Consider the following 512,424-nt stretch of genomic DNA (forward strand, 5'->3'; position numbering starts at 1 on the left):
CGAGGTTATTGTTAACTCCGATGCCCATCTTGATGAAATGCCCATGAATCCAGTTAGAAATCAGAGAAAAAAGACGTTCATTGTAACTCCAGAACTTGCCTAAGAATCATCACAGTTTTTAAGTTTTCTTCAGGATCAAAGTAAAACAATGATAGTTGTCTGTACATCCATGGATAGACTGGAAAAAGGAACTGCTAATAGCTCATTCAACATACTTTTAATGTGACTCACCATACTTCCTCTTTACATCTCTCAAAGCAGCACCCAGCATTATGTTTTTTTATTCTTGACTTTTACTTGATATTTTGAAAGTAACAAAACGATTTAGATGAAGTTTGATGGGCAGATTGGTGAAGTGCCAAAAATCTTTTTTTTTTAAATTGATAATCTGGTTATGAAAACTTTAGACAAGTGTATTTATTTTTGTTTAAAGATAAAGATGTTTTTGCCTGTTAATTCTAGATGCAGCCTGTTTGCCCCTTCACCCCCTTTTTTATTGGGTATTTTACGAAGTGATGGTTTCATACTGTCTTCATCTGATCCTCATTTGGAAAAGAGAACGCTAAGAAGTAAGCATTATAAAAATCCTTAAAGCATCTGGTTTAAATTTGTTTCCATTAAGGATTTAGAGTTTAACGTTGTTTTCTTTCCAGACAAATGTTCCTAATTTACCCTTTCTGTGGTTGCCGTTAATATTCATTTGTGAAATGATCTGCTGTTTGGTTTGTCTCTTGGCTCATGACAGTTAATGTTTGAACCCAACCTCGAATGAACCAATGAAATTTTATAGTGAAGACAAAACATCTGACCCTTTTCACTGATACTCCTTCAGCTCCTCCAGCGGACTGCGTGTATGAACAGCGACCCTACAGACACAATGAGCGTTTCTACCACCCGACTGACAACTGTCGATCATGTGCCTGCACCGATGGGAACGTTCACTGTCAGCGCAAGCCCTGCCCCTTTGCTTCATGTTCTCACCCCATCACGCAGGAGTGCTGCCGGACCTGCGAAGGTATCATCATCAACTTTGATATAGTCACATAAGAATCTGCACTTTTCTAGTCTAATCATGTTTTTTGTCTTATTTCCCTTGCAGGCTGCCTTTATGAGGGTCGAGAGCGAGCTAACGGGGAGACATGGGATGACGCTTCAGACCCGTGCGCGGCGTGTGTTTGTCGCGAGGGCTCTGTCCGGTGTGAGAGGAAGCGCTGCCCACCCTCCAACTGTAAGCACCCGGTCCAGAGGCAGTGCTGCATGTCCTGTGATGGTGAGTGATTAAAAAACCCTAACAGCACCTTCCAGAAAAATGTACTACTGGAGATGATCCACTGACCTTCAGATTGCCAATTTTCTACCTGCAGGCTGCATGTTTCATGGTAAAGAATATGCCGATGGCACTGAGTTCGGCGATGACAAAGACCCCTGTAGCGTATGTTACTGCTACGGAGGGGAGGTCGTCTGCACCAAGATACCCTGTTATGGAGAGTGCAGCCACCCTTACAAACCGCCCGGACAATGCTGTGGAGAATGTGAACGTATGTAAAGTCAAACTCTGCCCACATTCCCAATTAAGGTTCATTGATTTTAAACCTTGTTTTGTTTTTCGTGATTACAAAATGGCAGATAAACATGTCTTTATTTGATAGGCTGTTTCTACAACAGTGCAGTCCTCACAAATGGACAGTCAATCCCTGACCCCGGAGACCTCTGCTCTGAGTGTACCTGCCAGGTAGCATCAACACACACACACACACATTCAAATATACACTCAGCGGGTTAATCTCTTTAGACAACGTGTCGTGCTTCTTCTCTTACAGAGCGGCTCAGTGCGATGCAGGAAGAAGTCGTGTCCAGCGGCCTCCTGTCCTCACCCGGTCACCAACGCATGTGGCTGCCCTGTCTGTGACGGTAACCAGCTTGCATAACATCACAGCTCAAGTTATGTAACTTAAGTGAATAATCAATGTGTCACTCTGTGTGCAGGTTGTCATTTCCGAGGTGTGACTCATGTTGACGGACATATCTTCCCTGGAGGAGAGGGAGGGTGCCAGGACTGCACATGCTCAGTGAGTGCATTCACGTAGGGGCCGCTGACTCGCAGCACCCCTCACAGCTACTGTGCATCTTATCTTTGTTTTTGTTTTCCATAGAGAGGTGAAGTGGTGTGTGCACGGCGGAGATGCCCTGCTGTGTCATGCCCACACCCAGCTCTGGACGGCTGTGCATGCGGAGTGTGTGATGGATGCAACTTTAATGGACGGGGCTGTTTCAACGGAGAACGTTTTCCCCACCCTGCAGACCGCTGTCAGCTCTGCTCCTGTCTGGTACCATCACACATGCTCTCATCTTTGATAGATTTAGTCCTGAAACACCAGCATCTATTGATTTTCAGTTGCACTAGGACTGTAACTGACTATGTAAAGGACTTACTGTCACCCTCAGTTTGTGCGTTTCTGTGCCTAGAACGGTGGTGTGGTGTGTACGCATGTGTCTTGTCCAAGTGTTGCCTGTGTGCGTCCGCTGACCCCTCCTGGAGAGTGCTGCCCCATCTGCACAGGGATTTGTCTCCATCAGGGGAAAGAGCACCAGTCCGGCTCCACCTTCACTTCACCCTCTGATCGCTGCTCGTCATGCTCCTGTCTGGTCAGTCTGACAGCTCTTCCTGAAAGAAAAGGAAATAAATGATCCAAATCTGAATTGTATGATTCCACCTTGTCCCGTCCTCTCCTCCTCTGATCAGAATGAGGTGGTGAACTGTCAGAAGAGACCTTGTCCAGTCCAGTGCTCCCATCCGGTCCCCTCAGACTCCTGCTGCCCCATCTGTGACTCCTGTCTGTATGAGGGTGTCGTCCACTCTCACGGTCACACCTTCACGCCCTCCTCCAACCCCTGCCAGCGCTGTACTTGTGTCAGAGGCACCGTTACCTGCGTGCCCATGGTCTGCCCGCCAACACCCTGCCCCCGAACAGTTACCAAGCCAGGGCAGTGCTGTCCTGAGTGCAAAGGTACATGATATGTGAAGGATTACATGTTTCTACTGACTCCTGTTATATGTTTACAAAAAGCATGCATGCACAAACTTCTGCACACATAAAAAACATGAAAAAAACAAAGACCTAACTGAGAAATCTCCTCTTTTTTTGTGTCCGTCTTTGTCTCTTGTCTGTCCCTGACATCAGTATGTACGCTCGATGGACAGGAGTTCAACGATGGGCAGAGTTGGACCCTGAGTTCAAACCACTGCTCCACCTGCACTTGCCAGGTCTGACTCCTCCATCTGTCTTTTCCCTCCATATGTGCTACTTTCCTTGTGTTTGAGCGCTAATCTCTCTGAGTCTCGCAGGTAGGTGAGGTTCAGTGTACGCCTCCCGAATGCCCCAAGCTGCCTTGTATGCATCAGGTGACTGATCCCGGAGCCTGCTGTCCTCGCTGCAGAGGTAAACACATCACTGGAAACTATAGTCACAGGGTGAAACTGTTTTACCAGTGACTGAATTTTCCCTCTCAGGTTGTATGTATGGAGGAGAGGAGCATATCGAGGGCAGCAGCTGGTTCGCAGACTCCACCCCCTGCATGACCTGCATGTGTGTAGACGGGGTGACCACCTGCTCTGAAGTACGCTGTCTATCTCCCTGCGTCAACTTCATCAGCGTGCCCGGGGAGTGCTGCCCTGTGTGTGCTGGTGAGAATTCAAAACATCAGCTGCATTTTTCCCAATTTTTCCAAGTTGTTGCTTGATAATCTTATATGATTGTTTTTGAGCAGACTGTGTGTTTGAGGGCAAAGTGTACGGTCCAGGTGACAGTTTCCATCCAGCTGATGACCCCTGTCAGGTCTGCACTTGTGAGGTATGACACATACAGATAACAGCTGGAAACCTGATTGTGTCATTTTCATGTTTAACTTGTTGATTTCTTTAGATGATTAATTAATCTTTTAGTTTATAAAAAAACATAAGAGAGATATCACCGCTTTTATACCACATGATCTTCTTCCTTTTAAAAACCTGGTGCCTACATTACCCACAATGCAACTTAGACACTGAGTGACATCACTGGAGGCCCTTTTCAGATTACACGCAGCTTCCTCCTTATACTACTTTTCACATATGCAGTAGTACTCCTCAAGACCTGTAAACACACTTTAAAGTTTAAGCTTTAGTAGGTACAAGCAGTAGTACTTGAAATAAATGTGTAAGATGTAGAAGTTATAGTAGCAGCAGTTGAAACAGAAGTAGTAGTCGTTGTAGTAACTAACCTGTGTGTATCCCAGGTGATGCCGGACGGAGAGCAACACCTGAGGTGTTACCGAAAGCAGTGTCCCAGTCTGGTCGACTGTCCCAAGAGCAACATCTTGTTCTCTGGACCTGAATCCTGCTGTCCTGTCTGTGCACGTCAGTACCAAACTAAAGCATTTTTATGCTACACTCTGTATTACCTTTCAGCTGTTACTGATCTCTGTAACATGTGTGTGTATGTTCAGAGCCTCTCAGTAACTGCACCTCTGCACTGATCGGCAACGAGGTCTTGGCGACAGATGACCCTTGTTTTACCTGCCACTGCAAGGTACCGTAGTGAAGACACTTTTCTTGAGTTCTGTTGTGATCTTTGACATTTTCTGAACTTAATCTGCAGCTGCTGACATTGACTTAGCATATAATAGCCTCTAATGGAAAGTATAACCCTAGAACAAATATGTAAGCTAATTAGAAAATAAACCGTCATACAGTTTTAGTTTTTTGTCATTTAAAGCAGAACAGTGATACAGTGTCTTTAATTCAGGACCTGACATGGACCTGCTTACACCAGATGTGCCTCCCGCTCACTTGCCCTCATAATGAACAGGTTACCCCTCCGGACTCATGCTGCCCTGTGTGTAAAGGTGAGTTAACACTGTCTTGATAGATTAGCTGAGTTTTATTGGTGTTAAAACATCCAAATTTGTGATGTTTCACACAGATTGTGTGATTGAGGGCCAGAACAGACGTGTTGCCAACGGCAGCAGCTGGACTGACAGCGATGACGACTGCGTCACATGTACCTGCAATGTAAGTGTCACAGAAATACTCACACTGCTTATGTAATGCTTCAACTAATAATAATGATAATAACATTTATACACCACAAAAGAATGATCATATTCAAGATAATATGAGAAAATATTAAAGATATAATATTTAACATTTCTGCGTTAAAACTTTAACACATTACCTCGTCCATGATAGTTTCTGCCTGAGTGATGGAGATAGATCTTCATCAACAATGCTGGCTGTTTAACGATGAAGACAGCATCTCCCATGATCCAATGCTACATGTGTCTTTTGTTTTGTTTGTTTTGATCGAGAGACCCCTGGTGGCAGAAATCACACACTGGGCATTTAATGTACATAAAAAAAAAGACAATTTAAAAGGAAAACACAAAAAACAAGTTAAAGGTCTTTGAAAAAGAGTTGCAAATAGGAAGGACTTGATTCCGGCGATGTTCATATACTGAGGAATAATGATTGCACAATGTTTATTACATAAGTGGACAGGTCAAAATCACAAGCACAAGGAGCAATAACAGTCTATATATGTATATGTGTATGTATATATGCAAGCAGTACTAAATGGTATGGCTATTTTATGTACACATTCACATTTTACGTATCTGTAGATTCTTAATATGAAAAGTCACCACTAACTGTCAGATGAATGAATCTGGGTGAAGTAGAAGTATAAAGCAAGTAAAGAACAGTTAGTTACTTTCTACCACTGGACCAAAAATTGTTAATAGGTCTTGTATCTAGTCAGACAATCTGTTTCTAAAGTAATCTCTTCTCTTGTTTTGTACGTAGTTGGGCTACATTGAGTGCAGCATTGAAGAGTGTTTGCCTGCAGTTTGTCTGGACGGTCAGAAACAAGTGAAGATTCCTGGAAAATGCTGCTATGAATGCCAAGGTATGACAGCCAGCCAGTACACTGAGCGTCCATGATAGTGTTTGTTCAAAGTACTGCTTAACATCGTTCGTGTGTGTGTGTGTGTGTGTGTGTGTGTGTGTGTGTGTGTGTGTGTGTGTGTGTGTGTGTGTGTGTGTGTGTGTTTTAGACTCACAGGCGTCGTGTTTGTACCAGGGAACAGTATATCACTGTAACGAACACTGGGAGGTGGATGAGTGCACCAGCTGTACGTGCGTGTCTGGAGATGTTCACTGTCACACTGAGCGCTGCCCTCCCCTCACCTGCGCAACTGTCAGTATAACAAACAAACAAACACACACACACACACACACATTCTTTCTCATCATAGTCTTAAAATGTTCCCATGATGCCTCGCTGTTCTCAACCTTCAGTCAGTAGAGAGACATTAAATATCTGGTGGTTAAGAGCTGTTCGCTGCAGACATTTGTTTGGCTCGCTCAGAGTCTCCTGAGTTCATAGTTGTGGGTGTGTGTGTGTGTTTGCTTCCAGGATGAGATGCCAGCCATTGTCCCAGGTTTGTGTTGTCCTCATTGCCTTCCCCGTCCAGCCACATGTATTGCCTTCGGAGACCCTCATTATCGCTCCTTTGATGGCCGCATGCTGCACTTCCAGGGAGCGTGCACGTATATCCTGGTACAGGACTGTGAGGGCGGAGACTTCAGGTGAGTGGGCCCCAAGTGGTCACCGTACGGCCGTAGACATTTTTTGTCTACATGCTCTAATTATTGGGTTGTTAGTTTGAAACACGGGATACACAACATCTTGCTGCCCCCTGCAAATCATTCAAATGAAACAGCCTGATTGGTGTTAAAGGCCCTGGAAGCAACAACTTCTCAATTCAAGCCCCCCCTGATGTTAAGAAAATGGCAGGAAAAGAAAAAAACTTGCCATCTCATCTGAGCATTCAACAAAGAAGTTGTATTACTACGCTCTTTATTTCCTGCTCAATGACTCCTCTTTGTCGGTGCAGTATTCACGCGACTAACGACGATCGTGGCCGTAAAGGAGTGTCCTGGACTAAAGAGGTGACCGTGTTTATAGGAGACGTCACTGTGCAGCTGCTGCAGGACTGGGTTGTGAAGGTTTGTGTGTGCAAATACTGCAGATGTTTTTTGCGCGGCCGTATTTGTGTCACGCATCCACTCAGCTATTTTTGTACTCCTCAGGTGAACGATGAGGTTGTGACTTTGCCGTTCCTCAAAGAACCAGAAATCTATGTCGAGCGACAAACCAACACCATCTTACTCAACACTAACATCGGGCTGAAGGTGCAGTCTTTTGTCTCTTCTGTCTCTTGTCTTTGTCAATAACATCTGATTGGATACGCACTTATACACCCACTGATCCCCCTTTAGGTGCTGTGGAGTGGCCGTTCGCACTTAGAAGTGAGTGTGCCAGGCTCCTATAAGGGCCACACCTGTGGTCTTTGTGGAAACTTCAACAACTACTACCAGGATGACCTCCGAATGCCCAACGGACGAATCAGCCTATCAGAGTCTGACTTTGGCAACAGCTGGAGGGTAAAATAAACACAGAGACAGAATAAAAGACATAAAGTTGAATTGTCATGAATCAAACAACTTGTTCTCCTTTTAGGTCAAAAATGGCAGCCACTCCCTCTCATCGTGTCGTCCCGGTGAGGATGTCGACCCCTGTAAAGATGCAGGCTACCAGGCCAAGAAGGGGGCTAACGCTCGCTGCAAGGTGCTGAAGTCCGCTGCCTTTAAGCCCTGCCATCGCGTGGTGCCTCCTGAACCGTGGTACGGAGCCTGTGTGTATGACCTGTGCGCCTGCGGGGCCAATACTGACGAGTGTCTGTGTGACACACTGGAGGCCTACGCCAGTCAGTGCAGAGAAGCTGGAGTCGTCCTGCAGTGGAGGAGCCCATCACTGTGTGGTGAGTACAGCACACACTGAAAGGCCCTGACAACATGTTTTCTTTAACAGCTCCTTAGTATGAGCACGTGGGAAATAATCAGCCAATGTCACATACTGCAGAGCGCTGATTAGAATAAAGCATCATTTAATAAAATATTTTGACAGTTCGTACTCCAATCATGCTTTTGCAATGTCATAGCTTTGCGTCTCGAGGGCGAAAGACTGGAGGAATATGCACATGGGCGAAGTTATCCTTTTAAACACGTTTAATGTTGTGAAAGGGTCTTTTTTAGACCCAAACCAAGTATTTTTGTACCCTTAAGCTAACAAAACAATGAATACAATGTAAGAATAATACGTGGGATATGGGGTTGGCAGAAGTCGTGCGCATGCCAAGGACACTGCATTTCATTTATCCCATTGTGGGAATTTTTGAGGACACGTTGAGCAATTTCACATTCAAGAGCTGACTCAATGAGTGTTAAATACTAAGTTAACGATTATTTTTTTGTCAAAACTAGCCTGTGATGGTTGCTTATTTACCTACGAATGTATAATGTTATCATGAAAAACACAGGATTTGAAACCAGGTTTTTAAAGGGCTCTAAACATGAACTTTCTGATTTTGAATTGACAAGAAAAACAAGGGGTGATATGTGAAAATTCCACTTTTACCACTCCAAATTTTACTTATATATTTTAAAAAACTAAAAAACTAATTTATGACTAATGCTCTGACCACCATGCACTAAAATGTACTCTCAAATGAAAAGCCAAAGCAATAAGTGGTCTTATTGTTGTCAGACACCGGCCGGTTATTACTGGTCACCATCACAGGTTAACAGAAGGTCACATCCTTGAAGCCACCGTGGACACAATGTTCTCCGTCTCTCTCATTGTTTCGTCTCTGTTGCTGTCTTCCACAGCTGTGGGCTGTCCGGTGGAGAGGGGCTTTGTGTTTGATGAGTGCGGACCCCCATGTCCCGTTACCTGCTTTAACGTTGACGTACCACTGGGGGTGATAGAGAGCCACTGCTTCAAGCCCTGTGTACCAGGCTGCCAGTGTCCTGCTGGTCTGGTTCTTCACAACAACTACTGCATACAGCCGGAAAAGTGCCCCAGGATCATCCACGGCGACCCCCTCCCTAATGCTTGAAACCCGCACTTTCAAGTGGACTAGTCTGCACACACATGCACTGCCACCACTAATAATCTCCACTTAAGGACTGCACAAGACTTCTGTTACTGTTTGAAATGGAAAAAACATCCCAACAGATGAACCTCCATCACCTGTGGATTTAACATAGTGACTGTGTGAAATACTGCATTTTTTTGTATTAACATTGTAATATTATTATTATATGTAGCACTGAATATTTATACTACACAGGGTTTGTTGTTTTTTATTCCACATGTTCATTGGTATCCATTGGCAATGTCGCTACCTGTTTGTTTTTACACATTTATGGTATATTGTCCACAGCCTTTAGGTTATTTTAACAGTATTATTTATCTAAAGAGCGTTTGTTTACTGTACAGGTTTATTGTCGGACTGTATGAACAGTAAGCCTCATAATCTCAGGTACCCGTCTTTCATTCTCCAATGTACAAATAAACAAAGGCTTTACTAATATTTGTGGTGTTTCATTTTTTATTTGAAGGTTCATTTTATTACCCAGTGAGACATGAGTATGATCTTGGTAACACTCTCTTACTTTCATTTCCTTGGATGTTTCCTGGAAAGAAATTAGTTATTTGGTACAGTGTTCAGTTGGTAAGTTTAATTTTAAATTAAATTTAAAAAGTATTTTTAGTAAGGTCAGCAGGTCAGCTGAATATTCAAAGATGAAATTCATGATATACAGAGAATAAAGTTCCCAATAACGAATTCATGGATATTTACTTGAGATTAAATTAATTATTCTCTGTTAAAACTTCTTATAAACTCAACTAACTAGTTTAAAGCAACATTATGTAGTAATTTGTATTTTGTGCTGTTTCCGAGTGCAACACAACAATTATAAATACAAAGCCCAAGTTTCTGTAACACTTTGTCAGATGTGAAGTAATGTTACGTGCTAACTATAAACAAAACATGATAATAACAATATCTTGAAGTAAACATGCACGCACCCAACTCGGAACAGTAACAGCACGCTAAGCTAACGTTACCTGTCTGTAGCACAGCCTTTTATTTCCAGTAGTTGTCACCAACAACAAAAAGGCCAGTCTAAGATTTACTCTTGTCTCTTGCCTCTCACTTCTCGGTCAACATGTCCATAGAGGCTGTTGAGCCCGGTTCCACTGTTCCGCTTCACCTGACCCTGATTCTGTTTCTCATTCCAGCCCTGGACCTGAAAACCTCCTCCTCCCTGAGGTCCAAAGCTGCTTATTTAATGCTTACTTAATCTACAGTACACAGCAGTTACAGGTCACTTTCAGGAGCCACTCTCAGGGGAAACCAAAAAACATTTTCTCCATGAAATATGATCCAGTTTCACCAAAATCAGTGATAGTTGGTGGTGTGTGTGATGTACTGCTGTACAGTGTTATGTGTTGTGATACTACTCGCTCACAGAAGTTACATATATCGCAGAAACCAATGATAGACGGGTGCAGTGGCTGAGACGGAGACACCATTCACCCTATTACAAGTCACTGTACCATCAAATGATTTTGAGCCTGTTATTTTAAGGTATGGGCCACGGTTTCTCTTCAGAATTAGTCCTAGTTGCATTCATCTAATATTATGAAGAAACTACAAACCCTTACCAGTGTGAGCTTTATAAGATTTTATTATGTCTTATACTGTAAGAGACAGGCAGCACAATATATAATATATAATTTACAAGCTGGTATTCAACAACTTTCACTGTTACAGAACACTTTTCACACATCGCACGCATCACATTTCACTCCTCTCTGTCTCCCTCTGACAGATACAGTCACTTTTCTTGCTCGGTAACCTGATCCAGCTGTTGTCCAGAGGACTGCTGTAACCATAGTAACAGCCTGTATAATTCATCAGCCCACAGTGGTGAAAACATGGAGCGGGTAAGAAGTTTTGATGTTGGTTGGGAACTGTTTTCCATGTGTAAACTAACACTAACGTCCTCGTATCTTCCTCCAGGAGTGTATCGCTGGCCTGTACCGGTCCCTGGGTAAGTCTGCCGGAGCAGAGTTCTCCTCTGAAGATGTGAGTCTCCTCTACCGCAAAGTGTTTCACGTTCCCTTCGACACCGATGAGGCGCATGCAGCCATGAGGAAGGTAACTCAGACATATATTGAACAATTAGCGTCACGATCAAGGCTGCTATCATTTGATCAAAACCACATCATGTTTCAGGCTGCAGGAGATGATAAACGCTGGTCCTGTGTCGGTGAAAGTGTGTTGGATGTTCTCCTAGAAATGGAAAGAGAGAGGGAAAAGAAAGAAAAGGTAGTCTACCAATAATTTATCCAAGAAACCCACTGACCAAACTATTATTTTGTCATCGTCTCTACTGAGAGTCAATATTCTTGTCTCCAGCTCTACTGGGACCTCCAGCTGCTAAATGGAAATCTCAGCCCTCTCTATTCGATGGACAAGCCAGTCGCCATCGATGCTCACGTGCCGAACCTGCACCGAAGCACAGAACCGAATGCTTTCAAAACAGCTCACGACCAATCCGATTCAGGAGGACCTGTACAGTCATGCACCTCTGACACATGCAGTCAACAGGTACAGGTTGTGCTTGTGGTGTCATAGATTTTTCCTTGCATGGAAACGGTTGCTCTGTTCGTCTTTGACATTTGCTTTCGACTCACAGAGAGAGAGACCGACGGAGAATAAAGAGCTGTATGGGAGCGTGAGGGCTGTGAAGAGGCTCAAGAAGGCAGCCAGGCAGCGCTGGGCCAGGTGAGCCTATCCCTTACACACTGAAGTGCTGCTTTATTATAATCATGATGTTGATATTTTTGTTTATGTTTATCTTAGGTTGGCGTCAGAGGGCGTGCAGAGTATATTATTGCCCTCTCCGTGGCAGGGCCAAAGCCCAGGGGTTAGAGGTCAGGCCTGGGGCTGTGTCACCCTGTCGGACGTCCTCCTCTTGGTGGAGGTGAAGTACGATGTGGTGACCCACCTGCTCTACACAGAAATGCTCCAGGAGCACTACAGTAAGGAAACGGTTGTCAAAACATGAATATAAAGTGTCATCATAGAGCCAGATGCTTCACTTTCCTATTTTTTCTTTTTTTGGGTGAAACCACAGCTCCCAGTATCTGGGAGACCATGCTGCCATGGCAACAACAGGAGGAAGAACAGGAACTAGAGGATCTAGCTAAGGAAGCTCTGGAGTCGGGTGACATGATCCGTCTGGCTGAGCTGCCTGGAGCATTCAGGATGTACAGGTAACACATATGTAACAAATTCATGACTGAAACTACGATTCAAGACTATTTCTGGGTTCCAAAAGTAACTTAACTGAAGTAAGAATACAGTTCAGTTATGTATAAAAACACAGATAAACATGACAAACCACCTGCCGTCAAGCATTATAACAAAGATAACTGTCCTGCAGGGCCTGCCTGGGAGCGTCTCCTCGAAGTCGTCCTGAGTCCAGGGAACAGTCCTGGTCTGCTGTTACGCTCCTGTGCGAGTTGCACACATTTCGTCAGGAAGAAAGGGACACACTGACAGTCCTGGGCGAGAGGTTAATGCTTCTGAAGCATGAGCTTGACTATAGTCTTTTATAATAACACTGTTGGATTACTGTAGGATCTTGCTGAACTTGCACCCAAATCAGATTTGACACACGTGGATTTATAGGTGGCTCGAACTACGTCTGGAATGAGTTGATTCATTAATCTTCTGCCCTCCAGGCTCGACAGGGAGAGCCTGACACTGCTGTGTCTACACATCAGGTTGGCAACTCTCAGAGCCCAGAGAGAAAAAATGTCCTACAGCGCTCTTCTGGCAGCTCGGCAGTCCTGGGAGACATGGTGAGCAAACAAACAGTAATAATGAAAATAATAGTGTGAATGAAAATTGCTTCCTGGTCTTGCTTTAAGGCCTCTGTATGCTCAGTTTCAGCTGTATCCCGTGTGTCCCTCGTGTGTCTGTTTAGGCCAAATGTGAAGAGTCCATGCAGAGCAGACCAGGCAGCCCTGTGGCTACAGGGTGGAGAGAAGGAGCACGAGACAGACTTTATCTCAGTTTCACCACAGCAGGTATTGTAAATCTGCTTATGGGCCTACGATTCAGAGGCAGTAAAAGGAAAACACTACAGTGGTTTTTATCAGCAGCAGAGCAAAAACTTTGGCTCTGTCACAACAGGCAGTGCTGCAGTTGTTGGTGCTGACTCAGGAGCAGGAGAGGAAGCACCTGATTAAGCTGGTGTATGGGGTCTCCCTGGAGGACTTGCAAGAACCAGGCTGCAGAGTGCCTCCAAAAGAGGGTAAATCAATATTGTTTTCATTGCCTGCGGGTTTTGTCTGAATTGTCTTCTTTTGTTTTCCTCCAATCTTTCCTGTTTCCTGTTTCCTGTGCAGATAGTCACAAGCAAGCCGCCTTAAAAAACGGTTGTATAAAAAGGCTGAGGCAAATTCATGCCGACCTGCTTAAGCAAACACACCCTCAGCCTCAACACCAGGCCAACATGTGGTCCCAACAACAGCTGGAGGATTGTTCCCTGCGCCTCTTGACCCATCTGATGGAGCTCCAGGAGGTCCAAGCCTCTGCGGTACTGCCAGCACTGGTGGACAAGGTGAGTCAAGACGACCACAGCGTCCGATCCAGAGATTACAAGATAACAACTGGTCTTTTTTGTTTGTCTGTTAGAGTGCACAGCGTGTCCGAGCTCTACGAGATGAGTATGAATCTCAACTTCAAGCACAGCGCTTCACCAACTCACTCCAGCTCCTGATCTCTGATGCCTATCCTTCTCCAAACTTCACCGAAAATAGCAGCAATGAAACTCAGTCCTGCGGCAGCGGAGCAGTCGATGCCCAAAACGGCAGCGACAGGCCAGCTGGAGCTCCGACAGTCCATACAATCGGAGGTGACAGTCGAGAACTGAATGGAGTTCAGGACGTCTGTACAGGTACTGCAAATACAGGCAATCACTGATTACCACCCTGTACAATCACACCTGCAGTTACAATACTTTGCATTTCCCCAGGTTGTGGAGCGGCCATGGAGGACCTGCCCTACTTGGAGATCGTGTGTGTATCAGATGCAACAAGTAAAACTCATCAGAGTCCCTCTGCAGAGGGAGAAGCACGGGTAGAAGAGGAGGGCGGCGCAACAAAGATCCCCCAGAGCTTTGAGAAGCAGGACTCACTGATCACCCTCGCTTGGAGCAAACCGCCAGAGGATGACACCGACAGTGAAGAACAGAGCCAGGACGTCGAGGGCTGTATGCAGACCCAAGTCCAGCCAACTGATATAAGCAGCATGGCTGAACACAGGCAGTGTGTGGAGACTTTTGGAGAAGATCTGAGACCTCTGATGTGGTCCGACCCACAGGCTGCAGACCAGCAGTGCAGCACAGTAAGACTCTACAAGCAGACCTCAAAATACAGTATTCATTACGTATCTGATTTTTTCCTTTTCTGTTCTCGTTAGTTGACACTGGAGGGGAGAGCAGTAGCTGAAGAAACAGAGAAAGGAGAAGCTGTGTCTGAGTGTGACCTTCAACCACAGAGAGAAGGGGCTGAGGTGGAAATGTGTCCCTCTGCAATAGAGTCAGAGCCGTGGGACCTGAGAGGGCCCGACCCTACTCCTGCTGAGGACCAGAAATATAAGTCACAAACCACAGTAAGTCTGGTGTTATTTGTGCAACCAGTGCTCATTTTTTACCTTTTCAAGCGCTACCGATCTGCCATTTCCTGTCGTAAAGGTCGACAGTTGCCCTGCTGGAGAACCGGTCTCGGCGATGGAGAGAGAAAGGACGATGCGCAACCTGGTGGACATGCAAAGAAAGGTGGAACAGAGGCAGCAGAGAGATCGAGAGAGACAGCTGCTGAGGGTGAGAGAAAGGTGTAGAAGAAGAGTTGGGATTTCTGGCACAACTTTACAGACCACAGAAAGGCTGATAGAGGAGCACTGAAAGATTTCCAGTACTCCCCCTGAGATACGGTTTGTCTTTCAGGTTCAGGAACGTCTGTCGATCATCCAGAACAAAAAGGCAGAGGAAGACCTTCTCGGCCTAAAACACACCGACAGGCTGAGGCACCTCACACAAGATCTACCTCAGGTAAAATCATAAATGACGAGGAAAAGCAGCAGATTTAAGAAGCTGGGAGCAGCAAATCTTAGCTTGTAAAATGATTAATATGATTTATCGATCATCGCAATAGCTGTCGATTAATTTGTGAGCTTTCAATGCACTAATCAGTTAATGATTACAGCTCTAGGACCATTACTATTGTGTTGTAGGAGGATAAGAGCCAGCAGAAGACGGTCGTCAGAGAGCGACTCGAGCAGCTGAGGAGAGAGCGCTCCTACGTCATGCAGTCCAAACGAGACAGGTGAGAAACACTGACCACCACCGCCTCTCTTCCCTTTGTGCTTGATCTCATTTTATCATAATGATCAGATAAAGTAAAATTGACTTTATTCAGGTTTTAACTGCTGATTGTTTTTGAATGTTCTGTGCCTCTGGGTATGAAATGTGCTTCATAAACACAGACTGCCTTTCCTTCCTTTACTCCTTTAGGAATACTGCAGGATTTAAGGAGCTCCTGGGTCCAGTAGCTCTCAACAGCAGAGAAACAGATGAAGGAGCCGACAGTGCTTAAATTCATGTCTTGTTAAAAAAAGGAATTTTTAGTCCCACACGGTTCATAAAGGTTGTCAACGCTGTCCAACAGGCAAGTTTTACAGATATTTTGTGTGTAAGTGAAACGTTGCAGGTTTTGTATCAGTGATGCTCTTCTTGTTTTTTGTTTGTCGTCATAATACCACAAAAATCTTCTGAATGCAGGTTGCGTATATGAAATAAAACATCTCAAACCTGTGGTGACTGTGTATTATACAGTTTAATTATCATCTCGACAAACATAAGCATAAACAGTAACGTCATTTATCAATGACCCCCCTTCAGTTGTGTACACATTATCCCCCCTGTGCCCTAAATTACATACACAATGAGTCGCAGAGGTGCATGTTAAGTCTACAGAGGTTTCATCAACTCCCCCTTCATGTTAACGCAACAATTATATTGGCACTGCTGGCCATTACTCGCTTGTGTAAAGAAATAATATGATGAGACGAAGGACACTGCTGTAGACAGAATGCACCTATGGACTGGGGCTGTATTTATTTACAGGTCTATGGGAATGGATTTTATTTTTAACATGTCAAAGGATTTGGCTAACAACTCTACGATGGGTAGATATGTATAATACAGAGGGTTGGGTGCGGGGCCCGGTGGTTTTCCTGCAAAGAGAGAGGATGATCTCTCTCTCTCTCCCCTGGTGAGGAGAAAAAAAAAAAAGGAAAATGTCTACGTGGGAGAGATTCTCAACAAATAAACATTCTGTTTTCTCCTCCGTCATCAACCCTATTAGTATCGTGTCCACTCACACTGCAGTCCAACACAAAAGCAGGAATAAACTATCACCCTAATAAGCCAGAACATTCCACAGCAGCTCAAAACACACCGAGCCACTGCATTACACACATACATAAAAAGTACACAAGTGTGTCCTCATACCGAATAATGAGCGCACGAATTATGTTCCGAGTTCTGACGTCTCAAACGCACTAAACATTCAAACCGACGAAGACAAAACGAGCTTTAAATCCCAAACTAAGAAAACATGGTGCCTGGCTGACCGGTGCTATAATCAGGGCTTTAATGTGACAGCTGGGGGGGGAGGACTAAACAGAACCGGTCCCATTTTTCCAAAATATGACAGTTCACCTTAAGAGGATGCAGTGGGGTTAAACATGTGCGGTTCTCAGCAGGCTGTGCAGAGGACACGCTTTTTTTTTTTTTCAGGGCTTCAGTCAGGTCGGCTCTTATGATAGCAGGGCACTTTGAAACCGGTGTGGAGTTCAGATTTCTCTGTAGTGTCCAGACCCTGGATCTACATGTGCGAGATCTTCGGCAAGAAAGCAGCATGCGCTTGTGTGTGTGTGTGTGTGTGTGATAGACTAAACTACACCTTATACAAGATAGTCAACAATATTTGCATTTTATACACTAGACTGGTGTTTCCCACAGTGAAAGGTAAAAGCCTAGGATGAAAACAAGGGGGGGAGGTCCGAGTCAAGTTCAGTCAATGAACCTCTGAGACTGGGAACGCCTTCCTGCTGGAGGCTTATTGATGAGCACTACTGTCCATAAACACAAAATGGTCATCACACATCCAGCATATCTCTGACTTATGGGCACCATGGAACTGAGGAGGGTGGATACATGTGTCATATGTGTTTGTGTTTATCTCTTTTTTCATGGGACTTCATGAAAGGAGAGAAAACTGCATGTATGTGCGTCAAGTCTTGAATGGTGTTAGCGATGGGACTCGAGGGATGTTTATGTATGTGTGTGTGTGGGTGTGCGTGTCTTCCATATGAGTCTTTCTATTGGTGTGCACACTGCACTCCCGGGCCGTGATGGCCGCCTTCTTCATCAGAACTATCGTTGTAGGCCTCTCTCCTCGCTCCGCCTCCTGAGCCTTGACTCTTGTCAAAATCTGTCAGGTCGACTTCCTCCGCGTCTGCTGAAATGACAGGATTCTCAGCACGAGCAGGCAGCAAGCACTCCAGTTCCTGCAAGAACATTAATTTAGCAGAAGATACATCGTTACGACAACGATCAATCGAGCTTAATGGAGTTTAGAAATGTGCAAATGTTTCATCATCGTGACTCACGTTCAGTTTTTCAGCACTAATCCAGTTGTTCTCAGGAAACTGGACGTCAAACTTGACGTAAAGGTCTCCCTTCTCGAAGGGATTTCTGTACTGAGGCATCCCTTCTCCCTTCACCATTCGGATGCAGCCTGAAACACAAACACACATCAGTTAAAGGGAGTAAAGGCACGCAGACACAATAACAATCCTGTGATACAGTATGAGGCTTTGGCTTTTGTATGCCTTTGCTGCCACACTGGAGATCGCCAGCAAGATGTTTACTTCTCACTGTGCTTCGTTCTGTGAGCAACGTTTCCATTATTCCATGTTTAAGTGGATCAGCCTGCACTTCATTAGTGTCAGTGTGGATTGCTTTCCAAAATCAGTTATTTTTAATCTGTTGTCCCAAAAATAGTGTCGCCACACCACCACCCGCTTAATAGCTGCAGTAAACAGTAAATGTAAGAGCAATTATCTTTTGTTGAGTAGAGAAGACGTCCACCGGATAGAAAAAACAAGGAACGCGATGAAAGAGATCAAATCGACAGATGTGTTATGAAGACATGTTCACCTGGCTCGATGATCTTGCCAGGTGGGTATTTGACAAGCAACTGCCGTCCGTCGAGGTGAGTGACGGTCATCTGGAATCCACACAGAGCCTCGACCAGGCCGATACGTTGGACCATGTGAAGGTCGCTGCCTTCACGGCGGAAATCCTGATTTTGACATAAATCAGAAAATGCGTTGCTTAGTTTTACATGTTTGTCGATAAAGTAACAACTACTACACAATCTATATCAGAATCCAAACTGTTTTTTTTTTTTTTTACCTCATGTTCTTTCTCTTGCAGAACCAGGACTATATCTCCTGGTTCAACGCCCGGCGCTTGGTCAGCCTCCCCAGAGAACGTGATCTTCTGTCCATGTTTCATGCCTTTGTCCACATGCACCTCCAGAAGCTTGGTCTCCTTACACACCTTGTGACCCTCGCACTTTCTGCAGCGGTCCTTCTCATTTATCACCTCACCTGCACACACGAAGAGATCGGACGATTGTATCATGCTGCCGTGCTTGTAATTGTACAATATCTTTTAAAAGAATAGTCAGTGTGTGGGTGTCGGTGGACATATTACCCTCTCCATTGCAGTCTGTGCAGACTGACTGCATCTGTTGGACCATCCCAGGGGCCAGCTGTCTAATCATAATTCTCATACCTCGTCCTCTGCATGCCACACACTTCTGCACAGCTCCTGCCTTTCCCCCCTGACTAAAAGGGAAAATAGTAAAGCATCAGCACTGTTTAGTCGACAGGTATTTCTATCGAGCAAAATCACTGATATTACATACTACGTGCCGTCAGGGCAACCGCAGACCAATATGTCTTTGTTTTATGACATTCAAAGCAAACTCACCCATTACAGGCACCACAGAGCACATTCTTACTGAGCTGCAGTTTGGTGGTTTTGCCATTGTAGAGGTCTTCAAGAGAAACTCTGTGCGACAAAAAAAAGAGTTTTGAGATGTGTGCAACAACACTTTATATCGATAACAACCCAAACTGCCTTTACGCAACTTACTTGAGAGGGTGCACCATGTCATCTCCTCTCCTCTTGCCTCCATTTCGTCCTCTACCTTGTCCCCCCATGAACCCAAACAGTCCTCCGCCAAAAATGTGAGAGAAGATATCGTCCATGCCGGGCCCTCCGCCTCCTCCCTCCCGTAGCCCCTGTTCTCCATAGCGATCATAAAGCTCCTTCTTCTCTGGGTTTGTCAGCACCTCATAGGCAAAACTGATCTCTTTAAACTGGAAAAGGAAAAAAAAGAACAATCAGACAGCCTGACGCGGAGCATACAAACAATACTGAACATCACAGCAAAAAAAAAAAAAAAGGGGGCAGCTGGTTTTGTTTTTGATGAGCCCGTCTGACAAAGTGAAAAGAAATGATAAAAGACAGTCTCGTCTCTTGTGACGCATCCTTCCAGAATCTGAGAAAATAAGTCACAGAGCAGCGCAAATCAAAAACTAATGCGCTACTCTCTCGGGACAAGAAGGTGTTTCATGTTCTGCGCTCTGATCTGCACCTCGTGTTGATCCTCAAAGAGTCGGACTGTGTGATCACAACAAACCAAGCTAACACTTGGTCCCAACTGTTGAGCGGCTGAGCTGTTGCTAACTATGCTGTTGCTGCTTTTACCATGACGTGCTTCGGTGCATCATACCTTGTCTCCAGCGTCGGGGTTCTTGTCAGGATGGTACTCTTTGGCCAGTTTGCGGTAGGCCTGTAAAAGAAATGAAATAATCATATATCAAGGTGAACAGAGCCGTGTGAGAGCCTTTGAGGTCAGGTGCCAAGTGTGTTAAGAAGCTCTGCTAGCAAATCATTAAGTGTATCACCTGTCTTTACCAGCCGTACTAGCCAAGGGCTTGACTTGTGGGCCTGCTGTCAAAAACATCAGGGCACCCAGAGAGCATCGCTGCCTTTATCTATATATATATGTCTCAAGACCACTTAACAATCTAGTGTCAACAAAGCTAAATTAAAAAAAAAATCGGCCTCTTCACAGTTTCCTGTCTTACCAGCAGAGGAGTCCAGATGTTTAATAGCAGTCACGCTCTTTTGGCAAATCCAGACTGCGTTAATTTAACACTGAAAGCACTTAATTGTGTCTCAGATGGCTGCTAGCTGTTTCAACCCCGCATGTTACAGTTTGTTAGGGGGAAAACCAGGATGACGCGCGATTATGTTGCAATAACCGAAGATCAGATAAAACACAATCAGGTTAATCGATCGGTTAAGGTTACACAACATGAGACGGGTTTAGACAATAGGCCACACACTGACCGTAGCTGCCTCGATGTTAGGAAGGAGTTTACAGTGACGTGCATGTTGGCTAACAACCCCACAAATACAGTACCGTTAATTAGCTAGCTACACGACGGGGGGAAATTAACGTTAGCTAGCAACCACCACTCACGTTTACCGATGAACGATAACAAGGCTGTTATTCACAACAGTTTGACTCAACAAATGTGGCACAAACGCCGTAAATACACAAGTATATTGATTTTCTTGGTATTTTTAAGCTGTGCGAGCTGTTTAGCTAACCCTTGTGTCGTTACAGCTCGACTTGGCGTAGGCTATTTGCTGGAATGTAGCTAGTTATCATCTAGTAGCCGGTATTATCACACTCGTGGTCACCAGGGTATTTCTTGTTTATCGGGCAGGCTAACTCCGTCCTTCTACTTTCTACAGACGCGGTGAAAATGACAATCGCTGTCGGGTTTTTCACCCAGACCTTTGAGCAGCTTTATTTATCATCAAACGCGAAGCACTGAGCAGTTATCTGTGTTAGCTAGCTTAGTATACTAGCTAGGCTAACTACTGGTGAGCATCTTTAGCTAGCGGTTAGCAAACTAGATCACGTTGATTAAGTTAGCTCGTTTCTAGGCCACATTTCACCGGTGACCTCTCTTCCCCCTTTTTTTTTTTTAATCCAGTCCTTTACTCCGACAAATTTCCGATTCGTTTTTAGACCGGCTCTTACCTTTTTGAGCTCATTTTCAGAGGCAGAGGGTGAAACTCCGAGGATGTCGTATAGCTTCGTATCCACAACGTTCGCCATGATGCTAACCGGCTACACTGAAAGACCTTCTGCGGAGGTTCAGCTGAGAGAGGAACCGACGCAAGATCCACCGGCTGGGACTGTCCGGGGTTGCCAGATACTACGACAGACACACAAAAAAACACCCACTCGGAAACAGATGCCAGGAAAAGCAGCAACCATACTATGTCTGAACACAACTACATGGGGCTTTATGTTGTGTGTTTTCACCTCGATTGTGTTGTTATTGAACAAAATGGTGCGTTTTTTTTTTTGCCACATTGTTTTATAATCACAGATACTGACGCTACAATGTTGCGTTTAAATACAATCACGCGTCAGAGTTTTTATATGAGGCTGCAGATTTACTGTATTGTTTCCCAATGAATGCAAAAACAAGATTAATTCAGATTTATTCATGGTATTGGCTGATATAATATGTGAGGGGGTTAGGGACCGTGTTGAAGTTGAGAGTTCCTCTTTAAATGAATGTGGCTTTAAGCGTAATATCACCAAATCTGGCAGTTTCTACCTGAAGAGGACCATAACTGAGCTGCAGCTCTGCAGGGACATTTGCAGCATCACTGTGGACAATTGTGGCCTAGTTTTGCCTGTGTGGTGTCAGACTGTTGAGGTGCATCACAACCACAAGGCCTCATTAGTTCAGCTTGTCACTATTTACATTTTTTTACCAATTAAAGTGATGTATCGTAACCTGCTCCTGAGGTCAGTAGTGTCAATTATCAACTTTTTCTTGCAGAAATTGAAGGGCAGAGTTAGAAAGTAACTAAGTACATTACTTTAGTAACTGTTGTTATGTGCAATTTTGAAGTTACTACTATTTTTATGCAACTTTATACGTCTACTCCACATTTCCGAGACAAATAATGCAGTTTTTACTCCAGAACACACATTTGAACCAACAACACTACTGTTTACATGTTAATGCATCAATTATAATGATCCAATGATATAATAAAATAACTCACAGGGGCCAATACTTTATATTTTACTTAAATAACTCTGTCAATGCAGCATCGGCTTACAGACAGAGCGCCTGAATATGCTTTAGTTTTTGCCTGGCAGGGATTATGAGAAGGCGACAGCTAATGCTGAATTTTTCAACGATTGTTGTTTGCCAGGTGATGCAGCTCCACAGTGTTGCCGCTGCAGATGCACATATGGTAAAAAATAATGAATGTGCAGATCTGTAACCTGACACACTCGAGTCGAGCTGTGCACCACAACATTTTTTTGTAGTTATCCTTTGCTGGGGTTCATTTAAAGCTTATTTTAGTTGCATATTCGTCTTATCGTGCCTACTTTTGTACATGTCACAAATAAATGCACCATTTTTTTGTAAACAACAGTATGGCCTAATTACATCAATACTGACATAGTGAGTACAAACCACAAATTCACTACCTTGTACCTTCCCTCTCTTTCCAGCATTTACATTTACATTTAGGGCATTTAGCAGACGCTTTTTACAGTATACTCATTCATACACTGATGCAAGGTGCCGACCAGCACATCAGGAGCAATCTGGGGTTCAGTGTCTTGCCCGAGGACACTTCGACATGCAGACCAGGGGAATCGAACCAGCGACCTTTCCGATAACAAGACGCTGGCTCTACCCCTTCCCGCATTCACCCGTCCAATATTGTAGCATTAGAGTACACACAGGCAGGCCTAATTTGTATTCACACTACTCAGAATGAGTCAGGGATATTGGGATACGGGTGCATATATGCATGGATGTGCAATAAAAGTCAAATATATATTATATATATGTTGCATTATTTTGTGGGCACAAATATATTCACAAAACACAGAATAAAAATCCAGATATGTCACAGAAAAATAAGAAATAATCAACTGAAACACAAATAATAAATAAAAAAATGTAATTTTAGTAGTGTATATCTAACAGGTGATAATGGACAAGGAAGAGCTGTGGAAAAAAAACAAAAAACACCACAATTTTTTGTTTGTTTGTTTGTTTATTATCAACAACAACAACATTAAAGCGGTCCCCGGGCGTCGGAAGGACCGACAGTGAGCGACGGTCCCTAAACACGTGTCGCACTATGTGGCGTCCACAAGCAGTTTCTCGTGATGAAATTGTCTTTTATCGCATCTTATGTCACAATTAAAACATTTTGTTGACTTGTTGGTGGTCCAGCTTCCTCACAGAGAAGCAGATAATGTGATTAAATCACGTTTTTTACCGCAGCGACGTGACGTTTTTATACGATGAACCAGGATGACAGCCGTTAAACAAACAGTGAGTTGGTCGCACGCGCTTGATGGACAGCCGAACTTTTGATTACGTTCTAGGTGTCCGCCATTTTGATTTCCAAATCTGACAGCTTCTTTCCTCTTCTTCTCCTTCTTCTTCTTCTTCTTGTCCGCCTGCTCTCAAGTGAAATTCGGACAGTGTCAACGCAGCCGCTCGGGCAGAGCTAACCTCCGTGTTATCCGGCCGTGTAAATGACATTGCAAGCCGGGGGAGGGGTGTTGAGGGGGGGGGGAAGAGAAAGAAAGGGTTGATATCTTCCGAGCTAACAAACGCAGTCATTAACAGCCAGCTATGGGCCTCTGGGTGACCTGACAGCCCAAAGTCGTTGCCGGTTCACGTTGCGGATGATAAAATGGACACACGGTAAGAGTGGCTTGTTTAAAAGGGGGTGGGGGGGAGGTTGAAAAAAAAAAAGGGAAGATGTAACCTAAGGTAAACCCTCCTCGCTGTCAAGTGGTCGGAAGACGATTACGCTATCAGGAGGGACATCGTCCTCACCTAGCCACGCAGCCGCGATAAACAACACACCGATGCTAGCTTGCTCATCTTGACACAAACATCGCCTGCGACCCGGTACCGTATTCAAATAGTTGCTGCTAACGTTAGCAAAAGGTGATTTGAGACGCTTGCTAGCGGGCAGGTTTACGATGTTCGTGCAGGGTGAGTGAAAGGCACCGCAGTTGATAGACAGGGTTGATAAGAGGAGATAAGCTAACTCAACGTGAAGGTATGATGACTGTCTTGATAAGCTAATCGACCTGAATACTGAGTGTTAGCATGTTGTGACTGATATCCGTGAATGGCTAATTGTAACCGCTACCAGCTGATCTCAGGATGCAAGACAGGCCTGGCTTACAGCTGAGCATCGTTAGACATTTAAAATCCATAACTAACAAAAGGGGAAGGATGAATCGCTGGAGTTCATAGTTTGAGCTTTAAAGCACCTGTTTAGCTTCAACATGTTTATAAAGGGTCTGGGTAAACAAGGGCAGCACGCTCAGGAGATCGTTAATGTTATGCAATCGATTGTAATGGTGCTTAGAAATCAGCAAGTTGTGCTAAATGTCTCGTTTTACAGTGTAAAACTGTGTGTTCCCCACGTGTTTTGTTGTGTGACTGCTGACTTTGCGGTATCTAGGATCATGTCCATTTAAATGCAGGGCCTTAACCACAATTCAGCAGCATGTTTACCATGGGAAGTGTTTACTGTGAGGGCTGAATCATAGAGCTGTACTGTTCTTTGCTGCATCTGTGGTTTGATTTGGTTCAGGGGGGATGTAAGCTGGAGATCCCTACCTGAAAGTCAATGACAAGTGACAGCTCCTGCCTGCCTCATACAGTGTTAAACTGTCATCCTCAACACACCTAGTCTTAAGTTGGCATTTTGTAGTAACACCGACGCCAACTCACTGTCTTATCAAACACTAAAGCTAGGGATTTGTTTTGTTCTGCATTATTCTTACTCTAGTCTTTATTTGATGATGTGTGTTTCTATTCTCAAAGCAAGCTAAGTAATGTCAATTACGCAGATGTGCAGCATTAACTCAATCGCAGATGCATTGCTTCCTGTTCTTTCCAGAGTGCAAGCCTAGTCCCTGCGCTACTTACGCCGACTTTAACTCTTCTTCTGGCTTCTAAAGAAGACGGAGTAAGTCTTCCTGGAAGTGACTCGTTAACCTTTATTATTTCTCATTTGTCTCGTTTCTCATTACCAGGTCGAAGCCAATCTCTCCTGGGTTTGTGTGTGTGGTGTTAGTATGAGTCAACTGGGTGTGTTTGTGTCTCCATTTTCTCAATTTGCTGATGCCGATTGATGCGCAGGCCATGCAAAGTTAATAAGGCAAATGGCTGTTTAGCAAGACTGAAGAGGATACTAGTCCTTGTCCAAATGTAAGCGCATACAGTATGTTTGTATCACAAAATTGTTCAGTGCACATTTGAAAACGGTGCCACTAACTTCTACATGTATGCCTGTCACATCCTCTTTTCGTCAGCAGCTAAGTGTATGTGCCTATAGCGTCAGCCATGTTTTGGAAGTTTGATTTGCACACGTCTTCTCACCTGGAGGCTTTGCTGGACAAAGAAGATGTCACTCTCATCGAGCTCATGGATGAGGAAGATGTCCTGCAGGAGTGCAAGGCACAGAACAGGAGGTGTGTTTAGTGTTAGCTTTAGTGTATCAGCAGCACATTATTATTATTATATTTCAGTCTCCAGTAATTTCTGCTGTTGCTAACTGGTGCTTCCCCTCTCATTATTATGGATTTGTAGGCTTCTCCTGTTCCTGTGCCAGGACCCATGCATGCAGGAGCTGGTCCGTATGATCACTACAGAGCCCCCTGCTGGTGTAGAGGAGATCAAACGCTTCAAGTAGGTGCTGGTGTTGAATGTGCTGTCCTGTATCCAGGAAAAATGGGTTTTGCTGGTGCTGCACTACATCATATCTCTGCTACCTGCAATTTTATAGTAAAGATGAGAGCTTGAGTTGGCTCAAACCTGTAAAAAAAAAAAAAAAAAATGTTTGTCATTTGAGCCATTTGTAAGGCATTCAAAATGGAAAAACTGTTGGATAATCAACCTGTAAAAGACAGAAATCCTGTTCCAGAAAATTTAATTTTTTCCAGTTTACTTTAGAAAGTAAAGTAGAAAATAAGAATTGATTTTGCTTCTGCTTTGTTTTACTGCCAGGTGTGTTCTCTCTTATTTATTACAGGTATCCAAATATAGCATGTGAGCTGTTGACATGTGATGTGGGAGTGATCAATGATAAGCTGGGTAACGAGGAGCCCCTGTTGGAAACTCTGTATGGTTTCCTGGAGCAGCCATCCCCACTTAACCCCCTCCTGGCGTCTTTCTTTAGCAAGACAATTGGGAACCTCATCACACGGAAGACTGAGCAGGTAACACACACACACACACATACGCACACAGCTAAATCACAGGGCATTACTCGGAGAACTTGACAGCTATGTTGTTGTGTTGTTGTGATTTAATTCACAAAGTCTGAGGGGTGCTTTCAGCAGGATAATACCTGCTCGCACTGGGAATTACTCTCAACCTAGATGGCTGTGATGCCAACCAGTAGATGCTCCGACACACAAGCAGTGCACATAGTTCAACTGTGTTTTACTGTGTTAGTGGTGGGTCCTGAGGATGTCAAGGTCAGTAGGCTTGTCCATCTACCAATCGCCTTGTCTGTCCAGAACGACATATCTTGCAAACTTTTCTGAAAGCTTTGACATTTTAATGTTTACGTTCCAGAGGGGAGGATTTGAAATTATTCTGGTGACCTCGTGACCTTGACCATTACTTTGGTAACGCTTTATTTTGGATGTACTTGTTTGTATAGATTTTTGTATTTGAATACGAACGCTTGTATGTGGTCAGGAGTTGTATAGCGCTCTAATGTTTGCATATTCACTAGTTTGCATTGTGGTTTTGATTTAGGCCTCACTCTGGTCGGAAAGTCTTTTTCACTTAGGAACGCTCCTAAATGAGCTGGAAGTATCCAAGTGGCCACTGTGATAAGAGGTGGTTGAAAAGGAAAGGAAAGGTGCCTCCATGCTTCCTTTCTTATCTCCTTTTCAATAGGGTACACTGTGCTGTCCTCAAAGTGCAGTTGGATTCTCTTAGCACTGTGGTTGTCATTTCCTCAGTCCTCATGAATTCTCCTTCACATCCTTCCTCTAGCTCATGAGATTTTATATCAAGGTTAAAACAAGGGTTCAGGAAAAGACATAAGACATACTGTCTCGACTGTTCCACTGCAGGGTTTATGTTGCCAAGTGTCCCAGCAGGATACATCTGCTGGTATTGAACTGATTGACACTTATTGTTGGTGACAGGGTTAAAACTCTCAACCCTGAAGCTAAATAATTGATTGCACTCTAAAAACGGCGTAGCACAAGCATCTGTGCCGTGCATAGAAACTGAAGCCGAATCAAAAGAGCATTCCGTTACGTGTTTGCAAATGTTTTGAAATATATCTTGGAGGTGAAAGGAAATTCATCTTTGCTGCTCTAATCAATAAAAAAATACATTTAGAGATGTTATATTTCGAGAAACAATATCTTGATAATCTTATTTCTATCTAATAAGTAATCCCAGTGACAACTTTTGACTGGTTTCTGGTGTTTCCTCTGTGTTCTGTTTTGTTCAGGTGCTTAGTTTCCTGCGACGGAAGGAGGGATTCCTCTCCCTGGTCCTGAAGCATATCGATACATCAGCCATGATGGATGTGCTCCTGAGACTCATCAGCTGTGTGGAGCCACCCCCACTTCGGCTTGAAACACTTACTGTATGAGATAAATTGACCCACATTCATATTTTTACACATAAAACTGATATTGTTTGCAGTTCTAATATAATATGTTCTCAACAGTGGCTGAATGAAGAGAAGCTTGCACAGAGGCTCGTAGAGCTCATTCACCCTGAGAGAGATGAAGAGGTAAGAGGGCATCTCAAGTATTTTTATACAAATGGGTAACATTTTTAAAAAATACTGTTGCTGGCCCTCACAGATAGACGATTTACAGGCCTGTGTGTTTCTCTCACAGAGGCAGTCCAATGCATCTCAGACTTTGTGTGACATAATTCGTCTGAGCAGAGACCAGGCCAATCAGCTCCAAGAGATGTCACAGCCTGACCCTCTGCTGACTGTGCTGGAGTCGTAAGTCAGACAGATACACACACACACACATACACATGCTCGCACTCCCTTTGCAGGATTTGGAGACATACTCCATTGTGTTCCTGCAGGCAGGAGTGTGTGGAGCAGTTGTTGCAGAATATGTTCTCAGGAGAGACTACTGAGAGCTGTATCATCAATGGGATTCAAGTTCTTCTCACATTACTGGAAATCAGGAGGCCTGTGTGAGTGTGAGACTTTCAATCAATTTCAAAATGTGTACACGTAATACTATCTAGTTCTACTTTATATGGATCGCTAAATGATTTATCAGGATCCTCTTCATGTGCTTGATATGTGTTTTGGTCTGTGTTTATGACAGCGTGGATGGTGTAATGGACGCTCAGGGATTTGAGAGAAGTTACACTGTTAACAGCACCATTTTGTTGGCCATCCAACCACACCTGCTACACTTCCACCAGCTACTTCTAGAGCCACCCAAGGTATATGAACAAAGATATAATCATCTATGTGGCCTTAATATTAGCTAGTGTAGCATGATAAATACAGAAAATTGGTCAACAGTAATGTATAGAAAAATCAGAGATTCCCTGCAGAGCATTATAATTCTTCCAGGTGCTACTCACAGGCAATATAAAGAGCATCAAAAATAAACCAAACACACACAAGGGCCGTCTCTTTCACTTGCAGAGAGCGAGAACATGCTAATTATATCAAGCACGGTGTTATTTTTGCAGTGCAGCAACCCCATTCTTCAGTAGTTATCTTTGTTGCTCTGCTATTTAGATAACCAGTTTTATACATTAGTTGCAAATGTGTAACAACTCTGCTAAACCTTGAGACTGTTGTTTCCAAACTCCTCCCTGCCATCTATCTGTGTATTTTTAGCGAAATCCCATGCTGACTACCCTGGGTGTGCTGGAGGAGCCATTAGGGAACACGCGTCTGCACGTAGCCAGACTGGTGGCCTCTCTGCTGTATACCAGCTCCGCTAGCCACGCAGTAGTAGCACAGGAACTCTGCCGACTCAATACGATGGACCTACTTCTGGTGAGATGAGCAGAGGTGTTGTATTTTCAGAGTACAATGTTGAGAAAGTGGGAAATGTTAAATGTCTCATTGGAAAATGTGTGCCTTTTTTTTTTTAAAGGACTTGTTCTTCAAGTATACGTGGAACAACTTCCTGCACCTCCAAGTGGAGCTTTGTGTTGCAGCCATCCTCCGGCCCTGTGCCCATGAAATGAGGCTTCAGCCTGGCTTGGGAGCCCAGGAAAAATTCAAGCCTCCTCAGGATGCTTCTCAAGAGCAGGCTGCGACTGAAACCCCTTCTGAACCTCCGGCCACCACTGAAAACTCTGCACATAATCTGATGGTGACTCATGTGGGTGTCTGTTTGTGTTTGAAGCAAGAGGCTTAAGTGACATTTGATCTAATGGCTCATTTTGATTAAAAACAATCGATTGACTGAATCTTTGTCCCTCACAAGTTGTTTCAGCACTGCCACCTTGTCCAGAGGATTCTCGAGGCGTGGGAAGAGAATGATAAAATACAGTAAGGAGCTGTGAAATGATGTTGTTTTTGCTAACAGGCAGTAAAATATGGGGTTCCCTAAGTGTAGTACTTCTGTGTTCAGGTCTGAAGGTGGTATGAGAAGAGGATACATGGGACATTTGACCAGGATTGCCAACACAGTGGTCCACAACCTGGAGAAGGGCCCAGTTCACACACAGATTAGTAGCCTCATCACAGGTGTGTGTTTGTGGAAATAAAGTGATTGTAATACTCTGCCTGAATATATTTTTCTAAATGCTGTTGTTCTTGCATGTAGAGCTGCCAGAGGACTACAGAGGGCGCTGGGAAACCTTTGTGGACCAGACCCTGTCAGAAGCCAATAGGAGGAACACCATAGACTTGGTAAACATGCACACATGCTTATCCACCATGTCTAATAGCTGTTTGTAATGAAACACACACTCATTGTGACATTTGTGGTGGTTTTTCACTGTTCAGATTGGCACTGGGAACCCACGGCCATCCTCCGAGGATGATATGGAGAGCCCCTTCCCGAAAGAACTGACACTACAGCAGGTACACAGACATAAGCACACACAAAAAAACACTGAGGGCTCTTGTTATCTGAGACAGTAATCTAATTCTAGCTGTGATGTGTGTTTTAGGCCTTTTCTGACTACCAGATCCAGCAGATGACCGCTAACTTTGTAGACCAGTTTGGCTTCAATGATGAGGAGTTTACTGATCATGATGACAGCATTGGGTAAATTAAAGTACACTCCTATCTGTATGATAGTGAACTATTGTTATTGTGTGTCAATTGAGTGATTTCTGCTGTCATTGCAGGGCAACGTTTGACCGAATTGCAGAGATCAATATCAACATCGATGCAGGCCAGGACAGTGTGAGTGTATTTACATGTTTGTTCTATGTAGGGCTGTCCCGAATACCATTTTTTGGGCTTTGATGTTCAGAGCCCGTGAATCACATGCACGTGCCTTGTTTTTATGCGTGCAGGTCATGAGACTAATGAAAGGCTATAGCCCAAAACAAAACAAAAAAAGAGAAACCCAAAGCAGGATTTGGAAGCCCATTACCATGACATGGGTACAAGCTTCACAGCATTCGGGTCAGCCTTAATTCTCTGACGTTGTATTTCTGTGAGACTTCAGGGTTCTAGATGTCTTCTTAAGTCTTAAAGATGCACGAATGTATGTCATAGCCACTAAAGGCCAAAAAAATCTAAAACTATCTGATATACACACAACTACAATGGGCCACCACCTTACAACTTCCTACTTGCCCATCCCATCGACAGGTCTGCCCTCATTACTTTACAGTCATCTGAGTCGATGCTAAAATCAAAAATATTGATGAGTTAGTCCTCCCCTTAGCATTTGTTCTGCAACATTATGAATATTGATGTACATTGTTTAAACTTAACACATTTCATCTGTCCCCCTGCCCTTGTAGGCTAATACAGCTGTGTTTGAGGCCTGTTCCAAAGAGAGGATTCAGCCCTTCGATGATGATGAAGAGGACATTTGGGAGGAGAAAGAGATAAACTTTGCAACACAAGCCAAGTCCCGTAACAGGTCAGACACAACAGTAAATACAGATGCTCTCAATATCAGTTTTTGGAATTATTTATTTCAGCATAATGCATATGAATAAATTGTCCGTGCTCAATCAGACACACTAAAAATGTTTTGTTGGATTTAAGGTTTGGTGGATCACAGTCATCCCAGAGCCAAGCAGCCAGTAAACCAGGTGATAGGACAGCAGCTTCTGGCAGTGAGACCTCTGACAGAACAGCAGACTCTGACTCTGAGGAAGGAGAAGATCCTAAAGATGACCTGGATCCTTTCTCAAGCCTGGGCCAGACCGAGACAACAAAGAGTGAGAAATGTCACATTGTATAGTAATGCATAATTTTGTCTTTGACCTATATGTTAGGACTAAAGCAGGTTTTGAGCGAGTGTCTCATGTAGATTGTGTTGGGTGCTCTTAATACTCAGGCACTGGCTGGGTTGCAGACTTTGGGGAGGTGAACTCAAAGGCTCCTGCAGCAGGAGTGGGCTTCTCAGCCTGGGACACTCCAGACTCCCAACCAGCTGCCACTGAGGCAGAGGAGAAAGGATGGGCCAAGTTCACCGACTTCCAGCCTTTCTGTTGGTGAGTCTGTGTGTGGTTAAAATATGAGGAGCTTTTCTGAGAAATTGCCTGAAAACATATTAAGGCATTGCATTGATATAACAAATTTGATAATATATACTAATAATATTTTTGCATGACTCTTTCAGTAATTGTAAAACTGCACATAATAAAACAATTGTCATCAGTCAGCTTAACTAAAAAAGTAGTTTAAATACATTAAATCAAGTTTGTCCCTGTATCACACAGCCTGTCCACAGCAAAAACCAACAAATACAAATATATTATTTTCTTCTTATTCACTTACAACATTTATTGTGGTGACACAGGCATCACACACGTTAAACAATACAACTTTCAAACCTGGATTGTACCCATTGTCTCCAAAAGTATTTAGATTTTTTTTTTTAGCACAAGCAAAGACAGACATAGTGTGTATTTGTCTTTACTTGTGTGTCTGTCTTTGCTTATGCTAAAAAAAAAATTCTTTTGAATAATTTAATATTGTGGGGACAGATTCATCCTTAAATTTCATTAGCTGTGTCTGTAGTTTATTATCTACACTGTATTTTCTGCGGGGTTTCTTATCTGTGTGATTTATGTCCCTAGCTCTGAAACAGGCCCCAGATGCAGCTCTCCTGTGGACTCAGAGCTCAGCGGATCAGACAGCACCAAACCAAACCAGAACCGTAAGTTGCTGCGGCATGGCCTTTTGAGTTATAGTAATTTAGGAACAAATTAAATTACTAATCAGGATTAGAAGCCAGGATTTTATAGCTGGCAAATGTGCAGATATAAAGCCAAAGTGATGTGATGGTAAGGCTCATGGAGTCATATGACTCAAACCGTTTGCGATTGGCATCTTTTAACAACTGCCTCTCTATCTCTTACCGCTAATATGAGTTGACTTCTTCAAAAATTAACTTACATCCACGTTAAAGTCAGATTGTTTCTTATCCGTCACTCTATGCAGCATGTGTGTGGAGTGTGTGTGTGGCGAGAAAGGCTCCACTGGTGGCATCAGACAGCTCCTCCTCCAGCAGCTCAGACAGCGATGACGAGGAAAGCAAGACAGAGTCTTCGACCACCACAGAGACCATCACCACGGGGGCTGGCAAGGAGACCATTCGGCTCACCGTGGATGCCAAAAATGAGAGGGCAGTCTTCAGCAGGTACAAACACTCACACTTGAATAATATGCAGCTTCTCTGTCTTGATTGGTACAGTCTGCCCCCCCCGTATCTATCGCCCTTCTTTCCCTTTCCCCTCCAAACTTTTCCCATACAATTTTACCTCCACCTTCTCTGTTTTTCTTCTGATATTGCCCTCCTCCTGTCTGTTCCCTCCTTTCTTGACTCCAGAGTATTCAGACCAGCAGTCAGACGGTATGTTGTGCTCGAGGTCCTCTGCTCTGGAGTGTGGAATGTTTTCCTGAAGTTGTTTGAGGGATTTTAAAAGGCCATCACAAGAACAGATGTGCCACATGTTTTCAGTTTGCTTGTTGCATTTAACAGGATGCGATGTAACATTTAATTGTGCCATTATTCAGGACAAGTCTAATTTTCCACAAAAATACACTAACCCACAGCAGGGGACTTGTAGAGAACCTACAGGACCTTCCTCCCGATCCTAGGGCTCATACCACATTCTCAACATGACCCCAGCGACGACCCCCTGGCATGAAACAATCGGCTAAGCATCTTATAAATCAAATGGTGCTCCGTTATCTTACTTATGCAGTTATACCAAAAGATGAGTGTATGACTCACTGTAGTTATATGATACAGATAACTCTTTCAGTCATAACATTGATCCAAGGTGACATGATTTGTTTTCTTTCAGAGCACCAACACTACTAACAGTTTGTCAGATAGCATGCAATGAGCAGAAGTTGCCACTGATTCAACATTCTAACAAGTCAACACATTAGTTACTAACAAACGTTCACCTACGAGCATGCTAAAATTAAAGCGATCCTAATTTACCTTAGCTCTTAGCAACCTTTTGCCGAACTTAAAGTACACATTGGCAGTAACAGAGGAGTGGATGCACGGGGTTGCTGTACGTGCTGGGCATGGTAATGTAGCCAGTGTGGACAGCTGAGAGCAGATAGCTGGTGAAATATAGCTAAAGGCAGAAAGTAGCATCTGCAGTTCTTTCTTTACGGTCAGGTGACGATCCCTTGCTATCCATCTAGTTTGTTACAGCTACATTTGTTTTTGCAGCGAAGCAGATAAGGTGCCAGTAGAGGGACTCTCCATCAAAGACAAGGGGAAAGGCAAAGAGAAAGAAAGCGAAAAGGGAAAGAAACATGGAGATGGTCCCAGCCCCGCTACCGCCAGTCCAGTTCCCCAGTCAGCTTCTGTAACACAGTAAGTGTGTGTGTTTGTTTGTATAAAACCCCAATCTTGAGGGAGTTTAATAAGCCGTTTTCGTTGAGAACTTTCTATTGAAGCTTAGAAAAAGTTGCCAGTGATCTGTGGATTATCCTCAGCAACATGCCTTTTATTTTCTCTTTTCATAAGAGGTGTTACTGATTTCTTCAACTGTAGCTTTCTGGCAGTGTCAGAAGCCTCAGTGGCAGCTAACATATGCAGATAAAACCATGTTTGTTTGACTTTTCTTTTACTGTCTTTTTTATCATTTTCTTTTAACTTGCAGAGAGACGCAGCCCTCTGCTAATGGACCGGCCTAATGATGCAGCACAGGCACACACACATATACACACTTCTTACTTGTCCATTCAACACACAGCCATGCCATCTTTGCTTCCTGTTAGCAGCCCTCCAACGCCCTTTGTTTCCTGTCCGAAGAATGAGAGATCCTCCGTGTTGAGGTCAAACAGCCCTGAACAGTATGTATGTTGGATAACACAAATCTACATATGGGTACTACTGATCTCTCCTGCACCTTCATGACATATTTAAAACTGCTTCCAAGAGGAATGTGTGTTTTAAAGAACGTTTTCATCTTACCAGACCCCCCCAAAGCAAAATTGTGTTACATATGAACTATTTCAAAATGTGATTTTCTCACAAAACTTGGGAAACACTCTTACCTGTGTTGATAAGCAGAGGCTACACTGAGTGTGTCAGCTGTGGCACTTGAATGCATAAGTGTGAAATTTGACCCTTTTATTTAATTCAGCATCAGAGTTTCAGGTTGTTTGAGCATGTGTGGTCACGAATCACAGCCCAGAGAATTTTCTATCAGAGCATTTGACTGTTTACACTTTACTAAAGAAAACCATCTTCAATTAATCAGCCAAGATTACAAAAGCCAAGATGCTTGCAAAGCTAGCAGCCATTCTCTCTTTAGCAATGTACAAAGCCAGGCAGACATTTTATCAGTGCTAATGTGTGAGTGATCATAATTTGGCTCTTTTTTTCATACACGCTATCAAAATAATTTCTCAGTCCAAGTAAGATTTCTTTGCTTTGATCATGTGGAACATAAATTTGTTAATTTGGAGCATCAGATTTGGGAACATCATGTGTCACTTCCTCCTCAAACCTCTGACTGATTCACGTAGTGTAGAGGTGTGTGTGTGCTGTTGTATCCATGTGTGTAGACGTGTGTGCGTGTGTGTGTGTGTTTGAGCTCTGTCTCAGGTACAGAGTGCATTCTCAGGTCAAAGGAGAGGTATGCAGATTTAAAGAAAGCACACCTGTGTAACACACACGCACACACACACACACACAGGGCCGTACACACATGTATATGCAACCAAATCTATACACACATGCAAAAAAATACAAAAAAAAACACGAGACACAGTGATGTGCACCAATTCATATCACCCTCAGAGCTGTTTAAATGTAATATTGTGAAATTTGAACCTGTATTAGGTTGTGGCTATTCTTGGTAACATGTAAGCGTAATATAAATGTAAACAGTATATATAAACATTATATCTATTTTTGGAATAAATCCAATGTATGGAAAGGCAGTTATTTTGCAGGTTGCAAAGTGTGTATTGTATGTGTGTGTCGTACTGTTGAAATGAGGCAATAATGATGTCTGTGTTTCGGTTAATACCCCAGCATCAGTTCCTGTTCCTCTGCTACATGCTTCCTACGTGGAGGTTTGGGAGTGCGAATGTGCATAAATGTGAGTCGGTAGTCTGTAGTATGTCCTCTGTATTCTTCAACTAAAAGGGTAATTCTGGTTTATTAGAACCTGACTTTTTTTTTCATTCATTAGTTTAACACAAAATATCAGGTTAACCAATCTGGTGTGGGGGAGAAAAAGGAAGGTGATTATTAAAGGTGCAATATGGAAGAGTTTTTAGTTTAAAACATACAAAACACAAAGTGATGAAATTACAGTTTCATCTATGTATTGTGTTGTAGGGATATCAGTTGAAGTTAGCATGCTAACCAGCTAGCGCCTTGCTACTTTGTACCTCAAGAAGTTTAGTGTGATAGTAAACGACACCAATTCTCCCCCAGTGCTCCAAGATCTCAGTCCGGCCAGAGTCAGCTGACACGGCTGTACGCTTAACTTAGCTTATTAGTCAACGGCAGCGACAGTTAGCAGCAGTTAGACTGTTACTCTGGTGATATGCTGCCTCCTGTATGTTCGGAGTATGAATTCGACAGGTGGGCAATATTTACATATTGCACCTTTTTTGATGCAATGCTTCAACTTTTACCTTTTATCATATCATTTGTACGCACATTTGTTACATGCCATGAGGGATTATTAACTTTAGCAAACTATTTTGATAGTCAATTGTTCGCAAAAGACATGACTTTTTGACTCATCATTTAATTTCGGCTTCTCGGTACTAAGTGTTTGTTTGATGTTCTTATAAACTGAATATCTGTCCTATTTCTTGGGGGCAAGTTATTAACAGTTAACTTTTTGAGCACAATTTAATCATCAGAAATCATCATAATCAACAGAAAAACAAGACAGCAGTTGTAATAAACCAGAACTATCTTTTAGGATTGCGTGTGCCAGTCATGCTTTACTTTATCTTTCTCCTCGTCTCTCTCTTTCTCAGGGCAGGAGTTGACTTTAATTGCATATATGCCTACGGAGCAATTTACATAGATTGTTGTATTTATTTTGAAAGCACTTTTTCAAGAAGCACTTTTGGTTTGTATTTGGTGGTGCCACCAAGTGTCACCACATTATTCCCCACTCAAAGAGGTGGGAAGGTTTGACTTGAATGAGTGAATCATGTAGATACTTTAGGATACTTTTCTTCTTCAATGCTTTCTGCCAAAGTGTGTCTTCCCACCAGTTGCACAACTGGGTCTCATAATCTGTGAAGTAGCCTCCTTTTCTTGCAATGCTCTTACAGGTCTAGATTCATCTAAAGCGGTCTTCGTTTGATCCCTCGTGTGTTTCTTTCTTTACGTCATGTGATGGAGTTATCAGCGGTCGGGGAGGATGCCGCATGTCAAAGAAAGACTTTGAAGATTCATCTTAGATCACAGCCATTTTGCTTTTATCCGTTCAGCGCTTTGAGCTGTTTGAAGTGGAACTGCACAGAGAGGGAGCATTGGTCTAAGTCAGGGTTAGAGGAGAAAAACAGGGCTGTTTTTTGTCAGGGTGTGTGTGTACAGGGTCAGAATTTGTCATCTCGTCTTTCGCCAAAACCTAAGCACTGCGTCTGACCCTTACCTTTGTGTTTTTGGTGTGTGTGTGTGGGTGTGTGTCCTTCACCTTGAGAGTGCGGTGCGCGTGCAGTGTAGCTACGGGTACGGTGTGATGTTATGCATAATGGCATGAGGTACAATGCAGTCATCTTTTAAGTGCCATTAAGTTTGCACATTATCTCATTCACCTCATTGGGTATGTGCTGTACTCTGCAGTGGATGCCCAGCACTTTTAATTGAGAGACAATGGGTGATAAATTGTTGCTTCATCCCCATTGGGTGTTATTTAACACTGAGGCCATTTCAAAGTTTAAATCTTACTTGCATTATAGCTCATTACATGTGTGTGTGTGTTCGTGTGTGTGTGTGTGTGTGTGTGTGTGTGTGTGTGTGAACGAAGTGGTATGAAAGACAGCTGTGTTGTAAAATGCCTTTTTTTTGTAAAGTGGACTGATGCTGGTGTTTTTGTTTTATTTTTTTTTCCATTTAGAGAGTAATGTGTCTGTTATCTGTTGTCAATTTAGCTTGTACATTCAGATATGAACCTAATAAATATGTCAGACCAAGAAGAATCATGAGTCTCTGTTTTATCTCTCACACACACACACACACACACACACACACACACACACACACACACACACGTACAGTCCAGAAGTTTGAGACCACTTTCAAATGTAATACTGTTTTTTCATTATAATAAATCATATGCGCCAAACAATTCAAGTTAAAAGTAGAATCTTGAAATGTCCATGAATGAAAGAAAACCAAACTTTTTGATTAGTATTTGCAATTTCCTCCGAGCTTTGAACCAGGACTGGCGCGGCTAGCTGGTTAGCATGCTAACTTCAACAGACATCTGAATAATATGTAAGTTCTTGCATATTATGTTGAACTTCTGTGTTGTGGTGGACGCTGGTCGTTGGTTTATGTTAGCAAACTAAAGTTTCTAAACTCAAGTTAGCTACTGTTTCTCTTATAGCAGAGCTGAGTGAGGCACTGAGACCAGGAACTTGAGAACATGCCAAACATCCTTTTTGACTGTTGTGGAAAATCTGAGTCCTTTACAAAGAAATCCATATTCCAGCAACATTAAGTAACCTTGCCTAGCCTTGTTTCCTCTCCTGAGAAGTTATTATTTGTCCTCTGATATAGTGGCTGATCGAAGTCTTATGTGCTTTATTTAGCAAACTTTATTAAGTGCTTTGGATGCAACTGGCTCAGTTTCTATAAACCGTTTTAGAGTACGCTCACTGAGAGAAAGAAACCTTGATTCCAGCCATGAACAGAAGCTGTGAAAAGCCCCTCTCTGCTTTAGAATAACAATTTGACTTATGACATCATTTATCTTCTGAATCCTTAAAAGACACCTAGCATGCTTTTCCATGTCTTTCCTTTCCTTCAGTGTTGTTGTGCATGTAAAAGGTCATGAAACTTAAAAGGCCAAAAATCCACGCGAACGGGAGCTCCGCTCTCCCACAGAAAACGCAGCTCCTGAGGTGCCTGAAACGCCTCGTCAGTAGTCCCGCCTTTAATTCTGTGACTTCTTGACATCACACTATGTCACTATGTCACACATTTGCATAATTCATGCCTATATTCACAGTAGAAGTGAAGCGAACTGGAAGCTGAAAGCAAGTCAGAGTCATCCGGAGAGGGTGAGCTGTGCTGGCTCAGGCGTGTGTGAGCTGACCAATCAGAGCAGACTGGGTATTCAGGAGGGGGGCCTTAAAGAGACAGGAGCTAAAACAGATCGACAGAGGGGGAATACAGTGCAGCAACACTGGACAGTATGAGAAACCTGATGTGTTTCTTTGAGCATTAAAGCATCTGATTACTTCCAGATATTTCAATGTGGTCTCAGACTTTTGCAGCCTTCTGCGTGTACCGTACAACAACATAGCGAGAGTCTTCGGGAACATGTTTACCTTAGGGGCAGGTGAGCCGGCGGATTATGTTGCATCCTGGTCCATACTGTGTGTCCCGCGAACAATTAACACTACACCCTCACGCCATCACCATCTTCCCTCAGTGCAAACATAAACCTAGCTGTCACATAAATCAATAAAGGTGAGGTGAGTTCATGTAGCTGTGGGGAGGAAGAGGAAGAGGAGGAGGAGGAGCAGGACACCATTTATACACCTCACATCTCAACACTTGGAGTCTATGTTTCATTGACTTTGGCTGTGAGTGTGTTTTCATTCCTCGGCTCGGATACATCATGTTCAGTATGTCATCACATTCCTCTAGTTTATGAGTGGAGCCACATACTGAGCACACCTGCTGCTCCCCCCTCCTTGAAGGAAGCCACCTTTACTTTGTCACCCACACCTGCCTGCTCTCTCTCTCTCTCTCTCTCTCTCTCTGTCTCTCTCTCACTGTGGAGAGGAGTGCGTGTGTGCATGCATGCGGTGGGTGTAAAAGAGGAAGAAGGCGGAGTTGTGTTTTTGTGCTTTTAATGGGGCTGTGTGTGTGTGTGGAGAAACCTGCCTGTCCGCTCCAGAGCTGGGAGAGGAGGAGCCTGTTGGGTGTGGGACTCCAGACAAAGGAGACACAAACACACTGACACTGGATCACCGGGGCGAAAGGAGAGGCGAGACAGCTGGAGGAGACGCGCCACAACTCCTGGAATAGTTTTTTTTCCTTCTTCTTAAATCTGGAAAACTTTTGCCATGTGTTTGTCAGCTGTATGGATGCATCTGTGAGCTGAGGCATGTCTGTGTCGGAGCAGCAGCAGTGGCGAACATATGCTGTGTGGATGAAGTGTGTGCGTTAGTATGTTTGGGATGGAAAAGTGGGGCTGGCACGACCAACAGCTGTGCGCTTAGCTCTGCGCCATGGGGGGGTGCCACAGCTACCCCTCGGCTACGAAGACAGACAGCAAGACTCCCTCTGACATCAGCAGTCAAAAACTGTGAGTTGTGTTTCTCTTCATCAACTTTAATCGCACTTTTAAAACTCTTACACTCTTGAAGATCATAACAGAAAAGGCTGATTGAAGCAGTGGATGACTAAAAAGGGAGGCTGCACATGGTTGACAGGAATGTTCTCCAGATAAGAGTGTGTGCGTGCGTGTGTGTTTTGCATATTTCCCCGATGGCATCAGTAAAATGTGGATTCCTCTAACAGCGGGAACACATGTTGAGAAGAAGTAGTTTGAAGCCTGAGCAGGATAAAGGATAGATGTTGTTTACTTGTTCATGTTTCTATTCAAATATTTGCTCCATGATGGGTGTTTGTGCGCAGCCAGCTGGCTCTGCAGCTGATCACCACTGTTTATTTCACCCACACGGGCCGAGGTAAAGGTAAACAGATGGCCCAGAGTAGGAGGAGGAGAGCAGGGTCGGTCACAGAGGAGCAGTGTTTACACACAAACACGACATCACAAGTAGCTCCGGGTTCATTGTGTGTGTGTGTGTGTGTGTGTGTGTGTGTGTGTGTGTGTGTGTGTGTGTGTGTGTGTGTGTGTGTGTGTGTGTGCGTGCTGACAACTGGTAGCCAAGAGGCGGTAATTGAGTTAATGCCACGGAGGTGGATCAGAGCAGGATGTTAACAAAAGAAGTTCCTGTGGACGTTAGAGAAGTTGGTCATGGTCAGGATTAGAGGTCGACCCATATGTTTATCATCAGGGCCGATACTGATACCGATTATTTGTAGTCCACGAGACCGATAACCAATATTTGGAAGTGATACGCAGTAAGAATAAAAAGATAGAATAACCAGTAGTGTACAATCTGGAGGACTTTATTTCAGTATTTACTACTATCAGCCTGATCAATTATCGGCCCGATATTGGGAAATTTATATAAATCGGTTATCGTCCGATAGCGGAATTACATCGAGATGATAATCTGAGGCCAAACTGCTTTCATTGATTTAACAAGCCCAGCATCTACACACAGGGACGCAGGAAGTCGGTCACGGTTGGGGTTGCTCATGTATGAAATCTTCATTCACAAATAATTGGCAACAATTTGAGAATGTTTTGCACTACAGCAGACAGCAAAGTTGAACATCAACATACTATATGTTAAAGCAGTCACATTAACTACAGTCAACAGCAGCGAAGAGATGACGAGGGACAGAAATTCCCCAGGCTCCCTTATAAAATCACTCAATTTTGAGAATCGTTGAGTTAGAAGACACTTTATAAACTTTGCGAAGCGCTTTTTCTGACAAATTCTTAATTATTTCCGCTTTCTTGTACATTCAGCATATGTTAGTATCATTTTAGCCACCCGAGCACCCCCTAGTTCCTGCATCCATGTCCACACACTCTGATACAGGCGGTGCGTTTATGCGCCTTTGAAATTGGTTTGCAGTTACAAAGAAAAGACTAGAAGAAAAAAAGAAAAAGAAGACTACGGAGCCAAAAACGGCGAGGAAGGCTTTTACAGTTTCAAAGGAAGACAACGCAATTTCAATTTGCAATTTGCAATACATGCTCCACAGGGCTTCAGAGAGGAGTTTGAAAAACAAAAAATCTTACTAGAGCTGTGGAATATCCTCGGGTTCGCATAAACTAAAGGAGAGGAACTTCTCTGTAAATGTAAATTTACGGGTCATCTTATTAGTATCAGCCATGAAAAGCAAGTAATTATCAGTTATCAGCATCAGATGAAAAATATCCATGTCTCGCATCCAAAGTGGTAACCAAGGAAGTAGGACCCTAACACACAATAATAAGCACCATAGATTGATTTAATCAGATGGACGAGGAGGAAGTGGTCATAAAAACTGTTAAACCATAAAAACATAAAATCCTAAAGATAATACATAAAACTAAGTGCAACAGTGCTTCCTACCCTGTGAACTATGTAGAAGTCATTCAAAGTTTGATGGTTCAGTGTCAGTGGGCAGACACTGAGTGAGAGCCTATAATCAGTCTGTGCCCAGTTAGGATTGTCACGTTCTGCACCTTTTATATGCAGCTAATGTTTACATTCTTCTCTGTCGCTGTTCCTCTTTCTCTTCCTGACCTTTACTTTGGACAAAGACCTGCTGTTCAGACCATTAAACTCACACACATTTACACCAGGGCGAGTGAAACTCCATAGAGAGGGCACTGTGTTTCACTTATCGCAGTAGGCAAGGTCACACTGAGTAAACTCTCAGCTGCTGTCTACAAAGCGAGTGTAGCAGCTGCTCGATGCCTTTACACCTTGGAATATTCACTTTAATCAAGGCGCTGTATGCAAAAAAAACACGGTAGCTTTCAAAGAGACGAGTAGATTACCGACAGAACGGGCTAAAAGTGCGTCAACGTGGCCTCCCTGTTTGCATAAAGTCAAATCTTGCTGCCAAGTTTAGCTTTCCAGTACACTCTGACATTCACAAACAACATCATTCACTTCTCGCAGCCAGTCCTGTGTTCCTGATTATAACGCAACACTACCTGTAGTTTATCAGCAGGGGAGGACAGGTCACACTTGTTACTTTCATTTGAATCCCTTTCAATATGTAATGGAAGCCTAAAGTATCAGGTAGGGTGACCTTTCTCTCCTTAAAAGTACTACAAGGACTTTTTAACTGGTTATAAAACAGCCTCAGTTTAATACGTATGCCTCTGTATGACCTACATAAGCAAACAAGACTATCAGTGAGAAGACTGGCTATTTAGTTGTTCTAGTTATTCTTAATGCCTTTCATCCGGTCGGATAAGTCAAGCAAATAAAACACAGGGGGTCTCACAGCCAGAGGAAAGAAACGGCTCTGTAGTCTGGTGGAACGGCACAACACGGAAGTAGACAAAGAACCCGCTAACATATGGCTTTATTCTTTGATGCCAGTGGGTACGGTCGGCATTCACTTCCATGCAAATCACCCTGCAGTAGTCACAGGTGTTTATCAGCTCCAGTTCAGATTGTGGTGGAAACACAGCATCCGGGTGGACGCGCTAATTTCCGGCCGTTGACCAGAGCAATGTTGTGACGCGTGCTGAAGTTAAGGCCACTTTTTCCACCGCGTTTGTGATGAAGAACGTGACACGCAAGAAAAATAGAATAGAAAGGAAAATGTGTCTCCTAGCAGTGGGAAAGGAATCGAAGGCCTACCTTTAGCGGGCTTACCCACGTTTAAAAAGCCTGCGTGTACTGTACATGTTAATCTTTGATGTAAAAGTGGCATTTGTTTCACTTTTGTCCACAAAATTATCTTTAAAAGTTTTACTTCATTGAAATGCACCAGCCTAACTCATCTTCTCTCATCAAGAGAACATAAAACAAACTTTCATCTTTTATATAACAACATAAACAACAATATTCAGCTCGTCACACGTGACAACCGAGCCTGAAAAGAACGCGACAAGCATCAACAACTGGGATTTTTTGCCTTCGACTAAGCTAACAACCACATGTTGTTGTATCTAAACTACAGCTCTCCCTTCATACTTTATAATGATACTAATTGTTTTATTGTAAACCCATCATGTAAAAGCTTGGAGGAGAAACACAGAAGAGGCCAATATTTGCACTTTGACATTAAAAACACCAAAAGCCCTCTCAACACAAGAGTGCCTAACTCCTGAAACGACCCTGTGGGTGACCTCTGACCCCAATGCTGAAATTGGAGCAGACAACCAACCCCGTTCTCCCCTTGGTATATGAACCTGATGTAGTCGAAGAGGTTTGGTAGAGCCAGCAGGCCTCGAGTCAGCACTCACCTCCGCACATCATCTCGCACACTGTTAGTCCTTTCATTATTTGCTTTGTAGCACCGGCCACTGCAGCAGTGAGCTTCATTAACAGTAATTACTGTGGCTCTGAATTGACTGCCTTCATTACATTAACTGCCGGTTTACTGAATGTTCACGTCTGCAGTTCCAGCATGTGTTTGCATGTGTGTGTGTGCAAGCCACAGAGGGCAAGACAGATAAAAGCGGATCAGAGAGTGTAAAAACGTGTTATCTGCAGTCTGCAGCAGGAGTAATTAATCCGCTGACCTATCGATTGTTTTACACAGCAATATTTTCTGTCTCTCTGTCCTTCTCTTTCTGTCTCTGCTTCATTAACTCTGTACTATCTTCCCAAGGGGAATTAATAACAATAATCTGGAGGAGCGTCCGTATCTGCAGCAGCAGTATGTGTGCCAGAGGATCCCACACACAGACGTGTGCGCCCTCACAGCACTGCCGCCTGGCGTCGACCAGGCGGAGTGGCTTGCCAGCAACAGTGAGTAGACCCCATTGAACACAACAGCAGATTTGGGACTGTGCGTAGCCTTTATCCTCCCCCACACGCTGCAAAAAAAAAAAAACAGACATAGGACGATGTACGAGGTGTAATTTTCTTCTCATTGATGTCTTTCAGCGGTGGCGTTTTTCAAGCATATAAACCTGTTCTCCAGTGCACTGTCTGAGTTCTGCACACCCAGCACCTGCCCAACTGCCTGTGGACCGGGCAACACGTAAGTTACTGAGAATTATGGGCCGAAGTACGGACTTCAAGGGTCAGTTCACCCAAATCACAAGCAGTTTCAAATTTGGCAGGTATTTTAGATTTAGTCTTTGTCATTGTAGTCATGTTAGCCTTCGTAGCATTAATCCAGTTTTAGTCGAAGAAAAGTCACTACATTTCAGTCAACTAATTCAATTAGGATAATAAACCTCTGCATAATCAGCATACCACCATTAAAATTACTCAAGTGCTGAAACAGTTAGTCGATTAATATGCCTTTTTGGCCTTAGAGCTAAGAAATCATACACAAATATCTTCTTAATAAGATCTATTTTAAGCCAATATCTCGTGTTAGTCATTAGAAAATTTAACATTTTTCAGTATAGTTTTGGTTGATGAAATGAACACTGATCACAAGCAATAAAAACTACATTTTTTTTACTTTGTTGTAGTCGTTTCCTGTCATGCAGACACTCAGAGTTTTGAAGAGGTTCTGAGAGATCCACCACTTTCTACAAAAATAGTCTTAAAAGCTTTTGACAGGGCAGTTTGTTGACTGTCATAAGTAACTGCGGGTTGTTTCTGCAAAGAGAAATTGCTGCTGAATTTCTCGAAATGTAAGTTTTCGATTTACTTTGGGCTGCACAAATGAGATATAACAGTATTTACCTCCATTTATTAAAAGCGGGACTCCCTTTTAATCTGACATATCAACATATCTTGGGGATTCCTGCTGCATATGCGGAAAAAAAGAGGAGATGGTGGCAGAAGATTCAATACGGTTGGGATGTCAAAGCCTGAACTCATCATCATTCATTGTCAACATAAGTAAATATTTTCTACCCCTGCAATGTTTGCTCAAATAATAGCTTAATCTTAGTCACGATAGCGGAAATTGATTTTTAAGGTAAAACAAAGTCTCACACAAAATCCACTTCCCAGCTTTAAACTGCATCTGACAGTCCTTATCAGCAGATGGAGTTTGCTCAGCTGCCATTAGGTAACCCGACAGTGACATCATAATATTTATCCTTTGAAAAACATTAAACATAGTTTCCGTTGCTGCATGTTGTTTTTGAACAACCATGTGTGTCCTCGTGTCAGGGTTTATGTTTGGACTGACGACCACGGCAGGAAGCTGAAGTGCTCCGCCCCGCTTTACTTCGACTACGCCATGTCGTACATTCAGGAGCTGCTGACTGATGAAGATGTGTTCCCCACAAAAGCAGGTAAAGGCATTTTATTTATGCTGCACTGTCCTTCGTCACAATCAAGTTTTCGATACTAAGCCATCCTCTCTTCCCTATTTTTCCAGGTTCAGGGTTTCCCACCGGCTTCATCTTTCTCGTCCAGAAGGTGTTTTTGCTGTTTTTCAGGACTCTGGCCCACATTTACTGGGCTCACTACAGAGAGACGCTCGCATTGGGCCTGCACCCACACCTCAACACACTCTTCACACACCTCATAATCTTCTGCCGGCAGCACGGCCTGCTAGAGCTTGAGGACACTGAGCCGCTGCAGGACCTCATCACAGCTCTGGGACAGCAAGGCTGAGCCTAAAGAGCAGACACAAACACATTTTCATCATACTTATTAACTTGTATCTGGTTATAATGCTTTATTATGCATCGCACCACTTTGGGCCAAACTTAAACGAATTTCACTGCATGTATTTTATTTTAAAGGTCTGAAAATACTGTGTATGAACAGTATGCGGGAGACTTAATGCGTCTGTTGTGCTTTAAAAAGCAGTTAATTAGACCAGCTCCTGTTGTATACAGCTAGTTGCCATCACTTATTGTGCTACTGTGTGAAACTGTATTATTGCATGTCTATTTTAACATTATAGTGCATTATTATATTTTGATAAGGTCAAGATCTTCAAGGTAATTTATGTCTTCCTCGTAAATCGAATTGTCCTCTGGTGTCTTTTGCTGTAAGACATCAGCTGACCCAGACAGTTCAGTTATTACAAACAAAGCGTGCCATCGAGGGTGGCGTGTTAATGCAAATGTGACTACAACTGCGTGGAACAGCACAGCTTATCTCTACATCTGTAAGTATGATACTGTATTCTGTAATAAACAAAATGAAGGACAGTTTCAGGTTTTCTCTAAAGACAACCGAATAAGAACATTGAAGGTGCCATTTTTATTAAAACACATTTCTTCAGTCTCACTTCTCCACATCTGGGTATTCTGTTACAATCTACTGCAACGATCCTATGTGTTTTTGTCTTGATCATGAAGTAGCTGCAGATGCTGCCAACAGGTGTTTGAGAGAGCAGCACCACCTGCTGCCCGCACAGGAGCCCAGCATGCATCTTGTTTAACCTTCACTGTCGGCTCTGGTTCACTGCAGTCGGTAAATGTTTGTTTTGTTGGCTGCAGCGTATTGGATTTCAAATAAAAGTACAATATGAGTCGAGGGCCGAGTTTCAGCTTCTCCCAAAATACAGAACTATTACGGGTTACAGGTCACACTATTCATCTATCACAATTATGAACACACTCCAGGACTCTTACAGCTGGAAAGTCAGCATTTACTGTGAAACCTTTGTCTTCATTTCATCAATTTTAGTGTCGTGGAATGAAGCCAAAGAAAGTAAATGTAATAAGGGGGTGCACTTCACAGTTGGCTGCACCATGGAGGCAAGAGAAGCCTACTTTGCCTCACTATGCATCAGAAATCACACTCGTTATCGATTCATCGCTCAGTAAAATATGAATACACAGCCATAAGACTAATATTTTTAGATTCAGTGCGAGCTACCCTTTCACAAGTTACCATTATCTCCAGCTTCCATTGTATATTGTCCATAAATGTGCATAGAAATAATAGAACAAAGATCCTCCTTGTGTCTTCAGAACTTGCCTGAGAATCATCACATTTTTACATTTTCTTCAGTATCAAAATAATCAAGTGATAGTTGTCTGGACAGCCATGGTGGGATTGCAAACAGGAACTGCTAATAACTAATTCGGCATACCTTATTGGTGCTGATTGCAAATTGTAAGTCAATATGGGCTAAAAATGTGGGCTCACTGACTTAATTTATATCCTCCAAAGCCCCCAAATTATCCAAACTGTAGCTCCACAGCTGAGACCATATAATCCGCAATTACAAGTAAGACAAAAATAATAACAGGAGTGACAAAGGCTGTTGTCAACCCCTGATCTAAAATCACCGAAGTTTTCAAGACACAATAAGATAGAATTCACTGCTGTTTCAGTAATGACAGACCCCAGACACCTCGGCCTTTGTGGATATACTGTGTGCATTTCCAAAGTGGGGAAATTTGAGAGCGAGGATGTTTAACTGATGAAATCAAGAGACAGATTCTGGAGCTGCAGGGCTACCGGAGACACCTTTGTATGCTCAGACAGCACCGTGGGCAATTTGACAAGAGATACGAGCTGCTTTTGTCTGCTTCTTGCGGTCAGTCACGAAAACAAAAAGTATCCGGAACTGAAAGCTGAAAGTAAACTGATACTGAAACCATGACGTCACTGTTGACCCTCAGTTTCGCTGCCAGTGGAGCAGCAGACTGTATGTACATAGTGGCCCATGTATAGTAGATGCAGAGAGTGTATTCAGAACAATGCAGCCCACTAATACAACAAACACTCCTTCACCCAGCTAAGGAAAACTAGATGCATTTCCAGCTTCTCTCATTTACTTAAATCCAAACAGCTTAAGCTAAAGAGTTAGTGTGTAATTCACTGCAATGAAAAAGATTGGTGAGGATTGTAAATGTAAATCTGTTATCCAGCTGGAGAAGTAAAGAAATGTCTAACACATCCTTTGTTTCAACAATTAAATGGAGGTTTGACACCAACTACAAACCATCAGAGGTGATATTTTGGGCAGGGGAAATCATATTTTTCTCAGGATGGAGGGGTCGGGTCCCCCCTGTGCACCCCTGGGATTTACGCCACAACAAAAGTGAATTCAATCTTGAGATATTTTTGTTTAAATAATATGCCAGGACAGGTTTTAGTCTCCCCACTGGTTTACCCTGAATAGGATCAACTGGGAATATATAATAGAATTAATTTTTACAGCACTGTGCTGTGGTTTTTCTTTCGTCATGAGCATGTAGTCCCATATTTCACCACAAAGAGGCACCAAAGTATCATCAAAAATGGACAGACATCTGACAATACTGATGTATAAAACCTTTGCATGAAGATAATTTTTTCCCAATGATATTACAATATGTTAATGAGAATCCACTGTCCATACACAGGAGACTAATTTAAATTAAGTAAAGCAAAAGAGCCTATCTTATATACTGCCTTTTTCAATATCAAGATTTTCTTTTAGGAGCTAAAACTCCTCACAGAAACTCATATTGCGTTTTTGTACTTGGCTGATTTAGTGCTGAAATGATCGATCCTCTGAAAATACAAAAACCAGCTTGTCTGGCAAAGTATTTTCTCAGTGTAAATCCAAATGCCCTGAAAAGTATGCTCCACTGAAAGCATATCTCACTGACACCTGCCTCAACTCGTCTGCTGCACTCACTGAACCTGACGGAGAAGAAATCTCAAGTCCACATCCAAAAACTGGACTCCCCAGATTGAACACCAATCAGATTTCCATCTTCTTCGTGTTATTCCTAGATTTACCGTTGCCAAGTGAAGCTGACGGTTGCTCAGATTATACTCACAGATTGTGAATGTGACCAGACGTCTGATTTCCTTTCAGCCCGAGGTGTCCGACAGGCTCATCAAAGTTAAGACTAAGTTTGAAACTCAGCCTTTTCGTTGAGAGCCAAAGCATCTTTGCCTGCTTAGAGATCACACACACACACACACACACACACACACACACACACACACACACACACACACACACACACACACACACACACACACACACACACACACACACACACACACACACACACACACACACACACAGGCTTGTTCTTAAGACAGATGGGAGATGTGTTAATGCACATGTTGGACTGAGTTGAGGCTCACGGTGTTGGAAACTGAGCTTAGAGGGTAATACTGCAAACTGCTGAGTCACAGACACACACACTCAGCCCTTTAATTAAGACCTGAAGTCACCTCCACATACAGAGCATTCCTTTAATCGGGTTCAGACTCTGAGCTTCTCATCTGTGTCGTCCCTCACAAAAACCAATACCTGTTGTTACACAAGGAGAATGAGGAGAACAGGGATCACTGCGACCAACGCAGAACCAGACTACCTCTCTTTGTCTTTACTTCTTTGGACGTTTGTAAATCGAGGGACACCAAGAGGATAGGAGCCGGGCTGGCTTTCCCTGCACAAGAACACGTTTGATATGTCTGATATGAGATCTTGCTCCATATCAAGAGGTAAAACAAGGTATTAGTGCCTGTCTAATAATGATATTATTGTCCAATGTATCTAACCTGCTCAAAAAGTATGACGATGAATGCATTTGTATTGTTATTGTTGATATTCAGTGGAATAAAGTCATCGAACAAAAAACAAATGATTAAACCTCACTTTTAAACAGTGAATACTGACAGCCAGATTACAAAAAAAGATAAAAAACTAAACTGAACAATTATTTTCTGTCAAGTCAAGTTGCAAGTCTTCAAAATAATGACTTGAGTCGACATCTCTGGTTGTCAACTATTAAATGACTGCCAACAGTTGTGATAATTAATCAGTGTGAGTCATTTTTCAATTTAAAAACAGTATAAATTCTCTGATTGCAGCTTCTTACATGTGAATATTCTCTGGTTTCTTTACTTCTCGACGACACTAAACTGAATATCTTTGGGTTGTGGACAAAACAAGACATTTGAGGACGTCATCTTAGGCTTTGGGAAACATTGATCGACGTTTTGCACCATTTTCTGACATTTTATAGACCGAACAACTAATGGTTAATGGAGAAAATTGATTTGTTTTTCTTTACTCGTTTATCATGTCACAACTCTACATTATTCTAGTGACTCTATGTGTGAATTCGACCTTCAGGTTGGAAACCAGTGACATCATTGTAATTCACATCTGCAGAAACAGCTGTGAGGAGGGCAGATTTGTTCACACAACGGTACCACATCAGGTCATATATATCACCGCTGCATTAAGGTCACTCGAGTGGACCCTTATTTTTGTTTTCACTGAGATTGAATCTGAGTTGTAAAGATAAATGTCAGTTTTTGCAGTTAAATGAACAAATGTCACAGGAACAGAAGCATAACTTTTAAAAAGGGCAAGCAGACATGAATCTGGACTATATATATATCTATATAGATAGATAGATAGATAGATAGATAGATAGATAGATAGATAGATAGATAGATAGACCGTATGCAGTTCAGATACAACATGTGATTCTTCTGTTGGGCAATGAGAAAGAACCAGGAGCTGTACTGAAAGGCCCGTCTTTCATCTCTTATCAGCAAAGTTTTACTGTGAGCTAATTATTGATGGACAATTGTTTTAATCAGTTTTACAATCAACCGTCCAATAATCACACTCACGCTTCAAGGTCACACTGACACCTGCCGGCTTTGATTATAAACCTCCATAGATCCAGAGCACTACTGCTTCTCTGATAATCTCTTCGATAAGAGAACAGGTTGATGTTGGTTCATTTATGTCTTTGTTAAGCACTTTTTAAAGGGGCACTGTGTTGTTTTGGAGAAGAAATTCAAACTCAGAATTTTAATATCAACAATATTAATGAGGTAACAATACAATCTCAGAATTATCTTTTTCCATAACTGAATAAACAAGTTGTTCTCAGATCTCTTTAAAGTTAGAAAGGTGGCAGGGTCCACCAAATATAAACAAACAGTATGAAAATCTGTTGTCCTTTAAGGTCAGTTTGTTTATTCAGTCATGAAACTAAAGAGAGTTTGTTTAGGTATTAAAAAAATCAGTCAGTGAAGATCTTTTTCTTCTGATTATAATTTCTTCCCGAAAACTACATAATGCACCTTTAAACTGTCCTTACCCCACAGGCATGGTATCCTTATTTTCAAAACAAACAGCATTTTGACCGTTTAAAGAGGTCATATTATGCTTTGTGGGTTTTTGCCTTTCCTTTATTGTGTTATGAAGCATTTTTGTGCATATAAAAGAGTTACTCTCTCCCACAGAAAACACTTCTGCACTGCCTGAAACGCCTGGTTTGGAGTCAAGCCTGTATTTCTGTAACTTATGTGCATCACTACGTGACAGATGTGACAAAATATATACACTCCAGTCAGTCAGTATACATATAGTCGCTACTGCTGTAGCGGCGTTATTTTAGATCACACTACCTTGCTCGGCATGACCCGCCCTACTCTGCCTCTGATTGGCTACATCCTGCCTTATAAGTACTGCGCATGTGCAGCACCAAAAGATTGAACAGAGACGAGATGTCTCACTCCGTAGCTAAAACGGAGCGTTCAAGACACAGTGTGTAAAGGGATGATGCAGCGACGCACCATATGAGAAAAATAATGTGTTTTCTGAAAATTAAAGTATGTAAAGCTATTCTACTAGGACCCCCAAATAAAAGTATGAACCCGAAAATTTGCATAATATGACCTCTTTAAAAAGTATTGCTTCACTATTTTACTTTACTATTTTTTTTTATGGTTTTCTCAGGTTGTCTCCTCATGATGCAGCCTATAAATAAAGTTACATTACTGTAAATGAAACATGCGAGTGTATCCACTGGTGGACTTTAATATGGCCTCACTGTGTTAATGATGGGTGCAGAAGTTCCCTTCTAAGTGGGTCAAGCTCACTCTTGCCACAATCCAATAATACAGTGATTGTATTATTGGATTGTTTCAGTCTATAAGGAAATCTGTAAGGTCACCATGACCTCTCATTTAAAAAACAACCAGAATAACAAAGCAGATGTGGTTTACTTCTATAACTAAGATTACACATGTGAGGACTGGTTTAATTAGGTTGTGAGGTTCATTAGAGGAAAGGTTGTTGAGTAGGACAGACAATAAGCCGTCTTCCTCCTCCTCCTCCTCCTCCTCCTCCCTCCTCTTCCTCCTCCCTCAATCAGGCTTTATAAATAAGAGAGCTCAGGACTCCAGCAGCTTGCCTCAATGGGCTTCTGAGTTTCACATCTTTTCTTTTTTTTTTTTTTCGCTGACTTTCTTATTAAAAGCAGAAGGTCAGTGCGCAGAGAGGATGAGGTGATGCTGCCAAGGTCACTCATCTATGCTGGACAATTTAGTTTCTTAGAAGGAACTCTAAGAAAGTTATTTTTAACTGGATTTGTATGTGTTTAAAGTAATATTTCTCACATTTTTGGTCGTCTTGAGATCCGCCTCCCCCGCCGGGCAGTGCGTCTTCACTGCGCCGATATGTGCGCGCTGCTGCCGGCGTGGCTGTGCCTGCTGCTCGGCTTCCTGCCTCTGGAGATCCAGTCCCGGGCTCTGACCCTGCAGAGCCTCACTCACAGACACAGGTACACGGACCAAATCCACACTCACACCGGAGAGTGGATGCTGCTCTCATTAACGGGGACTGAACTTCACTTCAAATTGTCTTTAAAGTTGTTATGTTGCTGGCGTTTGTCAAAGTGATTCAGGGAGTCATTTCTATTTCAGGTTTAATTAGGGTATATATATATTTTTTAACAGTAAACAGAAAGTAAACTGAAATGCCTGTATGCCAATTAAATATGAACATATTGATATTTTAACCCATGATGGACTTCTGATGAATCACTGTCATCCAATAGTGAGTTACAGTAACGTTATTGTTTATTTTACCTTATTGTTTCTCAACAATATGCCCTATATGTTATTATTTATATCATATCATATAGTTTTTTATTTAGTAAACTGTGTTGTTACAGGTTTAATTTATAATATAAATCAGGGCCGGGGTAATATATCAATATCGTCATCATGATATGAGACTATATATCGTCTTAAATTAACTTACCAGATTTTTCTACTTACCATTACCCACTCTTTAACTCATTATATCCAAATCACTGATGGTTATTCAAAAATCTCATTGTGTTAATATTTGGGAAAGTATTATCTCAGTGTTTATATTGAGATATTTGGTCGAAAATATAATGATATTTTGTTGCACAGTCGTACTACTACAAATGCTTTTGAGGTGATTTCAAGATATCAAGATGAGGCCTGTCATCATATCAGAGTTTAACTATGCGATTATCGTGCCCAAGCAAATTCACGATAACGATATTTTTGCGATATCTACAGAATAAATAAAAAAAAAAAAATAAAAAAAAAAAAATCATCTTTAACTGTGTTTACTGTGTTGGAAGCTTGTGTAGGAAGTTAAAGAGAGAGTCTGTAACCATAACTGTAAAAAAAAGTGCTTACAATAAGAACAATTACATTGAATGATTAGTGAAAAGGCAACGAGACGAAGTGATAAACAAAAGATGCACAAAGCCTGACATCTCCGCTGGATTCATAACACGGTATTATCATATGTGTATTAATGAGACGATATCAATATTTCACAGTTATCGTGAATATTGTGATATCGTTACATCCCTAATCAAGAAATATATTGTGTGTCGTGTTGTAGCCTAAAAATATTCTAATATTATTTTAGGGCCATATCACCCAGCCACTTTATTTAATCTAAAATCATATTTGAAGTTTCCAATCTGAATTATAAACAAAGAAAAAAACCCAATTTTGATTATTGATTAACCTTACGTCTTTTATCAAGCAAAAACAAAACATTTCCTGGTTCCAGCTTCTACAATGTGATGATTTGCTGCTTTTCTCTTAACGTTACTTTAAATTGAGTATCTTCGATTTTTAGAGTTGTGGTGCAACAAAACATTCGAAGGTATCACCCTGGGCTGTGGGAATGTGTTTTGGACATTTTGGACTTGATCTTTAAATCAAATTATCAATCCATCAATCAAAGAAACTAATGAACCACTTCATCAATAATGAAATAATCATTAGTTGCAGCCATAACAGCTGGAGAACATTAAAGGTCTGTGTCCTGGCCTCTGGCAGTCATTAATGTGAGAAAAAGGGTCCAGCAGCAGAGTGAGGTAATTCCTCTCAGCAGCAGGAGGTGAGACAGAGGTGAGGCTGATTTAGTGGGATTTGGGACAAGGATACATACCGAGGGGCCCGGCAGCAAACAAGCTCAGAGGAAGGTGGACTACAGCGACACACTCCACAGACAGCAGGGTGAAGGTTGAGGATGTGAGGGCATCATCAGTATATTTACCAGCAGCTGCAGATGTCAGACTTTTTACTGTAATATTTTGTGTTTCCTGTGTTAAGAGAGGTCTTTGAGTCTTATATAAGAAGGATTTCTCTATAATTCAAATGTTTTTTTTTAGCACTTTAATCCCATATTACTGTGAATACTCTTTGCACAAACAACAAACAATAACTGGCTATTATAATTATTATTATCATTCATTTTTTAAAGCATTTTTGTGAGTGTTAGATGGACGTTTTAAGTTGTATTTATTTCCATTAATAAAAGAGATCTGTTAAGGTTTTAGTACGTTTGGGGCACAGTAGGTGTCCAAGAAAGAGGAGAGAGGATCTCAGTGTGATTCAACACTGATGGATGTAACATAATACTGCTGCTGGCACCTGACGAAATGCCTCGAAAGAAAAAAAAAAAGTAAGAGAGGAAGAAAAATTAAAGTATCCTGGTGTAATTTAGAAAAGACAGAGAGAAAAAGGAGGGGGAGGAAATAATGAATAGACCCAGTAACGAGAACTGGTAACAGTGGGGATCTGATGGGAACAAAAGTTTGCTTTTTGCGCAAAGTAGTTTTGAGGAGTTACGATAGGGAAGTGTGTGTGTGTGTGTGTGTGTGTGTGTGTGTGTGTGTGTGTGTGTGTGTGTGTGTGTGTGTGTGTGTTCAGGTCCTCTGTGAAGAACCCCATGCTGCGCTCTAACTTGGGAGGAATGTCGGAGAAGCTCCTTTTACTCTCAGACTCTCCACAGGTTCACAACCTGGACTGCCATACAATACACACACACACACACACACACACACACACACACACACACACACACACACACACACACACACACACACACACACACACACACACACACACACACACTCCTCAGCTCATACTTGTGTCGTGCAGCGTTCCTCAAAACCTAAACCTCGAACCTTGAAACAGTCTTCTCAGCCATGTTAGCAGCGTGGCTCTTTCCATGCTTACGTTGGCCTGTCAGTTGCTCGCTGCACCAACATCTCAACCACTAGGCCTGTTGGACAGATTGGCACAATTTTGTACTAACATTCACGGGTCCACCGAGGATGAAGCCGAAAGATTAAGGTGATCCTCTCGTGAAACAGCTTGGCATCTTCTTCTTTGATTAATGGTTCCCAGACAATGAATCCCGATTACTTCTCATCTGGTGCCAACACATGAGGTTCACATTTTTGCTCTGAAGGAGGATCTCATAACTTTGGCAATCCTGACTTTTTTTTTTTTTTTTTTTTTTTTTTTAAATCATCTCAGCACCGTAATTAGGTCGAAGCTGGTCCGATACTTTGTTTTATGGCCAGATACCTGCAAAGCTAACGACATTCAAACCAGCCTCAGCTGTAGTGCTTAGCGCTTATTAGCAAATGTTAGCATGCTGACAGCAGCATTTAGCACAAGCTGAGCTGCACCTGAGTAGGCCTATGTGGGCGTAAATCCAACCACCCCATAATGCATAAACTATGTATATATATCTTATCATACAAGGCAGTAAAACACATTTATAACCATCACCAGTCTTCAATTTCCGCTGCACTGAATTACAGGTTGCTCTTTTGTTATCCGGTGGTTAATCAGCAAATGTATGCAGCTGTTTGTGAGTTGATAAAATTAGCTGTCAACGCAATGTAGAGTAATGTAGTTGTCGGCTCTAAAGTCAATAGGTCTATCAGATTTTAACCCCTGCCTCATAGTTAATGCCATGCCTTCGACACAGACACACACTTGTATTTGCTGGTTGCTGGCATTGGTGCGAATATTTGCACCTGTGTTGGTTGTGTTGCACTGGCAACCTGTTCAGTGGCCTACATTTCCTTGTACTGGGAGGCACCTCTGCGCCAAGTGCCTTTTCCTCCAGAGACCTCACCACAGGTGGTCTTTTAACCGTGTATGTGCGTGTGCATGTCTGTTTTTGTGTGCAGGAGAGAGAGACAAAGATAGTGTTAAAAAGTGCATCTCAGCATGTCATTTTAGGTGAGTGTTTGTATATATGCTTGCATGTTTTTGCGTTAGTAAATCTTGTTTGTTGCCAGACAGTCACGTGTCACTTGCACATGTTTTTTCCCACTAATGCCCAACCAACATTTCGACAACGTGGTGTGTGTGTGTGTGTGTGTGTGTGTGCGCGTGCGTGCGTGCCTTAAAAACAATACAAAGCTAATAGAGCCGGGGTGAGTGAATGAATGAATGTGTGTGTGTGCGTGTTGGCAGCGAGAGCCCAAGGTGTCCGGCCAGAGGAGTGATCAGAATACCAGTCAGGATTACTTACAGGATAAAGATCATATGGTATTCTGGCCCACTTTTCACACCAAACAAACACAAACATTATCTGGCTCCATCTGTCTCCCATTATTCTTTGTTTCTCACATCACGAACAGCCGACAGTTGAGTGGCGAGTGAATGGGACACAAATATACACACATGCAAAGGGATTTTTCTATTTTGCACGACAGTCGTACATCATGAAAGTTTGGAGAAACGAGCAGGAACGATTTTTCTGTACTACTGTCAGTGTTCAACCTGCTATTCTGTGCATATTAATGCCACCTGAGAAACATTAAATGGATGAATGGATTTACTTCAAGATGATACATTTATATTATCTTGAGTAACTGGGTCACGATTGTTTCAAAGTTTTTTTGACAACCTGCACCAAAACAATCTTGATGCTGCGTGAAAGCTGTAGTGCACCAAGTCCTCCTTGTCTCTCCTGCTGCTTTACATCATCTATAGTAAGTGTTTCATAATCTCTGACTGGTCACATGGCCAAACAGACGGGCTCTCTGGTAGCTGAACTCTTGAACGTCTGAGAAAGTGTGGGGATGAATGAAAAAGAAAAAACAGTATTGTTACGACGTGAGAAAAAAGTACAGCTAGACGGCTGTGATGTGAGAAAGAGAAGTACTTCAAACCCACTCAGGAGGAGTGGTGGTGCAGGAGCCTCTTACTACCATCTACATTGTGCACTGTGGCTCTGCTCTCCTGTTGTAAGATTAGACAGCTCAGACACTGTTGTTGATTAACTGGAAATATTATTATTAAGCTGTGTTGGTGATGGAGCGGATGGCAGCGTCAGCTGGTTGTCGGTTTAAACCACCTTGATCCGGATAGGTGCAGGAAGCACAGCAACCTTCAGGGGTCGCTAGTTGGCCTTCTAGACTGTTGGTCTAAAAGACAGTCGTTAACTAAAAAACACAACTCGTCACTCTTGAACTGTGTTTTCAAGGTCCACGTGAAGATGAGTAAGCAGAACTTGTCAATACACTTGTTTGAGTCAAATGAGAGAATCAACATCATTGTTGAGATTGTTGAAACCCATGTCAAAAGATGAAGAGACAGCTACCAGATCCAAGAAACTGGTCCTCAATTGACCCTCTCCTCACTCCGGGATGTAATAAGTAGAAATAACGGCACAGAAGTCTATATATTCACTTGATTGGTCGAACTCAGACTGTTGAAATTCACCTCAGATTAACATCGGAATATGTTTTTTACACAAAATCGCAGATATTGTCGGATTTTGTTGTACGAGTAGGAGGAATGGTTACAACAGACAAACCTGTTTCAATAGGCAATACAATCATAAGTGAAATGCAAGCTGTCATACTGTACTGAGTAAAAGAAACACACACACACACACACACACACACACACACACACACAGTCAGATAAAGAGATGCAGCTGGATAAGCCTGCTACAGAGGTAGACTCCCACCTGTTCAGCACCCTGTCTATCTCTCCTATCTGTCCTTCTCACTTTCTCTTTCAATCCACTCTTTCTCTGTCCTGTTTCCTGAAAAAAACAGAAGAGACCACAGGTTAAGCACAGTGGACATTCCTGCAGTACAAGCCTGACTTCCTGTGAGGCATTTCATCTTGTCGTAGTGATTCAGTTTCACTCAGAAACCCGAGCAGGCGACATGCACGTGAGCAGGCTGTGTGTGTTTTGTACTGCTTTTTGATTGCGTCTAAACATTTTCTCTGTTTCTCTGTTTCCCTCAGGTTGGGTTTACCCAGACCAACTAAATACCCAAAGTCTTCTCGCATCACCATCATGCCTACTGCGTCTGATGTCCCTGTTGCCATTAACAACCACCTCACCCAGGGAGACAGACATGTCATCTGGAGGGCCCGGCTCCACAAAGAGCCCCTGTCGAGGTTGTCCGATCAGCTGCTTGACCAAAGCGACGGTGTGCTACAGGAACCGCCGGCCTGGCAGCGTGGGTCACGGGGTCGTCGTCATGCCAACAGCAGCGGCGGGAGATCCCACGGACATCTGATGAGGGTGGGGTGTGTCCTGGGCACCTGTCAGGTTCAAAACCTCAGCCATCGTCTCTACCAGCTGATTGGACAGAGCGGGAGGGAAAACTCCTCCCCCATTAACCCTCGCAGTCCTCACAGCTACGGATAAGACCACACCGCAAATCTATAGCGAGATGCCTTCATCAACAAATGTTGGAAAGTTATCCAGGTCCGTAGGGCCAAATAAGCCTTTGGTGTCCTTGCAACCATAAAAATTTAATTTATCTGGGCTGTCCCGCATACTGTACCTAAGGCTTCGAAGCTTCAGTGAGAATTTCCCACGATTATTTGAAGCTTCGACATGCACGCTATACTTATTTACTTGTCTTTAAGTGTAATTTTGAGTCTGATGAGGAAAAGACATTAGCCACTGTCTATCCCATCCCCGCTTTCAAAGTCCCTTAAGTCAACATGACAAGGGTGCGAGTTTTGTGCCGTTGGGAGGGTCAAACTGTGGACGGGACAGCATTCGGATGGTTCTCTGCTCATTCTGTGTGCACTTATAATGTGTGAATGCCTGTTTTGTATGTGCACAGGTCCTCAGACTAATGAAACACCATTGTTTTGCCTGTTTTTTGGTTTAGCCGATGCACCAACGTCTTCTTCCTCTTTCAGAAGAATACAGACTCGGAGATGGCAAATGATTGAAGCTTCGAAGTTTCAAAGCATTCGGGTCAGCCCTACTGTTTATATGGTACCAAATTGTTTTCCCAGTTGTGCTGTGATGAAAAACGTAATTGCTGGCTGGATCATGGCGAGAGGCAACATGTGGTCCTCACCCATTATCACCAATTCACTGCAGTGACACAAGAGTTCAAGGTGTTTTGGCATGTATACAATAACAACGACTTAGACACTATTTCTGTGAATGAGGACAACTAAACCAGCCTTTTACAAACTGTCCTACCTATCCATCTGCTATCGTCATCAATGGTGATCCTGAGCTCAGAGCTAATCCATCCTCCACCTTCATCTCCCTCTGGGAACAAGTAGCTTTACTTCAGAGCGCCCAGAAACCAAGAATAACCTCCGATCAAACCCAGTTAACCCTTCACCCAAAACCCCACTGTGCGCACAGTTAGCCAAAATAACCACTAACCCTAATCCATGAGCTGTCTGCCCGCCTCTTAACAAACAGTGTCTCTTGACGAGTGACGCAGAGAGGACGACTGTACTGTAGAGTGCTGAATCTACGATGTGTTATTTTGATTGCTGTAACTATCAAGTCTGTTTTTGAGCCTTAATTGGTTTAATCATTTTGTAAGGCCTTATAATGTTTTGCCTTTCACATGTACAAATCAAGCATTGTGGTAAACGTTGACTATTAAAGTGTTATTTGAAGCTTTATAGTCCTCTGCTTTTCTGTATGTGTCAGTCCAGCCTGTCTTCACTGTCTGTAGTCGTACTCACAGGTCAGATGTTAATAGGAATGCATGAAGCACTTTACTCAGTGTGACTTGAATTTTAAAAACGTATTATTTAACTTAATGAGAGTGTTTTGCTGTAAATATCCCACTTTACTAAATCTTCATGTTCATGTAAGAGTCTCTTCAAGTGTCCTTTTGTAAACCGTCTGTGTTGCTTCCAGCTGATGTGGTTTTTATAAGAGCAGCGCTGTGAAATAAAACGTCTGTGAACGCTGCACGTGTTTGTTATCTGTCGGTCTGAGGTGCGAGTGTGACCTTTTTTAAAGTTTATGATTGGAAAGTTTGTGTTGCACACACACACAGACATTAGATGGCCCACGAGAGCAAAGGATAAGGAAAGTGAAAAGTCCAAACCAATGTGCAAAATATGTCAAGTTCACCATGACATCACATATCTGTGTGTGTGTGTGTGTGTGTGTGTGTGTGTGTGTGTGTGTGATATCTTATTTGTTTCGAACTTTTAATGCCGAGCCCCACTGTTCAAAAGTACAAGACAATTTTTGCTTCTTAAACCAACAGTCAGCCTTTCCTGCAGGGTCGGTACAGCTAATTTTCCTTTGGCCCCTGGCAGATTCTGCTCTCTAACTGTTTGTAAGCAAAAATTCAACCTTGTCATGAGCAAAACCTGGATATTAAATCAACTGGACACCCTGGGGCTAACGCAAAAAGGACTCGTACTAACAGATTTGCTGTTAAGTGGCAAGTACGGCTGATTTGTCTACACCTGTTGTACAAATTAGGGGTAGACCGATAATCAGCCCTGGATGGTTATAGGGTTAATCAGCATTTTCCAGTTATCTGTATTGGTGATTTTTCAGATTGCCGATAAAATAAACCAATTTCAAAAATGTGCTACTTTGGCTCCGATGCAGCATCCTCGAACACAATGTCCTGCCTACAACACTATCTGATTGGTAAGACGTCACAACTAATAGCAACAATAACAAACAATAAAATAATCTGAATCTGCAAAGTAAGTAGTAACTGAATTTATCACATGATGTAGTGGAGAGGAAGTATAAAGTAGAATTATAATGGTTTTATCTGAATAAATTAGTTAAAATATGATAAGTTCTTTTTTGCAAATGTATTTTGCCCACAAATGGAGCTGAACGTGCAGCTTTATATCAAACACAATTCCTCAATGCCAGGTGGCATTCAACGGGCTGAAGCAAGTGACTTACTACAAGTATGTGAAGTCGAGAGAGAGAAAAGATGTCGGACAGATTTTTGAGCTATTCTTTTTCAAACTGTGGACATTGTTTTCATGGGCTTGGGAGTAGTCCTCCCCAAAATAAACTGAAATCAGTGGAGCAGAACCAGAGATACTGTACTTTTCATTCCACACATTCTTCTCGCTTGTGAAAACTGGGCAGCTTCATTACCCACAATGCAACTCAATCCCAGAGAGTTCGGGGGGTGAGATAGACTCTAGTGACGGCAGAGATGAAGAGTTGGGCTACAGCCGTCTGGTAAACTCACAAAGCCAACACTGACTCATGTTACATCACTCGAGGCACTTTATTAGACCATTTAATTTTTTTTACATGTGCAGCAGCACTCTTCAAGACCTGTAAACAGACTGTGATGTGTTAAATGGTGGCTCACTGGGGACCTGACTTATAATTTGGGATTTGAGGGCGGCTGCCAAGGTGGCCAATCAGAGTTCAGAGTTCGAACGAGCCTCCTAAACCACCAGACACACCCCCTCGAGTTAAACAAAAGAACAACTAGTAGAAAATCTGACTTATTGTTCTCAACGGTTTGGTGGATAGCTCGTGCGTCTAATTTTAATTTTTCACAAGATGAGACATAATGACACAAAACACTCGACCCATTTAAATGTTTGTTGCTGTGTGTGTGTCTGTGTGTGTGTATCCGGGCACTGACCTCTCTTAGGGCTGAAAGCCAAAAGTAAAATTCTCTAAAAATCCTACACCAACCTATCAAATATCACATCACAATCATTGCTCTTACTGTGCTTTAATATCATAGATGTGAAGACGTTATGAAGAATTTCCTCTCGGTCACAAATTCAGTCCAAAGTGTGTGAGAAGGAAACCTGATGACCTGAAGTGACTCGTGAAAAACAGGTCATCTGGTGCGTTTGACTGGCAGGAATCAATAAATTACGAACACTGGGCCATCGACTGAGGATTGTTAAATAACGTCTCGTCAACTTCACCTCTGGTCCAACAAACAGCACAGATTTTACCTGAATAATACACAATCAATCTGTGGACTGGAAATCACCAGTCAGTGTTACGTAACGTGGTCAATACTCATAAGTAAAACTGTATCTATTAAAGCTTATTTGTGTGCTTTTTTCGATACTAAACCTATTATATGGTTACAAATTAACAACTTAACCGTGGTAAAAAGAACTACTGAGTCATTCTACATCAGTCCAAACAGGTAACCTGCTGATTATTGAAAAACTCTTCCTGACATGGACACACACACGTACAAACACACTACATGTACACAAGGCCAAGGTTCATCACAGGGTACCCCATTAGCTGAGGTTTGGTTAAAGTGTGACTGGAAAGTAGGCCTACAGCGCAGGTCAAAGCATTAAAGTGTAAACCGGCAGGATATAAAGGAGCAGGGAAACGACCAACACACCACAACACAGACTTCATCCGTCAGCCATGAGGGTCGTCAGCATCGTACGTATGGCTTTAATACACACAAAGCTTTGTTTTTTTTAATGTTTTTTAACAAATCTATCTATTTTGACTTCTTGTATTTTTCTTTTTTGAAAGACTATGTGTTATTTATCTGAAAAGGTTTGCTGTACTGTACTTTCAAATTGCAGGGTCCGGACCCATCGCTGACTTATCGGCCAAATTTGGAGAAGACTGGAACTAAAGAGAAGGAAGAATACAGAAACTTTGAGGTGAGTATTCAAAGCTTTCCTTCAGCTAACACCACTTATTTAGTGCTGCGTTCCTTTATAGCAAGTTGACAAATTCAGAGGTGAGAAACACCGTTATTACAATTATACACTGTTAAATTTTAAAAGTTGACTTTACTTTAAATAAGTCAGGAAACTGATTCCATCAGAGTAACTAAGTAAAGCAGACTATTAAGTCACAATGTCAGATTTTACACTGTGGGAGTGTTATAATTACATAAAGACACCAATTCTAAGCTTTATTTTCTATTTGAAAGGACACAATCTTATTCATCTCCATTAAAAAAAATGCAGTTCTACCTGAGTTAACTGAAAGGCCAATTTTTATTTTTATTTAAGTAGTCTCTTTCGCTTCGATGTAAATGCAGAATGAAAAAAGCGAATTTTTGAAAAAAGTGAATTTTGGACTTCAAACCATTAGAGGTCGTTGTGGAGTCACTCGATAGCAAACTATAAACCTGAAATGATGTTAATCGCTTGTGATGCATGTGTGTGTTTCAGGGAGGAAGTCTGATTGACCGTGTGTTCAAAACATACAGTTTGATGCACACCAACCAGACGCTGGACTTTGTGAAACAGAAGGTGAGCGAATCAGGAGCATGTGAAATTCAGCAAAGTGTCATCAAGAGCCTCTCTACTTAAACACTGAGGCAGTGTTCGATACGTATGGATTCTGAAATATGTGAAATTGTCATTTTTCACGCTGTCATTACACAAGTACTTGCCATCCTTCTGCTAAACAGCAAGTTGACACACACATTATTTTTAAAAGACCTGACCTATTTAGTGTTTACTACAGTCATTCTGCTGTCAATTTTTGCCTGTGGTATCAAAAATGGTATCAAATATTGATATTTTTCAAGGTATTGTATCGAAGTTAGACATTCAACACATACTCTGAAACACATCCAGTATAACATTTAAAGCAGTGGTGCATCCAAATATTTTATCTACGTGTCAGTGTGTCAAATATCAGCAATTAATTGCAAAATAATCCAAATTGCAAGAACTGCAATTATTTTATAAAGATAAAATGTGTCACAAAACAGTGTTTTAATGAAATTTTGTAATAATAATCATGACTTATATCACAATATCTGTCAAAATAATCGCAATATCACTTTTTTACCTGTTGTGCAGCCCTATCAGTGACCCTGTTCATGTAACTTCTCTTGCACTAAATCTCACAGATTTTCTATTTTCTTTGTATTTTGTGGACGTCTGGACGTGGATGTTTTGCTGTGGTTGACTGAGTGACCCTGTCAGACTGAGCAAACAAATGTTATGCAGTCCTTTGAAGTGAAAGACAAAGAGCTGATGGACTATTTGTCTGGACTAAATGTGTAACTAACCTCACTTTCATTTCTTTGCAAGTTTGCAGAGGGAGACTGTTCTGTTTTTTGTATATGTGACCCAGTCACGGTCATCTGCTCTGACGCTGTTTATGGAACTTTGTACGATACTGGAGAGTGTCGTTAATATTTAAAGAGGTGCAGCCCTTTTAGTACAATGTGACGTGCTGGCTAATAGTGCTCTCTGCTCACTGGATGCATTTTCATGAACTGATTTTCAAATTATTTGCAGACACACCAGATCCCTTTATCCCTGCAGATTCAAGAGTAGGCATTATTAAAAAATAAAGAAAAAAAGAAAGAAATTTTGAGACAGAAAATCTCCCCACCAACACTGTGACTCTTACTTCCCTGCAGCACTCTGAATGGACCGGCTGCACACACACTCAGATGGGAATGATGGACGCCATCATGTCTCTAGACCAGCTGGTGGACGAGTCCGATCCTGACGTAGACTTTCCAAACTCCTTCCACGCCTTCCAGACTGCCGAGGGCATCCGCCAAGCACACCCAGACAAAGGTACCATAACAGGGACAAAGAGTACACACAGAGGCTGTGTACAAACACATAGACAAGTCTGTTAAACATCTGCACTCACTGTCTCTCCACAGACTGGTTCCAGTTGGTGGGTCTGATCCATGATGTTGGGAAGATCATGGCTCTTTGGGATGAACCACAGGTAACACTTGTCTTCTCAATACTCTTAATGCTATTTCTCTATCATCTCTCTTTGTGATTACCATTATTATAAATACCCCATTCATTCTTAATTACATATAATAGACCTAATGAATCCTAACAGCAGTCTTCTGTATGTTTGCACTCTGCAGTGGGCTGTAGTTGGTGACACCTTCCCAGTGGGCTGCAAGTATCAAAACTCCATCGTGTTCAGAGACAGCACCTTTCTGGAAAACCCAGATGAAAAAAATCCCAGCTGCAAGTTGGTATTTTCACGCTGCATTATCAAAATCTGTGAATGACAGTCTGGGTGTTTCGGTGACTTAAAATATGCAAAGAAATAAGGTGGTCACAATTTTAAAGTTCAACACTCGATGCCTCTTTCGATGACATGGCAAAAAGAAAGGGTCCTAGGCACACTAAATATTTTTTTCCCTCTCTCTCGTTTTTTTAAATTAACCTACACTGGTGCCGGTTCAGAAAACGTCACTGAACACATGCCAATACGTTTTGTAACAATGTTAATATTTGCACAGCCCTGGGTTGCAAATCTGATTGCAGATGTGATTCTTTTTATAGCTTTGGTACTGTCCCATGCAGATGGTCTTGAAAAAGTATCAATACTTGCACCCTGCACAGAAACACTTATGTGCCAGGTTTCTGTCTTTTACAATGTAAAAAGACTTAAGAATTGACTGCCTTTACTTTTACAAAAAATCAGTTAAATTATCCTCTTGACATCTGTAGTCCATAAACTTATATTTGTAATGAATGGAACAAAAGAAAAAAACAAACATTAAAAGTACTCTGCTCCACCATCCCTGTTTATTTTGCTACTAAAATGATCTACCACACCTATAGGCTTGTTTTTTTTTTTTTTTATGTACTAGGATTTTGTCCCACTTACATTTCTTTTACTCTCTTTAGTACTGAAAACGGGATCTATGAAGCAAAGTGTGGGCTGGACAGCGTCTTCATGTCCTGGGGCCATGATGGTAAGAGACATTCAGCCACACACAAACTGGGCTGTAACCAATCTCACGCACAAACATCCACTACAATTTTTAAAATAAGAAAATATCTGTTTGGGACCTAAAGTCCTGCTTTGTTGTTTTCAGAGTATCTCTACAAAGTTATGAAGTTCAACAACTGTTCCATCCCAGAGGAGGTGAGGTCTTGTAAATAATAAAGAAAATCAGAGCAGAGCAGAGATCAACTCCTTTACCGTCTCTCTCCAGGGGTTGTACATGATTCGCTTCCATTCATTCTACCCCTGGCACTCCCACGGAGACTACATGCATCTGTGCAATGACAAAGACGTGCGCATGCTGCCCTGGGTCCAAGAGTTTAAGTGAGTATCCATCTTACGGTCTCACATGCACATGACTTTACTTGTTGCTTTGACCTAAAGCTTCATCTTCCATCCTTTCCACAGCAAATTTGACTTGTACACAAAGACCACCGAACTGCCGGACATCGACAAGCTGAAGCCGTACTACCAGTCTCTGATCGACAAGTACTGTCCGGGAGTACTGAAGTGGTGAAAAACGACTCTTACTTACTTACTTACTTACTCTTACGCTCTTACTGTGACTGATTTGACGTGCTGTTGCTTTATAGTAACACTAACACGCTATATTTACACACATATAAGGAATCAATGAGTTTAAAACTACACACATGATAACCTGAGTAATTGTATCTCATGCAAGTTATTAAAAATGTCATGATTGTTACACATTTTCAGATAAAAAACAATCTGAAGCATTTATATTTTGTTGTATTTTAATGTTATAAAAACATTTTAAAAGTACTAAATCTATTTGTGTGATGTTTCATTTCTAACAAAGAATGAAAAGACACGTTTGTGAAAAGAAAAAGTGCAAAGAGTTTTAGTTCTGTACATACAGCAAGAAACCACAGCGACAAATATAAAAGGACACCAACACACACCACAGACAAGAGACCGAAAAAAAAAAAGAGTGACATGAACAACACACACTTACTCTCTAGACAGGCAACACAGAACCCGTTTTATATTTTAAATTCTATATTTCTCTATTTTTAACATGATTGGATTTCACTTTTAATGCAACATAAGGTTTTAAAATCTGGCAAGATCTGCTGAACTAAGTGATCGGTTTATGATGTATACAGCTGATATATGAACATTGTACTACAGTAAGGTGACTGTGAAAGAAGGCAAATGGTTTTCCATAATTGACCTGTTCAGAAATACAAATATACACAAAAGAATACTTTCTTTGGTCATTCTGGGAACATTTTGAAGGCCGGTGGTGAGATCAGTCTACTACGTCTATTACCTGCGTCTTTTCTCATCTTTTTCTTTCCTCCTCCTCTTCCTCCTCATCCTCATCCTGTTCATCATCACCAACAGTGTCTTTCTCCTCTGCTCCCCCCCCCTCCTCCACCTCATCTTCACCAAACTCCCCATCTTCTTTCTCTTCCTCCTCCTCCTCCTCTGCTGCCTGCTGTTTATCGGACTCCCCACAAAGGTCTGAAGAGCTGTCAGGTACATGATCACTCTGATCGCTGACAGTTTTGTGTTTGCTCCTGTTTTGTAATCCCTGAAGGAGACAGATGGTGGTGCTGCACGCAATGAGGGTCCAGATTAGTATGGGGGCAGGAACACCTCTGACCTGAGAGCGCACCCACCTGACCGCCTGAGCAACAGTTGTGTTGGACATGCGACGTAGAGGCGATTTGTCCTACACACAAAGATGAACATAATTCAATATTAATAGGTTGGAGGTACAGAAAAACATCTCTGAGAGTTTCGATCTCATTTTCTAAGATGAATTTACCTTGAGTCCATACTGGTTGAGCATGTTCTCCAGGAAGGCGTTGCCCAGGTGCACTGTGGGATAAAACTCCTCATCGTAGACCCTCCTCCACCAACGCTCTGGGTAAGAGCTGCCAACAAAGACCAACCCAGTCAACATTCATTTGAAATGAGCATCATCAGATTTCCTCAGTGAATGTTAACAGTGAGACAGAGAGAGAGAGAGAGAGAGAGAGAGATAACTGACCCGTCAGCCTTTGGTTCAGTGAACCAGTATCTGTAGCGGTGGGCTCGAAGATAAGCAGGAGGCTGCTGGTGGAACGGATACTGAGAGATATCTGTCTGGATCAACTCGATCACTGCAGAACAAAACAAAACATTCAGATCTTAAAATAGACAAAAATCACTGCCTTCTATTCAATGGTAATTTAACACTGAATCATTTAATGTAGAGAACATTTTCTGCCCTGTGCTCTGTGGCTTGACTTTTAAGTGCCTGTAGCCCTGGTAACAAGGTTGAGTCTCACACTAACACACTGTCAAAGATGGTAAAAACTTTAAAACAACAATTAATGGTTGTGCTTTTATAGTCTTCATCACTAAAATGTAAAGACAGTAGAGCAGTGTGTGCGTTTGTGTCTGCAGCATTCTCTTTCTTGATTATACCACTGGGGGGCACTAGAGACAAAGTACTTTCCAAATTCTACAGGTGGCTTTTACTGCAAACATGAACATGAACAAGGCAGTGAACAAGACTGCTCTTAGGTGTAAGATAAAAGTTGTAACTTATACCTACGTTGGAACTATTTTAGTTGGTGCAACCCTTAAAATTTTAGTAGAGCATAAACTCCGTCCTACGTTAGAAATTAAGTTCAAACTGGGCTCAGTTTGATCTTAGGCATAGTTGGTGCAACACAGTACAGGACTAGATTCACTCAGATATCACAACCCAATCACTGATGTCACAGGAGGAGGCCTCATCAATAAGTTGACGATGACTAAAGACCCACTCTGACATCACTGTGTGTAGCGAGGGGTGCAGCATCTTCGGAGGGTTTAACCCATAAAATGCAGTGCAGTTGTTGCTTTCTGCCTTATTTGAGTCTGCGTTGAATTGTCCTTTAGGGACAGGAGATACAACAACAAAAACATCACATACCATCTCTTTTGCCCTGCAGCAGTCTGTAAATGAGGCTGGTGAACCATGGAGCCTGTGTGTGAGTCCCGAGGGCAGCAAACCACATCTGCCAGTCCAACCTGGGCTGGTGAGGGGTCACCACAGAAGGAGGCGCACTTAGGTTGCCTGGTTTATACATAAACTCAATCTCCTACAAGACAAAAAAAAAAAAAGACACTGAAATGAAAAACTTGCTACAGCGAAAAACAGGACTTCCTCCATGGTATTATTGTATAGTTACAGACTGTGTAAACTATGGGCATCTTACACAGCAAGTCCTGTCGTCATTAACAGTCATTAACAGGCTTAAGGTCCCATTTAAACCATATGAACTTCTCTCTCTTACCGTCCATGACACTCCGTCGTTGCTTCCCTCGATGACGACCTCCGGCCGTCCACCCACCCCGGTCATCCTTCTGAATAGGCCGTACGAGTTGACCAGCTGGAAGCGATCCACCACCTCGTAGGCCCGACGCACTCCTGGCCACAACCTGCCGTGAGAGTCAAACTCTATGTAGGTGAATGGCACCTGGAAAAGACAAACACAGTCAAGAAGGTGAAAATATTTCGGTGAAATTGTGGCAACAAGGAATGAGAAATTATAGGACAAAGAAAGCCACATATGGTAATGCTGGTAAACGTAAAGAGTAAGGTGAGAAGAAATAATGTTGCATAGTAATGAGGCTCAACTGCATGACACATTAGCTTTACGATACGGAGTCCAATCATTACTGTGTGTCCAGGAGCACCCACCAGACTAATAGTGAACATAGCAGCGGTGGCAGCAGCAAACAAACTCCACTGGACAGTTCCACAAAACCTCCTCAGGAAGCCAGAGACACACGCACACCTAGAAAAACACAAAATTAGATATCTTATTTTTGTGCTTAATATTTTCTATAAAAAACGTACCCCATTAACATGCAAGAACAGAACTACATAATCAAGCACCTACAAACACACACACAAAGGGAGAATCGTACCTGAACATGGATGTGACCATCTCCCAGGTGAGGGAGAGGACACCAATCCAGATACAGGGGATAGTGACAGTCTTCAGAAACTGGTTAAACTGGTGGAATGTAAATGCTGCAAGGACAAAAAAATGTAAACAAAAACAACTGCAAAATTCAATCGTTTATAATCACATACATGTACACAGACGCACACACCTGTCCTGGAAGAGACGGCGTTCTTCTTTGGATCCAGCTGCAGGTCAAACAACACAATGGCTCCGAAGATCATGAGAGCCCAGACTGCCAGCTCCACCAGGTAACACAGCCACGACCACAGCTTGGAGTCTGACCAGAGCAGAAAGAAAGTGTGATGATAGTCTGGTAGGTAAACTACGGCAGGGTGGAGGACAACAGTTTTCAATATGTGTGTTGTATGTACACTGTTTATCATACCATTGTTGCTGATCTTGTCTGCCTTGCGTAGCCAGAAGCGTACGTGCTGGTCGTCCAGAAGCGACAGACAGAGGGCCAAAGTCAGCAGGTTGAAGAAATTGTAGTTGCCCGTCAAAATGATGAGCACTTGCAGCAGCACCTGCAAATAAAGGAACCCAAAATTAAGCAAGAATTTCTTCTGCTGCACAAAACCAGGCACAATGCTTTACATACAAATCATTGCTAATTGTAGATTGTTAAGGAGGAATTCCTAGGCAGGAAACATTAACCTATTAACACAAAACACAACTGAGCAAAGTAAAGGGAGAAAATGTGTTGAGAACAATTGTAAAATTAAAAAACACTTGTTTTTCTACCCACCTGCAAGTAAAAAGACCCGAGCCGGAGTCTGCGCAGTGGGCTGAAGAATAGCAGGGGTACAGCGATCTCTATGATGAAGGTCCCCATCACACTCATCTTCTGCCACCACACTGGAAACTGGTGGGCAAACCAGGCCAGCGGGGTGGGGATACACTGAGTCTCATAATGGTACGTCAGAGCTGTTAGTGAAAAAGAATATTCATCAAATGAAAAAATAACATAGACAAGATCCTGATGCTCACTAACAAAAGTAAATGCCAAACAGCTGAGAAAGTCTTGTAATATAAATATGCCGACAGAATAAAAAGGACTCATACACACCTGTTAGGCCCCACCACGTGGGACAGCGCGATGTGAGTTTCACCACACCGGAGGCAAACATGAGCCTGAAGAGCAGCCAGCGGATCAGCCAGAAGGTCACACGATCATGCTCTCTGACCCCTCGTGACCCTCTGATTAACGTCAGCGGAGCAACAAGGATACAGAGGAATCCTGTCTCCAGAAGCAAGTTGTCCCTGGACAAGTAATAAGTTGAGAAAACAACAGGAAACAAATAAATGGATGGACAGAGAGGCAACTAAGAGTAAAGCATGGTTGTCATTCTAATTAAATGATGTTTATAGAGTTGTTGCACAGCAGCAGGGACAAACATCACTATGATGTTACAAACAGCAGACTGAGGATGACACAAACATATCAGCAAACTGCCAAAACCATCTTGGGATTCTTAAAGCAGCTGCTATTTATAACGCTATTATGTTAAGCACAAAAAAAATTAATCATTACTCACCACTGGAAGTACAGAAATACTTGGCCCACCTGAAACAAGAAGCAAAAGGAAAGGGCAGTGAGAGAAGACACACCATGACAGCAACCCGTGAATGAAAACTAGCCACAGTCAATACTGTAAACTCACCTGGTACATGGACAGGTACAAGGCCCAGAGGCAGAAAAACACCACGCTGTCTCGGAAAGCTTCCACCAGCGTGGCGGCGAGGCTCAGCGCAGCCCCTATAAGACACAGCAGCTCCATAGCGGTGTGCGTATCCAAGCCGAGTCGCGGTCCCAGCCACAGCAGGGTGGGAGAGGACAGCAGCTGTTCCCTCAGAGGTTTACCGCTGTATCGCAGCTGCCAACGAGCAGGCAGCAGCCCCTCATTACCATAGAGACCTGGAAATGGACATAAGCATGGGAAGCAACAACATTTAATTTCCACTGTCCTAAGTTGGATGACGTGTGATATGTGCCTCTATGTTTTTCCCATATGTGTGTATGAGGACTCTACTGCAAACAAAATCTACCTCTGGGTACTAATAAAGTAGCTTGAACTTGATTAAATTAAATAAAGTGTCTTAGGATGGTGCCAGAATGATCTTAGGCATCATTTCTTCAAGAAACTACTGGGAGGATGGTCAGTGTATCATCCAATTAACCATAATTAAAACTATCCACACAACTGATGATAATTTATCAAAAATGTCATTGTGCTAATATTTTATGAAAATAAGTTATCAATATTGAGATTTTTGGTCAAAGATTTCAAGATGTTTGATATTTTTGCCCAGTCCTATCATATATGAAGTGTTTCTGACAAGATTTAAAAATATCAAGATATATATTATGTATCACAATATAACCTAAAATCATTGCATATACAGACCATCATCAGGATCAATGCATGTCTGCCACAGTCCAGATTGAAATGCCTCTTACAAGGAATAACTTGTATACTTATATTCAAATGCAACATATTTCAAAGGGAACACAGCATTATGTGATCTTCTGTGTTTGTGTTTTATTGACTGTACTCTGAAATGAATGAATCCATTCCTGGAGTGGCCTTAAATGAATGCAAAATGCACAGTGGAAAAACAAGGCACTGTAAAAAAATTAAGTTAGCACTGTGACTAAAGGCTTTTCCCAAATACATGGGCGTGGGCGAGGTCTTCAGGAATTCTGCTGGGCTACCTAAAAAAAAAAAAAAATCGTCCTGCTCTGGTAAAAACAGAGGTTTTGTGGGTAGTGTAGTACAACACATTGCTATCATGTGTGCGTATTTACAACAGGTTGAGTCTCCCAACAGCTGTTAGCTCGTAAAGTTAGCAAGGAGCAGGGAAACTTTCCGGAAACTTCCATGCTCTTCTTCCCCTCACACGGGAGCATGAAAAAGAGCACAGACCGCCAAGTCCACGGCTAACAAGCTAACACATTAGCAGTTAACACAAGCAGCACTACGTGAAGTTGGCTCGCTTCCACGCACGTAGCAAAGCTGCGAGTCTCACCTGGAATCTGCACGTAGAGGGACACAAAGGCGGTCAGATAGATGACCGCCATGCACCAGAGGAACAAGCGCCGCGGCAGGATGACTTCCCCCATATCTGAGCCGCTACTTCCACTGCTTTGGTGCCCCTGCCTGTTCCAGTGGCAGGACGGGAAACAGGGAACGCGGTTTAACACAGCCGCAGGCGGGAGGACACGTAGCGGCGAGCGGCTTATAAACAATTCACCCGAGCGGGCTCAAGATGGCGCCGCAGTTCTGTTGAACGTTGTGCTGCATTCACGAAAATCGGATTAAATATAAATATTAGATGTTAGTCGTTTCCGACTACCACGCTCAGCAGTCCTGTCTGTACTGTTTTCCTCGTGTACTTGAGTTGGGGTTTTACGTAATTGTATCAGTCATAACTACAATACAAGGCAAGCAATGTTGTCCCTCGATTTGTGGTTAAAAGTCAAATTGAGTCCATATTTTTGAAATTCTCTAATATTTCCAATATTTCCTTGACTTCGAAAATGCAACATATTCCCATTTCCGGTGGAGATCGGAAGATGGGATACAAAATAAGAGCTGAAGCCAAACATCCTTGGTCATAACAGCTCAATTTAATGCTAAAAGCTACAGCTAAAACTAATGACAGATTAATCAATGTGGAAACATTTACATCAATTAATTGAAAGTGCCCTAAGAATGTAATTGTATAGTTTCCAATATCCCATATAGTTACAAAATACAAGTATTTTGATCATCATTAAAATCATTTCATGTTTCAGCTTCTCAAATGTGAAGAGTTTCCTGCTTTTCCTTCTAATTATTTAAATTTAGTTTACGTTTTGAGGTACTTGGACAAAACATACATTGCGTCACTTTGGTCTTGAGGTGATTGTGGTGGCATTTCTCAGTATTTTCTGAATTCTTACAAACCAATCAATCAATTAATTAAGAAATAATCAGTAGTAACAGTTCTGTACAGAATAGTTAATTAGCTCTACCTCAGTCCACGACAACAGTAAAGCATCCTGCTTGATTACTACTACGGGAGTAATATTAATCTAATAATATAGCAGTGCAACAGTCACAATGAGTATTCATACTCTTAATAGTAGTTACGTTTGCCTGATTATACTTTTTTTTTTAAATAACATTTGTATTGCAGGACTTACATTGGGTCACAGTATCATGCGATTTTCTACTTTACTACTTATGTCTGATAAAAACTATGTTCACAACTTATATCAAAGAGGATGATCAAACAGATGCATCTTTGTTTGAGTTTATTGTGCAAGACTTTCCAGGCGAGCATACAGATTCATGGCAATAAAAAGTGGGTCTGCATGCTGCTAGTCAGAAAAGCAAAAGCATCTAAGTATGTACATTCAAGTTTTATACACAAATATAGGAAACTGATCACACAAACAGATTAGAGTACCACTAATTCTCTGACACAGCGAGTCAAAACATCAGGAATTGATTGCACAGGCAACATGAGCAGTAGGTTTAATAGATTTTATGTTACAAAAATACTAAAATCTGATTTTTATAGAACATTTACACAGTTTCTTTTCAGGCGGCACCTACACCAGAGGATGCATTTCCCATCATTGGACATTTACATCAGAGATTTACAGATCAGTAGCAGGATTATTATGAAGAACATGAGTGAAGAAGCTTGAGAGAAAGCATTTGAAATGTATGTTTCCATTTATAGCCAGATGACACTATACCCATTATCATTTACAGATGTAAATGAATTAAATGCTTACACCATTTGAAAAAGTTTTAAGAATAAGCAATAACAATCCTGATAGTAATAATGGCTGTTTTAAAAGGAAAATTATTGCCCTATAAAATATGTTTATATGCCTGTAATCCTGACCTGTTTTTCTCACTGATGTTTGAAAAAACAAGACTATTCTGTGACACTTATTTGACACTTTCTGAAGAAATCTGATTATCTTTAGGATACTGCCTTTGAGCAATACTTACAGTAATTAGGAAGGTTATCAATCAAAAAAATCAATACAAAAGTCTAGATTAAACAATTATTTAGTAGATTATTATAAAAAACAAATGGCATCACATGGTTATCTGGATTATTTGGATTTTAGATTCAAAATTTCCATTCTACTTTCAGGAAGTTGAAATTTAAATAGTTGCCTTGCCTGATAGCCATTATGTGACCACTGTGAAATGAACAGATGGGAAACAGACTAACACTGAGTGAGAATTTGACTGCATTGTTATAATCTAATTATTCCATGGTATACTACTGTGTCCCTTTTGGCATGACCATTTAATGACTCCTCCTGGGAGCTGTGGATGGACAAATTAGTCATAGCTGCCTCAAGCCTCACGGGATGGCCAACATACTGTTGCTTTGAGAGACCGCAATATGGACGGCTGTAATACATAGGCAAAAGTTAGATACAGTGGGGTCCTTTGGCTGTTGTTGTAAGTCTTTACACTCTCAGATGACCTAATTCCCGAAGAGCTGCATCAGTATCTCCTGCGCAAATTCTCTCTTTATACAAACAGAAACATCCTGCACTCCTGTGTTAACACAGACTGCATGTTTTTAAGTGTGTGAGTACTTGTTCTTTATTACCTGTGTCCAAACCTTTGGATCTTTAACAGAGTTTTAAGGCAGACATAAATGACTTAAATTTGGACGGCTAGACTCAGATTGTGTGCTCTGCAGACAAAGTGAGGTTTGTGTTTTACTGTCATGTAGCCCCGTCCGTTTCGCTAGTGCAGGTCTGTCCGATATTTGAGGGGACGGGCTCCTGGTCGGTGTCCCTGACACAGATGACAGCATCACCACTTACATTGATGAGACACTGAGCCTAAAGGAGCAACAAAGACAAGATTAAACCCTTAGAACGCTAATAAATGTGAGGTCTGAGGATGCTAATGGTAGTTCATTGTGATTTATTGTATAGATGGACTGAATCAGGTTAAGTGTGTGTATGAGTACCTGGTTCTTGTTTGGATTTTCCATAAACACACACTCTTTCATGCTGTAGGACACTACTGCATTTCCACCCAGGGCTGCTACATGAGCTCGAACCATCGCAAACACTTCTGCTATGAATGAATGGAGGAAGCCACTGACACCACCTTCCTGCAAAAGACAACCACACATGTCATGTGTACAGGGATGTCTACACTTGCACAAGATGATCCTGGGGCCTACGCATGCGAGGTACATCCTCGCAGCCTTACCTCCCGCAACGATGTCGTCTCTCTGATAAAAAACATGTTGATGATCCCAAGGTATTTAATGATGCGTGTCCCAGGCAGGAAGGAGAGCGGCGTCATCTTCACCACGGTGACCGAACTGCCTCCAAACCCGCGGTTGGAGCGCAGTGAGCGCGAGCGTCCCTCAGGCACCGGGCTGGAGCGCTCCAGTGATGAGACTGCAGGTTCAAAGAGAGCAGGCAGAGGTCCAAAGGAGGGAGACATGAAAAGGAAAGGAGGGGAGGGAGAAAAAAAAAGGCAAAAGGGAATGGAGATATTCTCAAAAATAGTTGAAAAATGAAAAGCAGATATGAACTTCAAAGCAGAAAGAAATGTGAATGTGAATGTGCATGTGCATGAAAAAATGCTGTTACACAGCGGGAGTAACACGTGTGAACAGTTATATGTAAGTAAGTCAGTTGTCTGTGTGTGTTAGGTAGATATGTGACTTGACATGCAGTGGTGTGTGGATGAGCGGTGCCAAGACAATCACTTGAAAAGCGTGCGCTGCCATGCATGTCATGCAGTTAAAGCGAACAGACAAGACAGTTACACAGTGTCTGCAGACAGACAGACAGACCTGGGCACAGCTGTGTATGCTTACATGTGTGAATACAGTATCTGCAGTACAGTGAAGTACATGACAGGATATTTACATCCGTTTGCTTTTGTGAAAGAGGTTTGAGAAATGGAGACGGACAGAGACAGCTGTGAGCTGAGCTGGGCACATGTACACGAGCCAGAGTGTGAAAGATGCTCCATCGTCTTACTGCAAATTTACCTGACGTGGCTTACATCCATCAAACCAGGAACCTTCAGAGCCACACATTAGATTGTAGTTCACTTACAGAGCACAGGACTGAAAATCATACCAGATCTTGCAGAAAAGCACTGCCCCCACGCCCCACTGTGATCTCGACCACATTCAGATTTGTGTATGTAGTGATATGTAGTAGAGTATCTCCTCAAATCATGTAGTGTTTTCTCAGCTTAAGTAGATTCACAAATGCAGAGAAAAATCAAAGGAATTCTTCCAGAAATTGTCATCGAATTGCAAAGTACAAGCTCGCTGAATGCAGAAAGAAAACAAAAGAAGCTTCAGATTAATTTGTCATCACGGTTGCCACGGCTAAAGGCATCTCAAAGCCAGGCTGCTGATTGTGGATCCCTCTGAGGGGCGGGGCTTCCACTTTCACACTCTAGCTAAAAAAGCTGGTGCTTGATTTACGATGCTCCGCCCCCCAGCGGCATGCATGGAGGGGTGTGTGAGTGTATCGAGCGTGTGTGTATGTGTGCGGGATTGCTTGTGAGACTGTGTTCTGTATTTGTGGGTTTGATCACCAGAGTGTGCTAGAGACTGTGTCCTCCTACTTGTCTTAACTGATCCTCGTCTTATGGTGTGAGCTTTCAGCCTAAGCAGCTCTAGCCAGGTGCTGCATCTGTCTGCAAAGGAACCGTAATCAACGGAGGCAGCTGGAGAGAACACACACACACACACACACACGCACACACACACACACACACACACACACACACACACACACACACACACACACACACACACACAGACAGCCCACACCCAAACATACACAAACGCAACAACAACAACGACAACAAGAGAAAAACGAACAAAACAAAAGAAAAAAACAAAAAACGAATCAAGACAAAAAAAAACGAACAGAAAAGAACAAAAGTGCATGAGGTTTGGGAGCGGTGCAGGATAACTCTGTCCGAGACAAAAGGATGAGAAGTCAAAACAGGGCAGTGTAGTTGTTTTGGTAGCGGGGAGGTGGGTCAGGGGGTGATGACTGAGGAGGGGGGCTTACCTCTAGATGAGACGTTGGTAGTCTCTGGGACACCTGTCATACACACACACAAACATCAAAGTCTACTTTTGTCCTTGACAAAAAGCGAAAAGAGTTTAGGGACAGTCCCTTACCCTTGCTGCGAGGCTAACACAGTAAGCTTCTACCCCCAAAATGTTTACCATACATGCAGTTATTTATGGGAGCCTGATACATTTAAAATAGATTAGTTGAGCGCTTCCTTGCTCCACTCTTACTCTCACAATAATGTGTTAGACAACAGACCCATCTTTGAGTAGCCTCTCCTCTCTGTGCACACTCTGAATCAAAACATGATCGGAGAAAACGGCTTGCCATATTCCTGAATAGAATCTATCTTCAGTTCGGGAATGGAAAGTGTAATGCAAAAATTTGAACAAAGCTTTCGAACTTGGAGACAGCAAGCATGTAAGAAGCCTAGCTAGTACAGATAACTGCGGTCAAGTGAGCTGCTATTTGTGAAAACCCAGTCAAGTCAGCCGCTGCGTGCATTTTGATGCGCACCTACAGAATTCAGGCTGTTACGGTACTCGTGCTTGGAGCAGCCAAAAAGGACAAAACACACACAGTTTGACAGGAGCTGCATATTATGGTTAAAAAAAATACTATTATCAGAATGTTTTTGACCAAATAGCTCAATATCGATATTGCGACTTTTGGGAGAATATTTTAACTTTCTGCTTTATTGCCTGGTATTTTTCACTCTATGTAGTTAACAACAACAAAAACTCAGTAAGAGTGCTAATATGACTAACAAGATTGTGGGTCCACAACAACATAGTATGTCATTGCTTTGTGAGACCCGAGTGGCAGGAAAAGGATGGGCAATCCTTAGTGGATAGGAAGAAAGAGGACAGAAAGGTTAAATAAAGGAAGGAAGGAAGAAAGAAAGGATAGTAAGTGAAACTAACTAAAACTATTTTAAAACTATTTTACTTTCACAAAATGACCACGTGGGCAAAGGCAAGTATTACAACAAGTACAACAGTCCGGTATAAATTACATCACTTTACTGTATTTGAAGCCTTTAAATTCAGGAAAGACACACTTACGTCATATCACCATTTAACAACCTAACCCTATCCAAAATCTGAGATGTTATGTAGTCTCATTTCATAATAACGATATATACATGTTGTCTAACTCTTTATCTAATGATTTGCCTAATTTAAGGGCATAGGTGTGACCCCCCACCCCCACCGCAGTCAGCTATTACCACAAACTTCTGCACATGCATCAAAACACTCCATCTACAGAGCATGAGGTTTCATCTAGACAAGATCGCACTCAAGTTCTACATGAACAGAACACACCGAGCTACGACACATCACTGTTTATTTACCTGCTGAACGAATCATAACCAGCTGATTTTGGCAGAGTTTTGCAGCTGGGGTGAGTAAAGAGACTGTACCTAAAGTGTTAGTTGAAGAGATGGGCAATGCCTGTTAGTGAGGCAGGGCAGAGGAGGAGGTCCGTAAGCAGACAAAAAAAATATGGTGTAAGGCTACCTGAGATTTTGGACGATGGCTGAGTGTTGGAGGATGACGAGTCTGCACACAACTCCAAGGGAAACTGCAGCTGCTCTTCAGTCTCGATGCACCCTGAAACGATACACACCTCGGTACTTTAGCCGGACTTCAAACACACAACATGACAGAAGTGATGTTTCTTGAATGGGTAACACTGCTTCGACTAGTGTGGTCCTAAAAGGATAGTTCTGTTTTCTAACTTCGCTAGAAACTCTTGAAAGCCTTTTTATGTTTCTGCATTCAGTTTCAAGGTCTGCTGAATATTTATATATTAGCCTATCTTAGCTCAGTTACTGCATGACTCTGGGATCTAGTAGCAGCTCCTCTATACAGCTTTGAAATGGTTTGTAGATACAGCAGATGGCTTGTCTCACGAAATCTAATCGACTAATTGTCTAGGAACAAAGAAAACACATTATATCCATTTACCAGTTTACTTCCTGTTCACAAGCACCAACAGTGAATTAATGACTATTCATATATCAGAAAATATTTAATTTCACGCTATGGTACAATGGAAATGTATTTAAATAAATTAACTCATCCTCCATCTTCCAATATAAGAACGTTTATTTTTGGACTTCTTTATTGAGACAACTGTTTTTATGAGCAGCATATAGCGAATACATGCTTCATTTAATTATACGTCCCTGTGCTAAAATGATCAAAATAAATGATTCTTGAAATCATTCTTAAATAAGCTGTTGACACTATACTGAATACAACATATTAAAACTTGATTGAAGCAATGGTGAACGGCATTTTTAAAAAGGTATTAGACTTTTGGACTTTGGATAGAAAGAAAACATTTAAAACTTCCCAAAAAACCATAAAGAATTTCCTTTAACCCGACAGACCTTTGGTCATGGGCTTTTCTGCTGGCTTCTCCTGAGTCTGGTCTTTATCATACGTCATGGCAACCGCTGTCACTGCGACCTGGGAGGCAGGCGGACAGAGGTAAAGAATTCAATTTTCTGAATTTTAATACTAGTTCTGCTCCGAATGCAATTTCACAAATGAAAGACCGCCTGAAACGTCTCACCTGTATGAGTTCTTCTTCTGGCACCGCTACGGTAAAGTTGAGATGACAAAGACAGCAGGGGATCATAGAGCGCAGCTTGAAGTAAAAACTCTGTAACAAACACAGTGAATTACTTTAAAACACTGCAAGTACCATCATAAACAGTGTGGGACAAAAGCTAAGCATGGCACCACATGTGGTGTAATTACTACTTGATCAATAAGGGTTTCTTACCTTAAGCAGATTCTCACATAGGTCGGTGAAGATCTTGTTCAAGCCTTGGTTAGTGAGATTGGCATTACTCAACCTAAAGACTCTCACTGATGTAAACATCTGGAATACAGTAACAAAAACACATAGCATAAACATAATAAGCCTAAATTTCATGCTTAAATTCACCATTTCAGTAACAGGCCACTCAATCAAATAGCTTAAGTGTTATTTGAGATATTCAATAGACAAGTGTTTAACCTACCATTGAATGTTCCATAAAAAGGTTCCTAAAATATTTGTGTATGCTGTTAATGATATATATGAGAAATTTGCAATTGGCCAAAATGTGAATTGACCAAAAACGTTGGAATCAGTGTATCTCTACTTATTGGCAGACTTGTTATAGCCATGTTATAAGGACATGCATGAAAACGATGGCCAAAACTCTTTCAAATTACAGTTTGGTAAAGATCACAGCAGGGGAATGTGTAAAGAAAGAAACATGAAGAGTATTATGAAGAGTGACCTGAACTGCTGATGTCCAGTTGTAAATTCCAGGCATGATCTCGGTGTTGCAGCTGTAGAACCCTGAAGATAGAAAAGTGGAAATGGAAAGAGGGACGATGAAGCAGACGAATAATAACATTTGTAAGAGCCTCGTCCTGATCAGAAGACTGAGCAAGTGCAGTACATGATGATGTACCGTCATTGCTATGGAGCATACCTGTGGGGGTCGTAGCGTCAGTGAGGAGGGAGTGGATGTCCTCCACAGCATCAGTGTCATCAATCTATGGGAATGACATCAAATGGTTACACTTGTCTGCAGAAAAAGTGGCATATAAATGTATATATTTTCATAGATGCACACCTCCAGGACGAAGGCATCCTTCTTTCCATGTGAGAGGTCCAGTTCTGACACTTCGTCTGAGCTTTCCGAGTGGGAGCGGAAAAGTCTGGAACGTTGTCTTGGCTCAGGAATCGGAGAGCCCACCACTTCCTCTGCCAGCTCCTGCAAGCCAAAAACAAAAAAAAAGACGCAAGGCCTGAGCAGACGGGATGTCAAAGTAAACATCTGAACACCACTGCAGCAGCAGCAGCCCACATCTGCATCTCACGCTAGTAGAAAGACTATGTTAATAACACACCACATGCTCACACTCATTCAAGTACCCAAACAGCTGCACCATTACACAAACACAGCTGGTGTTAATTTGAATATGGATCTGGAAGAGTAAGGAGTGGCCCAAACACACACATACATACATACACACACAGGTGAGAGTGTGAATGGGCAGTGTAGATGGACATAATACAAATATATTAACAGAGATACTATGACCCTACAGTGGGTTGCCCTTGAGAAGTGACTCTGTAGTGGGTTACATTTCGTCCAGCTCCCAAACGTCCCCAGTTAAGAGCTGTTATACAGTTATTGTCAAAGTGTTGTAGTATTGCGATTAATATAGTGAAATATTTGTCATGCTTTGTTGTGTCTCACAGCTAAAAGTTGCCGTGCTCAGTACCATGTTTGTGCCGCAGAACACCTCAGGGTCCAGGGCAAATAATTTCTTTAATGACCAGAGAGAGACAAGAGGGGTAAGTTTGTCATGATTCACAAACAATTTATGATTATGTACATGTTTATAACACACTAGAACAGAAAGAATTTTACCTAAAAATAATGAAAACAGTTGACTGAAAAATTGATCTGTTTATGTAAAAGAATCGTAACACTTATTGTGTAAAAAAGAAAACTAGGCTGCCTGACATAACTCTGAATGTGACATGAAGGCACAATTCTTTAAGGGCCACAAACCATGCCCTAAAAACATATTATGTGAAAATTTGGCCTAAAATACATGTAAATAAATAATTTTATAATATTCTTCAATACATCTCCATTTTAAACTTGTGGTCGAAACAGGCACCAAAACCTCTTTACTTACAGTATATGCTTTTTTGTTAGGTTTCACACTGACTAAGTCATGGGCTGGGGGCTAGAAACCTTCTCAGCAGTGACTGTTGTGTGTCTCACCGGAGGGTTTATTTGATAGATCTCTTTGTTCTTGGCTATGGTGTCATTGATCCGTTTCTGGATGGTCAGGATGTGGTGCTCATTGCTCAGGTCACCCGGAGTCTTTCCTGCTATCTGGATGCCCCCAGGTGCCGGTAGGGCTGTCAGGTAGACTCCTGTAGCAGACTGATCACACATACACATACATTTAAAAAGACTGTGTTGCATCAGACACACTTCTGGCTAATTAAGCTGTCTAAAATGTCAACCTACAGCCAGACCGAGGAGCATGTTCTCTCCGATACTGATCTGGATGCGTAAGCCAAACAGAGCGTTCATGCTCCGCAGCTTCAGTTTGTTCATCAGCTGAGTGTGGAGCTCATATTCCATGAAAGGCAGCAGGTTGGAGATGGCCGTTGCATTCACTTCACCCTGGGCCTTCTTTTTTAGACGGCACAACCTAGAAGACAATCAGTGTTGGCATTAACTTACTTTGATCAATGTTATATAAAAGTTAGTTATTTGAAACAGAGTTCGTGTAGCTTTATAAGACTTAGATTCAAGCACTTTCAAAGTACCTAAACCAATAATTTCCAGACTCTTGAAGCATCTAAAAATGCAATTGCCAAACATGTTATGTACTGAATATCTTTATATCCAAAGCAACCAATGTATATTTTGGTCTGTTTTAGTAGCTGTTCATCAAAACTATGTATGTTTTGCTCATGATTATTGACTTCTTGCTAATTTCAACACCAGGAGACAACAAACAAATATGATGACAGATCTTTTCATTTCAAATACTTTGAGATGTTTTGTTTACATGAGTGATTGTGTGATTGAAACACTAGATAATGTTGGAAATATTTATAAGGATTACAATCAAATTCAAGCATATTCCTAACCTTGAAAACTTTAGGGTTAAAATTAAGCATTTTCCAGACTTTGAAGCCCTGTTGAAATATTTCTGTTCTGCTACTTAACGTAATTTTTAGTGCAGAATTTCTTTGATTTTTTCTATCGTTTTGGTCGTTTTTTTTACCTGGCCTGGATAAGGCAGCCCTTCCCTGTGACAGCTGCCTCTGGTGGCAGGTCGATTGTTGTGAACAGCACATCAGGAACCTTGAAAAAAATTTAACAGTTATTATCATTATTCATACTTTTTCAATCAACCTGAATTTAAAATTGCATATAAACATGTAGGAGTCTTTGATTTGGGCAAAAAAAAAAAATATGTGAGACCTTTTGTCGTCTGCAGTGGTAACAGTAGGTGAGCTGGGTTGGAAAGGGCATGTTGAGTTCATCATACGGGATGTGACAGAAGCCACAACTCGGGGGTGACGGCTCCTCAAACCTGGTAAACAATACACACCATCTGCTATGACCCTCTATAACTTAACCAAGCTGTACTGATCAGAATCTGCACTGAACTGTACACATTAGAAGGTTTTACAATCAGTTTGCTCAGTCTCTTAATCAGAACAACCTGTGGTCGACGATCCCGATGTCTAGGCAGCCTTCACGCATATACCGAGGATTGAGGATGGCTGCTGTGCCTGATGCCGACAGGATACACACCTCCTCGCTGTGTTGGGGGGAGATGGACGGATCAAGAGAGAGAGAAAGGGAGGGGGAGGAGGAGAACAGGGCAGGAAACCTTTATCATAAACTGGTCCATAACACCCTGATGCAACAATAGGAAAGGAAGGAAAACTGTATAAAAGGGTAATATTTTCCCCCATGTGGAGTAGTTTATTACATACCAGATGCTAGTGCTCTCACTGTACCCCACAACAGCATGGCATCCAAGAGCTTTGGCATGAGATTTGATCTCCTGGCGAATCTCCTCCCACCATGCATCGCGAGTCTCTGGCTCATCTGAAAAACACAAACCTCTGAATCAAACAGCTTTCACAAATAAGTCAAAACAACACCCCTCTCTGAGCACTGAAGTCTAGCTAATGATGAGTTAGTACTCAACCTAACTGACAGTTTTTAACATAGTTAAATAAAAAAACTGCCATGACAAGTGCAAACAGGAAATCTAACAAGTCTGTATCTAATCTGATTATATCTACTCTGAGTGCTTTGACTTACCAGAAAATAAACAGACAGCAAACAGTACAGTTTGTTTTCTGATGATGACTCATGGGTTAAGTGGTGTATCAAAGCAAGCCAAAACCAACTATCAGTTAGTGAAACAAAGTGACAATGACAATGATTTCATGATTGAGGATGATGATGAAGGCAAAGTCAATGGTTAGGTTAGTCGTGTGTGTTCTAGCTGGCATTTCTTCAGTGTACGTCAACTTAAAACAAATCTTCTCACTCTTCTCTGTGGCTCCTTTCAGTCAGCTGCACTAACAGAAAGGACACAGGTGAGAAATACGGCCATTTGGTATGTTTTGGCCAGAGTTGGGATTGATCCAATCCAATATCAGTATCGGGTGAGGGTACGAACGTAGTGTAAATCATTTATTGGACCGACATCACCGATCCACGTACCGATCCAGATTCCGTCATCTGACTGTTTGACTGTCAGGTTCCCTTTGAACTCTGTAAAATTCTCCTATTACAGTCCAAATCATATAGAAATCCACTAATTATAGGCCTCGCCAATTATAGGGGCAGATATTCAGCATTTTTCTGATTAATGGTATCTGTGTTTTTTTGTCAGGTTGCAGATAAAGTTAATTCATTTTAAAGTGCTACTTTGGCTCCAATGCTGCATTTACTCTCTGTCTGTAGTCACCACTCTGTGGTCTCACTCAATATCCCGCCCACACCAATATCTGGTTATAAGTCTCAAGTAATAGCCTATCAACAATGAATAATCTGAAAGTAACTCGTAGCCAACTATAAACTAAAGTCATCAGATAGATGTAGTGGAGAGAGTCAAATCATATCAATCAATATTAATCATAATGATAATAATAATAATATTCAGGGGGAAAAAAGGTTCCAGCGTCAGTTAATATCTGCAGATGTCCGAATTCAGGTATCGAAATTATATCAGAACTGGAAAAAAAAAGTGTCTCTGTACATCTCTAGCTGTGGTGGTCTGACTACAGGAAAGAAAAATCTTGCTGGCTGGTAGAACGGTATTTACATAAAAGATATAAGAAGACTCTGTGCCTGATGTTTGAAAAGTGTTTTCTACGCCGGTCACAAAGGTTTTAAATTCAAAAAGATTGAGCCTTCATCATACTTAGGCTAAACCATGGGTGTGTGTCAATAGTCTCATGAGGCTTTGCCACCTGTTTTAATAACCCAGTTCAGAAGAGCCTAATCACTCAAAGTTGTGAGTATAATCTCACTTGTTAAATCTCACAGTTTAGCAAAGGACACATGAAGGAAGCGACATTAGAGTATTGAGCTGCACCCCATGACTTCCTGAGAGGGCCACATGCTGACGATGCCCCAGAAAGAGAGAAACTCAGCTGTTTGGAGAGACAGGGGAAGAGGATTAGGTGAGGGGGAAAGAATCAACTGAGGAGATGAAGAATAATGGCTGATGATCAGGCATCAGGCCCACGAGGTGGGTTCCTTTCAACCAGAAGCAGCATGTCACACAGGCACAGGCTCACCAACGTGCACGCTCATGACCATGTGCACGCTCATGGGCAGAGAAGGGCCATATTCATTCACCAGAGTCCATCGAATCTAGTTTTAAGTTAGAAAATACTGAGTGATATCATGCCTCCTCCTTTCCCCAAGCTCACATCTTTCCTTACGGCATCCATCCCAAATCAGTATTTAATTTTCCTCAGCTGCCACCCAACCAATCAACCTGCCTTCCATGCATCCATCCATCCCTCCTTCTCTCTCTCTCTCTCTCTCTCTCTCTCGCTCTCTCTCTCAGTATGAATACGGCCCAGTGAGTTAAGGATGCACATGCCTGGTCAGTGGCTCTTTGTCACAGAGTAAACCTCCTAAACCTCTTCTGGTCTAGACAGGTTTGACCACAATGCTGACTCAGGAAGCGTTAGAACAGCGCTGGGACAACGTTAAGGAAGAGCTGCAGCTCTTCTTTGCAGCAGGATGAGCTGGGTGTGGGGAGGAGGAAGCCAGGCCAGGCTGGATGGGGTGGGGGTGGGGGACACAGCGCATGCTCAACTCAGCTCAGCACACACTCACACAGATTAGAGAGAGGAGAATGGCAGCTCACTGAATTCACAAATTTAAGTGATACACTATCGAGCTAATGTTGAATTTGCTTTTGTTTATATTTAGGCTAACTGCTCTGCGTTGTCTAAATGTCAGTGCTGAGTGCATGCTAAGAGGTTTAACTTCACTGAGCTGCCATCACTCCTTTGGGTGAGAGCAGTAAAAGGGGGGAAATACCTGCAGTGACACTATTCCAGTCTAGCAGTTTGTATGAGCGCGTGTTACCCAAGGCTGGGCCAGAACACACCGTTAGTACAGAAAAGAGAGAAAAAGAAAAGAAGAGATAGTCTAACAAACAAGCACAGCACAACAGCAGCACTCCACTATGCAAAGACGGACAGCACTTCACAGTCACTATGCAAAGACAAACTATATTCAGGCCTACAAAAATCTTGAAAGAGGAAGACTGACGAGGAAGAGAGGAGAATAGAGATGAGTAAAAGCTGAAGACCTAGCCAAAATCTTAAAAAGACTTGAGGTGAAGAGAAGCTATACAATACAAAAAAGGTGCATGCAGTAGCAGTTTAACTCTAGTATACGTACTTTCTAAACTTACTGGTGCCCTGTGGAGTTTTGTTGTAAACAAACAAATGTTCTGTTTACATTCAGAGTTTCTCACTAAATTGCATCTTATGTATTTTAAATGACTTGTAAAGCCAACATTTTAATATTTCAAATGGTTGCACAATACTGCCAACAACTGTTAATCAGCGCACTAGCAGGAAACAATCAGCAGAGTATGCTTGCAAGTGCATGATACAAGACATGGAGATCCACTGGTAAGAACATTTCTCCATAGTGCTACTGGTCAAAACTTCACAGGGTACCTTTAATGTTGCTCTGTAGTTGATAATAGACAAGGCATAGCAACAGTGAACAGGGCTCTTTTCAGAATGGCTTCCAAGTTGAGCCTAAAATTTGGATCAGGAAAAACTAGGTGGAAGACAATGCTGCTAACACAATCCTAGCTTAGACAGGAATTCGGTAGATTGTAAAATAATTTCTGAAAAGCATATTTTGTTTCTCTTGTTCACCTCTGAAAAGAACCCTGCTTATCCTAACCCAGCCAACATTCATCAGCACTCCCCTCTCCCTAAGTTCTCGAACCTCCCTGATTCATAGTGGTATACGACCATTAAACCGAGCAAAGAGGCAAAATAACTAAGACTTCCAACACCTTCAACAGGCAGGCTGAATCTCAGTTAAAAAAAATCTGCATAATAAATGAAAACATGTGCACTTCACAGAGATAAGAAGCATATTTGATAACTGAAGGCAGCAGAGCATATATGTAAGACACCACAGTACGTCACCACAGCGCCACCTGCAGCCAACAACACCACACAACAGAAGCAGCAGGCAACAGATTGGAGCCATGCACCATTGTTGCACCTCACCTACAGGGGACAGCACACAACAACACGCGCACGCACGCACGCACGCACACACACACACACACACACACACACACACACACACACACACACACACACACACACACACACACACACACACACACACACACACACACACACACACACACACACACACACACACACACACACACACACACACACACACACACACACACACACTACGAGGTGAAAGTTGCCCCTATTCATAGACGTGATAATAGCCTATCCTAACTTTATTTCCGTCTAAATGCTACCAAGCTGCAGGCTTTAAGTGCTACCAGGAACAGCTTTCACCTTCTTTAGGACTCGTACAGAAGTCTTTCAACATAATTTCTCTGAACAATCAAACAGATTGGGACTGGGACCATACACAACTGTTCAACACAAAAGGCTAATGGGCAGCATTGACTAACAGCCAACAAGACTGGACATTCACACGATACTTTAGGTCAATGGTGGAGCTCACTCATATCGTTTCACAGGACAATGGACATCAGGACATCATGTATTCGTGTGGTTTGAACTCACCAGGGTTGTGTATACGGTCCAGTAGTTTGACAGAGCGAGCGCTGACCACTCCACCCACATGAACCAGAAAACCGGGTGGGAAAGACGTCAAGGTGAAGAAGGGGAACTCCTGCAGATAGAAAACCCTGTCAGTTACAGTAGGGGAGAACACACTCTAGACTTTTCACAATGTATTTTTGCTGATCACGTTTAGTGACTGCTCCATGATTGTGATTTTTTTATTAGATTTTATGGTATTTTTCATGACTTAAGGTCTATAATATCAGAGTCCAAATTATATTTTTGTTGACGGTTTCAAATGTGCTATTTGGTTTTGGCTACGTGGAGTAAAATCTGTAAAAATGTTTACTTTAAAATACACAAGACTTACAAATAAGCACTTAATGTTGTAATTAGAGCTTGAACAATATACTGGTCAGCCGATATCGTACAGAATATACAGCAGAAAACTATTTTAGTGCACTAAATGACTAAAGAATATCCTGTCTCCTTTACATAACACATGTTCAATAACAACATTAGAGGGTTTCCTGCAAAACATGTATTTTTTATATGTTTATGTTTATATGTCGCTAATGATAGTATGGCTGTCAGTGCTGAAAAAATGTTTCAAGTCAAATAGCCATTTTAAGAAGGAAGAAAAAGCTTATCAAGAATAAAAGCTTATTTGGAGTGATTTTTTTTTAAATCCTAATACCTGTATCGGCATTAGCTGCAAAAGCCCAATATTGGTTGGGCTATGTAATAAAAAAAAAAAATTATATTCTTAGAAATTCAGCGTACATATCAACAGAAACCCTATAAAAACTAGTATTTACATGTGAAAACAGAAATCTTTTAACAGTGGCTACATATTCAATAATAAATGTTTCAAAAAAATTTAAGAACTGGACATCAAATTTTAGATTTAGTTTTGTCTCTGTGTGCATTTGTGAAAAAATATTGCAAAAGTCAACATGCAGCAAGGATCGAGTGTGATGGGTTCCCTTCATGCAAGGTTTTTACCCCTATAAAAATTTCCCACTTGGTCCATTCCAGCCTACAAACGTAGAGACAACAAACTGAAGGGCATTTCAAATAGATTGGAAGTGATTGAGCCTAAATATTTTGTATCACTGATTAAGTGATTTCATTCAATCTTTTCAAATCTATATAAATGCATTCATTAGGTTTGGAGTTGAAAGTGAATAACAAACACACAAAAACACACACTCTCACAAGGTCCTGGCTGAGGATCAAGACTGTTTCACATGCTTCTCTCTGTCCACTAACGTGACAGCCAGTCCTCTGCCTCCAGTCAAATAATGTGATGCAGATCCATGCAGTCACTCACAAGAGGAGCTGGAAATACTTTAACTGCCTTTGAGCAACTTGGTATTCATTCTAGGTTGAAGTGATGACCACCTTTACAGAACACCTCAGGGTCACGTTGTGATTTCCAACCATGCATGTATATGTGATGGGACTACCATTAGTTTCTGTCTTGTCCAGTACTGCAGGAAGGAAGACAGCTACTAATTTGACTGACAGCTCCTCCCACTTGGAGCAAGAGGGCAAGAATGAGGTGATGATGTGAGCGTGCTCATTTCCGTTACTGACACAGGAAAACCAAATCAGACTCAGGGAAAAGAGGTCAGAAAGGAGGTGAGTATACAGAAGGCACACACACGCAGTCATACACCCCTTCAAACCTGAAGGGAACACAACTCCTAGCCTCCAGCCCTCCACCTAACATGTCTGTGAATCTTTCAGAGTGCGGCGGGTGCTGAGCAAACACATAAACAGGGTCACGCATGAACGCACTGCCATTTTGCTCAACCCAGCCTGCCCCTGTGAGATCTACAAACAGCTGAGGAGGGGCAGGTTAGGAGTTGATTTAGACTTGGTGGAGGCCATCAGCTGGTCAGGGTGTTAAGGGAAAGGTGAAGAGAGAGAGAGAGTGTCACACTGATGGGACATACCCTGGCGTTTAACAATAACCCAGAGGAGGACGCTCCCTGAGTAGCACAAGTGGTCAAGAGGACAGAGAAAGGGAACATTACTTGCTCTTACACAGACCCACTCCCCATGTAACACCTCAGCAGTGTAAATTAGTGAGCTTTCACAAAGAATGCAGCTGTGTGAAAAGTGTGCTCAGCCTTACTGCCTATGTGCAGACATCCAAGGTTGATATGCAACACAAACTTCATGTCAAAGGCTGAACTTACAAAAGCTACCACAAGCTTACTGCTTTGACTTCTCATGCTGCTTGTGGTTTAATAATAAAACTGCATTTTAATGCTGTTAGTCAGCCAAAGCCCAGCTTGAAACAAACTGGCATGTATAAGTATGTGAAATTAAGCGATGCTGAACACGTTGGATCTTTTTTAAACCAGACCCTTCCCACACCTACTCCGTCACAGTGTTTTCTGTTTGTAGTTACACTTACAGCTGAATAAAGCATCCTTTATTAAGTGTAGGACGGCGGCAAGAGCCAGGATTAACTCCCGTCTGCCAGAAACAGATTATGTAAAAGGTTATGAGACGGTACGACGGCTCCTTTCATATTTGATCTTAAATACAATGTAGACTTTAAGTTGTTTACATCTGTATGACAACATCAAATGTCGATCTCAGTTTGAGCATTTTATGTTTGTTCAGGTAGTTGCACGGAAATTAAGTTTGTATGGAGCTTCTTCCATGACGAACACAAAACAGTGTTACACCTGGTCATTACATGACTTTGGGATTGCAGTTGACATGACAAACCCTCTGCGTGGACTCGCAAACTGTCTTTCCTGAAAACGTTTCTTTTTGTGAAAGCTTTTGAAAATGTTTGATACATGTTCTTGCTCTTATTTATGCTGTTTTTTATGGCTTTGTATTTGATGTTATTCATTTATTTGGTTTTCTTCCTCCATGTTCACATCCTTTAACTGCTGTGTCTGGTCTTATTTTCTAAGTAATTTGCGACTTTGTTAAGAAAAATCATCATCATCATCACCATTATTATTATTATTACTCTGCATGGACACGCAAACGGAGTGGAAGTGGGTTGGGAGAGGGTGCAGAGGGTAGTTAGGAGAAAGCACCTTTGACATGCAATTTGCTGTGCATTTCATTCTCAAACGTCTGCACCCAGAGTTAGTCATTAAATACATGTATGATGAGCACGTGTGAATGCTGAGTGTCATTGTACCCTCTGCTCGAGAGCCGTCTGCGTCTGTTGTCTGAGCAGGGTCTTCAGAGGCCCAGCCTCCTTCCCGGCGCTGCCCCCGCTGCCCATTCCTGATCAGAGAAGAGAGTCTGGCTTCAGTTTCGTCACTTTCAACACAGAAGTCAATGGACAAGAAAGCCAGTCAAACTGTCAGCTAGGAATGCACGATAAAATCATGAAGCATTGTATGTACGTATGTATCTGCCAGTGGGCCATTACAATAAGAGTAGGCATGATAGTATGTAAATTGCACTACAGGAGAGACTTAATGTTCTCTGTATTTGGGTGAAAAAAGTGCTATCGGTTTCAGTCGAAATGAGCTGGAAAATATCGGCCAATCGGATATCTACAAAAATCCAACATCATGCATTCCTACTGTCAACAGAATATTACGTTGAAGTATTAATGATATCATGAAAGTCATGTGAAGTGCTGGAATGAAAACACTCAATAAACATCCTCATCATAAGACTAGCCTAGTCTTAACTTTTTCTCTTAAGACCTAAACACTGGACCTAAAGTAAGGTTTAGTTACACCTGACAAACAAATCAAACCACATGCTGAGGTAGGAGAATCCTGAGTAGGACATCAGTCAGTAGTGTTGTTTCACAATGAGCTCCGGGCAGTCACAGCATGCATGTTGAGTTAGCGTTTCTATAACACCAGTCAAGTTGATCTGGGTGTGAACAATCCTGCTGTTGACCCAATGCACAAGTCAGGCCCTAACACACAAGGTGCTATTACTTGATGACACACAGTGGTCCTACTATACCAGAGGCTGCCAGCAGCAGGTCCTCGGTGAAGGACACGCTCTTTCTCAGCAAGGCAGAGTCTGAGCGGATGGAGGAGGGAGGGGGTGGGGTGGTGGCTCTGGGGGCAGAGCCGTCCCCTGGTAGAGACAGAATGTTTGTGGAGAGGGTGGGGGAGCTAGGGCAGAGGAAGATCCCAGGCCTGAGTCTCACTGGCTGGGGCCCCTCTGATCCAGCATAGAAACAGATGGAGGGTGCAGAGAAAAAAAGATATATTGAGAATGGACAGGCAGAGCAATGAGGAGAGTGGTCAGAAGCACAGCAACAACAACTGAAGAGGGCACAGAGAGCAGAGGGATGGGATGAGGAGAAGGTGGACACACGTAGAGACAGAACAGCCTGATATGCCTACAGAATCTTGGATTGGTTAACTATTTCTCATGTTGGAGGAAACCACCATCGATTTAGAGCTGCAACCATTAATCAATTAGCTGTCAACCATATTTTGATAATCGATGAATCGGTTTGTGTACATTTTTAAGGGGGAAAAAAAAGTCTAATTTTCTAATTCCAGCTTATTCAATGTGAACATTTTCTGGTTTCTTTACTCAAATATGACAGTAACTGAATATGTTTGGGTTGTGGACAGAACATGACATTTTAGGACATCATCTTGGGCTTTGGGAAAGACTCATTGACATTTTTCACTATTTTTCAAAATTTTAAAGACCAAATAACAACTCAATTGAGAAAATAATTGACAGATTAATTGACAATAAAATTATCATTAGTTGTAGCCCTACATAACTGGGCCAAAAACAGATCCATTTCAATTACAGGACTGATATTAACTATATCAAAATGTTTTTATTTACAGTAAAACTGGTTGTTTTTATTGACCTATGTCCAGAACGCTGATCGGTTAACTCTGACATATACGTAACTATCTTGCCTTTGAGTTTTAGAGTTATACCTATTGGAGTTGTATGAATGGAAGCCAAGCTACAGAAAAGAGGTGTGCAAAGAATAAGGTTGAGCAAATAAGTTAAAGAAGGAAGGGGAGAATAAAGGGGCATACTATGAGAATATGAGAAAAAGAAGAGAGAGAGAAGAGGAAAAATGAACAAAAAAAATCAGAGGAGTAGGAACAAGGAGGAGGGATGTCGGCTTGTGGGGCTGCTGGTCCCTTCCTGAGGGGTCAAAGGGAACGGCTCTGGTAAGAAGGTTCATCAGGCTGTAAAAGCTGTTAGGAGCTGAACTGTGTTAAAATGTACTCAAGTTATCGTGGGAGCGGAATTTGACAACACTTACCTTTTCCTCAATGATTAACCATAATGGCTGCTAATGAAGAAGTGACCTTAGATCAACAACAGCCCCTCATGAGACACAGTGCTTCCATTAAAGACCACAACAACAGGGGGACAAAACTTATACAGAGATCTGATGTGTCTTCATATTATTAAAAACCATGTTTTAAGTCTTTTTCAATAGTGTGAAATAAAGAAGACACACCAGGCCACTGAGGACAAGGAGGAGGATGGGACCTGGCTAAACAAATATTTACAAGAAATTCCTGTTAAACTCAACATGACAAAATGCGTAAAAAAAAAAAATAAATAAAAAAAATAAATAAATTCAAAGACCACCACCCGAGTAGCACCACAAATGAGGTGAGGGATTCGGGAGGGGTGAGAATGGGAGAGGGGGATGGGGCGCCAAGTGTTCTTACCCGTCTTGGGCGTCAAACTGAGGTCTGTGTCTGATGATGAGGACTGGCGGCTGCATGGCTTGGAGGGAGAAAGGGGGGGAGGAGAGGAGGAGGAGGTGGGTAGTGCTCTGAAAGGGGTTGGTGGGCCAGAGGACGAGAGCAGGTCCTCACCAAATACCGGCCTGCCAGGAGAACATGACACATACACACACCCACGTCAGTCACCGCCTCACCCCTCTGAGCGTGTGTGTATGCACATGAGAGTGTTGCCATCAAGTGGGAAGGTGAGTATTTTTGTGTGATTTGTTTGCTTTGGGTGAGGTGTGTTTGAGGTGCTACGGATGGCTGGGGAACAAAAAAAGCAAGCGTGGAAAGCAAAAATTAGAAAACACAACAAAACACACACAGACATACACACATGTAGCTAAAAAAAAAAGCAACGTGGCAAAACACAAGAGGGGTCAGATTTAACAGAGGATGACGAGCTGAAGCATGTGTCCCAGTAGAGTGAAGCAAAGGTCAGGTGACTGCAGAGAGACAGTCACAGGCCCTTCCACAGGGCCAAAATCACAATGTAAACAGCCAATAAAAGTGCAGAATGATGCACCTGGGAACCTGGCTACCCACCCTCTATTGTTTGAAAGGAGGAATTTGAGACTACTATCAACGTCTGATAACAAGGTATCTGCCTTCCTTCTATGGCTCGATACCTCTCACTACACCATGGCTTTGCTGCTACTATGAAGCTGTCAAGCAAAGATATGTTTACTTTCCTCCTCCAGTATAAACATCACCATCTACTCCTTTCTGTATTTTAAACTTCTTCTCTTTCTCCTGTATCTATTTTCTTCCCTGCCTCTGCGTACCAGTGAAGATGAGAGTGGGAACAGAGACAGAGAAGTTCTGGGACAGTCTCTGGGCGCTGCAGGCTGAATGCACTGGGCTGTTGTGGGTGGAGCGGCATCCATGGGCAAGGGGAGACCTGGGCCAATCAGCACGCAGAGAGAGAGGAAGACGAGAGGGGGGCCGATTTGGACATGAGGAGTGACAAACGTCCCAATCCGAATGTAGCCAGAGAGGAAAAAAAGAGACGTACACAAGAACCAACACCACAACATTGCAATAGAGTGAAAAAGGAGACAAAAAGGAATAGAAGTTTTTACTCCCTGACTGTCTTTGCCTCAGCAGGAAACTCATGCATAGCTCTCAGCTAAAGATCTCAGTCTCACACAAACACACACAGCTGCAGGAATGTAAACACAACAGAAAAAGGTGGCAAAGGCCCAAACAGGCACATGGACAAGTTAACCTGTAGAGAAATATTTTAAAAGATCCCAAACAACAAAATGTGATGGTTTCAGCTTCTCAATTGTTAGAATCTGCTGATTTTCTTTGTATTTTAAATTATTGTCAAATGTTTAATATGTTGGGAGGCAAACCTGGCAATCTGAAAACCTCATTTTGGACTTGAAATTGTGATGGGCATGTGTCACTATTTTCTGAGATTTAATTATCGATTTATGCTTCTTCACAGAGGTCAGAGACCTCTTTTACAATGAAAACTTGGCCTGGACTGCAGCATAACAAAGGTGCTGACAAAACAATAAAATATAATTATTAGGAGCTACACTAATAATAATAAATTATTGTTGAATAATCGACTGTATTTCTTGTGTGTGACAGTGTAATTATGGAATAAGTAGTACGAGAAGAATACATCTATTGGATGGGAGGAGTGAGATTGTTCAAAGATAAAATTAAAATAATAATAAAATAAAAAAGTAGTAGTATATATTGTATTGTCAACAAATAAAAAAAACTAAAAGCAGATAAAAGCAAACTTTTTATTTATTTTTCTTTTTTTTTTAAGTAGTATAGTTTTAAATTATAGAGGAGATAAGCTCAGATAAATATGTAAATAATGTACACAAAAATAAATAAATACTCTATATTAGGTGCATCATTTCCTGAAAACTTTCATTGAGAGCAGCAAATATCCTTGTCATAACATGAACAAGAATCAAATCATCACCAAACAGTGTTTACATCCCTGATTTACATAATCTCACACACACTGACACACAGATACACTGTATAAATGCAAATAAGAGGCACACATGCACTCAACTGTAGTTCTGCTTACAGTAACTAAAGGAAATCACAAACTAACTACTGAAAAGCCAGGGTGAGGGCAACAAAAAGTGAAAGAGCACACTGTTAGAGGCTGAGGAGAACACAGGAGTGCTAGATACTCACTAAAAGACGCAGCACTAGAACATGCAGAGGCAGAGCTGAAAGCCATGCAAGAGCGGTCTAAAAGAGCAGACAAGGCAGGAGCGGGGTTGAGGATGGCTGTGTGTGTACTGTGCATGTGTGTGTCTCAGGATATGTTGTGTGCTGTTAGTTTCATGATGCAATACACGTGACACATCAGACAAAAAGACTACAAAAGGGGAATCAAAGATACTGAGACACACACAGGACTAACTGCTTAACTATAAACAGACATTACATTCTTTACATTTTGTCAAAACACTCTTCCTCTCATGCACACACCGATCATCTTTCCCCATTCTCACAAACTAGATTTGCAGTGAAACTTGCACATAAAAAGGGGCAGGGTCCATGCTTTTGTTGTTGCTTCATACTCACTCCTTTCCATCCTTTGAAGGGGAATTACAGGCATTGGAGGCAGGGGCTGTGTTAGGGTGTGTATGTGTGGCAGTGTTGGGGGCACTTCCAGAGCTGATTTTGTCCAGTGTGCAGGCGGTACCTATAGCCCGCACCACGAGGCCAGACTCTCCCTCCAGGTCAAAACACTGCAAGTAGCCCACCACTGCGTTCCCGCCCATCTCCAGTACCTTAAGCCCTATTTTCCTCTGCAGCTCTCCTAAAAAGGGGGTAGCACACACATGAATTAATTCACCATGAGAGGGGAACCAGAAAGTTCCTCTTCCTCCACATCAACATGAAAAGAGGATCACTGTGAATTTCCTTACCAGACATAAGAGAGATAAGCCTCTGACGGGCCTCATTGGAGGCCCGAGGAGTTCTAATACGGTCAATCCACTGGTACTCTGGATCTTCATTCACCACGAGTTCCTCCACAAACCCGTGCACCATCGCTGCCCGGTAGCACCTGGGTATGGATGTGGCTAGAGTACACAATTAGACACATAGAGTGAAAGGATTGTAGACGTAGACTCAATGGTAAAAGTTCATTTTAACTGTCTCTTCAGCTAATTTTCCAATTTTAGCACATTTTCTTAAGTGTCAAATCTTGTTTACAGATACACTGTTGGTACCGAAAAGGCTTGTAATTCTGTTGATCTTGGAAATGGCACCTTTCCCTACTGAATAAGAGCATCAACATTATGCCTAATACATAAAATTATAATGTCCTCAAACGAAACATCTTTTATGCAAATTGTGGGTAGCCAGTCTACGTAATGTTGATCTGCATTTCATGTAAACTGTGTCTTTTAAACTGTAAACAAACAATTGTGAAGCAAAAGTCGAGTCGAACGTACTGCAGAAGAATTTGACTCCGCAGGAGGACTGTCTGAATCGGTTCAAATCATTAAAAAGCTCCACTTTGACGAGGACATTGATCTCCCCTCGGATACCTAACAACAGAGTAATAGACAGAAATACATGTATTAAATGAGGAATTGTAAATAAGGAAAATAAATTACAATTATCATGGTCAGATAAGTTTATTCTTGTACCGTGGATGGTATCATAGATGGGAAACCAGCCAGAGATGACAGAAGCAGCCTCATTGCATAGCAGCGGGTCGATGTCAATGTAAACTTTCCCTATGGCATCATTAGCACTGTAAGTGTCATGGTCCAACACTGTGACCTGCAATGGCTCGTCCTGCAAGTCCTCATCATCGACCTGGACAACGAGAGAAGAAGATGCAAAAGGGAGCAGAGATGAGAGTTTAAGAGAGGGTAGGAATGCAGAAAATTAATGCAATGCATCCACATCAAGAGATGTATTAAAATAATGTAAGTACTACTAAGTTTTGAGAGAACTTCACAGGTACTAACCTCAAATTTGAACCACTCTGAGTTCCACTGTGGATTGAGAGACTTGGGACAGACATCAGTTTTGAAAGTTGTGTTTCCAAACTTAACCTGCGATATAAAAAGGCACAAGACACATGTTTTTAATGCCTCATTTTCTGTTTTAAGTAATGAAGATGACCCATACTGAGACCAAATATAAGTACATACAGTATGTTGTTGCTGATGTGAATTGTTTATTAGGGTTAAGGCTTAAAAAATAGGGTCACTCACCTCTACAAAAGCATCAGTAAGGTCACTGGCTCTGTCCATCACAGGCAAGTGGCGCCCTGCCACAATTTTGGCCTTCAGTTTCCCAGGCATGATTTAATTTTAAGTTTATCTGTCGAAAAAATAATATCAATAACATTGAAACAATTATCAGTAGCTTTTCAACTGCCCTAATTAACGCTGCTGTCTCTAAAACTGTGTAAACTGAAGAGTGGGCCTCTTAACTGCATGGGCATATGTTGTTGACAGTGAGAAGAGACCCCTTCCTCTATTTACATGCTCTCTAGCTAATAAGCTAACCTAGCTCCCCTCAGCTAAACACGACTTGAACACTTCTGGATTGACTCTAAATAGCTTATCGCCTCGGTTTAAAGTTAACTATTGACCTCACGTTTGTAATGACACCAGCAAAAGCCACTTAGCTAGATTGTGTTAGCAAAAGCAAAGCTAGCAAGAAAAGCCACTTAGGTCAACTGCATTGCAGTCACAATCTCCTTAGCTCTACCTGATCGGCCATGTTTTCACAGTCATACTGCGAAGCCACCACCACCCATGTAACAACAATACTTCTCTCACTACTGCCAGTGCTAACAGTATCATCCTTACCAGTGCTATAATATCAAAAGACGGCTGTCGAGGCGGCAGCAGGCTCGTTTAGCTCGGACATTACTGTTGACAGCCCACCGCTCGTCTGACCTCCGTAGCTCTCCCATAACACGAGTCGCTAGTTCCCAGTACACCGCGCAGGAAAGTGTCGTTCAAGTTGGAAATATTCATCAGCTGATAACACGGCTACATACACACGGCTGTACGGGTGTCTTTACGACCGACTTATTTAGTAAAAACACATGTCGCTGTTAGCGCGCAAAGCCAACGGTTAGCCTGATACGCACACAGCTCGTGATGAATGAGTTTTCGAGGGTTGGTGTGTGCTGCCTTCGCGTACACCCCGTAAACTCGTCGATCCATTTGAAACGCTACCTTTCTGTTTAGAAAAAAAATAACTACATGATATTCAGAACAACCAGTCTCACTGAAAACATTAAGCATTATATACGTATATCCATAATAGGCACTCAGAATAGATTTTGGTTTAATTTTAAGGTATGTTACGTAGCTACGTAGTTACATTACCAGATATTCCGAAGCTACTAAAAGGCAGCGCAGGGGTTTGTTTTGGACATGCGCACCTTTAACCACCAGGTGTAGTGCCGAGAAGAGACTGCTTGCCGACCTAACCTGATGTTTCCATAATGTAGGCTAGTTGTCGACAATTGATGAGGGTAGATGCTTTACCTTGCCACTTTTATTGTTGTTGTTGTTGTTGTTATCGTTGTTGCAATGTGATTTTACAGCGCTTTGATCTATGAAGAAAGTCATAATTCAATATCCCTGTTTCAGTGATTTTATAAGGAGGATTAGGAAATCAATGCAGAAAAGAATGCAGGAGTGTTTCCACGTCACATTAGATAGCAATCATATAACACATACTGAGAAATTAGTAAGTGCTATCAGAGGTGGGTAATAACGATTTACATTTACTTCATTACATTTACTTAAGTAACTTTTTGGATAACTTGTACTTTTAAGAACATATAATTATGAATACAATAATGCAGTATATATAGAACTGTAGGCTAACTGTAACGGATTGCCTTTACATTCTGCATAACATTCTCTGTGTTTGCCAGGTGCATGTACAGTGAATTTGGTCAATATCACTGTGTCACTGTGCAGTCACTTTTCGGCAGGCCCTGCCGAAAAGTGACTGCACCCTGTAACTCTGGATTGGGAAGGGTTACATTCTCTGTCCTTTCAGCATTAATAGTAGAGGAAACCAGGTGCATGTACAGTGAATTTGGTCAATATCACTCCTTGCAATAAGGACTTACAGGGTGCAGTCACTTTTCGGCAGGCCCTGCCGAAAAGTGACTGCACCCTGTAACTCTGGATTGGGAGGGGTTACATTCTCTGTCTTTTCAGCATTAATAGTAGAGGAAACCAGGTGCATGTACAGTGAATTTGGTCAATATCACTCCTTGCAATAAGGACTTACAGGGTGCAGTCACTTTTCGGCAGGGCCTGCCGAAAAGTGACTGCACCCTGTAACTCTTGATTGGGAGGGGTTACATTCTCTGTCTTTTCAGCATTAATAGTAGAGGAAACCAGGTGCATGTACAGTGAATTTGGTCAATATCACTCCTTGCAATAAGGACTTACAGGGTGCAGTCACTTTTCGGCAGGGCCTGCCGAAAAGTGACTGTACCCTTTAACTCTTGATTGGGAGGGGTTACATTCTCTGTCTTTTCAGCATTAATAGTAGAGGAAACCAGGTGCATGTACAGTGAATTTGGTCAATATCACTCCTTGCAATAAGGACTTACAGGGTGCAGTCACTTTTCGGCAGGGCCTGCCGAAAAGTGACTGCACCCTGTAACTCTGGATTGGGAGGGGTTACATTCTCTGTCTTTTCAGCATTAATAGTAGAGGAAACCTGGTGCATGTACAGTGAATTTGGTCAATATCACTCCTTGCAATAAGGACTTACAGGGTGCAGTCACTTTTCGGCAGGCCCTGCCGAAAAGTGACTGCACCTTATAACTCTGGATTGGGAGGGGTTACATTCTCTGTCTTTTCAGCATTAATAGTAGAGGAAACCAGGTGCATGTACAGTGAATTTGGTCAATATCACTCCTTGCAATCCAGAGGTACAGGGTGCAGTCACTTTTCGGCAGGGCTTGCCGAAAAGTGACTGCACCCTATAACTCTTGATTGGGAGGGGTTACATTCTCTGTCTTTTCAGCATTAATAGTAGAGGAAACCAGGTGCATGTACAGTGAATTTGGTCAATATCACTCCTTGCAATAAGGACTTACAGGGTGCAGTCACTTTTCGGCAGGCCCTGCCGAAAAGTGACTGCACCCTGTAACTCTGGATTGGGAGGGGTTACATTCTCTGTCTTTTCAGCATTAATAGTAGAGGAAACCAGGTGCATGTACAGTGAATTTGGTCAATATCACTCCTTGCAATAAGGACTTACAGGGTGCAGTCACTTTTCAGCAGGGCTTGCCGAAAAGTGACTGCACCCTATAATTCTGGATTGGGAGGGGTTACATTCTCTGTCTTTTCAGCATTAATAGTAGAGGAAACCAGGTGCATGTACAGTGAATTTGGTCAATATCACTCCTTGCAATAAGGACTTACAGGGTGCAGTCACTTTTCGGCAGGCCCTGCCGAAAAGTGACTGCACACTATAACTCTGGATTGGGAGGGGTTACATTCTCTGTCTTTTCAGCATTAATAGTAGAGGAAACCAGGTGCATGTACAGTGAATTTGGTCAATATCACTCCTTGCAATCCAGAGGTACAGGGTGCAGTCACTTTTCAGCAGGGCTTGCCGAAAAGTGACTGCACCCTGTAACTCTGGATTGGGAGGGGTTACATTCTCTGTCTTTTCAGCATTAATAGTAGAGGAAACCAGGTGCATGTACAGTGAATTTGGTCAATATCACTCCTTGCAATAAGGACTTACAGGGTGCAGTCACTTTTCGGCAGGCCCTGCCGAAAAGTGACTGCACCCTGTAACTCTGGATTGGGAGGGGTTACATTCTCTGTCTTTTCAGCATTAATAGTAGAGGAAACCAGGTGCATGTACAGTGAATTTGGTCAATATCACTCCTTGCAATAAGGACTTACAGGGTGCAGTCACTTTTCGGCAGGGCCTGCCGAAAAGTGACTGCACCCTGTAACTCTGGATTGGGAGGGGTTACATTCTCTGTCTTTTCAGCATTAATAGTAGAGGAAACCAGGTGCATGTACAGTGAATTTGGTCAATATCACTCCTTGCAATCCAGAGGTACAGGGTGCAGTCACTTTTCGGCAGGGCTTGCCGAAAAGTGACTACACAGTATAACTCTTGATTGGGAGGGGTTACATTCTCTGTCTTTTCAGCATTAATAGTAGAGGAAACCAGGTGCATGTACAGTGAATTTGGTCAATATCACTCCTTGCAATCCAGAGTTACAGGGTGCAGTCACTTTTCGGCAGGGCTTGCCGAAAAGTGACTGCACCCTGTAACTCTGGATTGGGAGGGGTTACATTCTCTGTCTTTTCAGCATTAATAGTAGAGGAAACCAGGTGCATGTACAGTGAATTTGGTCAATACCACTCCTTGCAATAAGGACTTACAGGGTTTTTTTTCATCAGATCACTGATAAAACAAATACATTTAATAGTGTGCAGATGTGGCTCTGACACAGCCTGCAATCTGCAAAGTAACCATTAACTAAAATGATCAAGTAAATGTAGTGGAGTAAGTACAATACATGCCTCTAAGATGTAGTGAAGTGGAAGTATACTGTAGCAGAGAATGGGACTACACAAGTGCCTCAAAATTGTACTTAAGTACACTAGTTGAGTAAATGTTGTTAGTTCAGTTCCATCACTGTAAATATAATTGATCATGTCTGTTGATAATTGATCTTTTCTCATGTCAGGTCATGTTATTATTAAACTTTTTTCATTTTATTTTTTGGTTTGATTTTTGCTTGTTTTATTTATTAATTCAAGTTAATATATTGATTTTTTTTGTCAAGAAATACCTCAATATTTCTTGCTAATGAGGGTGCTGGCTGAGTCCTTTTGTCAAGAAATTCTGAGCCTTGTGCCAGGTGGATTTGTCTGAATTAAATCACAGAGCCAACAGCTTGTCACCTCTGTCTACAGGGGGAAGTCAGACCATAGGCTGGTATTTTTGGTCTGTATGTATCTGTGAAGACAAATGTCTGTACCGTACAGTCATCATTCAAGATTAGGTCACGCATGTATATGTTTTGATAAGTGTCTCGTTTCACCTGGACCCAATTTTAGGCGTTACCTTTTTCTCTACATAGCAGTTTCATATTACTGGCTCCTTGTTCATCACAATATGTGACATAGCCCTAATGACAGAGAGACAGGAAGATGATGAGGGAGATGTTGATCCCAAGATAGATATAGTGCAAAAGTTGTCTCAAGGAGATTGAACCTGCCTCTATAAAAACACAACAGGCTTTAGTTCATGTAGGCCCACAAAACATATCATCATGTCACAGGAGGGTGACACCATCAAGGTCAACACTTTCCAACCATTAAAGGGTGGTAACAGCCATGTGCCATAAAGAAGAAAAAGATCAAATGAACACCCAGCAAGTGTTTACTTACTGCATCATACTATACACATTTTAATCATGTCACAAAACACACATATTATGGCTTTAAATGTGAGTCAGTCCAATGCAAATGTTTTCTGGTATCAATTTTAAAAGAGAAGGGTACAAACATATGCTTCTTCAGTCCCTCCATCTTGAACATGATGACAGAGCAGACAACCATGTTGTCTCACGTGTTTTCCTGGCATTCCCACATCAACCTGTAAACATCCTGTTGGAGACCAGAGAAATACTGGTTTTGTGTCACCTCACATCGAAGTATGTCCTTGATGTGAATCTCAGCTGTGTTGTTTTTGTGTGTTCCCATAAGTCAGGTGAACTGCCTGTCTTCCCCCAGTGACTGCTGGCACTCCAGCCTGTCTGTGACCCTGAAAAACAGCATACAGGTTTGAAATGCGGGTGAATGTTGCAGGTTGAACCTTTGATGTTGTTGTTCAAGTCATGCAGTGGTCATATTACACAGACGTGGTGGACGTGTAGCAGTAGTGATACATTTACAGGAAACTGAAGCAGGTCTCTTCACAAGAATCACCTGTTATCTCTTGCTATTCTTGGCCTGAATTTCTGCCAAAGTATTGGGCATCATTTGCATGTACATTCAGAAAAGGTAGCCTCACAGAGCTGCTAGCATGGCTTCATACCCACAGTCTTTTTTTTATTAGAATATCCAACACTTAAGTACAGTATCAGTTAAAATGGGTCTGTCATTATTACCTATTATTTCAATACATAATTATACACCTTAATAACTGAATTTGAGCTATTACTGTGCTAATGTGATGTGTATATTCCTAACGACAGTTGTCTTTAGTTTCTGCTGTGTGCTCTGTGCTCGATGGGAATGGTTTTGCACCCTTGGCCCCTAACAGGTTAATCCGACCTCGTCTTTAATAGTGACTGAGTGGGTGCACCACATTGTGTGGATGACAGACATAGCACCACAAAGGTTATTGAATATAGCAATGTGACATCTGCTGCAGAGCAACAGTAACAGAAAGAACAATAATGTCTGCTGTCCTTGTCTTTGGCTTCACAAAGGAGTCTGCGTGTTAAAATTCAAGGTTGTATGTTTGTGTAACACAAACGTGATCACCGTTCAGAAATCTGTTTCATACTGTGAGGAATATTGTATGATGTTTTCTGTTATTCCTCTCAGTTGATTGGAGTGACCACTTGGCAATTGCTTTATTTTATTGTCAGACCTGCGTCCAGTGTGATTGTTAACAAGACACCATCCTTTCCAACAGAGGTGATAATCTATCAGTCAGCGAAGAGTAGTTGAGTTAACAAGCGGAGCTTTCCTGTTAATCCCAGTGACCGACCAGTAATTTCTGACTGAGAGGTGGGAGGCGTCACAAGGCCAGATATTAGTTGGAGAAAGGGAAGACCACTCACTACACACTTATTTCAAAGTACCAAAGATGCCATCCTGACAGGACAAGCCTGATGACTAGAGTCTGCTCCTGGAATCAATATAAGACTCTGCTTGTTAATACATTTAAAATTTGTCTAGATCAAATATAATCCATTCAGAGCTACAAGATGCATTTTTGTGATGAACAGGAATTGATGATTATTTTATAGAAACCAGACTTTTCTGATATCAGAATGTGACTGTGCTGCTACTTTCACTGTCAGTGAGGTAGCTAATAAGTCTCTCTATACATCTCCACCTAATAACCTCTTGAACAGGGAAAAAAGACAGATAAAAAAAGGAAAATATGACATTTTATGATACAAGTAAATACAAAAATACATAAAGAATATGAAAATTATAGACTCATTGTAGGGATATATGAATACTGGATCCAGGAGGGCAAGGAAGTGTTTTTAGAAACCTGCTACACGAGGAGTTAGTGGAGTGCGTCATCTTCTCAATAGAGGATCTTCGGTGCACAAGTCTCACATATAAAGGCAAGCTGCTGTTAAATACCACTCTGATTTCTTACTCTTATACACTGATGCATTTTCTGTTCATCGCTGGACTATTCTTTTCTTTTTGAAATCTAACAGCATCCTGACTGTTTCTTTATCAAAGGTTCAACAATGTCTGATGAGTAAGTTCTGTCATCACATGCTTTAAAGGCTCATTTTACCAAAGTGTTTATTGGTCTATGAAGCATTTTTGTTTTTTGTTTTGAGTAATAACTGTCTCTTGTTTTTCTTGTTTGTCTCGGATTTCTCTGGTCCAACAAATTCCACGTGGCCATCACAGTTATGTGAGTAACAGCCCGCATGTCTTTCCGTGCTATCTAACCTAAATATTTGGGGAAAACAATACGAGTTGGATGTTTGATTTAGCTTGAATTCCTTGTCTTTTTTACTTCCTCCTCAGTACGCACCACCATCCATGGACCCCAAGGCTGCGGTTAAGGTAGTAATACTTATTCAAACTGACAATGTTCATGGATAATAGTGCCAATGTGCTAACTGGTCAAGTATTTATGTGTTGGCATGTTTGAATGACTGAATCTTTTCACTCAGCTTAACAGCTTCACTGGAAGAAAACAATGTTACAAAGCAAATGGGTAATATCATGTATACAAATCTTTACAACACAAGTTGAAGTGTATTTCATCATGTTAGCTTTTACTATATCATTTTTTTCTTAAGTTACATTTTCCCTCTTTACATAGATTGTACAACAAATACAGTACAAAGACAAAAATTACGCTAATCACTAAACTCTGACCTTGATCCTGACATTACCGATTTCAGCCTTAAAAGACTCAGGAGCACGCACTAACATCCCACTTGAGCATTTAATTTGAATATCAGAATCAGATGTTGATTTGCTGCTTTCATATTGCTCACACTCTGTTTTGAGGTACATAATATACTGTAAATGTGAAGTAAGTGTAGCGCTGTTTTGAGCCATATGTAGTCATGCATTTGCAAGGTTAGGAGACATTTATGAGAAAAGAAAAGACAAGATATCTCTTTTCATGACTAAATACTGGGCAATAAATGTAGTGCTGTTAAGTGGGACATGTAAACAGACAGGTAAAGAATTAGCATTTTATCTGACAAAAGTTGCATCACCATAGTTAAAATGTCAGGTGTCACATATTATGTTTTATATTTTTTCAGCCAAAATCCAAGATCTCAGCCTCCCGCAAACTCTCATTGAAGGTAAGCACTTGTACAATACATTAACTTATTACCTTACAAACACAGGAAAATTGTAAGTGCTGATTATGCACCAAAATTCCCCATACTTCTGTCATGTTAATTTTGATTCATCTAGATCCTCTTGCTGGCCCGTGCTACAGAAGAGCTGGAGGCAGAGAAGGCGGCAAGAGAGGAAATGAAGGTTCAATACCTGGGAGAGAAGCTTCCACCGCTGCAGTTCACTGGTTTAAGCGGGGATGACCTGCAGGTGAGAGTCACAAAAAATAAATCAGAGGATGTAAGGCATAACGTAGAAGAGTGTCTTGTTTTTGTACTTAAACATAATGTGGTTATTTGTGTTTTGTAGAAACTCTGTAAGGAGATCCATGAAAAGATTGAAATGGTGGATGAGGAACGGTACGACTGTGAGGCCAAAGTCTACAAGAACAACAGAGATGTATGTCAGGCACCATGACGCGATAGATTTAAATGAAAAACATGCAAATACACATCAAGAAAAAGAGTTCTTCATAAACAATAAGTCATCAGCTCAGCTTTTCACTATTTTCTAGATACATGAATTGAATCTAAAGGTGCAGGACCTCGGAGGGAAGTTCAAGAAGCCAGCACTGAGGAAGGTGAGAGTGTCAGCAGATGAGATGCTGAGGGCTCTCTTTGGATCCAGAACCAAGGGCTCCATGGACCTGAGGGCCAATCTCAAGTCTGTGAAGAAAGAGGACATCAAACAAGAGAAGGTACGGCTACTCAAGCAGACGAATAGGAATAAAAAAAAACAATAAAATCTAATTTTCTGGATGTGTGTTTTGCTACCTCAGGAGATGACCTTGGAGGTGGGTGACTGGCGTAAGAACGTGGAGGCCATGTCTGGTATGGAGGGCAGGAAGAAGATGTTTGATGCATGATGTCCAGGAGTAAATGGGAATAATGAAAAAATGAAGATATACCTAACAAAAAAATGCATGATTTAAAAAAAACAAACTAAAAACTTTTAACTAAACTATTATGTTCTTATTAAATAGCATTGTGAATACACAGTATATTACTGCCTGATAATGCTGTTATGTCAAAGAATCAAATAAATTTGTACATATTGCCTCTCCTTTCTGCAATACAGAACATTTCTGGTGTTGGTGGGATTTAAATGGACTTGAATATTTGCAAAGTGTCCATGCACAATATTGAACTTTATTTGTAATTCCAACAGACTTGACATCGTCTTTTTACACTTTTTATAAAAAAGGATATTGAAGCTGTTTTTCATGTACAGTGTCCCCTCTAAGCTATGCCATTGACTTCCAGTGACAAAGCACCAGAGGTATTTTCTGTCAGAGCCAGGATATACTTAGACTTTCCTCTTGACTGGAATGAATTCCTCTCCAATAATAAACAGTAAACACTGTCACACACACACACTCATAGCTGTCCTTGGACTGACATCAGAGAGTGTCGGTAAGATGACGGTTGAATGATGGAGGGTGAAGGATGAAGTCTGCAGCCTCTTAGGTATTTATGAGAGCTCGTGAGCATCTGTGCAAATACAGTATGTGCCTGTGTAAATGCCAGTGTACAGTCAGTGACTGTTATTCTTAGTGTGTACAGCATTTTGGCAACACTTTATAATAATGGTACACATCATATACATATATTATTTAGATTTTTAGGCTGCATCGCTATTTACAATATACATAACTAAATAAAACTCTCTCTAACTCTCATAAAATTGTGAGATAGGGCATTTTTCAACAATTTCATTTATTTTTCCAGGCGTATTTAGGTGGCTGGTATCTATGAGTGAGTACAATTTCATTCGGACGTAAATAAAAACTCAGCTATAGTGGAATTCAAGGGGACTGTTGGGCCTTGGTGGAGGTTTGCACTCTAATTCCCACATTAAATCACCACTCTAAAAGCTTAAAATGGTCCTCATGCACCACAGTTGTGTTTCTCTTAAATTGTCTTTTTGATATAGAGCGTTGCCTAAAAATCACCAGCAGTCTGGATTTACACACTTGGAAAAGATGCATCATCTAGTTGCAGGACTACCCAAACAGCAGTAATTTATAACTGAATATAATCTGAATAGTCCCCTTTATGTTTAAAAATATTTAGTGATGCATTATCTGTGCATTCACCACCCTTCAGGTGGGATGAATATTTCTTGAAGACCAACTAGCTCAGGCAAGGACATTAATTTTCCGATGATTGATGTAATGTGTGAGCTTTTGTGACGAGGCTGAAACGAGTGCTGTGTATGCTAAAGGTGTGTTAGGGATTAATGGGATTGGGAAGCCACTTATACGTAAAATGACTAATTATGCTGTATACCACACCTTTATTTAACATCTGCGACAACATCTGCCCGGATCTTTAGCTAATACCGGATGACAGACCGATGACCTTATGACTGCAGAGCTAACAGTGAAAGCTACAGCTAAAACAAAGAAAGAAAGAAAAGATGTAAAACAGTTATACTTGTTGGTCAAACTACAGGCTGTTGTTTGCACAGGACTGTGCTTTGTTCCTGTCTATCTTGAGAAATCCTGCAGTATGTTTCTACATGAGACTTCTGTCTCATCATTAATGCCACTATTAGCAACAACACAACTATTTTTTTAACTATCCAGTTAGCTTTAAAAATGTTTTATATTAACAGACATCCGTCAATTAAAGTCCAAACCAAAAGGTAATGATTAAACCAAACAATGCTGATGTGCAAATATGTCTAAAAGAGGCCATGGAGATTTCCAACAGCATGAATTATTTAAAATGCTTAATCCACAAATTGTGATAATTGCTTATCATTTATGTTGTTGTTATATAAGAGTCTTTAGACATACAATTAATTGCCAGAATACCTTAGTTTATGTAAAATCAGTTGGATGTTTGAGGTTTGCCTCAGTCTAACTATTAAGAAGTACACAAAATGCAGTAAAAATGAAGTAAAAGAGATTTATTCCTCACATTTGTCAAGGCAGTGAAACATTTTAAAAATACTGTCCCTGAGACAACAAAAAGGCAGAGGTGAACTCCCAGCACAACGAGAGGAATGAGGTATACCTAAAAACAACAAAGTAAGTGATGATGGAGTACAACAGGGGAAAACATCACTGCTTTAGTAAAAGAAAAAGTTAAAAAAACAAACAAAAAAAACATCACACAATTACTTGCAGTGTCAGAAACCAAAACCGAGAACAAAGCTTAGCACCAGAGCAGACATTTGTGTTGTGTTTTTAATCTCCCTATATGACAAGAAAGAAAGAAAATCGGAATGTGAACAATCAGAAAATGCTGCCATTTGTCTTAAATAACAATAAAATATGATAAATATACACGGTCATTTTTCATTACAACATTTCCCACCGCTAGAATAGGAAGCTTTCTGGACTGAAATAAAAACACAGCTTTTAAGATTGATGAAAACAGTTGTTCCTTTGAAAAAAGGAGCGGGTAGATCAATAAAAATAGCTTGGACATGGACACACATTTCAGTAAAACTAGTTGCTGACTAAAATTGCCCTTAATGCTACATGTGAACACGTTAAATAGCCTGCTTTTTAAACATTCCTGCACAGAAAAAAGTAGCGGTCCATCTATCCATTTTTCAACTATTGTCTTTGGTAAGTGGAAGAGAAGGGAGACTTTTCTGATTTGTATGAATGTGACAATAACTTAAATATTTAATAGTTATTCCAGTTTAAGGCTTTTCCTTTTTCATCTTTGAAAACAGTCCCATGTGGCTCCAGTACCTGAATAACAGTCACAACAAAAGGCACAATCAATATTAATGAGAACAGACAGGGGAGGGCACTCAACTGAGGTACAATTGACCATTTGTAGAAATAGCATTAAACTCAAATGAAAGAAATATTCATAAAATAAATATAAAAGTTTTTCAAAAGTTACAACTTGACAAATAAGGACCTTTTTTCTCCAGTTAAGACTCTTGTGCAAGGGTTAGGTAAAGGACACTTAATTTCATGTGTCTTTGGATCAGGTCCTTTCCTTGCAGCCAGTAGTGCAGATCATCCTGATGCACAGCATTATCTTCATATGTAATATCACACACTCAACTGACCAGTACCCTCTTAGTAGTCAACAGTACATCCAGTGACATAAACTCTTTGGAAGGAGTTTTATCAGTAGTATTTCCTTAAAAATGACCTTCACTGCTGCCTTCACTGCAGCTCAAGTGACTGAGGAGAGTATCTAATCCGATGTCACCCTCTCTGTCAGTCAGCAGTATGTAGCAGGAATCACGCTCCGGCCTTAAAGTGCTCTGGTTGCCGTGGTTGTAACCGTGACGACCGTGGTCATGGTGCAGCCACAGGTGACCTTGTCACGACACCTAAGTGACCCACATGCCACGTTTGGAGTGAAAGCTGTGGTAAAAGTTCCTCAGGTAGATCCTCTCCACTTCCAGTCCCCCCTCGAGGATCCTGGAGCAGAGAGCAGAGGAGAGTTTGTTAAGTCACATATTATTTTGTTAGCTTTAAAGGCAGCGTCTCCAACATTGAAATTACCCCTTTCACTTTGACAAATTGTTTAATTTTTCATCATCTAATCGACATCATGCATTGATTCAATTTTTCATTTCACTCTCTCTCTCTGCTTGAAGCAAGCTATTCAACAGCTGTTCTCAAAAACAAATGTGCCGCACAGAGTGCTGCATCACTACGCAGAGCTGTCGTCACTAGTCTGAGCTGTGGCATATTTAACAGCTTATTTGTGCCTATTTTGTTTTGATATGTTTGAGAGCGCAACGCTAGTATGCAGGTGATGTAAATGTTGCCTGATGCTTTTGATACATTGTGTTGCAATGTTGATTTAATGTACCATAAAATAAATCTTCGCCTGTCTCTAAAGAACCACTGCTTTAGGGTAATTTAAGAAAACAACTCTCTCTGACTTTATCATCAGTCTGCCATGCTGAATGCCTTCCAGCAGAGATTTTGCAATGTCTCTCCTGCTTACTGTCAGGTAATTATTTTAAACAACTCCATATAGGAACGTGCTTAAACTTGTAACACTCATAACATGCAAATACAGGGATTTTTATCACCGTCAGTGACAGCAACATGGTAAGTTTTTCCCCACATACAGAGGTGGGCGATCTGGCTAAAAAATAATATCACAATCTATTTAATCACAATCATGGTCCACAGTCTGAAGTTTGGTCTTTTTTATCTATTTTGAAATGACTTGTAGACTACAGCCTTAAAAATAGCCTTTGGATTTCCATATTTGCACCGTTAAAACACAGTATTGTATTAAAGATAGCTTAATATGTCATGATGCAAGCTCAGTCGACTCAACTAACCATGTAGTTGACTACATCACTCTGTTGGTCTGTTCACGTAGCATTGATTCGCTAGTCAGTGAAGTTAAGTGAAGTTTGGAAACGTTACATCGAAGACATTAAGTAACGAAATCTTAACAATTCACCTGAAAAGTAGATTTTGGACATCATCAAGATTAATCACGATCTAAAATTGTCATATTGCCCACCACTACCCACATACAGTGTCATATCTTCTAAAAATTACTTATTGTCAAGCCTCTCATTCAAACTGTATCTACTACTGTTGGTGCAGAAATGTGTTGGATCCTAAAACAGCTTTTTACACTTTCTTCTATACATTTACATGAAAAAGAAAAGAAAATATAGGAAATAGACAAAACAATTATGAGCAACAAATAAGTCTATCTATAAGAAGCACACCTGTCGATGAGCTCCCAGTCTTCTCCTCCCCAGGCGTCTTTGTATTCCTCGGTGTTCATTCCTCCCACTGCCTCCAGATCTGACTTATAGATCCCCAGCAGGCCAAAGCCCTGGACCTCCCAGAAACCTGACACACAAGATGTTCACATTTTCATTTCATTTTAAATCTAGTGCCACATGCATCCAAACCCCTCCTGCGAATGTAGTTTTTAATTTAAGCAGCTACATTTATCTTAATTATCTTTATGTTGCTTGTTTGTGCTTCACAAGCTGACTGGGACACACAACACACGTCTTACCATAAACACTGCTTTTGCTTTAGAGATCTCATAACAATGTCAGGATAAGTGACAGGACGCAGCACACCTAGATTTCACTAAAACTGGTGCAGCCGGTAGAGCTGATTTTTCGGAGCACGTGCGCCCGTAGGCAATACGCCCGCAATTCAACATGTCACTGCAAGACAAACAGCTGAAGACATGAGCTTGGAGGTTGCTGTGTAGAAAAACAGGTCCTGAATTGGCAAAGAAGCAGCGGAAGAGTAGGCTGGACACGTCATAATAAAACTAAAGATGGGTGAATTTACCTTTAGCATCAAATGGCGTAGCCCCGCAGTCCAATCTCATGACTATTGGAGCAAAGGCCATGTATCCCTCCACACTGTGCTTCCTGATGGCATCAATGATGTGGGAGGGGAAGTGGATGTGGAGGTCACAAAGAAACACAATGCTGTGGCTATCCTGACGGAGAATTAAGAGGGAAAAGATATTTATCATTAAGGTCTTTTCACTTCATCTTATGCATTATAGCTGAGTGATGTTGCGATACTCACATTTATGAGGTCGATACCTGCTTGCAGCCCACCAGTGCGCTCAAAGTTTCCGCTCAGCTTCAAGTACTGGTACCTGGTCAATTCCACGGGCACCGTTATAATACATCATATCGTACAATGAGTTTCACAGGTTTGGATTCAGTGTTAAAGAAAAACACCTTAGCACACACCTGTGGAGTGAGGATTTCTCAAGAGCCTTCTTCACGTCCATGTCGGAGCTGCTGAAGTCAGTGATGATGAGATTGAAGTTGGTGTCTTGAGTCTCTCTGAACAATCGTTCCATGTCAGTGATCAGCTGCTGCACCCACCGAGCCTGGTTTTTCACTGAGGGGGACATACAGACAAATGATCAGTTATTTAGGTAATGCGTACATAGATAAAAAGGTATAACGAGGTCTGTGTATTTAATATTGTGTATTATACATAACTGCAGTCACAAATTTTCTATGTTGTATTAGACTACTCTTTTGCAGTAAAAACGCATAATTACCACATTTAAATCCTTAAATTGGCACCTAAAAGTCCAAAATATATGAAAATGCATACATTTTTCATTTCACAAGTTTAACTGCTGTACATAAGATTTCTCCTTCTTTGTAATGTGACAAATCGTGCTCATTGGCCCGCCTCTTAAAATCAGATTTTCATAGAGCGCAGAGAATATTTACACTTCCAGCAAATTGACGAGAAAACAGCTTCTAGTGCCAAACTCTGCAGATACATCAGTCAAAGCAGTGAAGCTCAAACACTCAGCTGTCGGAACAAGATGTAAAACACATATTTGACTAGAGGGGGCTTTAACATTTCACTTTTAAGATCTCTTCCCAGGGAACTTGGCCTTTTGCCGTGTTCCAGACAACATCGGAGATCAGGATTTCCTCGTTGAAACTTCTGACTTCCGGTACAAGATGCTAAAAGTTCACAAAAAACTCGACTGACCATAACAAAATCATGACTCTTTGGCAATTTAACCCTCAGCAGTGCAGCCTCCTTGCATTGTAAACGAAATAGTGGAGGATAAACGACACATGAGGTGGCAGACACCGTTAAACATTTAATTTTACCACATTTTTATACTTGTAAATGTATCTAAAGATTTCATTTCACTTTGCACTCCGTTGCTTTGTGTTTTTTGTGAATAGCAAAAGTCAAAACAGAAGCCAATATACAAAATTAAGGAAGAAAAGGTTGGTGAATGTAATGGGTGTAATAAGCCAACTAAAGCTGGGCGTACCTGGTACTATGAAGTGGACTGTGGCAGCCGGATTCCAGCGGAAGCCCACCGGGTTACACAGCAAAGGCTGACGTTTCAGCTCCTGGAAAGTGAGGTCCCTCCTGCGACGCCTGCTGCTGCGATTCAGAGTGTAGATGTAGTGCGACAGGCGCAGCAGCTTGCCGCTCACATCTTTTAGCTCCAGCTCCAGGAGGTAGCGGCTGCCCCTCACCATGTCCACACGCTTCACCACATTAATCACACGCACCAATCTGAACTGCCTGCAAGAAGAAGAGAGAATCAAAAAACTGTTTGAAATGTGAAAACCAATACTGAAATCTCTGCACATGATTACACTGGAGGTGTGGTTTGTTAAGAGATGTGAAATTCTGATTCAAAAAAATACCGCAATACGTTAAAAACCTAGAATTACCACCTGGCAGGTGTATACCAGTCAAGTAGCAGTTTACATCCATGTCTGTCCAGACTCTAATATTATACGTATCGAAGACTTCGAAGACTTTAGTGGAAAGGTAAAGATAATAACGTGAAAGTCTAATAAGTGTAGTTCTTACAAAATGAAAAGTTGTCACCATAACAATGTCGTTATGGACAATGGTTAATTCCAGTGAGTTTTTTACTAAATTTCTTATAATGGAAAACAAAAAACACTCATTGAAATGAGGCTGATTCCTATAATACTCACCCGGGGTGCTTTGCCTCGAGTTGGACCATGAAAGCCTTGATCACGGGCAGAGTCTCAGCGGAGGAGAGCTGCAGGTTGCCCGCAAATTTGCACACAAAGTCAGACTTATCTGATCGCAGCGCCTGAAGGTCCTGGTAGCTGACCTGGAAGGTCTGGTTCCAATTTATCTCTGGCATGGCACTTTTTTTAACTTTACCTTCCTCCTCTGTTTTTTCCTCCTCTCCTTCTATATATGACTGCTTTTTCCTCATTCTGCCTCTCCGGATCGCCTTCGCTGCGGGGGTGCTAATTTCTAGATCAAGTTGTAGAGGCATGTTATTCTCTATCTCCTTTTTCCTGAGGTGTTTTCGGTTATTTTTCGGGCCTGGCCAGATTTCCTCTTCTTTTTTAACGTCTTCAGCGTCAAACTCTTCCTCGTCATCCAGCACTAATTTTCTTCTTCGGAAGCCAAAATCTTCCTTGTCATCAAACACCGATTTCCTCCTCTGGAAGCCAAAATCTTCCTTGTCATCAAACACCGATTTCCTCCTCTGGAAGCCAACATCTTCCTTGTCATCAAACACCGATTTCCTCCTCTGGAAGCCAAAATCTTCCTTGTCATCAAAAACCGATTTCCTCCTCTGGAAGCCGAAATCTTTTTTGTCATCTAACACAGATTTTCTCCTCCGGAAAACAAAATCTTCTCGGTCATCTAGCAGTGATTTAATTCCAATAAAATCATAATCTTCCTCATCATCTTGCAGTTTTTTCCCAAAATCTGACATTCACCAGAGGGAGAGACAGAAAAAGAGAGTGTTACAGACACTCTAGTAAAAATACTACTTTTTCTTTGTTTTGCAAAGAAAATGGGATTAAAAAATACCTGCGCTTCTTTTTCCCCCAGGAAGGTCTGGTATCATGTATCTAGAGAAACCGTACCTGCAGACAAGAGGAAAAAGGGAGGACAGTGAATTATGCAAAGATTCAGCTTGATGTTCCTTTATGATCACGGATTAGATGCGACTGTCAAATCAAAAAAACACTTTCTTCTTTTGCTGTTTAAAAGATTCTCAGTCTCTGTCCTACTGTGTGAATTTTTATTGATTATGGAAGCTCACATCTTCATGAAACCGGGTCTCTCCGGGTAGAAGCAGCTGTCCTCCGTCTCCATGTGTGTGAGTCGGGTGTAGTCATTGGGGTAGGTGTAGGACAAGTGGACCTGGGGAGATGACATGCAATGACATGCTGTTAAAGCAATGACAGTTTACTAATGCATCATGGGATACTGTATAATAAATGATCAAACCAAAGAAGGATAACTTTTAACATATATAACAATTTACAATAATTTTTGCATAGTGGTTGTAGCAGACGGTAAACTTGAAACAAACAGACAAACAATATATCAAAGCGGCCACATCAAATACAGTCAACAACAGCAAGGAAATGAGGAGGGAGAGAATCTCCCCAGACTCCCTTATAAAATCACTCAATTGTGGAAGTTGCTGATTGAGGAGAAACTTTATAAACTTTGTATAATGCTCACTATGACAAATTCTTAATTATTTGGCCCTTCTTGTAAATTCGGCATATAGTAGACATTACATTTTTTTTTCTTTGTGCAAATATAGTCATTTCCGTTTGTCCCAGTGATGTATGTGTTTATTTGTACATAGAGAGGGGAAGTGAGAGCCGATCACAAGTGGTCACTTGAGAGGATGCATGTGAATGCCAGGAATAAACAGTCTCACAGTTCATGATAATGCAGCGCAGTGAGGATACACATGTTTCATAGAGGAGACAAGCTTATATATAACACAGATCTGCTCAGTTTGTGACTTACAACAGAGCCTCCAGTCTTCAGTATGGTTAAAACTGATTGATAAACCACAGAACTTCAGGTTTCAGGGACACTTCTGTTCATACTCTGACGCTCCCCCTCCCATGCATCACTCTTATCATGGTTGATGATGGTTTTTATTATGCCTCATTTTAGGGGCTGCTGCAGCACCCTCAGCACCCCTCGTTCCCATGTCCATGCCCTGGATTTAAAGAATAATTTAATGTTTTGGGAAATTCTTTTATTTGGTTTCTTGCCTCAAGTTAGATGAGACGATACACATGAAGCTATACTAGGTGCTACTATATCGTAACCAACAAAAGTCCAGTTGCATACGATATAGCACTTAGTGTTACCATGACCTGGATGACTGAGAACCTTCATCAACATATATGAAGCTATACTTGCATATGCTGTTGGGTTATGTATGGGGTTGCTTGGCAACCAGCAGAGACTCCAGGAAGTCACCACAAAGTGACTAATAATGAGACTTTGGTATAATAGGCTGTAGGATCAGCTGAGATAAATCAGAAGGCTGTGAAAGCTTCTTGTATCACTTTAGGGGATCATAAACACTGTATTCAAGAGCTGTATTGTGTGAATGATGATCTCCAAAGAATAAAGTGATCTGCAGTGAAATAAACTATAGAAATACATACCAGTTGCACTCCTTGGTAGCGGGACAGCTCTAAGCCTTTGACCGTGTAGTTGGGTTTGTACGAGCAATCGGGCAGAACACCTTTCAGGAACTTGCTGTTGACCAAAGGCACTGCAAACAAATACAATCATTTGAGATGGATTACTGTGTGCATTCAGCAGGAGGAAACAAGTTGTGCAACAGTGAGTGATTTATCTGCTGTGCAGCAGAGAAACACAGCAACAGAGAGACGTCTCTTACCTTGGTAGAAAGTGTCACGAGGGTCTTCCCTCAGCATGTCTGCTGTTGCACCGGGCTGTTTTGAGGGGATGTGTTGGTGGCTTGCAGCCGTCTGTGGTATGGTGGTAACATCAGACGGTAACAAGCCAGATTCACCTGTGGCATAAGAATAACAGAAGTGCTCTTTGTTTATTGTGCAACAAAACCACTGACTTGATTTGCAGTTGCGGGCTGTGAGCTGGAGAGTAATGAAGATTGACTGAGTCTGCAGAAATGATGTGTGGTTTTTTTGTACTTACTAGCATAGAGGGAGATGTGACTGGAATCAATAACCATGAACCCAAATCCTTGGTCCAGGAGCTTCCACTGTGTGAAAACAAACACAATGAACTGCACAGCTCTTCCACATTATTACCCACATTGCACACGAAAATGAACACAGACCTGATCTGAGAGTTGGAACCAATGAAATGAGACAAAGAAAGAAGGAGTAGACATTTTCTGTGACCGTCCAGCTACTTACCGCCACCTCCACGTGGTCAGTCCCTTTGTCGTCTTGTTTGTGGATAACTTCAAAAAAGTACCTCCTCTGAGCAGACAGCCTGTCAGACAAAAAAAGAGTTCAATCATGTAGCTGTCTAGGTCTCGGTTAGCTTTGCTGTAGCAGCTCAGATAAAAAATCCAGTTAGTTGTTTTCTGAATGTATTCTTGCAAATTTCACCTCATCAAAGTGTTGAGGTGAAATTTGTGGCAACATATGTAAGTGTCAACATTATTTCCTTTTTTTTTATTATTTCTTTATAATCTTCTTCCTCCACACTTTTCAATATGCAAATCGTCACTACAAGCTGCAAACTAAATGTTGATCTTAGTTGCTGATGTTTAGATTTTCCATTGTTGGCTAACTCGGCCAACTGGTCTACACTGTGACACGTACTACATCACCTGCCGAGTTACAGTGAAAGACGCCCACACAGTGTGACAAAGTTTCCAGCATGTTAGCAGTAATGCTATGAAACTCTTTGAAAAGTGGTCTGACTTTTTCCAGGACCTATGCTGTCACAGCAGTGTAGAGCACTTCCTGCTCTAGCACTTCCTGCTCCACTGTCTCGAAGACAATGGGTTATGAGAGGCTTATTATATAAGACGCTTGATATAAAGTTTGTAGTTTACACAAGCGTAAGAGAGCGTTTTGTTCTTTGACTTAAATTCAATCAGTAAATACCACCCTTGTGAATTTTAATGTGCTTACGTGTATTGAAAAAGGCTGTTGCTGGCTAATTAGATAAGGCTGTCGGAGAGATTAAACAAAAGAAAAACATCATCCCTGCAGCTCTCAATCATCATGTTAATGGCAGGTGTTATGCCAGTCTTATGCACACCCCTTCAAATAAAGTGTTCACCATTTTTCCCCCCCTCCCTTCTCCCTCACCTGCTCTTTTCCCTGCGTGTGTCTGTGGGCGTGGCAGCGGTGTCTGCAGCAGCAGAGAGGCGCACCTGCATATCATCAACTTCTGCTATATAATCCTGGTCTCTTCTCCACTTCAGATTGTTCCGTCCCGTATGGTGATTATATCAGTGCCGCTTGCTATTGTATTCGCTATCTTCAAAGTGCTTTCTAGAGATTTTTATTGTGCCTATGCTCCACTGTTTTTTCCGTACTGAGCTTCCTCTTATGCTCGTGCATTTTTTCCCCTTGTGCGCAGAATCTCCAGCGCCTCTCTGTTGTGCTTCCTGCTCCACCGGCTCACCTGAGATCCCTCACGTGGCCACCAGACAACACAGCCTGCCTGCCTGCCTGCCTACCTGCCCTCCTCGTCCGACTGCCACAAAGAACTCTGTCCTGAAATAAATCCCTTTAAACCTGATTGCCAGCCTCTGGTCTCTGCATTTTGGGTCTAGACAAAACCCCACCATAACAGGAGGGGAAATATCTGTGCACCAACCAGAATTTCAGTAATAGTAGCCGAGCAAAGAGGCGGTCAGTGAGCTGGGTTAATCACTGCACAAACAGTACAGTACTGTATCTTCATCTAGTCACACTGCTGATGCTAGCTGTTCATCTAACAGTAAAAAGAAGCCTGGTGTCAACTCACATAATCGGTCGAGAGGTCTGACTGGCATACTTCTCAAACTCGCCCGGGACTGTCCACTCTTTGCCAGTCTAGAGACAGAAAACCCACATGCAAATTAACATTACAAAGGTGATATTGCTACATGTTGATGAATATTAGACGAAATATGGGGAAATGGCCCGGAGCCATTTGCATACCTTTCCAACCCATGCCAATAACTGCACGTTTAGGGGAGAGTCATTTGTGCTGAGCCAAAATTCAGAGTTGTCGTCAGAGCTCACAGCAAACACAAACTCTCCTGAGACAAAGAGATAGAGACACAGATTAAGTGAGCGATTGCGGTAAATGTATTGCACACATTTACTCAGTGTGGTAACAGAGAGAAACCAGATGAATACATGTTGTACCGTTAGTGTATGGATGTAGATAACCGAACATCCTGAGACCGTAGTTGTTCCAGTTAGGATTGATGGCCAGCTTCTTCACTGTAGTCCTGGACTGAAAGTGTGAGGGAAGGGAAACACAGAGAATCAGCCATGATGTTAACTCAAAGTGAGACAACATGAGATCTAGCACGTGGATGTAGAATGCACCTCTGAGTGAAAACCGAGTGTGTGTTTGCCTATGCTTGCGTCGGAGTGTGTGCAGGGATGTCTTTGCCACATAAAACACTCGGCTGCACAATTACGGCATTATCCTTTAAAAACTACTCATGAGAAGGGGATAAATGATAACTGTATGTGATAGACGATCTTGTTAATGCAGTCCTCTGGTGTAGCTGAGAAAAAATGGTGTGTTTTATGTAATGTTTAGAAATACATTTGGATAGTTGGAGTGACTTCCTGTGTATTTTGTGGATCTTTGTGGTCATCATGTGCACAGGAAGTTGAATTTTATTGTGAAGTGTTCAGTTGAGTGAATAAACGAGAGGACGGCGGAGCAATGCGATTGTTTTATCGTTGGTGGTTGGACACCGAGGAGACTCAACGCGTGAAGCAGTCTCATATCGTCCATTTGTGGTTATAACAACAAGAAAGTTAACATAAAGATTCAAATAACAAAGACTAAGTTTGGTAAGTAAAACGGCCTGCCCATGAGCAAGACGACTGCATCGCCGTGACCACGCCAGAGCTGAAAGGATAACACGAGTATAAGAACACAGTTCCAGATAAGTGCCCAGAGGTAATATTTGCAAAAGAAGTTAAAATGATATGCAGCAGAACTGAACCAGAAAAAATGCAAACGTCTGCTACTAAGCTTCATTAAAAAAAGATACCATGACCACACCAGAGCTGGAAGGATAACACGAGTAAAAGATTACAGTTAAAAGATAAGTGCCCAAAGTTGCATAAGAAAGTTAAAAAGATATGAAAACGAGAGAGTTTGAACACAGTTATGGACACTGATATGCAGCAGGACTGTGTTCAAAATAAGTAAACATCTGCTACTCAGCTTCTTTAAAAAAATTGTAAATCATTCTCATGTCGTTCATGTGTGGTTGTTATAAGCAGAAAGTTAAGATAAAGATGAAAATAACAAAAAATTAAAATTAATTTAAAAAAAAAACACCTACAGAACTACAGACACCACATCAATACAAACTGTGAACCGGATTAGGGGGTCCTAAAAAGCCTGCAAGCAGCAGCATGAAGCTGTAAATAGACACAGTAGCAGTGCTTGAGCTAAATGCTAATATCAGCATGCTAACACGCTCACAATCGTCGTGTCAGACTGTCAGCATATAATGGTAAACTATGTTGACATTTCGCATACGTATGATGTTTACTATCTTAGTTGAGTGTGTGACTCGAAAATAAGCACTAAATGTAGCGCGCTGAAGTTGTTATTTCATGTGTCTTGTTGATTTTACAGTATTAGTGCCCAGCTAAAGTCATTTGCGTTTTGTTTAAGTTAATTCACATCTATATTTTTACAGTGTTTCACTATTACTGTCCACATACTTATTGAACCCTTAAAGAAGCGAGTGCTATCCCTTTAAGAGTTTTTACAGGCAACTCTATATGTGTAGACAAAAGACAAAACCCCACAAAAAACAAATCAAAACTGTGCTTGTGTTGAACAACTGCGGGCCTTACATTCATAAAAGCTGCAAAAAAAGGAGGATAGACGTGTTTTTGGCGGTTCATTTTTGGGGGTGCAACATAAACACATCACACAACCCATCCGATATAATGGTCGCACGTGCGGATCACTGATGTCCAACTGACACTGCCATACTGAAGAGCGAGTGACTCACATGAGGATGCAGCGGGTAGTGCATGTTCTTGCGGAGGTCAGCTGTAGAACTGCCACACCAGTCTTCAAAGGCATGCAGATTGGCCTGTCCCTTAAACTGCAGGAAGAAAAGAGAGAGCGAGGATGATTCTGGGAACACCCTGGTGTTTGTTTTGCAGTCAGTCAGCAGAGGGACAATTAACCATCTGGCCTCAGTGCTAAAACTAACAAACACAGACTTCCTACGATACCGCTTGACATTACCATGACAGGACCACAGGTAGTCCTGCAGAGCCAGATCTATCATCACGCTTCGTTTTTAGTGCTGTCTGCAAAATGTCTAATGTCTAAATCCCTGCAAAAGAAAGCGCCACATAAAACAGTAAAGCAAACAACAGTGGTTTGACGACTGTTTGATAATCAAACATAACTTGATTATCGGTGCCCTAGAGGTGAAGACTGCCAATACTTTGGAGGATATTTTCAGCTTGTCTGTTGCTCGGCCGGGGGTGTTGTTTCATGTTGAGCCGGAAAATTTGAAAGGGGTAACGCGCAGATAGCAGAAAGGGAGAATTTTACTGAAATAGGAAGGTGAAGTCCCTCTGCCTCCAGGGGATGTTCTTTCAGAAAAAAATACCCACCGTCGTCGACGGCACGAGACATTGAGTCATGCTATGAATCACACATAGAAAGTTTGTCTATTCTAAAGGTCATTTTGCAGGTCGAGGAAGTCGCAGTTTGTCGTAAAAGAGAGTGAAGTGCCATTTAGATTTTTTTGTGAAACTGTTCAGTAAACTACATCCTCCACTGAATTAGCGTGGAGGCAAAAACCCTCAGTCACATATCTCAAAATCAGTAAATATGTCCTGTAAACACCTGTGTGACATCTGGCAAAGAGGCCGTCTTATCTGATCTGTCTTCGCTGATTGCGCCACAGGAGCCGAATGATGCAGGTAAGAGCCGGGTTCAGTAGTTCATCGGATTTAATGAGCGTTCATGCCACACACTCTGCTGTCATCAGCACACAGTTAAATGTTAACACGACCCATTCTCTGAGGTTCAAACAAAAAGGCTATAAAATAATCACTCAAGCATTTCACAGGGCTTATTTTGCTTGTAATCATTTAACAAACACATGATCCAAGTTCACTTGACTGGGAGTCAAGCTCAATCTTATTTTATTTAAACCGTGGTTCTGCTGCACTTCTTTCTCTTTGTTTCCCTCCCAGTCAGTAGAGTAATAAATCTGTGAATGTTGTGACATTTAATGCTTCTATAATGCAGACATGAGCTGAGACTTCAGCTTTCACTGTATAAATACACACATTTTGGTCTCAAGGGAACAAAAACTCTTAAATACCTTCTTAATTAATTAGACCTCATGAAACAGTCCGACTGACAGCAGCCTTTACTCTTTAACACATATTTAGTGAGAATGAGCAATATGTATAAAATCTTCTTTACATTGTAATATTGATACGAACCACGAAGAGCTGCAACGATTAGTCGATCGATAGAAAATCAACGGGCCACTTTTTTAATCTTGATAATCAGTGATTGTAAACTTTCAAAGCAAAAGAGTCAAACATCCTCTGATTACAGGTTCTCAATGATGAGGAATTTCTGATTTTCTTTACCTTACAGGATCGTAAATTTGGGTTGCTAGAATAACAAAAAGAGACTGAGAACTGTAAAGGGTGTTTTTCAGCAGTTTTTTACATTTTTACAATTTCAGGACAAAAAATATTCTTGTAATACTTGTTTTTGGCAAAGTTAGTGCATGAAATAGCTGAAAAGAATGACGCTACTATAATAGTTGGTGCAAATCAAGTACATCCAATACTGCAATAAAATAGCAATTTGGGAGATATTGCAGGGATACATGCACTGGCATGAACAGTTATTTCAAAAATCAATAATGGTCATAAAATTTTGGGTGTAGCACTTTGACAGTTTGTGAGACAACAGGTTAGACCATCTAATTCAGAGAGTAAGCAACATCCAGCCAATGACTAAGAGGGCACCGGAACAAACATGATCCCTGGGAATATTACAGTGCTTATGTAAAGCTTGGTTACACTGGTCTGTAGTGCCAGACACAGCAACAGCTTCCCCCGAACATGAAATATGAGGTGGAAGCAACTGGCCAGAGCACAGTGCTGCTTAATATAGTGGAAATACGATAACCCTAAAACGGGGCAATGGAGGCGGCTGAAGCAGACTGCAGGAAATATAGTGTACACATATACATATGTACTGTGGTGGGAAGAAATTGGGCAGGCCTGGGCAGGTTGTTCAGTGTTCAGAGAAGGTGAGACTAAGTGTTTACACAAAAGCACACACTGACATACCGACACACACACAGACCTCTGGTTTCCAGGTTGGTGGAGTGTAGTTGGATCTCCAAGCACCCGAATCCTCCACAGAGTCTGCTTGATAGTCCGCTCTGAACTGGAAAACACACACACAAAATCCTAACTTCAACATGCTTGCCTCCACCCCTCCCTGCACAAACACACATCCCCTTGCATCACCATATTTTCTATTACCACATCCTTTTCCATGAACCATCCTTACCATTTTGTCAACCATGGCTCTCCACCAGGCGTTGTCGTCAGCGTAAGGATTCAAACCTGAGGAAGAGAGCGTAAAAATCAGAGCCAAAAATATGCAGCAATTGTATGACGGACTCCCTCAAACAAAATGTGTTCTCAAAAAGCGCGTGGCTTGATCTGCTTTATCCGTTTGGTGTTTGGCGGCTTATTAAAATCAGTAAACTTCCAGTTTAAACCACGAGGGTGGGAGGCACGCATTCACTCACCCTCTTGTAATAGATAAGTCGAATTTGAATTAGTGCTACTGAAAGAATTGCGCAATGTTCTTCTGCAACCAGACAACCACACCTGCAAATTACTTAAAGTATACTTGTGTGTAAATCCTACATAGTACACTATGTAGGATTTGTCATTGTCATTGCTAGACACGTCATTCAATGTTGGCCACTCCTTTGTTTCAAAGCGGTTACATTCTAAATCACAAACAAACACGCCACACCTCCGCACAACTCTCGGGATTTTGTGTGAATGCAGCCGAAGCGGGCGCCTCATCCTGTCTGCTCTCTCTCTCTGCTCTGCCTGTGCGTGTGCAGCTCAGCCCTGTCCTCAGTCGAACAGACACACAGACTTCAAGCTCATGTCTTAGACAGAGCAAAGGAGGGGGCGGAGTCAGCGTTGTAACCTGGTCGCTATGTTTTTTTTTAGGAGTCCTGACCTCACACTGATATTTGCTGTAGGCTGCAGGCTACTGCCCAAATAATGATGCCCAGAAAAGTCCTGAACACAGCAAAATAAAATTAAAAAAACAATAATAAAAATATAAAGGCAGAGGAGAGGGAGATACAAACACCACCACACACTTCTCATGGGTCATTATGTTTTAGAGGAGTTACATTTGTGTCAATCTATACGTTGTTTCTTTTCAGGAAACTCCTGCACAGTATACCTTAAACTGCCTCGACAAAGATCGCATCCAATGTCATAAATCTAACTGCCCAGTCGGCCATATGCAAGCTGCTTTTTCATCTATTTCTTGTGAGCTTATGTTGCATGAACAATGAAGTCCAGTGTCTGAGTGGAGTCCAACCCCACACCCTGTTCCAATTCATTGCTGATGACCACTGAATGCAAGTCATCTCAGTCACAGCCCTCAATGAGCTGCTATGGCGGTGTTGGCAAAAAAACAAAAAAAAATCTCTGGCAGAGCAGAAGAGAATTATTATTCCTTCTAACCGCTTCTGTCATCTCTTAAATTATAGCCTAGAGTTTATTTTAAAAGGGGAGCTCACTGTTTGGTTTTTTTATGAGCTTGTGGTGTCAGCGAGTGAATTGGGGTTACAGTGCTTGTAAACTCAAGAGTCTGTTATTACCACCAGGGCGGAGATCTCCACACACACACCCTCGGGACTCGGGGGCCAATTTTGGTAACACACGTAATTCTAGAGTGGTGGTTGAGAAAAGAAAGAGAGGAATATTTTTATCTTCATCTGCGCTCAGCCAGTCTTCCGCCGTACCCTTCTGCTGTTGCCCTCTTGTCTCAGTATTCACGACAGCACTGCCCTGGTAATGCGTTTGTTTACTATCAATTCAAAATGACTTGCCAGTGGTTTCATACGGTGAAAGTCAACATTGAAATGTTTCAGTTGCTAGAAAGAAAATTGCTGCAGGGCTTGACAGACTTCCAGCCTTCATGCTGTGCACAAAACTGACTTTAAAACACCAAGGGGACTGGAAGTCTTTCATGCTGTTATTGTATTAAATTAATGTTTTCTGTAATTTGACACTATTCCCGGGTTGGCGCCGCTGCTCTCCTGACGCAGCCAAGAAAACTCATATCATCATCTTCATCTTATCTTCCCATCTCTACCGAAGGATTATTCAAAAAATGTGGGAGTGGAGCCCAGTAGGGCAATCACCACGTAACAATCAGCCACCCACACAGGCAGCCATTTCTCCATTGGGACATTTATTTACCACAACACTTTATATGTTATCTGTGTTCTTAAGTGCCCATGTGACCTACATGTGTGAAAAACAAGCCATCCCTTAAAGACCCACGTGTGCAGGCACGAGCATAAGAGCGCTCTATAGTAACCAGTGTCACCAGTATTAGTCACTCAGTTTCTTCTCAGCAGTTTACGGGCGGTGAACACGATCTGCTCTGCTGCACAAGAGGAAACCACAACAATAAGCATTTGCAGTGAGAATGCTGCTAGGTTGTTAGTTAGGACCCGGTGAGCCAAAGAGGTTTATAATAAATGCTCTCTTTTAGATGAATAATCATGTTTTTTTTTCTTTTTTTTTCTATTATGCTCCTTTTTAAGTTGTTCGTCTTTTATTTTTTAATTAAAGATTCACATAAACTGATGGTATGGATGGTGCACAAATCTGTTTGACAGTAATGCTTACTCAGCATCACTGGTAGTTTACAGGAAGCGTATTGTAGACTTATTGAAAGAGTTGGAGCTTAAAGAGGAGTCAATATTTAATCAAAGTCTGTGTTTAAAGATGCCATTGTACTTTATGACGTCTTGAGAAAGCTCTGCAGGCTGAATCACCAAATGTCACCCAGCCATTTTAAAAGGAATTTGACAAATAATTAACTGAGGAAGTGAGAAATTAGCAAGAAATTAATCAGTTATGTCCTTGATTAATCGATTAGTTGTTTGTTCTTTAACATACACCATCAGAAAATTGTGGAAAAAATGCTTATCAGGGTTTCCTAAATACTAAGTTTTTTTCTTTTTCTTAAAAAATTACTCAAACCGATTCATCGATTGTCAAAACAGTTCACGATTAATTTAATAGTTGACAACTAATCGATTAATTTTTGCAGCTCTACATTGGTAAATGCAAACGAAAAAATGTTCTCCCTATAATATTAAAATTTCCAGCAAGAAGAAAAGTCTGGACAAATGTGCTTTTACCGCCGCCGAGGAGGTTATGTTTTCACCTGTGACCGTTTTTTGGTTGGTTGGTTTGTCAGCAGGATTACACAAAAACTACTGAACGGATTTCCTCAAAACATGGATGGAGGATGGGTCTCGGCCCAGAATAGAGCCCACTAACTTTTGGTGCAGATACGATTAAAGGGACGGATCCAGGGATCTTTCTTTACCGCTGAGAAATAGGCCATTTTTCAACACTTTCATTAATTTCTCAAGGAATAATACATGGATGTTGATGAAAAAAAAATGCTGTATTTAGTTGGTTGGTATGTATGAGTGAGTACAAAAATGGGACTGTCGGGCCATAGCGGAGGTATGCGCTCTACTGAGTGCCATCCTAGTTTTAAATATCACTTTAATAATTAAATAAAAACACGTAAATGAATAAATAATTTTAACAGTTTAAAAAAAATCCAACTGCTAAACTCCTTTATCAGCCAACATGAGTATCATGTCATCATCTGTGATGTGAAAACTAGGGATGTTTCGAACGACTAATTTCCTTTTAAACTGAAATTTAAACTACTCTAAAAGTAAGAAAACACCCAAGGAAATAGTCAAAATTGAGCACAAATGAATCTATAAGGTTAAATACTGTCCAGAAAACATCGTGTTTATTACACCTGCGTTATCAACATTAGTAACAGTTTTTAGTGTGACTAGGAAAAAATTACATTTCAGTGCCTAGTTCAGTTATAAAATCCCAGCACATCTTGGTGTGTTTCTCCTGTATCAGTCACAGCGGTGAGCAGGTTGTACAACCGTCTGGTTGTTTAGTTCAGCTGACTTCACTAATATTCATCACTGGAGCAGAGAGAGTCAAAGCAGGTAACAGAATAGCCCTGCATCACGCTGAATGTGTCTTGCTGCCCTCTTTCTCTGTCAACCTTTTCCGCGTCCATCAGTCAGTTTTGTGATTTGGCATCATTTTCGAGACTCTGTTTGAAAAGTTTGCAGTCTGTCACGCTGTTGCTCCTGCGTTGCCCAGAGAACAAAAGTGTGGTGAACCGACTGACAAAACACGAGTCGACTCGGGGTCTTTCTCAAGTGACTATTCGAATCGTCGAGTTTTAAGGGGCAGTCTTAGAAGCTGCAACTTTTTTGACACCTTTTGTCTCCACAAACACCTGGAACAATCCTGACATTTTCTTATGTTCCCACCTGCCACTCTTCTGTGAGATGTTTACATCCTCACATTGCTCTTTCAGCTCTGTGCGAAGGCTATGTGGAGTCCTTTTCCTTTGAGAGAAGCCCCACTGTGAGGAGGGGGTGACAGCCCAGGAATGTGTAGATAGGCAGGCTCTTTAATGCAGGTCTCAGGCAAGTGTTTACACGTTCAAAAAGTGCCTGTGTCATGTTTTGATGTTACTCTCTTGTGGGCAGACACCAGCCTGACTATTTTCCGTGTTTTCATCTCCTGCCGTGCCCGTGTGGTGACACCCTGATGTTATAACTAAGTGTGAGAGCAGTGCAACAGATGGTAAACTGAGGTGTAAATACGGTAAAGGGCAGGAAGTGTGGTTACCCAGTGTGAGACGAGACTTCCTCCTGAGTAAACCTGCAGTCTGACCTCCCCATCCCCCTTGTGACTCTTTATTTCTCACACACACACACACACACACACACAGCTCCATCTCTTTAAGTCGACCTGTGTTTCACCTGCTGCGGGTTCAGGTTTCCTGTACAAATGCATCCAACATCATTCATGTGAATCAAAAACAAAAGTAGATGTAAAATATATTCCTGCTCTTGCTCACATGGAGATTTATGGAGAACATCTGTTTTATATTGCACTGACAGTCATCTAGCTACATGTGGGCCTAACGTTTGATGACAACGTGGTTTCTTGGGGTGTTGCACTGTCTTAAAAACTTAAAATTCATTCTGCAAGTTTATTTCTTTTTCTTCTTTTTTCTCTTTACATTGTCAGGCTTCTGTATCAGTCACAGGTTGTCTATTAGATCTAAACACTGTCTAAATGATGCATCAGTTTCACAGAAGTTAGGACATATATTGCTGAGTAGGAACACGCACTCACCCAACGCTTCTGTGGCGACCATCTCGTTGTAGACGACCACAACTCCGAACAGGAGAATCGTCCCAAACAGAAGATATTTGCTGTTGCGCCGCAGTTTCTTCAAGGGGAAAAACACCGCAATCATCTTAGCTCTCAGGTGCAAACTCCTACAGAGTTATTCGAGTTACCGGCTTTGTCATCGGGGGGTCGGGAGCGACCACACGGTGTGCCCGTCCGCCTGCCACCCAGCGGGTGCGCACTACCGGCGCCCTGGATGTCCCCAGTGCGCGCTGCCCCCGGCGGCTCTCATCCCGCGAAAAATCCCAGCATAACTTCGGGCAGCCGTACTCTAAACTGATCTCTCGGTCATCTATGTTTGTTTTTTTGTTGTTGTTGTTGTTTGTTTGTATGTTTGTTTTTTTTAAAGAGGGCTTTCTGTTGCTGCGTCCTGACCTCTGCACCGGCTGGTGTCGCACATTGAGCAGCGCAAACAACGGAGTGAGAGTTGATGTCACACCAGCTTTAAAGCACACAGCTTCGTGAAGACAGGGAGAGAGGCAGGGAAAGAGCGGAACAACGTTTTCCGCTTCACTTTCAAAGTAAAAGCACGTGTGGCTAAAAAAAAAAAAAAAGGCTCTCACAGACGTGATTGAATTTCTTCAATTTTACTGCATACTACCGATAAAATGTCTAATTTCACTTATAGATTTGGCACACAGGAGCACATTTGGCAACATTTTTGTCAGTGGGTAGTTTATTTTTAAATCTACTCCCGGAAACGCGTTTTGTTTGTGCCTATAGCTTGACCAGGTCCCTCTGAGATTGGAGGGAGGAGTGAACATGGGCAGCACCCATCTGTGTACCTTTACCTGAGCATACCTCCTCTTCTCTCTAGTGCCATTCAAACGCCCAATTGGCACTTACTTTAGGGATTTTACCTGCACTTTAAACACGTTAAACAGGTAAACACGGCGCCTGTGCATCCTTGGATTAGATGAATAGAGGTCCTGTCCTGTGGCATCATGAAGGTCATGGAGATACTAGTTCTAGCACACCTCAGACCCCTAGTGTGTCCATCACAGACCCCCCTACAGTTCACATATCAGCCCCATGTCGGGGTCGACGATGCAATCATCTACCTGCTGCAGGAAGCCATACTCCTCCCTGCATAGACTCAACTGTCTGCTGTCATGTTCTTCGACTTCTCCAGCGCCTTCAGCACCATCCAGCCCAGGATGCTGAAGGCGAAACTGGAGAACGTGGATGGATTCTCCCCTCGTCACATGGGTCGATGACTATCTGATGGGCATTTGTGAGATTACAGAACTGTGTGTCTGACTGTCTGATCATCTATCTATCTGTCTGTCAAGAATACCTTAAAGGTTATTGTTTATGGTTTCTACTGCAGGCTGAAAGAGGATCGAGCTTCTAGTAGAAAAGTGCCCACTCAGCTGGTGGTAATTGTAATTAGGCTGTATTCATTATTTATTTATGTACCCGGTATCACGGCTGTAATTTTTCTTTTTTCTGTAATCTGGCAGAGATAATAAGAGCACACCTATCCATCTGACTTGATAGGCCACATTTCTCTCTATAACTTAGCCTCCTTTGGTCAGACAGATGAGGATCACACAGAGCGACACCTGCTAGTCTTTTCCTGTGGGTTTGCTCGCCTTGGATCTTTCTATTGGCTGAGAACGGACTTTATTGTTGATGACTGGACTTGTTTCAGTTTCTTGAAGACGTTTCACCTCTCATCCAAGAGGCTTCTTCAGTTCTAACTACCTGGAGGGGAGTTGCAGGCGTTTAAACTCTGTGTGGGTGTGTTCTTACAGAGTCGTTAAGGACCCCTGTGAGCTCTGAGTTTCAGAGTTGTTAGGGCCACTTGTGGGTCGTTGGTCAAACCGGTCTTCAGGTGGGTTCCCAAGGCTAGGTGAGCCCAGGTGTGAATGGTTGTTAAGCTGTCTGGGGAGACAACTCAGTACTGCATTGTAGGTGGGTGATAAGTGATGTCTTATTCCACCTCCTCTGTTCAGTTTGACATAGATGGACTCCTTTACTCCTATGAGAGTGAGTTGTTTAAACCTGTACCTCAATAAAATTCATTCTGCAACTTTATTTCTTTTTTTTTTCTCTCTTTACATTGTCAGGCTTCTGTATCAGTCACAGGTTGTCTATTAGATCTAAACTCTGTCTAAATGATGCACCAGTTTCACAGAAGTTAGGACATATATTGCTGAGTAGGAACACACACTCACCCCATGCTTCTGCTGCGACCATCTCATGGTAGAGGACCACAACTCCGAGCAGGAGAATCGTCCCAAACAGAAGATATTTGCTGTTGCGCCGCAGTTTCTTCAAGGGGAAAAACATCATCTTAGCAATTTTTTTTCTTTCTTTTTTTTTTTTCTTGAGAGGACTTTCTGTTGCTGCGTCCTGACCTCTGCACCGGCTGGTGTCGCACACTGAGCAGCGCAAACAACGGAGTGAGGAGTAGATGTCACACCAGCTTTAAAGCACACAGCTTCGTGAAGACAGGGAGAGAGGCAGGGAAAGAGCGGAACAGCGTTTTCCGCTTCACTTTCAAAGTAAAAGCACGTGCGACAAAAGAAATAACAAAAAAGGCTCTCACAGACGTGATTGAATTTCTTCAATTTTACTGCATACTACCGATAAAATGTCTAATTTCACTTATAGATTTGGCACACAGGAGCACATATGGCAACATTTTTGTCAGTGAGTAGTTTATTTTGAAATCTACTCCCGGAAACGCGTTTTGTTTGTGCTTATTGCTTGACCAGGTCCCTCTGAGATTGGAGGGAGGAGTGAACATGGGCAGCACCCATCTGTGTACCTTTACCTGAGCATACCTCTTCTTCCCTCGAGTGACATTCAAACGCCCAATTGGCACTTACTTTAGGGTTTTTACCTGCACTTTACCTGCAACAGGTAAACACGGCGCCTGTGCATCCTCGGATTAGATGAATGGAGGTCTTGTCAAGAATACCTTAAAGGTTATTGTTTATGGTTTCTACTGCAGGCTGAAAGAGGATCGAGCCTCTAGTAGAAAAATGCCCACTTGGCTGGTGGTAATTGTAATTAGGCTGTATTCATTATTTATTTATGTACCCGGTATCAACAGCAACAGATTAAAAATACACATTTTGTGTTTAAAATCTGGCAGAGAGAATAAGGGCACACCTATCTATCTCACTTGATAGGCCACATTTCTCTCTGTAACTTAGCCTCCTTTGGTCAGAAAGATGAGGACTTTATTGTTCACAGAAAACACACTAAACTGCTTTCTTCTTCAAAAAACAGACACGAGGCGTTATGGTCACTCAGCTGCACCGAGCAGGGAATACAATGAATCGATTTTGCCTTAGACAATAAGATAGACTCCTAAGGAATAGAATTGGTAATTCAATGGGAGTGAATTGTTTAAACCTGTAGGGCACCTCAATAGAAATCCCTTATGTAGTTGCATATTGTCCATAATCTAAGTGGATCACAGAAAACTGCCATTGTTGGATATGGATTATATGTATGGTCCATTGTGACTCCACTCTCTTGTGGCTTACTTGTCTAATGTCAAGCAAGCAAACAAAGAACAAAGAGATCATGAATCCTGCTTCTCCTGAACAAAAACACAGACCCTCCCTATAAACCTGAGTTAATAGTGTCAGTGTACACAAAACAAAAGATTCATGTAAAGAAAGTCCTCCCAAAACTAAGCAAACATCTAAACTTCAATACATTAAATATTTAATGAATAGCTCTTTTTCTTTGTTTTATCATCCACCTGGAGAGAACAAGCAGTGCTATTCCTTAATCACAGCTGCGACGGATCACATCCGTAAACTGACACTGGTGTTCCTGTGAGAAAGTAGGAGGATCAGATCAGATATTGTTCTAACACAGGGAAACGAAGACTCTGACCTCGTTTGTGAATATAAAAATGATGAAATTCATCTGATATGCAAGAGTATCATCACCTGGATTATCATCATTGTTTTCTGCACACATTTTGGACTTCCCCCTTGTAACTCTTGTGTTGCAATGCTATGTACTGGGTGTAATGCCAGTCCAAAGGGCTCGAGATGTCTGTGTGAGGCCCTCATGTACCTCACAATATGACACAGCCCCTAGCGGATTTGCTGGGAACGTACCTCAAAATCTTTTGAGTGTGGAAAGTCAGAGTGACCTTTGACCACCAACATTCAATCAGTTCATCCTTTAGTCCAAGTGGACTTGCTGTCAAATGAATGTTGAATTTCCTTTAAGCCAGTCCCTGACGTACTGCGGTCACGAGAATGGGAAATACGTACGTGCAACAGGCAAACATGACGGCCGTCGGGAGGCATAAAACAAAAAGCACTGTATGGTGACTGGAAACTGTGAGGAATAGATGAAACAGTCAAGAACATCACACGCAATCAAGCTGAAGCTATTGTTTATTATATCCTTCTGTCAGGGCAGACCAAGCAGTGACCCTTCCAACAGACAAAATAAACTCCAACACACACGACCCCACAGCCCAGTTTTAAAATCAGCCCCCTATTTCAGTTTCTGCCCCACTCTACAGGTGCTGTTGACTAAAATGAACCAACAGGGCTCCCATCTTCTTCCGATGGCGTACCATCTCTAACAGCCTGAATCTGATGAGCCATATACGCACATGTTCATACTGTACATGTACTTCTTACAGTAAATTAAGACTAAGACTTAACTGTTTATTACTTGAGTGTGTCCAGGAGAAGCTGATTAATGTCCTTTCTAGCTTGTTTAAAATGCACATATTCCAGTTAAGTAATTGGTTGAATTCATCATTTTGAGAACAATACAGAAATCACAAGCACAACACTGGAAAAAAACAAACAAAAAAAAAAGTACAAAGTCAGTATCTCCAAAGAAAAAAGTCCTGTACCCTGGGGGCTATAGGGGAGCTCCATATTCAGATTGAGAGAGAAGCTTGAAGTCCGACAGCTTTTCCAGGTTAACGTCTTATTACTCCGCCTATCCACAGTGCTGCTACATACGTACTTTGGGACACAAGCACTCTAACATTCAGACACATTATATCTATGCACACAACCATCACAACTCCAGGAATTGATCAGTAGGCCCATGAGAGGAGGGTTGGATGGATGGCATAAAACGTGAGGAGGGGCATAGGACAGAGGGGGTAGTGCAAGGTAAATGGTCTAGCCCTTGACGGGTGAGGGTTTGAAATTCTGCGCTTAACACTTGGATGCACTTTTTTTTTTTCCTACCCAAAAACGCTGTGAAAACACATGCACAGTTCAAAGCTGTGGGTCGAAAGGGTTCGGGGGGGATGCGGGTTGTGGCACACAATTCATTTATTAAAACCACGTCCCACAGTGCCATCAGCTGGGGGAGGCCCCACCCGCTCCTCTAGCAGCCACAGCAAAAAAAGCCCAGACACAGAGAAAAAAGCCGGAGAAGACGCGCCCAAAATCAGTGCTCTCGTTGACACGCTCGTTCTTACATACACACACTTCATACACACACAGTCAAACCTTAAACACAAATGGCCAAAGTTACAAAAGTCTGAAGAACAGATGAACCATAGTCTCATCTTCATCTACACTTTCGCATCACTCGCAGCTTCTTTTTCTCCGTTCTCGACCTCCATCTCATCGTTGCCGTTGCTTCCACTCTTCACCTTCTCGGCTTCTTTCTGTTCATGAGAGAGTGAGGGGGAAAAAAAAAAACAGATCAGCTTTTGTTTCCTCTAGTACAGTCTCTTTGAAAAACATGCCTATCCCTCCCTCTGGTGGCTGTTCTTCAAATCTTTCACCTTTGAATCCCTCTCTGCAAACTTCTGGAACATGTTGGCGTAGATGCGCTTGTCTTTCTCGTGCTGCTCCTTGATGCGTTTCTGACAAAGAACCACCTGGCAGGATATAATGAGAAGTAGTTCAAGTGTTGGTTATCAGTACTGGCTGAAAAACAATCCATATCAAAGTGAGCAGCGTACACCAGTTTTGTTTTGGATGATAACACAATAAACATAGCCAGACCTCACAGCAAAATGAGGCTCGACTGTATAAAAAGGGACATATTTATTTATCTCTACAAAACTCAATCACCATGATGGCAAATTCTTGGAAAATAAGACCCACATACCTGGCTCTTGGCAGCTTTGTTGGCAGGATACAGTTGAACAACTTGCTGGAAGTCATCTCTTGCCTTGTCAAACTCCTTCATACCAAACAGTGCCTCTCCCCTTCTGAACAAAGCCTTCTCATTGGATGCATCCAACTCCAGAGCCTACATTATCAAACAAAGCATGACGAACTGTTTACAGTATCCTACCAAATAAATACAAAGCCATTATAATATAAAAGACACCTGTTTGAACTATACTCAGTGTGAGATTACTCTAAGACCAACAGTGTCCACCTTGAAGACAAACTTTACCTTATCACAGCTTTCTAGGGCTGCGTTTGGCTCCTGCAGTTTAAGGAAGCACATGGCCAAGTTCAGATGTGCAGCCAGCCGCAACGCTTTCGCTTTCTTCTCGTCCTCCTCCGACAAACCAGATTCATGTTCCAGCCATGACACGATCCTTTTGTACTGCACCGACGCCTGCTTGTATTTTCCCTCCTAAAGCATAAAGAAGCCACATGAGAGCACATAAAATATTAACCTGTCTTAAAAAGACTCTCTTCAAAGCTGTGTGTTTGGTAACTACGTCCCCTGCATACCTTAAAATACTGTGTTCCTTTCTCTTTGACAATGATGCTCTGCTCCAGCTTCTCCGCCGTGTTCATCTCCCATGATTCCTTAGCCTAAAGAAAACAAAAACAGACAATTAATCCACTTCTTAGAGCGGGAAATATACACAGCTCTGTACACAGCTGACATGTAATTGGCCAATTTAAGTCGAGACCTGTTTACCTTCTCAAAGTTGGCCAGCTTGATTTTGTATTGCAGTGTTGCTCCGCCAGGAATATTATACTTTTCGTTTCCTGCATTCCCAAAGCCGTACCTACAAATTACATATACTTATTAGTCATCTCAAAAGTGTTGTATAAATGTTATCAGCTGTTGCAGTTTAACTAAAAGCAGTATAGAGTAGAGCAGCAGGGTAGATTGGAGATTTTCTTTCTCATGACACAGCTTAGACGTCTGTAGATTGTGGTGGCCAAATTTCAGTCTTGTTATCACAAGTCCAAACACTCCACTTGCTTTATAGCCCAATGACTTTAATCCCTATAGGGTCATCAATACATATCTACATTTACCAGTAAAGGCTGGTCAAAGAGAGGCAATGATTGTAAATAGACATTCAGCCTTGGAGATTTAGATTGACACATGAATGATGCGATAGAACAAAAACAAACACTGACTGTAATAACACATCACTATAGCAAAACACTGATCATACTTAGGCTTCATAGTGAAGAGTGCCTCCTCTCCCTGCTCCATAGCCATGATAGCTTTCTCCACTCCGACTGGGAAACCAAGATTCTCTCCATCTCCGATCTCAAACTTCAGTTCTCTCTCGTCAAATACACGTCCCTCGCAGGAACCCTCCACCGTTGCTGAGAGGAGTTTAAAAAAATGTTGGGGTTAGCTTGTGACTCAGACTTGAGTTTGCCACAAACTTGTTAACATCCAGCGGATTGACAGCTGAGGGGAGGAGGCAGCTGAAGACAAGCGATAGAATTTCTGTGAATAACTGAATCATTTAAAATCGTTTGCTTTGTTCAGGAAGTCTGTAATCACAAAGTGAATCGAGAATGGGGTTAAACTGTAGATAAATTCCCACAGTTTGACATTGGCGGTATAAATTATTTGACAATTATTTGCTTCATGAGCATGGAGAGGTATAAGAGAGACTTGAGACTTTGCTTAAGAATAAAAAATGTGGAAACCATTTGTATAGTGGAAGGAGTCCACCATTTTGATGGTTATCATACAGCGTATAATCAAGTTTGTTCAACAGATACAAAAATCCTTCTGTTTTCATTTCTTCAAGGGTCATTAGAACTACTACTACTACTAATACTACTACTACTACTACTACTAACAACAACAACAACAACAACAATAATGTAATACCATATACTTCGATATACTGTGACAGCTTGTTGCTACAAGCACAGGCAAGATAAATGAAAAAGAGAAAATGAAACTAAAAACATGGTATAGCCACCTTTCAAATCTAAACTGGTTAAACGTTTTAATAGCATAAAATACGGATGTAAAATATATCATTTGAGCAACCAAGGGAGGCTTAAGTTATGCACCTTGCATTTCTTTATTGAATCAGGTTTTGCTCTGACTCAGCTTGCCACTTTCTAAAACCAATTCCTTTATTGTCTTTGAAATCCAGTTAATGATCTGATGAAACAAAAACCTATACGCAAATGAATCCACAGACATTGAAAGAGTACTAGTCTACCATTAACATGTTAATAGTGAAGTTACTCATTACCATGCTAATCTCTAAAATTAGTATCCATGACTGTTTTCTTCTTCTTTCTTTTTTTTTTAAGTTTTAGCAAATAAATAAGTATGTCTGGATGTGTTACCTTCGACAGAAGCTCCTTCATTCGGCTTGGAATATCCCTGCCCTTTGGTGATAATGCGACGGATGATTCCTTCATCCTCATCCTCAGTTATGTCCTCACCTCGAAAGTCAAACAACTCCACCTAGAAGTGTAAAGACATGTAAATTGATATCTTTTCACACCAATAAAAAGGACCAAGGTGCACAATGGATAATCAAAATACCCTGATATTACTAAAGCTTACCTCAAAAATAAGAGTGGCATTGGGGGGTATCTTGGGTGGGCTTCCTGCAGATCCATACGCATACTCTGTCTTACAGATGAGCTGGCTCAACTCGCCCACTTTCATTGTAGCTACACCGATGTCCCATGCCTTTATTACTTGCCCTAAAAGACAGAGAAGACTGATTACCAACACTTGCTATGCAACTACGGCAGGGGAGCGTTCATGTCTCTGCTAGATATGAAACCAACCTTTGCCCAACTCGAAGGAAAACTTATCTCCCCTGTCTCTGCTCGAGTCGAAATGAGTGCCATCCAGAAGCGTGCCCACATAATGTACAAACACTTTATCACCGGTCATGGGCAGCTCTGTGCCTGTGCCTTCCCTCTTCACCAGCTGGAAAACAGACAGCAAGAAGAGAATGTATCAAAAAAATTCAGTTATAGATTTATAAAAGATGAAATCATCTCTGCACCAGACAAGTGAAGCCAGCCAGACGTATCTGTGTATTGTACCCACCCTGCAGTCAGGTACTTTGCATCATAAGAGATCAGGCTGCCAAATCTTTAATTGTGAATGAACGTCAGCTGTAACATCTCATTCAAATCCCTTTGTGGATGTGTGTGTGTGTGTGTGCGTGTGAATATCAAATGACTCGATCACCATTAATAGCTTTTACATTTGCTCTTCCTCCTGGACTCCAGATCATTCTAGAAATGTGGATGGTTGAAACATCTAATCATCTATGTTGTTTGCATTCTGCTGATTAGTTAGCCATGACACAGATAACAGGAAACTGTATAAAATGCGTTAAGGTGTTGTCAGTGTTGTGGCTAGCTTGATTTAGCTGCTTTTTGTTGACAGTGCACGCGATAGGCTAGCTTACAACAGCTAACGTTAGCATAGCCGCGTGAGTAAACAAGCAGCCCGCTAACCGCTCACTCAGCTAGCTGGATTAATATACAGCCCCCAAAAATATAAAATGTACCTTTAAAACACCCCCATCTTTCTTTGGTGTGATGTCCTCTCCCTCCATTGGGATGCTGTGTTGTCCTTCACTCGTCTGCTCCTCTGCAGTCATTGTCATGAAGAAGCTTCCCCCCCTCCTACTCTGACCTGCACTTCAATTCAAACCTACACTGGCTAATAGTCGTGGCTAAAGCTAACTACTTCTCAAACCACGCCAAATGCAGCAAGCAACAGCCTGACTAAGGTCAACGCTAGCTAGCTAACTACCGCTGGTTAAAGCTCTCCGCTAGCCTAACTTAGGCTACTGGTGAATGCTAGTGTAAACAAAATACACGCCACAGCTTTAAGCTAGCTGCGCTGAGAATGTGCTATGCTATCGTTGTGCACCAGCCACACTTGTATCCAAGCAGGATATGAGCTTCCTATCAAGTTGCCTCAGGTCCACGTTGTCTTGAAGCCAAGCGTCTGACAAGCGCTTAAAGAAGGGTAGAGAATTTTCCAGACATTCAAGGAGGAACCATGGGGATAAGCCCGCGTTTTGGCGTTACTTACATAGCGTGCGCATTTTCCGGGGAGGCGGTGCACACGCGGAAAACAGGGCAAACCCATAATCTACAGGTATTTTGTGCGGTCACATAAATAAATAATAGAGTACTCAGTTAATATATTCTGTAATATCCGCCGAATCCCACGTTAAAGAATAAAAATAGCATATAGACGTACATAACTCCGTCCGCTCGGGCGTTACTGTACAGCAAAACAGGCGCTCGTTGTTTTATCTCGCGTCCTATTGGTCCGATTCTGTGTCCACTCCTCTCTGTTGGCGCGGTTGTTGAATTGCCGGGAGTCGAAAATATTCACACGTAAAGCAAAAACTACTTCATATTAAGGACATCTGAGGGTAAATATAGCGACGATCTCTGTCAGATTATGATCAGCAGTAACTCAGATATAAGGCTTCAGCTAATAATGGGACTTGGACTGTTTATATGTTAGCTAGCTAACATTTATAGCTATGGATCAAGACAGCTAAGTTAGCGTTGACGTTTCGTTTGAAAGCAGCTCATCTTTAAGTGACAGCCTTTAAAATGAAGTGATAGCCGCTTGTTACAACACGTAAAGCTCTATAGTTGAATGATGATTTGTGTCGATGTGGTTAGTTGACGCATCGTAGTAAAAAAATGAGGGAAACTTTAATCAGAAATACGTCAAAAACAGAATTTGGCGCATGCGTGGGTGAATCCTGTGAGACATAACATCGCTATCAGAAGTTGTGTCTTGTAGCCCTTACAGCCAGTCTAAACTGGAAATGTGTTATCTAGTTAACCCTGTTGTTGTCTTCCAGGGAGGTCCACGAGCATGGAGAGTGGACGAGCCCAATTTCCATTTCCCTACCAGCCCTATGACATCCAGGAGCAGTTCATGCACGCCCTGTACAGTGCACTTGACCAGGGCAAAGTTGGCATCTTTGAAAGTCCAACTGGAACGGTGTGTGTGTGTGTGTGTGTGTGTGTGTGTGTGTGTGTGTGAATGCATTAAAAGAGAGATGGCAGCAGAAGCCATTCGATTTTACATGACGTGTATTTCCTTTCATTCAGGGCAAGTCTCTGAGTCTGATATGTGGAGCGCTGAGCTGGCTCTCGGACCACGAGGAGAAGAGGAGGCAGGAGGCGGCTGCTCTGCTGCAGGAAGGAGAAGCAGCTCTTTCCACCTGTGCCTCAACCAGCAGCTCCTCCGCAGAGCCCGACTGGATCACTGATTTTGTTCAGAAAAAGGCCGAACGAGATTTGGTGTCAAAGTTGAAGGTACGGGTGTCATTGCATTTCAGATGTGACCTTGGCGTGGATTTCTAGGAATTTTGGCTTTAGTGTGTTTTTTTTTGTGTGTGTGTGTGTCAGGAGGAAGAGTTGAAAAGAAAGAAGAGGGAAGAACGATTGGAAATGATCAGAAACAACGTTCAACTGAAGTATGCGATGAAGAGAAAAGTAAGTGATCTAAAGAGCATCAGGAATTTACCCCCATAAACACAATCCCTCTGAGCCACAGCTTACATTTCTGTGTACGTGTTTGTAGAGCTCTGAAGATGATGAGGCATTCAAGTTGCTCCAGCTCAGTAAAGAGGAACAAACTGAGACGCAAGGAGACCAAGAGGACCAGGAGCTTATTGTCGCAGAATATGAGAGCGATGACGAGTCAAAGACCAGGAGCAGGTGAGGGCTGCGGTTAATTGTTCACCAATCACATCAAATGTTGCATCCCAGTGAGTTAATGAAAAGACTGGCAGTGACATCAGAGTGTGTTCGCTCTCATGCTCAGGTTTTGTGCTGCTGAGGAGGACACCGATGATGACCTGGTTGAAGAACATGTCGCTAAGGTGCGTACTTTGTAACTGTAAGAATGATTGTCCCACTGGTATAAAATATAATAAGTGTCACACATCACACTGAATTTCTACACAATGCATGTTCTCAGATTTACTACTGCAGTCGCACTCACTCCCAGCTGGCCCAGTTTGTCCATGAGGTTCAAAAGAGTCCGTTCAGTAAGGACATCAGTGTGGTCACTCTGGGCTCACGGCAGGTATGTCATTATTGTGACTTTTCATATAATTAACGTGTGTGAGAAATACTAGCAGTACATCTGATTGAACTGAGGAATGTTTCATCCTGATAACTAGAACAAGAACTATTACTTGTATTGAATCTATGAAACGTGACTGTTAATCACGACACATGACAGTGAACCTAAATCTGTGTATTTCCAGAATCTGTGCATCAACGAGGAGGTGCGTCGCCTGGGCAGCATCCAGCGCATTAACGACCGCTGCATTGAGATGCAGAAAAACAAACACGGTGAGAGCCCCTCCCTCACACACCAGCTCAAAACTGCTGTCTTTACTTCAAGCTTGTAATAAATCCGAAAACCTTTTTAAAACCAGGAAATCTCTTTTCCAAGAGTGTCCTGATCAAGATAAGCATAAATAACAACGAGTTGCAAACAACATTAGATAGATTGGACACCAAACATGCCACAAATCCAACATAACCAACATAAATGAATCAAACTCTGCCTGTTCATCCATTTTGTAGAGAATCAGCATAATGAAGAGGGTGTGAAACGTAAGCGCGGCCCAGCAAAGGCTGTGTGTCCCTACTATAAAGCTTCAGCACTGCAGCAGATGAGGGACGACCTTCTGGGGACAGTCCACGATATAGAGCAGCTGCTGAAACTGGGCCGCGAAACACATTCGTGTCCTTACTACGCCACACGCCTCGCTATTCCACCTGCACAGGTAACAATTTCCAAAGGTTAACCCGAGGAGCAATAGCCAATCAACTTAAAGTATTTTTATTTATTGATTTAACTTTTCTATGCAGGTTTCAGGTTCATCTGTACGGTGTGTGTTTATTGTGTCTTCGTAGTTGGTGGTGTTGCCCTATCAGATGTTGCTTCATGAAGCTACAAGAAGGGCAGCAGGAGTCCAGCTGAAGGGACAGGTAGCTGTTATTTTCGAGCATTTCTCATTCCATCACAGTTTTGTTTTTTTTTTGTCAATATTATCATGACAATTCAAAAAAAGTTTAACCTGTCACACAGGGGCGCACAGTGGTAATATTTCTGAACAAGGATGTAAAAGAAAGGAGTGCCTATCTGATCATTCTTCCATACATTCACCTGTTTCACATATTCTCTATTTCAGCTGCAGCTAACGGTAATTTTCATTGTCAATTAATCTGCCGATTATTTCCACGATTAATTGTTGAGTCTATAAAATGTCAAAAAATTGTGAAAAATGCTCAATACACCTGTCCAGAGCCCAACGTGACTGCTTCAAACTGCTTCTTTTTTCCAACCATGAGTCTTAAACCCAAAGATCTTTCATTTAATTTCATAAATGACAAAGAAAAGCAGCAAATCATCACATTTGAGAACCTGGAACCACCGAATGTTTCACATTTTTGCTTGAAAAATGACTGAAAACATGAATCATTTATCTAAATAGCTGGTGATTAATTTTCTTTCAGTTGACTAATCATCGCAGCTCATTCTGTATTTGATAGTTTCCTCATCAAATCGGTGAAGATGTTTTCTTTATTTGCTCCTGTTTTGTCTATTTCAATGTTTCCTGTTGCAGTGTGTTGAGCCCTCCGGGCCACCGTAGTTCCAACTATTTGAAATGGAATGGATCTGGCTTATTACTGACCAGAAATGTATATATATATAATTTTTTTTACAGGTGGTGATCATTGATGAAGCTCACAATCTTAGTGACACACTCTCCTGTATACACAGTGCAGAGCTCACTGGAGCGCAGGTAAACACATTCATACAGATCCTGTAATCATGTTAAATGATGCATGTTCCCTGTAGTATGCTTAAATGTGAATCTTCCGCAGCTTTGCCGTGCCCACTCTCAGCTCAGCCAGTATGCCGATCGCTATAAGTGAGTATACACACACTCAGACACACGCTGACACAGTCACACGATGCTCTCATTCACAAATGAGATATTGTATCCTGATGTTTTATACTTCTGCAACATCAGGAGCCGACTGAAGGCGAAGAACCTGATGTACATCAAACAGATTCTGTTTGTGACCGAGGGGCTTGTCCGCGTGCTGGGAGGTGAGTGTGTTTGGACTGAAATTAGTGTTTGATTATTGATTATTGCCTGTTTTGTAATGTATGTTATAAACCATATCCTTGCAGGTAAGGTGGGGCAGAATCCACAGAGCCAGACGACACAAACGGGTCAGTATATGATGCATAAACACACACTATTACACACCTAAGCAGACATTACTAATCAGTCATGTTTCTTTTATCTTTTAGGAACTGAAATGCTCACCATCAACAACTTCCTGTTCAAGGCTCAGATCGACAATATCAACTTGTTTAAGGTATTACAAAAATGTGTTGTAATGCTGTTAAACAAATCACGATCATGGCTCCAAACAGCAACTCTGATTCTTTCAATGTCACTTTAGTTACAGAGATACTTTGAGAAGAGCATGATCAGCAGAAAAGTAAGTTTAATACGCACGTATGTATTGATCTTACCCTCATATAAATGCTGTTCAGTTCTGACAGAGATCTGCCGTAAAAACAACTGAATACTACGCGTGTGTCCTCTCTCTGTAGCTGGTTGGCTTTGTGGAGAAGTACGCAGGATCAGGTGTGAGTCTCCACACTCAGAGCAGCTCCAACAAGGAGAACCGACGCACTGAGGGCTTAAACCGCTACCTTCAGACTTTACAGAGCAACCAGAGCGCTACTCCAGGTCAGAGGGCTGATGTTTCTGTCAGATTCATGTTTAAAAACACATTTGTTAGATCCTCATTGCAGACACGTGGCGTCATCTATTGAAAGGAACTGGATCCTACTCAGTCATGAGAAAACGTATTTATTTATTTAATGTTTATTTGTGTAGGGACAGGTTTGCAGCAAAGACGTATGCAAAACACCGCAGCGTTTATAGCCTCAGCTGATTTACAATGCCAGTCCCTAGATTGGCATTTTAAATACATAAAACATAAAACTCAGCAAAACGCAAGAGACGGTACAAACACAACTTCTGCAGTAAATGCGTACAAGAAAATACAGACAGGATAATATAAGACACGGACTGTAATACAATTCAGGAAAAACCTACTCGACTGTCATGAAACATTAATGCACATTAATCAGCCAATCATCGGTACTGGCCAATATTCGTCTTGTGTCACATCAATTTTGCGCTGGCACTTTCACAACGTGGCACTGAAAAATTCATCATTGAGCAGTAGGTAGTTGTATAGCAGGCCAAAAAGGCTTTTAAAGCAGATACTTTTCATGTGAAAGAAGGCTAGATTAAAGGTTGTTTCATACATTTTTATGATGATTTTTCTATTTTAAGTAGAGTGTAATGAGGGCTGAATGACTTTGAAGGAGCTCAGTTGTTTTCTATTATGAACGTATCTTTGTTATCCTGGCCGAAAAAGGGATAATTATTAACAATGAAAACAAAATGAACAACACAAAATAAACATTGTATCGGCATTGGCCAAATTGTTATTTTTAAGATTGTATCAGTCCAGAATTTCACAGTCAGTGCATCCCTTTCAGCTCCCACAGTTGTAGTTGTACTAAAGAAAACTCCCACATCAAGAGAACATGTATGTTGTTATTTAACTGATATAATGCATGTCAGATCATATCCATGCCCCTCACGTCCAGCCGTGTCTCACACTCTCATATGAAGCAATCAACAGAAACTGAACAATGTTGGTTCCACTGGTGGTCCGTTACGATTTATCTGCCCTGTCTGCTCCCATGTGTGCAGTGTCTCCAGCGGACCAGCAGGGGTCTGTAGAGGCAGAGAAAGTGCTGTCTGCGTCTCCCATGATGCAGGTGGAGGGTTTCTTCATGGCTCTCACCAACAGCAACACTGATGGCAGAGTGGTGGTGCACAGACATGGTACCTTTTTTTATTTATTAAAGCACAATGCCAAACAAAGGAGTGTCATGAAATCAAAGTGTTTTTAAAGTACACCATTTGTTTAATGTGCAGGCACTTTGTCAGAGAGCAGCGTCAAGTTCCTGCTGTTGAATCCAGCGGTCCACTTCGCCCAGGTGCTGAAGGAGTGCAGGGCGGTCATCATCGCAGGAGGAACCATGCAGCCTGTAAGTTATTTTAAATCCAGCAGAAATGAACGAAGCCCTTGTGTGTATGTTTTTATCATTCCTAAAGATGTTATATGTAGGTTTCAGACTTCAAACAGGAGCTGCTGTTTTCTGCCGGAGTGGGAGAGGAGCGCATCGCTGAGTTTTCCTGTGGTGAGTGGCCCATTTTTATAACACCGCAGTACTTCTTCTTGTGTTTTTGTAATGCACTCTCCGCCACTCTCTCTCACAGTGATGGGTTTATCAATATTTCTCTGTGTGGGATTATTTGATGAATATTCCCTTACTTGACGGAAACTCAAATAACAAGAGATTTTTAGTATGAGTGCTAATTTCCCTGTTTGGTTATTCACTCAGACTGACTAGATGTGACTCATGATTCCAGTTCAAGTGAAGGATGTGACACATTATATTATTGATAAAATGATGATAAAAATGGTCCAAACAAAACACCCCATGAACTAAACCGTGAATGAATTGTTAATCTACTCTATGCAAACAGTAGACTTGATGTTCAGGATGATTTGAACATTACATTTTCTTCCCATCATCACACAGGTTGCAAGTTGAACAAGGAAGATTATTGTATCATATGTGCTCCTGTGACTGTGGCACACAAATGTAAAACCGTGTACTGTGACTTTCATGAAAAAAGGAAAGATCCAAGGCACTCTTTTGGCAAAAACGTTAAAAACAGATCTTATTTATGTTGCATAAAACATGCCTGTTTTAGGGCCTGATGTTTTTTTTATTTAGTCTGTTTTTTAAAAATCAATAAAACAACTTTCCTTTTGCCTGGTAACTTTGTCCGTAGGTCATGTGATTCCTCCCGAGAACATTCTTCCTCTCGTCTTGTGCAGCGGTCCATCTGGTCAGGAGCTGGATTTTACTTTCCAAAACAGAGACTCCCCCCGCATGGTAACCAACAAGCACAAACTAGTTCATTTAAGGGTAATTCTGGTATTTTTAAACCTGGGGTCTAAGTGACTTATAGGTAGAAAAAACTTGCTCCTGTAAAAGTGTGTCCATTAAAAGGGCTTGTTTCTGTCACTGACAGGCACAGATTGTCATTCTAAGCATCTGACAAAATTGTGCGACTTTGTTGTACCTATTAGTCATTTACACATTAAGAATATGTAAAGGGCCCAGGTTAACAAATATCGAAATTTCCTTTTAATTTATTGCTGTGATAGGGTCGACTGCAGCGGCATTGTTTATACAAACATTACTTTGTTGACAGATGGACGAGACTGGGCGCATTCTGTCCAACATTTGTAACGTGGTCCCGGGCGGGGTGGTGTGCTTCTTCCCTTCTTATGAGTACTCGAGGCGGATCATTTGTCACTGGGAGGCCAGCGGCGCACTGACTCGTCTGGCTAACAAGAAGAAGGTACATCAGCTACATTTCTTTTCTTACATGAGCTGGTACAAAGAACTCTTTGTACCAAAGTGAAAAAAGTATTTTCCCGGCAGACTTTAAGTTGTCCGAATTACTCTCTCAGATATTCCAGGAGCCAAAAAAAGCCAACCAGGTCGAACAGGTGCTGAGCGAGTTCTCCCGCTGTATCCAGGTAGAACTGTCACTCCTCAAAACGCCAGCCCTCATCACCGAGCATTGACAATATATCACTATATTCTACAATCTCACTGTATTTTTCCTTTTGTTAGAGATGTGCTGCTGACAGCAGCAGTAGCCTCACGGGAGCGTTGCTGTTCTCTGTGGTCGGAGGAAAAATGAGTGAGGGCATCAACTTCTCCGATGACCTGGGCAGGTGTGTGGTGATGGTGGGGATGCCGTACCCCAACATCAAGTCCCCGGAGCTGCAGGAGAAGATGTCGTATCTGGACAAACACCTGGTGAGACTCTTTACGAATAGTCTTCACTGCATGTAAATATGTGTGTAAATAGTGGAAAAAGCCAATGTGGAAGTGCCTTTAAAACTGTATTCTTTCTATTGGCCAGACTCGACTGTTTGCAGAAAGACCCTACTTCTAACCTGATTTATTACCTCAGTAAACAGTTCCCTAATGAGTTAATGGTCTCAATCGTTAGTTTCAAATCTTCACAATCAGGATAATCTCTCCAGCTCCACTCTCTCATCCAAATATGGTCACTTCTGGCCCCAGCAAACCAAGATGGGGATGAACATAGTGCCAAACTCAAGGCCTCAGGAGTATTGAAATGAAGCTCAGTGTCAATCTCAACACAGTTTTGTTTTGTTTGCTTTGTAGCCTCACAGTGGAGGGAGGAGCCCTGGCCAAGCACTGATAGAAAACCTCTGCATGAAGGCTGTCAATCAATCTATAGGTAATGATGCAATATTCATGACAGATATAATAAAAAAAAAAAACATTAACAGTAATGATTCATTCTGTAGGCGGTAGACAGAATAATTCACATATATTTGACTTCGTCTGCCCGAAGGAAGGGCTATCCGTCACCGTGGCGACTATTCCTCCATGGTCCTGTGTGACAGACGTTATGCTCGACCTGCGACGCTCTCCAAACTTCCCACATGGATCAGAGATCGCACCAGCGCACACACATCTTTTGGCCCTGCTTTTGCTGCTTTACGGAAGGTGAGAAGCAACCACACATACGTATCCACAATCCCACCAGTTATCACTATTATTCTCATGTTGTCTGTCTTTTCTTCTTTCCCAGTTCTTCCTGGAGAAGAAGCAGAAGCAGCTGTAGTTTCATCTGACAAGACTCAAAGAAGGGATTAGAGAGAATTTCCGGGAAACTCGCTCTGCATTAGCAAACCAAGATTGTGCTTCATTAAAAATACTGTGAGATAATTAAAGGGCTGTGTAATAAGTTCCTTATCACAAGATTGCCTCAGCTCTTTTATGCTGCTTTATGTTTACATTCATGAACATTTTGAAGCCAAAGCACTTCTGACTGGAGTTCAAGGATCAGTCAGGGGACAGCTTTTCTGTTTTCAATACTTCAACTTTCATGTTTTGTCTTTTACTTGTGTTCTGCTTTGGCTTGCTAACATCTCTGGTTTAGAGAAGTGAAGATGAATGTAGACAAAGGCCAAAGGAGGAATTTATCAGATTGACTCAGATGTATCAGTCACGTCTTCTAATGCAGTCTGGAACATGTTGAACGCACAACGAATGATAAATACTGAAGCAGCACTGGCGGAGGCATCCGTGTGACTGATTCACACTTGTGATGTGAAATATTTCAAGGACTCAACGTAAAATATTATGTAATGAAGAAAAAAAAAACTTTTATTTAATGTAGACATGTTAGTGAAATGATTTCAGTGAATGTTTATTAAAATATGATTTACAATGAATATGATTATCAATAAATTGTTTCATTATTTGAGTTTTAGTGGTGTTTTGTTTAATTGGGTAAACCAACCAATGCAGTGAAAAATGTTGTTAGTGGGATATAATTTTATAATATTATAGAGTGATTAGAAGTCCTTTGTATACAAAATTATCCAACACTGTCCAACGCTTTCATTATCAGTGCTTTTAGTCTTCATTGTCCGTCATGTTACGCGTCCCAGTCGTCATCGTCTGCTGTCGGATGTGGGGCAGGAAGCGGTGGGATGACATCTGACATCCTGGCAAATGCACCGCCGGTACCAGCAGGAGCTTCACCCGACTCCCCACCTGCTGGACCCTTACCAGATATGCCTGCGGAGAGGACACAGCACATTATTTACCACCTGCCCGTCCAACCACCTGCACAGTATTTTTTAAATCTCCTCTGTTTATAAAAAGGGATCCTCACCTTTCCTCCGCATGGCGAGTTTATTGAAGAGGTCGGACATAAAGTCTCCACCACTAGATGCGACTCCCACTGCTAAAAGACAGAGACGAGCAGTTAGTGAATAATTATAAAATCAGTATTTTTCCATTAGTAACTTGTTCCCTGTGCTGCACATCGTTGCAACAAGACTTGATCTAGTTAGTCGGTATCAGCAGCTCCCTCTAAAAATGAATGTAAGGTCATGATCCAGCCAGTGAACCACAAATGAAGGCAAAGATATGTGCTCTGATATTAGGTCAAACAAAAACTGTAATCAAGCCAACCTTTTAATGAGTCTGGTTTCACAAAGCCATGGATTGTGAGGATAAACAAATTATATATATATGCAAACACATGGATCTGGAGTGCTCATGTGCTGCTTCGACTGCGTGACTTTCCCATCCTTGTTCAAGCTGCACCATGTAGCGGTTAATAAAACATGAACACAACCACATCTCCACTCAAACAATCTGACACCTTGCTCTTGCTCCTTCTGTTTCTTCTTCTCCATCTTGCGCTCTTTGATGTTGCGTAACTTGGCTTTGCCGATGCCTCCGGCGTTGCGGATGGACTCCAGGAGACTGGCGCGGCCGTCCGACGGCTGAACCACCTCGCTGGGAGCACCAGAGACGGGGCCTGCAGCCAGAGGAGACAAGGGTGGCAATATGATTACGCCCATTAATGTCAGTTAGGTCAATCTAATTAAGGGAGGAGCAGCTTTTCAGCATTTTAACACACTGTCACACTCGATCATGGTCCGACAAGTATGTGTTATGAGCGCAGGAATTCTGAGTTGCATGCATGACAAACCTGAACTCGGCGCTCGAGAGACTTCTGTGGGGCCGTCAGCAGGAGGAGGAGGTGGAGGAGGCGGAGGAGGGGGAGCTCCCGCGGGAGTGGCGGGGGCAAGGGCAGGCTCAGGAGGGGGAGGAGGAGGTGGTGGAGGAGGTGGAACATTAGGTTGGAGCTGAGGACCTGAAAAAAAGATGCGAAAGAGTCAGCTTACAAACAAAACATCAACATAAACCACAAATGGATAGTGGAAAGTGTGTGTGTGTGTGTGTGTGTGTGTGTGTGTGTGTGTGTGTGTGTGTACCAGGTGTGTTGCTCTCCTCAGAGAAAGAGGGCAGCTCAGGGATGCTGTGTGTGGGTCCTGACGGGGCAAAGCCAGGCCCGAGGTCTGCACTGTAGGACAGGTCGTCTGCGATGCCTGGCAGGTCGGGCAGGTATGAGGGTACATCGATCTCGGGTACCTGGCCCAGGTCTGGCACGTAGAAATACGACTCTGCCGTCTGTTAGAGACGAAAGATTATCAAGATTAATCATTAAATGTATCATTAGGAATCCTACATATTAAGAATAGTCAAATTAAGAATGTGTTTTGGTTGGAGAAGAGTGTTTGAGGCACCTGTCTCTCCAGTTGCTCTCTCTTGGTGATGGACAACGGTGCGTCGAATGGCTTCTCTTCTTTCTCTGTCTCTAGTGTTGTGTGTGTTTTTGTCACTGCTCCCGCCAGAGGATCAAGGAACACATACTTCTTGTATCTTTAAAAACACACAAATCCAAAGACATGAAGAGAAGATTTCAATATAATCTGTGTTTACAGTGAGCATCTGTGTCTATTTGTGTGCGTGTGGACTCACAGATTCTCGGTAGTATTAAAGAGCAACAGGGAGCTGACAGATGAGATGTTGCGTGGCAGGCTGCCCAGCCCCTCCTCGGTCTCATCCTCAGACCTCTTCTTATTGCTAACACACACGGGGAAATACATCAACTTCTCCTGAAAAAAAGACAAGCAGACGTTGAGTGAGAGGAAGATCTGGAAAATGCCAACTAAATCTTGAATAACGCACATCACAAACGCAGCCAAAGTGCCCCGGCGCACAGATGCAGGCGCGCGTGCACACGCACACAAACTCTGTCTGCGATGCCGAATTATATGGTTGGGGATATTGCTTCTGGGGGATATTGAATAATGCATTTCTGCACCAGAGAAAATTGCTAGCAGTGTTTTCATTTTTTCTCTCTCTCTGACAAATACACAGAGGCACACACACACACACACACACACACACACACACAGAACAACACACTTGCGAGACCAAGCACACGCAGCACAAAATATGCAGTTTTTTGTAAAGTTTCCAAAGATGGTAACGGAAAAACTGTGGTGTTCTCTATCAATAATGCAGGAGCTTATGCTGAGTCTCACACACACGCACGCACACACACACATACACACACACACACACACACACACACACAAAACCACTTAGACAAAAAAAAAAAAACACGTTAAACTTTCCTACAGGTCTGTTGTTTTCATCAGCTTTGGAGAAAAAAAAATAAAATGACAAGCTAAAATAAAATTGGGCTGCTGTGATCTCCTCTGCCACAACTTTGAACCTGCCCCGGCCTGATGAATATTCTGTCCAAAAATGATTTTAAATGCCACATCGCCCATTATAGCCAATGTAACATTTAATTAAGTGGATGCCAGTTAGTTAATTATCTCAGAGGTGTGAAAAATTGAGACTGATGTGGATGAAAGCTCATCAGTGTCTGTTGAGTGATAAATGTTTTTAACAAGCACGCTGCTAATCATGAGAAAACAGCTGTTCATGAAAGAGAGATGATAAGTTACCATAACAACAAAATTTAAGAGCACAGTGCAAATAGTAACACAAACACTTAAAGCAGACTTATTCAACTGGCGGCCCACGGGCCGAATGTGGCCCTTTGATCATTTTATCTGTGAGCTCATTAGTCCATTCATGTCTGTTGTCAAGCATAGAAAAACTCTCATTACATTAAAAAGTTGTAACCCAGGCTGTTTAAGCAGCAGGGGAACCAAACAGACAACCTACCTCCAGGCTTAAAAAGGTGCATTGTTTTCACACATACAACACAATCAATCTGAAGTTCCGATGGGGAGGCTTTACCAGGAGGCAGTATTTTTTAACACATCATATTTGGTATCAGAACACAAAAACCTGGTGCAACGGTAATTATCATGACTAAATCCACCTCACATGCAAGCATTTGCGTGAATTCTGTGCAGTTCGAAGTTAAAATCGAATTAAAAATGATGAGGGCTGCAGCTAACCATTATTTTCATTATCACTTAATCTGTCCATTATTTTCTTGATTGACAAAATGTAGGATGAGTTTTTTCCCAAAGCCCAACATCCTCAAATGTCTTGTCCAAACACATTCAGTTCCTCATAGAAGAGTAAATAAACCAGAAAATATTGACATTTAAGAAGCTGGAATCAAAGAATTTTGCCTTTTTTTTAACTTAAAAAAAATAATAATAATACTACTCAAACAGATTACTTCAGAACACTTCAATGTAAAGAATAATTAAAATCAAAATAAAGAGCCATCGATCTTTTGCAAGTAATCCATGTCTGGGTCGAGTAAGGCTAAGAAAAGCAGCGCAGGTGTCCTCTCCGGCCATGTCATCCTGCTTTTCCTGAAGGAGCTTGAGGCAATTCCTGGTCAGACAGGATATGTCATACCTCCTCAGGCGAGACATCAAGGAGATGCTCTCATCACCTCAGTTGACTCCTTTCCAACATGCAGGAGAAAGCACTTCCACTTCCAGCTCCTTCTAGCTATCTGTGCTTTTCACCCTGCCCCCAAGGGTGAGCCCAGGATGCTCACTCATCCTTCTATCAGTGATTTCATTCTTTTGGCCACAACTCAATGCTCATGGATCAGGCATAAAGGTTTGGCTTTAGATTTTTTTTTTCTCCATCAATGTTGACGCCACAGCGACAGAAAGAAGTGGTGGTTTCTATTTATATATATAAAAAAAGGGGACCGGAGAGCATATTCCAATTATCGAGGTCACACTGCTCATCCTCTCCGGGAAATCACATCTCAGAGCGCTGGAAAGAAGACCTTGGATTCTGGAGGTGCAAGGTGGATTCTGTCCACGCCATATGAGTGTCTCTTAGGTCATGGGCATTTGCCCCTACAGTCTGCGTTAACATGAGGAGTCGTGACTTTAGCTCCAAGCCCCCTCGTGTCCTCTGATGACCGCAGAGAGAGCTGCGTCACAGTTCCTCAGCACCAAGATAAAAGCCATGTAAATGGAAAATTAATCATGCCTCTTTTATCCCTGTTTGTACCCGCAGTTTTAGCAGCGTCATCTGTATAAAGAGGCCTCGACACCATCCGACGAGCACACGCTTTCTTCTGTTTTATCTTAGCTACAGCACTATGGCTTGTGGGCTTTAAGACATTTGTTGTAGAACACTTTGTGAAACCGTTTTTTATTTGTTGCATAATTGCATAACTGCATGTTAGAAATCCCTGTGTCATCAACATTTTAACGCAGTCATCTTACCTGCAAGGCCTTCTCATCAAAGGGCCGCAGTTTATTCTGTATCCTGTGTCGAGGGCGGGTTTGTGAGGAGGGGTCTGTTGCCTCGGTAAAGATAGACGAGTAATCCTGAAGTCGATCTGGGGCCGGGTACTTGGCACTGGAGAAAACCTTTAAACACAGAGAAGAGCTGATGTAACGGACAGACACAGGGCTAATTATTGTCTTCAGTGATCTCATTGTGTATCATTGGTGCAATATGTAAAGCTGCTTCCAAAAGTGGAGGTGCTGTGTTACCTTGGTGGCCTTCTTACTGCCTTTGATCTTGTCGACACGGGCCTGAGCTAGTCTGATCCGGTCAGTGATGCTTTGCAGCTGGCAGCGGTTCTTCTCTACACTGTCAGACACCCTGGAAGCAACACACACAAACACACAATCCAATATAGCTGGCTTTAGATACTGTTGTTCACTTTTCTTCTATACATGCACACTGCAGGGAGCTGAATCCCAAGAATGAAATAACAAACTACTTGTAGACTTTTTGCAAGATCAAGTAAAGCACTACACTGCTGTTTCTGCACAGCATCTTTCAAAAGTTTATATTGGCAAAACAATTCTGTGAATAAATGGCATTCCTTACATGTCAGACAAGACTATTTTTTCTAACACAAGTGGCATAAAATGTGGCTGAGAAAATGAATTCCTCATGTGTTAGACTGTGGAATCCATTATTTAAAGACAAGACATATTTTCTGTTGAGAAATACATGAAAGATGCTGATATCAACAACCTTTGTGATGTTGGCTGTTATGTGATTAAAAGGTTTGTGTAAACTGGCCTCGTATGAGTTAGACACTACCTTATGGGGGAAAAAAAATCCTCTAGTACTTTAAAACATTTGGCTTTTTTGACTTCATCCAAATAAAAAAAATGATTAATTAATAACATCAATCAACAACACAGAACAATGTGACCAAAACCTAGAATTTCTGAAGATGCAACCACTAAAAAGAAAACATTTCATAGATTATCACAATACCTGATTGAATTGAATTTTCTTTTGAGAGACTAATCTAACAAATCCTTTTAGCACTACTCATTTGAGATGCATGCCATGTTAGGTATGATATTAACATACAATTCAATATCATTCAACCCATAAATGACAAATCCTCTGATGCAAAATCCTGATCATTTGCATATCAAGGGGAAACCATGACACACTCATGCTATTGGTAATTTCACCAAATCCTTGGTTTTCATTGTGGCTTTAAGTCCCTATCACTAGCTATTATGTATGTGTGTGTGTGTGTGTGTGTGTGTGTGAGTCTGGGCTTGCCTTTTGAAGATATCCGTAGAGATGGTCTCCAGGTAGAGTAATGCATCTGCTATCTGATGGACAGCCTCCTCTCTCCTCAGGTCTGGCTGGATGAGAGGCACTGAGTACACCTGGCCCTCCAGGCAGTGCTTCTGTGTCATCCTAAAGACAGCAACAACAAAGAGCAAAGTTTATGATCAAGAACAAGGCTGTGCGTTACTGACATCCTTACAATAAATCTATGAATCAGGGAAAACGTTCACAGTGGTTGTTTTTAGATCCATCACCACTAAAAGGTGTTGTTATCTATAGACCTTTAACGTTGTTTAAACTCTGACCTCTTTACAAAACCACACTTCTCCACCTCATCTGACTCTCACATGACAAGGCTAAAATATACTAACACACCAACTTATTCCAATGCCATGTTTTATTCTGTTTAACACCAGCTCCGGTCGATCCCTGCAGCTGTATATGGTTGATATCAACAGCTAATAAACACACATTGTGGCTGTTAACTGGCAAATATATTCCAAAAGAAATAATAGGCAGTCTGTCCATGCTAAAGAAAGCATCGCCGTGAGCCTTAAATCCAACAATATCCGTTTAACGACATGTTAAACTGCGAAACGTAGTCGCTTGAAAACATTTCTCTCACCTGACCATGGGTGTTGTTTACTTGTTAACGGTTATATGACAGATATCATACGAATTAGCTCGGCTATCGGTGCTAGCATCTGAGCTACTGGTTAGCAAAACAACGGTTCCATACTTCCGCATCCCCGTGTCATGTGACCACGCCATATTTGTAGTGTTGCCTTCATGTTTGCTCGGACATTTCTAATTTCCGGCTTGAATGAACTGAGGAATTTAGATTTTAAGACAAAACTATAACTTAAAGATGGTATTCTTCAAAAGAATATTAATTATTATTATTCATAGTAATGTTGTATTTTTCGACCATTTATTTGTCAGTTGTCATTGATGACAACCCAGTAACTCCATTTGCTGAGATAAAAAGTGCAATAAGAACCGAAAGGTCCAGAGCAGCTATTGAATGGACCTTGACGTGATGTTTCGTATTAAACAGCCAAATTTGAGCCAAAATCAGAAATTGCTAAAGAAATAAATAGATGAATAAATCGATGAGTTTGCCATAATATGCACCAAAAATAAAAATAAATGTCACCACTAATTAACACACAGTCAGTAAGTGTGACAAAGTTCTGTTTTAATTTGCCCGTTTCTTTTTATATATATTTTATTAATTTACCTATGTATTGTACTTTCCATTTAATTTTTCATTTTATGTAAGCTATTATTTTTTCATTTATTTATTTATGATCTTGACTGTTTCAGTCCTCCATACAAGTGAAAGATGCGTAAAAGTTTCTTATTTTTCTTCTTCTTCTTCTTCTTCTTCTTCTTCTTCTTCTTCTTCTAATTATTATTATTATATTACTTCTATTACTTTATATGTATTATTTTACAAATAATATTTAATTATTCTGGCGGCCTGTAATAAAACTTAAAAGAAACGGTAAGATGGTCCTATATGCTACAACAAAAACATATTTTTAGATCTTATATGTAGTCAGGCAGACACAGGACTGCTGCTCAGATGTTGAATCTCCTTGAGCAGCCTATAGGGCGCGTGCTTACTCTGTAGTTTTTCTCGTGCATGTGCGTAATGACGCATCCGTCCTCCAGCGCCTCTCCTCCCCTTCCTCCCCTCCTCCCTCCTGTCACATCTGGATCTGGCTCCTCTCATCAGCACCACTCAGCGCAGTGGTAGAGAGAGACAGAGGGAGGGAGGGAAACGACCGGAGAAGCGGAGGGTAGCTCGGTCGGTGCAGCCTCGTCCACAACCGAGCAGAACCAAGAAGCGGAGAGCTGGAAGGACATCTCACCTTCTCATCCGCGCTCACGGATATTTTGCATCTCCTCTGCCCTCCATCCGTCAGTCCAGCTTCTTTTTTCTTCTCCTTCTCCTTCCTCCTCTTGTCCTGAGTATGATGAGCTCCAGCCTGCTGGAAAACCCGGTGCAGGCGATTCTGTACCTGCGAGAGCTCACCACCATCGTCCAGAACCAGCAGAGTCTCATCCAGACGCAGCGCTCCCGGATAGAGGAGCTGGACCGGCGGGTGGACGAGCTCATCGGCGAGAACAGGCACCTGCGGGACGTCAGGGTACAACAGCATCATGCTTACCATCACCACCATCACCATCACCCCGACCCCAGCTGCCTTCTCCTCCACCACCACCCTCAGGACCCCCAGCTCAAGACTGGCGCGGGGTCTCTGCCGGACCATGCGGCTGCTCCAGCACAGGTCGAGGAGGCTCCTGTGGTCCAGGAGTCGCCTTCTCAAACTATGGATCCGGGGGACATGCAGCTGGTCCCGGCCGACCCGTCCACGGTTTCCCCGGTGGAAAGTGACCCAGAAAACGGGGGAAGTTGCCACAGCTGCCGCTCTTTGGTTCCGATGACCCCCACAACCCTTTGTCGGTCCCTGGCCCTGTCTAGGAAATCCGAGTGAGTAGAGGTTATAGGGATTTTTGCATATGAGTGTTTTAAAATAATCCAACAGAGAACATACATGTTAGTCTCCTCAGAAGGTTTCTGCATTTTAAAAACCATCTATGGTTCCTGTTGAATTTCCTGCAGTATCGACCCACACCAGAATAGATCCAATTCCCTGGTTGTAGTAGACTGCTTTCAATCCTCCACAATATTTCTGTAGCATCCGTCTAAAAAACTGTATAATTGGGCAAGTGCACGCGCGCGTGTGCGTGCCCTGCAGATTGAGAGGCGTTTAATTAATGAAGAAGGCGCCTGCAAATTTCCAATTTTCAGCTGTGTGTGTCGGCTAAAGACTGTGCCAGCAAAGGAAGAAGGTGGATTATTTAAATGAGAAACTGGATCACGATCACTGGATCATTACATAACAAACAGCTGTAGGCCTATATGTGTGTGTGTGTGTGTGTGTGTGTGTGTGTGTGTGTGTGTGCGTGCGTGCGTGCAACAAACAGCACAGCGGTCAATGTCAGATGAGCAGCTTCACGTGCGCCTATGAGACACAGAGAGTCGCTGTCCGTGCTGCTGCTGCTGCTGCTGCTGGATTCTCTGTTAATTACAGCACGGGATCTGGGAACTCTCACGGGACCTGTGGGCCTCTGATGTTTCTGTGTTAGATGAGACACACGTGCACAGAGTCACACACACACACCCCGTGCTTGGCACCAGAGCCTCATAGTAGATCAGCACATCACCTACAGTAATGAGAGAAAACCTATCTTTCTCTCTCATTTTCTGGCTATATATGTGTGTGTGTGTGTGTGTGTGTGTGTGTGTGTATTCATAAGTTGTATCCCGGCAGGAGTCCTGATTGGTCTCTCTGGGACTCCACCCCCACTGAGGGGAGCAACACAGAGGAGAGGAGGAGTTGAGAGGAGCAGAGGAGTGCAGAAGGGGATGTATATTAAAAAAATGGAGTTGTTGATATTAATCGCAGGGAGTGATTCACCTGCCGCGCACACTTCCTGCTCTTGAGTTGTGTATGTGTGTGTTTTTGCCTGAGTGTGTGAGCCTGTTGCTCTTTTCTGCAGCCCTGCCTGGCACCTGAGTTGTGCCCTGCGGCAACTATTTGTTGTCATTTGACGGGAATCGGTGCAACACGGCTGGTTCTTTATTTAAATGAGTTCAACTGGGAACTGGGAGGATTTTACAATAAATTCATTGTCATTCTGAAAAGCTGCACAGCCGTCCACCAGTTGATCAGGCGGCTGAGTGGGCTGAGAGGTTCATTACGCGGCCTTCTTGTTCCTGCAGGTGCTGGTGGTGTGTCCTTGAATGCAACCTTACAGCCCCACCTGCTCATTGATTTTTACGTCTTTCTGGATAAGACTGGCAGCCTTAACACCTAATTTCTAGTTTTGCCTCTGGGCCTCCGGGCAGGTCAGGCTTTCACTCGCATTTTTATAGGATTCACCTTCCTGTCACTGCCTGCTGCATCCTGCCTGCAGCTGCCCTCTGCTTTTCCCGGAGTGTGTCAGCATGTTTTGTGGGGGTGTTTTAAGGCATACATATGTATGCCTTGAATGTTTATATAGAGCCCACTTTCTTACACGCCACAGATAAACGACATGTGGGCTGCGTCGCTGTGAGTGTGTTTGTGCGCTCTTCGTTGTTGTAAGTGCTGCTGATGCATGTGGATGGGCCTATGGGGGGAGAGACAGGATCCTCTCCTCCGCTCATTCTCTGTCTCTGTCTCTGTCTCTCTCTCTCCAGCTGAGCCTCCTATCTGCCCCACTTAGCCCATGGAGCGAACGGTAATCAGCCATTCTCAGGAGAGAAAATGGCAGAGATGATAGAAAGGGAAAAAGAGAGAGATGCATGCTCCGTCGTCGTCTTTGATGGAGCGCTTGGAGGTGTCTAGAGGAGGGAGCTTGAGGCTGACATTGGAGTGGACGGGTGAAAGGGAAGGAGAGAGGAGGGGGGGGGGGAGTGGCGATGAGAGAACAGGAAAGGGAGGGAGGGAGGGTTCAGTGCACAGAGGGTGAGACAGGTAGAGAGAGAGACCAAAACACAGAGGAAAGATTTGGAAAAAAGGGTGCATCTGAGGTAGCTGTCTCAACAGTTTGTCTGTCTTTACTGGCAGACAAATAGAAAGGTTGGACGACAGAGGGACAGGCTGTGGCATCCTGTGGCGCAGTGGAAGGTGCACACAATGTACTGGCAACGTTTTATGTCCAAATGGAGCCGCTCTTGTTGCATGTCAACACTCTACTGGATACTGATGAGAAGCATTGCATTTAAGTAGTCTTACAAAACAGGACAGAGGAGAGGGGGTGGTGTGAGGGACGACAGGGCACAGAGATTCAGGGAGAACACGGGTCGGCAGCAGGAGGAATGTACTGTTAAAATATTCACCTGTTCTCTTTGTAAGCGTTGTTGGGAGCGGATGGCCGTTGTGTGCGTGTCTTGTACAGACAGATGGATGGACCTGCTGAGACTGTGTGTGTTTGTGTGTAGGTGTGTGTGTGCATGCGTGCTGAGGGACCCGAGGAGCCTGGCCTCGTCCTCAGGGCTCAACTGTTTTGTATCAACCTGGCAAAATAATTTAGCTGTTACATACCGACTGTGAGCACGAAATGGGTTTGCAAGTGCAGAGCTTTTTACATTTTACATTACATAACTAATTAGACTAACTAACTAACTAAACTAAGAAAATGAATTTAAATAAATAATAACATCTTTCTTGTGAATGCAGGGTGGATATTTTAATGACCAAAGCCAAAGTTTTCAACTTTGAAAAGCTGATTTTGACCTCATCGTTCAGAACACTTCCTTTTCTCTCTTTTATTTCTATTCTAAAGATTGTGATGTATATGATTTGTCTAATTTTAAAGCAATAGTTCAACAGTTTGGAAAATATTTGCATTCTTGTCAAGATTAGATGAGCAGATGGGAACCACTCTCACATCTTTCTGTAAATCATAAAGCTATATCCACCCCCATTAGCTTAGCTTAGCATAAAGACAGGAAAAAAGGGTAAACAGCTAATCTGGACCTGCCCAAGCAAGCACAACAAAATCAACCTACCAGCACCGCTAAAGCCACTAACTAACAAGTGATATCTCCTTTGTTTAATCTTGCTAAACTAAAGTGTACAACAAGTTGTGGTTGTATGTGGGGGTTCTGTGCCAGACAAGTTCTTGGCCCGGACCAGGAATTTCCTGGAGTATCTACTCCAGACTCCACATAACCCCCCTAAAAGCACAACTGCTGTTTTTTGCACTTTTTTCCTGTCTTATGCTAAGCTAAGCTGACCTGCTGACAGCAGTTTCATTGTTAACACACAGACACAAGACATGGTGTGAATCTTAGCAGCTAAATCTGTGCAAGAAAACGAAGAAGTATATTTGCCAAAAGTTATGATAAAATTATGAACCTGAAAATGAGCATAATAAGTCTCCTGGAAAACTTCCAGGAGACTTATTATGCTCATTTTCAGGTTCATAATTTTATTTTGGCTTACTACTAGAATAAGTTTTCATGCTTTAGTGCTGAAAAACACATCAGTTTCCTCATATGGTCCAGTGCTGCAGCGCTGTATTCCCCCTGTATCTGAAACGCTCTGTTGAAGCTCCTGTCTCTTTAAGGTCCCCTGTCTCCTGTCCTTGGATTGGTCAGCTCACACATGCCTGAGCTAGCTTTTCTTCCATTAATTATCACGTGCCAGCCTAGCCACTGAGCATAAATAATGCAAATGTTTGACTCTGTGACATAGTGTGATGTCACAAAGTCACGGAATTATAGGCGGGACTACCGATGAAGCGTTTCAGGAGCAGTGTTTTCTGTGGGAGAGAGGAGCTTCTCTTGGTGCAGACTTTGACCTTTCAAGATCTTTTACATGCACAACAACCTAAATATAAAACACTGAAGGAAAGAACAAAAAACATAATAGTTGTCCTTTTAAGGATGGTACTTATTGTTGATGTAATTGTCTGAGGTGTTTGAGATTTGACTCTCTTTAATGAGTTGTTACAGCCTGTGGCTTCAGCACGAATATCAGCCCTTCAGATTGTGGATCTGATGCCTGACTGATGAATTGTGTTTCTAAAAAACTGATGATAATGTGCAGGAACCTTTTCTTCTAAAGAAGGTGAACTCATGCAGATTTGTACTGCACACATTTATGGGGTGTTCAATTAGTTTGAGTATGATAAAGAGGAGATTAGATTAAAGAGATACATTAACTCATGGGTTTTTATATTTCAATAGATATTCCCTGATGGCAATTAGCTGAAGTGAAGAAAGAAATCCATTTCATACAAGAGAAACCTTCATGTACAGATCAAGGGACTGAAAGGTAAAATTGGAAAAGTAATGAAGTAATAAAATGCAGAATTATCTTAACCTGCAGGTATCCTGTAGGGGGGATAAAAAACAGTCAATCACTTTATTTGTTATCTGGTTTTCTGGTCCTGCTGTTTGAGTGATGCAAGAGGGAAGCACAACAAAGAAAATGTGTGTTCTGATAAACGAATATTGAGATTTGACGTAATTGTTTCAGAGATTCTTGTAACCCCTGGGAGCTGTTGAAAGAAGCCAATTGCTTGCATACTGAGAGAATTACTGCAAGAAAAATAAGCGAGTAAATAAATGCTGTCCATAAATGCAGCGTGGGTACTGGGGCGACAACAAATTAGTCACATATGTACAGTTAGTTTGCGTCTGTATGAGGGGTGTCAGCGGTGAGGTAGGTGTTACAACAGATGGAGTGAGTATTATTCATAGAAGCCAACTGTGAGGAGCGTTGATCGGAGATCTTTAAAGAAAAAGAAAACATCATTGTCCCTTTAGGTCTGTGGAAGTTGCTCTGAAAAAGTTGCTTTTTATAGCTCGGACTGTCACAGTGAGTCTTGCGCAGACCCTGACTGCCTGTCACTGTGGGTCTGTGTCACAAGCAATATGCTGAGCCCAGGTCAGAAGACTTACTGTAGCGTAGCCAAGAAATTCACTGTCAACTGAATGCTTTCAGCTCATTGTTGAAGAACCCCGCGTGACCCGCAGTCACACCCACTCTTCCTTACAAAATAGACCTGGAAGACTTATTTTAAAGTCCTGATCATGCCCGTTTTTTATGTCTCTGGTGGTGGAAGGAGTCCTGCGATCCAGAGGGTCAAAGGGTCGATCTATGCAACGGCTTAAACATGATCTGTCTTGGTTTTTTTATTTTGTTCTTTTACACTAAATTGTTCCAGATGAGAGCACCAGCGAAATGCCTAAAATATGAATGTAGATGTAAAATGTATGAGAGTGAAACGAGAGAGGCGAACTTAAGAGGAGACGGAGCAGGAAACAGAGCTTGAGTAACCATCTGTCCAGATTGGGTTTGGGGAATTCTGCTAAATCACCGCAGATCTGATGAAGTGGAGGCGTAAATAAGCACATCCGCGCACACAAACATATAAATACTCACACTCATCCTAAGCGTTCTCAGCCTTGAATTGACCTACATAGGGTATTTACCCCGGGATCAGTGCCAAATTGTAAACAGAACCCATGGAAATAATCCAGAGGAGTCTAATGAGAGCTTCTCTCCGGGATCCTTTGGGATGTTGGACTAAGAATGAACATAAAGAGGAATATGAAAACAAGGCAAACAACAGCAGCCGCAGCCAATAAAAACTGAATGACATGCCGTCCTTCCTGAAATCTGTCTCCTCTTACCTCTCCTCCTCTCTCATCTGCCCTCCTGCAGGAGCGAGACCGTGCTGCATCAGTTTTGCTGCCCCGCCCCTGAACATCCAGAGGCCGACTCCACCGGCTCATCCGGGTAAGAGAAACCAATCACAGACACTCTTACTTCCCTCCATGTTGTTCCTCTGCGGTGTGTGCTGAAAACTTTTTCTGGCCCTACATGTGTGTCATCTGAGTGAATCATGTCCACACCCAGGCTCTTAATCGTGCTTGTTAGTGTGTGCACAGTACAGCATGCCAGTGTGAAACGATGTATTTGTGGACGCCTGGAGTTACAGCAAGAGGGTTAAATGCTGCGTAACAAACCTATAGCTCTCACAGCCTCGAGGGTAACTCACAAATAGAGAGTTATAGAAAGCAGGGGGTGGGTGGTGGGGTATGAACTGATATTGCCACCATTAAAGTGCCCATGGCAACCCAGTAATGACGCTATGAACTGCTGCCACTGCCATAGTAACTGAGGGATATGACTTTTGCCGTCTGTCTCTGCGTGGGCAGATGGTCTGTTTGTCGTTGGAGTTTGTTCATTTCGGTTTTGGCGCGCACGGGGGCGTGTGAATGCATGACGTTTCATTCGGAGGGTTGTAAAACTTTGAAAAGCTGATTTTGTTGTGTTTCTCTCATGATTGCTGTTTGCCCACCCCCTCCCCGGAGTTCCTTCCATCTTTTAATCCTCTGTGTCTAAATCCAGTCTTTCCTCATCTGATGTCTTCCCTCCTCGTGCTGCTTACTTCTGCATGCATCCCTAATCGTTATTTATCCGTCTGTTTCTAATCGCCTCTCCTCAATTATTTCCATCACGTCCCTCCGTCTCAAGTCTTTCTCTCATTCTGTTTTTATTAATATCACCGTCTGCCTGCCTTGAATCCCTCTCTCGTTTCTCTGATCTGATGACTTAACTTCTTACTCCCACGTAGCCCTGATTGGATGAGCTAATGGCACAGCAGCAGTTGGACGGCCACCTGAGATGATAGAGGAGCCGTGTAACTCATTATTATCATCCCATGAAGTTGTGTGTGTGTGTGCCTGGTGGCTGGCATCACTGTCTGTCATCCGCTGAATCCGTCTGAGCGCAAAAACCTCCCAGGAGATGTCATGAGATCCGCCTGCAGCCTAACCTGCCGTGCCTTTTCTCTACTCTGTTCAGCTTTTGTCTGTGTGTGTGTGTGTGTGTGTGTGTGTGTGTGTGTTTCTCCCCTGGCTGTACAGTAGTGTGAGTCTCTGAGGGGCCTTGAGAGATGCAATTTGACAGATGCTCATTTCTCTTCCTCCGTGACGTCACACGGGCAGGCGGAGCTGGAGGAGTGTGTGCTTGGTGTGTTTGTTTTGCAGCTACGTATGTGAGCATGTGTGTGGGTGTGTGAGCTAGGGATAGAGATAGAGATAGAGATAGAGTGAGAGCGAGTAGAGAGTATACAGCGCCCATATCATTATGGAGGCTTTTGCTGTCCAGATGCATTAATAGCTCGACTCTTGCTTTTAATCCCCTAATGTATTCTAATGTACTCTAATGTATTCTGATGCAGCGCAGGGGCATGGCAGTGTTTTAATAGAGGTTTTGATAGAGACAGCCTCCAGCATGCACACACACAGAGACACACACACACACCAACACAGTGTCTCCGTATCTTCATGTTTCCTCTCTCTGTTCTTTATCTCAGTCTTTCCTCTGGTTCTTCCCCCCCTGTATTCTCTCCAACTTGTATCTCATTTAAAGATATGACCGAGCGTCTCTGGCCCTATCTCAGACTTTTAGCTGGGGACGCAGAATATTTGCTTTCAAGGCAATCAAAGAAAACAAAAGAGGAACTTTAGTGATGCAGTCATTATTTAACCATGAGGAGGCTTTTTAGTCTCCCCGGCCCTGTTTTGCACTCGTCCCCCTCGTGTAAAAATTATTAGAGTAAGCATTATCTGGGTGGAAGAAAGATTGCACACGCACACAACATCATGCGCGCACATACACACACTTAATTGCACGCCATTATAAAACCTCTTAAGGGGGGATCATACCTCTATGCTTACATCAGTCCAGAGCAGCCATATAAAAGGTGCTGAACGTCTGTGTTTAGTGTCTTTTAGAGGTGGTCTGATGCCAGAAGTGTTCACTTCACCTTTTGTCCACAACAGAACTTGTGTTAAAAAGCACACTTTATACACACTGTGCTGTGTCATGGCAGTACTTTGCTCCGGTAAGCCTTACATGGCTTTCACAGAACTCAGATAATGCTGTCATGTAAAAGAACATTGTTCCATCTGTGGACAGGAGCTGGGATTATGTGAGGAGGGCTGTGAGCACTGGTACACAGCCTCCACAGACGACTTTGTCGGATTCAAATATATTTTTGTTTTTGCTTCGAGCGGGTGCTGTTCTACAGAAATGAATGTTTATTAAATATCTTCGCAGCCAGATTTGGTTTTTTCCCTTCTTTTTCTTCGAGTCATGTTTGACTTTGAGGATAAGATTACTGTATTGCATTGCAGCCAGTGTTTGTGAACACTCATACGACCTCATTGACTTCGTCTCTTCTTACACTGTTAATAGAGATGTCACGATATGCCGGTATTGACGATATCCGTGAGATTAAAAAAATGAATTATTGATATTGTGTTAATAATGCACACGTGATAATATTATGTGACTGTTCCAGCGCAGATGATACAAAGTGCTTCACAGAAAAGAGGAAAAAAAGGCAAACAGCAGCAAAAAAACAAAACAGATGAAGAGCAACACTTTTAAAGGAAGGTAAAAACACCACAAAATAATTATAAAACACTTTGGGGTAAAATAAAGCTGAGTAAGAGTAAAATGATAAAACCCAGTAACTTATTTAAGAATTCATACTCTCCACTTCCCTACACTTGTACTTATTACTTGTAATTCATTTCCCAAAAAGAGAGAAAACAGAAAGTAAACAAAATTAAAAAAGATGGTGTGTAAATTATTTAATTGATTGACTTGCCTTTTCCCCCCTTTTCGTTTCTTTTAGCTCTCTCTTCCTCTTTTGCTTGAATATACTTTGTTTTTCAATACATTATCTTTTTACCTACTATTGTATTCACCATCAGTTATCATAGTTGCGATGGGTTTTGGTTCCTTATTATGTTTTTGTGGAAGAAACAATGAAAAGTAGGATTTAAAAAAATAAATCTATAGATGTGACGATAATATTGTTATCGTGAATTTGTTTGGCCATGATAATCAGGTAGTGAAATCTGATTTCGTGACAGCTCTATCTGTAAACCTAGCAGCACAACACAGAAAAATGTTATAGAACAATCATTTTATGTCTCTGAAGGAGACTCTTTACCACAACTGTTACTGAAGTGTTCATCCACATTGACATCATTGCTTGGGAAACAAATCAGCTTTTGGAGTCATGCACATGCACAAAATCAGCACTTATTTCAATCATGAAACACTGTTAGTGACCACTCAAGAGTGCTGATCCACACTCCCTGTTTGCTCTCTTGTGCACTATAAATACTTTCCACCATTTTGATTCCAAGTATCAGACAGTGTCAAAGATGTGGGGACAGAAGAGTTCACATGAAGAAAATCGTTATTTGTTCATGTGCAAGCTGGTTTTTGTTTTTACGTTTGTAACTCATTATGCTCGCAAAAAGTGATGGGTCATTTCTAGAAGTGGTGGGGTCATGTCGCCAGCATCCCAAGTGTAATTGATGACTGCGGGCAGTGCTACCGAGGAATGCTTTGATTGGTCCAGTCTGTGAGCACATTGATTCTTAATCATGTACATTGCAGCCACCTAAATGATGGATGTGTTTGTTAGTTGTGCTTTGGTGGTGTGAGGTTGACAATGCAGGTTTCAAATGTAAGACTACTTAGTCCCCTCAAGGAAATTCCCATGATGGAGCAAACACTTCAGAGAGTGCAACACTCCTTTTTGCTTAAAAGCTCATTAATCTTCACTTTAATCTTGATAGATTCGTTTTAATCACAGTTCAGTCGGGACACTCACATCAAAGTCTGAACCCCTATTGAAAGAATATGCAGTTTTGTTTTTGGCTCTGTTCATCCTGAACAAATATATGCAAGCTAAACACAGACTGTCACTGAGCTTTCCTGCCAGAGTCAGAGGTATATAACATTCACTGAATACGCCAAAAGAAACATCAAAAGAAAAAAGGGATTTCCCTTTTCCCTTGATGTTTTGGTGTATTACAATAACAAATGGCACAATATGAAGAAAGATAAATAGAAAATTTACAATAAAATATGAAAAAATATTCTAAAAATATATATCATGTAAATGAAATAGCTGCAGTTTTGAGTAGTATTTACCAGGGGATGTGCAAAAGTTCACAGCAGTATAGAGAATATTTGACTATAAATATGTGACTATGAAATGATAACTGTGCCTGCTTGAACTACAGCAAGGCCTCATTTATGCACAACTACAGCTCAGTCATTGAGGCACAAAATGGTGATCAATTATAAGTGTCCAAAATTTACTGCTCACAGTAAAGTAGGACTGAAACCATCAGTCAATAAATTGGTTCATTGGTTGCTAACCTCGGGGTCTGGACTCTAAAAGGTCGTAAGCTGATCACTCAGGTAGAAAATAAGAAAAGGACTAAATCCTGTTCCACATAAACATGATTATTTTTCAGACTTTAATCCACCTTTTTTCTTTTTTTAAAATGAAATACTACACAATATTACTACCTCAGGCCTCTAAAAAGTAATGAAATTAAATAATCTAAAAAGAGAAAATCACTCTGGGACCGAACTGCTCACAACTTATAGATATGCAACCTGTGGTGAGGGGGCACAAGCAAAAGAAGCAAGTAAGAAAGTGAGTAAAACTTTATATAGCACTTTTCAAAACCCAGTTTATAAAGTGCTTTACATCATAAACAATACAGAATAAGATTAATGTACAAGAGTAATAACAAATACCTAGCACAAAGCATAATGTATACATACAATACAAAAAAGTACAGAGAAAGACAGCAAAAATAGACACACTGAAAGCATACAGAAACCCATAATCACACTGAGGAAGCCTCAGAGCCATTGAAAAGTCAAGAGACTGAACTGATCTAATGGGAGAGGAGAGATTATTCCGGAGTCTGGGTGCCAGGACTGCAAAAGAGCAGTCGCCTTTGGTTTTAAATTTAGCACTTAGAAATAACCAAGTGGCTCTGACTGGAAGAGGCAGGTCAGTGATGTAAGGGGTCAGTAGCTCGGAAATGAAAACAAGGGCTAAGCCATGTAGTGCTTTGCGAGCAGTGATACTACGGTCAGTCGTGGCCCAAGGCAAAAATTCTCAGGGGGCCTCGTCCAATCAGCGTTTATCACCATTATTTTATAATAATCTGACACCAAGTACTAAATCCAAACCTTTTTTTTAAATTCCATATGTTCACATAGGATTTTCCAATATAATAACATTTAAAACCAAAACTATTGATAATCATGTGATCATACACACATGAAGTAACATTTGCCTGGTTTTCCTCTCCTGACTGTGCACATCTGCTTGTTAGTAACTAAAATAATCTTAAAATCTATTCTGAACTTGACTGGCATTAAATGCAGTGAGGCTAGAATAGGTGTACCAAAAAGGCTTGGGACCACAGGATCAGTTGAATAAAAGAAAATTCCTTCAACAAATTAGATAATTGATTAATTGTTTAGGTCATTTAATGATGGAAAAAGTGCTGAATATTCACTCTTTTATCTGTTTTATTTCTTTGGACATTGAATTTCTTTGAGTCATATTGGTTGAAAAACAAGATATTGAAGGATTAACTGGTAATTTAAATATGGTTGCAGCCCTGAAGGTGAAGTAGGAGTACATTTAAATATGAAGAAAATAGTAAATGAGTGAAGGAGGAAATGCTTTTGGATACAGACCATGTCAGCCTTTAAATAAAGGTATGTTCATCCTGGTCACATGTCCAGAATTCGACTCCTGCAACCTGCAGTGGAGCCATAAATCTGCCCAAATAGGACCAGACACATAAATTCAGTCATCCTTGCCCCCGAGCCACCACGGCCACACATTACTCTCCACCTGCTGCTTCCCTCGTGAACCTCCCCACACTCCACACAGTTGATGATTTGCGGCTGCGATAACAGAGCAGAGTTTTGAAGGTCAGTAGGGAGGACTGATAGCTGTCTGTCCTTTCATTTCCATGGCAGCGGACAGATGCTGAGCCTGGAGGATGGATCGTCCTCTGGTGGTGGACAGGAAGTGGAGGGGACCAAGAGAGAGGGACCCAGCGAGTATGAGATCTCCCTGGAGAATAAAAACAAGCAGGTAATGTTCTTTTTGTTTTTTTCGAGTGTGTGCGTGGGCTTGGTAAGCACATGGTGGGACGGAGTGGATGTTGACTCCTCTACCTGTTTCACTGCGAGGAGGTGTGTGAAGGATGATCATTTGACATAGCGCCTTGCGTGACAAAAAAGATTCCCATTGAGATCTATTTCTGTCCGTGTTGACATGAAAAACAACACCAGCGATTCAGCTGCCACAGCGACAGGAACACGAAAGATGCTAGGTTGTCATGGTAACAGCTAATAACTGCTTCTGGCGGCTGGAGATGTCTTTATTTCTCATACCAAACTGCTGAAGGGTCGGCTGTTGCTGCTGCAGTGCGAGTGTGTGTATACGAGTGTGTGTGTGTGTATGTGTGTGTGTGTGTGCACTTTTTGTGGGCGTGCTTGTGTGAGCAGACACACACCCAGGCACATGTGTGGCTGTCCTCCTTTTTCTCCCTCTCTGCCTCTTCTTCCCTCTTCCTCCCACTCCCCCCCTCCTCCTTTATTTCCCTCTTGCTGAAAATATAGGAGGGCAAAAAAATCTGGAGGATGCCGAGAGTCAGGCTGAGCTGCTCTGCCAACAAGCGGCACAGAAATAGGCTCGTTGGGTTGTCTCCTTTTCTATTCATTTTCTCAACAGCACCTTTGTCACAGGCCATCCATCCTCCTTCCAGTGGCCCCTCAGACAGTATTAGCAGTCGAGTGATGATAGATGATGTTTACTTTTGCTCTAATGTCATAAAAACCCTCGCTGGTTTTCAAAAAGTGGACGGATAAGTGAGAAGGAGAAGGGTGCGAGTGGGAATTTTGCGACTCAGGCGACGCTCAGGTTCTTTTGATCTTTTGTCGACATGGGCACAAAATGGCAACATGATGTTTGCCTGCTGGTGGATGAATAAATATTTTCCAGTGGCTGCTGTGTGCTTTGCAATATCACTCTTGCAGTGTCATCAGTGAGTTTCAGAGCCTTGTAAACATGTTTGATATTTAAACTCACTCCCCCTCACTCTCTCCCCATCCCCAGATAGAAGAGCTGGAGCAGAAGTACGGAGGCCATCTCATATCGAGGCGGGCGGCCCGGCGTATCCAAACGGCCTTCCGGCAGTACCAGCTGAGCAAAAACTTCCAGAAGATCCGTAACTCGCTGTCGGAGAGCAAGTTGCCCCGCCGGATCTCCCTGCGCCATCCCAGCCCTTCAGGCCGAAACCGGAATGCAACCCAGAGACACAGTTACAGCCTGCATCCAGGAGGAGGACAGATACCCTTACGCTCCAAAACTCCTCCTCCGCCCCCGTGCCGCTCCACCTCTCTGCCCCCTTCACCTGCGTCTGCCCCCCCAGCTGCTCCCTCTCCTGCCCCAGGCGCAGTCCCACCTCAAACCCCCTCGCAAACACTCACACAGCTGGAGGACTGCTTCTCTGAGCAAGTGAGTGTGTTTTTTTTCTCAGCTCCCACTGGTTTCAAAAGAAGTCTGACTGTATGTAAGCTTATGAGAAAATAACACTACTTCTCACTTGATTTATTACCACAGTAAATAGTTTCCCTAATGAGTTTATGGTCTCAATCTCTAGCTTCCAGTCTTCTTCAAAACAGCATGATGATCATTTGGTAAATTATGGTCCAATTAAGAGTAAAATAGATGATAAAGCAGGGTATTCTTTAGGGCATTGCTACCTTGTGATTGGCAAATTGCTACCACGGCATGTTCTCGTGTTCTCAGTCAGATTCAATCAGGACAGAGACCAAGCAATGCGTATATTTACCAGAACCAAGCTCTTGTCCTAAAAGGGTCGCTTCTGGCTCCAAAAAACAAAAAAACAAAAAAAACAAAACCAAGATGGTGACAGCTGTTATGCCAGACTTGAGGCTTCAAGATGGTTAGTGACGCCTGCAGGTCAAAGTTTCCACTTATCCTGTGAAATATCGTATTATCTCGAAGATGGATTGACATAACATTCACAAACAATGAATCATAATAACTTTGGCGACACCATTAAAGTCAAAATCTAAATTTCCAATCCTATCCTTACTACAGCCATTGCAAATGTTCAGCAGCTCGACTCGGCCTCATATGTGCATTTTATCTGCGCAGGCTGCACTACATTGGCTGGCCCCACTGGCTCGATCACTGGCAGTTTCATCTGAATGCCATGGTCTGCTCAGTAGCCAACCGCCGTCACTGTTTATCCAGTTCCACTAGTCTCCCAAATAGCCACCAATTAGCAACCCCTCAAGTATCAGAAACATTCCTCACATGAATCATGTCTCTTGACCCGATTAACTCACTGGTTTTGAAGTATTTCATGTTTTTGAAGTGTATTTTTTCATCACCATATCTGCAGCTTCATTCCTTGGCCCAGTCAATTGATGATGCCCTTCGTGGTTGGAGCTTGTCGGAGGCTGGAGAGGGGAAGGGTTTACTGATGGACCCAGGGGCTCTTCGTGCAGCTGCTGAGAGCGCTTGTCTGCCACGCAGTGCCAGCTCGCTGCTCATGGCCTTCAGAGATGTCACCGTTCACATCGACAGCAATAGCTCCTACACCATCTCCTCCGCCACCACCACAACCACCACCTCTCTGGGCAATGCAGGCGGTGGAGAGCCGGGCAGCAGGAAGACTTCTGTGAGCGGCATGGCTGGGGGAGGAGACGCAGACGAGCCAGAGTTTCCTGCTCCGCCGCCCAGTGAGGAGCTGGAAATGGTCGATCCAGGATCCAGGAGGGGTTCAGCCGTGCCAGTTCCAGGTGGAGGTGTGATGGAGGGGGAGAGCGGCTCCACCTCCACTTCTACCTCTACTTCCACCTCTATCTCCACCTCGGCCCAGTCTAACCAGCAGCCTGCTCAGATTTACACCCAGTACCAGCAGTACCACTACACTCATCCTCCGCAGATCCCCGGAGGGCCGAGCCCCGAGGCCCTGCAGGCTCTGGTCGTCTCTCTGCCCAGGGACCGCTGCCAGGATCCAGCTTCCTGCCGCTCGCCAACGCTGTCCACAGACACACACCGCAAACGCCTCTACCGCATAGGACTCAACCTCTTCAATGTGTGAGTGGGCTGGCGACACACACACACACATAAACTCACACACACATAAAACAGCAAAATATATCGGTGCCCTGTGGCTCAGGGTTCAAAGTACAATTATTACTGTTTGTGTCTAACAAATCTCCCACAGCCTGGCAAAACTGCTCTGAGCAGCTGCTCGTTAGTGTTTGTAATAGTTGGGAAGAGCCGCCTGTTCAGTGCCATCTTGTGATGTCCTGATGTCAATGAAAAAAGAGGTGGAGAGGGGGGCGGGGGACGTAGAGAAGGAAGAGCCAGAGAGAGAAAGAAAGAAAAGAGGGAAAATGTAGTTAAAGAGGAGAGGCAGTCAAGGAGGTCAGGAACAATGTGAGAGCCGCTCAGCTTCTATAAATAGAGTCCACGGTTGGCCTGCACTTATTATTAGTTAATACAAATTAAAGTAAATTAACTCACATGCATCAGTGAGAGTGGGTTTGATCCAGAAGTCCAGGGCTAACAGCTTTTGCGCATGAATGCACATTTTCTTTCCTTCTTTCTCTTTGTGCTTCCTCTTACACACACACACACACACACACAATCACTTCCCCTCATTCACACACACACATTAAGCACCCTTTCTCTTAAAAACAGTGTTACGCATTTTCTTTCTCACTCAGGCCCACACACCTATCCGCTTGAAAGCACAGAAACATCACAACATGCGCTGTTTAACGCTTAACACCATCTCCTTTTCTGCTGTTGGCTATCTTGCGGGCAGGAACCCAGAGAGAGGCATCCACTTCCTGATCACACGTGGCTTCGTCCCGGACACGGCCATCGGAGTGGCTCACTTCCTGCTGCAGAGGAAGGGCCTGAGCAGACAGATGATTGGAGAGTTTTTGGGGAACAGCAAGCTGCAATTCAACAGAGATGTCCTAGAGTGAGTCCTCATTATTTATATACGCATCACAAATATACATATGGTTAGATTCTGACAGCATTTTGTCAAAATCAAGATTCAACTGCATCTCAAGGTCTTCATCAGTCCTGTTTGCTCAAATATCATGGAAATGAGATGGAAATAGGATGTAAATAGCAGGCTATTTTTTTTAAAGATAATAGATATCACCCTGAAACGTCCCCAGATGATTACTTACAAAAGGACAATTATTTTTGAATTACAGCTTTTCTGAAATAAATATGCAAATTAGGTATTTTCTCATCAAAAAATGCACTAAAATGCACCAATTTCCAGAACTGAAATCTGGATAAAACAGGGTTAAAAATTATTGTTTGTTTTTGTTGATACATTAGAGTCAAAATGTTTTTACGGAGGGACTTTTGGATGTCTCATTTCATCACTCCATGAATCAGACAACACAGTTTTTGCCCAGTTTTTATAATAAAATGTTGTATAAATCAGGCTATGAATGATATATGAACAAACCCCTCTGTAAAAACCCTGAGGAATAAAGTTAATAAGTTATAGTTAATGCTACTAAAGTGTACATCTCTTGTTCAGAGAAAATGACCTTTAAAGATACATTTTTAGACAAAAAAAAAAGAGTACAAATTTAAACTAGTAGATATCACAATGAAACTTCCCCAGTTGATTATTAAGACAATTATTGTTTGTATTAAAAGTTTTCCGATGCCATAAATGTCCAGAACAGAAATCTGAACTAAAATAAACACCCAAATGTGCATTTTGGATGTTTTCTTTCCACTAGTCTGAAAGAAAACATGTAATGGAAACAAAAACAGTCCAAAATCTAAAAATTGACCAGTACATGAAAAAAAGCTGTTTTCACCTGTAGTGTCTCCTCTTAAATGTTAACAAATGGCTTATTTAATGATGATAAATCATTTACTAATACTCATATATAGATCAGTTATAAGCCATTAAGGTGTGCTCTAGTGATTTAGTATTGCACTTCTACACAGTTTGGGGAGATACCCTTACTCGTAGTAGTCCCTACTATGAGTCAAGAACAAAAAAGTGCTTCAGACTGTAGTATCTCTTTGTTAGACTTCTCTAACCGGTGAATGCTGGTGAATGCCCACGTCTTTCAAACTGCGCACGCCCACTTTGAAATGCAGGCTCTGTATCTTGAATTTTCAAGCCCAAGCCAACAGGACTCTGAAGACACAAGTGTTGTTATTTCTCAGGCTTTAGAAAACTCCACAGAAGCTCCATCAGAGCCTAAGAAAGACATTTTCACAGGCGTGAAGAGCATTAGTCCTCATGACAAGTGAACCAGCCTAAATTAATAAATTACAGGCAGGACCAGATATCCCTCCATTGATGTTATTCCTGGAACATCATAATTAATGTCGCTCCAGGACCATCATGATACTGACCAATCAAGCTCTTTTAATGTCATTGTTAATGTGATTTGTAATTTGAAATGATGGTCCTGGAGCATTTCTCCTCCTGTATGACACTTGCATGGTCTTTTAGTTAAACCCTTTAGTTAATCATGAAGACCTCTCTAATCGACTGGCCCTCCACTTACCTTGTGGAAAAAGGGCTACAGAACATCTGGAGCAAAATCAATTTATATACATCTTCTTGACATCTACAGCTGTGGACATGATTTGATTGTTTGCTACTTAACTGAATGACTGACAGGATTTGACATTTCACCTCAAGGTCCATCGAGTAACACAGCTCTGGAGGTTTCCACGAAATCACATAGGCCTCATCTGCAATGTGATTAATTGCCACTGTGCTGCAGATGCTCAAACTTCCATTTTCCTACCTCACTGTCTATTTAGACGTTCTGGCGCTTTCAAATGTACCTGTTTGCCGTGTGTCCATGTGTCTGTGTTGCTCTTTAATACAAAAAAAAAGAGAGGAGATAAAATATTAAACGTGAGATTTGTTCGGCATTAATATATTCAGGTATTTTAAAATATCCAAAATAGAACAAGCTATTGGAACCTAACCTGACATAGACACACAGGGTGACACACACAAGCACACAGAGTCACTTGACATGCGGCGCTTGCATGCATAAATGCAACGCATCCGTGAGAACACGCATTCACTTAATGCTTTCACACTCACCCTTTTTGCATCCAACCAGTGTAGACAGAGATCCAGGATAGAGAGGCTTTTTGCTGAGGTTGTTGCAGAGAGCTCTAGAAATAGGTCACTGCACTGCACACACACACACACACACACACACACACACACACACACACACACACACTCTCTCTCTCTCTCTCACACACACACACATATACAAGCACACAGCCTCGGTTTCTTTCATTCAGACACATAGACACACACGCGTGGACACATAAACGTATACGCACAATCTTGTGTATGTACTTCTTCCGTTGCTGCAGCCTGTCCTCAGCCTTTCATGCACCTCTCTCTCTCTCTCTCTCTCTCTCTCTCTCTCTTGCCCCGTCGCTCTGAAGATATCATTATTCCGTCCTCTCTTGCCTTTCTTTCCCTCTTATCTCCTACTGCCGTTAGACCCTGTCGACCCCCTTGATGTTTACACAAAGTGTGTGTGTGTGTGTGTGTGTGTGCAAACATGTTGTCTCTATGTGCGTCTTCCAGGTCAGTGCTTCTGTAATGGAAGTATGACTGTAAGAGGAAGATTTGCCATCAGCACTTGGGTACTCACAGTTTGATGCACACACGCAAACGCACTAGCGCAGGATCACTCACTCACCTTCCCATTACAGTGACACACTACAACTAAAGCCGATCTCTTTCGCTTTCTCTCTCTCTCTCTCTCTCTCTCTCTCTCTCTCTCTCTCTCTGTCTGTCCCTTTGCAGTTGCGTTGTGGACGAGATGGATTTCTCTGGCATGGAGCTCGACGAAGCCCTGAGAAAGTTCCAGGCTCATGTTCGTGTTCAGGGCGAAGCACAGAAAGTGGAGAGACTCATCGAAGCCTTTAGGTGAGACTGTCAACTCGCTCACAACCAGGGCCCCGCTGACTAACAGGCCCTGGCTTCACGTTTTAACACGATTCAACACAACAACAGTCCATCACATGACTGGGGAGGGCTTGTGAGGGCGCTCTCAGCTTTTGAGAATGAATAGACCTTTTGCCTCTAGCCACCTATGCAAAAAACGGCCCCAAAAAATAAAGCATTTCTGATCTCATCCTGCAGCCTCGGGGTTGCAAACGTATCCAGAATTCTATACTAATAAGCTGACTTTATAGACAAGGTGTTTAACTGGTTGTGAAAGCTCACTGCGGCAGGCTGGGAAGCCAAAGCCTCATATCATTAACAAATTACACTGATTGCCTGTAACCTTTGACTAAACTCAGCAGTGTTTGATTGTCAGCCAATCATAACGGAGATCTGAGCTGCAGGCAATCAGTGTGCGTTCCATCAGGACCAAAATAGATGTTCTGTTTCACAACTTTCTCCCCTGGATGACACACAGTTACACAAATCTTGGGACTTTGCGAGCTGTTTTTTTGTATGTGCTTGACAGTTATGTGTCCATTTCCGTGCGAAATTACACATGAATATGTAAAAGTGCATGATTAGTACTCATGAGGTTTTAGCGGCAAGTTGGTTTTCTGCTCGTTTTGTCGGTGCTGACTCCTGCCCTTGAGCCACTAGTATTCATGAGCATATCTGCTGAAGAATTAAGACTCATTTAAATACCGAGAGGGCCTTGAGAGACCTACTGTAGCTTGAACACTCCCTTTGTGCCTTTGAGTGGACTGTCTGGCTTCACCTCTAACAAACCCCTGGGCGGAAACAGTTTTTTTTTTTACCTTCTGACTGAACATTTTTTGAGGCGAAAACAGACAAACTGCAACTGATGCTCTATCTCCTGGCAGGCACCGTCCTTGAAATGTCCGAAGATTGCTCCCGGGACTAAAAAGGCAATAAAAACGGCCATCATTGTTTTCTATTTCGGAGTAATAGGTTGCATTGCGGTGTACATTTAATCTCCCTCTGCCGGTGTGCTGCTCTTTTCCCTCAGGATTGCCAACAATGTCACCACCAGCACACGAGTTAGAGCCACTGCCCCTTTCAAGCCATTAACCAAGATGCCCCTCCGTATTACACTTAATTGCTAGTATAACTCAACATTACGGAAGTGTAATCACCATAGAAAATGTGCTGCATATTAATTGTCTTCCAAACAACTTTATGCATCTACAATGTAATCATTGTTTGTCTGAGCTGCTGACTTTGTTGTCGTCTTGTGGTCTTAAAGCTAACTTGGATTTCAGGCGTCTTTTGTTTGTCAACAACAACATTAGTTAGCCTGTTTCGTAATACTTTGGCACTTTTCTTCCCCGTCTGTGGCACTCAGCCCGCTGGTTCCTACTGAAGATTAAAACCTTTAACAAGACTAAGAGTCTACAGTCATGCTAGCAGCTCTGTGAGGCTGTACACTGTACCCTGGCACAATCTTCCTTTGAGCTAAATGCTAGCGCCAGCATGCTGACATGCTCACAGCGACAGTGTTAACATGATGATGGATGTTTACAATGTTTACCATCTTAGTTTCTACTTGTTAGCCTGCTAACATTTGCTAATTAGCACAAACTCAGTAAAGCAGAGCTGAGGTTGAGGGGAATGTTATTACCTCCTCCAAGGAGCTATCAGCGTTTGTTTGTTGGTCTGTTGGTTTGTCAGCAGGATTACACAAAAACTACTGAACAAATTTCCACGAAACTTAGACGGAGGATGGGTCTCGGCCAACAATAGAACCAGTTAACATTTGGTGTGGATCCGGATCCAGTATTATTTTTATTTTTTTTAACATTGCAAGTTTTTCAAAATTTTTTGTAATTTCACAGGGAATAATGCATGGGCAAAATCTGGCATGACTACATGGCTGGTATATATGAGTTAGTTACAATTTGATGTGAATCCTGAGCTTCAATTATGGTTAAGCAGTTATTTGTGGTTTTAAATTTTGACTGATGCAGGGCTGACTTAATTTAAAGTGGGCTGCTGGACCTTGGCAGTTATGGCAATTATGTTGTTGTAAGCCAAGGTATTGGGCAATTTAAAAATATGATTATTGAAATACGTGAGAAGACAGTGGATCACCAAAGTTATTACTGTTCACCCGGAGGGCTGAAAGCTGTCGGAACCCAATTTCATGGTAATCCATGCAGTAGTTGTTAAACCTGGACCAAACCGGTGCCTTCGCTAGAGCCACCAGATGATAAAAAAAAAAAAAAAGGGTCATATATAGTGTCGTTTTCTGTACTGTAGTTTCTAGCAAACAGGAATATTAGCATTTTGGAGACTATTTTTAGCTGCGGATTAAAACACATTTGTTGCTGGTGTTGGCACGATAGAACATGCAGGACTGCTTCAAAATGAGCTCCATGTCAATGTTCATCATAATAAATGAACATGTCACTTAGTGCAGAGGTGTAGCTCATTGATGTGTTTTAATAGCTACAGCAGGCTGTGGATGCATGTACAATACCCGCTCGAGGGATCTATTCACTGCTGATTTTGTTCTTTTTATTGGATTCGGAGCGGTATGATTTAAAATGAGATCACGAGTCCTATCCATTAAAAGGAAAGTGAGTTCCTACTCCAAGCAGAAAGTGGTGAGGGCAAAGAAGAGAAGGAGCAGTCATGACACTTTCCCCTCTCTGCTTCTGATTTGAGGGCCAATCAGAACACCCACCGCGGTCATCAGTTAATCACATCACACTCAATCATACGTGCTGAGCCCCGGGCTGCAGATTACAAATTCATCAGCGATCTGAGACCACACTGTCTGTCGCTGGAGCTGTGAGTATAGGTCAGAAAATGAGCTGGCTTTATCGGGACAGCCAGACATCCGATGCCATGTCTGTTACGTAACAGTTGTTATGTCATCTGTTTGAGGCGTGTTGTACTCTTGTCGTGAGTAGTTCCTTTTTATACGAAGCGGTATTTGTGCCAGCTGGCATGCAACTTTCATATGCAGATATGAAGATAAGAGATCGAGAGCTAGTGTTTAAATAAACTGGTTACGTAAGATGGAGCTCCGCGCTTGTAAATGTGTGAATGAAGCACACATATGCACACACACGGTGCTTTATTTATTCACCCAACTGTTTTCTCTCTCAGTGCACAGCCATATATGCACTTACACGGCCATGCATATGTTAATTCGCATACATTCACACTCACACATACAGTAGATCTTGCCTTGCATGCAGTCTTTGATGAATTTGCCGCAGAGTTACATCAAGTTGGCAAATCAAGGGGCTCGTTTGTGCCTCTGTGTGTCTATGAACGTGCATGTGCATATTATATCTGTAGCAGCGTCTGTGCCGAGCAGGATCTATTCTCCCTCAAACAAAGGCATTGCTGCTGAACTGGGCTGTTGTCGATTGATACCCTGCGAGTTTCCCTGGCCTTAGATCTTGTGTGGAGGTCTGGGAAGAAGGCTCGCTGGTCGTGCAGGTCTCAGATGTGGCCTCTCGCTCGCATACGCTCTGACAAGTACATAGTCCTCTGGAGCAGAGCAGCCCTCTCCATGTCTGCATCCTGCCTGGCTGCAGAGATAAAAGCCTCCCACCACTGAAATGGCCCACTGTGTAAGTGTAAGTGACAGTAAGAAAGGGAGATGTGGTGGGGGGGAGGAGGGGTGGAAGTGAGAGTTTGTGAAGCCTGTGGGCAGCGAGGGAGCATAGCAAGTCCAAATGCAGCATCTCTGGTCCCATAGTAGACTGGGCAGTGTTACCTTACCTCGGGCAGCACCATTTCGCATTGTCAAAAGACTTGTGTGTCCTGTCAGTCTAATTTAAAGTAAAATAACTGCTCCTCGCATACGAGTAGAGCTAACAACCAAGTCTTTACATCAGATTGTCGGATTACAAACGAGTGCAGCTTGTGTTGGCCTTAAAATCCGTCTGAATGCCTCCACCTCACAGCAGGAGCGTTCTCTTACAAGTTAGAGTTTGGTTTTACTGTGCTGAAACGCACCAACCAATTTCCCTCAAGCTTTCCGGTGATATTTCGAAACGTAAAAACAATTAAGGCTGGGAGGGAATCTTGCGATTTGAGAGTGCGATTGGGCACAATAACAAAGTCACTGAGAAAATCATTAAGATTTAGTACGTTGGCTCTGGAGTGTTAGTGTTGCTTCTAATATTCTCTTCCCTCACAGCATCATCATCATCTACATCCTCCAAAATGACCACAAAGTTGAATCACTGCATTTCTAAAACAGTTTCGATATTAAAACCTTCATGAAGGTGAGGTTTCAGACTGTTGTATTAGATTGCTTTCATTTGAGCACGGTGTACCTAATGAACTGAGTGTGATTTGATTTGATGTCAGTCCAGCAATAAAATCCTAGTAATCCCAGTTTCTTCAATTAGCTGATGTCAAATTGATTTTTTGTGTTGCTGGAACATTGTCCTACACGTGTCTGTATGAGCTGAAGAGATGATCTTATTTACTGCATTAATAACAGGATATGGTTGGCTTGGTTACAGTGTGTAGATAGAGCCAAACAATATGATTCATCCGGGATCCATTAAATCCATGAACCTGCCACTAAAAATATTAGCAATGCATCTTTAAAGGGAAATTCCATTTTCTTTTAAATCGGGGCCCTATATTTACATGTTTGGGGGTGTAAATGGTTCATACTTACCAAATGTTCTGGAGCCCGTCCAGTAGTTTGCCTCAGCTGGCAGCCGCTACATGGCTACAGTGGCTGCAACGTAATCCTTTGGGGCAACTCCGACTGTAGTTACGTCCACTAAATGTGCTTGTTTTCGCCACTGACAGGTTGAAGTTGTGTCTGACAACATTTAAGAAACGATTCCTACGGATAATCAGATCTTTTTTTGTGACAGGAAACACAAGTCTCGTTCAAGGAGAGGTCTCAAACTAAAATCTGAAACTACTGGTAATCCTCTTTAAGCTATGGATTAGAAGACTTTAACATCATTTTTTATTCATTTTAAACTGACGATGAGGCACTTTTAAGTGTTTCATGAAACAGTCTTGTGATTCCTCTTACGATTATAAACGATTGTAGCAAACGAGACCATCAGCGGGAAGACTGCTATTTTTAAATAGTCATTATTAATGCCTGTGCTCGGGTCCGATCACATATAAAATCAAATAAAAATACATTACAAAGATCTTTACAACAGCAGGCCCTGGTGTTGTACCGCTTTTGTCAAAAGGGGGCGCTAGAACCAACAACAACTTAAAGTTCCTCGTAGTCACTTTAACCTACATAGAAAACATGGACACTACTTATACTGCAGTTTTGTACTACTGACCCCATACTACTATATATAGTTTCCTTATTTATTTTGTTTTACATTTTACATTTATAATTTAACTTTTTTGTATCTTCTTTATACTATCTGTCTTTTATTATTTATAATATGTATATTTTTTAATAGTTTTTTTAATTTCATTTTAGTTCATTGCATATCATATATTGTTTCGTCTCACCCACATGTAATTGTGTTGTATGGCTGTAAGTGGATTCAGTGTGATCACTGTTACAAAACAGTGCATAAGGGACTGGGCTCCGGTGGAGCAGAAACATGGGGGTGGTATATTGTGTTTATCCAACTGTATCTGTGATTCATTGCATTTTGTATGACTTCATATAAAAAGAATTATATCATAAGATTATAGAAAAAAAAAACAAGGATTCTCAATGCTTGCTTGGTATTATTCACCAGACATGTGCTGTACTTTATTTCTTTGTAACCGTGTTGCTGTTATGCTGATTATATTCAACGCTGCTGGTGGTACTTGTCGCATCTTCTTTTAGCTTTAATAGTGGTATAATTGCCTAGAATCCAGAGCAGTGTGGCTGGTAAGAAAATACTTGTCCAGACGTATAACTCTGTTGTCCTATTTTTCCTCCACAGCCAGAGGTACTGCATGTGTAATCCTGATGTGGTGCAGCAGTTTCACAACCCAGACACCATCTTCATCCTGGCCTTCGCTGTGGTCCTCCTCAACACCGACATGTACTCGCCTAACATCAAACCCCAGCGCAAAATGGGCCTTGACGACTTCATACGCAATCTAAGAGGTTAGTGCGTACACATACAGTAATAGTACACGCATATGGGAGAGATGAAGTGTGTGTTTATATAGTAGTTGTATGTATGTGCCATATCTGGGAGTGTAAAGAGCTGGTATACTGATACTGTTAGAGTTTGAACACTGGTGATATGTAGTAACTTCACGTGCACACACATGCATATTTCAAACCTTTTACTGCAGATTATGATGAGGAGATCCATCGGAGAGATATGTCAGGAGGAATGATACGAAAGACGAAAAAGAGAGCAGAGGGCAGAGGAACTTTTTTACAACAAGCACTCTCTTATCGACCTCACCATCAGTAATTTGAGTGACAGCTTCTTGAAGTGAAATAAATTACTCAAAAAGGCGGCGGATGCTTGCCTCTCCTCTCTACCATCGAGAAAACCGTCAGCTGTGCAGGAGGAGATTTCAGATATCCTTGAGTCAGAGTTCTGCCCCAGAGACTGTGGCGTCGACCCATTTAATTGAGGCTCACTTAGCGTTAGATTTAAACGATATGAGCTACAGTTACCGGAAGTATCTCATCACCTGCACTCCCTGAGGCTCTCAGCACATTCCCTGTCCGGTGAGCAGATACCAACATTTACTGAGGGTTTGACTTTCATTTGTACCTTCAGCTGACAGAACAGGCCACAATATAATACATTTCAATATCTTCTTTGTAAATATTGTACAATTCACGTTTAATTTATGAACTGACCGGGTTTTTCCAACAGCAGTGACAGACCGTGGCGAGGATGTCATTGTGCCGCATGATGATGGAACAACGACCGCGGCGGCACAGTGACAGCGCACACTGGGATAAAAGCGTGATTTCTGATTCACAGCTGCCAACACTACAGTGACATAAAACTAATTTGGTTTTAATACCCTCAGACAAAAAACTACATGAGCCCACAAAGCCAGTCTCAAATTCAGTGATTACTAAGTGTTTGGATCCCCATTAACTTGCACTGTGGCTGTTGTTAATCCTCTCGAGGACACACACAGTGAAATGATTTAATTCACAATCAACTTCTGTGAATAATAAGCATAAATATTACATTTTAATTAAGTGTTTGATTTGAATATTTATGGCATTGATTTGGAGTCACTGGGTCACATTACACGGGTCCTATTAAAAAACAACAACATTATTTTCTAGGCCCTTTAATAAGTTTGCCACATGACACCAATTTACTGTAATTTTTAATTAAACTTTTCAGTTATAGGAAAGACGCAATAAAGGTAATGAAAAACAATTAGTATTATTTAATTTAAACAGTAATTAACTGTCCAAAGTGGAGGACAGCAGCTAAGCTAACTGTCCTCCTATTGCTAACACGGGTTGAAATATGGGGTTAATGAATATACCACTTAAAATCAACTTTTCCGAGGTTGTCATTAACAAAAGTTAGCTGGAAACATTAAAAAGTCAGCCAGTTATGGTGTTTTCAACCAACTGAAGGAGTTACCGTTAGCTCAAATAGCTACCTGACTACAGCTGACGAGTACAGAAGAAGCCTGTTGTCAACATAATGTACCGCCAAAGTAAAAGTACTTGTTTGGTCCCTGTGACTAGTGTTAACTTTTCTTAATAGGCAAGTCCTGTCACTCGGCAGCCATCTGACAAGACCAGGCCCATGTAAATGAATCGGGATAGAGCCATAACTTCATTTTCAATGGTCACCCTGACATAAAAACTGCATGTATAGAGTCACCAGTAAAATCTGATAAAAAACTGCTTATAAAGTTTGGTGACTTCGTTCTAAAATAAGCTTAATTCAAAAGCCCTTTTCCCGCAGGTTATAGATGCGTGCACAGTTTCATGACACCAACATTTTTTACAGGTTTTGCTGAGAGGTGACGCCTGAAGAAATTCGAGTTTCATGCTCCTCTTCCATGCCTATTAGAAATCCATCTGCGAAATAAACCTTGCTATCTGTATACAATTTTGTCCGTCATCGGACAAGCGGTAAGCCGGGAGAAAAGGAAGGTTAACTGGTGCTCCATTTCTATAATAGACTAATTGATTTAATAAACTCAGGTTTTGTCCAGAAACGACCCAGTCGTCTTTGCAACAGCGACGCCAACAACAACACCACTTGGAAACGCAAGCGGGGAAAAGTTGTCTGTTGCCACTTCAAGTAAAGACCTTGTTGTCAGCAGGTAGAGCTGATCACCTGCAGGATATAGACGACTTCTTACCTTGCTTAGAAACCACTCTTACGTTTTATGGATGATTGTTCCCTCAGGTGTGGATGATGGAGCAGACATCCCCAGAGAAATGGTCGCAGGCATTTACGAAAGGATCCAACAAAGAGAGCTGCGCTCCAACGAAGACCACGTCACCTACGTGAGCCGCGTGGAGCAGTCCATCCTAGGCCTGAAAACTGTGAGTGATATTTGTGTGCAGATCGTTCTCCTTTGCCTTTCTTCTCATTTCAGTGAGCTGTCTGCTCTTGTTTGTACTGTCTCCGCTCTCTTGTGCCATGTATTATTTCGCAGCAGTCTGTCCTCTGTACTATCTGTCATCTCCATCTCTTTAACCTCGCCTCCGTAGATCCTCGCTGTGCCCCACAGACGTCTGGTGTGCTGCTGTCGCCTGTTTGAGGTGCCTGACGCCAACAAGCCTCACAAACAGAAACTCTCCCAGCTCCAGAGAGAGGTCTTCCTCTTCAATGACCTGCTGCTGGTAAGAAACTTCTATTTAGTCACTAACTTTCCGAAATATGCAGCTGAAACCAGCCAGATGTAATCAAATATACAGTATGTTAATTCAGTGATGTTGCGTGTTTTGCTGCAGATCCTTAAGCTGTGTCCCAAGAAGAAAAGCTCGGCCTCGTACACCTTCTGTAAAGCGATGGGTCTGCTGGGAATGCAGTTTCACCTCTTCAGTAATGAATGTAAGATGCTGTTTTTACTCTGCAGTAGTTTATTCTGAGTACACTTCTGGCCTGGGGCTGGAAAAAATGCTGAGCTAACTGTCAGTGCTGTCTGTCAATTCGAGGTCGAGACCCAGACTTTGAATGAAGTGCAGAGTGGTCGCCAATAAAAAAGAATGAATGCACAGTTGTCAATTTATGGGGAAGATCTTTCCGGAGAGTTGCTTGCTTGGTCTTTAAAAGAAAGATTATTTAATTGGAATTTGAGTTGTTGTCTATGGTAAGAGATAATTCTTCTTCTTCTTTCTCTTCTTTCACAATGTGAGCTTATGAAAAAAGTATTTTTGGGCCCCAGCGCATCACGTAATTGTAATTACCATTCTTGTATCGATCTTTATTCAAGTTAGCTGGGTGCTAAACCGGAAGTTAGCTGGCTTGGTCAGTGGAAGTCTCTGTGGCCCAATGCCAAAAATCTGGGTAATTTTAAAGCCGGGAGGTCGACCTTTTTTGGCTTCAGGCACCATTGAGCAGCTTTCATAGGAATGAATGGAGCTTCGCCTCCAACACTGCATCCAGGTTTTAATGTAACGTCCAGCTGAGAATAATTCGGCATTATGTTGGCACTACAAATTAGGGGATCAACAAAGTTATTACAATTCATGCTCAAAGCAGCGTGAATGTCAACCAAATTTCATTTGGCACAGACATTGAGTGAGACACAATGCGAGGATGGCAAAAAACAAAAAAAAATATCTGTGAGACATAAAAAAGAAAACGAGCCAATTCACCTTCTGTTAATATAAGATTTCTAATGTTTCTGCAAACCTTTAGTTGTAATGCTCAAGGTGTTGGTGGTGATGTTGCTGCCAACACAAACACATTGAGTTTTTTTGCAGGTATTTTTAGAAGAAACATCTGGAGATCTGTAGTCGAAACTGAAATTTAAACTGCAACACTGCATCCTTTTTCAGAATCAAAGTTAAAGTTATTGTGAAAATATGGTTTCTATTTCCCTTTCCCATCAGTCTACGCCCATGGCATCACCATGCTGAGCCCGTTTACCTCAGAGAAGAAGCAGCTGGTGAGTTTCTGCTCCCCGAGTGGAGAAGAGCTCAGGAAGTTTGCCGAGGAGCTCCGAGAGGCTATCACAGAGGTCAACGAGATGGAGCAGATACACATCCAGTGTAAGAGGAAAGCACACACACACCTCAGCGCAAACAAATGCAAATGCAAAGAAAGAAATACTGCACTGAAATGTATGTGGCTGGTTGCAATCCCTTCTTCTTGTGTTCTAGGGGAACTGGAGAGGCAACAAGGTATTCAGCCACACGGCATTCATACCAACGGCGGGCAAATGGACACACACACAGGACACGGCTCTCCCTCAGGTGCTGGTTTTGCTCACGCAGCACAAAATGCATAACACAGCATACATTACACGTAACAATGCACACATTACTCAAGGCAATGTAGGAAAATAGGACAACTTCACAGAAGAGAGGCGCATGAAAACACACTGAAAAAGAAAATGGAAAAGAAGTGTGGATGATGATCAGAGGGCTTATAGTTTTGCTTTCGCTATCGTAGTCACTTATTTTTTTATTTTTATAGAAAGAAATAGTTCCAGCAGGTAACGTCCCTTGAAAAGTGAGAAAACAAAGTAGTGTATTTCTCATAATTTTGAGTTGCCTGGTAGAGTTGTTGGTTTACATTTTTCTTCCACTTTGGACGGCACCAGGCTAGCTGTTTCCCCGTTTCAGTTTTTATGCTAACGTAAGCTGCTAGCTTTACGTCGTATGTACCAGACAGACATGAGAGAGGTATTTATCTTCTTGTCTAACTCTCGACAAGAAAGATAATTAACGTAATTCCCAAAATGTTTAACTGTTGTCGGGTAGCGTTGTTGGTAAACATACTTCTTCCGCTTTGAACAGAACCAGGTGAGCTGTTTCCTCGTTTCCAGTCTTTATGCTAACATAAGCTGCTAGCTCTGGCTACATATTTACCTGACAGACATGAGAGATGTATTTATCTCCTCATCTAACTCTCAGTAAGAAAGCAAATTAGTGGTATTTCTCAAAATCTTAAATTGCCTGGTAGAGCTGTTGGTTTACATTTCCCCATGCTCCCAGTTTAATGCTAATGTCCAAACTCAATGAGTGGTATCAACACTCATAACATTCTGTATATGAAGCTAAAAATCTGCCTGTTGACTTACAAACAGACCCGTTTGTCCCCACAGGCCAACAGGATCCGTACGATAAAACCGGCAACAACAACACAGTAGAGGTAAGTGATAAAGCCATTCTTGTCTCCCTCAGGTAAGTGCCTGCATCTCCAGCTTTGTGGGTGTGGTTGTGTATCTGAGTGTGTGTGTGTGTGTGTGTGCAGTTAGACAGGGACCGTGCCTCCTCCTGAAAAAAGAAAGTCTGCTTTATGCTTTGCTTTAAAAGAGCACCGCCTGAGGCACATCCCCACTATGCAGGCCTGGGATACAAAAGGCCGCCGAAAGGAGTCTGCGGTAGCGGCGCCACAAACAGTCTCTTTCTGTGCCTCGTGAGTGGATCAGCAGCCACTCTACTCGCTATACAACATCCCTTCTTTCATCAGCTGCTGCTTGCCAGCCTTACTGTATAAGCCTTTGCAAGCCACCATAAGCCTGGCTGGCTCCTAGAATACCATCTACAAAGCCAGATAAGCTTGATACCGTTAACAGTCTGTTGAGTGTGTGGGTGGGTGTGTGTCTGATAAAAAAACAGCCCTTCCTTTAACTAAGCATAGCGATAGAAACTGTTTTTCCCCCTTTTCCAGTTTTCTCTCTGTTTTATTACCTTTGCCCATTCTCTCCTCTCTCTCTCCTGCTCTCAGTCAGTCCTTTAGAGATGTAACTAAGTGTGTTAGGGAGACACCACGCCCTCGGTGTCACTTCTCTCCTCTCCCCCGACACTCCCAAACTTCTCATTCTGCCACTCATGACCATGTCCGCACACACACACGCACATGAATATCCAAAACGTTCCCGCCATGATTTCTTACCAAAATCTCCTCTCACCCCCGCAATCCTTTTCTCTTCCTGGGCTGGTGTGTGTTTACAAAAAACATGTCATAGAGAGAAAGTGTAAATCATGTAAAAGCATGATTGAGGGAAAAAGGGAGGAAGTGTGTGTGTGTATTTTGCATGCGCTCGCTCTGCATTATACCTACCTGCATGCCTGCATGCCCATGTGCGTAACACACCAGAGGGCTGCGTAGAGGCTGCGTTCAGGCTGGTAACTCCTCATGCGTTCTCTGACTGTTCCTAAACTAGGTGTCAATTCACAACAGGCTGCAGACCTATCAACTGAGCCAGCCCAGCATTGAGTCAACGCCTCTGGCCCTGGCTGCGCCACCCGCCCTGCTCAGCCCCGTCCAGACAGGGGAGCTCCGCCCGGAAACACTCATCCAATGCCAGCAGATCGTCAAGGTGATAGTAGTGGACCAGAGCGGGCGAGGGCGGATGGAGGCCTTCCTCAGCCAAGGCCCGGCTACCCATCAGCTCATCCAGTCCGCCCTGTCCACACCTGTACGCGTCAGAGAGGGGGACGGTCCTCAGCCCCCTCTGCCGCCTCCCCCTCCACCTTACAACCACCCCCACCAGTTCTGTCCCCCTGACTCACCCATGCCCCTCCACCACACCATGCCTCTAACCCGCAGGCGCAACTCCAGCGGCTCCCGCAGCATCGTTTGAGTTGTCAGCTGCTCTACGAACCCTGGGGGCCAGACCCTCACATTCGCACACAACAACACGTACTTGTCCACTTTCTCTGAGTGGGGAGATAAAAGCATTGCAAGGGATATACTGTATGAGTCCAAAAAAGGGACAAAAGAAGAGGAAACCAACCAGAATCTATTCATAGTCTTGACTGAGTGGTGTTGTTTTTCAACGTGGAGTAGTTTTGATGCCATTTCTGAAAGACTTTTCTTCTTTCTTTTGTTTCCAACATGTCACCCAGTAGCTGATGATGTTGTCCGTCTAGATTTCACACTCTTTAAGAGATCTCGTGACTTTGCATTTTTAAATGTCACCTGTCCGACAAATGTGTCTGCGAGCTGTGACTGTGAAACCGAGGGGCGACGTCGGAAAAAGCAAACTTCGGCAGCCCTGAAAGGACAAGGGATCGCTTTAAATATGAAGGACAAATCTCTTGACGATGAGTTCACACCTCTTACCAAACTCAGTGAGGGATCACTTCAGCAGAGCGAATCTAGCTTCTCCTCACTTTTTTTTTCTCCTCATCTCTGCATAATGTGAGCAAACCAGCTTATTTGTTTCCTTCATTTTCTGGGGAACAGATAATCAGTATGTGTGAGGAAGAAGGCAAAGAAAGGCTGCAACACCACCACCCTGTCATGTGCAGTGTAGTGTAGTAAGCAAGGATGTTGCATCTCACTAACCCAATCTAAAAATCTAAAACCATATCCTGACGACAATCATATTTTCCCGTGATTCATCGTTGTGTTGCTAAACTTGTGTGAGCAGATATCGTCACAGCGGTGTGTGACGGCCCCGATTCTGTAGCGTTTTGCTCTCTCGGAGCTCAGGAAAGGATTTGTTGCACTGTAACATGTAATTTCTGCACCTCTGAGTCGAACTGACTGATAGTGCGCTTGTGTACTGTGTGTTCAATCTGCTTACTCATGGGCAGCAGAGAGTAGGGCTGGTAATTCATCCAAAACAAGGCTCAAACAGCCAGCTGAAGCCTTTCTCCTCCTGTATATTTATTCCTAATGGGTTACCTAGTGTGAATATTATTGTTACCTTTGGCAATATCTCTGCCTGGAAAACTCTTAGTTTGAAAATGAATAAGAATTGCTCCACGCAGGGCAGATCAAGGTCACCTCACAAAAAAAAACCCATCACTCTCCTCTCACGTAGTATATTTTTTCCTTGCACACAGAAAATGTTTTAAAAGCAGAGATGCATTCCTTTGCTGAATGTTAATCAGGGGGAAAACCGAAGATGTCCATGGAATACTTATTGATTTCACCGCGTCGTCTGTCCAGCGTCGATGGTTCAAGCTTGAGCCGGTTTGTACAGCAGATCACAAATCATCCGACTGAGACACACCGAACGCGTCTTGTATCTTTTGCACCACAGAATATATTGGATATATTGTAAATAGATAATATAGATTTATTCTGAAAAAGTGATTGGTTTGCCCAGTGTGTGTATCTACGTATGTATTTGTACAGAGAAGATCTAGTTTAAAAGAAAAAAAGGATATTATAGTTATTATAGATATTATTATTATTATTCACATTTAATATCAGGGGGGTGTCCTAAAATCCTACTGCTACCAGAGACAGGAAACAGGCAGCTTTTATAGCGTACACTCCAGTTACCATGGTAACACACACTGATATTATTACAGATCTACATTATTCATTAAAATAACCATGTCATATTATTATAGGATTATAAAGAGATGGCTGTGTCACCTGTGAAGGTGTGTAAAGGGCTATGCTGTATTGGTAAATACAGGCAGTAAATCACTGGTCATTTGCACACACACGCACACACACAGGTATATAAATACAGTATATATATATAAGCGCATACACAACCACGCACACTGATGTATACGTAGCTGCCAAAGCAACAACAAATCCAGCTTAGATTCACCTTAGAAACTGCTTGATTTCTCAAGTCAGAAACCCCACTTTGTTTACTGTAAACTCTGACTGACTTGTACTGTACAGCATGAGATCTTTTTGTTTCTGTTTTGTTTTTTTTCATTTGCAGTACAAGAGGGGGTGGGGGGGAGTTTAATTATATGTTTGTATCATTATCGTCAGGGCATGTTGAGTTGATTGATGTCATTTTTTCTCCCCTCTCTCTACTACTTCCTCTCTCCTTTCTGCCCGACCGGCCCCTGCACCGATCTGCATCCTTCACTGTGGAGCACTGTCATTAATCTTTGCACCCTCACAATATTTCTAAAAAGGAGATTTCTTAAAGATCAACATGTTTACTAATGGAATATTTCTAATTTTTTCTGTTTGAAGAGAATGAAAGAATAAAGTAGTTTTTACTCTCGATCTCGGGACTTTTCTGTCTGTGTGCGTTGACGTCAGCGGCGTCTCCGCAATCCCTCCCTCACCTCCCGGCCTCTAATGGATGAATTTGCACCAGGTGTGCGAGAAGGACGGTGGAATGAAGGAGCGTATGGGAAATCAGTCTTCAGCTGCATTCCCTGCGTCCTTCCAGCACACCAGCTCTGACCTCATTCATTAGCGGGCGAGGTCAGCTGCAAAGCAATATTGAATCTGACTTGTTCTAGTGAATGTCAAGTTGTGTGTAGCGAATCTGTGTGTGTGTGTATGTACATCCTTTACCATGGGTGCTGAATCTGCCCTCTAAACAATAAGACAGTCATTTGTATTTCATATTGTGAGGTGTTTTCACGTTAAGTGTTGAGGCCAGAAAAAATACAAGTAGCTTTTATTTTTTGCAAGTCACTCTTGAGAAAGGATAATGCTGTCAACACCTCGACGCAGGTAGAATTACAAAGAGATTGAAAAAAAAAAACAATACCATTTTGGCTGAATAAATTATCTTACAAAAACATAGATGATATCAACATAATACAGTAATGACAATACTCAGTGAAATCAATTTGTGCAAAGTACCTGAAGGCTTGCAGATGTGATAGAGCTCTCGCCGTCAGCTCACCGTTTTCGCTTTTTTTCTCCCTGTCGTCTCTGAAACTCTTTGTCCCTGTCTCCCTTTTGTTTCTCTCACTCTCTTTGAAAACAAGTGGACAGGAGGTTCTTTTAAGGGGAGGACTGCGCTGAGAAGTGGGGTTGAAGTGGAGCAACAAAGTCTTAGTCGACTGACAGGCCATTCAGTTCAGACTGTGCTGTTCACCTCCTGTTTCTCCTCCCTCTGACCTTGAGTGGTGGAGGCGGTCCAGTCCACGGTTGGAGATCCAGTGTGACCTTGAAACATTCAAGTGTTACCTTCTCCGGGCAAAAGTGTCCCTCGGTCAGTCTTTACATAGTGGTCTCCTCCCATTCCAGCTCAACATCACCTGAAAACCAGGACAGATTGAATGGAGTGAGCACTGTCCAGTGAGGAGTGTGAGGTTTATATTTTGTTGTTGTTTTTGTTGTTGTTTACCTTCCATGGCGTCCAGGGAGTCCATCTTTTCCAGAGCAGAATAGCTGACAAACCAGATGGATTGACTGTTGCCTTTGTTGTTCAGAAGTTCAAGCGTACTTTGGTGCAGGAAGATGTACTGCGCCTGAAACACACACACACACACACACACATTGACAAACACTGAGCCGACGTCCGTCTTAATTCATTCTTTTTATGTAAAATTAAGTCTCAAAATGAATTTTTCTTTGGTGTCCTGGTGGCTGATGCAGACCATGTAATAAATATAACCCTGATTTGAGTCCAACTGGAAAAAAATGACTAAATTAATAATGATGAATACATCAACAATGGATAAAGCACATGAACTTACATGCCTGTCATGCACACAAAGTCCTCAACAGTCTCACATAATTAGCCAGCCAAAAGAAACCAACATAAAGAGAAGACATTTTACTAAAGTTTGCATCCCTTATGTCCTCACAGCAACTTATCAGAGCTGATTTGCAGATTTATTTCAGGCTTCCTGAAACAAAAGTAACATTTAAAAACTCAAATATTGAGTAAATTGTCATATGTGAAATTACTTTGTCTCTTATTGCTGCAGTCATGGATGTATTACAGTAAGAGAAGTGGATACCGTGTTTCAAGACAGCACCAAGTAAGTTCATTCAAACACATTTTTTTTCAGGCTTCCTCAGGCTTTGAGTTTTCTGGCCCATAGTTCTTCCTAATTAGTTTCCTTCTCCGGCTGAGTGGTGAGATATGGACGCTCGAGAGTGGTGTGTTTTCAGATGAAAGAGCAACTCTTCCATTGGGGCAATGATAGACAATGAAAGATAACCTTCATCCCTGAATGATTTTGGTTAATTTCTGTCTGTGTCTATTTGTAAACCATAATGAACTGAAACCAGTGTTGAGCTAGGTGCTAGGCAAACACCTATGGTATTGTTAAGATGCAAAGTGGTACTAGGATCCCTCCCTGCACAGTGTAAAAAATGATTACAGATCCTACATATTAAAGAGCATTTCTACCTCACAAACATAAAACAGCATGAACATTATTGTATTATTTTTTTTATTTGTGTCACTAGAAACTCCCGGACTAAATTGAACCTCATGGCGGACCAACTTTGGCAGGCTGCCCTGACCTAAGCAGATCTGTCTGAGTTGGCTCAACCACACAGTCAAATGATACACTGCAAGGAATGACCTGCCTCTTGACTTTATCCTATATTGATTCATTCATATCAGCTTATTGCTGTGATCTGCAGATGTGGAGACATACGTTTTGAAATCAGGCTACAAATGCTGAAATGCTATGTTCAGTAGTTCTTTTTGAGTCTCATCCCTTCCAGAAAAATCACATTCACAACCTTCCTCAGCACGGGGCGTTTACGCCACAACATCCTGAAAGTGCCAAAAAAAAAAAAGAGTGTATATGCACACTTTGACGCTCACAAATGCACTCAATAAAATCTATTTTTAAGCCTAGTTATATCACTGGTACAGGCAGTTTCTTGTAAAACCTACTCCCCAGTCTAAAGTATAAAACATTCTTTCTCCACAACCATCTGGTGACCTCTGGAAATGCACTCGCTACCTGACTCCCAGGTTGAGAACCAATGTTCAAGATAATAGGGTCCCACTATTGTCTTGTTTAAAGCTGTCAGTTAAAGAAATGTGCTCCAGTATCTCTGCAATGACATTTGTGAGTTCATATAATATGACTGGACTCTGGCACACTGAACACTGCTGTCTCAAAGAATCATGCCCTCGCTGGTTGCAAGCGACTCTTGTAGCTGCAGACACTGCAGGCTCATACCTCACTGCCAAAATGTGGAAACTAGGAAATGTACAGAACGTCTAGAAATAATGAAACAATAATACTGAGAAGAAGCAAAGGCACTAGGCACAGGGTCCCTACAGACCCTGAGACACTGAAGTAATGACTGAATCGGGTAATTTTAGGATAGGTTCATGCTGTTTTTTAGAGGGGGATTCCTGCTCAGCATATGCCTTTAATCCACTGCCAGATCATTCCCTTTGTCAAAACGAGAATTTTCCAGATATTTCCTCATGGGGATGGGATCACAGCAGGGCAGGAAGTGAAAAGTAGGACAGCTACACTGCCACTGGAACAACTTAAGACAAAATACTGTATGATCACCCTTTTTTTCCCTTTTGTTTGTTCTTTTTGGGCTCTGAAATAAACTAATTTGATGTGCACTCACCAGATTCTGTACCATACACATCCGCTCGCTGCGCAGCTCAGCCACCAGGCCATAAATATCCACGAAGTCGTGATCTCTGACGTGCTGAATAAGGTGGTCGAGAGCAATAAACACACCTGTCCTGCCCACCCCAGCGCTGAGGAACAGTGAGAGAACAAACCATTATACTGTCTGCTGCTCTACACTTAAATGACTATTAGTGTGTTAAGCACCAGAGGAACAGAAAAGGAAATTAAATCATTGACAGTAAGGCCTTTTATGGATGGACTTTGTTGATATGAGACATATTTATGCAGTGTCAGTACACACAGTACCTGCAGTGGACTGCTATAGTGGTGTTGTCGTGCCTGTGGGCTCGGACAGCTTTGACAAACTTAATGAGAGTGCTGCAGGACTCCGGGACTCCGTGCTCGGGCCACGATGTGTAGTTGAAGTGGCGAACCAGAATGTAGTGCCCGTGCTGCACAAAGGCATTTAGACAAGAGCAAGGACAGCAAGTTAAATTTCACGACAGTACCAGACTTTATTTCATTATAGGGTAGGGCAATATGTCGATATTATACCAATATCGTGATATGAGACTACATATCGGTTCTGATTTGGATATCGTTATATGATGATATGTCATAAGTCTTGTCTTTTCCTGTTTTTAAAGGCTGCATTACAGTTTATTCTATTTATAATAACACAACCAAATTTGGAGACATTTTTGATCAGATGTATTCAGCAAAAGTTTTTTCTGTTTGTCAGATGTGGAACAAATAACTATCAACACGGCGCATTAAGGAACAGTTTGACATTTTGGAAGATCTGCTTACTGTCAGTGAGATAAGAAGATCAATATCACCTTCTGAAATTCAAACTGGAGCCGGGAGACTGTTACATAAACAGCGTCATATTTCCCCAAACACACATGAGAGGGGTATCAATCTTCTCATCTAATTCTTGGTAATAGATTGTATAATTGAATTTCCCGAAATGTCGAACAATTCCTTTAAGTGGTTTGCCTTTCAAACATATTGAAGACCATTTACTGGAATAAATGAGAACAAAAGACACGCACAGTAAATCACATTTCATTTGGTTCATAATATATAGGTAGATGGAAATGAGGCAAATTATTTAAAACAAAAAATGAAGTTGTTACTTTCTGTCTATGTGGTGTTTTACAGTTTACAGTATGCACACGTACAGTTCACGTGCTGCGTGTGTGTGAGGGGTCATGAGCTCAGTTACCTTTTCTACTTTTAGGGTCCTGACAGTCCAGTCAGGCAGGACCTCCTCGGACACTTTTGAGACGAGAATGTCACTGAACACTGACATTGGCTTATTGTCCTCTGGCCAGTACTTGTGACACCGAATCTGAAATGTCACACACACACACACGCAAACACACACATACACATGGTAGATCTTCAAAGCAGATATTACTTTCTTGGCAACAGAGTTGTAAACCCAAACTGGAGCACAGCCTGTCCTCGCAACACTATTTCATAACAAATCTTTGATGACGCACTCTGCCTTTCTCGTAACACTGCGTGAGCATGGCGATGGTGCGGGTTCCTGTTTCCCAGATCATCCTCCAGAAGTCCGCCACAGTGCCAGGCAGAGGACCCTGGGTGGCTATGAACTCATTGGGACAAAGGTAGCCCTAAAAATATACAGAAAAAGAGAGAGAAATGTTTTATTTGCGACATACAGACCCACTGAAATTATAAATAAGCATAATATATTATCGAAAAGATTAATTAAAAGAAACAAGTTAATAAGCCTGAACATTATAACCATTTTTGGAAATGATTCACATTTAATTTGTAAAGAGATTCTGACAGAATCAGAGAGGCGCAGGGAAATATCTGGAACAAATTCCTCGAATTGCAAGAAATGTGTCTCATGCCTGCGTTACTTCTTTCATAACCTGATAATGACTCAAGTGGAAGCGAGCCTCCAGGTTAACCGCCGGGCTTTTAGCAGCTGATAACTTGTACTCACTGAGACGAAGCTGGCGTTGATGTAGTCAGAGCCCGCAGTGCCCGGTTCTGACAGCAGTTTCACTCGGTTGTTATTGTCTAGACACAGTTGAAATCCATATGCAGTTAATGTTAGAGCTAATACACAGAGATAGTTTTGCTATACTGTAGGTTTTATAACTCTGGGTAGCTAGTTTTTCAATCTGACCACGTACAAGGTTTGATGTTGGGGAAGCGGTTTTTCGATTTGTTCCAGGGCAGGTCAGCGTCGGTGGTGCCCAGGTCCTGAAGCAGTTTTGGAAGCTCCTGGGGATATAAGATGTAAAAAATCAGTATTCGCATAAATACACTCATGAGGTTAAAGGTCAGGGTTATATTTTTTGATTTAAAGGATAAGTTCACCCAAAAATGACAATTCAGTCATTATCACAACTTAAATTTGAGTTGACAAGATGTTATTTACAACCTTTTTAAGCCGTGCACGTGCGTAACCTTGATCTTGGAGCTTTTGGAGACTTGGGCTACGTCAGACAGGCTGTATGGTGCCATTTTATGGAGTTTTTTTTGGTTGTTTTTTTATGTTTTAAAACAAGTCCCCATTCTACTTGCAGCTCTGTTTTGCTGCTCCAGAAATGTTGTGTGGACTGCAAAACTTCACCCAAATTTCCATTGGCATGATCATGAGTATTGATTGAATTCTCATATTTGGGTGCACTTATTCTTCAGGTGAACGTGCAAACTTTTGAGTGTCTGAGGTGTCTTAGTTAAGAATAACATATTGGGGGTCTGAAATACAAACAGAGGTCAGCAAGCACCTTCTGACATATGTTTTGTATTGACTATGCATATATCATGGTCATGACGAATAATACAAAAAGCAATATGTATAATAAAGACCAGGTTACTTTAAGCTTCCTATTTGCAGTTGTTGCTATCTTATAAGATTTTTTCTCTAAATTCTTATTTGATAGGATGTTACACATCTTTTTTTTGCACTCCTGAGAAGTGCATAAAAACAAGAATGAAGCCGGCACTTCCCATTCATCTTCACTGTCTGCACTAAATTTTCCTCGTTATCTGTTTTCTGTGATGTACCAGACTTTATGCTCAAATTTTCTTTGGCAATTCCAGGCAATTTTCTATTATTTCATCCTTAGTCATACATTTATGAAAAATCTTTTGATATAAACGTGTCCAGCTTGCAAGCCAACACTTACAGCAAACTCTTCCTGGAACTTGGCATTGTCACTGGCACACAGATCCTCTACGTGCTGCAGGAAAGACTTCTTGTTGACAGGCCTGACAGAGAAACGGAGAGAAATGTTAAAAAAAGCTCTTCAACATGCTATTTTCTGTAGGTTTATTCTAGGTTACAACATGCAAAACTGAGCAGTACAGAACATGCTGATCTACGCTGCAGCTACTGTGTGAATAAACAAATTATTTATGCAGGATGACTTACTTGAGTGATTTCCTGTAGCTGAGCAGCCTGCACAAAAATAGACAGCAAACATGAACCAAAATAAACAAATTTACTCAATAATCACAACCCCCACTGTGGTATTTCTGACAGCTGAGCTGATCCACAGTGCAGAGAGTATGTTGTTTTGTATGTTTAAGCAACAGAGCTTCAACCATTTTAAATCAAATCCACTGATTAAACACCAACTTTGATGGTTAATTCTGAAAGAATCTGTGAACGTCAGAAAACTTGAATGAAGCATGTGGTAGTTCCCCCGTGACTGACGCTTCCTTGCATTACTGACGACTTGCAGCAACGCAGATTCTTAGCCATCGATAAAACTTTCCATCTGTGCCCTCTAAGACTGCTAAGCTGTCTGAGCAATTTCAAGAAAGTGGGTGGGTAAACACATTAAAATAGTCTCAAGCAGAGGAGTGTCAGCAGAGCTCTGAAATTCCTCTAGTGACGGAGGAAGAGGAGAAGGCTGTGGGCACTACTAATGAATTCAATTATTGACCTCCACTGAAGGTTTAGTACACAACACACATGGACGATTTAAAGCCTTAAATTAATGGGTGACGATGATGACACATGCATAGTGACGAATAAAAAGTGGAGAGGAACATGCGACGAAGCAACAGAAACGTGACGCAAGCACACACACACAGACACAGGTCAAAGCCAAACTTACTGGATCACATAAATCTCTTTCCGTCTAAAGAAGAAGGAAGAATACCTGGTGAGAGAAAAGTGCTCGGTGAGAGAAAAATAAAGTGAGTCAAGGCAGGTGTGTGTCGCGGGGAAAAAGTTATTTGAGCCATTCATGTGACAAGTAACAAGGCAAACTGTGTTATTCTAACAAATGGTGGTGTTCATGCAGATCTCAGCTCACTGTCCAAGTCATGAAAATAGTCTGGTCACAACAAAAGCAAAGAGATACACACCTTCCTAGTGACGGCACATTAAACATGACGATGAGCAACACATGCAACTGTCCAAAAATAAAAGAGTGTGAAACAGCTAAAATGAGTCAACTCTACTCAGGAACGGTCCCTCCTTTTTCCAGAACTAGGGAGTCAGTGGGTATGAAAAAATGTCATATTGGATGTTTAATACGGCCGGCTAATATTTGCTCAAGTAGGGCAGTTATATTACTTTTACACATAAGAGATAAGAGACATCTATCTGCCAAGTGGAAGCTTTTTTATTTATCTAGAACCTCTCACGTGAGTTTTATGTTTTTCATCAATTCCTCGTGTTGCTGCTCAATTTTTAGTTCAATTTTTGTCATTATGTGGGTATCCTTGTGATGTTGAAGAGGGAAAGTGTTCCTGCAGCTTTTTATGCTGATTGGTTGTTTCAATGTTATTATTTATCTTTATCTATCTTTCTCTTGGAAAGTAAAAATATAAAAGCAACATCTTTTTTTGTTCTATTCACATTGAAAGCTTCTTCTTCTTTCCTGAAGTTTCTCACCTTGATACACCAAAACTAACACTGAATTTGACTTAATTTCTCACAAGCTTGCAGCACTATCGTCTGTGCAGTTGTTAGTGCCAAAAAACAAAAAGGCTAGACGCTGAATATGTAAGAGCGGGTGGTTGGCGAGGTGCAGACAGGATGACTCGTCTGCTCCGCAGAGAACTGAAGGTAAACTTTAAAGCCACAACGATGCTGTGTAGTTTTCGTAGTGCTGCTGGTGCTTCTATTTTCTGCACAAACTCTACCACACTAGAGGAGTTTCTGCTGACAGCACATCAAGTTGGCTGCAGCAAAGAGATTTTTCTCTGTTGACTTAGATTTAAAATCTTGTCTGGAGCTGCTAAATCAAGCCTAAAGTCATGTAGTGTGCACACAGCTTCAAAACCGTGTGTGTTATATTTGGTGAAGTGACACTTTTAGATTGAAACTAAACACACAGACTAACCGGTTGAGTTTTTCCTGTTTCAGCTCCAGATCTGCCACAGCGATCAGCTGATCCAGTTTACACTTGGTCTCTATGATCTCTGCCTCTCTGGGTGAATAAGTCCCGCCCTCCTTCTTACGCTGATGGATCCTGAAATGTCAATCAAACACAGATTTAAAAAGAATAGAAAAGGAAATATAGATTTGTTGCAAATTCTGCAATCTGAAATTAGCTGTATTAAAGGTCCATTGTGTAAGATTTAGTGGGATCTAGTGGTGATGTTGCAGATTGCAACGAACCAAACACCCCTTGCATCACCCTCCCCTACTGTGGCTGCAAAAACATCTAAAACATGAAAGGCCCTCTCTAGAGCCAGTGTATGGTTTGTCATAACCTGGGCTACTGTAGAAACATGCCGGTGCAACATGGTGGAAAGACAAGTGACACGAATGAAAACATAATTATAATGGATGTCACAATACTGAAAATCCACAATTTACCTTTGATTTAAAAAAATAAATAAAAAATAGATTGTCGCATCTGGATTTGTAAAGGACAACATATCATTGGTTTTATGCCCTGACAACTGAACATTTACATTTTCAAATTCCTATTTGAAAGAAGTGTTTTTTTTAACAACAACAGCATGACTTTATCCTGGTGGCTTTTTGCAGGTTAGGGTTAGGCAAGTTTAAATATTCACCAAAAATAAAGATTCCAGAATAAACTAAGTTTGTTACAATCTACAAATCTGCCACCCTCTTCCCAAACAAATCAATAAAGGAAGAAAAAGAAAATAAACCCGGCATCTGTAACGCTGTGCCTCCTATACCAGTCAGCTGATCTGTGTCTAAAAGTGCAGGTACAGGCGAGCTAGCTGTGTTCAAATCAAATCAAATACATTTTATTTATATGGCCCAAAATCACAATCACATTGTCTCAATGGGCTTTACAATCTGTACAGTGAACGACATCCTCTGTCCTTAAACCCAAACTTGCCATGTTGAGAAAAAACCCCTCTGTGTTGCCTTTAAATGTTGTTTTTTCTCTTTGGATGTGCGCAAGTAAACAGGGGTGGGGAGAAATTGGGAGAATCGTTGATCCTTATTTTAATTTTGGTTACTGAAAATGAAAGCTCATTTTGATCGATTTATGATTTAAAGTTGCCATCTTACTTGACTGAGCCACATATGATGATGATGAGTAACACAGCCAAGAAGAAGGAGAGCAGAACTCCAAGAATGATCTGCTCTTCTCTGGTCAACAGGCCGTCCACTACAGAGAGAGGTAGAGGAGACAGACTGGATAATGTCACACAAAAACAACACAATCGGCTGTACAGGTTTTGTTTTCACTTTTCAATACAGGGATGAATTATACGTACCTGCAGTTTTGACATGCTCAGAGTACTCAGAGTCTGTGGATTGGCCGTTGATGTTAGTGGCTCTGAACTTAAACCTGGTGAACAACAGTTGAGTGTCAGCATTATATCGTCATAAAACATGTACATACAACAATTTCAAGTTGTTGTGTGCACTCACACGTAGACCGTGTTGGGCTTCAGAGGTCCATTGCAGAAATTATAGGTGTTGTTCTCCATCATACAGTCATCACTCTCTCCGATCACGTACGTTCCTGCCGTGGTGTGATTGTGCCTCACCTGGGGCCGGCTGTCTCTGGGCACACTGCTACCGCCTCTGACGTGTGCGGCCGTGCGTGATGCCCCGTTCCCCGCAAAACACGGCGGGTTGGGGAACCCCTTGTCAGTCAGGTAAGGGGCAGGACGATCAAAAAATGCATTTTTCCAGTTGGTCAGGTTATGACTGTCCTTCACTGTGACAGGAGGAAAGTTAGAGAAGAAGGAAACACAGGAAAACACATCACAGGCGGACTGAGTCAAATTTCTGCTGACATAAAGCCCCTTTGGCTTTTGCTTACATTTTGTCTTTTGTGAGCTTAGCGCAGAGTGACGTACTGTAAAACGAGATTCAACTCGGGGCTTAAAGCACAATAACAATATTTATGTATGTATTTAACTAAAAGTGATGGCTGTCAATGTTTCTGAAGAGTCATACCCCCTGACTCGGCCACGATGACCTGGATTTTTGTGATTGGTCCATTGTCGTCACTATAGAAACAGGCAGGCATGCGGATGGTGATACTCCTGTGGGTTACCATGGCAACCCCTCCATGGCCCAGCGCTGCCTGGGGTCTCTGGGTTGGCTTGGCCGGGGCTGGAGCACACAGAGGAGCACACACGCACAGGAACACACACACAAACACACAGGTTGTGTGAACACAGTGTGTGAAGATGTGGTTTTAGTCTGATGCATTTACATATAAAACATGAGAAACAGGCTGCTGCTCTGAATAATGAGAGAAAAACTGCACCTCTACATCATCCACACACATCTGATAATACTGCTGAGTTACACTTGCTGTGTCAGAGTGGGCCTGTGTACTGTTGTGCTGTGTGATTATACTGTGCGGTGGCACAGTCTCCAATCTATGCTGCACTGCTGCAACAAGGAAGAGAGAAACTCTGCAGCGCAGTGCAGAGCACAAGCAAAGAAGGGGGACTTGTACCTTTGATCCCTGTAGTTATCTGGACATGTGGGCTCGGTGGGCTCCTACCGGCCCCGTTCTTTGCTGAAATCTACAAAGAGACAGAGAGAAAAGAAAGGAAGGAAGACAGCAGAGAGGAGCAAAAGAAAACTATTCTTTAACTGAGCGACTGTTTTAACAAGGGCAACCTGGAGTTACAGCTCCAATGGCAAAAAGTATAAACTACACCCAAAAACCATGCATACGCCTTTTCCCTCACTTAAACTGGTATTAAGGAAGAGAATGCGGTGAGAATGTGCATGTCCATGAGACACATTTATAAACTTAATTTTAATGATTTATGTATTATAAATGTACCATTACTCTTATTTACATTAGAGTTACCTCTTAATGGTCATTTTAACTGATCCTGAATTGCAAAGCACTTTGTAAAGACTGTATCAGACAGTTCTGTTTCAGCTCTATAGAAGAATCATTGATCCTCCTTCTGACGTTTAAAAACAAAGATTGAGATATTACAGCAGTGATGGTTTATAATGGTACATGTGCACTATAAATAGCCACAGCCGTGTGAAACGGTCTCGCATAATGACAGCTGTTCTGATGCTGTTGAATCGCTGATGAAACACAGCATGTTGCATTGCATTGTGCCTTTTATTTTCTGCTCTTCTCGGTCTAATGAGTGGTGGAGCAGACACAAGTAGCAATATATAAACTAATGTTTAAGAGCTTTTCTTCATCCATTTCTCCCAGGTGAGTGCTTTAAGGTGCATGCCTGTGTGTTCTTCACCTGTATACTGTAGTTGCTTCCTCCTTTGAGACCCTCTATGACAGCAGTCATCATGTTCTGGTCATTTCGGGTGATATTAAGGCTGATGTTCTTGACCAGCTGGCCTTTTTCATAGATGTACACAAAGTAGGCAGTTATGTTTCCATTGGGCTCCTCTGGAGGGGTGAAAGTCACCTTCACACGGTTCACCTCCTCTGGGATAACGGATACAGTCACGTTCTTGGGAGGATCTTTGGGCTCTGGGGACAAAGTAGAAATGATACAAGGGGAAAATATATTTACAGGTGGGCAGCAGCTGATGTAGGAGCTCCAACAGAGTTTACCATTATAAGGCTTTGGTGCAGCAACCAAGCTGTTTTGGGGACTACCTAAGCCGAATGAATGTAAAATTAGTCTGGAGAGCATCCAAAATGACTGAATGGCTTCAACTAGATTTAATGGTTGTAGTTGGTCTCCAGTAGAATTCTTTAGTTTTGTCTCTAAGCGTGTTGGGAGTTGTTATCTGCTGGAGCTTTTCCAAGTTTTTGTACACATATATGGTAATAATAATAATTCAACATTTTGTGAAACTGCATTTTTTTTGACAGAAAGATCCAAACCCCTGCCAAATATGTGCACATACTTAAGTCTTTCAGAAACCCAGGGAAACACTGTCCAAGATGGACATTTCCACATACCCTCTTCTAGCGTTCGAAATTTAATAGGCCCGATGGCTTTCCCATCAGTGGCTGCGTGCTCCAGCGGACCAGTGAAGGCAGTGATTGTCACAAAGTAATGAGTGAAAGCGGTCAAGTTAGTCACAACGACTGTCATCAACTCTCCTGGAGCTCGGACGGTTGAGATGTTCAAATCAGGACCATCCACCTGGTTTGACAGAAGAGTTCATGGACAGATTTAATACTTGTGGATGAGCAGTTGGAGATATTTACCTGTCTCGTTGGCCTAACATCTGAGAACATCTGTGTTTGTGTGTGTGTGACTTTAAAAATGAAACTCGATAGAAGTGACCTGCACAAGATACGACGTGGGTCCAGAGAGAACGTCTGGAGAGTCCCATGTGATGCGAAGACCATTGGAGGTGGCGGTCACATTCAGGCTACGGGGAGGAGCATCAGGACCTGAGGGAGGGGATAAGAGAATACAGAATACCTATGATGTACTATTAACTTTAAAAATTGTTCAAATTACATCTCTGTCTAACTAATACATTTATTTATTTATATATTATCTTCATACTTTCTCTCTATTTTTTCTTCCAGCTGCTGAATTAACATACTGAAGCATCTATTACCAAAGCAGGTCAGATACAGTATGACTAACTGACTGCAAGCACTCCCCTGGCAACACAGGAAGGTCATATCATCACGGTGATGTTCTTACTTCCAGCCAGGGTATGTGCATAAATCCACTGTGTATATTCTCCAACTCCAGCGTTGGTCACAGCAGCCACTTTGAAGCGGTAATATCTGTATTTAGCCAGGGATTGGAGTGTGACGTTGTGAATCTCTTGGGTGCTATTCGAAGCATTCACCGACAGCGTGGCATCAGAGTCCACGCAGACTGAGGTCAGTTCGTCCTCTGGGGCAGGCTGTGTGGTAGTTGGTGTGTTTGCTTCACAAACAGTCGATAGCAGCTGTGCAATGATGTGGTACTCTTTGAGCAGGCCAGGGATGGAGAGCGGTGGAGCCCACTGAAGTGTCACATTGTTAGTTGTCACCTGAGAGATGGTGAGGAAGCGAGGGGCAGCTGGGACTGTTAAGTGAGACAAAGAGGATTAAAGTATTCATTCTGTATTACTGTACATCAGCAGCCAAAGTGATATACATTAGAATAAGTCTACCTGATTCAGAGAGAGTGGAAGCAGTACAGTTTACTCGATCTCCAGGTCCTGCAGAGTTGACTGCGGCCACAGTGAATGCATACTCCTGGTCGGGTGACAGGCCAGACACCGTGTACTCTGATGTGTGAGCCTGGTGTGTGTAGGACTGCAAGTCTGCCTCCAAAAAAATCTCATAAAATAAGATCTGTCCATTAGGGTTGGCTGGAAGTTCCCAAGACAGCTGAACTGAATCCCAGCTCACTCCTGAGCAAGACAGGTTCCCCACAGCATCAGCCACTGCAGACAGAGACGTTGTTATACTGACATTAGCTTTGGTTATCATTCTTTACTGTCCCCTGTAAGAATAAAGAATGAAACTCAATGTCAGTATATGTATAGGTTGCTACACACATATTCTCTGAATAACTGGAAACTGTCTGGAGACAAACATTACAGATTTGTCATTGGAAATTCTTGAACATATTTCACAGGAAAGCAAAACAAAACAGCTTTATCTTTGCAGGCTGCATATTCAGCAACTCTGCGGTAATGACCCGTTGTTCCTGAGGGGAATCACATTCGACTTGTCTTGGGCTGTGCTGCTGTGCCATTTTCACGATGACTGATGAGCTTGTGAAACAGACGCTACCCTTTGGAGTAGATGGTAGAAAATGAACAATATTTCTTCACTCGGACTGAAATCATTCCAATTGAAGATTTTGGGTCGACTGTTCATATGGAATGGATTTGATAAGGTCTGGTGTTTCCATGCAACTGCAAATTTAATTGGAACAGCTGTGTGATGTGCGCAAAAGTGATGTTACCGCATGCATTCCTCTTCCTCGTCAGGTATTTTATTTCTTTTGGCACGTGTTTGATTAGCTCCCTGTCCTGAAAATGGATATCTATCATCTAGGAGTCCTTTTATGTTTAAGTTCTCTTAAGTTTGTATTAAAAACAAACTCTCCACAGCAGACTAGCTCTCCTTAGAAGCTGCCATCTCTGGTAAGTGCAGAAACGTTCGTCACTACACATTTATGTCAAGATGGTGGAGAGCAGCCAGAAAGCAATCAGGTTATATCATTTACATAGAAAACATTTTTTTGATCTGTTGATGAAAAGGTTTGAACTACTCCTTTGCAAACGATTGAAATATCGTTCAGTTTGGTCCTGTTCATTCTGATTGCGCTGTTATTATGGAGCCTTATTATTCTGTTAGGGCTTTTAAACCAATTATAATCAGAATATGTGCATTAGCTGCATTTACACTCCACGTAAATGCTGGTAATGTTTTAAACCTCTTTTATCGACAAATACGATATTTAAAATTGAATTGAATATACTGTACAAAGCCGTATAAACCACAAACTGTGAGCAGTAACATAAATCAATGTGGCATCCCCTGTGTGTAGACAGTGTGTACTTTACCTGACTCGTTAGTCGTGAAGGTCACGGGGCTGCTGAACTGATTCCCATGGCCCACTCTTGTGTAACTGTAAACACTGATCTCATAGGAGCTGTGAGGCCTGAAGCCGGATAGATACTCTGTGGTCGATGGACCAGAGGAATTCTACATTCGTGCACACACACACACGCACACACACACACATAAAAAATTGACACATAGGAGATTAAATCTACCAATCTTGATTGCTGGTGTGGATAATGCAACTTATTGTATCAGCTGACATATGCGCATGCATGTGTACGTATAATGTTACCGTTGAGTGGTATCTGGAGTGTGAAATTAGAGCTACGGTCTGTGCGACAGTGAATTCTTACTGAGTGGTTCTCTGGAGTGTGTGTAAGTGTGTGTGTGTGTGTGTGCGCGTGTGTGTTGTTGTTATTATGGGGTAGCTTTCAGTGTGTGAAATTGACGATACCCTGTGTGTGACGGTGTGTGTGATGAGGTCCCGGATCCTGAAGCCGTACTGTATCACCACTCCATTGGGCTCCAGAGGAGGCTCCCAGCTCAGCCACACAGAGACTGCTGTGTGGTTGTATATAGTCAGGTTACGAGGAGGAGACATGGGGCCTGAAACACATAATTAGACAGAAGAAGACAGTAGATACACACCAATGATTTATTAAATGAAAGCCATCTCATTACGATATTAGAACAACTTTCAATCTAACCTCCTTCGTCAGTGTGCAGATGCAGCATCAGATACGGCCCTGAGCCTTTACGCGTGGCAGCCGTAATTGTGAGGTTATAAGCTGTGTATGGAAGTAGGTTGGTGAGGATGAACGAGGTGTTGGGGGTGTGTGATGTGTTAGAGCCTCCGGGGCCAAACAGAGTGAGGGTGTACTCTGTTATCTCCCCGTTGGCCTCGAGAGGGCGCTGCCAGACCACTGCGATAGAGGACGATGACAGATTCCTGGTGGACACCAGCAACGGAGCAGAACTAGGAACTGAAGGGTAACACACCCACACACATGTCAGTATTGCAATGAATACACCTACCATACTCTCCCTGAGGGAATGTTTGTGTGGATAAACTCACAATCATCATCCGTTCTCAGGTACATCGTGCTGGTATGGTTGTAGGCAGGTCCAGCACCAGTTGCCGGTGTAACGGTCAACACATAAGGGAAATACTTCTTGAGTTTGGTGAATAGGAAGATGTTGTCAGTTGTGGTATGCTTGATGGTCTTGTTGACAGCTGGAGGCCCTTGGTTGGATAGGTTAGCCGGGACGCCGGCCTCCTGTAAGGTGAGAATGTAGTAGGGACGGCCATTTGGCTCCAGGGGAGGGTCCCAGCTGACGATGATGAATGTGGAGCTGGAGATCTGCACAGTCAGGTTTCGGACCGAGTCACTTGGCACTGAGGAGGGAAACAAGTAGAATGGAGTTACCATTATCATCTGCCAATGACAACAATGGGTGAAATCTGTGAGCCTTTTGATGCGAGTTTACTATACTACAGAATAAGGCGTTAAATTAGGGCATCAATCAACCACACACACTCCCGACACTTGAGGGAAAATGAACAGCGCACCAATCATCATCACCATTATCATCATCTGTCATAATCATTGGCAGCATTGACAACAACAGCACGTCAAGTAGAACAATATGGCAGGACATTAGCAACACAGAAACTCAAAATTAAAACAGTACGGTAAACAGACACAGAAACAATACCCCATAAAATTTAAAGCCCATTCAGAGACACACAGAGGCAATTAGGAGGGGAAATGGCACACTGAAAACATTGGGAAAGAAAGGGGTTGAGGAGGAAATACTTATCCTGTTTCTCATCTCAGCCCCACCAAAAATAACTCATGGTACATAGAGTAGAAAGGGGGAGATGAAGGGAAAAGGGAGATAAAACTCAAGAGATCCATAAGATGAATGAGTGGATGTGAGGGGCCAGGTGTGTATGGGGGTCTGAGCCCAGAGGGAGTGAGCCCCTGCTGGGCGTGGAGGTGCCCTGGAGATCCGGTGCTTTTGCTGAGAGTGGAGCAGCTAGAGCACAGGCAGAGATACAGAGTCAGTATGAGCAGTAACCATCAGCAGAGACAGAGAATACTTCACAAGAACAATGTTAACAAGAAAAAATACATCACAACATACAAATATGTACTGTTATGTGACAACGTCTGTGGCGGATTGTCTGCACCATTTTTCACAAAATCACATAAAAACAAAGAGATCCAGCTTTGTGTGCACTTCACAATTTGTAACTGAGGATATCAAAAAGACTAAGTACAACTACTATATGCAAAAACTTCAGTATCCATGGAAACAATGCAATTGTGGCATGAGCACAGCGTGAACTTTCTCAAAGCACATCAGGCTTTGTTTTTTTCTCCGTGTCATCATATCGTAAACGCTCCTGTGCCCTCTTTGTCTTTCTCTGTCTGCTTTTTTAATCCCTAACAACTTTCGTCATGCCTAGTAAAAGGAAACACAAACTGGCTGTCTTCAAGAAACACAGTGTCACAGACAGACAAAAATAGAGCCAGTTTGCCAGACCCACTGTTATCTCCTTATAATAGGCTGAAAGCTTCGTCTTCAATCGCAGAGTTTTTATGTAATTTTATTTTTAAGTCGAAGAGTTTTGAAAAAAGTGTGCAGACCTGCCGTCCAGTGAGACTCGGAATAATTGTATGTAATAATTACCTAGTGTCATGTGTAGCTTTTTATGTTTATATCTATTCTTTTTTACTAGTTTATGTTGGTAAATGTAGGATTGTGTTGTGTTGTGTGTCTGACTGACCGTCCTCCGGTATAAACAAGGTTAGAGGCTCGCTCTGGACCCCTCCATCCCCCTGCAATGTGCTGGAGGTCATCCACAGGGTGTAGTTTGTGCCCCCAATCAGAGTTAGAGTGTAGGAGTAGGCTGAGTCAGGAGAGGCAAGGGCAGGTAAGTCTGATATAGGAACCCTCTATGGAGGAAGAAAAAGAAGTGTTACTGTCGGGTTACTTTCACTGAAACAAGCATTTGAAGAAGAGCAACTTCATCTGTTGTCCATCTAACAAATGAAAGAGAAACCCAACACTAAGTCTTGGTCAATTGTTGGTAGGCCATGGGCCGCTACGATGCATCTGCATTTATTATGTTTCTCCGCTCAAACATTCAGATTGTTTCTTTAGAGAAGTATTGACTTTTCTGTCAGCAACAAAATGAACACGACTAACAACACATTATAAAATCAATATGGTAAATATGTTGTCATTTATGTATAGGTTAGTATTAGCTATCTATTTACACAGCTTGCAGACATGAAGCAACATTAACATTCATTTGGAGTCATGTTTGTGTCCACCTGACAATTAAGTCCAATATTCCCTCTACTTTGGTCTCCCGAGAGAATTATCTGACTCTTTAGCTGCTCCACTAGGTTTAGTAGCTTGTCACCAACTTTTTCTGGTGGGCTGTGTAGGTAGCTTGCAGTGAGTTTTCTTAGCTGAAAACAAGTGCCTGCTGCTGTTAAGAAGAGCAGTGGGAGTGAACCAAAAAGTGAGCCAAATTATACTAAAATGCTTTGTAGAGCTGCGAGAAACTGCAGAATTGGGTGATAATTCTCTGTGTGTTCATCACTATGAGTATCACTTTTCACATTACGTGTGGTCATTTGACCCTTTTATATATAAATATAGACAGTATGTCTCACCTGTTCAGTCACAGTCTTGTTAGCAGAGTAGTAAATACTGTAGTGTATAATGATTCCATTGGGTTCAGTAGGCGGGTGCCACAGCAAGGTGACAGAGGAGGTGGTCACATTTGCAAAAGTCACATTCTGAGGGGGGTCGAATGGTTCTGAAAGCCAGCGAGCAAAAACACAAAGGACACACACCAACACAAATATTCAGAAAGTGATTAAAAAAGAAAGTCATTCAAATGCATGGGGATGAAATATTTTGAGAATGACAAGGTTATCTTTCAAAAATGCGGAAACAATTAACCAGCACCTGCATCAGTGGTGGTAAAGCTGATGTGGATCAGCAATCCTCCATCTCCCAGTCTGGTCCAGCTGGAGACGGAAGCATTGTAGCGGCTCTCTGAGTCTACATTTATAACCACTGACGTCCCCGTCACATTCTGCCACAGCTCTGTCGTTTCATTCCTGACAAACAGAGTAACCATTTATGTTGCAGTGGGTTCTGTTTGAGAGTCAAACAGACAAAGAGAAGTGGATAAAAGAAACTCACCAAACTCTGACAATGTAGTAGAGTACGTCTGAATTGGCTTCCATTGGAGGTTGCCATGACAACTCTACCTCATAGTCTGACAACTTCCTGGCGTGGAGGAACTGAGGAGGTGTGCTTGGAGCTGAGAGGCAGGGGAAAGACTTTCCAGTAATATAATAAAGACCAGTGTATCGTGGCTTATCAATACAGGATCTTAACTGATGAGTGATTTTTTTTAAATATATTTGCACTGGCAATTAAGAACCTCAGATGGCCTCTCGGGAACGTGCCAGTGAGAAACAGAGTATCGCCCTGAAATTAAAAACTGGTTAGCTGTAATGATGTTGTTGTTGTTGGAGACTTGACTGTCACGTGGCATCAAATACCTGTGATGTAACATCATTAGTAAGAGCTGAAACAGAGAGATGTAACTGAGGAGGAAAAGACAAGAGGATAGTCGGGTTTAATCAGATGCCCTTCGAACTCAGTCGTGGTGTAATCGTGCTGGAACTGAAAACAAAGCCTCCCCCTTTCCTCCTTCTCCCCACCCGTCCCTCTCACCGTCCTCCAGAGTGGTGATGTTGAGCGGCTCGCTGCTGTAGTTTCCGGGCCCGACACGTGTGTGCGCTTGCACCATGACGCGGTAGTGTGCATACTTCCTCAGATGCATGATGTGGATGTGGTTGGTCGGGGAGGTGATGTTGAGGTAGTGACTGGAATTCCAAAGCTCCAGGCTGTAGTGGGTAATGACCCCATTAGGCAGCAGAGGAGGCTGCCAGGTCACGTTCACCTCGCTGGAACTGACCGACTCAAAAGTGACGTTATACGGAGGACTGCCTGGGACTGGAGACAAAAAGTTATAGATGTAATCACTTAAGTTTTTGACATGTGTGTATTCATGTGAGTGGATGCATCCATTAACACACCATCCTCTCCAGACATCAGGTATAAACTGTCTGACGTCTGGTTGCCGTGGCCGAAACGCGTGTACGCCCTCACAGATACGTTGTAGTAGGAGAACGGCTTCAGGTTCATCAGGATGACTCTGTTAGAGGAAGTGTTCATCATGGCAGAGTAGGATTTGTTCTCATACAAGACCTCGTAGTATTGGATCACCCCATTGGCTTTCTCTGGTGCAGACCAAGTCAACGTGGTGGTGGAGGGGCTGGTGTCATCCACAGTGAGGTTCTCAGGAGGGGAGTCAGGCTCTGAGGATGGGATGGACAAGAAACATTACATTTTTAGTCCATTCATTCTCTCAGTTTCATCAACTAAATCAGTTTGTTTGGGTTCTGAATAATGTCGATTTCTCCCACTTTTATTCTCGCCGTGTTTCTTGTAATCTCAGATGATGTGCCAATCTTTCCATTATGCAGATTTCCTTTACAGTTTCTATCCATTGTCCATGGCTAGAAGGGTCCACTTTACCCCATTTCCTTGTGATTGTTTTCTTACTCGCTATCAACAGTATTTTGACCAAATACCTATATCTTATTTGTATTTTCTCTTTAGTAAAGTTAAAATTACAAAGATAAAGTACCATGTGGCTCATAGGGATGACATACATTTTTTTTCAATCTTTCATATTAAATGTCAATTTGACTTTCATTCATTGACCTTGAAGGGTTGTGGATGCCAAGTTTGAGGTGCATGCCATACACTGAGCACCCACAATAATTTAACAAGGTGAAACAGACTAAACAGTTATGTAAACAGTTTTTTCATCAGCACATACCATCCTCTAAGGTGAAAACAAAGATGTCATCTTCCTCAGACAGAGAACTCTCTCCCACAGCTGTAGAGGCAGCAACACGCAGCTTATAACCCGTGTACTTGTCCAGATCTGCACATTAGAGCACAGATACTTAACAACGGAGCTGCAATATAATAATCATAATGACTGCATAGAACTGTGCACGAAAGGTGATCACTCACCTCTTATCAGTATGCTGGTAGTGTTAGAAACCCACTTCAGGGCCTGATTACTGTGCAGTTTAAGACCATAGACAGCGTAATGTGTGATCCGTCCATTAGGGTTGAGTGGTGGGACCCAGCTCACTAGTATGGAGGTGGAGCTGATGTTTTGATAGGACACTCCGAGCACTGAGCTGGGGACTGAACAACACATACGGTAAAGGACATCATTAGGGACAAAGACATTTTTAAAGACTTTGCACACTTTATAGGCCTTATCATAAGTTGTTTTTTAATGGTTAATGGTTATTGTTACATGTGACCACTCACCCTGCTCCCTGGTCTTCTCAGTGATAACTGTTGAGGGACCCTCTCCCACAGTTGTGGAGGCAGTGACCCTGAACGTGTAATCGGTGAAAGGACTCAGATCCGACACCAGGTAAGACAACTCCTCAGACAAAACGTCCATCACCTCCTCTCTCACTGTTACACCTGCAACGTTCATCCAGATACAGATGGATACACAAGACAGCATGCACACACAGGATTTATAAGCACTGAAACAATACAAATCATCAAAGCACTTTTAATCCTCTCCCACCTGTGGTACCAGAAGCTGTCGCACTGCGTGTTGAAAAGTGTCCCGTAATTGATGCATCATGTGTGGATGAGCGAAGCTGGCCTGGGGTCAGGGCCAAGGGAGAGGAATCTGAGGTCATATCCCCAGTTTGTGAATGCCTTGTTAGCCAGGGTGGAAGGGTGGCAGGTGGCACAGAGGTAGGAGAAAAGGAGTAGGTCCCAAAGACCACAGAGTCAGTCGGGAGAATATCTGTGCTGTTAGACTGTGAAGCAGAAGCGTAACTGGTGCTGGGGTTCTCGGTTACTGTGGAGTCAGTAGCTGGTTGAGCGTCGGTGTTAATGATTTGGTCAGGGGAGTGTGTGGAGCTGGACGCAGTCACACCAGTGGGCAGCGTGCGATCAGAAATAGTGGCCGTGAAAGATGGCGGTGACGTGACCAGACCGAGATCAAACTCAGCATCTCTCTTACGGCGATTGTTATTGACTTCAGGGGCAGGTGTCTCATCTTCGTTCAAATCAGTTGTATTCTAAGGGAAGAAAAAATGCATTTTATATATATAACTGTAGCGTTCTTAAGCTCATTAGCTGTTAAACCAATCATTCTAAATATTCTATTAAATACTCTTGCTTGTCTTGTTTTTATTTCTATCTATAATTCAATCACTTTTTTTCCTCCGCTTCTGACTCATGAGCTCCTGCAACAAGTGAATTTCCCCAGTGACGGATCAATTCTTTAACTTGTCTTATCTTAGAAATGTCTACTTGAATCAGTAGACTTCAATAGACAGCAGACATGGCTTACAAGCTGCATACAGGGATGTATTGATAAAAGGCCCAATGATTACAAAGAACTTGTCAAATTACAGTGGAGCATGTAGATCAAGTGGAAACAGGATTTGTACAGTACAGTCTAATGCAATCCATGAGTGCAGTAAGGGCAGAATATTACCCTTGTACTACTGATCAATATGTGAATTTATGATGCTGAAGTGGTGTTTTTGCTTTGGAATACATCATACTGTACAGCCTGATGACACAGCCTTAAATTACTGTGTATTGAAGTATAATCAGTGCCTCTGTGAAATGATTTTGTAGCTTCACACAGGTTTTCTTTAAGGGCAATTCTATTGAATTGTACAGGTGTTGATAATATTATGTGCAGCCTTTGAAAATCCTCAAGATTGGGACAGGACCACTTCTCTTTAATATATACAGCAAGTGTAGGTTGGTATTTACAGTCCAATTTGATCCAGCCTTTTTCAGTAGAACAGGCTCAGGTTTTAACACTGAATTTTCACCAGGAATCAGCTGTAATGGGATACATTTGTGGTGGCTATACATTCATTCAACTGAGGAATCATTGAGGCCATGTCCTCATTTTCATTGATATCAAGACTACATCAGAATAAATACAGATAAAAATGATTAACGAGAAAACAAACTTTTGACTTTTGGAGCATTAGCCAATCACTTTAACGGGCCAAATAATTACTATAGGATCAGTTTAATAAGGAATTGATGTATGGTGGCATGTTGGGCTTTAAACATAAATATACTGTAAACAAATGGTTCAAGAGCTTTAATACAGAGCTGTAACATCTGGCTTACGTCTGAGGTGAGTGTGATGTCCTGCAGCAGAACGTCAACGACCAGAACCTGGAGTCTGTACTGGGTGATCATGCCGTTGGGCTGAGCAGGGATTCTCCAACTCACACGGATTGAAACTGAATCCTCGGCTATCGCTGTCAAGTCCTGCACTGCACTGGGTGCTGCTCACACCAACACACAAATGGAGACACAGACATGTGATACAAATAAAGAAGCAAACACACACATACTCATATCCCTTAGTAGCTTTAATATTAAACTGAAAGCATTACTCAATTAATCCATTAGCTGATAGACAGAAAAGTAATCTGCAAGTATAAGTATATCAACTGAGTTAATTTTCAAGCAAACCTCTGAACGATCTCTGGCTCCAGCTTATCAATATTGAGAATATCCTGCATCGCTGTGTTTTAATTATTGCAAACTGAATATCTTTAGATTTCGTACTGTTGGTTGGACAAAATAAGATATCACACTTTCACAATTTTCTAATCTTTAATCAACAAAGCAATTATTTGATTAACCTTCAGCGGGTGTAATGACATCATCCTGTGCTGGTGGACCCACTTCTCCAGCAGCTTTGGCTCGCACCTCCACCTTGTACCTTGTGTACGGGGTCAGACCAGTAAAAGCAAACCGCGTGTCTCCTGTGCTGTTCTCATACAAATATCCTGGTAAAGGAACAAAATAAAAATCAATTTGGAGTTTGAGGCTGTTTATGCATGCATGCGAGTGTGTTACATAGTTACTGTTTAATAACCTGTAGGTCCATAAAGGTAGAGCATGTAGGTGAATTTTCCTGTGATAATGTTGGGAGAGGTCCACGATACGGAGATCGATCGAGATGTCATATTTAATATAGAGAAGTTTTGTGGCGGGTCTTCTGGGGCTGAAAGACACAGAAATAACATTTTTCATACATGCAGTGAATATTGTATATGCTGAGCACATTCTAGTTCACAAACTAACCATAAAATATCCACACCTGATTCTGGCATGCGGACCATATAGGAAGCTATCTGTCCCTCTCCATCAGAGGTGAAGGCAGACACTTCAAATAGATAGGCGGTGTAAGGTCGTAGCTGATCGACTCCTACTGATATGGGCACACTCCAGGAGGCTGCAGGGGGCACGGCGGAGAGGGTGATGGGTGGAGACGATGCTGTTATCTCTAAGGGACTGAGCGTTGCACGGGACAGGATATCAGCTGCATCCTAGACATACAAAGTCATACAGGACATACACAGAGGGAAAAGCATATGAGAAAACAGTCCTGGTCTTGTGTTGTGCAGATGGTCGGCCTTGTGCCTTGGTAGCATCTATAATCCTGACAGAAAAAGAACATTTCACAACAACAGTTCAGTTAAGAATACAAAAGGTGAAGGTATAATGCAGTACATTGCAGTGAGGCAGCGCTCCGGTCATGATGTCTTCTGCGTTGACCTCCAGCGTGCGGACCGTCTGCCCTGTACGAGCGTGTTTCGCCTTCACAGCAAACTTTGTGATGAGGCCGTTGATACGGTGAGGCAGGAACCAGGTAACCATGACGTAGGTGTGGTTCTGAGCAAACGCGCTCAAGTTGGTCACCAGACCAGGGGCTGCAGGGAATTCAAATACTACTGTAAATATAACTGACTGCTATAGATTTTGAGATCATCTTGTAAGTGCACGAATACTCACGGGACTCAGCAGTCTTTATGTATAAAGATTTGCTGAAGTCTCCTATTCCAGCTGGAGATATGGCTGCTACCTAAAGGGACAGAGAGAATTGGTAGGTATTACTCAATCAATAATTCATGTTCCTGTCGATAGTCATCAGATACAGTTGAGGAGCTAATCTCAAGCAATGATCACAACTGGAACGACACTGTGTTTGAGGTGACTCAGTGATCCCAGTAACACATAAACAACAAGGATAAATCATCAATTATGTTAACAGTATGTCAACAGACCACTTTGCTGCCTGCATCTTTGATTTTCTCAAAGATTTAAACAGTATAAATCAAAATAAGAAATGAATTAATAATGACGTGGAAATTAAATGGCAATTTAAGTCTGATTATCAGGCCAGAGGAGAATTTATCTAAATGGACAAAAATGAATAATGACCCCTCCAAAACATCCATCTTCAGCTTTCATTTGCTTTAGACTTAGAGCGGAGCAAAACACTGCATATTTAACAAAAATGTCAACTCATCAATTAAGGGGAAAATAATCTGTCTTGTTAGCTTGGCCCCAAAGCATTTGGTTATAAAGATCGTTCTAAATGCCAGTTGTTGACAGTACAGTTTTCCTTTTTTTAAGGAATTCTCTTGAAACAAGTTTTGATATCTTGAAACAAAACAGGACACCGGAGATCTCTGCGCTTGTATCATGAATAAATGACACTTGATTCTCAAAGGTTCTTAAAAAGAAAAAGATTTGAATAGCAAACAGGTGAAATACACTCATCCTATTGTGCATTTAGTTCTGTTTAAGGGACAACAAGGAGCAAATATTAGAGAAATCAGTGTATTATTTGTTGCAGCTTACAGCATATATGATTTTTACTGCTCAGGTATTAATAACATGAATATATGGGCCGATGTAGGAGAAAGAAGTTGGCCAGCACACTCACAGGTTGTATGTAGTAATATGATACACACACACACAATGAATTATAGTATGTGCGGGCACAATCACAATGTGTGTTCCCATTTGTATGAAGGTCAATGTGGGTTAATGAATTCTGAAAACTAATAAGCACGATCACATTCAAGCTCAGTGACAACAGACAGTGGAAAGAGCCAAGGCTGATCCATAGATCTGTTTACCTGATTAATAATGCAATCAGGATCAATTACCAGTATTCAGCCAGATCAAGAGAATAGTCTGGAGCTGTGGGATCTGTTTTAGCTATCCCCACCCACATGAACACACATGGCGTTTGTTATGAGATATTTAACTAAATATATTAACCCATATCCAACAGTTCTCTCCATAGAATTTGGTCCTATGTTTCATCCTTCATTATTTGCCTAAAGTTGTTCCCATCAGCTACACTGTAATGTTTTGACTCTTGAATTGTGTCTCCTACCTCAATGTGGTATGTAGAACCTGAGGTGAAGTCAGTGAGCAGGATCTCTGGTATGTCCAGGTACTTGGTCACCTGGGTGAAGGTGGGATCGGGATAGGGACACACCTCCTTGTATCTACAGGAGGAAATCAGTTTTTAGGACCATCATTCAAAATCACATCATACATTTAGGAACATAATGTGGCTAACTGAGGGACACCAAGAACAGTAAGAGATTTACATACTATTTGAACGGTTACTTGAATACTATTTTGAGGCACAGTTTTCTACAGTTCTTGTACTTTTATTGAGTATTTACATTTAATGCTACCTCCGCTACATGTTAGAGGGAAATTTTGCACCACTTCTTCTTCATCAAAACGTAGGGTAAGCGTCACAAATCTGATCCATCGTCCACTGAAAGAAACATCTGTCTTATCAGGTCTGTTTACACTAGAATTGAGACTTTAAAATATTATTTTGTTATATATAAAAATCACCTGGAGCTATAAGAATTATTTCTGTTTTCAATAAATATATTTTTTTCCTCTTTTCCTCTTTTTCCTCAAAACAGGTTGACATATTCTTACTGATTTGTACAAAATTTGGTTTTTAGGACTAGCTGTAATATCTGTGTAATAAGAATGTTTGCAGATAACTGTTGAACAATTCATAAAGTAGTTAAAACCTCCACCCAGACAGTACACTTCATTGGTTTCTGCACCTTTAATTAAAAAAGATCTCGGATGCATGACTTGAACGTGTGCTGTAGTCTTTCTACTTTTACTCAAGTAAATGATCTGAATATTTCCTCAGCCACTGAAAATTGTACATCAGTGGAATCATCCCCATGCGTGGAGAAATGCAAGTCAAGGCCATAATGAACACAAGATTACAGTGTACAAAAAAATAATTGTACTTATCTCCACTGACCTTCTTTCCTTTATTTTCTGGCATTCCCTTTTTCTTAAATTTGACAGTTGCATATTTGGTATATCTGACATTTCCATGATCTCAGGATGACTCAGCACATGTCTGGCATTTGCTATTCTGTCATCATAGACACACACAATAAATCTCTCCTGAACTGAGAATTTGAGACTCACAACCTGTGTGGACCCACAGTAATAGACCAAAATAACAAAGAATTACCTGATAACATATTCGTCAATATTTTTGGCATCTGGTGTCATCGTCCAGGAGAGCAGAATACCATTAGAGCCCACGGCCTCTCCTTCGAGGCTTAAAGGTGGATCTGGAACTGGAGTAAAACAAGGGAAGTGTGTGTGAAGGAGAGAAGAGGGGAAAAAAAGTCTTTCCCTAATTCTACTGTCTGTTCAATGCCATCGATACAGCAGAAATACTATACAAATATTTTGATAAATAACAGAACACAGTATCACAGTCATTTGGAGAATAGTGTTGTTGTCTGTCGGGGACTGATCTTCCAAGTGTGTGTGTGACTCTGTGTGTGTGTGAGTAGGCCTGCGTGAGTGTTTTAGGCTGAACACTGATGAATAAGGCCTCACACAGCAGTGGCATTTCACTGACATTCACTGCAGACCCATTCATCCTGCGGTTCAAAAGCCCGGGCTTAAGTTACCTAAGAGGAATTAAACAGGGAAGGGAGAATACACACATGCACACGCGCACACACACACACAGACACACACACACCTACTGTACTAATTCCTTTCCTCAGTGTGTGTGTGTGTATACAGGGATTGAATGAAACAGCAGAGGGCAGACGAGAACATGATGGCACTTGAACGGTTCAAGACAAAAACCATCCAAACAACAACAAACAGTGCGTGTGTGTGTGTTTTTGTGTGTGCGCACGTCTCACCACTCTCGTTAGTATTGATCATGCGGCTGACTCCTGGGCCGAGGCTGGAGGAAGAGGAAGGTGTGACCATTGCAGTGTATTGTGTCCCCGGACTGACATTCTCCACATCGGCCTGTGAAAACAGTTCAGCACAAACACCTGGTCACATCATACACACTCTAGATCAGAGGTTGCACACATACAGCCATCAGCACCACCTGTCAATTGTCAGTGTCAAGGACTTAGTAGACTTGATCTACTTTGTTTTCATACAGTTAGCACTTGGAGTGGCAGAAGCTGCATGCTTTAAACTTTTAGCTGACTATTTCAACATCTCTGCTCTTTGTAAATTTTTGGTTACTGTTACAATAAACATATGAAAGTGAAGCCTCACACCAAATCCTGAAAAAGTGTACTGTAGATTAATCCAACGATTTTATTCTTGATTCATTGTTTGGACTATAAAATGTAAGAAGAAGAAAAATTGCCCATCACTTCGATGTTTTTTCATTGCTTGTTTTGTCAATATTCATTTGCTATTGCTGGTTTTTGGCAACAGTCAAAATATATTCTGTTTATTTTAACATATAGCAAGGAAAAGCAGCATATTATCATAATTGTAAAGGTGGAATTTGATAATTTCAGGTAAATCTTGTGTGAAAAGTAGTTGCAGTATTTATTTTCCTCCTAAAAGTTTGTAGATATAGTTTTTCATTAACCTATTTGTTTATTTATTTCTTTAATTAGCTGGACTTCCCCATCCGTCCATCTTATGTATCTTAGGAAAATCTAATATTCCCCTGAGAAATCTCTTCAAATAGAAGCAATAATTAATCTAAAGCTTTCTGTTTTATTATGGAGCTCATTAAGGCATCACCACAACTGTATTTGAAGATTAACAGAATTAATCCTCAGCCATCTGTATCAATATGAAGGTGGGTGGATGTGAAAGGATGACAGCTTGTTTCTGCTTGTGGTTGCACTTGTTTGTGTCTTGATATAGTTTACGTCAGTGTTGCCTGTGTTGTGTCTTTTTTTAATTTAATTTAATTTATTATACTATTTTAATGGAGAGAATGAGTGAAAGGGCTGCCACATGCAACGGCATTGTGGCATTTTTGCTTCAGTGCGTGTTGCAAACAACATTTGCACCTGTGACATGAGTAAGCTGGATGGCAATATTTCAAACCAATGCAGTCTGGTACCACCCAGAAATATGACCAAGCATTTTTTCTCCAGCTGTGCATGTAAGTGTTTTATTGATGTTCTGTATATATCAGTATATAAGCATTTATGTGCACAGCAATGCCACACACTGTGTTGAGTGTTGAATTCTTACCTGTGAGTGTACCAAGCAGAGTGTGAGCAGCAGGAGGAGTGAGAGGAAGGCCATGCTGGGTAGCAGAGTTAGCTTTAGTTTAGACATTGCAGGTTAGAGGCCTCTCCAGCTGAGCCGCATCCAGTGTTAGTGCACAATCTTTAGCAGTGGTCTACAGGTAATCCACTGATCTGAACAGGAATAACTCCAGGTCTAGCAATTAGTTAGTGACATGAGCAAAGGTCACAGTGTTAGTCGTCCAGGTGTTGGATATTAACGGCTCTTGGTCCTGAGGTATTCCAAAATTTTTAGTGGCTAGCCAGGGAGGGCAGTTGGTCCTTTCATTAGCAGGAGGCTAGCGTTCTCCCTCCTGTCTCCCTCTCTCTCTCTCTCTCTCTGGGGAGAGCTGCTTAAGCAAATGAATGATTCAGGGTTGAGCTCATGAGGCCAACTTAATAAATAATGAGATCTATTACTCAACTCTGTGCTCTGTGCGCTCTGTGTGTGTGCTGTGTAAGGTTACATTTTGGGGGGTATCTGACACCTGGCAGTTGGGAAGAGCCGGTATGGGGTGGGACTTGGTTGAATGGGAGGAGAGCTAATGCATTCATGTTTGTGTGTGCGAGTAATTTGTACCTTTATTATCATAACTCAGCTGAAAATCTGGAGCACTACAAAGCAGGGCCTCCCTGTTTTTGCTGCTCTTAATAACACTGCAGTCTTGTTACTGCATCTTAGCAGTGTGTGTTTCACCGAGCATGCGTGTGTACCTGAATGTATCCATCACGTGCAGGTTGCACTGTGACTTTTCCCTGGTTTGGTTGCAGGGTCACCTGGTAATGATCCACACACCCCAGCGGCTGCTCCCAACGCAGCGAGAATGCACGTGCAGACACATTCACGACACGTACTCCTCGCACACGGGCTGGCACTCATGAAGGACAACCAAGGGAGAAATAGAGTGAGAGAGGTGGAAAAAGTAATTAAATGAAGAAGCAACCGGGGCAGGTGATAATAATGGGGTGTTGACCGGCGCAGCCCTTATCTACCTGTGGTTACAGTCAGGGAGGCAGCAGTCCCCGCTGTCACTCCTCTCACTCTCACTGCGCTCACGTTGTAAGTGCAGCCGTCCACCAGCCCTGTAACCACGGCAACCCGCTCCTTCTTGGGTACGGTGAGTGTGTTTGTGACTGAGGTGTTGGCCACAGTAACTCTGTGAAAGTCAAACTCTCCAGATGCGCTGTCCCAGCTCAGAGAGACGGAGGAAGAGTTCATGTTGGCTAAATGAAGCGCACATAATCCTGCTGGGCCTGGAAAACAATTTTTTTTGTAATTTTACACTTGGAGTCTTCAGCATTTAGGCCAGAATTGAATTATTTCTTTAAGTGGCATAATGCTCTAACTGAGGAATCACCAACAGCTTTTTCTATCTTTATATACAGTCAAGAATTTAGGCCTGTGTGTTTCTGTATTATGGCTAAACAATAAACAATTTATTGAAATATTATCGTAATTACAATATGGCAGATGATAAATGTAAAATGTGCCACAACATACATACATTACAAATCAAGCATTGTGGTGCTTCAGACAAATGATGTTCTCCAGATGTAAGGGAAAATGCTTGATTGGTACAGACCCCAGCAAAACACAAATTCTGACTCATCGCTACTGTAATATCTTTAGAAGTATTTTTTTTTTTTTTTTTTTAACCATTCAGCCCTCTTCTGCTGTGTGGGTGGATAAGTGTCTCTTACGTGTGCTGAACTCTTTGTGGACTGCCTGACTTGCGTCTGATCCGAGTACACTCTGAATGCTGACACCGTAGTCCGACCCGGGGATCAAATCCCTGATCTCATAACTTGTGCCCTGGACAAGCCCCTTAATCCATGATTTCCTATCCACTGACAGCAGGCCAAACATAATCTGAGAAAAACAAACAAACAAACAAAAATCTTCCAAGTTCCTTTTTTAGGGGGTAAAGAAAAACACAATTCAAGATTCAGTTATTAACATTTCAAAACCGTGACACTTTTTTGCTTTATCAGCCCTGTGTATCTACCGATGTCTCTCTTTTTTTGTTAATGTGGGTTTGTACTGTGCGTGCATGTAATGTGCTTGGTCATTCTTTTTGGCTGGGGCTCCATCGAGGTCATACATCTTTAAAGAGTTGGTAACCAAATCTGTGGTTTGCCGACAACAGTTGCTAAGAAACCGACAGGTGAGTGCGGAAACTGACGTAAGTGGCCTCATTTGTCCTTGAACAAAAAACAAATTTGAGTAATATGTATTTGTGATGAATGGTGAGGTTGCACATCATTACGCACATCTGTCTGGAAGTTACTGTGGCGTAACAACCTATAATACCTCTCCCTCCTCCTGTGATTGTTACTTGGAGCTGGACAGGTGCAGTAGTGTATTACCTTGTACCCCTCAACCCGTCCCGGTGGTGGTCTCCAGGTGACAAAGACAGACGTCACTACCTGCTCTGAAAGAGCGACTTCCTGCGGCACCTCTGGGACTGGAGACAAGATTATAATTAACATGTGACACCATTTGCTGACACTTAATCGTCTGTCACACTGGGTAATAGTCATGTGAATAGAGGCGTGAAGTGAACTTTATAATTACTTTTTTTCGGTAGAGACTGTGCTGAGAGTCTAACATAATTTTGCAACCTTTACCTGAATGTGAAAACTGTCTAAAACATTATACATCTTTATTCAAGTATAATCAGTATCATCATTGTAAAAGCACCGTTCACCAGCATTACAAGCAAATACCGAAGACAAAGACACACATGCATAATTTCCTTTATAGCTGGTCGCTCTACAGTTCAAGGCTTTTACTCCAATTTCTATTGTGACAATGATTTATTTCAAACCACCATCCTACACTGGCACAATATTGTAATAAAATGTTATCAGTGAAGTGAACTAAGACTGAAACAAAATGCAGACAAAATAATTTACTTTCTGTCTCTCGTGGTTTACCTGGGAACCTGCACTCCTTGAAGAAATCTCCTTCTTTCTAATACTGTATGTGATAGGATTTTTTTCATTTTGCATATTTCCTGCAACATTAATTTTGTGATCCAAATCATTTTATTTCTTCTTTCTCACACACATATAATGTATGACTCAAACAGGCCTAATAAATAGTACAAGTATTAGTGCAGTTGCAGTGTCTTTCAACAATGGGATACCTTTTATTTTTAGCCTTAGCCTTTTTTTAGCGTTGACCACAGATAGTAAACTAGGTATAAAATAAAGAATTTATTGCCTTTAATAACTCATTTTTCTTGCTTTTGACCTGACAGCTGCCAAATGCATAGTTAACTGTAAATAAGTCCATAGCTTACTGCTAATAAATGCATAATAAAGCATGTATTAATCTCAACATAGTCTCATAAAACCTTAGTTAAGGTTTATCAATTAAATAAAAGGTAACGTAGTCAAACTCAGTAAATGTGTTTGTATTGCTTTTAAACAATTGTAAGAAACTCACATGGTTTTAATTTATGTTCTTAAGCTCTTTATAAACTGTTAACAAGCGCTTATAACTGTCTCAAACTTACTGGTATGGAGGATCATAGTGGCAGGCTTGCTCCTTTTTTCCTTGCTGGTGCTAAACATTTCAACTGTATATTGGCTGCCCGGATCAAGGCCATCAAAGCTGTGAGATCTGTGAACACACGCAGCTCTAGCAGTCAGAGTTTTAGTGAATTAATCCATGTTCTAAAAGAAACTTTGATCTGGCGATTGTAATTCCAGTCTCATAAAACTGTAATTATGTTTGTGACCTGGCTGACAAGAGTGAGACTGACCTGGGCTCCTGATGAGAAATGTTCAGCTCTTGACTGAACGCTCTGTTTTTGATTGACAGGACGAGCCCGCTCACCACTCCCCTGACCATACTCCAACGAATGCATATGGATGAAGTGGTTTTATTGACAAGAGACACCTCCACTGGGCTGGGAGCTGGCATATAACAAAAAGCATTACGCATAGTCGTTAGAACAGAGAGATTGAGCGGTGTGTACGTGTGTGCGCCTGTGCGTGTGTTTACCTGCAGTGATGTTGACAGTGACGGGGGAACTGTCAATGAACGACTGCTTCTCTGTTCGTACTGCAAAGAGGTAGAGTCTGCCTGGAGTCAGACTAGAAAACACTGCGCTCTGACTGTAAACCTTCTGCACCTGGAGCACATGAATGATATCACTTAAAATGCTGACACAGAACTTTATTATTACAGTAACAGATACATAAATATATGTTACTGATATAATAAATATGAAACATAGTATCATGCTAATTACTGGACACCATGAGTCTCACATGAAACTACTGCTGATTAGTACCTTACTCGAGGCGTCACATTAGTCATGTTCTGTCTTCACCCAGACTTTGAAAGACACACTCTGGGAAATCAAATCTAAAACCTAAAGCAAGTACAGGTAAAAGGATTCACTATGTGTTTTTTTTGGTTTACCATGTGTGAATGGTCACAGTTGAGGCAGATGACCTCGTAGCTGTGAGCCCGTCCTTGCGCCGGATCCCAAAGCAGCTCTATGGATGAAACCGTCACCACACCCTCCCTCAGTCTGTTAGGAGGAGCCAGACCTAAAATCATAAACCATATCCCACAACACACACTGTAATTACTCACTAACATACTGAAACATAATTGCGTTTGGTTGGGGACATTTTTAAAAACCTAGGGGTCATGTGATAAATTATGCCTAAATTATTTTTCAAAAAAAGAAAAAGCTGAATCATTACAGTAACAAAGAAGTTAATTTGTGTTACACAGTTCTAATGAATGACACCACATAAAAGTCGATAGAAAAGGTCTAAAGATGATATTACTTCTTTAAATGTAAGCTTTTCAGGCCTACATCAATGTTACACCTTGATTTTGGGTGATTCATCCACCTTTAGAAGCACACTGGCTGTAAACAAGTTTCTTATAAGTGCTTAAACTTACTAGTATGAAGAATCATAGAAGTAGTTTTACTCCTTTTTTCTCAACGTTGCTTATAAATGTTGTATAATTGAACAATAAACATGTTTTTTATTAACTAATGCTTAACACAAAGACTTAATATAAACTCAGTAAGGACCTTAATATATAGCATTATCCAATGTAATTATCTAGAACATAATATCAAAACAAAATGGTGTTGACTTTTGTTATCACTAAACGTTGAGTTATTAACAAAACATTTCAAATGAACACCAGATGTTTCAATGAAATCATTCCTCACCTGTTCTGAAGGGGCGGGTGTAGTAAGGTGGCCCCATCTTCTCTCGGCTGGTGCTGTACACCCTGAGCTGGTACTCTGATCCTGGGCCGAGGTTGTCAAGGGTTATGACATGAACACCAGCAGGGAGGGGGTACCAGTCACATGTGTACCCACACGGACCCTCACACACTTTGTCACAAGCTCCTGGACATACACACACTTTGACCCCATCAATCAGACCCAGCTGTGGACGTTGGATGTACAGCTGTGCAGAGTTTGTGCCCACTGAAAGAGGGACTGCTGCTTGAACTGACAATGGATCTACGAGACAAAGATAGTTTACAAAGTCAGCTGTAAAGAATAACATCTAAATTGCTAAAAGATACAGTAGGTTTACATGTTCACATTTCTATTTATTATGATAGTCAGTTTGAACATTGAAACAGGTTTTTCATGCTGTGATCATTTCTCTTATTCATATTGGCCAGTAGGGACACAATCCACAGTGCTCCTGTCAAATGTATTCAAAATTGTATCTGAAGCTAATGTGAGGCTTCTGCTTTCCAAATAAGTGAATTAAATTGAATCTTAAATCTTCCAGCATTACAGCCTTTTTAGTTCAACATTGTTGTTACCATCCTTCCAGTGCCTCTCAACAAGGAAACGCTGTCTGGGGAAACACAAAGAGGGAATTTTAGACTTAAAATGCTTTAACCTTGGAGGATACTCACAGACTACTTCAGACTGGCACAGTCTGCTGAAGCCTCATACTACATTAGCTTCAGACAAACCTTTGAATACATTTGTGCACAAAATAAGGACTGTGGATTTGTCCTCCAGCGCTGGCAAGCTTTCAAAAACAAAACAATCACACTTTCATTGTTCACATGGTCACCTGACTGCTGTTTAGAGACACATGAAAAACTGTGAACGTATCCTTTAGAGCGGTTAGTATCCTTGTTTCTCTAACCTGTGGTGTGTATGATGTCCGTCCTCTTGCTCCTGTCCTTTTCCCTCAATGAGACCACTCCAACCTCATAAGTCTCACCTGGAGTAAATGTGCCCAAATTAACACACACAGACTCATTTACCCAGTGTACACCAGGGCTGGACTGATTCACCCACAGTGGAGTCGGAGTGGGGTAAATGAGTGGGTGGGATGTGATATAATAACCATCTGGTGGGTCATCAGGTGGACCGGTCCAGCAGACTGTCAAATTTTCTGTCGCGCTCAATACTGCCAGACCACCAGGGGCTCTCACCGCTGAGAGACACAAAGTGGGAATTTTATTTATTTTACAGCTAATGTCGGTCAGAGCAGAAGCAGCTGAAAATTCATCTTGTAAAAGTTAAAAAGAAGGGAAATGTTATCCGCATAACAGCTACACAACTTTGTAATTATTGATTTTGATAACAACAAAAAGCAAGTCTCCTTGTCTTGAAGTTTGAGAGATGCAACGCTGCTTATCTAAACTACGTCTTCATGAAGGAAATCCTCAGCATTTCTCTTCAGAAGATGCCACCTTCCTTATAGCACCTTTTGTTGAAGTGGTGTTGATTTGAAATGTAGACACCAGTTTAACAACAAAATGGCTTCTTCTTCACAAGAAGAGTCCGGTCAAATCTCAAGTATTATTGTACTATAAAATGTAATGTAAATAAGATCTATGGTGGTAATAATTGAGAATTATTGTACCCTGACTGTGAAGTTTTTGCTGTATTTTGCTATTTTTTATCACCATGCCTTGTAGATTCCCAGAACTGGAAACTAATCATATCAATTCTTAAAACTACTACTGGGCACTAGTGGTAAGAGACTAGTGGTAACAGAACATAGTCACATAAAAAATAGATGTTACATTTAAGAGCTGCCAGTGAAGCTCAGTGGGATAAAATTGTGTTTTTTTCTGGTGAGTTGGTATTCTTAACTTTACCCCAAATGTGCTGAGTTTAAGTGAAGTGAATAAATTGATTTAAGTGAATCACTGAAGTGATTGAAACAGTCCATTTCCACAGCTTGCACTGGAATAAAAGCAATGTTGAGTAGCATAATCTGTCAGCAAGCAGTTTACCAGCCGGTAGTGAGCCATCCGTAAAATAAAACTTGTTTTTCAAGCAAGTGTGATATAGAGCTCATCGACAAGTATGGCCTCTTCATATATCTCCTTCATGTCTGTTGATTTTTAGACTGTGACTGTGATACTCACAAAACTTAAGCCTGTACATTTTTTATGCACATTAAGTCCTGAACCTCCTTCAGATATTCCTTCCAGATGGAAAGCAAAGTTTTATTTGTTTCCTGTTTGTTTGGTTTTTTTTGCTGATCTGAAAAATGATTCGATCCGAACTGAGAGTTTTACTGTATGACCCGATACTTTTTAAGTTTCCATTTCCTTGTCACTAACATTTGGCACATATAAGCTTAACAATAGCTGCCTCTGCAAAAGGCTGGCTACATGCTTACCAGTCTGTACAGTCACAGGCGTCTGGCCAGAGCTCTCTATCCCTCGCTGAGTGACTGTGTAGACTTCAACTGTGTATTTCCTGTAAGACTCCAGCCCTCCAATCATAGCGGTGTATGACTGCAGCCCATTAGTTTCAGATAACCTGGAGATGTTGGTCATTCCAATTATCCTCTCTTCTCTTGTAGACATGTCCACATAGCGTACAGAAAATGCCCATCCAACCTTCGACTTTGAAGCTGTCAGCATCCAGTGGACACTAATCTGACTGACGGTAATGAGGCCAACAGTGATGTTTTGAGGAGGAGGAGGTCCTGTAAGAAAGAGAACATTAACAGTTGTAAGCATCAGGTGTTGCTTTTGTAACTTATGTGTGTGACAGCAGACTCACTAGTGTACGCAGTCCGTGTTTGTCCCAAGCTCCAGGTGGAGCCTGCAGGGTGAACGGCTCGAAGGGTGAAGGAGTAGATGCTCCCTGGAGACAAACCTGCGACAGTTACCCCTCGGGAGGAGAGGGAAATGGGGACCCTGACCATTTTTCCAACACTGCTCTGGCTCTGTGTGCTCTTTTTGTCCTCTGACTTCCTGTGTCTTTCTTCTTCACCTTGACTCAATTCTCCATTTGCCTCCTCTTGGTACTGGAGGAATATCTCAAAGGATGAAAGATCAAGTGAGTTCAAAGGTGAGAGGTCACTCCAATGAAGCTCCACCTGTCGTTCTGTCACCTGAAGCAGGTCGAAGGAGAATAAGGCAGGTACTGGAGGGGCTGTCAGAGAAGGAAAAGAGCAGCATCATAGTAACTTGAGGGAAAAGAAATCGCTGAAAAATTATATGGTGTGGCTTGAGTAGTCATTGTCTTGCATTGGTTATATATTTACACAGACACTGTGCAAAATAGTCGGTAAAGGGTTGTTACAATTAAAAATGAGAGAATAGATTTATTTCAAAAAAGTTAATTGATCATTTAACAAGTGATATTTTAAGGATAACAACCCAGAATTGTCAAACTATGTATGTACAGTAAACATTCTGGTTAGTAAAGGTATGTTACACAGGTTATTTACTCTGGTACTGGCAGATGAAGGGTAAAGGGATGCTACAGAAGAAGGGAGTGAGAAAGTATCCCAGGCCTGTTGCATTCCTCTGAAGGGCAAAACAGTCCGTCTGATTGGCCGGCAGTGATGACATCATAGTGTTCGTCAGATTGTGGGCTGAGCCGTCAGACCAGAGAGGTTGTCCCTCCTCCTGTGGAGTGACAGAAGAGTTACATTAAACACTGTACTGTTTACACATGGCAGATATCAGCAGCTTACTGTTATTAAAGTGAAAGTATCAAAAACAAAACTCCTCTTTAAGGAGTAACTGCTGCCACGGCAAATTTCATGTTTACAAAGTAAATCCGTCATTGAAGTTTTGATGTTTGGTCCATTGTGGTCTTGCTGCTCTGTGATGTTGTTCCAGAGGATAAACCACAACACATGAGGACCTCACTGCAGGCTTCAGTCGAAGCAGTGAAAGAGAAAACTGTCATTGTGGCTTTACAGACTGGTTTTGAAATGTTAATAGTTTATATCCATAAGATCTGTAATCTTACTAAGTCCATTAACATTGCATACCTCAGTCAGTATAGTCACTATAAAACAAAACTATGTTGGCATTTTTCTCAAAACATACAATCATCATACTCTATAGGCTGCTCAACATTTCATCAACTTCACACATACTTAATTTCCTTCTTCAACATCTTACACATGCGCCACCTCAATAAAATTGCCCGTGAAACACCTAATCTCGTAAAAATCTGGTTGTTATTGTTGTGTGTGTTAATGCTCAGGTACTGCAGATGTAAATTCTCTTAAAGTTAACTGTGGTACAACTAAGAAGCTGTGAACTGTCCAAATAAACAAATAAAAATAAATAAATATTGTATTGTATTGTATTGTTGAGATGCAAAACAGTACTAGGATCCTAAGATCCATTAACTGATTGACTACACACTGCCAACTGTGCACAGATTATGAATAATAATTCATATTTAGGGAACACCAACATCTTGTGGGCCAAATCATTCCTAATGGACCACCTTTAACCCATGAGCCCCATTTTGGGCAGAATGTAAACAGTATGTAAACACTTTTTTTTTATCAGTATGAATGATTATTATTCAGTGTTGAAAGGCTCCTACTGGAATGGAAATAAAAAATGTGTGCAGGCAGGTTTAATTATACTGCAGAATATTTTTTTAATCCACTGTCGCTTACTTCACTCTTCGCGTGTTAATTTGTACACAGAATAACTAATTGACTCCTACTGGATATTGAAATGCACTGTTTTTTTAAATATTTAATCAAAAGGCTTCCTTGAAAAATCCATAAAAATAAATTAGTAAAAGATAAGTTATTCATAGGAATCCTGTGATCCCCTGTGATAAAAGGTAGTTAAATGATTCATAGAGGCACATTCTCAAAGAATCATTTGCTATTCTGACTAAGTAAATGGGAAGTGATATTACAAAGTTATTATTTATTATAGCTCTTACTGAAAAAAGTCTTTTTTTCACCCGTTCCTCTTGTTAAAGTGTATGTTTCTGTAATGAAGCTACCTGCTGGTCATTGAGTCCAGTCCACAGCAGCAGCATGTTGTTGTGGCTCAGCAGGTGAGAAGAAATGAAGAGCAGATCTTCCAGCGTCTTCAGATCGGCCAGGTGACTTCCAGCTGCCAGGTGTCTGCAGCTGTGCTGGGCATCACTCCAGGTCAGACCTGTCATCCTCACAGTGTAGCAGCTTCTCCCGCTGGCCAACCAGTCAGGGGGGCACTGAGCTGGAGACAGAAATCATCATAATATTAACTAATACTGGCAGATTCCACCTTGCCTGCAGTCAGGTGAATGCAAATGTGCATAATACCTGTTTCCGTGCCAATGCTGAGTGTCTGCTTCACGGTCAAATCAAGGTGTTCGAGGAACGTCGACACAACAACTTTTGCCTTGAAGCGTGTGCCAGGCTGGAGACCTTTCACCGCGTATTGAGACTTTGCCTCTGACGAGTAGATGTTGAAGATGTGTGTGACATGTGTGTGAGTGTTGTGTAGATTCAAGGTGGATAGGCTCTGTTGTCTGTGAATTTTCCATGTGAGGAAAGCAGTAGTGGTCGTGCTGCGTACATGAAGGGAGGACAGGGAGACTGGAACTGGACACAAATAGAGGAGGGATGAGTAGCAGAGACAAGATGAAAGGTGACATTAATTAGCTTTAATTAATTAGCAAGTATGTCATTTATCTCCATCAGGGCTGCGGTATTTAGGTTCACAGACACTCACTGAAGTGAAAAGTCTTTGCCTCAAGAGTAGCATCATTTCTGCTGGCTCTCAATGTGATGTTATAGCCTCGAGGGTCCTCAACTAATTGCAGTGACATTTTGCAGTGAGGGGAGCATGCTGAATGATCAACAGGCTCCACGTATACCTGCACAGACATTGTGGCAAAATGTTACTTCTCAAACTAATGAAACCTAACCAGAGTATACCTGTACAGGTGTTCTTACCAGATGGTTACTCGCAGTCCTGCAGGTGACTGTGTAGGTGTCTGGATCTTTAGTGGAAGGAAAGGACCGAAATACAAGTTCAACCTCAACAGGGTTTAAATGCTGCTCACAGGTCAGCAAGATCACCTGAGGAGGAGGAAGATAACGTCCTGTCAGAGAAGCCAGAATGCTATGTAACTTACATACACTAACAACAGACCTATGAAGCATGATAGATACAGAACATGAACTTTTTCACAGAGAAATTAAAGTTTTGCATGCCTTTCTTACCTGACAGAAATAAGCAAGTAACCACAGATGCTCTGCTCCACCCATTGGAAATGTCACTCCATCTCATCAAGCACACCTTCCAGCAGTCACTGATCAACCTGCACACACACAGTCACTTCCAAGGCAAGAAACAACAGATCCTGACTGGGCTTTCGGCCATTTGTAGGCTCATGAGTAAATCCAAGACAGCTGTGCGTAAACATCGGTTGTGGAAAGTCCCAAACTATTTGTGTCGCTGACGCACAGCTGAGCTTCAAAAAGCACTTTTAAACTGTCTTTTTCTGACTTGAAAAGTCTTTGAGAGTAACTTAGAAGTACATTTCTATCTTCTTCGTATCTAGTTAAGTTATAACTATTTGCACTTTGGTTTTACGCAAAGCCTGGGCTTTGAATTTAGCGCGCACTCAAAGTCAGCGTCAGAGTTCAATGGCTGGTTCCCCCCGAAGCAAAGCCTTATGTGAGGGAGGAGAGTCCTAAGAGAGAGAGAGGGAGAGGGAGAGGGAGGGAGAGAGAGAGAGATTGAACAAGTATGAGTTCAACCCATTTGTTCTGGGTCTTTGTTGGGATAAGAGCAGCTCACCATGGCAACCACGGGCACATGGCCACTCCAGAGCTTGGCTCCTGAGGAGAAGAGAGGTGGGGAGGCTGGGGATGAGGGGCATACTGAGGGGGAGAGGAGAGGGATGAGAAGATGCGGTGGGGCTTTGAGATAAATTAAGATGTGCTCAGTTGGCAAAGCCACCAGCTTCACACCTCTGGATGAACGACGGTCAGTCACAGCAGACATGTCCAAGAATTTCTTCTAAAATAAGCATGTGCTGCAAGATTGTGCACAACAGTGCGGTGGTGAGAATGGTTTGGCTCGGACGCAGGGTGTGGTGGAAGTGCTGGCCCATGTGGAATGACGGGAATGTGAAAGGGAGAAATGATTGACGGGCAGAAAGCTGAGTCCACTGAGGGGCTCTGTTATGATGAGGTGACTCCCTCACAGTAATAACCTCTCAGAGGTGAAACACAAACACCTTGTCAGCACTGCGAAAGCTGAATCAGGATGAGTATGTGTAGGCAGTAACGGTTTGAGAATGAGCAGACACATCACAGGTCATGAGGTCAGTCTTGTAATAATTCAGACAAAAACACTGTTAAATCTTTTATTCACCTACTTTACTTCAAAATTAACTACAAAGAGGGCAAAGATCACATTTTAGAAACTCATTAAACTGTTCTAACAAAACAAAGCAGCACATAACACTTTCATTTGTACAGAGGCTAAATTCATCTCCTAAGAAACCAAAATGCATATACAGTGTTTGAATCCAACAGTGGATGTATAAAATATGCAACGGCTGCTGTGTCAACATGATATTAATTGTTAATATACAGTAGATAGGAGGCTAATGGCGTCATACTATCACTTGAAAGCTCTAGAAAGATGACTGGGTTGGCACAGCAAGACAATAAAGACTAATGTGTAGACAAAACTACTTCCCACTTACATCAGTTATTTTCAGTATATTCTAGTTACAACTACGACTCAGGGTCAGTGTTGTAAAGCTATCAATGTGACAAACAAAACAAAACATGGCTGGTTTTCATGTTTTCATCAGTACTGTAAAACTGTTAGAGCCCCGCCATTATTTATCCCTCTATTTATACATTCTCGTCATTTGTTATGCTCTTATTAAATTTTCTGCCTGGTTTTAGTTCCACTGGCAGGTACAGTCCACAGGCTCCTGGAAGTTGTACTCCACGACGGTGGCGTTGCGAGAGCAGTAGAGTGTGACGGAGCGGGTTTGTAGTCCACTCTCTCGGCAGCATTTACAGAACCGGGCGTGACTGTTGATGTTGAAGTTAAATATGGTTGCAGACGGACACTTCCCATCACAAGAATAGACCGTTACCTGTAAGAGGAGGGGGACAGGATGATGACAGGAGAAGGCACAAGGCATAACTGTAGTTTTTTAAAATAATGTTTAGGATTTAGTTTCAGCCTCCTCATTTTATGTTAGCGTTTCTTCTCTCTCACCGGCGCATTGCTCCTGCAGTCGTCTTTTCGAATGGTAGTCCTAATGGCCACGCGTTTGCATGTCTTACCGTCCTCTTTACCTACACACATGTTCACACAGACGTAAGGTGCATACACACTAACACAAAATACCATTTAACAGCAGAAACATGACGTTCAAACATACACAGAGAAATGCACAAACACACATACACTGGTAAATATGTACTCACACATAGACACACTCTTTGATCATTTTACCAGGAGACCTGCCACTCACACAACTCTGAAAGGCCTATTGAGCAGGGCTCTTTGTTGCCCAGCAGTAGGAGTTTGCATTGATTGACAGTTGGGTGACGGGGGGCACCGTTCTCACAGCAGAGATCCGGCTCTCCTATTGGCTACTGACCTAAACTTAACCTTACTTTTAAGCCAATCACAGCTGGTCAAAAAGATTTGTTGCAGGGTTGGAATGTATGAAAAGAGTAGATGATCTCCAGCTTTTTGTTAATGGATGAGTGTGTAAAACTGGTGTTAACACTTTGATTTGTTGAAATATTCAACATATCAAACATAACACTGCATACTGTCTGAATAATGGTCTCACGCTGGAGATTTATGCAAGGTTAGATGCTGTTCATGTTATACTGTGTTGGGGATTAACCATTGATGGAAGAAAATGACAAGACAAGACACACATACACAAAAATAGACTCCCACACATTCACACAAAGCTGTCAAGTGAATGAGTCACTGTGTGTCAGGATGCCAAAGCATCACAGTAAGTGGGAATAGTGCAAGGTGGTGGTACCTGTGTCACAGTTAGTACTACCAGTGGGAGTTACGGGATTAACAGTAAATGGCAAAACACCCACTCCAGAACCTGGGCGCATCATCGGGACCGCAGCCATCCGGTTCAAAGAACGTCAGGAGGACACACACAAGGTTAACGTTTGGTTGAGAAAGCATTGTTCAGTGTCACACACAGAGGATGGAATCAGTGCAGCTGGCATGCACATGGATTTCACTTCTTTTTTGGGTCACACCGGGCAGCCAGCCAAGGACCTCAGCCATTTGACGAACTACAAAGAAAAGCTCAGCAGGGCCGACAAACTCCAAAGCCCCGAAACTTCTCGCATCCTCATTGGTAGAATGCTCACCGTGGAACACCCTGATTGGCCAAACTGCAAGGCCACTGCTGAAGCAGGCAAGCGGGCGAGGCTGCAATGCCGAATCCCCAGAGAGACAATATGTCACCACTGCATGTTTATTAAAGGCACTCAACATGAAAATATCTTTTCTTATTTTGTAAAGTGGACACGTAAAACAGCTCACAAGTCATCATCTGGAAACCACAAGTTCAGGTAGTCATGTGTTGACTATTTTTTGTTGAGTTTTTTTTCATAAAGATTTCTTCTGCCTGAGCTGTGCTGTCTCCTCAATATGTCAACAGTAGGGTTGGGTACCAACCAAACTCAATTCTGCAGAATATTTTTTTGGGGTACCAACTGAATTACAGTATGTCAGTACTCCCGAGAACCAACTCATGTTAAATAAAACTGTGTCAAATTTCGTACCCGAGAGTGAATCTAGATGAGAGAGGAACTTTAAGAGACAGAGAAGGACAGAGAGCCAGGTTACAAGCCCTTCATGGGCAATACATTTTAAGTGGGGCATTAGCAACTTTATCAAGGTCAAAAAGCTCCTCATTTGTAATAATAATTACAAATATGATAACTGGGCTTTTTCATTGTCTTGGTTCACGTTAGTTTAACATTTTTTGATTGCATTAGTCACTCAGCCAAGCATTATTATGGATCCCACTGCTTTTCTTGATCAGACCCAGCACCCTCTGCCTTTGATTGGTTGTCTTTGTTGTTTGGGTTGATTAGGTTTAGGAATGGGGAGTGAGATTGGTTAGGGTTGGGGTAAGAAACACAGTTGGATCCATAATGACGCCTCAGCCACTGTTTCACGCTTTTATTATTTTTTTTATATGTAAAATGTTCTAAATAAAATAACAATGTTGAAATTGAGAAGTTTGGACTTCACAACTTAAATTACATTTTTATTATTACAGAGGCAGGAACCAGTAGATTTAAATGTTAATAGTACACAAGCCTAACTGAGAAAGCCAGTGATTGTGGGAAATGTAGTGATAGGCCAACCACAGGCTTTATCTCCACCCTCTACAACAGGCCACACCCCCAACCATTCAGCCAATAAGCCCATCCACTGCCAGGCAACAAGGCGCTCACCCCACCAATTGGCAGCTCAAAGCATTACCCGAAACACCAATAAATCTCGAGACTCACATGTCTTGCAGCAACCGTCCACATAGCTCTGAACTACACCGCCACTCTGCAGGAAGAAAAAACAAAGTTAATCGGAAACACCGTTCAAATAATTTCAAAGCGTCCAAACAAACATATTAATATATAGTATTACCTCTGCAGATAAAATGATTTACTGTAATCATTGGGCATTTGAATGTAAACAACAAATGGTTTAACCTTAAATTTATATATATATATATTGTAGTACAGTTAGAGCTCCTGACCTGAACACACTCTGTGTCATTGAAGGGCGGGCAAACCACCCCAGAGCCAAGTATCACAGCTCCCACTGTTGTTTCCAAACAGTCATAACGTGTACAGTTCTCCACCCAGGAACTCCCTGCCTGCACACACAGTCAGAATCAGTACTGCGCAAAAAGCAGAGCATTGAGAACGTGTGAAAGTCATTGGTCTTACAGCAAAAAGCTCTGCTGTTCCATTTTCATTGGTGAAAGTACAGGAGACATTTTTACAGGAGCCGCAGCACACCTGAGGGTCTGTGGAAGGTGAGTACACCTGGTGCTAAAAAGATGAGGCAAATGCAGAAGTGAAGATTAGTGGATGAGGCAGGGTGTAAAAGCTAAGCTGAACAGATAAAATCAGAAAAAAAAATGCTTCTTACAATAACTGTAATCAATCAAAAAGTGTTTAATGTTTTTGATACATACTGATCCACATTTCTGGGAGCAATTGACTGAGGAAATTTCCATAGCGTAGAATCCAGAGTCTGGATCTCTATGATGCATGCAGTGGACTGTGTAACACAGCTCTCCTTCAAGGTACTGAACAAGAGACTGGCCTGGGCCCAGCACTGTTACCCCTTGGAAAAGACAAACCTCTGCCTTCTCTAGACATATAAACATAGGACAAATAACCATACTGTAATTGACGGATAAAATGATTTCACGGTAAATATGAAGGTGGCAGGGAGCCTGGCAGTGGAGTAGTATGAAACAATGGATTAAACAATGTCTACAGCACGTCTATTGTCACACTAGCATCAGGTGTGTGTCTGTGAGCTGTCATGCTTTCATTACACCTACGGCATGTATGCTGAGGACAGCCACAGTTGGTGCTGCTGTCTGGAACCTCGACCAGCACCTCCCCCTGAGAGAAAACAGAGTGCTGACTTAACTGAATCTGCTCACTTTTTCTTCCTTGGAGCAAAAACCTGATTAGACAGTGACTTGTGATGCAGCTTTTTGCTGACTTACCACCTGACAGACGGGGAGAGAGCTGTCCTCACATTGGCATTCTGGGAGGAAAAGGGAGAAACTTGTTGAAGATGAAGTTAATCCGAGTACGTGACAGGCATAACATCATTAACTCAGCACATACCAGAAACAAATAGGATATACTGCAGGTGTATGCATTTGTGTGTGCGGTTGAATGTATGTGAATATTTTTCAACGAGGCCTCTGTCCCCCTGTTAAGAAAACCGATCATTATTTGAGTATATGACATAAATATTCATCAGCTATGTGTGTTTATATATAAATATACAGCATGACCTTGCACTTTTTCTCTACCATAATCATTTAGTATTTTCTTCAAATTTAATTCCCAAATGTATTCATACTGCTAGACAGGTTGATCATCTTGCTCCCTCAGATTTCATGGTTTACAGGGAAATTGTCAACACATTTAATTAATGATTTATATATTTTTTTATTTACTTGTTTTCTCCTTATTTTTCATGTATTTCTTTGTTTTTATAAGATTGTTTACAGATTTTTTTTTAGCTCATTTTGTGTGCTTCTATTTGTGATTTATTTTTTGCTGTAATTAAAGTTTTTTTCTCCTTAAGAGAGGGGAGGTCAAATGTATAACTTTGTGGCTTCTTGTCCTCTTCTGACACAAATCTCATTATTTTTATTATCTGGATTTTATGTAGTATTTTGTGTGTGCAAATAAAATAATATAAAAACAGTTTGAGTGTGTACCGCAGTGGTGCTGTGGGCAGCAAAGCCCAGGGACAGTAGTTTGAACCAAAGTGAGACCAGGTGCACAGCTCACAGATGATTCAGGGCACAGGTTGACATCACACACTGCAACACATTAGAGAAAGTATAAAAATCGCTTTAAAGACACAGATACAAAAACACACATATACACAATATCTCTCACACACACAAACTTACCACAATAGTACTGAGGACAGCAGCTGTTGGTGTTGTTAAGATCCACTGCCAGAATTTCTCCATGTGAACATGTTGGAATGGGTTCAATGCATGACTCACACACTGCTCACACAGAAACACAAATAACACATTCAGTTTTTTGCTGTAATTGATGGAGGTGTCAAAGGTGGAGATGTAGCAGACGGCCAACCACACACCAAAGACTTCCGAATTCAGTTTTTCGCCTGATGTATGAACTATTAAAAACTTACCACATAGGTAAGAGTAGCAGCAGGTTTTTTCCCCCCTGACCTCCACTAGGAACTGATCTTCCCTGCAGCTGGGGGCAGACACAGGAGGGCATGCCATGGGGTCACACTCTGAGAAAGACCAGTCACAGCAATGCAGTTAGTAAAAGTATAAGTTTAGGCCAGATAAAAAAAGAGGTTACAAGGATCTAAAAACTAAAGTGAGGAGAAATAAAAGTTTGTTCGCACCACATCTGTACTCTGGGCAGCAGGATAGAGCGCTGTAACCAATCACGAGCCTGTTCCCATTTTCACAAGGTGGAGCTTCGCTGTCACAGATGGTCATGTTGCACTCTAACAAGTAGTGAAGGAGAAAAAAAAGAAGTGGAGGAAAAATGTATTTTATTATATTCACTTCTTATGATATGAGTTTGATTTCTGAAATTTAAAGGATTTTGTGGATACTGCTTAGCTACAATAAATGGTGAGACTTGGCAGAATGAAGAGAAAAGATTAAAGAATCATCTCTGGAATACAATCTCTAGATGATTGTGTTTGCATCAGATGTTTTGTTTGGCTAAGTAGGACTTAATTTCTAAACTCACCACAGATCTTTTTTGGGCAGCAGGCTCCCTCTTCCACCACGTCTAGCACATACTCTCCCTCCCTCTCACACAGCGGCGTAGGGACAGAGTTGCAGTCTGGCTCAACAGCCACCACAGAGCCATTCTCCATACACTTGTACAGACAGCAGCTACGAACAGAGCCATTCCACACCTCGCCCGGGGCCCTGGGGTTACCCTCATTATCTGTGCACACTGGATACATCAGAGTCAAGTAAATACGCTAATGATTCGGCTATGAGGTATGTGAGTCTAGGAGTGATATAAAGCACAGGCCACAACTTAATCAGACTGTCTGACAGTGCAGTTTTCATCACAATGACATGTAATTACTCTGTCACTCACCACAGCGATCCTCAGTTACACAGTAAGGGGAGTCAGCGCGGTGCAGGATGGTTCCACTGCGGCACACACACTCCTCTCTGATGAAGGAGCAGGTGGTCTCCTCGTAGTACTCTCTGTTTAGACAGGTGCGACTGGTGCAGGTGCTCACACATGGCTGATACTCCTTACCAGGGGGACACCGCAATGCTAAAGGATGACAGGCGTTTAGCAATGCATGAGCAGATGAGAAACACGAATGATTGCATCTGCGTGTGTGTGTGTAATTTCTTTGTCTCCTTACGGCAGAAGTTGTGTCGTCTCCAGCTGATGCAGACTTGATGTGTGTAGCAGACTGCCACGTACGCCGCCATAAAATCACATTGGTGATCCTTGTAGTGCAGGTCCCCCGCCCAAATTATGTCACAGAACTGCTCCGGTGTGACCTGCAAACACACAACCAGGCCAGAGTCATGTAGGGCTTCAACTAATGAATATTGTCTTCATTGATTTATCGGATCGGTTCACACATTAAATAGTTTATAATTTCCTACAGTGTCATGAATTGCTTGTTTAATTCGACCAGCAGTTCAAATCCCAAGAAGATTCTGTTCACAAGGACAGACAATAGCGATAAACCCCAAATCCTCACATCTCAGAGGCTGGAGCCAGAGAATTTTTGACATATTTATCAGATAAATGACTCAAATGACAAATTAATTGTCAAAATTGTTGTGTATTCATTACCTCTTCATCATGATCACAAATTAATCAACATCTCTTTTCAGAACTAAAGTCATGGCAAAGTAACTAAACACATGCTTCACGATCGAGCTACCTTGCTGTGGCATGGTGTGAAGGCTCTCTGACGGAGCATGGACAGACAGGTGGAGCAGTCCCCGGTGGTGCAGTTGTCTCCAACCCTGCGCATGTGTTCGGTTTCATCTGTGGTGTGGACTCTCCAAGCCTGTAGGAAGAGCATCATGTCTCCCAACTCCCTGACCACTGTGCCATTGGGCAGCTTCAGGTCATCCTCTGGATTTCCATCACAACAACCTGACATAATGGGCAGACAGATGTTTGGTGTACATGTGTGTGTGAGTTATATTTCTGCATTGACAGTGAGCAAATGTGGAGTAAGATATTGTGTGTGTGTGAAACCACCTAATTAAACCAAATGGCTCTCGACATCTCAAATTGTCATATCCCATAATGAGAAGAGTCAAAGTGATGCTGCTGTTTAGACACTAAGCCTTTAGGTGCTGATAGCTGGCACTTAGATAAATGAGGCTGGTGCTGATGCAGTCAACGCTGGTGTGTGTATGTGTGTGTGTGTGCGTGTGTGTGTGTGTGTGTGGACTCACCGCACAGGCCTCGAGTGGGCACAGATGAATTGTAAGTTGTGATGTACTGCAGCACCATGATGCCTGTGCTGTGATACCATTGTATGCTGACCCCACCAGGTGTGTGGATCAAGTACATGCTGCCTGTGTCTTCCACATAAAGAGAGTGACGGGAGAACGGAAGTCGAACAGGTCTGTAGTTTACTGTCACCTGGAGACAGATGGACACAGAGGCACACAAGAACCGCGTTATTTGCGTGGGATAAGTTGAACTCTTGGCAGTAAATTAGGCAGAGATTCACCTTGCGATCCAGTCTGTTGATAATGATTCTGTAGGAGGAGGTAGTAATGTTCAGCTTCTTAAAACACAAACCAGATGTTCCACCTGTTGGACTCTGTAGGGGAGTGAAATTAGAAAATATAATGATACAAGATAATATTTACTGAATAAATAACAGCTTTCGATTATGATGCAAACATAAATGTAGTGAACAATAAGAAAAAGTCTGTACTTACTGTTCGTCTTATGGAGTTTACGCTCTACAAAGAAAACAATACAGATCAGAAAAAAATTGTTTAAATGTCATGTAATAGAATTAATTTTCCATTATTTGTTTGTACCTGGCTGGTTGGACATTTCTCCACGGTGCCAATTATAGTCTCTCTGGGCAGGCTAACCAGGATGTAGGAGCCATTATCATACAAGGCCACGTTGTTGCCATCAAAGGTGATAACACGCAGGTCTGACATCACAGTGCAGCGACCTGGAAACAGCAAATTGCATCAATAAAATCAAACTGAGATCACAGCAGCAAACAATGGATTTTAATCATTAACATGTGAACTTACAGGGGCACTGCCACTGTGGACAGCAGGGGTCTGTGTTGATGAGGATGGGCATGCCCAGCAGACTGCACTGGGGCTGGGTGGTGTTGTAGCGACAGTGTAGAGAGGAGTTGTGAAGCAGCAGCTCTCCATTAAAACAGATCAGCTCAGCACACTCATCGATACGGTAGGAGTACGGAGGCTGGGGAGACAAACATTTTGATATGCACGTTTATATTCTAGTCTCCATATCGACTCTTTATTACTTACTGCCTACCTGTATATACAGATACAGATTGATTATGGACTCATACGAACAGCAATAATTGCATATTGATGATTTAAAGTTTTACTAAGTCATTTTTAACAATATTTCTGCTTCACCTGTGCTTTTCCTACTATAACAGGTCACAATGTTTGCAGTGAAGAAGGTCTATAGACACTTGAAACCACTCATGTATATAATCAGTTACATAGTACACCTAGTATAATTGTCCCAATTTATCAATTTCAAAACACACACATTTATCTTCAAGGTGTTTGTGTGCATGTTTATGAGCAGTGTGGCTGCGTTTTGAACTACAACAGTGACACTTACCGTACAGGGAGAAGTGGGCAAGAGGAAAGGAAGTGTGGTTGATGGCTCCTCTGTTATAGGTGAAGTGTCGGGGCTGGTGATTATTTTGGTGGTTACGGGCTCAGTAGTTGGCACGATGGTTGTAGGAGACGGTGCTGTTGTTGTCACAACTGTTGAGGCGTCTGTTGGGGTGGTAGTATCTATGCTGATGGTTGTATCCGCTGGTGTAGGTTGAGGGGTGGTTGTAGGTTCGATGGTGGTTTCAGGAACAGAAGTGGGGGAAGTTGTGACGGCTGTGGTGGGTGGTGGCTGTGTGGAGGGGGAGGTTGGAGGAGGTGGGGTGGAAGTTACTGGAGATGGTGTGGTAACAGTGGTGGTGGTCGGAGGGGTGGCCGAGGTAGTGAAAGCGAGAGTAGTAGGTGATGGAGGAGAGGAAGTCGAGGGGACTGTAGTAGCTTCAGTAGATATAATGGAGGGTGTTGTCGTGGTGACCGTTGCAGTGACCCCTGTGGTTACCGTAGTTTGAGTCGGGGTCATTTCAGATGTGCTGAGAGTGGTTGTCTCTGGCTGGGTTGTTGGAGCAAGAGTGGTAGAAACAATAGTGGTGGTGGGAGGGGCACTTGTAGATGGAGTGGTGACGCGCTCAGTGGCTGTTGTTGTTGTACTGGGAGTAGTGGGAGTGGTAGTGGTTGTTGTGGGCCTGGCAGTCGTGGAGGAGGTAGTCGTTGCTCTGGTGGTGGTTGTAGTTGTGGTCGTAGTGGTTGTGGTAGCAGTGGTGGTTGTGGTTGTGGGCCTTGTTGTGGTGGAAGTAGTAGTCGTGGTTGTTGTTGGTGGTGGTGCTGTGGTTGTTCTGTTGGACCGCGTCACATATGCAAACGGCGTCGGAGTTGGGGGAAGGGACACACCTAGTGGAAATTATTAATATCAAAAGTGCATATTTTGTAAAAACAACTCTTAAATAAAATATACATACAGTGCATGAGGAAAACAATAGCAATATTTTTGAGTGGAATTTTAAAGATGAAACACTCTATTGCACTCACAGTCCTCTGTGTAGACACATCTTCTGGTGACTTCATCAAGGACCATGTTCTTGGGACAACGTGGGAAGCAGCCCTCCACACTGCAACATACACAAACCACTTCAGCGCCTGAGCTAAACATAGATTATTTTGTAAAATAAATGCTTTTAATTAGCCAGGCCTCTTACGGAGGCAGAAACTGGCAGCGTGTGGCATCTGGGTCACTGCACGTGCGGACACAAGGGCTCGCACAGGCCTGGTAGCGCCACTCACACATCATACGGTAAGGTATCACAAAACTGCTCTCTGCCAGAGGAGAGAAAAAACACCTGATTAGTTCATTTTGTGTGTATGTAAATGGATGTGTGTGTGTGTGTGTGTTTTGGGTACATGCATGCGTTCCTGACCCTCCAGTGTGAAGCTGCTGCTGCCTTTGAAGCCCTCGGAGGTGTCGTATCTCTGAGCTTGTGCAGCAGTGCGTGTCAGTGTCAGAAAGATTCCAGGTTGGCCGACAAGCTCGAATGAGGTGTGACCTGGCAGAAAAAGCCCCTGGTGCTGGATAAAGGTCGCCCTGCGACTAAACTCCGCCCTTCGACTCCAGCGCTCCATCTGCAGATGGCTGCGCCCTGACACGACAAGGAAATAATTTGGTCTCTCTGCAGACTCCAGTGACACCACAGGGACACCTGGAAAAATGAGCAAATGAGGGTTAATGTACCAAAAATACAAAGAGTTGTCATGTGTAATTGTGTGAATGTGGATGCTCACGTGATGTTCTGTCCTTCTGCAAGCCGGCTGTGATCATGAAGTTGAACATGAGGCCTGGGGCAGGCAACTGCCCTGGTCTCTCTCTCACCAGAGGAAACACTGAGCTGCTGGTGCGATTTACTCCAAACATGATGTCATTAGAAACAGCACTCACCAAGGAAAATGGGCCATCACCTAGCTCTGTGGGGTAGAAAGAGAGGAAATGAAGATGGTGACAAGCTAGCGGGGAATCGTGGTGAGTAAGGTTTGGAAATGACAATCAACAAAATAGCTCTCTGAGAACGATTTACTCACAGTCATACATACCTTGATTATAGTATTCACAATCATAGGCTGAAAGAGATAGGTTCAGAAGTTATAAGGCACTGAGATAATATGCAACTGAGATGAAAAACAGTTTAATATTGGCTGATGCAAAGAGGTAAGCAGGAGTCACCGTTGATGATCAACACAGAGTAGACCAATGTGTTATGAGCATGTGTGTGTATGTGTGTGTGTGTGTGTGTGTGTGTGTACTCACGACAGACAGAGGGTGATCTCCAGTGTATTGTGACCCCCTGTTGACAGCATTTGTGTGCATATGCAGCGATGGACGTACAGAGACACTCACAGTCTCCCCCACGGTTACAATTGCAAGTGTCTGTCAGACAGTTCCTATAGAACCAGGCCACATCCACCTGGAGGGCACACACAGGATGTATAGGTGGTCAAACACACATATTCTGTACATATATACACACAGAGGCACAAACATTCATAAAATGAACTAGGCCAAATCTCACTGGGGGAAACTAGGGGAGGTCTTGTTTAGAGGGTGAGTAGTTTTCAATAATTCAGACAGGGAAGGAGTGATGAGACATCAGGACAAAGCAATGTGGGTCAACCTCTGGTGCAGAGGGGATCAGATTAGCTCTATGACAGACAGACAAAATGAATCAGCAATGAGTTGGTCTGTCCAATGGCGGGGTGAACTGGGCATCTGAGTTTTTGACACTGACTACTGTAATGCACACAATCAGCACACTTTATCCCCGCAAAACTTAAAAGATGTTGATCATTGATCATTTTAGATGTGAGAAGGACAAATATTGATCAGGCAGAGATTTGCAGCAGCAGTGATTAGATACAGTCATGTTACTGAAAAGGTACTTTGGAGTAATGCAGATATTTATAATGGTTTTGAACAATCTAACAATCTAAAATCTGTGTTAATTATAGCTAATTAGTAAAACAACTTCCCCCCTCACCCTTTGTTGTATCATCTGCTTTTTCCTGTGTAATAGAGGGTGTAAAGGAGATATGAAGTCATTGATAGGTGACCAAATGAAACGCACCCTTGGATAAAATTATGGATTTATCTGGGTTTGAAAATTGTTGCAAACTTTTGGGACAAAATACACAACTCAAGAAAAAATATATCAAAAAAAGTATAAATACATCTAGTAGTTTTAGAAATGTTAATGGAGGACTGTTACATACTATTTCTTTAATCCTATCATATTGTCAATACAAATCCTCTAAGCATATCACTTTGTATATTAGCATTTGTCAATTGCTAAAAAAAAAAAGAAGTACCTGGTACACAATGTGTACATTTTTGACTGTATATAGTACACGCTTTCGCTGTCACAATATGAATGGAGTCTCCCTTGTCCCTATGTATGTATGACCCTTGTATGTGTCCCTACAGCAAAGGCATTGGCATTTAAAGTGGTCCCATATTGCAGATAATACAAAAAAAACAAGCTAACTGACTGTGTCTTTGCAGTGCTCCTCGGATGGGTGCTTTTCTCTCCAATTAGGATATGGAGAAAATGTCAGTAAAGTCACTAAAATATGGATGTTTGGCTAACTTTGCTGGTGTTATTAATTCTTACTTCCCTTACTTGTGTTTCGACAAAAAATCTTAAAAGCTGGTGTGAATGTGGTACTTAGTTTTCTTGTCTGAATGCAAGAGGAAAAACTCTGAATGTGTAACCATGACCTTTTAGATTTAAACTTCAGAGCCACTTCTACTCTCTGAATCTGTTTTTTCTGTGAGAAACTTTCTTTGATATTAAATTACATCACATCTTTTCTGCTAAAGCTTTTATCTAAAGCAACTATTAAACCACGTGGACACCATCCAAGATTGCAAGATATCAAATATGCTGAGCTGTCTTTAATATAACGGTTTCCTCTCTGAATGAAAACTGATGGCCACATTTTCCTCACTAATCTATAAACAAACGTATCACCATACAAAAATACACAAAGTTACAGTGCCAGATAACACACATATATACAGTATGCCATTTGCACTTTGTTTTGTACCTCATGAAACTATTTTAGTCCGATAAAAAAAAGGGCACAATAAGAATATATCAAAGGAAAAGGTTAAGAAACACAACATCTGGGTTGACTGGAAGTCTTGCATTTTAGTCACTCTCGATGTCAAATCAGCAGTATTTGGTCTCTGAGCTAGGTTACAAAAACTAAATATGAAGAATCAACCAGATTCACTTACTCTTACTTCTCAACAATGTGTCATCGCAGCACTAAATTAGAAGGGAAGTACTAGCACCACTAAAAAATCGAATTATATAAAAAACACCCATTTGCAAGGAATAATTATCACATGTCAATTGTGTTCATCTTTACTGAAAGTGTTTTTTGCACATAATTAAATAAGTCAAGTGAGTGAACTGGGTGTCGCAGTATTATGTTAGGTTTATGGCCGCAGTGCATGTATATACTTGGCTCCATCTGCTGGCCATATAGAGAAATGCTATACTGTAATAAAACATTTGCTGTCGGTGTGTGTCTGTGCATTTGTGTAGCCTTGCATCTGGTGTGGTAATTGGTATTTGTCTCTGAGGGACTGTGTATTTGCTGGGATCAGTTAGGAGTTGTTCCCATAACCCTTCACCAACCCCTACTCCCCTGGTGCAAGCAAGATAACCTTTCTACAGCTGCATGCACTCCGTACGGAGGTTTGTGTGTATGGGTGTGTGCGTCACTTCAATGACACTCACCACGTTGTGACAGGGTGCAAAGACATCACTGTAGAGGAGAGCACACTCCCTCTTGGCATACGGCTGTCTGCCTAAGTCTCCTTCACACGGTCGCTCGACTACATACTCGCTTTCACACTAAAACACACAAAACACACACACAGAGAAGGTGATCGAGGGTCTGATTACTCTTAAATATCACAGTGGACTCGAGGGAGAGAAGCACACATAAATTACAGGAGCGACAGAAACCTGGAGAGGAGTGAAAGAGGGAGGGAGTGGGAGAAAGACAAAGACAGACAGAGGAAAGAGGGTAAAGGGAGAATTAATGGAAGAGAGGAGCTGAGCTGATTCATACCTGTCCCAGGGCCCAGCTATCTCCAAAGGTCTGTGCATTATTGACTTCCATGTGGCTGGAGGTGGTCATATCGTTCACTGTCACACTGTCGAAATTTCCACATAGCCCACTGAGAAGTCCCTAGAAGAAAAACAAACAAACATAGAGTCATCTTTTTTGATTGCTTTGATTCTACATATATACATTAAATGGTTTATCTGAGAACACTAAAAACTCCCAGTCCAGACCTTCCACTCAGGTCCAGCTCTGATGTGTACAGTTGTCTTGCGGTCCCAGAGGATGGTCAGGTCCTGATTAGAGAAGTGGATCACAGTGTAGTAGCCTGCTTTCCAAAGCTCAAACTCTGACCCTCGACCTACGACAGTGGATGGGCTCTGAGGAAGGAAAAACAAAGTTGATTTGCAGAAACCACTGGTCTTTTATTGATATATTTAACATTTATATTCTTGAAAGCATCAAGAGACAGGTACACAGCTTGATCTGTAAAGACAGAGCGTGACTGTGTGTGTATAGTTCATACAGGGTTGCCGGAGTTGTCGGTGAAGTAGATCTTCGTAAGTCCCACGTGAATGACCAGTATTTTCATGCACACAATGCCGCTCTCATAGCAGTCCTTGTTTTGGGCAACAATGGACACCTCGGTTTCTCCTGCACTCTGGTGAGAGGGGAAGACCAAATATTACTCTTGTGAGGCAGGGAAACGTTGCCCACTCCTCTCATCCCATCACTGTCCCAAAATAACAATATAATGTTTCTGTTTGTTTGTTTACAGTTTCCCTTTTACGATAGCCAAAGGGAAAGATGCAACATTTGAATGCTACACAACAGATTCAAACTTGGAATTTGTTTCTACCTGATGAGGAAACGGGCATTCTGGTTACATGAGAGGTGACAAGAAGAGGAAGCAACTCTAGGCTATTAAAACACATCTCTGACCTGCTTCCCCATTCTTTTCAGGTCTGTACGGTGGCCGGCAGTCTGCTGTGTCTGACTTGGAATGTCTGTTCTGCTAATTCTAATTCTATATCCCTGGGAGCGCAGGAGCCCTGGGGTTTGAAGTGAACACTGGTCTCTTTGTGTTGCTACAGCTTTGCACAACGTCTGCTAGCATTACCACGGTGCAAACCCACCAGCACACACACACAAACACACACAAATACACACCTTAATCTGCTCTAATTAAAAACCACTCACTCTTCCAAGATTAGAAATGAGCTTGGATCTTCTTTCCCAGATCAAAATCAGTCTTGGCCAGGAAATGTGGAGGATGCTCCTCCTTTGCTCCTCCATCTCTCGCACACGTCTCTGACACAGTCTGATTAGCATTTCAGTTCCAAAACTGAGTACATAAGTCCATTATCATTTTCCACTTTTATGTGCACACCCGACAGTACCTACATAGATCCTCTCACACACACAGTCTACTCACTTTTAGCAGGTAGACCTGACAGTCAGAGTGGTAGTCATACTCAAGGCCATCGAAGGTGTGGTAGTGTCTGTCGCTGTAGACAGTGCACACAGCTGGACATGGTGAGTAGCTGCAGTTAAAATAGCCACGGTGACACACACTGAGGAGATGGACAGATGGATGCACATGAGAACAGTAAAGAGAAAACAGATGTGGGGCAAATAAGAAACTCATTATTCTACTAATTTAATACAATCTTATCTGATCTGATACAGCCTGTTAGAAATGTGTTGTAGTCCTACATGGAAAATGCTCATCCTAGATCTCTGTCTATGGGAAAATACTGTACCAACAAAGGCTTATACCATTTGTAACATGATGTTTCCACAGTTTCTCCAGGCAAGTATTCAAGGCCCAGCCAGGCACAGGGGCAGTTCTCTGGATAGTAACACTCCCCATTGTGCAGCACCAGCCTTCAAAGATAAAACATGACTCAGAACAGGCCAACACCTGACTTCAGACTCATAGTGTAGTTAGTCAATTCCTCAATTCTGTGAGTAAAAGGTATATGTAACCTGAATTGTGGAAGGTGGATTCACTTGGGAATTTTAGGTTTAAGGCATTAGAGAAAATCTGTCTTCCATGAGTAAATACACATATAAAAACTCTAAACCTGTGTTTTTACCAACTAATTACAACCCACTCATTACAAATAATTACTGACTAACACTCAAGCTTCCAGGCAGAGACAAGAAGCTCTAATGAAGCACTGATTTCAAGCATTCTTCACAAAATCTGCAAGTACATTTTTATACCATACTGAAATGAACAGAGAGAACTGATTCCCTGGAAGCTAGGAAATCGCTCAAATAGTACGTTTAGCCGAGTGAACTGGAAAATTGACTTTTAAGGTGTTTTAAAGCCAAAAGTACCAAACAACATTGGAAGGCTGAAGGTTATGTAAGGCTGAGCTAATTTTACCCTGGAGGGCAGACACAGCCAGGGATGCATGGTGTGGTTGGAGGGCAGGTGAGGTTCAACATCAGATTACGGCAGGTCTGTGCACAGGCCACGCCTCCTCTCTGCTCGGTGCAGCTGTGATACACTTTCCCCTCTGGACACTCCCCGACCTCGATACTGTCTGGCTCTACATTGTACATGCACACACACACATACACACACACACTCAAGAAAATCAATGCCTCAGTCGCCTTAAAAATCAGCCGCAACAGCAAGTCATGGGAAACAAGCTACAACCACAGACATAAGGCTCTTGATTTCAGCAAGAGGGACACAGCCTGAAACGGCACTTTGTTGTTGGAACGAACGCGAGCAGGAACTGAAGGGAGGGGGGAGTGCAGAGAGGTTACCTTTTTCCTCTGGCACACACTCCATCTTCCCATTTCTGCACAGGCTGATGGAGGAGACAGGAAGGGAGAGAAAAAGGGGTGAGTGTTTGGGAAAGAGAGTAATGTTATCAAACACAAGGTTAGTTTAAGTGCTCTACGTCTCATTTGACAATCACTCAAGCTTTAATTGCTTTCTCAAATGTATCAGGCACTGTGTGTGCGGATGCCACACTGTGTGCAGTTAAAAAAGTGAGTTTTCACTTCTCAGTGCAGGTCAAGGCCAGCTGTGACTCACCAAGGGCCAGAGGCGCTGAAGGTCACTTCCCCTGGCTGTGACACACCACCCATGGAGTAACAGTGACACTGAGACCTAAGGAGAAACTCGTGACATTATTTAAATTACGTTAACTAATGACGATGCTCTCTGTGTGTGCGTGTGTGCTTCTGCCAAATTGCAATTGATGGCCATCATTACGATGATATATGAGGCGGTGAAGTCTTACAGTTGCACACAGCGCTGGCGCACATCGTCATAGTAACTGCCGTCTGGACAGCCACACCCCTCGGCACAGTCGTCAGGGTTACACGTCTCCGTGCTAGACAGACCACGGCAGGACCGCCCACAAGACGATGCACAAGAGCTGTACAGCATTCCTCCAAGACACACCACTCCTGTGTACATACACACAAACAATTTATACACTGCACGCCTAAAGATATTCAACAAAAGCCGAAAACAGTTACAATTATTTTTTCTTAATGCTGTTATCTCAACAACGCGAGGGAATTATTTTGTTATCTCAGGAAAACAAGCTTTGGTATCTTGAGATCACACTTGAATCATTTCCTTACCTTGAGAAAACAAGCTTTATTGTCTTGAGATAATGAGATAATCAACCCATTATCGAAACAAAAGGTTGTTTCCTCTTTTTATTTATGTTTATCAGAGATCAGCAGTGCTATGCAAGCATGCATAGATGGCGTCTTGACAACAGTAACAACTGATTTAAGCTGAAAATGTCAGATCAAGGAGTATCCATTATTGATCAACGCGGCAGACTGTGCTTCAATCAGGAGAACAAAGGCAAACATTGTGTTATGCTTCTCTAGAGAGAACATTCAGATCAGTCCTTGTCATTTAACAGTAAGATTAGTCCAGCCTAACTTTACTGGCGAGTGTGCTTCAGTGATCCTGCTGAGATTATTGTTCTCATGACCAATTAAACATATTTAATCTATCTGATGATAGATTAAAGTCATACATTTGAGTATTTAAACACTGTATGTACAAAAGTGACCCAGAAGCCAAACACTCACCACATTCAGAGACTTGTGATCTGAAATCAATGTTGACTCCGTGTTTGGAGCAGAGGTAAGCGTAGTGAGCCAGTGCTGTGCACAAACAGCTGCTCCCACAACGACAGGCCTGGTAGCGGCACTGCTGCTGGTAGACGTTTGGACTGATGTAGCCATGACACGGAGCAAACACACTCCCCACAAGCACTTCACACTGCGATGCATAGAATACTAGAACACACACACACACACACACACACACACACACACACACACAACCCTGTTAAACACATTCAAAATTCTAGTCTGAGCAAACTGTGATACCCTGCAACTAAAACCTGTATAACTCACAGTGCCATCCACGAATTAATACCTAGGATGTGCAGTGCAGTCTGCAGAGCTACATGGACATTTAAGCCCATGAAGTTTATCCTCCTTATGAGAGGCACTTGGTAGCTTGATTTCAGGCCAGCCCTTCCGTTTTCCTAATACTAAAATATGCTTAAAATAACAAGCACACCCAAAATAATACAGACAAAGATGAAGGCATTATTACCATTGTTCTGGTTCATCTCACATGGGTCTACGATGGGCAGGTTGACTGGAGCGACACAAGCAGATGAAACCTTCCAAGCATTGGCGTGAAGCTGAGGAGTGCCTTCTATCATACCCGCTGGAGACCTACACACACAAACGTAGTCAGGTAAAGTGACATTCTCAACATTGATCTATTAGTAGGAGGTCATTGCTCACAGGAAGTCATCTCGTAGGTTTCCATTGAAGGTTCCACAAAGGCCCAGAGTCCGTCCACGCCACTGGCTGTCCAGCTGCAGGTAGACCCGCCCCCCTCGACCGTCATAATGCAGCCTCAGACCAAACCCTGCCTTCAGCATTGTAAACACAGAGGTCAGCCTCCGCACCTCCACTGCATCTACGTACCCAGAAAGAAAGTTTATATTACAGCACAAATAGGATTTTTTCCAGTGTGATCTGTCCGCATTTGATACAAAATATAAACCTGTGGTGTATCAAAGAGCTTTTGTGAATCCTACCATCAACATAGGGCAGGACAGGTGCTGGGTTGACACCAATTATCACCTCCCCCTCTCTGGTCAAAGTGATCTGACGACTCACATCTTCATCTAACACCACTGTAACTGACTGAATACACACCTGTTGCTGCAGACACACAGATCATACACAAGGGCCAGTTACATCTACGTAGAAAGAATACTGCAGGGTTGGTTAAGTGTCTGTACAGCTGTATTCAAGTAATCGTGGATGCTACCTCTGCACAGGTGGTGTACTGCAGTGTGACGGTGAATCTGCTGCTGCTGCGGCTCTTGGCCAGGACATACTGACATGCCCCCGGTTGGAGGAACATCCTGCCATCAAATGTCGTCACGAAGACGTCACCTATCACTGAACACTCCGCTAAGGAGACAGAAGAGGTACAGGAATAATACTGAGTTCACAGTTCCCCCCTTGAGTAATGAACTGTTCTGAAAGCGTGACCTCACCTGTGCAGTTGTTCTCAGTGCAGTTCCACACTCCTCCCATGCACACGCTAAAAAAAGAACACACAGTAGGTCAACAGCACATTGACAAAGCTACAGTACATGCTCACAAATGATTATATGTCCACCCTCACCAAACACTACATCCTTGTTGAAGCACATGTCCTTGTACGTAGGATGTACCATGGTAAACACATGGACACTGAGAAACAGCGATACATGTTCCATTTTGCAGGATAAGCCCTGTGGGAAAGAGGATTAGAAAGTTTAGATGTCAATCAACTAAACATTATTCAACAGAAATTATGAAGATAATTTAATACCATCAGGACAGTAGCAGCCATCCAGACAATGTAGGTTGGTTCCCAGACACTCTTTCTCAAATGTACAGGTGGGTGGACAGCAACTGATACAGTCTCGATAGACAAAACTGTCCTCACAGCCATCATCTACAAAAAAAACCACATCTGAGTTTCACACAATGGCAGATTACAGAACACGAGCATGGAATAAATGTTGACATTTGTGACAAGTGTGACATGTCGTGCATGAAATGAACAACGCTGTTTTCACTGAGAATGTGGAGCTACAGTGGTAACTTACTACAAGAAGGGAAACTGTCTCTCCACTCTCTTACTGGATATCCAACATGTGAGCAGGCTCGGGTGTACTCAACCAAGGCTCGACAAAATGTTTCTTCGTCATCAGATCTGAAAAAAAAAAGAAAAAAAAAAAAAGTTTTCTTTCGTAACTACACTCATAACAAAACACAGAAAAGAGGGTAAAAAGTTAAATTTATCAATAATCAATTGACTTACACACAGAGGTCAGACACACAGCTGGCCACAAAGGGATTTGGGTCAATGTTTTCATGACAGGACAGAAATGGGAAGAAGAGAATTGCACTGCATTTCTCTATGGCATCCTGCACAGATTGACATTTAATGCAGAGTGGTATGAATACAATGCACACAATAGAATAACAGAGAGACAAAGAAAAACACTGCTGCAGTCAACACACAAGGACGAAAGGAGGATTTAACAATGAAAAAGCTAACTTTGCTTATTTAATTTTTTCTACCAAGTATACTGTGGTGAGCCTAATTTGTCTTATTACATTTGCATCCTTTGTGTGCATTACACTGTCAACATTAGGCCCTAGTATATGCCAAAATTAATACTGAACAGATGAAATGTTTCTGTGGTTCTCACATCCATGTCTGACTCAGAATGACAGGGCCCATTGAAGTCGAGATCTACTGAGGGACAGGCTCTTTCATGCGGCAGGTCCACTGCCCAGCTGTTAGCAAACAGTGCAGGCTCATCTGTCCGAATGCCTAAAACACACAGCCAACACATATGCAGGATGTACAGTATGTAAACCTATCACACAGGCTAAAAGATACAGATAATAAATGCAGACTACACGGGGGGGAAGGTACTGTACAGCTACACAACCATTTCCATTTCTACATTGTCATCAAACACATTTACATTAACATGAAATAGAAGTCTGATAAAAAATAAAATTGAGCATGAAGAGGAAGTATGATTTAAACTGTGTGTGTACACGCCCGTGTCCTTGGCAGCGTAATAGCCAGAGCCTTTCCACTTGTTTGCTCTTTCTCTGGGCTCATCTTCACTCTACAGGACAACTCTCTGCTCAAACAAGTAGGAAGCTGCAGTTCATATTACTGGTCATCTGAAGAAGGACTTGCTCCTTACAGCTATTCAAACCCCAAACTATCAGTTCTCCCCTATCCATCCACTCTGCTCGTTCCAGCTCCCACCGCAAATATAATTGGTCAGAATCAGTGTTGAGTGTATAATAACAATAATTGAGGTGAGTGGGTGCTGAGAGAAGGGATAAGAGGATGAGGGGCCGGTCGGGCCGGTCTTACCACGGGTGGTGGTGAGGTCATCGCCAGCAAGGTGGTTGAAGTTCCCACACAGGCCACAGGGGGCACCCTGGTGCTCCTCGCTCATCTTCAGGTAGACGCCCGAGCCTCCATCCCAGGCCAAAGAGAAGCCAAACACACTCTTCACCAGCAAGTAATCGGCCAGCCGCTCAATAAACACACCGGCGATAGTCTGAGGAAGACTTAACCTGACAGGCGCGTGAAGAAGGTGACAGAGTAAGTGAGCTCTTTGAAAATCATGCTAATAATTCTCTATTGTGACTTTGCACTAGGGGTGGTGAGTAACTGTATCAGATATTCTGTCAATGCAATTTGTAAAATGTGATTTAGTTGTTCTGTTCTGTTCATGCGACATTTATTGCATGTATGTCGGTTCTGGGAGAGGGAACCCTCCTCTGTGGCTCTTCCTGAGGTTTCTTCCATCTTTTTTTTCCTGTTAAAAGGTTTTTTTTTTCTCAGTATGGCAAGTTTTTCCTCACTCGAATCGAGGGTCTATGGACAGAGGATGTCCTTCACTGTACAGCTTGTAAAGCCCACTGAGGCAATGTGATTGTGATTTTGGGCTATATAAATAAAATTGATTTGATTTTTGATTTACCCGAGTTGTTTTTCCCTTTTCAGTTGTTCTTACAGTTATGTAGCAAAATGTCTTTATTGAAGACTCAAAGTTGATCTCTTTTTTATTGCTTTCTACATCTTTGCACACAACAAAACAAACACACACACACACCTGCGGCCTCCTTGGTGGACCTGATATCCAGAGATGTGGATCTCCTCTTCATTTGGGAAGAACAGACTGAGAGCTCTTGGGCATGAATATACACTCCCATCACACACTCTGCTGTTGTGGACCTATGAAAACAAGGATTTTTTTTTTTTTAAAGTCTCAAATAGGGGGAAAGCATAGAAATGTATTAAGAAGGACTAGCCACGATCTGTAACCTAAGCTAGCATTCTAGGAACACAGCCACTTGTCTGCCACAAATGTTTTTTGTGATATGCTCTCTGAAGTGCTGCAACAACTCAATTTACATTTTGATTATGAAACAATGTATGACAACAGTTGAAAGGGACAGACAGTCAGAGACACTTTAGGAAGTAGGAAGTTAGCATTATTTGTGAGGCTGGTGATATCTTATAATTTTGTTATTTCAACATATGGCATGAGAAGACCACAATCAACAATTTATTACTTCCCCATCAGTGGCTCTTGGCAGTTTGACAAGGTAGTTATGAGCAAACATTACTCAAAAGGGAGGACATGTACATGTAGTGCATTTTTTGGGGGACTTGAAACAAACCACTTCACCCATTCATGGTATTGAAGAAACATTTCTGTGGCAAGAAACATAATGGTGTGGCTTATTAACAGTTTTCAAAGGTTTCTGGAACACTAATAAGTAAGACGCTATATCAGGCTTTTGTTAAACAGTCAATTCTTGTTAACAGGACAGATTTATTGTTAGCTTTGGTCTTGTCATGGGATTTGTAGGCCATAAAAGACATATAATTATGACCAGACTTATTCTTTAAATGAAGTAACTAACTGAACTAACTTGCGTACATACAGGTTAAATGCTGATTGAATATTTAATTTGAGACTCTGAATGCTCTTACCCACACCGTGTACTGTGGTGTAGCTGAGTGGCAGTCCTGGGCCAGAACGTAAGAACAGGTTCCAGGGAAGTAGAAATAGATTCCATCAAATGTTTCGTAGTGGTGTTGACCCCATGACCTGCAGATGCCATCTCTATCCTGGCCCTGGTTCGGTACTGAGAGGAAAATTGGCAATTCACTCACACAAGATTCTTGTAATGATGAAGTGGATTAGTTTCATGTGGTGACACAAATTAATTTCAGCAGAAATTGACACTTTTCTAGTCATGCATCCTATCTGTTTTATCATCTTTATGTCTTTCATCATCTTTTATTTCGTTGAACCTATCAGTGGAAAATTAATACCTAAATTTCTAAAAAAGCCCTTTGTTTCAGGAATTCCCCACAGCTGCACTTTGCCAAGATGCTGCCTAAGACTCTCAGCTGGTGACAGTGAGTCACATTTTCTAATTTTATCAGTGAGTGGCTCGTCATGCAAAAGGAAATCTGAAACAGTACAATTGGTGAATAATACTTTACATTAATTAATAGCAACTAAACCCTGATTCCCTGAAAATGATCACATTCTATTTTATTTATATTTTACGCAGCCCCACAACTTTTAGGAAGCGCTCTTGTATAAATACCCAAGTTTCAAATTATTGATTACTTTCAGAACATGTGTTCTGCAGAATCAGCTCTGTTTGCCTGATCTTAAAAAATCTGTATTGCAGCTGGGAAGCTTGATAATTTATCTTCAATTTATCTTTTATGATTTTTTTTGGAGACATCTTGTTATGACCCACTTTCATGGTGATTTTGATAAAGATGCACATTTTTAAACTTTTTGCAAATATTCTATTTCAGAATTTTCCATTTTAGAAAGCCTCACTTCAGATACAACAGGTCCCTCAGGAAACTATACTGTTTCCAACATGTGTGTCAACACTAAATTAGTCTGTTGAAATGAAAAAATGTCTTTACAATAATTGTGACCTCAGATCTCCTGATATACTGTATAAGGAGTCTGTTCAGAATATAGAAACCAGAAACTCCATCACTCAGCTCTAACCCTATTACCTTAGTGCAAGTGACTTTATATCTGCTGCTGTAGGGGGTGAAGTCTCTCTCTCTCTCTGTGTGTGTGTGTATGCATCCGTGCACGAGTGGGTGGGTGGGTGAGTTTATTCAACGATGGTGGGTTTGTATTAAAAACAGAGCGATCGAGAGAGATCCAGGGGAAATCTTATAATTAATACTGGAGTGTATGCAGGAACTGTAATTAACCTTTGTTGAATGATTGGAGACTCTGATATGAAACAATCTCATACGCACACTCATTCCTTTATAACATGGTCACGAACTAGTCTGTTGCAGACAGGGAATGATGCTTGTCCCGCCAACAACAAGTTCGCCATGTGAATGAGATTCTGAGGAATCTGAGCTTGACACCAGACGTGTAGGTGTGTGTCGGTATATTACTCACTGATCTGGCAGCGGTCTCCCAGTGCCTGGAACTGAGCACAGTCACACACACCGCCCTCCTGACACCAGCCACCATTGAGGCAGCCGCAATATTCTGGGAAAGATCGGAACAAACTCAAGTTGACTTGCCCGGTCTATAGGGGCAATGAAAGGTTTAAGTTCTCTAAATGCATTTAGGGTCACCTCATAAGTAGCGTGTTTACCTGAAGAGGCATCTCTGGCTGTGTAGTTATGTAAAATGCTGCGTGACAGAGTACCCTCCGACAGCAGGGGTCTGTATGTCTTGGAAAACGAGAAAACAATAAACACTTAGAGTAGTTCCTTAAATAATCTTCAAGCTTCAACAGCTCAGTGACACTGTGCTGTACCATTCGTGTAACCGCTGCTATAAGTTAAAAGTTGCGTCAGATTGAGTGGGAGAAGGTGTATGTGTTACTGAGTGTGTCTCATTCTTTACAAAGACAGCTTTGTGTCGGTTAGCGTGTTGTGCGCATGTGGGTGCCCTGACCTCCGCTGGTTCTCTTAGGTGTAGTGTACCAACCTCCTCCCCGAGGAGATCCCGTTTCCTCCGAAGTGCATTAGCCCTTCTGCACACACACAAACATGCACATTAGTGGGAAGAAACAGTCAGAGGGGAGACTTAAGTGCACTTTACACCACTTGAATTCAGACTCCAAACTAGTCTTTACTGAACCCTTACACACACGAGTGCACGAACGCACACACTCATACGCTGTCTCCGGCACACACTCTAGTGACAGAAATAGAAAGTGCCAGCGCAGGCATCAGTGTAATAAGCCTATACAGATGTATGACAATTAATAGTGAAATATCATTGGGATTATTTTTTCGTTTACAAAATATTGCTTATATTTTGGCCTCGCCAGTTATGACAGACAATTTATATTATTCATTTATTTAACTTCCTCCTTTGACTCACCTCTGTAGTCTTCCTTCTGCCACTGTAAGTCGGCTCTGAGCTCCTAAACACAAACACAAAAATACATTAAACATTTAGTTGTGGTACATTTTAGATGTAGATTCAGAGTCAGAAACATTTTAGTTATCAACATCTGTGTCTTTTGTAATGATTGAGCAGTTAGATGCCATGTTAGGACACAACACTATTAAGGGTCAGTAAGGATGAACATTTATACAATAGGCTTACATGCTTATGATATTCATAAAAGCAAATTACCTCACATAAACAGAAAGATGGGTTACTTCAATAAGATTCAAAAAACGCTCTGAACTTGAATCCCCCTCTAGCTGTGGCAGACACATTAATGTCCCTGACTTATATGATGCTAATGACTTTATCACAAGACATTTGTAACTCTGTGGAGAAGCAACAGTGTCAGACTCACCCTCTAGTAACAGCAAGTGGGAGATTGAAAACGACATAAGAAGAAATCGTTTCACTGTCCACTTTAAGTTCATCTCAGAGTCCGAAAGGAAGTCCGGCCGAAACGTTAACGGTGCATCTCAGTGGTCCCGGGAGGAAAGGGTTCAGGATGTCTGGTGGCACCGGGACGATGCTCGGTCGTACCTGTAAAACCTACCTGGTGGGCGAGACAGCCCCCCCTGAGCAGATGACGAGTAGCCTACACCTGTGTGGGCAGGTAAACCAGCGCTGCTCTCTCTCTCTGTCACTCCAACATCCACAGCCAAGCTACTCGCCTCTGTGGTCCGTGTGTGTGTGTGTGATCCCGCAGGTCTGTGGCTCCATCACGGAGGTTTTCACCTCTTAAGTTACCCTTAAAATATCTGGCTGACAAATGACCTGGGTGGGACACTTTAGACGTGGACACCAGCGGAGGAAAACGGCATTTCCATTGAGCTAAACAGAGGACAGGGAACTGAACTCCAGGCGACAAGTGCACTTGAGATAAGTTTGGCAGAAACCACTCAACGTTTTTTGGAGGGCAACGACCAGAAATGACATTAACCTAAGATTACTGACAGCAGAACAGTAAGCTAATATCATAACTTACTGTAATTAAACCTAGCTATCTTAGAAAATAAAGCCTTAATGCTTGGCTAGTAGGTCACTTTAGAGCCCACTCACCATATCTGTGTAGCGTCGATGCTAACGTTAGCTGATTTAGCTGAGCTGGCGTGTCAGGTTAATTAAAGTAAACTTTGCAAAAAATTATTCCATCAAATTTGTGTGATAAATATCTGTATTGATTAACGTTAAGTTACACCGCTGCTACAGAGGACTAGTGACCTCTAACGGGAGTATTTGTTTTTCCAAAAACACGTAACTGCTACCGATACTAAAACGTAAAGCTAATTGGTTTAGCTAGCTTTAGCTCATGTTCACCTTTGAGCATTTAGCTTAAAATAATGTGACTTCACATGTAATAATCAACATTACTTAACAGATATTTTGCTGGTTTTAACCAGTTTTAACATAAATATTCTTATACTTCAATTATGTGCACTCCCAGACACCTTTATGCTCAGACATAACTTAACCTTATAGTGACTGTTGAGGTAAATTGTCAGTTCAAGTTGGTAAGAGGAGAAAATAATACATGGATTATTTCATTTAAAAAATACAATTAGCATTAAATAAAAAAAAAACAGGGCATACCTGAAGCTTGGTGCCTCAACAGAAATCATTTTTCTGTGCTTTAGTACTTTGAAGTTACTACTCAGCTGTGACAATCAAATAATTGTATAATATAGAAACAGGAAATGCTGATTGCTGATGGGTGTATTACCATATTATACAGTATATTGAATAACAAAATGACATGTATCATATTGTGCAGGTGTTACATTCATTGTGTCAGCACCATGTAGCTGTTATATGTACATATGTGGTCATGCACCAGTCAGCAATCAGGATTTCCTGTTTCCAAAGTCATTACATTTAATTTACTGGGTTACAGAATTGAATCAACGCTTACTGTCACACTGTTATGTCTTACTAGGACACTTAAATGAAACCAAGCCATAATCAACATAATTGATATTATTATAAGTGATACCTGTGCTTTCTGCAAGTAGAAATGTCAGCTGTATAAAAGGCCTAGACACTTATCATGGCATTTCTCTCATTCTAGGCTTTACTCCAACACCGTAATCAGTGTATCAGCTTTTATAGGTATCATTTCTACTCCGAGATATTGCAATGAGATTAAAACATTAGTTACAACTGAAGGAGTTTTGGCAAATTGCAACACTGAACATTATAAAAGTGGAGCAGCAACAGCAGGACATTTGAGGATCTCATTTCATTATCCTTTGGATTGTCTCCCTCTGCAGGTTCATCATGTTAATGTCAGGGTTCAGCTTGCATTTTGTTGAACAGCCCAGAACAGAAGAAAAACGTACAAAGGTTTTTAAAAATCTCATCTGGTTTAATAGCACTGTACATGGTGATACATCTGTGATTAAAACTCTTTGTAGCAGTTAAGGCAGAAGCAGGAGGAGGGAATTACAGAAGGAAGAAGGCTTAAAGTCCGTAAGAGTGTCTCGGATAGTGTCAAGGTTAAAACAGGGTATTATTGGGTAGATTTACATTAGTTAAGCAGCTTACAGTAAAAGGTTTTTAGCGGAGAGGTAGGAACGTAAATTGGAAGTAGCTGAGGTAAATGCTGCAAGGTTTCATAGCACACTGAGATCACGGTTTCATTTCTTGTTGGAAATAAGCACGTTGACTTCGTCCTCTGGTTTGAGGCTGTGCCACTGGGCTATTGGCCTCCTTGGGTTAGCCAGCATGTCTGCCCAATGGCATTGCTCAGTCCCAGTGCTGTTACTGCCCAGCAGCACCTTTCCGATGGCATCATTCTTCCCAATCTTATCATAGTCCAACACAGTCACTGCTATCTGCACCTTCTGCAAATGCAAATACAAACACACAGTGAGATAATTCATTACTTTCTGATGAATCGCATTTGCTTGTGCGTGTGACAAAAATGTGTACCTCTATTTGTTCGCATGGCACTTCAAAGCTGAAAGACTCGTTGTAGTAAGGGTTCAAAGTGTTCTTCTTTATCGTTGTTTTCTTCTTCTTGAGTCTTTTCCCATTCTGCATTAAGTGGATCTTCACATAAGGGTCTGATAGAGAGAAAAGAGAGAGGTTTTATGGCAGAGGAACAGACCGACAGCCTGGCACTGACGCAGTAACTCCATCAGTGAAACACAACATCTATTGTAGTCGCTCCTGAAAGTTTTCCCCTAAATAGAAACTGCTTGAAAGTGGACACACCACTTAAAAAGTAGTTAATAGGCCTTAATGCTTAACCACAGTTAGCAAACCTGGGCTATTACCGTAAGTGTGCACCTAGTCATCTTATGAAATGTACTGAGGCATATATTTCTTATTAGTTGAAGAGAGAGTGATTAAAAAAAAAAAGATTACTTTATTGTGACATTGAGCTTAAACATGAATCTAATGTGAATCAAGTGTTTGAATCACCTGATAATCCACCCACATCCATTTTCTTCAGGTTTTTGGCTTCCAAAATCACGACCGTCAGCTTCCCCGCAGTAGGCACGTACCTCAAGGACAAACATATGTCTCCAAGCTTCTCACTCTAAAACAAAGAAAAAGAATTGAGTGTGTTGTTGTTGCATTTAATAAAAAAATTAAAGCTTAAATAGCAACTTTACAAGAGGTTAAGGTCTTCCTCACAGACAGAGGTGCTTCAAATTAAGAATAAGTAACAAAAGGAGAAAGTATTTTTTATTTTACTCATGCCAAATACACATCAGCCTATAATCCCTAAACACCAAACATACAAAAAAAAATGTTTTCCACTAAATACCAATTTTGTATATTCCTAATTTTTCAAGTTCATCTCCTCGTCCCTTCTCACAGTGTGCTCCCACCTCCTCTTTCTCTGCCTTCTGCAGATCCCTCCACTCCTGCATAGACTGGCTGAAGTCCACACTGCTCATCGGTATCTTCACAGCTCCAATGGCATCGTGTTTTGAGAAACGGTCGAAGTCGTACACAGTCAACACCAGCGTCTTCCCGCCGAGCTCAGTGTACGGTACCTGCAGAGCACACATCAAAGACGATAATTTGAAACCAATCCTGTGCCGTGTGCTGATAGCGAACAAAAATCACGTATCTTGGAGTTTTAATTTACCTTAAATGTGAAAGTCTCATTGAAGTTTGGTTCAAGGGTTTTCCGATGAACTTTGGTTTCAAACTTTTTCTTTTTGTCCGGGAGCAGATAGAGTTTAACGTAAGGGTCAGAGCTGCCTCCCACATCCATCGCAGGAAGTTCAGCAGCCTGCAAGATGCCGACAACCAGCTAGAATGTAAAAGCAAAGGAAAGTATTAGCAGGAGATAAGGATGCGGCTAATTGACGGAGAGAAGCACAGTATTAAAAATGTGAGATTTTAAAGCTGGCAGATGGTGGGCAACAACATGTCACAGCAAATAGCAGCATCTCACCGTATTCTCTGTGAAGTTGTAGTCTAATGTGAAGTGCAGCCTGCCCAACTTCTCCACCTCCTTGGGCTCATTATGTGACAGCTCTGTTTCTTTGCTGCCTTCATCTTTCAGCGGCTGCACACACGCAGAGACACTCATCACATTCAGGTAAATAAGGAAGGAAATACATAGCTTTACAAGTAATCAATAAGGAGCTTCTCTCAATGTGTGGGGCAGCTATTTGTGCTGTGTTCTTACAGTATATTGTATAGCATTACACAGCCAGAGGCAATTAAACAAAGATAAAGTTACCATCTAACGCTTATTTATTGTTTAAAGGGGACAGGGGGAATTTAACACCATCAGTGTGTTTAAATGTGACCTGCATCCTTGAAGAAACACAACTCATCTCAGACCTCAGCCTTTGCTCCAACATGAGCGATGTGCAAAACATCTATTAGTCTTAACACACACTGACAGTTTTACTACTCTTGTGTGACCCCAACGTCACGACTGTGATACACTGCAAGGACAATACATCTGCAGGAGGGAGTGTGTGTGTGGCCTTGTGTCTTGTGTGTGTACCTTGTTGAAACCTCCATCCATTTCAGTGTCAAAGTCTCCCTTGCTCTTCTCTTTTCCTTTTTTCTTGTCCTTTTCTTTGTCCTTGTCTTTCTTTTTCAAGCACTTCTTCCACACACACACGGCACACGACAACACCGCGCACAAAGTCACGATGCAGAGGGCAGCAACAGCCCACGATGGCACTGCAAATCCATGTGAAACACACACACACACACACACACACACACACACACACACAGATGATAAATTATTCATTTACATACACTTTTTTTTTTTTTTTTTTTTTTTTTTTTTTTTTTAAATGTGTTTATTAATTTTCTTCATAAACAAACATACAAATGACAGGACCAGACTAAACAGCAATACCACATGACATTTACAATAACAACAACAACAACACAACAACAAGCTGGGAATAGTAATGCAAAAACCCCAAACCACTCGGTTCTGGGTACATGTGACAGGTACATTATACAACTTAGGGTGTCATACAGCGGAAGCTAGACAGGGAGAAATATAAAAAATAAAAATAAAAAAAAAACAAAAAAAAAAAATATATATATATAAACAAACAAAATGGACTATACCTTTTTTTTATTTATTTATTTTATTAAACAAATGCTCTCGTCAGTATAGCAGAAATATTTACATTAATATAGTCAAGAAATGGTTTCCATGTTCTTTCAAAGGCATTTGTTTTGAAGTGCAATAGACAGGTGAGAAAGTCCAGAGGTATATATTCCATTATTGTCCTGTGCCATCCCGACACTGAAGGGGCCTTGTCTGTGATCCAGTGTGTAAGAATATTTTTCCGGGCACAAAATGTCAGGATATTACACAGCTTTTTCTGATACATATCAGTAATATGATCATTTGAAAGACCCAGAAGAAGAGAAACCGGGTTGAGTTCAAGCTTTTTTCCCAGAATCTTCTGAATTTCAAGCAGGATATCATTCCAATATTTCTGTATTTTTACACAGGACCAATAACAGTGAGTAAGATCACCAATTTCTGTTTTACATTTAAGACAAATTGGAGAGACATCTTTTCTATATTTGGAGAGACGGTTGGGGGCAACATGTGCTCTATGCAGAATCTTTAATTGCATCGCTCTTGTCCGGTTACAGACAGTTATTTTCCTTGCGTTATCCCAGATGTCATCCCACATCTCCTCTGTTATCTCAACACCCAGTTCCCTCTCCCAGACTTCTCCCAGTGTCCGAGTGCTGAAACTTGAGCAATCTCCTAGACTGGTATAAAAGGTTCTAATGGCAGCCTTTCCCTGAGAGAGAAGTACTTGTTTCTCTATCTGTGTGACACACATATCAGCAAGCAAAGATGTATCTTTTATAATAAAATCTCTGACCTGAAAGTAACGAAAAAGATCATTTCTTGATATGTCGTATTTTTCTATGACCTGATTAAAGGTCATGAGGGTAGGACCTACAAAGAGATCACCCAGGGAAACGATTCCCTTAGCTGTCCAGCTTTTGAAAGCTCCGTCTAAGGTTCCTGGGAGAAAATCAGGGTTATCAGTGATCGGGGTGAAGACTGACGTAAGTCCTGATCTGCCTTCCATGTGCTGTGTGATCCTCCATGCTCTAACAGTATTAATTGTAACTGGGTTGCTGCAAAGCTTTTTGATACATTTTAGTTTATCAATAAAAAGTAAATGTTTCAGAGGACAGTCGGATAAAGACTTCTCGATATCAAGCCAGATTGAAGAAGCATCATCTTTGATCCAATCAGCTATGTATCTTAAATGAGCACTCAGTTGGTATCTCTTAATATCTGGGAGGTCCAGCCCACCCCTAGCATTTGATGACTGCAACACTGACATCCTAATCCGTGGTCTTCGTTTACTCCAGATAAATGAGCTAAACCAACCATTGAGTTTTTTCACTATTTTATGATTGAATAAGATGGGAATCATTTGTATTGGATAGAGCAGGCGCGGAAGGACATTCATTTTTAGAAGCGAGATTCGGCCCAGCCATGATATAGGAAGATCGTTCCATCTTTCCAAATCTTGTTTTATTTTATCAAATAGTGGGTTAAAGTTAGCTTGAAACAACTGATTAAATTTAGGTGTGATATATATACCTAAGTACATGAAACCAGTAGAGGACCATTTGAATGGAAAGGGATTAGGATTGTCTGGCGGATGTTTTAAATTACCTAGAGGCATAGCCTCCGATTTGGAAAAATTTACTTTATATCCAGAAAAGGCAGCATACCGATCAATAATCTGAATAAGACGAGGGACTGAAACAGAGGGGTTTAACATAAATAATAACACATCGTCTGCATATAATGAGATCTTATGAGATTTTTCTCCCACATCCAATCCAACCATTAAAGGGTCCCGTCTGACAGCTTCCGCTAAAGGCTCAACAGCCACTGCAAATAAGAGTGGTGACAGGGGGCAGCCCTGTCTGCTGCCCCTCTGAACCACAAAATTTGTGGACCTGAGTCCATTGGTTAGAACTGCGGCCATTGGTTCAGTGTACAGGACCTTCACCCATCTAACAAAATCATCACCTAGGCCAAACTGATCAAGCGTGAAAAATAAATAAGACCATTCAACGCGGTCGAAAGCTTTTTCCGCATCTAGGGAAATTATAAGACCGTCTATTTCCTGCTGTTCAGATAACTGGATAATATTTAGCAATCTTCTAATGTTGTTATAAGAGTTACGGCCCTTAATGAAGCCCGTTTGATCCTCCTTCACTATAACTGGTAGAAGGCCTTCTAAGCGTCTTGCCAAGACTTTGGAGAGGATTTTTAAATCCACATTTAGCAGCGAGATCGGCCTATATGAGGCACAATCCTCAGGGCGTTTCCCTTTCTTGAGAATCAGTGAAATATTAGCTTCCCTAAGTGATGGTGGGAGAGTGCCACATTCAAAAGAGTGATTAAACATATTCATCATGGGCTCTAATAAAATATTTTGAAATTCTTTATAGAACTCACTACCAAGACCATCACTGCCTGGTGCCTTGCCTGATCGAAGAAGTTGAATGGCCTCACGCAGTTCAGCCGCTGAGATTGGGGCATTTAATTTAGATTTCTGATCTTGTGATATAGTCGGGAGATCAAGCTCGGAGAAGAAAGCTTTCATTAGAGTTTCAGCATTGTTAGCCTGTTCCGACTGATATAATCTTGTATAAAAATTTCTAAAAGTATCGTTAATTATTTTAGAATCAGAGGAACAAGTCCCTGACTCGTCCAAAATTGACTCAATAATTTGAGAGGCCCTACGTTTTTTTGTCAAATAGGCCAAGTATTTTCCTGGTTTGTCCCCATGTTCAAATAATCTTTGTTTTGCATATCCTAATTTTTCCCCTGCCTTTTTTGTTAGCAAGGAGTCTAGTGTGGAGCGAATAGCAGTAATTTCTTTCAGTTTACCTGCTGTAGGCTTCTTAATATATTCCCTCTCTGAAATACTTAATCTTTTTTCTAATAAAGCTTGTTGCTCCATATTTTTACGTCTTTTGGAAGCAGTATAGGATATGATCAACCCCCTGGCATAAGCCTTGGAGGTCTCCCAGAGCAGGGATGAATTAGTAGCCGAGGGAGAGTTGGTAGCAAGAAAATGCCTGAATTCTGTAGTGAAATATGATATAAATTTATGATCTTTTAGAATTGAGGTATCCATTCTCCAACTTGTGGGTTTCTTAGAGAGTTTTTTAACTGTAACATTCATATACACCGCAGCGTGATCTGATATTATGATGTTTCCAATCGAACAAGAGGCAACAGATTCTATGAGCTGTTTTGGGGCAAAAAAATAATCTATTCTTGTGTAGCATTTGTGAGGATTAGAAAAAAAGGTGAATTTCTTATCCGCAGGGTGAAGTGTCCTGTAAACATCCACATATCCAAAGTCCTCACACAGACCAATGATTTGTTTTGACTGTTTTGATAAGGCTAAAGCACCTAGAGGAAACCTGTCCATCAAAGGATTCATAAGGCAATTAAAGTCACCTCCAACAATAGTATTTTCCACCGCAAGATCAGATAATTTGGCAAAAGCCTCCGACAAAAAGTTAAGGGGGTGACATGGAGGGCAGTAGACATTTAAGAGAGCAAAGTCTTCCCCATGTAGGGAGGCTGAGATAAGTACAAACCGTCCATATTTATCTTTAATACATTTTGACACCTTAATTGGTAAAGTTTTCCTAATGAGTATTGCCACCCCTCTGCTTTTGGTAGTGAACGATGAGAAATAGACTTGGTCAAAGCCGCACTGTTGCAACTTTAAATGTTCCTCATTATTCAGGTGTGTTTCTTGCAACATAGCAATATCAATCTTTTCTTTTTTTAAGGATGACAATATTTTTTTCCTTTTGATGGGAGAGTGGCTTCCCTTGATATTCCAAGTGCACAGCCTCAATGTGTCACAGGTCATAACATTTTTTGTTGAAAACATTTAAACTCCCAAATGTATTATAATCTCCATGTAATTTCTGCACTTGACTATAACCCAGCTGAAGAACAAAAAACAAACAACACAGATTACAAATAACAAAAGTGCCAACAGCACTGTGGGAGGAACCTTCCCCACGCGGTAACCAGGGGATTACCATGACCTTCTCCACTACTCTCTACTCTAACTTGGTTAGCTTCTCTTACAGCTCCGAACTCAAATAACACCACCTGAGTGATAATATCCACCCCCCAAAAAAAGAAATACTCTCAGCAATGTTAGTTTACACATCACGTTATCAGTCATTCCTGATCACCATAAACATAGGATGATAGGGCAAAGATTGCCATTTGAAATTGTTCAGTTTTAGCTTTGTGAGCCATCCTCATTAATCATATATGGTAAATATATGATCCACCCACAAATAAGCAAAGTTCAAAACAAGTTTTTAAAAAAAAAAAAAAAAAAAAAATCAAATAAGTGGCCTGCCCAAAAATATAAACGGATCAGCTGGTGACTCACGTGTAGTTCATCTGAGAGTGTCAACAAAAGCTACTGCTTTAGCGGGGGAGTCAAAGGTTCTGGCCTCCCCACCGTGGAATATTTTCAGCGTAGCCGGGTAGAGCATCATGTATTTGGCACCAATGCCCCGCAGGCGTTTCTTCACATCATCAAATCCTTTTCGTTTGCGCAGCACCGCGGCTGACAAATCCTGGAAGAACATGATGGTGGATTCCTGGTGCTTCACGGTCCCGCTGCGTCTTGCGGCGTCCAACACCCTCTGTTTGTCAGCGAAGTTGTGAAATCTGATCAGGACGGGTCGTGGTCGCTGGTTCGATCCCGGTTTGGGCGCCAGGGTGCGGTGAGCTCTTTCGATTTTAACACGGCCGGCTTTCGTCTCCATCCCGAGCAGGTCGGGTATCCAGCTCTCAAAAAACTTTGTTGGGTTGCTTCCCTCCACGTCTTCTGGTAAACCAATAACCCGGACATTTTTTCTCCTGCCTCTATTCTCGAGGTCGTCAATATGCTCGGCCATGCTTTGTATTTGGTTTTCAAGCACCTGCACACGCGTATCTACCGTATCACAGGTGTGTTCAGCCGCAGCAATCCTGTTCTCTGCCTCGGTGGTTCTCTCCTCGATCTTTTTCAGCTGCTGGGCGTGGGCCTGTATCGTTTGGGATAACGGCCCGAGCTTTTCATCGATCACCTTGGTGATGTTTGCCGTTATTTCCTGAATAGTTTGACGAAAAGCGGGGTCAAGGACAACCTCGGTGTTAGCTTGTAGCTGTTGCTGCTCTTCCTCCTCCGGGAGAGAGTACGAGTCAGTCATGCTAGCAGTAGCTTCCAGCCCGCTCGTCTTGGTCGGATTTCGATTTTCTTTTGGTGGTATCTTGTCCCGGGATCTCAAAAAGTAGTCGTCAATATTCATGTTAGGACGTGCGACGTGGAGGTGGTTGCGAATATTGAGTTGGGCGGAGTTTTTTATGAAATATCAATGCGGTGGTGTGGAGCTCAGAGAAAGTCAACCACTCTCTACGCCGCCATCTTGGATTCCCCTTACATACACTTTTAATCAGCCACTTGAATACGGTGTTCAAAATGTCAGCCTTAAATGTACCTTCAGGATTAAACTTCTTTCCCCAATTACTTAGGGAGTGAATAAAATATCAGAATACTGGAAAATGTTATATCGGTGGTCATTTTTAGGGAACACTATAGACAATGTATTGTAAAGTGTTATCATTTGTTCATCTCCTATGTGTTCTGCTTGTTCTCAAGCGTCATCAGGGCGATAGATGACTCTGATGTCAACTGACATATGCAAAAGCAAGATGCCATCTTTCATGACTTGCAGTTTTCTGCAATATTCATGCACATAGCATTACAAGCAGTATGCATAAACAACTGGGCAGAGGAAGAGGAATAACTTCTATCTAATAGAAAACAAACAGATAATGCACTTCTGCTGAGGTGATAATTGTCCTGTATGCATTTTTAAACATAAGCTATCTAATGGAGTAAATCTGGACAATATGAGAATATACTTTTCATATGCAGTGTGACCTTTGTTTAGTGGCACATTCCTGAAAACAAGACACCCTCAGCACCTTTTACTTCTGAGAAAAAAGGCCAAATCTTCCAATGAAAACAGGACCACGGACAGTACTCTCTAAAATATAGTTATGGATAGAATGAAAAATATATACCTCGATATGAAGTGTGCAATCTTACTGCATATCTTCAGAACATTTTTCATTTCTCAGCAGGCACACAGGGCATGCAGTTAAGCACCTGAACTCAGTGTTTCCAGCACAGTACTCTAAAGAATCATTTAAACTTCACATCTTTTTTCAAATCAATTTTAGAGATTTAAACTCAAATCTCTTGACATTTTACTGAAGTTATCAACGAGTTTGATCTTGAAATTCTTAGAACAAGGTAATACTTTGATGCCTCTCATGCTTTACCAAAATCATTCAGGGTTAAACTGGCTTCTGGTACTTGGATATGTCATCCAAATATTTTTAAAGATGCTGTTTGCATGACCATAATCATTTATATTATAGCAGACCTACATAAAGACCCATGAATTAATGAGTTGGGTGTCTAACTCACTGTGGATGCTGTGCAGTTCACTCATGAATTTGTTGGGATGTTGGTCTTCAGATTGTTTTTGGTCTGGCGGGGTTGTTGCATTTGGCAAGTGGGTTGGAGTAGCGGGGGTGCCCCTCGCAGATGGGGCCACTCGGTGGTTCCCAGTCATTATTTGAGGAGAGACAGCAGATCCAATACTGGCAGAGAAACAGGGACACAGAAAAAGATGGCTCAGTCCCAGCAAGAGAGCAATTTTTGTGCAATATACGAAACATTACACTTCACCAAAGCAGAATTAGGCAGATCAGTAAATGCCTTCCAAATTTGCAAAAATCTCATTCGAGGAACCATCCAAGCAAACCATATAAACACACACCAGAGCAGAGATTCCATTAATGCTATTGATCAGATGTATTTGGGGCAATAATCTGCTTATAGACACTGTATGACCATCAGAGTCAAATGACTTCTCCTCTTTCTGCTGGCCTGGCACTAACACTCGAACACAGGATATGCAAGCCGCTGTCTCTGCCAAACCTGCTGACATGGAGGTGAGAGAGGGATGGAGGAGAGGAAGGGGAGAAGTGAAGTTGAGGCGTCACGCGTGGACCGCTGCTGTTCCACAGCGAGCAGCCAGAGGTGAGAATCATGTGCCAAGGTCATGCTCAGTACAGGTCAACTGTATATGAGAGAAAAGTCCTGCTGCTGCTGCCGGGATGTGACTCCCAAGTGCAAAAATGTTTTGATTTGTTATTTTCTTTTCTGCAGACATCACAGGTATTGAATATCTGGGGTTGAGTCAGCAGATGTGATTTCGCACCCAAGCGAACACTGATCTCAGTTTATGTCTGCTTTTTCAGGATTGTTCACTTGACAAAAGACAAACAGACGCCGGCACTGACACAAACAAACAGCTGCAGACAGAAGATTTCAAGGTACATAAAAGGAACCAGTAGTGATTCCAAACAGAACATATGTTAGACTTCTCTGATACTGATCATGTGATTGTTTAATATATTGTACATATTACACTGTATTTAAGGCAGTGTGTCTGATACTGATGTGCTTTTGTGAAAGGGCAACCAAGTGTTCATGAATAATTCACAGCTTTTACATTGTCATATGCAAAAGTCATAATCATCGGAATATGGTATACATGCAAATTAATATATCGTCGTCTTTCTCTCATTTTTGCTGCAGAGGTGACTCATTATTCGCACCATATGGTCCCCCAAGTTCAGTTGTCGGTGCAGCTGCAAATCTTTTTATACCCGATCTTACAAGGTGCCAAATTCAATATAGTTTATGAAATGTAGTGTCAAGATGAAAGCTCTGAACTCAGAAATGACAAGTTTAAGACAGAAATCAGCCATGTTATTGGCTTGACTTTACAAAAATTCTCAACCTTCAGAAGAAGCAGATCTTGCAGCAGAAGAGAAAGAAAATCCCTGAAACTGGAGTTACAAAATAATAAATTACTCGCGACAATGCTGTATCCAGTAACAACAGAATGACCTGCACAGACCTCCATCCATGGTTTACACACAGTTACCATTCACTTAGCCCAGTCGACAGAGAAATAAATCAAAAGCGCTTATGATCGATGAAACAAAGACAAAACAAAAGGACCCAGAGACATACCTGTATTCAGTTGTCCCAGCAGCAGTGTTCAGCTCACAGGTACTCCTATTCCTAACAGAGAGGTGGAGGAGGTTGAGGAAAGATGACAGGACCAGAGAGGGCGGGAGAGGCGGAGGAAAACGGGTGAGGTAGGAGAGTTTTTGTGTCTCACCAGTTCTCAAGAAGAAGAGTGCAGGTGTGTGAAAGCTGGATCAAGAAAGAGAGAGAGACAAAGAGAGAGAGAGAGAGAGAGGGAGGGAAGGACAAGATAGGGTTGGGGTTGGGATAGGTGGCAATGCAGCCCGGTCATCTTGTGTTGCTTCCCTCTATATGTGTGAGTGTGTGTGCATGTGTTTGGGTGAATGTGTTCTGTCCATTCAGGTCTCATGGGAGAACTGGGGCTCATTTTCTGACGCCCCACCTCTTGTGTGACCTCTGTCCCATCCCTACAGGTCACCCTCACCGGGCCACTGATGCATATTCATTAGCGAAGTGACATCGCTTTTTAAAGGCTCGTTAGCATAGTGAGACTTCAGCAATAGAGGACATTTACATTCAGAGTGGACAGCTCCGTCGGTGTGTGTGCATCTGTACATCTGGCAGTGGCTGCAGAACTGTCTCATGCTGTCTATGTATAGATGATGTTGCCTGATTTAGAAACTTAGGATGTGGTTTCTGCAGCAACACAGAGATCAAGTTCCGGCCCCGCCCCGTTCACCTTGAGGTACCAGAGATGCACAGAAATACTGTACAGAAGGAGGGATGAGACAGAGGGAAAGAGAGGGGGCAGGGAAGAGATACATGTGATTTGTTTGCTTTTAAATCAGCTGTGAGTAACACCTCTTAAATTGTGCTTTTTTATTATATTTAACAGTTGACCTTAGCCCATGTTGGAATCTTGAGCTGTTTCTTTTTGGCTGTAGCACATTTACTCGTGTAAAAATATTATGCTTTTTTTTTTATTAAGGAAGTCTCATTTATATAAGGATCGCCTTTACAAGCGCTGTCTGAGAACAGTAGTCCAGGAGTTCAGTCAGACGAAGCAATCTTCACACACACAGACACACACTTTAAAACTGTTATGTACTGTTATATATTACTAAAAATTAGGTGTCATGGCTCTAAACTCAACTGATGTTAAATATCTCTGCAAACAGGATGCACTAAAGATGATGGAATTTCCTACGAGAAACTGATTTCAGAAAAGCAGGGCACAGCACATGCTGAGAGACAAAGACAGCCAACAGCCTTTTTTACAGGAGACATTTCAACTTATAATAGTAGGAAAGGCACGGGTGTTACTGATAATGTAACAATGGTTTGTTTTGCCAGCATGCACAGTCACACAAAAAACCTGAAACTGAAGCAGCTAAGAGGATTTCAGCCATTGTTATTTCATTGTCTACACCTGTGCTTATGCTTTGACTTCAACGACAGAAAGTTTATTGTTCTGCAAATTTTCTCATGTATTTTTTCCACATGTAGCATCACTATTACTAGGCAGGGAGATTGCGAATGGACATATCATGTCCACATATGATGTTCATGTAAACATCCAAACTTGCATATACAATCTCATAACACCACCACATGCAGTGAGCTCATATTCACATCAAAATAATCATAAATATACTTTATGTAATAATTTTACACATCTCTGCACGCGTACAGTATTTGTACATAAACATTGTATATACAATGTATATCAGCATTCTTGGTTTGTCAGAAAACAGCTCATACCTCCACACGCTAGGTGGCGATAGTCATTTCTGATCTAAGTTACATCTCCGCGGCAAACCACAGAAGAAGAATCCTCGTCTCTAGGATACAGAGGAAGCGTTCCTGTTGGACTGATGGTGAGTTCCTTGGGACTAAAGCAGTCTGTTCTTGAGAGGATGTATTGTTTTGTGTATTATTTTTGTTTTTCTGGCTGCTAGAAAATGGTAGTTTTTAGTAATTTATAGGTTTTGTCATAAAATAGGCTCACCGCAGCCGCTGACGAGTTGCTGCGATGGTACAGCTACACCGCTAGCTAGCTATTTGCTGACGGCAAACTAAACTAAAAATGGTGATTCGCACTAAAACACGGCCATTTATTAATCCTGTGACATGACGACTAATGAAGGAGAAGTATACAGGACAGGACATGTGCATGGTGAACTCTGACAAATGCTGACTATTAACTGTTATGACAAACGTAACATTGTAACATACAGTGTGGTACGGTAATAAAGTACTTGTTGCTCCAGATGACCGCGGTGAAGCTAGTTTTAGGTTGGATATTTTACAGATGTTTACTCTGGAGACACCCAGCGGCGTCTCTTACTCAGTTTCACCCAGTGTTGGCAGCAGGAGGACGGTTGGGTCGCTGCTGGGTGTCTCTGGAGTGAACCTAAAACTAACTTCACGTTGGTTGGTTGATGGACATTATTACTATGATGTGCAGCAGGCACAGGATCTGAAAGTCTTACAGCTGGTTAGGTAAAACAGTTAAATATAGTCTGTGTCAGCTTATAGACCTGAAGCTAACAAAGTCTAAACATTCTTCATTCAGAAAATGCTTGGAAGATCTACAGTGTATGCTTACATTTACCTATCTCATTTTGCATTCATATATGTAGTTCATCATATAGTGTCCGCAAATTGTGTCTCCTATATATACACTATGCTAAATAATATAGCATGATAAACACGATATATTTTTAGTTAGTATATAGTGGATACTGTATGTGATATTACTTTAGAAACTATTAAGGGAGTCTTTATTATGGGCATGTTCATTCTGCTAACTTGCAGTTGAAAGTCGGGCTGTCTTCACAGTAGTAATTTATTAACATTTAAAACTGAGAACATGGCTGTTGAATTTTTAAGTCAGAGAACTCTGCAGCATGACTGTTGCGTAAGCCAGTAATATTTGAATGCCTCTGTTATGCTCCCTTCTGTTGCTTTTCACGATGGGCCAAAAACCTATATTCGGACATTGCCTGTGATGCTAAATCAAGAGATTGAGTCATTGAGTCATGAAAAATCCAGGATCTGTTGCTTTTTTACAAGTTTATATATATATATATATATATATATATATATATATATATGTATATGTGTGTGTGTGTGTGTGTATGTGTGTGTGTGTTCTGCAGATATATATATATATATATATATATATATATATATATATATATATATATATATACATATATATATATGTTCTGCAGATATATAAATATGTATAGCAATTGATAGTTGGGACCCTTGCCTACCCTCTTTTGAACATTAGCCTGTGTGCCTTGCAGGGTTTGAGGATGGTGCCGATGGAACATCTTCGTCTGGAACATGTTCTGCAGACTGTGTCTGTGTTGGAGTCGGTCGTCCTCCGCAGCTTTGGCCCTGAAGGTGGACAAGTGTTGTTCACCCGAGACACAGGACAGGCAATGTTAAGCCGCAGTGGGACACGCATTCTCACAGCACTACGACTGGAGCATCCACTGGCCAGGTAAGACAGATATGTCTACCTTACACTATGATACTCTTTGTCAAGTGACATTTTCTCTTTTGATGTTTTTGTGTCTTTCTCATTTCAGGATGGTGGTGGAGTGCGCCTTGAAACACAGCGCTGTAACAGGCGATGGATCCAAATCCTTTATCCTACTGCTGGCATCTATACTACGGGTGATTCACTCAACAGCCTGCAAGGAGCTGAATGTGTCTCACACGTATAACTCCAGGGACGTCACAGAGGCCACCACTGTCAGGCACTTGGCTGATGAATTGCTGGCATTTGTGTTGGAGGAGCTGGATCATCTCATTGCTACAGGAGTGGTCCCGTATGGATGCTGTCTTTCGTGGGAGGATTTCACTGCGAAGACACAATTACCAGCTCACACAAACAATCACTGTGTTCAAAAGCTGTTGGCATCATTCTTTCATACCCGTCTGGGTTGCACCCACTGTGACTTTATAAGCGACCTCACTTGTGAACTGCTCACTCACTGGAAATTTAAAAATGACCAACCTTCCCTATCACTCCAGTTTGTAAATGACAACTTTCCTGCATTGCATACACCTGTATCAGGCTTCCCTATTAGTTGTTCACGTTTGATTGAGGGGCAGGTCATTCACAGGGACTTTGCTACGCCCTGCCCTCAGACTGACCACCAGCCTGTTAAAGCTGTAGTTTTCACTGGGTACCTGCAGCCAAAGTTGCTCAGTGCAGGAGAAGTGCTTGAGTTAGGATCTGGAGAGCAAGGGAAGGAGGGAAGTATTGTGCAGTTTAGCACATGGGCAGAAAGGTCACTAGAGGGTGTCATTGCAAACCTACAGAGTTTGGGTGTCTCTGTGCTCCTGTCTGGAGTCAAACAGTCAGCTGCTGTCATGGCCTTAGCTGCACAGGCAGACATGTGCGTTGTGGAGTGTGTCAGTGAAGATGAGCTGTCTCTCTTTGCCCAGCTAAGTGGGGCCAGACCTGTCTCAGACTGCTGGATGATTGAACCAGACAATGTTGCTACACTGACCTTTTGCCGACCAATACTACTGGGAGCCCATAGGTATGAAAACATGTCACTCTTCCGCTCTCATATTCAGTTACAAAGCGTTACTTGTGAGGTACACCTACCTATAATCCATGGGGCTTTGATTACTGGTGGGGTTTTTTTTCATCTTGTTTTTTTCATGGAAGTCCAATTGAACTCTTTTTCTCTTCCACAGGTATGTCCATGTGGCTTTTCACGATTTAGAGGAAAGGCTTGTGGTCAAAGCGTGCAGTCTGGTCATTTGTGGTCCAGGGGAAGGTCAAACTGACCAGTGTGCAAGTGCTTTTCAAGATGCCATCCGTATGCTACTTTCCACGTGGGAGCCCATGGGTAGGACTGCATCTACAGCATCAAAGAGGACCTTGCAGTCAAACAAAAGGAAATCTTTACATAAAGACGATCAGATCCACAATGCGCCTGTGTTGGGACCAGGCTGCGTTATACCTGGTGGTGGGACATTTGAGTTTCTCTTGAACCATGCCCTTCTACAACAAGGCCGCAGTCGCTTAGTTTCAGATGACGCAAATATGGGCTTCCCTGCTGTTTCCCAGCTCTTGGCAAATGCTCTGCTGTGCGTGCCCCGACAGATTTACTCCCACAGTCCTCGTTGTTTCCTGCAGACTCAAACTGCGCTCTTAAGTTTTATTACGAATCATTCCCACCCTTTCAGCCTTGTATACAAACAAGACCAAAACACAGTACTCTCACAGGGTCAGGGTAAAAGTGAATGTCCCCTAGAGGAGGGTAAACAACGCATGCATTGTTGTAGAGAGGCTGAAAAATCCTCAAAAGTTTTTATGTTGGACTCAGGCCTTGAATCTGTCTCCTGTAAATACCAGCTGCTTCTGGCCGTGCTGCAGTGTGTCTCAAGTCTTCTCCATGTGGACACTGTGCTGCACATACACACACAGTCACACAGACTTGCGAACATTTCCTGGGAGGACACAGAGGACGAGGCTGAGGACTGAGATTGTATTGTGTCCCAAGATGAAAGCCATAAACATTTCTTCTCTCAGTTCTTACTCAGGTATCATTCAAAAGTTGGAGGAAATAATTTGCACTTTATTGCAGATTGCTACAAGAATTTATTATTATTTTTGTTATTATTATTTTGCCTCTCTACAATATATTTGTCATGCAAGTTTGTGCTTCCACTGAGATAGTAAGTTACATTCCATGGCAGTGGTGTAGTTTGAAGGTGTAGTTTAAAGGCCAATAAAATGTTACGGTGGTCCTGTACCGTCATGTCCTGAATCAAGGCTAGGCTTGCCAACAACAGTAAAAAAGAGAACATCACAAAGGTCTTTGTTAATCTCTGTGTAGGACAGAATGTGCAGTTATCAAATAATTTAGTCCGTATCTACTGTGTGTTAATGTGAACTAGTGTGAGAGTCTACGTGTTGATGTTGGCCTCTTTCCTCTTGAGTCCTCATCACGGTGCCTATTTTTTCAGCGTTTCTCTTCCTTATCTCAGTTTTCCTGCTCCCTTCCCTTTGCCAGCACACATTCTTTTATATAAAAGGCATACACACAGAATAACATGGAGACATCGCCGCACTAATAAACTCACTGCTTTTTATAATTAGTGTTATCTCCATAATTTGGGGCGGGGTGTCTGAGAGGGCAACACCCAACTGTCAACAACCAAATCAAAGTGTACTTCCTTGTGCTGTTATCAGAGGAACTCTAACTCTACTCTAACTTCTTTTTTTGGCAAGTAGTGAGTCATTAAAAATTAACGTGACTCACTACAGTACATAAACGTGCAATGTTTACTGTAATCAGTGTGTGCTCCTTGTTGCTCCAAATTTTTCCGTAAATTAATTATGATGGGATAACTCGGACAAAGACGGTTCTTGGCTTTGTTTTTGCTTTGGATCAAACTCTACATGAGTCACACTTGATGTTCGCAGATATCAAAACGGATTGCGGAAGCAGGGGGAGTATTGAGAATGTTATTTTCCACTGCGCATGAGGAAAGACCCAAGTGTTGTTTTCACTCTCATCAAGGCACCCACACCCTCTAACCCTTACATGCCCCCATATCCTACACAGCTCAATCTAACACGCGAGGCAGAGTCAATATAATATTGAGTCAATTTAATAGTGAAGATTTTCCGATAACAGTTATCCACTTTACTCAGTGACCTGCCGAGATTAGGCCTAAAGAAAACCTCCAGCTCATTTGCCTCTTGTTCTGTGTACATCAGTGATCGCCATAATATAATACCTCCAGAATTGACTCAGTTTGGTTTATTTGGCTCTCATTAATTTTAAACTATGTAAAACATAGTGCATATGTTATAAATCAACCCAGTCTCTGTAAAATAAAAGGACATTATAAAATACATAATCAGTCTGCAATTACCGTACAACCAACTAAGTGTATAAATCTTTTACAAATAAAAAAAGAAGACATTTACAAAATGTGACAAAAAATTAAAGGCGTTTTTTAGAAAGGGCAAGTTAGAAGATGGAGAAAGACAGACGCAAATTAAATGTCACAATGACGAATCTGAAATGCTACTCTAATACCAAGCTAGAACAGACCACAGTCACCACAGTTCACAGCTCGGCATTCAGTTGGCTACAAGTCACCTTGGTTTGACTTCAGTGTTGTAAGGAAAAGGAAATGTATCATTTCATTGGCTACTGCTGTATTGTGCTGAAGTGGTGGTGGTTGCCTTTTTTTATGGCCATAGTCCATGACTCTTCTTGCCAGTAGGTGAGAAATGTGATCAGTATACAATAATATGATCTTTTGTTTAGATAATTAGCAGTTCACAAACACTAATTTCAATCAAATGACCACACAATTACACATTTCTGTACTACACTGCCACTGAAGCACAGATGACACCCAGTCTATAGTTGGGCCAAGTAACCACATTGCAACTATATTGTCCAGGAAGTGTCAGCAGCACAGTTACAATGACTAATGTATAATTTAAAAATCAGAAATATCTGCACCCAGCATAGCTTAGGTCCCCCTTGAACAAGCAGTGTTTCTATTGGCAGTGGAGAGTCATGTGACTCTTGGAATGACATCATGCAACAATAATAAGGACTTGAGGGTGCGGTGGTGGGTTTCACACCACCTCCCGAGACTTCCTGATGGCGCAGCACAGGAGCATGCTAAAGATCATCCCGAACACCTGTAAGACAGGGAGACAAATATTACTTATGTTTGTGTTAGCTCATGTCGTCTGGGGCGGCAGACGTCGGAATTTGCCGAGTTACTTACCATAACAACCCCGATGGCGATGCCCACTCCACCGATGATGTGTAGCTTGGAGTCAAACACCTCATCGATAGCGTCAGGACAGCTCTGCAACACACAAGCATGATTCCTTTCAGTTTTCTCTAAAGAGTTGCTAGAGATGACTTGTGCTATGGCACACATAACAGACAGCCTGAGAGCATGCAGGCTCCAGTAAACCATTGTTGCCATAGTAACACCGCAAGGAGGCTGAGGGACCAAGTCTGTGAAGGGAAATCCGATAAACTTGTGACACACACGTCAGACCTACATTATGCATTTGACATGCAGTAATTGCCCGAGCACTCACAGAGCTGAAGCATGTTTGACATGGTTGGATCTTTCAGATGGCCCCTCATTGAAATATTTTTGTTCCTGTAACTCTTAATTGAAGTACCTAGCTGTGTTGGCATCCAATCTATACACACACTCAGGGTAGCAGTACCTTAGTAATGAGCTCCTCGAGTGGCTCGCCCTTGGGACAGGTGTCTTTGGCAGATTCTTCTACAGTACCAGTTGGTCCGCAACATTTCAGCTGTAAACACACAATATTACATGTTCAGAGAACAAGATGACTTGCAAAAGGAGAAAGACATCTCTCTATCTGCAAGTGTTTTAAAGGAATATTTCGGTTTTATTTCAATTTTTAGTTCCAGAAGTGTCTCTTGTGGATGCAGATATAAAATATGGTTCATCAAGAAATAGTTACAGCACGTAAATCCCTCTGTCATGCACCCCTGCCCCCTTCAGAACGTTGAAAAAGATCCCTTCACCCCACAATTTTCATTAATCATTAACAATATATGGAGAAGCAACAAATGAAAAAGGAACCAAGTTGAATTTTTATGAAATAAAGGTCATCAGAATGGCATCAGTAAACTCATTTGTTTTTTTTACCCTCCATAAACTATTCATTCAACTGTTGTTTTCCTCCATTTTCTCCCCCTGGTCACCACTTCTCTAAAACAACAAAGTCATGTTTTCACATTTCTATTTTTGCACAAATTAAGCAAACAAGATACAACATGTGCTTTCGACATACTAGTAGGTGTGTTTATTAACTTTGGACCCTCCTTCCAGTCTTTACACTAAGCTAGGCTAATTGCCTCCCAGCTCTATCTCCACATGCACCAACACGATGTTGATACTGATCTTCTCATCGCTCACAAAGACAGTGAATTAGCTCATTTTTAAAATGCTGAATGTTTCTATTAAAGCTAATTTGCTGAATCTGAAACTCTAAGTCATCGTAAACATGGATACTACTTGGTGTGGAGGGTTTTTTCAAAAGTCTTGTGAGATAACCTAAAACAACTTCCCATGGGAATACATTTATTATGCTTAAAAACAACTTTTATGTCATGTTTGTTTTAGATAAAATCTGAGTCATTTTGATTTAGAAGGAGGCAGAAATGAAGGAGACAGGGCTCACCCCTTTTTGGATCAACCGCAGTGTGTCTTTGAGGCGTTCGTCTCCTGTCTCCTGGAAGTTCTTGTAGGTCTGCATGTAGAAGTTTGTGATGTCATTCACCACCTGCAACACAGAGAAAAAATCTTTTATATACATCACTGAAGCAGACAAAAGTAACATCTTCACACTGCCTTATCAGTCCTGACTGCAACATTTCTTGTCCTTTTTTACTCTTATTTCCCTGTTTTTTGTCTCCTTATCTGTCATTTTGTGATTTATTTGAGTTTTTGTTTTCTAATTGGTGCTTTTTCTTATTTTGTTATCTCTTATGTACTTATTTGTTTGTTTGTAAAGTGCTTGTAACCGTGTCTAAATGGTTAATAGAACAATCCTACTTCAAACTTGTACGTTACCTTGCTTTGGTTGGAAAATCCCCAGATTCCGGCTGCGACCTCAACGGCAAATATGATAAGCAGGAAGAAGAAGAACTGCAGAGAGGATAGACAAAATCAAACTCAGCTGATTGTATGAATGTGTGCTTCCATTCATGCCTGTGCGCATGTCCTTTGCGTGCATGTGTAACAAGTAAGGTCATTCGAGTGTAGTTGAACCTAATTTACATAGGCTCCTCCTCCTGAGAGATTTAGTACAAGAAGATTAGGGCCAGACAGGGCAAGAGGGAGGGAGGGAGAGGGGGCAACAAGCACATGGAAATCTAGTCGAGTCTTCTGTGGCCTTGATTCTGTTCAGTAAACAATGATCAAGGCAGAAAATCTCAAATTTCTTAGTGAAGGTCAATGGGATGAAAACTGTTGCTGAGAGACATCACTACCAAAACTGAGAGAAACAAACTGTTGGTTAAACAGTTTGGATTTTATGTTTAGTCAAAAGAAGTTAATAGAATAAGAAAGGAGGGTCACATGAAGAATTAAAAAGTGGTACGAACCAGTCCCAGCATACAGGGGGACTCCTGGATGGCCCCACAACATCCCAGAAAACCCACCACCATCATCAGTGCTCCAGCTCCTATCAGGATGTATACACCTACACACACATATGCACACAAACATACTTAATGTATTGCAGAGCTCACACAATCCAGAACTCTACTTAGACATTTCTTAAAGGGACAGTTCACCCTAAAATCATAAATACATACATCCACCAACCCTATAACTGGCAGAAGGAAGCGTGCATGTAGTCATTGACGAGAGGCTTCCTCCTCGTCTGAGCTGTAATGTTAGGTAGCCTCTTTTCCATGAGTAGATGCACGTAACCTTCTGCATGGTGATACAGTTGGTGGGTGTAGCCATCTAGTTCCATTGTGTGAGAAAGAGGGCAGACATCTCTATGGACGATATCTTCAAAACTCTGACCCACACCAAAAGTAGATGTAGATGGATAAATAGCACTACAGGTAAGAGGAAAAATATGTATTTTTGATTTTGAGGGTGGATTGTCCCATTAAACCATAATGGATAAAGTTCCTGCTCATGGAAGCATCTTACCTGTGTAAAACACATATGGAGAGTCTGATCCTTCAAACAGGCCTTTGGTCTTTGGGTCTAATCTTAGCCACAGGCCTATGGCAAAGACAGCAGTGCCAGCAAGCTGAAACACAAACACATTTAGAAATATTGCAATTAGTTATTACAACATTAAATGTCTTAAGCACAGTGTACACTCCTAGACTGTCTGTCTTGCTGTGCAAATCATACTAGACAGTGTAACAGTGAGAAATTAAGCTCAATAAAGGTTCAGACAGGAAGAAGATTTTTCATAGTCATGCCCTCTCCATATGCATATCCCTACTTGTCAACTCAATTAGCTGACTGTGATTTCGCCACGCCAGTTAAGAATTTAAAACTTCTCTTCTCGGCTGCTTGCAGTTGTCACTTCAAATCTGCACTGACAGGCGCCATCTGGAAAACCTCTCTAGGTCTCATCCTCACAGTTTTTTCGGTTCAGTTTTCAGTCCAGGAAGTCATGTCGTATCCAAATCTCCACCACCACTAGTATCTGCTCTCCGCGGGGGTAAACTCCTAATCATGAGCCTACTCATCATGTGAAAGTGATCCTTTAATGATAATGCCTCAGCATCTCCTACCGTTCCCCTGCTTATCATTAAAACAAACTGGTCTTTATCTACAACTCCGATTTCAAATTAGCTGGGACGCTGTGTGAAGGGTAAATAAAAACAGAGTGCAATAATTTGCAAACGAACAACAGTTTTATAGTGTTCACATATAGTTAAATTATTTATGCAATCGCGGTGAACCTTGTCCATACCTTGCATGTGAACGACGTGATACTATCACCTGTTATCAGTGAACCTCTTCAACCTAGGAGGTTTTTTCCTTTCTCTTCTGATTACAAATTTCTTCCTCAAAACTACATACTGTAGTGCACCTTCAAGCATATATTTATTAATTAAGTTGATTAGGTAACATTAAATATATTGTAGTTGTGCTGTTGTCGGTTGGCAAGTTATCACATTCTGCCTTCACAGTTCATTACCAATGTGGCATCACATTTCTAACAAACCACCCTGAAAATGACATTCAGCTCTCATCTCTTGATCAGGACATTCGACACAGTCAATCGGGTCTTCATACCACAGTGGTTTGAACGTGTGTTGATGGTGAGCATGATATGGTTTCATGTGTGCATGTGAGTGTGTCAGCGTGCATGTGCCACAAAGACCACAATCAGAGAAAAGATGTGAGACAAAAAAAAAAACAAGGTTCACACATTTTCTGACACACACATGTTTTTATGCATGCATTTAAGTATATTCTGCCACACTGGTCTGTTGTCAGCTTGCTTTTTTAACAGCATGTGAACAAAATAGCATAAAAGTCTGTATTTTACACTTTAAATGTCTGTTCATGATGCCATATGCTGTATATTGTGCAATGCGCAGACTCTGGTACTTTCCCAGCCTTGTCAGCTTAGACAGGTCAGTGAATATTTAACTTTGAGAGCCTAACTGAAAGCTATCTGATTTATTCAAAGGGTGTGAGTGTTTCTGTGTATACTCTAATGTTCTTTGGCTATTTTTCACTTCATACTTTCTGTTGTATCATTTTTATGTTCCACTATATGGACAAAATGGTAGAATAGAGCAAACCACAAAGGGTGCATGTCTGTGATACTAGTTGAGGAAGTTTCTCCACTTCTTCCCACACACACACACACGATAAGACACGATAAAATGTAAAATAGACCTACCCAGAAGACAAAGTTGAAGGCAAACATGAGATATTTCACACACTTGATTCCCCCAGCGATAGCCATGTTGATTCCCTCCACACAGTGCACCGCTCAGTGTTTAACAACTAACTTCTTCCCAGGAAGAAGCGAAACGTACGGTAATGGTGTCAGTTAGAAAAAGGTGGTGGAAAGGGAAAGAGTGTTCAATGCCCCGCCCTCATACAGTCACCTGATCACACTGTTAAGGAGTGGCAAGAGCGCTTGACAAACTGACCACCGTACATGCACAGTTTTTATCTGGAACTGCTGCATGTTTGCAGGTGGTGCAGGCTTTTTTTTTTTTTATGTGGGAGGTAGCAGCAAAGAGGGCTCTGTTGAGGCATGTTGACATAAAAGCATTCTAAAAAACTTGCCTGGCAGCATATTTACCTCTCTGCCGTCTGAACAGCGTGTGATTACAGTAAATGGACTGCTCTCAAAAACAACTACTTCCCATTCAAACTCCTAGAAGCTGCTTTTTGATTGAAAGAGAGGTTTTTGGACCTATCCCACGATGCAGTGATACAAAGCTGTACACTCTTGTTGCATCCAGACTGAGCTGTAATCAGATATGTGTGTCATGTGATTTGTGGTGGCAAGAACAGGGTTATGACCAGAGTGCGTCACAGCTTCAGTAGAGATGTACTACTTGTTCCCGCCCAGTACCGATTCTGATACCTGAACTTTGTGCATACGCCCATACAGAATGCTGATCAGATACCAGTGTATTGAAAAAAAAAAGAAAATTCTATACAGTGTTATTATTTTTAAACAGCTATATCTATTTACTGTATTTCAATATTATGTGATGGATGTGTTTGAACTTACATGAGTCGCCTGCCGTTTATGGATAGTTGCACACAGGTTGCTGGGAAGCAACAGGGCCCCTTTTCTTTCTGTTTTTTTCTTTTTCTATTTATACCCCAAATTTAATGAATTCCATAGTTTACTAAATAAACATATCTGCATTATTTTATACAGCTCAACATTTTAAATTAATGGATTACATACCAAAACGCCCTAAGAACAACAGTCACTCCCAGGTCGACTGCTGGTGTTTGATTTGCAATGTGGAGACACGGGAAGCTGGCAAACTTGTTTATTTCTGTTGTCATTTTCAACTGTAACTGTAGCATTTAGTTCTATAATATAGTTAAAGGGGCAGTAAATAGTTTTGGAGAGGAATTTGTAATCACAAGAGAAAGATCTTCATTGACTGATTTTTTTACGCCTGAACAAACTAAATAAACAAACTCTCTTTGTTTTCATGACTGAATAAACTGAATAAACAAACGGACAACAACATTTCATGCTGTTTTACTTTGTTTATATTTGGCGGACCCTGCCAACCCTGCCTTCTAGCTTCAAACAGTGTTCTGGGGACCTTTCCTCTGAGAACAGCTTGTTTATTCAGATATGGAAAAGATAAATATTTCTGAGTTTGTATTATTACCTCATTAATATTTTAAATATTCAAATTCTCCAAAAACTACATAGTGCCCCTTTAAAAATGATGGTCCTACCTATCTGATGTTGCAGCTGTGCTTACTTTATATTATTTAATTTTGTTTTGCATTTTACATGAACTAAAATGTATACACTTTTAAATAACATGGTGGAAAAAGAGAGTTAAATTGTGTGTAAGCAAGTGTGTGATGCAGAGGTTTTCTACCCGGAAGTTAGTGTAAACAAACATTGTGATTCAGTTTATAGATATGTGAATACGAACCAAAGACCCAAGAAAACAACAACACATTATATATATACTAAAACACTTTAGACGAGAGAGACAGAGTGACTATAGTGTCCAATTTCTATATTTCTATATGTATTTTAGCTGTGGTTTTGACTGCAACCATAGAACTGTAATAGTTCTTTGGCAATTAAAAGTGTCCTTAATGATTAAATGTTCTTTTTCATCATCTGATTTACTAGAGGGATCCCGAGAATGAATAATTTGGGGACAGGGTTTAATTTAATATCCAAGATTAGGTCTAACATCCCAGTACCTGTGCACATTCAGATAGGCTCATAATATATGTGACAGGTCTCCTTGTTGGACACAACCCCTCCAACGTAATCTTGAAGATTTTTTCATATTCAGCCATTGAGACTGGAGTTCTGAAATATCTGTTTTTGGAGAAATGATGTGTAATCAGATTTGTTCACTCGCTGATACCAATTCCAGACTTTTAGGCAGTATTGGAGATATTTCTGACACTGGTATTGGTATCGTCACAAACATCATCTTCAGTTCCGGCTTAAATCGGGAAGATCTGCTTTTATGTGGGTGAAAGGTTTGAGCGTGGTTTCCTGTTTACTGGCACACAGGAAATGGTTGGACACTTTATAGTCCCCTTATTGGTGTCTTTAAGTGTTTTTCATCACTGACAATGTTGAATCTTTGAATCTCTTGAATACCCAAAATTGGTTGTTTTGCCTTGATCATTTCTGTCTCTCTCACACACACACACACACACACACACACACACACACACCACACACACACACACAGACACAAACACACACACTGTGTGGGAACCCCCTGTCTTCCCTGTAATGAACAGTTATCCATGGCTCTATCTATAGCAGCACAAATTATGAATGTTCATCAAAGGACACAACACCCACATGAAACCACACACAGAGATCACAAACAAACGGACTCAACAAGACACACCCTGCAGCCTTTGGGACACAAATAGCCTACATGGGATATCCAGGATTCTTCACACACACACACACACACAGGCTGGCTCCCTGACATGCGCAAGTCTTCACATCTCATTACGTAGCAGAAGTCTTAATTATTATTGTATCAGCCACATTCTCCACCATAATAAAGCGCCCCCCCTCCCTCACACCCCCGTCGCAATTATTAAAATGCCGTGCGCGCAAACTCCAGAGTGTAGTCTGCGTGGTGGAACTGGGTCACTTGGCCACTGGGGATTATTCTTCCTGCCCGCTCGGTCTCCACAAGCATTGGGACACTTTGTTTTTGAATACACTCTGATCAAGTAGCCGAGGCTGCCCGTGAGCGCTACGATTCTGCATCTGGGACATCGTACAATGTTCATTCACTGTAGTAACCTGCTCACACACGAATGCGCATTCACGCCAAGATCTCTCCCTCACACACACACACACACTTGACACACAGACAGGATGTATAGCTTTCCATGAGAACAATGCGTTTCCTCGCCTCAAACTCACCCAGAATACCAGGTTGAAGGCGAACATCAGGTATTTGATGCACATCTCTCCTCCCGACAGCGCAGCCATGGCGGTGCTTGAGCTTTGGATCACACTTCTGCTGGCTGCTATCACCTTTTTTCAAATCGACGGTACAAAACCAGAGAAGACCTTCGAAATAACAGTCAGTATGCAGAATGAGGTTATTTGCCGACGCGCCGGCACTGATACGCGCGTCGTGCTGTGCGCGCCTGTAGTGGTCCGCCCCCACACATAACGGACTGCTCAGGCAAAGCCTCCTGGAGCTTTTTTCCTTTTTTTTTCTCTCACTTTTATTCTTTGAATTTGGTTTCCCCTTTTGGTTCCTTGAAATAGCTTTTTTTTGTTTTGCAAAACAGTTCTTATACTATTTCAGCAGGGAATTTTTGTGGGACTTTTAGTGATTTTTAATGTATTTATGGCACTTTTCTCACTGTAACCGTCCTCATATTCCTATACAGGAACTCGAAATAACATTTGTAGGACACTCAGTAGGAATGATCAAGGTTTATTGCGCCAATTCCTTCAAAACACAGATTATTCTCAAATGGTCTCATAGCCAAGGGAGCCTATAGCCTGAGCTCAGTGTGTGTCCTTCCTGCATACAATGGCACAGCAATGCACTGTGCAGCAGCCTGCTGTGGGCTTTTTGCTCGCAAGTTCCTGCAGCACCCTGGGCAGTGCATGCGATGACGTAATTCTCCCAGAATAAGAAAGGCGCGTTCGCGGGGTGAATATACTGTACATGAATGAACACGGTGCACGAGCATGTCCGCTCCAGCTACATCTCCTCCAGACAGACACACAGCACACAAACACAAAGTGACCAAACCCCTTATTAGGCAAAACAGCGGTGCAACTATTTAGTCATCCAGCCTGGTCTGAGTGCATGTTGTAGGCATCAAGTTTTCTGAGCATTCCTGATGCATTATTCATGACATATTACATCCACAGACAGTTTAAAGAAATGTTTGATCTCAGCTGAATAACAATGTTTTACAGTTTTAGATATTTGTCCTTGAACACAGCCATTATTCAAAATAGACTGGGCACTACTTTATGATAATTAATACACTATTAAAGGTCTATAAGTTAAGCTACTAATGGCTTCATTAATAGGTAATGCACACGCACAATTAAATAAATACAAATAAAAAGATAATCTTAATTTAAAAGAAAAAAGCAGAAACATCACTTGACCACTCATATGCTTGAAAAAAGGTGCAAGCTGGACCAAAAATCCACATTTTAACTAATTAGCATGAACAAATACTGACTTAATATTAATTATATAATACCTAATATATCATTATGAATGATTAACTCACATATATACATTTACTTTGGCTGAAGGCTTATTAGCACTTTGGCTTTTTTGAGATTTGAATCTACAGAGTTGTTCGTTTATGGGAAACCATCAACAATTTATTAATGTCGACTTATTAGAAAGTATTTATTGCTGGATCACCAACATTTATGACCAACATCGACAACTGCGTTATTATCAACAAACAGACACATACAGACACGTAATTGATGACGTATTAAACCTCTTCTCAGGTTAAAGATGGGTGGTGGAGCACTGTTTGTCAGCTGATTCTTAATTCCATGTGTGAGCTACTCCCACCTGCCCTGCAGTAACCCTGTGTTCCCACCATTCCCCATCACCTCACCTCCCCCTCCCGCCCGCACACCTGTTCACACTTCAGCCCAGTGGCATATAGCCGCAGTGCCTCACTTACATTCATTCCCCCGCCAGAGCGTTTATCATGCCTCACCCTTTGCACTCCAGCCATTTTCTCTGCCTGCCTGAGCTTTGCCTGCCATGACCCTCCGCCTGCCTTTTAGACTTCTGCTCTGTAATTAGATGAGTTTGCTTCATTACACCTGCCTGCCTGGTTTTTGATCTTGAGTAAACTCTAACTTTAATTCGCCTGGTCTCAGAGTCGTGCTTTTGGGGTCAAATCTGTTTTTACTGAGCCTTTGCACCAGTGGTAATATAACATGGTTTAATTCAGTGGTAGACTCAGGCTGTATGAGGAGCAGGGGCTAAAAAAAAATCACACTGGCTGCATGCGGCCGGGGCACCAGCAAGTCGTGATGCAGCCTCTATGGCACGGCACTGCATTCTCACCACTGAAAGGGCACTCTGGAGGGTGGTTTATCATGTTTTCTCAGTGGCACAGTCTGTACACGCAAATTCAGGCATATGACCATCACATGCAGAGGCAAGTTTTTCATTGAAGTTCACCAAAGTTGAACTCCACGTTAAACAAAGACTTGAATTTGCTGTTGTGCTTCTCTAACTTTGCGCATGTGTGACTGCGCCCTAAAACAGGGCCATTGTTAATATCATTAGTAACACCTGAGCTATTCATAAAGCACCTTCACACTGATGGCCCACACCCACAGGCGTTTTCACTTAATATGCCTGTGCGTGTTTGACATCCTCCTGACTCACTTGTTAGCTTTGTCGTCAATTTCAGATCACAGAAATTCCAGCAAATGGAAACATCTGTGAGATTATGCAGGGCCTTGAAAGTATTTAAACACAGAGCACTCCGCCGCACCAGAACTGGATAGGCAAATATTTGGACAAAATACAGATGTTTCAGTGGTTACAGATACAAAAGGTTGGCTTGTTTATGTTTGGGAGGGTGACAGTGTCTGTCTTTGTCTTTTTGCCAAGTGATAGGTGAAGTTTGTATCTGAGAGTGTTGATCCGTACAGATTCCCAGTGTGTGCGTGTACGTTAAAGTGTGTGTTATTTTGGCACAGGTTAGTCATGTGTTTGTGTATTTGGCAGCACCAAAGCAGTGCTATTGCGTGAGATGTCTCCAGTAAGTGTGTTTTCCACAAGAGTTGTTTGGGTTGGCGCCGACACAGCTTCGTATGTGTAGACTAATCACTCAGCCAGGCGATCAGTGGGCATATCCTGGTATTGTCCTGCTGAGTGTGTTTGATGGTGTCAGTCTGCAGGCGCAGAGTTGTGGACAGAATGATATTCTGCTCTTTTTGACAGAACCTGGCGAAGGGAGGGCCCTTATGGGAAAGCCAGTGACGGCCGGGTGGGGGTACGTTCCTTGCTATAAAATAGAGCTCTCAGGCTGGTTGAGTATTTGACCCTCTTCTCAGTTTGGCATATGTTTGACACCTACCATCACACGGTGTCAGTATGCCCTGACTGTGTGAGGTCTAAAAGTGCAATATTTGGATTCTCTGATTTTGGATTGTGCGCTTGCCTTTTCTTTGCAACTCTGTGGATTAACTGAGGTCTGGAGCCATGGAGGTAAGAGTTTTTTTAAACAGGCAATGCACAGTTCCCAGAATAATGTGATATTTAGACATTAGAGGATGATGATGTTGGTATAGGTGATGTTGATTATAAAGGAGAGCACATTTATGTTTGTTTCAGGTGTGTATGAGGAGGTATTTGCGAGAAATCTGGCTTCTTCTGCATCTGACAGGTAAAAAATAGACAAAGATAAAATAAGATCTCCTTTAGGCCTACTTCTTCACTCAACTGCATATTGGTGTGTTTGTGTGTCTCCAGCTTGCGTGGCAGGTTTGACAGGGAGATGCAGTCTGTTCAGCCGACACAACGTTCACACTTTTGATGGGGTTTTGTATGAGTTTCCTGGAGACTGCAGCTACCTCCTGGCTGGAGACTGCAACCATCGCTCCTTCACACTGCTGGGTGAGTCACGCTCAGACAGCTCAATAAAGAAAACAAACAGATTTGAATTCTAATGCCGTCTGATGCTCAATCATCCAGTGCAGCTCAGTGTCTCGTGTGTAGCCACTGGCAGGGGTTCGTATGTACTTGTGCTGTTTATGAGACATTAGTCTTTTATGCTCCCTTTACATTTTCTGAAGATTCAAAGATCATTATTATTTTAGGATGCTGCTCGGGGGGGGATTGCATGAGAAGTAAAATAAATGTGTTCAATCTGCAGGTGATTTTGTCGGTGGCAAAAGAACTGGAGTCACTCTGTTTCTGGGGGACGCCTTTGAGCTGCACCTGTCTGTCGACGGACGGCTCTCACAAGGAGAAAAAAGGTTGAGTGATTTAAGTTCCAAATATCCCCCAATTATATGTGCAGTATTATTGATTATGGAGAAGCTTGACATGTGTCTCTTTTTTTATGTATAGACTGTCTCTGCCCTATGCATCTCACAACGTGTTTGTGGGCTCAGAGCTCGGCTTCTATAAACTCTGGAGCGAGGAGTTTGGCTTCACTGTTACCATTGATAATGCAGCCAACATCGCCTTGACGCTCACCAAACACCATGCCAACCGCACCTGTGGCCTCTGTGGCAACTTCAACTCTGTATCAGCTGATGAATATACCGCTCAAGAAGGTAAGGTCTTGTGAGGCAAAAATCTGTGTACTGTACTTCATGGGATATGTGAATGTCCCAGAGTGAAAGGGAGAGGGAGAGTTATTGCAGGAATCTAGGAAATGATTTGAGTCACCAGCTCTCAGCAACAGGAAGAGTAGCGACTTCGTACAGGAAGAGATAACGAGGTAAAATAGGGCAAGAGAAACAGTCGTGGTAGGATGAGATTAAGGAGAAATCTGTCATCTCTTCTTTCTGTGTGTTTTCAGGATTCCTAACAGAGGATAGTTATGACTTTGCAAACTCATGGGCAGTGAAGGGGGCCGGTCAGTCATGTCGACGTGTGTCCAATCCCAGCCAGTCCTGCAACAGCACCAAAGAGACTTCAGCGGTGAGAGGACAATGTACACACACAAGCATGTGTTAGGACTTCTGTGGGCATGTCATAAACATTTTCCTCATGCTGGCAAACAGTCTGAAAAGTTTCTCTCATAATATGAAAGCTTTTATCCAAAGAAGAAGCACAAATAAAGATAGACACCTTTGATGTAAGAGCATTTGGTATTCAACGGGTGTTTTTTACTGCACAACAAATCTCTGAAAACCTTAGACTGCACCTCACTTACACTCAATAAACATGCATCTCTCACTACATACAGTATTTCTCTCTGTCTAGTGTAACATAATTATGAGCTCGTAAGTCATAATTTGACTTGGCAAGTGTTGCTGATGATATATATAAAGTCAAAAGCAGGTGACGGTGAAAAGGTATGACTGATACTACGAATGAATTCTGTAAATTCTGCTAAATATTTAATAATTTTTACTAAAAAAAAAACAAAAAAACACGACGGTTCATGTTCAGCCTCTGTTTACTGTCATTACTCATCTCCCTTTCCCCTCGTTTCCTGTCCTCTCTCTACGTTTAGATAAAGGCTTAAAAATAAGGCTGATAAAGGCTTAAAAATAAAAAATAAAAAATCTGATCACTGTATCAGACTTCAGTTAAACCTCTCCCTTGTGTCTTTTAATTTTTAGATTACTATTACACATTTTATTTGTGTGGGTGCTGTTCTGTAATATGTATGCTGTTGTCTCTGTGGGTGGGCTGATATGAAAAAAAAAAATCCCCCTGTTTTAGCAAGAACATTTTGTACCACAGGAACACCCACGTCTAAGACAACAGCAAAAGCAACATGTTGGTGTAAAACCATCTGATGTCATGAGCTCCTTTTGCAGGTCTGATTTATTTCCTGTGTCTGTCAGTTCTCTAAAGAGAAGGAAACGGATGCTCTTTCAGTTTGTAACCGGGCTTTATGCAATAACTCCTCTGACTAAGTGAGGATATTCATTTTAAAGCTTAAGATATTTTCGCTGATATATTTCTAACTGTTACTGCCAGACATTTATCTCTTTTATTAAACTTATGCTATCTTCTTCTTGTCTTCAAATCATCAAAATCTTATTTCAATCGTGATGTCGTCAGTAGCTGTTATTGGTAGAGGAACATATTCTTCCACACCTTAAAACCTACCCACCAGTAGTCATTTTAAGAAATATTTCTTATTTAAATGAGCTGACAAGACATGGCAGCTCAGGACAGGACAAGAATAATTATAACAATAATATTACTTTGTTTGTATCATACAAGAAATGCAGCTCAAAGTGCTTTACAACACAGAAATCAACATGCACCAAGTGCTTGAGAGTAAAAAGATAGAATGAAAAGAACAAAAACAGGATGAAAATGTAGTGGAAAAAAAACCCCCGCTCAATAAAAATAGTAAAAATAAGATAAAATAGGGATGATTATTGAATACAGAGAATGCATAACAGAGATGGCAAATAAAACCCACTGAATAATAATAATAATAATAATAATAACGTTGTATACATAGAATGCATCAAATCAAATCAAATACAACCTTTTAAAAGAAGTGCAGCAGTGCATAAGTGCGAGGCAAGGTGCCAGGAAAGTCTCAGCCAGTTAAAGGCTGAAGTGAAGAGATAAGAAAAGACCAGAATACTAATGTTTTCATTCATGAACAACTTTTTTTTTTTTTACATTTTTTTGTTAGTTTTTTGTTTTGGCATTGTTATAAAAACCTATAGCTGCTAAAAGCAAACAAAAATGAACTTCACTATCAGCTAGAGATGGGTTGTCTTTCGCCTGAAACTGTGGAATTACCCTTTATCTAACCACATCTCTCACTTGAACTTAATTATGTGTGTGTTGATGTAGATTTTATCCAGCTGCAGCGTGTTGCAGACGTCCAGCGTGTTCCTGCACTGTGCCCACCTGGTCTCTCCTGAGGCGTTCCTGTTGCTGTGTCAAGAGGAGGCGTGTCACTGTGACCACAAGGACAAGGAAGACTGCTACTGTCCAATCCTGTTGGAGTATGCTCGCACGTGTCGCGCGCACGGGTTACCTCTTCGTGGCTGGCTGGAGGCGAGCCAGTGCTGTGAGTTTGTCAGACAGCTTGACAGTTAGTTGCACGCGATGAAGTAACATTAATAATCTAAATGTATGTGTGTTCAGTCCCCAAGTGTCCGATTGGGATGCAGTACAGTGAATGCACCAAGTCCTGCTCTACAACCTGCCATAGTCTCAACATCCAGGAGGTCTGCAAGGACGAGTGTGTGGATGGCTGTACATGCCCTGGTAACATCCCACTCACTATATCTCCCTCTTCTTCTGACACTGTGTTACTTGTAGTGTTAACATGGTGTGTATTTGTTTCTCAGTGGGTAAGGTTTTGGACGGTAATCGTTGTGTGGAAGTGTCTCAGTGTTCCTGCGTGCACATGGGACGACATTTTCCTCCAGGATCCACTATCTCTCAGGACTGCAACAGCTGGTGAGAGGGCAATATGGCTGCAGACACATGTATAGATACACAGAAAAATAAAACAAACTTCCTCACTAAATTGTTTCTTTCCTGTAGTGTGTGCCGTCACGGTTCCTGGGAGTGCACCAATGAAGGCTGCCCAGGTGAGAGAGATGCACTGCCTAACACATTCTACTGGTAATTAAAGTCTGGGGTTGCTCATTTATCTTTGTTGTCTGTGTAGGTGAGTGCTTGGTGGTGGGCCAGTCTCACTTCAAGACCTTTGACAACAAGTTCTTCACCTTCGCCGGTCGCTGTCAGTTTCTGCTGGCTAGAGACTGCACAGACAGCGAGTTTTCTGTCATAATTGAGAACGTACAGGTAATGTATGCTTTTTTAAATCTACACAAAAGACATGAGAATCTGTTTCTGTCACTTTCCTGCCACTCGCTGCTTGTCAGCTCCAGTATTTTTGGCTCTTGTTGTTGTTGTGATTCAGTGTGCAGATGATCAGGATGCTGTGTGCACACGCTCAGTGACGCTCAGCCTGCCCTCTCTGGAGGACATGACAGTGAAGCTGAAGCATGGAGGAGTTGTCTCTGTCAACAGCATGGATATCCAGACTCCAATGCACCACGGTATGCCAAGTTGGCAGAATAGATCGACATTTTATAGTCCCACTAAGTGTATTCTACTGCATGTAGTTCTATTCTGATAATAAAGCCTAAAATTAATCAGAGAAAGTAAGGAAAATATTGCACTTCATCTTGTTTTATTCTTTTTTTGGTAATTTTTTTGGGGAAAAGAAAACAAAGAAAAGAAACATCATACATCTTTCTTGCCCCTGCACAGTGATTTTAATCGACGGAAGGACTGTTAATATTATATTGAATTCAGCTACTCAGTTCCCTGTGTGTGAAACTTTACAGGCCGTCTTCATATCCAGAGATCTGTCCAGTCTTCTGTACGAGTAAAGTTTGGAGACGACCTTCGTCTGGACTGGGATGGACGGGGTCGTGTGCTTTTAAAGGTACAAACAATGTAAAAGGATAAAGTTAGATTTGTGGTAATGGTACATGTGTGAAAAGATTACTGAATTCTCTCTACCTCCCCAGCTGGGACCACATTGGGCAGGGCGAACTTGTGGTCTCTGTGGTAACTACAATGGTAACCAAGGTGATGACTTCCTGTCTGGATCTGGCCTGGTTGAGGCTGGTCCTGAGGCGTTCGGCCAGTCGTGGAGGATCAACGGAGACTGTTTATCCACCCACAAACATGACATCGATCCGTGTGCCATTAACCCCAAACGAGGTATACACACCCATGAATAAACTCACACATACACACCACAGAAAGTACAAAATTAACCTCTAATCCTCCTGTGTCTTTCAGTGCGATTTGCAGAAGAGGCATGTTCAGTGATGATGTCAGACATGTTCAGTCCGTGCCACTTCATGGTGAACCCGGGTCCGTTCCAGCGGTTCTGTCGTTATGATGTGTGTGCATGTGTGGATGGTGAGGAGTGCCTCTGCTCTGCTCTGGCTGCCTACTCAGCGGCCTGCGCTGCCAGAGGAGTGCTGCTCAACTGGAGGTCCCCCTCACTCTGCGGTAACTCTCACACTGAAATCTTTCACAGCTGATCATTAATACGGACTAATAAACATGCTTAACATTTCAGTCCATTTATTATCCATTGTAGAGCAAATATAAAAGTCGATAATAATATGAGTAACACATGACTTTAAGTAGGTGAAGAGGCATCAACACCACATAAACATCTGTCAGTTTTTATATTTGTATGATTAAGAGCACAACGACAATCATGACAAACAATAAAAAATAACCATTATTTACAGCTTAACTGAGAATAGATTCCTAACCCTCCTTTGTTCTGGTTTCGTCAGCGCTTGAGTGCACTGGAGGCCAGGTGTATGAGGCCTGTGGGAGTTTGTGTGACCGGACATGCCGCGCTCTGTCTGGGGCGGAGGCAGGCTGTGAGGGGGAGAGGGTGTGTGAGGAGGGCTGCTTCTGCCCTGCTGGGAAGTACCTGAGCGACTCCGGAGAGTGTGTGACGGCCGACCTGTGCACCTGTCTGCACGATGGACAGGTCTACCAGCCCAATGACGTCTACGCAGATCACAACAGCATCTGGTCAGTCACTGTGCATATTCACACACCATGCACAGAATAATAAAATCATAGACGTTGTGACACTTTTCGTGTGTTTTCCTTTGCTTGTGTGTGTAGCAACTGTGAGAATGGCCACATGCACTGTAGCTCCAATGAAGAGAGTACTTTACTGTCTGACCTCTTCTATGACGACGACCTGGCACCATCCAGAGGTACAACTTCACTATTTTACAGGAGCTCTATTGAATTTCCATGTAGTTCACGATTTTTTTATTCCATACCTGTACATTATTTTTGAATTGACCATTTGTATTTAACATGAGACTTTGATCCCCCTGTATGCAATGAACAACTGATTAGTTTTACTTGACAACTGAAGTTAAAGTTAGATAAAGTTAAACTGTTTTATTATCTTTTCTTAGTACCCAATTAGTTTAGCATTTCAGGTAGGTCAGTAAAGTTTCATTCATACCGTGACATTCTTTTTAGCTAGTTAGTAAAAAATTATTCAAAAAAGATAGATGTAATCATTTCCAAAATTCACAACGTATTTTTATTGATCAAAGTGTTCTGTTTTAATCCATATTTTTTTTTACGTTTAATCTTTCAAAAACAACATTTTCACTGCAAAACCTGCTCTTCCACTTGTCACACACAAAGGGAGGCTTAAATCTGGATGAAAGAAGGGTTAATATACATTAGTTTTACATGACTAAAAGTGAAATAAGGCAAAGTCAAACTCCATACAACACAACCAAACAGGGTGGAAGCCCAGGGAGGGAGAGACAGACTGATTGCCACCAGCTAATATAGTCTTGCCACTAGACCAGGTGAGCTGAAACTCCCTGATGACCAAACTCCGCCCACCACGCTCCTGGAGGTAAAGGCCTTGTCCCAGGTTGTCAAAAGGCACCCGCGTGTTTTAACAGAGTGGTCTAGCATTAATCTAACAGCATCATAAATTACATTTATATAACCACAATAACAAAAAATCTATATCGGCTCTAATACTATTATAGTAAATTAGTAATAAGTTAATAAGTTGTTCCAAAAACAAGATCATATTTGTTGAAGAAGGTTCTCAGTCATCCAGGTCATGGTTGTTCTAAGTGCTATATCGCAGGTAACTGGAAGTGTGTCAGATCAGTTCAAAATCATATTACGTGTCTGCATTCACTGTTTAGCGCTCCATGTTCCATCAAAACATCATCACTGTCACACCAATACAACTGTAGAAAGATGTCAAAGGAATCACCAGTTTGGTTCAGTTATATTCATTAACGAAATTGATTTAATATAAATTTCTTTTAGGGTAATGTTGTCAATATGATGACAGACATTTGAAGCTTCTTTCCAAAACCTCAAAGAAACTTTGAATGCCAAAAAATGACTGCTTTGTTTGTTTTTGTGTATGCAGAGCGGCGGTCAGCCCAGTGCCCTCCTCCACTGATCCGTACAGACTGTGATGCAGGAGAAAAAGGCCTTGAGTGTGCCAGAACCTGCCAGAACCTGGATCTGCCCTGTGTCAGCCTCGCCTGCATCCCCGGCTGCCTCTGTCCACCAGGCACAGTAGGTGTTGTGTTATCTGTGTGTGTGCTGTAGATGATGTATCTAAAACAGAGCACTGTGATTGATTGGCGGATTGATTTCAGGTACGTCACCGCAGAGACTGCATTGCACCGAAACAGTGCCCCTGTTACCATAACAACAGGCCATATGCATCAGGACAGACCATCTCCGTGGACTGCAACACCTGGTAAAATGATGATGTTTGCATACATGGTTATAAAGGGGAATTCTCGCACAGTGCTTGCTTAACAGGCTCTCTCGTTCACAGTGTGTGCGAGAACAGGAAGTGGCGTTGCACAGAGAAATTGTGCAATGGGGTGTGCCGCACGGTAGGGGAGGGGCATTACATCAGTTTTGATGGCCTCAAATATTCCTTCCCCGGCCTCTGCCAATATGTCCTGGTCCAGGTAAGAGACAGAGGGATCCAGAAAGAGCTCCAGGGAGGAGTGAACAGATGCTTCATTTAATTTCCTCTCTCTGTCATCTCCCAACTTTTTTTTTTTTTCAACTTTCCCTCATCAATAGGATATGTGTAACGGAGAAGAGGGTTCATTCAGAGTGCTGGTAGAGAATGAGGCCTGTGGAATTGTGGGACATCGCTGTGCAAAAGCTGTCACGATCTTCTACCAGGGAGGGTTGATTGTAATGCAAGACGGAGAGGTGACACAAATACACACAACAACTCACACAATTGTCAGACATCAACATAACTTCTTGCATGTAACAAACAAAGAACTTTGTCTCTTGTCCTAATTAAGATCTGCCACAAAAAAAGGTACCCTTCCTAAACCCAATAAATGTTTTTATAACCATGCAACCAAGAGGAATCATCACAAATGATGCACATTTTCCTAAAAAGTGTAGCCGCTAAGTCATCATATAATAATCAATAAAACATTAACTGGTCTTCCTTCTCTAAATCACACAGCAAATCTCTCTTTAGGGAGACATCAAACCTGCCTGCCTGCCAGATCTTTACTGAATATTTTTGAATCGTTGGATGAAAATAGTGTAGTGTTGAATGCAGGGCCAAACAGCATGGTGCCTATATCCAACATTTGGATATAAACCATAAAAGAATTGCAGTTTGTATATGTGTCCATGGTTACCGTCTTTGTCTCTCACAGGTGAAGATGAAGAGGCCAGTGCTGCAGGGCTCACAGGTGGAGATTGTGCGATCTGGTCAGTTTTACACACTGCTGCTGGGGAAACACATCTCCCTCAGCTGGGACAAGGGAACTCGCCTCCTGGTTCACATCTCAGCCACATACAGAGTATGAATGTATTATGACACCACATTTTGAGTGAACCCTGTTTATTATTTTATATTAAACATTTTATTATGTGCAGGGTCGGGTGTGCGGTCTGTGTGGTAACTTTGATGGGAACGTCAACAACGACTTAGTGAGCAGTAACAACCAGCTGGAGGTGGACTCATCACACTTTGGGAACTCCTGGAAGATTGCTCCCAGCTGTGCCGATGTAACACAGGTGAAGTCTGGTTTTAGATTAAAGGGTCTGTTCGCTCAAATGACAAAATAACATTTTCTCTTTAGCCTTGGTTTTATATGACTTGTATCCATCCCTTAGATTTCGATCCCAGCACATTACAAAGAAGGGTAATGGAATGTTGTTTGTGCTGCTCACAGCATTTAAAATGTTTTTTGATTTTTGTCAACTTAATCATAATCAAAGACATTTGCATTTGCATGACGATTATATTTGTTTTAGTAACCTGTCTATTCGGTGGTTTAAAAGATGCTCTGTGGTACTTCTGTGTTGTGCTGGTCATTAGTGTATGTTAGTGGACTCCATTTCTACACTAACGATAGCTACTGTTGCTCACTGAAGCACTGAGACGAGGCACTTGAGAACGTGCATAAAGTCACATCCTGACTCCACTGTCCAGCAGCATTAAGCAAATTAAACAAATCGTCCACTGCCTTGTATAGGCAACCGAGAGAGATGGGCAAGGTCTCATTTTTCATGTGATGTTACAATCGGCACACAGGTACCTTTACACAGTAAGGTTCTATTCATGGTCCAGATCAGGAGCACATACGACCATGGCCTACATGCTTACTGTGATGGATTACCTGCCTCAGGCGAGTCTGACATGACATGACTCAAAACCAATGGCTGTCTGGAAGGTTTTCATAATGTAAATGATGCTTTGGAAAAGGTTTTCCATCATGTAAAGTAAGCATGATATATAGTTAATGTTCCGATCAATGTAAAAACACTAAATCTGTGTGTGTTCTTGTGTGTATAGATAACTGCTCCTTGCAGCGACAACATTGTCAAGTTGGTAACAGTGGAGCAGTCGTGTCGTGTGATCACCGGTCCTCTCTTTAGAGAATGCAACAGCCAGGTGAGCTTAATTAAGGACACACCAGACATCCCTTGACACAACATGCATTGTTCATGCACTTTGTACGAACCTGTCACTGTTTGTCCCTAGGTGGATGCAGAGCCGTACGTAGAGATGTGTGTGGAGGCAGCCTGCTCTTGTCCATCAGTGGGCGACTGTGCATGTTTCTGTGATGTCATCGCTGCTTACGCACAGGCCTGTTCAGAGAGGGGTGTATCCATCAGCTGGAGATCCAATGATCTTTGCCGTGAGTGTGATTCACTCAAACATTTATCATTGCTGTTTGTCATCATGTTATTTTCTGGCGGACATTAACTCCCACAGGTTTTGAAAATATGTAATCTGTGGTCATCCAAGCTAAACCAGTTAACAGTGTTATCTGAGGTGTCACATGTACTGCACTTAGTGTTCATAGCAAGATGTTAATTTACAACATGGGAGGCTTTCTAAGAAAAGAAGAAAAAGGAGAATAAAAATATGATACAGTTACAAAGAACTCTGTCTGAAACAAGGGTCATCTCCCCTAAGCAACTGTTCTCCTTTTTTAAATAACACAATCAAAAGACTACTACCTGTTTTTCCTCATGGTAACTTTTGTGGTTTAATCTGAGTTAACAAATCAGTAGTTCTGCTTTCTGAATGAGAAAATACGCTGAATTTCCATTGTCCTCCTTGTAAGGTTTAAGTTCCTGCGTTTGGTTCTTGTTTTTCACTCAGATAAGGCCTCTGTTATCTATTCTCAGATATCAGATTACTCTCTTTAGAAACGTAACTTGTTTTCCCACACTTTTGAAAACTTTATCATGGTGGTAAGAGATCGTATTCATCTTGAAGAAAGAAACCTATGTATCAAATCAAATCAAATCAACTTCATTTATATTGCACGATTAAAAACAACAGGAATTGACCAAAATGTTGTACGAACTAGTCAGTTGTGAAAAAGGCAGAAAAAGTAGTAACAAGGCACAATAACAACAATAATATGGAAAGAAAACATACAAGTAATGTAAGCAATTTAAAACAAAATAAAATGTTGTCACGTGGTTGATAAATAGTATATTGATTTAACTTTTTTTTCTTTAGCTGTGAGCTGTGAGGAGCTGAACCCCAGGATCCCAGGTGTAGGGGAGGAGTTATGTCAGTGGAGGTATAATACTTGTGGCCCAGCCTGTCCAATCACCTGCCAGCACCCAGATCCCCTCCACTGTTCGCTCTCATGTGTGGAAGGATGCCATGCCTACTGCCCCCCAGGTGCCAAAAATACTCACTAACTCAAATGCTAACAACAGTATAAATAAAATTGGATACATTCTTTTACAAAAAAAAAAAGTGTGGGTGAGTTTAACTTTTGTTTATTGTAGGCCAACTGCTGGACGAGGTGGCCATGCGTTGTGTAGATCCCTCTCAGTGTCAGGTGTGTATCCATGAGGGTCAGAGAATCTCTCACGGCAACAAGGTCATCCTGAACCACGACGACCCCGAACACTGCAAGATATGGTAATACTACAACTGTACTTCACACACTCGGAAACAAGTCCGGATATTTTGCATTTGCGATACGCTTCTTTGCATATATTTAGATGCTTTTTGTTTTTCTCTTCTGAAGTCACTGTGACAACAACACTCTGAGCTGTGAAGTTTGTACCTCCCTCACCGAGTTCACCACTCCCACACCAACACCTACCTACGGCACCTTCACGACCCTGCCCTTCACCACCTTGATGCCTGAGGGAACGTGTGACCGCGCCATGGATCTGGCATTCCTGTTGGATGGTTCGGAAGCCCTGAGCGAAGACGAATTCCAGGCTACCAAAGAGTTTATACTGGGTGTGGTGGAGCGATTCCGCATGGGCTCAGCTCACACTCGAGCCACTGTGCTGCTTTACCACTCTGGAGTCAAAACATATGACCTGCAGGTAGATAAACATATAGTGTACATTAGTGACACAGCAAAATGTTTATTCTAGCATCGCCAGACTTATTCACAATGCATTTAGTCTGGGACCACTATTCAATTCAATTTCTAAGGGACTTTATCAATGGGTGCAGAAAAAATTAGAGCAACAAACGAGAGCAATGAAACATGGCGCTGAACTACACATGTAAGTTAGGGGTAGTTCATGGTCCATTTTCAACCAGGAAAAAATGGTGTCCTGGTTAGCTGAGAAAGAAGCTGCTGTGCTGACTCACGGAAACTAAATGTCATAAAAAATATCCACACCTGGTTCCTTGACTCCTTTCTCATTTATGGCTGTAGGTTCAGAAGTGGCTGTTTAAGAAGACTGTGCGTGAGCTGCATTACACAGGAGGAGATGCAGCCTTCTTGGATGAGGCTGTCAAGTATCTGGTCATAAACATCTATGACAAGAACAAGCGTGAGAACGCAGGCCGTGTCGCCATCATCTTGACTGCTAGCGCCAACCCTCGTTCTGTTCGTGCCATGACAAAGATGATCCGCAAGAAGGCCATCACCACCCTAACAGTAGCACTGGGTCCCGGGGTAAATATGGCGCAGATCAATGACATCACCAAGGCAAACCCAGACAACAGGGCATACGTGCTGAGCAGCACAGCTGAGCTGCCTGATCGTCTTTTAGAGCTGACAGATTACCTCTGCACCTTGGGGATGGAGCCAGAGGTGCCGAAACCTCCAACTCCAAAGACCACTCCAGCTGAAGTTCGCAAAAGCACGACCACCACAACCTTGGCTCCTCGTCTGGAGCCCAACCCCACACAACACCTCTCAAACACCCCTACAACAACCGCACCCTCTGGACTGTCTTCTATCACCACATTGTCATCTTCCGTCTCTCCAGCCAAAGATGTGACGTTCATCTTGGAAGGCTCTGATTCAGTCGGCGAGGTCAACTTTAACAAGTCACTCCTCTTCCTGGAGGAGGTTATCTCACAGCTGACGGAGAAGGAGGAGGAGCACATTCGTATCACTGTGATCCAGTACTCGGTAACAGTCACTGTGGAGATCAGCAGGTGGGAGCTGAGGTGGCAGAGGAACCTACTGATGCAACGACTGAGGGAGATCCGATGGAAGGGCGGCAGTAAGACCAACACAGGCGCAGCTGTCACTACGTTTCAAGAGATGACCACGGTCCAGCCCTCACACGGCCCCACACCTCCTCAACTGGTCTTCCTCGTGACAGAAAACCCACCTACTGACATAGTGACACGCCCGCCATCCACCAGCACCCAGACACACGTGTATCCCATTGGTGTTGGACCAAACGTGCGCGAGGTTGACTTGCTACCATTCAGCTCCCCTCAACGCCCGATTATGGTCGATGACTACAACCGTCTGACGACCCTGGTCCACCGTGTTATCAATATCACCCACGCCACAGTCAGGCCTCGCTCTCCCACACTGCCACCACTGGTCCTCCCAACACTTGCCAGCCTGCCACCCTCAGGTATTAAAGAAACACTTATTTCAATCATTCAGTCCACAAGGAGTCATTACTGTATTAATTTGTGAGCATGTCTTTGCACAGTGCCGTGTAAGAAGCCTGTGGATGTGTTGTTCCTGCTGAAGGCTGGGGAGCAGATTGAGGACATGAAGACATTTGTCAAAGCTTTCATCAATAATGCTGACATAGGTAGGTGTGACCCGAGAGGCAACCTCCGAGCCTGAAAATGAAGAATGCATATGTGCCAAAAACTGCAGTTCCTCGACACTCCTCCTGCATTTTATTGATGTGTAGCATCGTTATTAGTTCTAGCTGTTTTCAATCTGTCTGTCTTTTACAATGATATTTCAAAATGTACTGTAGGGGAGAGGGGCCTTGAGAAAAGTTTGCTTTAATTAAAATATAATAATTACTATAACTAATTACTTTTGCCACTACCCAGTTATTATCTTAGAACTATGAAAGTATTAAATATGAAGTGGTGGGTCTAAACTATATGTGCATGCCTTAAGCTATAATTAGTCAGTGTTGTGTGTCAACTAGTGTTTTCTAGTCATTTATTTAGAGGAGTCATTTCAGTAGGAATATTTAAGGAACAATTGCATGGCATTAAAGTAAATGTATACCTACTGCTTATTAAAGTAACCAGATTGTGGATTTCCCTCTCCTGCATTTCTACACCGATTTAACTCCTTGTTTATGTGTGCAGGGCTGAATGGCACTCTGGTGAGTGTGGTTCAGTACGGAGACACCAACACAGCAGAGCTAACCTGGAAGGATGAACAGAGCAAATCTCACCTCTTGAACCTGGTGGAGCGCATACCAAGCAGGGCCGCCGCTGCCCCTGCACTAGGTAATGGATACATAAACTAATGAGTGCTCACACATCAAAGCAAACACACACGCTCACCGCTCTGTCTGTCTGCAGGCTCTGCGCTGCGGTTCGCTGTGCAGACGGCCATCTCGCCGGTCGGTGGTGGAAGAGTCGGTGTCCCAAAGGCTGTGGTGATGCTGGTGACTGACAAATCAGCTGATGATGTCAGAGAGGCAGCTAATGAGGCGCTGGCCGCAGGTTATTAAGTCACCACTGACATGATTAATACTGGATACCTCGGTTTAAAGTCAGTCTTGATAAGAGTCTCTTCCCTCAGGTGTGTCGGTGTTCCCCATCGGAGTGGGACCAGGCTATGACAGGAGTGAGCTCAGCCTGCTTGGACAACATGGCAACCAAGACAACACTCTGCACCTGAACAGCATGGATCAGTTGCTGATGTTGCTGACTCTGGATCATGGTTACACAGAGAGGATATGCAGAGGTGCTTACAAACACACGCACATATGTATGTGTTTAAAATTTTGGTAAAATGTAAAAATGCTGAAGAAATAAATCTTTCCTGTGGTTCTCAGCTGGTCCACCAGGAGTGTGTGTTGACGATAATGGAAATGAGAGAAAGGTGAGAAATATCTGCAGCACATCAACCCTTTACAGCCATGGCAGTATTTCTTGTAATGACTTGTGTGCTTCTCTGTGTCAATGTGTTTCAGCCTGGTGAGTCATGGATGATGGATGACGGCTGTCACTCTGTCCTGTGCCACCCCAGTGGGGCAGTGACCGTGCAGAACCACAAAGTCAGCTGTGACAGACTGGAGCCGCCAGCCTGCAGCAACAACATGCCACCCGTCAGAGTGGAGGAGAACTGCGGCTGCCACTGGGAATGCCCTTGTACGTACAAAAGGATCAAATGGCCTCTAGCAGCACATTTAACCCTGTCTTTATTAAGTGCACGCCATTTCCCACTTGAGCTGCTCACAATGAATGGTCTGCATGCCTGGCTATTTATACCGACTGTTAACAGACCACATGTTTCTGACTCCTGCACAAACACTCCTGGTGTGTGTTGACAGGCATGTGTATGGGCAGCTCCACCAATCACGTGGTGAGGTTTGACGGCTTGGCGCTTAGGCTGGACGGGGAGGGTTTGTGCACCTACACACTTCTCACTGAAGGCAGAAGCACCAGTCAGGGGTCAGAGGTCAGACTCCACACTGGACCTTGTCAGGACTCTGCGAATTACAACCAAGTCTGCATGAAAGCCATGGAGGTGATCCACGGGCCACATACACTGCTGCTGAAGGATGATATGACGGTAATGTGTGCTTCTGGTCAGGATAAATTCACAGACACTGAAACTGATCTTTATATGTGAGTCTATAATGAGTTATTTACTAACTGTGTATGTGTGTTTGTTTGAGCAGGCAGTGATCGACAAGGAAGATCTTGCGCTGCCGTGGCGGTACGCTGGCCTAGAGCTGGTGCGTTATGGAGGAGTGATGCTGCAGCTTAGGTCAGACCATGGCTACGTCGTGACTTTTACTCCTCAGAGCAATGAGTTTACCATCACACTGTCCAGCTCCACCACCACTGGCCTCACTGCTGGACTCTGCGGTAACATTAATACAGACACATAATTTCAAAAATGTCCTGTTCATTTGCTTCTACTGCAAATCTAAAACTGTCTCCTTCCTCTGACCTTCCAGGTGCCTGTGGGAAGGAGAAATTCAACGTCCTTTCTTTACGCAATGGCAACTCGACCACTGACCAGCCAGCCTTCATTTCAGACTGGACTGTAGCTGCAGATGGAGGTGTGTGTCTGCCGAAGCGGAGGGCAGTGTGTGCGACTGGAGCAGCGATGGGATGCCAGGCCCTACGTTCTGAAGTGTTTGAACCGTGCCACGCTCACATTCCCGTCCAGGTGTTCCTCGCCAAGTGTGAGGAGCAGACATGTGAGGAGTCGGACGTGTGCGAGCTCATTTCTGCCTACGCACGCCTCTGTAGACAGAGAGGTGTGTGCGTGGACTGGAGGAGCCCCCACCTCTGCCGTAAGTCAGTTTTTGATGTGTGTGTGTGTGTGTGTTTCAGTTCAGCCAGTATGAGCCCAAACCTAAACTTTAGCTTGATCTGTGTGTTGCAGCGTTACAGTGCCCCAGCTCCATGGAGTACGACGCTTGTCGGACAGGTTGTGTAGATGACTGTGGGAGCATACAGACGTTGCCAGGCGACTGGTCGGTTGCCAGGGGTAACGAGTCATCCTGTATGGATACACCTACTGAGGGCTGTTTCTGTACTGGAGGGACGGTTTTGCATCACGGACAGTGTGTGTCACCAGAAGCATGCCGGCAGTGTGTCGACCTGCACGGACGCATGTATACGGTGAGACACGTGAGAAGACGGGGAAAAAAATAGGACTGAGTGTGTGAGATGAACGACACAAAATCGAAACCAACTCTTTAATTACAGAGACACATGCTAATAGTGTTTGATGGGGCAACAATTAGTGCTCACTAAATGTGCTGCGAGCGCCCTCTAGTGCTTATTTGTAATACAATCAAACACTGCACTAACATTGAACATGGATGGATTTGTTTTTACAGTACATGCAGAGCTGGGTACCAGATGAAAACCCATGTTTGATCTGTATGTGCTTGGACCAACAACACATCAACTGCACCGCCCGGCCCTGCAATGACGTCCAAGGCAAGCACCCATTTTGTTATTGCTGCTTATGCTCATACAGTAAAGTATACCCCTTTAACATTTAATCATAAGGGCTGACTCATAGCAATTTCATTAGTTATAGATGAATTACAGATATCTGCAGTGTACTTTGAATAGAAGTCATTTACACAAATTGGCTAGTAATCAAGTTACAGACATCTACAGTGAACGTTTCCAGTAGTAAGAAATTAAATATCAAGCTTTAACATTTTGTGAGAAGTAAGTTGTAAATATCATTAATAAGAATTGGTCAGGGGTGAAAGTAACTAATTCATCTACTCAAATTACTGTAATTAAGTCATTTTTTGGGTATGAGTACTTTTAGAAACAGAAACCACTTTGATTGACTGCCTGCTATTGATAATGCATTGCTTCTCGCTGAAGGCAGTGATTTTCATCAGCAATGTTTTAACAATGACATCAACCACTCCCATGATTCCACACTGCTTAGGACTTTTGTTTTGTTTTTACTGAAAGACCACTAATGGCAGAAATGACATATTCTGCGGCTTAATGTTAAGAGGGCTTGTCATAGATACAGTCGTATCTTTTTTCTGGTTTTGCCAAAACGTTAAAATATTACCAGTGCTGTGAGTTTAGATGTAACACTTCTTCACTTCATCTGTATATGTGTGTAGCTCCGGTGTGTGGACCCTGTGAGATCCGGAGGGAGAAGAGAGAGTCTAAGTGCTGCCCAGAGTATGAGTGTGGTATGTGGCATTATTACTACAATATTTCTATTTCCAGATCCAATATTAAAGTAGCCTCATCAGCAGACCTGTCAGTGTTTTGCTCTGTGTATCCACCTAGAAGAGATATTGGAGGGTTAGTGCTGAATACCAGAGTATTGTATGATATAAAAAAATGAGGAGCTAATTAAAAAACTTTTTTCATGTTTCTATCACTTTTCAGTGTGTGATCTGGTGAGCTGTGACCTGCCTGAAGTGCCCCGCTGTGAGGATGGTCAGGTTGTGGTCCTGAAGAACCCAGGGGAATGTCAGCCTATACACGAGTGCGGTATGACATATACACACTCTCTGTGATGTTCAAGCACAGACACACACACACAGACATGAAACAGAGCACACATCCATGTGGTCTCTTACATGTTTCTCTTCATCTCTTATCCACCTTAGTCTGCAAAAAGGAAGAGTGTGCCCTTCAGCTTCCCCCCGAATGTCCCGCACACCGCCAGGTGTCGGTGAAAAAGACAAAGTGCTGTGATGTGTTTGAATGTGCGTGCAACTGCCAGAACTCCACCCACACCTGCCCTGCTGGCTACATCACATCCTCCTCTACCAACGACTGTGGCTGCACCGAAACCACCTGCGTGCCAGACAAGGTGAGTGTGTGTTTGGATGCATCAGTTTCCATTACGGTTTAAACTTTCCTGTTTTATTAATGTTTGTCTCTCCAGGTGTGTGTGGTCGGCGGCGTGGTTCACCCAGTGGGGAGCGAATGGGAGGACGGGTGCGAGAAGTGCAGCTGCACCCAGCTACAGGACAAAGACACATCGCTTCACATTGCTCAGTGTACCCCGCCTGTATGTGATCGAAGCTGCCCTCTGGTGAGACACACGCGCTCACACCAAATATACACATTTGCATTAGGCTTCTGGAAACAATTCTTACATAATGATGATGTATTTCAGGGCTCAACATACACTGCATCAAAAGGAGAGTGCTGTGGGAAGTGTACACCAACCAGCTGTGTGGAGTCAGAGGGAGTGATGCGAGGGGACACACTGACTGGAGGAAGCCTCAGACATGTCTGTGTGACAGCTTAATGTCTTTTTTTAAAGTAACAATAAGTCTGCTGAGGCAATATATTTCCGGCTGAATGTACAGAAAAAAGAAAAATGTATCTTGTCAGTGCATCTGTTTCTCTCCTCTCTGATTTGATTTTATTCTATGTCTGTTTCTAGGTCGGAGAGGTTTGGCAGTCTCCAGGTGAAAAATGTGTGTTACAAAGGTGTGTGAAAGTGAGGGAAGAGGTGTTCATCTCTGCAACAAACGTCAGCTGCCTCGCTATGGATGCTCCGTCCTGCCCGCTGGGAACCGAGCTACGCTGCGACACACAGGATTGCTGCCCGCGCTGCCACTGCGGTAAAAATACCTGCATATGCAATTACATGTTGATACCACGTGTGGACAGCCTCTATGTTGTCCTGAGTGATCCGATCAGAAGTGGACAGCTCTAAGTACAGGACGCCTTTAGGACGCAATTGAGATCCGATCACTCAGATCACATTCAGAGGTGGTCTGGGCCACATGTGACCACATTGTTTGAGCAGTGTGTATGCACATGTGTCCTGGGGCACATTGAAGGACTGCCTACTTAACTGACATCCTCTGGTCTTCTGCCTCTGTGCCTGAACCAACATTTAGCAGGTGTTTAAACTGATATCACCATTTGCACTAAATTTATGACAGAAAACAATATTTTATTGATGGTAAACATGTCAAAATACAGTAAAGAGTAACCTACATAGGCAGTGTCTTTAAAGTTGGGGAGAATCGCCAGACTTATCTAATACATTGCTCAATTTTGTGAGTTGTGGAGTTAGGAGACAACTTTTTGAAACACATTGTACAACATATTCTTCATTTATTGGGCCTTCTTGTTAATTCGGCAAATGTCATACATGAAGATATTTCTTAATTTGAGTTAAAAACATTGTATCTATCTATCGCATTTTAATGCCAGCTGTGAACTGACAGGCGTTGTCGATTTGCGATCAGATCACTCAGGACGGATGTTGATACCAGGTCTGAATTCCCTCAAAGGCATAAAACACAAACTTTCCTTTCAGACAGTTGCAGTTGCAGTGATTGTCCAGCAGATGACTCTCTCATATTACTGTCATCCATGAGCCAGTTACTCTAGCCGGACCTTACCGGAGCCCAGAGTTTATTTAATATATTGTTTAATGAACAGCAATGAAAATATTTGTGCTTCTTCCCCTGCAGCTCCTATGAATGCCTGTGTCCTCAACCACACTGTAATAGGAGTAAGTCATGCAGAAAAGCATCACTCTTCTTTCATATTGGAACAATTTGAATAATGCTCTCAGTGCTCCATCTTGATCTGTGTGTGTGTCTGTACAGGCAGGGGAGAGGCTGATGGTGGATGTGTGTACACACTGTCAGTGTACGGTGGAGGAAGGGGTTGTGAGTAAATACAAACTGTCCTGCAGGAGAATCAGCTGTCCCACTTGCCCCATGGTAAGCATCATCCCATCATTCTTCATTATTTTTAAAACTTTCATTTGTCGTCTTCATCTTCAAGACTAACAATAAACTCAAACATCACTTTCATCAAAGCTTCCCTAATTTACCAAGCACATTCCCTCCCTGCTCATCATGTCATTTTCCGTGATTTACTCTACTCACAGAGGTAAATAGTGAATTATTCATCCTGGCAAATTTATGTTATTAAGTGTTCCTATATGAACTAACATGCAGTGCTGACCACAATGTTTTCAGGGATACACTCTGCAGAAGGATGAAGATGCTTGCTGTGGTCGATGTGTTGCCACTGCCTGCTTCATGCAAAGGCCAGATGGAAAACTAATCAGTCTGGAGGTAGGTGCTTTGTAAAAATATAGATTCGATATGAAACGAAGAATATAATGCAGAAAATAATGCTTGAGGGAATTTATAACCATTAAATTGACAGGAAAGGTTATTGTTTCAGATGTAATTTTGGATGGTAAAGTCCTGCCTCGACTAAATACTAAAACACCAATTTTCTTTTCACGAGTCTTTGTGGGATCATTGCATAAAATGTGTGCCTGTGTATAAATTCTGTCAATATGGGAATATCTGCAAATATATCAATATCAGATTTGTTTTTACTCCCTAATATCAGAGAATATCAGAGTACTGTCATCAAAATGGTTTAATGAAGTTTGTCTTTAATAAAAATGTAATATTTTGCCTCCAGCTGTTTACTTCAGTACACTTCTCAGCTGTAGGGATGCACATAAATACTGTGTGTACGTGTGTGTCTCTCCCTGCAGGTGAACACCACAAGCCAGGACGGTTGCAACTTGTATGCCTGTGGTGTGAACAGTAAAGGAGATCTTGTCCTGCAGACCAAAGTGACCACCTGCCCTCCTTTTGACCGCCAAGCATGTCTGGACGAAGGGGTATGGCCACGACATGAAGTGCCCTCCATCCATCTCACAGTATTCCCACACCTACACTTCTGTATCAACCACACGTTTATATAATAAATCTCTTTTTGTTTTCAGGGGAAAGTCAGCCAGATTGGAACAACCTGCTGCGAGATTTGTAAGTATAGCTGTGTCCTCTGCAAGACTGGTGCACTATTTCGAAAAAATCTGGGCGCCCTGATTGTGATAAGTGTGTGTGCATGTGTGAAGGTACCGAGCCACAGTGTCGAAGGACAGTGGGAACACTAAACTACATCAGAGTGGATGACTGCCAATCAGAGCACCAGATAGAATTGCAGTACTGTGAGGTAAGAGACTGCAAACACACACACACACACACACACACACACACACACACACACACACACACACACACACACAAGCACACACATTTAAGGATGATTAATACTCGTTTCCCCCCTGGGATTAGCCTACAAAGTTCAATGAAATCATAACACTGTCCCTCACCGTCTCAACCTTTCTCTCTCTCCCTGTGGCGCTTGTCCATCTGTCCATCTGTCCGTCTGTCTGTCAGGGCAAATGCCGCAGTAAGTCCATGTACTCCCTGGAGAGAGCGGCTGTGGAGCAGGAGTGTGTGTGCTGTTCTGCTGTGGAGACGGAACCGCTGAGCGTTCCGGTCCTGTGTGCCAACGGCACTCGTAGCCACCACACTGTCCTGTCTGTCACTGCGTGCGACTGTCTGTCCAAACACTGCACCTAGAGCGAGAGAGAGAGAGAGAGAGAGAGAGAGAGTGAGAGTGAGAGTGAGAGAGCGTTTATAATTGTAGATGGTATGTGTGTATCCAAGTAAAATATATCAAATATACAAAATGATGTAACTGGCTGCAATGAATCACATTTTAACCAATAACACCACAATTAACAATAAAACAAACCTGTCAGTTTCTATAAGCACTACTTGTTTGTCTGTTTTCTTTTAATCTGATTATTCCCCCTGAAATGTACGAGTCTGTAGAGATTTCTATTTGTTTTGTTTTTTTTACACGCTTGAATAGTTTAAAAGTGAAAAACGGTTTTCCAGTATCCTTCTCCTGTGAGTTTCTGAAATAGGCTTTGAATTTTGGCTGCAGGATATGATAAAAAAAATGTTTTTAAAAATCATATCGCAGTTATTTTTACAGATATTGTGACACATTCACACCCGGAATGATCATTTATGCATCTTCTCTGTAACATACAAACATGTTATCTTACATTTGGAGAACAACACTTGTTGTACAGCATATTGCGAGCTCTATTTTATTTTGATTAATTGTGCAGCCCTACTATGAATTTGAAAGAAAAATATTGACTCATATAACATCGTACCTTTTGCTTAACTTTATTTGACAGCTGTAGTTACTAGTTACTGTACAGGTTATGCTTTACCTCATTTATATTGCAAATATTAAAATTCCGAGTTTGAATTTCTTCTCCAAAACTACACACAGTGCCTCTTTAAGTGACAATTTAAATGCAATTCTAGTATTTTTATATTGCAGTTTTGCTACTTTTGAATCCTTCCACCACTGAAAATGCTTCACACAGTTAAATGAAATTATGACTGAGGGATGGGAAAAAGCAGACAGTGAAACACTAAATGTCTTTGTGACAACTTACAAATAGGGGAGTGGACGTAGACTGATATCTAGATTGGTATACGAGTTTTCCAAGACTCGTTAAATTAAAAAACCCAACATTTTAAAAGTAAATGGGAAAGAGAAGGATGAATGGTTATATCTGAAGATGAATGGGGGAAATAATTGTGAATTACAGTCGAAAACCAGCTTTCACACAGCTGGAGGGAATCTGGATGGAAAAGCATCTTGAGATTCTTCATTACCCCTGCTCAGGAGAGGCACCAAGGTGCTGGAACAAATTGTTATGATAAAATTAAAATGAAGATAAATAAATGCTTCACATTAAGTGGTTGCAGTTGCACAAAAGCAAATAGTTGATGATAATAATGGCTTTGATCTCCAAAAAATGAATGTGAACGTTTGGGGGTTTTCGGCTGCTACTTGATTGAAAAATAAATAATGAAATAATAAATAAAGAAAAATAATAAAATCATTTCCACGATGAATTATTTTATTTCTGTCATCTGGCGCGCAATGCCTGCAGAGGGTAGGCGAGGTTTACATTCACGTCTCGTCACCTGTAAGCTCTTTCTTCCTTCTCTGGCTTACACGCACACGCACACGCGCACACACACACACACACACACACACACTCTTGCATCGGTAATAATATGCATCACACCTTCCCTACCCTCCCGTATGAAAGCGGTCAGGGAATTAGCCGCCCTGGGCGCGCGCGTGTTAAGCCAGGGGTTGCGGGAGCGCGCGCGGATTGTCCACCATCTCAGCCCCTCGCCAGGCTGTGCACCTCGCGCGTCTTGTCATCCATCTCCATAGCGAAGAGCTGATCCTCCACGAGCACTGGTGAGTCCGCTTTTTTCACCTTTATTTCAGCCGACGTGCGGTTTAAACACGACCTGTACCACCTCAGCTGTCTTGTTTCTGTTCCCTCCTCTCCGCTCTTGACTGCGTCTTTTACGCACTTGTGCACTTATTTATCTGAAGTGTAGCTGCTTGGTGTGCGCACTGCTTCATAAACAAAGGCTGACCTGAACAACTTTTTTCTTATTTTTAAACCCCCTCTCCTGTGGCTGCAGTGGCGCGTTTCACGGTGCGGAGGCGTTTTTTTTTTCCATCCGACCATCTGGGTTGCGCACAACTGTTGAGCGTTTAATTAAACACATATTTGTCGAATAAGCAGCTCCCGACAACTGCCAGATTAATTAGTCCAAATGGAAACCAATTAGTTTGATGTAGTCTGAGCTGTTCGCTGTTTCTGACTTGAATTAGCCTCCGGACAGGTGTCAGAGTGAAAGTTTGCTGCGTTCGTGACAGAAATTCAACCTTTCCAGTCTCCAAGTCTTTGTTTGAGTTGTGTGTTTCACTCTCATGGAGTTAGAATGGTGCAGGCAGCTGTTAAAATTAGCGATGTGTAATCTGCTGTATTTCAGGAGAGACAGTATTAGACCTCTCCCCTGTTGCCCTCTGCCCCGTTAATGTTAATGTGAGGGTACAGCTGACCCTCTTGCCTCTGCTCTTGAGCTGTCAGCAAGCTTACAGACCTTTAAGCCTCGCGCTGAGACGCACACTTGGACGCATTTGCGCACTCCTCCTGTGCCACAGTGGACAGGCAGGAAGGACGCACAATCAACACGATTCAGGCCTTGGAATAAATACAAAAAAGTGCTGATGCTCAGGTAAGAAACCTGAGTTCAAATGTAATAAGAAAAATCTGATAAAACACAATATGATCTATGTTGACATTGACTAATATTGGACATCTGTGTTGTGACTTCTGCTCATGCTGGTAAACAGCTATGTGCAAAAGAGCAATTCTGGCAGGACTAAATGAAAACTATCATATCTAAGTGTTGGAACGCAACTCCAGCCCATTTTATAATAAAACAGATTGGTTTTGTAATTGAAGGCTGTAAAAATATCCTTTATTTCTTTGAAAGTTTGCTGTCCTCGAGCTCAGATCACCTCATTTAGCTGGAAGATTTGCTGAGAGCCCTGTTTTTATAATAACACAGATGCTTTGTTTCCTTGCGTATAATAACCGTAGTGCAGAATCTGTTTCATTTATTATTTTGTCCTTCCCTATTGAAACTGTTTCTGCTAGAAGCAACAGAAAACACTGAAAAAGTTAGCTGCTGATTTGGTCTTTTCTTTTATGTTGTCGTGTATTTGACGTGATATGAGTCTTGTTAAGATAAGTCTTTTTGCAGAAGAGACTTGGCCAAGAGAGAAAACTGAAAACATTGTAGAAACGAGGGCACCTGCCACACGCTTCATAAGAATCCAGACAAAATCCTATTCCACTGTCTAAAATAAATACAATAAATTTAGATTTAGAGCCAAACCAACTGACGAGTGCTATTCCTACATTTCCCTCGGGATCATATTGCATGCATATTGCATGCATATTGATTCGCATGAGCAGTATAATAAGCATTCTTGGGAGTTACAGCAGTACCGGCGATTGGGGAAAAGGTATCATGACTAATGAATTAAGTGATTAATGCACTACACATGGGATGAGATAAACAAACTCTTTATGTGTTTCTCCAAAAACAGCAGCACTTACAGTATGCAACAACCTTATAGATATAATCTATAAACACATCTGCAAAGTTGTCATCTGGGGACCCAGGGTGAATCTGAGCCACTACAAGAGAGCTAAAAGGATAAGAAACAAAATTGTTCCTGAATTGTATCTAAATGTTGTTGTTTTTTTATACTTTCACCTCTTCAGGTCTAACCCATCCCCAGGTCGTCAAATACGGATGCTTTGGGTTGCCGTCTGACCGCAGCTGTTAACCCAAAGCATCAATATTTGACGATCTGGGGATTAGACTTAACAATCAACTATCTCTCTCCAGGAAGTTACATTTTGTTGTTTTAAAAATCACTCACCAAACACCCTAATAAGAATGAATATGTCTGTAACATGCAGCAATGGATCGCAACTAGACATCACTTTGTTTTTAGAGGGTCAAGATCCAAAAGGTTTGGTAAGCACTTATTTAAATATCCCTGTGAACCGATGGATAACTTACATTAAGTCTTTGACCTGCTGAACTCTGAGTGACATATTCTCCATTTCGATCTTGGCTCTGTGTTTGCTAACACATTAACTGGGATTATCGTGGAACCGTTTGCATATGTGTAAGGGGATTGACTGTGCTCTGCATGGGTTGCGTATACATTATTTGGATCACTGTTGGTGCATTTAAATGTCTCATGGCATGAACGTGACGAGTCGTGGGATAATCGTGCATTTTTGCAATCCCCTCTCTCCTTCACCCGCGATAATACATACTGATGGAGGAGTCTGTACAGTTCTGTTACTCACAGAGACTCAATATCATAAGTGAGTCGTATATTAAATGTGTTCTCACCACCTGATCACTTTGGTGCCTCTGACCTCAAACTGTATGATTTCTCAGATGGACACCACGGCACACTTTAATATATTCCTGAATGAAATGTGATGAAGGAACAGACTTTGCATTTTGAAAATTTATGAATGACAAAGAAAAGTGGAGTCAAGTGTCTCTCTGTAAAATTAAAGTCATTCTATAATTCAGACATGGCGATATAAACGCCCACTATTTGTTATCGTCAAAAATTTCAATTTTTAAGAGCATTAACAATCAGTCACAGATGAGAAACTTGTATTGCTCTCAGCTGTGAAACCTGGTGCTTTACTAACAAGGTCATGAAAGTAGTACACAGACCTATCTGGGCTCATTTATTTAATAATTAAAATCATAAAAGAACAATTTTAAAAAATGATGCCGGTGCCATAACCGTCATCCGTCTTGTTGTTTCTGAGCTTGTGGATCAGTTGAGAAACTGAGCTGATTAATTGTGTCATTTTGTGCACTTACACGTTGTGAAATGTCTCATGTTGTATGTCTTCAAGCTTGTGGACACTCGTGCTTTCTCGTAGTGTGAGACCTTAGTCCTCAGCTGTCTCTTCACACTTCCACTTTTTGATCTCCGAAGAATGAGCCCAGTATCCAAATTACCCCAACAGATTGTAAACTGTGCCGCTTGGATTGCAGTGTGAGCTTAATCTGAGCCTACAGCTTCATTTGGGTGAAAAAAAAGAGATGAGACAGCTTAACTTTGGCTTACAGTTGATCTGTCATTCTAAAACAGCTACTACTGTGTGATTTTTCAAACACGATATTTGGAAGTAAAAGCAACCTGAAGTTGATCGACAATGTACATCTGAACGACAAATCACTGCCACGGGGCATTATCAACTCTTTACAGGTACTTTATTTATACAAAGCCTGTTCTTTTTAAGAAAATTGTTGTCATATGGTTATGGAAATATTAACTGCATTTCTGCCCGTAGAAAATACGAATTCACTTTATTTATTTCATTTCATTTATGGCTGATAAACATTAGATAATATGTCATAAATGTATGAGATCCTGTGAGATAAGCAAAGTGTCATTATTGCTTAATACTGTAATTTATTTTGCAAAAATAAAAGTAAAATTGAATATCTGAGGTAGCACCTCTTTATTATATCAGGGTTAGGTTTATTGTGGTGATGCATGATATATATCGGCAGGGTAGGGATATTTACCAATTTCCTGTTGTAGTCAGTAACCTAATCCAAATATCACAGTATTAAAGTAATGTAACTTGATAAGCAAAGTATCCTGTAAGAATACACACATGCTGTTGTGTGGGACCTGTGAAGTGTTAGATAAATAACATATTGTCCGGCTAAATTTGTATTTATATAATCCTAACCCATGAGAAGCAGGTTATAATGTTTATCGGTATCGGCTGAAAAAAAGTCCATATTGTGCATCCCCAGTCTGTTGCCAGGTAGGTTTTCACATATGAGGAGTTTGGCGTTTGACAAATAAATATATAAAGAAGGATAAATGAACCAATATTTGTAAAACAATATCTCTGTTATTTAAATAAAAGAGCTGTACAGTTTTGTGTGGGACTGTGTGAAGTATTCAGCAGGTAAATATACAAACATATATAAATATACTAACTATGAGATAGTGTCACACACTGATTAGTTCATAAGTCATTATTATGAGGAAAAACAGCCCACAAGTAATAATAAAATAATTAGGTTGTCCATTTTTTCCCAAGTGGCATTGATTGGTTTCCATAGTAACAGGGACTTCTGCTCACGTTTGTCAGCTTCGCTCTGTTTTTAGCCTTTGTTCTTGTGACTAATTAATTCATTTCACATTTTCAGGCCAGTAAAAATGATTTGTGTGTAATGAAGAAGAAACTCATTCTTTGCAAAAGATAGATCTCAAACCAGTGACGGTGGTTGCAGTAAGTCATCACTTCCCTTTCACAGGTCATAATCCAGAAAAATGAGGACATATGTGCCAAATCATTTTGATCCTACTGGGAGAAATGGCTCTATACATTTTTCTGCATGGTTATCCAAATTTCCTTAACTTTGAACCCCTGTTTTTCTTTTCATGTATCATCAGAGGGATGAAACGGAAAAGAACGTATGCCTGTCACCACAGAAATGAGTGAGTCGTCGTCCATTCACTCGGCGAAGCTTGTTTCATTGGCCCGATCGCTGTCCGGGCTTGGGCTTGATGCCGCCAATGGAGGCCCAATCAACCCCCCTGACGATGAGCCACCTCCTCCGGTATGGTCTCCTCTGAATCCAACTCAGATGCACACAGAGCTTTGTCTAATTTTGCAAACTCTTTACACTATATTACTCTGCGAGTAATTCGCTGCTTGTAACCCTCATCATTAATTCATTCATTACCTGCGTGTGCTTTTGTGTGTTTGTGTAGGAGTCCGGCATCGATCTAGGCCCTGGGCTTTTTTTCTCTGATGGCAAGAGAAAAGTGGACTACCTCCTTTGCTATAAATACAAGAAAAGGCAGTCGTCCAAGCCACGCCTTTCCATTGCATCCAATGGGAGTATACCAATACCGATACTGGGCCGATGGGAAACAGAAGCAGAGTCTGGGGAAGCAGGTGCACCTGCAGGAGAGGCGGAGGAGCCGAGGCTGTCCGAGGAGGAGAAGGCTTTAATGAGGGAGGAGTTTGAGGCAGGTCTACTGGAAGCTGGACTACAGCTCGAGCGTGACAAAGAGGTGTGTCTGCATTTCCAATTAATTTTCTTTCATTTCCTGTACACTGAAAAAGACATTATTGGGTCAGAGCCGTCCTTAAGTGATTTGACCTTAAATCCTGTGATTGGATGGCTGCCAAACAGGTTAAGGATAAGACTCAGTCTGTCCTCTGAACCTGGAGGACCTGTTTGCACTGTAATTAAAGAGAGAGCTTATTAGAATCGGCTATATTTTATGGGATGGTTTAGCAACAATAACCGGATACATGTTTGTGCATGTGTGTATCCATGTGTGTGTTTTGTCTGTATGTATGAGATGTTTGTCAGTCAAATCAGCTGCTGTTTTGGTTGAGGATTAAGACCGCTGACCGTAAGTGTGAAGCCAAAGGCCAGATTATGGGGCCTTATTAGAGAGTGATCCACTACTCGGAAGTGCGCGCGCTGGCATGAATGTATACTGTGTGGGGGGCAATTGATGGGTTGAATGGGTATCACTGTATCCTGTAAATACACGTGTCTGTATCTTTCTAACTGTGGTCAAGTATGATTAGGGTAACGTTCCGGGAAGTGAACAGTGGAGAATCCATTTTAGATTGAGCGTTGAGGATCAGAAAAAGAATCTGCTCAGTTGTGTTGTTTGCTTAGACGAGAACATGAGGATGTTTACAGTAGTTTTCTTCATGAATGTGCAATCAAGTTTTTGTACAATCTGCATTTGCAGCCAAATTGTGGAAATAATAATAAAAATTAAAAAAAATATGTAGCATAATTTAGTAAAAATGTATTTCCTATCAAGCATCTGGCAGTAGCTTTGTTTTTATTTATTATTCTGGCATTTTCTAGCTTGACAGTAGTAGTGCAGAATCTGGTGAGTGAGAAGGATCTGTAATAGATTTTAATGCTACCATCAGAAAATTGCTGATAACACACACCATTAGAGGTGTAGCAGGTGTTGCTGGTGTATCTTAATTGCACATGGATCATTACAGTAATTGCAAGGACAGGTTGCAATTCGGTGGTCCTGAAACGGGGTAAAAGCTTTTCACCTTTTCACATGATCAAAATGGATAATTGGCTACATTACTGTGGCTTTCAGCTGGTACCTATCCTAACAGGTGATAATTATCTGGGCTCGTTTACTCTATACTTTGGAGGATTTGAGGTTTCTGGGCTTGGAATAATGGGATTCCCCACAAAACAGCGTCATTATAACACAAAGTAGCATACTTACAGGTTTAGAGGAGGCTCATCGGGCTGTCTCAGGGCAAGTAGCAGGAGCAATTACATGAGAAGACAAAGAGAGGGAAGGTGACAGTTACCTAGTTACTCTGTCCATGTAGGCCTGCAATAAAACCCACCTGTAATCCAAATCTATCTGGTTGATATTATGAAGTTGTGCGTATGTGTGTTTTTTTATGTTTGGATGTTCTTATTAATCTGTGCATTTATGTGCAGAGGGCAAACGGCCTGGGGTTTATTCGGCTGCACATCCCGTGGCCGATACTCAGTCGAGAGGCGGAGCTTCAGAAGATCAAAGTTGCTGTGAAAAAGGTCAGTCAGTTACACACCCTGGTCTTTTAATGTTACAGTTTTATGTATGAGTGCACATTTAAAATGAGACCTGTTATGCTTTTATTTCCTTTCATTCAGTGTGTTATATAGGTTCTCGTGCATGTAAAAGGTCTTGAAAGTTAAAAAACCCAGAGCTCCTTTTTCCAACAGAAAACACTGCACCTGAAACGCCTCGTCAGTAGTACCACCTTTTATTCCATGACTTTGTGACATCACATTATGTCACCCTGTCACTATATTCAGGGTAGAAGTGAAGCTAACTGGAAGCTGAAAACACGAACAAGCCGACCTGAGGCACTGTGAGCGGTGCTGGCTCAGGCATGTGTGAGCTGACCAATCAGAGCAGACTGGGTATTCAGGAGGCGGACCTTAAAGAGACAGGAAAACAGACAGAAAGCTACTCAAATGTATAGTGTTTGACTGAGTAGATTCGATCATACTGTTTTTCTTGTGTGTTTTCATTGAGCAGAAATGTGAACTGAGGAAACGGATGGGCATCGCTGGGATATGGGATTCCTTCGTGACCAAAGTCAACATACCGTTTCAACCAGACGTCCCTGACTTTGACATCCAAAAGGACTCACAGACTCGCATCCATTTCAAAACCCTCAAACACGCGTTTATCAGAGACAAGCTCCATCTGTGAGTACCCGGACTGACACACACACACACACATATAATGGACAGATATCAAAAATGTACCCTTTTGAGGTGTCACCTTTGGCTGGGGATATACAGATATTTTTAGCGCATGAGCTCTTACGTATATTGAATTTTTACTGTTCACACCTCTGAAATGTAGATTCATCAATCTATGTGCTAGTGGGACACAGCAAGTTGAAAGACAAGTGTAATAGTAACAGTCTTAGGTTGATTGAATACGTGTGAACAGCGACCCCACGACTCATTGATCTTAACAACAGAATATTGGGTGCTTACATTGGGTCTGCTTCTTGTCATTTCCTGCAGGTATGACATCAAATCAACAGAAACCGTATTTGACAATGCAACCCGCAGCAGAATAGTGAGTTCAGAAACAAATATCTTCTAATTCATTGTGTTTTGCACATGTTTGATCTCACATACCATTTGCTATGTTTGCTTCAAGGTGGCTGAGATTATTTCACGCACTACCTGCAGACAAACTTGCCAAACCACTGGTGAGCTTCAACTTTTGCTGTGGCTTTAGTCTCCTTTTTCATACCATTCATAAGCATGCTGTCAAGTCAAGTAATGCTGCCTGTGTCCGTATGCTATCCGTCACAATGTGTCACACTTCCTCTTTGTGTCCGAAGGCATCAACTCATTATTGGCTCGGGGTGTCTATGACTCTGCCTTCCCTCTGCATGATGTAAGTGGAACAGAAATAGCAACTTGTCACATTTGAAAATACATTTATTATGATTTTTTGGGGTGTGCTGCATCCACTGTATGTAATGGACTTTATACAGGTTAGTCAGTATTTGCAGTATGCAGTAACTTTATGGAGATAAATGGGGAAAAGGGATGAATCTGAACAATTTCAGCAGAAAAATACTGTTCTCAACCTTGAGCGACAATTATGATTATGGATAAAATGTGTCATCTCGTGTCAAGAGCTGATTAGTGTTTTTCTTCAGGGGTCGTTCACAAGGAGAGGACGGAAAGATCAGCGAAATGACAGACAGGTGAGATAAGAAGCCTCAAGTCTTTTCAAACCACACTAATGTAAGTAGAGTCACTGAAGATGATACAAGTCATTCTCCTTCAGGCAGGAACAGATAACACTGTTAAAAGCCTGATGACAGCTGATGATGAGTTTGTCCTGATCTTGCAAAATGGGGCATCATCAGTCAGCGCTTGTCATCTTGTAGGATGTGGTGGTTTAGGAAGCAGATCTCTAGCGTCACGTTTGAGCCTTAGACTGTCAAAAGTACATCAGACATGTTTGATCTTTTTTAACAACGTGAGACCAGACAAATCTGAATGTGACACTGTAGTTTGAGCTGGTTGTTTAATAAGTGTACACACAGGCCTATAAACTTGTTTTATAGTCCCTTTTGTGGCTTTACAAGCAGCTGACTAAAGTCTGACAAAGAATGAAAAAAATCTGGGGTAAAATGTGAGCCTGCCCCTTATCTCTGCTCAAGGTTAACTTTAGAAAACCGTAGTTTGACATTTTGAGCTAAACAATGTTGTAAAAGTGCGATGCCAAACCCGTGAACCACTCAACGGAGGGAATAAAATCTGATTGTGTATTTTCAAATTAGGTGTATAAAAAGTTCATAAAAAGGGTCGGAAGGATTCAACAAATAATAATTGGCCATTTGACATTATAGCTCATTTACATTATGCTTGTTGAGTTGTTGTAAATAGATAACAGCCTTGTGACAACAGTATATAAACAATCCAAAGCTAGATTTAGTTTGGTCTGAAAACGCCACGTCTTTATTCTGACGTTTGTATCCTGTATATATTGAATAATAGTTGTCTCTAACTTGTGTTTTACCCTTATCTCGGATGTCCGTCAGCTCCTCCATGAAGAATGGGCGAACTATGGAGTCATGCATAAATACCAGCCTGTGGACCTGATCAGGTACTGAGCACAGACAAAAACAAAAAGTTTTACTGTAGCTAAAACTTAAGACTAAAAGTGTTGGCTTGTATAAATATAGTGATGATTTTGCTGTTCATAAAGACATACCAGTGGGGCTAAATATAAAGAGTTTTATCTGACAACATTGATAGAGAGAAGGCTATTCGGTTATTAAAATCAAAAGTACACTGAGTGCACTCAGCAAATTACTTCTTATTTAATGAATCATTTCTCATGTATGAAGCTACTTTGGCCTAAAGGTGGTGGAAGATGACAGCTAATAGAAAGCATAAAATGAAAAGGATCTATACTCTGAGGTGGATGAAAGTGGTCATTAAAGCTTCTTGTTTTCTGCCACTTAGATTTTTACATTTCTTTATAAAAGTGGAACATTTGAGTGGATAGTGGTGCAAGAGGAAAGGTCAAGGGGTTTGCAAAAAAAAGATTGAAATCCTGCAGCATCTTTCATGGAAAAGAAGCCAATACTTCAGCAAGATCTTTTAATGGACGAAGTGGTTGCTTTCAGAAAATGTGGGACTAGACTTCATGGTGATAATCTGACCCGTACCGTGGGGGATACTGTTTACAACTCTGCACCAGAGATGGACCGACTTATCAACCGACTGTAGGACATCGCTGTCCTTAGGTCCTGCTAGTCGCTGGCTGATACATTTCCTTTATTTCCACAGGAAGTACTTTGGAGAGCAGATTGGGTTGTATTTTGCCTGGCTGGGTGTTTATACTCAGCTCCTCATCCCTCCCTCTGTACTGGGCATCATTGTCTTCCTGTACGGCATATTCACTGTGGATGCCAGTGTGCCAAGGTAAGCAGATACAAGTTCTTCAAACTTAACTTTAATGAAGAACATAATCTTATCACTGTCGCTGTACGTGTGTTTATATTAATTTCCATATGTATTTATTAGCCAGGAGACATGTGATGACAACCTGAACATCACCATGTGTCCACTGTGTGATGGAGTGTGCGACTACTGGCGTCTGAGTACGGTGTGCTCACTGGCCCGAGCATCGTACCTGTTCGACAACGGAGCCACAGTTCTGTTTGCTATTTTCATGTCTCTGTGGGGTAAGTATACACAATCTACTGCACTGTGGGCCACCTTTCAGGTGCCTCGTGTTTGTTTTAAGCATTCAGCTTCGAATACTTTGCCACATAATCATTACTATCAGCGGCTGAATGTTTGTCAACATTTGGTCACTTAGCTTTTTGTTAGACCATCTTAACATTTCTGCCTTGATAACATTTGCCTCCCTTTTAACACACATCGATCAGGCTAGGAAGGCTTTCATAAATCTGTTGCTCCTCATGTAGTAAGCTCTAGAGTGCGTCTTTTTACTCTATCTCTAAAACATTATTGCAAAATATAAGACATTCTTGTGTTATCGGTCAGGGTTTTTTATATTTTCAATAATTTTTTAACATCTTCTTGTAGCTGCCTGTTTCCTTGAGCACTGGAAAAGGCGACAGATGTGTCTGAAACACGCCTGGGACCTGACGAGCTTGGAGGATGAGGAGGTACAAAAATACACTTAAGAATACTGTATTATTTCTGCACAAACACACAAGTACATTATGATCTCCTGTTTGTTAAAGTGCCAAGTCAGTCAGCGTGAGAGTGTTCACCTCATGGCTCAGGTCAGCCATGACGACAGTGATCAGTTGTGGTTTGTTGTGTAGATTATCATAAGTCTCAGAGCAGTGTCCTCCCCTCAACACACACATGGTGTGCACATACTGTATACTCGAGGCGACTCATGTATGCATGCATCAACACGACACTCTGCTCTGTGAAGGGCCTTAATGGGATTGGCCTGCTCTTAAAGCGTTGCACTTGCTGTATAAGATGACGCAATGGGGTCGCAACATAAACACTGTCCCTCTCTCTCTCCTGTCACTCTGGCTCTGTCTCTGTCTGTTTATCTCTGCGTGTCTCCTCGTGTATTTCTGTCTCGGCTGCCTGAAGGAGCGAGTCCAGGTGAGTCCAAGTGTCTGCACCCATTTAATGTAGCTCCAGTGGAATCAGAATCTGGTTTAAGAAGCTTTATTATTTTGCATTGGTAATAACTTAAGCAGTTTAACATCAGATAATGACAGTCAGTCATCCAAAAAAAAAAATGTTATAAAAATACTGTGTGCATCCAAATATTATGTAGTTTCACAAATAATAATGATTTCTATACTGTCAGTTGGTTTGTGGTGCTAGTTTGCAATCAGGATTATTGATCTACAACTTGCTTCACTTGCTACAGTCAAAATTAGTCAGCTCACTTTTAGAATAGCAATATTTTTGAGTTAAGATAACTTCCAAGTAACATTATGTTGTGAGGCTGTAACTTGAACGTGTCTCGCTGTAGGCTACAACCTCCTAAGGCTACAGATATAAGGTCACTGAACTCTGACTTGTGTACAGAGGACCTAAAACTGCAAAAAATGGTGGAAGAAGTATTCAGATCAGTAAAAGTAGCACTACACCAGGACGAAATTTCTCCACTGACCTCAGTCAGTGTGACATTATATTATTGGATTAATATTACCTCTGCCAAGAAGGTCATGTTTTTTAGCTGTGTCCGTTTGTACATTTGTTTTGCTTGTTGGTTGGTTGGTTGGTCCAATTAACTTTTCCTGCCAATCCAGATAAATAGACAGATCCAGGAATTTCCTCTAACTTTCTTTAACATTGCAAGATCTTTGCTAATTTCTCAGGGAATGATGGATGGATCTTGATATAAAAAATCAGGCGTATTTAGGTGGCTGGTATCTATGAGGGAGTACAATCCAAATAAACAATGTGGATGTAGATTTAAATATGTGTATGTGATATTGGATTAGGCTTTAACTTAATTAAAGGGAAATGTTGGGCCTTGGCAGAGGTCTGTGAGGTCTCTACTGATGCCACTCTAGTTACTCTAGTTGCGTTACTGTGTAAGCAGCATTTTATCTTTTTGCTGGTCATAATAATCCTACTGCAATAATCAAATAAATATTTGCATCTGAAGGTAAAATTGCATAAAATGGAAATATTCCAGTAAAGTACAGGTACCTCAAAATTATACTTAAGTATAGTTCTAACTTACCTTTCACCCCTGGTTATTTGTCCTGGCAGATGTGATTCCTTACTCTGTGGTGCTGTCCCATGTGTTTTTAACATGTGTATGTGTGTGCTGCAGGAGGAGCTGAGGCCTGAATATGAAGAAGCTCTACAGGAGAAAAAAGCGAAGATGAAAGCACAGTCGAGGCAGAAGGTATTGAACCTGAGTGTCTTGTTTTTGTGTGTTTCAGGTACAATTTATTGGCTCACAACACAAACTGCACACATAGTTCTCATTCTGTGATTTCACTCTGTTGCAGTCGACTCAGGCTGGAGATGGTGTCGATGGAGAAACAGACCGGATGCTGGCCTCCCAGGTAGGACTGCACTGCTCTGTGTGATAGGACATTATGTTGACAGAGTTGGACAGGGGGGCTGGGCTGGCACACTGAGGTGATTTAAACGCACCTCAAAGCGAATTCTAACACGGATCTTATTGCTTCAAGTACACCACAGTCAGTGACGGTAAACGACTGCACACAAGCAAATATTACAGCCCGTCTAGGTTTTTCATCGACGATAAAGTTATTACAGAGAAACTCTGTCTGTATGAGTTTATGTCCGTGCGTAAAGAAGAAACCCCCTTCACCCACAGTGTGTGGTTGAGTCCAAAGCTGCTTACCTGCCTGAGATTAGCCCAGATTACTGATGGAGAGAGACAAGGGAGGAGGGAGAGGAAGAAGGGGAGGGGATTTCTGTCCTTTCAGATGGCAAACATGCACCTGGCAGACAGAAAACATAATGCGTGTGTGTGTGTGTCTGTCTGTCTGTCTGTTTGTATGTGTGTGTGCAGAACATGTGCTTAGCATTCCTGTAAATCACAGACTGTGCATGCATTCGAAGGGTAACATCGATATTTTTCAACCTGGACTTTATTTACACATATTTTTGTGCCTAAGGGCCTAATGAAGACAGCATTTTTCAAATTTGTCTAATATTGAGTGAGACTGCTGCAGCTGACAGACACGAACCGGGGCCTCAATGTAATCCTTTGGGGCAACTGCACACCGTCAAAGTATACATCCACTACAAATGCTTATTTTTGCAACTGACAGGCAGTCAGTTAGTCACTTAGAGACACAAACTACTGAAAATAGACTCCAAGTTGAAAAATACAGAGTTTAGCTTTGAAGCATAGGCCAGTGTGTGTGTGCGTTTTTGTCTGTGCACCCACGTAATCTGCATGTTTTGTCCTTACAGCCAGAGCCAGAGTCCCTGGACATTGAGGATCACCTGTCAGGTTATCTCATCAATGTGTCCACCTTACTTTTTCTGGTACTGCATTTATACTCTATACTTTATATTATTGCTTTTTTCACACTGTCATTAATAAACACACTGTCAACATAAATAATTTGTATCAAAGAAAACAAAGAGTCTTGTTATCTAACCTTTGTTTGCATGTGTGTTGTGTGTGTTCAGATCTTCGTGACCTTCTCAGCTGTGTTTGGGGTGGCAGTTTATCGTATCTGCATGTTAAGCGTTTGGTCCATGAACCCTGATCCTGAAGCCAAGGCCAGCGTGAGGATGACCGTCACCACCACAGGCATCATCCTGAACATGCTGGTCGTTCTGGTGTTGGAAGAGGTCTATGGAGCGATCGCCGTGTGGCTGACTGAACTGGGTATTGTACTGAATGCTGTTACAAAGCAAAGCATTACATAGGAAGCCATATTGTTATTTATTGTGTCTACACTTGGGCTGATCAAATGTCCCGCTGGAGACTGAATGTGGCAACACTGCTGGAACAAAAGACCAGATGACATTTTATTCCTAAGAAAAAGTTTGAGTGCTTGTCTCAGTTAAAAGATGGCACAGTACCAAGTGCATCAACACTGCAAAAACTCAAAATCTTCAGAATCTTATACATAACATGTCTAATTTCTAGTCGAAATATCTCATGACACTAAATATAAGACACAATCACCTAGAAAGTAGCATTTCAGTGAGATACAAGACTCAACAATTTTCACTTGTTCCATTGGCAGATTTTCTTTAAGGGGAATTCCTGTATTTTTAAACCTTAGCCCAATGTTAATGTGTCATGGTGTGTAAATCGTAGATAGATCGCCTCAGCCGTTGCAGCCACGACACAGCTGCAACGGCTGCAACATAATCCTTTGGTGCAGCTCTGGCTGTCAAAGTTACATCCTCTAAAAGAGAGGCTGAGGTTGTTGTTATTGTCTGACAACATTATGGAAAAGATTCCTACAGAGATAGAACTTTTAGAGTAAAATCTTTTTTGTAACCAGTCTGTAACAAGTGTGCATTTGTTGAGTTACTAATTTGATTGTATGCATTAGGTATTGGTTATAAATTCTAACACTGTACAACACAGGTTATTTCAGCATGAAAGGCCATGTTGCTGATTTACAAACCGCAGGTTTATCTGCAGAAAGTGAGCAAGTGTGTCTCACAATTGTTGTCTCTTTTTCCAACAGAACTTCCTAAAACAAAGGAAGAGTTTGAAGAGAGGCTCATCTTTAAGTCTTTCTTTCTCAAATCCATGAACGCCTTTGCACCTATATTCTATGTGGCCTTCTTCAAGGGCAGGTTTGTGTGTGTTTTATGAAGTCTTACCTCACCCAGTTCACACCGGCATCTATCTTTCTTTCTTATCATGTGACCTTGTCCTCCCTCCACACAGGTTTGCTGGGCGGCCTGGCGATTATGTTTACGTCTTTGGAGACTATCGCATGGAGGAGGTAGGTTCAGTAACGCACATTACACACTGGTTGATGTTTGTGTGTATGTATATGTACAGTAAATGTGCATCTGTGTCTTTTTTTTTTCCCACAGTGCGCTCCACCAGGCTGCCTCATCGAGTTGTGCATCCAGCTCAGCATGATCATGCTCGGAAAGCAGCTCATCCAAAACAACGTGTTTGAGGTTCTCATACCGTACGTACGATTTTACTCCTACAACCATACATTTCTTCCCTCATTTATTAAATATCCAGTCTATACCATCTTTGCTCTGACTCCATCCTCCATGTGTTTTTTTGCAGTAAGCTGAAAAAGATGTACAGAACAATACAGGAGGAAAAAGGAAAGAAAAGAGCAGCAGAAAACAACGAGGAGAATGAAGAAGAGAAGAGACCAAAGCAACAGTTTGACAAAGATTTCACCCTTGAACCCTTTGAAGGCGTGACCCCAGAGTACATGGAAATGAGTGAGTCTCTCTTTAACTCACTGAGTCACTCACTACTCCAATCACACAATATATATGTTTCTTTATTTAACTTTGTGCCCTTGCATGCGTGTTTTAATATTTACAGTAATCCAGTACGGGTTTGTGTCTCTGTTCGTGGCCTCCTTCCCGCTGGCGCCGGCGTTCGCCCTGCTGAACAACGTCATCGAGATTCGCCTCGATGCCGCAAAATTTGTCACCGAGATCCGGCGGCCTGACGCCGTGAGGTGCAAAGACATAGGTACAGATGACACATGAGAGCATGTCCACTCTGTCAGTCTCTGTGTGAATGTGAAATTACCTATCCTGGAACTTTTAATCACTTTTCTTTTCCTTTACTCCGCTCTGCCCCTCCATTTTTGTCTCTTTGTCTCCATGTCTGTCTGTCACTTTCACACACACGGATGGACACACATCCCTTTCCCTCTTTGTCTCTTTTCGTGCACATCCTGTCTCCAGGGATTTGGTACAACATTCTCTGTGGAATCAGCAAGTTCTCTGTCATTACCAATGTAAGTGTGTTAGTGAGTGAGTGTGTATGTCTACTGTGCCCATGACCTTTGACCTATAGTATGGCAGACAAGTCTTACTCAAAAAATACATTTATCTAATTTCTTTTTAACTTCAAGTCTTTAGAATAAAGTTTGTATTTCTTTGTTTTGGTTGCAGCACAGTTCACTTTTAAAGGGTCAGTGAACCCTCGTAATGCATTAAAGCTGCTCTGTGGAGTTTTTGTGTGAACAAACAATATTAAATTTACATTCACTCTTTCTCACCAAACAACATTGTGTGGATTGTTGCAGTCTAACAAATGTGTCGAAGGCATAAAATATTTGCAAAGCAGTTTTTAAATAATCTGCATTTATAGATGAACATTACTTTTGTTAGCTGGTAGTCTTCTTCTTGTTCTTTGCCTTTGTTGGTGCATTTCTAAACTTCTTTACATGCTACCGCCACCGGCTGTCAATCAACCAGTGGCAGGAATGTGTCCCCTCTTCTCATTTCTCAGTTTAAACATCCTCGATTCCTTTCCCCGCCTCCTCTCCTCGTGTCTTAGTCCTTTCCACCTGAGATGCGAGTGGGGGAGGTGAGGAAGAGATAGGAGGAGAGAGGAGTCGAGGCAGCAGACATTCATTCAAGGTGACCGATTATCCTACCCCTTCTTTGTTTTATGCGTTCCTGAGCATGTAAAAGATCTTGATAGTTAAAAAGGTCAAAGTCGGCACAAACAGAAGCTCCTCTCTCCCACAGAAAACACTGCTCCTGAAACGCCTTGTCAGTAGTCTCGTCTTTAAATCTGTGACTTTGTGACATCACGCTACGTCAGCATGTCACACATTTGCATAATTAATGCCTCGTGGCACGTAAGAATTGATTTAGCACAGCTGCTCTGTTGTTGTAAGCAGCACTGGGTCGGGCATGTGTGAGCCGACCAATCAGAGGATACTGGGTATTCAGGAGGGGGGCCTTGAAGAGACAGGAGTGTTTCAGACAGAGGGGGAATACAGTGCTACAGTGTAAACCTATTCTAGTAGTTACCCAAAATAAAATTATGAAGCTGAAAATGAGCAACTAAAGGACAACTGTGTATCCTCGCTCATAGCTTCTCCTGCAAGCCTCCTCAATCCTCGATCCTCTCTCCGCAAGCCTTTTAGGACTCGAGACATCCTGTAATATGACATGCTGAGATTGGTGTCCAGGTCACCGGCAAGAGGATGGAGATGGCAGAAGACAAGGAGGCACAAAATAGAGAAATGAGAAGAGCCTTGTCTACCACGAAACAAAACAGGGGCTGCTTGTGAAGACTGCTCTATAGCACTACTAGTGGTCAAAAATCTCATAGGGTACCCTAAGTCTAAATGTCATTAACACTCCTTGTTTGTCTTCTCAGGCTTTCGTCATCTCCTTCACGTCTGAGTTTGTTCCACGAATGGTTTACCAGTACATGTACAGTGTGAATGGCACCATGAATGGCTTCACAGAGCACTCACTGTCCTACTTTAATATCAGCAACTTCCCGGCTGGCACCGCGCCCACCACCACCCTCTTCACCGGAGTCTCTATGTGCAGGTCAGATTGACTCTCTTAACCTTGACATACCTGGATTACCAGGAAGTCTTTGAGCCCAGCAGATTAACCCTTTATGCAGTTTTCAGAAACTGCCAACTCTGACACTGACAGCAGGGATTTTACTGACGCACATCCTTCTGAGAATTACTAGATGTTTCTCTGATCGTAAACAACGTTCATATGTTGTTCTAGGTATTTCTTTGCTAATATTCTGTTGGTGCTTTTCAGGTATAAGGATTACAGAGACCCGCCGTGGGAACCAGATGCCTACACCTTCTCTAAACAGTACTGGTCTGTCCTGGCTGCAAAGTTGGCCTTTGTTATATTCTTCCAGGTATATAAATACTGTTTATAATGGTAGTTATGTTAATATCGAGCCTAATTACATGATTATTGTTACTATGATGATGAAGGTCACCTGACAAAAGTCACCTGACTTGTGTCTTTTGCTGCACATCCAAATACACTAAGATATTAATGCACCATTATGTAGAAATTGGCATTTTGAGCAATGACCGTTGTACTTTTGGAATAATGAGCTGTCTCTCCTGATATTAATTCTGATACGGCAACTTAGAGCAGTGGCTTTCAAACTTTTTGAGCCCAGTGTACACCAAAGGGTGTACCAAAATCTAGCTTCTGTAACATGTGTTGTCTGATCACACACACATTTATTTTAGCTAGAATTTGCCTCTGTATTAGGAAATGAATGTGTACAAAGTGCTGATAAATGACCACTGACTTAGTGTATCTGCTGATACCAGTTCCTGATCCCATAGCAGTGCTTTCTTTCCCCAAATTTAAATTCTGTATACCTCACAGTGTGGACCTCAGTGGGATTTTTACGTATGTGAGGTAACAAGGGGTCACAGATTGACATTGTGCTATAAAACTGAGATTGAAGCCCACTGTTTCACTGAAATCGTGTATCTCATAGCGAAAACACTGTGTTTATTTTGACAGCAGATTACCAATCTGTTGCAGTGGCGCAGTGTTGATTGGTGAACTGTAAAGACAAGGGATGCAATGATTAAACTAAGCCCTTGTCCTTCCCTACAGAACTTTGCCATGTTCCTCAGCATGTTGGTTGCCTGGATGATCCCGGACGTACCACGATCTCTGCGCGAACAGCTGAAGAAAGAGAACATGATGCTGATGGAGTTTCTGCTGAATCAAGACCAAGAAGCACGTGTCAAATCTCACTCCCCAAGACGCTCCATCCCCTGCTTCCCCGCCAAAATAGACATTGTGGTGGAGGCACCGCAGGAAGAAGAAGAGGAGCAGCAAGTGGAGGAAGAGGAAGCAGAACAGGTCGAGATCAATCTGGATGAACCCAGAAGGGGCAGTGACAGTGATCCAGAGGTCGGGAGGTCATTCGAAGAAGCTGAAGAAACTGCACAGGAAGAGAAAGGAGATGAAGGAGAAGATGAAGGTGGAAAAGTAGAGGACGGAGAAGAGGAAAAGGATAAAGAAGTGATGATTGAAGAAGATGGAAAAGAGGATAATGTGGCAGAGGGAGGAGAAGAAAAAGAAGAAGGGGAACAAAGAGAGGAAGAAGAAAAGGAAGAGAAGGTGGAAGAGAATTTTACTGTCGATCTGGACTCCTTCATGAGCGAGCTGGGCCTGTTAGGTGAGAGGAGAAACCTTAATGTTTACTCTCTATTTGTGGCTTTTGATCTTCAATGTTTGATAAGTAATTTTGTCTTGTAATTTCTCTGTTTCATGCAGATGAAGAACCCTCATCCAGCACGGCTACGGCTACAGAGCTTCCTCGCTCAGGCTCCAAACAGGACAACCAGAAAGACCAGGAGCCTCCATCACTTCCGTCATCTAAAAGAGGCTCCACTCAGAGTCTGAAGAGCTCCAGGGCAGACATTACAACATCAGATAATGACACTAGGCTCTTCTCGCTAATTGCTCCTCCACCGAGAGAGTCAGGCTCAAGGGCAAAGGCCCGCTGCTCCACCCTGCCTTCCCGCCACAAAGGGGCTGAGGCCTGTTACAGCCTACCACGGCCCAGTCACTCCACCAGCCTCACGAGGTTCCAGCAGACACCCACCCTCACTCCCCTGGTTCCTCTGGGCTCTTCGTTATCAACCTCATCCAACCCTCTGTCTCCCCCACGCACGCCGGTCACACCGACATCTCCACATCCCGAACAGTCCCCATCAACCCAACAGTCCCCATCAGCCCAACAGCCTACAGCTCCCATTGAACTATTTGCGCTGAAAGGCCCTCCGCCTCAACAGCCTCGCTCCAGGGGCAAAGCCCGGTGCTCCACACTGCCTCCTCGACAAAGAGCCCCTGGTCCTGAGGAACCCTCCGCCAAGCCTAGCCATTCCACCAGCTTTACAAAGCTGGGGGATCGCATCCCCCCTTCTCCCAGTGAACTGAAGCGTAACACGGCAGTATGAGGGAGCGCTGGACAGCAAGGGAAAGGGATAGAGGGTGGGAGGGAGGACTATCCAGATTAGCCTCTCCTGTCTGTTCCTGGAACCCCACCCCTCCATCTGTACTCACTATCTGCATATATAATACCTGGGGTCTGGAGAGAGACCATCCTGATCAACCAACAGAGCATTTGTTTTATCCTCTTAATCTTCACAGACATGTTTGTACTACTGAGTGGTTTAGGGGCTGGTCTAGACCAAGAGGGTGTTGGACAATCCAGAGAAAGACTGCTCTGAAATTCTCCCTGCCATGCCTGAAAAAAACACCACTGGACTGAAATCTTTCTATTCTGTTTTTGTTTTTTGGGATGATGTATTTTTTCTTTTGTTGGTTTGTTTTTGCCCACAGACACAGCTCAGTAGCCACTGCTCCTCTGTTATCTTCAGTCCCACACATGCAGCAGTGCTGCCTTGCAGACAAGAGGAAATATATACAGCACAGCTAGTATCAGCAGTTATTCTTGTAGATCTACTGTTTATTTTTAGAGGTTTTGATATATAAAAAAATGTAAAATTATAATAAAAGAAGGACATATTTTTGATATCTGTTTTTCCTTTCGAACTCTGGAGGTCATGGTACAGCTGAGCAATATGGCCTTTAAAAAAATACTGCTTTATTTTTAGTCCATGTATTATAAATATTGATGTTTCAAAATCTCCTCAAAAGCACTTCATACATGCTACGATTGTGCATCGAAATCAAATATGAAATGTTTGACCAAACACCCTTTATATTGTAAGTGGGCTACACTTGCTATGAAAATGATTGATAATGTGTTATGATTATAATGGGCTTATGACTCTTGCATTTTATGTTCAGTTTGTTCATAACGCATTACAATGGATTATAGATATGGGCTTCATAGAGAGTATTGCCTGTTGTTGTGATAATATTGTAGGTATGACTATTGGTACTTTCACAAAATATTAACACAATGGGATTTTAGATAAATAATCCTCAGTAATGTGGATATAATGACTATGAGTGGGTAAAGGCAAGTATAAGAACAAGTAGAAGAGTCCGTTAAGTTCCAGAAAATCACTTGACTGTAGTGTCAATGTAAATGAGGGTCATTAAACCCTATCACAATATAACAATATCCACAATCTGAAAAAATATATAGTCTCAGATTGCCATAATAATATAATGATTTAACAATATGATATATTGCCTAGCCCTATGTTATGGGTTGTTTTACGTTGCATTTTGCAATGTCAAGAAATCACATTCAGTTTTAATAAGATCTGACAAAAACATAATACACCCATTGGCGCTTCTTTACAGAGATTGCACGCTGAACAAACACGAGACCAACAACAACAACAACAACACGACATTCATAACATGTCACCGGAGACGGTAACAGTGTCAACACTGACAGGCCTGTTGTGTTGTCTCTGTTGCCCCCCTCTGGTGTATGTTGAAACACCAACAAATGATTCCCTGTCTTGCATTTTAGTATAGATGCTCAGCGGTGTGCTGCTTTGCTTTTGTATCTTAAATCAGATATTTTCAAAGTGCTCCTGCAAAAGTATAAAAGAGAAACACCTTCTGCATGTAATTGCAACCTAGATACTCAGATTGCCCTCATAAAAACTGAGCGGGGAAAACAGTTAATATCAACCATGGTAACTTGATTTTATTGATGTGTTTTATTATTAACCCGGGCATCTATTGATGCAGAGTGACGTTTCCCTCTGTGAGTGTGTGCATGTGAAGGTTCCTCTTTCTCCTCTGCTCATAACCTGCACTGACTCCTCCTCCCCTGCCCCACCAGTGAATGGGGCCTTTGTGGGGGCTTCCCAGCATTCCAAGGGAATTCTTGCAGGTGAGGGTACGCAAGCAATCGCAGCCTCAGATGACTGCTGCAGCTTTTATTTACAACGGAAAACACATAATACTCCAGTGCTGAGGGCTTACCTCACTGTAAAGAAGTTGCTGCAACTACAAGGGTGTGATCACAAGAGCAGAGCAGACAGTGTGGGAGGAGGAAAGAAGCCCATTCTTTCCAACCAGGTGAGCGACCTCACACAAAAATCAACATGCTCACTGGAGCCCATCGCCCTCACACACACACACACACACACACACACACACACACAATGAGGTACATCGCACAGATAAGGGGAAACATTAGCTCGTGAGTAAATATTTGCCTTCCTTTTTTAAAAAATGTTATGCTGTCTTTGAAAAATGGCTCCACAACAGCTTAAAGGCTGAACATGTGTGATCTAACAGAGCTGTTATCTGATGTGGATAAGCGCAGTACATGAACCGTGTGAGTAACAGGCTTGCTTCACACGGACAGGTCCCTGGAAACCACACTGTACGTCTCCCAGCACTGAAGGTGAGTGTCTGTGTGTTTGTATACATGGGCATGTGCATACAGTAATGGATGGATTGAACTGAATCTGCAAACAAGAGGTTTTTAAAGTGAAGACTTGACTTTCTGTACCCATCTTCTGCCAAAGCTTCCTTATCTTCTGTTGGAACTTGTCAAGACAACAGTGCCTGCAGGTACGTTTGGTCGTTTTTCCCATGCTGATTTACAACACACACTAATATGAGTTACACTGTATCCTGGTGAATAATTCAGGCCATCATCAAATAGTTATAAATGTTTGTGTTTGTTTAGATGGCTCTGACTGCACATTTGAAAAGTAGTTTTCCGACTGCTCAAATAGCACGTTTTTATCTACACTGTTATGATCAGAGTCCACGAGAAAAAGGACTTTACCTCTTTGAATTGCTCCTCACCCTTCTTTATCTTTCTTGCCCTTTGATATGTATTGTCCATCTCCTAATTACTCACTTCCTTCATGATTGCATGTCCACAGATCAGTCGTACTGCCAGAGACCAGTAGGAGGTACTGGCAAACCACGGAGGCCACAGCTCAAAAAAGTTGGCACTGTAGACCAGAGTCTCAGCCTGTGTCCAGTGTTCAGTGTTTATTTCTTGAAAACTGGTTTGGAGCCTCAGTAAATGCACACAATACTTTGGCCAGCCAACAGAGTTTCATGCAATACCTGATCTTAATCATTTGAGTCTTTAGACCAAACCCAAGTCATGAAAACAAATCTACCCATGTCGTTACTCTGCTTGTTCAAGTCAAGTGTCAAATTTCGTGAAAAACCTGAATATGACACAAATGTTTTTCAACATAGTTGCAATGTTTTGTCATAGTTTATGTCCGTGTTTCCCTACAGCATGTTGCAGACAGTCAGTGAGTGGTTCTTCTGGGAGCGTTTGTGGCTGCCAGGAAACGTCTCCTGGTCTGATCTGGAGGACACCGAAGGTCGCAGCTATGCTAAAGCCTCTCAACTCTACGCTGCTCTGCCCTGCGCCCTTTGCATGCTCCTGGTCAGATTTGTGTTTGAGAGGTGAGAATATAGAGTATGTGAGTATAATGTGCCTGTGTGTCATTGAGCTCAGCAATGCAATCGTCTGGTTTCAGAATACTGGGATTATGTTGCGCAAGCTGTGTGGAGCAACACATGGGACTCCAAAGAGCCGCTGTGCTGAACCAGATAATGTGTTTTATAGTTATAGTGTAAAGTTGCTTGTGTATGCGGTTGCAGGTTCTTAGCCGCACCACTGGCTGATGTTTCGGGAGTCAGGGACAAGATACGTCCCAAAGCAGAACGAAACCCACTGCTAGAAAACTACTTCTGTGACCAAGCACGGGTTCCATCACAGGTACGTTTAAAGGGGTATTGCACAGAGAAAGAAAGGTGGTTTGTTGGTCACATACAGAAATATCAATCAATTTTCACACATAAGGTAGAGCATTTGAGTGGCAATTGTTTGATTTGACCCTTTGTTGCTGAACTGAGATGCATAGTAAATGCAATGTTTGCGTCAGAGACTACAATTTAAAGGAGAAGTTCACAAAAAATAAAAATTTTGTCATTATCCATGGTACTCTCATGTTGATAGAAAGTCAGGTGAAGTTTCTTAGTCCAGTTTCTGGAGCTTCAAAGCAAAACAGCGTTGCAGCATTCTCCTAAACAACTGAAGTAGATTGGGACTGGTTTTAAAACTTAAACCAAAAGGTAAACATGTAATGGCTCCATACAGCTCATCTCTGAAAGCCCCAAGATCCCAGATTGATTTGAAATGATGTTATTTACACCCTCGATGTGGGCTTGTACACCCACATCAGATGGGCCGCGTGCTAATGTTTTTAGCTTAGCAGCTACAGTAAGATTTTGGCTCTCAGGGCTTTAAATGTTGTTGTTTTGTTGGTAGTTGTAGTCCCCATGTACTTCAGTTGTTTAGGAGAAAGCTGCAACGTTGTTTTTCTGTGAAGCCCCAGAAATGTTTTGTGGACTTTCAACCAGCATGGGGGTGAGTAGATAATGACTGAACTTTAATTTTTGGGTGAACTTTTCCTTTAAGGCTGCTCATGTATAACTTCAGAGAGTGTGCATCCTCGGGTGGAAAGAGTCTAAAAACTGGATTGTCCCTTTTGTGTCTCAGGCCGACGTGACCTCTCTGTGTAAGAAGACCAGTTGGTCAGAAAGGAGAATTCAAGCCTGGTTCAGGCGGAGGAGGAACCAGGAGCGTCCTGGGCTTCGCAAGAGATTCTGTGAGGCCAGGTGTGTGCGCCTGTGTATGTGTGATGATTACACACTGATGTGAGAACAAATGTTTCTGTGTAAATATGTGAAATTATTGTTCTTGTCTGTCAACAGCTGGAGATGTGCATTTTATTTTTTCGCATTTGTCTATGGAGTCTTAGCTCTCTATGATGTAAGTAGTTTGGGCCTTTTCCCATTTATCACAGTAATTGTATCTATGACAGGGTTTGTCTCTTGTGTCAGTCAGTTTTGAATTAACCAATTTTTCGCTTTGCTGCTTTTTTTGTCTTTCTCTGTGCTTTTCTCCTTCTGTCTCTCGATGTGCATGTACCACTCTGATTTCACTGTGTGCAGCTTGTGAAAGTACTTGGCTCGCTCCCTGTCTCATGTCACTCTGTGCTTCAGGGACTTTCTCACACTCTCAAAGTTGATATGGCAGACAAACATGCATGAGCTCGTGGCAATTGCGCTTGTCTCTTTTCTCAAGGCTATTCTCCAACCCCCCCTCACACCCCTCTCCCTCTCTGTTTTTGTTGGCTGTAGAAACCTTGGTTTTATAATCTGAAGGAGGTTTGGGCAGGCTTCCCTAAACAGGTAAGTGTTTTTACCTTTGCTGTTAGGATGGCTTGTACAATATTTCTTTATGCAGTAAACATCTCTTTGTGTGCGTTATGTATGTCCCTGCAGTCCATGCTGCCATCTCAGTACTGGTATTACATCTTGGAAATGGGCTTCTACGTTTCTCTGCTCCTCAGCCTCTCTTTTGATGTGAAACGGAAGGTGAGTGTGCAGGTGTATCAATTTTAAAACATAACCTGTATTTTGCCTTTTATGTCATGAGGGGTGGCTTTGTTTCGTATACATACATGTTAACCTTTCTTTTGTGTGTGTGTGTGTAGGACTTCAAAGAGCAGGTGATTCATCATACAGCCACGCTGACTCTCTTGAGTTTCTCCTGGGTTTCAAACTACATCCGTATTGGAACCATTGTGATGGCTGTTCATGACTGCGCTGACATACTGCTTGAGGTCAGAGCTGTTTTTCCATCAGTGCATGTGCAAGCTAATCTTTTTTTCATGATGTAAAGCTGATGCTGTATGAGTGGTTTTGCATTGTCACAGTTCTGCAGCAACAGGCTGACTTGAAAAAGTAATTCATGGTTGCAGAGCTTACTTTTTACATCTTCAGAGGAAAGCATACTTGTTTACAAGGCAGAAAAAAATGGCTTAGTGGTCGTGTCAGTAGTTTTATGCAGAACCACAAGATGTCTTATTGATTGCTAGAATTGCTGTAGGCAGGACTCAAACAGGTCTGGTGACATGAAAAGTAAGAAAAATATGCTAAAATGCTCTCACTTACCTTTACTGCCCTTCCAAACTGCATGAACATTGAGTGTGAATAGCAGTTAATGTGAAGGTTTTTGTCTTGCAGGCTGTACATTTCTTGACATTTCTATTTGGGGTTTTTTGTCATGCGAGCTGCACGCAGTGGTGGAAGAAGTATTCCAATGATTTGCTTTAGTAAAAGTAGTAATACTACAGTGTAAAAATACTGTGTCCCAAGTAAAAATCCAGCATAACTCAATATATATTGAATTATAATTGTGGATGCATCCATGTTTTCATCACATGAGCTAAGGAAGGAATGAATAAGGAATGACTTGATGATTAATCAATCGTTAACGCGTGTGAATAATTGTGATTTGAGGACTATATAGTCGATAATGATGGGTTAATAAAAAACAGACTGGGAGATACAGCATTAATGAATAATTCTGCCTAATAAGTCATTAATGCTGTATCTCCCAGTCTGTTATCTAGTAACTCATTAGTTCACAAATATCTGTGAATTGACATACTGACATACTGACAACTCAACTACTCATCATTTAAGCATAAGTTATTTTTTGTGTACCTTCAAGTAGAGTGAAACATAATAGTTACCTAGTAGACTCATTAATTACTAATTACTTACTAATTAGTTATGCTTTTTGTGCCCCCCTCAAGTAAAGGGAGAGTAACTAGTTATTAAGTATTCAGTCACTAATGAGTCTAGATGGTAACTACTCAGTATTATGTTTCATTTTACTTGGAGGTGTAAAAAAAAGAGTAACGTGTGATTAAGTAATTAGTAATTAATGAGTCATCACTAATTTGTTAATATAGTATCTCCCAGACTGGGATTCAGGAATTATTTATTAACGATTTATTAATTATCAAGTGATCTGTGCCTTAGTAACTACTCACATTTCTGTGTACATTCTTATGAAGTGTTACCTTGTTAATATCAATGGCAAACATGCCTGCATTGACTTTAGCGCTGACTGGAAAATGTTCCTGAAAAAAAATAGAAAGATAAAAGACCTGAGCCTTATTCCTTTCTCTGTCACACAGGGTGCAAAGGTATTGAACTACGCCAAGTGGCGCAAGACTGCTAACATCATGTTTGTGGTGTTTACAGCTCTCTTCATGGGGACAAGACTTATTGTTTTCCCTTTCTGGTAAGTGTGTCAAATGGACAGATGCAGTATGTACATGGTGGTGATGCTGGGTGAAAAATGTGTGAAAATAGAATGTGTACACATCTTCTACAGGATTATCCACTGTACATGGGTGTACCCACTAGATCATTTTCCTCCCTTCTTCGGGTATTACTTCTTCAACGTGATGTTGGTGGTTCTACAGATGCTCCACATCTACTGGGCTGTTCTCATATCACGAATGCTTCTCAAGGTTTTCTTCAGCACGGTGTGTTTGCCTGTGTTTGCCTGTGTTTCTATGTGTATATAAAGAGAAATGCATGAAGACTATGCAAATTCTTTCCATGTCTTGTTACTGCTCCTCGGTTCACCCTCATTTTGTTCCTCTTCTCTGTGGTTCATCTTTATCCTGCAGCTGGAGGGCGATGACAGGAGCGATGAAGACGAGGAAGACAGTGACTCACAGAAGGAAAGAAACCACAAATCGAGTCACAAGAATGGCTCTGGAGCCAGAGGCCGGGCCACTGGCCACTGACACATACAGACAGACAGAAACACAGGAAAAGGAAAAATGAACAGCAGACACATGGACGGTTTCAGTCTGAATTGCAGCTGCTAGAATCTAATTTCACACATAACAGAAGAGTAAACATGCTTGAGCAGAGAATAGGCAGTTTTAAAGGAACTGTGAAGGATTATAAATAAACTGATTTGAAGCTGCATGGTTTAACAACGTATTACCTTATTGTTCTCTTAATTAAAAAATAGAGGAAAACTCCTTTGATATGATGTTTTTGCATGTTTGTATATTGTTGAAAAAAAAGATATGATATAATCACAATGACATGTGTGAGTCCCATGTATGCCATGTGCTTCCGTGTAGTGGAGCAGAAATGCTAAACTAAAGCACTACAGGGTAATTTATGTTCGTAATACTGTGAATTAATTCGTGTGTGTGTGTGTGTGTGTGTGTGTGTGTGTGTGTGTGTGTGTGTGTGTGTGTGTGTGTGTGTTTAAAACTGGATATGTGTCAGTATTTTTCCATGAGTTCGTCCTGCTTGGCGCTGTGCACCAGTGGCTGTGCCAGCACGCCCTCTCGCGACAATCTGCGAGAACTGACGAGCTGAAACGTTATTTGGTCCGTCCCCATCTGTTACCATAGAAACCCCTACACAAACCTGGCCTGGCCACGTTTAAGAGCTCAGACAACACACAACTTGTTATCTTATCAGTCGGCTTCACAAAGAGTTTTCAGTGTTATGGCCAGCATGGCTGACATGGGAACTTATCGCGCCAATGTGAAAATCGGAAACTGGACCGAGGACTTGCGCTTGGACGAGGTTTGTTTCAAAATAAAGCTCCAAACGCCCGTCACGTTAATAGACACATGACAGCTAGAGTTAGCTTACTCATCCATGTGAGTTAATCTGCTTTTTATGAGGCAAGATGTTAACATAGTGTAAGTGTAGCTGTATACACGTGCTACCAGGCTATTAAATAAATGACTGACAATGGATTTGCCACACTATAAAGCATAACTCTACTCAGTTTAGACTTACAAGATATCAAATGAGTACAGATGCAGCAGAGTTGTACATGTATGCAATGATACTGTCACATTTTCATACTGTTTTACAACCTTCATAGTCTGTATAAACAAGCATTTAAAAGTATGGATACACAACAAAAATTCTCATTACAGGTGCAGTATAGTTAAAAAGTACCATCTCTTGTCAATTATTAATGTTCTTGTTATGGCTAATGTTGGTGTTCTATGCAAGATCATGAACAATTTAGCACAACAACTCATGCACAAAAGCCAGACTACCCAAAAGTACAGAGAGTACTTTAAAGTTATTCTGAAAACATGGTTGAAGGACAATTAGGTCTGTAATCATTAAGATAAAAGATACTGAATATAGATAGCATTTTTACTGAGTGTGTGGTTAGTAATTTCTTGTACTGATGGCATCGGAAATGGTGATGGTGTGTGTGCCCCACTGGGAGCTTAGTATTGTTTTCTTGGTTGTTTGTTTCAGGGTGGTTCTTGTGTTTTCTTAGTTACTCATATTGTGTTTGTTTTGTTTACAAAGTGTAAGCTTTTTCCTCTGTAACATGAGCATCAGGGGTGGCCTCTGCCCAGGGACTACAGAAAGAAATTATCTTTCTGCTATATCTGGTACATTGTGCATTGTCCCTCCTAAATAAACAATAAACACATGTCAATTCAGTTTAAACTTGCCAATCTCATTTCCAAACTCTGGTAAGCACAGCAGCACTGTGCGAGTAAAGAAAGTATAGAACTGTTAAAATCATTTTAGCAGGTTAGCGGCCATTTAGGTTATTACGTAACTTAGCTATTGGGTTACATTTGTTCTCCTCGGGTGGCAGCCTACAAAACATGTACTGTAAGATTGTAGGAAAGTTTTTACTTTGTTTTGCAACCACACTGTGGAATAAAAGGGATGACAACGTCTAACAAGAAAAAAAACATTGATTTTGAAGAGCCAATTGTAGTTGTTTTTGTATTGTTGAATTCCTATTTATACAGGCAATAAAGAGACACACCGGGATGGAGAATTGCTTTAGGGCCTGTTCACTAACAAACAAGATGAAAAAGAAGGGAAGAATACAGTTTTTGTCATACTTCTGACTGTTGGTTGAAAGAAACCATCTAATTTCACATTGCCTGACAGCACCATATATGCACAGCCTGTATTAGCTTGTTCCAACTCTTCATTAAGATACATGTGTGAAATATTCAAAGCCAAGACTCTTTTTGCATCATTTAATAATTTCCCTTAAATTCAGTCATGCATACTTGGTACCTCTGAAAACTTTGGGATTTTTGTTCAAATTTAAACAAAGTTATGTGGGTGTGAACCCTAGAGTTTATACAGTCTGGGGCTTGAGCAAAGTTTGTCTGCACAGCATGAGTTTGTAAAGACTCACTTAATAATTAGCAAACTGGCAGTTACACAGTAATGGAAAGATACAGAAATGTTGTAGGTGCCATTAAATTCCTGTATTTTTCAGTATGCCAAGATAATGGCAGTTTAGAGCTAGAGATAAGACCTGATAATGATGCAATGATATTGTGAAATCTCTGTTTATGCTGATATTTTTGCAGGATGCCAAGAAAGAGTTTCTGGAGAAAAAAGAGAGGGGTGAGCTTTCTGCCCAGAAAGTAGACTTCCTCAAACAGAACATGTTGAGTCCGGTAAAATGACTTCAAGCTGATTAAAAGCACCATTACCAACAACAATAATATCACAATGATGATGGGGATGGTGATGATAATGATGATGGTGTTTGTCCATGTGTGCAGGTGGATCTTACTGTGACCAATGATGGAAGACTGCACTTTGGCGATGTTGTGATGTTGGTGAACATGGGAGGAGAAAACAGGGAGTGCAGCGCAGTCAGCATTAATGCTGATGTTAACAGTTTGATGAAGATTCCTTCGCCTGGCATTCAAGCCCCGTGCGGAATCAGTGCAGGAAGAGATATCCAGCCCTGCACACGCACTGCCTTCATCATTACCAGGTACGCACTCAAATAAAATTAAATTACATTAACACACATCGTAAAACTCCCAGATGTAAATCTGTGACACTTACTGTGTGATTGCAGTGTAGATGGCAGTCCTGATCGATCAACTCTGCATTTTGAGCAAAGTTTTGCCTTGAAGACAACAAGTGGCTTTGCCAGGGGAGTAAGTGAACACACACACGCATGCACACACGCAAAATTTAACATACTAGGAGGAAGTTTTAACTGCTTATAAAACAATTTAATCCTGATGCCTTTATATGTCTGTCACCAGTTTCGATTCCGAGTTGTCCGCATTGAATAAGATATGACATTTTTAAAAAGTGCATGGTTTAGTGCCTGAGGAAAGAAGCTGCTCTGTAGTCTGGCGGTACAGTACGGCACTAAACAAAGTTTACTCTATTTCACCGTCATCATATTACAGTTAATAATCTTACCTAGCCATAAATAGATACATATCTTCATCACCATGCATCCTGCAAATAGTAGGGAACTTAGTACTGCATTGTAAGTGAGTGATAAGTAATGTCTTAGGCCACCTCCTCTGTTCAAAGACAGCCGTTCCAGTTTGACATGGTTTGGATTCCTTTAGTCCTCTTTCAAACTATCTGCAGCGTCTTGACCTGCACTACTGAGTTCCCTGCCCAGACAGCTTAACAACCATTAACACCTGGGCTCACCTAGCCCTAACAACCCACATGAAGGCCGTTTGGGTCAAGGACCCATAGGTGGCCCTAAAAACTCTGTAAGGCCACTCCCACACAGAGTTTAAAAGCCTTCAACTCCCCCTCCCCCCAGTTAGTTAGAACTGAAGAAGCCTCTTGAGTGAGAGGTTTAAAGTCCAGTTGCCTACGATACAGCACTTAGAATTGCCATGACCTGGATGACTGAGAACCTTCATGAACTTGTTGAACGACAGTCTTTGAACAGAGGAGCTGGCCTAAGACATTACTTATCACCCACCTACAATGCAGTACTGAGTTCCCTCCCCAGACAGCCATTCACACCTGGGCTCACCTAGCCTTAGCAACCCACATGAAGGCTGGTTGAGTTAAGGACAAGTCGGTGACGTACAACGTGACGCTTCAGATAAAAATCACAGAAGGGCTGCTTTGCCTGCGGGAAGTGGGAATCGGGTTAATAGGTGATTTTTAGCGGGTTGACCCGCGTTTAAAATACCCGTGTAGACCCGATAATTTTGGTGGAAAAGCAGTATAAGAAATGAATCTTGTTGATGGGTTATTATGGATCATGGTTATCTCAGCAGGACTTCAAGCCTTTAAAGTTACAAACTAGGGATGTGGAGTTTGAAAGACGAGAGTATTTACATGGCAGTGTGGCTCAAAGGATAGATGCAGATAAAGTTGCTGTATGGGAAGTGAAATTATAGGGACTAAAAGTCAAAACATCATTGCCTCAACTGCTTTGATTTGACCATGCTTTTTTAAATCTGTCTCTCAGTGTACACAAAATGATGGAATACACGTTAATATTTGATAAAATAAATAAGAGAACCCTTTTCTGTCAGTTCTTCATGGCCAATATATGAGAATGTCATGTCATTATTGTTATATGTTGACAATATGTGAGTCATTTAATTTTTTATACCTTCAGTTAAAAACGAGCTAGCAAGATTCTATTAGTTAGATTCTTAAATAGCACACATGGTTCACATTTTTCTTTCTTTCTTTTTTTTTTTTTTTTTAACATTTTTTGTCTTCCTTCCCTTGCTTAGCTTTACCTGACAAGTGACCTGCAAAGTTTTCAAAAGGTAGGTTAAGTTTTAAGGTAAGAAAAGATAAGAATTTATTAATCCCTCAGCAGGAAAATCCACATGTTACAACAGCTTAAGAGTCATAGGCAGAGGGAAATAAACAACAGTGGCTGAGTTATAGATAAAATCAGAACAAGCAAGACAAAAAATTGAATGATATAAATGTAATAGTAATAATAATAATAATAAGACTATATAGACAATATACTGTATACTATTTGCCTTTTACTCACTAATATGATCGCGGAGGACAATTGCACATGATAATTGCACCCATGAAGACCATCAAGGAGAGTACATTACACTGAACAACCAACTACAGTTATGAGTTAAACAAAGCAGAAAGCTTACAGGTACACTTGTTAAACGCAGAATGCATTGGGTAGGGTTTGTCCTTTTCATAAGATTTTCTACAATTGTTAATCTCGTACTATTGTGACTTCATTTAAAGTGTGCAAAAAAGTCCCGCCTACAAGAAGTAAACTTGGAAGGTGGCAGCTCCTTTCTCTCATGGTGGAAGATAGTGCACTTTGACCCCCAGGAGAGGCTTGAATATGAGGGACAGCCTGTCCATGTAAGTTCTCGCTGTTCTTTAAATCATTAACTGAACAGTGGTACAAAATGTTTCTTTTGTTTCCACCTCACTTGCATTCAGAATATCAATGCATTTTTAAAAGGCTTTTCTTTTTCTCCAGGCCAATGTGAAGGTGCTGATCGTACACTGCAAGACAAACCAAGCTCTTGCTGCTCTGGGTGATCAAGTCCTTTGGTACTTTCCAGGTTCCTCTTAAAAATAACCCCAAACCAAGTTGAAATATGCTGCTGTGTCAAATCCAATATTCTGTAAATGTTTTTGATGTGTGTGTCAACTTGGAGGTCCAATCAGTAATGTACTCAAATATATGTAACCAAATATGTCTTTTATAAAGAGAGAGAGAGAGAGAGATCAGAGGAAAACTACAGTGTGGATGAAGGTCTGCTTGCTTTCTGTAAAAACAAACATCCTGTTAAGTTCCTTTTTTAATAAGGTTACTGTGACATGAAAAAACTATCCCTGAGATGCTTTGGTCAACTCCGAGGCAACTCTGCATCGTAGCAGCATTTTCAGCAAACATCTGAACTTTTGTTCATATTGAGTATTCAGTTGCACTCAGCTGGCATAAAATGAGGACCTCCAATATGGCAGCTACAGGTCATTTTACAATTCCTGCATGCCCGCTGTCGTTTTAAAGCTAACAGTTGTGTCCCTGCAGGACCACATATGGCAAAGAGTATGAGGTTACGGCTCACACCTTTTTGGACTCCCATAAAGCTGAACAGGACGATAACCATTGGATGATGTGCACCTCTGACCCAGCAGGAAACAGGCTTTTGCTTCTCAACCACCCACAGTCAGCGGCTAACAACGAGGAGCTCACACAGGCAAACCCTGACATCTAAAATCTAACACAGTCCACTCTTGTATCTCTGTGTTGTATACAATTAAGGCACATAGATGCCACATCAGCAATGATGCCTAAACGCTTTAAAATAAAGGTTGTTTCATTCTGTTTGGTACACTGACTTTTTCTTCTTGTGCAAAGACATTCCAGAGTGGACTCCAACCTGGAGTGTTAAGGTTACATGTTTCACATCAGCTAGCCAAGCCCCCAGGAGGGTCTGTAGAAAGAAGAATTTGATATGTCTCTTCAAACAAAGGAGGAGTACACTTCCATTGACCTTGAAGAGCAAAAACAAGATTTGGACAATTTCCCATGCATTTGGAATTTCCCACAAAAGAAACTGAAAAAAAAAAAAGATGTTAACGAAATAAGGGAATGAAGGACAGGCGCTGTTATTGGATGGACATTGAATCCAAGACAAAATATCTCCAAATTTAATCACTTTAGTGTACACTGAAAAAAGGATGAGAGGATGAGAAGTTTAATGTCGGTTACATGATTGTCTTCTGGTAGGATCATTACCCAGTCTTTGCCAGCTTAGTGGCCTTTAAAAATTAGGTTACATCATCTCTCACTTATATGAAATGGGTCAATCATCTGTGTGCATCGTGCTCAAGGTCTTGAATATTCATCAGACAAGTAATATGTAATATCTGTATGTAATACACAGTGCAACACTATTGAAAGAAGAAATAATACAACCCCCCTGTTTAAAACTGAAAGATGAATTCACAGAGAGCGCACCCTTGTGCAATCTGGAACACTAGATAGATGTGACTTTGTATGTAACATCACTGAGGCCTTTTACTGTGTGGCTTCTGCCACATTAGCATTTTCACATGTACACTTATATGGATTGACCACAGAGTAACACAGGAAGTGAACATATCACATATCACATTGCTATCTTTTCTCACTCAGGTCCCTAATGATGGTGGGTTTAAGCAAGTAGCTCAAGACAGAAAATAATAAATAGAAAACAAATGCAGTTTTGTCATCATAGTCTTCTATGTAAGTCATTTGTGTATTGGGTATGCTAAAAATCCAGTGTTCTCTCAAAACCTTATTCACATCCTCATGGAAAACCTTGTAAGATTTACTCCACACAGCCTGTGTGGTTGCACAACACTGGGTACTGTGCAGGTAGTGTCAGGTTCCGAGCATCAATTTCTCTGCATCCTCGCCAGCGCACTGAAAAACACGGTGTAGGGTTTTAAGCGGAGCATGGTGATGTTATGTACACGTGTGGCCAGTCACGGGTTATAACATAAGCTATTATCAGCACAGAGGGTATTCCTGTCATAGATAAAACGCCACATTTTTTTTTTTTATGGCATTCGGTCCAGGGTGCGTTCAAGTGACAACGCGTCTCCATCGATTTGCAACATTTTCGTTTCGATCTGATTGTGCGCAACGTTTCGCAGCGGCGACTTCACGGCTCTTTCTGTGCCTCTTCACTTTCGATTTATTTCCATATTTAATTTAAAGGAAGCGGCGCGCCAGCTGCCATCCGCTCGCAATCGCACGATTATCACACTTGCCGCTTCCTTTTTCAAAAACGGTTTTTCCGCGTTTAGACATCTCTGAACGCGACGACGGTGTCAGCTTTCAAAGGACACAATAGAGATGAACTGACCGGCCGCGGCTATTTATTGAGAGCCTCACTGGAGGCAGCGGCAGATGTGAGGAAGACAGGACATCGGCTCCACGGAAAGGTACGTTACCTTAGCTATCACATGGGAGGACAATACACTGCCCTATTTAATCTTGTATTTTTATTTTATTTTCACCTGTGGGGTAAAACAAACCCCACATCACGCTCATCGTATATTTAAAATAGACTGGATTAATTTAAGCTAACGCTTGGCGTTTTTTTTTCCTCAAAACTGCGGGTTATGACGATTTAAGCTAGCTAGGTTAAATGAGGTCTCCCAGGTTCTTGCACGGGCGTTTTGAAACTGTCGCGTGGGTGAACAAGGGCCGGTATCCGAGTATGTTCTGAGAAAGGTGAAGACAATATTCAATATATCGATAACGATATGGAAATGAATTCAGCGACGTGTATCTTCTGAAAAATACCCCCGTGCCGAAGAATTACTCATCTCTGTGGCGTCTGCTCTGTCGTCTCATCGGTCATGTAACGTTAACGCGTTATTTATGAGAGACAAGTTGATAAAACCTCGCACATGTGAAAAAGCTTAAGGAAAATCCCCCCCCCCACGTTTGAGGCTTCGTGTAAATCTAGATGATAGGGATTAAAATCGTGGTCGTGTAAGGGTGACTTTGAAGCTATTGCCTTGTTATATGGGAACCTTAACGTCCCCATCTTGTTCTCCTTTGCTCTCCATTACATTTGTTTCAGAGCTGCATTACAGTACAGATGTAACACACAAAACTCGTTCAGCTTACAGGATGCAGTGTTACAGGATGCAGACCTTAGGCAAAGGGCTCCACTTCCACCTGCTTCATCAGTTAAATGCTGTTTAAACATGAATAAAATATGATATCACTCTGAAAGGCTCAGTTCTGTCTGCACAATGAGCACTCCTGGTTGGTAATAATCTCTTTAAGTAACATTTTGAATGTAAGACTTTACTGGACATGTTTTTTTTTCATTCATGCCACGATATTTAAGGTTAATATATTGTGTCACAGACTTGATTAGAACAGTAACACGATTGGTACTGATATTTACAGCAGCAGAAATGACCAAATTCAATCTAAAAATAATCTGAAGCACATTTTCCAATGCCTCACCAATCTGCTGATTACGTGCTGTCCCTCAAAATGAGTCAGTCATCAGTCCATTTCCCAAGACACTTTTATAGCTAATGGTCGGTGTCAACATGACCTGCCTTAGATAACCGTGAAATCCACTATCGTCCGTCATTAAAAAAACTGTAAAGTTTAGAAAACATCACTGATTAACTGCACTGTTGTATTAGTGAACTGTACAGCGGGGTATTCAATGTGAGTGAAATAAGTAAGTGAGGTTAAATAGAATAACAGCCAGATTACTTCACTGAAAACATCCAAAGTTAACTGCTCAGCTGTATTTTCTGCAAGTTTATTCAATTTAAGGAGTTGATTTAACGAAATTCTTTTGGCGAACTCAAACTAAACTGACTGTCTCGCTGTAACTTTACTGCCTACAATTAGAACTGGATTATACAGCTCCTTCCAAGAAGCTGCCAATGAACTTTCTAGGTAATTATGGACCCGTATTTTCTAGATAAGTATTTTAAATAAGTCTGTTTACCTTTTTATGAAGGTCTACACACGGTTTCAAAACCCTGCTAGGGAAAACATTCTGAGTGAGAGAGACTGAATCCTGGTGGAAAAATACTGGATGTAAAATACTGGAATCCAAACTCCCCCACGAGTCCTAAAAAAAAAATCCAAAAAAACAAATTCCCATAAAAATTACAGAGGATGTGACGTCAGGGTCCTTAATAGTAGCCTGACCCCTTGCTACTTGCTTTTAATCTACGTAGTAGTCTGCAGTGTTTCCCACAGAATAAGACTTTAATTGCGGTGGTGGCTGACTCACCAGATGTAGACTGTTGGTATAAAGCCTATCATTGGCGCCTGTTCTAATCGCCCCTTCCTTCCGCTATCTGCGTGTACTGTAATCCCCAAAGCTACATGAAACAACAACAACCTGCAAGCTAGCAACCCACACGCTGAAATTAGCAAGTTACTCTAACACTAACATGTTCACTAATGGGACCAAAGTAAACAAGCTCGCAGCTGTTACCTTTTCTTTTGCGGGGAGCTAGCTATTTTAATGCCATGGCTCGCCTCCCCATGTGCAAAACAAGTTTGCCCCGAAACTATTTTGCAGGGGCATGGCGCTGTGGAGAAACATCTGGCTCTGCAAGACTATCTATGTGGTGCATCCCTGGGTGATAACCTCTTTCATCAGCTGTTTGTTGTGGGTCTGAGGATGTGTGTACTACTTTCTCTTGGGCCACCCCACTCACCCTTGTGAGCCCTTCTGAAGTTTTGCAGCTTTGATACGACTAGTTCAATCAGGATAGCTCCCGGTAGTTAAGAGATAATTCTTTGATAGCAGCATATACAGTGTGCCGCATAACCAGGAGGTATCCCCTGAAGCTATAAAACTTTTTTTTTTTGTTTGGGTGTTTGTGCCAGGTGAGCAATTCTCATTGGACTGAATGGGTGCCACCTTAACTTCCATTATCTAGTTGTATTAAAATCTTTGGGTTAACGTTCTTTCTCAAAGAAACAATGGGGGCATGGCTAATAGTCAGCCGTAAACCATTACTTGTGCAAACAGACTGCTTTTCTAGTAAGATCAAGATCATGACCATGGATCACAATAGCATGGATATTAGCATGGATAGCAATAGACTGGATATTCGCATGGATAGTAGCAGCATAGATTATAGCAGGGATAGCAATGGCGTGGAAATTAACAGGGATAGCAATAGCTGGATATTAGCAGAGTTAGCAGTACCATGGTTATTTGCAGGGATAGCAATAGCGTGAATATTAGCAGGGATAGCAATAGCGGTCACTTTACATAAGTTCTTCACTGCTAAACCTTCCCTCTGCTCTGGCCTCTTAACACCTGTCTGCTGTGAATGCAACCACCTGTCTCCATCATCCTCACACACACTGCGCATTGTCCTCTTCTTAAAGGAGCCATGCTCATCTTATAACCCATAAGCCAAGCTTTGAGAATGATGTATGACTCCCAGATTCCACTACAGACATATGTCAATGCTCCATTTTTAGCATCAGCTTGAATATGGTTAATTAGACCTGCCTTAGATAACCACGAAATCCACTATCTGGAACAAACTATCCGTCATTAAAAAACTGTAAAGTTTAGAAAACATCACTGATTAACTGCACTGCTTTTGTTAGTGAACTGAACAGTGAGGTATACAATGTGAGTGAAATAAGTAAGTGAGGTTAAATAGAATAACAGCCAGATTACTTCACTGAAAACATCCAAAGGAAACTGCTCAGCTGTATTTTCTGCAAGTTTATTCAATTTAAGGAGTTGATTTAACGAAAGTCTTTTGGCGAACTCAAACTAAACTGACTGTCTCGCTGTAACTTTACTGTCTACAATTAGAACTAGATTATACAGCTCCTTCCAGGAAACTGCCAATGAACATTCTAGGTAATTATGGACCCGTATTTTCTAGATAAGCATTTTAAATAAGCCTGTTTACCTTTTCTATGAAGGTCTACACAAAGTTTCAAAACCCTGCTAGGGAAAACATTCTGAGTGAGAGAGACTGAATCCTGGTGGAAAATTTTTAATTTGCCCACTATTAATATATTGCGAAGTGAAGACTGTCTTTTTTTCATCAGCAGGGATCATGTATGTCTATTGTACAAAATGTAGTTCAAAATGAGGTTAAATATTCGGATTATGCTACTACCCAGGTTTAGCAAAGGGGAACCAGAATACATTAAGGCTTCACTGACATAGAAGTTACAGAGTCACCAACTGAACAATTATTATGTATGTGTACTGTATACCAGATGGGTGTGGGAGGTCCGTGTCGGGCCTGTTCACAGTCTGTCAAGGTCAAACTGTCTGCAAAGGGCTTATCGCTTTTTTTCAGTCGTGCTTCCTGAAATGGCAAAAGAGAATAGTTCTCATCGACTTTCGCCTTCCTTCCTCACTCTCCGACTCTCTCCTGGAAATCAAAGTGGGCAACAAAATGGAATGCATCATTATCTTGACCAAAATTACGGATTTCTCTGGGTTTGAACATTGTTTGAAATGTTTGGGACAGTTGTTTTTAGACATTTTAATGCAGAAAGTTAAACTAATGGCAACAGCAACAGCTTCTTTTTTGTATAATGAAGTGTACTTACAGTATATATTGTTAGTAATTGAAGAACTGTGCATTATTTATCCAGACAATCATGGCAGTGAACATCCCTGGACTGGTGGCTGTGGTGATCTTTTATATTGTCATCCTGCTAACTGGGATCCTTGCTGCTCGGAAATCCAAGAAAGTAGAGAAAACATGCGCTGGCAGCAAGAGCGAAGTTACCATGGTTGGTGGCCGCAACATCAATGTCCTGGTCGGGGTTTTCACCATGACAGGTAGAACTTTTACCTAATATATCTGTCATTTAGTAGTAGTACTGGACATGTGTTTGCTCCTTTAACTGTGTTTTGTTGTTGCATTTTTCACTTGATTATTTTCTGTACTTTTCTTTTAGCAACATGGGTTGGTGGAGGTTATATCCTGGGAACCGCTGAGGTTGTTTATTCTCCCAGTCAAGGTCTCATCTGGGCCATCGGGCCTCCTGCATATCTTACCAATTTTCTTTTGGGTAAGCAGCTGAAACAAACGAAGCTTCTGTACAATAATACACAACAGAGTAAGAGGTTGTGGCACAAATATATCTTGATATTTTGACAACATATTTTTTCTTGTTTTGGGTAAGTAGTAACGCCCTGTGGTTGTTTTCAGCTTCACACGCTCCATTGTCACAGGATGTGATAATTTACATGTGTCTGAGTGTGGGTTAGTCAACATCTGTACAGTCAAGACCATGCAAACAATCATACAGAAACATAGACTAGATAGATTACATAGATTGCTATAAATTAATGCGATTTGCATATTATTGGCAGACATTAAAGCCTGAGCATAAGTAAAGGCTGTATAAAGAATTTCATTTAGTTTGAAATATATGTGTAGGCTAATGCCAGAGCAGACCAAAGTCATCTGACAACTCGAACACCACTCACAAAAAAATATCCGATTAAGTAGTTGTCAGATGACGTGACACTTGTAACAGAGGATATTTTTTACAGACAGATGAGTTAAGCTTTTATTGCTCCTCAGACGTGACGTTTGAGTGGTGCAGCAGCCCAAGGACAGAAATAAGTACAGATAAATCGAGTAAAGTAAAAAGAAATAATCAGAAGTATAGAGAATAAAAATGGAAATAAAAATAGATACCATACGAGAGCAGATGAACTCAAAATGACAGAGCATACAGCAGCTTTGGAAAGTCTGTGCATCTCTAGAGAAACACAGTATTTTATCTTTTTGTACCATTTACCTGCCTATCATTTTAAATGTTGTTGTGGACTTTTACCTATCCCACCATGCTATGGATAAAACGCAGGGTAGGGTAGAGATACTTGACTGAGACTCAGGCAGAGTCCAGTTTGAATATGCATGGAACTAACATGGAAACCAACACATTCACACAAATAAAATAACCGTTCATGAAAAAACGCTGATTGCTTAAAAAAGGAAATGCTCATTTTTCATGTAGTGCATACGGTTTATTTTCACCCACTGACTTGCTAACAGCTTAAATACACATGCCCAGCAGTCATATTATATTATGAAACAGCAACATTATTCCCATCCAGGTTCTTTCAGACACCATCAGCAGAACATTGTCCTGTCTGGGCCCACAGGCAGACATTCACAAGTACATATTTACACCTACAGACAATTTTAAAATGTTCCACTTCATCTAACCTGTTTCTTCATGGACTGTGGGAGGAAGGCGCCTCCTTCAAAGGGAGGATTTGTTCACAGGCATTTTCCATCCAGTCAGATCCAAACCCACGACCTCTTTGCTGTGAGGTGACAGCACTAACAACTGAGCCACTGTGTGAGGAAAACAGATTTGACCACATTTCAGCCCATACCCATTGGCAAAAGCAAATGGGAATTTTTTAATATGTCGGCTTCTTGAAACTAGGGTTGCAACGCATGATTACTTTCTTTGTCAATCTACTGATTATTTCCATGATTAATTATTTGTATAGAAATGTCCAGTAAATAGTGAAAAATGTCATGCACAAGTTACCACGCAATGGTGATGTCATAAAATGTGTAACCAAAAGTCCAAACCCTGAAGAGATCATTCACATTTGAACTTGACTATGATTTTCTGTTGACCTTTATGATTTGACAATGATTAAAATTGTCTCTGATGTTTCTCAAAAAAGCACATTTTCTCTTCAACCATTGTTTTCTTTGTATACTTTCTGTTTCTAAAGGAGGATTGTTTTTTGCAAAACCTATGAGGTCAAAGCGCTACGTGACCATGTTGGACCCATTTCAGCATCGCTATGGCAACATGTTCACTGCGATACTGTTGCTTCCTGCAATGTTCAGTGATGTATTGTGGGTGGCCTGCATCCTTGCTGCTCTGGGTAAGTCTTTATGTTTTTGTGCCAGCTATAACATCAAATCATAACGCTCTCATCACATTTTTAGATACCGTCTCTGATTTAATGTTCTGTGTGTTTTCCAGGGGGAACGATGAGCATTATTCTCGGGCTGTCGTCAGACCTTTCCATCATTATCTCTGCAGCTGTCTCCATCATCTACACGTTTTTAGGGGGCCTCTACTCTGTTGCGTACACTGATATCATCCAGCTTTGCTTCATCTTTGTCAGCCTGGTGAGAAACAGAGGAAGCACAGAGAGAGCGAAATACAGAGGGAGTGCAAGGTGGTAGTGAGTGACAGAAATGACTGAGAGGGAGGAGGATGCAGGGAAGGCCACAGAAATAATGGGACTTTTGTATATGAGATAGATGATATATATTCATAATGAAGAAGGATAAGAAATGTAAGTAATTGAATCGATGATTGGTCCTTTGTTTTTCTCTAACAGCTGTGTTTTTTCTCTGTTTCAGTTTCTCTGTATTCCTTTTTTGGCACTCAGTCCTGCAGTTGCTGGCAACTCACAAGCAATCCACTTCAACCAATCACATATAAACGCATTGATGGGAGAGCTGCCGCTGGAAGAGTCAGGAAAATGGCTGGATGAGATGCTCCTATTGGTTAGATTTTAACTTTTATTTTGTGTCACTGTGTGTGGTTAAAAAAAAATCAAGTTCTTGAAAATAGACATAAATAGACATGCTTGATTGAAAGTGCTTGAATTCATAAATTGTGTACAAGAACAGAAATTGAAAAGTTCTTTGCTATTTTTCAATTTTTTTCTGTGAGCCTCTGTTAAGCTCTCATTATATAAAAACATTTTTCTTAACAGAAATAAACCCTGATGCGTGCCTCAAACTTTGCTGTGTTGGGTCCTTGAATTCAAGGGTATCTGGCCTGGAAACTCATTGAAAAGTCCTTGAATTTAATGTTTGAGAAGGCATGGAAACCTTGATATATGGATTCTGTAGTAAGGCTTCCCATACATCCTAGAAAACATGAAGTAGACTTAAAAAGTGTTGCTTTGTCTGCATGTTTATGGAAGGGCACGTGTAGCAAAGTTCAACAGAACTTGAATATCGAGTTTCAACATGACAGTGGACAATTGAACTTGTCATGTCAGGAAAACCAATGAAACAACCAGGGCCATTGATGATAGCTCTGTTCCATGTTAAGGAGGTGTTCACATTTTTCCAAGTCAATCCTCAATACTTACAATCCTTATAACATGAGTACGATGACACAGTGTGTGTGTTTATGCGTGTGTGTCATCATGGCAAAATGTGGTTCTGGACACTTCTTTTGTAGCACTAACCAGAGATACTCAAGTCATTTTTTGCAAGTCCATTTCAAGTCTCAAGTCTTTGAACTAGAGTCCAAGTCAAGTCTCAAGTCTTTGGTCACAAGTCCAAGTCAAGTCTGTTATGGTTGTAATGAGTGTTCTATCATTTGGCTGCATGCCATCCAGCCTGCTTAGAACACTGCATAGTTATATCTAAGGAATTCAAAGTACAATTCAATGTACTGTATTCTCATCACTCCTTTCTCTTTTAGTACAGAGTATTAAGTAGGATACCTACCATTTGTGAAAGTTGGCACCTTTCTTTGTGTGACAAAAATGATTCCTTGCATGAATATACACATGACGCTTAGCTCGTCAGACATATTCTTAATGTTGATGTGCCAAAAAAAATAAAAAATTGTTCACGAGTCCCACATCTTGAGTCCAAGTTGAGTCTCAAGGGGTATATAGCGTCACAACCGTGCAAGATGTTGGTTGAGATCAAAATGAAGGCTGAGTTCGAAGATGAATGTGGTCTCAGGTTATAATGTAGTAATCACTACTGAGTGGTCATGGGTCAGAACGTGAACTGTAACTGGGGCTGTTGTGATCCCATTGCAACATGGTCTGTCCATACTGGCAATGAAAATATATACCCTCCTTTTGGGATTTGTATGTAAGTGAAGAGGGACAAAATCAACAAATCAAGTCTCTTTAGTGCAAAAGTCTCTTGTTTCACGTAACAGTGTACCCCTTGCTGAGCTGCTGTGAAGGGATAGTAATACAAAGATGGAATTTCCAACTAAAAAGACTAAGTTTGGAATATTAGTTTGGTAACTCAAACTGTGGAAGTATCATATTAGCATTGGCTGAGCTTTGGAGTGCATTCTTTTCCAGAACAAGGACTTTTCCCCCCCATCTTTTTCATTCTAATCGCAACAGTAGCTTTTCAGGGTCAGTATGGACAGGAGGAACATTTGCAGTGACCACCAGCTCTTGCAACTTACATAGGCATATGAGTATGATAGACTTGAAAAAGTGTGAACCTGTCCTTTTTAAAGATTTGCCAGTAAGTCATACTAGCAAGGCAACACGAACAATATAAATGTAATGCAGCTGTTATTTGTCTAATTGTTATTAAATTAAATGTTTGTTTGACCAGTCTGGTTTGTCTGCTGTGACGAAGATCTATTTTGTAAACTGCATGAATTGCTAAAGTGTGTGTTTTTTTTGTTCATGCATGTGTATGTTGTAGGCTTTGGGGGGACTGGCCTATCAAGCTCTCTACCAGAGGATCCTCTCTGCAGCCTCCTCTGCTCAGGCTCAGGTCACCTGTTTTGCTGCTGCTGCTTCGGTTTTTATTATGGGAGTCCCCTCAGTTGTCATTGGAGCGCTGGCTGCCAGTGCAGGTACACATGACTGTAAACACTCAGATGCACATACAGTACACACAAATATTTTCAGCTAGACAACACGTGGTAAATGTCTTGGTATGGTATAATCTTGTTTGCATTTGTATGTGTGTGAGAATTTGCATAGCTGGTTATGGTTAACATATCATAATCAGTATGGTGGAACATGCAGCTTGTTTTCAAACATTTAGCTTCCTTCTCCCCAGTGGTAATTTTATTTCTTTAATTTGATGCCATCACCATAACCTTAAAAGCTTCTTCCCCTCCCATTATTTCTTTTCCTCTCAACCCTGGCTATCTCTTTCTCTACTTCTATGTCACTACCTCTCTCTTCCTCTCCTTTCCTCTAAGACTGGAACCAGACAGCGTATGGTCTACCCCCTCCTTATGAACGAGGGGAGGCAGGGAAGATCCTGCCACTGGCCCTGCAATACCTCACACCCACCTGGTTGTCAGTGTTAGGCATTGGTTCTGTGGCGGCAGCAGTAATGTCCTCCATGGACTCTGCACTGCTGTCCTCAGCATCCATGTTTACACAAAACATATACAAGGCGACATTGAGGAAGCAGGTGTGTGTGTGCGTTAGAATCTGTATGTGTTTGGTTTAGTATTAAAGGTGCAGTATGTAGGATTTAGGGAGATCTTTGGGCAGAATATAATATTTAAAATTATGTTTTCCTGTTTGTGTGTAATCACCTGAAAATAGCAATTCTTGTGTTTTTGTTACCTTACGGGCAGGCCACATATCCTGCGTGAGCGACGCGTGGCAGTTGTGTCAATGTCCACACATAGTGTCCCTACTGCAGTGCTGCTACTGCCAGCCATACCTCTGGACACCTTGGATGGAGGATGGACCTTAGATACGACTTATCAACGGGAGATAAACTAGTCGATTCAGCTCATGGAACCCGTCGGCTCAGCTATTAGCCAGAAAGCTAATTTTATGCTGGCAAGATTCAAAATCAATAACATTGCTTAAGGTCAACAAACAGTAAATATAGTTTCACAACAAGACTAGCTAGCTAACCTGTCCCCAAATCTATGAATCTAAATCCAGAATGGATTTTTTATATCAGGATTTTCATGAACAAAATGATAGGCCATGTATACTGTCAGCCGCAGCCTGAAGCAGAGTGTTGAATAACAAATGGAATGAGGAATGATCACTTGATACCAGTGAGCACAGAGGGACAGTGGAGCAGGGCTTTAGTGGGAGATGAATGCACATGAAATCAGTTTACACAGCTTATCTAAACCAAACAGGGTTTACTCACCTTTTTATGAGAGATCCATTACCTGTTATGGACTGTTCAGCCACCGGACCCTTGGTAACCCACTTTTTAATAGCTGCCCTGAGTAGAAGCTACTTCTTGTAGCTTGTGTGTTACAAGCGCCATCCTGTGGTGTTCAGAGGGTGATGCACTGAAGGACTACATTTTGTATTGTAAATAAAATATTAGGATTGTTTTTACTTTCATTTATTTGAAAAATTGAGGCATCTGCAGCCAGCTGATGCCAATGCCACTTACTTTATATATAGGATGTAGGGCATTGATTTAGAACAGTGAACAGACAGTTTCACTGTAACTACTTGAGGAGTTTCAGAGGTGTCTGTATATCAAAAGTTAATTGATACCCTCCAGCCAATCACAATCGAGGGTTAGGGTTCACCCAAACCATGGTATAATGATCAATAAAGATGATGATTTTTCTTAATCACTGTTGAAGGAGAGAGCAAGAGACAGAAAGATAATACTGCCCTTCACCTGTTGTGTGTAGCCTTTCATGTCTCTGACATTTTCTACAGACATGCAGTGACACACTGTTGTGATGTAGATATGACTGTACCAGGTCTATTTTGGCCGAGAACCATGCGCCTGATGCAGCAGAAATAGGCGAGACTCTGAATCTCTAAATCATGCACCACTGCAGCCTCTCACGAGCTGCTCACGTGGGCTGTGTAGTTGTTCTTATTTGTACTTACATGGGCGCAGAACTGAAAAGCGCGCTACTTATGCAGGATGTGTGGCCCGGCCATTCGAATAAGCCCCTTGTAGCCATAGAGGGAGCGGGTCAGCTTCCGTAGAGTCAGCCATGTTGCACCGCCATGTTCCTACAGAAGCCCAGAACGGATAAACCAAACACTGGCTCAAGAGAGGGCCCTTTGATTTTTTTTAGCATTGGTTCTCCTACATGCTTGGAAGAGGAAGGTGAGGGGAGGGATATTCTGTTGGTTGCAACCTACAACCTTACTGCTTGATGCCACTAAATCCTGCACACAGGGCCTTTTAAGCAAAGTTAGTCTGATTCTATCGTCCTTTTCCTCTCTCTCTCACTCTTTCTTCTTGCAGGCCACAGAGCGAGAGCTGCAGTGGGTGATCCGTATTAGCGTGCTGGTTGTGGGCCTGACAGGAACGGGCCTGGCCTTCAGTGATGACAGCGTGTTCTCCCTGTGGCTGCTGAGTGGGGATCTCCTCTACTGCATAGTCTTCCCGCAGCTCATCTGCGTGATCTACTCCAGTTGTGCTAATAGCTACGGTGCTATTAGCGGCTATGGAATTGGACTGCTGCTGCGCGGGATGAGCGGGGATCCAGTGCTTGGGATCCCTCCTCTCATACTGTACCCTGGCTGGAGAGAGGAGGACGGAGTTATCACTCAGTACTTTCCCTACAGGACTGTGGCCATGCTCTGCTCAGTGATAAGTATTGTTGCAGTGTCCAAGCTGGTGGCACTAGGCTTCTGTCACCAAGTAATTCCTCAGTCCTGGGATTTACTGAGGGTGTTTGAAGAGACAAAAGAGGCAGAGGGGGAAGACTTAGCTCTGGAGGAAAAGAACAGTATCAGTAGTACAAAACTGTAGTCTTAAATTAATTACAACCTCAGCCAAAGTATACACAAACGTCTTTTTATGCAAATTCCTACCAACCTTCTCTGCACAGAATATTTACGCACACTTTTACATGTACTGTATACTACACATGTTTAATACTGAAGTATTCGCTTAATATGCTTTATATGACCAGCAGTGTATTGAGGGGTGATTCAGGGAGGCGACTGAGACATGGTATGTGTGAAAAAGAACAGAATTAAGGCTCATTATGAAGAATTCAAGATCTTAATGTCAGTGTTCATATGGTCTTAATCCTCTTAAAACGGACCTCTTTCCTCAATTGTTAGTCAGTTGACACATTTTCTTAGTTCCTTAATCTAGTCCTTTCCACTCAATCCTTTTCAGTAAATCATCACCCCATTGGTGTTGTTTAATTGTGTAACCATTCGCTATTGTCTTACTAAGAAGCAGTTTTGCCTCTTTGCACATGGTATTTTAAGCACCAAGGGACAAAGCAGTGCTGTGGCAATATTTGAGACGATGAGGTTTAGTGTCCCTCAGAAACAAGAATTTTAGCAGGAGTTTCCTGTCATTAGAAGTGTTTACTATTATTTTATGTTTTAAAAGGGATTTTAAATGATGGACCATTTACATATAGAATTCCAATTAGTATTTTTTGGATTTTTTGTGATTGCAAGTTTTCATAAAAAGAATTAAACATTATCTGTTTCTAATCTTTGCATCTGATGGAATCTGTGTCTTTTTTTTTTTTGTATACGAAAGAGAGAAAAACACTAAAAAGTAACGCCAAACACAAGCTACATACTTAATTTAATTTAGTGTTACATAAACTGTTCATACTATTTTAGTATTTAACTTTTAAAAAAACAACAACAAACCTTTTGTCACCTACAGCATTCAATCACACCATCCAAAAGTATTTCCATATGTTGCCTTGATGATGATTTGTGTGGGATTCTGACCCACATGTAGCTGTAATGCCACCTTTGTAGCAGCAGAGGGCGACACCTAAACAGTGAAAGGACCTTAACAATGTAATCCAGACTGGATCTCAGGAGATTACAAATTATATCTCTAATAACCCATATTTGATTCTCTCACATGCTACTTGTCTTGTATCAGATTTAGTAATTGATATACAAAAACATTAATTAAGAACAAATAACAGGACTGCTCTGAAGAAGTAATAAAATGCTTCTCTGGTGATAAATAAAAAGAAAGTAATACCGAATATAAGCAACATTTCTTCAGCAACGTTTTCAAATTCACTATCATATATAAGTTATTAGTTAGGAGTATTCAATTAAATGCTAGAATAGCCTATTTATTCCCATTATGTCACGATTATAACATTTAATTTCCGGTTTTAAATCACAATTCCAGTTATTAAAATTCGTTTTATAATAAAATGGTCAGACAAATTAAACATAATGTTACATAATTATATGATATAATTTTGAAGAAAAATCAAAAACATCCAAATTGAATTATGAATCAAATAAACATTGATTTTCCTCATTGTGTGTCACAGTCACCGCGGTGTAAAGTGCAGCTCCACGGCCGGTGATGCTCGACAGTGACATTATAAACCTTCATCCAGGATCAAACGGGGCTTTACAGTGAATAGCGACGCCCATCGCACACTGTGTTGTCTCTGCTGCATGTATGGGATGAATGAACAGCTGAAGCCACTGCTGCCAGTCCTTCTTCTTAAAGGAGCTGCTCCATGTCAGGTTTTACTGTGAGCCCGTGACGATGGCGTGCAGTGTAAACCTATGGTACAGCCAAAAATGTACAAAATAAGACTTCATGGTATGGAAGGTTTGAAGGTAATCCTGTTCACAACCAGAGATAATTAGATCTATAAATATATGTATATTCATTTTTAAAAACAGCAACGACAAAGAAAAACTGATTTAATTAATAAAAGGATTTATTCCTTTTAAGAATAAAAATGTCACAAACCCGGCATTGAATTGAATAAAATGGGACAATTCATACAATTCTCCTTTGTAGGTAAATTATTAGTTATTTTATTGTTAGAGTAATTAGTAGCTATTCATTTCAATGTGTTGTTACACCATGAAATTAACAAAATCTTGTAAAAGTGTAAAATATCTCCTATTTGTTGATGCACAGACAAGTGAAAAGAGTCCTCATTTTTCAGGGCCTTTAAACTAACTTTTAAAGATTTTTAACTGGAAAATATCTACAATAGTGAAAGTAATTCAACATTAAAGACGATGAAGAGGAAGAATCCCAAACTGTCCTACATGTTGCCCCAGAAACCTACATAACATGCCTACACATAGAGGATTAAATGAAAACTTGAATTGAATCTTCGTCTTCATCACCTGCAACGGACAGACCTGGCAAAAGAAGTCCAGCTGTGGTGAGAGATGATTATTGATCTGTAGTTTGCTCCCACAGTTTATCCATATCACACTCATACTGTGTGAAGGATTACCCCAGGAACCACTTAACAGTAACATTATTTCAGTCCCTGCTGTAAAAAAGGGGAAAATTCAAAGGATTCATTTCTCCCTTTGTTGCCTCTTCACCTTGGTCAATGTATCTGTTAAGTCTCAAAAAGTAGTCTTACTTTGTTTACTTCTGTACAAATCTAACTCATTTTCATTTCTCGATATATTGAGCTTGCAAGTGCTTTTTTTTTTTCATCAAAAAATAAATAAAATGGATCTCATTTTAAAGGATGATGAGTTACACTTAGGTGGACAACAGACTCTCACATTCGTTGTAAGCGATGTAATCATTTACCTCTGCAGAAGACAAAGTTGTTCAGTCAACTGTGAACAAACTTGGAAGGAAATTCATCTGGACACAGTTGATGCATTTTATTCAACGGAGTTATATTTTACCTCGACTAACTACAGCGGGACAGGATGCATCATCTCCCCGTATTTAACCAAGACAAACACATCAGTCCTGAACAAGCAAAACCTCTTGGACGAAGTTTGAGCACTTCAGTTTAAGAGTTATTTGTTCATTTGATTACTGCTGCATCAGAGCTCAAAGCAGCACATTTTGAATTAAGTTATTTTAATCAGATATAGAATTAAGAACAGATTAAAGGATAAGCTCACCCAAAAATGAAAATCCGGTCATTAACACGTCCCCCGTCGTGTTGATGGAAAGTCAGGTGAAGCTTCGTAGTACACAAAACATTTCTGGAGCTTCACAGCAAAACGGTGTTTACAACATTCTCCTGAACAGCTGAAGCAGAAGGGGACTTGTTTTTAAAGGTGCAGTATGTAGTTTTGGGGGGAAAAAATGTAATCAGAAGAGAAAGATCTTCATTGGTTGATTTTGTTATGCCTAAACAAATTAAATAAACAAACTCTCTTTGTTTTCATGACTGAATAAACTGAATAAACAAACTGACCTTCAAAGGACAACACAATACTGTTTTACTTTGTTAATATGTGGCGGACCTTGCCACCTTTCTAGCTTCAAACAGTGTTCTGCAGACCTTATTTTCCTCTGAGAACAGCTTGTTTATTCAGATATGGGGAAAAAAAAGTTGCTGTTTGTATTATTACCTCATTAATATAGTAAATATAAAAATTCTGAGTTTGAATTTCTCCTCCAAAACTACACAGCGCCCCTTTAAGGCTCGTCAGGCGTAATCCAAGTCTCTGGACACCCTTTTTTTTAAAAGGTTGAAATCTTCACCGTAGCTGCGAAGCTAAAAGCTTGACCGCTACTCGAGTATGTTAATAACTTCCTTTCAAATCAATTTGGGATCTCGGGACTTCCGGGGACTTGGATTCTACTGGATTTGTTTTATGTTTGTTTGGTTTTTGTATTTTTTTTTACATTTTAAATCATGTCCCCATCTACTTCAGTTGTTTTGAGAATGCTACCACAATGTTTTGCTGTGAAACTCCAGAAATGTTTTGTGGACTACGAATCAGAATCAGAATCAGAATCAATATCAGAATCATTGAATTTGCTGTGGTCCGTAGGATAAAGATATAGAATAGAAAGAAGAATAAAGATATGTTAAAAAATATATAAATATCAATAAATAAATAAATAGAAAAATAAAGGATAGACAATAACACAAAATACAAACATAGAAAAAAAAACAGTAGAACAATATGCACAGGAAACTTCCCCTGACTTGTCATCGTCGATGATTAGACGAAGACTGAATTTTCATTTTTGGGTGAACTCATCCTTTAAGTTGCCTCTGCTGAGCACAGTACTTTGAATAAAACCCTAGCAGCACACCTCTAAACCCCCTTAGTCGGGGTAGCTCTCCCCCACCAGGCTCCCTGTGCCCCGGTCGTACTCCAGTCCGGGTTTTCCAGCCTGCTCCCGGCCACCTTATCCGTAGCACTATGTGTTTCTGAGTGAGAGGAGCCGACTCTTGTTTACAGCAGAGATTCACGGAGGAGCGGAGACCCACAGCCTGCGTTCACCGAGGATTTCAGCCTCTGGATATACACACGCAACGGGACTTTTTTTTTTTTTTTTTTTTTTACCCCCCTCTTCTCTCCTTTTTGTTTTTTTATGAGGATAAAAACAAGAAACACTCGTAAAAAAAAAAAAAAAAAAAGAGGGGAGCAAACATATTCTCTCCCTCCCACCCTCGCCGAGGTCGTCTAGCTGGAGACCCATTCTCTTGCGTGGCACAAGTCTGGTGTTTTCTTTCAGCTGCTGCAAATCCCGACTGACGGCGGAAGATAAAGTCGGAGCCGAGGAGCTGGGAGATTGTTTTTTTTTCTTTCATAGAAAAACACAATAATAAAAAAAGGCGACTTCTCACCGCAGGCCGGGGCTGCTTTGCTTGGGCGACAGAGAGCCCGTGGTGGCTGAATGGCATAGGCATAAAAAAAGAAAAAAGAAAAAGGAGGTTTTTCATTCATTTTTCAGCCTTCCCAGCCACCACCCCTGTGGATCTGGACGTGTTTTCTGCCCCACTCCTCCCCTCGCACGCAGTCATTCAACACGGGGGAATTCTCCAGAGCGACACTGGCGTTTAATTTATGATGTCGCTGTAGACTGAGGATAACATTTGGGTCTGATATTTGGGATTTGTTATTTTTTCACAGGGCCCTGATCGCACTGTACGCGCAACCGCTGTTTTCAAGAGATGGAGACTGAAGATGGGGATTACCATCATTTATCCAGTAAAATCACTGGCTTGTGTGCCATACCAGCCGACGTCAAAGTGTCCTGTGATTGGCAAAAATAGCAGACTGTTTTAGTATTTTTTTTTTTTTTTTTTTGTGCCTCCAAAGGAATCTCCTGTTGTAACAGATTTATTTATATGTTTTTTAGAGCAGACCCTGGCAGACAAGCACATTTGCAGGCTACCAGAGGAGCCTTTCCTGGGCTGAAGACACTCTTTATAATATCATACAAAGGTTGTTTTTTTAAAAGGAGCTGGTGTGCACAACCTTATTATTTTATTTCTACTTTTTTTGTTGTTGTCTTTTTTGGATTATTATCTTTTTTATTTTTTATGTTAAGGAACATGAGATCTGACACACTGATGGGTAGCCCGACCTTGTTTTGGGGTCTGATGCTGTCTGTCTTCACTATCTGCATCTGGTCCACAAATGGAGAAAGTGAGTAGTTTTATTTATATTTTTTTAAATTATATTTTGCTTAAGTTTGTTGGTAAAATAGTGAATGCGTAATTTCCTTTTTTTAACATCTTGTAAAGCTGTTGTGTCCTGTCTGGTGGGATGAATAATGTGTTAAAATTCAAGGGAAAATCAGAGGAATACCTTCTTTTTTATTTCTATACATGTCAGGACTTAACTAGTTACTCAATACAACAAACCGAGGTGAGCCTTTTACTTCTATATTAGCTGAAGACCATGTGGCAGCCCACAGCTCTGCCGTCACTGGCTGAACACAATTACGCAAAAAAGGTTCCTTACTGAGCTCAACATCGCCTCATTTGATGGAGCACTTTAGTTGAACTGGACACACAGAGACATGCCGGCCACATGTCTCCGCGGTGTCCACGTTAGACAGGCAGAGAGCAGAGGATGAATCCAGGGACCAGAGCTGAAGGTTACTACGACCATGTGGCCATTTTGCATTTCGTGGTGTGGCGCCGCTGCGCATGAACAGGCTGAATCAGACAAACCATTGCCTCTTAAAAGGCCAAAGACGCACAAACATGTGGGGTGAAAGCCCACTATCAACATAAAGGTTCACCAAGTTTATTTATTGTCGAAGGTAATCATCTCTCTGGCCGAGTTTCCTCTGTGGAGGCTTCAGCTATGTGGTGTTAATTAATGCAAGCCTTAAAAACACAGGAGCACCTGAGTTTAGGTGCAGTCCAGTCTTTACAGCATGTTTTGTCACAATGATGAGACAATACAACTTACAATACCACTTTTTATGTAAGAAACATGTAAAAACTTGTCAGAATATAAAGTTGACAGAGAAACCTGATGAAAGGAGGAGGTAAAGTTTATTGGTTTCAATTTTCAAACCTTAAATTTCTCTTTAAAAACTTTTCCTAACCAGTGTTTTACATGTTCAAGCAACCAGAGCCCCACAGATGTAACAGCTGGCCGATATATCGGTGTATTTCCGATATGCAGTGATATTAAAATGTAATTTCAGAAGTTATAATGCAGAAAAAGATGCTTGGGCTAATTTGTAATTATTAAATTAACAGTTAAGTTTATTGTGTCAGTGCAAATATGTCATTTTAGACCATAAAGTTTATTGTTAAACTGTAAAATGTGTATATTGGCTGATATATCGATATTGCAATTCATTTTTACTCCCATATATCAGCATCAGTTCTTGCAACCACACTGATGGGCTTCAATCGATCATTTCTTGTAGAATTCAGGCACTATTTTAAAGTTCTTATCTGATAGTTGTTTGGCTCGTAAATGCAACAGAGAGCATACTAAAAGTTTTCTCATCCAATCAAAAGTCATCTTATCTAATGTTCTGTCTGAAGCAACCAGAATCAAGGCTGCTTTTAAGCAATCATACAGAACAACTGGAAATGAGTGATGGGATAAAAGGTTGCATCAACTCACTGGACGCTATATCAGCTGTAAGATTTATTCCCGGAGCCGCTTGGTGATGACTTGCAGGATGATGCTTTTCATCGGAGTCTCTCTAAAAGAAAATAGCTTTTGTCTAAATCAACCTCTTGAGGCTGACTTACTAACTTCATCATAGAGATGATTTAGCCAATTCCTGCGCTTTCTCTGAGAACTTAACATGACTTATCACATTATTTTGTGTGTGTGTGCTCTAAATATAAAGTTTCCTAAGTTGAAACAGGGACAAGATGTGGTTTACGTAACCAAATAACACTGTTCTTTGTTCCTCTGGCTGCATTTCTGTTAGCAATTGACATTTTTAGTTGATTTCACCTGTAAAACTACCTCAAAGTCGTGATCCTTTGAGTTTGAGACACTTCTTGTGTTCATTTGACGAGTCGCACACCAGATGTTTATCATTTGACTTCTCCAGCTACATCCCTCCACTTTTAGCACAAAGGTTGTAATTGTGTGTCTGATGATTTGCTTGTGTACGTGTGTGTGTTCAGGCTTTTCCATCACTTCCGCTTTGCTAATTTATATTTTTCCCGAGATGATATGTGGGATCTTGGAGACAACTTGGCATGGGAATGGGAGACGAGTAGACTGACTTCTATTAGCATTCAAATAGAAGAAAAAGCATAATTTTTTTGGGAGGGTGCCTGTCTTTGCACCCTCCTGAGCCGGTGACACCCATGAACGCAGCTGGGGGCTGAGAGGCAAGTGGTTGCTCTCAGATCTTGACGCTCTGTGTTGTATAATACATCAGGCCTTCCAGAACAAAGAGTTCACAGACAAAGACGGCGGTGAATATTGAGACAGGGATGGGTGTCTCACCGGTTTATCACTTGGGGATGATGTTTACTTCACTGGGCTCTAGAGGGTCAGAATTTCCAGCTTCTCTCATCACTTAGTGGAAAATCACAGATATCCAAGAGCTCCATTAGGGGTTGAAAACTATTTTTTGTTGCTCTGTTCGTTTTGATAATCTGTCCACACCAATAAAATGTAATTAAGCTCGCTTTTTAACTCCGCACCACAGTAAACTTTCCGTGCCATGGCTTCCAAGTATGCAGCAAACAAGTCTCTAAAAGGGAGCCAGAGCGCGAGGGAGATACAGACTTCGGTGTTTGGAAATAGAATGTGCAAAAATACACTTGCAAGAGAAACAGACTTGGTTTTGTTGATTGGAAGAGTGGAGAGTTTGTGGACTGTTTTATTGGCTTTTGCCGTTCACACGGAGCGGTCTCCTGCATAGACCGATGCGCTTAACTTCATCACTTGGCACCACTACTATTCGAGTTATAAATAGATAGGTCACCAACAACACTGGCGCTGGGGTTGTGTGAGTACAGGCCCCCTCTGTCCCGTTCCATGAGGCCACGCCGGTGTTCCTGCTCAGTTATTTATGAAAGGACATGTTGCTGCGGAAAACTTGAATGGCGGCTTAAATAATCAAACGTCAGCAAGCATTGTGTTTGACAGGCACCCCTCCTACCTTCCCCTTAGGGGCACGGCATGTTGCAGTACAGCTCACCTTGTCGTGATGGAGCAAGTGGCTCAGCTATGACTGCTGTCACTCTACTCCAAGGTGCCCCACTCCATCTTGTGACCGGGCCTACACGGTTACATCCACCACCCCCCTCCTCCCCACCATGCATTCCCCTTCCCCCCACTACCGGCTCGGCTGGATGCAGGAATGTCTTGTCTCACCCCCAGCGCGAGAGTGTCGCGAGTGTTCACAGCCCTATGGTGTGTGCACGAGTGTGTTTGCGTGCGTTTATTGTGCAGCTCTCTGTGTGTGTATGTGTGTGCTGCAGCAGGGCTCAGCGTGACAGCCTGAGTCAGTGGCGTGCCCCTGTGTAAGGATGTGAAAGTGTGTCACTGGGCTAGTTTGCGAGAGTGCAGTCAAATGCTGTCCTGCAGCTCCTCCAGGCTGCCAGCTGAGGTTTACAATGCTTAATTAAACACTTTATTTCAAGTGGCCCGTCATTGGATTTGCTCAAATGCATACTCCGGCCAGCCGCACATACATCATCATGGACTGCCGGTTTAATGGCCCGTGGAGTATCGTACAATTTGTGAGATGATTGCAAATGTTAGCTCTTTTAATGGATGCCCCTCGCTGTATAAGTTAAAAGCTGTTCATCAAGACCTGGACATGGATCAGACCTGAGTGGAGAATTTCTTCAGTGAAAGATTATTCTCAGAGGTGTTTTTCAGAAACTTACATTGTTTCATCATGTTAATGTTCAGTCGTGACTTGGTTATTTGTGATTTGTGAACTGTCTTGACTGTTAGAAGGCAGAAGGCCAATTTTTCTCTGGTATCCTGTTAAATCTGACGTTAACCTCACAATCAGCATAGTATTATACCTAAAATTGTGCTTTTCTTTTACGGATTTTATAGAGAGGCTATAAACTAGGGCGGCAACTAACGATTATGTCCATAATAGATTAATCTGCAGAACATTTTCACAATTACTCGATAAATTGTTTAGTCTATAAAATGTCAAAATTATGAAAAATGCTCGTCACAGTTTCCAGTTTCCATCCAGCAGTCCAAAACCCAAAGACTCTTCATTAAATGTAATAAATGACAAATAAAAGCAGCAAATCCAGCTGTTTGACATTTTTGCTTGGAAAATGACTGAAACTATTAATAGATTATCAAAAGAGTTGCAATTAGTTTTTCTTACTCGGCTAATCCTTTCAGCTCTTGTATGGAGTGAACCTTATAGAGACTCGTGTTTCTTCACACTGGCAGCTGAATCACAAGTGGTTTTAGAAAAATATAGTTCTGGGGCGACTCCAGCAAGGATTTTTATTCTACCACGTACAAATGAAAGTAATAAATTCATCACCATGTTAATTTAAACTCTAATAAAGTCCCTCAGTTTTCCTTCTCTTATTTTGTACGTTTCCTGTAGGCGTGCACGCAGACGTTAACCCTTCATCGTACAAAACCATTTCACTGCTCACCATATTTGACTATAACAGAACATTAAAGATATTGTGGTTGTTTATAGCGATTGGGCTAAATAGTGTGCGTATAAACGTGGAGTATGTTACCTCCTGCCCTCTGCTCTCATTTTGGGAGAGGAGGATTCTTTGTGTGAGAGTTGTTCTGACGGGGGGGTGTAGTGTTACTGTTTGGGGTTTTGGTGATATCTGAGCCACGGTGTTTGAAGTAAAGTCCACTGAGGGGAAGTGGCCCACCAGACCGCTGGTCAGATGATTTCCAGTATGCCGGGGATTAGGGCCAGTTGATGTGGCAGGTGTGAGGGGATATGACCGCACAGTGACCAGCTCCCTCGTCGAACATGATGCTTAGCTTAATTTGTTTGTTTGAATTAGTTTCTGTGTTGCACTTGTTTATCTGTGTGCACCTTTCATACATTAAAGCAGATGCTTTTTGATCGCCTATAAGCTAGAGCTGAATGTTGAATTGGAAAATCTAATTAGATAATGAAAAAACAAGTATATATCTTTAGACACTTTTATAATAATAAGGATTTCTCAATACCTAAAACTAACTTTGATATATTGTTTAAGGAGGATGACACCAAACCAAGATATTACATTTTTTTAAAATGGCTAAATATTTGATCGAAATAGCGATTTGGTGTTATATCCAAATCTGCAATTTTTTGGTTTCAGTAAAATGTGTCAACAACATACCATTACGATTGAGCAGCGGTGTGGTTTGAACATGCTTGTTTGGTACAGACCCCAGCCAAAGTCACATCGTCATTTTTATATGTCTCTTTTGGATAAGAGACATCTACAGATGTTTAAAATACTCCAGCCTTAATTGTACTCGATACTCACACGTATGATTGATATTTGTTTGAAATGTTTTTTAATTGGAAAAATGTTTAAGAATTAGCAGCTGTTAAACAAAATCCACAGAAAGGGGTCGAGCTCTCTCGACGCTAGAGAATACAAATATAACTCAATTTTAGTGCTTAACATGTCAGGCACAGTCGTGTTTTTATATATTTTTTCAGTAGAAAAACACAAACTGGCTCCATTGTTTTCCATTTATTTGTTTTTCTACATTTCAAATTATAATCGAAGAGTAATCAGAAATCAGTATAGTTGCAGCCTTTGCTTGTCATACATCTTCAAACCAGAGGAATCTTCCTAATAACCTTCCTGGTGTTTACAGCCGGATGTCGGGAAAAGGATACAATTATGTGCTTTCCCACAATGCTCAGTCTGTGTCCTTTTCATAAACAGCTCGACATGTGGTCTGAAAGTGCAGATTTCAATCTCATGTTTCTGTCAACCGAAACTGAGATTAAGTTTATTTATGTAGAGCGTATGTTTACTGAATCCGAATCGGAGGTTTATGTGAAGGTACGCGGGGACCATTAGCCTTGAATTAATTTGACAGACTTACACAGGGTCATGTTTGAGCGCGTGCGTGAGTGCATGCGCAGGTGTGTGTATGTGTTTGTGTGATGACATTTCCGTGGAGGGCCAGGGCAAGGTTTATCAATCATAAACATGAGCCGATGGATCCCATTACGCGGCGGAGATATGTGTGTTTACTCAGCAGTGTGAAGAGCAAAGAGAGACAGGAGGGGAGAGGCAGACTCATGCATGCGGGCTTATCCCTCTCTGTGGACACTGGCGCTAAAACATCCACATCACTCCTAGGTCATTATTGTCAGCGCTTTAATGTTTTTTTCCCACCACTTCTTCCTGTTTACGTAACAATGAATAAAAGGTTCGGTATCCAAATCTTATTTCGGCATTGTTGTCGTCACAACAAATGGATTGACTGGCGAGAATCGGAGAAGCCTGAAGGCTTAGTTTGAGGCAACATCCTACTCAATCCTTTTTCCAAGGAAATGATTGGAATTCCTGGTACTTAACATGCCTAATGAGTAGAACAAGGGAATCACAAAGAGGGGGCTTTTCTTTCATTCTTCAGTCCTTTCTCTCTATTCTTCCTTCGTTCCCTCCAACATTACTTGAGTATAAATCAATTCCAGGAGTATCTGTTTGGCATTTACGACCAGATATACATTAAATGCATTTAGCGGTTTCTTTTTGTCGTGGTTTTTACGCCAGTAGGATGCTCTTCAGATAGCTACGCTTGGCAGAAACCTTATCTCTCCCTCGCCACAGTATCTCTCTGCCACCAACCCCCCCCCTGCCCCCTCTTCCATTCTCAGGGCCAGACGCCCCCTGATTTTATTAATGCCCTCATCAGGAAGTGGGGCCTAGAGTTTCTCTTTACTAACAAACAAATTAGTCTTTGTATTTGAGTGGCTCCACCCCTCCTCCCTCTCGCTCCGGCTGCTGGAGAAGCTGGAAGAAAATTCTCAATGAAACAAAGAAGACATGCAGCTCGATGGCTCACAAGTGGAGCCCAGGGGCATTGGTGTTGATTGGAGAAAGCAAATACTATTTTCTGCTGGAGTAATCGTTTCCGTTCTAAATTTGGAGAAGTGAAACACCCTGACAGGAGCAAATATAGCCCATTCATCCCCGTAAACAATGCGGCTTCTATATTTGGCAGAATAGTTTGAACAAAGAACATCAAACATGGCCTTTTTTTGTCTCTGCTGAATTGGAGTTAATTTACTCACAGGGACACTTTGAGAGCACATACACATCAGATGGTTGAACGTAAGCCAAAGAGAGGTCACATATGACATTTTTGGAGGATTTTCGACAACCATTTTGCCATTTCAGAAGGGAGATCTGGTTGCACGGTGTTTATTTTGGGACCAGAAACAGTTTAGCTCTTTGCTTTATCCCTTAGCCATGATTAATGTTTTGACAAGGATCAAAGAGTCTTGTAGAAAACATGCCTGTCTGTCTCGTTGGACAGGCGCTGTGGCAGTGTTGCTCGCTGTGACGGCATCCTAAGCCTCTGTAAGAACATAACAGGTTTAACCAAGGAGCTCATATGTCAAGGCATTTCCTGTGCTGACCGCTGAACCTTCTTTTAGACAGTACTAAATAAAATGCAACCTGTTACCTGCAGTGTGTGCCAGTTCAGTAATTCATTTATTGTTTCAAAAATATTCAAAACACTGCATTGTTAGGGAGTTTATAGGTCTATCTCTGTTAGATTTTACTGAGGAATTTTACAGCTTATTGGTTGTTACAATAGAGCAGTGAGTAGTTGTACCCCAGGTGGTACTTCTGTAGTTGCTTGGAGGTATGTGGAAAAATTGTGGAGTAGTTCAACAAACAAATAAATAAATAAATAATGACATTATGATTTGATTAAAAAAACCCTGTTACACCTGAACGCTGTGTATTGCAATTGAGAGTGCAGAGATACTACTCGGCAAACAAGCGAGCAGGGAAGTCTAAACTTAATGCTAAACTTAATGGCTAAATAGTAAAATAAATAGTTATTGATAATGTTACTATAAATTGATGTAATTGCTTGAAATAGTTAGCTGAAAGTAACGGCTAGTAAAATTAGCTAGCTAAAAGCAACGTAGGCTATAAATGGTCGAAAAGGTTAGCTAGAAGCAAAGGAATAGCGGTTAAGATAGTTAGCTAAAAGTAGTGTATTGCTAAAAGTAATGTATAAACAGTTAAACATGTTAGCTAAAAGCAAAGGATTAACGGTTAAAATACTTTGCTTTTAGCTGACATTTATACGTTCATACCTTGCTTATGGATAAATGGCTACAAAAGTTAGATAAAAGCCAAGGATTCATGGTTAAAACAGGAAGCCAAAGTAATGTTAAGGGACAAATTCATATAAGAGTCAGCGTTTAGCTAAAAATAAAGGATTAATGGTTGTAATAGTCAGCTTAAAACAGTGTTTAAATGGTTAAAATAGCTGAAAGCAATAAGTAACTTAAGTGGTTAAAATAGTAGCCTAAGAAAAGCAGAGGATGAATGCTTAAAATAGTAAGGTAAAAGTATATATATGTATAAAGGGTTGAAACTTTACCCCTCGTAAGTGGTACAAATACAATCCTGACCAAACAGGCCTTAGCTGTAACAGTTCAATTGTGTGTTCAACTGTAAAAATGTCCACTTTGATATTATAAATAGTGTAAAATAACATACAGTTTAAAATCAGTTCATATTAACACATTTGGAAGATGATTGGTGTTGTCGGTAAAGGAGTACGTAGCTCATTTGACGGGGATGTGAGAGTGCATCAGACAATCAGGCTTATGGAACGACTGCATTAGAGAGCAAAAACATTATGAGAGTACCATCTACCATTAATTCCCAGGTGTAGTAATTGATAGGTACGATTAGAGGGAGAGTTGATTGTCATCAATAATAAATGGTGCCTTTGTTGTTAACGTTGTAGGTGTGTGTGTGTGTGCGTGCGTGTGAGTGTGGTGTCTGGAGAACGCTGCAGGCACTGGTTTCAAGTGTTGTTTTCCGAGCACAGAGGAATGGCTTATTCAAACGCAGGAGTTATCTGAGGTGACAGATTCAACATATTCCAGAGAATTGTTGGGTTTGCATCTGTTATGATGGACACAGAAGGTGTATCAACATGTCAACTTGTTAACCTCGACATGAGATCACCTCTATATTAAAACTGTCTTCACCTCAGTTGACCCTGATGATAATATCTCACCCTTGTTAAAATAACAACGTCTGCTAGAGAGAACACGCAGAACAAACATTAACGTCTCTGATACCAGTGAAGAGACATAGTGTCCCAGCACGGCAGACACTTGTCTTTTTCAGAGCTTGGTGTTATTGGTATGTATGACATGTACCAGCCTTTACCATCTTGACTGACAGGATTATATGCTTCAAGAAGATTATTATAATTAAAGTCTTTTGGCAAAAGTAATCTACATGCTAATCTATACGTAGCATTACTGAATTACTGTGTGTTTTGATTCCATGTTTCTTTATTAAGAGAATGAAGATGCATTTTAATGTGTCCTCTCATTGTGTCTTTCAGTCTGTGGTCCGAGCATCGACATCCGAAATGAGATCAGTGAGTTCAAGCGGCTGGAGAACTGCACGGTGGTGGAGGGCTACCTGCAGATCCTCCTCATCAACGACAGGACCAACAACATCCACCAAGAGCTTTTCCGCTCCCTCAGCTTCCCAAAGCTGACCGTCATCACCGACTACCTGCTGCTATTTCGTGTCTCAGGGCTGGACAGCCTCAGCATGCTTTTCCCCAACTTGAGCGTCATCCGCGGGCGCAATCTCTTCTACGACTACGCCCTGGTGATCTACGAGATGACCAGCCTGAAGGACATCGGCCTGTACAACCTGAGGAACATCACCAGGGGAGCCATGCGGATTGAAAAGAACCCAGAGCTCTGCTACCTGGACTCGGTGGACTGGTCTCTTATCATGGATGCTGGGAAGAGCAATATTATCAATGGGAATAAGAAGGCAAAGGAGTGTGACAATGTCTGCCCGGGCATCATGGAGGATAACCCACTTTGTCAGAGGACGTCGTTCAATGACAAGTACGACTACCGCTGCTGGACCTCCAACCAGTGCCAGAAAGGTAACCTGAATTTTATGTTCTTTTTATGTCAGATAGCATCAAGAAAGATGCTATCTGCTTAATAGCTGCAGTGTTTGTGCGATATTTTGCGATACAAGTACGGTAAATGCAGATGGGACTTTGATCTAGGTGGGTGGTTCCCAGTCTCGTAAACATTCTGAAATTGTGCCTTTTTTTCCGCCAGCGAACAAATCCCATGAATCTGTGCAGTGTTTTTCCTTCATTTCCGTCAGGCTGCAGGATTGTCCAAGGGCCAGTGCAAACATTTCCTCTCTGTTCATTATAGAGACCTTGTCTTTAGATCAGGCTATTTGTGGAGTGAAGGATGGCAGCAATATAGGGCACCAGGTATTAGAAAGGCATACTCAGTTGAGGTTAAAGTTGCCCTGCCAAGAAATGAGCTAGTCTACCTGTCTGGACCATGTCAGTTAAATATTTGCCTTAGGGACTTTTTGCAATTTATGAAAAGGGGTATATTGAAGAATCTGGGGGAGGGTCATCCTTGTTTATCTTCGGCCCAGTGGTAGGGTCATGCATTTTCTTAAACGGTTCAGTGCAGGGTCATATATTTATATGTATTGAAATTAAGTTCCACTTGATCTGCACGTTTGAGTTAATTCAGTTATGTGCTTCTGCTTTTTGATTAGAAATCGGGCCGAGCAGATCAGCTGTCTCGTGCCACTTCCAAACTTACAGTAGAAGGCTTTTCAAGCCCTTGTTACACACTCCCGCAGCCTGTTTGACACAGACTGATAAAGCCGAACTGTTGACAAGGCTTCTGCTAGAAATGTTTTGTTGCTCTCTGACATAAAATCCAACTATTCTTCTTTTTTTGGAATCATTTTTCTCGCCTGTGTTGCTTTTCATGCAGCTATTTTGAAGATATCAAAACTCCTTATTTCCTTTAGGCCATCTGTGCTTCGTTTTTTAACTTTCCTCCAAGGGTGCGGAGGGCAGGGTTATGAATAATTTTTTTTTAAGGTTGCCGGCAGGGTCACATACATTATTCTTCAAATACAAAAGGGCCATTGATGTTTTTATCAGAGGTGCAAATTCCTTCAGAGACTTAAAAATAACACACAATGCCCTGTCTGAACAGTTGAAACGGTGATCACTAAAATTTAGAAAAGGCCTGAAAACACTGGCGCTCAATTAACATATCTTTAAAGTATAATAATGGTGCTTAAATTTCATTATGTGTGGCAATAAAAAAACCCTAGATGTTATTGGTGTATGTGTAGATATTGTTGATAAGATATAATAGGACAGGTTGTGGCCTTCCATCATTATGCTTCTGTTGTTTATGTGCGGTGGTATCAGTGCCACAGCTTTGCCATTGTGCACTGCTTCTCTTTATTTGTTTATAGACTATTAACGTGCTGGCCTCTCGTATTTGCCTCCCTCTTCGGTGTCAATATGCATACTGTACCATAACTCAGTGGAGTAAATCCAAGATAAACAGATACATGTTTTATCTTGGTGAAAGGGATTATCTCCGGCTTGAGAAAATTTGTCTCACACTCCTGCTCTGTGCCATTTTCTCTGCCCTCTCATCTGTGTGGAATAATGGTGGGAAAATGTTCCTCCAGCCCTTCTCTATTGAAGACCTGTGTACAGCTCCCATGGTCAGTTGGGAGTCTCACACACCACCCTCCTCCACCCCCGGGGACCCTCAGAACAAATAGTGGAAATCCAGCTTGCGTCTTTTCCCTAGTGACCACGTCTGTCTCTATAGAAAAGCTATAGTGTTTATAGTTGTGCCTCTGTTTACTTTTGGATGCACTGAGATTGAATGTTTGCTTTATGATTTTTTACAAAAACAGTTTCAGTTTTATCTGAATATCTTTGTTCAAAACTGTTTTTCTTTATCCACAAAACACTACATTGTGAAAGGTGCAATCGCCTGCGACGACCTTCAAGTCACGTCTGTGCTTCCCACAGTAGATTCTGTGTAGCGTTTTGTGGTGAAACCCTCTGTTGTTCTCGCATGTCGGACTTGAGAGGCAAAGCAGCAGTATTGTTTGAACCTTCTCTCGGAGGCCCAGGCCGAGGTCAGGGTAAATGCATTCATCTAGAGGGCCTTGAGGTCTCAAGGCTGCAGATAAAGGCTCCGGGGGGGCTGCACTGTGAAAAAAAACTAGAGGAGTTACTGAAGCAATAGTAGGGCAGACTGAAGCTAGATTATGTCTGTGAGATCTTTTTTTTAAGCACAGGTAACATTTCTCACCCTGTCTTTGTGTTTGTAAAGGCCTGATGTGTCTACCTCTCTCCTTCCTGTTTAAGATTCCTCTCTCCTCCCTCCACCCCTCTGCATAATTGCCTTGTTTTTCTCCAGTACAGATGTTCCTTCAAGGGCATTCAGTGGTTTTCTAGTCAATACGGCCTGGTCTCCTCTTTAATTACACTACATGAGGAGGGAGTGCTGTCTGCCTAGCACACAACTTCACCCTCTTGGCCTTCTACTGCTTCGCGGAGCAATAACTCCTCATGTTTGTCCACCTACTGGATACTGTTTCCCGCAACAGTTTGGGGATGTTTTCGATTAGGTGAATGTAGATACCATGCCGGACAGAGCAAGCCAGGTTAAATGCTGTGCTTGTGGCTGGATGGGAGCGAGTGGGAGTGACCGTGTAGGGAAGTGCAGATTGGAGCAGAGGTTCTGGGTGCTTTTTAGTGGCAGGCAGCGATGCGTGGAGAGGCCCTGACTGCAGGAGGAGGGGCACTGGGGGGAAATGTCAGACAAATGTCAAGTATACGAGCTTGAACGGCGAGCTCTCACTAAAGCGCAGTGCTCTAAGGGTTGAAAAATGCCCGTCACTCCCCCCTTTTTTGCCCCCTCCTCCTTCAACCCCCCATGTTTCCTTGTAAATCCTCCCCACCTTCCTTTCCGCTGCTTTCCCCTCTTCGTCTGTCTTTCTCACTACCGGCGTTCTCCACTTCACGTCTGATTGTCCTTGTCAGTGTTTCCTCCTCTATTTTCACCTCACTCTTTTCTGCAGGGCTTATCAGCGGCTGTTAACAGCTCTGGCTGTCAGATATCTCTCCGCTGTTTACTTGTCGGAGACATTCTCTCATCACTGCAGCGGTCACACAGCCAACCGGCTCATTTGGCCTGGCCCGGGATCCTTTGACATCTCCCCGCTGTTCGCTTTGAGTTTTGAGGGGATCCCGTGACCAAAAAAAAGTGTCTGGCCTGCTTCGAATAGTCTCCTCAGGTCTCTGTGTGTTTGCTGCACACAGGCCTGCATTCTGCCCCTGGAGCCAAGCCAAAGCCAGATAGACAGGAGGCTTTTAAAATTAGGCGGACGAGCAGGAAAGCATGCTGTGGCGTCCATGCCCAGTCCCAGGGCAGGTTAGTCTTCATAGCTCCACAGGGAGGCACGCACTCTCACACTTGCTAGTCCTCACATAGCTCACATGTCTCATTTACGTGATAGAATATTACCTTACAGTACTCTTAGCCTTGCAGGCACTCTTGCCTAGTTTCCTGACCCTAACCTTGTTATGTTGTTTGATTTTAAGGAACACCGTGTCCTCAATGTTGTATTTTGATATTGATAGATAAATGTCAGAAGTCAAGTCTGTCTGTGAATGTTTAATAAATCAAGACGCCCACGTGCTTAAACTGCCTTTGCTTTTTGAGAAAGCAAAACTGAGATGCACTTGAGAGTGGTGTGGTGTCAGTTTGCATTTTTAGGGCCTCAGCTATCGTGGTGTGTAAGGTGACATTTAAGGAGACCTGCTGTCCTCTTAGGCCGCAGACGGTGGTGCGCCGTGTGTCCTTGTACTGAACCCAGAAGAAGCGCAGCAGTGCAAAAGCATCTCAGAGCCCTGGCAGTCAGGAGAGCTCTCAGCCGGCCCGGGAGACTTTAGCATTTGATAATATGTTTACTCCCTTCATGCCAGAGACCCACTTGATATCTCTGGTCTGAGTGCTCTGACCTAAGCCCACTTCACGCAGCAGGGGAAAACAGTTTCTTTTAGAGGACACAACTGTAGGGTAAGCAGGTTCATACAGGCAGACAGCATTTTAGACTGCAACTGCAGATTTCTACTCTTTCTGCTGTTTTTTTGTGCAATTTCCACTCTGTGATATATTTTATATAGTTAATAAGGCTCGAGTTGATAAGAGATAAGGCTAAGGATAAGGCTGAAAATATTCTAAATGTTTTTTTATTGTCAACAAATCCTGTGAAACAACCAAAACAAACATTGTGTTTATCTCTCATTGCTGCCCCAGGCCCACTGGTCCCTACAAAAGACATTAATCTATAAAAAAAAGGGTTTGCAAATACATTAAGTTCTTTTTCAGAAAAGATAACTAATTTTTTTAAAAAGCAGGAGGAAATGGTGAATTTGCTGGCGACTATGGGGACATGAGCAAGTATTACGACTGACTACATAAGTACATATATCCTTTTTTAAACCACTTTTAAAGACTTATTTTTAACGAAAAGGCTTTCCTAAAAAGGTGTTTAAAGTTTTAGGGTTATTTTTTTCTTTTCAATTACACTGTACTTTATTCTTAATGCTGCACTTGAGCCTTGCACGGCTCTATTTGAATGAACCCATTGCTTTTTTAGCATCCATTGTGAGTTTTGTCTCTCTCCTAACTGTGTATTTTAATGTTTTCAGTGTTTGTTGTGAAGCACTTTGTAACACTGGTTGGGATAAGTGCTATACAAATAAATGTATTATTATTATTTATGGCGCCAGTTTATGTGCGATCAACTCTAAATTAAAGCGACAATTTATACATTTTTTCAACCCTTTATTTAACTAGAAAGTCCCTTGAGATTAAAGTCTCTTTTTCCTGACCTGGACAAGAAAGCATACAATCACAGAGCTAGAAAAATTATACAACAGAGCGAGACAGTGCAGGTAATAAAGGCTCACTGATGGTTTTGGAACAACAAATAAGGTCTATGGCTCTTAAGAATAAGCAATATCAGGCTTTGGCTGAAAAGTTGTTTGTTTTCATGGCCCTGTGATTAAGTAATATTTTCTGCTAATAACCTTTTGATTAAGTGGATTAGCACTGAGAGACAACAGAACACAAAGCCTCCTGTTCCCTCAGAGGCTTTTGTAAATTAATTTCTGGAGCTGCCACATAACTCATTCCTCTTGTTGTCAAGATTAGCCCCCGAAAGATCTAGCTGTACAGAAAATATGCTCCGTTTGCGCCGGCTAAGAGCAAGATTTATTGGTACTCAATGTATAAGGCATGTATTTAAAGTCCTGTGGAATGCTTCTGCCCCTTTAAGTGTATAAGGTAGAAATTCCTGCTGGGTTAGTCATTGCAGTTGTGAGGGGATAAAGAGGGGGGAAATACACAGCACAGGCTGTATGTGCAGACTATATGTGCGGGGCCATACAGTGACTATTTGTTGGCAATAAGAAGGAGTGGGACGTGATGGCCGCGATGATACTGATATAGGTCTATTTCAGGGTGTTGTTCGCCAAGGTGGGCCGTGTTCTTATGATCACCTGTCAGTCGCTTTTGTTGAACCAACATCCAACAGCAGATACGAGGAAGCTTCTAAATATTTAATGGCTTTTCTGAAGCTCATCAAAGTCCTGCGGTTGTAGGGACGGGAAGCAGAACAGGGCTCGAATTCCAGTCTCGACAGTCCGGTGCTTTCCTGGGGGCACACTCAGCGCCGTGACTCAGTGCCCATACAGCCGATGTTTCCACCCAGCATGAACTACTCGCCTGCGCTCTGCTCCATTTTGTACAAAGCTTAGGCAGCATGCCAGTGTTAGTGCCAAAGAGATGGCACACATGATCAGACTCATTCATTCCTGCCCTCCCACAACCAAGAGAACTAAAGATGGAATAATCACATCCGTCATGTTCTCCACTACTGTAGCATGCTCAGATTTTCTTTCTGTTCACCGGGTCACCATAGATTCATGGAAAAGGGGAAAGTGGGCCTGTGTTTGGTAACTGTGCAGCGTTTCAACACCTTACAGTCATATTCAACATGTGAGACACAGTCGTCCTGTTCGGTTAACTCTGGCTGTGCTGACGCTGTGTGTGTGTGTGTGTTCATGCCCTTGTCTCTTTTATTTCCCCGGAGGACTCAGGGACTATTGATTCACAGTGTTACAACTCCATGGTGTCATTGAAATAAATACATTAGAGAAAGCAGACAAAGCCCCCTTCACGGCAGCCCTTCGTTCTCTTTGTGGTCTCCCATGCTTACGTCTTTTTAAACAGCGGTCCAAGGGCAAGCGAAGCGACAACAGGCTGTAAATAGGGTTTAGTGTTTGTGTGTGTTTGTGTGTGTGTGTGTGTGTGCGTGTTTGTGTGTGAGAGGACACAACAGCTTCTCTTGTCATTCCTTTACTGCTGCTCCTTGAGCTGTGGCCTGTATCTCTGAGGAAAAATCTCTCAATTGAATCATCAAGGACCTTTTCATCACTTATTGATTTGCCACAATATTGATTTCCAGATTTAAGTCAGTGTGGATCAGTAAATAAGTGGAAAGTAAGAAAAGCTTTGCTTGTATTTATCTTATCTTAAAATATTGATTCATTTTGTTCAGCACTGCCCTGTTTGACGATTTCATTTGAGATATGTGAGCCTCGGTTTCAAAGCTGGACACAAAATGGTTCAAGTTCAAGTTACTTTATTTGGCGGGCAACTTATCATAAATTTCCTTGTTTTAGCGCTAAGCAGTACACTAAAATATGGTTCTGAAACCATTTTAAGATAGAAAAATGACTACGCAGTAACAGAATCTTAATTCATATTTGATCACCACTGCCTAGTTTCATAATTACCTCCATCAAGGAGGTTATTTTACCACCTGGTTTCGTTGGTTTTGTCAGCAGGATTACAGGAAAACATATTTCCACAAAAACCTGGATGGATGATGGGTCTTGGCCCAGAATAGACCCCATTAACTTTTGGTGTGTATCGAGATAAAGAGCAAGATCCAGGAATTTTTTTTTCACTTTTTTAATTGATTTCTCTGTGAATAATGAAAGGATCTTGATGAAAAAAATCAAGTGTATTTAGGTGCCTGGTATCTATGAGTGAGTACAATTTGATGCGGATCCAATCCAGCAGATTTAATGTTTAATTTGATATTGGATTGGCTGGATTGAATTTAAGGGGAACTATTGGGCAATGGCGGAGATTTGTTTATTTATGTTCTTGCATGAAATTGTAAGGACAGCCTCTAATATTAGTATGAAACCACAATTTAGTTTTTGTAGAGATCAAACTTCTAGTTTAACTTGAGCTGTCTGGTTCTGGTTGCTAGATTTTGATAGATTTTGTTATGTTTGGACAGAGCCAGGCTAATAACAAGCATTTTTTAAGAATTTGAGATCAGAATTCACTTTTTCTGTATTTGTACTAATTTGCTATGCATTTGTGATTATTCTGTGTGTGTGTGTGTGTGTGTGTGTGTGTGTGTGTGCGTGTCTCAGTACATTCTACATCCTTACACCCTCCCTCCCTCTCCTGGCCTTTGCCACATTTTCTTCCATCTAGGTCACATTCATAAATGTCATTCTTGGGAACTGTTAGCAGCCAACGTGAGTACATTCGCCCAAAACAGAGACCTTCTTCACTGAGTACCCAGAACCTGAGTTCTCTTAAAGCGAGGGGAAAAAACTGTGTTTGGTTACAAATAGCTTTTCTGCTCAATTGGTTTTATTGGTTGCCTTTGGACTTTTGAGAGGCCTGGAGCACGAGCGGCGAGCGCGATTGGTCAGAATGGAATTCTTTTTGCCTCACGCTTTAATTTATTTTGGGTTCCTCCAAAACGCAGAAATTGTAACCTATTATACAGTATTCGCCTCGGAGCATGGTGAAACAGACACGTGTCGACTGCTTTTGCTAACCTTTAATGTCAACAGCGGAGTCTTTCTCGGCATAATTTCAGTTTGATTGCGAGTTAGCAAAGTTCATTCATGATGGCATGGCTATACAGTGTGTTATTGTCCATGTATGAACAGCAGGGCTTATTGTCCATTGATGGCCGGCGCTGTGAGTTTATCCGACTCCTGTCCTCTGTGGCCTACAAAGGACTCCTCTCAAAGCACTGACAGATTGGCCTCTTTTCCTAGGTTTCCTCTCATAGACTTGATTGACCAAAATAGGACCTGTGTGTCATGCTGCTCGCCTCCAAAGAGACTGACTGACACACATACGCTCCATCTCTCACGTGCCATCCCTCTTCGTTTACAAATTTTCCTCATCTTGTGCCCAGGTTGCGTGTGCCCACTGTGACGGTGCCTGCTGTATTCGTCTATGTGTGTGTGTGTAAGTGTCAGCCCAGTGTGTAGTGTGTTTCCAGCCTGCTTGATGCATATTTGAGCCACCCAGCGCCTCTGGTGATAGGCTGCATGCTGCCTTCTGGCTGTGCAGCTCGGAAGCTGTGAGTCATCCCTTTGCTCTCACCACTCATTCATAAATCTGCGTGAATACTATAACTTCCTCTCGGAGAGCCGTGGGGCCCCCCCAGCTATGTGGTAGGTTCCCCTCAGCTCTGCTCTAAATGGCAGGAAGGATGAGGGCTATCTCCGCCTCTTAGTGACGCCTCTCAAAGAGGTGAGAGAGAAGAGTGCTCACGCCTGCTGCTTGTGCCTGCCCTTGGCGCCTGAGCTGTGCCTCTGTCTGCCCCGGCTCTATCCCTCCATGTAGCGCATGCCTGACCAGCCATTTACTCACTGTTGGACTGGCTTGGCAGTGCTTCCTGGGAGATAATGTGCCATGCCTGCAAGTAAGCTCTGAGAGCACGGGTTAATTCCACTGTGGAAAAAAAAGAAATCTCCTGCTGACAAATCTCTCCTGCAGAGGTGAGGATGTACGCTGGCATACCGCAGAGAGAGGAGAGTACATGCTTTGCCAGAATAGTTAGTCAGGTTCACTGAGGTCAAAGAAACACTGCTGCTCTATTTTCTTCCCCATGTTGTGTGTGTGGTACAGAGATGTGATCCACTCCCTCTACCTTTCCCTCCACCCATGGCTGAAATGCGTGTGTCTCTTTGAAAACGGATCACTTCCCAAGGGCATGACGATGTGGGATTCGTCTTTATGACGAAATGGGTTTGGTACTAAATAAGCTGGCAGGTACACACACACGCACAGTTTGAATAGATAACTTAACTCACAATAACTAAAGAGCAGTTATTGTGTCCTGGAGCAGCTTAGCTCCGGATGACTCATGGATCTAAAGTGTGCGCGGCGTAAGTGTGTGTGTGTGTGTGTGTGTGTGTGCACCACCTATAAAAGATATATCAAGCAGGCCTCAGCGTGCCAGCGGTGTTTTGCCGCCTGTTTCTTTTCGGGAGCATGTGCACAATGAAGAGATGAAAGGAACATCATAAAATTACAAAGGAAGTCTCATGAATTACACAGATGAATGAAATGCGTGTGACATCCGCACACTTCCCCTCTAACACTTTCCTCGAGCTCGCCGCTAGCCAGCATGAGGATTGACGTTATATAAGCTCCAAACAAACTTTTGATCATGTCAGCTCTTTACAAATCTTCCCCCGTATAACTCTCAGTGTCAACAATCCATAAAGCAGCCTGGCTTGTCTGATGTCATTAGTTTGCTTTTTGTCAATGACTGGAAAAATGACCTTGACCCCGTCTGGTGCCTCCCCTTCCTCTCTCTCCTCAGCTTGTTTGGGTGGGATCCCCAGGGCCTAGTGCAGTTGTCAGCACGCAGCCTAATGGGCACAGGTGGCTGGGGCTCCTCTGCCTTCTCCAGCCCTCTTGGCATGGCTCTCTTGGCAGACCGGCAGCTCCTTGGCCAGCCGCCTCAATGGGCCACTCCAACACAGCAATCACCAGTTGGTGCTTTGTCAGCATCGGGGTGGCCCAGGATGAAATATGGCTCTCAACTTTGAAATATGGCTTCTCCTGTAGAGAAAAAGCTATGTGTGTGTGAAGCACCGGCGATGAGCTGCCGAATTCTGTGTATTTCTTCTTTGGATGCAAAACCAATTTTATTCACGATGTCTCTCAAAGTGATGACACGCTGCGGGGTCATCCCTGCTTCCCTCATCGCTGGCCAGAGTCAAGCAGAGTCCGAGAAGGGATGAGGAGTATCGGGATGTTCGGTTTAAGAGAAAGTGTACAGCTGTACTGCAGCATGCAGCAGTCAGACAGCGGCTTGTTACTGTGTCAGATAAATATAGAGGTCTCTGGAGCTCCCTACTGCAGCTCTATCTCCGCCCGCTGCTTGGAGGGAGGGAAAGGCCGCATCACCTGGGAGCTGCCACTATCCTCATTCATCCTCACTAAATTGGCTTTAGACTCGCAGGACATTAAAGATTATTGTGGCTCTGTGGTGGCAGACAGAGCAGGGTGAGGTGACAACACACTTTTGCCGCTGTTTTCCTATAACCTGCATGACAACACAGGGCTGACCCATAATGAGATTATCAGAGAGATTTGTCATTGAGGGTAGGCCTGGGCAATGTGGTTAAAATCAATATCGTGATGTTAATAAGTTGTATATATATCACAAAATAAAAATTAGTTTGTTTTCTTTTTCTTCTTTTATTGGGTTAAGCAACCGTTTAATCACACTTTTCTTGGAACCAATAAGGCTTCGTAAAACGATAACATAACAATCATATCGTCAAATTCAGTTGCACGTAAAGATATAATAAGAAACATTTTCTTATTAAAGTCTTTAAGTGTCTCGACCTTTGTTGAGTTGTGAACTCCCATGATCCCACGCTTCTTACATCTCTTGTTTTGTTTTGATCGAGAGACCCCTAGCAGGAGAAATGAAGGATCTGCTCCTCACTGATGAACTCGCTCACCAACTTTAAGAACTCACTGACCCCCCGCTGTTTTTCGATACTGTGCCTCCTCCCGTGGTCGCCTGGCTCCTCAGGTCTGCTGCTGATAGAGCAGAATGCACGCTGGATGGGGGTGGAGGAGGTGGAGGTGCATTAGCAACTCCTTTCATCTGTTCCATCCTCTTGTGTCTGATGAGAGCGCGTTTGTTGATAAGCGTCCAGCCGGCCTTTGAAGTCCCCAGTCTGGACTCGTCCCTCTTCAGTCCAACGCCATCCCCCGCCACCCACTCCCATTAGCGCATCAATTACAGAGATGAGGCTTGCGGGGCTTGTTTGCACTTGCGTCAGGTATCTCTCTTTCTCCCTTTCTCTCTCTCTCTCTCTCTCTCTGTGGCTGTCTGATAAACATGACAGACACTAGCCCACAGCTTGCATGTAAACACCGCCCATTCTCATTCATATTTCATTACTCACTCATTTACTCAGCGTAGCCGCTCCTCTCTGGGCCCACGCTACCATCTCCAACTTGCCTTAGCTTTTTGTTCTGTTAAACCTCTCCATTTAGCTATGATGTGGTTTGACTTTCCTGTTGATGAGTAAGTCAAAATCCACCATCCCACCATAATCCGGTAAGACGTACAGGGGTCAACACTTGTGTGTTGTGGTCTGTGTGTCATCCCTTCCCAGCAATGAGACACTGCTCTGTGCTATATGTAGTGTTGTGAGTGCTTTTCCTGGCCAGACATGTACTTGCTTGTAAAAAGCTTGTTTTTGAATTCCTCCTACCTCCCTGCATAATATATGGTATTATCTTCCAACCCTTTTCTTTCCCTCTCCCTTCCTCCGCCCGTGTGTGGGGTAATGACACTGATGCTCCTATGTAGGAAAATCCCCGGAAATTCATCCTGCTTTCTCCGTTGTTTTCTCAGCCGGATAGCAAAGGGACCGCAAACTCTTCGTTTATCTGCTGTTTACGCTCGTAGCTACAGTGTGGACGTACGTCAAAAATATCAGTTTTCAGTGGCCAGGAATGATGCCATAGCGCGGTAGGGAGGCAGAAAAACAGAAAAAAAAACATGCGCGGTCCAATTTAAAAACATCAGCTTGTTGTTCTTATTGCACATGAAGATAGCATTCCTTTTTTCCTTCTGTTTTTATATACATCAGTGGAAGCCTGTGCCTGTGTTCTTCCATTACAGTTTACAAAACTGGGAAGTCTCTATTTCCTTCTCCTGCTCTATATTTTATTTACTGTACAGGGTTTAGTGCTATATTTTTCTTCTTCTTTGTCCCCTTTTCAATGCAGCAGTATAACTTCCTGTTCAAGAATAATACAATAGCTGATTTGAATCTGAATGGCTGTTTTGAAACATTTACATTCCAGACATGCTTTCAACATTTTTGTGTTTATAAAGCTTTATCCAAATCGGATTGGAGGTCATAACTCAGTTTGAGAGCTCAAACACAAGAGGCCAGTTTTCAGCATGATGGCACAGCAACTTTTTTAAGGCCCTGAGATTATCTGAGCATATGTGTTTAAATTGATACAGTACGCATTTGAAGCTCAACCCCGGATGTGTGTCATACGGACAATGAATCATGGGCGGGGAGGTGTGTGAGAAGGGATGAGGGTCACTGCCTGTCAGCATGTGCATGGCATGTACTGTATGTACTGTATGTATGTGTCGGCATGCGCAGACATAAAGTAGCTTTTGTTCGAGGAAGTGAAGCATTGTGACGCTAATGTTGTCGCTCTGCGAGTCATTCATCTGCACTGCAGAATTCTGTTTCCTCAGGCTCAAATTTATGCATGATGTGGAATTTTTTTCCCTCTTTCTTCTGCTCCATGGCGTTTTTCAAATGAGTGGCTAATTTTGTTTACATCAGAGTCATTAAGGAGTACGATTATCTTGCCAGCAAGCCAGTGGTTCGAGCCCAAGACCATCTGCATTGTGCCACACAAATGGACAGTTATAACGAATGGTTATCATCAGATTAAACATGAATCAAAACCATCACTTGAACGGTTTCATTATTTTCCTTGAGAACATGTTCACTCATTCTGTGCTCCTCTCCTCAATTGCTGTCTCTGATTATGAGTTGTCTTTGGGATGATGCGTGTCTATGTGTGAATTTATCTTGAACAGTCACACACACCACACCACTATGTTTGCTTTACTGTATGGCAGAAAAGAATGTTTCTTTTTTTTTTTTTTTGCATTGGAAGCTTCTATTGAGGTTTTCAAATGAAGCTTTGAAGATCTCCGTTTTTTTAGGAAGTACTATTAATGTGACTGAATATTACAGTATGTTCAGTTGCATTCACTTGCAGGCACGAAGTAAACACTGAAATTAAGTGAAGTAAAAATTAACCATACCGTAACTAAATTAATTTTGCGGTGAAAGTATACAACCTTAAACAACACACTTGACATTGTTGACCAGTTTCAGGTTACGCTGTAGCAGTGAAAAGATTTTCCGCCATTTCGTCTGTGACAACACGCTGAATTTGCTCTCATTTGGAGCAAACTGCCAGGTTTACTCTGTCAACTGACCCTCGACTGGCCGTAGCCCAGTTCCTTGACACACTTTGACTTTGTATCTGCGTGAGTGCAACAGTACGAGAGAGAGTTGGGAGAGAAGAGAGCGTGAGACAGACTTCATTTTATCACCGAGGTGCAGAAAGGTCTGTGAATTGTGGCATTAACACCGGAGAATCCATAACTCATCTTGAAGCACGGTGATGAGAGCACTGGGTTCGATGGGGAGCACTCTCTCATGGATCATCATGGATTATGGCCGAAAAATGTGAACTGTAGCTGGCAGATTCGTGTGATGTAAGACTCCTCTACATGTGCTTAAGGACATTCCTGGGTGTACAAGCTGCGTGGATGAGTCAGATTGTGTGCCACGGCTTTGGCACCAGTGGCGCGACTGGCACATAGAGGTACAGTTGGATATGCTGCTGGACTCTGGCCTACTCTCTGCAGCCATGGTATTATTAGCATTCTGTGCCTCTGGAGGCCTCTTGGTCATAAAAACAGCCCAGCTGCCCCCCTCGGCCTGGTGAGGTGCTGAGGCACCGTATAGGATCACAAACCTGGAATGCTCTTGAAGTTTTTACACCTTGCGGTATGCTGGCCAGTGTTTTAATTAAGTGAAAGCCTAAAGTGGCTGGCATAATTACACAAGCATGAGGGCCTAAGCAGAGGAAATATTCCAGACCACCAGGGATGCTTTTGAGACTGTGACCTTTTCTAGTCACCACCTCCGCTGTTCCTCCAGTTTAAGGATTAATGACAGTTATTAAGGCATTTTTATTTCAATCGGGGGATTTTGTGGACGCTCTCATCTGTGCAATTTTGACTGTGTTGTCTTTTTTTGTGTAGTTTGGGGAGAATCACACACCAGAATTACTTTGAATTCTTCATTAGCTATATTTCTGTCATTTGTAATATTTGTTCTCAATTCAGTTTAGTCTCATTTAGTTCCACAGTTGGTTTGCCTGTGAATTCATACTCCCAACAAATATAGGTGCAGCATATCACCAGAGTAACCTCTAACTGCTGCTTACTGTTTTCTTATCTATTCTTTTTTGGCCGTGCAGCTAGCTGGGCTGCCAGGGGGGTGTTGGTGTTTATACCCCTAGTACAGGAGCTTTGGGCCACTGGAAGAGGTTTTCAGGCCTGGGGCTAGCTGGTTAGCATGCTTACTTTAGTAGATGTCTCTCTGGCACACTACATGGTAATTCTTCATATTCTGTTGATAGTTTTAGTACATTTCTGAATGTTTTAAACAAAAATGTTGCGATATATTTATCTACAAAACTAAACAAATGCACCAATGCCTCCTAATGTTGAGACTAAAAATGAGAAACTAACATTTAAAACTAACATTTCCTGTGTTTTCTTTTTACACAATAGGCAAGTTTGTTTCCAAAGTCTAGTTTTTATTTTATTAATTAACTAAATGTTTATACTACAGTCATCAGACTGTATGCAAATATCCAAAGGGGGTGGCTACTTCCCAGCATTTACGTGCGTGCCTTTCCCGACGCGCCCTTTGGTGCTGCCATGGAGACAGACACCTCTGCATTCGGCATGTCACTTTGTGCCTGCGGGTGTCAGAAAATGCTGCACACAAGCATGTGTTTAAACTCTTGGCTCCAGTGCAGCGGGAGGAAGCGGCCTCTCGGGGCACGGCATAGAAAAGGCAGCGCCGTGGACTCTTTTTAAGTGCAATGACAGAGACGCAGCTCCTGATTTATGGAGTGAGTATGAGCTGGGCGGGTCATGTCCTGCCAGAGAGGCCCGCTACTGGAGGAAGAGAAGGAGAGGGAAAAAGTAGAGGATTGAGACTAACAGAGAAAGGCGGAGGTTCGCACGTCCCAACCCAGCAGTGAGGTCACATCCACAGTGACATCTATATCTAAGACAAAGTCGAGATCAAACAAGTCTGCCACCCCCAGGCTCCCAGACATACCCCACAGCTCTGAACTATGACCAGACCAAATGGTAAAGCTTCCCCTCATCTAATCACCACCAGCCTTGAGCACTGAAACGGAGCAGAGCAGGAACTATAAAAAATCTGCCAGAAATTGGGAAAATCCATCCTTCATTTGGCTGTATTTGTTGTTGTATATATATGTGTGGGTTGTGTTTGTGTGTATATGTTTGTGTTTGACTGACTGAGTGCCGGAGTAGGGCTGTTGTGTGAGGCTGACACACAGAGAGATGCTGTGAAAAGCATCTGTGTCTCTGTCATGTGTCTGTAATTGCAACAGAGGCATTGTGCTGGGAAGCGTGTTTGTCTGTGACATTATTTCTTTCGCTCTCCTTTCATTTTTTTTTTCTTTCTGTCAACTCACTGACACACCCATTCCAGGAATCTCTGGTGGTTTCCCTGACTTCAGCGTTCTCATGTAAATACTCTGAATGGCCCAAATTAGGGTTATCGCACTGCAGATTTGATTTTGGGATATTGGCGACAGGCCACTGTGGGGATGGTCTGTAGCGGCGTGGCATTTTTCTGACATAGCTCAATGGAGGAGTTCTCGCATGTCTGCCTTTGTGGTGGAGACGGCAGTGTTTGTGTGTGTGTGTGTGTGTGTGTGTGTGTGTGTGAGGAGGTGGAGTAAGGTTGGGGGAGGTGGGGCCTAAAGAAACAACGGGGACTGCTTTTGGGTCTGTCGCCTGTTCCCTGCCTCTTGGCAGTAAACTTGATCAGCGAAGAAAAATACACACTCTGCCTTTACAATGCAGGCCTTTGTCTCTGGTCGGCATCCGAACCGTCAACCATTTTGGAAATAGTTTCCAGCTTATTAAAATGCTTCCAGACCGTGACTGTTGAACCAGTTCGTTTGCCAGTTAATTGCTTGGCATCCTTCCCTAACTTAGGTCTATCGTGGGCATCCTCAGAGAGTGAAGGCTTTCTGATTACAGTGCAGCGGCTGGCGTTGTCATCTCTTCACACGGATCAGGGTGTCTCTCATGTCAGACAACAGAAACATGTGTGCGTCATTGCTTCAAGTTTCTCTACATACAGCTTCCTCCCCTCCTCACCTCTCCATCGCTTTGCCCCCACTGTGAACTGTTAAGATCGTAAGTTAGTTCAAGTGTGCCCTCATCGGCGCCCAGTGTCATTGTACCGACTAAGCTGCGCTACTCAGCAGAAATGAATTAGCCCTTTTGTGCCAATGGCCTCTTACAAATGGCCATTTATGGTCTGTTAGTTTAGTTTGGACTCTTTATCTAAGTGAGTTAAATCACAGACTCTATTAAGCGATGCAGTGATTCTCGAGTCATTGCACTTGCCGTTAATATCGGACACTCAGCATCTGACACGGGGCTACTCGGATTAACTCCAAAGCCGAGATAGCTCCTCGTTGTTTTCTAAATTGACAGTAGACTTGGGGTTACATCGAGAAAGTAATTCGATTTCTGTGTAAGAATATTGGCGCGGCAGTGTTTTATTTAATCTGAGTATCGGTTATCATTGCTGCTATCACGTCTGAATTGATTCCTCGGAGGTAATAGGTGCATGGCCCCTGTGTTATTGGATCCAGCGCTTTTCATTGCTCATCTGGGCAGCCTTTCCTCGCCGTTAACTGATCTTCTCTCTTCTCTTGCCATATGTGTGCCGGTGACCACAGGCTGAAGGACCATAAATCTGCTAATTGAGTTTTCTAAAGTGTGCCGCTCCATTAAATCCATGAAAGAAAATGTCTCGACCAGGAATAAACAAGAGCGTGTGGATGTTATTGGAAAGAAAAGCCTCTGCCTTGATTTTATTGGGCTAATTTCTTTCTGACCAAAGAAATATTCAGAGCCGTGTCCGGTCACAGGCGGCATCTGATTACCTGCAATCTATGAACTGCTGAGGTATCTCACACTGGACAAAAAAAACAAAAAACAACATCCTGTAAAATTGCTCTAAAGAAGCAGGGCTGGGTATCGACCTTTGATACTTTTGTGGCAAAAACTGAATTGCCTCAATCATTCATTAAGCACTATCGAAGTCGAGGTATCAGTGACGGTATTGAACGTTTTTTAACAACACCCCGGCCTATACAGAAGTCACAGGTGTTAATCGGCTCCAGCTCTGTTCTCAGTGATGGCAACATGTCACCCAGGGGAAGAAGCCCATTTTGCCCCTTTTCAGCACAAAGCAATGACGAGCATTATGGATTTTGACCCTGGAAAAACTTTTTAAATTGTTCTCTGCTCAGACAGCACTTGAACATCGTACTTTTGCTGTTGAGTTTGAAAGAGAGACTGAAGTGAAAGATATAAAAAAGTAACTACATGCACATTGTCACTGGCGTCCATGCTGCTTACCACTGATCCCTGTTTTCTGGGGTGTTTGTGACATGAAACATAACTCTCGGAAATGACTTAATCTCCTTTTTATAGCAGCTTCGCTCGCGTTTAAAAGAACCCACATACAATTTTTGAAGATTGCATCTGATTACAGATAGACTTCATAGTCCTTTACAGAATCAGAATCTATCTGAAGCAAATATTATAAATAAAGAACAATCAACACATGCAACTTATTTTTATGAAACAACATCTTGCAGGACTCCCGAGCTTCCCGAAATCTATATTTTCTCTGCCCTGTGACATTTTACCCCTCAGCCAGGGTTACTTAAGTTGAGTCTTGCGGCTGGTCTCCCTGCTGGCATTCTTGTTGCATACTGAAGATTCCTCTGTCTCTGAGAGAGATAAGGAGAGCAGATACAGCAGTAATGAGGAATGTGGGACGCCATAGAGGGCAGTCAGTGTGTGCTGCTAAACGAGCCGATTGGTATTGACTTAGGCTTACTGCGTCTTACATATTGTCACAGGGTCGGTATTATTCCCTTGGTGATGTCATGTCTGCCTCGTGAAACTGTCTGTTGTCCGTAATGCCCGGTATACGCCTTAGTTAAAGCTTGTGTAACACACAGACAGTGCTCTGCTTTAAATGCTTTTGTAGGGCACAGCATGTGGGGGGGAGTTGTTCTTTTCACTGTCTGACCCTCACAGGGAGAACTGGAAGAATGCCTATTGTTTCCTCATCACTTGCTTTGTCTGATAAACTCTAGACCAACTCTATGCTGAAAGCTGTCGACACTCACATCACCAACTCTCCTCCTCCCCGCGCTCTCGCCCGACTCCCGTCCCTTTCTTCCTCGCTTGCCCTCCTCCCTTCTGGCCTCTTCCTCGTCCCCATCCTCCTGCCGATCTTCACCCGAACAGCTGCTGAGCTGCAGGACCTCCTCTCAGCCTGTAGGCACTGTTGGCCTGCTCACCCAGGATAGAAAAAAAATGCCTTGGTCTGGACAAGGATTACATAAAAGACTACTGTCTTTGCTGTCAGTACAGTTCATTTTCCACTGTTACAAAGGATAACACCGGTGCCTTTATGTAATGTCACAGACAGAAAGAGGACATAACCCCTGTCCTCTGAAAACTTAATTTCTCCATACAAAAAACTCTCAGCTTGTTCAGGCCTGTTGTGGCCCAGCTGCCAAGATTTCTTTGTAACCACCATTCACTGGGTCCAATGGTTGAACAATGTAAGCCAGTAAGTGTGCTGGGTGACTCATTACTTTTTCCTCTTGTCATTTTTCGCTAGTATACCATCGAGTGGAAAATATGGATGAGTTTTCAAAGGCTATCATGTTGAGTTTTCTTTGTAGACACCAGATCTTTGTGAGGCTTTGTAACAGCAGATGTTTGCCACGCACCAAACTAGCAAACTAACTGGAGTCTAGTCCACGTTTCCACCCAAAGTAACTGGATCTTTTGGTTCGAGGAGCTACCTTTTTAAAGAAACTCAAAGGTTCTTTTAGCTCCCGATTGCCTGCATTTCCATCTCAATCTAAAGAAAGTTCCTGCGGTCGAAACATCTTTTGTTTATGTCTAGCACCATCCGGACCTGTCTCCACTTTAGCCCCATACTTTCTCAGCATTCATTTGCGAGGTTACCTAAGGCAATCAAGAGGCACACAGCTCAAATAAAGAATGCATGACGGTAAGTGATCCGTTGAAACGTCACTCAGCTCAGCCTCTCCAGAATGCAGTGTTTAGCCTCTTAGACCCCAACAAATCAGGGTATTTTTAGAAAATTCCACTCCTTCTTATTCCTCTTAACAGTGATTAGCTGGTGACGACACAGCTATTATTTTTCTCTAGTGTTATTGAGCTTTACTGTAGGTTGGCACTGATGCTCTGCATCTGTATGGGCACACTGTTCAGTGGTGTCGCTTTTCCTGTAAATGTTGTCTTTTCTCACATTCACCCCTGACGTCACGTTCCCCCCAAGTTTGGACTGGTTCCAATTCAGCACATCAGGCATAGTGTGTGTGGGCTCGGCTTAGAGCTATATGGACTGTTGATGGTTTCTATATGAAGTGGTGCAGCGGGAATGGACCAGCTGTAATGCCGTTGTTGCTCTTGGCTTGGTCACCTACATTCTTCCCAGCCCCAGAGATATACGATCATGTTCTTTGGATGTCATGCCACTACGGCTTCGACTACTGGGCTACTTAGTGTCTCTCGCAGTCAGTGCCAGGTGGCCCGCCTTTCCGCTATTTCCTCCAGTGTAAATAAGAGTTAATATGCGCAGATTTTTCTATCTCTCACATGCCTCACACTCCAGGTTTAAGTGGTGTGTCTGTTTCATCACAAGATTTGATTAATGGTCTGGAATTCAGGTTTACTCGCAGGTCAGGCGCAATTTAAGCATGTTGAATTCCAGAAATTTCTCCAAATATTGAGACCGTTGAACCCTTTGAAGTCCCTGCAGGGTTGACAAGAAGCTTTTCTGTTCTCCTTGTGATCCGAGGATAAGTGGGATGGATGCCTTGGAACCATTTCCCTTGTTTAAATCTGTAATTGGATTAAAGGTACCCTCTGGAGAAAGGTGCCATGATGATACAGCACTGCTGCACAACAACACATGCAAGCAGATCCTGCCTGCATAGCTCTCCCACACAGTCTGCATGCTGATGTTTTCAGGCAACAGAGAATACTGAGATCTCCCAGATGTGCGAATAAGGGCCATGTATCACAGGCCGAACACCTGTGGCGGCTTTGACACAGGTGTTCATTGCAATGCTCTCCTGCTGTGCGTATGTATCTCGTAGTGTGACCACTTCACAGCCCATCCCCCGTGGAGAGAAGACGGAGGGAAAAATGTGTGTGTGTGTGACAGAGAGAGGGAGTGAGAAAGACAGAGAGGAGCGTCTCTTCAGTGAGCTGAGGAAACAGGCCAGAGTCCTTTGGGCCTTCCCTGACAGCTGCAGCAATCTGAGGGGCCGAGGTAAAGTTGTGGTTGCCTAACAGGGGGCTCACCTCTGAAGGCAGGGGAGAGCACGAGACCAGGCGCAGCCATGTGTATATCTGACAAAGTGGGGTTAAGAGCCGGCTGCCATGTTCCATTATGAGCTTCATTTAGAGCAGGAGACAGTGGGAGCACAGGGACAAAGTGCCCATCAAGTGAGCTCCAAACTTAGCAGTTTTTAGTTGTTTTCTGTAAACGTGTACATAAGCACATTCACACACGGGCACAGACACTTACACAGTTGTACAAAATGACCCCATCCTGCACACACTGTTCCCTTCTGTGAACGAGGCAGATCCCTGAGCTATCAAAGACAATTAATGTAGTCATTCATCTCGCAGCACTATCTGGTTAACACCAGAGGAAATGTAGGCCGGGGAGGAGGAGGGAGAGCAGGGGGCTAATAGTACACTGATGAGGGAGGTCTAACAAACTGTATCCCACCGAGTGAACCTGCTCTGTGCCAACCTCAAATGACAAGAGTGTGGAGGGAGAAACACACACACAACTGCAGGATGCACTCACACCCACTCTTTGCTGATAGCTCCTGTCTGTCACAGCTCAGTGCTGCAGTCTAGTAATATACTCTCTGTAATACTGGGATATGTGTTGACGTTTAGCGCAAGTGTTTAAAGTTTTCATGCTTTGTGGTTTTGATAAATGTACAAGACACTGCATCCGAAGCGGAGAGGTTCCTAGTGACTTGTTTCACTGACATTTAATTAAACTGGTCGACTAGTGTAACGGTGAGAAAACATTGAGAAAACAGGTGAAATTGATCTGTAATGTTTAACATTGTCAGAAAAAAACGAGTATTTGTGGTCATTTCTACAGCCCCAAGATATTAATACCAAGACAAACCAAAAATTATATAACATCAAATTGAACAAAAGATTTGAAAGCTACAGTTACAACCAAAAAATAAATATCCATGTCAAAATATCAACAATAACAGACATCTAATCAATGACTCGGGAACCTCTCGAGCTCAGTTAAACTTGGATTTACCATGGATGTTTAAAGAGGATAAGTGTGTTTGTTTTCATCCCCCGAGGTTTAAACGAGGGAAGCCATGCACAGGTTCCTCCCTGATGCTGTGGTTTGATTTTGGCGGTTGGTGCAGCAGATGGGAGGGGGTGACTGGAGGTTGGAGTGCATTTTCTGCTCCCTCCTTCAAGTGGGTGGGTGTGTGCGCGCAACGTGCTCTCTTGTCCGTCTTTAGGCAGACAGACAGCTGGTCAAACAGGCTTAGGAGAGCAGTGGGCAGTCTGGGCTCTGATTTAAGCCCATTAGGCCCTCTGTACTCCTCACTGGTCAACAGCCCCAAGTTCAAAGCTATTTTGATAGTATTGTGGCCGGGGTGCCAGGTGGAGCGCCGTGCTTATTGGTCCAAACAGGGGTCTGAAATCTTTCTGTGACACGTGAAACAGATACTCTAAAGAAATCAGGAAGTATTTTCATGTTCTGCCCTGTGCCAAAGTGTTTAAGTCTGTGTGTGTTGTTGTGATTGAGTGTGATGGGGTGTGCTGTGAGGGTAGGGGCCCCTTTGCCCTGCCCCTCTATGTGTGTGTGTAAGTTTGTGTCGTGTAGCACGTAGGCTTGTGGAATGCCGGACCGTTCTCCCGCTTCCCTCGTGGCGGGTGGCCTGGGCGGGTGGAGCCAGCAGAACGGGTACCAGGAGGCTGCAGGGGCAACACAAGGATCAATGCAATGTGCTCTGGAGTCGGTATTTTCTGTGTCTGTGAGATTTAATTTCATGGGCAAACCTACTTTTTTACCTCTGAGATATTCCTTTTAAGTCCAGCCAAACAGACAAGTCAGGTAGCTCAGCATCAGGATGTCATTTATTAGCCAGCGTAATAAAACACTGGCCATGGCTGTCTTTGTTACCCCGCACTGGACAAAGAAAACAGAACACAACATTGTATTATAGAAGAAGTCCAAGGACCAGAGGAGCATATTGACTTACACAAAGGTTTTGATTTTATTCCAAGAAACCTGTTTATCCAATCTGACATGACACTGATGTACCTCTGACTGCAGAAATGATTTACTTTTATTGCTGCCTCCTTTGCCATCTGTATCACTTCTCTTTAAATACGAGCCAGCAGCCGCTGGTCAACCAGACAGTGCTATTTTATTTGAACGCTGGCCCTACTGTGGGCACCAGGAATGCCTCAGAGTTATTTGAGAGCAGACACATAATTATACCATTACACTGACAGTGATGCTCGCTGTGAAATGCCGGTGTTTTATTTTGCTTGCACTAATCAAAGCTGATCTCAGTTTCTGTTTTGGGGTCCGCAAACGGCCGTGACATCCGGATCGTGCTCTCTCTCCTTCCAGTCCTCTCCTCCCCCCCCTGTGTGAAACCGACTCATTCAGGCGCCTAGTCAAAGCACACATGTGCTGACGTCACGCGGGCTGCTTGTGGGCTGACGTCGGTGTTCAGACTCGAGCCATATCAGAGGGGCGACAGGGCCCCAGTCAGTGTGGCTGCCTGGTAGCCCAGTCCACAATGGCTCCTGTTCAGACCTCACGTCCCACAACCGCAAACAGGACCCTGTGTGTGTGTGTGTGTACGTGCGCACGCGTCTGCGCTTGCATCAACTTTCTCATGCCAGACATATCTGATGCAACAGCGGATCAAGGGATCAGTATGTCATTTCTGAGAATACTCTGCCCTATCCGTATCCATTCACTGTGGAAGAGGCATAAGTGTGGGATGATAGAGCCAGATGTGACTAGATTAGCAGCTGTCCACAGCCTCTATTGTCTGCTGCGTCAAGTCCAGTGGCTGTAAGAGCCTCACTTAGACAGAAGGACAACAAGCAGTCATAGTTGGAGAAGGAGAGGAGCAGTAAACTGATGGACAGACAAACAAGTTCCTCTGTTATTCAAACTTCGTCCTTCTCCTCCCTCACCTAGTCTCCACCTCTATATCTGCGGGAGCTCAGCCCAGGGATTGATGATGTGTCATTGGATCCTCGAGCGGATCTATGGGCTAGTAGCCCACTGGGGGCTGGCTACTGGCAATCCATCATCAGGGGTCACAACACATTTAGCCCTGTCGCACAAGCACTCATTGTCATTCAAGTGCCATGGTCAAGCAGGGGGAGGAGGAGAGCAGTGTTAAGTTATGTTAGTCGGCCGGCTAAGAGCTGCGTGATTTAATCTTTGAAGCCTCTGACGGGGCTGCGACCTTAGCTTGTCAGAAGAATGCTTTCTACCTTAACCACTTCATCCCATGACTCACCCACGCAGCTTGACCCGGGCCAATGAAATATTCATGTAGAAAAGATAGTTCTAGAAACAGATTGTCACCACAGGTCTTTTGTTTGACCTAGATTTGCCTTCCATTGTGTGTGAATGTGCATTCATTTACTGCTGTTTTTTTGTTTGTCAAAGGAACAAAATGATAATTGACTTGAATCCCCTTTTTCACTTTCTACCATGACAACCCTTCATGCTGCAAATATTTGTCCTCCTGTTCCACTTTAAAGGTGAATGTCATCTCGTCTTTGTCCTTGTCAGAGTGGACTAAAGTAGCTGTCTCCTGAATGACAGCACAGTAGCTCGGCAGCAGCAGCAGCAGAACCTCCGCTGGGTCCAGGCTGCCACCTTTCAGTCGGGCTGCTGTCTGTCCTTCCTCTCACATCTGGATCCAATAGGAGCGGCTTCCTTCTCTGAAGGAGGGACACATATAAATAGCCAGGCAGCCGTAACCACACTATGCAGCACAGCCTGGATGTTGGTTCATTCGTTCGCTGCTGCTGTCCCTCTCTTGCACTGCCAGCTCAGATATGATGTAGCCATCCCCCTTCTTGCACGTACCCAACCCCCCTTGTCCCTCCACTCCACCTCTGATCCTCCGATCCCTGGGCTTGCGGTATGACTGACGCATGGACGCTGAATGCCCGACGCACGTCCACACAGCTCTGTGCCCATCTGTGGAAAGTTTGAGTGGAATGGGGCCAGGACTGAAACACACGCAGGCAGAGGGTGGGTGGTGGGTGGGCTGAAGGTGGCCTGCGTGGGCTGAAGCCTGTGGGCTGAGGAGGGGTAATGTAATATCCTGGTTATAGCTGAACAACTAAATGTGCTGCTTTTATGAGATGAAACACAGTAACAGTGCCATTACTAGTACAGAGATTATGTAACCAGATCATACCTTTTCTTTAGCTAGATATATATAGTTAAGCCCGGAGTCCTCATTTAGATGCATGATGTAGAAACAGGAGACATGCAACCATGCCTCTTTCTCTATCCCAACACTGACCCTTGTTGCTGTGTCTGCCATGTGTGTGTGTGAGTGTCTCTGTGGATGCCATTGACTAAACACACACTCCCCTTTGGTGTGGCACATGTTCATGTCCTACCACAGCCCCACTCTCCCAAATTAAAACTCATTCCAGCAAGAGGTGGGTCTGTTCGGCTTCACTGCGGCCCCTTGATCCTTCCTTCCTTCCGTCCTTCCTTCTTTCCTTGTCCCCTCGTCCGCTTGAGGCTGCAGCAGCAGCAGCAGCAGCAGGAGAGGAGCTGGGAGGAGGAGGAGGAGGAGAGGGATGGATGGAGGGGAGGTGCAGCCGAGGCTCTTGCTTGAGTGAGTTTTAATTTGTGTGCTTACAGCAGAAGACGCTGCAGAGCGCCGTAGTGGGGGGAACAGATGCATTAGCGCTCATGCACTCATTCACCTCGGACTAGATACACACACCTCCTCCACACAAACAGACACACACACGCATTGACACTTATTATTGCACCCTGTGGTGTTGTCTGAATGGTTCAGGCACTGTAGTCTTTGTTTTCTCTCCTGAACTAAAGCCTGGTGTGTGCACTCACTGTCTGATTGATCAGTTTATAAAACTCTGTGGCAGGCTGGAATGAGCTGCTCAGGGACACAATCTATTTGCTCTGCCTCATTTTGTCGCTCCTTTAAAGTAGATCGTCCATCCTGCAACAAATACCACCTTGCAAAATGTTTTTTGAATGTTTATAAAAAGACAAAAAAATCTCCTCCTATTTCTGGACTACAAAGAGAGGGGATAAAAAGCAGAACGCAGCAATGAATCTCATGTTGCTTTGAACGCATGCCTCGATAGTCTGCATGTGTGTGTGTGCGTGTGATGTGGTAAAACTGCAGAAACATGGAGGATGTGTTCCAGGGATGGAACTTGAGAATGTCCCCGTTCCCCTCTCGCTGGCCTCTGAGGAGGAGCCACCAGCGCTCGCTCCTGCCCCTGCTCCGCTCTGCGCCTGCCTTCCCCTGCCAAACGCATAGCTTCAGTTTCCCTCCCAGGCCATGAGGGTATCAGGTTTGTTTTGGAGGGGAGGGAGGAGGAGGAGGAAGGGGGACAGGAGATGAGGAAGGCTGGCATATGTGAGGAGGAGAATTAGGCTGACAAATCTTAGCACCGGTGCGGTATGGAAACGGTTAGATGGACGGAGGAGGGCACACGAAGGGATGGAAGGGAGGGGAAAAATAGAACAAACAAGTCCCTCCTGGCCCGTTGCTGCCCCCGACCCCTCATCCTTAAATTCCGTGCCAGCAGCTGGAGTTGTGAAGCGGCCATTTTATGAATGAGGGTGGGAAGGAGAGAGCGAGAGACGGAGAGGAATAAGGAAGGAGAGAGAGAGAGAGAGCGAGAGGGGAGGCGGGTCAGGTTGTGTGTTGTGTGTGTGGGTGGGTGAGACGCGGCTCAGAGGCGCTTGTGGTGGAGTTGGTTATGTGTATGTGTGTGTGTGTGTATGTGTGTGTGTGTGACTGTTCAGGCTGAGGAGGAGCCTGGGGTAGGCCCACACACATACACTCCTGCGTCTTCACAGGCTTTGTGTGTTTGTGTTTTGTTCATGCCTCTGCTGAGACACTGTGCAGTCTGGAACAAAGGCCCAATTTGGGCTGTGCTTCCGCCTGAGGCTGCTCGCTTAGCAGGCACAGCAGATCAGTCCCCACAATGAGGAGTAACAGGCACACCTCAACACTTTCAGAAAGTCTTGAGTGAGGAAAGACTTCCTGCCTTTGAGTCGCGTTTGTTTATCCTTGAGGTGTGAATTGTTTGTAAACATTTTCTGCTCTCCTGTTATCCCCGTCGCACCATGAAATCCACCCCGCTGTTATTTTAAAGTGGAGTCCCAGGGGCTCAGCAGAATAGTTTATTTGCACTATTATTTCATTTACGCAACATTTTTGTTTCTCTTCCCAATTGCAATATCAGGGCAAATACACATTTATTCTCATATTTACTTACTAAACACTTTCTTTCTATTGCTAGTGGAGACTGCATTAGGTTTAATTGTTTAATGAAGCTGAAGGGGATCTTTTTTCCTTCCAGTTTCTTGCTTGCTCTCTGCCCACTCAAAGTCAGGTGAAGTTTCACAGTCCACAAAACATTTCTGGAGCTTCACAGTAAAACAGCGGTGCAGTATTCTTCTAAACAACTGAAGTAGATGATCAATTTTGGTTTAACTTTTCCTTTAAGTTATTTTCAAAGTCTTCAAGAAACCTGTATCCAAGCATGATACATTTCTTGAGCATCTGTTACATTTTTCATTTTGTTGTCTTTTCCATATATTACATTGATGCTTATGAAATGAAGCCTTGAGCTGTCAAGACTTATTGATCACTTGCTCCCTTCTTGAGCCGACGTCTATCCTTAAACCGCCAGCATGGCCGTCCTCGGGTCTCTACGGGGAGTTGGGGGCATGCAGCTCTATTTGATGCATGATGGAGTCAAAGGGGGGTCTTGTGTCATGGGAGAGGGGTTGAACACTGAGGCCTGCTCCACCCTTTCATTTGTGTTTCCCCCAGCAGTTGCGCAATCCAGATAACTTATGGCTTCTGGTGAATAAGTCGACAGGACCTTTGTGAAGGCAGTGAGGCAGACGAGAATTGCCAGAGTGCTGTGTGAGAGGATGAAAGTTTGGTTTAGCTTGTTTCTATATTGGCAATACGTTTGTTTGATTTCTATTGTTTTGCAGCTATTTCTCCTCCTTTATAATCTATAAATATTTAACACATCAAGACACAAGATTGACATTGTCTTCCTATAAATTAATAATTGATGGATAATGTTTATAAAAGCCAGGTCGAGGTCAGGGATAGTTCAACCTCTGCCTTGTAATGATGATCCCAGCCCCCTGCTGTCATCCATACAGTAGTAGGTAGCAGGTGCCATTAGCCAGTCAGTCACTCAGTCAGTCGGTGCTGGTCGTGTAGCGCTGTAGGTAATGAGAGCTGACACAGAGTGACAGTGCAGACAGGAGGACACGCTGTCACTGCAGCTCAGGGACACGAGGACGTCCTCTGGTGTTGTTTACTCCTCGCTGTGTACATTAATTCTGCTGATCCAGCCTGCCTGCGACGCTGGCTGCCTTTTACTGCTTCTTCTTCTTCTCCCCCGTGGGCTTCAGAAAAGGAGCAGCTCAGCTTGGAAACGATTCAAAACTCTGTTTATGTGTTGGATGTGGGTCCAAGACACATTGGGAACACAGTGTAAGAGCTGGGTGAGCTCACTTGCTCTCAGGGCAACTCGATGAACTCGTGTCTGTTTTTTTCCCCCCCGGAGGACGGACGATGCAGTAATAACATGCTTCAGGTGTGCCTGCCTGGCGTTGCCTACATGTAGCAGGAATGTGCTCCTGCAGGCAGAATGGGGCTGGGAAGAAATGGTGGAATGCTCCTTTGATCAGGAGGGCGGTCTGGTTCTGTCACTCACTCTCTGATGTAGCGCTGAAACAATTTGTCAATTTAGTTAGATAGATTGACAGAAAGTCAAGCATCAGTGGGGCCACAACTAACAATTATTTCCATCATTGATTAATCTGCCTATTTTCACAATTTACCAATTAATTGTTGAGTCTGTGTTAAAAAAAAAATAAAAATACCATTGCTGACAATAAATAATTTCCTAGAACCCAAAGTTACGACTTCTGGCAGCTTCTTTTATCCAATAAACAGTACAAAACATTAATTTACTATCATACATGCCAAAGAAAAGCAGCAAATTCCTGTATTTAAGAAAATGTGACCAGAAAATGTTTGAAAATGAATCAATAATGAATTAGCTGGCGCCGGATTTTCTTTTGGCCTAATCAATTAATCAACCCATCACTGCAGCGAGTTAATCATCAACATTGTTGATACCTGATTAATCATCAAGTGATTTATAAAGAAAAAATGCCAATTGTGAGGAGTTGCTTATTTTATTTTATTTCATTATATCATTTTGAAATAAAGATGTTTGGGGGTTGGATTGTTGGTCAAACAAAGTTGGAACTTATGATGGAAATTTTTCATCTCTTGACAATCATAGTCTTTGATTGTTTAAATGATGAATCACCTTTATGTGCTTAATTGTATGGATCTGTCTCTTCTTAATAATCTCCTAGGAAGTGTTCTGGAAAGAACTATATAATTAGATATTATTATAGACCAACAGTCACTTATGGGTAGACAACTGGCAGCTGATCTGCATTGCAGAGATATGTGAAATCTGGAAACTTGTTTATTTCTTGTCACTATTTTTATGTATACAGTATTTGACTGGAAGTTATGGTAAACAAACATTGTAATTGGTTCGATAGGGAAATATGAATGCCCTCAAAACTGCTGGTGATTGTTAACTTACTATTGGAAACTTTATACGCTTTTGTTAAATGGTAGGCTGGTCTGTTGAGAGATTCATTTTTCATTTCCAGCCAGAAGTCTGCACTCTGACTTAAATAATCTCTTGGTTATACTAGTGACTGACTGAAGGTATACCAGTTGAACATTGGCTCAATTTTCCCTATAATCAGTACAAATTGTAGAGTGCATTCTTCAAAACGTATTAAAAGTGATGATGAAATTATGGACTCGTAAAATAAAATATATACCGAAGAATCAACAGATTACTCAATAATGATAATCACTAGTTTCATCCCTCCTCGGATCCATTGTGCTCACTTGCTCCCCATCCTTCCTTCAGGTACCAAGCAGACAAAAACAGCATGCTACTATATGTTTGCTGCTGCCTCCTTGGCAGCCTTTTCTCAACCCCGTACTGTCTGAGAGCTCAGCAGAGTACAGTGAGGCCCCGCAGCAGTGGGTTAGTTAGGATAGCAGATAGCCGTTGTGGTGCAGCAGACTGTATAGGACACAAACACACACACACACACACACACACACACACACACACACACACACACACACACACACACACACACACACACACACTCATGCACAGACAACTCCTCTGAGAGGGGTCAGGGCAGAGTAATAGCAGCTCTAATCAAACCACCACAAGACAAAGCTGTGCTTAGAAATTTGGCCATGGAAAAAGGCCTGGAGCCGGAGCCAGCACTTTGATGGCTTTCTTTTAAGTGGTAGCTAAAGGATATGGTCTCCTGTTTCCTGTGTTTGCTCCGTCTCGCTGTGTGTGTGTGATTGATGGCTCATTGATTGAGCAGCGTGCTCCCATTCCCTCTCTCAGCCAGCTATCTGTCCCCTGGCTGTCTGTAGCCAGCCGGCCCAACACCGGCTGTTCCAAAGTATGCGAGTGTGTGTGCACATTCGTGTTTGTCTAAGTGCATTCTAGAGGAAATCAGTGATCTAGCAGGTGTGGATCCTCCTCTCACTCCGGCCACTTGTCATGGTCTCATTGTTTGAAAGTAAGGGCTAGATAATGTGTAACCCGGAGCACATTCAGGAAATATTTAACGCAAGTTCATGACACTTAGTCAAGATAATAATTTATTAAGAATTTTGATGTTACAAAGGGTTCTATGTGTCATCGACTACATGCCTTTTGGTGCAGTTATATACTAAAATCACAAGTATTCTCAGTTCCTCGGTGCAGTGATTTGTTTCTGAACCAGTTCCAGAGCTGCAGCAGTGCTACCGTGGAACAGTAAATATAGCCTCAGGCCCTCCATTTGTTACAGTTTATGATGTGCAATTTGGCGGCTTTCATACCAATAATAGTTAACAAGACATTTATGAAATAACTGCAGCGAATTACTGCATCTGGGGACGACAGGGATACGGGGTAGCTCTCAAGTAAATATAGAACCGGCTCCCTGTCATGCAGTTGGTGCAGTGTCCTCTTTCCACAGGTTCCCACACGTATGTCAGAGTGATCTCTTCAGAGTAAAACGGATGCAAAGCGATGTGTTCGGGGAAAACCCTCTGGCTGAATGACCCGAGCTGGAGGAATAATAATAAGTCTGGAATATTATCATGAGTGAAAGATCAGCCTGTGAAAGATGAAGATTGATGGTTGTACTTTGTGTTGCACTAGTGGCGTAAGGCAGGTTGAATAAATGTAGAAGAAGAATATTTTTTTAATTCTCCTTTGAGATCTGACATTGCTGACATGAGATATCATAGATTTTGGGTCATCCATACTTGTGTTTACATTCTCAGTGGATGTGTGTAACATGCCTGCAGTGCAGCGTGCCTTCCTCCCGCGGCTCGGCCCCCTGTTGGTGCTCTAATACTGTTGCAGCCCGTTCCGTTGAGTTGTGTGAGGTCTGTAACGACAGGAAGACAAAGGCATATTTTTCCGAGCAGGGGGCACTAGAGTGGGTGGTAGTGTTGCGCACCCCCCCTCCATCTATGTCCCAACTGAAGGAGAAAGTTGTCTGAGAGAAGAGAAAAGAGAGGAGGGGGAATGAGGCCCACTGTTTTCAAACTGTGTCTTTATGTCTCCCCTGACTGTGAGTGTGCCACAGCATTTCACAATGGAGGCCATTGTTTGTTTGGGGGAGAAAGCGTGGGTATTTTGTTTCAATCATTTCTTGAAGTCTTATGTTTGACACGCTGGGGGCTCAGCACTTCCTGTGGTTGGAGGCAGGCTTGTTCTCTGTGCCCATTTCCCCGCCTCTCTGCTGGCATCTGTCCTCTCTGCCCTCTGTGTCGTCCTCTGAATGTTCTGGTTTACTGCATGTTCACACCTGTGGAGATTTTCAGCGATGAGGCTGCAACTCTTTGGATTATCTTCGTAGTCTAGCGCTAATGAGCTCTGTCATGCTGGTCATGCTGGACGGGGTGACGGTCCTCTCTTGTGGAGTCCACGCAGAGCAGATCCGATCCTTCTCCATCTGCCTCAGAGGCATTAAACCCCCTCTTCCCAGCATCCACACTCCCCAGTGCAGCCCCCTGATTCCTCCCGCGGTGCTATGATGACATTTCACCTCTTCCAACGTGCGCTGACTCCTCCTTAATCCGACTAAGAGCTAATCTCTCATGGAGGGATGTGATCCTGGACTGAACTCTGCGCCTGATTGTGGCAGAGCAGAGAAAGGTCAGCTGACCGGCCGACTTACACACACTTCCGCCACCTTCTCTCCATCCTTCGCCTCCTTGGAGAACACCTGTCTGGCACAGGGATCGATTGCTGTGATTAAGACCCCCCGCCCCCAAACAGCCACATGCCTCTGCTACATGTCTGTTTTCTCCTTTTCTTCCAGCACATCTTTTGTATATTAAGCAATTATTTCTCAATAATTCCTTCCTAGGGTCTCTTTCTCTCTATCCTTGTGAGCATCTTTTGTTTTATTACTGGAGACATATTATGGTGAAGCCCAGCTGGTAATTTAGTGAGCTGTCTGCTAGAGAAAATGTCAAACTCAGACTTTCACAATAGCATATTATGAATGCACCAACAAAAACTCCTTACTTGGCTTGTGTTGATTAAGAAAGCTTGAAAAAAATGGCAGCATATGTGGAGTGTGTTTATATTTGTGTGTGTGTGTGTGTGTGTGTCTACTTGTTCCTTCGCTCTTCTTCTGTTTTCTCGCTCCTTCCTTCCCTCTCTCTTCCCTCCTCCTGAACAAGAGTGGCCATGTAAGCTGCTGAGGTCCCTAAAAGGGGCAAATGAAGCTGAGTGTTTCTCAGTGTGTGTGTGCGTGTGTGTGTGATGGAGAGAGAGAGAGAAACGGCCTGGTTGAGTGTAGAGAAAGAGAGGTGGTGGTGTAGGAGGAGGAGGAGGAGGAGGAGGAGGAATAACTGAACTCTCCGCCCACCCTGAAAAGAGGAGGTGAAAAATGGGGATAGAACCATGATGTCACTGGCAGCCAATGGGAAGTGTTGGCTGGGGACTGTCAGCTGTCCTGCTCCATCCACATCGGCTGCCCTCTTCTGCTGTCGGTACTGTAAGGCCAGACACGGCTTTATCCTTAGACTGCCACATCTACGGCCTCTAGCCTCTGACCTTTGACCCATGTGCCCGTGCTCTCGTCTTCCCCATGTCTCTTTGCTCTTGAGCCCGGCTCTCTGTAGTCAATACTGCAGCTGATTTGACGTTCCCTAAACTAAATATGTTGGAGATTAGATAGGGAACCGCAGTCTGTTTCCTATGGTTGCGACCAGAAGTGAATGGGAGGCTGTGTGCGTCATGGTGAAATCTGATTAACACCCAAACTAAGGTCGAAGCTGAAGAGCTGGAAGCCTGTGAGTGAAACTTAGTGAAGGTGACATAACCCCCAATTTGAGACTTGTAAACAGTGTTTTTTTCTTTACACTCCACTGCACAGGCTTTGTGCAACTGCCATATTTGGTGCTGTTGTTACCCAATTAGTAATGAGGACATGCTATTGTGAGTTCACTGTTTACTGCACTGTAGCCTTTTATTGTAATTGGTGCCTTTACATTTACACGGTAACCCACACCGGCTCTTTGACTGTCACCACTTGGAATAAAGGAGACGTTTAAGGTAATTTGTCCCCTACTGTAAATCACATGTGCAGCTTTTACTCCCATGGCAGACACACTCTTTGAAATGAAAGGATCAAGTGAAAACCAGCACATTGTTGAGTGCCAGGCATTTCCCATGATTGGTCCTCTTTCAGCTTATCAGTGTGCAAACATGACACAAAGTCAGCGGCAAGTGCCTTTATTCTTCTGTGTTGTTCAGCTGTCCATGAAGTACCTGCAAGCTGCAACCATTTAACTCCCCGAGCAGATAGGAAATTGGCAAAACAAGCATGAGGTTTGTGTATTTATAAGGAGAGGGTAAACCCCTGATGGGCTCCTTTCATGTGAAATTAAGCTTTGTATACGACAGGTCCTAGATCAATACAATACCGGTGTACTGTGATACCATCTGGGGCTGTGGTATCTTATCAGACCATTACACTTGAAAGGACCAGCCTACAGTCTCAGCACAGGCCCTCCACTTGGAGAGAATAGTCTCAGTGTCCCGTCGTAACAGATGTTAACTCTGGGCACAACTGTCCTTGCTGAACCCGCAGCTTGTCCTTTTTAAAGAACGAGTGCAGCCTCACAAAAAGGATACTGTGTGTACCCTCAAGAAACTCACTGTGAAAATGAAATTAAGTGGAGGAAAAAGGAAAACCCTAAATCCAGATGTCATATTTGAAGTGGCTAATAGGACGGTACAGAACGTCAGGCTCCACTGAGGTGGCAGACACTGAGGCGTGTATCCTAAAGAGAAAAGGGAGATGCATTGGAGAGACAGGAAGAGCAACGGCATTTCACCGCAGTCTGTCTGTGCGTGCCAGCAACCAGCCACTGTCAGACAACTGCAGTCAGACATACAGACAGAGACTGCAGTGTGAGCTACGTATATGATATCCAGACACAAACACCAATCCTTGCACGTATTTAAAATGTCAAACTGAACCATAATTTCAGGATTTGCACTCCGATGGCTATCAGCTCAGTAATCAACTTAATGGCCTTCTCAGTGTTTGTGAAGCGCTCCATTTTAACCTGGTGCGAATGCCCGCAAGTCGCACTGAACACAAACTTATCCCCATCAGCTCTTAAGCTCAGGGCGAATGTTGCTATGCTTAATCAGGATTAAGGCCTCCTTGAAGTCGATGCGAAATGAAGATGTGTCATTTTGAATCCAGACGTTGTGCCAGCAGGGAGAATGTATGCCGGACGGCGTGCCAGGACGAAGTCTGGGCACCGTGTGCCGCAAAGCTGCAGATGGTCATCTACAGAAATAGGCCTTGGCACCAGAGCCACTACTATTCTGATGCTCTGATGATGATAGGCTTGAACCAAGTTTGGGTACGGAGTAAAAATGTTACACAAGTGCTGCAAATGGTTTGCCTGCAACAGTTCACAGGTACTGCAATTCAAATGTCAGGTAACACTTTATATTAGGGCTCACATATTAACCACTCGTCTTTTATTTGCATTCATATTAGTTGCATATTCAGGGGTCAACGTTATTGCTTTTTTTTCCACTTGCGGAGCAAGTTAATCAAAAATCTACTTGCCGAGGTCAGTTTTTACTTGCCCATATACAAATTGTTATCGAACAACAACAAAGACTAGAGTTAATCGTCATCTTAGCAACAAAAGGTCTTGCATATCGAACATGGTATGACATTAACTGAGTGAGTGAGTGAATACAGGCTATATGAGACACTTTGCACCCAAAACCTAGTAAAACCATTCCAATTCTTTGTACAACCCTCGGCATCGAAACTGGCAACTGCTGTCCGATTGGTCAAGTGAGTTGCTAGATTTACTAGCCTGACGTGGCATTTTACATAGTGTTGAGCCTCTTTGTCATTGTAATGCACTCATTAATTTGTTTTTCTGCTAACCAGATTGTACAACTACTAGGCCATTATCTAAATGGTTTCCCACAATAACCTCCTAATTACTGCGTATTGATTGTAAGTAAGGAAGTTGTTGCAAGTGATTTACGGCGGTAAAGGCGGTAGTACTACACGAATAGTCTTTGATTAATATGGTCTATTCTGACAAATTCACTAATAGTTGGACACTTACTAACCCACACGGGTTCTACTAGTGAATTAGTTACGAGGAAGACCTCACAGAACATCATAATGTTGAACTTGCATTATGATTCAGTGCTATATATAGTATATTAAAGAAGCCTAGTAGCTGTATCACATCTGCATGTAGTCAAAAACAATATCAATGGTCAACACTATTGTCAGTATTCACATTGAACTGGAGGGATTATAAATGAGCCCTCTAATTATAAATACAAGTTATTTTCTCATTTGAAATGAAAATAAGTGCTGCATATTAATATAAATACACGACAGAGAGCTCTTTTAAAAAATGTGCCTTTTAGGAAAAATAAAATAAAAAGTGAACCTTGAGTTTCCCTCTCTCCATTTCACATCTTCACAGTCTCAACACATCTTAACAACTGAACAGTCTTGCCTTCCGTCATATCTCACACTTAGTAAACAGTAATTAGGAGGTTATGGAGCGTAAACTCTAAGTTAACTGCCTAAAAGTTGTAAACCATGGTCTCACAGAAAAAGGCATTAATATTAAGTGCTTTATTATGACTAATAAAGAGCCAATATGCTAATAAGCAGCTAGTTAATGGTTAATGTATGCACCTTAATATTAAGATTCAGCAAAAGTCACATTTTTAAAGCACCGAGGTGTTAACTGAAGTGTTGTGCACTCAGTTTGAACGTGTTGAGAATCAACATTGGTCCATATGTCTGGAGGTTGGAGGTGGTGGGTACACAGCCAGGTGTTAGACTGAGCCTGCACACATCCAGCACCTGAGCCAGTTGAAGCAGTAAGTTGTTCATTTTATGTGTACAGTTTGTTATGTTTCTCAGTCGCCAGTGTTGCGTAGTAAAGCTTGTGTTTGATGGATACCATGTACAGTTTATACATGTATCCAAGCATAAGTCTTCTTGAATGATTGTCTCCTCTGCATTCAAAAGAGGGATTAGAGAGCAGTATGTCGGAGGCTGAGGGGATGTGAGGGCTTGACACGCTCTCACTATCCCCAACCAGTCACCCAGCTAGCAAAACAACCAGCCGGCACAGCTCGTCAGCCAGCCAGCCAGCACAGCACAGCACTGCCAGGAAACACAGTGTATTTAATGAAGCAGATCTGGGAAGTCAGGTATTTTTAGAAGCCACTTTAAGTGTGAGGAAACACCTCCAAATCTGTGAAAAAGGAAAAAAAAACATTGCCTGAGTTCTCCCCTAAGTTGATTTTCCTATATGAAAGCCTACCTTAGCATCTGAGCTATGAAGTCTGTCACGTTCAGAGCCTGCAAGTGACATGATGATTTCTGTAAATGTCATTATTGAGCTCAACCAGAGGAAGAAAAAGTTTAAACTGGCGGTACTTTGATTTGCCCTTGCTGAACGGATTTACTGTCCTACTGATTGTGTTTCTTCAAATGAGCATCAGGAATGCAACAGGTGATGCACCTACTTGCCATTCATAGGGTAGTAAGAGTCACAGAGAGGAAGCATCTCTGTAGTACTTGATTTAGACATGTCGTTCAAAGCGAAGCTAAAATGATTCGGTGCCATGAATCTGTGTGAAAGCTAAGTGGGCCTGTTTTTTAAAAACCCCTCCAAGTCATGACAGCCACTATGTGAGTGAGTCCACAGAGTAAGTTGGAGAGTTGCCTGATTTAATGAGGAAGAATGCCGCAGAGGTCCGTCTTCATGTTACAAATGTGACTCCAGGGGTGCTTCTGTTGAGGGATGAAATGGGACTCTGGGAGTTTGGGCCTACTAGAAGTCCGGCCTGCAGAGATTTAGAGGTTCAGCTCGGGCTCAGGCTAAGTTCTGGAGTTTGACCCCACCGGCCACCCTGTGAAGTAGCTCTTCTTTTAAAGGGATTTAAGATGATGTTTATTAGCACTCTGTTTTGAATCATCAGTTAATCTGCAGATTATTTTCAAGATTCATCTTTTAGTCTATAAAATGTCAAAAATTATGGAAAATGCTCATCACAATATCTCAGAGCCCATAGTGACATCTTCAAATTGCTAGTTATGGACCTTCATATCAAGTTTTTTTCTTTATCTGTCTATACATGAATTGAGAGCACTATTTTTGTTATTAATTAATCTGCAGATTATTTTCTTAATTAACTGAATAATAATTCTGCCTGTAAAACAGTGAAATATGCCCATTACAACCAGAAAACTTTATCCGACCAGCAAAAAACCCCCAAAGATTTTCCCTCTGCTGTGATAAATGACCAAGAAAAGAATCAAATCCTCAAATGTGAGAAGTAAGAACAAGCTTATATTTGGCATAATTAGATCTGGCATCCTGTCAAACAATTCACATAAATTGCCTCAAGAATTACTAAAATTAATAAAAAGATATATTGTTTTTGTACCTCATTAGCATGGTTAACATTATTGTATCCCTACCTTTCATATTACATTTTCTATTAACCAGAATCCATGCTTATGATGGCTATTAATAATTACTTGCAATGAATAATGCTGACTTATATCAGAATATTCATGTACATTGTATTTGCCTTTGTTTTGGTAAAATACCAGGATCTTCTTACTCACTTTTTCCACTCTTTTAACGTGTCTTTAATAGCTTTCAGACCATCCTCCTCCTCTCCCGTGATAAAAACACAAAGTGTTCTCACATGTGACGGTGCTGCATACCTGTGTCCTGTTAATAAGTGCAATCAACAACAAAGCAACAACAACAACAGCAGCAGCTGCAGAGTGAGCCCAGGCCTGAGGGTAGAAGGAAGGGGTGTGTGTTCATGTGTGTGTGTGTGTGTGTGTTGTTGTGACTGAATGCGAGTGAGGGGAAATGCCACGCATGCCTGAACACACAGACCAGCACATAGTTGTGTGAAAAACACATTGCTGGTCTTTAGTGGGCATGGGAGTGGAAGAGACCCAGAAACACTGGGACGGGGAGGAGAGGGCTCAAACACACCTTTGTGCGCAGGACTGAAGAGAGATTTAGCCAAGCTCTCCTGAGCCAGCTGTCTGCATGAGAAAATCACATCATGACGCTGTGCAGTGTTCCCCCTCTGAAAAAAAAACAAAAAACCCCGGATCAGCAGAACGCTGGATCTTGCCGAACATGCACGTCCAGACACACTCTGTCTGAAAAGGTGAAAAACACCACTTTAGATTAGATCATCCTGGCGCTTGAGACTCTATCGCTGTAGCAGTGAGACTGCACCGGAATCTCTGATGCGGTTTGCCTTTGGCTGCGAGCGGAGGAAGCATCCTCTCTCTGGCCGTCTGGGCTGATGTGGTTTAAACAAGTGTCTGGAGTGATCCACTGGGGGCTCCCAGGGAGGATCGGGTTGCCGGATGAGGATGTGGCCTGATGGAGCTCAGGGAGCTGGGGGGTGGGGGGGGTCGGCCTGCGATCAGGGCTGCAGCAGCCCCTCATAGGCCTGCCGTCTGCTACTGTACTCCTGTTCTGCTACCTTACTGTCTGCTGTTGCCCACAGCTCCGGTAACCCGAGCTCAACGGTTCTGACTCTGCACAGAGTGGGAGGCTTCACATCCCCGCCGTGCAGTGGATTACTGTAGTGTGCAGTAGAGTGAATACTTTGGTAAATGGAGGTGATGTAGAGATAAATTTAATCATGTCCTAATGGAGCTATGGCCCCGTTTATATTGTGGAGCAAGGACAGGCAGTGTGACTGAGCTACTACAGCACCCTCCTTCAAAATCATGCACACATCACCATCATGAAAAAAAAAAAAGCATGATTGTATCTTAACTATACCTACACATTTAGATAAAGCATCTTTACAGTCACAGCTGAAATGTTTTTCTTCCTGCAGATTTGAATCTCCTCCTCTCTTCCCGTACAGCCGAGTCATGTTTTGTTATTTAGCTGACGTTCAAGTTAAGGGTCAGAACTGTTTACAGGAGTAATCTTGCTAAGGCTTGTTGTTGAGTAAGCTGCGTCTGTTCAGGTTTTCCCCTTAACTTATGGTTTCTCCGGATCTGTGCAAAAGCCATGCTTAATCACTATGGTTACGACTCCCCCTCCCAGGCCTGCTCAAGAGAGGACTTGTTTACCATCTCTGCTCCAGACTCAATAACATGTCAGTCATCGGGATTAGCACCGCCCCTGCCCACCTGCTATTGGTCCAGCAGATAGCTCTCAGTTTAACCCCCACCCTCCTCTCTCACCGACACCCTCCTCCCTGCCGTCCCTCCCCTCGAGCCCCACTGTGAATAATGAATGATTTCCCAACTGTCTGTCACGCTTCCTACTTATCTTCAATGACACAGGGAAAACATACCGTGCTTTGATATATTATGAAGAATGATATACTTCATCTTTCATTAGATCATTTTGATGTTTCACTGTGTCCGACATGTGGGATTGGTTAGGGAAAATCCTCTCCGTTTACCAAACTTCTTATATTCTCACACCCGCTTCTCATCTTCATCTCCCTCATCTTTAGAGAGAGCGGCGGCCCGTTGGCAAGTAAACGTGTCACCAGCCTCCCAATGTAAACAGTGTAGTAGTCTCCTTACACAGCGTGCTCTCGAGCAAATGGGACATGACTCGCATTCAGATGAGGAGCACTGCTGCACCGCAATCCTCATCCTCCCGAGCAACCGCCGGCATTCTTATTCAATAAAGTCATGCATTTGTTTGAGGAGGCAACTATAAAACCTCTCACCTGTCCTCCTACCACACACACACACACACACACAGACCCTACTCCAGCCAGACAGTGTTGAAATCTAGCCGTCTTGTTATCAGATTGAAGCTGCATTTTTTTGTCAATACAGACCGTGTGGAAAGAGGAGGGGTGAGGCATGGTTGAAGGGCTCTGGGTCACATGACCCTGAACCCCCGTCTTGCATGCTGCGCTTTAAGAAAGCAAGGCCAGCCTGACAGAGGAATAAATTTGATGCCTCTGATGTACGCAGTTGTGCTCTGCTGCAGGCTCACATTCAAACTGATGCTTGCATCTTATTTTTTGTACGTTCAGTTTTAGGCTTCCCTTTTCTTATCTCACATTATACCTCCGTGATCATGTTTGCAGCTAAAATAGCCCGCTCTTCTCAAGTTTCCGTAGCAATTCCTGAAGTCGTTATTGTGTCATTGCAGCGGAACAAGGGATTAACATCCTCCCCCTTGAGTCCTCTGCGGCCTGAAACATTCTGCGGATTCTTCACATAGTCCGGTGACTGGAGGGATACCTTTAGAACAAAAAACAAACAGTGCACAGCACTTGTCTGTCCCTCGAGCCTATCAGTGATTTGTCCTCCTCCCCCTGCGGCTGCGTTTAATGGCGGTTGTAGGGATGCACCAGCTGCTCTGAGGGAGGCTCCTCAGTGCTCACTGTTGTCTCGTTTACTATGGATGAAATGGACCCGGCCGCTCCACGTGTCGCAGCGCTCTGGTGAACGGGCTGGTGGTTGGCTATGGTGTCTGACCTGACTGTGTTTGCTCAGGGAACGAGCAGGAGGGAGGGGGGGTTGTGTAACTACTGTATGAGAGGAGCAACATCATAACCCTCCCTACCCCCACTCCTCCCCATGAGTATGACTTCTTTGACTCTGCAGCCTCAGATCATGTCCAAGTTTTTGTTTCTCCAAAACCTCGTCTTTCAACAGTTGCTTAATGTAATACAGTACGCAATTAAATGGGGTCAAATCCCAGCCTGCTGATGCCTCCAATTTATTCCTGCTCATATTAAACATCCACTCAGGGGACTACAAGGATGATGACGAGTTATCTTAAGAGGAGCCCCTTGTTAGGTAGTCCCTTTCCTTTGAAGTAGTGGAAACCCACAATGCCCCGCATAGCTATGTGTCGAGAGCAGCGGCGTGGAAATAGGGCTGCATTAGGAGCATCTATAAATAGTGGATTGTATCCTTGATACCACGGGTTGTTTGGTCACACAGTGAAACCGGGTCGACTTATATGGTTTTAAGGCAGCAGCTCTGCCCCCCCCCCCCCCCCCTCGCTTTCTTCTGGTGGAAGGTATGCATGTTTGGAATTTCTCTTCATTGAGGAATCTGTTAAAATGATGCAGGAAGGAAGGGACCTCCTCCAGTACGGCTCATTAGAGTTTGCCTTGGCTGCCCCCTTTTGGTCGGATTCCAAGAAAATTAAGCCTCGCTGATGTTTCTGTTCTCTTTTTTTTTTCCTCCTCACTCTGCAAATGTGCAACACTGATGTGATGTGCCGGCTTTAAACACACTTAGGTCAGCATCGTATTTCCAATCAAATCACAGCCGCCATGTGAGAACCTGTGTGTGTTGGCATTTGATGATGTAGGTTTAAAAAAGGCCTTTGCCATTTTCTTTGGAGCAAATCCAGAATAGTTGGATACAGTGTTCATAAAGTGCCACAGTGCCAGTCAACTCCTGGTGTGGTGGAGCGTGGACGTAATGTGAAGCTATAGATAGTGTAGCAAAGGCCACAAAGATAAATACTCTTAATTGTTCTCATGCCGTCATGAAAAAACTCACTTCAATACACTTGAATGCAGTCGTAATGTGATAATTTCATGGTCTGTCTTATCAGGAGAGGTACTGCAGTGTATTTAACAATAAATATATGGTATCATGTCTACTGAATGTCTACAGATTTATTTTTGTTTTTGAGGGTTTGAGAGTTTTGTTTGTCAACCTCTTCTTCACTATTAGATTTGCCTGAATGTGAGAAAGAATGGCAACTATTTGAGATGCCGTCAGGAGTGGGAACGATCACTCCCCTTCCCTTGTGGAGCGAAACTGGAGTTGGCACTGTAGGAGTGTGTGTGTGTGTGTGTGTGTGTGTGTGTGTGTGTGTGTGTGTGTGTGTGTGTGTGTGTGTGTGTGTGTGTGTGTGTGTGTGTGTGTGTGTGTGTGTGTGTGTGTGTGTGTGTGTGTGTGTGTGTGTGCGTGTTTGCTCTGCAGCATTGCTGTAGTGCACCGTCACGTTCTTAACCTACACAGATGTTTTGTAAAGCAACATGAAATATTCATCAAGAGATTAGCTCGGCAGCCGGCTTCATTCTCTCCACTGATTTCACAGAGCGAGCCGGCGATGCTCCGACACCCGCATTTAATTTAAAAGCAAATAAACAAGCAGCGCTCCTTTTTTCCTCTTTCTCCCTGGCACCCGCAGATGCTCACATACCAACATGCTTGTGCACACATGTCTCACACACATGTATTCTCATCCCTAATCACGTGCACTCCTGCAGATGTGTCTGTAAAGAGGATGGCTGAAATAATGACACCGAGGACAATGAAGTCAAATTTTTTAGTCTTGCAGATGATAATGGCACACATGAAAGAGAGAGTGGTGAAATGTGTGTTTTAGTGTACTTTTGTCTGAGTGTGTTTGATTGTGTGCACATTTCCTTCCAGCTCTGGCTTTGCACCAGGAGGCGGTTGCTAAGGAACCAGGAGTGCTGTGCCTCCTATTTCAGTTCAGTTCAGTGTAGTTCAGTTCAGCTTTATTGCCCCTGTGGGGAAATTTGCTTTGCAGCAATAACAAAGAGCATAACAATAAATAGTAAACACTTCAGGCCCTAATACAGCAAACAACGCGAGGGTGTGGGGGGCAGGGCTTTGCTGCCTGCACTATATGCAAAAAAGGGCTGTTATTTTTTTTCAAACGTGCAGATAGATTTCTTATATTCTACAAGAAACCTGAACCTTGACTCAGTCTTTCACAGAGTCAGCGCTTTATCTGGATGGAGACTTCTCAAACAGGGAACAATCATTAGCAAAAGAATACCTTGTCACCAGGCCCTTTCACAATCATTCATACAAGTCCTCAAACACACACTCCAGGTGCTCTTTCTATGGAGTGGACTCATTGGAAACTAGGACACTCCTGCCTGCAGTGTCTCAAGATTAGTTAACAGTGGGAATCATCTGCTTTCTTCACTCTACATCTGCTTTTTTCAGAAGTGCTTCTTCTCTATAAATAGGCTACAGTAAAACTGCTTTTGAACATTGGAAACAGACGCTTTCCATTTCTGATTTTCATCTGTGTCACTTATCTCTTAAGTGTGAAGCTGAGGAGATTGTCAGAAGCAGTTGGTGAATCTAACAAACAAGCACTGAACTCGCTTTCTGGTGTCTTATTACCTGAATGAGTACTTTTCTGTTTTTGTTGGATTTGGAAATACTTTTTCCTCCAGGGTTTAAGGGCTGATGCATTAATGTTCATTATGTAAGCGCTGCAAGATAAATCTGTCAGGGTGCACAATCTGTCAAATGGACTATTTGTCCATCCCGAGCGTTGGGAAAATGCTGTGTTATTGATAACATATTGTTATGGCTTTTGGTCTCTCAGTGATGCTCAGTAAACAGAGGAGCTTCTATTATTCATGTTACTCAAGCTTAATTTGAAACACCCCACACAATAGTTTTACTGTCGCTTTTTTTTCTCGCAGCCTGGAACGATGTACAGTAGTTCTTTCTTAGAAGCTGCAGTGATAGCGGGAGGGCTGCAATAGTCAGTCTTTTTTCCATTATAGAAGAATAACGAGGAAATAAGATAGTATATTGTGCGTTTTTTTTTCTGTTATTCATTTATTTTTAGTGGCTCTGTGGTTGCAGATTTGGTTAAAAACAAAAGGCAAGGATACATTTGCTTCCACAAATGTCTTTTTCACATTGCTGTCAAAGTAAAGATGATACCACGGGTGATCACATTAAGTGAGGCCAGCTCTGCACTCCAGTTCCTCCGTGATGGTGTTCTCCAGCTCTGCCTCTTCACTTGGGGCCAGCGTAGCTCAGTCATGCACAGAAAAACACATTTAAACATTTTAAAACACGACATCCTCATGTCATGAATTTGCATTTGTGTCTAAATATAAATGCCATCACTTGTGCCTTAATCAAAAAACCCTCCTGTACATATTTTAATACATGTATACACTTTAGTTGCCAGTTTATTGTGAGGACAAATGCCTCTGCTCATTGTCCTCACATGCCAGATAGCGTGTATCACGGGGCTCTGAGATTCATTACAAACTGTTGTTCTCTTACTCATCATTGTGTATTATTCTCAGAAGTGAATTGGTCTGGTTTAGGTGCATGCCGCCTCAGTCGCTGCCTGTTGTGTTTTTATTTAGAAAGCCATCCTTGGCAAACTTCCTCTTTACTTATCTTTTCAGCTTGAGGTATGGAAATCACAGTCTTTGTTCACTTGACATTTTTTTTTTACGATTTGTTGTTTCCAAAGTCCAAACCAAATTTGGAAAGAGAGCTTTTCACCGCTACAGACTGAATGTAAACTTGTAATAATGTAAACCACTGAACCATTTTAAAACTGCGGTGAGCTGCATTGAATCCAGGATGTCTGTGTGCAAGTGTTTTATCTTGACCTTTATAATCCTTGACTTCAGCGGTGCAGACTGTTTACACCCACCCAAAACTCACCTCTCGCCCATCTTTTCTCTGTCTCCTCCAGTGTGCCCAGACCACTGCAAGCTTGCCTGCACAGACAAAGGGGAGTGTTGCCACAGCCAGTGCCTGGGCAGCTGCACTGAACCCAACAACGACATGGCCTGCTCCGCCTGCCTCCACTATCACCACGAGGGTCGCTGTGTACCAGACTGTCCGCCAGACACTTACAAGTTCGAGGGCTGGCGCTGCATCACCATGGACTTGTGCTCTCAAGTGCACCTGCCCGTAGACATGCACTTTGTCATCCACAGGGGAGAGTGCATGCCCGAATGCCCCTCCGGCTTCACACGCAACGAGACCAATCGGTAAAGACGTAGCCTTCGCTTCTGGTTTAGGTCCTGATGATTTAGAAATGTCACGGCAGGTGACACACTGAATGTACAAAGAGCTGTTAAAACGTAACAATTTTACTTTCAAGGCTCAAACTTACCCTTTTTTAAATGTTCTGTATTTGATCTTTTATACAGAGAGAGCCAGAGTATTACGTAGGTAATTTTCCCTGGATGATTTTGCTGTGAGGTTTCTCCTCAGTATTCAGACACTAGAGCCACTCGTGCTCACTGTGTACTTCTGCATAAAGAATTTTTTGCATAAAGTATCCTTGAGCTGAACTTCACCTGACCTGCCCCCTCACAAGCCCTTTTCTTTAAGGAGGTCTCAAAGCTTGAAAGTGCTGGAGGTTAAGAGCACGACAGACTATTAATGATTCAAGTTTAGACTCCCCAGACTGTTTAGAGACAGTGAAAAGTGCTCGACATAGCGGCTTGTTCTCATTGCTACTGCTTTCATAGATTAATACTCAGAGGTTTTGAGAAGTGACTCACCTGACATTTACTTTGTTTGACATTAACCTGGAATAAGAAAACTTTGTGTTCAACTTTCCTCCCTGTTTTGTCTCGTCAGTTCCCAAACTTTCCACTCTGACTCTCCGATGCTGTATATTTTTTGGACGTACCGCTGCTGTTTTGTCTCTGAGGTCAATACAGTGAGTCACTCTCTCACGAGTTCAGATGAGGGCCCATAAAAGATTAAACTCTCAGTGTGAGAGATGACCTTGTGTCGTGCACTGAATTTATTTGCCTGAATCCTTTGGAATGCTTGGGAGTTAGGGAGTGGGCAAATGATTTCTGAGTGAGGTAGAAAAGTTCACCTAATATATTGCTTTTTTTTATTTATTAATGTCTCTTTCTTCTTATACACTCCCTCCCTTTTGATACAGCATGTTATGCAGTGCCTGCAACGGCCCGTGTGATAAGCCCTGCACCTCCTCGGCCATCGACTCTGTGGATGCTGCTCAGTCTCTAAAGGACTGCACCATCATCGAAGGCAATCTGGACATCAACATCCGCCGCGGAAGTGAGTGCTACTAACACCACATTTACTGTTGATTTTGCAGTGTAACATAGCTTAGTAGGCCATGCTATACTCAACTCCAGGAAATTTTAGTGGACTAAACTACAACATCAGCTGCAACTAAAGAGAGCAGACACACTCACAGCCCCAACACTCAACAGAATATTTAAAGGTCCCATATTAGTATTAATTTTGCCTGAAAGGAAAAGTTCACCCAAAAATGAAAATTCAGTCATTATCTACTCACCCACACGCTGATGGAAAGTTTTGTAGTCATTTCTGGAGCTTCACAGTAAAACAGAGCGTCAGCATTCTCCTAAACACCTGCAGCAGATGGGGCCTTGTTTTGAAATGTAAAAAAACAAAACAAAAAGAACATAAAATTGTTCTGTACATCTAGTCAGGCGTAATCTTAGTCTCTGGAAGCTTTGAGATACCAAATTGATATGAAAAGATGTTATTTACACCCCTTTTGGAGGTCAAGCTCTTGCTTTCGTCTTAAATGATGTCTGTTCAAACTAGTTACAGATCTCTGGGCTTTCCGAGCCTTAGACTGCTTACTTCAGACAAGCTGTATGGAGCCTTTTTTCCCTATCAACTTCAGTTGTTAAGGAGACCGCTGCAATACTGTTATTCTGTGAAGCTCCAGATATGTTTTGTGGACAATGAAGCATCACCCAACTTTCTATCCACATTATTATAATTTTTTTTTTTTTGGGTGAATTTATCCTTTAATGTTCAAAAACATATTATTTTCATACTGTCCATTACTGCAGCACCTGTAGTCAACCTCTGTCTGAACGCTCCGTTTTAGTGACCGTCCCTCCTGAAAAGCCTGGTCTGCTGTGATTGGTCAGCTCTTACAGGCCTGAGCAGATACTGCCCACCATGTTTCATATCAGCTCTGTATGTGTTTTTGCCACCACCGCAGTGCTGGGAGCATTGCTGAGGGCCGTGTCTGTATAGTTGTGACATCACAGCCTTAGAAGTCCTGACGGCTCATTTAAAGGCACAGTTTCTGTATATGGGGCTGTGTTCTGCGTGTGGATTGAGTGTTTTGATACTGTAACCGTACTATTACAGCACCTAACCCTGCGTTATACCAAAAAGACATGGAAATCTCACTTTCTCCAATATGGGACCTTCAGTTAGGCTGCAATCTGTCGCACAATACGCTACAGCAATCCTTATACTAACTTAACCACACTTTGTTGCACTTGACTGCTCTGCAAATATTATGATTACTGAGACTGATAAAGTAGGAGAGCCTGGCTGTCTAAGCTGCTGGGATGTACAGTGAGGGCCACCAAATCAACATTACATCTGCTTCCTGTACTCTAACCCAATTATCACATTATGCTATAATGCTGTTTATTTGCTCAGTTGACAGGGTGGCTCACAAGCTAATCTCCACGTATGACAAAGCTCAAAACAATGTAGTGCTCGTTGGGATATTTGCGTTAAAAGCAAGCCCGGGTATCATGGTAGCAGTAGAGGGTCCTTGTGCATTTTTAATGTGTGTTTATGTTCATCCCCTGTCCCCAGATAACATCGAGTCTGAGCTGGAGAGCTTCATGGGATTGATCCAGAGAGTGACGGGCTATGTGAAGATCCGACACTCCCACGCACTTGGCTCGCTGTCCTTCCTCAAGAGCCTGCGTTACATCGATGGGAATGAACTCATGGACAAGTATGGCTCGTCTGCACATTGTGCCTTTGAATGTGTGCATGCTTGTGTGCGCCGACTGAGGGAATTAGAGGACATGAGCAAACCGCAGCCAGGCAGGGAGGTTGCCACCAATATATCACTGAAGTAACATTAATGTCAGAGTGACTTCTCGCTGAATGAGTGGATGGAGGATGACTACATTCTTGCAAACTGATAAATCTAAATATAGCAGTGTCTAGAGACGCCGTTTGCAGATATTGTAGTATCATTTTAAAAATGATCCAGACAGGCGAGATAAGTGAGTGTGGCTGCAGAGCTGAATGGAAAGTCTCAGGTCCATCAGCCTCGCCTTTACTCTGATATCAGCAGCAGTCTGAGATACCAGGGAAGGTTTTTTTGGTAATGGCCAAAGGGGTCATGGGAAATCCTGTCACCCTTCTTGTTGTCGTTTCTCCTGGGATAAAGTTTCACTCTGAGGAATGCCATTTAGGATGGCAGACATTCCCCTCGTTCTGGAGGTGTTCTGCTGCTCTTACTTGGACTGCTGGAGCTCAGAGTGTTAGCACTGCCTCTGTGTCATGTCCTCCTCTGTATAAACCCCGGCTCATTGTCAGACAGACAAACAAACCTGAGCTCATGTGATGTCCACCTCTGTTGGTGCTTAACGCTGCCACCAGGTGGCAAAACTTTTTAACCACATTTCTGATCAATTTAGCCTGTTTATATGTCATGGTTGTAACCTCCTCTTGATCTCCTTCAATTTTCAGCATGTATTCGTTCTCCGCCATCAACAACCAGCACCTGCAGTATCTTTGGGACTGGAATCAGCACAACCTGACTATTCTGAATGGACGTCTCTTCTTTCGTCTGAACCCTAAACTGTGCATGTCTGAGATCCACAAGATGCGGCAAAAGACGGGCGTAATTGGGAAGCCTGAGGAGGGCGACTACCGCAACAACGGTGAAAGAGCCAGCTGTGAGTATTTTCACACAACCGTGGCAGGTTGAGCTTCATTTTTATTGCGAGTGATCTTTAAAAAAAGAAACAATCTGTGAATTATTTCAGTCATTCAGTGTGTGTGGAAACCATGATATGTTCTCTTTTATTAAGTGTGTCTCATTGAAGGTTCTGCTTTGTTTCAACAGGCGAAAGTCATATTTTGAAGTTCAAGTCTAACATCACATCAAGCCACATGATCAGTTTGACATGGGAGCACTACAGGCCGCAGGGCTACAACGACCTTGTTAGCTTCATAGTCTACTACAAGGAGTCGTGAGTACCCATTTACTCACACATTATCTGCTACAACTCACTCATATCATAAAATTAACTCTGCAATAAGGAAGAGTGGGTGTGTATAAAGGGTTAACTGAGTAATCAGTCATTTCATGGAAAAACAGAATCTTAGATGATCCTATCTGTCTGGTTTTGCATATTTTACCTCAATCAATAGTAACTGTGTGCACTTCACATTGCTGCCAACCATTTTCTAAAGGCATTGTCTCAGCTTTCGGATTGATATCCTGCCTTTAAGGCGTCCTGATTTCAGATGACCAACAGAAGAATTCCTCTAATGCAAAACAAAAGACCAAATTTATAACAATACATTCATAATATCCATGTCTGCTCATTTTTTAGAGATCAGGGTTTGATTAACTGTCAGGTTCTTCTTATTGAACTGGCACAAAATGAAACAAATGACTTGCCTCACGGGCAGGTAATCAATCGAGAATTGTAAAATACACAACATTTGTAAATAATGGCCTAAAATATGCGAGACCATTGGCAAAGCCTCTAAAGATGAAACATCTTCACTTGTGACCTTGAGTGTGTTTTACTTTCATACAAAATGGCCAACTGCACTGCCATGTTCTTTGTCATGTTCTCAACAGCCCTTCCCAGGACATCACAGAGTTTGACGGCCAGGACGGCTGTGGCTCAAACAGCTGGCACATGGTGGACGTGGATCTCCCTCAGGACAAAAGCATTGACCCAAAAGTCATCCTTCAACACCTCAAACCCTGGACTCAGTATGCTATTATTGTGAAGGCCACTACCCTGCAGGTGGAGGACAAACACATCTCTGGGGCAAAGAGTGACATCATCTACATCCGCACACGCCCATCACGTAAGTCAGTTGTCAGTCGTCAGTCTGTTGATTATTTCCAAAGCTGTCTGTAAACAGGTGGACAACATTTTAATTTAACCTACACTTTGGTTCTCTTGCAGCCCCGTCTATGCCCAAAGACGCCCGTGCATATGCCAACTCTTCAACAAAGCTGGTGGTGAAGTGGTCTCCTCCAGCCTTTCCTAACGGCAATCTGACCTACTACCTGGTCCGCTGGCAGCGGCAGCCTGAGGACACGGAGCTCTACCAACATAACTACTGCTCCAAAGGTCTACGTTACTCATTCTACAAAACAATAACTTATTGTCTGATCTCTCTTGTCTGTATGTTAAATATACAGAAAGTGAATAACTGTGTTCCCCAAAATAGTGGGGAAAAAGTTACTACTAGGGTTAGTTAGTTAGTTAGTTAATTACTGTAATGTTTAAACTTAACTCTGTGCAGGAAATGCTGCCCCTCTCTAAACACTCTTGGTTTCTCTTAAAACAGAGCTGAAGATCCCGGAACGTATCCCGGCCACAGGGCTGGCAGACGTGGAAGAGAACACCAAGCCCACTAAGTCCGACCTAGCAGGGCCAGAGAGCCCGTGCTGTGCTTGCCAGAAGACGCCCGAGGAGAGGGACCGGGATAAGGAACGCCAGGTCTTTTTCAAAATTTTCGAGAACTTCCTCCACAACGCCATCTTTCTGCCAAGGTAAAGTGAGCCGCAGATGGAGCGGAGATATCATAGCAGCCTTTCATTGAACTCCTTTAACTGTTGGAGAGCTGAACTAGTCTGCCTCAATGGGTCAAAATGAGGAATGAGGTGGTGGCTGACGGGACCTGAGCATTGGGGTGTAGATGGGACCGGACGAGGGCTTGGCCGGCCCGCTGGGTTGGCCCTTTCGGCCGGGCGGTGCAGATGAGGAGACATGCTGAGTCGGATCCAAAGCCTTCTCAGCGCGGTTGTGGCTTTCTGTTTCCTCGGCAACGGTGGCAAGGGGGGGATGTTAGGACCTAGCAGGCAGCAATTTAGGCAACACAAACAAACCCAGTAGAGAGATGTGATTAAGGAGTCTGAAGGGCCTAGTTTGGCTGCACAGTCGTAGCTGCTTAGGCTTTTGTTCCCCACAATGGGGACCGACATCTGTGTTGTGTTATCATTTAACTTGCTCGTGGCGAAGGATGTTCCTCTGTTTCAAAGACTCCCGCTCCGTTCTTCTCACACACTCCTTTATCCTCATACAGCGGGGTCACACACAATCTGTGCGTTTGCGAATTTGGTGCCGTAATGCTCCCATCATCAGTCACGGTGAAATATGGGGACCTTTGATATACTTGTTGCGTCTCACTGAGAACACTCAGCAGGTATCTTATAAATCCATAGCTTTAAATGATGCCTCCAAACCAAAGTTCATTCATTCAAACGGCATTACGGCGCCCTTCTTTTTTCCTTTGCAATGCTCTTGTGAGATTGGATCAATATGTCTTTGGAGGAAGAATAACAAAACAGCTTTCTATTGTAATTGAACGCATATCTGGCCCCCTCCCTTCCTCCTCCCCCTCCTCTTCCTCCTCCTCCTCTCTCTGGCTCTGTTGATTTGTTATACTATAGCTGTCTAGGAAACAGGCGGGTGGCAGGTCCCGGGCCTGCAGCGAAGGGCTCAGCCTGTGTATGCACAGACTCTCCACTGTAACAGAGCCAGCATTATTACAAACCACTCCAGGGAAAGGACTCGAAAACCGGGGAGGGTTTTTTCAAAAGTTCAGGGTTTAGACCCGGGGTGAGGGGAAAGAGGGCGGGTGAAAACAGAAACAGAAAGAAGAGGAAATGTTTTCCATTCTGTCCCCCCTCCACTCGCCACTCCACTCTCCTCCTCCCCTTTGCATGCTCTCTTTGTCCAGGACTCGTCTTTTTTTTTTTTATTCTGGAGCGAGACAGCTGCCAGGAAATGTACAGTGAATCCATCTGGAATTTAAATGAATGAGGGAAGAGCCCCATCAGTGCTCGAACACAAACAGAAAGTAAGGAAGGCGGAATGATTTACTGGAGAAGTGGAGGGAGGTTTGCCTGTTTGTGTAGGTACGATCCAAAACCTGTTATTGGCTGACAGGAGTATGCATTCACTGTAGTCACCTGCTGAGTACATACAAGGTGAATTGATGAGGACTCCCTGGAAGTCCTCTTCCATCAGATCCTTTCGCTGTTCTTGGTTGCTGCTAATAATCTGCCCTCCTCTCTGCAGACTGACTGTGTAGTCACGGCTCCCTCCCTGGATTCCGTTGCGTAAAAGGTGGATCTTTTTTGAGCGGGCGAGGTCGGGACACTAACTGTAGTAACTCACTAGTTATAAGGTCATGCTTCAGTCAGCTGAGGAGCCTTCTCACACTGTTAGCACTGCCTCGCATAACCCTTACCACTTGTATTACACACACGAAAATGAGATCCCTCAAGTTTTCATTCTTCTGGCCTCTCAGCGGGGTCTCTCTTCCTCTTACTCTGTCACTTTTAATACTGCGATATCTCAATATTTGCTAGTTTCACGCTTCTGCATCTTTACATTAAACTCTTCTGTCAGTTTTTAAAAATATTTTTGATGCGCTTTTATGGGTAACCATAGCAGTTTTTTGAGTGCTGGACTTTGGATTGCACCGCACCAGTTATAACTGTCAGAGAGGAATGTTGCCATGTCAGTGCGACTGGTCTTTCCCACGGATCTGTCTGTGTCCGTGCTCTCCTCCTGCAGGTGTACGTCTGCTCAGAAACAACAGATGATTTGACTGTAGCTCTGCTCAGATCGGTCCCTCAGTTCAGCATTTTATTCATCTCGATGGAGCTGAATTGATTAGTCGAGGAACAGAAAAATAACCGTGAACTATTTTTTTTATTTTCTTCCTTTTATTTAGTCTTATTTGATAGTTTTTTTTTTGGACCAAATTTTCAATTTACTATCACTTTTTGGGCGTCGCTTTGGGCTCTAGGAAGTTGTGATGAGCACAATTTATAGACTAAACAATAATTTGATTGATTTCTTACAAAAACATCCTTAATTCCCAAAATACACTTTCAATCATAAGCTGTTTCACATGCTGTAATAAAAACCTAACCACCTGTTCTTGCTGTCCTCATTACATTTCCAAACAACTCCAGAGACATTTATCACCTTGCAAGAGCTCCGTAAAGGCCCCGTATACTGTATATCATCTGTTGTCACTTTCCGTCAGCACGGATATCATTTTCCAACTCAATCAGAGCTCAGAACTCTTTTCTTTATCCAACTGTCCTGTAGGTCTCACGGTGAAGGTAAGGAAGGTGCCCTGTGGCATCTGTTGCGTCTCTGCTGCTGCCACAGCCACAGCTGTCACCGCCTGCATGCTCTCAATAATGATGATGTCCAGCTCCAGGTCGCTTCGCAGCAGCTTATCATCGGCATTATGAGACCGCAATGCCCTGAGTTTGGCTGCTGGAAATCGGTCATTATCATCGAGCAGTTATAAGCCGTACTTTCTCTCTAGGTTATACTTCAGCTTTTTTCCCCTTTAGACTTTTTTATTGTTATGATTGGGATATGTTGGAGAGAAAGTTTTATTTTATAGTTTTTTTACTGTGGAAAAATCTCTCATGCGTCCGTTTTTTTCTCTCTGCGCCTGTCTGTCCACCTCGCTGTGATCTGTCTGACCTCATCCTTCCACACAGCTCCAGAGGGAGTAGTTAGCAGCATCTGGACACATGGCGCACGTGCACACACACACACACACACATAAACAAAGATACAAAACACACAGTCTCTCCTCCCAGTGCAGTGAGATGCTTCAGCTTGTGTAAAATGCTTCTGGGAGTTATAAACCTACAGTTACTTGTTACAATGGGTTTTACAGGATATATATCTTTTTGTGTCTTTAATCCACATTAAAGCTTTACTTAAATCATCTTTATTACAGCTGTTGCATCCGTCTGTCCTTCTGTATTTCAGACCTCCAGATCGTCGGCGTAGAGATGTTTTCGGTGTGGCTAACAACACACTGTTTGGTGATGGTAGGGGAAACACCACCATCGGCCTCGGGGATAACAGCACAGATGGCATTCCTCCTATCAAGGAGTACCCCTTCTCAGAGGACAGGAGCATAGCCGAGTCTTTAGAGATCCCCAACCTGCAGCCCTTCACTGTCTACCGTATTGACCTTCACGCCTGCAACGAGGAGGTGGGGCGCTGCAGCGCCGGAGCCTTCGTCTACTCCAGGACCAAACCGGCAGGTTAGAAACTGACTGGATACACTGTGTACACTCCAGCATGCTTTAACACCTTCTCATGCAGCGCTTTGCAGACACAGCCTTTAATAAAGTTGTGTGTGTGTGTGTGTTTCCCAGTCAGAGCAGATGACATCCCTGGGAAGGTGATGTACGAGAGGAGTGACAAGGTGGAGGGTTGTGTCGTGCTGCACTGGCCGGAGCCCGTCATGCCCAATGGACTCATCCTGATGTATGAGATCAAGTTCCGTCTGGGGACTGAGGTGAGTCAAACCGAGTGTGAATAAAGATCAACTCAGGCAGTTTTTAATCAAAATGCTTAAAAATATATAAATACTGCTTCGAGTAATAATTTGTCTATGTGGCTTTTCCAAAAAAAAAGCTCAATTAAGGAGTTAAAAATTCATAAAATTACATCTTCAAACATCTTCAAAACACATTTTAATGTAGAGTGTGATAGTCTTGAGAAATGTTTTTTTTTTTTTAAAACACACTCCTTGCCTGAACCTGATTGCTGACCTTGACTGATTTTGTGTTCGCCTCCTCTCAGCCTGAGAAACACGAGTGTGTGTCGCGACAGCACTACCGCGAGCACAAAGGAGCTCGACTGACCAACCTGGGCTCAGGGAATTACTCTGCTCGTGTGCGCGCCACTTCACTAGCTGGGAACGGCTCCTGGACGGAGAGCGTGTCCTTCTACGTTCCTCCGCCCAAACGTAAAGCAACATTTCTCACACAATAAACACGGCATATTGACACCTTTACGTCCTTGCTGATCACTTTTATTTGACTTCTATCTGACAGGAGAAGATGGTGTTACGTTCTACTTGGTCATCATAATTCCCATCATCGTGATTCTTTTCATTGCCAGCCTCTCCACGATTCTCTTCTTTGTGAACAAAAAGAGGCGAGTACCTTTATGAACATGCTTTCCACATTATGAAAAAGAGTCTTTTGATGCTGTTGTTGTACCTTGCAATGCTCATGAAACTTTATGACCAGTGTAGTGCTAATAAGAGTTAATAGCTGTTGTTTTCATTAACATTCCCCTTGTGGTAAAGAGTAGACTTCATATAGAGAATTACTCATGCCTTCCACGGTCAGAGCTGCCTGCTGACTTACTGAGAGGTCTTTGTGTCAACAGGAACAGCGACAGATTGGGGAACGGAGTCCTTTACGCGTCTGTCAACCCAGAGTACTTCAGTGCAGCTGAGAGTAAGAATATCGAACATCTCCACAATTGTTCTGTTATATTTCGGTGCTTGTACGTGCTGTTGACCAGCTGTCCGTCGTGTCGTGTCAGTGTACGTCCCGGATGAGTGGGAGGTGGCCAGGGAGAAGATCACCATGCACCGGGAGCTGGGTCAGGGCTCCTTCGGCATGGTGTATGAAGGCATAGCCAAGGGAGTGGTCAAGGACGAACCCGAGACACGTGTGGCCATCAAGACGGTGAACGAGTCGGCAAGCATGAGGGAGCGCATTGAGTTTTTGAACGAAGCCTCCGTCATGAAGGAGTTCAACTGTCACCATGTGGTAAGAGAGAAAAAGCCTTCAATAAATGCATCAATCATCACAATCTGGCTAAAAATACACCAACATATAAAGATGGTGCTCTCCATTATCATTATTCCCTAATTAATCTGCATACATGCAGAGAGAAAGGTGTCAGCGGGTCATGAGTACAGGGTGGTTGCCTTTACTCAGGCAGCTACAGCCCGAGGCTGGATTCAGCCTCCTGGAGATTGTGTACATTCTCACGTCAGCATGATCACAGCCTCATTAATTACGTTAAATGGGTGTGTTAAAAGATTTTCCCTTTGGAAAGCTGCTGTTACAACCTTTTTTATTTTTATTTTTATCAAGCCCAGCTGCTACAAAGCCAAACAATCAAATATTAAATTCACTTTGAATAATTTAAAGGAAATTGATTTTTTTTAACAATCTTCAAAGTAAGTTAAAGAGAAACAGTATTTTATATATACGTTAATGTGAAATATAAGAAGTTGACTATCTAATTTTATACAGTATTCAAGAATCAGGATTCAATATCCAAGATTGATTTAATTGTCGTTATACAACCAGAACTGTACAGTGAAATGATAGATGTAGTCCCTTTTATGATAAAACAAATTCATATAAATGGATGATCAAATAATAAATCATTAAAATAAACCAAATTATGTCAGGTGGGTTGTGGAGAATAAATTGAGGAGTCTTGAAGCCAGAAGAAGAGGAATTATACTATAAAATAATGAATGATTAATAACACTGGTTATGAAATACATGCGCCGTCAGACATCAATCAAGCTGTGACAACAGTTGAACCTAACAGAGAGAGAGTCAAATGTTTTTCCAACAATGTAATAGTTATTTTTTGTTTTCTGATGTGTTCCTGGAGCTGTTTCACCACCATCTGTTGTTAGTTTGATTTTTCTTCCAGCTGTGAGCTTCTCCTTCCTCCCTTTGTGCATTGCATTGTGGGTGAATTATATCCATCAACACTAAAAAATGATTTTTTTTGGTGTAGTGCTTACTGACTGTTGCGAGTTTATCACTGAGTTTGTCACTTTTCCTTTATGAACACACAGACTTAACATGTAGTTCAAGCTTTTGACTCGTCCCTTCTGACCTGAGCTGTGTTGTGATTGGTGTAGGTGCGGCTGCTGGGCGTGGTCTCTCAGGGACAGCCAACCTTGGTGATTATGGAGCTGATGACCCGTGGAGATCTCAAGAGCCACCTGCGCTCTCTGCGCAAAGAAGTAAGCAGCTTTTCCTCACATGCACACATAAACACACACTTCAGCTGTGTATCAGATGTTGTCTCTCTCATACAGAAATAAAGTCAATGTGATTTGTCATCCACGGGGTGTGTTAAAAAGTCTTGAAATGTCTTAAATTCAATTTTATAAATATGTAAGGCCTTAGAGTCAATAAATAGTGATTAAGTTTCCACAAACATCCTTAATTGTATTTTTCATACCGAGTCAAGCTCTTCTGGGTAAAAGATTTTACAAATCTCTAAACCTACCACTGAAGTGTCTTAACTTTATACTTGCACTGTTGGCAAAATGTAGAATAACCTAACTCACTCTGAAAAACATTTTCCAACATAAAACCTGTCTCTGCACAGGACTACATGCATACTTCTTACCTTTACACTTCCCCGCAGTGCTTGGATCAGTACAAGTTGATTTGTCAAAAAATCCAAGTCTTAAATTCTGGGTTCCCACACCTTTTTAAACATCAGATCAAGGACTTTTAAAGGACTTTCCAGGCCTAATTCCCCTCAAATTCAAGGACCCAGCATGACATAGTTTGAGACACATATCAAGATGAATTACTGTTACAACACTGAGAAGGTTATAGTGAGAAATCGCAGGCTTTAGAGAAGCTCACAGATGACAAATAAAAAAAAGAGAGAGGCTTGAATGTGTGAACGCTTCTCAATTGTGCTGCTGTGTTACGGTGACGGCAGGGAGACACACATGCAGACAGCGGAACGTAGCCCGTTATCTAACGTTTATTTTGAACTCTTGCACAAAATATATCGTAAATTCCAATATTTTTTAGCCCTTTATTTTCCCCTTCATACTTACAAACTGTCAGGGATTTCAAGGACCAGTGGTAACCCTGTAAATTTGGTCAAAGTTATCTTGAAAAGTTCTTAAAAAGCATTACATTTGAGTGTCTGATACGTGTAGCCATCCTGCACATACAGCCTCCATCCCTCCCTTTGTAATGCTGAACTGTAACCACTGTGTTGTGGAAAGCATAAAAAGATGACACGAGGACTGACTGAACAATGTTTTTTTGGTACTCTTTCCCCTCTCACCTCATCCCCTCTCACTCTGCAACAGAATTCCACCAGCCAGGTCCTGCCCCCGCTTAAAAAGATGATCCAGATGGCGGGGGAAATCGCCGACGGCATGTCGTACCTAAATGCCAACAAATTTGTCCACAGAGATCTGGCTGCCAGAAACTGCATGGTAGCTGAGGACTTCACTGTGAAGATTGGAGGTAAGTCGAGTTAATACGATGCCGTGAGCCGTCCCTGGTCGCTCGGAGCTGAACCCACTCCACCGGCCTTGAAAAATAAGTGTTTGGATTTTCAGTGAGTGCCTGAGGCAGCGGTATCTTAATGTAGATGGACAGAGGGAGGGAGGAGGCGAAGGAACGGATGAGTTCTGAGTAGCTTCCTCTCCCACACAGAATGAGCGATGTTTAGTGGCTTCCCCAACCTCTTTCTTCATTTTTCTCCTCAGATTTTGGCATGACCAGAGATATTTATGAGACGGATTACTACCGAAAAGGAGGGAAGGGCCTGCTGCCTGTCCGCTGGATGTCTCCAGAGTCGCTAAAAGATGGCGTGTTCACAACGATGTCTGATGTCTGGTATGAGAACACATCACTCTGTTACACACACTCACAATCCTGCATTATACATGTATAAACCTTCCCTAATCCAGGGGGCTTGCAAAAGTATTCCAGAAATGTCTCCATGTTGCGTGTGGATACGCTTAAACATTTCATGCTGTGGAGTCCAAACTATAAAAACACACAGATCAGTTCTCGGCCCGTATTCTTAACAACATTCTTTACTTAACAGTGCGAACATGCATTTCCTGCCCTCCGTCCTCTCTGAGTATGCTCTGACAGCAAGAACTTCCAAAACCATCAAAAATCTTGTGGTTTCCAGCTGGAAATTCCTCTCTCCCTGATAGAGGAGTATAGAACAAGATTAATCTTTTTTTACTGAAACCTTTTTTTTTTTAAATGCCAGCTTGCGGTGAAATCTCAGCTGGCAGCGTTTTCTGCCACGTTTTTCTATGTGAAGCGATATAGTCGTCGAGAAATACAAGTGTTTACTAGCTCCCTCTCAAGTTTTTGTTTCCCAACTCAAACTGTCCCACGGGTCAGTCCCTAAGAGTGGTCTTAAACTGCTCCAGATGTTTTCAAATGATAGGTTGCAGTGCCAGCACAAACCCACCTCCACATTTGCGTACTGCATCTTCGTCTTTGATGTAGCACAGATGAACTTTACTGTAAGACGAACCCGTTCTGGTCTCCTCTGGAATCCACAAGTAGGTGACTTTTATTTTGTTGATCAGGAAAGCTGTCTGAACGTGGCTTCATCTGTCAGCACAGGGCTGTTTCAGCCACTTATGTGCTGCAGTGTTGTAATAAGACGGTGGAGTTGACTCTCAGAACTCATGCCAGTGGTGAGAATATGACTAGCAAGAGTGAACAAATATTGTGGTCTTTGTTAGTCGAGTTCAGAATTTTCCTCAGGAATAGTCTCACAGTAATCTCAGAGCAGGGTAGCTTGAGGTTAAACTGAGGTGATGTTTACTATACTGAGGCTCGACCTGCAGTAATGAAATTACTGTGAATCACTGAGTTGTACACCAAAACAATGGGTAGGCTGCCAGGTTTTAGGTTTAGCCCTCTGTAAAATGTTGTCAGGTCACGATGACTATTCAATTTTTTAGCCAACAGGTCACTTATGCTCTCGTTGGTTGTTTTGGCCTCTTTAGAGCAGAAATCCACATCAAGCTGAATATTACACATACAGTTAATAATGAATTTAAATGCCACACCAGTTCAGAATACTGCTTATATTAAAAAAAGTATCTTAAAGCTGAATTAATAGATTTTTTTTAGCTACTTTGGGTCAGCGCAGTAAGCTGTAAACACATCACAGACATAATATCACCTTCAAAACTGTGGAACTGTGTGGGACTACAGAGCCGGGTGAGAGTTCTTCCTGCGAGCGTCATTCAAGCCAATATTAATATAAAAACATCGACACAGCTTTAAAGGACCAGAACAGTGTTTTCCTTGCTTCATTAAGTATATTCTGCTGGGTTTGCATAAAGAAATCACATATAGACTACAACAGCTACTACTGCTGTTCTGCAATGGAACTAGGTGCAAAAAAGCAGACATTATATTCACTGTAATGGATGACCTAATTCAAGCATGTGAGCAGTCTTTTAGTGAAGGCAAACAAACCACTGGCTTCCTGAAAGGTGGGGGAAAAAACACAATTCAAAAGTGAAAAACACTGACAGAAGGTTTACTGTACGGAAGAATTCTGCACACTTGCGCTCACTTCATTAATGATGTTATTGCTCTCAGACATTCATCAGACACTATTCAATAAACAAATTTAATGAATCTTCTGATAAAGGTTTGAGTACTGAAACGTCCTTAATAAAGCGAGGTCAAGTGAGCAAAAGTGTGTGTAGCTGGAGTTGCAATGGTATGAGAATTTCACGGGACGATAATAATCTCAGAAAATATCACGGTATACAGTATTACACAGTTATTATAATTAGTCAGTCAATCAGTTATAATGACCCTGAACGGATTGGAAAAGGATTATTTTGGTGTCTTTAAAGTCAAGAGTTTTTTATTTTAATCATACAGTTTTAGTTTTGATACTAAAAAACACTGTAGGAAAGGACAACAGGTCAAAAACACAAGTTTGGTTCTTTTAAATGTAATATTTATTCACAATCCTGATTCCCCAAAAAGTTAGGACGCTGTGTAAATTGTAGATAAAAACGCAATGCAATCGTTTGCAAACAAACTGTGTTTACCGGCAAGTGCTCCTGAGCCCGCGTAGCAATAACCTTCTTCCACCACGTGTTTCACATAGTGGTGAACCTCGCCCCGTCCTTGCTTGTGAACGACTGAGCCCTTCCAGGATGCTCCTTTGCTTCATTCAGTGTAGGCAGCACTGAATGAGCGTCAGATAAGGGGCAAAAATGTCTTAACCTGTCGTCTCTCTCCTTATTGTAGGTCATTTGGCGTCGTGCTGTGGGAGATCGCCACCTTAGCAGAGCAGCCTTACCAGGGCATGTCCAATGAACAAGTGCTGCGCTTTGTCATGGAGGGAGGACTCTTGGACAAACCAGACAACTGCCCTGACATGCTGTGAGTCTCCTTCTTCCTGTGATCAATAACTGCATATTACCCCCCCTTGAGACCTTCCAGGTGTATGTTCCAACACTCTCAAAGGATGCATTGTTTTATCCTCTGCTGCCACCCCATCGCCCGCCGACTGTCCCATTAATATTTTGCTCGGCGTCTATTTTAAGTTGTGTGTCTAAGTGTGTAGGATATCATGTGGTGTGTATGCTAAGGTAGAGCCAAGATGAGGCCTGACATTAACGTCACAGGTTAAATGTGGCCCGTTGACGGCATTGCCCCGGCGGTCAGCTGGCAGCGCGAAGCCTCCTCACCCGTCAGCCTCGGCCCATAGAAGGGATGCCACGACCCGTGTGTGAAAGATGCCCCTCATTCCTGCCGTCGGGAATGGGCATGAGGAGGGCGATGGTGTCTGTCCGTCAGCAAAAGGGAACCGGAGAGACAACATTCATAAATTCATTTATAATTCGATAATGAATCACCCTGTCTGTTGGAGGAGAGAAAACACAGCACAGCCTGCTTGTCAGCGTGCAACGCTGCATATATGCATTTCTCCCCCCCCCCTCTCTCTGACCTCAATGAGAAGGCATTCTGCTCCCTCTCCCCTCCCACTCTCCACGGCTGACCTCACCTTAGAAAAAGAGTGCGAGCAGAAAAAAGAAGAGGGCCGAGTGTTGTGCAGACACAGACCTCCGGTTTCTATGGCAGCCTGACTGTTTTGTCCTGATTACAGGAGTGTGTGGATTGTGTTACAGAGGTGGTGGTGGTGCTAGTGGTGGTGCTAGTGGTGGTGGGGGGGATTTGCCTCCTGAAGTCAGGCTGCCGCTGCTGGTCGCCTCTGCTGCAGTGACTTAACAGAGATTTCCAGAAGAGTGCTGAAGTGTAGTAAAGCCCGACTAAATAGAACGATACAAGACGAGAGAGCAGGAAGGATAAAAGACAAAAGGGATGAGTCATATTTGGAGAGCTTTCAATGTCTCCTCCTTGTACTGTCTTCTTTCCCATGGTCAGGTAGCTCTAGGTCACTGATTGGGTTTCCCATGTTTCTGTCTCCAGTTTCCTAAAGACAAAAGTGCATTCTTGCTCTCCCGCTCTCTCTCGCCAGGATTGGGGCGAAAATAAAAGGCAGACTCTGCGATCATATTAAACATTATGATTTATTGAGGAGTGTGCAGTATCTCTTTCAGTGCTATTATACATCAAGGTTTCATCACGCCGAGGATGTTGCATGTGTGAAGTTTTGCTGCTCTGTCGCAAGAGAGTACTGCTGAGAATTAAACGTTTACCATCGGTGTTTGAAGACTGCTCTTCACTCTCACTTAGGCAGAAAAAGTGTCTGTTTCTTATTTTTATCTGATTGTTTTAATCTGGTTGGATTTTGGCTGACCTAGTGCAGATTACTTTTGTGAAAGCCTTTCATTATGAAAGCACCGATCTTAACATCGGTATCGGCCGATGTTTGGCTTTATGACTGCTCACGGAGATGAAGCTGACATTCACCGATGAAAGTGGCCGATTTTTATCTGTTTTGAGACATTCATCAGCGACCGGGTTGCCACATCCCTTCATATTTTAAAGCAACATTATGTAGAAACCGGCATTTTGTGCAATTTGGCGCCCCCCACAGTTTCTGAGTGCAACACCAGCTTCTTGGCCAAATATGTTGACACACACACAGACACACACACACGCACGCACGCACGCACGCACGCACGCACGCACACACACACACACACACACACACACACACACAGAGGATTTGATTAGTTATTGCTATACTCAAAATATGATCAAGATACAATTGAACAGATAAACATATCAAGCTGAACAGAACATAAAGTGTCAGAGAGCAAAGAACAGAGGCGTCACCCAAAGTTGAAGCTCAGTCAGTAAAGCCTTATTTATACAACACATTTGGTTTATCAGAATGGAATTCAATCTGCCAAATGTGCATGAACAAGCAAACGAACACGAGTGAGAACACAGGCAGGAAAAAGACACATTTCACAGTGAAAACAAATGGTGGCAATTCACAAAAATACGAAGAGAAGGAGAGGTTGTTGTTTGACCTTGAGTAGCTCTTTTCATGCCAACTAAAGAGCATGGCATGTTGGTAACGTCACCGATGACAGGTCAAATATGAGTCAATTTAGCCTGATGCCAATAGCATGTGTCTGCGTGTGCCATGACTGACAGGACGCTGACAAGAAGTCAAGATTTACTGCCGTGTTTGTTTTCTAAATTTGCATCAACAAGCCTTGTGCGCAGCAACAGATGGCGGGGGGGAAGAGTTTTTGAGCCGACAGGTTACCCTGGAGCACCGGCCCGCCTCCAACCATTACGTGTCTTTGCATGGGAGTTCTTCGCTGCCGGGGGTTTGGACATCTGAACATCAACTTTAAGACACTTGCTGCGCTGCTGAAAAACAAGCCAGAGCCGCCCCCCTGCTGCTTCAGAGTACGAAGGGAGACGCGTGCTTAGGAAGGCTCTACCCATAATTCCTCTGTGCAGAGAGGAGCTGGCACCCAGCTGCAGAGGCTGTTGTAGACTGCAGAGAGAGGGAAGAGAAAAAAAAACAAGAGAGAGGGAAGAGAACGAGTGGAGGAGAGATGACTGAGGTGTTTATGTCAGCGGGCCTTGGAGAGTATTCTTAGCTTGTTTGTGTATAATTGAAGTTGTGGTGTGCGGTGTAGCACCACACAAAACTGTAATAATTCTCCCTTTTATGATGTTGTTTTGACATTCCCAAAGCTCGGCTGCTGGCCTGGCACAGTAACCTTACGTATGATTTACTGCGCTGCTGAGTTCATGCCACAGTGCTGATTTTCTTGTACAGTAATGCAGCAATGAACAAAACGTTTTCCAAATTTTAAATGTCTTCTTTGAACCGGCGTTAAAAAAATGTGTCTGAATTGGCTCCACACATGCAATTCAAAGCGCTCTAGCTACTGTTTCAATGAACTGTAGTTACTGAGGCATTTGACAGTAAGCAGAGGAGAGTGTCTGTCGACAACAAACCTGTATGAAATGAATCAGCTAATCCAAGGGATAAGAGCAGACATTCATGATTTCACACAGCCTGTTATTGTGTATGAGCTGTTGCCATCACACTTTGCATTCGCACCCACAAAGTCAATAATATTAAACAAAACAGGAAACATAAAATCTGTTATTTTGATCAAGATCAACTAAAGTTAACTGAGTTTTAGTGGCAGAGTACAGAAGTTGGCTTAAACTTCAGTGTCTGCTGCCACCTGCTGGTGAGAAACAAGAAGTCTCCCCACTTGTTTTTCATGTCTTTTAAACACGAAACTCACGTCCATATTGGTGTTAATGATGTTTTTATTGATTTTCATTGAAAGATAGCCGTGATAATTACACAGAACAGAGTAATAACTTCCTCCCCACTTCACCCATCCGATCTAGGAACTGCACAGGTAATTCATGTTTATATGTGAAAGGTGATGATGGAGAAGAAAGAGCTGCGGCGAACAAAACAGTTGTCAGCTGCTATATTTGTTCCTCCTGTTTCCGTCTTACCACAGTTAGTCTGAGACAGGGGAAAAACCTACAGGTCTTGTTTTGTTCAGCTAAAGCCTACAGAGGGCTTCAGTAGTCTCACCATTTAAACCAAATGTATTAAAGAACATAACACATAGATGGTAAACATGTCAAATTTTACAAAAACAGTAATCAATAACTAACAATAACATTTGTTCATTATATTTAAAAGAGGCATTTGTTCATTTATTTATTTATTTTCCTAGTAGTGGACATTGGGCATTCCCCTAGTTATGTTTTTTGTTTATATTTTTATGTAGGTTGGCCTGTAGGCAATTTACAGCCAGTACAGTCACAAGCAAGTGAGACCGACGGCAAATTTGAATAAAGGGAGCGGTCTCGCACCAAGTGGAGTGAAATCTGGAAGCTTATTTCTCCTTCTTGGGACCTGTTTTATCCGAAGCAAACGGAGTGAAGTGCAGTTACGAGACGCATGTCAGGCAGGGTCGTTTGTGTGTGTTCACATCTGTCTCTGGGTCGGGTTGCCAGGTCCCACGACACACATCCCAGAACTGAAAAACACCCATTTGATTTATATAATGGTAGAACGATCGATCAGGAGCACAGCGGGACAAAGGGAGACTCTTGTGAAAATCGGGAAATATATGTGAGAACTATAAATCTCGTAAGAATCTTCTTTACCGATTTATCTTTTTGTGCGTCACTTGCAGGTTTGAGCTGATGAGGATGTGCTGGCAGTACAACCCCAAGATGCGTCCGTCCTTCCTGGAGATCATCAGCAGCATCAAAGACGAACTGGATCCTCCCTTCAGGGAAGTGAGCTTCTTCTACAGCGAGGAGAACAAGCCGCCGGACACCGAGGAGCTGGACATGGAGGTAGAAAACATGGAGAACATTCCACTGGACCCTGCATCCACCAGGCAGCCCTCTGCTGCTGCTGCTGCTGCTGCCGCCCCTTTGTCGGGGTGTACAGGAGGCACGCCGCCTCCCTCTACCCAGCAGTTATCCCCCATGCAAGGCCCGAGTACTCCATTACTGGGACCTGTGTCTCCCTCCTCCCCGGGCCCGGTGGCCTCAGCCTTGGCGTCTCCAGGCCAGGCCTTGGACAAGCACTCAGGACATGTTTCGGCCAACGGGCCTGTGGTGGTGCTGCGGCCCAACTTTGACGAGATGCAACCCTATGCACACATGAACGGGGGCAGAAAGAACGAACGGGCGTTACCACTGCCCCAGTCGTCGGCCTGCTGATATCAGACCAGCCCCTCCTCCTCCTCCTCCTCTTACACAGGGTAACACAAACCTCTTCTCCATCTCTTAAGGAGGGATGGATGAGGTAAGAAATGACTTCTTCTACTGTGTGCCAGTAGATGGTCTCTCCACTCCTTTAAGGTCAAACTTAAACTCTAGAAACTGAGAAATAGCACAGAAACCTGCTAAAGCATTTGGAGTTCAGCGGCTCCGACTGAAAAATGGGGAACTCCTTCCTGTGCGGCCTGTTTTTCATTTCATAAGGCATGAATGCTGACATACAGATACAGACATGAACTCAAAGAAAATCTTTTTTTTTTTAGCATATCTGCCAGCAAATCCAACAGAAGAGCACTTTTTTTCCTGATGATTTCAGAGAGGATGTTGTGGATATCTGAGTGTGTATTTATACGGACACGTGATTCTCTCTATAATATGGTAATAGCTCCATTTCTAAAAGACTTTCCATCAAAATGACTTTGTTTGCATTAGCAGACTGGCTCGTGTCATGCGAGGATGCCTCAGTTAGACAGTTTGGACTAAGATCTTTGTTTCATTTTCCTGTTTATATTTCTATGGGTGTAGATCCCGTCAGAGGTGGGTCAAAATGGAAGAGGAGGGCCTATTGTCTAATTTGCCAAACTATTGCCAAATCAAGCTTTTGCTTTAGTTTCATACGCGTCTCCCTTCTTGTTGGAGGCTGTGATTCAGAGTCGAGATAAGTCTGTCTGGGAAATAATGCCAAAGTTGTTTGGTGGTATTCAGACTTCATGCTTATCTTTAGTACAGAGCAGCTGTGCGTGTGTGTGTGCGAGGCTATAAAACAGTGTTTCTGTTGGGCTGCGTTCACACCTGCACTCAAAGTTTTCTCAGAATATGCAGCGTCCGCACTGGGGGTGGAATTAATCTCACAAGCCTTGTGGTACTTTGAGGAGAAACACTTAATTTCTGTCAAGTGTTTTGCACATGGAGAGGCCAGTAGAAAAGCAGGACTGAGTCTGTTTCATTGAGGAATTTAAACAGATTGAAAGTTTCTTTCAAATCAATTGACACAAATTCAATAAGTTAACAACATTATACCATAAACAAGTGGGTTCTTAAATAATACTGACAGTTACTGAAGTATGAAGTCAAAAAATAGCCTTAGATAGCCTAGATTTACAAGTTGACAAGAATTATGATCAACTGTGTAGACAGGCAGCAGATCATAATTTAATCAGGCTGATCATCAAAAGAGCTATTTTAGAGATGTCATGGTATAAGTTGATTTAACGTGTCAATAGACAGAAAATTTGCAACCAATTTAGTAACAGTGCCCAAATTCCATCAGCTGGAGCTCCTCACATGTGACCATTTCCTGCTGTTTTGGATTATGTGATTAAAAAACTGGACTTTTGAGTTTTTTGACAAAATCACCCTGGGGGCATTTTTCACTATTTTCATGAATTTAGTATAACAAACAATTAATCAGTTGATGTTTAAATCAAGAAAGAATAAATACAAATCGGGAAAATAATTGGGGGATTGATTAATAAAGAAAATAATCCTTCGTCGTGGCCCGATGTTTTCGATTACATTTGAGGAACCAGCATTCTGGTGACCAAAACTTTCCGTTGCACCACCAAAGTCCATTCAGATTTTCGCATAAATAAACCTCTCTGAGGGAAGCACACATGTGACTACAAACCAGCCGACTCTGAATCACAGCCTCAGTCTGTCTTTGCTTTAGTAATGAGAAAAAACTCTAAACATCTCCAGTCTCACACTGCAAATCACTGAACTTCACAATCAAGGGATACGACTCTGCCTCCACTTTCATTTCTTCAAACCTTACCTGACGTTTTAAGTGTGCATTTCATGTGGGAGGTGAACATGGTTCGCTGATACTGCTGTTCAAGTTAAATGGCACCAAATACACCACAACAAACAAACAAGCAAACAAAGAGAGTCTAAAAGACAGAAAACGAGAAGGTGTTGGATTGGATTTTAGTAGCCTAGAGACAACTTTGAAATCACAGCAGGTCTCTTTTGGAATAGTCATTAGTTTCTCTACATTTCAAACACATATAAAAGGTCTTACAGTTGTATTTTAGACTGCAGGATCATTTTTATACACATCATTGGTTTTGTCACTTTTTTAAAAAAACAACTTTTTACGGTTCAAAATGTTTTGCCTCTATGTCTGTACAGAACAAAAGCTGCTATTTTATTCTTTTTTTTTTCTCTTTTGGATGTTATATATAAAGAAATCCTTCAGGTTTGGTATTTTATGGTCTCCACTACAGTCCGTTTCTTATATCTTCAAACTCTGTTTAAGAAAAAAAATAAATAAAACAACAAAAAATAAGATGATTTAGATATAAAACCATTTTTTTTTTCTGTTACCCCAAAAGGTTTTCTGTAACACTATATTTTGCTCATTGCCTTTTATTTTTATGAAATCTTTCCTCTTGTATTTGTTTTGTGGATGTCTATATTATTATTATTAATATTATTATTATTATTATTATTATTTGGAATGGACACCTTAGCTCGACGTGTGAGTGTGTACTTTCTGCACCCTTTTTGTACTTGTTGTCTAGCACTGCGCCTAGCGTTGCCCTCTAGGTGCGACTCAATCTCAGGTCAAAGTAAAGGCTTTGCTTTCTCCACACATTCTCATGATCGTCCTCTACTTGTCTTCCCCGTTTTTTCCTCCCCTCATCATGTTTTGCTGAGTCCAGTAGTGCCCGCTCTGCTCCCCCGCTGGCCCCTCACTCGCCCCCCTCCCCAGTGCCTCCTATTGAAGTCAGGATCAGTTCCAGTAAACAAGATATTTACGTTACACCAGATCCGGTATTTTTAACCCATCCATTTCCTGCCTCTTCTTGACTCAATAGGGCTAATTGGGTTGTCTTGTTTGCCTTAATTATGCCAGCCATCTCTCAAGCATTCAAAATCTGATTTAGTTTTTCCACATTTTTCTTTTTTTTTTTATAACTTAAACACTCTCGAGCGCAATATGACGCCACTCCTGCTAATCTTCAAAGCGAGAAACAGGTCTTATTTGTTTGTCTTCATAATCACTGCTTCTGAAAACCAAATAAAGGATGGGTTAAAGTCCAGGGAAGGGAACACATTTCAATGTTATGAATGAATGAAAAAAAAGGTCTTAAAACGGAGGCAGAACAGTGAAAGTGTTTTTGAAGGATTTCTCCTCATCTTTTGGAAAATGTTGCCTGGTGATTATTATTATTATTATTATTATTATTATTAATATTTTTTTTTCCTTTTCTTTTTTGAAGTTTTTTTTTTCTTTCTGTAGGATTGTTATTTATTTATTTTTTTATTTTCCTTTTTTTGTGATATCAGTTTAAATCACTGTATAAAAAATGCCCCATGATTCAGTATAAAGTTGGATTTTTTTTTGTATGTATTTTCTTTGGTGTCATGACTGGGGGACTTAAAAACTTTTTTTTCCCTTCGAGTATATATCTACCTCACTCTTTTTAAAAAAAAAAAATATATGTATGCGTATGGAAAACAAGTACATCTCACTCTCTCTCATCAGTTTGTATAGAAACCTCATCATCTGGATAAAACCCACGGGGATCTAGATAAACCTCACAAAGCGGACTAGGATGGGAGATGGAATGTCTGTGTGGAGGTCGAAGCGTTGCACCGGTTTCTGTCTGAAAGGTTACGTTTGTAGGAAAAGGACTTTAAATCGTTGCTGGGTACTTATTACATAATTACGTCATCCTCCACTTTAATTTGACTGGAAATCTTAAAGCATTACAAGTTTAAAGCAGGTGCAGGACAGTGTTTGATCAGACGAGAGGCCGGAGCACAACGCCAACATCAGACATTCCATCTCCACTGACACATATAGTCACAACCACAAACCCTCAAAAGACAGAAAACTTCATCTAAAAATGCATTTATATAGAAGTCTAAACAGGTATTATGGGGAATGTTTAAAAAAAAGAAAAGAAAAGGGAAAAATCTTTTATTGACCTCCAAGAAACGAGCATTTGCTGTTTGCCTGCGAGGTAACGGCACAACCACAACATTTCACAACTTTAGCTTTGTCATTCTCTAAAACACACTCTCAAAAAATACATTCGGTCACGTCTATGGATCAGTACTGTGAATGTAACAACGACGTTTCTTCGGTCTCGACACAAAATCTTTATAGTGATAGCAGCGACTCCACCTCCTTCATGTTTCTACCTTTGGTCCTGATCGGACAATCGTTTATCGGTAAATGTTAGATCAGATTTCATTGTTTTTTTTTTTTTGTTTTTTTTTTACATGTAAACTATTTGTGTTAATGTAAACACCATCATTTCGCCTGTCCAAGATTGTAGGTCTGGTAGTAGCTAATTTCCACTGTCATCGAGGTGAATGCCTTTACGATGAATTGCAGGGCTCCAGACTAACTTCTCGCAATGGTTTCACTGGTGCGCCTAACTCTTTCATTTAGGTGCACCAGGACATCATTTTGGTGCATTGAAATGATTGTAAACAGGAATAAAGGTACAAATGCATGTTTCTTTAAAAATACATTATTAACTAAATTTCAGGTGCAACCAATGAAGAAATTTAGTCGCATCTGACAGATTTTTGGGCGCATTGTGCGACCGGAATAGTCGCACCCTGGAGCCCTGATTTGGAAGTGAACTCTGGACGTCTTTTCCGGCACGTTGTACTGCTACTTAACACTAAATGCTGCTGGTTCAGACAGTCAACCTCAGTGGATCTTATGTTGTCGTCAAAAATGTTGACTGTGAAAGTGGCAAAGGAGCTTTTACATCTCAAAGCTTCCCATGAAAACCTCTCGCGGAGTGCTGTTTCACAGTGCAAGGGCTTCTGGGCTGGAAGCGTAAAATAATTAGAAAAATTGAAACCCAAAAGCAATAACAAAAAAAAAAAGAAAAAGAGAAAAGAAATACGATCATGAATAGGCCACCGGGTAACTTCTAATGTGAAATCTGGGTGCTCGATCATGAAGCATTTTTATCCGTGCATGATTTTCGAGAATAACAAAGAGTGAGCCATCTTTTGGTTGAAAAACAGTCTGATTGCTGCTGAATATCACATTGGTACACACACATCACCACTGACAAGCAAGCAGCTTGTGTAGTTACTTTACATATCTGTGCATTTACTTTTTATTCTATGTAATGATACAAACATTAATGATATACTTCAACTTGTTTCAGTTCTGGGAATAGTAGACATTACATTGACCTGTTGTGAGGTGAATTACTAGTTACCATTAGCTCACAAAGCATTTAAATAAACACGTGGACATACGTAGGACAGGGATGTTGCATAGATTACGGGTAGTCATGGTAAAGAGTAAACAACATGATTAGAAGCAGATGATAGGCCTAAGTTTACAGCTTCACACTAGTTGCTTTTTGCATTAGCAGATTTACAGGAACTAACTAAAAATACACTCAACTAAGTCGTCTCTATTATTTCAACTCTTCAGAATGTTCTTCATGCAAACCTCAGGTTTATGGAGGATGCGTCGGTGCATTCAAACTGCAATAATAAGTTTGAGGTTTATCATTGTCATGCCTCTGTTTTTATGATTTTTGCATTCCTATACCTTCTGAGGGGGCCTTGGTCTACTGCTATGATTTTTATTATAATACTTTCACAAAATCTCTGTGTTCATTACCTGATTGGGGAAAGAAATAATCAAAAGCAAACAAAAAAAGGAAAAAAAATGAAAACCTTCACTAGACTCTGTCTTTTTTTCAAGCTCTGTATCTGAGGCCTCAAAGTTTTTTCACACCTATAGCTGAGATGGTGTATTTTTGACATGCCATCTCCAAATGTGTATCTGAGAATTTCTTGTATTTTCTTTTTTTTCCCTGAAATTTTGAATAAATAAATGAATGAGAAGTACGATTGTTTGTTCGATTTAATTCCTTCTGAGGCGACGGTTTTCTCTCTCTGTGTGGTGTTATTCAGTGATCTACCTCACACAGGGTCCTCCAGCTGGTCCAGCATGGTCTGAATGAGGCTCTGCAGCAGAGGCACCAGTCTGTCAGCCGAGCTCAGGCTGCCACATGAAGGCACGTGGACGAGGGCCGCCCTCCTCTGACCGTGATACAGCGAGCAGTAATACGCAAACTCACACAGGTACCTGAGGAGGAGGACAGAGAGTGTTATCTCATGTTCTCAAGTGTCCGAACATGAAGGAACTGATGTCTACTGTACCTGCCAGCGTCTCTTGAGTAAACAACATCCTTCCCTGCTTGTTTGAACTCTTTGGATAAGACCCTCATGTTAATGACTGAGTCCAGTTTCTCTGGTCCTCCTTCCACACAGCAGTGGCTCTCAGGACAGAAGCCGCACACGTCTCTGTCTCTGTATCCACTGTTCTTCCCCGTTTGCTCCAGAAGGACGACACTGGAGCCTCTGGCTACGCCCAGATGTACAGCAAACTGGGACAAACAAACACAGAGGTCAAAGTGAGATAGCCACCTTCTCATACCATAACCAGAGTGTATCGATGCATTTTAACTTGTATATCTCCACCAGGGCTGTAGCTGACATTGAGATCATGTTCTTTGGTCTGTAAAATATTCAAATAAAGCCCAAAATGAAATCCTTAAATGTCTTGTTTTGTCCACAACACAAAGATATTCAATTTTCCGTCATAGAGGAGTAAAGAAACCAGAAAATATTCACATTTACAAAGCTGGAATCTAAGGATTTTGACTTTTAAATTTGCTCAGACTGATTAATAGATAATCAAAATTGTAAGTGATCTATTCAGTTGTTGACAACTAACCCATTAAGTGATTAATTGTTGCAGCTCTACTATAATATTTATAGTTTGAGTCCAAATACTGAACAAAATCTATTCAAATTAGACTTGTTTTAGGTTGATAAATAAATGCACGAACAAAGGATTGATCATTTTATTCCTGGTGGTGTTGATTAGTGTTTGAAACTGCCTTTAGACATGTGTGTTGGGAAATAAATAATATAGTAACTGGACAGTTAAACAAGATAATAAAAGGTTTATTTAAAAAATCCAAACAATTAAGAGTTGGTATCATAATTTCAGTATTTCTAAAAATCTAAGCAGTGGACATAGTATTATTTTTACCTTTGGCTGAAGAGTTTGCCAAACCTCAGTGATGATTTTCTGAGTCTTCACATAACTCACAGGTAACTCCTTGATGTAAACATCAGTCATGTCTCCCAAACCGGCCAACTTCAGTCCCTTTAAATAATGAAATGTAAGACATTTAAGCCTGTGTGCCTCACAGGGGGCATTCAACACTGACTGCTGCAGGTTTTCTAAAACACTGGGTTATTACCTGAGCTGCTGTCCAGCTGGGGTTCACTAAGAACTGTCTGAAAGGTCCAAAACCTTAAAACGGGATAAAACCTTCAGTATGAACAGAAGTTTGAAGAATTCATGTATTCATGCGCAAACATTATTACTTCACCTGTAACGAGAACAGTCTCTCCTCCATTCATGGCGCAGTCCGGCTCCCAGTCAGTCAGTGAGGGGAGAGAGTTTCATCTCATGTCACTGAAAAACACAGAAGTTTATTTTAGCTCCAGCAGCTCTCATATCGTCCGCTGGAGGGAGCTGTTCCCCGGCTGATGATGAAGAAGAGCCCGTGTGGGAATGATGCATTCAGGTGCCTCCGTTAAGTTCTCACATCCAAGTAACAGGTTTAATTAGCCTGATCATGAGGCTGAACTTCTGTTTTTGATGAACCTTTTCTTATACATTAACTGGCCTGCATACTTTTAAGTACATTTAATCTTAAAAACCTGTTGATGTGGTTGGTTATTCAGTGTCGTGATTTTTTAATTAAAAATAATAAATTACAATATAATGAAATTGAGTTTTCTGTGTCCTTCATTTCTTCTTCGTTGGTCATTGTCCTGCAGAGTACTCTGAAGCCTTATATTATTTGATTATTCCTACAGCCACATTAGTAGATAAGCAAATATCGTATCAGCTGAAAAAAAATCCATATTGTGCATCCCACGATGCATTTCTGATGTCAGCTTGGCCAGAGAAAATCAAGACCAAACATGTCCACAAAAGATAAATATAGACGTACACATTATATTAATAAGATATAGTCAATCCATAATAGTAGAAGCTACACAAGACAGATATTTAGACACATTACTCTTCATTTTCTAGCCCACATTGTGTCACCTTACATCTTTGGTTATTGCTGCGTGATCAGGATGTTAATATTTCCGACAGGCCTTGAATGCGGCCTAACATCTGCCAGGGACTCGGTCTCGTTTGGGACGATCCTGTGAGGCAGGACCCGCCCTCCTCCTCCTCCTCCTCCTCCTCCTGCACTTGTCAAAGGCCACTGGTCGCATATTACATCACACTCGAGCCCACGGACGCACACGCAGATGACACCGGGACAACCTGCCTCCTAAATATACACAAGCAGGACATCTTTTTAAACTCTTTGTTTCTTACTTCTATGATCAGAAGCCACGATGTTGCCTTTCAAGAGAACTTTTGAGGGCGAAAAACAGCAGCTGCAGGAGCTCAACAGCAGACTTGGCCAGTATCTGTCCAGGACGAAGCAACTGGAGCAGGAAAATGCGCATCTGATCGCCGAAATCAACAAACTGAGACAAGCGAGGACGACGGAGCGGGAGCCGAAGTACAAGAGTGAGATGCGGGATCTGCGGAGAATGGTGGGGCAGCTGTCGTTTGAAAAGTCCCAGGCTGAGATGGAGAGGGAGAAGCTATGGCGGGAGCTGCAGATGGTCCAGTCCCTGTGCAGCGAGCAGACCGAGGTGTGCAGGGACATCGGTGGCGAGCTGAAAGGCTACGAGAAGGAGCTCCACCACGCTCACAAGACCAACACTGAACTCCAGCAGCGTTTGCTCCAACTGGAGAACGAGTATCAGTGCATGGAGACCGCGCACAGGCAACAAATGGACCATCTCCGGCGCCAGGTGGAGTCCCGGGTGGTGCCCATCATCACGCAAACTTATCGCGGGCCTCCGGCGGCCTCCGTGGAAGAGGTGCAGGAGTACGCCCGGGGTGTGTCCGAAGGGTGGATGGAGACCTTTGAGATGTACCAGCTGAAGGTGGAGGAGATGGAGCAGTCGATCAGAGCGGACCAGGCGATGCTGAGCGATCTGCAGAGGGAGAAGATGCTGTACGCCTCAGAGTTGGACAAATTACGCGCAGAGGCGGAAAATCAAGGCCAGTTTCAGGCGCACCTCGAGGAACAACTGATGCACATGCACGAGAAATTCCGCTTGGACTGCAGTGAATATCAGGTGAGGGGGAAGTTTATTATGATCTGAAATTATGAATGTGCAAATCAAAATGAATAATCTCCTCTGCATCGCACTGAGCCACGGGGGAGAGGAGAGGCTACTCCCTCTTGGACCTGCCACACCCACTGCTCTTTAAAGGCACTGATGCAGCTGCAGCTGTCAGCGGCTGCTGGAAAAAACATTATCTGGATAATTATCACAGCAACACAGTCTAGGCTGACATTTCTAAAAGGAATAACTATGTTGGTATTCTGTGGCTAAGGATGCAACATTATCAGAATCTCAGAAAATATTATGGTTTCAAATTGATGCTCAATTTTGGGGCCAATACCGATATTAGGGAGTAAAATATATCAGTTGATATACACACATATTTTGCAAAGATATGTACTAATGGAGGCAGTAGACTTTAATGTCCAAAACATCAGTGCACTCAATAATAATTCTTCATCACCCCAAGCATCTTTTTCTAGATTAAAATCTCTAAAAAAAAGTTTACTATCCACAAATATCACACAACATATGCGTAGATACCGATATATATGTGACACGCCAATATCGGCGCATAATATCGGCCAACCGATATATATTTATCGAACTCCAGTTTCATGGTATCCCAGTAATACAAAATTATCACCTAAAGGTTATGTTTGGTTATGGATATGTACAGTGTCCGTTTATTCACTTGGATGGAGGATGGGTGTGGATCTGGATAAAGGGATGGATCCGGGTAATTTCTTTAAGATCACAAGACAGGGCGTCATTTTCATTAAATCCTCAGGGAATAATGGATGGATCTGGATGAAAATAATCAGGCTTATTTGGGTGGCTGGTATCTATGAGAACAATGAGGTGCAGATCCAATAAAAATATAGATCTGGTGGATTATTCGATATTTGGATAAGGCTTGATTGAATTAAAGGGGACTGTGGGTCTTGGCGGAGGTATGCACTCTACTGAGTGCATTATTATTATCAGTGTCAGTAACAATGACCCTAAAAGAAAAGAAAGCAGTGTTTTTTTTGATTGAACAAATGCTTTATTATAATTTCACAAATAATATGTCCTCGATATAAACTTCAAACATACATATTTTTAATAATGCTATTAGAAGTAAAATTAAATAAATGGTACAGTAACATCAATTTTCATACAGCGGTATATTCTGAAACCATTCTGCCGCTGTGACCTGGCCTATTGCATCCCTGGAAGTCGGCTCATTCTGACTTCAGCCTGTCCTAAAAGCACACACATGCCGTAAATGTTGCCTCTGACATTAATGTATCTCTCCCCACCACAAAACATAATGACATTACCAACAGTAAGCGCTGCCTGACATGGTTGTGCTCCTTTAACTGTCAAAAGCATGGGATCTTGCATGCAACATCTGACCTCAGTATTAAAGGATTGAATAGCTTGAGTAGCGAAAAGACAGTCTACCTTCCTCAGTACTTTACGGCTGCTAGATTACGCCGGCCACTTAAACCAATTAGCTGTCAGACTGACAAATCCTTATTAGCCTCCTAAAGATGGAGCCGTAAGCAGGTCAGTCACTTGCAAATGATTACACTGGTTGTGCACTGTGGGGGTGTTCGATTTCGTTACAAAAACACATTTCTCACATTTGACCCTGTGATAAAATATAGAATTGAGCATGATATCTGTTGTATGGTGTCAGGACGTAGGATAAAGGGGTCCACGTGAATAATCCAGTCTGTCGGAGAGATCAGACGGGAAGTGATCAGCCAGTTCAGCGTCTTTCTGCATTAGAAGTCGACATAAATAAACTCAAAACAGAAACAAGTTAACAACTACTGTAGACTGCAGTCAAATAAAAAGTGGTTACAAACTTTATGGTTAACAAGGGAGCAGAATGATTACAGTATTTTCAGTTAAACTGCAGGGATAAACATAAAAAAATGGAAAGACCGCAGACTTGTAAAATTAAATTATGTGCAAAGTGAAAACTTTGTTTTTTCCTTTTTCTTTTTTCTCTCTTTCTTTCGCAGATGGTTATTGAGCAGCTGGAGCGCGAGAGGAACACGATGGCTGACACTATTGCAGAGAAGATGCGAGAGCATCAGCACCTCCTCCAGGTTAAGATGGATCTGGGCATGGAGGTGGCTGCCTACAGGTGATGAGTTTATTCATTTTGGTATCGAGTCAAAACAGTTTTCTAAATGGTTGCTTTGAGTCGAACTGATCCTTTTCACAGCAGACATTTTGATTTGCCATATTAGGAAAATGGTTTTATACTAGTTTCCCAGTAAGCCTCAACAGTGTGGCAATGAACCAGCATGCATTGCTGGCTTTAAGTAGTATGCTTTTTCATGACCTAAAGGTAGGGAAGGCGATTCAGGTCGTCAAATACCGACGCTTTGGGTTAGAATTTCAGGTCGAATACCGTCCAAAAGCGTTGGTATTTGACAACTTGGCAATGAGACTCAACAATCGACTATCTTCCTCCAGAATTGCCTTCCCTACCTTTAAGAAACTCTAAAAGTTTGCAGGTAAATCTTCTCTTTTCAGTGATATCTCCATGCTTTCAAGAACATATTGAAAGCATGGTCAAACTCTTAGCTTAATTAGTGCTTTCATCAAAAAACATTAGAAGAAATCAGCTGCTTGCTTCCTGCCGGTCTTGGCACCAAGTGCTCTGATCTGAACACTCAAACTGAAAAGTAGCGTGGTTTAAACTTTCTCTGTGGTTTATTATAAGTGTTTACGGAGCAAGACACATTATATCTGGCATTTCATATCCTGTAATAGCACATGTGTCACGTCTTCATGCTCCTAACAGAGCCACATACTAACAAGACTATTTTTACTGAAAGGCAAAGTTATTTATAAAACAGTTAACAAACATACCGGCAGTGTATTTCATGTTTGAAGGTATAATATACAGTTGTTTTTTAATTTCATTTATCCTTGTAACATCATTTCCTCTTGCCTCATATCCCAGGTCATCTATACAGTCTTCAACAATTATTTAATTTGTTACCAAAATGTCATTAGCATTGAGCCAATTCCCAGTAATTTGTTTTGAAGATTTTCCACTCCAGTGTGTCTCTATATGGCAGTTCCTCTGCTGGCACATAAGGTTTGTTGTGAATTGTTGGAATGGACAGAATGTTTGCTCAGAGACGTGGCCGTGACAAGTGTTTTTGTCTGTGTCACGAGTCAGCTTTTGCTTGGGGATTCACTGGGAAGTATGGACCGCCCTGCATTGTAGCTGTTATTTTTAGGTCAGTCTCTCGGAAGGCACTCTCCAGAGAGGTTGTCCCTTTTTGAGACACATTGCTTTGCTCAATCGGTTGTAGGTTTTGTTGAAGCATGGCCAAGGAAAGGTGAGCTGTTAAAGCTAATAACTGTAAGGTCTTTATTACATGATAGTGGCTTGTTATGTTTTTGGTGATTAGCACCCTATATGGTCAGGTCCTGGGCTCACACCGTCTTGTAAGCCTGCTGCGTTTAGTTTGAGAAGGTTGAAATGGCAGAGCTGAGTGATGTAGAACGACTTGTGAGGTATTTGTCTTTGATTTTCTTTTTCTATATATGGGAACAAATAATTTTGTTGATATAGGAGGTTAACTTGTGATTTACAATGACTTATTTGCTTTCGTCTTCAAAAGGCATTTTGTCTTGTTTCTCGTTTGTCCAGGGCTCTTCTGGAAGGTGAGAGAGCGGGTCTGCAAGATGCTCACAGGAGGGCGAATCAACACCAAAGAGAAAGAGTAATAGGTACAGTATTTAGAAGTATTATTGTTGTTACATGTTGATTATAGAGTACTTTGTAAGACTGATTTTAAAGGATCTGTTTGACATTTGGCAAATGCTCATTTGCCTTCTTGCAAAGTGTTCGATCAGAAGATCGATACCATCACAAAGAAAAGGGAATGAGCACATTAACTAAAATGTCCAACTATTCCGTTGTAGTATCCATCTAATAATTCCTGCTACTTAATTCTCTGCCCCAGAAATCAGGATGCCTGCGCAGCCCTACACTCCACGAGCTTCCACCTTAACCACCAGACAACATATGGATGTCAGGTACACACCGCCAGCTTCAAACCTGAGAAGATCCCCCGTGCTTCCTCCTGGGTCCAGGAGTCCCTCGAGGGTCATTCCTATCTCAGTTGCAGGCAGAGCTCGGCATGAGAGTCCTGCATCCAGAAGGGACATGATCTCATTCACCAAAGCACGGGCTTCTACTTCTGCCTCTGCTACCACCGCCACCACTACCGCCGCTACTGCCAAAGATAAACAAATAAGCCAGAAAGGAAACCAAATTGGTCAAAATGTGCAGAAAACAACAAGAGAGGAGAAAACTGTGAAAATGGAACAGGTCTCTCGGGGAGAGAACCGAGCCAGTCCCATCGAGTCCTCCACTACTGACACAAAATCAGTGAGAGTGGTGTCACCGCCGATGATGAGCCTGAGCATGAAAACTGAGACAGAAAGCGAAAGGAAAGTGTCAGATGAAAGAGAGAAAGGCAAGTTCAAAGATGAGGAGAAAACTGAGTCAATGGTTAGCCCAAGTGATAAAAAGATATTGGACACGGTGTCTGTGGAGGAGATCATCGAGAAAGTGATAAAACCGGCAGGCTTGGACGCTAAGGTTTGCTCCTCAGGAGAATCGAAGGTAAGGTATCATGTGGAGAAAACTGAGCAGGAGGACGGCACGACTAAGACACAGATCGTGCTGGAGTCCAAAGTGGAGGAAGAGGTGGATATTTCTGAGGACACAGCACTGGAAGAGCTGCTGGGCCTAGGTGTTAAGAAGGTGTCACTGGAGGATATCAAGGACACAGCAACAGGAAGCATGATTCAGAACCTGCTGAGTGGTCTGCAGGGACGCGAGGACCTGGAACATAAGTCTGTCAATGTGGAAATCATCGAGGAACCGGTGGAGTCCTACAGTGATGAGGAGCTTGAGGTTGAACAGATCCAGTCCAGATCTACTTTTTATGAGCCCTCCTCAACATATTTCCAAATTGAGGAGCTAGAAAACGTCCCACATGATGCCCAAATTCAGAAGAGTGATGGTGATGCCACGAAAACCTCCATGACAGATACGGATCATGCCAAGGGCGGATCTGTGAAAGTTCACGAGGTTTCTAGAGAGACCGAACCTTCATATTTCTCCCAGGATCAAGAGCCCGACGAGTATTTTGTCTCCACCCCAGATGATAATCTTTCTGAGGCCGAGGAGGGTGGCGGCATTACCTCTTATGGACATTATGGAATCTTAGATGACCTGTCGGATGAGAGGTATTATCAGGATGAAGCTCTTCCCCCAAGAAGAGTGATTGTAGAGGAGAGTGATGATTACAAGTTCATGTCAGATGATCGCTCGTTTGTCAAAGAGAGCTTCCCCGAGTGCATCATTGAAGAAGAGGTTCGGGTCTCCCCCGTCGTGCAGGAGTCAGTCCTTGAGTTCCTGAGAGAGGACACTCTGGAGCCCAAAGAGCAGCTGAAGGGAGCTCTAGAGAAGCTACAAAGCTCAGTGTCGGGTCCACTGAAGGAGGAGTTGGCTTTCCTCACCAAAGTCAGTCGTGAAAGTCCAGAGAATGTGGCTGTCGATGTCAAAAAAGTGCAACAGTCAAGCGACAATGGCACCGTGACTATAGTTGCAGAGCTGAATGTGTCTCAAAGCCTGGAAGACTCTGGGCTGCTGGAGACAGGAGATGATCTATCCGAAGACCAGATCATGGCAGCTCTCCGATCTTCTAACCTTGGGCTTGGGAAAGCCTTCCAGGGTGGAGCGGGAGGATACAGCGTCAGAGTCTCCAAAGAAGAGGATGTTGCGTATGGTGAAGAGTTTGAAGGTTCCACTAAAGAAGGAGAGTCTGTGTCTGAAATCACTGAGAAACACATTAAATTGGGGCCATCAGAGAAGTCCTTCACCTTCCAGATGGACACACAGGGCAGCCATCCTGAGGCGGCCTCAGTGAAAGAGCTGCAATCTCAAATCTCGGAGACCCCGGTGAAGGTTTTGCAAGAGAAAAGAATAGTTTACCTGGAGAGCCCGACAGATGATTAGGAAGTCAGTCAGAAATATTTTCAAACTTGCCAATGTTACTTGTTGAGGTTTTTCTGATGCAGCAGTCCACACTCAAACACACACACACACTTAAACACACATACACACGCGGCATTAAAGCAGTTTGCAGTTTTTGCAAGTTTTGCAGTAAAACATTAGATATGTAATTGATTTTAGTGCGCTCTTTTACTAGCATGTAACTTTGGAGTACTCAACTGCAACTCAATTCAAGCTAAATTCAGTTCATCAGTCAAAATAACCAAATTAATACATATTTTTGATAATAATTGTGGCTGTACTGCTATTACAAATACTTAGTGCTAATTAATATGGGCAACCATAAATCTACATATTGTAGCAAATTTGTATTTTGGTCATTACTGATGGAGTGCTACGCTGGAATGTTTTTATGTTTTTATAGCTTGCCGTTTGTCTTCAACGAGGTTTGTTTATTCTCTCTAGATTTCTCTATTTTTCTACTAACCTGTGCTGTATAGCATTAACATCCCACTCTGCACGGCACCCGATCACATCACGGCCGTGTCTGCCATGTTGTTGAATCTACATTTAATGCAAGCCAGCATAGGATAGCTAAGGGTAATGAGGTGCTGTGCACTGTTTGCAGATTGGGGCTTTAATTTTACTTTTGACTTGAGCACTGCTGCCAAATGGTATGATCTTAATATATATGCCGGAAACACAGTAGTTTATTTTTCACAGTAGTCAGTGAAGCGCACATAATTTAGTTCACCTTGCAGCTGAGAATTTTACAGTGGGACTAGAGAAGAAGATAATTGTCTTAAGAAAGTTTGAAATGCTAAAATCGAGGTGTAGTGCAAGTGAATATGAAATAAAAAAGTGGTTGTTCAGTTACTAACAATTTTAGGTATTTGCAGTTTATTTGACTTTACTCACAACAAAAGTCACATTACACATTTTGATTAATAAGAAAAAAAATTGCCTGTTATATAACCAAAGCTGGATTACATGGTCAATGTGATTGCTGTGAAGCAGGTTTGTAAAATGTTTGTCTTTACAAGGAATGTAACTGTCACTGCCATATATTTTGTAATTTCCCAACATTTTGATCAGAACAAGTGATCAGGGAGCTGGGAATTCAAAATGATGAATTATACAATTTAGAACTTCATAAAAAGGACTGTCAAAGATGAAAGAATGAAAAGAAGTACTAAGTATCTTAACAAATTAAAAGGATTCATCATTGAGAAAGAAATTATCATCACATGTGGTTTTAATGTACAGTATGTCTTGTCTGGACACCTTTTGCTCGTAGACATGTGTTGGCTTGAAGGATTCACCTTTGTGCTAACATAAGGGTGTGCTCATGACCGTGACTATTTTTGGATCATCAGCTTAGTGGCAATGACTGTTTATTTGAGTTTGTAGTGTTGTGTACTAGTAGCAGAGGCAGAAATGTTCCACTATGATTACAGTCTTGTTACATGTTTCTCCACATTGGCTGCAAAGTTTACACTTTCTAACTGTTGAGCAATGACTACACTGCTTAGCTTTTTGACACTATCATGTAAATGTGCAATGTTTAGCATGAATGCCATGCTTTTATGAATATGTTAAAAAAAAAAAAAAACCTGTTCCATTAAGTGCCCGGATAGAGCATATTTCCACAAATGAGCTCATCTGCAAATGGTAACAATTTAAAGTGGCAACAGACAACCTTCCCACCCCCTAGTGTTTCCAAATGGTCTTATTGTTGGCGCCGCGGTTGCAAAGACAATTGGATAATTTCTGTTTTTTTTAATCAGAGTTGCAAACAACAACACAGGACAAAACATAACTTTATTCAACTGGATTAAGTAACTTCTGTTCCTTTTCCTGGGAGATTTCGTGCCCGGTAGCAGACAAAATTGTTTAGTGACAGTGACGCTTAAAGGGAACCAATTTAAACGCTGATGGTTTATTTCCTGTTACATTGTGCAATCAACCTTTACTTCATAATTTTTACATTAAACAGAAAATTTGTCTATTGCCAATTTAAACAAAACCATGACATCAGTGCACTTAAATTGTGGCTAAGCAAGGAACTGTTGTTAGGAAACAGTGTAATCTGGATACCATGTGCCATTTCACAGCATGAAAAATTCAGCAAACAGAAACTACATTGATGTACGAAGAATGTTTAATGAGTCAAATGTTTATTACATGTAGCCCAACATCATTACTTTTATTGACATAATGATTTCTATTAAACAAATGGTCTTGCTTTGGTTTAAAAGGTTCTAGCCCTTATTTGGAAATTGATTTATATCTTAACATAATTAAAACTTATTGTGGGAATCATTTTGAGTGTGAGTATTTCTTGAAAGCTAACAAAGGACACAAAAATCGTACTGCCAGTGGACAGTGGCTAGTTTTTTGCGCTGGTAGCTGCCAGTATTATCTAACAGATATATACATTTATATAAAGAAATGTATGTCAGTAGTTTTTGGTACATACCAGCAAAGTAATTGTAGTGATACAATTTAAGAATCAGACATAGAGTTTCCATCATTGCTGCTGGATGGTAAGACTGAGAATGTGTGAGGCTTTGTTTTCTTTCTGCCTTGCCTCTGTTGTCTCTCAGCCACCTCAGGTGCCCTGCAAAACATATATACATGGTCTTATTCCAGCTCATGTTTTCCTCTACTGTAATCATGCCACTAAATAAAATCAACTGTAGTCATGCAGATTTACCGAGCCAACATGTCCACAGCTTTTTTTGTAGCTTTTGTCTTCTTGTGCTGAAGACCGTACAACAAACTCTGAATCTCCAGGCACTGCAAGAAAAAAAAAAAAAACAACATTAACAACAGCAGAGTGAGTGGAAGATGAGCGGTGCAACTCATACTCAAGAGGGGGAATAAACACTTCATAGCAACATGGGAAAGCACTAAACATCCCAAAATAACCACTGTAGCTGTCCAAGGTTTATATAACACCTGTGCTGACCACTCGGAGTGTCAGGTCAACTAGGGGGATTTGCTAGATATATTACGAGGGCTCCAAATCAACAACCCAGGAATCTGAGGTAGTTAACTCGTCAAATTAAAGAAGCAGTCTGAGTCACTTTCCATTCCTCATTTAGTTTGGTCCAATCCAATGAGAGGAGTGAGCAATGACTGCCTAACTCTATGATGTTAAAAAATATTGGGTAATTTAACAAAATTCCAGAAAAGTCTAACCAAAAACAGATGTAATTTGATAACTGTGTGTGATGCAACAGACAGAATAAAGGCATGCCTGCTGTTTCTGTAATAATCATGAACAAGATGTGAGGAGAACTTCGTTAAAGTTGGGAAAGTGGAAGAGAAAAGTTTTCCTCTTCACCGGGGAAAGTAAAACACTATGTAATCTGGAACAGATCCATCTGGCCTCCTGGATGTTTTCACCGTTGCTAAGGTTGATGTAATGGAAGGCCTTTTTTTCAGCAGCACTTCAGAGGGAGAGGGAAATGTCAACTGTATGTTAGTGTGTGTGTGCTATTGTTCGCTTTGTTTTTGTAGTAATTCCTATGTACTGTATCTATTGCATGAGCTCAGTCAGAGTAAGGACGGTGTCACGATGACAGGAAACGAATGTCCTGACATATCTGCTCTGTGTCAGGGTACTTCGGAAAGGTTACCAGTCGGTGTGGAGAGAGTGAGGCCTGATGTACCCTCTCAGTGCAGAGGGGGGACTTGGAGCCCCCCTCTGTCAAAACAAATCAACATAGCAACCGGGCTCCTTTACTTACAAGCATGAAGAAGCTATTGTAGTATATTTGGCGGGCGGCAAAACTGAGCTCATACGGCAAACGTGTGGTAAAACTGAATGTGAAAAACAAAAACACTTGTTACATAAGGAATAAACAGTAACATCTCGAGGACCATGATTCAATTAAGTAGAAGGCTGCTCTCTATTCAATCCATTTTTCCTGTAGGACATAAGAATGTCACTTTTTTTTCTAAGGACATAATTGCACGGCACACTAATTGGGGTCAGTGTCCCTTTAATTGACAGCAGTTAGCAGACTGTCATTCTCTTTCCAAAGTTGTGTGGCCCATCTGTCAGGCTCCATCCAGACTGAGGAAACACAAAGTCACGCCGTGTGATATTTTACACCAGGGAGGACGGCTCTGCACACTGCACCCTTCCAAGATTAGCCTGCGACTCTGATAGCGCTGAGCTTCAGGGACGACGGTGGAAATAGCTCATCTCAACATGACAGGGACTCTTTGTGTGTATATTTTGAACAGGAATCTCACTGGTGTTGATAGACACACCCGCTGACTCCTGGCCTTTTATTAAATCCTCCCACATACTTTGGCAGTGTTTGATAACAGTAACTTCTACTCTGCCTGGCATCTCTAATATGAATTTACAGGTTGCAGCCAAGATAAACATCAGCTGTGCTGTTTGTATATTGGAACTTGTGATTACCTTTGTCATGGTCCTGTGAGCCTGCTTCATCCTGCCCTCAGTCATCTCCACACTTCCTATGAGCTGAAGCGTGTCTGCTACCTCGGCACTCAGCTCACCGAATGTAGATCTCTTTGTAGCGAGAGAAGCCCTCTGGATCTCCATGCATCTCTGCACAGGTACAGTAAAATCAGGTAAACTATCTCTTGCTATCAGTGGTGAGAGCCACACCCTGTTTAGCAGGTGGAATAAATCCCCAGACGATTACAAACTGAGGGCGTTTCCAAGGTGCTGCTCTCGGAACAAAATATAATCGGAAAAAACATTACAAAATTTTAAATGTCTAGTCTCAGTATAGTGACACTGCCTCACTGTTCCTACAGATGTCTATGTTGGTAACAGTGTGTGTGACCTCTTGTTGGCCATTGAAGAGGAGGAAACGGCAGTAATCATCCTGAGCAGTGAGAAAGGCTGGATCATGTGGACCTGCAGAGTTCTTGTAAGCGCTTAGACTCTGCTCAAAGTAGTGACCCGCAGACTCTACACCGGCATAGAGAAAAACACACAAATGATGCATGTTAGATTACAGCAGTAATTGACAGCAGAACAATGCAAAATGTGCTGCTATAGAATCGATGCAATTAGGGCTGCAACTAATGATTGTTTTCATCATCAAATAATCTGTCCATTATTTTCATAATTCGATTAATCAATTAATAATTCAGTTAATAAAATGTTGAAAAAAAGTGAATAATGCTTGTTCACGAGCACAGTGTCATCTTCAAAATGCTTCTTTTGGTCAACTAACAGTTCAAAATCCAAAGACTCTTCATTTACTATCATATATGACAAAGAAAAAGGCAAAACCTGACATTTTAGATGCTGGAACCAACAAATGTTTGGATATGAAATGGAGGATACGATTACATGGATTATCAACATAGTTGGCATTTATTTTTTTGATTGGCTAACCAATTAATTGACTATTCATTGCAAATGTAAATGCAATAAGATCATTTTTAGATTTTTCTACATAAATCCTTAGCATTGTCTTAGTTCCAGATGTTACGCTTGACGTAGCTACCATGTAGCATATACTGTATTTGCCTCAAGAGAGCTGACATCATGCTGACATGACTGAACTCGTCTTCAATAAGACTAGTATAAGTCTGGTTTCCATAACATCATCACAAAGAATTTGACATATAGGAAGACAACGAGATATTCAATTCCTAATTAACCCCTTGTTGCTCAGGCCTGGCCTGTATCTGAGAATAAACTCACCATTGTGATTGGGCTCTGCTGCAGCAGAAAGGATGAGGGCCAGGCTGTGGGAGATCTGAGCCCCCTCCAGTTCCTCTGAGCTGTGACTCACAGCAATGGCATGAGCCTAGCAGAAACCCCCATGTGAAATAAGACAGATCACATACCATCAAAATTAAGAGGTGTGGGAACATTGCCTTAACAACAATGTGTTTATTTGTGTTAGATAAGAGCTGTGTATGATGTGCAAGTGACGTGCCCCTTGCCTTGGTGAGATGCTCTATGGCTCGGTCCAGATGACCTTTGTCCTGTTCAATAGCAGCCATGTCCCTATAGACAGAACAAGTCTTCTCCAGCTGACCGCAGTCCTTCAGCAGTTGCAAGGACTTCTCACACTGGCTTAATGCGTCCTCTTGTCTGTTCTGTCTCCTATAGACCCTATAGAACAGAAATGGACAGCCTGTCAGAGACAGAAAGACAAACAAAGATAGTGACCAGTTCAGCCTACTATATAAGGCAGCAGGGAGGAGTAATGATTAGTGAGTAACCCTTCAAGTAGTTCTAGTCTCTGCCGAAGTATACTTGAGCATAACACTAAAACCATCGCAGATATACCCATCAGCCTGCACTTCATTACTTTCAGGCTGTTTTACATCACTGAAGAAACTGCTTGGTGTCCAGCCAATCCCAGACCCAACAGAGTGGTGAAAGCGGCAGTTGAAGCCTGGTGGAGGGCAGACTATAATAGGGAACGCTTGCACATTGGCCTTTTAACTGTTTTTGGCTCCTTCTTTTCATAAGTCTTTAACCGTCTCCTCTGGGACTGAGGGTTACGCTGCTCCTAGCCCCCCTTTTTTAACTACAGCCTCTCAGACTCTGACAAAAAACTCCTGCAGTGTGTTCAAACTCAGAGTTGTGCATCTATAACAATCTGTACAAGTGACTTAAGCTTCACATATTTTGCTAATGATGTCTTTGCTCTTTTAAAAAGAAACTCACTTCCTGTCATACTGTACTGTAAAGCTGCTTGGGCTTCTACAGGGCAGTCCAGTGGGAGAGAGAGGATGAGACGATGGCTGCATTAACCATTGAAGGGACCTTGGATCCATCAGGCTGCTCTGCTAACAGCTTCAACCAATCTAATGGACTCTAAATTTAATTCAGCTCTCCAGTCAAGGGGGTGGCCTTTCTCAGAGGACACAGTGCTCGCTACTGTACAATCTCTGGCTACACGGCTGTCACACAGTGGTACAGGAAACTCCTTTTCACAAGTCAAGTCTATCCACAGCCACACTGTGTGAAGCATCATTGTCTGTGGTTATCTGAATGACAATTCAATCAATCAGTAAATCTGTATAATCATCTGAATTAAGGTTTTATCCAACATGCCTTTCTTTAGCCAGTATTGTGTTATGCTCACACCCCAGCACCACATGAATCGAGATATTCATGGCTCACTGGTTAAAAGCCAGCAGCACAGGTTACAAAAACACTGCGATGGTTCATTTCTTCTGATTTTCCCATAAATCCAAGATTATCCTAACATGCCATGATGGATACTCGGAGTGCCCCTCCCATAAGTGTTCATGGGGCAGGCACTTCAGGTCCTTTTAGGGCAGCAATGATGGCTGAAGCCAAGCTACATTCCTGCATGGCTTGAGTCCTGCCATTCTGCCTGCATGGACGGACGGAGACAATACCCCTCTATCCTCTCATTCACTCTGCATCCTTACGCACTTCCTGGCAGAACCGTAATATGCCACATCCAGCTGAAATCTACTAAGAGTACACAGGGCAGGGAATTAATATAATCAAGGATTCATAGATGTGTTTCCAAACAAGCCACACAGTCCTCTTTTGTAAACGTTTCCAGAACATAGTTGACGTAAGTTTGCTCTGGGCTTTTTGCTCGGAAAATGATACAGTAAGGCCAAGCAAAAGTGAAAACAGAGGGACAAAAACACAACAGCATGTTCCAGAAAATTTGTATGCTGCCTTACACAGATGGCATACTGATTGATGAGGCTTTTTATAGTGTTTTCCCCCAGGTGGATATGGGTAAGAATACAAAACTACCTGCTCACTCTCGGGTAGTGACTCAATCTTAGCCATTTACAGTAGAAATCTGTGCTGGTTTTATTTCAGCCAACTAATCAGAGACGATTTTACATCTGGAACAAGAGCTACCTTTTTGGAAGGAAAACAAGCCAACTGTGGATCCTAAAGGAAGAATAACACTGCTTATTAGCATACAGCAGCTATGAGTATTTACACTATAGCTGCATTCCAAATAACATACTGTACTTTACCAGCCGCGACAATGTCGGCTGTGATGTTTTTTACCTTGTGAGTCTGTGTGTCATCATGACACAATGTGGTCCTGGACACACCCTTTACCACAGAAGCAGTTTTGAGTACTTTGCCAGGTGTTTATATATCTGTCTGTCTCTCTGTCTGTGGACAGGTTTTGTCAGCGCGATAGCATCACAACCATGCAAGATACAGTCATGAAACCGCACAGGTTTGTAGCTGAGATCAAAATGAAGGCTACACTGAAGGATGAGTGTGGTCCAACCAATGAGCACTGCGTAAAATTACTGCAATAATAAAGTCGTAACAGACAGGTGTCGGGGCTAGTGTGATTCCAATCGCCAGATGGTCTCTCGTTCTTTAAACTTTTAGTTTAAACTGCAGCTGCCCTAAAAAAGTACATACTGTTGAATGCAGTCTGAAAAAAATTAGACCCTCTGCAGTTTGTAGAGCAAAATTTGAAGTAGAAAGAAAAAGTATGCAGTTTGAGCTGTAATCTGTTTGTGCTCTCTTGGAGGCTCAGCCAATGTGACATATCTTCTGCTGTGCAGAGGATTGTGGGTCAAAATAGCCAAAAAAGGATGCTGGCTTTCATACTGCAAAAATGCAACCAGATGCAGTACAACATCCTGGTGTTTTTGGCACACACACAATGTATTGGGACATAGCTGGGCTGAATCTTTCTAAAAGTTAAAGTAGTATGAGTATTGGAACGAAGCATATGTCTGAATCTAGTCAATAGCCTACATGGCTGCTGATTTCCACGTCAGCACAAACTCTGGAAACTCTCTGCACAAATTTGGTAAACAGAGAGTGTATACTGATGCTAATATGATGCATTAAAATTAAAAGTTTAGGGTGGGGAAATCACTCAACAAGAGATGATTTATAAAATACATTCTCAAATTGTTTAATTGAATAAAATTGATCAGCTAAAATGCAGATTTATGATAGCAGTTATAAAGAACCAAAGAAATTAAGTCATCTGAGCAACCATGGCCAAGACCCACACAATAAATGTGAAACTAACAATAAAGCCTCCTTGTATCAAAGTGCTCATCTGGCTGATCATAAGTGCACACCTTGAGTGTGAATCTAAAACCCGGCAGAATGTTTGGACCGGGATCTGTAAGAGAGCTGAGCTTGGGTTATTGTTCCAGGCTTTGGTGGGAACATTCCCCTCCATCACAACAGTGTTGACTGACAGAGCTTTTAGAAGCATGCCAAATTCTTAGTCATCACCCAACAAAAGAGATTTAGTAAGCTTACACACCAGCCAGAGTCTGCACATTTTTTCAATTACACACATCATGTCAACAAACTCTGACTCTCTGAAACAGACCAAGATGGCATCATTTACAAATTCCTGTGAGTGTAGCTCACCTCAGCTGCTGATAAGGATTGTTTACTGTAAACGCAGCAGGAATATTGCTCCAGTTTACCTCTCAGCAGGTCTTCAAAACATGGGGTCATACGTACAATGTCAAAGATTTATATTCGAGAGCGTTGCTTTAAGATGGGATCGCCCGTTGAAACACTGTAACCCTACTACTGTCTTTTCTTATATACTGATTTATGACTTTTAAGACAAGAGCAGTTCTTTCAAATCTCTTTTTCTTAATTTTAGTTAAGAGAACAATATTTTAAAATTCTGACAAGATAGGCTGCTTACAAGGCATGACAAACATTGTGAGGTTGTCTAATGTTTTGATGGAGACAGGCCTGCATTTTACTGGGTTTTGCAATTCCACAAAACTTATAGATACATGCACCCATGTCAAAGTTATATACACACATTAACAATACCAACATTTACAATAAGTGCATAAATTATTTACTGAGTCAAAACAGCGAAATAAACTCTTCATTCACAAAAAAATATTCTGGATCTAAAAGCCTCGTCTCTCTCTAGAAATGTAATATCTAAGATGGTGAACTAAGGATTTTTCCGACAAAGAAAAGAAAAACCAAGATGAATAAATTAATGTTTCTGTAAATGGAGTCTGGTGGATTTTGCCGAAAGCAACGTAGCTTCTGTTTCTGGTTAAACAATAAGGATTTTCACTCTTTCATAAAAAAGTTATATCTTTGTAGGGATCCATTAGATGGTAAAAATAACAATCTGAGCCTGTCAGCGGCAAAAACAGGCACTTTAGTGGATCTACTTCAACCGCGAAGTTGCCCTTAAAGATCAACTGGACCAATTCCAAAACTTTTTCTGCATATCTGTCATTTAGACCCCAAAATATGTAAACATAGGAAGTTTAAAAATACTGGAATTCCCCTTTAACATGATACAAATTAATATAAACACAGTAGTGGGATGACCTCAACCCAGGTAAGTCTATACTTAATTTCCGGGTTGTGTTTCTAATTTCACCCACAGCGATCTAAGCTATGACAAGTGGCTGCTATTTTTTAAGTGGCCAGGCTCCACAGTTCCCAGGCTATCAGTTGCTCTTACACTCGATCTCTGTGCATGGTCTCTTCACCATGATCCACTAAGTCTTTAATCTTTCCCTGAGCCCTGGGACCTCTGTTGTCAATACCACCATCAGGTTACAAATGCATGTTGTAAATTGGTAGAAACAAATCAATAATATGGAAATGGTGTGAAGCAAACAAAGCAGCTGACATTTAACAAGGAAATAAAGGGCTCTGTAACGTCTCAAGGAGTAAACCAGTCTGTAAAAGCAATGTCTAAGAGTGGTATGAGGTGAGAGAGGTTAATAATTAAGGAGGGAGTAAAAGCTAGAGCGGAAGAAAAAAGGAAAAAAGGCAGAAACCGTATGGAGAAAGGGGGGAAATGCTTTTAAAAAGGAAGAGGAAGGCCCCGCTCCCATCTGTGCCTGTGCTTGAGCAGTGACTGGATGAGTGGACGTGCAGAAACCCCACCCAGCAGGTCTCTAAGCATCATTACGACAAAACACCCACGCTGACTGCTAAGTGGACTGGACAACAGGAGGGGAAAACCTTGATTTGTTAAGTTGTTGTTTATAAGACATCATGAAATAATGGTGTTTTTATCAGCACAACTTGGTCAGCAAAAACCCCCTTCTCTCAGAAAAAAGAAAAAAAAAACATGTGAAAGGTTGGTTTAATGCAATTAAGAAGGAATGTAGTGCCATCTTGTGGTCAAACTTAAACATGAGGTACTGTATTTGAAATTGGGAGAGTTTAAAAAACAAACAAATATTATTTAGTTATAATAACAATTTGTGAGAATGTGAAAGCATTCTGGCTATACTCCGCTATACATATCCCTCTGAAAAGGCCTGACCTTTGACATGACTGGGAATAGCATCAATTTATTTGGATCAGCCTGAACATGATACTACAAGAGTCACAGGAAATAAATAGAGCAAATCACCTGATTACCAGGCAGCGATGCCAAAAAAAAAAACAAAGTAGCAGCTGCTACGACAAATACTGCGTTACAACCTTCGGTCTACTGTATATTTACCTCTTTTCTATTTTTATTAGATATTGGCGTATTGCAGATATATTGGTATCTGCATATATGTTGTCCAATAATTATTAATTCCTGGTGAAATTTACCGTTTCTGTGCTGCATTGGTCATGTTTTTTTTTTACTTTAAAATATACTTCCTCCATTGTGTGCATATCTTTGTCACGTTTCTGATAACTACACTTGAGGATCATTGCAAAAAACTTTAGTTTCTGTTTATATTTCTGTTTATAGAAAAATATTAACTGATATATAGATATTCTAATTTTATTTTACTTTCCAACATTGGTATTGGCCCCAAAAATCCAGTAGTGGTCGAGCTCTTATGTTATCTAAAAATCTGCTGTGTGCTGCTGCTGCTGCTGCTAAAATCAAAAAGGAAATCAAAAATCACAAAATTGTTTTCTGCACCTGGATAGACTTGTGGAGATTTCCACCTCTGTGTTTATCTTCTCTTCCTGGCTGATGCTACCACGTTGATGAAGCTCCTCAACAACTTGTTCTGCCTCCAGAAAAGAGGATTCTGCCTCCTCAAGAGTTTAAGAGTCAAGGAGTTACTCAGCTTGTTAATCGAGTTGATATTTCTGTTCATTCCCAATATTTGCACTAATGTTAAATATATCATTACAAGGATATTTGGCTGTGGTCAGTGAAGCAGCTCCCTGTGTGAGGTGTATGCTCAGGAGACACATGAGAATCTCAAGCTTTTTTTCCCTGCAGGAGGAGACGGAGGAGCAGAAAGGCAGCAGCTCTCTGGCAAGAGCGGCGTGCTCCTTGGCCTGCAGTCCCCAGCCTGAGGGAACAAAGAGACACCAATGAGTGCAAACTGAACAGCATGCCAACTCTCAATCTGAACACATCTGAACCACATGGAAATCTACTAATGTAGTAGATAAATAACTATAAATCATAGGTTGCTACATGGATTAATCACAGTACGCAGAAGTAGTTTGGAAAGACTGTCCTACAATTTTTTTTTTTTTTTTAAACACACGATGAGTCATCTGTCATGGATAAAAAGAAGTCAAATAATAGGTGTGATTACAGGTGCATCACTCAAAGACTGCCAAATGCTTTATGAATGTGTCTTAAGTGGTAGTTTTTGAAAAATATATTTAATAATTTGCAGTTAAGATTTACAATGTATTCACCGTATTAAGTTTTCAAAATTACCTTTGAGCTGGAAATATGCTTTAGCCAGTCTGACATGGGCCTGGGCTAGTTTCAGATGTCCCTCCCCATGCACCAGCCTAGTCAGAGCCACGCAACGCACCAGGTCCTGGATGCAAGCATCAAACTGAGCAGATACAGGAAATGATTGTCATTAGCACTTTTTTATACAGAAAATGAGCCATTGTTTTATATCATTGCAAATGGAATATCTTTATCTAATATAATATTTAATCAAGACAAATCAAACAATGAGCACCCGCACACGATTACCTGGGTATGAATGGGTTTTTGCAGTATCCAGTAACATCTTGTCCTGGCTTCAAAAACCTAGATAAGGCTTTATCCTGGTTTTTAGAAACTAAGATATTTCTGGAGTACTCTGACAGAGACTAGGAAACTGGCATGTAAACACCATCTCCACCATATGACTGAAATAGGGCTAGACCGATAATGGTCCTGGCTGATTATCAGTTAGAAAACCCGTAACTAGATTTTTTTTCCCAAAGCGTTCAGCCCTAGTATCCTCTCACAAAATGTTCCACCCACAACAATATCTGATTGGCAACATGTCACAATGAATAGCCTATAGACACTGAATAATCTGAATCCGCAAAGTAACTATTAACTAAATTGATCAAATACATGTAGTGGAGAGGAAGTATAAAGTAGCAGATAAAGGAAATACTCCAGTACCTCAAAATCTTACTTAAGAACAGTACTTTCATCACTGGTTTTTGACACAAAGATTTTCATTTTTACTGCAAATGAATATTGGTTACAAACATCGGTTGTCAGATTTCTATATCTGCCATATCGGTCGACACCTAAAATTGGGTCAATGACAGTTACTGGCTGCAGTCTGCTGAAAGCAGTCTGTGGAGACACATCTTCTGAGCACACCTACATGAAAAAATACCTAACAGCGTCTAAAATATATATATTTGTTATGGTACCTACCTCCTGGTTGTCTTCGTGGGCCTGAGCTCGGCTGTCAAAGTGTTTGAGCTTCCCTTCAGGTGGCATCATAAGAAATTCCTTGTTGGCATATCCTGTTTGTGAGGGACTCAGCACACCTGAGTCACATAGAGGAGATGTATTCACGCCCCCGTCGGTGCTCCCCATGCTGTCAAACAAGTTACGTCGATACATTTTTAGCACATTTTAAAGGAAAAACACGTTTGGCATCCCTATCTAGCACACTAGTCCACCCTGAAAGCCTCTTATGAAGACTTTAAAGACAGAATAATGCGGGATACTAAGTTATGTTACCTTCAACGTCTACCTTGATGGATTCATGGGTAAAACAAAAATGCCAGTAAGAAGAAATGACTTACTCAGCCGGAGACACGGAGGAACTGAGCCGTGTTTTTGTAATTTGGTGACTATCAGCCATTTTTCACACACAATTAAAGTGAGAAATGTGTGATTTCAGCTAGCTAACGTTGACGTTGACGGCGCCATCTACACTTTGTGTTCTTCACGTTTTTGTTACCGTGGTTACACTTTGCGTGTCATCTCGCGTGAACTAAGCGCTGTTCCTCCTTCACTACTGTGCTCGAAATAACTGAAAAAATACATCTATATGTGTATAATTATATCTTAAGTGATACGCTTTTGTGCTAAAATCATGCCACTCGCAGGAGATAGTCTCCCAAAGCCAGACTTGTGGTCGTGTGTCGTTGTGGGAGAGAAGTAGGTGAGGAATGCCTTTCTTGAACATACACGGACACCTCATGGAAGTGGGGTGCATTCAAGAACATGCGCTGTTCTTAAAAGAACTCAATGTAGATGTCTTGCATTGATTTTACAGTGTGATTTTCCAATGAAACGGCGAAGTGAATCGACAAAAGGGGAAAATACGTTCTCAGGTAAGTACAAATACACTAGGAAATAACGTAGGTTTGTATTTAAGATGTTACTTGCTAATGGATCTTGCTCTTACCTGGTTTCTGCTCATTTAAAGCCACCCAGAACTGTTTTTACTATGGGTCATCCCATGCCAACTCGCCCAGCACCCAGAACTTTTCTCAGTTCATGTCATGGATTTTCTTGAAAAAGAAATAATGTTGATGTATTAATTTGATTACTGTAACCATTCAGCAACAGCTATTTAGATATATACACATTGACAAGCTTCCTAAGGGTCTCTTGCAAGTTCAGGACAAATTGTCAACCAATTTATAATTCAATAGAATTTTCAACATTTTTTTATCTTCAAGAAAATCCATGAAATGAACTGGGAGGCCCTAGGTGAGCTGGCATGGAATGACCTCTGTACATTTCTAAATATATATGCTAACTTTAAAAAGAAAAAATGCATTACACTTGTTATTGGTTCATGCAGTTTGGTGAAATGGAGTTATTCCCAAACCAGTGAAACTTTGAGTCTAATTAGCCAGAGTAATTGTAAAACCCCTGTGTGGTTGTGCAGGTCCTTTAAGATAATTAATTGTGTCTGGGAATATGCAGCAGTAGATAAATCACAATAAATGACATGATTACAGCCTTAAGGCAGGCCATTATTGCCTGATCGGTAGGCCCTGTCTCAAAAAGGGCCCATGTGTTAAAATCTAGTTGTTGTTGTTGAAAATTCCTTTATTAATTTCTGTTAATCAAATTGTACACAGCATACCTGGGGTCAGGAATTCCATTGTTGAAAAATTGCTCATAACGCACAGAGGTGTGACAGATAGGGCCCATTATCTTATTATTGCACCAGGGCCCCCTAACAGGTTGTTCTGGCAATGTTGGTCACAGGGTGCTAGATTTAGTAATGGCAAAAAATGTGTGCTCAAGTCATCACATGCATCACACATCCGATGGATGTGTGTGATCTGTTCCTAGGGGACCCCAGCCCTGCATGTTCTAGCTGTTTCCCTGCTCAACCACACCTGATTTAAATGATCAGCTCGCCATTAAGCTCTGCTGAAGCCTGATAACGACCCATTTATTTGAATCTGGTGTGTTGGAGCAGGGAAACAACTACAAGATGCAAGGCAGACGGCCTCCACTGATGGATATAGATATGCATTCGCATTTGTGAATCAAAAAATGATTTTCCATTGTTCTTACAGTGTGTCAAACCTGACCGTGGATACTGCTCCCTTAGGCTCATTGTTGTTGTAGAATAAAAATAAACCATCGTAATTTATGAACACATAAGTAATAGACAAACAGAGCAATATCAGCTGTCAAAATTATATAGTGTCCAGTATCTTAGCTGGACCTGACTAAAATCACCTGACTTAAATCTGTCCTCTGAACACTATGAATGTTATACATTTTCCTTATCCTAATTATTTGTTTATCAAGGCACAGTGTTACTGAAATGCCATGCAATCTAAAGTCTCAAACAAAAAAATATATTTTGAGTCAGGGTTTTTCTCCTCTTCTTGCAGTTTTTCTCAGTTGTGTATATATATACAAGAACTGGATCTCTGCATACAAGTCTGAAAACTCGAACCTCATGTATCAAAACCAAAACCAGGACTGCTAAACTCTCAGCATAATTCCACTGTTATCACTCAAATAGACAGCCTAAATCAAATTTTTGCAAAACTCTCAACAGAATCTCATCACTTTGTTCACCTGGAAGAAACTGGCCTTCAAAATACCAAACCCTGATTACCATTTCTCAGCTGTTTAAACTCAACTGGCAAAACACTTCAGTCATCATTCAGAGTATTAAAGAGGCCTCGGGTGAAAAAATGGAGCAGCATGGTGAACAGAGAGGAAGAGTGATCCAGTAGTGAAATCAGTGCAACTTTGGTTTGAACTGGAACAATGTGGTAGACTAGCATTATCAACTCAGTTTCCAGTCTGACTGTGTTGTGAGTTACAATTATTGTGACAATGCAATATTTATATGATATATTCACAGTATTGTGATATACTGTACAATATAGCAACAGTCTTTATACTCCTGTGTTACAAAATTGCAACCTGTTTTGGGACGAAAGGAAAAAAGACAAATAAATAAAACAATAAAAAGGAGAAAAAAAGGAATAATTGCTACACAATTTTGTACGATTAAATATGTATCATGGCCTGATGAAGCCACACATATTGTGATGGTAGTGTTTCACACACCAATGTTTAAATAATACTCTGTAAGATATATTCATGTAATAGCTGTGTCTTTCAGGAACAGTGTTTAAACAACTGGAAAACAGTAAAAGCCTTCCCTGAGTATCGTATAATTCATGCGAGACCTCTCAAGATGAATTGTAGTATTCTAATATCACCACAAGATGTCAGTATACAGTTACACAAGAGTAATGGTCCTTGATGTAATGGAGGCTTTATGCTTGTACTCAAGGGAGAATTACACAGTAATATTGTTGGGCTCTTTTAAGAAGTGATGCTGGGATTTTGGCCTCTCCTAAGGGCATGCACACTTCAAAGTGCTAAACTGGCAATATGTAAACCCCAGGGCTCATCCTTCTTTTTTTCAGTATTATCCGAACTGCGTCCTCAGCACACATCAGACCATTTATTTCATGTTCTATCAGACCGCTGAAGATGTTACTTATTTTTAGTTAACCATAATTCTGTCGCCTTCACATGCCAACGGTCTGACAAATGGTAAAACATGATCATAATTTTTCCTGTCCAGTATTTTATGATGACTGGTAGCAGCAAGGGGCCATAATAATCAAAAGCATCATGATGAATAGAAGAAAAATATGCAGCGCTGTCAGTTAATCAAAACCATCCGATACGGAAACTAGGGCTACATATTGACTGCTTATTGGTTAGTATACTGTATGTGAGTGGCAACGATGACCTTAAAGTTGTTCAAAGTCAGCTGCTAATAGCTCATTAGTTTTACTGGGTGGGTACTAAATGGACTGAAGTCACAGTAGTGTACAGGTTGAGAGGTGCCACGCTGATGAAATGGTGAACAACGAACCTGAAAGAGGTTCTTCTATGGTTTTGTTACCCTTTATAAAATATCTTTCTCCAGAAAAAACCTGTTTACAGTTTCTACAGTGTTTTTTTTTATATAATGGTTTGTGGTTCTCTGAAACTACACTGCCAGAGATTAAAAAAAAAAAAGAATGATATTTGCTCACAGGCTCTGTCTTCTGTCCAAATCTCCTGCAAATAAAACTGATTAAATCTTCTACAAAGCAACATCCTTTCCTTTCTATTCAATCATTTTCCTACCGAAAAGAGTTAACAATTCATACAGTGCTGCACAATGTTTATCTATTTTATAACAAGTATAGAATTATATAACAGCTCAGATCTGAAGTGTATGTATAAATGCAGATGAGGAACTGTAAGGCTGTTTAAAATAAAAATAAATCTCGGTTTTAAAAATACAGATAAGGAATACCTGTGTACCCGTGTTAACACTATATACCAATAGCGAGAAGAGGAAATGTACATTTCCTTGTGAAAATATCCTTTCTTACATCAGTGCCCAGACTCCATGCCAGATAAACAAGAAATAACGTCTCTGTGGCTGCTTTGAGAAATTGGTCTCCGGAGACAGCTTTCTAGGTTAATTTATTCTGTATCGGGCTGGCAGTATGTGTACTGTCACCACTTTTAAACTCGGGGCAGGGCCTGTTTTGTGTGCAAGACTGCCCAAGATAACTTCTTATGGCTCCTTGGGATGGCTGCTGTCGGTTGATTCTGGCAGGCCATGAGACAACCCGTTTATTTGTTTGTTTGTCCCGTGAGTTTTTGGCTGGCCGTTCAGGGCTCTGTTTGGCCCCAGTCCCTGTTGGGCTTCTATTTCTGCAACCCAAGTGGCTCTTAATGAAGCTGGTAGGGTTGGCATGGGCCCTCAGCAAACCCAGGCCTGATCAGACCCTTCTTCTTCTGCCTTGGCAGCCACACTCCATTTGCTCCCTCTGGCTTCCTAATTTAGTAACGGTGGGTAAAAATATGTGCTAACGAACAAGGTCTGGTATGTCAGGCTGGCGTCCAGAGAGGAGGGAGAGAGGGGAGGAGGGGTGAGTAGAGGAGGGAGGGAGGGGAAGGAGGGGAGCTGTTTTCACAGCAGGCACCCAGTGACAGGGGTAGAGTCACTCAGACCTCTCTGACATCTGTGTGTTTGTGTGTGTATGTGTAGACATTCAAGAGAGTGTGTGTGGGTGGATGATGAGAGGTGGAGGGTGAGCACTTAAAATTTCTCACCCTTGCCAAACTCCATTCAAACACTTCTAATCATTCTTCTGTTTTATTCCAACTATGCTGCAAGGCAGCAAAGCAATCCCTCGTTTACAGAGAAAATGGACAAATGACTGAAAGAATTGCATTTTTATCTCATGTTACTATCTGTTTTTCACATTGGCTTGCGGAGGCTAAGTGACATGCTTTCAGAGTTGAATTTCAGGCACCATGACACATCACGTAAGGCAGTGCTTTTGGTTATTTAAATCAATGAAACATTAAACTGAAAGAGCAGCAGCAGTTGGTCACGCAAGCCGCTGTTGCACACGCAGTTTTCAAATATCCTGTCAACAGATCTGCGGTCACAACTTTCGGTAAAGTTTTCTAATAAAGCATGCGTTATAAAAGGTTAATGAGTTAATACATAATAGAGCAGCAGTACGCCAGTTGTTAGAAGAATGTTTGGTTTGCTCCATTGTTAGATCTTTTGGACATTTTCACATTCTGTAGGATGGGCGGATACATAATAGATCATACTGTCGAAAGACTTTAATATGAGTCTTTGTTTTTTGAGTGATTTTTGGTTGGCGTATATCCTCCTCCAGCCTAACTTGCTTTGTCTTTTTTTATGTCTTATTTGAATTCATCAGGAGGGGAAAAATGGCACTTCAAAAATAAGTAAAAGAATAATGGAAACAAGGTGTTTACTGCTTGTAGTAACAACAACAAAAAAATCTACCAGTGGAACAAGTGAAAATTGTCTAAAAACAGGTGTCCGACATCTCACCGAAATGTTATTTTCTAGGTCCAAACTGTGGAATGAGTACCACTGGTGGTACGCAAGCCCCTTCCAGTGTTTCGCCGAGGAATCACAGTTACGTTATTTGAAAATGGAATAAGTTAAAGCTGCTGTAAGTGATGTATTTTTTATTAAAATAAGTGTTAAATAGCTCTATTTCCAACAGTAAAATCGCCAGACATGGGAGCAAACAGGAGGATCCTGCTCTCTACGTGTTCATGAGCAGATAGGACCGCCTCTTTATGGAGTTCTCAGTCCTGATTGGATAAAGTGGGCAGTGATACCAGAAATATGTATTTTCTCTTTTAATGCATGAGCAGGGGGATATGTAATTTTAAAATAAGTTTAGTCTTTCCTGTAATATTTTTGTTTCAGCCTGCTACCTAGTCATGTTCATGCATGTTGCGTGCAAATGTCAACCATGATGAGGTATGAGTTAAACTCGAACTGTGATGGCCTGATGTTAAACAGAGGTAAAATGAAAGGTTCTTAAACCCCACGAACGTGGCTCCAAACTTTTGGGAAGAGAAGTGTGGATAAGGAGGATGACTTTTCAAGCAGCCCTTTTGAAACTGAAGTTGACAGTGAACCGAGCGCTAGTGCTAAAGGCTACCAAGCAGTGCTACCATAGAACCCGCTAATGTTAGCAGGAAACAGTGCAAAGCCGTGAGCTGAGTAGAGCAGACCTACACTACTGTATTTTAACAGAACAGGCTAATATTTTCTGATGTGGTACATGGTGTAAAAGTTTGAGATATAGTGTTTTTGACTGATTGTGTCTTATATTATATGTAATGAGATATTTTGAGCAGAATTTAGACGAATATACTCGGTAAGATTTTGAGTTTTTGCAGTGCCCTTCCAATTTATGACTGCTCCATCACTTCACTGTCTGGAAAAGATCTTCAGTGAGTGCAGACCATAATCCACCTATTACTTAAAGACCATGACACCTATAAACTATGAAAGCTCAGAAAACATTCTGGGTTGTACACATATGGTTTTGAGCTGATGCATTGCTCCCTGCAGATTATTTCTGTTCTGTTTAGTGTCCGTGAGGGCTTATTGGATCTGTAGGGGAACCCTTTTAAATGTGGGCTACAGAGCTTCCTGGTTCAGCTCTTTGCATACTGTAGATTTAGCTGCAAACCATGCAGGCAGCGGAAGAAAAACATGTTTTTAATGTATGTTTACCCTATACACCTCAGACTTTCAAAGTTCCTCATTTTCCATGGACCCCTTCCAACAAACATTAACGGTGAATAACTTTATTGAGGCCATTTCAGTGAAAGGCCGAGGAGAAGTGGTGCCAGTAAACTTTATATAATCACACAATGACTCTGAATATTTGATTCTGACTCCTTAAATGCCAGGCCTGCTTTGAAATGATAGCAAAATGTTAGCCCTTAATAAAAAAGGAATCTAATATGATGCTAATAAGAGCTGTTTATTCATTGTTTTGTAGCTCAGAACGTCCACTGCCTGAGCTGAGTCCTGTGCTTGCAATTGCTCCATTTTCATCTGTCAAGACACTTGACCATAGAAATCTGCCCTTAAGCACTTTCACACTTGCCCTTCCTGTTCACAGTTTAAGAGGCTCATGGCAACCTTGTCAGCTTCACTTGTAAACTCAAAGCTTTAGGATGAAAACAGAAAACCTCCTTGTCTGTTGAGTGCAGCAGTATAAGGTCTATAAGACACACGATGTACTGTTACTGTACATTTTTATTGATCCATTTAAAAAAATACCGATAACCCATGTCTTTGTTTCTAATTGCACAGAGAGTTTGGCTGAAAGCTGTGCGCTGAACTTTTGCTATGCAGCTGCGGTCACAGACAGGCTAGATGACAAACCACTGTCCCCAGCCTGTGCAGGAACAGTGTTATTGACATGCAGCATGATTCACATCACCGATGGTGATGGCATGATTGTCATGATTGAGCTGAAACAGAATGAAAAGAACTGCACGACACAATTAACATTTTAATTCCTTGGTATAATTGCCATGCATCATTATAAGTTTAATGCCATATAATGTGTGATTCATATTGTTTTAGTTTGATATGAGTGTTTCTTTTCCTCAATAATATAATACATCTGCAAAACTATCTCTTTGGAACTATTATAGCAGGTTCATAAAGGGATCATTTACTGTCTGATTGTTCGCATTTAGCAGTTGGCTAACAAGGCAACAGAGACCAGGTATTATTATGTCTTTAATGTACAACTCTACCCAGCTAAGTGCTTTAGTTGCCGACATAGGAACGTGCCAGTGTTGCATAGCAAGAAAACAACTCTCAGACAAGTGAAGTTTCAGTTTCAATCAGCCAGAATCATCAATCATCTTCTGCTCACGATATGTCACAGTTATTTCTTGAAACCACAAACTAGCACCTAACTTGTATACAGCTGTCCCCACTTCCTGTGTTAGTTAACCCACAAAACACCCACCCCTCGGCGCTGAGCATTAGCCCCTTTCATAGCAAATGGTGCTGATAGAGCAGACGGTTTAATGTGACATATTTTTACCTTGTGTTAAAGTAAAGTTAAAGACTACCTGTATGAGACCCTCTGATATTCCTGCATTATCTTTCGCAACAACTTTTGCAAACATTTTCAAATGAAACTCCAAATTTTTGGGAAAACTGGAACAATTCTATAGCTGCTAAATTACACGAGTGATTTACCACCTCAGCAAAGTTATCCTATTCTGACTCACAGCAGATATGCCTATCTTCACAGCTGCTACACTTCAGATAAAGCGTGTTATTTGCACACAGAATAAGAAATGTGTTTTGGTACCATAATCAAAGTATTTGTGCAAGTAATGCTGCTGTTAAGAAGTTGTAACAAAGCCAGGCACTTAAGCCAGGCACCCCTTTCCTTTCAACTGAAGCTGTCCACGGCGTAGACATGATAGTCACAGTGCGATAAGATAAGCTCTCAACCCATCCAATAGCGTTGTTGCATGCCAGTGCTTTGTTTAACAATAGTTTTGTATTCAAATGTGAATTGTTCCCTGCTATGGCAAAGACTTAGAATGGCTTAAACTTGTGTTCATCCTTACCCAAACCTTGGCCTAATTTGAGGCATACGCAGCAAACAAATCTACTATTGTTTCATTGCTAAAGCTTCTTCTCTCTTTTCTATTCAATGTCAAAATCAAAGATTACCGAGCGCTTTGGAGGTGATACTGCCATTCTTTGTTTAGACAATGGCACACTAAACCAATAACTGTGTTTTTGTGTGCTGACAGCGTGTATATTCCTTCATAATTGCAGTTTTAGCATCACTGTGACAGGGAGATATGTGCATGGGGGAGTTTCATCTTCTTCCAACGGCCCTGCGATCAAGCTGCTAAAACATGGATTGGCAACTGTTCGCCAGACATTTTCAAGACAATGTAGAGGAGGTTGTCTGTGTCTCTGCACCCTCACACACACACATACACACAAAGATAGCGCTGCCAAGGACGTCCCCTCCAATGACGAGAGGATGGTGCAGCTCCTTGTCCTTGGTGCACTGTGGTCCAGCCTTGGACACCCCATCACTTTGTCGACAACCAGGAGAAAAATTTGCCCGCTCAGTCTCGCAGTACACAGTTAATTGTACTCGTGTCACAGAGGGATCCAACATAAACACGTCTCACCTGCTTCTCTGACTACACGAGTAAAATGTATGACATCTGTCCAGGAAGAAAAAGAACAACAGAGAACCTCTCAGTCCAAAATGTAATGTAACTTTCTGCAGTTATATGAATGTTAGATTTTTTACAGCATACACATAATCTGAAATACACAATTAATGTCCAAAAAGACATTCAGTAATGTTTCAGAAGACTTTTTTCTGATGTAATAATGAGAAAACTTCAACTTCACTACAAATGTTCTGAAATATGTTTAAATATGCAAATGAACTGTTTTATAATTAAAAATGCAAAAAAAGAGAGCAAAAATTCCCAGAACAGAAACTTGAACATTTGATAAAACCAGGTTCAGAATTCTTGTTTTATCTTGTTGACACATTAAAGGTTTTTACAGAGGAATTTTGTATATTTCTTTTTATTACTCCATAAATCAAATAGCAGACAGGGTTTGATGCCATCTCAGCAATGCCCCTGCAGACTGAGGTTTTTCCACTGTACTGTAAATTTTTAAATATTTTTAGACAGAAAATGGCGCATAAGATAAAGATTGTAACTCATAAATAGCACCATGAAATGTACCGATTTGATTTCTTGCATTAGGACAGTTATTTTTTTTATATTACAAGTTGATACTTTTCAATTTACACATGCAAATTAGACTATCTAATTAAATATGCGCAATGAATGATTTGCATTCATTTCCAGAACAGAAATCTGAACTTAAACAAACATGGAAATGTGTATTTTGGGTGTTTTTCTTTCGGCTATTCTGAAAGAAGACAAGTTATGGGAGCAAAATGACAGTTTTCCAAACATTTTTCCACCTGTAGCGTCTCCCCTTAAAGCTGAAGGGAATCACTCTCATGAAAGACTTGACCAAACTATAGATTTAACCCCCACACCCTCAGGAATATGCCTCCAAAATGAATGCAATATCAAAATGGGGGGTTTTGTCACTTACCTTTGACTATGACTGTGAATGAGAGGCTAAATGTCCGCCTGTGGTTCTCTGACCTTTGTGGCTCCTCTACTGACTCGGTTCAGGTAAGTGCAGGTTGTGTGATGCAGTGGTATCAATAATGGAAGAAAGGCAACCCCCTCCCTCTGGCTGCTATGTGGGTCAGAGGAGGCTCTCGGTGGATGGGAGAGATTGATGAAGAGCACCAGGGAGAGCGTCGGAGCGCCTACCTCACAGCGGTGCAACCCGAGCCGCTCCCCCTGCACTTGTTCTGAGGCCCCCCTCCTGAGCTGCAGCGCCCGGCGCTCTTTAAATGACCTTCAAATTAGCCTTATTTTTCAGGGCTCCAAACCCTTCAGGGTCCTTCCTGGAAGGATGGTGGGCCTTGTTCTCACTCTATTTCTCTGCTTCTTCTTTTGTTATCCTCCTGTTGACCAGAAGTCGAAAACAACAGAGGAGAAGAGCTTATGTAGCAAAGGTGACTGATTTTTCACTCTCTGATGTAACCACATAATCGAGCTGTTATTGTGCTTTCGATTATGCAATTACACACTCACAACTTTTTACCCTTTCATTACACCTTCTCTTTCAAACAAATCCCATTATCACACATCCTCATTTCAGAGTCTGCAGACGATGATACATGTGGTGTTTTGAGAGGTTTGTGTGTGTGACGGTGGCTGGGAGTCACAGTGGGATCCTTCTTCCACTACATCACAGAACAACACTCTGTCAGGCCAGCCATCCATCACTACAGCTGTGGTTTATGTACACACAGCAGGTCATGCTGGCCCTCTGTCCAGACCTGGTGCACTGGTCCCGATTATCCATTTGCATTAAGAGAAACACCCCTCTCTAATGGAACCAAATGACTCAGACAGCCACAATTTGTGAGGTTATGCTTTGCTTTTAATGGAGCGGTTATCTGCGAGGCTTTGATTTACGAACTTTTTCAGCAATTTTCAGGATGATTTGCTCACAATTTAGTTTTTTTTATGGGAAGACAAATTCCCTAATCTCATCTCTTCTCTTCACCTGCGACAAAAATGCGAAGGGCGAAGAAGCTTCTCGCAAACTCACCTCACCAATCAACAACTATCTGCTGCAAATGATAGAAACAAACACTTGTGCAATCACTCAGGCTGTGAAACTGTTAGGTGATGATTAGCTGATGTTTTAAATGTTCCTTTTAGCTGTGTGCACAGTGTAGCATAGCAGCCTTAAAGGTGACCTTATACAGTACAGGCTTTGAACAGGCATATGTTGCGCCCTTTTGGGAAAAGCTTTGACTTTTGTTACATTTTTATTACACTGGGGTGAAGCCTTACCCCCCCAACAAGACAATACACCTCCACACAGTACCGGCATTATAAATTTTATTTGCACAAGTAGCAATTTGTCACGGAAAGCTTTTTAGCCTTAACATCCACTCCTTTTTTAACTGACCTTGTGCGGAATAATGCATGGAAACTTTTAGTGCAGATAATGTAGTGACTGCACAACAATCAGAAACCCCTCTGGAGGTAAAAGACCATATATTCCGTTTCATGGTAAATATTATTGTCAAAGGTAAATAGCCAGAAAATTAAGATCAGAATTCAAACCCGTCTCTTTTCTCTCCAGGTTTCCTCTGCTTGCTCTTGACACTCCGCCAAACATTTGGAGCTAATTCTCCAGCTATCGTGATGGAAAATCGACAGGCGGGATTGTAACTTGCAGGCAGCGAGGGAGTTAGAGAGCAAACATCAAGGGGAATCAAGTTGGAAAACATAATAAGTCATCGCGTTAGCTGTGGAGTGAAAAAGATGGTGTGAAAATAGGCAAGAGGACGACCAGAGGTGGGCCATGACTGATGGCTGGGTAGGATGGGGGCTTGTTGCTGCAGAAGGGCAAACCTGGCCTGATTGATTGGCTAGTATTTCAGAGAGGCCCCCGTGCCCATTTGCTTATGATGCTGGAATGCTTTGGTAGCATTTTGTAGAGGGAGTAAAGACAAATGATGAAAAGCGGCCAATGTGAGATGAAAAATTAGGAAAATGGGAGAATCAGGCTATGGGAGGAGATCATGATAGTATTCATATTGTTTTAAGCTGAATGAGAGCTGTTTATCTCTTTAATGCTGCCTTATTATGTTACTCTTTTCACAGGAAAACGGTGCAGATGTTTTATCATTTGCTTTTGTAGGTACTTCCTGTGAAATAACTCACATATGGTGAATGAATGTTATACGCACAACAGGCTAAATGTCATTAAAAAAAAAAAATCAGAATCTGTATTTTTTTGTGACAAGTTACAGCAAATCTTAGACACTATATTCAATGAGTCTGAAGTCATGCTCGCAGCAGTGAGGCTGCACTTAGACACAGTGATCCTTAAAGGTCCAGTGTGTAGGATTCAGGGGAATCTATGGGCAGAAATGGAATCTAATATTCATAATCATGTTTTCATTACTGTTTATTTACCTAAAATAAGAATATGTTTTTTTTTTAGCCCAGAATGGACAAACCAAACTGGCCCTCTCAGCCATTTTTTGCATTTATAGCAGCTATCATAGTGGGAGGTCGAGAACCTGCAATCTCATGACTAGATACCACAAAATCCTTGACGCTGGGGCTTTAAATGCTATCATCAGCAATCTTACAACTGCACAATCATAGTGTAAACCCACAGTGAAGTCACCAATTGGTTTGTGGACCATTTTGAAGCCAGTTTGGCATAACATCCGTCACCATCTTGGTTTTTTTTGGCCAGAATGACGATTTTTTGAGGAGATGGTGGTGCTGGGGAGGATACGCTTGGCTACGCAACAAGTTTAGCCTAAATGGTACCATAACTTACAAAATAAACATCATGCTGCATTGAAGGATACTTGAAACTAGCCAGTGAAACCATAAACTCATTGGGAAACTGTTTACTGAGGTAATAAATCAAGCAAGAAGTAGGGTCATTTTCTCATAACCTTACATACAATTGGACCTCTTTTTGAAACCAGTGGAATCTCCCACACCTCATTTTCCAGACCCAGAAGCTACATCAATGGTTCATACCGTCTATGGCACAAGCACAGTATGCTGCTGTTGAATCTTTATCATATGCAGCATATTAATGTAGCTAATTTGATAATTCAAGTGCATATGAGGCTGGCACTAGATCAAAAATCAAGGGTTCAAAGTATCGTAATTATCCTAAGGGGGACATGAATGTCTGCACCAAATTTCATGGCAATCGGCCCAGTAGTTGTTAAGATATTTTACTAAAACAACAAATACCCATCCACTGAATACATTAAGGAGATAACCAAAGTCAGTTTAATTTATCCCACAAAATCTTGCACATGGTAATCATGTGAAAGTTGTTGAGATATTTCAGTCTAGACCAAAGAGGTGGACTGACCGGCCAATAGATAAACAGACCAACATGGCTGCTAGCATGGCTAAAGAGCACAATTTTTGGTTTACCAAGCTTCACATTTCTCTTGTCTGTTTAATTTCCTCTGGCAGCACTCCTTCATTACTGTATTATAATGAGGGGCTCATGGACTTTCGAGGGTTTTATTGCATTAAACTTCATATCTAATCTCCCCAGTCTCTCCTGAATAGTATGGCTCTGTTCCATGAACTACAACAGAAAGAAACACTTACGTTTGGAATGTGCTTCACTGAAGAGCTTTTCTCCATCTGGATAAAGGGGTTGCTGTTTCCTGACTGTCTAATATCTATCCAGAGAGGTTATTACAGAGAGAGGGATATCATGGTGCATTATCCACAGACATGGTATAAAAACAATCATGGAAATGTACTGAGCACTTTGTAAGAACATGACCAGCTGTTTGGCCGTTTTAAAAGGAGGAAAGAGGATACATGCTGCTTCCACGTTGCACTTTTCCTCTGCTTTTGCCTCTTTGAACTTACTTCAAACATGATTCCACTTGTGTTTAGTGTCATGCCAGCCATGTGGATGGCATATGCTAACATTGCAATGGGGCCTGCTGGTTATAGGTGTGCTCGGTGACCGGTAGCTCTTGGTTATTATGTCCCTGAGCTGATGTGAAGTGGTGGATAGTCAACGACTGAGGGTAAATGTGTGCATGGAAACAATTCAGACGCAAGTACAACAGTAGCCACATGAAAGGCCCCTTTGTGGGGCTCCGCCACCTTACAGATGGTCAGCTTCCCTCGTCCATTAAACAATAACAGTGCTCCGATCTCTCCCCGGGCCAGATGTGCTGAATATGTGCCGCTAAATGGAAACAAATCAGCCAGGCTTTACTCTTTAATTGAGCACTGGAGTGTTTATTTTCTTGAGACTGTCACAATAGACTTCAAAATTCCCATAAAAACTCAACTGTGAGGGAAGATTAGCCCATTTAGCACCTCTAGACAGCATTTTCCACATGAGACGAGTCTTAAGTGCAGTTCTGCTGGTGGCAAGACTTCCACACGGGACCGGCCACATCTTTAGTCACTCCTTATTTCTGCTCTGTGATCTTGCACTTAGAAGCACCCCTTGTAAAAGCAGCCGTCGCGGGGAGGTCGCCCTGACATCTTTATCATAATTGCCCTAAATACCCCCATTAGAGAAGCTAGCCGGTATCCTCAATAACACTAGTCATCCCTGGTAGCAGTGGTGCATCTAATTGCCTGGGCCTTTTTTTGAAAGATTGCCTGACATCAGCACGGCTCCCTGTGGGCTGGCCCTCTTCATTCTCTGCCCAGCAAAGCATATCGTTATCGCAGCCAGCAAAGAGACCCGGCCTCCCTGCTCCTGGATAATTAACTGTCTGGCTTAACTGCATAATGGAAAAAGGAACATTGGAGGTATGGTAGTTATTCAAGCAGGCCTTGGAGAGGAGAAGTATAAGACAATACTGGGGGTCATCCATGCTCGCCATTTTTCAGTGGGATGGGTGATAATGTAGAAGGATAGGATAGGAGGTGATATTGTAGGCAGAGGCTGGTTATGGAGGATTGGTTTCATATGATAATTAGGCACATATGCTAATTGCCAAGGAAGCTTGATGAATTCCATCAGCCCGGCTCTCCGACTCCAGCGCTGGCTCTCCTATCAGCTGTCCCCAACGTCCCCCACTTCAAAGACTCAAACCATCTTTACACAGCACTACATTCTACTCTGACTCTTTCTGCTTCAAAACAACAGTCTCTATCAGTGTGACCCCCCCACGTCCCAAAAAAAGAGATACAAGAACAGCAACAGCAGGAGGGGGAAGTAAAGGGGCGTCTGCCGTTGTTTGACATTTACAAGTCTCTTAGTGAAATGCATGATGCACATCCTTGTGAGTGTGTGCGCGCGAGTGTAATTAGAACACGGCAGGCATGTGTTTGTCTTTGTGTTGTTGTATGGTGAAGCTATCAAGGACAAGTGCATTAATGAGCACCTGGAGAGGAACAGCTTGTGTCTCCTGGTTAGTGTGACCGCGAGCAGGGCGCAGACTCCTTCACTGACTCAGATGACGTGACTGATGGAGGGGGAGGTTTCTGTCAGATCTGGGGCGCTCCCAGGAGCTGCAGTTTGTCTCGGCTGACAACAGCGCTCACCAAAGGGGCCCCCGTCCCACACATCAGCTGGAAAGGTGAGAGAAGATGTTGTCCTTCCCTCTGTACTTAGAGTCCTGCAGCTCCTTCCTTTTCAATTTTCTTATGCTTTCTTTTGAATGCACGTGTATAAGAAACAGCTGCAAAGTGCTCGAACATTCATGTATATAACATGCTCTATGTTTATGGCTAAGTTTGGTTTATGAACCAAAAATGATGTAATTAACACACTTTTAAATCTGGACTTTAAACATTAAAGATGCAATTTGTAAGATATGGCCAGAATTATGTTTAAAACATTCAATAAATGAACTTACATTATCAACAGAATGTAAAGAAATTACAGTTTTCTATGTTTAACAAGCTCTCTTAGCTTTTTTTAGTGTAATAAACAAACAAACAAAAAAATGCCACAAAAAGGGAAATATTCTTGCACCCTTTTCCCTCATTAAACAAGCAATACAACCACACACCTTCTGAATTCAAGTTTCTCTCTTTCATCAAATTAAGATGAGCTTAATTGCCTCGTTAAATCAATAAAACGCACTTCATTCAAACTTGATGTAAACTAAAGAAACTCACCAAAACCATCTTGGTTGGTCTTCCTTTCTTTCAACAATCTACTCTGAATTTGTCAAAATAAATCCTAAATTCACAGAGTGAGATAGGAAAAAATTCTGGCTGCTTTTCCACGCTGGTAATGACTGACCTTCCTCTCGCTCCTTCACGTCTCTTACCCCTGCTGTGAGCACCAACACTATCCCTCTGAATCCCAGCCAGTCAGCTAATAGGGATAATAACGGCGCTAACTAGCTTTAAAGAGGTCACATTATGCTTTTTGGGTTTTTGCCTGTCCTTAATTGTGTTATGTAGCATTTTTGTGCATGTAAAAGGTCTGCAAAGTGAAAAAGCCCCAAGTCTACGCCAAAGGGAGTAACTCTAACTCCCACAGAAAACACTGCTGCACTGCCTGAAATTGCCTGGTCTGGAGTTGAGCCTTTACTTCTGTAACTTATGTGTGTCACTATGTAACAGGCAATACATAAATATATATTTTGATATATTTATTATAAAATACATACGGCTGTACCGCAGCCATGGTTACCAGATGTAGTGGTGTTATTTTCAATCACACTACCTTGCTTGGCATGATCCGCCCTACTCTGCCTCTGATTGGCTACATCCTGCCTGTTAAGTAATGTGCATGTGCAACTCTCATCATAGAAAATAAACCAAATAAAAGTATGAACCTGAAAATTAGCATAATATGACCTCTTTAACAGCAGCTAGCTACAGCCATAGATAGCTGTATAGCAAAGAGTAAAGTGAGCAGCAGTTAGTGGTGAAATTCTTCCACCTACTGTATTTGTATGTGACCTTCGCCAGGTTGCCATATCATACAAATTACACCTTTTGATATGTAGAATTTCTCAAAAAATTAGTTTACATTACCAAACTTCTATATTAAAGGTGCACTATGTAAGAATTGGCCACATGTCGAAGTCATACTCCGAACAAATGGGGGGCAGCATATAAACAGAGTAACCGCAAACTGCTGCTAATTCTAGCTGCCTACTGTAGCTGCCATTAGCTAGTCAGCTCAGTTAGCCATGCAGCTAATGCTGTAAGACTAACTGAGCTTAGTGTTGGTGTTGTTTAAGATAGTTTTTAATATTTTAAACTAATATAAAGGCTATTGCACCTTTAACTTTAAGAAACTCAGATTAGTTTGTTCTGTATTCTCAACCATAGGCATTTGAAATACAATTATTGTTAGTCTCCAGAAGTAAAAGTCTAACCATATCATCATCATAAGTTTGGTCAAATAAGGATAAAATAAATTTTCTCCAAATGTCGTATTTATATTTGACTCTGAATGGCAACAGAACAAAGAGACAGAGTCATATCCTCAGTTACATATGGATTGAACAGGAAGCATGTGGAACCAGAGATATGAGACAGCAGCTGGATTTTTAGAGTTTGGCATAGCTTGAAAGTGTGCTAAAAAATCCAGTCCATGATGAAAAAATAGGCTCATACAGAGTCATCTATGCCACTTAACAATCATAACACTGTGTTTGTGCTGTGACATTGATAATAACTGTCTTATTAGATTTGCTGTGTGGTATTACACTGCACTGCTAATAGAATTACATTCGCAGTGCTAACGGCATTACATTCACTCAAGTATCTCACATCCTCATCAGTGCACAACACAACAATGTCCTGTCTTGTTCCCTGACATGAAATACAAAAATGTACAAGCTTCCGGAGTAATATGTTTACACTGAGACTAATGGCTTTAGCCTGGATTTGTTACAGTGCATGAAGAGAGGGGACAAATGACTCATTTAGAGCCCTCACAGCTATCTCTCATTCAACGTAGATGTTTCATGTAGCTTTGTTTGATTTGCCCGAAACAAGAGTTGACAAAACAGCTGTTCTGGAGCTTTTGATTACATGATACATTCTGCATTTTTGATTACGCGATCAAAGAACTTCACTTTAATGGCTGCTGAAATGACTGGCTTTAAGAGATAGTTCACCCTTAAATAAATAAATAAAAAAATCACATTTTTCTTCATTCCTGCAGTGCTATTAAGGTTATTTCGGTGAGAGCTGAGAGTTTTGAAGATATCGGCTGTAGAGATGTCTGCCTTCTCTTGAATATAATGAAAGTAGATGGCACTCAAAAAAGATTTGAAAAACAAAAATCAAAACAGAAATCATGACCATGTTACTCAAGGAACCATTTCCTCTGAACTATACAACTGTATCACTGCACTCAGAACACAAGGCTTGTTGTATTTATCTTTTAAAAGGATCTAAAATCTTGAGTAACCAGATCATAATTTCTGGACAGCAAACATTGATGTCGATAGTTTTTCAAATGTATGTTTTTGAGTGCCATCTAGTTCCATTGTGGTTGAGAGAAGGCAGACATCTCTATGGCCAATATCTCCACAACTCGCAACTCACAATAAAAAACAACATAGATAAACTACACTACAGGTAAGAGGAAAAAACTGTGCTTTTGATTTTGGGGTGAACTATCCCTTTAAAGTAAATGGAAATTTGATTATCTATAATTCCATGGCAATTGGATCTGCTGATGGAGATCATGTGATATGATTGATGATGGTCTAGAACAACTAATAAATAGACCTTGTTCTTGTGGTGAGAGTGTTTTGTAAACAACATATTTGCTCCAGTTTAATGTTCTGTAATAAAAATAATGACAGACATGTGACAAACACTTTACTGTACTCACACTCAAGTTTTACAAGTCTGCAATGGGTTTTTCCAGGTTCCAGTCTGCTGGTGTCAGAGCTGCTGGTTTTATAGGTACAATAGCCCACAACAGCTTTAAACACATGATACTCATTACAGTAAGAGCATCTCTTCAACTGTTAGGGGAAAATGAAGCTCGGAAAATTGGAGCAGCATACCACACGCTCCTTCTCCTCTCCGTGACTTCTCATCGCCTGCTTTCATTCAGCTTACTTGGCTTCAGTGAACTAAACACAGAAACAGAAAGAAGAAGGCTCAAGGTAGTGTTGAGATCGTGCTCTGTCTTAACCCGAGACAGGCCTTTGAAGTAAGTTCTCCAGCCAGCCAGACATACTTAGCAGGGGTTGGTAGTATGCTGTTTGAAATCTGCAGAACTGATGATCTGAATACTAAGCTGTCCACATAATTGATATGGTTATCGATACATTAGTTTCTCCCAGCAGTTCGCCTATTGGAAAGCCCCAGCTGAGCCCACGGGGACATTTGTGCTTGTGTTACAGCTGCCCATGTTTACCATCCTCCACCTCAGGCTCTTTCCACTGAGAGAAAGATGCTGGCTAGGGTGCAACTCTGCAAATCCCACCTGGATGTGGCATTTGTAATAAACAACCTAGGGGCATGGCTGCCACCCTTTCTCTTTTCACTCCCAGCGCTCCTCCTCGAGCCCTTTTCCACACTGTTCATAAGCTCCCCAAACAGCCTCTAATTTGTGTCTTGATTAGTGCCATATAAATTGCAGTGTGTTGTTTCTTAAGCAACTCCACGGGTAACATTTGACATGGCTGTTTTCACCGCTTGCTCTGTCCTCTCACACACATGCACACTCGGTCTTCATTACTGTGATAGCACATGAGGGGGAAGATATAGTTATTCAGGGAATTATCTGCCTCATTGGTGCCATATCTCATCCCGTGCTTTTCTGCCAAATGGCCGTGTTTCCATGGAGCCTGCTTGTGTTTACTGTGACGTGCCATGGCAGAGCCCTTTCTGGTACAGAGGGACTTAGCACACAGCAGTGGAGGGTATTTCAGTCCCTGTTTGGAGTTTTGGGGCTTACTTCTCCAGCTCTCCCCTCTCCTCCCACCTGCTCTCCTTGCTGTTCCTTCGCTGGGTGCCTGTGTGGCTGCGTGCTGGCGCTCCTGGCCCTGTTCTTAGACAGACATGGCTAATTGAAAGGGAAGGCTGCTCTCTGCTGATCAGCTCTGACAGCAGTGTCTTGCCAGAGGTGGGTGTGCCACCCCATGCTGAGAGTTTTCACAGCAAAATAACAGTGCTGTCGTGAAAAACACAGACCGTGCCACGATTACCCGGGCAGCTTGCCAAAGGAGCCAGATGAATTTTGCGGACAGAAGAAAGAGGGGAAACCCACTTTGTCTGCTTTACGACTTTAGGGAGGAGAGCTGTGCCAGCGTTTAGTGAAAATCTAACAGACAGTGTCCCATTTCAGTCGGGGTTAGAATAAAATGAAACCACATCGTTTTTTTAAAAGAAAAAGAATGCAACAATTAATGATCATGTCTGATCACAGATGTACAGTCTGTCATTTTGTGTTGCTTTCCAGCTTTAGAGAATAAAAGGAATTGTTCACCCGAAATATTTAATATTCAGTAGTTAACAGCTCGCCCCCCGTCTTGTCATCAAAACTCCACTTGAACAACAAAAAAAATAAAACACACACACCAGAAATTTCATCGGAGCTTATTAACTTTTGAGGGTTAACAGGTATAACAAAGTACATACAATATGTCCCATCGTAATTGGCTGTATTTTCAATTTAGACTCACTGGCCACTTTATTAGGTACACTGATCCAATACAAAGAGCTCTGACATGAATTCTACTTGTACGTTTCTTTTGTTAATACTGACATAAAAGTAATGGCTCTACTCCATGTTTAATATTGAGGTCGCACTGTGTGATGGTGCATTATATTGAGAGGTGTTCCTAATATACTGGCCCTCTCATGTTTGTAAATTGGGTGGACATAATATTAGAAACACCTCTTAGTATAATGCAGTCCAGTTCATCACTGCAAACTACAACCTCAATAATTAAGTTAACACTGCTCTGACGGTTTCAATAAAGGCAGAATTTATGGCGAACTTTCCCTTTAAGTCATAGTTTAATACCCTCCTCTATATCATTTTCATATATGCTTCAGGTTCCTGGATAAGCAGCACCTCTTTTAAACTTTCGTGTTGTGTCTTTTCTGCTCGCAGGTCCTTCCCACTGCCCATATCAGAGGTGTCATGATCCAGAGTGACTTGATGCACACGGACAGGCTGGGACCCCTCAGCAGGCCCGCAGTGGACAGCTTTGATTACTGCTGACAATAATTTATGGTCCCCTCTGATTGAAAACATGAGAGCTGGAGATAGAAGGGCTGGTGCGGAGTCAAGGCACCACCTTAAGATATAAAACTGAGGCCGCAGCTGCTGTCAGAAGCAGGACTCCTGCCAAGCTCTGCAGGCCTTCTGCCCATCCAGACAAACACGAGCTCTCATTTTGCTCTCTTTTCTCTTCCTTTATACTTTCCTTCCTCCTTTTCTTTCCCTCTTCCTCATTGTCTTCACTCATGATTTCCATCTTGCTCACACTTCTCACTCTTACATTTTGTTCTCTGTTTTCAACTTCACGCCACGCCAACCTAAATGTCCAACATAATTCAGAGGCGCGCTGTTTGTAATGATTGTCTGAAATGAAAAAGGAACAAATACTTATCCACTCCAGCTGATCAGGTGTCTCCACAGTGAGCTTTTCCAGCCCTGAGATTACCACGCTAATCCTAACAATAGCAATGTGCAGCTGGTTTGAACAACTATCTGCACCATTGTTTATGTTGTCATCCCTGCTGGATCGCACTCATGAGGAGTAACCATTTGAGTGGATTTGCATTTACTATTTCAATGCCACATCCAGGGATGAAGAGCTCTTCCTCTTAAACAATGTATGTTCGGGGTATTATGTTCTATTTCTAAAAGAGGCCTTGAACTAAAGAGAAGGGGGAGCAGAGCTCTTGTGGAAATTGGAACTGAAATTTAACAATCTCTGGATTGAATTGAAAAAGATTGAAAGGGAATGAGATGGGATGAAAAGATCTGCTTTGAAAAAAGACAAATTCTCTCTTTGATTATTGGTATTGTATTTAATTCTAAAGCATTTTTTATACTCGTGCAAAGGTTTGTACTACATTCGAATCTACTCATGTAACAATTATAATGATTTCAGTTTAATATTATATAAATTGCATTGCTTTTCTTTTTTTTTTCAACTTCACATAATTGGTGCCAAATGTGCTAAAGTTGAACTCAAACTGAGTCTCTCCACCACCCTGTTGGCTACCTGTAAAAATAGCACCTCAATCTAAGGAGGGAATATGTTTCCTCTCGGGGCACAATGGTTCGCAGCAGCCTCAGAGTTATGTCAACAAGAGAGCGAATGGAATCCCCCCAAAATTCAAGGCACACAACTTAGTCATCTTTAAAAAACAAAAAGGTCTTTAATCGCATGGCTACATGGTAAAACAAAAGACAAATATGTATTCACTGCAAAGAGGTAATGACAAAAACAGGCAAACGTGTCCAGCATGTACTCGTCAATGCGTGTGTGCTGGGACAGGCTCCAACCGCCCACAACCGTGACCAGGATAGATAAACTACACTATAGATAAAAATAAATGAATGGGTGATGGAGAGAGAGAAACATATCCAAAATGTTTCCTTTATTAAGTTACTGTATGTTCGCTTCCAATTTGTGGCTGTGTTGCGGATGAAATCATGGCAGTGATAAACATTGACATCAGCTCACTGTAGACCATGTTCCACCATTAACTCTATGAGCTTCTCTGAGAACTACCAGGTCACAGATCTGCATTCAGCTGTACCAATGCCTTACAACATTGCTATTTTCCAGTTTAAACAATGTGTTGCTGTGATTTTGGCAACACTGAATGTGACCTGGACTGACAGATCTCTGGAGATTGGGAGGAAACCATATTAACCCAGATGAACACAGGAAATCTCAACAAAAAGGAGCAGGGTTAAGAATCAACAAAATGTAGCACCAGTGGCAGCTCGGACAAATACCTCAGACAGAAAAAGACATATTTGTCATCAAAAATCCCTGGAGCTCAAACTTACTAATATAATTTTTATACAGTGTCAATAACAACTTACTTTCTTAGCATTTTAATAATGTAATTCAGACGAATGAAATTACAGGACAAGTTGGGCTCATTCTTCCTAGTAGTAGCATCAACACTGGCTCGTATATTTGGCCCATTGATGGTAACATAGAGAATAAAATCTGCAATAAAGCTGTAATGATGAGTCAATTAACAGAATAATCAAGTGAAAGAAAACTAATTGGCAACTCATTTTTCAAACAAATATGTAAAAAAATAACAAACAAATTGCTGTTTCCAGCTTCTTAAATGTTTGAGGACGTTGCTTTGGGACAAAAAATAAAAAATGTGATGAGCGTTTTTCAAAATGTGCTGATATTTTATGAGTCTAAATGATTAATCGTGAAAATAATCAGCAGATTAATATACAACAAAGTAATCTTCAGTTGCACCCGTATATATATCTCTGACACTGAATTTTAGTCTAATTATGTAATTGACGTACGATTGATGTATGATACTGTATTTGATGTATGTAAATATAATATATTTTTAGTACTTTAAACACAACTATTTTGTTTGGACATCATGCAAAAAAGATTGTCAGACTAGGCTAGTTTCAAAGAGAGTACATGTGAATTTTAAGTAATTTTTAAAGGCAGCTTACAAAATCTCTCTGTGTTATTGAGACGTAAGCCCTACCAGAACGGCTGCTGATATGTAGGTTTTGTCCTCGTGCACCTGATTAAAGGATCAAACTTTTCACCTTCTCTGCCTGAAGATTGCTTTTTGTCTTAATCTCATATGATGTGACTTTGTTCCAGAGACACCACAACCATTCATCACTTTGTCACCTCTCACAAGAGACTCACTGGTGTCTATTTATTCAATGGGAAAAAAAATCCTACTATAGCTGTATAAAGTACATACTGTACCCCTCCATAATGTGCATCATCGTCAGGGAAAACCAAACAAAAACTTCACAGAGAGAGAAATTTGTGTATTTAAACCTGTCAAAATGGTGAAGAATAACTTATTAATGATATTTAGAATATCCATTATACTATTAGAGGAACAAATAAAGATGCAGAGTGAAGCCAGCATTATGGCAGAGTTGCAGTTTTTTTTTCATGGAGGTTGTTACCGGTTGCTTGATGTTTTTTAGCTCACAGAAGGCTGATACCATCAGACTTGCTATCTCTCTCTCTCTTTCTCTCTCATCTCCCTCTCTCCCCCGCCGCCTTCCGTGCTCACATTCACTCCCTGCCACCTGCACACGCTCACATACGCACACATCGATGACATAAAAAGACTGCTTTCTGATGAATAAATTTGTATATTTTAGAACCTATCCCTGTTTCAGCAAGTATTCTCCAGAGGCCCTGCCTTCTTCTCTCCTGAGTTCCCCTGCAACCCAGTGGAGTCATTAGTCTGCTTGCTGTGTTGAACTCTTTAATCATCTGTGTGTTACATAAAAAGAGGACTATTCCTCAGTGACACACAACGGCATGCTCAGCTTGGCTGGGGCTTGCTTTGATGTGTATAGGCTGTTGTGTTGTGTCTGCACTATAGGCTTCTTCAGGCTCAGTTTTTCCATCCTCTGTGGAGGTGAGATAAGATGTCAGTCTTCCTCTTGTTGCAGTAAAGATGTGACTGCGAGTGTATAGCTTGCTACTAAATGGGAGCACAGGGCCTTTGTAGACATACGTACTACTACAGTGTAGTCCCAGGGTTGTTGCTGTGCCTACGGCGCCCGGATCACGCTCATTATTACCGTGTGATAGTGAACTATGCTTGAATGGTTCTGATTCTGTAGCCCCTGTTTATAATTATTTTTCTTTAACATGTTAGAAAGACATGAACATGATATGAAAATGACACAATTCTTTACAATGCGCACACACATGCACATGCTGCATCAGTGTTCCACAGGGACGGAGGCAGGCGCCTGCTGCCTTGGTATCAGGTTGCAGGTCTGTCAGACACAATGGTGAGGAGTTGCCCTGCGGCTCGGCCTGAGAGGGCAGAACAATGGAGCCGCAGTGCAGACGGAGCAGCAGAGGGCACGACGGGCCAATCTGTCAGCCTGGCAGAGCTGGCCGGGCTACTCCGGCCCCAGACCCTCTCCTCGCACACACAATGGAGAGTGGGGAGGTCAAGAGCACGAGGAAATGGAGGGGAATTCCCAGCATGCTATAATAAAATGGACTCCTCTATTTTGGTGACTGAAGCAATAGGACACAGCTAGGCTACACCCAGGATACATCATAACTTTGAACGATTACAGTGAAGTCATTTCAGTGGGTCAGCGTGCAGCTGGAGATAATCAATTTACGGGTCAGTGGTTCACTCTCTTGGACCTCTGCTCATTACTTTTGCATAAAAGTAAATGGCTTGTCCTGTCTGACAGCTGAAGTTGTACCGTGAGACCATTAGCATGCTCTCTTCATGGTTATCAGAATGTGTTACAGTAAAATCTGGTTATAAATGACATTCTGACTTTTTTCTTATTGGAATAATGTAAAGGATTTTCACATAGCTCAATATGTTGAGGAATAAAATTGAATCACATCAAGCCATGACATCCTATAAAGCTGAGAGCGTCTGATCTCCTACAGCACTTACAGAAAGAAGCATATCACTTTCTGCTGTGAGTTTATACAGCGCAGCCATAATATCTCCACTCTTCGCCTTTTATCTATCCAGCACATGTACACTGCCGTCGATCTGTTACGGCGGACTAGGCGTTTAGACAGGGCTGTGTGCAAGCTGAGGTCCTGAAGACGGCTGCCCTCACAGCGGTGACTAACGGGGGCTAGTGAAAGCCAGATTTTGTTAAAGCTCTTAATAAGGCACAGTGTGATATATAAGCCCGGAGGCGGCAAAGCTCTGTGTGCAAACACTTCAACAACTCGTGTGATAGGGCAATCTGTGTGTGGAACAGCGGACGGCCTAACATCTCTGTTATTTCACACACGACCCTATTTGGCCTCTGTGATATCCTTAATTTGGTAGCTGAATTTGATATAGCGCTGCAAATATTTGCTTAGGCACACATTAAGTCTGTTTGCCTGGTATGTTACGATAAACAAACCGCAATGGTGTACTGAATGTAATAAATGTTAAACAGTGCATGCAATTATATACTTCGCATATCTGGCCCCGCGTACTGAAAGCGCGCTTTGTGGACCTGAGCTCTGTTTTGACAGATCGTTATTCCCCTTCCTGACCACCTAGGGTCACATTCAGAAATGAACTGTTTATGAGATGCCCAGGGTGGATGGCAAATGTAAGCCCATATTTCAGTGTGAAGAAAATATAGATTTTGACATGATATTTTCACAGTTTCAGGGAGCAGAGACAACATTAAAATGCGCAGAGAAAACAAGCAGTAGTTCTTGCAGATCTTAGATGCTTTAGATAAGATTATGTACAGTATGACTAGTCCGTTCTTGTAAATGCTTTGCTTTGCTTTCTAGTTTGCCTCTTTTCTGATTATTTCTGTTCTTAGGACTTCAACTTTTGAGCCACACATTTGTGCTCTGTCTACGCACTTGCCATGAACAAGTTTTATCTCCTTTGGCTTTTTTTCATCTCTCTGGGTCTCATAAAAAGACTTTCCCTCCCGCCGCAGTATCGTTTATAATTCCTATTATGTCCATGAAAACACTCAATAAATTACAAGGGAGGTTTTTGTGTCAGGCAAGCATTTGATAGACTTTTGCTATGGGACGACGAACAGTGAAGAATGTTTGAGAATATAAAACCAACACACATCTAGTTGTTTGTTTAAAGGGGAAGCACTTAAAGGAGGCCTATTATGATTTGTCATTTTTTACCTTTCCTCTTTTCTTTACCTTCTTCTGCATATAAAGGATTTTGAAAGTTAAAAAGGTCAAAGTTGGCATCAACAGAAGCTCCTCTCTCCCACAGAAAACACTGCTCCTGAAGCGCCTCGTCAGTAGTCTCGGCTTTAATTCCGTGACTTTGTGACATCAGACTACGTCACAGAGTCACACATTTGCATAATTTGTGCCTAGCTGCTAGTTTGGCACTTGAGAATTGATTTAGCACAGCTGCTCTGTTGTTAGCGGTGCTGGGTCAGCAGCAATGGAATGTAACTAAGTACATTTACAAGTATATCCATTTCCTGCTACTTTACCCTTTTACTACTATTACTACTTACTATTGTATCAGTGAATAGGTGAATATCAGTGAATATCAGATCCTATAATTGGTCGACTCTCAGCGTATAAATACATGTAGATACATGTATAATTTACTTTTACTTGTACTTCACTACTTAAGTACATTTAATATCAGATACTTAAAGACTTTTACTCAAGTACTATTTGAATGGGTAACATCCACTTTTAGCAGTATAATATTTTAATACCCTATCTTTACTTTGACCCAAGTATGACTTTTGGGTACTTTTTACAGCACTGTGGGTCAGGCATGTGGGAGGTGACCAATCAGAGCAGATTGGGTATTTGGGAGCGTTTCAGACAGAGGGGGAAAGCTGATGTATTTTTAGAGCATTAGAGCATGTAAACCTATTCTAGTAGTAACCCCCCCAAAAAATATTATGAACCTGAAAATGAGCATAACATGTCTCCTTTAAAGCTTTTTCCTGAGGTTGAATGCACATATTGTATCCAATGTAATGTAATGTGATGACAATTATGTTTTTTCTTGATGTTCAGCTATAAGTAAGAAAAAAAGACCTCTAATTTGATGATACTGCTGGGATTAATTACCTCAAATTCAAGCTCAGACTGGAAGGAGTGAGTGTGTGAGATCAGTAGAAAGTGGGGCATCAGCGGTCAGCTGTACTTGGATTATAAGTCAACATGCTTTTCTAGCTGTGCTGCTTGCTGAATCAGCTGTTTCTCCGTAAGGATAGTGAATGATCTTAATCCTGTATATCTAGGTAACCTTCTTCGAAGGAGGACGAGCACGAGAAGAGCGCAGACATTATAAAGACAAGACAAGAACATATTAATGCAGCTCATACATGAGTTTTAAATCTTTTAGCATACGTTTCTTTTTCTTCAGTGACTGCTACAGCTGCCACACTGTGAAGAGGAAAGTGAATAGGGGTTTTAGTGTTGCAACTTTATATCCTTCTCTGTTCGAAGACATATACACCCTGCAGTTTCAGAAAAGCACCGCCAGTTTCTCTTACTTCTTGATAGTTTTGAAGTAAGCTTTTCTCAGGATGGTGACAGCTTGCAGCGCTGGTGTGAAAGGAGGAGAAGACAAAGCGCTCTGTACTCCGAGGCTGTGTGTGATTAATGACAGAGGTGTGTGTTGCAGTGGGCACCCTCGGAGCAGCTACAGATCAGTCTTCCTGTAAGACAAATCTGACACTCACCAACCCACCCGCCCCACCTGCTACCCCCTCACCACCATCAAAACCCTCAGCTCCTCACAGCCAAGTGCGCCCAGCACGACATCGCACTCATAAATCATCCCAAACAAAGCATGTTTAATCTGTGACGCGCAGGCCTGACACGCAAATTTATTACCTGTTGTAGGGAAACTGCATGTGCCCCAGTGAGTCAAGCCTCTATTTACCTTTGAGAAACCAGTAAAATACTGGAAAGACAAAGTCTGCAACAAAGAAAGCTGATGATGGCAGAGCCTTTCATGCGGAATTCGGGAGACAAAGCCCCGCTTTACTCAACCATCCCGCTGCCTTTTCATGGTGGATGACATGCTTGCACGACTTTCTCGACTGCACTTGCCAAAAAGATTTAGGGATTTTTCTCAAGCACATTTGTAAAACATGAATACCAAATTATCTCTTGTGGATTAGAGTTGGATAGCTGCTCTATGCCTGGTATGAGTCATAATGCTTAGTGAGAACTGGGCACCTACTACCTACAATTGTGCGATAGATAGGGTTGGTTTTTTAGAAATCAAGCGTGCAGTGAAAGAGCATTGTGAGGGAATATGCATGTAATATTGTGCTCAGTGTTCAAAGACAGCAGCGATTCAGAAAAATGGGATCGCAAAACAAAAGTTAATATGAGGGAAAATGTTCTAATATGTGTTTCCAAGAAATGTGGGCCTACTGTACTTTATATTTCAGGCCTCATTAGTGGGCCACCTATCAGTTAAACAGGACTAATGTAGAAAAAAACAGATTTGGAGCAGTGAAGAACACCGTCTTATCTAAATGCTGCCTACAGGTAAACAGTCCCAGTATATTCAAATATCTTTAGCGTTCTTGCTTTACAGCCTGACAAACTGAATTACAGTAGCATTAGCTTGATGTGGAATCGTAGCTCAAATGCCAAGAAGAAAACTGGCTGAAAGGCAGAAATTAGAGCGGTCTCTCCCACACGCTCCCTTTGGCAGCCTCTCTTGATCCTGCACGTCCTCAACATGTCTTTACACTGTAAATGGTGGGAATGAGAAGTGATGGCACCTGCTGACTGGCTCTGGCAATGTCAGGAACTCACACGTACACACACACAAACACATACACACGCAACAAGGTTTTTGCTTATGATGCAATCATCAAGTCAGAAAATCTGTGAAATTATCCAACAGTGAAATGCAAAAAGTACAAAATGGTCGTTATGCCTCGCATCAAAGTTGCATCCACGGAAAGCCAGAAAAGACATCGTTAAAGCATCAGAAATCTTATTTTTTTTCTTTTTTCAAATAAAAAAAAATTACAAATGGCTCTTATTTTAAAAAAGAAGAAATTAGACAGTTTCTTGTTCCATTTAGCTTGCAAAAATGTACATTTGTAAGGATAAAAATTGCTAATATCATCCAGCAAGTTTTGACATTGTGAATCATTTGAGTCACTCTAGGTGATTAATTAAATAATACTCGAAATTAGGGACAAAATGAGTAATGGTAAGAGCAGTTTCATTCCTGACCTTGTTCAATTTTTAATGAGCTCAGTACGATGGAGACTACATATTATAAATGGAGCTATAGGCTCATGTGAATATTAGAGATAATTAAAGAGCTTGTGTTATGATCTGGATCTCTGTACATCTGAAAAAAAAAAAAATCGAGGGGCCCCATCAAGCAAAACAAGACAGAATAGTTGTTTGGGGCTGCTCCGCCTCGCAGTTGATAAGCATTCAGCAGTGCGATAAACAGAGAAGAACACTTTCAGAAACCCCAGAGACTGGTAATCTCAGGAGAGATCATCAGCTCATCATAAAGACCTTTGTATGCTGTCGTTCTGTGCCTCAGGTGGAGCACAGGCGCGTCACAAAACCTACTGCAGAGTGTCAAAAGTTCTGCAGATATAAACAAAACAAAAAACATCAGAGACCCCTGAGAAGTCGTTCCCATCGTTAAAACTGTACAACAAATACACTGCGACTGCATTGTCTCGATTTGCAAACGGAACATTTGACTGCAGTTGACCATAAAAACCCAACTGGACACCTCTCTACTGACCCACATTCACTGGAGTTCTCATAGCTCCGCGTTATCTGCTCCACTTTCCCCAGCGAACTGATACCATGAGGGCTTTCATTTCAAGTGTCATTCCTTCACATTAACAGTTGTGTGCTATTCTATGCTATTTGGAGCTGGCAGGCCTTGGTTACTTTTAATTACAGCGGGTAATGAGAGAAGAGATCCAGACTGTGAGACATGGGGTATTTTTAGATCTTGATCTTGATTATCTAACACATCACAGCAGTCTCCCCTCAGATACCAGTTTGTTGGGGGAGTTTTGTACCATCAATATGATTAAATCACAGTGGTTGGAGAACTTAAGCACTTTGAGATATGTATTAAATTAATTCATTGATTTAAAAAAAATGAAGAAAAAAAAAAGGCACATGTTTTGGGACGTTTTACATGTGCAGCATTTAGAGGCACATTACACGCTAGGGTGATCAACTCCCACCAAACCAAACCAAATGTGGAATAAAGAGGTGTTTTTGTGTGGGACAGTTAGATACACGTTACCAATGCCAAGAGGAAGTCTAAAAGTTAGATGTAACATCTAGTTAGCAGTCAATTAACATACTTCCTTTGCGTTTTAAAAAAGTTCTGCGTTCATGTGACAAAGTAAAAAACTATCCTTGTGCAGTTTAACACCACAGAAAAGCACCACATGCCTGCGCACGAACACTTCCCTCCACAACGCGGTGAGCTATCACATCACAGTAATGGTGCAGCAAATCTACCCTTTGCTGGAGTAGTGTTGATAAACTCGGTAGATTTGGTAGATTGTCCTTCTATTCGTGAAAACCTATTGAAACTGAAAATGTAATACACGTGCAGAGTGGGGCTGTGTCGTCACAGCTTTCGCAGGAATTGTGTACTGCCAGTTCACTGATGCCGGTAGGGTTAGATTACACTCTGGAGCCAGATTTCAAAAGTTATTCAGTTGTTTTTGCGTTTTATGGCCTCCAAAATGCTGTTTTGTCATGTCAATGAACGGCCAAAACACAACATAAGTTTACCATTTTATGCAAAAAACAGTTTTGTGTCAACAGCCCCTAAATCTGTTGGCAGCAAAGACAGTGACAGGTTAACCTGCCTTTTACCATATGTGCAGTTTGATCGAAATCAAACACAGCCCTGTCATGACAGCTTTTTTTTCTTTAAAACCATTGGATAAAAGCAGGATTTATAGTGTCTTTCCTGCAGTGGTTTGACTCTTGAAAACTGTAGCCAATTAAATGTGAGACATTGTAATGTGTGGGACAAGGGATACAAATGTGCAATCTCCCATAAGGCAGGAAACTCCGTCACCCTAACACGTGCTTTTTGAATGTCTCACATGTGATTTGCGGACGATTTGCATTTGGATGCAATGTGGTTTTGGACACTTCACATATAAAGCATTCAGAGGCGCATGTTGTTTTTCGGATGATTAACATGTCAAATTCAAATCTAAAAATGAAAAAAAGCCATCAAACGTTTTTTGGATAATTCATGTCCAAATAACACGTGAAGGCTTCAAAGGCAAATGTGTTTTTCAGACACTTAACATGTAAAACTCATGTTTAACATGTTTAAAAAGCCAATCACATATGGATGTGACATTTCACATATGAAAATGTTCACATGTGGACGTTGTTATTCATATGTTGAAAAAGTAAATCTAAAAAAAAAAGTACAATTTTTGTTCACATGTGGAAATATTAATTTCACATGTGACATTTTCATAAAGGTTAGCATTGTTGAAGCGATCTACTGTAGTAGTCCTTCTAGATTTTGACACTTTTTCGCACTTTTAACTTAATTCATCACAACCACTTGCACATTTGTTTAATAAACCTGACTGATGTTTATGTCAGGGGTCACACTGCAGAGGATGCATGATGGGTAACTTTATATTTCAGAATTGTTATCTCAAAAGTCAGTGAAACCGCAGTATGACATTTGTTGGCAGCGTTTGTCCCATGACTGGATGTGTGCAGCGAGAGAGGAGGACCAGGGATTGGTGAGGGGTGCTGAGGGCTTTTCAGACAGGCTGTTTTAATGAGCCTCAGATAATTAAATGTTATTTCAGAGCTCCGTGGTCAGATTGCTGTCTTGTATGACTCAGTGATCTGGTTTTGCTTTTCTCATTTACAAAATAAACATCTCTTTCTTTCCCTGCTATCGTATTGTAGATCAAACTTGACTTATATAGCCTAATAAAGCTTGCTGCATGAGACGCGTGTTTTAGTCTCTTTTTTAATTGGAGAGAAAGAGTGTCTGGGTCTATTTGTGGTCTGGTGCAATGTTGGAAATGCCAGCTGTCGCGCATCAAAGCCTCGCTGGAACAAACCGTTATTTGGCATGTCGCTGCAACTTGTTGAAATACATCACTATTATTACTATGCCATACATAATAACCCTTTCCCATTAATCTAAAACCTCATATGTACATCTGATGAATAAAGTCTTTAAAGTTGTTTGTAATCTACATGAAAAATATTGCACTATAAAGAATTATGTTACTATAAACCAGACTGCAGTAAAGAATCACTCATTGACTTACGGGCATTTTCTCTAAAACTGTTGATTACGTTGTAGAAAACTACCCTGTTGCACACTTTGCAGTGGTCTGTGAGAAGCAGAAAAGATCCTCTACACCTTCTGGAGTTATGACTGACAGCTGTGGCTGTGTCCTGAGAGCCCTGAGCCAAGCCCCACCACATAACGCATGCCCGACATGTCTATGTCCATCTGGGGTCCTACCCTTCAAACCAGAGCACCCCTTTCTCTCTGCCGGCAGAGAGACCCAGGGACAGGAGGAAGAACAGGGTGTGAAGACGCCGGGGCCTCTCAGGGCTCGGAGGGAAGTATCCAAAGCCAGCTGGTCTGGCTTTGAGGTAAATCAATGGGCAGAGTGAAACAAAGGCAGCCGAAAGAAGACGAAGAGTTGTAGACAGCAGGAAAAGAAGAGATAAAGAAAGTCAAGATTTATAGTGGGAAACGTGGAGATCGGAACAGTGGGTTCTGTGAAGGCGTTTGTGCAACAACAAACAGGTGAGACACAGGTGTGAGGAAAGGTCTTGACTCTTGCATGGTGGAAATGTGATGCCAATTAATAGTGTTACTTCAAGATTTCAGGCTACCACTGTGAACAATGGGAGGTTTTATCTTTTGTGTGATTATTGGGATTTGAGAAATTACTACATAGCAACAATTTCCATCAGCATACATAGTGTCTATTATCTCACCTGTAACATCGTGTTCAGGTGAAACTACACGAGCTGATGTAAATCACTACCGAGACTGCACTTTTGCTAACATCACTGTTTTTTGTTGCTGGCATCAGTTTGGGGCAGAGGGGAGGGGTGCATGTCGACACAAAAGTGCTGCTAAAGGAGATGCTGAGAGCAGTTTGGATCCACACTGTTGTCAGTTGGCATCAGGCTGAACTCACTGAAGAAGCGCTGCACAGCAGAAACTTTACTGACTGAAAACACTCCAAGAAAACAGCTGGGGACCGTTTCTGTCTAATTCTTGTTTGTCACGACTATTGTTACTGTCGAATGCAGAGGAGAGAGGAGAGTGACAACCGCAGTCAGTAGTTTTGTCAGTTGTTTCATGCTGTATCTCTTTTTACTATAATGCAAAATTGCTGAAAGGCTTGTGGAATAAATAGTTTCAGCAGATGGAAAACAAATTTCACTTACTTGTTGGAATACAACACTCACATTATGTTGCAGCAGTGTTAATATTATAGCCGATATCTTGATCTGCAGATATAATGAAAAGGTGAGTGAGTGCTGAGTCATTGGAAAGCCAATTCTAACCAAGTATCACAGAGAGCTGACACTTTTTTGAACATTTAGATGAATGTAACAATGCATGAGGGTCTGAGGCAGGGACATCAGTCTGAAGAGAAGTTAGTGTCCCTCTAAGGTTGTTTTTAAATCAGTGCTTCTGTGATACAAAGCTAATTTAGTAACATTTAATAAATGGTAAATAGTTCATTAAACTTTTTCATTAATAGTTCATTAAAGTTTTTTCCACTGTTATAAAACAAAAGCTTTTTAAAACATTGATAAAGAAGTTGTGAAGGTTTATAAACATCAATTGCAACTTTATAAAGGCCGTCCCAATAGTGTTTATAGATCAACTTTACAGTATTTATTACAAAGAACATTTACAAAGCATTAAAACATCAGTTGCAACTTTACAATAAACAAATGCTTAAAGGTCCTATTTGTAAGAAAAGTTTATGTTTGAGTGTCATTCGCAACTCGCCAAAAACTGATGCTTTGGGATGGCGGCCATATATTCCCAAAGCGTCAATATTTGACGAGTTGGGAATAACACTCAAAAATCTACTTTTCTTACGAATAGGACTTGTTTTATAAAGCATCTCATTGTTAGTTTACAGTAAACTAAAGTAACTAAAGTTTAATTAACAATAAAGTTACAATTTACTAATGATGGTTACAATGAGGTGATAATTCTGACCATATAAGCTCCTTTGAGTTCCAAATATTTTTCCTTTTGTCGTGGAATGCAATTTGAGACACCCACATAATAAAGGAAATGTATTTGGCATCATTGTATTCCAGTATAATTGCCATATTAAGCAGAGATTAAAAATGTGCTTCTATATTCTCAATGAAAATTTGCATAAAAACTCATTTGGTACTGAAGCATAGCGTTGTCAAAAATATGAATACAGCCATACTTATCAATTCTGAATATTTGAAAGCAACTAACTTTCTCGTTGACACACGCACCTCTATAGCGCCCATATAGGCCGGGCTCCTGCCAATTGTGTCACCCTGTGGTATTGTATTTAAGTTAGAAATTCTAGTATTGTGACACCACTGATACACTATGAATTTGAGAAACAAACAAAAAACACAGAGCAACAAATAAAATTCAAAAGTGACCCAACAAGAAAATAAAAGAAGTGCATTACTTTCTGATGTAGCTGCAATCTAATGGTGTGTGTGTATGTGTGTGAGGAGCAGGAAGGAGTACTACAGAGTGCTACAGTACTAACTCAAGCATTACTGTGACTGTAAGAACAACAGTGCCCTGGTAGTTCATTATTTACAACTCTGTTTCCAAAAAGTGGGGATGTTGGGGGGACAAAAGACTGAGAGTTGTGGAAAGCTCCAGAAACACCTGTTTAGAACATTCCACAGGTAAACAGGTTAATTGGTAACAGCTGATAGTATCATGATTGATGCATGATGCATGTAAGGATGGGGAGAAGTTTACCACTTTGTCAAACACATGATTGTATAAAAGATATTACAACATTAGCCTGGGAACGATTCTGTTTTATTAACATTTTAATCAGTGTTCCAACTTTTTTGGAATCAGGTTTGTAGTCTGCATCGTTACTGCTCTGCGAAAAAACCTGACAGGCTGAATTTCTGGTTTCTTGCACACAGTAAAGAAAAAAGT

At 42.0% G+C, this 512,424-nt stretch overlaps 28 protein-coding genes across 46 annotated transcripts in view; 16 read left to right on the forward strand and 12 right to left on the reverse strand.

Annotated features, from left to right (window-relative positions):
• Positions 1-9,474, forward strand: part of kcp (kielin cysteine rich BMP regulator) — a 23,883-nt gene extending 14,409 nt beyond the window's left edge. Inside the window, exons 22-46 of the mRNA XM_073471338.1 lie at positions 833-1,015; positions 1,100-1,270; positions 1,365-1,538; positions 1,650-1,732; positions 1,821-1,911; positions 1,987-2,069; positions 2,154-2,327; positions 2,467-2,646; positions 2,744-3,008; positions 3,183-3,265; positions 3,347-3,440; positions 3,512-3,685; positions 3,769-3,851; positions 4,276-4,396; positions 4,486-4,568; positions 4,785-4,884; positions 4,962-5,050; positions 5,840-5,942; positions 6,091-6,233; positions 6,453-6,625; positions 6,934-7,045; positions 7,130-7,231; positions 7,319-7,483; positions 7,560-7,860; positions 8,768-9,474. Of these exons, the coding sequence (XP_073327439.1) occupies positions 833-1,015; positions 1,100-1,270; positions 1,365-1,538; positions 1,650-1,732; positions 1,821-1,911; positions 1,987-2,069; positions 2,154-2,327; positions 2,467-2,646; positions 2,744-3,008; positions 3,183-3,265; positions 3,347-3,440; positions 3,512-3,685; positions 3,769-3,851; positions 4,276-4,396; positions 4,486-4,568; positions 4,785-4,884; positions 4,962-5,050; positions 5,840-5,942; positions 6,091-6,233; positions 6,453-6,625; positions 6,934-7,045; positions 7,130-7,231; positions 7,319-7,483; positions 7,560-7,860; positions 8,768-8,997 (3,560 nt within the window). The 3' untranslated portion in view covers positions 8,998-9,474. The remainder of the gene's footprint in view (positions 1-832; positions 1,016-1,099; positions 1,271-1,364; positions 1,539-1,649; positions 1,733-1,820; positions 1,912-1,986; positions 2,070-2,153; positions 2,328-2,466; positions 2,647-2,743; positions 3,009-3,182; positions 3,266-3,346; positions 3,441-3,511; positions 3,686-3,768; positions 3,852-4,275; positions 4,397-4,485; positions 4,569-4,784; positions 4,885-4,961; positions 5,051-5,839; positions 5,943-6,090; positions 6,234-6,452; positions 6,626-6,933; positions 7,046-7,129; positions 7,232-7,318; positions 7,484-7,559; positions 7,861-8,767) is intronic.
• A 6,367-nt stretch (positions 9,475-15,841) lies between these two features.
• dnaja2b (DnaJ heat shock protein family (Hsp40) member A2b) lies at positions 15,842-21,381 on the reverse strand. Its single transcript, XM_073471913.1, has 9 exons — positions 21,225-21,381; positions 19,899-19,958; positions 19,256-19,482; positions 19,091-19,171; positions 18,812-18,945; positions 18,509-18,705; positions 18,251-18,395; positions 17,701-17,828; positions 15,842-17,598 (listed from the first exon to the last, which is right to left on the reverse strand). The coding sequence occupies exons 1-9, from the start codon at positions 21,300-21,302 to the stop codon at positions 17,410-17,412; spliced, it is 1,239 nt and encodes a 412-aa protein (XP_073328014.1). The 5' UTR covers positions 21,303-21,381; the 3' UTR covers positions 15,842-17,409.
• A 2,104-nt stretch (positions 21,382-23,485) lies between these two features.
• ppp6r2b (protein phosphatase 6, regulatory subunit 2b) lies at positions 23,486-38,078 on the forward strand. 5 transcript variants are annotated; one of them, XM_073471354.1, is made up of 25 exons: positions 23,486-23,568; positions 25,299-25,473; positions 25,578-25,736; positions 25,855-25,953; positions 26,297-26,483; positions 27,743-27,880; positions 27,965-28,030; positions 28,140-28,252; positions 28,342-28,455; positions 28,593-28,713; positions 29,120-29,281; positions 29,382-29,612; positions 29,718-29,782; positions 29,865-29,980; positions 30,060-30,145; positions 30,242-30,319; positions 30,409-30,506; positions 30,590-30,647; positions 31,217-31,338; positions 31,467-31,642; positions 31,762-31,918; positions 32,507-32,586; positions 32,871-33,069; positions 34,123-34,269; positions 34,559-38,078. In XM_073471354.1, the coding sequence occupies exons 3-25, from the start codon at positions 25,609-25,611 to the stop codon at positions 34,590-34,592; spliced, it is 2,775 nt and encodes a 924-aa protein (XP_073327455.1). In that variant the 5' UTR covers positions 23,486-23,568; positions 25,299-25,473; positions 25,578-25,608; the 3' UTR covers positions 34,593-38,078. The 5 variants fall into 5 exon arrangements, with proteins under 5 accessions (XP_073327455.1, XP_073327452.1, XP_073327456.1 ...); XM_073471351.1 differs by lacking the exon at positions 23,486-23,568 and adding an exon at positions 23,857-23,946; XM_073471355.1 differs by lacking the exon at positions 23,486-23,568 and adding an exon at positions 23,857-23,946 and having other exon boundaries at positions 29,382-29,603.
• Positions 38,079-40,086: 2,008 nt separating this feature from the next.
• LOC141001178 (MOB kinase activator 2) lies at positions 40,087-47,078 on the forward strand. Its single transcript, XM_073472168.1, has 5 exons — positions 40,087-40,420; positions 44,536-44,675; positions 44,814-44,910; positions 46,005-46,129; positions 46,216-47,078. The coding sequence occupies exons 1-5, from the start codon at positions 40,344-40,346 to the stop codon at positions 46,452-46,454; spliced, it is 678 nt and encodes a 225-aa protein (XP_073328269.1). The 5' UTR covers positions 40,087-40,343; the 3' UTR covers positions 46,455-47,078.
• Positions 47,079-53,234: 6,156 nt separating this feature from the next.
• adm2b (adrenomedullin 2b) lies at positions 53,235-59,532 on the forward strand. Its single transcript, XM_073471290.1, has 2 exons — positions 53,235-53,338; positions 59,124-59,532. The coding sequence occupies exons 1-2, from the start codon at positions 53,235-53,237 to the stop codon at positions 59,530-59,532; spliced, it is 513 nt and encodes a 170-aa protein (XP_073327391.1).
• A 3,881-nt stretch (positions 59,533-63,413) lies between these two features.
• On the forward strand, positions 63,414-67,616 carry miox (myo-inositol oxygenase). The gene is made up of 10 exons (XM_073471380.1): positions 63,414-63,519; positions 63,669-63,749; positions 64,269-64,349; positions 65,477-65,639; positions 65,732-65,799; positions 65,951-66,060; positions 66,726-66,793; positions 66,917-66,966; positions 67,037-67,149; positions 67,234-67,616. Exons 1-10 carry the CDS (start codon positions 63,502-63,504, stop codon positions 67,340-67,342), a joined length of 861 nt encoding a protein of 286 aa, XP_073327481.1. The 5' UTR covers positions 63,414-63,501; the 3' UTR covers positions 67,343-67,616.
• On the reverse strand, positions 67,566-74,041 carry lmf2a (lipase maturation factor 2a). The gene is made up of 14 exons (XM_073471379.1): positions 73,830-74,041; positions 72,464-72,717; positions 72,338-72,366; positions 71,869-72,062; positions 71,548-71,726; positions 71,188-71,326; positions 70,951-71,079; positions 70,762-70,867; positions 70,532-70,628; positions 70,125-70,307; positions 69,761-69,929; positions 68,849-68,960; positions 68,624-68,732; positions 67,566-68,527 (listed from the first exon to the last, which is right to left on the reverse strand). The coding sequence occupies exons 1-14, from the start codon at positions 73,921-73,923 to the stop codon at positions 68,135-68,137; spliced, it is 2,187 nt and encodes a 728-aa protein (XP_073327480.1). The 5' UTR covers positions 73,924-74,041; the 3' UTR covers positions 67,566-68,134.
• A 1,041-nt stretch (positions 74,042-75,082) lies between these two features.
• c2cd5 (C2 calcium dependent domain containing 5) lies at positions 75,083-100,677 on the reverse strand. 9 transcript variants are annotated; one of them, XM_073471854.1, is made up of 29 exons: positions 100,355-100,677; positions 99,752-99,860; positions 99,503-99,589; positions 99,176-99,347; positions 98,978-99,073; positions 98,447-98,602; positions 98,100-98,337; positions 95,469-95,629; positions 92,972-93,060; positions 89,794-89,902; positions 85,447-85,561; positions 85,170-85,268; positions 84,926-85,037; positions 84,726-84,805; positions 83,957-84,143; positions 83,705-83,869; positions 83,193-83,237; positions 82,538-82,678; positions 82,394-82,457; positions 82,196-82,257; positions 81,691-81,789; positions 81,478-81,567; positions 81,293-81,371; positions 80,415-80,507; positions 78,889-78,921; positions 78,434-78,505; positions 77,048-77,241; positions 76,800-76,946; positions 76,463-76,668 (listed from the first exon to the last, which is right to left on the reverse strand). In XM_073471854.1, exons 2-29 carry the CDS (start codon positions 99,839-99,841, stop codon positions 76,549-76,551), a joined length of 3,195 nt encoding a protein of 1,064 aa, XP_073327955.1. In that variant the 5' UTR covers positions 99,842-99,860; positions 100,355-100,677; the 3' UTR covers positions 76,463-76,548. The 9 variants fall into 9 exon arrangements, with proteins under 9 accessions (XP_073327956.1, XP_073327957.1, XP_073327955.1 ...); XM_073471852.1 differs by having other exon boundaries at positions 78,404-78,505; XM_073471851.1 differs by having other exon boundaries at positions 78,434-78,535.
• A 4,421-nt stretch (positions 100,678-105,098) lies between these two features.
• tnni1c (troponin I, skeletal, slow c) lies at positions 105,099-109,005 on the forward strand. The gene is given in 9 exon segments (XM_073471769.1): positions 105,099-105,160; positions 105,269-105,344; positions 107,294-107,332; positions 108,049-108,090; positions 108,206-108,337; positions 108,437-108,526; positions 108,642-108,824; positions 108,906-108,982; positions 108,984-109,005. Coding segments are annotated over 9 exon segments (723 nt in total).
• A 3,430-nt stretch (positions 109,006-112,435) lies between these two features.
• b4galnt3b (beta-1,4-N-acetyl-galactosaminyl transferase 3b) lies at positions 112,436-131,231 on the reverse strand. The gene is made up of 20 exons (XM_073471774.1): positions 131,108-131,231; positions 126,144-126,199; positions 125,934-126,017; positions 123,589-123,684; positions 121,739-121,829; positions 121,529-121,629; positions 121,353-121,420; positions 119,780-119,858; positions 119,556-119,622; positions 119,278-119,412; positions 119,039-119,148; positions 117,658-117,758; positions 117,423-117,478; positions 116,561-117,317; positions 115,876-116,135; positions 114,812-114,965; positions 114,642-114,714; positions 114,396-114,549; positions 113,810-113,936; positions 112,436-112,526 (listed from the first exon to the last, which is right to left on the reverse strand). Exons 1-20 carry the CDS (start codon positions 131,229-131,231, stop codon positions 112,436-112,438), a joined length of 2,784 nt encoding a protein of 927 aa, XP_073327875.1.
• Positions 131,232-135,522: 4,291 nt separating this feature from the next.
• On the reverse strand, positions 135,523-141,602 carry fkbp4 (FKBP prolyl isomerase 4). Its single transcript, XM_073471441.1, has 11 exons — positions 140,841-141,602; positions 140,104-140,248; positions 139,874-140,016; positions 139,651-139,771; positions 138,501-138,657; positions 138,011-138,101; positions 137,818-137,901; positions 137,531-137,716; positions 137,237-137,380; positions 136,908-137,003; positions 135,523-136,787 (listed from the first exon to the last, which is right to left on the reverse strand). Exons 1-11 carry the CDS (start codon positions 140,937-140,939, stop codon positions 136,692-136,694), a joined length of 1,362 nt encoding a protein of 453 aa, XP_073327542.1. The 5' UTR covers positions 140,940-141,602; the 3' UTR covers positions 135,523-136,691.
• Positions 141,354-150,827, forward strand: ddx11 (DEAD/H (Asp-Glu-Ala-Asp/His) box helicase 11). 2 transcript variants are annotated; one of them, XM_073471439.1, is made up of 27 exons: positions 141,354-141,439; positions 142,167-142,309; positions 142,420-142,626; positions 142,720-142,806; positions 142,895-143,031; positions 143,138-143,195; positions 143,294-143,401; positions 143,586-143,673; positions 143,911-144,113; positions 144,244-144,318; positions 145,059-145,136; positions 145,219-145,265; positions 145,368-145,447; positions 145,532-145,573; positions 145,655-145,722; positions 145,810-145,848; positions 145,964-146,102; positions 147,144-147,278; positions 147,372-147,484; positions 147,565-147,637; positions 148,299-148,402; positions 148,725-148,874; positions 148,987-149,055; positions 149,153-149,341; positions 149,717-149,792; positions 149,910-150,064; positions 150,150-150,275. In XM_073471439.1, the coding sequence occupies exons 2-27, from the start codon at positions 142,181-142,183 to the stop codon at positions 150,180-150,182; spliced, it is 2,682 nt and encodes an 893-aa protein (XP_073327540.1). In that variant the 5' UTR covers positions 141,354-141,439; positions 142,167-142,180; the 3' UTR covers positions 150,183-150,275. The 2 variants fall into 2 exon arrangements, with proteins under 2 accessions (XP_073327540.1, XP_073327539.1); XM_073471438.1 differs by lacking the exon at positions 141,354-141,439 and adding an exon at positions 141,642-141,722 and having other exon boundaries at positions 150,150-150,827.
• wash1 (WAS protein family homolog 1) lies at positions 150,700-157,677 on the reverse strand. The gene is made up of 11 exons (XM_073471440.1): positions 157,566-157,677; positions 156,929-157,069; positions 155,887-155,998; positions 155,614-155,760; positions 152,903-153,039; positions 152,668-152,803; positions 152,356-152,551; positions 152,070-152,234; positions 151,737-151,895; positions 151,242-151,313; positions 150,700-151,144 (listed from the first exon to the last, which is right to left on the reverse strand). Exons 1-11 carry the CDS (start codon positions 157,571-157,573, stop codon positions 151,002-151,004), a joined length of 1,416 nt encoding a protein of 471 aa, XP_073327541.1. The 5' UTR covers positions 157,574-157,677; the 3' UTR covers positions 150,700-151,001.
• Positions 157,678-158,922: 1,245 nt separating this feature from the next.
• Positions 158,923-191,096, forward strand: iqsec3b (IQ motif and Sec7 domain ArfGEF 3b). The gene is made up of 15 exons (XM_073472575.1): positions 158,923-159,440; positions 165,175-165,249; positions 171,346-171,463; positions 172,490-172,891; positions 173,808-174,508; positions 175,245-175,406; positions 178,263-178,385; positions 184,322-184,488; positions 186,740-186,879; positions 187,048-187,179; positions 187,291-187,390; positions 188,395-188,553; positions 188,665-188,757; positions 189,612-189,658; positions 190,677-191,096. Exons 1-15 carry the CDS (start codon positions 158,923-158,925, stop codon positions 191,094-191,096), a joined length of 3,357 nt encoding a protein of 1,118 aa, XP_073328676.1.
• Positions 191,097-194,401: 3,305 nt separating this feature from the next.
• ptprq (protein tyrosine phosphatase receptor type Q) lies at positions 194,402-235,605 on the reverse strand. The gene is made up of 65 exons (XM_073471776.1): positions 235,544-235,605; positions 235,290-235,372; positions 234,710-234,771; positions 234,440-234,565; positions 234,216-234,360; positions 233,804-234,085; positions 233,500-233,717; positions 231,962-232,142; positions 231,289-231,663; positions 230,900-231,211; positions 229,406-229,699; positions 228,457-228,756; positions 227,682-227,812; positions 227,259-227,388; positions 227,017-227,170; positions 226,768-226,874; positions 225,614-225,711; positions 224,948-225,116; positions 224,240-224,500; positions 223,961-224,121; positions 221,894-222,005; positions 221,200-221,308; positions 220,069-220,183; positions 218,673-218,742; positions 218,391-218,590; positions 217,978-218,206; positions 217,753-217,881; positions 217,517-217,663; positions 216,993-217,153; positions 215,407-215,911; positions 215,136-215,297; positions 214,827-215,006; positions 214,627-214,734; positions 213,818-214,099; positions 213,453-213,734; positions 212,913-213,033; positions 212,723-212,827; positions 212,375-212,522; positions 211,477-211,645; positions 209,758-210,078; positions 209,390-209,665; positions 209,137-209,288; positions 208,682-208,823; positions 207,275-207,550; positions 206,815-207,186; positions 206,443-206,552; positions 206,112-206,298; positions 205,435-205,673; positions 204,666-204,735; positions 204,155-204,313; positions 203,621-203,912; positions 203,464-203,537; positions 203,255-203,354; positions 202,101-202,229; positions 200,865-200,909; positions 200,174-200,200; positions 199,929-200,010; positions 198,927-199,017; positions 198,734-198,810; positions 198,258-198,392; positions 197,978-198,103; positions 197,056-197,201; positions 196,742-196,877; positions 194,529-194,652; positions 194,402-194,439 (listed from the first exon to the last, which is right to left on the reverse strand). Exons 1-65 carry the CDS (start codon positions 235,603-235,605, stop codon positions 194,402-194,404), a joined length of 10,911 nt encoding a protein of 3,636 aa, XP_073327877.1.
• A 798-nt stretch (positions 235,606-236,403) lies between these two features.
• Positions 236,404-262,258, reverse strand: otogl (otogelin-like). Its single transcript, XM_073472455.1, has 58 exons — positions 262,186-262,258; positions 261,759-261,801; positions 261,360-261,405; positions 261,022-261,100; positions 260,820-260,912; positions 259,355-259,509; positions 258,468-258,589; positions 257,720-257,925; positions 257,031-257,155; positions 256,637-256,743; positions 256,422-256,528; positions 256,142-256,267; positions 255,953-256,061; positions 255,822-255,868; positions 255,590-255,735; positions 255,354-255,480; positions 255,055-255,232; positions 254,858-254,982; positions 254,323-254,532; positions 253,509-253,677; positions 253,301-253,375; positions 253,027-253,070; positions 252,638-252,803; positions 252,022-252,129; positions 251,678-251,816; positions 250,769-250,903; positions 250,476-250,622; positions 250,249-250,368; positions 249,912-250,028; positions 247,418-247,574; positions 247,204-247,230; positions 246,898-247,077; positions 246,537-246,815; positions 246,318-246,435; positions 246,151-246,230; positions 245,129-246,012; positions 244,555-244,732; positions 244,327-244,469; positions 244,222-244,245; positions 244,008-244,100; positions 243,727-243,916; positions 243,201-243,418; positions 242,667-242,808; positions 242,387-242,572; positions 242,024-242,236; positions 241,668-241,772; positions 241,443-241,550; positions 241,192-241,293; positions 240,994-241,098; positions 240,265-240,305; positions 240,094-240,157; positions 239,719-239,897; positions 239,468-239,572; positions 239,275-239,394; positions 239,030-239,075; positions 237,526-237,597; positions 236,736-236,815; positions 236,404-236,610 (listed from the first exon to the last, which is right to left on the reverse strand). The coding sequence occupies exons 1-58, from the start codon at positions 262,256-262,258 to the stop codon at positions 236,410-236,412; spliced, it is 7,884 nt and encodes a 2,627-aa protein (XP_073328556.1). The 3' UTR covers positions 236,404-236,409.
• A 2,202-nt stretch (positions 262,259-264,460) lies between these two features.
• On the reverse strand, positions 264,461-273,995 carry syt1b (synaptotagmin Ib). Its single transcript, XM_073472259.1, has 8 exons — positions 273,848-273,995; positions 266,803-266,984; positions 266,239-266,352; positions 265,927-266,094; positions 265,664-265,831; positions 265,251-265,368; positions 264,756-264,889; positions 264,461-264,667 (listed from the first exon to the last, which is right to left on the reverse strand). The coding sequence occupies exons 1-8, from the start codon at positions 273,993-273,995 to the stop codon at positions 264,461-264,463; spliced, it is 1,239 nt and encodes a 412-aa protein (XP_073328360.1).
• Positions 273,996-278,748: 4,753 nt separating this feature from the next.
• On the forward strand, positions 278,749-280,963 carry bbs10 (Bardet-Biedl syndrome 10). The gene is made up of 3 exons (XM_073472362.1): positions 278,749-278,939; positions 279,028-279,990; positions 280,151-280,963. The coding sequence occupies exons 1-3, from the start codon at positions 278,749-278,751 to the stop codon at positions 280,941-280,943; spliced, it is 1,947 nt and encodes a 648-aa protein (XP_073328463.1). The 3' UTR covers positions 280,944-280,963.
• Positions 280,964-282,213: 1,250 nt separating this feature from the next.
• cd9a (CD9 molecule a) lies at positions 282,214-291,288 on the reverse strand. Of its 2 annotated transcripts, none has more exons than XM_073472363.1 (8): positions 291,111-291,288; positions 286,154-286,256; positions 285,592-285,689; positions 285,059-285,133; positions 284,667-284,768; positions 283,680-283,769; positions 283,220-283,303; positions 282,214-283,130 (listed from the first exon to the last, which is right to left on the reverse strand). In XM_073472363.1, the coding sequence occupies exons 1-8, from the start codon at positions 291,177-291,179 to the stop codon at positions 283,065-283,067; spliced, it is 687 nt and encodes a 228-aa protein (XP_073328464.1). In that variant the 5' UTR covers positions 291,180-291,288; the 3' UTR covers positions 282,214-283,064. The 2 variants fall into 2 exon arrangements, with proteins under 2 accessions (XP_073328464.1, XP_073328465.1); XM_073472364.1 differs by lacking the exon at positions 291,111-291,288 and adding an exon at positions 287,877-288,025 and having other exon boundaries at positions 282,405-283,130.
• Positions 291,289-294,322: 3,034 nt separating this feature from the next.
• vwf (von Willebrand factor) lies at positions 294,323-316,433 on the forward strand. Its single transcript, XM_073472234.1, has 53 exons — positions 294,323-294,417; positions 294,544-294,595; positions 294,682-294,825; positions 295,085-295,187; positions 295,282-295,490; positions 295,739-295,860; positions 297,712-297,931; positions 298,009-298,131; positions 298,215-298,326; positions 298,414-298,460; positions 298,541-298,677; positions 298,796-298,934; positions 299,226-299,326; positions 299,412-299,607; positions 299,689-299,904; positions 300,201-300,447; positions 300,544-300,638; positions 301,844-301,995; positions 302,079-302,182; positions 302,264-302,402; positions 302,521-302,655; positions 303,123-303,269; positions 303,346-303,486; positions 304,268-304,366; positions 304,457-304,613; positions 305,450-305,617; positions 305,728-305,863; positions 305,973-306,282; positions 306,624-307,788; positions 307,870-307,974; positions 308,495-308,638; positions 308,714-308,857; positions 308,937-309,101; positions 309,193-309,239; positions 309,331-309,508; positions 309,691-309,932; positions 310,042-310,231; positions 310,324-310,665; positions 310,758-310,996; positions 311,218-311,320; positions 311,980-312,051; positions 312,254-312,358; positions 312,478-312,683; positions 312,759-312,908; positions 312,993-313,109; positions 313,266-313,446; positions 314,311-314,351; positions 314,449-314,565; positions 314,827-314,925; positions 315,363-315,491; positions 315,597-315,636; positions 315,729-315,826; positions 316,054-316,433. The coding sequence occupies exons 1-53, from the start codon at positions 294,412-294,414 to the stop codon at positions 316,237-316,239; spliced, it is 8,562 nt and encodes a 2,853-aa protein (XP_073328335.1). The 5' UTR covers positions 294,323-294,411; the 3' UTR covers positions 316,240-316,433.
• A 6,199-nt stretch (positions 316,434-322,632) lies between these two features.
• Positions 322,633-338,126, forward strand: ano2a (anoctamin 2a). Its single transcript, XM_073472387.1, has 27 exons — positions 322,633-322,758; positions 322,913-323,218; positions 324,652-324,747; positions 325,238-325,410; positions 325,738-325,792; positions 325,877-325,928; positions 326,064-326,119; positions 326,388-326,435; positions 327,279-327,343; positions 328,033-328,167; positions 328,270-328,430; positions 328,798-328,880; positions 329,329-329,340; positions 330,533-330,607; positions 330,714-330,770; positions 331,654-331,728; positions 331,876-332,077; positions 332,895-333,006; positions 333,101-333,158; positions 333,253-333,353; positions 333,461-333,624; positions 333,731-333,883; positions 334,102-334,154; positions 335,534-335,712; positions 335,941-336,046; positions 336,772-337,342; positions 337,441-338,126. Exons 1-27 carry the CDS (start codon positions 322,633-322,635, stop codon positions 338,124-338,126), a joined length of 3,960 nt encoding a protein of 1,319 aa, XP_073328488.1.
• Positions 338,127-340,474: 2,348 nt separating this feature from the next.
• On the forward strand, positions 340,475-345,758 carry cers3b (ceramide synthase 3b). Its single transcript, XM_073472540.1, has 12 exons — positions 340,475-340,510; positions 340,635-340,680; positions 341,371-341,544; positions 341,743-341,860; positions 342,644-342,762; positions 342,859-342,916; positions 343,288-343,338; positions 343,432-343,524; positions 343,644-343,772; positions 345,138-345,244; positions 345,338-345,491; positions 345,639-345,758. The coding sequence occupies exons 3-12, from the start codon at positions 341,372-341,374 to the stop codon at positions 345,756-345,758; spliced, it is 1,122 nt and encodes a 373-aa protein (XP_073328641.1). The 5' UTR covers positions 340,475-340,510; positions 340,635-340,680; position 341,371.
• Positions 345,759-346,491: 733 nt separating this feature from the next.
• Positions 346,492-352,106, forward strand: cfap161 (cilia and flagella associated protein 161). The gene is made up of 8 exons (XM_073472938.1): positions 346,492-346,563; positions 348,354-348,443; positions 348,552-348,769; positions 348,857-348,938; positions 350,511-350,546; positions 351,001-351,123; positions 351,245-351,318; positions 351,803-352,106. The coding sequence occupies exons 1-8, from the start codon at positions 346,492-346,494 to the stop codon at positions 351,987-351,989; spliced, it is 882 nt and encodes a 293-aa protein (XP_073329039.1). The 3' UTR covers positions 351,990-352,106.
• Positions 352,107-353,391: 1,285 nt separating this feature from the next.
• Positions 353,392-366,446, forward strand: LOC141001176 (high affinity choline transporter 1-like). Its single transcript, XM_073472166.1, has 9 exons — positions 353,392-353,706; positions 357,899-358,088; positions 358,208-358,321; positions 360,018-360,173; positions 360,275-360,423; positions 360,661-360,807; positions 362,725-362,878; positions 363,233-363,450; positions 365,233-366,446. Exons 2-9 carry the CDS (start codon positions 357,905-357,907, stop codon positions 365,740-365,742), a joined length of 1,632 nt encoding a protein of 543 aa, XP_073328267.1. The 5' UTR covers positions 353,392-353,706; positions 357,899-357,904; the 3' UTR covers positions 365,743-366,446.
• Positions 366,447-371,236: 4,790 nt separating this feature from the next.
• On the forward strand, positions 371,237-447,128 carry igf1ra (insulin-like growth factor 1a receptor). The gene is made up of 22 exons (XM_073472627.1): positions 371,237-371,330; positions 380,703-381,266; positions 426,016-426,316; positions 427,231-427,367; positions 428,910-429,054; positions 429,801-430,009; positions 430,180-430,306; positions 430,927-431,162; positions 431,264-431,431; positions 431,652-431,856; positions 435,116-435,396; positions 435,511-435,653; positions 435,941-436,106; positions 436,195-436,297; positions 436,535-436,605; positions 436,694-436,923; positions 438,045-438,149; positions 439,248-439,407; positions 439,653-439,782; positions 442,195-442,329; positions 446,556-446,778; positions 446,944-447,128. Exons 1-22 carry the CDS (start codon positions 371,237-371,239, stop codon positions 447,091-447,093), a joined length of 4,083 nt encoding a protein of 1,360 aa, XP_073328728.1. The 3' UTR covers positions 447,094-447,128.
• Positions 447,129-453,069: 5,941 nt separating this feature from the next.
• Positions 453,070-454,584, reverse strand: pgpep1l (pyroglutamyl-peptidase I like). Its single transcript, XM_073471777.1, has 5 exons — positions 454,554-454,584; positions 454,422-454,474; positions 454,208-454,324; positions 453,310-453,536; positions 453,070-453,235 (listed from the first exon to the last, which is right to left on the reverse strand). Exons 1-5 carry the CDS (start codon positions 454,582-454,584, stop codon positions 453,070-453,072), a joined length of 594 nt encoding a protein of 197 aa, XP_073327878.1.
• Positions 454,585-455,569: 985 nt separating this feature from the next.
• Positions 455,570-464,749, forward strand: synm (synemin, intermediate filament protein). Its single transcript, XM_073471250.1, has 4 exons — positions 455,570-456,384; positions 458,394-458,518; positions 460,046-460,125; positions 460,362-464,749. The coding sequence occupies exons 1-4, from the start codon at positions 455,587-455,589 to the stop codon at positions 462,425-462,427; spliced, it is 3,069 nt and encodes a 1,022-aa protein (XP_073327351.1). The 5' UTR covers positions 455,570-455,586; the 3' UTR covers positions 462,428-464,749.
• On the reverse strand, positions 464,041-477,883 carry ttc23 (tetratricopeptide repeat domain 23). Of its 5 annotated transcripts, none has more exons than XM_073471244.1 (11): positions 477,692-477,883; positions 476,017-476,182; positions 475,060-475,183; positions 474,523-474,679; positions 474,298-474,423; positions 468,374-468,545; positions 468,129-468,234; positions 467,257-467,384; positions 466,866-467,015; positions 465,141-465,223; positions 464,041-465,044 (listed from the first exon to the last, which is right to left on the reverse strand). In XM_073471244.1, exons 1-11 carry the CDS (start codon positions 477,757-477,759, stop codon positions 464,930-464,932), a joined length of 1,395 nt encoding a protein of 464 aa, XP_073327345.1. In that variant the 5' UTR covers positions 477,760-477,883; the 3' UTR covers positions 464,041-464,929. The 5 variants fall into 5 exon arrangements, with proteins under 5 accessions (XP_073327345.1, XP_073327350.1, XP_073327349.1 ...); XM_073471249.1 differs by having other exon boundaries at positions 476,017-476,132; positions 477,692-477,717; XM_073471248.1 differs by lacking the exon at positions 477,692-477,883 and adding an exon at positions 477,002-477,068.
• Positions 477,884-512,424: the final 34,541 nt, after the last annotated feature.

This window comes from Pagrus major, chromosome 8 (genome assembly GCF_040436345.1).
Source record: "Pagrus major chromosome 8, Pma_NU_1.0".
Classification (NCBI taxonomy): domain Eukaryota; kingdom Metazoa; phylum Chordata; class Actinopteri; order Spariformes; family Sparidae; genus Pagrus; species Pagrus major.

Bases quoted from the DNA above. Each gene is read 5' to 3' on its own strand.
- wash1 (XM_073471440.1), bottom strand. The intron at 155,999-156,928 runs GCAAGCCCAGAC...TGTTGCTTCCAG, and splicing joins TCTACGGATATCTTCAAAAG to GGTGTCTGACAGTGTAGAGA. The intron at 151,314-151,736 runs GTGTCAGATTGT...TCTGTCTTTTAG, and splicing joins ACAGAAGGAGCAAGAGCAAG to CAGTGGGAGTCGCATCTAGT.
- ddx11 (XM_073471439.1), top strand. From the start codon at position 142,181: ATGGAGAGTGGACGAGCCCAATTTCCATTTCCCTACCAGCCCTATGAC. The intron at 143,402-143,585 runs GTATGTCATTAT...GTGTATTTCCAG, and splicing joins TCACTCTGGGCTCACGGCAG to AATCTGTGCATCAACGAGGA. The intron at 145,266-145,367 runs GTGAGTATACAC...CTGCAACATCAG, and splicing joins CAGTATGCCGATCGCTATAA to GAGCCGACTGAAGGCGAAGA.
- c2cd5 (XM_073471850.1), bottom strand. From the start codon at position 99,841: ATGCCTGGGAAACTGAAGGCCAAAATTGTGGCAGGGCGCCACTTGCCT. The intron at 84,144-84,725 runs GTAAAAAAAACG...ATTGTCTTCTAG, and splicing joins GGCTGCCTTATCCAGGCCAG to GTTGTGCCGTCTAAAAAAGA. The intron at 82,258-82,393 runs GTATGCTCCATA...TTCTATCTTCAG, and splicing joins TGACGCTACGACCCCCACAG to GGTTCTACAGCTGCAACACC.
- ppp6r2b (XM_073471354.1), top strand. From the start codon at position 25,609: ATGTTTTGGAAGTTTGATTTGCACACGTCTTCTCACCTGGAGGCTTTG. The intron at 28,253-28,341 runs GTAAGTCAGACA...GTGTTCCTGCAG, and splicing joins CTGCTGACTGTGCTGGAGTC to GCAGGAGTGTGTGGAGCAGT. The intron at 29,783-29,864 runs GTAAGGAGCTGT...TTCTGTGTTCAG, and splicing joins GAAGAGAATGATAAAATACA to GTCTGAAGGTGGTATGAGAA.
- LOC141001178 (XM_073472168.1), top strand. From the start codon at position 40,344: ATGGGGGGGTGCCACAGCTACCCCTCGGCTACGAAGACAGACAGCAAG. The intron at 44,911-46,004 runs GTAAGTTACTGA...TCCTCGTGTCAG, and splicing joins GCCTGTGGACCGGGCAACAC to GGTTTATGTTTGGACTGACG. The intron at 46,130-46,215 runs GTAAAGGCATTT...CTATTTTTCCAG, and splicing joins TGTGTTCCCCACAAAAGCAG to GTTCAGGGTTTCCCACCGGC.
- ano2a (XM_073472387.1), top strand. From the start codon at position 322,633: ATGAGTGAGTCGTCGTCCATTCACTCGGCGAAGCTTGTTTCATTGGCC. The intron at 331,729-331,875 runs GTACTGCATTTA...GTGTGTGTTCAG, and splicing joins TGTCCACCTTACTTTTTCTG to ATCTTCGTGACCTTCTCAGC. The intron at 336,047-336,771 runs GTATATAAATAC...CCTTCCCTACAG, and splicing joins CCTTTGTTATATTCTTCCAG to AACTTTGCCATGTTCCTCAG.
- synm (XM_073471250.1), top strand. From the start codon at position 455,587: ATGTTGCCTTTCAAGAGAACTTTTGAGGGCGAAAAACAGCAGCTGCAG. The intron at 456,385-458,393 runs GTGAGGGGGAAG...TTTCTTTCGCAG, and splicing joins TGGACTGCAGTGAATATCAG to ATGGTTATTGAGCAGCTGGA. The intron at 458,519-460,045 runs GTGATGAGTTTA...TCGTTTGTCCAG, and splicing joins ATGGAGGTGGCTGCCTACAG to GGCTCTTCTGGAAGGTGAGA.
- bbs10 (XM_073472362.1), top strand. From the start codon at position 278,749: ATGGTGCCGATGGAACATCTTCGTCTGGAACATGTTCTGCAGACTGTG. The intron at 278,940-279,027 runs GTAAGACAGATA...TTCTCATTTCAG, and splicing joins CTGGAGCATCCACTGGCCAG to GATGGTGGTGGAGTGCGCCT. The intron at 279,991-280,150 runs GTATGAAAACAT...TCTCTTCCACAG, and splicing joins ATACTACTGGGAGCCCATAG to GTATGTCCATGTGGCTTTTC.
- otogl (XM_073472455.1), bottom strand. From the start codon at position 262,258: ATGAACTTAAAGTGGACAGTGAAACGATTTCTTCTTATGTCGTTTTCA. The intron at 256,062-256,141 runs GTATTAAATTAT...TCTTTCCCACAG, and splicing joins TGGCTGCTACTGTCCTGATG to GGCTTATCCTGCAAAATGGA. The intron at 243,917-244,007 runs GTGAATCTCTGC...ATCTGTCTCCAG, and splicing joins TCAACAGACTGGATCGCAAG to GTGACAGTAAACTACAGACC.
- miox (XM_073471380.1), top strand. The intron at 65,640-65,731 runs GTACCATAACAG...GTCTCTCCACAG, and splicing joins CCAAGCACACCCAGACAAAG to ACTGGTTCCAGTTGGTGGGT. The intron at 65,800-65,950 runs GTAACACTTGTC...TGCACTCTGCAG, and splicing joins CTCTTTGGGATGAACCACAG to TGGGCTGTAGTTGGTGACAC.
- iqsec3b (XM_073472575.1), top strand. From the start codon at position 158,923: ATGAGCTCCAGCCTGCTGGAAAACCCGGTGCAGGCGATTCTGTACCTG. The intron at 184,489-186,739 runs GTTAGTGCGTAC...TTGTTCCCTCAG, and splicing joins CTTCATACGCAATCTAAGAG to GTGTGGATGATGGAGCAGAC. The intron at 189,659-190,676 runs GTAAGTGATAAA...TTCCTAAACTAG, and splicing joins GCAACAACAACACAGTAGAG to GTGTCAATTCACAACAGGCT.
- cers3b (XM_073472540.1), top strand. From the start codon at position 341,372: ATGTTGCAGACAGTCAGTGAGTGGTTCTTCTGGGAGCGTTTGTGGCTG. The intron at 342,917-343,287 runs GTAAGTAGTTTG...TGTTGGCTGTAG, and splicing joins GAGTCTTAGCTCTCTATGAT to AAACCTTGGTTTTATAATCT. The intron at 345,492-345,638 runs GTGTGTTTGCCT...TTTATCCTGCAG, and splicing joins TCAAGGTTTTCTTCAGCACG to CTGGAGGGCGATGACAGGAG.
- cfap161 (XM_073472938.1), top strand. From the start codon at position 346,492: ATGGCTGACATGGGAACTTATCGCGCCAATGTGAAAATCGGAAACTGG. The intron at 346,564-348,353 runs GTTTGTTTCAAA...ATATTTTTGCAG, and splicing joins AGGACTTGCGCTTGGACGAG to GATGCCAAGAAAGAGTTTCT. The intron at 348,770-348,856 runs GTACGCACTCAA...GTGTGATTGCAG, and splicing joins ACTGCCTTCATCATTACCAG to TGTAGATGGCAGTCCTGATC.
- fkbp4 (XM_073471441.1), bottom strand. From the start codon at position 140,939: ATGACAATGACTGCAGAGGAGCAGACGAGTGAAGGACAACACAGCATC. The intron at 139,772-139,873 runs GTAAGCTTTAGT...TTACACTTCTAG, and splicing joins ATGCCACTCTTATTTTTGAG to GTGGAGTTGTTTGACTTTCG. The intron at 137,902-138,010 runs GTAAACAGGTCT...TGTTTTCTTTAG, and splicing joins AGCTGGCCAACTTTGAGAAG to GCTAAGGAATCATGGGAGAT.
- ttc23 (XM_073471244.1), bottom strand. From the start codon at position 477,759: ATGGGCCCTATCTGTCACACCTCTGTGCGTTATGAGCAATTTTTCAAC. The intron at 475,184-476,016 runs GTAGGTACCATA...GTATCTGCTCAG, and splicing joins CCCACGAAGACAACCAGGAG to TTTGATGCTTGCATCCAGGA. The intron at 467,385-468,128 runs GTGAGTTTATTC...ATGCCGGTGTAG, and splicing joins AGCAGAGCCCAATCACAATG to AGTCTGCGGGTCACTACTTT.
- vwf (XM_073472234.1), top strand. The intron at 298,935-299,225 runs GTATGCCAAGTT...GAAACTTTACAG, and splicing joins CCAGACTCCAATGCACCACG to GCCGTCTTCATATCCAGAGA. The intron at 307,789-307,869 runs GTATTAAAGAAA...GTCTTTGCACAG, and splicing joins TGCCAGCCTGCCACCCTCAG to TGCCGTGTAAGAAGCCTGTG.
- syt1b (XM_073472259.1), bottom strand. From the start codon at position 273,995: ATGACTGGGAACCACCGAGTGGCCCCATCTGCGAGGGGCACCCCCGCT. The intron at 266,095-266,238 runs GTGAGATGCTGC...TTTACATTCTAG, and splicing joins ACAACTTCACAGAGAATACG to CTGGTTGTCGGCATCTTGCA. The intron at 264,890-265,250 runs GTGATTCAAACA...TCTCTCTATCAG, and splicing joins GGATGTGGGTGGATTATCAG to ACCCTTATGTGAAGATCCAC.
- cd9a (XM_073472363.1), bottom strand. From the start codon at position 291,179: ATGGCTGCGCTGTCGGGAGGAGAGATGTGCATCAAATACCTGATGTTC. The intron at 284,769-285,058 runs GTAACGTACAAG...TCTGTGTTGCAG, and splicing joins GATTTTCCAACCAAAGCAAG to GTGGTGAATGACATCACAAA. The intron at 283,131-283,219 runs GTAAGTAACTCG...CCTGTCTTACAG, and splicing joins TCGCCATCGGGGTTGTTATG to GTGTTCGGGATGATCTTTAG.
- dnaja2b (XM_073471913.1), bottom strand. From the start codon at position 21,302: ATGGCGAACGTTGTGGATACGAAGCTATACGACATCCTCGGAGTTTCA. The intron at 18,946-19,090 runs GTGAGTTTGCTT...TTTCCCTTTTAG, and splicing joins CTCTGTGGTGCCTGTAATGG to TCAGGGGGGAAAGGCAGGAG. The intron at 18,706-18,811 runs GTAATATGTCCA...TCGTGTGTGCAG, and splicing joins CACAGACTGCAATGGAGAGG to GTGAGGTGATAAATGAGAAG.
- ptprq (XM_073471776.1), bottom strand. From the start codon at position 235,605: ATGGGCCAGCACTTCCACCACACCCTGCGTCCGAGCCAAACCATTCTC. The intron at 218,743-220,068 runs GTAGGAGACACA...CTGTCCCTTTAG, and splicing joins GTTCTACATACCACATTGAG to GTAGCAGCCATATCTCCAGC. The intron at 210,079-211,476 runs GTCAGTCAGACA...TTCCCTCCTCAG, and splicing joins CTTGTTTATACCGGAGGACG to TGCCAAGTGACTCGGTCCGA.
- LOC141001176 (XM_073472166.1), top strand. From the start codon at position 357,905: ATGGCAGTGAACATCCCTGGACTGGTGGCTGTGGTGATCTTTTATATT. The intron at 358,089-358,207 runs GTAGAACTTTTA...CTTTTCTTTTAG, and splicing joins CGGGGTTTTCACCATGACAG to CAACATGGGTTGGTGGAGGT. The intron at 360,424-360,660 runs GTGAGAAACAGA...TCTCTGTTTCAG, and splicing joins GCTTCATCTTTGTCAGCCTG to TTTCTCTGTATTCCTTTTTT.
- pgpep1l (XM_073471777.1), bottom strand. From the start codon at position 454,584: ATGAATGGAGGAGAGACTGTTCTCGTTACAG. The intron at 454,475-454,553 runs GTGAAGTAATAA...TCCCGTTTTAAG, and splicing joins AGAGACTGTTCTCGTTACAG to GTTTTGGACCTTTCAGACAG. The intron at 454,325-454,421 runs GTAATAACCCAG...CATTATTTAAAG, and splicing joins CCAGCTGGACAGCAGCTCAG to GGACTGAAGTTGGCCGGTTT.
- adm2b (XM_073471290.1), top strand. From the start codon at position 53,235: ATGTGCGCGCTGCTGCCGGCGTGGCTGTGCCTGCTGCTCGGCTTCCTG. The intron at 53,339-59,123 runs GTACACGGACCA...TGTTTCCCTCAG, and splicing joins AGCCTCACTCACAGACACAG to GTTGGGTTTACCCAGACCAA.
- lmf2a (XM_073471379.1), bottom strand. From the start codon at position 73,923: ATGGGGGAAGTCATCCTGCCGCGGCGCTTGTTCCTCTGGTGCATGGCG. The intron at 72,063-72,337 runs GTGAGTAATGAT...TTACTTGTCCAG, and splicing joins GTATTTCTGTACTTCCAGTG to GGACAACTTGCTTCTGGAGA. The intron at 70,629-70,761 runs GTACGATTCTCC...GTGTTTTTCTAG, and splicing joins ATGGTCACATCCATGTTCAG to GTGTGCGTGTGTCTCTGGCT.
- b4galnt3b (XM_073471774.1), bottom strand. From the start codon at position 131,231: ATGATTGCGGTGTTTTTCCCCTTGAAGAAACTGCGGCGCAACAGCAAA. The intron at 121,421-121,528 runs GTATGCAAATGG...TTCTGTCTCTAG, and splicing joins TATTGGCATGGGTTGGAAAG to ACTGGCAAAGAGTGGACAGT. The intron at 117,479-117,657 runs GTGAGCTTCCAT...TCTTGTCTGCAG, and splicing joins AGACCCGGTTTCATGAAGAT to GTACGGTTTCTCTAGATACA.
- igf1ra (XM_073472627.1), top strand. From the start codon at position 371,237: ATGAGATCTGACACACTGATGGGTAGCCCGACCTTGTTTTGGGGTCTG. The intron at 430,010-430,179 runs GTGAGTATTTTC...TTGTTTCAACAG, and splicing joins CAACGGTGAAAGAGCCAGCT to GCGAAAGTCATATTTTGAAG. The intron at 436,924-438,044 runs GTAAGAGAGAAA...TGATTGGTGTAG, and splicing joins AGTTCAACTGTCACCATGTG to GTGCGGCTGCTGGGCGTGGT.